This window comes from Lycorma delicatula, chromosome 3 (assembly GCF_047948215.1).
Source record: "Lycorma delicatula isolate Av1 chromosome 3, ASM4794821v1, whole genome shotgun sequence".
In the NCBI taxonomy this organism is placed as follows: Eukaryota; Metazoa; Arthropoda; class Insecta; order Hemiptera; family Fulgoridae; genus Lycorma; species Lycorma delicatula.
Genome location: NC_134457.1, coordinates 102,071,536 through 102,648,251, shown reverse-complemented (window position 1 = coordinate 102,648,251; position 576,716 = coordinate 102,071,536). Strand labels below are relative to the sequence as shown.

The 576,716-nt window shown below is 29.2% G+C and overlaps 1 protein-coding gene across 1 annotated transcript; it reads right to left on the bottom strand.

Annotated features, from left to right (window-relative positions):
- Nucleotides 1-112,864: 112,864 nt before the first annotated feature.
- Nucleotides 112,865-468,458, bottom strand: LOC142321180 (uncharacterized). The gene is made up of 9 exons (XM_075359173.1): nt 468,215-468,458; nt 404,073-404,307; nt 401,002-401,193; nt 387,774-387,793; nt 387,075-387,238; nt 281,704-281,805; nt 193,767-193,875; nt 158,759-159,049; nt 112,865-113,239 (listed from the first exon to the last, which is right to left on the bottom strand). The coding sequence occupies exons 1-9, from the start codon at nt 468,456-468,458 to the stop codon at nt 113,133-113,135; spliced, it is 1,464 nt and encodes a 487-aa protein (XP_075215288.1). The 3' UTR covers nt 112,865-113,132.
- Nucleotides 468,459-576,716: the final 108,258 nt, after the last annotated feature.

Here is a 576,716-nt window from a genome sequence, read left to right as displayed (position 1 = left end):
ACCACAGTGAGTTTGTACCACAATGAATTTTACTTCTGTACCACAATGAGTATACTGATCCAGGGTAACGGATTTCTTCCAATTAAGAAAATAATAATGAAAAGAAGAACCTAGAAGAAAGTAAAAGGTATTCTTTTCTCAGAGTAACGGGTCCATTTAATAATCTGTTCTTTAAAATATAGTCAACGGTATTTCCAAAAGCTCTTGTTCGACCAGAAGGGTTACCGGACTGGTAAAGAATTTATTGAAAATTGTAAGGGTGGTGACCATGAAAATTATTACGTTTCAACAATTAAAGAGATGAAGCGGGTACTGGTTCTGTAGGCCAGGGACTATAAATACTGCCAGAGACCAGCGATAACAGTCAGTGTTTCTGCGAGGCCATGTTCTGCGCAGTCGTGATAACAAGCGATAAGTGTGAGAAGTTTTGCAAGGACGAGTTCGACGCGGTTGCGATGACGGCTACGTCAGTAATCATATGGTAACAACTACTAAAGAGTACGTCACATGTATTCCAGCGTGGACAGTGGGAGAATGGAGAAAATTGCTTGGCCCAGTTATTGGTAGACGGTAGGAAATGTGATAGTATTGTATTCATTCATAAATTGTAGGATAGTTCAATTGCGAACAGTGAACGTAATAATATTTGCAGAAAATTGAATTGTATGAACTTAATTCAAAAAGCATGGCTTTTGGTACTTTATTTTCTTAAGTTAAAAATTAACTCTTCTAGTGTTACCTGGATGGTAATGCAATATCAGGTTCTAGCGGTCCTTATAAGGGTTTTAGAAAATTATACTATATTCTGGTTTTTATAATTTAACTACCTTTAAACAAATCTTGTTCTTTTTATTTGAATTACTATTTTGTGTGAAATATAAACGTATTGTCATTATTATTATTTATTTTGTTTATAAATGTCTTTGTGGTAACAAATTGTATTCATAAGAAATGTTTACGTTTGTTAGTCTCTCAATAGTCTTTCGAACCGTGATAATATAAATATTACAAACATACATATAACCTTTTTTAACACACTTCACATCAAATCTGTATATAATACCTAAATGTAGCATCCTCTCTAGTAAAGTACAAGGTTAACATTATATTATGCACAGCAAACATGCGCGCACATGCACACACAAAACACACACATACATATTTTTTAACAAAGTATAATTTTTTAAACTTCTCTACAATCATCAATAAAATTCAGAAGGAACAGGTCTACTGGCTATATTATAATTGGTATTAAAGCAAAGTGTATGGATATTTTATCAAAGTTCAGGTATTCGAGAAATTAGTTTTAAAAAAAATAAAATTTTTGGTGTTCAAGCCCGATTATTTTATTTCTAGACAACTTTCTTTTAGCCTCCGGATCTCCATTATGTATTGCTTTAGAGAATGAGATGAAATGGCAATTTTTAAGGCCGTATAAATGCCAAGCCTGACCGAGATTCAAACCCGGAACCCTGGATTAATTTTAATCATCTACATTTGAATAATTTAACTGATTTCATTTTAATTATGTTCTAGCAACTTAAATTTTAATCAAAATAGTGACTTTCATTTTTATTAGTTACTTTACTCGCTGAAAAGTATGAAAAAATAAATAGTAGTTTTACTGTATAATGATGTTTCAATTATATTAGACATATGTGTTCATTTTACAATGACACTCCGAGGGAAAATATGTTGCAATGTTTAGAACTAGAATCACCTCTTAAAGAATATAAATGTATACGGAGGCAGCTAACCTTATTTAATACAATAATGTTTTCTTTTATAAAAGTTTTCTTTATTAAAAGTTTACACTTTAGGTTATATGTTATAACCTAGGATCTAGGATTTAGGATTTAGGTTTTAGGTTACAGGTTATCAAAACTACTTTACTAAGCGTCCTGTAATATGAAAAACATGTTAACAAAACTACGGTCAATGAAAAAAAATTGAATCAGTGTTTGTAGTAATAACTTATGAATAAATAATTTTTAACTTTATCAAATGCCAATGAAGACAATATTATTAGTCAAATATAGTCTAACGCTTATAAAAAAATAAACATCTTCAAAGTCGGCTATAAAAAGAAAATTTGAAAAAAATTCGCAAATAACAAAAAGTTATTAATATTAATGACAAAAGAGTTCTTACGATAAAATTGATGCATAAGTTTTAGTATACTATTATTAGCGATCGTTTATGACGTAAAACAGAAATCTATAGCCATAATGTGTATGCATATGTGATGTGTATACATCCAGTCTTGATTTATTCATAAATAATGACTTTTATCTCTTTTTCTTGAAGAGTAGAAGGACTGAAAGAAACCTCAGTAACTATATTTTTGTTTATTATCCATCAGTTAAGAAGCATTATTCTAGTAATAGTTAACAGTTAATCTTTCATTAAGATTATATAACCGAAAAAAAAATTAGATTTCATGTTAACAAATATGAAATAACTGAACATAGATTTATGAAAATTATCTTCACCATTACGGATAGAAATTTTTCATTAATGAACAAAATACCAGTGAGGTGAATTAATATACAGGATTATTAACAAAATACTTTAAGAAAAAAAAAAAACAATACTAATAATATTTGCAATTAGAAGTATAAAATATTACACCTAATTTAAAGATATTGGTTAGAGTGAAAGATTCATTTTATCCAAGATTATAATAAAATAAATAATATTAAATCATAGTAGACATGGTAGTCCGTTAAAGTACTTTATCATTTTAATCGTGCGACTAGCGACAGAGAAATCCCAAGTGCACAGCAGTAAGAAATAAAAATCTATTACATCCATGTAACGGTAGATTTAAGAAACTTCTAATATCTGGGAAATAAGCTCTGAAGTAGAAACGTCTAAAGACTTTTACCTCATTATTTTTAATTTTGGTTTAAACTGATTTACAGTAAGTGAGTTCATCAGAATGTAATATTTGATAACGTCGAAATTAAGGAAATAAAAAGAAAAAAATACACGCTATATAAATCTTTATTAAATTTATTAAATAGAACGAATATTTCAAGTGAAAAAAGAGAAGGATCATACTTAGAAACAAATTTTATGCGGAAAATTTCATAAGGTTTTTAAGTAAATTCATTCCTCTTTTGCTGAGTGTTTCTCGGTGGTGTAACGTAAAACCTTTCAACAAGATTTTGTAAATTCAAACTAGGATCACACTGCTCTGATTTTTTTTTCATTTAAAAAAAAAAATGTTGATTAATAATTCATTTTGGTTAAGTTACAAAAGTATCTACTCGTGCATAATACTATCCAAAATAAAATTTTGAATGTAAATTATCAATTAATTTTAATAAACTGTAAAAATTAATTTTTATTTCAAAATTAGTAAAAAGAAAAACTAATTAGATACTTTCATTTTTTGTAGGCTGATTTAAAAACTTCATGTTTTATCTGTTTTAAGACTGATTGTTGAAAATTTATTCGCTGAATGTATATATAATGTATTTGACAATACTTATCATGTAACATGCATTATGAAAAAAAAAAATCTCTCAGATATTTTTCAAAGTATATACATGTATAAATGCATATAATGTAAATATGTATATTATACAAATACATTATAAGTGAATTATTTTATAAAAAAATTGTATGTTTGTGTGCGCGTGTGTAAAACTGATAAAAAATATATATATCAATGAAAAATTTAGTAGTTGAAAAGATTCATTTTAAAATGAATAGACTACTTAAGTCGTGAGGGAAAAAAACTATATTTCCCTCAGTACTTTTGTTTTTCTTCACCCTATGATCTTTTACGTCTAAAAATACTAAAGTTTGCTTACATAATTTTAGTAATTTTTTTATATAATAAAGTATATAATAAAAATTTATAATGAATCTGTTAATAACTTTGAGGACAATATCATTATGTTTAAAATTTATATATATATATATATATAAGGAAACGTACATAAGAAAAGTAAATAAGATTGAAAAAGTAAAAATGAACATCAAAGAAAAATTCAAATACGCATTGGTATTTCTCCAGATAAACTACAAAATAATTGAAAGGAATCGTTTATGGCAGCAATCACTAGGATTACTCATTACACTGTAACATTAATTCATTCCATTAATTTGTTCAGTACCTTTTAATTACTGAGAAAATGCTGAAAAATTAATTTTTAAAGTGCCTTTCTATTTAGAAAACTCCGTTTAATGAAATCACAATTAGGAATTCAAGGATAATTTATTTCCTTTGCTAACAATAAGATCAATTCTGTTATAAGTTTAATTTGACTTTAAATCACTGTAATATTATACCAGTAAGAATATCATGCAATAATCAAAATCTTAGAACATAATTTAATTGAGATATAGAATTAGTTAAATATAATCTGTTTTTTCTGTTTTTATTTTTTTATTTTCACGCAGGAAAAGATTCTCTACTCTCATGCGCAAGTGATTTTTATATCTCTATTTTTAGTAGTGAGAAAGGCAAGGAATAGATTAATGAAATAATTTTATAACATTTTTTTCTTGCATAATATGAATGAATTAGAAAAATTGTTAATAATTAGATTGTTTTTACAGTTGGTAACGGTCTTTTGTTTCTTTTTTCGAATTTTAAATACATAATTTATTAACATCATTATACTTTAAAATAACAAATGAGACTCTAGTTCAGGTTCCATTCAGCTACCATCAGCATCAGAAATGTTTCAGTGAAGTTACAAATGATCTGTGGATCATTTTATTATAACTTATTTTGTACGAAATGTATCTTGTTGCTTGAAGAATTACATTAAAGCTTTTAAATGGAAAATAATTTTACTTAGTGTCCCAAAATTAATCAAGGAAAAATTTAACAGAATAACAGTAGCCTAATAAATACTGTTACTGCATCTGAAAATGTCCAATTAGGGATTACTGGTGACGTCCTAATTTTATGTTCATAAGCTGAGGTGTTATAGTGTCTAATATACAACCATTTATCGTCACAAGCTCATCGACTATGAGTACCAATTGAAGATTAGCTGATGTTGGAATGAACGGTAAGGAACGGTGTGGAATTTGTATTACCTCACAAAGACTGAACTTCCGTCCCTAACACTGGATCTTTCTTACTTATCATCTACACAAATATAAATTACGAATAATCACATAATACCAAATTGGAATCGAGCACTGTTGTCCGATCTTAATTATCGGAGATCTCTTTTATGCAATTATAACTAATTAGGATCCAAAAATGAGAATCACATAATAGCATAATTCCCAGTCGTACAAAATTCCCTTTCATTTCATTCTCTTGAAGTCATAAGGTTAAAAGCTCTTCGAGTTTCAGCTCAGTTGCAAATTAGAATCTGATCTGTATTCATTCTTATATGTTCTAAAAAACTTGAAATGTACATGTTTATATTAATGACAAACTTATGCTTCTTTGCCAGATTATTAGTTTTGAGTGGATCGATTTGGGTTTTAGAATATGGAAAACATCACTGCGTCACTAATATAGGATTGTGTTTTGGAGATTTTATTTGTGTATAATTTTTTTTTTTGTAGAATGGTTTAACTTTTATCAAATTACCAAATGAAGATTATCAACCAGGTATTATGATTATCAACCATGAGATTATCAACCATGTATTATCAACCAGACCTAAGCCTGGTTGATAATACATAAAGCAGCTAAACGTTCAGCTAATAAGCATTTTGAAGTTAGATATCACGAAATGAAGTATCCGTAAGAGCTTGAATACAACGCCTTAAAACAAAAACATTATACAAGATCGTAGGAGAACATACATTGTTGTGAATTAGTGTTTACGGAAGATAGGAGTAAGAATATTTAGTTTAATGATCTTCTATAGATACTATTTTTAATGTTATAAAAATAAAATTATGATGTGGTTTTGTTTTTCTTTACGATGGAGTCTATAATATTTTACTGAATACTTATATCCTGATGCTTATAGGTTATAACTGATGAAACAAACTGACAGTGAGGATTATGTAAGAATGTTCAAGGGGCTGAAAGGAATTCTACAATATTCATATAACGATAGGGTATTTTATAAGAATCTCATAACAGTTTACGAGTAAGCGCATAGGCTCTTTATCGATTAGTGAGTACAGATGTTTCCTACATAAAAGAAAACTTTCAGATGAAGAATCTGCTATAGACTTACTTCTCATTTGTACTGTTTACCTATTAATAACTTCCTACAAGCATCGAAACGTTTTCAGAACGGTTTATGTGTTTCCATACCATAAATTGATAATCTAGGCCTCCTTTCTTATAAGTAATCAAATTATAAAAATACGCTTCAACTGAAAATCTTTAGGAAGAAATTCCCATCGCCAACCTCCCTCTATGTTTATTTGTTTATAATATATATTTATCAACGGCATACGCAAATTCACATATATAACATACATTACACATGTATATAATATATTATAATTTGAAGAAAAGATGAAGATAATTCAAGAAAAACGTTATAGAAAAGCCAATGCACAAAAAAACAAGGGTGAGATATAGTCAATAAATCAGAAAAAATAATAGATTCACAAAGAGAACAGGGTATAGCAACACATTAAAAGGAATTAAATTTTTCTTCGGTGATAGACACTATTATAAAAGAAGTTATAGAGCGGAGAGACCAAGTTGCCAAGCTTGTGAAGTCACTGAATGGTATTATGAAGTTTCTAAATGGTAGAACACATACGGCACCTGAACAGGTGTGATGATCGAGTGCGGCTTGGAATTCCGATATCAAGCAACTTAAATAGTTCAGGACGGTCCACTTCGCCGACAAGAACTCTGCGAAAAATATAACATCATGCAGCCGTTGTCTCCTAAGCAATAGTTGCAACCCCAAGACTTTCTTTACAGCATTCAGTCGCATGAACCGGTAACCAAAGCCAAACGTAACCTCAAGAACACGCAAAACTCTACCCTGTATCCTCTAGAAACGCTGGATATGTCCAAGCTCATGAGGTGACCAAACAACACTCCCAAACTCCAGTACTGATCTGACAAGAGCAGCATAAGCAATCCTTATAGTCTCCTCACTCAGACCCATCTTGCACGTTCTGATGAGAAAACCTGGAGCTCAAGCAGCCTTGCTAATAATAATATTGATGTTATCTACACAATTAAGACTAAATGAAATAATAATCCCCAGGTCACGGATGAATGACTCGCTCCTTAATGAAGATCCATCGAGTGTGTAGTCAATAAAAGGGCACCGGAAGACCGACGAAAAGTGACCCCAACGCAATTGCCAGTATTAACCCTCATACAATTCAGTACATACCATTCATCAATTTTAGTAAGACAATGCTGGAACCAATGGCAATCATCAAAAGAGGAGACACAAGTGTAGATCTTTATATCGTCAGCAAACAATAGGCACTCAGCATTAATGCGATCCACAATTTCATTCAAAAGATGGTTAAGTAAGACGGTTCCCTTGTGAGAGCCATGAGGAATACCGGATGCTGCAACAAAAATACGTGAAGAAGCAACAAGAAATTAAACAATGTGTGTTCGGTCAGCAAGATAGGAGTAAAACCACCGAAGAAGACTGCTAAAAACGCTATAAACATTTACCTATATTAAAGAAATTCGTCGAAGGATATTTACAAAATTCGACTTGTTAATTAATTTACAAATTCAATGAAGTTTTTCCATAACTACTCTTACATGTTCTGTATTAATCGTATCAACCTGGCCGGTAGATAGTTAAATTTTCACTTGTAAACATCTTTTGGCGTTATTGCTTCTCCACATTTTACAGAAAAATAAAAAAGAACCGCATTCTTCTTACGCTTGATTTGGATTTTCTTATTGTTATTATTTACAATTATTTAGTGCCTTAACAAATTTTTAATGCCATTAACTACTTATCCGAAATACGGTGAAGCAGGTCAAGTGATAACAAATACTACTTACTAGGCCCAGTGATGAGTCTTCTAACTAGTAGAAAAACTTCTGCACAGTTAATGATTTCTGCACAATTAACGAGTCCTGCAAGTCCACTCTCTTGCCTCTTCACTCATCGATAAGTCATGGTGATAAATAAAGAAAAGTCTCAAAACAACTTTTGAAACTACGTTTAATAATTTACTCAACTGTAGTTGTAAATTATACTTATATTTACAGGCCAGGGTTGAGCTGGGATTTTCAGCGCATGATATCGATAATCATAATTAAATATCTGATATCAAGTAGTATTAATGCTTTAACATGAAGTCGAAGTAGTATTAATATTACCCATTTTTCGATAAATTTATTTTTATTAAGAAGTAGAGAACAGAAGTAAGAAATACTACATTAGTTATTTTATTAAAAAAACGAATTATATTTTTATGTTTTTTTAATTTTTTTTTTAATTTCAAGACATATTTTTTGTATAATGTTCCCTATTTCTCAACAACACTGGGAATAAGTGCTTTTATTACTAACATCATTGAATTTTTTTTTTTTTGAAATATATACTCCCTTAATATGTACGTTGCAATGTGTTCAACTAGCGAACAATATGTAGCCTACCCCTTAGCTCAATGAGATGAGGATGATATGTATGACGTATAAATGAGTGCAGTCTTGTATAGACTCAGGCCAACAATTCTAGAGATTTGTGGTAAATTGAACCCCAACCACCAGTGTAGCAGGGTCCACCCTGTCCACCAAATACCCAGTGTCTGGTATTCAAATATTATACCAAATACTTATACCAAATAATTATTTTCGAAAATACATTTTAAATAAAACCACCAATTAGTTGTTTGTTCTAAGCATACTTATATAACACTAGCTTCAAGTCACAGGTTCACCCACGAAATATAGTAACTTGCGTTTCCCGTCTTGGACATTCTTTTTATTTTTATTTATTTATTTTTTTGTTTTTTAGTAGGCAGGTGCAGCCAGTCACCCATACAGTAACGGCGACAGTGGTTGTGTAGGTTGATCCTCCCGCCGTAAACTAACTCCTTTAAAACATAGGAATTAAAAAAACCCGAAATTTTTTTTAGATATTTATCGGATGAATATTTCTAAGCCTAAATCTACTGAATATCTCGTTTATTGTAGCCAGTACTGGGAAAATGAACGATCATTGTTCGACATTTTTTTATTTTTCTTCACCACCTTTCAAGGTCGAATTTCAAAAATCTAGAAATTTGTTTATTAATCTGACGATTACACACATCAAAAATCAGGTTGGTGTATTCATTTGTTATCCAGATCAAAAGAACTAGCCGGGTTTCAAGAAAGATTCAAAAATCCATTTTAACTGTTTAAACTCGGAATTTTAAAAAAATCTAAAAATTGGTTTTTAAATATTTACATAAAGATTACGCAAACCAAAAACTCAAGCTGATATCTTTATTTGTTACTGAGAAATTAAAAAAATATTAAATTTCATTTTTAATCCATTTTATTCCTTTGCACTTAGAATTTCCAAAAATCCTCTCTTAGTGTTTGTTATATCGTAAGAAAAACGTGTATACAAATTTTCATCATTTATCTTTTGTACTTTTTTCTTGGCGTTGATTATGAATCAATTACAATATGTTGCCTTTAATTTCAAAAGATCTCTATTGAAGAATATCTTGGGAGTGGCTTGCCATAAAACAAGAGGATGAGAATTTAGCGGCTCGCCACTTAGCGACCCGAATGAGAAGTGCAGCAGTGTAAAGTATTATTTATTATTTATTTGTTTTAATAAATAGTTTTTCATCTTAATATAGCCTATGTTCAATCTCGATCACATAATGAAGCTACTGTTAAAAGTTGGTAACAATTTAACGTTTCTTGAGATTTTTAATAACGTACAAATTAACGTTTCCTCTTTATATAATAGAGAAATTTGTATAATGTAATATGCGGGGTTTTTTCATTAATATATAATTTTTTACAATATAAAAATATTTTTAAAAATTGACAATTCTAAATCCAATCAGAATAAAATGTGTATAGGGATTTTGATTTTATTTAAGCTGCTTCTGCACTCAATAACTATTTGTTCTGTTTTTGAGAATGCTAAGATGGAACTGACGAAAAACATTTCAAAGCCAATTTTCAATAAAGGTGTTTGTTAACAAGTGGTATAATATAAACTGAGTAGTTCGTTTCTTTTTTCGTTTTTTTTTACAAAACTCTTCTAGACATAAATTCAACTTAACGTAGTCTGCATTTGACTTTCCGTTAATAACTATTATCGTTTAAAATTGTCCTCACCATCTATCATGAAATTATTACTTCAATTCATATGTCTTTATTTTGAAAGGAATGGTGCTATATAGGCCCATTCTTTGTTAATGCGAAATTATAGGATTTCTTTGTAAATTAACCTTCCAATACTTACGGATACAATTTTGAATCGTGAAGTTAATTGTGATTAGCTTTAAAATAAAATAATTCGAAAATAAAGATGTAGAATAAAGTGAAATTAAACCATATCTTCTTTACTTAGGATAAAGCGATATTTAAGTTAACTAAAATTTATTTTTATGTCAAAATGTACAGAAATGTTGAACTTGTCTGCATTTTTTAAATATGTGATACATTAATTTTTGATTCTGGAGTTAAATTAATGATCTTAATGAAGACGGACGAGTTTGCGACTCTGCTATTTACGGTGTTTAAAGTGTAACATTTTTATATTCGTGATTTATATTACTATGTACAATATAAAAATTGTTGTAGACCTGTGTAAAGGTAAAGTTAAGTATTTAATTACATCTCTATAATCAGTAAATAATCAGGAGATTGCTTTATAGATTAAGAAGGATTTCATTTATCAGCTTCTGATAAATTAACTTTAAAAAGAATGTTACAAGTATTAGAGGAATAACGAAAAAAATTTGGAAGTAAATTTTTTAAAAATCCGAAATTATTTTATTCAGAAATGGCGGTGGGGATTAAATCGTTTTAAAAATAGTGATTTGCTAATAAGTAAACTGAAATAGCAAATAATTATTAATATCTGAGTAGTAAATTTAATTTCCAAACTTTCGGGAGAAATAATATTAAATATTAAAAAAAAATCTTCAATAGAAAAATTAGCACTAAATACTTCTAATAAATTGATATTGAAAAATAACATAGGGTTTGATGCAAAATTGTGAATTTTTTATGTATTCTCTAGTTCTATGTCTGCAATGGGGCACAAGTGTGAAGAGTCAGAATGTAAAAAATGGTAGTAAAAGTTCTATGGTATTTCGTTAAAAAAATTTGTTAATTTGCAAATGAATGTTTATTATTACTCTTCTATTTTGAAACCGATCTTTCCCCGTACTTTTATGCATATATTAAAAACCCACTTCAAATTTATTGAAAAATTTCTGAGCCTACGACCACAATATCATCCAAATTTTCTCTTAAATGAAATTGTTTTATCATAAAAGTGGAAAGATCTGGAAATGCTGCATTATGTATCTTCGGTGAGCATTCCTGACGAGAAATTTAGAAGTTAATAATTTACTAGATATTATTGAAAATAAATTGTAGACGAATTATGGATAAAATTAATAAATAGTCAAAGTTTAGTGCTTTATCCGAATCTGAACGTTCATAGGAATTACAGTATCGTCAAAACTTCACCTTAGTAAAATGGCTTTTCTTAAGCAAAAACTGAATTAATTCGTTTAAATAAATATTCGTTTACCTAACATATAAAAATTTATTTCCTCTGTAATATGAGGAAGTAAGAAGACCTTTTAGTTTTATTATTGCTAAGAGCAGCAGAACTGGAGATACTTCCGGAAAGAAATTTTGACGGAAGTTAAATGAGGCAATATTTAAATGGAAGATTTTTTAATGTAAATTTACTTGGAAGAACAGCTAAAATCCTCTGAAAATTTCCACTACTAAAACGAAAAAAAGATTTTTTACATGTTTCTTTTTATTTAGTATTTGTTCTTGGCTATAATTATGTGTAAATGAAAGAGGATTTTATGTTATTATTATTGAAAATATGATTGAAATTAACCGTAAGGTCTGTAGAACAAAAAAGAGTACTGTTCATTTTGTTCATTTATGTATACTGTACATTATAATTAATTTTCTGTTTTCCTTTTTTTTCTGATAAGCTTTATTTTTGTTTTTGTTTGTTAAATTTTTAATTTTTATTTTATATTCTATGTTGTTAAATGATGGATTTTATTCAAAGTGTAGTGTTAATCTTGTTTCCTATTTTATCAATAGTAATTTAACGCGGCGGTGAAAAGTTTTATGTCATAATTGTAAGTAATCTTGAAAGTATGTGTTAATATGAAAAAAATTGTTCACTCTTTTTATTTATTTATATTTCTGTTTTTTTTTTTTTTTCATCTGTCTTTATAAATTTGTTTTTATTGTAAATTTTTATTTTAAATTGTATGTTATTAAGCGGATTACTAATATTCAAAAACTAAAGAATTGAGAGTTAATTTTTTTTGTGTTTCATCGGAAATAGTTAGATGTTCATTGTTTTGCTCAATATCCGCAGCCGGTTTTTTGCTTCCGATGGTTTGTAAGTCTGCGCGACAGCGTAATGTTAAATACGAATAACGACATGAAAATCACATCAATCACTTTGCTATCAATCTGCTCGATAACGGCAGGGACGTCCGAGGTTGAAACGTCTTCATGTGGTCGACTTAAGGGCTACTGCATGACAGTTTGATATTTGACAACGTCCAATCTAGTGGTATTGTTTTTTATTTGTCTTTGTTTTTTATTTTTTATTTATTGAGGCTTGGTTTTTGTGGACTATGAAGTGTTGGCAGAAATATTTTTTAAGATTGATTGGACTTTAAGATTTAATATTGGGCTTTAGGATTACTTATAACTATTATTATGGATTGCTTACTCTGATAGTTTCTTCAGAACACCTTATCATGGGCTTCTTGTCAAACGACTTACTTATGGCTGCACTTCGAGAGCCGGTTGTAAATGTACTGATCGTTGAACAAAAAAAAAGAAGATATTTATATAAAATATCCCCAGATTGTCAGCTGACTATGGATAATACAGCCAACTACACAAGCTCTTAATATCAATATTGCGCATGGTCTTTAAAGATTATATTTTGTTTTTAAACTGAATTGTAAATATTTGTTTTATTTGTTTTTATATGTAAATCAAAAACAGATTTTTTTTTTTTCTTATTTCACAATTCGTTAATTTACAATCGGTTCTAAGAAGGAACCATAAGTAAGTAGAATGACGACAGTATGGGTATGATGAGGGGTTGCCAATGAATTCTTTCAATAAAATATACACATAAAAGACAATAGTTAATTTTCATAAACGCACTTACACAGATTTACTGCATAAAAATTACAAAAGCCCGTAAACCCCGAAAAAATAAGAAAAAAATTTTAAAAAATATTACGAGATAAAGCAAAAGAAGAACAAAATTAATGTAATTATCTTATGAAAGGAATTTAGGCTCTTCATCAAGGTATAATAAAGATGCTCACCCTTAAGGGATGTTGTCTCAGCCAAGGGTCACTCAGAATCCTCCAGGTACAGCACGAGAAAGCGTTTGAGCCGCCAGACATCCTCACTGTTCTCTAGGAGATTCAGTGTTAGATAGCTAACATAATTACCTAGCCGTTCTTTTTAATTTGATCCGAATCGCTTGATTTCCTCGCGGAGATAAGGCAATTCCAGATAATTATGAATTTCTTCATTCCGTGCAAACCACGGCGCATCTGTGTGATTCTTATTCTGGTAGCGATGGATAACATCAATATTGCTCTTTCTCGTCGTATCCCATAGCTATGGACAATACGTTACGTGTATTTCAGAATGAACTTGTATATCAAATGTTTATTGGACAGCGCGACAAATGTGAATTCTTGCTTAGTAACCAATAAAACTCCTAGAACCTAATATTTAGCAGTTTAGTTATACAACAAAATGTCAAGCATTATTTTATTATGATCGAACAGATGGAGGCCGGACACATACAGCTTTTACAGCTTTGTTGCTTTATGTTAAATCCAAAGAAATAATTCAAAAAAAAAGAAAATTAAACTAAACTCTAATGTACGAATCATAAAAATTTCAAATTCGAATGAAATACTTACCTACTATCGTACGTTCGAAACCGGAGAAATAAAAATAAAAATCACTCTAGAGAAATAATTCAACGAATAGATTACAGCTGTATTGAAAGATATACTCTTGAAGAAAAATACAAACTTGTCGTAACGCAATACGCCGTCAATAAAATGAACAAAAATAAATATAGTAAATGCAAAATACGTCTAGTGAAGTATCAGATGTAAAGACAACTTTAATATTCTCCAGTTTCCCTTTGGGGATTGGTCAGCTGGAATACTGCTATCTTTTCTTTTATTTGGTTCAGCTCCTTTTAATCCACCCTCTACCAGTTTTATATCAAAACATCAAAAGTTATTTTCTGTAAAATCAAATACTAAAAACTACTTTCAACGTAAAATCTTTATTTTACTTTCTATCAACGAAATCTAACGTAAAATATTCTAAAAAAATATATACATATTAATGATTATTCGAACCAAACAATTTTATTATTAGTCCTGTTATTTATAAAAATAGTGGAAAAGACTTATCTCATGTCAAGTATATTAAATTTTTCTTAAATTTACTACAGTAGCTAAATCGTATTCCGGTGAGGCATAGAATTTTAACGAACTAAATATTTCCATAAACCATTCTTTTATGTTTAATCCAAAGAAATAATCCAAACAAATAATGGAACTCAACTCTAAAATAATACAATGAAATATGTTTTTAAAAACAAAGTAACTATTATCCAATTAAATAAATAACAATTAATAACAATAAAATAAATAAATAATAATAATAAGACAAAAATAAAAAAAAACTAATTTAGTTCCAAAATTTCTTGAAATTAACAATAACACATTTGGTCGTTGCTTCAGATTAAAAAATTACAATCTCTTTTTAGAATTTTTTGAAACTTAAGTGGTGATTTTCTTCTTTTTTTTTTTATACATTTATCCTGTTGGAAAAATAATACTAAATTGTTAATTTAAAGATTCTAATTTTGGCATGAAAATGTATTTTTATAAAGAAAATTGTTGTACATTATTTTGTCATTAAATTATATCTTTCTTTAGAAACATTTTGCTTCTTTTTTGAGTACATAAAACAGATATTGAGGTAATCGGTTTAGCAATTGGCAATAGCGAAATTTTATATTTTATTTAAGATATTATATTTGTGATAGAAGTTATTAAAATAGTTTCTTACTGAATTCAGTTAGTTATTTTTTATAGTAATGGATGTAAAAATCGATATCGCATGTGTATTATGGTATGAATGCGAATAAATAATTCTGAAAGAAAGGAACTAAAGTATATAATTAACTGACGCCCGATTTAAGAACCGATTTTTTCACAATAATAAAAAATTCGATAAACTTTATTTAGCTAAACTTTAGCTAAATTTTATTAGGTATTTACATTTACATTTACATTTTATCATTTAACATGTTATAACAGTTTTTAACACGTCATACAAGATTTTTGATAATCAACTTTATATACTAGAAATAATGTAAATGAACAGAATTCGGTATCAGAATAATTCAAAACATAGCAAAATTTTTTTTTTCCTCTAAAAAAAAAAAAAGTGTATTATCAATTCTATGAAAATAAGATGTGGAATGTAAAACCGGATATATACTTTAACCTCAGTTGCTGATTAGATAGGTTCTGCTACTACATATTTGAAAATTTAAGGTAGATTTTTAATATTTGATTGATTTTTATTCCTCAGTATTTTTTGTTTATGTTTTTTGTACAAAAAAATATTTTAAGAGTAAAAGTAGTATAGAGAGGTACTAATTTTAAACTAAGGTTTATAATTGTAACCTCCGACAACGCAGAATAATTAGTTTCAAAACATAGCTAATAATAGGAAAATTTATAAGGATTTTTTTTTTTTTTAAATAACTATTTTTACATTTTTTCATGCGATAAATTTTAGCAATTACATGGAGAAACACAAGAGATTGTTCTTCGATTGCTATTTGGTTGAATTCTATTATATTTCAATAAGAAGTTCAAAAAATGTTTAGTAATTTCGTATTTGGCGATTGAAGTTAATCACCTAATAGTATTGTATTGCACAGTATTGTTACGCAGTTTTTTAATACATTGGTAATACGATCAACATATAAATGTTTAATCACTCACCCGCAAACTTAGTCGAGTGACTATAATATGTGACATCACTGAACGATTTATTTCAGAATACAGAAGGCCTAAGAACCAAAAACGATAATTATCATTAAATTATGTTATTTTTGAATATAGATAAATGGTTTCTTCATTTGGTTTTATAAGGCAATATGAACTAAGTGGAGAAAACTCAAACTACTTATAAAAAACTGACAGTAACCATTTATCTACTCCTTTTTGTCTGGATTCGTTTATTATATGTTTTTGTTGATAGATCGATACATTTTCCTTAAATTCAAAAAATGTCACAATAAAAATAAAATAAAATGTGTAAATTCGTATTTATATAAGTTGTTTTTGTCATATACGCCTTAGATTGTTCTGACAAAAGATTTCAGTAAAATTGGTATTCAATATTCAACGCTATTAATCAGTCTACCGAAATTCCCTTATTGCTGTATACTATATTTCTGATTATGAACCATTTATAGAGGTGATTCTTTAAGATTGTTACAAAAGTTTATATAATTCCATTAGATTATTTGAAGAGAACATTCGTGTCAATAATAAAAATTAAAAGAAGGAATGGAAGGTGTAAAATCGAATTTTAAGCTGTTACTTCTTGTTCCGATTACTTCTAGTTTGTTACCTTCTATTTTTAAAGCAAGATCGATAAAATATACCATAAATTCTTATATATTGACTTTATTTTATACCTCAGTGTATATTCACGCAGTTTTTTTGGCACGGGATATTTTACAGCTTAATTCTTATACAAAGATCCTTCAGATTTAGTTGATCCTTCAATTGTAACCCCCGTATCACGGAATAATTTATGGTAAAACAAAATATAAAATTTACAGAAAATAATGATTAAAATAAATATCTATTAAATCAATATCGTTCTTACATTAATTTTCTGAATTTTAACATCCATAAATAGCATATTTTAAAAATTGAATAAAAAACAATTTTAAATCAAGTAATTCTTTCCATTACTGAACCCACATTCCTAAACAAACTCATTGAAGAAAACCACATACTTTTATACATCAGTAACATGAAACTCTTATATAGACGTTAAGACGTAATAATGAACTAGAAACTACATTTGAGCAATTTGAAGCAGAAAAAGAGAACATTCTTAATGAACAAGCACATTTTAAAACGCTTACTATTCAAACACATCATATAAATCAAACATTCATCAAACCAAATTAAAATACAAGATCATAATTTCTAAATTAAATATCATTAAAACACTCAACGTTATCAGTAACCTTCACAGAGGTTTAAATTGGGAAAAAATTACAATTAACTCAGAAGGAGGAAAATTTTATAAAAAAAAATATCAACTTAATAAGTGTGCACTGCTCTCAATTTAAAAAAAAAAATCTTTTCAGTAATGACTTCATTTGATTGTATAACGACATGAATCTAAGAAAGAGCTGAAATGATAATATAAGTAATTAATTAATTCTAATTTGTCATTGTTTGATTTTCTTATCTCTTATTTTTATGAAAATAGATTTAGTGTAAATTATATTGAGTTGATTGCTTTTGATCATTCGTCATATTTTTATACAACTTTTCCACTGATGATTAAAGACTTCAATAATTAATCAAATAAAGTTTCCTCTTAAAAAGGTATCTGTTTCATAGTTCATTTAATTTTTATGAAACAGTTTGCGTAATTGTCCTCTTTGTGACACCTATTTTTAATTAATTAAAACACATTTTATTTATAGCCATAGTAAATGAAATTAATTAAGTAAATATTACATTATTTACGCTTATGGATATAAAAGAAATATATTTTTAATTGCTTGTATTCAACGAAGTAGTTCAAGCAGAATTTATAAAATATGATAAAATTAATTTTAGCGTCAATTACATAATTTTTTTTTAGCTGATGTCATTTATTTACAATCATCTTCCATACTGAACCTATAAATAAGTGGTATGATAGACTATCACGTGAAATAGGATCATTCACTGATAATCATCAGCGAGTACAAAAACAATTAATATTAACAAATACAAAAAAGTAGTAATTATGAAATGACTTGATAATATTTGATAGTGTCTGAGAATACAGTAAAATATAGTTAATTGCAAAGTTAATACATATATTCTCGTCGGTAACCAAGTCGGATACGTAAATAACTCAACAATAAAATATAATAATAATAAAATAAATAACAACAATAAATGAAACAGAGACTTCAAATTAATCCCAGATAAATAATAAATTTATGCATACATAAATTTGAATAACCGAAATTAAAACAAAAACATTATAAGAAATGGTATCTCTAACAAACCGCATTATCATTACAGTTCATAAAGTACATGGTGCCTTTTCAGCCTCCTAACATCCACACTGCTGTTAAGTAAATACAAACCTAGATGATTAACATGATTTAATCTGGATACATATCTCGAAACTAGCCGTTCAATTTTTCTCAAAGGTATGAAATTCCTATGTAATCATGTATCTCAGTATTCCTTGTGAATACTGAAATACACTCAGTATTCTTCAGCTTCTTCAGACATGCTGACTTCTCTGTCTTATTTCGTAACCCATATAATGGTTGTTTCGTTTTGCGGATGTGCAAACGATGAAACTCACTCTATTTAACCAAAGAGTTTAGCTATTTTTGCTAAATTATTATTAGACAACTGAACAAAGCTTGTAAAAAATTGAGAGTTAATTAGACGAAAAAAATAAAAGACGCAATCTCATGCTACTTAAATATTGTTAAACTAAATAGCGACAAATTTTGAAATATAACTGAAACACTACTATTAGTTTATTTTCAAAAATTTTCGTCATTCCGACGAAATTACCGACTGGGTTTAATTATTTATTGTATTCCGTAGTATTTTATTCTGGAACCGTTGAATGATCTCCACAATATTGTTACTGGTTGTGCCACCGAATTCAATTCCGTAAGGCCATACCAACTTCAAGAAAGCCTTGTATAACAGAGCATTGTTGGACAAAGAAAGTTGAAATCACTTACCCAATTTCCAGTATAATTTGTGCATGAACATTTTCTCAAACATTTTACATAAAATTGGTAGAAGGCCGCGTTTCAAGACCTACGTTATCTGCATATTTCAATTCCGATACATAGCGAGTGAGTTGTTCTAATGCAAACCTTACATAAATAAAACATTTTTTTTTCATAAAAAATTGCTTTTGAAACTGAAATATTTCATTTGTCTAATCCCATATAAATAATTTTTAAGAGCAAGCTTGGAATAACGGCTCAGAATAATCGTATAACTTTCTGTAGGAAAAGGTTTACTAATTTTATTAACCTTCAAATTTTTGAATTAATGTTTTTCGCAACATATTTTTGTGAAAAAAATATTTAACTTTTTTTACAGTTATTAAAAAAACATTAAAAAATTACAAGACAGAAACCAAAGTTCGTAGCATAAAGAAAATTAATCTACTCTATTTACATTATAATGGCTGCCGACTTTTAACTACTGAATCAAACTTTATATAAAGTCATCCATATGAATTTTTTTTCTTTTTTTTTATAAAAAATCATCCATATAATTTAAAAAGTATTCACTTTTATATTTAATGGATAATAGTTATTAAATTTTATAAATATCTAAATTCATAAAATTGATAACGTTTTGCTGTGTTGTTAAATATTTGGTTTATAAGATGTAATCTTCTTAAATAAATTTTACGTTTTTATTTATTAGTCAATATATCTGTCATAAATTACAAACAATTAAAGTCAATTTGTAATTTCCTCGGAATGATGAAACATTTTTTTGGAAAGGAGTTTTTGATTAGCTTTTGTGTTTTGTGGGGAATGAAAATAAACCGGTAGTACTGGTTTAGTTGTATATCAAAATCTGTTACTATTTTTTTTTTAACAATATTTAAATATTATGAAGCTGCGTCTTTTATTATTTTCGTATAATTAACTCTCTATATTTTACAAGATTTTTTCACCTGTCTAAAAATAATTTACAAAAATATGTAGATTTCTTTGGTTGACTACAGTAAGTTTCATCGTCTGCGCATCCGCAGAACAGGAAACCACTAAATGGGCTACGAAATCGGACAGAGAAGTAAGTATATCCGAAGAAGTCAAACTGAAGGTTAAAGCTAAGAATAAATCACCAAGGGAAATGTCTCCCGAAGCATTTGCATTGGTGACATCTGACAGAGGCCGAACTGATATCTGTAATATATGATCAATTTAGAGGGCCTACAAAACGAACTCCGGTAGAGCCCATCAGGCCTTGGAACGGAGGGGGTACTGGTGGTGACCAGAATTGTCACAAAGCGGGTGTCTTTTACCTAAGGAAGTCCGGATGAGTTAAATTACAACATAATTGATTTTGTTAAATGTATTATCTGTACATGAGGTTGTACCACTTTTGTTTGTATGAATTATCTCTATGACAAATAAAAATTAGTAAGTATTATTAATAATATTGGTCCGTTTGAAGTAATACGTTTACGAAAAAACAAATAATTTATTTACGACAAAAGATTATAAGCGGTTTAATTCTTGAATGTATAAGACAAACTTTGGTTGAAAATATTAAGTCACACTAATCAAGTTTTGGGAAAACAAATGATCATCGTCTTAATTGAAAGGGGATGTGCACTAATACCTTACAAAAGATAACTTAGAGAGAAAAATGAAGGGTGGATTTTATTTTAAAGTACTGGAAAAAAAAGTCCTACTTCGAACAAGTACTCGTATAATCAGTAACTAAATAATTTCAAATTAAATTTCATGTATACATTTACAATTTATTATATAGAAATAAATACAACAAAATTAAAGTAATTTTAATCTCTAATTTAGAAAATTATTTTCATTAAATTGTCCCAGACACAATTTTTATGAACGTAAACGCACACAACAATGTATTCACGAATTTTTAATAAATAGTATAAATTTATTTCTGTTTTTTCCATTTCTCATAGCTAATGTATTCAGTATTATAACTGGATAAAACGGTTTTACCTCATTAAGGTAGTTATATAGTATTTCATTAATTATGGAATTATTTCATGTCTTCTCCCATAAGATACGAGGAGTGTATGTAGTGAACATACCAACTATATTTATATATTATAACCCTGTTTTGGAAATAAATATATTATTCATTTTTCTTGCTTTGTTTTTTTTTTTCAGTAAAGGAAATGTAAATACTCAGATAAAAAAATTCAAATGAATTTAATTTTGAATAAAATTTTTGTTTAAGACGTTTTTTATATCTTGAAATTTTACTGTTATTGCTTTCCAGTTTATGTAGAGGAGTATATTTATAATAAATTTTACCATACTGATTTCTTTACTGCTAGAGGCATGGTTCCTATCTTCATTGCCTTCTGTTATTTTTTCTGATTTACTTCCTCCGAAATTTTTGTTGTTTTATTTATGTACGTATATTACGTTTGTTCAATAAACTGCTACCTACTTTATAGATAGTATTCTACACTTAGTAAGAAATCAATTTACAAAAAAAAGTTTAATAATCTTATATCATATGTCTTAATGCTACTGATAAAACTAAAATATTTTTAATATAAAATTCATGAAAAACTTTGAGAAATGACACTAAAAAGAATAAGATTATTCACTTTATCAATGTAAAACATGAATGGTAGTACTGTTAACCTTCATTGTTCTAAGCCATTAATACAAATTTTTACGCTACGCGATTTTTTCTGTCAGGTTGTCTAAAACGTATTGTGCCTTTGTAGATCAAAATTGAGAGTACATTTAGTTTTATTGGAAAATAACATTTTGAGACCATACATGCACATCTTTTTCAATGACCTTCTGCAATTTTTTTGGCAGCACTTATTCCCGTCACTATAGAACTTCTGGGGTTTGTGGTAAAAAATTGTGACAGAGGTTTTCACAGAGCTCTTTTGAAACTAACTTAACACCAGGGAGTTCTGCAGAGATCGAAACGCAAGATAGTCTGACGGTAACTAACAGACACAGGCTATACTGTAAATGCATCAAAACCTCCTCGTCAAGTTCTCTCAATTTCTGACGGGTCGCGGTTTGCCGTTGTCAGCGTGGTCAACATCACACTTTCTGTTGACCAGTTATGACAGTTTTTTTTTCAATTACTTGGTGTATTTCCGCTAATTGCCAAAGGGACAGGTCTGCCTGACCTGTCTGTATCGTTCTGCCTGTCGGCGGCAGCTCAAGATGCACGATGCTCTTTGAATCCCATCAAACGCACAGTATAACCTTACTGGGCGTAAGTGGGCGAGGAGCTTCTCCTCGCTTCGACCATACGTTTCTCCCAAATTGTTGTCGTAAGTTACCCATTTTTCATTATTATGATCAACTGTTTCGGAAATGGCTCTATTAATTACGTTTCAGTAGAGGTTTGTAGTTAGAAATTCGAACGAATAAATATTTCTTTGTCAAATCATGTAGCACCCAAACGCTGAGCTTTTGTTTGTAGCCAGCTTGATGCAAATGGTTTAATACTGTTTAGTGATGGATATTTTAGGTCACTGGCGACGTCATGACTGCTTACATGCCGGTCTTCTTCGAGTGTTACCAAAATACGCTAACGCTATTTCGTGCACAAAAGGCTCACTACGTTTTAGACGAACTATTATTTATACTTTGATTTTAGCTGATACTGAAAGCGTTTTAGAATTTAATTTATTATAAAACGTGAAATGTGTAGTAAAATTTTATAAGTTGAAAATGTATTACTTTGAAATATAAATAAAATGAATCCAAAATCGTTTAATTTGATAAAAGTATTTCATACTACAACATTATTATTTTATATACTGGGATGTAATTTATAATCTCTCGGTCTTTCTCCTAAATTATTTATTAGAGAATAATTTCTGTTCTTTCTTGAATTCACTTTGCTCATCTATAGTCTATCTTATTTTTACGAAAAGTAATGGAATTATTAATTAATAAAGTATTACGCAATTAATAGTATTGGTTTAATCTTCAGATAAGATTCATACAAAATATTTGACAATTATATATTGATGGTTGAAACATAATCTGAGGTGGTCCATAATTAATTTATGTTGTAAACCCCAACTTAAATGAGAATAAAACACTAACGTGAAAAAACTTTTTAATTATTAGATTATTAAGTTTTCATAAATCAAATATATATATATATATATATATAATATGTTATAAAACAAATTTTAAATTATTTGATAAAGTTATTATTTTAATTAGTTATGAATTGCGTTTAAAATAAATCACAGTAAAGGTAAACACTACAGAGAATAGATTCAGTTAATAAAAAAATTAACAATAAGTTACAAAGATCTGTAATAAACTAAAGAACCATTTAAATCAGTAATATCTATAACTACTTTATTGTCTAACAGGAGTAAAAAAGTAGAAAAACTACAGTCTTTAGTTCAATGTGAATAACGAGAAAGTTGGTTACTAAATATAACCAACACTTAAAAGAATCTTCACTTCAGGTCACTTAAAAGAATTTAAACATTGACAGATCATCAATAAATTTCGTTAATCAGTCCAATAATAAGCTCATTTTCGTATATCAAACATATGCGTTTTCTACATAATCCCACCTTTATTTTATTTCTAATGGTAAAATCTGCAAGAAACTGAATGATAAAAATTTCTTATAGAATAATTGGTAATTAAAACGGAAAAAGTTTTCCATTGGCTGCCTCAATTGAGTCGGAAGAAGCTCCAGGCATCATAGTAATTCTAAATAAATTGAATTCTATTTTCAAATATTAAATATTGGATAGAATTAATCGTGAACTAATGAGGCTTGTCGTGGAGGAATTATTTTTAGTAAATAACATGTGTTTGCTGATCTTATAAGAATGGAAAGGCCTAACCTTGAGTTTCTTCATTGACACGTTGTTGATTTTGTGATTAATCGTGAATGAAGCTGAACAAATAATATAATAAACAAACAAGTAGAAAGATACTAAAATTTGAACACAAAAAAATTGAAATACTAGATCAAAATTTGATATTATTGTAATAAATCCGTGCCGTAAAAAATTTAACCGGAAAAATAAACGTTATTGAAAAAAATTTGATTTAAAATGTATTTAATTGGGATGCCTACACGAATATGGTGTTCAAAAATTAAAATTTTAACCAGTGATATATCTGTTGAAATATATAAATAAAAAAAACTTTTTTGACACATAAAGAAAATGTAAAGAAATTTTGAGTATGATTTTACTGTTCAACTACCTTCATGATACAAATTTAGTATTCATAGTTTTCAAATGTAACATCTGACAATAATTAATTATTCAATTTTAATTATAATATATAATTACAAATATAACAATTGGTGAAAAAAATTTTCCACAAAATTATTGATGATTATATTAACTGTAGGATATTTGTGTATTTACATTTAATTTTGAAGTAAAAAGTTTTTTTAATTCTTACTAAAGGTACTAATTTATTTGATACATTCTATTGAAATTAGTTTACAATTACATCAGACACGAGTTTTATTCATTTTTGCTTCTCAGGATACAAATATAATTCTACTTTTGCAATTAAGGTATCAGTTTGTCATTATTCAAAATAAATTTTTCAAAAAAAAGGATAGAAAAATTGCACTAACTGACCCAAGTTTACATGCATGTTATATTTAAAATATAAATAAATTTACATAAAAGTAAAAAAACATAAGCCCTTTGAATAAATTATAATTTTTTTTCGGCCTTATAGATTTTAAATAGAAAATAATAATGGTTGGATAAAATCTTTTCATCAAATTCTCAAACAGTATTTATCATTCATTTTTTCCCATCTTTGTTTACCCCGACCCTCAGAGCCGGAGCCGCAATTAACCATAACTACAGCTCCGGAAGGTGCAATTGCCTCAAAACTACCTCCACAAAATTCAAGGTTTCACCCAAGTGGCCGGGACCCGGTCTTTTGATTATTCGCCATGCCTCAAATGAGAGGACCCCAAAAGGGATCCCACACCGGGATTCCGGCTTAACGCGTTATGGAGGCGTTGGAGCCTCCATAATTCTACGCTTCACAGAGAGTACACCAACTTCCGGAGTATATTTCTGCAACCTCAGCCCCTCAAAGCGTAGCCAGAGGTTTTGCAGGAAGTGCAGCGGGCTTCCTTCTGGCAATTAATTCATCTTGGCATGGCCAACCACTACACAGCTTTGCCCGGTGCCCCGTATCCCACAAACGGAAGCACCGCTCTTCCAGTGACTATCGTATTACTCTGCATGGCATCCATCCAATCCGCACCCGGCCGTCGTGCAGCAGCCTAGATGGGTGGCAGATCTATCGTCACTACTTGAGTGGCCCCGTAGGCATATCTCATTGAAAGCACATAAATAGTAAAAGGGTCACCGGTAACACGACGAAGATCTCTCATTAACTCTTTTTCTGTGGTTAAGGTATCCACATCCTTAACAAGGACATGGACCCTTATACTTCCCCTCCCGCCCAACACCGCCATAACACCATCTACCTTCTCTGCAATCTCCGTAGGGAGATTGCAGAGAAGGTACGGAGATGCCCGCTCAGCATCGTCCCCGTCGACCCGTACTCGAAATAGAAGGTCCCCACCAGAAACTTCCCCCTTACCCTGACGGACCGAGAGGACACCAGACTCGGCTTAATAAATCATTTCATACCATCTTAATCACAGCTTAATAAATATGTTGATGTAATTTTTCAATTTTATAAAACGATGTCATTTATTGAAAGTAATATCACTACAGCCGGGTTTAACCTGTAACATTTAGTTTATAACGAAATTTTAAAGAAATAACGTTTAGAAAATCCTTGATTACTTTATATTAAAAAAAAAACACAGGTTACGAAAAAAAGAATATTTAAGGATGTTAAATTAACAAAAATTTACAGATTACCTGGAAAAAAGAGTTAGACTAATATTAGAATTGCTGACCAATTTGTTCACTATTATTTCGTTATTAATTTTTCATTTAATTCTTAATTCCCTTCATCCCTTCATAAAGTTAAAGTATCTCTTTAAGAGCATATAAAATATTTTGTAGCATATAAAATTTTCCTATCTGACTGAGATTTGAATCTGGGGTTTGCCGGATGAAAGCGAAGAAGCATTTCACTTTCAATAAATATTTCTTATTATAATAAGCGCTCTATAATTTGAAAGATTTGTTTTCTGTGTTACTGTGTCCAAGTTCTGTATGCATGCGTTATGCAGTTGAATTTCTTATTATTTACTTGTTAAATTTTTCACAGCGTTTTAGTAGTGTACCACTGAAAGTGCATGTATTTTGGAAGTGCCATTCACATGCGACTTTTTAATCCTTAAATTAATTTCAAATTTATTTAGTCACGTGTTTACATTAGTTTATTTTAATATCAAATTGTTATAATCAAATTAATGGTTTTTTTCTTCAATTATTACATATTAGGTTTTTTCATATTACATCTTAGATTATCAAATTAGATATTTTACTTATCTTTTCTAAATTTTTATCTCTGAAAATCTCTTGAACTGCAGGATTTTTTATCCTCACGTTAATAAAAAACTAGAAAAAGACTCATAAGAATTATTTCATAATTTTACGCAGATACGATTGATGTTTCTGATGTAATTAGATTTGCTACGATTATTTTTAAGACATAGTAGCAAGTCAAAATCACCCTCCATGTTGATGGATAACGAAAAGGTTCGGACTTGGATGTGATAGCAAACGGTACAATATTATTTCTCGATAAATAATGATTTCTTCTGAATAGGCAACTTAACAAGGAACCCAAATTTTTTTTTGTTTTTTTTTTTTTTTTTTGTGGAAGCTGGAAGTAATATAAAACTTTCATACAACTTTACATTTATATGTACACCGTATCGAGTTTTAAAATCTAACTGAATAAATATATGTTGTTCAAATTTGCGTAATTACTGGGTGGTGATATCCATTTCCTTTCACCTAACAGATCAGCCAATAATAGTATGAGGAACAGTGATATTTGCCGGCCCACTTAACTTGGTAAATAGATGCAGTTCTAAATCTCCTGTAACTAATAGATATTGCCCTAAATCTCCCCTAAATAAAGAACAAATGAATATTTGTTCTTCTATTTTGTCCTCCACAGATTTCTGTGGAGGACTTTTTACTTTAGCTCCCAACCTTTCCGGCTTGGCAGGCACTAAACTAAGTGTAGTTCTCAGGAATTTGCAAGCCCCAATACCAAGGAACATCAACGAAAATTAATTTCCTATTTAGGGATCATTCCACATATTTTAGTAATATTACTAATATTTTGTATTGAATCTGGCAACGATTAGTAACATCATTAGCCGTGATTAATGATAATTACAATGGTTAATGTTAATTACAATATACGAATTAACCATTATATTTATTTATTATAAAACGTTGGCATAAATGTGACTTATCATTCGTTAACGTATCTTAACTCTTTTTAAAATAATTTCTAACTGGAATAATAAAGAAAAAAAATGTAATTAGAAGGAAATCCATTATTGACTGAAAGCAGATTTGATCATTTAATTATGTTATTGATATTATCGAATGTATCTTTTTATTTTTGTTTTAATTGTTATTTTTATTTTTTTATATTATTAATTAGTCAGATAAATTAATCAATATAAAGTAGCTAAGTTAAACTGGCAATAAGGTTAATGAAGGAGAAATGTCAAACAGTTACACGAAAACAGTGACCTACAATTTTCATCGTTTCAACTTGGCAATATTATTTGAAAAAATAATTTTAAGAAAAATTCTACAGCATTATTTTTCTGCCTACAATTGAATTTTTCTAATTATTTTTTTTTTTTTACATAAATTATGAATTCCAAGAAATTAAACTGCTAAATTAATAACTATATTCATTAATTATGCAAGCGATTAAGTGGCTCGAGCACCGATATATCAAAATATCATTATCAAAATGTTATATCCATTAAAAATTCATCGTAATCTAACTTTTATTTATCCTGAATTTTCTTTCTTTTTTTTTAATTTCAGATTTATTCACAATTATCTTCATAATTCTGTTTGAAAATATTTTACAATTAACGAATTAAAAAAATAAAAAAATGATACCTGAGCTATGGACACGTTTGACTGTGAAACTGAATTATCATAAAAATAATTTGCTGTCAATAAATATTTAAAAAAATTTACAACTGTTTAAATATGCAGGAGAAAATTCACACATAAATACATACATTATTGAAATATGTAAAATGATAAAAGGAAATAATAATAATTCTTTTTTTTTCATTTAAAAATAATATTTTGTATAACAAATAATTTCCCCCCAGAATATTGCTGAATCTTTTTCAAAGAAATTGGTCTAACAAAAACAATAAACAAAATTAAAATAAGCAAACAAGTACTGAATTCATTCCATTACGTATAATTCATTGGTGGTATATAAATAATTATCGACAAAAAACCATTTACAAGCATTCATACACGTTTTTAAGTTTCAGTTTTTAGAGAATAGGAAAGAAACTATATTTTAATAATGAAATAAGATTATTCCCTGTAATGTTTTTGTTTGTTATCATCTAAAAAATATTATGAACATCTCGGGTATTCTTCGTATTTCTATATTTCTGTAAAATCAATTTAATTATATTTATAAATATGGTCATTATAATTATATGGAACTGATAAACTGACACAATAGAATTTTTTTTAATGATCGAACATGGATTTTTTAAAACGAATTTCCGAAAAAGCCCTATTGTACATTCTTGGTAGTCTATAATAAACATGACTAATCAGCCACAGGTTCCCAAATCTTACTCGGTAAGAAAAGTTATGACCCACAATATACCGCAAAGAAAATGCGTCACACTTTAATCCTTTTTGTACGCAGTATCCTACTGGCAAGCGTCTTTTGAATTTTGCCATGAAAGAATCGGGGAATGATGATTCACTTCCCTGCAATTCTTAAAATTTTGATCTAATACCCATAAATATTCATCGAGTTCAGAATAATATGATTCTAATTCAGACTTTTTGTAGCTTCATCATATTCTCTCGGAAGAAAAAAAACATGATTTCTTTTTTTATTAAAATTGGATCTAAAATTTTATCTTAAATTATAATAAATTAAACATTTTTACAGAATAAATACATCATTTTATTTTTATATTTCTACGATAGCTAAAGAGTATTGCATGTATACGCAATTAAGTTTCCATTGATTAACCAAGGCATATCATTCACATAATTAATATAGAACAAGCTCATTTCAACGACCCCGATGAATTTGCAAGTTAATTTTGTTACTTATGGGAAAAAATGAACGTTCCATTACTATGAAATGATAGTTCAGTGTCCTTAAATCTGTTAACATCTCTCTCTCCTATCTAACTCCTTACATACTCGTACCTACTGAGTTATTGTGTCTCCCTCCTTTTTCGGTACATTCAAATCAAATATGCATCCTTCTTAATAAAACAGTTTATGTTCCCCACAGTTACAATGCATTTCTAACTGTACATTTTGTAACTACTTGTAACACGTATCGAACTTAAAAATTTATTGCCACTTAACTTAAATTATTCCTTATTTTACAAATATTGCCTCTTCAACTATACACATGTAAAAAATTTGGCTCCGAAAATGGAATTTATTGTTTCCTTTCACAGTTAGAATAATCACTTTATAACTTCATTATTTATTTATATTATTTTATAAAGAAACTTATTTTAAAACACTTTTTTTATAAAAAAATTTCGGTTTAAAAGACTCTTCGACTTCTCTGTTAGTATTTGTAAGACGTATACTGTATAATAGTTCCAAATTATAAGAAATTAAAGAATTAATTAGCAATTTTTGTTATAAAGGATTTAAATTCTATTATTAAGATGTATGAGATAGCACACTCAAATATGTAACAAATGTTCATAAAAAGGAAGAAATAAAAAAGTCTTTATTCTAGATCCCCATTTTAACTACTAAATTATAATCATCACCAGAAATAAGGGAATAAATAAAAGTAAGTACGTAAAAATAAGAATTGTAAAAAAAATTAAATAAAAACTAGCAAAGGTGGTAACTATTTGCCATAACTAACAGTTACACAAGACGTTACATATTTTATAGAACGATACACGAAAATTGCTTCTTCGAATAAGAAAACAAATCTACGATATATGAAATCCATGTATGAAAGCGAAAGATTTGTTTACTGTTAACACGCTTAACTCGGATTGATCACCATGACAACTTGTACTGAACTGTATAAGTGTGCTGATTTACTAAATTATCCTTTATTATTTTTCCTAATATACCTATTGTATTGTTTTACACTTTTTTTATTACACCTTTTTTACTTTATTACTGGCTGCAGTCTATTGTGAGACACCGTAATATATAAACGACAATTTTTTTAAAGCTATCTTTGCTGAGTATTTTTAAATAATTATTCTTTTTAATAATTCAGTATTTGTAGATTCTACATTTAATTATTACATCTATTTTACGACGTTAAAAATATTCTTTTGCAAAATATTACCTACTAAAGAAAACAACCAAGCCTAATTTTATTAAAACCTAATTTAATAAATAATAGACGATGATAAAAACACCTAAATATGTTTCTCCTACTTTGCCTAGTTAATCGTTTTTTCCTAGTTAATCGTAGTGTCCCTTTCATTCAAAAGATATTTGGTATGAAACCCGTTCGTGCTTGACATTTTTACTCGTTACAAATTCATAATTTTCATTATTCAAGGCATGTGTACATGAGATCGCTTGATCGTGCGTTTAAGCGCACGTTAGGGGAAAAAGAGCGTACACATACAGCGTTGTACTCACATATACGCGGTTGAATGCTCTATTCTAGATATGGAGGTTGAAGAGGCAATATATATTTGGATTTTACATCGTCGTTTCAACACATGAAAAGATCAGACAAAGACGATATTGGGTGCATCTAATTTTACGTGATAGTTTAACTCACCGTTCCTTTGTAATACTGTATCCATATTTGATAAAATCTGGGCATAAGTTGTTTTAACTACTTCAGAATTTTTGTTCGTACTGTACCTCGATCAGGAATATTTTTTTTACTTTTTATACAAAGAAAAAAAAAACAATCTGTCCTCATCCTGTTTGTTTTTTTCTTCAGTTTTTCTTTGTTCCTTCAGCAAAAGACTTTGGTTAATATGTCAGAAAAAAGCTTGTCTATTAGATTTAGTTTCATTTTTTGCTGCTTGGAGTGCTGTGCTTGGCCCAGGTGCATTCAAATCGTCATTGTCTACTTCCGCCTTCTCCAATCGGACAGTGTCATCTGCATCTAGGTTACTAGAAGACTGCTTATTACTTACTGTCTTTGTAGCTGTGAGAAATATAACTAAGGAGTTGATTTGCTTGACAACACATCGTTGTATACAGTCAGACCTCTAAATAAAGCGGGGTTTCAATTTTGAAACGTTTGCATTTGGACTTTTTCTTAACTGCAGTAATAAGCTCTCTTTGAGAGCTTTTCAATGACATATCATAAATGGTACTTATTTTCACTGGTTCTAAGAGTATAGGAAAATAAACTTTTAGTTAATGAAATATTTGAATCTTACAAGAGACAGGCACATCGGTTCGAATCCGACTTCATGTACATATACATTTTTTTAGCTTTTTTTTATTTAAATATATATAAATATTTTTCTATATATTTTTTGATTGTAATATATTTCTGATTGTAAAAAAAAAAACTTTTAACAATAAATAATAATTCAATAACAATACAAAAAAAACAGAGGTTATTAGTGAATTAAAATTTTATGTACTTTTTATTTTAATTCAAAAATTTTAACAATCAGAGGTTAATATTTATTATTAAATCAATATATTTAAATTAAAAAAACAGTTAAAAAATAATATACGTATATGAAGTTTGAGTCGAACCGATGTGTGCATGGTTACGGATGCGAAACATTCTCATTTACACCACATAACTACTTATCGACGTGAAACAAAATTAATATATAAACTAATAGAAAATGCTAAGGAAATATTTTGGGCCATTTCCCTGTGTAACTGTCCGCTTTATTAAAGAATTTGAAGAACGTATCTCACTTTCAAATGAAATAAGTTTAAATGAAAAGCAGCAAAAATTTTGTATATATAATTTAGTAGGCTTACAATGAAGTCATGTGATGTCCAAATAACATTTTTTTTTTTAAATTGATATGGCATTTAAAAAAACAATATTTTAGATTACAGTAAATATTTAATATATCTTTTAAAACATTTTTAAAAAGATTATAAAAACTCAGTGAAAATTTGAAATAAAACATTTCAAGTAGATTGTGCCTAAACATATAATCAATGCTGAAACAATAATAAAAATACTTTACGCGAAACTTGTAGAATATTGGTGATAGAATAATAAGTATGAAGAAGTATATGATGGATATTTCTAGATCAATTATTATTTAGTAGCTATTTAAATACTATTTTAATACAATTACGTGCAATGCAATTATTTCAAATATTTGCTCTAAGGTGACTTTGGACAGGAAATCGTTACATCACAAAGAAATCTGATTATTAATGATCGTTCGTTCTTTCAGTGTTAAAGATTTGTTATTAAGAATTATAAAAATATTTTTGTTTCCTAATGAACTTATAAGGCATAAAACCAAAATAAAAACATATTTTTACATGATTTGCTTATGTAATTTTGATTGTAAAGTGTTTATATTTGTAATTATTTTTATCATTAATGGGATTTATATACGTATAAACGTAGTACATTTCTAATAAGAAATCTTGATTTAAAATATTAAATTATAACGCTGAATATTAAGTGGTACGATTTTTATTAATTTTTTTTTTACTTGACTGTCACTCTGAGCAATAAATCCGTCCCAGGTTCCGGCAACTTCGGGAGTGCAACCTGTGATAAGGGCTGGATCTCGGCTACGGTGTTAAAGCGGCGACCTTTTAGGTACATCTACATCTTTGGGGAAAGAAAAAGATCTACAGTAGCTAAATTTGGCCGTAAGGTTGATACGTAAGCGATAACGGGTTGTACTTTGCGAGAAAATTACAAACAAAGTTTTTCTCACATTTTCACGGTCGATGCTGGTAGAAGGTTTCAGATCGCTCGTCATCCTGCAGGGATGAACTTTCTTCCACTTTTAATGCGTGCTTGCTAATCAGAACATTGTGTGCGTAAAGTTGTAGAATTAAATGTGTCGAATTTCTTAGCTTAATATAAAAAAATTTCACGTTGGCGCATTGTTACAAATTCTAATCCATAGCGTAATCGCAGATTATCACTCGCACTTAATCGCTTAATCAAAGACATGAATCTCTCACCGTTCAATATAACACAGCAATTTAATTTACCACTTTGCATTATTAAGTATAGAGGTGACTTGATACTCACGTAACTCTGCGTCGGCCTTGGTTGCGCGAGTGGTAGTCTCGGCCTTTCATCCGGAGAACCCGGCTTCGAATCCCGGTCAGGTCATTTTTGCACACTACAAATCATTCACCTTATTCTCTGAAGCAATATCTAATAGTAAAGCAATACCTTACAGTAAAGCAATTCCTAACTCTGCTCTGACTACAGAGCTAGTCCGGAAAACCTTTTGATACCACCTCATAAATATATTAATTTTTCGATTTCTGGTTTCGTTACTAGTAATTATTTTTGTCACTATTGGGATTTATATATAGAATTAGTATGTTTAATAATAAATTTTGATTTAAAATATTTTAAAACCAAAAGAACTGAGTATACGTATTACTAACAGAAATAAAATAGGTTTAAAAACTGTAAATAAAACTAATTCGATCTTTTAGAATCATAACAGAATAAGTAAACATAAATTATATTATATGGTTTATAATAAATTTAATCGTTTAAAACTTAGTATTTGAAGCCGTAAAGTCAACTTTTCACGAGAAGTTTTTTTAAAGTAACCTGTAAGGGGATAATTGAATAAAATTCATTATTTTGAAAAAAAAACCTTTTTTTCTAGATCTTGAAGCTATAAAACAGATCATTTTGAATAGATTTTCTTTTGAACTTTCTTAAGTTAAAATTTCTGAAATTATTTATAATTTTTTTTTTAAATTTGTTTTTAATAATTAATTTTTTTCAGCTATAAATAGTTAATGATAATAAAACTATTTTCACGGTTGATATCAACTGTCTTTACTACCTGGTTTTATTTCTTAATTTTATAAAATTATTACAATAAATTCAACGTAAAATATATTTCAAATGTATTTTATAAACCCTGGTTTATCAAAATTAGTAAAAAACTTCATTACATAATACGCTGTAATGTGTTTATTTAAAATCAAACCTAACAAAATTGTTAAAAATACTAAATCTAATTATACACGCCGTGTTTTTTTTACTCCGTCTAAATCTCAAAAGCATCCGGTAATTGATACATTCCTGCGGGAACACTAACATGTGATCTATCGATACAGAGTGGATATTATATACAACCTAATTTTTTTTTCAGAATACCAAAAATCAATTACTCTTAAAAAAAATTCAAATTAATTAAAAGTCTACAAAGTCAATAACGTAAACGCTTTAAGACTTTAATGAAAGGGCAGTGTAATTACAGTAATTTAATTTTTTTTAAATATTAAAGTATTAAAAATATTTATAATATAGATTTAATTACTGTAGACTTGACATAATTATAAATTGAATTAATAGATCGTAATAAATTGTACAAAAATTAAAAAAAATATAGTTTAAGGCCTAAAATATAAATGAATAGAACGATATTTATTTACAGATGTTTTTGGCGACTAATACAAAATAATTTTATTTTACAGCACAAGATTAAAAAAAATTAGTAATGTGCACACACAAAATACAAAATACTCGACTCACATACACACATGGACATGCGTGTGCGTTATTAATTACGCATCATAATACTGCATTATAAAAAATTATTAATAAAGTGAAAATTTGGTTATACTGATAACTAGCAAACAGTCATGACTGCTTAATCATTTTAATTTTTTGACTTTATTTTATATTATTTTATTCTCCTGACGATAATCTAAGGACTAAAAGATCTAGAGAGACACATTTAATTTGTTGATAAGACGGATTTTACTTTTTTAGTAATTTTCCATAATTTATTAACTGTATCAGCGGTAAACATGTTTGAGAAATTTATAATACTAAATATTTTTTAACTGATTTGTCCCGGGTTCTACTGTCATGTATCAACATTTATTGTTCATAATTTAATATAATATGTACATGGTTTTTCATTCTGTAGAAAACAACGTTATATATGTTACAAAAACAACGTTAGAAGACAGAAAACTGTTAGGTGACAGAAGACTAGAAAACAACGTTATATATGATCAAAAATTGTCTTAATAGAGATTCATATTGAAGAAAAAACATTTTACTAATATGGATTTTTTAAAAATATAACCATTAAAAAGTTAAGTTCTTTCATTAAAATTTATAAATAAATTTAATATTTAATGTTTTTATTTCCTAAAAAAATAATTTACAACCTTAATACTATTTTGTAAGATTTGTTTTTTGAAGTTATATCCGAAATAATATTTAAAATTAATATTTTTCCTTGACTCTACTCTTACGATTAGTTGACATATTAAAGCAAAAATATAGAACACAAAGCAAGAAATTAGGTACTCCTGAGTAAGTTACCTATGAAGGATGTACCAGCATATATTAATTACAACGAAAACGTTATTCTGCGTACAAGACAAGGAAAAGATTTTAATTTCAGACAAATTTTTAAAAAAGTGTGGTGGTTTAAAAATCACTCACAGATTGTACCTAATAACGAACGAATTTAAAGGCATTTATTACAAAAGCTATTACTTGAGATATCGATAAAATATAAGCAATTTGTTCTTCATCAGTCTTCCTCACTGTTATTATTCATTTGAGTATATTCTCGTGATGCATAAAGTTGTTTGTTTTCAATTCCAAGTTGTTCACATATACGATAATGAATATCTAGATAGCTCTAAAATCATTATTTTCGCATTGTTTTTAATAGAAAAAATAAGTTACCGTATTACCATATTTTGCTGTAGTAAAACTGTTTGGATATATTCTTTAGAGTAATGAATATTATTTTAGCTCCCATTTCCTTATAGAAAGCATCTGCATAAATCGAATCATCTGATGCTTATGCTTATGCTGTCACTCACAGGCAAAACATCGTTCAAAGAAACATACAATTAAACAAGTCTTTAAACCAAAAATGCATTACATGATTTTTGCAGAGTTGGTTGACATTAAATCCGAAAATCACTAACAAATTGTTTTTTTTCCAATTTAAACACCTAATTTTTTTATTACAATTATCATATTATGATACAAAAAGTTCAATAAACAAATTTTTTTTCGTGTTCTGTAATTTAAATTATAAAACGTAAATTCTGAAAGGCGTTAAGACTAATGTTTTAAAAAAATAATTTTTTTACTACCAAAAGTACAAGAACATGATTTCCAACTACCCTAATTAAATGATTTTGACCTTTGGAAATTTTTTACTTTTTATCCGAGTAATAACGTCGTTTCTTTAATTAGAAATCATTTTATGGTGGTTCAATTTTTGTATCTAAAATATAATAAACATAAAAGTTTTAGGTGAACTAACATGTGTCAAAAGATACTGCCAAAAGTAGATAGCCATTCTGAATAATAAGAAATTTCCAGACATGAAAGAGAATGTTAGAAATGAAGTTGATTCATATTGGTTTGTTCTCAGAGCCAAATATTATGTTTTCAAAACGTACAAATTTGCATTATTGTATGGAAAAGAGATGTAGGATTAAAAAAAAATACACTGTCAACAATCTCGTTAAACTTTTCTGATATTTTTATACAGATTAGAATCTAACCCCTCCGCATTTATAATAAAAAACTTCACAAAATTGTTAATATAAATGATTAAAAACATTTTCTATGTTAATGGTAACCTTCTAATCTGATTTATTTTTTGAAAATGAAAAGAAAGTAAAAAATTTTATAGATTTTTTACTTCCTTATACGAAGTAAAGGAAGTATTCCTTTACTTTTGCGAAAAATTTCGGTTTTCGGAACGGAAATATCCATTTTGACAATCCCCGAAACCAGTTTGACTAGTTTCTGCGTGATGTCTGTACGTACGTATGTGTGTATGTATCGCTTAAACAAAAACTATTAGTCATAGGATGTTGAAATTTTTAAATTAGGACTGTTGTAATATCTAGTTGTGCACCTCCCCTTTTGATTGCAATCGACTGGACCAAAAATGTCCGAGAAAGCCCCAAATCCCAAAAAAATTGGATTTTGGACTTTTTCATAACTGCTATAATAAGCCCTCATTGAGAGAGCTTTTCAATAATACATAGTAAGTGGTACTTATTTTCATTGGTTCTAGAATTAGAGCCAAATAAAATTTTAATTAATGAAATATATCTTAAAAGTAGAAGTCACATCGGTTCGTATCCGACATCATCTCTTTTTTTAATTTTTTTTTTTTTTTTAATTTCAATATATTGATTTATTAATAATTATTAACCTCTGATTGTAAAAAAAAAGTTACAGTAAATAATGATTCAATAATAACGATAAAAAATATTAAAAAATCAAAAGTTATTACTGAAATAAAATCTTATTTATTTTTCATTTAAAAAAAAAAATGTGTATATGTAATTTACTAATAGGCGTACCAGGAGGTCATGTGGTGTCCACATCTTTTTTTTTTTCAAAAAGTGTAATATTGTAATCTACAGCATGCATTCAGTTCTTTCATAAAGTAAAATCAAAATTATCTAAAAATACTTCCAATGGCGTTATTAAAATTTATTTAAAATTTAAAGCCCTTCAAAGTATGTAGCATGTGTAGGTACACTTTGCCACCAGATTTTGCTTTATTTTAAGGGATTTACACGTAGAATAAACCCTTCTACACAATCTTCAATACTACATTTTTTCATGGTAGGTTAATTCATTTCTGAGAAATAAAGCTAACATACACGTATGCGAGAATATATTCCGATTTTTGTAATCAGGATTTTAGTATTACTGAATCAGACATTTCAATATTTTAAGCACACAAAAAATATGAGTGGGTCAGTTAATTTTTTCATAGCATTGCTTTTCCTATATTATTTATAAGTTTGAAAGGGTAATCATATCTATTAAACACATTTTATAGCTAACTTAAGATATATATTTATATTAAAACATAACTTTTTATGTAATACAAATGTAACTTTATTATACCATAATACAAACGTCATTTTTACTGGAGACTGTTACTTCAATAAAAATCAAGTTTCTTACTCTTCGACTGGTGTATGTTTTGTTCAAACCTTTAATTTTCTAATGACCTCGTTTTTGTAGATAACAAACGTAAAAAACTTTTACACTAAAAATAGAATCGTCTTCATAAGCAGAATGGGAATTTTCATATTATTTTAATATTTTTCTGTTTTGGGTTATCTTATGCATATCCTCCAATATCCACTCTGATATAGAAAACATTTTTAGTTAAATTTCAAGAAAATTAAAAATAAAACTACAAGTTAAAAAGTACAGTACCTAATTACTTTTCATAAAAGAAAGAATTTTTGTTGGATTATACAAATTTTAAATAAACCTAATAAATGTAAAATTCAAGAGAGAAATTAAAAAAAAAACTACTACAAAACAAATTAGACCAAACCAAAAAAAAAAAAATAATAAATACTTTTCTAGTGGTTTTTAAAATTTATATTATTGAAATCTCCATCTAAGGACGGGTTAGTAATAATAGTCGTTTTTTTATTATTTATATACAGTTATAGAAAGGTAAAAGTTAGTAAATAATCGAATATTTTTCAGTTCAGTTTTTGAAGTTCGTATAATCATATTAATATTTTCATTTTACTATATTTACAACACATTGATAATAATATATTAAATACAGAAGTGCAATACATGAATAACACTCCCCAAATAGGGATTTTTTAAATTTTATACAGGAAAATAGGGAATCTTGATAAAAGAATACGAGTGTAATCAACAAATGAAAAGAAAGCAAAGCCTACTTTTATTTTATTGTTTTTTTCCCTTCTGCCCTACACACCTTTAGGGCATTTGTGTGATGTTATTATATGGTGGCAATGAAATATTTAGTTTATACTCTTTCGAAAGTACCTTAACATAAAGTTTTAGTATTTCGTTCAGGCTATGACCATTAAATTTCGGCCGTTATGAACAATGAAGTTTAAAACAGAAATTCAAAGTTCATATTAGACATGTAAGTCATATTTTCTATTGAACTTTTACAATATAAATCATACCTTTGAAATCTATAACCTATTATTTTTATACGATTTTTAGAGGGGACATTTTCTTTTACACATTAAAAATATGTAATTAAATTGTATTGCATTACGTATACCTTATTGATCACTCATAACTTTAAATAAGTCTATTTATCCAAATTCTTTATTTCACATTTAACCAAAAACCAAACGTAATTTTTAACATTATATACTTTTTAAACAGATATCAGAAAAGTGAAAGTTTTCAATTTTATCAGTTTGAATTGCTTATTTTTAGTATCAAAAACATATTCAAGATCAAATGCACTTTTTTTATTTATTATAGAAAGTCTCTGAGGTGATTTCACAATTTCTTGTACGTTCTTCAATGTAAAATGAAAGGAATATTTTGGGAAACGGAATTTTTCTTTTCGTCACATAAATGATCTGAAAATTTTATCTATTTGAGATGATTTATTTGTACAGAAAAACTATAGTTAAATGATATTTATCCAGACGTCAGTACATGAAATATATTTAAATTTTTCATAAACATATTATATAAATGTTATTTATAAAATAACACATGATAAAAACAACTCATGCAAGAATTTGCTAGAAATTCTTGCATGAGTACTTGCATGATAAAATTATTACTCTAACAAACAAATTATAAAATAATAAAAGTGTTCCGTAAATTATTTCTTCTGGTTTTTGTTTTGCTTATAAGGACATTCATATAGTATAAGTTAAGCTTAACAGATTTGCTCAAATAAAGTGTTCTCTAAATCTGATACCCCCATCAATAAAGATAAAACACGAAAACGAAAATTTGCAAATAAACATTTCTGCATTTCAGACCCACGGTCTATAACTTAAAAACAATATAAATATTTGTTGAAAGTATAAACTTTCAAAAATCTTTTGGAAATACTTAAACTGAAGAGATATACAGCAGACCAAAACAATATACATATATTACAATTTTAAGAGGTGCGGATTAATTTTTTTTTTAATTTCTTTAGATTATTTTTACACTGTATCACGAAGTTCTTCCCAAACTTTCATAACCTATTTACTCGTGAAAATAACGGAAAAAAATCATATAAACGTATGACCAAGATACTTAGTTTCCGATTTACGGCTAATGAAAGATTTCGCTAGGATTCCAACTACCCCGGTGAAACGTGGTCGTACTGAAACTATTTAGATTTCAAAAAAAGGGTCAAAATTCTGTTATATAAATCATATTATATTATTGGTTTTCACACCATATTTATCAAAAAACACTGCACATACGGTTCTGGCATATTTCATGCAGGTCAAAAACTTTAAGAAATCTCTAATTTTCACCCTTAGTATCTTCCTAAAAATTTCAGTACGACCTACTTTCCCTGGGGTAGCTGAAATCCAAGCAAAATCCTTCACAAGCCGTCACTGGCAAACGAAGCATTTTAGGACATATATTTACTGAAATTTTTCCATTATTTTCACAAGTAGAATAGGTTATGAAAGTCCCAGGAGAACTTATCCTTTATATGCGGGTGATACATTCTCCACATGCACAGTAGATACAAATTTGCTTTAGTAAAGTTTTCTCTGGAAAAGATCGAAATTGATTTTTTCATGATATTCCCTACTTCCGAAAATTCTGAAAAAAATTAATATGACCACTGCCCCATAAATAGAAATATTTAAGCCAGATTTGAAAAAAAACATCAATGTGTTTTATCTGAAATATAAGGTCAAAGGTACTGTCATACATACATACATACATACAAATATATTTTTGTTGTAGATGAACTAGTTGGATCCTAAAACGTAAAGATATGCAAAAAAAACCAATAACCCATCTTTGGCATGTCCATAATACGTTCTCCTTTAATATAGTTTTTTTAACTACATTCATCGGGTAGGAAATATAGGATAAGATGTAAATACTCGAAAACTAAATATTTTCTCCATTTTTTAAACGTTATTTTTGAGTGGACGACTATTACCGCGTGTGCGTACAGACGTCTTATGTAAAATGTATTTTTCAAGATCATAAACTTTTCAGTTATAAAGCCAGAATTTTTGTTATGTTGTTGTGCATATTTCCTTGCGTATGAACAAATTTTTCCATCTCTTTCAAGTACTTTTTTGGTTTCTGGATAAACCAAGTAAAATCATACATATACCAAACACTGGTATACATATTCATTTGTTATATTTCGTAAATTGTTTCATTTTTTAGTGTATTCTATTATCCCACTTTATTGTTCTAACAATGTATACCTTGAATATAATTTCAATTTTTAAAAAAATTACCCTACGTTTCATGTTTTTAAACAGAAGCAGGTAAAAATAATGGCAAATAACTTTGCAAAATGAAAAGGAAATATATCAGTGAATCTGTTGTTGCATTTGTTATTCTCTGTATTGTAGAAGTGGGACTGATTAAACATTTGGGCCCGGGAAACCATGAATAATGCAAAGATCTACGAGCTACATTTGGCGGTGGAATTGGAGCCCATAATCCTTACGTAAATGTAACTTAACTACTAGAAACCTCGACTTTACAAGTTTATAAATAATGCATTATTCTATACAAATAAATATTTACTTAAAATAATCGTCCGGAATTAACTTTGTATAAATTATCGTGTAATTAATCTGATAGTAGGCTTAATACTTTTATTTTAATTTAAGTAATTGTAACTTGAGTACTTTGAAAGAACAAATTTTATTAGTATTTAACAAAATGTACTCAAAGAACATATCTACTTCCAAACTCTTCATAAAATATAACAATAAAATCTAAAATTTATTCTGCTTCACATAAAATATGTTAATAAAAACATATTTATAGAGGAATCTTTAAAATTACTACTCAGTAATCTCTCTGTAAGTAATATGTAGTTGGGACAATAACTAACAATAACATTGTTATTGGTACAATAACATTTTACTGACAATAACTAAAAATTCATTTTGATAAAAAATTAATTTTAATTATTTAAATTCCTACAAAATTTTCATAATTACTGAAAAATGTTTTTTAGGAAATAATGCTTTTTACGAGCGTCAATTTAAATTATTATGATACCGAATGAGAATTTAGGTTAGATGATGAAAAATTCTTGTTTCACTGTAAAAGTTAACATGATTAGAAAATTAAGGAAATTTTCTGAAATCTATGATCTGAATTTAAGATATTTTATTTGTTATTATTATAGATATTTACAGTTTTACTATTTTTTTCAGGTTTGTTTCCTGCTACCTGGTGAATAGATTTCCTCTAAACAGTTCTGTTGGTAAAGCATAACAAAATTCAAATAAAGAAACAATAATAATTCAAAATTCAAATAAGGAATAAAAATCAACCTCACAGCAATGATGCGTTTTACCACACGTGGATTGTCAAACTTATTTGAATTTTTATTGGAAAACGAAAAAGAATCATTTCTGTGAGCTCCTGGCAGGTGTGGTTTGTTAACTTGTTATTAACTTCTTTTCAGTTTAATAACAATAACAATTTCGGATCTTATGCCACGGCTGGGGTGAAAATTCCGAGGACAGATAACAGAAATTTATTGACTTCCAACATAGAGTTTCTAGTCCAGCAATTGGAAGCCTGAAAGTCTTATTCAGCAAGGTAATAGGCAAATTCTGTTAATTGTCAGGTTTCTTAGAGTAGCTACCTGGAATATCAATGTTTTTGCTCTCCGCAGACTAGAATTACAGATGTTGATATTCACAGAATTTTTAGATATTGTCTCTGTGAAAATCTTTTATTTGATCAGAACTATCTTCACTTAGGGGTTACTCAATATACGCAACTAACCATCTGGACGGTAGGGCTCATGGGGGCATTGCACTGCTTATAAAGAATACTAAAATATATATTCAATTTTCGAATTTCAGCAGTGATCATATCCAAGCGACCTCGATCTAAATTTCAGATTGATTCTGGCCTTTTGTGTTGCAAGCAGTCGATTATCCTCCTCGCAATATGATCTCGAAGGAATTATTATCCATGTTCTTTGCAACAATTGGGTCGCTCTTCATCGCTGATAAAGACTGGATTGCTAAACGTGTTCATTGGGGCTCACGAATTACAACATCGATAGAGATCGAGGTTTAAAGGATTGCATCTAAACAAGCACCTCGATAAGATCTCCCAATTACAGCAGACATACTGGTAGTCAGATCTGTCTAAGGCCCCGGACCTACTGGATTTTATGTAACATCGAGTATTGTTACAATTTGTGATTACTTCTGTAAAGATTAGCTTCGATTCAACGGCTCATAATTTGTCCTACTCACTATAAGTACAGTGGAAATTAAACGAAGAAATTCCCTATCCTCCACAACAACAGGAAAAATTAGGAAACTTACAGGAGCTGGATAGTGGGAGAACTAGCCGTACCCATTGAATTGAAAAGTTAGGCTTGTATAGATTGTGCGGCCGGATATCTGACCCCGGTGTTACAGAAAGCCACCTGGCACTCAACTCCTGGGACAAGAACGAAGGACAAAGAGGAGTGGATAATCCACGAGAAGTAATAGATCTCATTTCAACCACGTGAGGCTCATGAGAAGATGGCAATATTACAGAAGATCTGAAGGTAAAACATGTGGATGTAAAAACAAGTCCTAAAATCTTTTAAAGAGGAGATATTTAAAAACTACCTCAGTAATCCTTCAATATACAAAAAAGAGACAAACAATCTTTGTGGAAGGCTACAAGAAAACTTCAGCAACCATCGCCTCAGTTCCCACTACTAGAGAAGTCAGATGGATCTTGGTCTAGTAGTGATAATGAGAAGGCCGACCGTTTTGCTTAATATGCAATCGGTCTATTAGCCACTTAAAATCACTACGGTCTATAGAACACAAAAATAAATAAAATTATAAATATACATGATCAGAAACATAACATGAACACTTTGATGACAGGCAACTAATGAAGAGAAGCCTCGACATGAATATCACTATATGTACTGTGGACTATATGAACTGTAGATTTTAAATCTACATTGCTCGTGAAGAGGAATTTCTGGACTTCTTAGAGATCCTGATTCCGATTTGTTTTACAATTAAGCCTTCCTCACCAAAGGAAGTGATAGAAATGACTAAGTGGAATTCAAAGAATGCTTTCTTAATTTTGTTATTAAAAAAATTCTCCTTATGTTCCGGTCCAAGACCGTAATTTATATGACTCAACTGTTCATCAACTCAACTGATGAACAGTTGAGTTCATTACGTCAGTTCAATAACAGTTGGTTTTCGAACGACGTTTTACTCGTCGGAATGGGAAGTGTTTCAAGTAGTGATGGTTCTTAGCCCGGAAGTCAGTATATGACGTGTTCTCAAACAGGCCAATAAGCCTATGTAACTATGCCTACTACATCTAAGGTATCAGAAAGGCAATTCCTTCAGAGATTGTGGGAAGGATTAGAAAAGGGACAAGTCATTCCTCATCACCAGTTCAGATTTCGGAGTGGTCACTCCACCATTGAACAGGCTCACACACCATCTGTGTTGTCACCAACTGCTTGAAGGAGAAAATGTTCTGTTCAGCTGCCTTTCTAGAAATACTGCAAGCAGACGAAGCGGCCATACCTTATCATATGGCCGCTTCGTCTGCTATCCAAACTAAAAACAAATTTTCTACCATTTAATTAATACTGCGTATTTACTTGGACAAACGCTTCTCCCAGATTAAATAAATGGAGGAGTTAACTGCATTCTTTTATACTTCCTCGGGTATTTCTAAGGCTCAGTGGTGGGGGCCTATCCTCTACTCCATCATCACTGCTGACCTTCTAGGTACAGACATTACCAATGATGCATGGCAATAATTATTAACGATAAGGCAATCGTGGCTATTGATGATGAGCCAACTTAAGCCTCGACTAATTTTCAATCTGAATTAAACCTTCTAGCTGAGTGGTTGAAGAAGTGGAAAATAAAGACCAATCAAGTGAAATAGACTCACGCGACATTCGCGATGAGAAGAGGTGACTGCCTAGGAATCTATTTAGATAAAAGTAACATACCGCGAGCTGAAAGTATACAGTATTTAGATATCCATTTAGATCGTCTTCTATCATGGAAGGTTTACATTACGGAAAAAAGGGAACAACTATATATAAAATTTAAGGAGCTGTACTGGTTAATAAGCAGGAGATCGCAACGATCCCTATTTAACAAGCTATATCTGTGCAAATTTATTCTAAAACCGGTTTGGATATACGTAATTCAACTCTGGGGTATGGCGAGTACTAGCAACTTAGCTATTCCAGAATAAATTTTTGAGATGCATTACACAGGCGCCATTGTTTCATACGGAACAACGAAATTCTGTTAAAGGGGGTTGACGTATTGAATCTTGAAACCTAATAATGATATTCATGACGAGGCCTCTCCTCATAAGTTGTCTGTCATAAATGAGTTCATGTTGTTTCTGATCATGTATATAATTTTATTTATTTTTATGTTCTACTATTCTTTTTATGTTGCAGTTTTGTTCATAGTACTGGTCATTGTTACGATTTCTAGTTCATTACTGGTTGAAATTTATCAATGCTTATGCTACCTTTGATTTGCTGTTGATGCCTAGATGGTAATTAAGGTGTTCTAAGGGAAACTTTTTTTAATTTGATTACTGTTATAAAAGTTACAAAACCGATTGTACATATAATTTGGATACAGCAAAAATATTTATTACGAAAAAATCTAAGTATAATTGATTAGCCCTTTTTTTTTAATTTAATTAAACCAAAAACGTATACTTATGAGTTACATAACGTATACTTAATGAGTTTACATAATTACGATATTAATACGAGTTCATTGAATTAGATATTAAATACGTTTGTACTTAACGTATCACAGCTTGAGATACTTGTTAGGCGGTTACCATAAGCTATTTAGATATTTAAAACAGGTAAAGCAACTTTGTTCCATCCAGGTAGTAACTACAGATTGATGCGTGGTAAGCAAACATGGAGATCTGGAGCATGATTTGACCTAGTTTTTACTGACCACGGGTGTTTTAAAGTATAGCTGTGCGCGCAGATGCTGAGACCCTCCGCGGAATGTGACTATCGCGGGAACGCACGGTTTTACTGGCGGTTCTTGCAGCATAGGGAAGCATGCCGGAAAAAATGCACCGTGCTAGAGAACATCATTTGAAGCTACTTGCAAACCAAACGAACATGATTCGGCGTACCCACTATGTTGGTAAGATCATCCGAAAAAAGATGGCGAAAAACTCCATCTTTGACGTAGGAGTGAATAATTTTTCCTGAATCTCCTTGTTGCAGTGTCTGGTCCTATGGGGGAGTAACAAAAAGAAAGCTGTCTGCGATTTGTTGACAAATATGATGAAAGACCCCATTAAGGATAATTAAAAAATTGATGTGGACACCACATGACTTCCTTGTGCGCCTGTTAAATTGCATATACAATTTTTGTTTTTTAATGAAGAGTACACAAAATTTTATTTCATTAATAACTTCTGATATTTTTTCTTTTTTTTTATAGTTATTGAATAATTATTTATTGTAATTTATTTTTTACAATCAGAGGTTAATAGTTATTAATAAATCAATATCTTTTAATTAAAAAATAAATTAAAAAGAAATAACGTGATGAAGTCCGATTTGAACCGATGTGCCTTCCCCATGTAATATCCAAATATTTCATTAATTTCAATTTTATTTGGCTATAACTCTGAAAGCAATAAAAAAAAGTACCGCTTATGATACATTGTTGATAACCTCTCAATGAGGGCTTATTACTGCAGTTAATAAAAAATAAAAAATCCAAATTTGTTTTGATTTTGAGCTTTTTTTGACACTTTTGGTTCAGTCCATTTTAATCAAAAGGGGAAGTGCACAACTCGACGATTTAGATCCTAAATTCAAAATTTCAACATCCTACGGCTAAGCCTTTTTGAGTTATGAGAGATAAATACGTATGAACAGATGTCACGCCGAAACTAATCAAAATGGATTCAGGAAAATAATGAATATTTCCGTTGAAATCTGAAAACGGAAATTTTTGGCCATTACAATACTTCCTTTACTTCGTACAAGGAAGTAAAAAAAAGAAACAAATTTTGAACATAATGCAAAAAATAGTTTTGCTGTTAAAGAGCTGTTGAAATAAATTCAATAGATAATAACTGGTGATATATATATATATATATATATACACACACACACACATTTATTTTCTCTTAAAAATAATTATTTAAATAATTACAGCGATTCCAAAAAGAGGTTTTCAATTTTAACTATTATGTTGAAGCCCTAACTGTTCACTACACTAATCTGTTTCAAAAAAAAAGTTTTTACAATTTTGTAGGAGAAATCTCATGGTGGTCCAAATTTAAGATTTTATCTTAAATTGGAAGATTTGTAAACAAAAGTATACATTGTCTACATTGAAGAATTAAAGAAGGTATTTTTTTAAAAAATATTTTAAGCATTGGACTATTACAGAATAATGAGAAAAAAGCCTTAGTTGTAACACTTACTAAGCCAAATGATAAAATAATATTCTGTTGTCATTCTGATACTTAAAACTTATTTATTGTGCATCTCAAGTAAATTACATTGACAAATAAGAGTACAAAGTAACTTGTGCATGGATATTTTACATTGCTTATTCAGCTTTTTAATAGTATCAGTATGTTATTTCTGAGCATTCTTCAACAAAGTAGAAGTTACAGTAAAAGTTTCTAAACATCTATTAATTATACATTATTTTCCATTCACAATGTATACGATTCAATCTTTTCAACTTGTAAAAATAAGCAACTGCACAGGCCAATGAGATGATAATGATATGTATTACATATACAGAAAATGAGATAGAATCTTGTATAGATGCAATCTTTAGATTTGTATTTAATTGAACCCCTACTACCAAAGTATACTAACATCCACTACTATTCAAATTCATATAAAAGTATTCTACTATTGCTTGAATTTGAACCTCAGAATCTTTGACGTTAAAATTATTTGCATTTTAAAAAAAAAGATGATTCTTATTTATATATTTTGGTTTCATGAAATCGGTAGCAAATTAAATACTAACTACAGTTAGACAGAATATTTAAGTTCATGTTTTTGGTTCGATTTTTTTTACTTTTTTACTGAAGTTGATTTCTTCTTAAATTGAAGAAGAAATTCACTAATATTATTTTTATTATTTTGAGTAATAATATTGTTTTCTGTTATGGCTTTTAACATGGCTCCAGATTAAATGTTCTTAAATCGTGCTTAGATTTTAATCTGTTACCTCTTTATTGAAGTCGAAATATATAAATAAGGAAAAAATATTGTGATTTTTTTCATTAACTTTTTTCTAATCTACTATTATTCTTCAGAAGGTTTTATTTTATATCCCTAAATATTTTCATACCTTCATAAAATATACAAATATATTTGGTTAAATGTAAGTGTTATGAAACAGGAAATAAATTAAAATTTTTATTTTACGTACTGCAAAAACACTCCATCTTTTGTTTACCTTTACACTAAACAGGCCATTATAGCATTAACCGGCTGCAGAAAACTGACAATGTATTGGTGTAATTAACAATTTTTAATATTTTCAAAAGTTATACTAATTAAGTAAATAAATTTTCTTTAATTAATTAGTTTATTACCAGAAATAAAACTTTTAATATAATACGTTTTTTAATTTTAAAATTAAAAATATATGATAATAATCATAGATCAGTTATTTTATTAAACTAACATTACATACATTTACATTTTACTTTATTAAAAGAATTTTTCTGAAATATAACTGCATAAATAAATAAATTATCTAACGAGCAAATCTTATTATTCCACTCATTAATCATACAATTGTATTATCATCACACATTGCATTTATTTTTCTATAAAAAGATTAACATTTTCTAGTTTTTTCATCATTTTATTAACATAAAAAAAATCAATTATTAAATTTATAGGGATTAAATATTAAATTTAATATGAAATTGGATGAAAAAAATAAAATATATATTTAAAATTAATAGTTATATATCGATTTATACCGAACTCAAAATGAATTTTTTAGGTTACAGAAATGATCCAAAGAATTTCAAATAATATTACAGTATTATAAAATCATACAGATTTGAAAAAGTAATGAAAATTTTTACAACATCCGGAAAAATTTCATTATGATAAAACTAGAAAAAACTAGAACTTTCCTAGCAGATTTATTTTTACAATACTGAATCTCAGTTACTAACAAAGGTCAACTAACCAAGTAATATTAAGTCAAATATACAAAGTGATCATGGAAATAGTTACTTTTAGTAGCATCAGATTTTTTGGTATCGTAAGAAAAGATGAAACCCCTTTTAAAATATTAGAGTTTGGACGATGCAATAGAAAAAATACAACAAAAATATCATTATATTCGAATTAATGAAAATTTAAATAAGTGAATTAAATAAAAATAATAGTTCCTTTGAAAACACTTTCATTACAACTTTAATTATAAAAAAATAATAAAGCGCTATAACACGATTATAGAAAAAAAATTAAAATACTTCTATTAGAAGAAGTATAATAAACGGATTTCGTAAATATCCAACTCCATCATAAAAAAAAAAAAAAAATTATCACAAGGTTGTTTGTTTATTGACAGTAAAATAAACAAAAGAAAAACCATTTCCTGGTAAAAACACAACGACAAACGTATTGAAGTCTACTACTTTTGTTTGAAACACTTCAAACTCTACAGTAAAATTGCAGCATTTTCTATTTTGTTTACATCTTTTATAACAATCTTTGTTACATTTCGTTACTTTTCAGAAAGTTTCCCAATAAAATTTCGTTCTTCTTTGGGAATAACAAGTAAATAAATTAAGCTAATTAGTTGATACAGTTAAAAACAAACCTGAATATAATTTTGGTAAAAATTAAAAACAATAAGATTATGCTGATACTTTAAAAATATCTGTACATTTATCTGTATTTTATATTCTCTATTCTATCGTCTTTTGCAAAAAAAAAAAAACACATGATAAGGATTCCGAACTATAATCAATTCAATCTCATTACTACTTATTAACATATAGTGATTCAGGTAGATATTGCGGAACGTATTGTCGCTAGCAATTAGTAAATGAAGGAGTAAGTGTTACCGAAATAAGTTTGCACTCCAACTTATTACATCTGAAAAGCTTTGTGGAATAAACGAACTGTTCATAGACTTTTGTTTCTTTTTAAAAAAATAAATATATTTTATTTAATAAATTGATAACTTCTCTCAGTAAAACTAGTTAGTAATCAATCCCTTAATATAATAATAATAATAATAATAATAATAACAATAAGAGAGGTTGCAAATGTAACCTTTCAGTAATAAACGGAAAACGGTAAAATATGAAATTAATGTAAAGTGCTTATTATATTTTTTTAGTGAAATATACGAGTAATTTTATTATAAGAATTTTGGAGGACATATAATTAAATAGTTTTTTTCTGTAGAAGAAAAAAAGTATTTTTAATATTTTATTTAGTTATGGTTTCGTCAGGAGAGACGGATTGTAAATTTTTGTTCCACAGAAAACAATAAAAAATAAATGAAAATTATTAAACGAAAGCAATTCTATACTTGGATTTTTTGAAGTTAAGAGTTCGAAAAACATCTAAGAATGTCTCGGTGTCCCTGAATACCTGATGACTTCTTGAATCTGTTAGTGAGCAATACAGTATAGTGGTTAATAAAAGTAATAAGCTTGGTCGAGCAGATTATAATTTATTGATCCATTTTTTGGGGGTCTTCATAAGTATTCAATTTATACTAATAAGAAAACAAACATATATATATATATATATATATATATATATATATATATATTCTGTTCTTAGTCTAGATTTTAAGTGTTGCCATGTTTTCAATAAAAATTAAATTTGCGGGACCAGTTCAATAATTTCGCAATTAGTTTTTTTCACGAATAGCCCGTCGCTAGATCTTAAATTAATCATAAAATTTTCTGATTTTCTGAAGTAAAATAAGAGAATATTTTAAAATAAGTATTGGTTATTAAATTGATGAGCCCCTGAAATAGCTAGACTGTGATACATTATTGCGAGACAAAAGCCGAATTTTTAACGGTAATATGTACAGAAATAAACCGTTGACTTATATTTCTAACATCTTGCTCAAACAAATTTTGATATTACCACTAAAAAAATATGTAGATAGTAGCATTGTATATTACTAAGCTGCTATAATTACTTGAGATGGAACGTATGTACATAAAACTAACACAAAACATGTTGAATTTACCGGTTAATTAACTGCACCACTAATTTTTTCACCGCGAATTAAGTTTTCCCCCTTTTTTGTTTTAAGTACTGTAGTATGTCATAAGTAAGCGATATTGTTTCTCTTTTTGGGAAGTGGAATTAGTTATTGAAATCAAAGTATCATCTGTTTTATAACCGTAAAATTCAAATATATATATATTAGAATATTAAGATTTGAATAAAAGAAATGGCTAGATGATAGTTAAAAATAAATAGAAGTTTCTTTATTAGAATTCGATAGCCTTATTTTAATTTCCATACATTTACAGTTCTAATCCTTACTTAATTCATAATCAATGTAAAGGTAAAACCGTTACATTGATTATAATTTTATACTACTATATTACTATCCTATACTACTATATTATTAACAATTAATAATAATGATATATAAAACACCGTAAATAATATGAAAAATAATATACAAATAAAATTAATATAAATATTATATATATATATATATATATATATATAAATACAGTTTTCGGTTTAATATGTTATTAAATAAATTTATACTGATTAACAGTAATTTAAGATATTAATGTAAAGGTAAAACCGTTACATTGATTATAATTTTATACTGCTATATTACTATCCTATACTACTATATTATTAACAATTAATAATAATGATATATAAAACACCGTAAATAATATGAAAAATAATATACAAATAAAATTAATATAAATATTATATATATAAATACAGTTTTTGGTTTAATATGTTATTAAATAAATTTATACTGATTAACAGTAATTTAAGATATTAACACATTAGTGCTATTGTAATGTGCAATTAGTGTCAATAAAATTTATAAAAATGTATTTTTATTTAAAATAAATACATAATGACTGTAACATTTTTAAAATAAACTTATTTATCCCGAAGTATTTGATTTAAATATTATTTATATAAAGGAATTATCTTAAATACATATCATAGTGCTTCTAAGTAGCTCTCAATCTTTAATTAGTGGGATTTTAAAGACGTAAATAAAAGTTGAAAATTTAACTAGGTTATTATTTATTATCGTTTGAATAATCGTTGCCGAAATAAAATGTCCTGTAGTATGTGGACGTAATAAGAACAATTAAACGGTGAAATGTTTGAATATGAAACAGCTGACGATTTTAGTGACAACGTGTAACGAAAACGAATATTGCATTCAGTGTCATTAAATAACCATTCGCAACATGGTAATGGCTTGTGTTCGAGCATTTTCTAAAGTTAATGAGCCTAGAACAATTTATCTGTTTGAGAAAAGTCAACTATTACTCTAATATGTTGGTTATTTTAATACATAGCTTATGCAGTAAAGTATAAATGGTATTTTAACTTTATTCCTTTTAGGTAATATAACATCAGAAGCTGTTATTTTAACGAACGCAACCGTAATAAAGTGTGATTTACATGATAACTTTTATGTGGACTACATCTGTATACGGATTCCAAAAAAATAAATCGTCATTTCTAAAAGTATTATTATCAAAGCAAATAGTTCTTTAAACTTTATTTCTTTTATTTATTTAATAACGGTATATTAGAAATTAATCATCATTCAGGAAAACTTTTGAGTATTTATGAATTGCTTTCTATAAGGTAAGCTTCTTAATATTCGCAAACTAAATTTGCAAGAAAATGTCAAATTTTTATATACTTGCTCTCTTTTATAACAAATGGATTATAATTTTTTAAAAGCTGAAAGTTCGATATTTTAAAACTCCTGTGTAGTGATTTGTATAGAGTTATCGCTAAACACATAGTTTTTGTAGTAAATGCAGTAGGTAATAGTTTTTCTAATCACCTTTATTTAAAATCGGTTTTCTAAACATATTTCGAAACCTTAAGTAAACTGAATGAGAAAATATGATAAGAATTCGCAGGATACAAATACCATATCATATCAAATCTCTATAACAGTACTTCATGAAATTATAACATCAAAAAAAAAGATAGCAATAACAAAAGTAAAAGTACAGTTAAACGATAAAAAAGAAAACAGAGGGCTAACGTTAAAAAGGAACTAGGGAATAAATCGGTAATTATAAATCAGATAATAATGACTGTACTAAGTCCTGACAACCAATATCAGAATCTTAAAAGAATAGTGGCAATATCAATAGATAGTGTTCTTATAGTAAAAATATTAATAGAAAAACAGAGCTAAAACATCCTGATAGGTATATTGAATACAACGCTACAACATTGCTACATAGGACAACAACATTACTATGACAAGTCATAAGAATCATCGGTCTTCTTACGAATCATTGAGACCCAGCACAAGAAGTAATTTCAGCTGTCTGACGTCTCAACTGTTATTAAACAGGTACATAGCTAAATTTTTACCTGTGTATTAAGCCTTGATATGTGATTTCTTCTTGATCTACGAATTTCCTTCTTTAGGTAGATCAGTAAATAGTCATGAATCTTGTTGTTCGTTGAGAACCACGGTGCCTTCATTATAATATAATCCTTAGCATTTTGATTTGAAATCGTTGAATTGCATTACTGATAAACTCGTTCCCCATATTTGAATTTTTACCGTATGTCCAAATTGGTTTTAAGAATACCTTGTATATCAATAACTTATCTGAAAAATTAGACCTGAACCTTGAGGAACCCCTGTCGAAAAAGGACAGTTCCTGTTTACAGCTCTCTTGAGAAAAACGACCGTCTAAGCGGTTTCGCCGTATCAGATAAATTGTTTGGGACAGACTCAACGTTAATTTGTATAGAAGGCTAGATAATTAGACTTTGTCAAAGCTTGCTGTACGTGTAATTTCTTACACTTGGAAGAAATACTGAAAGAAATACAGTATTTTTCCCAGTATGGTAATATTATGAAACAGTAGATAATATAATGTTGGAATTAATGTTGTATAAATAGTTCGATGCTTTCAATTATTTCTAGTATTTAATAAAAACCTTTTTCTTTCTTTTTCCTGTTTAGCCTCCGGCAACTACCGTTTAGATAATTATTCAGAGTATGAATGATGATGATATTTATGAGTGTAAATGAAGCGTAGTCTTGTACATTCTCAGTTCGACCATTCCTGAGATGTGTGGTTAATTGAAACCCAACCACAAAAGAACACCGGTATCCACGATCTAGTATTCAAATCCGTGTAAAAATAGCTGGCTTTACTAGGACTTGAACGCTGTAACTCTCGACTTCCAAATCAGCTGATTTGGGAAGACACGTTAACCACTAGACCAACCCGGTGGGTTATTTAATAAAAACCTGGAATAGTATAGGTCTACTGTTAATTTAAATCGATACGGTTTACTAGCAACGGTTTTTTTTCAATGTTCATTGAAGAATTCCATGTACACTTACAATTCACTGAAAATTAATGATTTTTTGTTTCCTGAATCACAAAAATTACAGTTAAACAAAAATTACAGTGTGCTGTACTTTTAACTGACAAAAATAATCAGTCGTTTCAATCTTGTTTTAAACGAATTCTCAAAGAAGAAGTACAATATTATTTTTAGTCGCATGGTATGTTTGGGGGAGGGTGAAAACAAGTTTTCTTTAAGTTTTAAGGAATGAAGAGTACGAAAATACCATTCACTTATATTTTAATTTCCGATATTTATGTATTTATTTATAGGGCTATGTATAAAGTTTCTGTAGCCCGAAAATCTTCAAAATTTCTAGAAAAATAGTATATCTGAACACATAAAACAACAGCATATCTAAATTTTAATGAAACTGAAAATTTAGGTATGCTGTAGTAGTGTATTTGAAGTTGTGTATGTGGACATTTTATGATGATTGATTGCCTCGGTCTAGAGGTACGCTCAATTTAAGGTCGAAAACTTTGAGGAGGGCAAATTATAAAATATGTAACTTCATATTACACATTACAAATTTTCAAGTAACGAAAAGTCGGTCTTCGTGCTTAAAACTACACAAGATTAGCTATACACTTATGTAATTAATTAATTATGTAACCGTAACATTCTCACAATTAAGACGTAAAATACTGTTAAGAAATAATATTTTATTGTAGTAGAGTAATACTATTGTAGTACTGTAGATTAAGTAAAAATATATTTTCGTTAGATATAGAAGTGGAAAAAACTAACAATATTTAGAGAATTTATTATTATTATTTTTTTTAACCTGAGAAATTAATTCCACACATAAGCCTGATGCTTGTCCACAGGAATTTCGAAATGGAATTTGTAGCGTATGAAAAATTCCATACTTGACCGGGATTCATACCCTGGAACTTTATATTTTTTTGTGTAAATACAAAGAAATAAAAATGAGCCTGAATTTTATTTATCTTGCTATCAAACTCACTTCGTTTTTAGCGATACAATCAGTTTAAATTTTCTTTCAGTTTGACTCGACTTTCCCACCAGACTAGCTAATTTTTTCAAAAAGTTTATAATGAATATTATAAATATTATATTATTTATTTTAATTAACACTTTTTTTAACGTGAAAAAAAATTTACCATTGTATCTTTGAAAATTGTAAGAAAATATGCGAGAAAAAAGCTTATATGCAGGATACAAAGGATAATGCAGATAAAACAATGCAACAATGCATCTTACAACGATACGTGTAATTTATGTAAATGGCTTAAAATATATGAGTTTGCCACTGTTTCTTAACGAGAGATAAAGTATCCTGATTCATTTTAATCAATAACAGATTTCTTTGTTAGTTATTTGAGTTGAGCATTTTAATGGTTTTCCAATATTTTATAATTGAAATTCGAATTTCTCCACTGCTTTTATCAGATAAAAATATTCTATTAGAATTAAAATTTTTAATTTCTTTATTTGTCTATGCCTCCAGATTAGAACGCCATAATTACTATATAATTACTGAAATAACTGGAATTCAGCAGAGAAAAAACATTTTAATTCACTGAAGTACTGAATAATTAAAAAAAAAAATAAAATTAATAAATAAAATAGAATACTCTTGATGAGACTCCAGTACGATTATGTTTTTTCTTTTTTTTAATAATAATGCATGTTTATACAAGTTTCCAATAAATTTATATATTAAGATTATTTATAATTATTATTGTTTTTAACACAACACTAATAACTTATTCGGAAACACTCAAAGTTTATTTAGTGTAATATCTGTTGTATACCAATCTATAACAGTTTCATCGCTGCAATACGGAATAATTAAACAATAAATAAAAAAGCAGAAAAAATAAAATATCTCCTGTGAATACCCAAAATATTTTCATTATTTTACCAGCAATCTAAATCACTTTGAAGAAAAGTTAATTCACACAATAATAAGCTACTTTAATACATACTTAATAACCTTCCATACAAAAATTTACAATAATTCTTTCTAGAGATAAAATTACTTTTTTATTTTATCGTGATATGTTTCTGATTTTTCTTTTAAGAAGTGGTTGAAATTGTTTAATTGAAAATACCTCTCCTTTTGTTTAATGCTTACCTCTCCTTTTTAATTTCCATAAGCTCACATAGATCGGAAAACAGATACAGCAATAGTTTAATAATGAATGATAGATTTGATCCTTTGCTCGCCATAGAATAAAAATAAAATAAAAACATAATTTAAATTATATATAAATCTACTTCTAACAACAGGCCTTCAGAAAAAAGTAGTAAAATAATTCAACTTTGCGGTATATTTAATTATTTCATGAAACTAAACTGTTCTTATTTCAGTTCCTTAGAAATATCCTTAAAGTTAAATTAAATAGAAGAAATATTTACAAATTTTAATTCCAATTTTTCGCATGAAGACAACTTAAGAAAATTTCAAGTAATGTATTCGTTATTTTGAGATACATTGTTATAAGAGGGAGAGAAGCCTACGGATTGTTTGTACCCGTAGGACGTAAACTTATGATGTCATTAATCTGAAAGTCGGAGGCGCCGAATTGCGTAACAAGCGCATGCACAAACATTCGCGTTCTACGAAGCAGCTCAAACTTATTGCATATATACCATAAAACGAACCCAGATGTTAGTTGAGGGAGCATCCGGTCTAATACTCAGTGCTAAAACTTAACTGAGTTTTGTAACAGTAGAAATTGAACTACAACAAAATTAATTTATAATATTAAAACAGTGAATTTTTCATACTTTTTAATTTGTTATACTACAAAATTTACTTCGCAACAAATTACTTTAATAATTAATAATTCGTGTTAAAATAAACAATTATTGTAAAAAAATATTGTCTAAAACTTAATCTAGATTCGAAAAAAGAAAGAAAAACATTATTTTTTGAAAATTATTTTAAAATTATTTCCAGTCCAATTTTTATGTGCAGAAAATGAAAACAAAACTTTTATTAAAAAAAAAATGCTTATCTTTTTTTTTAAATACGTTAATTCAGGCAACAGATTTTTCTAGTTCCGTCAATTTAGTAGTTTATAAATTTATTTATAGGCAACTTTGTTTGTTGTGTATTGAGATCAGATAAAATAATAATAGAGTCGTCTGGTTAATAAAAATCTTACTTGTTATTTTGACCTAAGTATACTAAAATAAGATAATTTTGCTTTCACACATTCCATTGAATAATAGGCCTTAAATTTTCCATCTTTCATTCCTTAATAATATAAGAGAGAGTGAGAGAGAGTGAGACGGTATGGTACACCGGTACTGAAGTGTTTGAAAAATTGTGTCCAAAAGTTAATCCCCAAATATTCTAAAATGAAGTATCTTATTACAAAAAAAATAAAAATAACTCTGCGCGAATAAAGATTCTATTTTTTTTTTTTTAAGTAAAAATATGTAAATTTTTACGTTATTAATTTAGGTTTTACTTTATATTAATGTATGGTTTAAATTTTCAATTATGAAAAATTATTAAAATTGGATCTCAGGGTGTACAGTTATTGAAGAGTCAAAAACCTTTAAAAGGGTTAGGATAGCTTTTTTCGACGATATTACGATGGCGAGTCCTTTTTACATTTGCGAATTTGTTGAAAAACGTGCAGTAATCCGGCTTTTTGATTTCCGAAGGTAAAAAAAAACGGTTAAAACCTTCTCTAATATGACAAAACAATACGGACAGAGTTGGATGAACCACAGAAATTGTTAAAAGTGGGTAGAAAAACTTAAAAAACTTCAATGACTAACGAGTACAGTTCAGAATATCCAACTGAAATTTCAATTCCAGCGTTTGAAGCTCGCAGAGACTCTTTCATTCAAGAAGAGCGACGGATTATACTTGAGATTATAGCTGAAAAATTAAAAGTTTTGGTACAGTTAATTTATCACAAGAAGCATCAAAAAAAGCACAACGTGGGTTCCAAGGGAATCGACAGATCACCATAAGGAGACAAGACTCTGTATGTAACAAAACACTCTGCATAAAACTGAAACAAAGATAACAGCAGGAAAGTGATGCTTTTGTGCACAGTATTCTAAGTTGTAATAGTGAGACAAGGATTCACCACAATAAACCAAAATCAAAAACACAGAGTGGAGTGGAAGCACACGACTTTACCTGTCATGAAAAAATTTCGTCATCATATCATATTTTTATATTTATCATCATATTTTTAGGAAAAATCATAGTTACAATATTTTGAGATGCAAAAGGCTCGGTTTTTGTAAATTTTCTAGAATATCAGCAAACAATAAACAACGTATACTACTGAGACATGCTTATCAACACAGGAAAGCTAGCAGTTTTGAAAAAAACCACCAGCGTAAAGCTGGTGGTTTTTTTCAAAACTGCCACCAGCGTAAAGTAAAAGCTACATTCTGCTTTACAATACGTCCGGCTTCACCCAGTTCTGGTAACTCAAGAACCCAACGAGAAATTACATCGGACCGTAGTTCACCCCTTATACAGTCTTGACTGTCTTGATTTCATCCGATTTCCACTTGCTTAAGTAAAGAGAACGTTTCTTGGTAAAAGGTTTAATGAAATGACATCAAAGAAAATGGGCTAAGTTGGCTCCGATATTAAGAAAAAGATTTCTTTGTAGTAGACAAAAATAATAGACAAAAATAAATAGATTTAGCTTTATATTATTGTTGTTCGAGATTATGTAAAAAAGTTAAAAAATGTCACATTGATTAAATAAAACTTTTAGCTCCAAAACACACATTTCTGTGTATAGTTATTGAATGACTCTCTCAAATGCAATGAAAATATAAATTATCTAAGGAATTTGTATTTCAACTCAGATATTTTGAATTTTTTTATCAATAAGAGACGTTAAGTAATGCATTAATGAAAATAATAATTTTCAATGTAACAAATAAAATAATGAATCATTCCATAAAAAGCTTCATAAAAGTATAAAAAATTCAGTAACATCGTATCTAGTTAAAATTTTTAATTTTAGTTTGATTATACAACAAAAATATTTTGATTGTTGGAATTTAATATCAAAATAACTAAATTATTAGTGGGTAAAAATACCGATTTTCATGATTGCGTGCAGACTGTTTGCGGTTTCAAATTTCATGGATTGTTATTAATAAAAAATTTATTTCAATATCGGCATATTGAACAATATAAATAGAACCATTAGGAGATTGAATTGAAACTACAGTTTCAATTATTATATTGTTTAGTTTTACATCCGGTTATTATATTTAGTAGCTTATTCAATTTATTTAATAATAACATAAACCTTTACAGATACTTCCAATTTTAAACATTAAACCTGAATTTAGCTTTAAACATTCCAATTTAATATAGGTTTTATTATTTCATTAAATGTAATTAAACAACTGTTATATCCTATAGCTAATTCAGATATGATAATAACTAATGCAAATCCCTGTTTAAATCAAAGATTATTTTTCTGTTACACCAGGATTTTGTAACTGATAATTTTTTTTTAATTCGTCACATAATCACTGATGAACTTTATTGTGTTGCTGACATATTGCAGTAGCTGGGCGTCAAGAAAAATATCCGGATTTCAGAGAAACCTAGGATCAGAAATACCTCAGTAGAAAAAAAGATTAGAAATACAAGATGTGCTATTACAAATAAAAATTATAAATAAAGAAAAAAATATTCTATTATGCGATAATTTTTATTCATTTATTAACATTTTTATGATCCAATATTGCTTTACCACGTTTGCCCTATCATAAAAAAATTTAATTAATTCTATTAACAATTTTATTCTAACATTTACGTATTACTCTACGGTATCAGTACCTATCATATGCTTCTTTCAAAATATTCAAAATAAATTTAAAAAAATGCTGAATATCAAAAATTCTATTACTTTATAATGGGTTCTGGCTGAATAGAATTTAGTCCAGCTGTATATCTCCACAGTTATTGCTTGTAATCTCTGGGAAGGGCAAGATCATATTTTTAGGAAATCTGAAAATTTTCTGGGAGAGCTCGTTATTTTCTGAAGGAAAAGCAACAGTCCACCTAAAGATGTATGTTACGATATCTCGAGGGGTTTTAACTGTTAAATATTAAAAACAATTACACATCTATAAATCGTTAATGTGAATTAAATATAAAATTATATTTTGATATTCTAATAAAATCTATTAGTTGTAACCAACTAGCAAAGTTTGATGACGGTCCTAAACATTCACATGTTGAGAAAATTTAATAGATACATGGAAGCACTAAGAATAATATTTTCATGAATAAAAGTAAATAAAGAAACAATTAATCATTTTCGTTAAATCATGGAAAGAAAATTGAATTAAAAAATATAAGAGCTACCGTTAAAACCACATATTCGTTAATCGAATTGTTTAATTTTAAAAGGATACCTTTTTTGATAAAAATGGGTATAGTTTTTTTAAGAAAACTACTAAAAAGCTAAACCATAAAAGTCAAATTCACACTTTCTATATACTACGCTCGTTATTCCTGTAATAAAATCTGAAGGAAATGATAAAGTCCTGTATAATTTATCAGTTTTGTTTTTTAAATAATAACAATTTGCCGTTTTAGAGGCGTAATGGCAGCCTGGGCCTATCATCTACATGTCCCAAGTTCGAATCCCAGTCAGGCATGGCATTTTTCACATTCTACAAAATTCCATTTTCACATCCTAAGTTCAAGTCTTTTGTAGTGAATTAATTTATGGGGTAAAAAAAGAGTGAAGTCACTTTATTTTAAACAAGAAAATATATATGTTATTGTTACAGAAAATTTAATTTCTCAAAACCAATGAGACGAATTGTTACTTAAACTCCTCTAGTTACTAAAAAAATAACAAATAAATTTTAAAAAGAGAATATAAAAGAAAATAGATTAAACGAACTGGATTTTGTTTTAATACTTATCAATTCTAATCTTTGTCAATAACCTAACTCTAAAAAATTAATTTAAAAAAAACAGGTTAAGCTAATTATGTTAGCAAATTGGATAGGACATGAAAAATTACATTGCTCTTCATTAAAACTGAAATTGTTCTTCTAGTTCAAATCCTATGCATTAGTTTAACACAATTGAAAAATGTGATAACTTTAAACTTCAAACACTGAATAAACATTTATAAAATTAACAAGCCTGAATTAGTTTGTTAGTGTTGATAGAAGAAGGAAGGAGATGTGAAGAATAAACAAATAAACACAGAAATAAACTAAAGTAAATTATGAATTTGAAATAAAGGAAATAAAATAAAGAAAGCAGTAAAGACTAACGTAAGAGAAGGCAAAGTGAATTAGATAAGAGGAGTAAGTGAATAGTAGAATATAACTAGAAACAGGATTTGAAACAATTTGCCAGGATTAGGCCAGAATGGGGAATTGCTACAAACCAATACTAGTGCTGAACAGCAAACAGAATAACATTTCGACCCATTTGTTCAGTTCTCCCTTGTAAACAGAGAGGTTATTTAATTTGACACGTGCTTCACTGAGTCTGATGAAAAAATTAATTAATTGAATAAATTGAAAGTACTTTTGTTACTTCTACGGTTTATTTACCTCCCCCCTTCACATAATAAATTGTGTAATATATCATTTTAGTATACTTCAGTACTTGAAATAACCCATTTATTTTTATAATAAAAAGTTTCTGTCATTCAGCTTTTTCTTTTTTTTATGTTGAATGAAAAAATTTATGCAAAATTGAAGAAAATCGATAAATTTAATTTGAAAAGTGTAGGATCATAATAAAAATTCAATAAGGAGTTTAGAATTGATTCTTATACATTCCAAATTTCTTTCAAACTGACGCTGTTTCTTCTTCCATTACTACATTTACCTATAACGAACATCACCACCATAATCTCAGTTTTTTAAAATTGTTGACTCATGTTGTTTCTTATATCGCTGATTCAGCGTAACTCAATACATAGGCTACATGTATTTCTAATTTAAAACAATAATAATAATAGGTACGCTTAAGTTATTTAAATCAATATAATAAAAGAGTTTAATATATTTTGATAGTATTCACAAAAAAATAAAGCCAAGTCGTATTTAATAATTTTTGTTTAAGTAATTAAATACTATTTAAGTTGCTGGCCATAATTAAGTTCCACAACATAAATAATTATCAAACGTTTTTTCTTTGTGGCTATTTGGGAGTTTAACGCCTGATTTCGTAAAAGATACTTCTAATATAACAGATTGTAATTAACTGTACTATTTACGTTCACAACAATGGACATAAACATCAACATACTTCCAATATTTTAAAGAACCATTATTCTACGTTTTTTGTAATCGGTCATCTAGTGGGATTTCTTCGCAATTTTTATGAATTAAATTCTGAACATGATTTTATGATAAACAGATAATTTTTTAACAGCCTGTTCTTTAAATAAGTTTAAAAAATTAGAGTAGCAGATTATTGAACGATTAGAAAGTAAAATAATTAAGAATTTTGTTCAATCTTTTAAAATAAACCACACCCTTCATTGAAACATTGGAAAAAAGAAATTCTTTTTAAAAAACTCACAAACATTCACGTGTAATTACCGTAAATAAATGCTAAAAATAAAAAAAAAATAACCAGTTCTTCTATTTAACTGAAAGCTTTTTACACAAAAAGGAAAAGCTTGATAATTTAAAATTATAAGCAGAAATTGAATATTTTATACTGATATTTTGAATTCGTTTTGAATTTTATAATCCTGCATTACATTATATACAAATTGCTTCAAAAAATGGTATAACCATTCTTAAGCATCCTATGGTAAACTTATTAAGAAAAGTGAGCATTTGTGTGGTTTTCCATTGCATTTTCCATGATCTAAACAGACTCACCAGCATTCAAAATCCACAAAAATGCAGGTATTCAACTGTACAAGTGGCTCCCTTTTATCTCTTTATTACATCCTTTGTACAATTTATCAGTCAGACCGTGGTTATATTATCACTAAAAGAATTCATTCAATATAGTTTTTAAGTGTTTTTTAATGTGTACACCATAAAACGTACTAGTACAGATTGTGAAATACTTCCACATGTTATTACATTAATTTAATTCCAATACTATTAGGATTTTTGAAATAACTTAATGATTATAAATGTGATTATCTCATAAATAACTCTTTGTCACAATGTCAAATAATACCATGATCAATTCCCCGCTACCATACAATCATTTCAACATATTCGCCTCAACACATATTCTACCATACAACAATTCGCCTCCACTCATACCTATTAAATATTTTAATTGTATTCTGTAATCTTCTTTACGTTACTGGTCATCAAGGGATACTAAATTACACTCTAGTAAATTACATAGAGTAAGCTATGATATTACCTCAGATATTCATCACATTATAGTTTATTTTCAAATCCATAATCCGGATGTTATGGAACTGTTCTGTGGTCAACAATAAACAATCTAGAGCTGATAAGTATTAGTTAACTGTACTCTGAGCGATGAACACTAACGTAGTCAGTTGAGCGTGGAACAGTACCATTTAAAGTTAATAATGAACGCAACGTTAAAGTTATAATAGAGTTATAATGAATTTGTAATAGCAAGGTATTCGCTCCATTTTAAATACTGCAAGTAAGTAATATGCTTTACAATTTCTAATTTTATGTAATACATGTGTTTACTATAATCTTCTCTAAAAGGCAATCCGGAACTTTGTAAATCTTTCGATTTTTTTTTTAATGATTATGAATCCTTCAAGTAATCACATGTTTGTTATATTATTTTTCTACTTTGTTTTACACTTGATATTAAAAAATCCTTCTCTAGTACATTCTGATGATTCTAAAAGATTACTTTATAATTGTTGAGTTCTGTATCCTTTTCTTTCTTTTACATTATCAATCTTTTTACTGTGGACTGATTGATTAAAGATGGTTGTGATTACGTGATGGTAGTGAATTACCACTAGACACTATTTATAGAGCGTGTATGTTTTCTTTTTACGTGAACATAAGTTATTTCAATCCAATTTTTTATTTAATCATCATAGATTATTGAATTTTTCAGGGTGTGTTTTGAAAAATTTCTTAATTAGCCTATTGATTTTTTTGTATGTTTTTTATAAAGAAATTCTATAAAAATCTTTTTCTTAAAAACGTTTGTTATATACTTTATTAACACTTAGCAATATACATTTTATCTTTCTAAACAATTTTTAAGACTCATATTTCTCTGTACTATTATACAAATATAAACAAATAACTTGACCAACCAAGTACAGAATAAAATTAAATTAGGTAGGGTGAATTTACCTTTATACCATTATATACACACAAGAGTACTTTCACGATTTTCTTGCATCTTCAGTTTATCCCAAATTTGTATTGTTCATATAAAATTGCATATTATAAATACACAACATTAACAAAATAAATCGATGATAATTACAGAATAATGTATTTATCAAGAATTGATTTTATTAATAGTGTGTATTTATATGTAATTTTACGTGAACAACAAAAAAATTTTATCGACTGAAGGCGTGAGAAAATCGTGAAAGAGCTCTTGTGTATATGTAATGATATGAGATAAGTGTCGTCCTACCTAATTCAATTTTATTCTGTACTTGGTAGATCAGGTTATTTATTTATATTTTATTTTTCACCCGTTATTTTTTCATTTCGTTCTCAATTTTAGGATAACATATGGTTTTAAATGAGGATGAGTACTTAGCAACATATGATAATTATATTTTTGTGTATTTAATTCTTCATTCTAGTAATAATCTTGTTTGATTGGCGCTTCAAATGTTTTTGGAGACGTACATAAATTAGTGCTGTAAAGCGTGATGCATTGTGCTATGAATCATATGTTTATATGAATATATGTTTCCATTTTACATAATTTTGAAACATTTTTATTATGAGATCCATTTACATGAAGTAATGTGAAGGACGTTTATTCCTGTTGGTATCAATACGACTAATGAAAGAAAAATATAATATTCCGAAAATATTTGTTAAGGCACAATATTCAGAATTAAGTGACTTTTACGAAATTTTTTCATATAATTTACTTATTTTCTTTAGAAACAGCAGCACCCTAAACGATTATTTTAATTACAAATGATTTATTAACGTAGGAAACATGACTATCGTATGGTATTCAATCAGTAATCTTCTGGATCAAACTTACAGATGATATTATTCTGCTACGGAGGTCAAATGTGTATTATTACGTATAGAATTAATATATAATGTGGAAAACGGTAGTACTAACACAATTAATAATGAAAATTTTCAAACGATAACAAATAATACTTGAAGGGTTTACTGAATATTTTTATCAGAAATTCAATTTATTATGTTTTTATTTTTATTTTTTATTTTTTTAAATTAATTAAACGTACATGAGAAAATAAAGATATTCTTATTTTAATTTTTTATTTTCTTTTATTAAATTTCAATTTTTTTTTTCATTTTATATTATTTATGTCTGTAGGATATATTTCTATAAAGACAATTACTACAATATTTTCATACTCATAGATATCAACCGGAACAAGAACCTTAATTCTGTTTGTATTCAGAAACGGGAATCGTTTGAATCAAAAGCAAAACGAAGCAGTTAACACCATTTTTGAACAGCTTATTTTATCCGGCTTAATTGGACACAGCTTTGTCTGTTGTTAATCGTCTTTACATAACATAGGAAACAGCTCTCTGATAAAAAAAAAAAAACTCTTTTATATCAATTTTAATACTATTAATAAGCTTCCTATACACACACATGTATATATATATTTATACGTATCAGCTATATATATACTCCTATATAACCAAAATCTTTCAATACCTGAATGGTTATGATTAAAAACTTAAAATATGTTTTCTCTAAAAACTTCACATAAAACTTTTTCTAATGTAAAAAGGAGAACTTTTACAATATACATTGCAAACATCGTACGTAGTAACAAAAAGAGTATTTTAATATTATTTTATTAATATCAAGCCATTTTAATTTATTTTTCATTATGGAAACAATACTAATGCGTCATAAAAAAATATTGTAGGGAAGGGAAATAGAGATATAATTATTTTATTTATATTATTTTTTACGTTATGTTATAATATTTTTTTTAAAATTATTCATTACTTTTTTCTTTGTCTGGATAATTTTTATTTTTTGCAGACTGCCAATAATAATATGTATGATTGATCAAAAAAATGGATTTATGTTATTTTTAAATTGTTTCAATAAATTGTAATCTATATAAGCTTCTATTTATTATGTGACAAAGAATGTATTGTTAATAATTTTTATGAAAATATAAATACGATGAAATCTGAAATCTCCAAGTAAAAGGTTTTAAAATCTTGACCTAAGATAACAATGAACAACCATTTTGTATAAATGAAAGTAATTAAAAAATCTATAAGTCGGTAGGTTTCTGAGCTTTACGAAACGAGAAAGGGTATAATATTAATTTTTAGGCGATAATCTTAGAAAATATACTCTACTCTTCGTAATCAATAACTAAATTTAATCCTATAGTCTGCAAACAAAATATTAATATTATTATGAAACATCAACGTAAGCTAATGAATTTCCTTGAACAAGTGGAAAATCATTAACAGAAATTAAAGTGCTAAAACTTTACATTAAGACATCCTGCTTACAACTTACAAAAAGTGCTAATTCCTTATAGTTAAATCCTTTCATATTTTTAATTTAATTTTAAGTAGCTAAAAAAAAAAAAAAAAAAAAAACTTAAAAAGATTTATACCATTTGAATTATTAATATACTAAAATTTCGAACATTACATTTATCTTAACTGGTAACACTAGTGTTTTGTTCATCATGATTTAGTATTAAAGTGTATTCTAGAAAATTTGTGTCTATGAGATTGTCTGTGAGATTCAGTGTGTCATTTCGCAAATGCATAACTATAATATAACAATGAATTTCTGCTGGATCCCTTGCCATGTTGGGATTTCTGGCAATGAGCGCGCTGATGGTGGAACAAAGGAGGCTTGTTTTCTGCCTCCTTTTACCAATCGCATCGCTTCGAACGATCTTCCCTTTTTTCAAAAAGAGTGATTCATGAGAGTGTCAAAGTGAGTGGGATGCCAATACTAACAATAAAATTCATCTAATTATGAACACAGTGCACCGAGAAGCTCGTCAACCATAAATAACCGTTGACAGGATGTAATTATCTGCCGATTGCAAATAGGGCACAAATAGGGAAGCGTTTTTCGCCCAGAAAAACCAAAATAATAATATAAATTGCAAAAATCGGATTGAACATACTACAAGTATTTAACTACTAACACTTTTCTTAGAAGCTGTCTTAAGAATACATCTTGTTTGGAAAAAATAGACCAAGTGCACTATTTTTTCGAAGTGTACAATATGCGAGTACAAAACGTGAATATAAAACTCAATTCAGCAAAAGGACTCGACATGTATATGATTTTCATTAAGTAATTAGCTAGCAGTTTAGAATTTATACTTAATTCGAAAATATCTGCTTCATTGTCAACTTATAACATTGCTTGTTGTTTGCCAATTTAAAATATTGTGAGGAATAATGGAGTGGGTTTAACGACCAGGTAATGAGATGACGCCGTTCAAAAAATCTTCTCAAATATGGCGGGTGAATTCAAGTGAACTTTACTGATGTAGATCGTGTTTGCTAAGCGATTTTCGATTGATTAATTTTGTTTAGAATATATAATAAAAAAAATCAAAATTCATTTTACGCATGCAAAGATTTTGCTTTGTACTGCTTTTTATCGACCACCTTCAGCAATATAAGTAACTAAACATATTTGTTTAATATGTTAAGATATAATGCTTAGCTACAGTAACTGTGATATTCAAGATTTAAGCAACGAAGGTACCGTTGTTCATACAAATTAACTCAGAATTTTCTAATTTTTTTTTACAAAATTTTAACATTTAATGAATTTCTTTCGCATTTATGTATATAATCTATTTGCCTGGTTAATAAAAAAATGATTGATGATTGATTTCATAGCTTTTTGCCTAAGCAAAAGTTTTTAAAAAACTTAAAATAATTTTCCCTTTAAAATAACTTTTACATAAACAAATTCACGTGTTTATTTATCCTAATTTTAAAATACAGTTTACCTGTCCTTTAGCTTGAATTTCTTAGCATTACAAAATATACATTATATAAATTTACATCGATAAATCGCAAGATACTCAGTGAGACACTTCTCAGCCCATCCTAAACGTACTTCAACTTATATAATTTCGTAAACCTGACAAAAGTTTAACCAAACCTTTACCCTTTAACCAAAATTTGTTTGAATTATGGTTAAAGAACTAAATAAAAATTATCAACATGAATTGAATTTTTTTTTTCTAAATTCGCTTTCAGATTTAATAATCGGTAAAATGTTTTTTTTTACAATAACTACTCTATTTTTATCCATTATACATATATATATATATATATATATATATATATATATATATATATAATGGATAAAAATATATATATATATGCGAACACACATTGTTTCGATCAGTGGATATTTTATAATAAACATATATATATATATATATAGATAATGTTTTACTGATTTTTACTGTAGATAGAAAAGCACTCATTTGAAGTATAAAAAATAAAAAAATAAAATAAAAAACATATACAAAAAAAAAACAGAATATATAACGGGAAGAAGAAATGATCTACTTCATCATGGATTTTATTCATAGGATACACTCTGAATGTTTTTCAAATAAACCGAAGTATAAAATAATAACGAACCAAAAAGCCAGTACATTTTATATATAACGAACCAAAAAGCCAGTACATTTTATATATGCGATTATAAAAAGAACACGAGCCAAAACGCTACTAAATATTACATTAAGCTTTAAATACTGATATTTCAAAACGTTGCTAAATAACACTACCGTAATGTACGTTGCGTATTAATCCTCAAAAGCGCAGTTTGTACAACTAGAATTAGATTTCTGTCTTGCGGATTTTTGTGGAACCTTTAAAACGCTGACTGTAACTAATAGTGTAATACAAATTGCATATTACAAATTACCAGAAACACAGGCACTACTAACAAGACGTTGTTGACGGATGTGGCTTCTGTATAATCCCTTGTATGCGGTAAATACAAACATTATTACAATAATACAAGATGGTAGTAGGTATTTCAACGGCGAAAGACGCATTGTAATCAATCCCATTTTGTGCTACTTTATTATTCCATTACTCCAATAATTTAAATTTTCAATCAAAAATTAATTGCGTTATTTATAAATTATGAGTGGAATGGGACAGAGATATTTAGAGTTTTATCGCTTCATACATTTTGTATACGATTATAAATTTAAAGTTTTTAAAATTTATATACTACTCACGTTCATATTATATGGTAATTATTTTGCAAGGGACTTTTTGGAGCCGATTAGTTATTTATTTGGTGAATTTACGAATAGCAATCTTGTTAATAGCCCTACCACAAAAAGGTTATAAAATTCCTTTATCATATTATTTAATAATTTATTCTGTATATGTTGCGGAGGTTCGTTTCTAAATACGATTTTTTGTAAATTTTATATTGTTCAAATGTATTAACATCTTGATTTTATAAAATGCGATAAAATTTGCATATTTTACGAGCAATTAACAGTGGTAAATCGTAAAAGTTTATTCTGTCGTTGATATTAACTACGTACGTACTTTAAATCTCCGTTGCATGAACACCAAGTCAGTCAACGTAGTATTCATTTCAATTATTCTGGTTCAATTTGTATATATCTGAGTAAGTGAGTGGCTGTGTTTATGAGCGTTAGGTTGCTATAATAACTTTTATATTATTTTTTGAAACTAAAGATTTTCTTTCTTGAAAATATTTCAATTGTCTAACTGTTATTTTATATACCATTACTTATACATATTTATATTCACAGGTAACGAATATTTATATAGTGTTAATCATTATATACGTTTTAAATTTTATCTTTTACTTCTTTCAGCATAGTGTTTTCAAATTTAAATGGTACTATTAATCTAAGTAAGATGTTTTATTCAACAATCTTCTGTATTATAGTAATTGCCAAAAATAAATTGGACGTAAACATTGCAAATAATAAAAAAAAATATCTTAAAACACTTAAGAAAAAGTATTAATTTTTTTTTTTAATTTTATATTTGAAAACCAATAGCGAGCTAGTATTAACTAATACAGGTTAGTTTATTACAAAAAATATATAATAAATATTAATTTTGAATAAAATTATTAAAATAAACTATATGTAAAATCCGTGAATAAAAATATAAAATAATTTTTTCTGCTCTTATTATTCATGAGAATTAAAGAAGTAGTTTTAAGAGAAAAGTTAAACAAATTTATTGTTTTACTTTGCAGAATACTTGATTAAATCACGACTACAACATAACTCATTTCAGAAGGATGATGAAAAAACAGCATGAACTAAGAGAGGTAAAATAAAAAAGGCGGTTATAATTTCAACAAAAAGAATGAAAAATGGTATTTTCAGAATAAAAGAAGAGGTCTTTACAGAAAATTATTTTAAAAATTAACAAAGAAATAAAAAAATCATTTAGGAGATCATGGCTGTCTGAAATTAAACTTTACAAACGCACAAACAAAATATAATTTATTAAAATGGTGAAATTTGGATTAAATTAACTTCAGAAAAAAATTTTTTTCTTTGCTTTCGGTATATAACTATGGTGGATTGTTGCTATCTGCAAAAACAAAAAAAAAGCCACAGACAGTATGTGATTACAGAATTATCAAAATCCAGATTACAAAAAAGTGTAAGTGGATCAAAGCGAGTGAGAGTACGTGTTAAACCTAAAGAACTGTTTAATCTGTGATAAAGAATTTGGTAGCATAAAGGGGTTTAACTGAATAAAATTTCTGAAACATTGTAGATGTGTAAACATTGACAAGTATTCGTTTAAAGTTTAAATGTACAGGATCTTAAGAAACGTTTACTCCTGCCAGCTCCTCCTTTTATAATAAAAACAAAATAATAAAAATATTATCTAAAAACACTATTATTGACAATTTTTTTCTGAAAAATCATTACAAAATTAATCCAATAAAGAAAATTTTACTGTTGTACATTTTTATAAATTTTGTCTCTTTAAATATTCCGATTTTTTTTTCACTCTCTCCAACATAGAGCTTACAAGGGTGAATCAATTTTTCAATGTTTATTAGCGCGTTAGTCAAAAATTCACCAACACAAGAGAGAGTACTGAAAATTTTACTAACATTTTGCCGTTTAAGTCAATAGAACTTAAAAATCCACATTGATTTACTTTTTATAAAATGACTCTTTTCAGTAAAAATCATTTTCAATATTTCAGCTAGCTAATAATAATAATAATAATTGTTATTATTATTGTTGTTATTATTATTATTAATAATATTTATATTAATAACTAGTAATAGTTATTTCTAAATGTTACATGAAAAGAACAAATTTCTTCTTTACTTCATGGATTCCTGGTAAAATGAGTTACATCAAAATATACTTCCATCCCCAAATATAGCCTCTATGGACATATGGAATTCAGCTGTTGAAAACGACGAGCAGCAGCAATATTGAGAAAATTCAAGTTTCCAAAAAAAAATGCTAGGACGATTGCAGAGGTGTCATGGTTTGTTAGGGGGTAGATAAATTGGACACGCACACTGAGGAGATGGAGAACAAATAGTAAGGAGAACGGTGGGACAGCAGCACAAAGGCAGATGGACACACCGTCTGGTGAGAGATGTAAGGTGCTGGCTAGGGAGAGCACATGGCTCTGTGGATAGTAATTCAGCGAGCTACTGGGTAAGTAATCCAGCGAGCGAACTGTTTACAGCCTTACCCAGTTTATGGCGGGCCATGGGGGTTACAGAGCATACCTTCATAAGTACGGCCTCGACGATGAACAGAACTGCCTGGTATGCGAGGAGGAGGAAACGCCATATCACGTATTTTTCCACTGTCCGAGATACGAAGGACCTAGGACAGAACTACTTGACCTACTAGGCAGGGAAGCGCTATTCTAGCCTGAGAAGCGGATGGACATAATGATAGAAAAGAAAGAAAACTGGAAGGCGATAACTACGTAAGTGAAAATCATGATTAGAGAACTCCAATCATGGGACGAGTCACGAAACAATAGCCGAGATTGCGTGGGCGGGCAGGTTCCCGAGTGAGACTAAGGTGTTCCCCGTACTTGTGGGGGTCGCCTTGACGTGAAGGGGCCGCGGACAATCCGCTCAGGTATCTGATAGCGTCTGCAGGTAGGCAGGTAGTATGTCCCTGGTTACTTTATGATGTAAATTTGCTGTACTGATATTACGATGTATTTTTTTTTTTTTTTACGAATACATATTTGAGTATTTTGCTTTTGATGTATACCAAAAGCAAAATACGCCTTTCTGATCTTGGGCTATTTCCCTTTTTCTTGAGGCCTTATTTAGTATGTATTATTTTGTATCTTCTGCATTCTGTGAGATTTTGCTGTTCGGCTGCAGAATTTTTTTTTCTGCAATCCAATTTATGCATTTCTATTATGTTGCTGCACTAATCGTGTAATATTAATAAACGTCTCTTTTCATGCGGTTTTTTATGTTCTTGCTGTTTTTTTTTTAGATGTTTCTATATTTATATTGTTGTGAGACTTGTTTTCTTGAATTTTTCTTCTCTTGTATTTGTATATATTGTGTGTCTTTTTTTCTTGTTTGTAGTTTGTCGTATGTAGTTTCATAATCTGTTTTCTGTATCTTGATGTTTGGTGATGTATCTTGCTTGCTGAAACTGATGTATTTCTGTTGATATTCCTATAATGATGCGATTGCACTATGACGTATTAGTCTGTGAGTGGGCGTGTAACCCACTTCCAAAAGGAATGCTTCGTCAGCGGTTCCAGGAAGGGTGGTGGCCAGGGGTGGCGGTTTAGTCGGTAGTGCGCAGGTTTACATACGCATTATAATAACATCTTGCGGCACCTGTTAGCGATCCCGACACTGCTTAGGCTTCCGTAAATGGGATTCCTCATCTCGTCGGGGAACTTTTTTCACCTTAATGAATTATCATACCTCAAATTTACTTATGGTGCCCTTTTTTTTTTCTTTTTTTTCCACTCTACTCCCCTGGGCCGGTCCGACTGGTTGGTGTTGTGCCACCCAGGGGAGTGTCTGGTAAACCCTAACGAGGTCGGCTCGCCGGTGTCAGCTCTTTTGAGTGATTTTCTGTTTGCCCATTTGGTAACCACGACATACCTCGAATAGCCGTAACGTGGCACTGGGTCTTTTCTTACTCTTGTTCTTCATCAGAACCTATCTAAACCCTTGGAGTCCTCAGTGGATCATTGAGAACGACACACCTCAGCGTGCCGTCTCTCACCACTGAGGCTGTCCACCCTACTTATGGTCCCCTATGACCGTAAATGCTAATAGATAAAAAAAAAAAACATTATTGTAGAATTTTATTTTATTGTCAATGAGACGTTCTTTGAAATTTTAAAGTAGTTATTTAATACAGTACAAATTATATTGTGATTAACTGCTTGCATGAATTTTGTTATAAGATTTTAGAAACGATTAATACATATAATATTTCTAACTATTTCCATTACAAGAAACAAAAAATTTACTAATTTAAAATTAAAGTTCTCTTCCCGTTAATAACCAAAAAAAAAAATCACTTGAAGAAACGCCTGATTGTACTGAATTTCAATGAAATTATTAACCGTTTTATTATTCAATAATAAATAAGCATTTTGTGACGATACCATAAATAATTAACTAATATTAAATCGAATTTGTATTTAAATCGAATTAATAAATAACTATCACAATAAACAATTTTCTATTTTTGATCTAACTTTTCCCTAGATTATTTTTTCATTTAATTATGTAATCTGGTACCATATAAATGTAAGTTGGAAAATTATTTACTTTTACCTAATATTACCAGAGAAGTATATTTATATCTCATTATGTTTAATATTGTTTATGAAAATGTGCTGATGTATGTAATTATCTCTGAAATTGGTTGTCGTAAACTCTAGGAATTTTTTAGGCTGAATTTTATTGCAAAGAAATGATTGTGCTAACTTTATGAAAAAGTCCGTCGATGGTGTGAAAGGAATGAAGAAAGGGGCTGTCATAAGTCGGTAAAAATGCACGAAGGTTAAAATTTGTTCTTGGTAGTATTATTTTTTCATAAGATCACTCCTTCTTCATATATTTTCAATATTTATGAATTTCAATCAGAGGTATTTTAATTAAATGTATTGTAATTTAATACATAATTATTAGAGTAAAACATGATATACGGATTAAGGTTTTAATTTTCTGTATAAAAGAAGTAACAAGGAAAAATAATTACGGTTATTTCTCACATCCCACTTTGTAACGTAAAAAATTAAACTTTGATAAGGTGAATTCTCTTTGTTGTGAGACAGTAATCGGTCAAGGCTCGTTTGTCTCTCCCTTCTCGTCTAGCCAGGAGGCTCCCCTCCTTGGATCTCCGCTGTGTTCGTGAAGTATAATACTGATAAATAGTAATTAAAACCTGTAAAGCTCTCTTTTCTCCAACGTTTTCCTTTCCTTATCAAAGACCTTCCTGTTATAAACCAACATTTTCCTTTTGGTTCTCCTTTCCAATACTCTAGAATACCTTACATCTTGGGAAGGGAGAGAGAAAGAGAGCTGAAAATCGGATATGTTTCACAACGCATAGTCTATTATTTTTATATCGATAAAACGAAATCAAAAACAGTGTTAGGTTGCCGTCCAAAAGCGAAAGATCCCAACTTCAACCCCAAGAGGGCTGTGGCTTCGATCTAAAAATAAAAACTTTCCCTGAGAAACACAAATGTATCTTAAAAATTTGAAAGCAACCGGGCGGTTGGTTCTCGCGTGATGCTGTTTCAAACCGGCAGACCACCACAAACTCTCACAATTATATATTAAATTGATGAGAATAAATTATTAATATAAAAAAAAATAATTTTTTTGATGAGATTCCCTTTCGTAATGTGAAACGTTAAAAACTCGTTATACTACAAAGTTACTGATTTTATTTATTTACTTTTTTAATTAATGAGATTTTTTAATAACAATACGAATTTGTCTGCGTAAAAGAAGAGCCTCATAAAAGATTTTTTCACATCTTGACGTGAGATAATTTAATTTAACAAACTTATCTAAAGAGAAAATCTGCTTTTATAAATTTTACTGCTTAAAGAGCCATTAACTGCCATTATAACTACCAAACCTAGAGTAATATCTGCTTTCAAAATTATCTATTTAATTTTAGTGCAGTTATACTTGTACTGTTAGCACTGTTAAATAAATTTTATTCAATTTAATAACAGAATAATTTCTAATAAAGTTATTAGAGCGTGTTTTATAATGTTATGAATGCAGGGACTACAAACGAATGGAGAGAGTTAAGTCAGTTTAAGCCACGCCTTTCTTAATCCTTATTTATTGAGCAACTTTAGAGGGCTGTGGCTTGGAATCAAAATCCCCAACAATTTTGAGCAATTTAAACATATGAAGTAAGTAGAGTCTTTTATTTTAAGATAAATTCCTAAAAAATTCTTATAAATTTCTTATAAGCTTATATAAATCTTCCTAATATGTAATTGTATTTCATTAAATCAAATTTAAAACTATCTGTAATAATACAGTAATATACGCAATATAAAAAAACATATTTTAAATTACTGCAAAAACAATAATTTATTATAAATTTGTAGGTGGATTTAATAAAAATGAAAGAAAACATTTTTAAAATATAGTTTTTCATCATCCATAAAACTTACAAATAACCAGAAGTAAGGTTAGTTTTTTTATCGTAGTGGTCTCAAATTAAAATTATGTAGATTTGTATAAAATTACATTTAAGTCAGTAACATAGTTCATAACATAAAATACCATCCAAAAACTATACGGTCGGAAAGTTTACATATGAAAACATAAATATTATCTCTTATTAACTTTACACATATTTCACTACTGCTATTTGAATAGTATAATTTTATTTTTAAGAGTTTTTACATCATTAACTTATTTTATTACTTACTAGAAAAAAAAGGTTTAGTCGGTAAATAAGAGAAGAATTCAAATGTAGGCTGTGATAGAAGCACGTAAATGGTAGTAATATAATTTTAGCTGTAATCAATATTATTATAAATAATTATAAAAATTCTGTTCCTTCTGCTGATTTTCAAGTTTAATATTACACTGAATTAAATGGCTATAAGGATGTGAAAAAAAAAACTATTATAAATAACGCTACTTAACTTTTTTAAGGGCCAACTATTTCAAACAACAGCGACGTTTGACATTTCAACCACATAAAGAAGTAATGGAATCTCTGGTTTACAGTTTTCGTCTCTAAGCAACATAAATTTATTTTCCCTCAAAATGTATCAAGGTTTAATATTATTTTCTAGATATATATTGAATCTGTAATCCCTCTTGAAAATTTAAAATTTTTTCAGTTTTTGAAAATATCATTATTAATCTGATGGTTTATTAATTATGATAATGTTTGCTTTTTCGTTTTAAACAAACACCAAAAAAATTGAAGTAAAATAAAAATAAATGTGAAAAAAACCCCCAAAAATATATATACTAAGTAAAAGTAATTAATTTTCATAAATGTATAAACTCTACTTATTTAAATGTTTTAATATTTACATCTTTTATTTACATTTAACATTACATGTTTTAATACAAATTTATTAATTAGAAAATATTTGATAAAAAGCTATAGGAAAATAGCAAATCACAAAATTGAAAATATGAATGTTCGTAAAAACATTGAATAAATAAAAGGTAAAAAACAGAAACAAAAAAAGCTGTTTTATTTAAAAATAAAATATTAATTTAATTTTTATATAATTCGTTTAGTCTCTTTTATTATTTCGATTAGAACAGTTTTTTAAATTAAAATACCAAAATCAATAGAAAAAAATTACAGTAAGTAAAATATATATTTACAGCAAATACATATATTTGAGTATGCTAGAACTTTATTGTCTAATTTTGTATTAAATAAGAGATTTTAACAAATTATTGGTACATTAATTTAGTCTATTGATTGCAAGAGTTATATAATTCTCCTGAGACAAAAAATAAAATGGAAAATATCGTGTTCCGTTTAAAGTAACAGCTGATTTTGTACATAAGTTTGCATTATTTTTTTTTTTGCTTTAGTAGAATAAAAAATAAATTATAAAGTCTCATAGCAAATAAGAAAAAAATTATTTTTCAGTAAGTAATCAATAAAGTTAAATGTTTTTTTTTTTCATTTTTTTATTATTATACATTTCATTGTATTATCGCGTAATCGCCGTTTGACAAGGAAGTTGAGAGAAAAGTTTCTTATAAACACAACGATACGTAAAAAGTTTCTTATAAGGGTAAAAATTTCTTATAAATGCAACTTGTTACTCTAAAAATAAATTAAAAAATAATAAATATATATAAAGCATACAAAATAGTAATTCAAACTGAAATACAAAAGCTGATAACACAGTTGTAGGATTTTCCCGGAACGCTGCTAAATATTTCTGTGGAAGTCCTACAACTGTGGGTTGTTTCTGATGCACGGCTTACACACACAAATTCATTTAAAATATTTATCATTTTATATAAATATAATATTTTTCGTTTATTGAATTCAGTGATTCTAAATAAAACGCGCGCTATGTCATATTTAATTCGCACGGGTTTGGTGGAACTAGCGGCGACAATCGGCACTAAATAAATAATGTAATTTCACAACTTGGATACAACAATTTCGCTTTTACGGTAGATAGACTGGTGTAGTCGGGAGATTTAACGTACCAGGCACCGAATCTACCTGGCGATCGAGTCGAAACCAGCTAGAGATACCTTTTACACTTTAAAATTTATTAATTTGTTTAATTCTCCCGCTGAACTGTGACGTCAAAACACAGCAGACAACTACAACAGAATTTTTTGGGTGTGGGGGTGCGATTTTGAAAAAAATATTTTTTGCAAATATTGTTATTTTTTCATTGTTAACAAACGTGCTTAATAAAATATGACCTTAATGAGGCGAAATCAAGAAATACTGAGGGTGACCTTGTCCTACATCCTCACCAGCTTGACCTTTAAATTAAAAATTTATTGGCATCAATGTCCCAAATATAGACATAATCTAACCAAGTTTGGACAAAATCGGTCAATTAGTTCGGGAGATATTAGGTGATTTAGAGATCAATGCCGAAAACATACACGTACATATGAACGTTAACATTCTATAAAATTTCTATCCGGTTTTTCGGGTTCCTGAGGTGACAAAAAGTCAAGATCCGGTGAAAACCGCATATGCCCAAACTGTATCGATTACAATACTATCCCTTCTGGAGCTACAGCTGTGCTATAGCGCTACCTAGACGGGAAAGTAAAAATTGATTTAATGACAATCAAATTATAATTACAAAATTACAGTCCGATTTACTGAAATATTTATAATGACTAATAGAAACTATTATTGCATTAAAATAAATCAATAAGAAATTTAAAGTTCATGCAATTCACGTTCTGCAAGTATGATTACTATTATTTTTATTATTACTTTTCAATAAAGAACTACCCTACACTTTACGAATGAATAGAACCCTGTCACTTTTTACAAATAAGTCACCGAACAGCTTATTGTCTTCAACCATCGTCAAAAATGGAATACTTCTGATGCACTCTTCAGTCGTTGATACTAAACACTTACTGTTATCGCTTTTATCGTACGCTGCACAAAATTGGGATTTTTTTTTTACAGTCTTGCGGGAAAATACCATTTACGTACCCCCCACAAAGTGGGGGAGTGTCGGACTCGTACAGATTCGGCTAGATGTTGTTATCAGAACCTATGTATGCCCGTACCCTACCGACTAAAACTCCTATTTCACCGTATCTCCGCACCCGAGGCCGGATAATCAGTCAAGCATAGCACAACCTTGGGGGTGACTTTTGAGCTCAGGGGATCAAGAATCCCCGTGCCTTATCACCAGCAACCATCCGCTCAGGTGCAGACGAGTGATGGCTCTGCAGTGGGCTGTCCTTCACCCCTTTGCTCTCTGTTTAGTTTACGTCTTGTGGTCTTCCCAACCACCAGTAGAGTATGTTACAAGCCACCGGGTTGGTCTAGTGGTGAACGCGTCTTCCCGAATCAGCTGATTTGGAAGTCGAGATTTCCAGCGTTCAAGTCCTAGTAAAGATAGTTATTTTTACACGAACTTGAATACTAGATCGTGGATACCGGTGTTCTTTGGTGGTTGGGTTTCAATTAACCACACATCTCAGAAATGGTCGAACTGAGATTCTACAAGACTACACTTCATTTACACTCATACATATCATCCTCTGAAGTATTATCTAAACGGTAGTTACCGGAGCCTAAACAGGAAAAAGAAAGAAAGTAGAGTATTTTACACAATGACGCTGTTTTATGGAGATTATCCCCCGTCTCTTGTCATTCCGTCCAATCTGCCACTCCTGGAAAAGCCGTCCACGCGCCACTATCCAGTCTTCCACTTCCTCCACTCTCTTCCTCATGCGACCAATCAGGGTGAGAGGGGTAATGCCTGCTAACACTAGGGCTACTTCGGTAGAAACCGACGTGTAAGCAGAAATGATACGCAGCGCTATCTTCCGATGCACCGCTTCCATTCTGCGGCGCTGGTTTCCGAATTCCAGGGCATTCCCCCCCCACTGAAACTCCATACAGAATTATAGAGTTTATAACGTACCCATATAACCTCTTTTTACAGGTTCTAGGGCCAGTGACATTTCCCAGCAGCCTGCTGAGTGCTCGTACCGTCTCTCCAGCTTTTTCTGCGGTCTTCTTAACGTGAACTGCGAAGGACCTCCTGTGGTCCAGCCAAATGCCTACGTATTTGGCTGTTTTCACCTGTGAGACTAGTGTGCCGTCTATCTTCACTGGGATTGCTGGGAGCGGTCGTCTACCTGCTAGACAAACAAACGTTGTTTTATCCCCGGAGAGAGCCAGCCCCTTGTTGGTCAGCCACTCTTGAACTCTCCTGATGGCTTCAGTCGCTGACGTCGCAACTTCGTCAACTCTCTTCGCCGTTATCGCCGATCATCTGCAAATGTTACAGGAGTAACACCCTCAGGGAGTTGGAGACGGAGTACTTCGTCAAACACGATATTTCACAGTGTGGGGCCCAGAACAGACGCCTGTGGGACCCCGCACGTGACTGGGATGCGGATCAATTGGTCATTTGTTTCATATAGTAGGTGCCGTTCTTCCAGGTACCTTAGTATTATCCGTTCCGTCTTGTTTTGTCATCGATTATTGTGTCCCTGAGGCCTTATAAGACGGCCTCCCAGCGCAACGAGTTGAAGGCGTTTTTAACATCGTTTCACCGCATCCGGAGACGACCTGCGTTTCCGAAAGCCGTATTGGTTATCGGAGAAACCGCCACTGTCTTCTATGTTTTGTTTCAGTCTGTCGTCAAGCATCTTCTCCAATAGCTTGCAGTGTGTTTGTCAAGCATGTCGGACGGTAGGTGGCGCTCAATGCACTAGACTTAGAAAGCAGCACCAGACGCGACTCTTTCCACTCCTGAGGTATATGATCCTCCAAGAGAATGATGTTCATTACGTGAAGTAGTTCGGCTAGTGCTTTTTCCACCAGTATCTGTACCACCTCCGCCGGTATGCCGTCCGGTCCAGGGCTTGTCCGTGGCTTAAACCTCTTTCCGGCTGTTTTCAATTCCTCCATGGTAAACGGGGCTAGATCTTGTACAACTACAAAACTGGGACTTGCAAAACCACTAACTGTCTCTCTGCTATTATCCAACAGCATTTATACCTGGTGACCTTTTGAACATGCGCCCGATCCGTCCTTTTGATTAGGCAAGCCTAATAACGTTTTATTATCTGCGCCTGCTATTCTTTTCTACAAAGAACCTCTGTGTTGTTCCTTCTGAATTCTTCTTTCTTATTTTCTGTCTGTTGCTTCTTTCTGGAAGAAGCTCGTTACATCAACCCGGTTACAATATATTGTGTCTTTTAAGAGTCATTTTACCCGGTTAATCTCAATATGATTTTATTTTGTTATTTACCAAAGAGTAATCAGATTTCTGTTGATAATAAGAAGTAGGTTAAATTATATTATCAAATAGCTTATACGGATCGAATTTTTTGTTACCAATCTAATTAATGGCAGAAAAAGTTTTTAACTAATGGAAAATCTAAAAAAAGTCATTTGCTGGGCAAAGGTTTTGCCTAACTTAAATACTTTTATTTTGATAATCCTTGCAAATATTATCTAAAAGAAAGCCTAATGCAGTAAGTTCTTAAAAATCAATAAAAACAAAAATACCTTAATTATATTAAACGATTAAATTAATTTTATGTATATGAAAAACTTAAACAATAACCCCGTTCCATAATTATATTACAAAAAGTTTTGCATTAATTTTTGAATCAATGTGTAATACGTCATTAACAAAAAGTTACATTTTTGGGATATCCGTAATTTCAAATGAATGATTAAATCTTATGTTTTTACAAGACCCACGTAAGTACCATTTTTAGAAAGTTAATCCAAAAATAATTTTCATTAGTCAGAGTAAAATCATATTTAATTATCATAAAAAACAATTAAAAAATATAACAAATTATAATGTAAAATTTGTAATTTCTTTTTTGATAGTTTTATGGTTTTATTTATCATATTTATTGATTCAATTTGAAATAATATTAATATTAATAATTTTATATTTTATTCAATTTTATAGGAAGCATAAAAAATCATTTCTTGTTCAAATATAAGTCTTTTCATATTATTATCATGTTTTTTCTAATTATATAAGCCAGTAATATAAAAGAGAAAAACTAATATTTATTTGAATTATTAATACATGTAAATTTATTACAGTTCAAGCGGATTTCTTTTTTAATTTCTTGGTAGCAAATTGACGAGTATTTTCAAGCGAAAATACTCGTCAGATAATATCAAAAAATCATTTTAAGGTTTTTTATTAATTTCGACGTTTAAGGGGTTCGACGGTGATTCAACCATTACCGCCACTGTTAACGCATGTGCGACGCAACTGGTTGTACCTGCCTCCAGTTACTTGACTAAAAAACATAAAAGTAATTAAAAAAACGTTTATAAACTAAGTTCGGTCACTTACTAGTGGTGTTTGTCGGGTAATGATAAGAATCGGGCAAAATACATTATTAACCATGTAAAATACAGGTAATCAGTTTTTTTTTAACATTTCAGTATTTTTAAAATAGTGTCGATATTTTAAAACTCACATTGTTACATGACTGAATGTTAAGTCCTGCCCTCACCAGACTGTTGCTGTGAAGAAATTATTATACATTTTTTTATAAATTGAACAGGCTTTATGCTTTATTGTTCTCATAAGCATGAGTTTAATGAATAAAGGGGGTCCAGATTGCTAGACAGGAAGAAATAGTGAAGTGAGCCCTGATCTGCTAAACATCCACTGACCGCGATGGGGGCAAGTAACTTCGCCCTGACGCGGGCGAAGTCGCAACGGGGATGCTTGTGTACGTATATTTTAATAATTAAATATAATTATTATTAAATAATTAATAACGTCTCAATGTGCTACAGCATAAAATTTACGAACAATTGTACTGTTCGTAAATTTTGTATTTTTTAACAGTCAGTCTGTAGTCACAAATGAACTATAAAAATTGTGAATGATAATTATATGAAAAATAAAACTATCATACTAAACAGCAACAATGTAGTATAAAATAATTTAAGATGGCTATTATTGAAAATCAAAGACTTGTGAAATACATATCTACAAATGAAAAAGTCTGTGGTATTTATTTTATCCATTAACCTGCACAATAGTGGAATAGTTTACAGGTATTTTTTTAAATTTCTTCTTTGAGGAAGAAAGAATTAAGTATTAAGTATTGTTGTTATGATTTTGGCCCTACTACAAAATTAGTAGGGTCAAAATCATAACAACAAAAGTGTTCGAAACACTCTCATTTGATGATGTGTAACGATTCATAATAATTCTTAATAATCTCCAAATCGGTTTACGTATACATACCTGTCGTTTGCCTCAGCTTTAATATATAGGAAGCATTTTTTTAATGTTATATAGAAACAGGGAATAATGTGGAAAAAATATTTATTATTCTTTTTTTTTCTAACACCGGTAAATGCTTATTCATTTCAAGTATTCAGAAAAATTTAAGTTTAAGATCCAAATTTCAATACTTTTTTTTTAAATTAATAATTTTTTTACTTTACTATAACCTATCGACTAACAATAATATACGTACCAAGAAAGGTTCCCTACCGAATATCTTCAAACCCATACTGTGTAAGTGTGCAAACTGCGTCAACAGAAAATATCATCAATATTAAGAATTCAATTGCCTTAGGCATCTTAAAAGTTTGTCATTTGTGGGTTATTGGAGTGTTATTCGGTTATTGCAACTTTCATTTCGCGTGCGAACAAGGATCAATAGCATAATCTCCATTCCAAACACCTTTAATTCTCTTTACATGGATTAATAAGCTGGTGGAATTATTAAAGTCAATAGCGCATATACAATAGTGTATGTTAGACTAAATTATTTATTTTTACTATTAAATAAGAATAAACGTGTTTAAAAATATAATAATAATATGTTCAACATTTCTGGAAGTTACGAATATTACTGCCACGATATAAATCAGAAAACTAAAAAAAATAAGATATGAAATTTTAATAGTCATTTTAACGTTGACATCAATAGATATTTCATCGCTTTAATAAATTTCTATAGTATATTTTAACAATAGAGTTCTGTGCCTAACTTTTTGTCCGATGAAAAGTAAGCTTAACGGCTTACGTGTATAGAAGCATTTAATCAAAACTTCAGTTTATTTTTAGTTCATATTTATTTTCCTTTTATCCATCGTATAAAAATTTATTAGCTTATATGTTATTAGACGTAAAAATAAAGTTTAAGAACAAAAAATATTTTTTTTCTTTTTTTTTCAGATAATTAGAAAATAAATTTTATAATTAAGTAATTTATATGACAAACTATATTATGATTTATAAAAAAAAACGGTTTTATTTCGTTTTTTTAATATTCAATTCATACACTGAATAATATTGCCTGTACTTCGAAGGTAAGAACTTAGGTGTTAAGAACAAATAATTATCTAGTAAATAAATATATAAATTGCATTTTCTTATATACATAATATTTTAAATGAAGGATCTTATGGGATAAATTTAATAAAGAATCAAACAACTGAATAGCAAAATTTCATGACATATATATACATATCTGACAAAATAATTAGGGCTATTCCTCTTTGCATTAATCAGTACCGTAAAACTGCATGCAGATCAGTATAAAGAATAAAAATCGCTGTAAAACAATAAATATTGGAACTAATTATGCCTCAACGTCTATCTCATAATATAAATGAAAATTAAAAAAGATATTGATCCCTATGGTTAGGAAATAACTGTAGCCAAACATAAAAACAGGAGGTGCTTCAAAGTACAGATTCAAGACAGAAACAAGATAAATACAAACAATAGATATTTATGCATTGAAAAACCTTTTTGTGAACGTTGTAATTTTATCAAGAATAACTTAAACTAAATAGATCGTGCAGATTTTATTTTAAAATTCAGTAAATATGATTATCTACTAAATTCAAGAATATACTTCAAAATCATGTTTTTATGGTTATTTGTTATCACACTTTTCGAAAATTTTCAAAAAATGTGGACGAAAGTGATATTTACCTATTACAAGCGTAATAACTAATTAAAAATTATTCGTGATTATAGAAAGATTATTTTTTTTTTTTAATTTGCACTGATAAGGTGTTTTTAAAAGGAGATAATAAAAATGTTTTTTTTTCTTTATAATCATTTAAGTTCTAGTTGATTATTTCTTTCCAGAAAATTTAATGGCAGTTCGGCAAAACATCTGTTTGAATATTTTTTAATAATGATATCCATGTGCTCTTTAAACAATGCAAATGTTCTTAATTTAATAAAAAAAACCTGGATGGAAGAGATCATTTTACAATTTTTTTTCCACTAATATTATTTTTTGACAAGATTTTACATTTAGGTCGTCGTCATTCACACCGAAGCTAAAATATTTAACTAGACCATAGCAATTAAAAAAAAAATGTTATATATATATTAGTGCTTGATCTGTAAATTTGGAAAAACTTCATATTTAGTGGTATAAAATTAATTATTACAAGGCATAAATGAAAAATTCATAAAATTGGATTAGTATTCTATTTAATACACTTCCAATTCTGTGTTGGATTAAGTAGTTTATTATTTTTTTATAGATTACTCGTATCGATACATAAAAATAAAGATATTCAAGCTGCATTTTTTCCTTAACAAAAGCAGAATTTAATAAAGAAATCGAATTTTTCGAATAGACCAAAGAGGACATGAAACCTACGATTATATATAATAACTTATTTTATTATATATATATATATATATATATATATATATATGTTTTTAGTTTGTAAGCTAAATTTTAATGCTGTTGTTCCAAGTTTCGGAAATTTATTTGATTTTTAAAATAATAATTGTATTTTGCTTTCTCAAGGAACATTCAGAAATTTATTGAATACTGCTTTTCGTTTATAAATGATGTAAAAAAAAAAATTGTAACAAAATTACAAGTTTTTTTTCACACATTTTGATGTAACAAAATTTTAATACTTATAAAGTTACAATGTAAATGAGAATTATAAAGAAAGTTCTTTTAATTGTTACATAAAGAAGTAGACGGCTGGCCAACTAAAATGATAAAAGATGTACTGACATGCTTTATTAATACGGATACACGCAGCGATCACCTTTGCATGTGATTAACTGTTGTTATAAATACAGCAGAATATGGCATGCTATAATTTATCACAGTTACTGTATTATAGATTTTTTTTGTGTCTTTACACTGGTTAAATTTGAGGCTGTTAAAGAAATTTCATGTAGCATTTATTGTAACCATATTTTGGAGAAAATATGCAATAATTTTGAAATATTTATGGAAAACAACCTGTGCCAAAAAACTGAGAAAAAGAATTAAAAATAAGATAAAAGTGTTTACTGTGATGTAAATTAATGCCTGTATTATTATTGTTTTACTTTTATACATGAATTAAATTTACAAAATTTTAAAATGCATAATAGTATTAAAAGGTAGAAGTAAAATGAATATGAAAGAAGGGGTCATATTACATCACAGTGTACAGGTCTGTAAATTCAATATTTTTTTTTTTATTTTGTTGAAAAAATACGCAGATAAAATCCGGAGTAAGCCTGGTTTTTAGCTGTTGACAAAGTATTAAAAATGTATTGTACTTTACAATGATAACAATAAAAAAAGTTACACAATTAATAGTTTTGTGCTCATTTCTAAACTGAATGTTCAGTTTGCTTATTTTTTTTACTGAATTTAAAAACCTGAGTCTACAACTGAATTCCATTAATTAATAAAACTAAAATTCAAATAGATACAAAACACAATTTTTATAAGTAATTGATTGAGGACCAGCAAAAATATTTGTTTATTATATTAACAAATATTGAATAAGTGCTGTTCCCAAGGGTATGGGATATCTAAGTGGTTTCTGGAAGATATTTCCACTACATAGCTATAACCAATAACTACTTTTTTTGTGCATATTACAAATTTTTTGTTTCTTTTTCGGAATCAAACAGACTTTTTTTTTTAAATTTTCTTTTTTAATAGATGAATTATTACTTTCTAAGAAGCCATAAACAAAAATTAAGTTCGAGAACTTGCTCAAAATAACCCGTGAAGCCGTAAATACGCACCGTAAAATACGGTGACACCGTAAATACGGTGTTCGTATTTATTTCTTCTGACTACTTGTGATTTGTATGTTATTAATCGAATATCGCTAAATAGATTGGCTACGAAAACATTTGCTTCAATTTTTGGAGATTTTAAAAGTCCGGAAATATCAGTGAAATTTTTTCAAGAAAGAAAAATACTGTGCATTGTATGATATCGTAAATTTCACACCCAACGTTTGATATACAACTTATTGTATGTAATTTTTATTTTTAACGTTAATTATACGAGGTTAGCGAGCGACGGTTATGTTTAGTTAGATTATGTTGATTCCGTGTACTGACCAATCAATCATACGAATATCAACATACTTTATTTATATAAATATATATTTAAAGTTCTTTTTTCAATAAAAATAGTTTCTGTGAATTTATCATATTACCTCTATTTCTCCTACATATTTTTAATTAAGCATTTAAAAACAAGCTATTTTAGAAGAATTAAGTTAAAAAGGTTTTTTTTAGGCTGTCGGATTCCGAAAAAGTAATGTTTCTTTTTGTAAATACAGTGTTTGAAGAGAAAAGTTAACGAAAATCAACGAAAAAAACAAGTATATGATAAAGTTATGAGAAAGGCCAGATAGCGGTATCAGGTTTCAAAGAAAGCGTTTAAGGTAATGACTGGATAAGACAGTAATCTTGAAAGACAGTAAGATTGAAGTATCTAACTTGTAACCATTGACAGAGAGAGAGTGAGAGAGAGTGAGACTGGAAATTTTGTGTGATGTCACGATTAGGTAGTATTAGTAAGTACGTTTTCAGTTTGTGCACCAATAGCTTGGGGACGAACTTTCCAATCCATTACCTCTCTTCATAATTTTTACTTTAGAAAGACAGCAACTACTGTTTCTAAACTGAAATATTTATGCCAAATCGTTATACATCATTTTTCCACCTAATAGCAAATTTATTCATAGAAAACAATCACAAAAACTGAAGAATGGAGTAACTACGTCACAAATAAATAGAAGAAATTCAAATAATTACAGTTGAAACAAAAACTTAATTCGATTACTCAACTATCAAAAAATTAAAATATTCTAGAAACAGTTGTTTAACCAGCAGAATATGTACTCAGATTCAACAATTTCTCTCTATTCTAACATAACAAAAACCTTTATTTAAAACTTCTAAAATGACAATGTTATGAACAAAAGATCAATTTTTTTTTTAATTATTATTCTTACAGTTGCGATAAAGCTAAAAAAAGTTCACACCCAAGTCTGATAAAAAGAGTGTGTAAAACGTTAATACATGATTTGGTAAAACACAAGCAGAATAAAAAATCTCAAACTGATTAAATAATAAAACGTTTCATATCTTTTTTTTTTAATGAGTCCACAAGAACTGAAAAGGTATTCTGTTCTGAAAACGACACTTCCAGATATTAAAAAAAAATATATTGTTTTTTTTTTTTTAATTTTTTAAATATTCAAAAACGTAGTTTTTGACGTAGAACTTTTCCGTCACGCGGATTATTTACATGCAATGCTTACAAACACAAATTAATACAAAATATTTATCAATAATGTATTATAATAATATTAACATATAATAGTATGTTATATATTTATAAATAGTATATTTAACGAAGTTAAATATTTATTGACCCATTATACCAACTTCGGCACTAGTTAAAAGCATTATTTAGGATGGGGATGCGATTTTGCAAAACCATTTTTTTGCAAATATTTAAAAAAATAATTTTTTAATTGTTAAAAAATGTGCCTAAGAAAAATAAGACCATAATTAGGTGACTTTGCTTTACAGCCTCAACCCCTTGACCTTTTAAATTGAAATTTTAATGCCGTCAATATCCCATATATAAAAGTATCTGAAAAGTTTGGTCAAATCGGTCCAGTAGTTCTGGAGATATAAGAAGGTGAGACACCGAACACACACACACGTACATACACATCTGAAAAATTTCCATCCGGTTTTTGGGTTTTTTGGATTCCTTAGATTTCAAAACGTCAAGAACCGGTGAAAATCTCACTTGCCCAAATTGGACCGATTATAGTATTTTCCCTTCTACAGCTACATCGCTAGACGGGTGTGAAATAAAATTTGGGTTCTATTATTTCCAGTAATATATTTAAAAAAGATTATTTTATGAAAAAAATGATTAAGAAACACGTATAATTAACCGTTTTTTATAGTCTAGTTTCAAATCTGTTCGCATTATCATTGCCTTTTCTTTCGAAATGTAGTTACCATCAATATAATGATGTTTTTAAAATAATGAAAAAATTACGCATAATCTAATATATCAGTTCTATTAATTTCAAATAAGGTTTATTTTCATAATTTTTTTCTATTGTTTTTTAGACATAAATTAATACTCAGCCCAGCACACACTCTTACTTAAAAACATGTAGAAAGTATTTCCTACATGTGCTATGAGATTACTATCTGAATAAAATGTTAGATCGAATATTTAATTCTTGATATTTTCTCATTTGATCAATTTGGATGAACACAAGTGCATTACGATCCTTTAAGTATCAGTCTGGTATTAATTGTAGTGATCATATTGAATATAAATAACATAGAGGTAGGTAATTATATTTTAATACTACTCAAATTTTACAGTTTGGGGAATAAAGGAAAGATAAAGGGGTTCTTAAGTATGTTCTACTACAATTCACCAACATCGCCTCCCATCAGAAATTTATTCTTACGAAGACTATCCAACTTAGATTTTATTTCTACATCAAATCCTTCTGCTTGATGGTGAAATTTAGATTTGACTTTTCATAATCATACGTAAATGCTGTATCCAAGATTTATTTTGTTTACGCCTAACGTATAGAAATTAAAAAAAAAAATGAATTACTAAATTTTGTGATAGATACACTATTTTGTTTCATATAATTTACTATTATGCTTCGGATGAAAATTTTAATGTTACGGTAACGAAGAAACCTGCTAAAAAGAAAGGTTAAACACGAAAATATATCTCGCTATCTGTTAACAGTGCTAAAATTTACTTCTGAATACACACTGCCTATATTTCAATGTACAAATGCCACAGTTTTAACTATCCTATTTATCCCTAAGTCATTACATTACTTAAAAAGCCGAAACTATTAGTTGTAAAAAAAAAAAAAAAAATAATAAAAGAACAAACTGACATTTGCTTTTATCATAACGAAGTTTCGCAGTAAAAATATTAAGATTACATTATAATTACGCACTTAAATGTCGATATTACACCTTCAAGATAATTAGTTGCAGTTAACATAATCAAATAAAAAAACTGATGTGTTTGAACCGTTATTAAAAAGGTATTTACGTTATCGTTACAAACGTTAATAAGGTATCATGTAATATTTAATCTCGATATAATAGGTTAGATAATAAAGATATAATTTTACTTACTAGATGATGAAGTATTCACACTGATAGATACCGTGTAATTAGGTAAGCGAACTGATGATGGAGAATAAGCGAACTAATAACACACTTTAACAACATTACACTGATATTAAAAACTAATCTACACACGATCAGACTAGCACACAGACGTTACGCGTCGTTCTAAACATAGCATGTATACTACTGTACCTCCCTCCACCTGAGCCGTATTCACTGCAGGCTGAATTGCATGTTGCCTATTCTGTTTTCTGTTTAGAATTTGTAATCTGTATTAATCCCCTCTCCGCAACTTTGCACAACTACAATGAACGACTGTACGTATTGCACCGTTTAGCATTCACTATTGGTAAACAAATTTTATTACGGTTGATATTCATATTTAACGAACAAATTAAATGATGTATTTAAATAAATATATGTTTTAATAACAAAGGTCTTCCACAGTCTATAACGAAAATAGTAAATATGTCATACTTTATTAATTGTTAAAATACTTAATTAAAAATATAATAATTGTATTTTTAACGTTAAAAAATTATTTTTTTTAGATTTGAATAGATGTTAAAGTCAAATTTAAAATCTTTTAACTCTAATTTTCTTTTTTAATTGATGTTCCTTATTCAACATAAGCTTTTGAGTTTGTTCGTGATATTAATTAATTTAGGAAATGAAAAAATGCCAAACTTAATTTTTTAGGAATTTTCTCATTTAAAATTGTATTTCTAGTTATTACTATTGTTACTATTATATGTATTCTTGCAGTACATTGTAATTGTCTTATTTTTAAAACAGGAGTATTTAAAGAAATAAATTTAACTAAATTTGCGTAAATGTTTTAAAAATATCTGTTGCCTGCTAACCACTTAATTAATAACGCATCTATTAAAAACTTCTACACAGTGAGATATTTAACTCTAAATTAGACCTTGATTTAAATCACGCACAACACAACGGCAAGCAATATCATTCCGTACAAAACTTCTTATTAGTTGACATTACTTTTCAAATAGCTTATGAGATACATATATGATAAAATGCTGTTATATATTTTGTCGGCAGGTGAATCGGTCAAATATTTTAAGAATAATTAGCAGTTTACTACAGTATTTAAGCTAAGATACCTCTATTTACAAGTACCGCACAGAATGGGGACAATAAAACGTTATCACTTACGATTTTTCCGCAAAACATGTATGATACAAACAATTTTTTACACTCAAACATTTACAAAAGATATGGACCAAATTTCTGACAAGATAAAACGAAGACAACCAGAAATATATTAATACAATAATAGTTATTTATTTCCTTTCTTTAACGATTGTAGGAAATTAAAACCAGTTATAAGAAATGAATGTTTGAATGCTTGAAAAAATGCTAAAACTGACTGAGATATTATAACGTAAGGCCTTCTGTATGACAGATAAAGATATTACCATATTGTTACGGAAATTAACAGTAATTCTTTCGTTAATAAATTTGCAATTATTTACCATAATCTCGCTTAATAAACATTCACCCCAACACACTTACACTTTTTCAAATTTACACGGTTCAAAACGAAAGCTTTTATCTAGGTAGGTTATTCTCATTTTTAAATTTGATCCTCTATTTCAAAATAATTATGTTAACGAAATAGTCACCAATCCCGTCACCTAGGATTTAAGTAATACCCGCTTGTACTTCTAGAAAGGGTATGTAGGTTATAGATGATGGATTTATCTTAACGAAGTTGATTCCCTAACACACCAGAAACGAGTTAAAAATAATAACTTTATATCGCACACATGGTTATAAAATACAACACATATTTTACCTTTTAATAGCAACTAAAATTGAAAGAGAAAGAGCAACTGTTTTTCTTCATGTAAATTTTTAATTTACAAATAAGCTAGACTGGATTAGTTACTATGATAACACATTATAATAGCGTAAGTAGAAACTGAACTCATCCTTCTGCACTTAAATAAAATAAAAAGAGTCTTATGTGAAGATTCAAGCTGTCTTTTTAGTAAGTTCAGCACATAAGATTGATGGAAAATTATACATTTATAGCAATATCATTATCAGAGATAACAAAATATATTTTTAACTCCATATTACTTATAATAAATATTTTTATTGTTCGAGACAGTCTCTACTTATTATGTTTTTAACACTAAACGATGTGTGAATATTATATAGTGTTTAAATTTCTTCTTGACATTTTTCCATAGCTAAGCAAACAAAATAAAAAATACTACCGTTATGATAATTAAGGACAAACAGACGGTCCCGGGTTCGAATCCCGATCAAGCATGGCACTTCCACACGCTAAAACAAATTTCATTCATCTCATCCTCTGAAGCAATACCTAACGGTAGTCCCAGAGGTTAAAAAAAAAGAAAAACCCTTCAACACAATGGAAAATAGAATTTGTTACTTTTTAGCAAGTTCAAATTTTAGTTAAATTTAAATAACTTAAGATCTTTATGTAATGTTGATATTGAGGGTTGTTATGTAATTTGTCATTTAAAAAACTTCTGTCTATTAACGAATGGAATTTCATTGAGTTAAATAAAAAATTCCATTTTTCAAACTGGAATAAAACCTCCTGTAAAAGAAATCTATGTTTATTGTGAATAAGGGTTTTGGAGATTAATTTACTTTTAAATATGTACGTAAAATAAAATGACAAATTTCATGATAATTTTTTAATAAATTTAGATGGTTATATTTTCGGGAATTTTTTATAAAAATGAAAATTTATTGTATTACGTATTTTATTCATCTGTAATTATTTTAATTTTCGAATATTGTTTTCTGAATTATTACTTCTTTATTTGAAAACTTCAAAATCCGCAACAGTATTTCTGGATTCATCAAAGCTAAAATGCAATTATCCTTTTGATGCAAAAAAAATTTCTGGTAGTACATTAAAATTTCACTCACAAGAGTATTCCAAAACGTTCATCACATTCTCCTTGATTATGTTTCTTTAAATGTAATTTCGACAACATTTTAAACTACCATTAAAAAACGGGGATATTTTAATTTATGATGTGTTGAATTAAAAACGTTTTAATTTCTTAAACCTGGTTGGTTTATTCTGATTTTTAAAAGGATTTAATTTTTTTAAGATTATTTAACTCTCTCATTCGTATATCAAAACATGAGTTTCATTAATCCTTTTCTTTCTATTTTTTGTTTGACTCATAATTTTTTTCCCAATGATGAAATTTTACTTACACCCAATTTGTATTCCTCCGTCTGCGTTGTTTATCAACAGCCGTTAGTTTTTTGTCATTTTTTTTCTGTACAGCTTAATAATATTTTGTGTACTTCCAACGCTAAAAAAAAATATACCGATAGAGAAAAGAATTTTTTCTAATTTTAATGAAAAAGAATATTTCTAAAATATTAGGTAAAAATGTTCTTCCTTTGTTTTAATTTACTTTTGGTGCAATATTATATTTTCTCATACGTTTTGAGTATCATAAAATCGATTTAGTACTACTTTTCATTTAAAAAAAAGGTTAAACAGTTCTATCAGCTACATAATCAATTCTTACCACAGATAGTGTGTTTCAGTATTTTTTTAAGTAGTTATGTTTTGTATTTCATAAATTTGAACCGAGTTACAAACACGATGATCAGCATAAAGTGATAAACATAAACCATCTGTTTTACTATTCAAAATCTTGATTATATATTTCTATTATCCAGTTGTTTATATTTTATCAGTTCATGTTTGCACAACGTATTCGAATTAATACCTTTTCTAAACTTTTATGATGTTGGATCCGTTATTTACAAATTATAAAAACAATCACTTGTGCAGTTTTATTAATTTACTCGTTCGTCATGAATTATTTTTACTGTGTAAACTTCAATTTTATACGGATTTGAATACTAGGTCGTGAATACCGGTGTTCTTTGGTGGTTGGTTTTCAATTAGCCACACCTCTCAAGAGTGGTCGAACTGAGACCATGCAAGACTACACTTCATTCACATTAAAACATATTATCCTCATTCATCCTCTGAAGTAATACCTTATGGTGGTTCCAGAGACTAAACAGAAAAAGAGAGAGAAGCTTCAATTTTAAGTAAATAAATCGTATATTTCAGCAAAGGACCTGAGTCAAATTTTGTTTATTTTTTAGGTTAAGGCAGATTTATAGTTTCAGAGGTTTAAGAAATACTGTAGTCCAGAAAGAAACCTGATTACATGTTTTCATATAGATAAAATCACACATTACTTTCTGAATGTATAAAAAATGTATCTCAGACACTGACTATTGTACTTTTCGGCATCAAGTAAGGCAGCACTGCTCACTATCTGTCCAATTCAGCTATTCTGAATTAAAGCTACTTACATATAGAAATTAGCGCCAAAATTATTATAAGATTCAGGAAGTAACATTTATTTAATAAAAAAAAGAAACAAATTTTGTTGTCCAGTATTAACAATTCAAACAATTTTTTTTTCTCGTTTAGTAGGCCGCATGTAGATAGATATATTTGGTCTTTCTGAGAAAAACGGTAGACTAAGATATAAAACTTTAAATAACACAGCGAAAAAATGCAATAGCAACTCTGTTCATTCATTAAGGACGTTCAAAAAATTTTTAAGATTTTTCTTACAGAATAAGAAATATTATCAAAATACTAATGATGCAGTAGATCTTGTATTTAACTTCAAGCAGAACGTCGATCTCCAAAAAAATCTTCCGGAGCAGGATATTTACAGACAATTAACTGTTAACATTTTCTGAGTGTACAACATGGAAACTAGTTTTGCACAACTTTTTTTCATAAAGGCCAGGCTAAGAAAGGACTTCGATGAGATGGCCTGAGTTTAAAGTGATTAGATAAATTTACATACCACAATCTGTTCTGGAACTGCTCGTTTTCTGGAAAACTGCCCTGGTCAGAACATCACACTCAGCCTAGGGTGTTTTTAGCATAAAAAAATAATAAAAAAGTTTTTTAAAATTACACTGTTGTTTTCTTTACAAGGACATTCGTACCTTCTGTGCGATAAGAAATTCATTGTCATTAAAAGACCAGTCAGTCAGTGCAGCAGAGTTTGTACTCATTATGAGCTCTACTCATTGACATTTAAGGTCCCAAAGAATCGGAGTATAGACAAAATGGTTCAGATATCAGTGATTACAAAGATTAAAATGTGGACTAAATTTTACGAAAAGTATGTTAACGCTGTTGAAAAGGGAGGTAGCATAAGAACAGACAGAAATTTAAGATATTATTATTTCACTATTTATGTATTGCTATGAGAAGGTAATATAAAAATTTCTAAATAAAAAATCAGTGCTGGCCTCCGTGGCGCGAGTGGAAGCGTCTCGGCCTTTCATCTGGAGATCCCGGGTTCGAATCCCGGTCAGACATATGGCAATTTTCACACGCTACAGAACATTCATCTCATCCTCTGAAGAACCTAACGTTGTTCCCGGTTGTTAATAAAAAATCCATAATTTTATGTATAATTTTTTGTTACTGACAACAAGTATTAATTTGCCAGAGACTTAAGCAAACTCATCAGGAACAGTCCCCATTAAAATAAAATATTGAAGATATGAAGAACGTTTTACAATCTATACCACACTAGTATAATAAGTTCTAAAATCAATATTCAAATGGAAAATTACGTAAAACAACGGGGTTGATGATACAGATGATTAATGATGACACTGATGATTAAAAGACTTTAAAAAAAAAATTATTTAACAAAGTTTTTTTTTTATTTTAACATGTTTGTGTTGTTCTGTTAATGGTATTTGTGACAAAAACAGATGTTTACTATTTATATTAATTGATAAGGCTTTCATAGTTAAAACATTGCTCTTTTTTTCTTTTAACGGCATAAAGCTACCTCGGTCACAAAATTTCGAAAATAAAATATACAGTGAAAATTTCATTTTTAACTCGTGAACTTATACAGACGATAATGGAAAATCTACAAAAAAAAAACAGCAATGTACGGAAACTCCACTCAATTTATTGTATTTTTCTAAAAATTTACTAAAAGTGACACGGGTTCCATTCTGAATTATACGATTCAAATATATTTCATTAATCCTGCTGCTCTATTGGTGTCAGTATAACCCGAAACAATTTTTATCTTTCAGTAATTTCTTTTCCAGTAAGATTTTATGTTACGGTTTTAAGACGTACTTACTGCTATTTCGAAGGATTTAGCCATATGTTTGTTTTTCATATTATTTTTTATTATTGACCTATTTTTTTTAGTTTTGTACTAGGTGTTCGGGTCAATATGACCTAATGCGTATTTTATATTATATTACGTACTTTTACCCACTGTGGATGAGGTGAGTTGAGATATGTGGTTGTATTTGAGTGTGTGTGTGCGCGCGCGGTATATTATACCACTTTGCTTGGAAGTTGACAAGTCTGAATGTGCATGTATTACATCATCACCATCATCATCATCGATTATGAAACACTATTCAAATTCAAAAATGATTCATAAAAAAAGCATTTGTAACTGAATATGTTTACAAATTTTACATACGTTGTAATTATGCAAGTCTTAATACGAATTTTTGTCCCGTATGGACTTTCACTTGCACACTGGCAGGCACAGTACTAAAAATATAACCGCACACAATTCGGTCTATTTAGTCTTTTTCCCCCTTGTTTAGCCTCCGGAAATCACCGTTCGGTATTACTTCAGAGGATGAATAAGGATAATATGTATGATTGTAGGTGAAGCGTAGTCTTGTACGGTCTCAGGTCGACCATTTTATGATGTGTGGTTAATTGAAACCCAACCTTCAAAGTAAACCGGTATCCACGATCTAGTATTACAATCCGTACAATAGTAACTGCCTTTACTAGGATTTGAACGTTGGAACTTTCGACTTCAAAATCAGCTGATTTGCGAAGACGCATTCACCACTAGACTAACCCGGGCGGTTAGTGTCTATTTAGTGTGATTTCATTGTTTTATATAGTTCAGTGAGTACGGCATATCAATTAGAACAGAGCGAAGTTCAAGAAAACATAGCAGCTTTCGACAGTTAAAAATAAGTAACAGAGATTGGAAATCATACCAGTCCCGATTGTGATACTGATGACTCTGATAAGGATAGTGGAGCAAGGCAAAGAAATTCTGCTGCAAGCATAAGTTTACTTTCTAAGGATCGAGAGATTCAGTGAAAAGTGAGGCCGCCACCACAACACGGACGACAAGCTGCTCAAAACATTATCAAAAATGCATCCGGTGTTACGAGGTATGAATCTTCCAGGATAACATACTTGTTGAGTTCGTTTCATCTTATTTTAAAATTCTACCGAAAATGAAGTAATAGAAATGACTAACACTGAGGGATCCTGAGTTTGTAAAGAAAACGGGAAAAATTTATACAACATATCGTTTCAGGCACACTAGATTATTGTTACTGGCAGGGATTTATAAATATCAAGAAAAATATGTCGTCCTATATTCCCAGCAATTTTTTCCCAGTTTTACTTTTTGATAATAGATCTACACGTCAAGAAAGAAGGTGTATAGATAAATTAGCTCCTGAGCATAAAGTCTGAGAAAATTAGGTAAAAGTTCTACCAAAATTATATTATCCTGATGAAAATGTAACGATTGATGAACAATTGGTTAGTTTTCTTGGCCGTTGCCCTTTTAAATAATATATCCCCAGCCAAACTGCTGAGAATAATATAAAAATATGTACGTTATGTAATAGTAATCTTCTTATACGCTGAATTGCAGGTTTATACCGGAAATGAACCGGACAACCAATCAGAGGAGAATCAAGGAGTTGTGTGGAATTGACTAGTGACCTAAGAGGTCACAGTGTAGTAATAGATAATTTTTTTTACATCTTATAATTTGGGCCAACGTCTTCTAAGACGTAAAATAACTATGCTTGGAACCGAAAGGTTCTTTTTTTTTTTGCTAATAACACAAAAATAGTGAACTATGTTCCAAAAAGTAACAAAAATGTTATACTTCTGAGTTCTTCGTTTACATGTATTGTAGTAGAGATAAACCTAAGAACTAACTTAAATACCACAAATCATTTTAATTACTATAACACTACTAATGGTGCTATAGATACGCTTCAGCAACTCGTAGTCAGTGTTCATTTTTGTGGAAGCCAGTGATAATTGGTTAAAACGTGCTGACATATCTGTGTACAATTCATCTGTACAATTTGGACATCGGTCAATCGAAACTGGAATAAAAAATCATTAATTAAAAGAACGTTTTTTCAAGAATTGAGAAAATCACTTATTACACCGTGTATAAAATAAAAAAATAAAATAAAATACACTCCTAGATATTAAATTCGCTAAACATTTTAAAGTAACGCAGACACTAGATAAAATTTTGACTTTACCAGAAACTTTTAAGGAGGAAGTTACAGGTAAAAAACGCACACGATGCAAGTTATGTCCTTGAACAAATGACAACAAAACGACTATTTGTTCTAAATATTAATAATTAATAATTTTAACCAGAAATTTGTTATTTTTCGCGCAATACAAAAAATTTCAAACGAAAATATTATCATGATCATGTTGAACCGAACAGTATGTTTAATACAGTAAATATAGAACAAATATAGAAAAAACAGAACAGGGTAAATATAGAAAAAAGAAATTATTTTTATTCTTTTATAATAAGTGCATTACTAAGTTCGATTATTATTATTTACGCTTAATACTTGAATTAATTAATTTAAAAAAGTAATATTAAAATCGTACGTTTGGAATTATTCAAATTTCCTTCAAGATATATGTATGATATATTACATTAATATAAAATTTTACACTAGTTAAAATTTTCATATTCATAACGAATTGTGAATATTCATTCAAATGTTTCAATATAGCCTACATTATAACGTGCAATATATAATCTACTAAATATGTAAATTTATTTTCATTCATTAAGTGACTGTCAACATGTCAGCACTGTTCATTAATAATACAGTTCCAAGTATCTCAATTTAAATATATCGTTATCGAAATTATTCAATAAATTACGAAGCAAGGAAATGTATTTTTATTGCTAGAGTAATATAATTATTATATTTTGCTAAGATATCCAGTGATATGATTCTGTAGTAGGAGCTATTAAAGTTAACGCAAACAAACGTTATATAATCCATAAAATATATATAGATGTATAAGAATTTGCCTTCATTTAATGTATGTACAGTGAAAATTACCATATTATTAGTGCAAACAGTATACAAAGTTTAATCTCATCAATCAGTCCTTAATATTTTTTTATATTGAGGCACTGCATATTATGTACATTGCCTAAACAACACCAGTAAAAGAATAAGTATTTATGTTTTGTAAACATATAAAAATCATTCGATAATGTAAAATAGAATAAACTAATGGAAATATCAAGAAGGCAGAGAGGTAGAGTGGAAAGATCAAATATTAATATCTAAAATAAATTAAACAAATAACTTCTTCAAATAAGACTTCACTTTGACAAATAAATAGCTGTGGTACTAATACATTGGTACAAAATTAACAGAATATTCGATGTGTGAAAATTAAAAAAATATATATATAATAACAATAGCTAAGGAAACACTTAACTCAAAGAAACGATGGAGTTACACTTGAGGGTTTTGAAAGTGCTACGTTTTGAGTGTACTTCTGTATGGATGGTGAACATGGGTACTAAGAAAAAAGGATAAAAGGTGGCCGGAAACAATTGAATTGTTGGCGTGTAAGCCATTATATGGACAGACTGTATAAGGAATTAATGAAGGGAGTTAAAAACGAATAGAAGTTAGAATAATTCAGAATAGAAAGTAAGTTCATTCACTGCGATATATCATGAGAGGTCAAGAATTGATTAACATTTTTGTCCATATTTTGAGACGCTTCGAGTTAAATTACAAAAAAAAAAAAAAAATTACGGACGGATTTAAAGGAAAGATGCATGTTTTGATTTTAATTAAAATTTCATTAAGTGTTATTAATATCACAGAACAATGAGTACAAAATATATAATTTCGTAGATGATTCAAAAATATTTGTACTGCTTGTGTATATTTTGTAATACGTACGAAGAAAATACTGTTGATTTTTACAAATTAAATTAAGTTATGAGTACGTACTTCAACAGACAGTAGAAGAATTTCCTCGGAATTTGTTTACATACCTACTCTCCTGAGATTAGCAGATTAGAATCGGATGAGACAATGTCTCTAAAATAAGCAGATACGGAGAGGCTCATCTGAGCCTCTGTAAATAATTCAAGAACAATTGCCTTACTCAACAAACAAATCTAGAATGGAACCATACCAGTTATTGTGTACAAGGAAATTCATATCACGAGCACAAGAATCTGTTAGAATATACAGAATTGCATTCAGGTTAGAATTCATATTAATTATCCTAATCAATTGTCATTCCAGAAATAATTTATTCGATGAAAATTTCAAGATTAATTGTATTTATTATGGTAAAAATAATATTACGAAATAATAATTCATTTTATCTTTCATACGTTTGACATGTTTCTAATTAGAAATTTGTCTGTCATTGGTGCGATAAACCAGAACTAGAGAGCATCAAAAAAGTATGAGCCCTCTCTTTAATCCGCCCACAGAACCTTCAGTAAACGTGTAAAAAAACTGAAATGTTTAAATATTCTGTCTGTTCTTTTACAAAAAGATTAAAATACTAATAAAAATGACTAAAAAAAAAACCAAAGATTTCCAGATACAATTGTAACTCTGCCTTCAACAATCGACAAAAAATTGATCTTTTCTAGATTGAAAACAGCATTATATATATCTAAATTAGTCATAGTTTCTCTAATAAAAGATTAATTCTAATAAAAAGCAACATTATTTTTTTAATCTTTACATAAATTTTCTTAAACCTCGTCATTTTGGTGTTTAAAAAGCAGTAATTCTGGTCTATATAAACCCATTTTATATTGATTTAGTCAGTTAAGTCGGCTTCTTATGAATAAAAAATGTTATAAATTTTTATTTTTTCAGATCAATGCGGGTCTCTCGATAATAAATCGATTTCAATTTCAACAGAAATTCCAAAAAAAAACAAAATTCATTCGAACAAAATTTTAGTTCTTGAAAATATAAAATATAATTTAACTCTTGTCAGTGGACATAATGTATAAAACAATGTTATTATTTTCGTAAAAACAAGGTAACATTTTTCTATCTGGTGAAAATTCCAAAACTGACTTGTATTCTTACCCAGAACGTTCCAGATGAAAGATTGGGAAAGTAACACTTCGCCATGAAAGTTTGCAAAATTGTGATCGGCCAATGTAAAGGTATGAATTACACATTATTGGTTTTATTTACATTATCTGTTCCATTCGTCCTTCAGACTGTGATGCATGTAAAGTACATAAGTATGTAAATTTCAATGCCATTTTCTGTAGTTGTGTTGTGATAATATAACTTCCAGGGATGAATACCGTGTGTATTTTGTGTTTGATTACTGACTTTCGGATCACTGAACAGTAAACCACTTCACTGCAGTAGCGTAGCGTGGGTTTCAGTCTCCCGGGGCGTAGCCCAAATACACCGTTCCCTTATTTCTAAAGTAAATTCTAAAGTACTTTTCGGCAAGAATAAATTTATTATTGTCTATTGTAGAGGGTACAAATAAAGTCATGTATGTATATTTTATAATGTAATAAACACATTTGTTACAGAATTTCTTACACGGATGCCACTTATTGATACATACATAAAATGTACGATATACGTCGACAAAATTAAGTTATTTTAATATAAACTTTTTTGACCAAGTTCAATTATTAAAAATTACAAATCGCAACATTCACTTAAAGAAAATCATGAATTGAGGTTAATTAAGTCAATGTGAATTGGACGACTGATGTTTCAGGTGTTATTAGACAATAATGAACTCTATTCTTTATATGAAAGAATTAATTCTCGCTGAACATTCGTCGTGAACAATCAGAGCACAAAATAAAACACGGGGAATTACCTCAAAGCAACTTTTTAGTACACACGGTGTTGCCAGTCGCTAGAGCGAGCGAGATGAATACACGCACTTAAAGAAAGTAGATTCCCCGAATCCGTCGTAGATTAAATAATAAAAAGTTCCGTGCTCATTTTAATCGGTCCGAATTCTAGGTTCCCCAAAAATATGAAAAGAAATGGTTGAAATTTTTAGTTCACATTACAAGATATTAATATTATTTATTGTGAAATTTTGCCGCCCCCACCGACTCCGCTACGCTACGCCACGGCTTCACTTCTAAATTTTTTTTTTGTTAACCTAGCATAGAATGCTTACAAACATAATTTTATTTGAATTGGAATAAAATGTTTGTAAACTCATAAACAATTATGAAATCTTATTAAGTAAAGTTTTTATAGCTTTGTTGTAGTTTTACCAATTAATATGTCTTTTTATATGATAGTGTTTTTTTTTTTAAAGTTACATTTACAATATAAATATTTTTTTAATGTAAAATGAAAATGTTTTTTTATTTTTTTGTCGTGATCACTCAAATTTTTATTCTGTTCCTTAACAATAAAGAGAATTAAATTTACACTCTAAATTTCTAAATTTGTGCGTGTGGATGGATATACGAACAAAATTTAAAATGATAATGAAGCATTAATGTTGATCATCTTTGAATACAGACAAATTACTTCATAATGAAATTTAAAAACTGCCGTTTACAACGTGTTTATTTCCCGAGTAAAATGAAAATAATATATGTTACTTGTATGTATTAAAAATAGTATGTGTAATAAATTTGTAAACATTTTTATTCATATTTAACCAGGTTATTTACCAGAAAAAAAAATGTAATGATAAAAAAAATTAGGCTTAAAATAAATTAAATTTAAAATAAGTTAATGGTTACCATCTACCGTACTCGCTCAGCAACTTCAATACAATTAACTTCACTCTATGTACATTAAGCCGGTGGTGTGTTATTTTCCCTGGAAGTTTGTTAACATCCCGACTTGTATGAGATGTAGAACAAGCACCGAGTTGGTTTCTCAGTTCTAGGTCTTCAATGCAAATTTTGCCATCTTAGCTAGTCGTTATTAGTAGCGCATTGCTGGATAAAGTTCTTGATTATACATGCAAGAATATTACATGAATTTTAAAGAATATTTTAGTTGATATAATTTATATTCAACTGTTATATTTGGCTAACAATAACTTTAAGTATAAACCTTAGGAATAAAATGGATGGTAGTAATTTATCATATATTATATCTGTAAATATTTTCAAAAAAATAAAGGTTTTTTCTTAATATCTTGCTATTAATTATTGGTTTTCTCTTTTTGGAAGGAACGATCATCAATTTATACGTGTAAACAGTATTTTAAAATAAAATTCATGTTTAAAAAAAAATACATAACCTATCGACTGTAATACCTAATTTAAATAGATAATTTATTTTAAAATTAAATTATTTTTAAAGAATTTAAAAGGTAGCTTATTAAAAGACATCTAGAACACATTTCTAAAAAAATAAATTCTTCACACTATATTAACGAGTAAAATTACAGTGCAATTACTAGTTTTATGAAGGCATAGATTTAACACTACTCTGAATAGAGGATATTTAATGTCACTCAGCACCAGTTCTACAATTAATATTTTTACAGGTGCGTTTCCATTTTTAACAGAAATTTCTATTTGATTTAAGAAACTTTGTAACGATGAGTAACATGACAAATGACTGGATACAGTACCAAAGAACTTACAATGAGCGTATCAATAAGCAGAAGTGATGTTACCCCATCACTTTTCTGATAAAGACATTGTTGAATACCCTTTCAGAAAAGCCATTAATCCACTCAATATATATATCTTGTACATTCGCACACATAAATATACATACATATGTATATTTCAAAAGGAAGTTGTGGGATAAAAAAAAATTAGGCGGAGGCTCTTCCTGTAAAAGTAATTTCAAGTTTGTATGAGATTTATTTATTTTCAATTAGGATATGTTTAATTTGAGGTTTTGTTATTAAAACCCAAACTCACTTCAATTTTCCTAATTTCCTAATCGTATATCACACATTTAAAAAAATGATCAGGCTTCTTTATAAAAATAATTTCAATTTGTAACTTATCAATAACATTTGATTTTCGAAGATTATATTTTATTGTAAATACATCACTAATTATTTGTTCATAACGAAATTTAACTTTAAATTTTAAATCATACCAGCCTATAGAGGTCAAGGGCTGTAATAGGAAACTTAATAGCATCTTAACCGGAAGTAAACTACGTGGTACGTTAATAACCGGTAAGGAGAAACAAGTAAATTATTATTTTATATATAATTACAGTGCAAAAGAAAAGATTAAAAAATATTCGATGTCATTGCGCTAATGCATCATTTTCTACCAGTATTTACTGTTATTAATTGGAAAATCACTACTGAGCTGTTAGATTTATTGTGAGAAATATGATTTGTTAGTTAAAATTAGATAATCAGATTGAAACAGCCAACTAGAATGAGAGAAATAAGATGGAAGGTTTGAGAAGTTTGGGGAGCAACCAGTGACATCACTTACATCCCTTTTCTTATGTTTACAATAGATCGGGGAAATGGGTGTGAACATATTTTATCCCCATTATCCTTGGTACGATTATCCTTCATCCTTGGTTATTTCGGTTATTACTGGGAGAACCTCCAGTACAAAGACGCTCAGTGGAAAATTGCCACGTGTTCTTGTAACTTTCGCTGCGACAGCATTTCTTCCGTATTCGTTTTTTTCCCCAGTGGACGGACATTCATAAATATAAGCTTCTTTTTAGTGCTCGCTGTACTGGGCGAGGATTTTTTATATGCTACTACATTATACTATCATACTACTCTACCATGCTACTACATTAGTGGTTTTTTTTTTCTTAATGCAGTTTGTAATAATAAAAAATAATAATGAGACTTGCCTGTCTTGTACTTTTAATATACACAATAGTTGTAAAAAACGCTATAGACTTCGACAATATTTCTTACATCTCTTTCAACTAATAATATGATTAAAACACATGAACAAAAAAAAAACTTCAATAAACTGGATTTAATTCCTATCTTTTGAAGATTAAATATTATGACGAAAAACTAATAAAATAATTTTAATTTCTTTTAAGGAAAATATTTATAAAAAATGAACTTCAATTAATATTTACAAATGTTTTATTATTAACACAAAAGATTAATTTTAAAACATATTTAAGAAATCATTATCAATAAAATTTTTAAAACAGTAACACTTTTTCATTGTTTTTTTCTCTTTACACCGATATGACAAACAATAAATAATACATTATTTTATTATATGTAATATTTTTAATTAATTTAATAAATTAGTCCTTTGAATATGTCTTATTATTAGCACACCTTTATTTTAATTTTAAATGCGTCGTATAAATGTCTCTTTTTTTTTTTACTTATTCATAAAATGAATTCTATCTTTTTTTATCATACTTTTTATGACGTAAAACTTATTCCTAAATAACTTACAGTACATGCTCGCACTATTCCATTCAGCTTTAAGCTAATTTTTTTATATATCAATACTTACTTATATTTTTATAATATGTACTTACATACATTACCTTCAATATTATTATATTAAAAAATATTTACAGTAATATTTTACATAACTTTTTTTTCAGTCTGACCCTATAGCAGAAAGTGCAAAATAAATAAATATAACATTTTATTCATTAATAACAAAATTCTGAATCGAAAAAAGTTTAGATTTTTTTTTTTTATTAGGGGAAAAAATTCAAAATAACATACAATTATATTTTCTTATACAAATGTATATTGTTTACTGCTAATTCTGAATTACTGGATCTATATTGATGACTGAATTCATAGATTATAATCTAAATAAGAGAGTAATAAATTATTATTAAATTTATTATGTTTAATTGTATTTAAATTCTAAATTTTCAATCTATGTGGAGTGTGATAAATGTTTCTGGTTTGTGTTGCACAATTTTTTTTAAAATCAGTGTACCAAATTAATTAGTTAATTTACTTGGATGTAGCTGCATGTAACCGTTACATCGTGCTACACCTGTTATGAGTTATAAATTTTATTTATGGTAAAATCCAATACAAGAATAGTAGTACTATATTTTTAAATTGTATAGTTAAACAAAGCATTCAATGTATATCGCAGTTATTTTTATGAAGTCATATTTTTGTTATAAGCATTTAGGGTGTATTATCTCTTCTCATCCCTGGCACAATTTTGTGTAGCATATATATATATAAATATTATTATGTATATTATTTTATACCGTGGCTTTCTTAAGAAAGCTGAGGCTAAATTTCAAGTACTTATCTATGTATAAGTGCATGAAATTTACATACAAGAAAAAAAATAATAATAATAATAAGATAATAATTATATCTGTTTCCGGATATAGAAATGAACAAATTTGCAATATATTAAACGGAAAACTGAGGATTATAAAGTAATTATTTTTAAAATATAAAAGTTAAACAAGAAGGATTAGAAAAAAGCAACAAAAGTATAATGTATATTAAGCAAGTAAAAGAGATTACCATAACACAGAATTATCCTTTTTTATTTATTTATAAATATTTATTAAACCAAGAATATTTAACAAACTTGTCACTAGGAGTATCAAATCGAATTCAAATTTAAAGTAAAGAACAATTTATTTTTATTTATTAAATTATTCATAGATTAAAACTTCTGTTTTTTTTTGTTCAGTAACAATTATAATTACAATCGACTCTCCTGCGGAGCCATAAGTAAGTTTCCTGAAAAAAGCACATGATAAGAAGGTCCTTAAGGAACCTCCAAAATAAATAATACACAATAAACAGCTCCAAGCAAACTTAAAGTCAAATTTGAAATTTCAAGCTCAGTCACAAATCACAAACCAATAATTTCAGCACCATTTAGTCCACAAAACAAACATTAGAGAAGTAACAAGAAATTAGATATGACACCACTAAACTTGACGGTGTTAGATTCCAAACTGTTACGCAGACCCTAAGTCGAGTACATGGGTTTGTTTCAACCGTCGGACGTCTCTGCTGTTATCGAGTAGATTAATTGCAAAGTGGAGATCAAAACTTTTCAAGATTAAAACTTAAAAGATTTACTTGAAAGATATTAGCCTCATATACGTAATATATATTTAATTTACAGTTGTTTAGGATATGTAATTTTATGTTATTTAAAAAAATTCAAAAGTAGGAATGAGAATCCAACGGTCCAGTAAAGTATTAAACGTATACTACTTATGCGGAAAATTATTAATAAATAATTAAAAATATTATGGATTATTTTTCAAAGTTAAGAAGTAAACATGGTGAAGATTTTAATCTTTTTTCATAGTTAATCTTTTTATGAACATTTATTAATAAATAAATGTTCAATAATTATTAGTAAATAAATGTTATTAATAAATAGATAGTAATTTTTCACAAGTTTACAACAGTATATGGGAATTTACTTTTTAAATGAATCGAGGAAAATAAAATTTCATTAATCTTAGCAGTTCGATTATATTAAATCCTGGCGTAAAATTCCACAAATATGAAAAACTGATATTGAAATGTCGTTTGAAAATTGTATTCTCTCTCTCTCTGTATGTATGTATGTATGTATATATATATATATATATATATATGCTGTGATAATTTTTTATTGTTCGAGGTAATTTTTTCCCAGAATTTAGTGTTTGAAAGTTTGAGACTCCAGTATTGAGACTATTGATGTTTATGGAAGACAATAACTACAAAATGAAAACTTTCAGCATGTTGATAACTCCATAACGGCAATGGGAGAAAAAACTCATTTAATTTAAAGGTAACTTTTAATCATTTTTTTTCCCACAATTTGAAACTCAATTCCTTCTTCAAACAGAAGAAGTAACCGTTTTTTCCTTGTATAAATCTATGCTAATGAGACTAATTCAAAAGCTGTTATTACCATCAAGATTTATTTTAAAATGTAAATAATGTTTAGTTGAGAGCAATAGATTAAACTTGTAATATTGTATTGGTTTTCATATTAAGAACGTTCAAATTAACGAAGTTCAAGATTATTTATTCTAAATACATTTTAACTATTGACAAAAATGTTTAAAAAATTTGGCCTTTTATTTTATTTATTTTTTTTTTTGTGAATTTTATACTTGGTCGATTTCATCGTATCTTTGCTTCAAAATACTAACATATCAAGTTTTTATTATTAGTTTTTTGTTTTTTTTTTTAAATTATTTCCGACTAGCATAACACACACTTGTATTTGTACGCAAACTATTTTTTACTAGGAATCCATCTCATGCGTTTTCAATTAAATTCTAATCTCCTAATAAAATGTAGTGATTATTTTTGAAGTGAATGTCTTTTTATTAAAATATAATTAAGTAACTAATGTTTATTTATATAAACTCTAAATCAATATGAGGTTGTGTAATTTTATAAATAAATAATTTTAAATTCATTTAAAACTATTCATCTAAAGGAAGTTTGAAAAGCCTTTAATCACGGACGAAATGTTTTGTAATAACATGACTTTTTTGCTGCATAAAGTTAGGGAGCTGAGCTCGCTGGCCCGACCACATACGACCACTAAACTTGAGATCAAAGAGTGCTCCGAATGTTTGGTAATGTTCGCATATTGAAAGAGTTCACAGATGTTTTGGATGAAATACTTGTGGAGCCTAAGGAAAGGTCATCTACTTGGCTGAGCACAGCGAATGATGCTACACAAACATATTTTATCATCACTGATATGGCGTCGCATAGGGGTGAACCTACATCTCCGGATGCGAGCTGATAGTGGTGCGGTTGATCAACTGAGCAAGGACATCGCCTAAAAAGATAGAGGTGCCACTACGGCTCTGTTGGGAAGAGGCGGCTGGAAGGTCACGTTGTTGTTAAGGACATACTCACTAGGAAGGACGAGTTCAAAGGCATCCCTTGGAGCTGAATTTATGCGTAATTGGTGATGTGGCTCCGAGGGGCGAGAAGAATACATACGACAAAAAAAGGAAGTTTGAAACCAGTTCTTAGAATTCCACTCAGTGAATTCACTACAATGCTGTCCAAAAAAGTGTCTTCCCCTTTGGGGCTGGAATGTAAAAAAAAGAGTATTTTCCGTTGAAAAGATTCATAATTATTACCTTCAGAAATCTAATAGTTGTAATGTTAATGTAATGCTATGCTTTTCAAGTTGTTAAAGAATGATTAAATTTGTTTATATTATTTATAAATTTTACGTAAAATCTAACCGAAACTCAAAAATGTGAGTAGTATAATAATAGTAATGTAACGGATTAAATCCAAATATTTTGTTTAATATAAAACTACTTTTAGTTTTGGTGAAAAGTATTACCTCAAAACAAAAATCATCATTAAAGGAAATAAATTCAATTCTAATGGATATTTTTTTGAGAAGAAAGATATCAATAAATAACTTAACTTTTCTGACTAATATATAATTAACATCTAATTAAAATAAATTTAAATTAATCCGCCATGATTTAATGTTAATTCTCCAAACAAATTATTTAATTAAATAATTATTAATTAAACTACTGATAGCGATATTAGATACGTATGTCAGTATCATTCTTGAAATTAAATAACTATTTAGTAAAAAATTAATATGTTAATTTATCATTCAAGATAAATTAATCTTTTACCATATAATTTTCTGTACTCAGAAGTAAATTTATATAGTTTAAAATGTGACGAAAAAAAATTTATGTATTTTTAGCTGATGATACTGTACTAGTTTAATTTAACAAAATACTTTTAGATTACTATAACTTATTTTTCTATATGTTCCTGTAAAAAAAAAAAATTCTTTTGGCAGAAAATCTTGCACCTTATCTTTTTTTAAATAAGGTAAACTAACTTGATTCAACAAATATTATTGACTGGAAAAGGTAATTCATGCAAATAAATGATGCTTTATATTAAAGGGTTAGTTATTTATTTATATTTACTATTATATAGAATGAGTAATATTCAAATTTTTTATGTTTGGATATATATATTTAAGGGAAATGTATTTTATGACTGTTTTAAAGATAATTTTATTTGTTTAATTTAAACATCGTTATTACTGTATGAAAATACAATTTTTTATTTTATAAAAAACTAGCCTAAAATCTTATATAAAAGAAAATTACTTCATTATATCGGTGACAGAAATGTAATCAAGTAAAAGGACTAATTTTTTGTTCATTAATGAATCCCTAAGTGGGCTAGGACCTTGATCAATGGCTTCAAACCTTACGTGGGATAGCACAAATCTATTCTGAAAAGTTTAAAACAATCGATCAATTGGTACTCGCCTGAGGCCGCTGCAAACAAACAGACAGATCCATAACCTTCCGCTTTTATATGTAAGATACACATTAACAATTTTTGTAGTTACATTCCTCCCCACAACACTACTTACAGCTTAAGAGAGTTATTTACTAAAAAAAAAAATTGTTAGATATATTATCTGGCATTATCGTCTTGCATTTACAAGGTGTACGTATTAGATTTTTAAAAATTAAAGTTAATTTGAAGTATATAAAGTCATAAGTCATAAAAGTCAAAGAAAAATACAGATTTCGTTACAAAAACAAATGACTTATTGAAAAGAATTGCAAAATAGAATAAATAAAGCCGTAGGTGAGTTAATATTAAAATAATTAAAAATGAGGGTTGTATAATTTTACAGTATAAGAAAAATTCAGTTTCAGAAATGCTTGGTCGAATTAATCAAAAGTTCTATTAAGCCTACTTTTTAAAATTGTGCAATCTGACAGTAAATAAATGCTCCTACATTTTTCTTTGGTTGCACACTGTAAGATAATTTATACTAAAAAACTACATGCAGTTACTTTAAGGTAGTGAAAAGCCAAATTTATTCATCAAAAAAGGAATTAAAAATAATTAAAATATATTCAATATAATACAAAAATTAGAGCTTTACTTTTAATTTACTAACTCACTTATTTCTGTTAAAATGATTGCATTTTTAAATATTCCATTTAACTGAAAGTGATATTACGCGTAGATTCATGATTACTATTCATGACATCATCAAAATACGTAAAATTTTAGAACGTTTATAATTAACCATGTTTAAAACATCATAAAGAAAGAAACTTAACTTTTCATTGGACTGAATAAAAAAATTACACCGAGAAACATCAACCAATTTTTTTTTACACGATTTCAATTTATATACTCAAAATATTCATTTTTATTTTGTTGTAATTACTGCATTAAAATTAGTTTTTTTATTAAATTCTTTTCATCTTTATTTAAAAAAAAAGTCTTGCAACAGTTTTGCAAGCATATATAATTTTTATTTATTTTTTTCATTATACCCGACATATTTTGATCTGAAGTAGATAAACCTTCCATTAATATTAATTTATTTAAACATTGTTAAAAACCACATGATTAGCCACTGAATCTGGCTAGTTTATATGTTTTTTTCTCCTTTTATATTCCTTTTTTATACTACGAGTACTGTTATATAAAAATATCTCTCTGTTAAATTGAATTAAAAAAAAATAATAATAATATACAATGAAACACTTTCTTCATGTTGATGAGTTAATTACGGACTTGATTGAATTGAATTTAACACAAAAGGCTACGTTTGCAATAGACTGCCCAAACAAGTAACCAAGAGCCAAAGAGACGGACATCTTAACCATGATAAATCTCTTCCTCCTGTTTGCATAGCTGCAGGATTCTCTCCTGAAACAAATAAATTAGATAACAGATTTTTTGGAAAAACTTATAATTATATTTAAGCTGATTTTTTACTGTGTAATTAATAAAATTTACAATAATAAATAAAATATATAATACATTTAATATATTTTTACATTACAGTAACAAAAAACACTCATAAATGACAGGATCTAAATCATATATGTGTTAGTTTAAAAGTGAGATGATAAACAATAAATAAATTTTAATTGCATCCCTTGATTATATTCTTTCAAATTCTGATAATTTTCAAACACATATGCATCTTTATAGTTCAATGTACTTACTTAGAAGAATTAAGTTGATTAAATTGACATAATTTAATTGGTATTACGTTGACATTAAACCTGAAAGAAACTGTGATGATGAAAGGAACGGATGTATTCAACATAATTATAGAGAATTTAGCGTGACGAGATAATAGTAAAATGCTGAAAGGAATTTTGATTATATTATTAAGCCGTTTTAGTGTTCACTGTACGACTGATTTTTATTAATCTCTTAGAGTTGGAATATCCTTTTTCTCTTCAGGAAATGACTGAATAAAAATAAATGTATTAGATATTCATTTATTTCATTCATCTTTTTAAAGTTTTTCATTGTAATAAAATAATTACGCCTTGCCTCCATTGTTGCAACTTTGCCTTTTTACATAGTAGTTTGGTAAAAAGAGATAAAATGAAATTAATCTATTCTTTTAAATTATTAAATATTTTTAGTGATTTAAAGACATATACTTTTAAAATAATAAGCCACACCACTTACTTTAATTAAAGAAAAGTAATATTTTAATTTAAAATAAAGTTTCCCTTGTTTATTCACATTATAACCTTTTCAGTAATTCTTGAGCCTAGCAACTTATAGTACCGGCCTCCGTGGCGCGAGTGGTAGCGTCTTGGCCTTTCATCCAGAGATCCCGTGTTCGAATCTCGTTCAGGCATGGCATTTTCACACACTACATTCATTCATCTCATCCTCTGAAGTAATAACTAACGGTGGTCCGAAGGTAAAAAAAAAAACGAAAAAACTTGTAACTTGTAGTGTTGACATACCATTGTGATCCCAGAATACCCTGAAAGAAATATACTGTGTATGAATTTTGTATATGAATTTATTATGTTTTCATGTGTATGTATATATTTAGTAATCTTGAAAAATATTTAGTTGTAATTCTTATTTTGTATTATTCTAGATTATCACGAACTCATAATTAAGACATGACTACTATGTAAAAGAAAAAAAAAACGAATATAAAGAAAAAATGAAATCAGTAATGAATAAAATATTAATATTTAATTCCGTAATCGATATTTTGTTCCTTTGAAACTCAAGAAATCCAAGACAACAATTTCATACTGTAACTACACAATTTTTTCTGTGACCACCCAAATGACACTGTTAAATTTCCCTTTTATACATGCTACCAAATGGATGCATACCCATTGATTTAACGTCTACTGGCACCCACCATTTTCCTGTATCCTCTAAATTGCCGTTTCTCAACCTGGAAGTCGCTACCCTCAGGCTGACACCCGTGACGGGGGTCGCGGTGATATGAAAGGGGATCGCAAAATTTTCATGTAAACAATGATCATTTTATGAGAAAAATTCTTTTATTATAAACATTTTACTTATAATTCACACATGTATGCAAAGTAAATTAATATAATGCGTTTGTTTTTTCATTTAAAAGTTTCTCCATACGAGGATCTATAATGTTAGAAACATACAAGCAAATTATTTTCAAGCGATAAAAGACGATTCCTATATTTACTTTTTAGCGCAACCATAGACAAAAAACCTTAAGACGTGACGAAAGGGATTAATATTAAATATTAAAGATGGTAAAAAAAAATCCAACAAATTTACTTTCGAGAATCTACCAACCATTGTGAATTAATTTCAGAATCATCATTGTTACAATAGTTCCCCGAATTATAAAGCAGGCGATATTGTATCTTAAAAAAATATACTGTAATCATACATAATTATATCCTTAGTAGTTTATAAAAAATAAAAATATTCTAAGTTCGCTAATGATCAGCTTATAATAAAAGATTCGGAGGATTATCTCCAAAGATCCATTCCTTTTTTAAATCTCATGGCTTTTAATTACAATTAAACAAATTTCACTTCGGAAAATTATAACATTCTACCGCGGCACAAAACTTTCAGCAGCGGAGCAATTCGTTGGTTGTGTAAAACGTATGTATTAAGTAATGCCGGATAACCAATTACTAATAATCACTTCCTTTACTTACTTTAAAAATCTACATTTCCAGTTACGTAAAATATTTTCTTGTTGATGGAACTTTGATACCTACATCACCCGTAATATATTGGGTGATACATCACCCATATTGTGTGATGTTACTCATGAGAAAGAATAAATAAGAATTTCAGATTACTGACAATGTGTGTGAGATTTTTAGTCGCAATGTTTCTAAAAAAAAAAAAAAATAACTGAACACACATTGGGTATGGAGTGAATCCTGGGTTGTTATAGAGAGTTCAAGCAGTCAAAATAAGGTGCCTTCCGACCAATAAATGGTGGACAATTCAACGATACACGGAAGAAATTAAACGCCGAGTCTGTATGCTTAATATATGTTGTGTGCTGTAAGTATTGCTTAAAAAAATAATCAAAAGGCGTTAAAAACAACGTTTTGAGAGAATGGATAAACTTGATTTCCAGAAGCATTAATTTTTTTACTGACGTGAAGGAAGGCGAAATGTTAGAAGATTATAAAGCCGGCTTCATAGTCTTCAAACACTTCTCCTTCGATGATGGTTTTTGAAATTGAAACTGGCAAATTGCTTACCACATATTGGGTAAGGTTAATGAACTACAAATTTAACTGAATTTATAGTAACATTCTTCGTACTACTGATAATAATAATTATTACTAAAAATAAATTTTCTAATAAAAAAATATCGTTGATATCGGGAGGAAAAAGACGCTACAGATGAAACTTTTTATATCTTTTTGGCTTGATGATATCACCAAATATACTTGAAACTTATACGCGGGATATGGAAATGGAATTTTTTAGCGTGTGAAAAATGCCATGCCTGATCCGGGATTCGAATCTAGGACCTCCGGATGAAAGGCCGAGACGCTACCACTCCGCCTCGTTTATCGGTCGAGTGTAATTTATAAAAAAATTATTTATTTTATATTATTATTATCAAGCGCACGTTGAACTCACGCGCGCATGCACACATGCACACACAGACACACAAACAAATATAAAAAAGCATTGAAGGCCTTTTAAGGAAGTTTTTACTTATGCAAACAGTTTTTTTTCGAAATTGAATATGTAAAACTTTCTAGACTTCATTTTCTCTGAAAAAATGAAGACCACGCTACATGTATCACTGCGAAAAGGAAAATTACAACTTCTTGAGAGCTTAAAAATTCATTAATTTAGTTAATTGCAATTATCATTAATTTAGTTTAAAATGGAACACGTACAGATATAGATTCAGATATAGAAATTAAACTGGTCAACATGATTTTTGTCTCACCCGTACCAATAGGTGTACTTAATGCAGTTTTTTATCCTGTTTTAAAATGTGTGGATTCGGAATTTCTCCATCACCCACAGTTATTTTTTATTTTTATATTTTTAAATATTTAAATAAAGTTTTTTCTTCAATTTGTCCATTGTCAAGTAAAAGAGCCAAGACCATTATAAATATGATGGAACCAAATGAGCTAACTCAAATGGTAGCCTTGCTGCAGTTGTGCAGGTTCAGACGTGTATAGACATGTGAAAACGTGATCTACTGTAGCACACATTCAACAGAATGATGCCAGTTGTGAGATCGTGGTGAACCAGTAAATACGTCATTGTAAGTGCTATGTGTGTCTGAATTATTGTCTATTACATATTTACAACTTTATTTCTTTTAATTAGTCGTTATTTACAGCACCTAGAGTTTGTTTAAATCATCCTATAAGTTTTTGTTATGTATGAGGTGAAGTGACGCTCAAATCCAAAGACGAAACCTTACTCTATTAATAAAAATGTGTTATGAACTTTAATTTGGGTGTCAAGTTGGGGCCAAAACAAGGGCCCGGGCTCTACATATCTATTTTATATCCTGTTCTAGGCTTCTCCATGCATGGAAAAATGACACATGGCACATGCCACGTGCTATCCGTATGATTTGGATGGAACCCTCCAAATCATCCTTCCCTCTTATTATTTTTGCTTAAACTTTAAACGGATTATGTCAAAATCGAAACATACATTGATGTAACCTAACTTGCAATCTGCAGTAAGACCAGTTCCACACTACGAAGAATTGTCCATACAAAAGCCTCCAGAACATGTCACATTAGACAAAGAGAGCTCAGACTCTCGAGGGAAGAAAAAGAAAAAGATTTTGGTGACACAACTTTTGAACAAAGCAGTTCTTCTGAGCCTCATTCACTGACTCAAACAAATCTTAACAATCTCATACGAGATTTAAATTTATCCAAAAAACAGTCTGAAATGCTTGCTTCTCGGTTAAAAGTATGGAATCTTCTTCAAAAAGATACAATGATATGTACTTATCGTAATCGTAATTCTGAATTTAAAGTCTATTTTTCAGAAGAAAATGATTTAATGTTACGTAATGACATTTCTTCTCTTATGGAAACACTTTGTAATGTACATAGCCCAGCAGAATGCTTGTTCATTGATTCCTGTAAAGTTAGTTTAAAAGATGTGCTTCCGCATAATGGCAATAAATTCCCATAGTAACAGTAGTGTACAACAATTTCGGCAGCGGAGCAATTCGTTGGTTGTATAAACTTTATATATTAAGTAATGCCAGTTAACCTAACTGTAAGGGTAATAATCACTTCCTTTACTTACTTTCAAAATCTACATTTCATTATTAAACATTGCAATGAATAACATTTATTAGAATATTAAACAGGTTCAGCTAGAACAATAAAAATTTAATGAGATAGTTGCTAATACATCTTAAAGGAAAGTAAATTCATATAATTAATTCTAACAGTAATTAAGATCAGCTGGTTCATTAACAAATAAGAAGAAAGAAGAACACAGGAGATGTTTACAATAAGCAAGAGGACAAAGAAAACAAATGAATCTGAACAGTGGCTCACTTTGCTAGTATGAATGAAACATATGAAAACTTTAAATTTATATTGGAAAAGCTTCAATATGCAGTGTATGAATGGAATATCTGTGATGATTTGAAGGTAATTGCACTTATTCTTGTTCTGCAGCTTGGTTACACAAAATACAGTTGTTTTTTGTGTACAGGAAAAATTAGTGATCAAAGACAGAGTAAACATGCAATGAGACCTAGTCTTCATACTTGAAGGAGTATTACATCAAGAAATGTTCGGAAAACATTGAAATATTTACAATGTTTGAAATGTTTAAGACAAGAAAGACAGAAATATTTGAAAAAAATCCTAGGGAATAAAACAAAACATATTAATGTAAATTTTTGGAATCTGAGCAACAAAGAAAGGTGATTGTTTATTCGGATTTATAATGATGACAAAATAAAGCCAAAACAAGGTGAGGTGAAAATAGTCCAAGGAAAATGCGAACACTGAGATACTTCTTAACATGTAACAATGGAGAAAAAGAAGATATGAGCAAGCAATTTATGTTGACGACTCTTGGCTTTTCTGAAAAGAATGACACCTCTCTTCAATACAATTAAAACTAGTAATGAATATGAATGCTGTAGAATAACACCACCTACTGGTATGAGAGGAAAAAAGCTGCATTCATAAAATTTACAAATAGTTGAAAAACATGTTGAAAAGTTTAACCCATGTGTCTCACACTATAGACGGGAGCATGCTGCCAATCAACGATACTTGCTTCAGAAATCACAGTAACTGACATGTGGAATAACTTCATACAAAATCACCTCAGAAGAATGTGTATTTTGTAAAACATATGAACAAGCTGACTTACAACATTATATGCACATGAAACTTAACCAAAATATAAAAATTATATATATCACCCTACTACAAATATTTTATGACTTTTTACTGTGTTGCAATCAAAAAACACATCTATCTACTAGAAGCTAAACTTACTCAAAGTGAATACAAATGTCATATTAAATTTAGTCAATCCTTGCATGATTCAGTCATGTGTCATATGACTTGCAGAAAATAATAATGTTGCTTAGAATTAAATCTGTTAAAGGTTGTATAGTCACAAAAAGAATAATTGCATTCAATGAGAGCTGTATTCCATGAGAGTGGAAGCAATAAAAAATAGAACCCTTGGCTATGGCACGAAGCAGTAGCAGGCTGGAAAGAAATATTAAGATCTATGCATTTTACATCACAGTGATGCAAAAAATATTAATGTATGATCTGATAATTGTGCAGAGCAGAATAACAATTGGTTTCTCCTGCCATGTATGGTTTATATTATAAATTCGAATGAAATTGCAGCAGATTCACTGTTACTTAACTTCCTTAATGTGGCCCATGCTTTTATGTCTACAGACTCATTCCACCACAAAGTTGATCAGTAAATACAAAATTCAAGTATGTTTATGACTTTCAAGATTTTATTATTTGTTTTAAACAGAAGTAAAGCCTAAAAACTAGGCTTTACTTTTGTTGAATTCTCAGTATGTATAATAAAATATTAACTTTAAAAACTAAAGGTATGGATGAAACACATTTTACTGAATGGTGTGATCTCATATCTCTGTATAAAGTAAACAAATGTAATCCCAGGCCATACATGTCTAAAATGGTCCAAAAAAACTGCCAGTAAAGGACATTTAACATTAAAGTACAAAAAAGAAAGTTCTAATGATGAGACAAAAGAGCTTGATATTTCCAGGCAAATATAGTAAAACAAAAAATTTCCACTTTTTAAAAAACAAAGCCACAAAAAATGTATTTGATAAGATAAGAAAGATGACATTACATCCAAACTGGTTCCATTTATGGCCCTGCATAAAAAAATATTTTTGTATTAATTTACCATCATCAGCTAATATGTCTGATTTACCTGATAATTATGAGTGAAATTTTTTAAGAGTAATTAAACCCAGCATAACCATTTTAAAAATTAATCTTTATTCAAAGAGTTATTTTTTGTGTAATTACATTCGATTTCTGAAGTATATCAAATTTATATGTTTAACAAACACTTAACAACTAACACTTCAATGATGTTTTTTTTAATTTCTATTTCATATTAAGTTTGTAAAATTGGTTAATTAGCATTATGTTAGTTAATTATTCTCAGTTTTGCAACAGGCCTACAGAAGCAGCATAAATTAAGTGGTAGATTTTTGTCTTACATTATTTGTACTTAGTTTGGAAACAATAATGAAAATTCAATTAAACATTTATGTATTAGAAAAGTTATCTTTTATGTTTCTTCTTGATTTTCTTAATTTAACGAAATTAGGAATTTTGAATTTTTGTAATTGATAAAAATTTATTTCTTTTATTGAGTTAAAAAATATATTAATATTATTTTTAAATGTTGTGTTATTTCTTGGAGATACTGTTATTTTAATTCTGATTGGATGAGAATAATACATGTTATTCCAGTTGTAATAACACAAAAGAGGACACAAACAATTTTTATTTACATTTTTTTGAAGATAAATAGGAATAAAATTGACTTACAATTAATAAATAACAAGTTTTATTCGTGTTTAACTGTTATTTTATAGGGTAGTGTTTTGGTTTTTGAAAATTAATTGCATTCTTTAAATGTGATTTTCTATGATTTTAAATGTACGTATCTCAAATAGAGGACAGCTGGCTGAAGTTACTGCTTTTTACTTTCATGTAAGAGGTAAAGGAAGTATTGTCATCCCAAAAAATTTAGGTTTTCAGATTTCAATGGAAATATCCATTTTGACTAGTTTTGCCCTGAAGTCTGTACGTACATATGCATGTATGTATGAATCTCCCATAACTCAAAAACGATTAGCAGTTGGATGTTGAAATTTTGGATTTAGAACTGTTGTAACATCTAGTTGTGAACTAAATCAATCAACAGAACCAAAAGTGTTCAAAAAAGCCCAAAATCCATTTTTTTCGATTTTGGACTTTTTCTAAATGGCATGTTATCTTTCTTTTTCCTGTATGATTATTTCTTTTTATTTTTGATTATTCATCAAATAATCCAATAATAAAAACTGAATATTTTACACCGTAAGGTTTTAATTAACATTTGTAACCATACACAGAAGTGCACTAAACAGAATAGTATAATTATTAACTTTTATTTATACCACACACTAGAAACCTGAACATTTTTTAATCAGCAACTCACAAACATGCTAATAATACGAGTTATAAAGAGACTTTTTCTCTATCATAAAATTTCAAGTAAGATTGTTGAATTAATATTTGATGTGAATAAAATGTAATACTTCAGCAATTGTGTAACCTCCAGTTTAGTAAAGAATTGGAGGACCGTATCTCACTTTCAAATAAAATAAGTTTAAATGATGTGCAGTGACAAACGTGTATATATAATTTAATAGGCATACAAGGAAGTCATGTGTTTCAAAATCAGACTCTTTACTTCCTTCTATGAAGCAAAGGAAGTATTGTAATCGGGAAAAATTTCGGTTTTCAGATTTCAACAGAAATATCCATTTCCCCCATCCTGAATCCATTTTGACTAGTTTGATGTCTGTATGTACATATGTATTTCGCATAACTCAAAAACGGTTAGCCGTAGGATGTTGAAATTTTGAATTTAGGATGGTTGTAACATCTAGTTGTCCACCTCTCCTTCTGAATGCAATTCATTGAATAAAAGATGTCCAAAAAAAAAACAAATCCGAAAGAATTTGGATTTTGGACTTTTTCTGAACTACAGTAATAAACCTTCATTACAACGATGTATCATAATTTGTTTATTTCATCATTTCACTTTTCAACGATATATCATAAATGGTACTTATTTTCATTGGTTCCGACTTCATGTCTTTTTTTAATTTAAATTATTGATTTGTTACTAATTATTAACCTCAGCTTGTATAAAAAAATTTACAATAAATAATTATTCAATAACAACAAGAAAAGAAAAATATCACAACTACTTAATGAAGTAAAATTTTATGTACTTTTCATTTAAAAAAATGTAGATGAGTAATTTAATAGGGGTACAAGGAAGACATATGGTGCCCAAATCAGATTTTTTTCTTATTAGGGCAGTCTACAGTGGAATGATGAAATACTGAGTAGGTAAATATCACGTTATAGGTTGTTGTTTCTCTATTCAGACATGCAATTAATGTTTTGATGATTAGTGATGTCTAGGCATGTTTGGGCTTTTCAGCCATGTATGTGTATTAGTTTTACCATGATCTTCATGACTAATGGCCCTAGCATCCTAAGTAATTAAAAAAATTCCTTTTAAAATGATTTATACAGTTTTTTGGTCTTCAGTCATTTGAGTGGTTTGATGCAGCTCTCCAAGATTCCCTATCTAGTGCCAGTCGTTTCATTTCAGTATACCCCCTACACCCTACATTCCCAACAATTTTTTTTACGTATTATAATTGTTGCCGGCCTGCACAATTTTTCTCATCTACCTTTCCATCTAATATCAAAGCAACTATTCCCGGAGGCCTTAAGATGTGGCCTATAAGTCTGTCTCTTCTTTTAGCTATATTTTTCCAAATGCTTCTTTCTTCATCAAATAGCTGCAACACCTCTTCATCTGTTTCTTTATTCACACAGCTGATTTTTAAAATTCTCCTATAGCACCACATTTCATAAACTTTTAATATTTTCTTCTCAGGTACTTAGATCGTCCAAGTTTCATTTCTATATAAAACTGCGCTCCAAACCAATACTATCAAAAATATTTCCTTATGTTTAAAATTATTTTTGATGTAAGGAAATTATATTTCTGACTGAAAGCTCGTTTCACCTGTGCTATTCGGCATTTTGTATTCCTCCTGTTTCGTCTATCTTTAGTAATTCTACTTCCCAAATAACAACATTTTTCTACCGCCGTAGCCTTTTCTTGTCATATTTAAAAATTCAGGGGTCCATCTACTTTATTTCTGCTACACTTCATTAATTTCGTTTTTCCTCGTTTATTTTCATGCGGTAGTTCTTGCATAGGACTTCATCCAAGCTATTCATCGTTTCTTTAAAATCTTTTTTACTCCCGGCTAGAATTACTATATCAAGTCTACGTTATCAAATTCCTTCTATAAGTCTATAAATGCCATGAATGTTGATTGGTTTTTTTTTAATCTTCCTTCTACTATTAATCTGAGCACTAAAACTGCTTCCCTTGTCCATATACTTTTCCTGAAACCAAATTGGTCTTCTTCTGACACTTCTTCCAAAATCTTCTCAATTCTTCTGTACAGAATTCTAATTAAAATTTTTATGCATGAGTTGATAAGTTTATTGTTCTCTATTCTTCACATTTATCTGCTCATTCTTTCTTTAGTATAATGACAATAACTCTTTTTTTGAAGTCCGATGGAACTTTTTTGGAAATATTACACAGTTGTTTAATTACATAGAGTATAATGTATAAAGAGCAGGTGTATAATCTACCGCTTCCTCACCTGCACTGCGCAGTAATTCTGCAGATATCCCGCCTATCCCACAGGCCTTTCTCTTATTCAAATCCTTTAACTCTCTATTAAATTCAGATCTCAGTACTGTATATCCATTTTCATCGTCTTCGATTTCCTCTTTTTCCTCTATAATAGCAGTTTCTAATTCATTTTCTCTATAACTCTTCAATATATTGCACCCACCTATCAACCTTTTCTTTCGAATTATATTCGTAAATCGGTGAACCATCTTTATTTAACAAACTATTAGATTTTTACATATGTACCATAAAATTCTTCTTATCGTTCCAGTATGCTCCGTCTATTTTACCAATAATCGTGTAAATTTACACGATCTATTTTGCGAATTTACACCGTCTATTTATCAATAATGACGAGTAAAAATTTACACGTTCTGTTAATAGTATTTCTTAATTGCTGAAAAGCCCTTTTACCTTCTTCATCATTAACATCCTTATACTTCCTACACTCATCCATCAGCTGCAATATATCCTCCGACATCCATGGTTTTCAACCAGTTTTCTTTGTTTCGACTAAGATTGTTTCTGCTGATTTAAGAATTTCCTGTTTAATATTCTCCTATTCTTCTTCTACATTTTCTAACTTATCTTTTTTATTCAGACCTCTTGCGATACCCTCCTCAAAAAACTTCTTTACCTCCTTCTCCTCAAGCTTCTCTAATTTCCATAGATCTATCTGACACCTTTCCTTCAGGTTTTTAAACCTCGATCTACATTTCATTAACACTAAATTATGGTCGCTATCAGTGTCTTCTTCTTCATATGCTTTTGCAGTCAACGAGTTATTTCTAAATCTTTGCTTAACCATGATGTAATCTATCTCATACCCTACAGTATCGTCGGGGTTTTTCCATTTGCATATTCTTCTATTATGATTTTTAGAGTGAGTGTTTGCAGTTACAAAGTTATACTTCCTGCAGAACTCAATAAGTCTGTCCATCTTTCAATTCCTTTGCCCAGTCTGTAGTCATCCGCAATAGTTCCTTCCTTGCCTTTTCCGATGCATGCAATCCAATCTCCAACTATTATTAAATTTTCATCCCCTTTTATGTGTTTAAATGCTTCGTCAATTTCTTCATATACACATTCTACCTCATTGTCATCATGGGCACTTGAAGGAATATAGGCGTTAACAATCGTTGTCGGATTAGGTTTAGATTTTATCCTGATTACACTGATTCTATCGCTAAGCTTTTTGAAATACTTTACTCTCTTCCCTATCTTCTTATTCATTATGAAACGTACTCCTACCTGCCCTTTATTTGATGCTGAGTTAATTATTCTAAAATCACCTGACCAAAAGTCGTTTTCCTCTTCCCACCGAACCTCTCTAATTACGTCTACATCTACATTTAACCTATCAATTTCCCTCTTTAAATTTTCTAACATACAATTCTTTTTTGGCTTCTAAAATTCCATGCACTGACTCAAAGAAGGTTATTTTTTAATTTTCTGGTCCCCTCTTCCGTAGCAAACTTCACCCGAAGATCCGAATGGGGGACTTTTATCAAGGAAGGCACTTCCATCTTTGTTAAATGAAAATGCAGATTCACATTTTCTTGAAAAAAAAAAACTGTAGTTTTCCATTGTTTTCAGATACGCGGTATTCAAAAGATTGAAAGATTTTGATGTGGCCGTTTAAGTCTTCCTGACTCTTTACAGCTCTCCCTTATCAGTTTCAGTATCTGTTAAGTCTCCCTTAACAGTTACTGAAAGAGCTGCTGCTCTCCTTCAGGAATCATTTCTTAGTCTGGCTATCAACAGAAACACTCCGTCATGATGGTGAGGGGGCTAGCCGATGCATCGGCATTGTCTTAAGCTGATATATTTATAAATATTTTACTTGAATTTTAAAACTTAATTAAATAACTTTTTTTAATTTTGATATATTAGTCATCCGTAGAACTCCAGGAAAAGTTATGTAAAAATAAATAAATAGGTGAAAAAAAGAAATAATGATAAATAATATTTGATCTATAAATAGTAAAATAATTTTAAAACAAGTACTGTCACCAGTGTTTTCAGAAACATACTGAAAAAAGAAAAACTGTTATTTAGGTCATCCAATAGAAATCGAAGTATATTTATCTGATAAACATAAAAACCTCTGATAATTTTCAATTAAAATTACTCACCACGACCTAATGGACGACACTTATTTAGGTTTGTAAAAATAAAAATCTAATTATAGAAAGGGAATTATAGCATTAACCTTAACCAAATAAATAGATATCCTCACCCATGGGTGAGGATATCTATTTATTTGGTAAAGGGTGAGGATATCTATCTATGAATTCTATTCATGAATAGAATTTAATGTAGAGTATAAACATTTTATTTTACGATCGAGAACTTTCACAAATAATTTTTAACATTTAAAATTCTGAAAAGCTATTCAGCAGCGTATTGCTGCTGACAAAGTTATTCAACAATGAAGTTTCTGTATCACCATTGATAAGTAATTTTCCCATCTCTAATTCATTTTTTTTTTAAACGATACAGAAATTTGTGACGTGTTTGCAAAAAATATCGGGTGATAACCGATCCTTTCGACTTCTATATTTAAAATCAGCCGAATATTTCTTTATTTTAAACCAAAAATTTTTCTTTTAGTTTGTCCTAATTATGTTAAATTGGGATTTTCTTTACAAATCGATTATAAAAACTCAGTCTTCCGACAGATTTAATCTTATCTTTATTTATTTTTAATATTTTTGAACAGATGTAAATGTTTTAGACTTTGCTAAATTAAAAGTAATATGTATGTAAATAGTTAGATTTTTTTTTACTATTATGTTTATGTATAAAAAAAATGGAAAATACGAAGGCTAAAATGAAGGAAGAAAAAATATTACCTTAGTTAAGACTGTTGCCAGAAACTTAGCTGTATTAGCTGTATAGGGAGCAGCATTATTTTCTGAGAGAGCAACATTAACTAGTACCATTTGTATTTAAAGTAGCACAAACATGAAGGATAACAATTTCAATTAAAACCGTGGATAAGGTACAGTGTTTTTACTTATTAGGGGATTCATTTATAATAGGGTTTTAAGTGTATTTCTGATATTTTGTTAATTTTTTCTATGTTTATTTTTGATTCTTGTAGTAAGATACCTACAAATATGAATATTTATTATGAGAAGATATTTACATAGAATCGAAAGGTCTAAAAATACTTCTATTCACACTACTTCGAAAATATTTTTACATTAGTTGATATCTATTAGAAATGTGTTAATAAAATCGTACAACGAATTGTAATTCAGTTCTTTCCATTTATCCAAAAGTAGATACAGTCAAACATGCTCTTTTTAGATGGAGCGATGTGGCAGTTAGAGCCTTGAATGACCGTAGGTTTACTGCTAAACAAGCGCACGAAAACGATTGTTAGGAAATGTTATTAATTGTTAGGAAATTAGGAAATGATGTATTTTCATGAACACCATGTAATGAAATCACTGTTAAATTTAGTTAATATTAAAGCGAACCTTCACTCTGTTGTCTGATTAGAAAATGATTTTCTTTGTTCCTCCACTTATCTTTCATCCGTATGACACTGAGCATTCACTCTAAAACGAAAAAAGGACGTATCCTCTAATGCAGCATTTCTCAATTTCCGGGGTCGCAAAATTAATCTACATCTTAACACATAAACAATAATGAAATCATTTTATGAAAAAAAAATCATATATTATAAACATTTTACACTCATTTAAAAGTACCAAATTTCCATACTCACATCTATGATCAAACTAAAATGAATCTAAATCTTTAGATGTAAATTATTGTAATGTTTTAACCCCAGAAATTTTGATGAGCTGGTTGTAAATCACAACTGGTAATTTAGTAGCTGCAGCAACATTTTCCCTAAATGGATTCAGTAGACATCTCTTCGAAAAATCATTTTTATCTTACGGGAAATACTCCTCCAACTGTATTTTTAACTCACGTGACTGCACCTTCATACTTTCCAAATTGTGATGGATAACAGAATCTTCTTCATCCAAATTGTTTTCATTATAATCGGAGGTGAGTGGAAACACATCAAAATCTTTGCTTTGAAGATGAATATTCTAGATAACAAGCTTCTTAATGAAACCATGAACTTAGAAAGTCATTATTAAAATGTTTTTATCACGTCCGTGTTAATTCATATTAAAGTCGTTTAAATGCGAAAATTCATCAGTCAAGTAAGCCAACAGCAACAAGATACTCATTACTTTGTAAAAACATTGAGAATGGAATTTTTTTATTCTAAAAAAATATTATTAATTCAACTCGCAATTCCGATTTCCAGATAAACACTTTCCCCCACGTTAACCATCTATCTGGCTTCTGTATGGAAAAGCAGAAATCCTCTCTTTTCGCCCATTTCATCGCGTAGTTTAGCAAACGGCCTATTCTGAACCGGTCATTTTTTAATAAAACTAACCATTTTTACAGCTTTACAAAGAATTTGTTTGAGATTTTCCAGCATTTTTTTTTTGGGTAAAGAGCATGTCTCGGAAGGAAGCTGTGCGTCCATTCCGCTCTTGCTATAAGACGATTTATAATTCTTTCACGCACATCCATTCTTCTTTCCTACCATCGCCATTGCGCCATAACTGCATACTGCAATACATTTTTTCCAATCTCTCTTGTAATTTTTAGTACGGTCATAAAAATCATCAAAGGACATTGTCCTGTTGCATGGCCGGATACTGATTTGCAGAACAAAATGTTTTCTTATATTGATCTGTCCCTATCGCGTTCATTTCTCAGAAACACATAAGAACGCCGAATTGTTTGCCACATCCGTTGATTTCTCAAATTGAATACTAAAAAATTCACTTGAAATCACTTGCTGAATTATCTGATCGCTAACATCGGCAGCTATGTCATCGATTCGTCTTGCTTTGAGTTTTTTGCATACGTTCTTTAGACTTAATTCTCCTTCACATTCTTTAAAACACGTCATTTTGTTTAAAACTCTCTTTCTCTGGTCCGTATCATCGGTTTAAATCTGCCTGTGAATTATAACCCCCCAGGAGAAAGTACTATTACTTTATCTTTGAACTACCAGCATGATTTTACTTAATATTATAAATCACTTTATTAGTTTAGAACCCAGGTAAACATTTTAGTATAAAGATTAAAATCAAAATCGTACAAGTAAATTTTGTTAAATCAAAATTGCCAGCCAATTTATCTGTATAGTTTTGTCTACTTCAAACTGATAGAACGAAATATTTTAGTATCTACATCGGCAAAGGATTGATTGGAAATCAACTTATTAACAAAACAAGTAAACCTGTGGACTCTAGGCGTAAAAGTATTAAAACGTTCACTTTATTTAAAAATCCAGGTTTATAAATCCTTCCTAAAATACTATTCAGATATGACAGCGAAATTTATTGTCAAAATCATCTGCCATTTCTAAAAAAACAGTTTTTTAATCGAAACTAAACACAAGTAACTAACGAATTCTTCTATTTAACAAATAATTCATTAAAATTAAACTTAAAAATCTCACACGTCAATGATTTTATGTTGTATATACCTAAGTTTGAAGAATAAAATAAATTTTAATGTCAACCGACTAATTTTTAACCTACACCTATCATTCACTAATCAACCCCTAGTACGAATAGTGAAAGACATTGAAGATGAGATAATATGTAATGTGTAATAATGAGATAATGAGATAATGTGTAATTTAAATGTGGGATTGCTTATCTGCATTAATCAATGTTTAATTTCCGGTTAGACATATTCATTGTGTAATTGTCTGCTATTAAGTTAATTTAATTATATCTTACCAGGCTCCTTTGATTTTATTTTTGCAGTGGTATACGAGCTGCGACAATAAAGTAATGAGAATGATGTGAAAAAAAATGTTGCTTACCGTTTTAGTCATGTTTAGTGTTCTCTCCTTCAAAGTAGTTCCCCTCTGATTGCACACACTTATTCCAGCGCTTCTGCCATTGATGGTAACATTTCTGGAACTCATCTTCTGTAATATGCTCCAAGACCCTCGTCACAGCTTTTTGGACATCTTGTGTTGTTTGAAAATGGTGTCCCTTGACCGCCATTTTGACTCTTGGAAATAGAAAAAAGTCGTACGGAGCGATATCTGGTGAATAAGCTGGCTGTGGTAGTACTGAAATTTGTTTTGAGGTTAAAAATCGCTGTACTGACAGAGCAGTATGGGATGGCGCATTATCGTGATGCAGAATCCAGTTATCAGCAATGTTGGCACAGACACGAAGAACTCGTTTACGAAGACTTTCTAAAATTTCTTACTAGAAATATTGGTTAACTGTTTGTCCAGGAGGCACCCACTCTTTATGAACAATTCCGTTGGAATCGAAGAAGCACACAAGCATGCATTTCACTTTTGACTTTGACATGCGAACTTTTTTTGGTTTGGGTGATCCCTTTGAGCACCATTGCAAACTTTGGCGTTTTGTCTCTGGATCGTATTGAAAGAACCAACCTTCATCACCAGTGATAACACGGCTCAACAAATCTGGATTGATTTCCGTTTGCTCTAACAGATCGGCTGCCACATTTTTCCGTGTTTCTTGCTGTTGTTGTGTGAGATTTTTGGGGACCATTTTTGCACAAATCTTTCTCATACCAAGATCTTCAGTTAATATTAGACAAACCGTTTCTCGATTGATGTTGAATTCTTCTGCAATCATTTTCACAGATAATCTTCGATCAGATCGTACGATTTCACGCACCCTGGTCAAGTTGACATGTGTCCATGAGGTTGATGGTCGTCCACTACGGTCTTCATCTTCGAAATTCGTTCTGCCTTCACTAAAAATTTTATGCCACCGAAAAACTTAAGCTCTTGACATAACCGCCTCTCCAAAAGCCTTCTGTAGCTTACCATAAGTTGTCGCGTTTTCTCACAATTTAACGCAAAAAGAAGTGGCATACGATTGCGCAATATTTTGCGGTTTCATTTATGTGACGAGAGACACAAACACGTGTTCACTTATTACAGCACAACTCACGACTGAGCAGTTGCAACGATGTGCCGCTTGGACTAGAAGTAGCTTATAGACCAAGGTCAAAGATGATGTGCCTACGCAAGCTGCAGGGTTGCCACATCTTGCAAAGAAAAATCAGTCTCATTACTTTATTGTCGCACCTCGTATGTATTGTAAAAGAATCAAGAAAAAATCGGAAGTAAACATTGCTTAGTTTAAATATTCGAACGTTAAATGTGTGCTTACTTAATGTGTGCTCTTTAATGTTTGTTTTTTGTGATAAACAGAGGCCTTAAACAAAACTGAATTTTTTTCCCGTGACAAAGGACATAAAATATTTCCCTTAAAGTCACTCCAAATTTCCTAGAATCCACTTTAATTACTGTATAACTACCCTTTTACGTAACTGATACCACAATTTTATAGATAAAAATTAAAGCTAGTACACGTAAGAAATGAAGTTGCAAAATAAACAATAATTTTAAGTAAATAAAGTTTATTGACTTAAATAAATTAGAAGTATTACAGACAGGTTATTGTTTAAAATGTAATTCAGATTAACACTGAATTAACACATTGTAATTTCACTTTTGTACATGCGGGGGGAATTAATATCAGATAAGAAATTTATATTCAGCATAGTACCAGTAGGTTGTTTTCTGTGGAGGCGACTCCACAGAATGTATTGTATTACGTTACGTAAACTTCCAGATTATACGAGCATTAAAACCACAAAGCAGTGCCACCCTCAAATACTTCTATTTGCAAAAACAACAAGGGAAGGAAACAAAGTTAACAAGGCAAACAATAGCCAACACGAGTTTTGACCCTACGAATTTATGCGTTTAGACAGCGAGATTCGGTATTAATTTAACCGCTTCTTAGATAGAAATTTTTAAAAAGCAAAATATGACAGAGGTATGACTAAATAATGACATAGTTTGATCTTACTTCATTTTAATAGTGAGCGATTGAATAATTCAATAAAAGTTTTTAATGTTCAGGTTTATTAAAATTATCGACCATAATAGGCCATATAATAATTAATCGGTAATAAGAATCACCGATCAATTGATCGTCAATCATTATCTTCGATAATGATTGTGATCAATTTCTTTCATTCTGATCTTGATTAGAGTTTTCTCAAACTGAAGATAAAAACGTATAAATTTCTAGAAAAATAATTAAAAATGAATTATACTATTCAATATTAAAATAAAAAAAACTCATTTAACAAGGGATTGGTAAGACGGCAGAAAATAAAGGTAGTTTATAAACAACCACTAGCTTATGAAGTTGATCATACTCACCTCTACAATAAAACTGAGTGTCCAAACTCAGCTTCCGTTGATATACCGTGGGGTATCCATGGAAAAGTGATAATGCCGACATTTGAAGGTAGTCGTGGACTATTCGATCCGGAGTGTTAACTCATTAACAAACAAATAATCTACGCAGATTCTTCCACACTAAACAACAGTCCTTGAGTCAACACCGGGCAACAGTGAAGCTGATCGAAATTACACACTATGAATCTGTGCGGTTTTGATGTCTGTTTACATGACGTTGATTACAGTCTAGAGTATATCACTGGGAAAGCAACATTATTCATGATATGTGTGTAATCTCCGTAAGCCAAGAATTTGTGATCAAAGAAGTATTCAACAGCTGGCAGAGATTGAGCAAATGGACGGAGGGACTTATGATTACAATGCAGGATCAAGTGATTTCAACAAGTAATTATATTTAGCAAGATGTATCTGATCTCATTCTTTCTAGTTATCTGTCCAAGCTGTCACCATGTACAAGAATGTATCCATCATGCAATCTCAGAATGCATACTTCTTGTTCAAGATCTAAGTAGGCACAATCAAGTTACCCCTTTAATCCACCAGAAGATAGCCAAGAAATGTGAACTTGTGTCTGCGTGTGAGACTTACTACAATAATGCCCCCCTCGTCTGTATTAGAGAATGTTCACTTTAAGTTGAATTTGCAATGAAAATTCCTGACTAATAGAACTATTATTAACAAGATTAGCAATCTCATTAATTGACAAGGTGAAAAGATAAACTTACTTCACGGATATCGCTGTCCCTCAAATACAACGTTATTTCTATAATTAAAGAAAAGAACGAGAAATATAGACAACTTATTATCGAGCTATGCTTGTGGAATATGTCATTAATGACTGTAGAATCACTGAAGTTATTTACCTTCAGAGTCGAAGCAATTGAACTTCTGGAAGAACTAAAGATCCCCAGACTGCCGAAGGCATAACGAAAATCTATTTACAGATCTATAATACTATAAATATGTAGAACGGTTCGCAAATACACAAGTTCTCGGTACGGAACGCAAGATTGGGGGGAGTTTCAATATTTCTCCCTACATCGCAGAGCCTGGACAATGTCCCTTGCTGCTGTATCTTTCTATTATCGGGTGGATTTCATCGTTTATTTAGTGGCGGTTATAAATTTTAATTTTTATTTATGGACGGATTTGGTAATTTGCGTTCCTATCCGTATAGACCATGGTGTAATTTATTTACTGGTTCTGACCGTGATAGACTAAGCTTTTGAGCCTAGTAATCCCGACGTGATTCCCCTTCCGTCCGCTGAAGTACTTCCGGTACCAGCACCTATGGGCTAGCAGGAGTGCGCCTACCGGAGCTCTAGTTATCTGGTGGGAGAAATGCGTCACGTTGTCCGGAGGGAGTCGAATATGGTGACTAAATGAAATTGTGGTCTCTTCGTGGGACGGTGTGGAATTATGTCTAGCTATTTATAGTTTTATAAAAATTTAATTGCGAAAACAATCACTTTCGCGGCCGGAATTTTTGTGCGGTTTCCATTTATAGGTTACGCGATATAGAGGCTCCTAAACCTGGTTTGTCATTTTATGACTCTCGTACCGCCTCTTCACCGTGGTTCGTTTAATACGGCATGAGGCCGTTTTCTTATACCCTGTGGAGTACAGTTCTCTCGGCAGATGTCCCGTGTTCGGACACGGCCGCTCTCCCGAACAGTCTGCGTGCCTGCGCCACTCCCACCACGGATACGGTGTGTACTCCCGCATCGTAGCGAAGAGTGACGTTTCTGACGAACCACGGTGCTCCAAATATCGTCCACAACGCTATGTTTTGGACAGCTTCTAATTTCTTTTGAAGCGTGGAGTTCAACAAAGCTCCCCATGCCGGGTAAGTATATGTTAGAATCGGCAGGACGTATAGCCGAAAAATGAGAAATTTGTTCGCCAGTGAATGTGGGCTGACACTGTTCAGTACTGGGTATAGTGAGGCCCTGACGGCCTTTGCCCTTTGGGTCACATATTTAACATGTTCACAAGTTCTCAGTAATTTAACTAGAGATTTTAAATAAAAATCTGATTTTTTCATGATAAATTATCATGAAAAAATTTACTATAAATTTTTAAAGAATAAAATAACTTCTTGCTCATTGGAAAAAAAATAACCGTTAAGCAACTTTTACCCAATAAACCTAACCATCGGCTTGGTCTAGTGGTAAAATCCTGGTCGCAAATCTGCTGTTTCAACTATTGATTTTTAGGTCAGACTCTAGGTTCTTTACTAGGATTTGAATATTAAATTTGATACCGGTGTACTTTTGTGATTAGAGTACAATTAACCACATATCTCCGGAATGGTCTGCCAAAGTGTTTACAAGACAATACCTTATTTACACATCTCACGTACAATCCTCATCTCATTGATCATGAAGTTACTTAATATTCACAAGTTGAAAAGTTTGTGATATGCACATTAGGAATACAAAATTTGAGGAAAATATATAAATCCCTAAGAACACAAACTGTTACAATATTATACATTAGATCAGTACAGAGTCGCAAAATACTATAATAATAATTTCTCACTACCAGTGCACAAAATTTACTGTAAAACACATTCAAAACTGGTCCTATTTTAAATGTTTCATTTTTTATAACAGGTCATAAGAGTCAAAACTAATATTTTGCTTAAAATCATCACAATACTTCATATTTCAGCTAGAATTATCAAAATTGATTTGAGTGTTATTTTCTGCCCTTCCTCTCACTGTCACTAACATTCGTAGTGGACGCATTTCGGAGTACCTACATTCTCAAAACTACCTTTAGCTCACACACTCTATATAAGCAAACTTCTAGCACACCCACTAGCAAAACTACTGCACACAACTTACTACTGCAAAACTACTTTTAACACACACACCTCTATGTATGCTAGAAGTTAGCGCACACAGAGAGTGTGTGCTAAAAGTAGTTTGAAAATGGAGGTACTCCAAAACGTTTCCACTTCGAAACGTTTGTGCTAGGAAGGGTAGAAAATAACAACACACAACTCAAATATTTTGGTTTGTTGAATTTTTATTTTCAAAATAAATATTTTCAGATAAGATTTTTGGTAGTTTTAGTAGTTTTAATTAATTACATGGGGGAATATTCTGCGGAAAATTTTATTGTAAATTTTTTCCCACATAATTTTAGAAATAAATAGCACGTCTGGGAAATTATAATATTTTTCAATTAAAAATTCTTTGAGAAAAATTTGTTTGTGTTTTAGTTTTACTTCTTTGCAATACGTTCTACATAATATTTCTGACATTTCACAGAAAACGTGTTAACAACGCGAACCACATATGAACTTTTAGTTCTTTACAGCTAAATATTGCCATGCGATTTCTAATTCATGAAAATTCATTGCTTTGAAATTAAAACAAACAATCAAATTCAGAATTCAGGTAATTATTTTGAAAATTACAATTTGCACCAATAATATACGTATTTTCATTTATTTTTAGCAAGCATCACAGGAGATGATTTCCTACTTTTGTAAGATTTGTTTTAAACTTATTCCTACACTTGAATATACTTAGAGAACTAATATAAACATAGTAAGCATCTCAAAGTCGGATACAATATAAGTAGTTTTATATATTAATATACCGGTATATGATTAAAATTACATTTAATTTTTTTCTAAAAATTTAATACTTAAGTATTGTAAACTGAGAAAAGAAACGTTAAAAATTTTTACGTAGTTAAAAAGAAAATAATAACATATTTTATAAAAATAAAGGAGTCTGATGGAGAATATAATAAACGTCATTTGTTAACTAAACTTTCCTAAAATAAAGAAAACAAAGAATTTTTCTTGTGTTTAGCCTGAAGCTGAGTGTTCACATTAAGACACTACTGCTCTTAATGACGAGTAAACCAAGAGATTACTTCAGAATTATCCAAGGCGTTATCAAGGTTCTCAGAAACACAGACAACTAACTATCTCATTACTTTTTCTTCGATTCTTTTATCATATGCACAGTTTTATCATCCTTTTGAGGATTATTTATTAAGAATTTAATACTAATAATAAATAACAAATTTACCCAAAAACCGATTTTTAACCTTTTTTTCTAATTCGTAAAAAGATCAAGTAATTTTCTAAGCAATTCGTAGAAAGATCAGAATGAGTGTTAAAAATTTAAAATTACTCCATTAGGAGTGTTAAATGATTAGTGCGAATAAGATTTTCGACTTGGCAGTAAGTAAAATAAAAGTTAATATTTTAAAAGTTTAAATTCAATTAAAACAGATTAATTATTAAAAAATAATTTTCTGCTTGAACAAACAATTTAATAACTGAAAAGAAATATTCTTATCACTCTCCTCTTAAGAGTTTTTTTATAGATAATTAACTTTTTTTTTTGTTTATTTTAAACAAGAGATCAAAAATTTTTTATGGTATTATTTCATCATTATAATCATTGGAAATTATTTTAGTAGTGATAAAATTAGCGTATATTTAAGGTATATTGTTATTTTAGCGGATATTTTTAATTGTATATGATGTAAAAAGAATAACATTGATAATGTTTTTGCATATAAATTTATTTATTTATTGAACTTAATTTTTATTTTTTCTGTGACTCTTTAGATCAGAAACGATTTAAGCAATATATGTAATTATTTTTTTTCAATTTTGAGGGAAAAGTGCATTTAAATCACTAGGGTTTCTAACTTTGTTCAAAGTTCATCAGGAGTGTAAAATTTACCAAGATTCTACTTCGGAACAAACAAAACTTTTCCATAACAGATCACACACACCTCCCACAAAAATCCGAATAAAACAAATGATATATACTGAAATTTTATAATGGTATTTACTGATATTTTAGAATCTTATAACGCTGAGAAATTCACCGATAAAAAACTAGAAAAGAACGATAACACCGAATAAAACACTTGCTGAATGAGATAGGTATAGGATAGCTACAATCAAAAGTTTAGTAATTGCTGCAGGAATTAAATATTAAGTTTAAATGCAGCAAGACTTAAAACATTAAATTCTCGGCAATTATTTTAACTAAATATTCCAATTTTCAAAGATTAATGTCAGATTTTTATGTTTCTTGCTACTATAAACTTCACTGACTCCTAAATAAAAATAATCTAGAAGAAATTATACATTTATCTGCACCTGTAAAGAAACTTGTCCAACTGATTCACTAACTGTGTGATTAATCAACGCCCACATAACTACTGAAAGTAGATTGATGAAAATTTGTATAGATATTCTTCTTAGGTGTAAGTGCACACGAAAAAAAGTTTTTTTTTTTTAAAAACCCAAGTTAAAATGAAGTTACAATGGAATTTTCTATTTTTTTTCGTTTTTCGGTAACAAATTAAGAAATCAGCTTCATTTTTGGTGTGTGTAATCATCATATAAATATCTAAAAATTCTAGAATTTTTAAATGAGTCAATCCATTTGAAGTGACCGTGGTTGCTTGAACAATCAAAAAAAAATTGAAACTTACCCACTTGTTTCCTACATGTCTCAGGAAGTTAAAACTATCTTTTATTTAAGCAGTTTACCTGCAGCGGCCATTTTTGTTACGGTATACACAGTGTTTTTTTTTTTGTAGGGGGAGGAAAAAGCTCAGTCAGCCACCGGGAGGCTCGCTCTGACGGCAAGTGTGGGGCTCTCACCCGCTAAAACTCCTCCTCCTCTATTCACGCAGAGGCCAGACCTAATCCATATGGTATGTAAGGAATCCTTGCGCAATCACCCGAGCGCTCTTAATGAATTAGAATAGCCAGAGCGACATCCCCAGGGGATCATCGGCGAACGATAACTCAGAGGAGCCCCCGCTGCCAACCACCTAAGGCTGGACACCCACAGCCATCCGGCATCGGTCTCTCCGCCTCAGGTTAATTACAGACTTCCAGCTTGCCCGCCTCTCTCCACCACTGCCATGTTTCGAGTTACGGCTGACACCACAGTCGTTACTCTCGTCCAAGCATCTTTGTTATCGAACATCACACTTATGACATTATCCACATTTACTGAGCCGTGGTCCAACATCGCAACCCTCAACTTTCTCCACCTCCCGCAAAAAACACTACGTGTTCCGCCGTATCATACTCCCCACCATGATAGCAGCATCTCGTGGTACTACTACTCATACGGTACAGGTAATCTTGAAAGCATCCGTGGTCTGATAGAAACTGGATGTGCTCGTAATTGTTATCACCATGCTTCCGCTCTACCCAGTTCCTAAAGTCACTGATGAACCGATGTGTCCACCGACCCGTCTTCCCCGCATTTTATCTATCGTTCCAAGCTCTGAACATATCGTCGATAGCCATTTTCCTCTCACTTCCTCAATTAATAGAATATCTCAGCTTGGTCTGCACTCGGTGGCACACCAGCTATGATTGACGCCAGCTCTGTACCTATCCTCCAGTCCGCGATAATTCGCAGATTGCGTTGATGATGGCTCAACAACCATCTTCTATGGCGTGCCCTATCCAGAGCACCTAACCAAACAGACGTCCCGTACAGCACTACTAAAGCACACCTGCTTTTGTGATTGAAAGGTTTTACGGAAAAAATCATAGTCTTCTTACTATTGGTCCTAGAAGGATGAAACAAATAAGCACTTTAATTATATTTTATCATGTAAAAGATTGGTTCACTTTTTTATTTACCTTTCTCTCTTCTTTCTATGAGAAAATTACCAATAAATTTTAACATGAAAAACGGTGAAATTTCACTTCTGGTAATTTTTTTTTCAAGAGACAGGGATGGCATACACACACTGAATTATCTTTTTATATGTTAGTAGTTTTATCACAAACAATATTAATGGTGATAAACTTACCCCTAAATGTATATGAATTTTTGAAAACTATTTTTTTTTTAAACTTAAAATGTTGGCTTCAAATAACTCTGATGGGGCTGGTGATAAAAATCTCAAATTTGCACAACATACAGCGTTGTTGTAGCTGTTTACGGCAAATAAAAATTTTTCTTGTGTATTGTAATAATAATAAATATATATCCTCTCAAAAATCACTAAAAACGTGTTAAAGCGATACCAGTTTGACTCACTAAATAAGAAAAAAAAAAAAAGGGGGTTTCTTGTCTTGTTTGCATTTTACATTTTTTATATTTGACCTCGATGTTGTTGAAGTTGGTTTTAAAAGAATTTTTTTTTTAATTTTTAATTTTAAAAAAATTTTTCTAAATTTTCTAAAAATTATTTGTGTATATATATATATATTTGTACACACACATTAGCATCATTCAATAATTAAGCACGGAACATAGTTGGTAAGAGAGTTATGATATTTTGCGAGTAGTAAGTTGGTAACTTTGCGACGACTTTGATCGATTGTTTGAGTAAATTTCTTTTTTTTATAATTTCAATATTTCATTTTACGATGACGAGTCCTCTTGAAGTTAGCAAATTAGTTTACGACATGCAGTGATTCGATTTTTGCTTTCCGGAGCTAAAAAACCGGTTATCAATTAATCTATGACTAGACAACTGGGACAAAATTAGGCAATTGGGACGAAAATTGTTTGGTATGAACCGCAGAAAGTTTTGTAAGTGGTTAGAAAAATCTGAACATTATCGAACTTTAGTGACTGACGAGCACCGTTCTGGACGTCTAATTAAAGGTTTTTGAAACTCGCATTGACTTTCCCATTCAAGAAGACTGACGGATTACAGAAGAGATTACAGCTTACAAATCACAAATGGTACACTTCATAAAATTAATACCGAGATGCTTAATATCCGTAAACATGCCCAAGATTGTTTCTAAGGGAGTTTACAGAGAAGTATAAGGAGACGCGCACGTGCAGAAAACTGAAACAATGGTATCAGCAGGGTAGTATGCATTTTTGTATGATTATAGGTTAGAATAACATACATATAATTATAGGTTAGAATAAGATACATGAAAGGCAAAATTCACCAATATGAACCGGAATCAAAAAAATATAAGTATGGACTGGAAGCACAAGAGTTCAGTTATCAAGAAAAAATTCCAAAAACAACAATCTGCGACATAAATCATGGTAACCAACTTTTGGGATGCAAACTACTTGGCTTTTATCGGTTTTCTAGATTAGCAGACCATAAACACCTCACCCTACTGTTACATGCTTATCTATACAGTAAAGCCATTGGTGTTGAAAAGATTCCTTTGGATCTCAGCGCAAAGGCATAATTTTTCCTCGCGATAACACACTGTCTCACACGGTTCAAATAACTCGAGAAACCATCGACAGATTACATCGAGCAGTACTATCTCAGCCCACATCCAGTCCTGACGGCTCTATCCGATCTCCACTTCCTTGGTCCACTTAAGGAGGGGTTGCGTGGTAAGAAGTTTAATGGCGAAGACGATGTCAAAGAAAATATGCTTCCAGGAACTTCAGAAAAACTATTTGTAACTTTATTTGTTTTATTATAGTGACCATGAATCTATTCTATCAAATTAAGAATAAACCAAAGGACACGACGAATAGTTTAAAATTGTTAATAAATGAATTTCAAATGTGTTTTTTTGAGGAGTGTGGGAGGGGAAACAAGTTCAGTAATTACAACACCAGCCCATATTATTTTCGTTGCAGATACATTGTTTATGGTACAAGGAAAGATTTTATTATTGGGTCTTATTAATATAAGATCTTATATGAAATTTTTTGTACAAAGAAACAAAAACAATTATAAATCAATGACAACTTTTGTTATTAATGACAACATAAAAGAGGTTAACGTATGTACCGACCACTCTATACTTAGTAAAAAGTTATGTTATACAATAAAATAAAATATATTGCACTGATATAAAAAACAAAGTAGGAATAGTATTGAAAAAAATAGCACAACCACCTCTTGTTTTTACTGTCCCCTTCTGATTTATTCCCTGAAATTATAAAGCAATATTAACTCCATAGATGTCTTTTAATTTTGTGTATCTCTTCTTGTGACAGTTCTATTATTATAAATTATACGCATCTAATACTGTCACAGTAAATCGTGTTTTTCCTTTGCATTACTTACGTTACTGTTATTCAGAACAGAAAGTTTTTAACGGTTTCTTTTATTTTATATTTTATAAGTTTATCATATTCCCTAATTAAAAACTTCAAGATATGTCGTAAAAACAAATTGTATAATATTTAGTAATCATTATTATTAACTAGTAATTTTATACTGAAAACAAATAGCCATTTGTTTAATATATAGAATTAGAATAAAAAATGTAAAACTTAGTAAAAAAAAAGAATCCCTGAAAAAAACATTTACTCATATTATACTTTTGAAAGAAGGAATATTAATAATTCTTACACTTTCATAAAACGTATAATCTAAAAAACATTTCTTAAAAATAGATCAAAAACTCACATAACTTGCATATGCCTTAACCAGAAATATATTTATTTTTCGGAAACTTGAACGAAGGGTCACTTCTGTTTAATATTAAATTCAAACTACGGGCGCGCGCGCGCACACACACACACACTGAATTTGATGTTTATAAGTTTTTAATTAAATATGTAATTTTAATATTTCTGAAATTCAATAATTAAAATAGTATTCATGTTACGAGATACTATTAATGTATATCACTAATTACTAACGTAAGTTGACTTTTAGCTAAAGGTTTATACAATATTGCACAAAAATTTTGCTTTTACGTTATATGAATACAACGGTGGTTATATATTGAATCAATCTAAAAGCCCTAAAACCCTCTACATAACAGAAACCTATTTTGATAGAGAAAATGATTTTCTATATTTACACTTATAAAACTTATGAAAAGTGTTTTTAATCCATAAAGAACCAAAATCTAGTTAATTTATTCAAAATTAAAAACTTTTAGTTTATGTATAATTCATTAGTTTTTTGAATATCCTATTTCAAAACTAAACAGAAAATATTAGAAAGGTAGTTTTTTTCGGTGTCCGATTGTATTTCTATTCTGTATGCAATAAAATAAAGATTGTAACAGTTTTTAAGATTCTGTCTATTTTGATTTTTTTTATTAAACAGAAAAATAATGTTATTTATTTATTTTTTCTATCTTCAGTAGTTGAAATTAAATTAATCGCATAAACTTGTTTCGTTCATTTACAAAATCTAGGCACTGGTTATTTTAAAATAATATAGTTGTAATATTTTAAAGAATATTTTTTATCTATCTTTATTCTATTTTTTTTTTTTTTTAATTTAAATTGATTGCTGGGGGAAAAAGTACGAGCAGCACAATCATTTTGAAGAGTTCTTTTTGTAAATTTTCAATTATCAGTACTGGTAATTGATAATTGGTTTACTGACATCATTTTCACTACATTTCCCCTAGGTAATCTAATTGTAAAGACTGGAAATCTGCTTTAAAAAAAGGTCATTCTGTTAATGAAATTGTTCGTGACCCAAAAATAGCATAAAACTTATCTTATGAAATAGTTCAGTTACCCTTTTAATGTACTTGATCAGTTTCAATTATATTATAGAATTGCTGCAGTTTTAAAACATATATAATTGTTTCTAACATTTTTATAAATATATCCTTCTTTATAAATCCAAAAGAATAATGTTTGATAAGATTACTACTAAAGGCTCAAAAAAACAAAAATTATATCTAAATTTTTAGCAGCTTTGTTTTATAATTTTAATTTAATCTTTTTTATTAGCTTTTTAATTATATAATTATAAAATTATATACAATTAAAATTACATATAACTTTATTACCGCATTCAGCTTTTTATCATATTCCAAAATATCATCATCCTTTAACAAAAGACATGATGAAATTATTTTCTCCTCATTCGTTCATATTATAAAATACATCATCCGTCTCTTTCAAATTTCTTCCTTGCACTTTATGTCAAAATAGATATGGTGACAACATTTTCGATTTTAACATAAGTGATATTCGTCGGTAGTGATCATAATTATATAACTTCCTTTATTTTATTCCATCTGTTATCAATTTTATTAATCCTATTCTGCTTCTGATCTCAAAATTTTATAATAAACATGGACTTGCAAAGTTATTTGATATGAATGCAAAAAACAAATGTGTCCAAGTGTAATTTTTACGTGGAATTTCAAACTTGAAAGCAATCCATCACTTCATTCTGTGAAATACACGTTCTGTTGTTATCTGGGAAATACATTTTAGAGATAAGGAATACTGGTAATGGCTTCCTTTGGCAATATTGCGTAATGTACTACACAACCCAAGTTTTCAGGGTTCAGAATAACTCATGATTATTGAAATTTTCAGAGTTTTTTTATGTTATCTATTAAAAGCTTATCATTATATTTTACTTGCTCAACATAATATACTCGTATTATTACAGTTTTCTTCTCTTACTAAGTAAGAAAATAATCATTACCTGTCTCCAAATATTTTCTTTTTATTTGTCCATTATAAATTAAAATTAAAAAAAAAATTAATATTCATCGCTTTACTAATATTCTGTAAAAAATGTCCAATTATTATTGAGCAATATTAATACATAATTTATTTATATTATGATAACCTAAATATCAGTATGACGATAAAAAAATTAGAAGCTGGAGAACAAGTTATGCTTCAGAAACCGGTTATAAAATACCTTATATTAAACCAGCACGGCCATCTAAATTGTTAAAAAATCATAATCAGTAGTAACTACGAAATAGTATTTATAAGAAACATACATTCATAAAATTTTACAATCTGAACAGAAACAAAGAAAAAAATTCAAAACAACAATATAAATTGAATAATAAATTTAACTTACGAAACACTATAAAAAACAAGTATCGAGATTTTAGAATAAGAATTTAAAAAATGATGAAAATATACAGATCAATTTTTATCATTCTAGACAATCCAAATAGAAATCTTAAATTTTGCTAAAAAATGTTTTCATCTTCAATTCAGAACGCTCATATAAAGTATGCATCTTTTATAGGTTGGGTAAATAAAACATATCTCAAGAAAGATAAAAATAACACGAACTTTAAACCAACCAGAGAGATTGGTTTGGGAACAAACTTCTCAAGGATGGGCCCTACTCTTAAACTGTTAAATTTTTAATATCTAAATCCTTACTATTTAATATTCTTATGTTTGAAAACTTTCTTAAAAAGATTTTTAACAGATTTAAAATTCAAAAAGGTAATTATCATTACACGACACCTATGTTCAACAATATTTAATTTATTCAATATTTAATGTATTTTTTATTATATAAATATTTAAAACCATTGTTCTATTAAACAAATTTTGTGACCAGTTTCTAAGCATTGCTAAACCACAACTGATGTTTTTAATCTTCCATTTCTGTAATGAGCTAAATTTTAATTTAATCTTGTTTCCATCATTTTTTAACCTTGTGACCTAAATCGCAAATGTACTTTTTCACAGATCAATTCATAAACTGCCATTCTCTAACTGGTTTAGTTTTATCTTTAATTTTTCTGAATGCATACAGAGGCCAATTTCCTTGAAGTAGCTACGGTAATATTAAAGTTTCTAAATGTTTTATTTTATCGGAAGATAACACTTAAACAGTTACATTTATTGAAAGTTAATTAATAACCTACATTAGTAAATTTATATTAAGTATTCTATCAATAAAAAAAGATGTTTAAAATACACAAAGATATGGTGATTGAATTAACGGAACTGCCTAAGAAGCAATAAGTATTTACTTGAGACTGATAATACCAACTTCCAAACTGATTGAAACTTCCAAACTTTTACTAGGCAGTGAAGTTTTATTTTAATTTAAAACAAAAAATACCGGCTACATATAAAATACATACCGACAAAAAAATAAAATATTACACATAAATTTATGATATATATATTTTTTTTCTTTACATCATATATTAACTAATTATTCAACGGAGAACATTTATTTGATTTTTACTAAAAAGCAATACTTCAGCTGTTTAGGTCGTTCTAGCTGCTTGTTTTTTCTAGCTCCTAAAGGAGAAAAAGCGTAACTGTAAGTGAAAAAATGGAGGCCATTCAAACAAAAATTATTATTGTTATTATTATTGTTATTAGGAGGAGGAAAACCTCTTTTCTGATAATAAAAGAGGCAACATTTATCAAATGGAATTCAAGCTGTCAGCTAAGCTTAGAAAATAAATAAACATGTTAAAAAAGAATTTTTTTGCAAAAAATTACTTTCATAAATAACAGGTCTAGAGTGAAGCATTCATACAAAAAACCTGACCTGACAATCTCATTAGAAATTATTATCATTTTCTCCCTCTTTACTCGAGTGAGCCTCTTGCCTTTTTTTTTTTAAATAACAAAAATGATAATTCCGTGTAAGCAAATGTGAATTCTTATAAATACATACACATATATTTTCCAAATACGTTTATTGGAACATAGAAGTAATTTTCATCGAATGACAGTAAAAAAAAAGATTATTTTTACTTCATAAATCTTTGTATATTAGAAAATGTATTAAGTTAAAAAACAATGATAAGAAGAAAAACTGAAAAGTAAAAGGTTAAAAATAAATTGAACTGAAATTTATGATATTTTTTCCTGAAAGATGAAAAATCATAAGAGAGGCACTACATACAATATATTTTTGGTATATGTGCTGAAACACGAATGCATTTCAATTGACAAAGTCTTTGAAATCCTAGTTGATGAGTTGATGAAACCCATCAAGTGGGATAACTAAACTGGATATTTTGTTTATAAATCCTTTTAATAATTTTATACTGAATCTAATGTCACTTTCACTGAAAGGCAAAATCATTTTTTTATTAAAAAAAATCATTCTAGCCATGTATATGCCAGAATGGAACAAATGAAACAATAAGCTAAGCTTTACTGAAAAATATATTGTAGAAATTGATTTTGGATATTACAGATTATGACAGAAATTAACTGAAATCCATGATAGTATTGTTTTAAAGATATTACTAGAATCTTACTTTATTTACAAATTAGACTGTTTCTTTTTTACTTAAACCTATATAGTTATATTTTCAAAAGGGTAACAGTTATTATTGCAAGAGATTTCAATATTAATTTTCTGGTATGTAATTCAATCAGATCTTTGCATTCTTATTCAACTAATCCTCGAATGTAGACGTAATTACTAAATACACAAAACTCTTACTCATGTATACAAAATATTATTAATTTTGATTAATTATTCCCAGAATGTAGTGTTTTGATTTAACTACTTGTTAGATTATGCTTGTCTGCATATATTGATTGATAAGTAAAGACTGCAAATTCAACTCCTTGATACAAGTTATCTCTCCGGGAAAATATTTCCCAGAAATTTTATTTTAATATTAGGAATTTTCCTCGTCAGAGGTCTTTGTTTCTTTGGTTGCATAGTTACTACTATTCTATTTTTGTAATTCAGTTTCTTTTTCAGATTTCTATAAAGCTTGAATGATTTACTTATTTATCAGTATTATCTTCCCAACCATGAGGGTAACGAAAAATCTGGGATCCAAGAGGCGGGCCCTCTAGTTAGACGGGATTGTCAGCGAAGCGAGTACCACGGAGATCCAGACGGGAATGGCAAGTTCTGCGGCTCTGGGTTGCTTCGTGACTCCTGGAGTCCCCGGGGTTCGCCTCGCCTTGGCCGACATGGGATCCCTGAGGCTCAGGTCGGCCCAAGAAGGGTCTCTGATTAGAAGCAAAGTGAGTCCCAACCGGCTAGTGTGTATATATATATATATATATATATATATATATATAGTATAGTATCATTTTGAAAAAGTCAATGAAAAAGAAATTGAACTGACAGTTGTGTTTGATATACAGTCAAAACTATATTCGTTTTCTCATGAATTGGATGTAAGGGTATCCTTACTTTTATTGTTTATTACCCTTATGTTTGTTTCATATTACAATGGTACTACTGAACTGAAAAACTACTTTCTGAAATACAATCATAATACAGTAAATGTATTATGCAATAACTACATACATATCATATTACGGTAAATAGCCATCATAGAATTTATCCAATATTGTTCGATGGGAGAAAACGAAAAAAAGCCTGATAAATTTCTCGTTATCTTTCATTCAACTCGTATGAAAAGAAAATTAATTTAATTTATATTTTTTTATTGAAAGGTACAGAAATCTTATTGATAAGATATGTGGTAATATTTGTTTTGGTTTTATAAGCAGACAATTACTTTTCAAATTTAATTTGATCTATTTCTAGAAAGAGAAGTGTACAAAATAATTTGTACAGTGTAACATTTAGAAAAATGACTACAACAGGAAATTCCTGCTGGAATATCTTCTTACTTCATTTAATTTTAAAATTCTTAGTTAACCATTTTTTATATCATTATTTCAATAAAATTCTTTAGGAAATAGGGATTCTACTGATCTATAAATATAACTGATTGTGTTTTTTAAAAAAAGACATTCAAAAACAACTGATTAATTTTTGAATTTAAATGTTTTTTAAATGATAGATTGCATTTTAATACATAAATGTCTTTAAATTTAAAAAAAAAACCGATTAAAGGTAGATAAAATATATTAAGCTTTCTATCATTTTTTTATGATATTGAACAGATATTTAAAAGGATTAAGTTCGCCGGCTAAATTCTTTGAGACCTTCAAATATTATTTATTTCGAACTATTGTTCGAATATTTAATCTTCATAAAACACATATAGCAATGATTTAACTGGATGAAATGTTAATAGGTGTATATTAGTAAACAAAACACTCTTATGTGTATATCGTCCTATATTTTTCTTACTGTATAAGAACGATCTTGTTTATGAAGCTTTCATAAAAAAATAATTTTTATTGATTGCAAACAAATGAAATAAATGTCTTGATTAAAAGCAAACGCGCTACTTCTTAATAACGATAAGATGAAGATGAATAAATTATTACCACTACTGTAAATTGTTTCTACTAAATATTGTTACAGGTTTTTCCTAGTTACTTCACCGGAAAAAATGTCATTAAAAATTATTAAAGATTGCTTTATTATAGTCTACTATTAAACTATTATAGTATACTATTGAACTTATACTGTTGTACATGGGAAAAAACATTTATATTTTCCCAGATTATGATAAGCTATTTTTATACGTACCTTATTTAAGTTCATGTAATTATTAATTTTTTTAGCATTAACCATAGCTAGAAAGTATTTATTATTCAAATTAATATTCTTGAGTAACATAAATGGTTTAAAATTTAGATATAATTAAGAAAATTATTTTATAACTGAACATGTTAACATTTCAGGGCAGTAAATATTAATTTTTTTTTTAATAATTCTTCTAATAAAATAAAGTCTTCTGTGTTATAATAATCATTACTTTTATGAAAAAATTAATTGATGAAATATTATAACAATTCAATATTATAACAAAGTAACATAAATGGTTTAAAATTTAGATATAATTAAGAAAATTATTTTATAACTGAAAATGTTAACATTTCAGGGCAGTAAATATTAATTTTTTTTTTAATAATTCTTCTAATAAAATAAAGTCTTCTGTGTTATAATAATCATTACTTTTATGAAAAAATGAATTGATGAAATATTATAACAATTCTACGCTATTTTTTGTTTATAAAAACTACAAACATATTCTTGTTTGTAGTTAAAATACGTTTTTCTTGTTTTACCTGAAAAATAAGACAAAAAGAAAAATAATTTTAAAATTTTGAGTTATTTCACTTGAAAGTCAAATATTTTTCAGTAGCCACCAAAGTGTAAAAATGTATTAAGTATCGTACAATTTCCCATATACACTTCATAAACATTCAAGAAGTAAAATAATAAAAATCACATTTTGTTTTTCTCCCTTCTCATTAAAAAACATTAATGTGCATTTATCTGTATTACTACACAACATATTTAAGAACCGTTTTTGAAATTAATTCTAGGAAGAAAGTGATTTAGAAAATAAAAAATTTCTGTGTGTAAGAGTGCAGAGGATGTATTTTCTTTCCATATAATAATTAACATCATAAACTTCAATAACACTATATTAAAGTAGTACATTTACTCCCAAAATAATTTCCCCGCAATTTTTTATATCAGATTTACACAAAAATGGACGTTTGAAAAAGTGTTATAAAAAAAAAAAGTATTAATTATTGTTCAGTTTACAGTAATAGATTTTACAGCCTATAACAGCGATTTTTCTTCGGCTTTATTTTAATATATATATATATATATATATATAAGAACAAGACTTATTTAGTTTTAAAAAAAATATTATCTTTATTAATCTCTTGGGTTAACCAATCAACTACACCAACTTACAAATTAAATTCACTATGTTTCACTTAGAATTCTCTAAGCTTCCTCAGGTGGCCGGCCTCCGTGGCGCGAGTGGTAGCGTCTCGGCCTTTCATCCGACGGTCCCGGGTTCGAAACCCCGTCAGGCATGGCATTTTCACATACGCTACAAATCATTCATCTTCATCCTCTGAAGAATGCCTACAATACACATTCATACACACAACTAACAAAATTCTTCTACGTACTGTGCATTGTAAAGGTTTCAATACACAGGAATTAGCAATCAGGTTATATAGATACATACAATTATCTAAAGATAAGATGAGTCATGTATGAATAATTAAAATATGTCTTATTATATATAATTTTTAGTTTTTTTCAGGAAGAAATAAATCTAAAATCCTTCTCAGTTTTGCCAAGAAACATGAGTAAAAATTTGGTTGCGATTCCTTCTCAGTTTTGCCAAGAAACATGGGTAAAAATTTGGTTGCGATTGATCGCATAGTTATTGTTTATCCCAAACAAGAACTTTCTTCCTCTTTATATAATGGTATAGATCTACTACAGAGAACTTATTGCCTAGATGTATGTAGGAACCGATTGTAAATAAAGACAGCAGAAAAAACTGAATATATCTGAAATAATTAAATTCCAAAAATAAAGTCCACAAATGCATGCAATGCAATCTGAATATCTTACACGCCGCAGCTCCTTTTTTCTCCACTTTAGAATTAAATTAATATTCCGATGACTCTTTTCTATTTTACTATCGTCTTTCTATATGCTTCTTTATAATGAAACGTATACTGTTTACATAAAAAAAAATATTTACTTTTCTAGAAATTAAAATTACTTGTAAAATGGTAAAACTAATACAACTGTAAATGGTAATAATAGTAGTAACATTAAAATTATCATTACACATAACAAATTTATTGTGGGAAAAAATCTATGAGAAGGACAGTATAAAGTAAAGTAATGTGGATTCTGTTTCAGTACGGTTAATCTGCAGAATAACAGCTACAAGGCAGCAATAGTCAAATTCCTTGACATCTATAGCAAATGTTACGTTTATTGTTCCTTAGCTAAACAAAACTATAGACGTAATAAAATAAGTAATACAACGCGATACCTTCTTTTAGACGGTCTTTACCTAAAACTTTAACCATTTTAACGTACAGCCAATCAAAAAACACATTTATGCAACATTATATATCACCCATTTATTTAGAAAATTCACGACAATAAAAGCATAAAAAGCTGGTCTACTGATATACTTCCACTACCATGTAAACTGCCTTTAAAACCGAAAGTAAAATAATTTGATTGGCTTTCTTCCACAGTTCCTTTGTTTCTTCTCAATCTAAGACGTAATATTAATAATTGTAAAAATCTAAAACATTCAATAGTGTGTTTTGCATGGAATTTTTTCACATTCGTCAAATAAATAATAAATTTTTTAATACTTTTTTCGTAAAAAAATTAATTTTAATTAAGAAATAGCATCATATTATAGCAAGCAAATAAATACGTCAGCGTAATTTTTCTTCTATTGTTTCACATGAAAGTAACTTAATTTCTGTTGTGGAATGTTGTTGTAATCAATTTTCTCAGAATTAAATTCTCTATAAATTTTATTAAAAGGTTTTATAAGTTTATTGACAATTTAACAAAGTTATTTTACGCTAATATTAAAATCTCAGTTTTTCAACATTTTTTTTTTGGTAATTACACCTTATTTCATAAAAAATATGGGGAAAGAGTTCTGGGACCCATTTTTAAATGTTTTTCAGGTGAAAAACCATAATAAACCTTAAACTCGATTCTTAATTTACGTTCTCAGATATTCTATAGGGTTTCATTTCAACGGAGGAGCAGGAATTGGAGCGAAATATTTCACTAGCTGTAAGTCGCTAAGTGTTCGAAGTGTTTTCGAACCCATGTTTTAATGAACTTTTTTATTATTTTAATGAGAGAAATACGACTATGAAGTTTGGTAGAATCCTTCCGGGATATCTGCATGTTTATATATACATATATATATATTTTTTAAATAGATAAAAATAACCAAAATATATCCTTTTCTTTTGCTCATCTTCATTTATCCCGTCACCCCAGAGCCGGTGCAGCATCTAAGTACAACTCGGCTCCGGGGGTTGCCTTTGTCTCAAACTACCTCGGCAGAACACATGGTACCGCCCACGTAGCTGGGACTCGGTCTTGCAGTACATGCCACGCCTCTAATGAGAGGCATCCGTTTCCCGTCGACATCCTTCTGCATCGACACTAACAGGTGCACAAAGTGTATCTTCCCGACCCGTCGACTGAAATTTGCTTGTGCAGGGCAAATTTGCCCAACTTGCCCCGATGGTCCTGAAAAACACACCGCCCGACTGGGCCCATCCTTCATCATCTGAGAAACCGACTGGCAGACAATGTAGGCCACCTCAAGGTCCCCAGCCGTCGAGTTAATTATTAGGGCGTAATCAGTACGACCAATATTCATTTTGGAACTACTGGCGTCCCTGGACAGGTCTCGAGCAGATGGCTGTACAACAAGTATTTGGCCTACGTCAATTTAACCAAAAGAGCCAGGTCACAATCTATGGTGCTGTACGAAATACCGGAATGTGATTTGGGTGGTCGACCACATAAGCCAAGTCAATTATTTATGTAAATCTAGTACCTTCTTCTACTCCAGCGGTGCCCTTCACCAGGACTGCAGATTGGAAAACATCCTCAGGCCAGCCCTAAAGAGAACTAGTCTCTTAATGTTTTCATTCGACGGAGCTCCGCACCTGACCAGGACGCAGTCCGGTCAAGAACTGCGGCTTGAGTCTACGAAGCCATGTCCGTAAAAATGGATATGCTTTATTTAAATAATTTATTGTTACGTTACAAGGTATGTGTACAGAATAATGTTAAATGAAATTAGACGTGACTTAGTGCCAAAAGCTACAATGATTTCGTAAGACTTATTTTTAAAATGAATTTCATGTTTCTACGTTGGTTTCTTTTAAATCAATAAATTATTATATTCTAAGTTAAAAATAAATAAAGAATAAATGTGTTATATATCTAAATCGGTTCAGCCGATGAACTGCTGCGGTGAAACATACACACATACACCCTAAATACATTACACTCCTTTTTAGGCAGTCGTGGAAAAATGAAGTTTTTCAGTTTGTCACATTTCTTTTTGTGTTTGTTACTGGTTCAGAACGAATATTATACTCTATTATTATATTAGATCATACTGCTTGCTTTTGAATTCTGCTAATATATATTTTTTAAATTTATTAGTATTTCTTCAGCACAATTATTTATTTTTCATAATCAGTAATTTCTACCTTTAAAAGTAGATGGAATATATATATATATATATAGTTTTGTTCATTGACTATATTGTAACATTGGAGAACTATTTCCAGTTTTACAAAATGGATTGGTTAATCATTCAAACTAAACTGGTAGTATTTCCAACATACCAAATATATTATTAGAATCATTGTGTTAAATTAAATTTTTGTAAATCCCACAAAAATAAAAATTATCACTTATATTGGAATTTTGCAGAATTATTTATTTAATCGGTTTACAAGTTTTATATACTGTAGTATACAATAGTACTTGTATACTACTTCAAGTGTGGTACACTGAAAATTATACTACTCTATGTATTTATGTATTATTAAGACCATGTATTTTATCATTATCCTTTTTGCATGCAAGTCTTGATGAGTTCTTGTTACGTTTTGAGTATTGTATTATTTTTTGTTTATTATTGTTTTGATTGTTTTGTTATTCGAAATGCTTTACTTTATTTAATTAGTAACATGTTTGTAAACTGTCATAATACTCCGCTTATTATTTACAATGGTGAATATTATGTAATGAATTACTTCATACGGTTCTTTGTTTGTTTTGCGACCAGAGTATGTGTCTATAAATAAATATGATTGTTAATCATATTTCAGCATGTATTTGTTTTATACCGCCATGGGGGACTGAAGAATTTGTGTTCAGTTAATCATTATAAAATCGTTTTCCATATAATTTGGTTTCCGGTTAAGTTTGTATTAATTGTTATATTCAAATAATGCATATTTTTACTTTATTTTTTATAAAAACTAATTTTACAATTACTTATATTTTAATTTATTGTTAATAAGAGTAAATTGGTGTTCAGTTTTCATATTTAATGGAATCTGATAATTATATCACTAATATTTCTAACTCATCGAAGAATTTTGTTTATAAATATTTAATATGGGTGTTATTATACTGCTTTTCAAATTCTTATTTTCCAGCAAATATTTTAAGATTTTTAACTTTCCGATGTATTACAAACCTCTAAGTATCCCTAATAAATATGGGCTTAAAATTTCAGTAAACCGGATCTACTAGAAGTTGAGAAAGATAGTATATAAATTAAAGAAATCTGAATTCCGAAATCAAACGGTAAAGATTTACAATATCTTGTTTTTTTTCATTTAGAACAGTCCTAGATATAATTCTATATCTTCCTCTTCTTTATCGAAGCTATCCAACCTCATTCTGATGAAATCACTCTTTAAGTATTCGATTTTTCTAGGAATCTTCAACCATCTGTCTTCTCGCCAAACTTCGATTCTTTAATTCATTCAATGAGTAATCGATTCAATCTAGGATCAAAGTCCGTCTGTCTAAAAATTTTTCATTTTGTTCCACTTCCATCATAGAAGTGCTGATAGGTTTAATAACTTAATGTCTCAAAATAGGAAAGGAACAAATTTTTTTTTTTTTGGTGTAAATCAGATTTAATTATTCAGGATAATTGGGTTTTACCTTTTTTTTTACCTACGGGACCAGCGTTAGGTAATACTCCAGAGGATGAGATGAATGACAATTTTTGTAGCGTGTGAAAATGCCATGCCTGACCGGGATTCGAAGACGTGACCTACGGATAAAAGGCCGAGACTTTACCATTCGCGCCACGGAGGCCGGCTTGGGTTTTACCTGCCAAAAGTTGTCTAAAAGCTTGGTGTAAGCGAGAAATATATTCTTATTCTTTATGTTTCATTATTAAAAGAAATAAGTGAAAGTGTTCTGCATATTTTTACATTTTATTTTCACTCTATACTTTGATATGATAGTATAAGTAGATTTTTTACATGACTTAAATATTTCTGTGTTTTCTGCAAATGGGAAACAATAGGGGAGCTGAAGATTTGTTACTGCTTCTATCGATGGATTTCCCCAATTAGAATTTTTCGATTATTCATGAAAGTCTCTATCAGTTACATTACATTCTCATTCATCATTTACATCTTTTTTGGCGGATGAACGCAATAAAGTTATCTCTCTCACTCACACTCTCTCTCTCTCTCTCTCTATCTATATATATATATATATATATATATATATATATATATATATATATATATATACACATCTCAAGGTTTAGCATCAGAAACTGACTTATAACTTACAAATAAGAAAAATAAAATTATCCCTAATATCAAAGTAAAAAAATTATCAACTTTTAAAATATATATACTCGTATTTAAGACGTCAAATTTAAACTAAATTTCAACTGTTTCAAAAAGGGAATTTCAAGCTGCAATTTAATTTAAAAACAGAAAAACGATTATTTTTTTTATAATTGTTTTTCATTAAGTGAGACATGAAATTATTGATTTTTGAGTCGTTTTATAATGTATTGTTCATATACGATTACTTTTTAAACTTCTTTTAAAATTTTATTTATAATAATTTTTTTTTCTTTTGCCTTACCTAGTATTTTATTTTCATTTTAACTTATAAACCACCTATTAAACTGAATTCAAAAAGATATGATAAATTTTACTTATGAACGATCAGCCTAAAATTTTGGTTCTCTTCATTCATGAAGAGATATTCTAAAAATTCAATGTTTTAAAAAAATGGAAAAAGCAAGTTCAAAGTTTCACACACTACATGATTCATAAAATATTACATTTCAATAGTTATTAGTACTCTCTAGTACTTAAAATTAATAATGACGAAAAATGAAGCTACATAAGAGGATAACTGTTACAGTATGTGTCTTTAGTTTAAAAATTTACTTAATCATGATTTTTCAGTGGTTTAAAATGTACGTACAAAAAAGTTATTCTAAATAATTCATAAATATAGTATAGTAAAGTGTTTCGTAATTTATAATATATATATATATATATATATATATATATATATATATATATATATATATATATAATAATAATAAATTATAAACTTTTAAATAAATTTACAATATTTATACGTAGAAAAATTAAATGTAGCCTAACCACAAAAGATATAATTTTTAGTATGAGACTACTTCATCCCAAGTACCCAGAGGGCTCCATGTCGCCAATTCAAAACTGTTGTATTGAAAGAGTAAGGATATACCAAGAAAAGAAAACGAAAAGAGAATTGAAAACGAAATTTCTGATGCAAAATTCTTTGTATTACGACAACACTATGTGAGTGGTGGCAAGTTAATATTTTATAAAGTTACTTTCAAAACTGGTCTACGATACATCTTAAATAATTTTTAACGTTAATACCCCTTGATCTAGAAAAAGAAAAGAAAGTTAGCAAATACTCCTCCTCATAATGAACTAATTTTTGGTATCAGCCCACACTAGTTGTGGATACTTAGTTTGTAAGTGTCCTACAACTTTAGAACACAATTGAAACGAGTAGTGAAAAATATTAAGTAGCCACCATTTTTCGTAGAATTACTGTTAGCCGGTGTTTTTTATTTCAATTCTGTTTCACTGTTCTTTAAAATGAGTGTCACTACCCAATATTTCCCCTTTTTAAATGTTTGTTTGGCCCACTCTCATGAACACTTCTTGGAATCTTGGGCTGGGGTAGTCTCATACCGAAAAAATTATTTGTGGTTTCTTAAATTTCATTTACCTGCGTTTAACGGTTGAAAAATTAGTTAAGTGCTGCTACACTTTATGAAAATACACTCATACGCACGCATGAGTGCACCCATGCACACACCCACACACGACGCACGTCCACACACACACACACACACGCTCGCGCGCGCCCACACGCAAATATATATATATATATATATATATATATATATATATATATATATATATATATATATATATATATACAGATAGATAGATAGATAGATGTTACTATATGGGTTTTTCAAAGTTTACCTTTACTCGTAACTTCAAGAGAAATCTATTTTGAACTTATTTCATCTTTACTTAGTCTCAGTAGTGGCATAATGACATCATCACTCTCTAATTCTGTGCTGTAACGTATTAACATCCCCGGAAACAGGGTTCTGAATACAATAATTTAATATCCAGTAAAATATTTCTATACTAATATTATTAACTCTTCCAGTATATAATTTTAAACTTGAAGTAACCTTCAAACAAAAACTTATTCGAAAATTTTTCAATGAACTCAGCTTATAGATTATGATTATTAAGTTACTCATATATAAAGATATTTTTATGGTCGGCTGAAAAACAAAGAACAGCTTACATGTACTTTAAAATAAATTTTTCCCTCTTCATTCTTTAAAATATAATTAGCAATAGTCACATACAGAATTTACAGAATTTAAATGACGAAATAAGATAAATCAGTGCTTTAAATGCATCAATTTTCATAACACGCTTACTCAATTTCTTTCATTCTCTCTCACTCATTCTATACTCCTCTCAGACTTTCCTTAAGTTCAGATTATCACAATTACATAAAATAACGCCAAACTAAAATTTACAATCACATGCTAATCATTTAATAATTGTAATTATGGTGTGCATTTAAGAGGAAAAACTAGTAAAATCGAATGAGATTTTATAATTCTCCATGTGCAATTGATATTATTTATACTTTAGAGATAATATTAGGTGATTATGTACTTATTATTTTAAATGAACCAGGTTTATAATCTTTTAAATTTCTTATAACAGTATTAATCGATAAACTTATTCACATTTATCTAAAGTTAATATCTTCACCATATACTACTGATATTAAAAACTACCAATTACAAAATATTATTCCGGGCAAGCAATCTTTTACCGTTATCATCCTTGCTACTACTAGCACCACTATTGGTTATGTTACTACTTTCATCTTCTATATTATTTCATGCCTTGTACACATAGATTCGATCTATGGAGTTGTCTCTATAAAATATCTTATTCGATGAAGGAAATGATTGCTATAGTGGAGTAATGGGCATTCTAAATCCTTTCAAGTAATGCGTCAAATACTTCCGGAATAATTTTCAAATAGCAGTAAACATATGGCTACAAGGAGTATCACACACAATTGGGTTTATAAATGGTGTGTAACGAGGTCGATTACAAACAAAATAGGCAATTTTTGTTAGGACTCCAGAGGTAATATCTGAGATTCAAAAAAGAATATATCTGCCGGTGAGAAAAAATCTGCACCCAAGTTATCACAACAAAGTGGTGAAAAATACACATGTTTCTGTAGTAATCTTTATGATCTAAATTTGAAACCATATCGTAGAACAACCTACGAGAAAAAATAAACGGAAACGTCTTAATTATTGAGACTGGCTTCTCAGAAAATTTGTCGACGATCACATAGATTCGATGATATATTTCATATCAGATGGAATATTTCATTTATCTGAGCGAATTAATTTGCACAGTACCAGGTACTAATGACAGAAGATCTTCAGAATATGTTTAAGCGTCCACTATATGATGAAAATAAAAACGGTGTGTGGTGTGCTGTTTCTGGTAATACTATAGGATGACCAATATTTTTAACCGGACTGTTAATAAAGTGTATCGTACAATTTTTGAAGAATCTTCACATAGTTAACAGATCGTGTAAAAACAGTACAGCTTCTTCCAACAAAAAGGAACAACGTGTCACACATCAAACCATCTGTTAGCATGCGTTCATGTAACTTTTATAGAAGAACGAACTGTCAGTAGACAGTTCTACTGTCGGATGGAGTAGGCTCCCTCCGCTTTCCCCAGATTTGTCCATTGTTGCAATTTTTTCCTTCTTTACGACAAGAAATCGCCCCATTAAAATAAAAAGTTTTGATTCAAGTGACTAATATTATTACTCGAGCTCGAACATCTTTTCCAAAAATATGGTAAATATGTCAACTTATGCTAATGTAAACAAAGAATTTATTTAATATACGTCTTCATTTGTTCATATCCTTTACAAAATGATATATATCGCAAGTGTGTTTAGTCTAGCGGATAAATTTTAAATTGTTCACCCATTATTATTAATTAAATAACGATCAACAATTAATTTAAACTTACCATTTAGTATGTGAACAAAGGTACTGGCGGGCTGAGCGTTGGATGGTACACATGAATAATTCCCGGAATGACCGGGAGTAGCGCTACTAACTAGTAGTGTGCTACTTTTTGCAGATAACTCTGAAGTAACATTGATACCGCGGTCTAGGTCATAATTGACCATGCGGTTGTTGTGGTACCAGAACATGTAGATCGGTGGCTCAGGGCTCTGTCGTAACGTGCATAGTAGCCGCAATACGCTACCCAATTTCAGATACTTCTCTCTAGGTCCTGCAATCTCCGCCCGAGCTTCTAAAAACATAAAAGAAAAATTTGAGTTAGACATGTTACGTACTACAAGCCTCACTAAAATGAACTGAAGGAAAAGTTTAGTTACAAGCAATTTAATTTAAGTACGTCAATTGATTGGATTTTATAAAGGTTTTATTGTGAATTACACTCAATTATTTAAATGTTGTTAACAAATTTGTGTGTTTTTGGAGGTAAAATCTGCTTGAAGATTAAATTTAAATTTTTGAATATATTAAGTTGGTTGTATTTATATGAAAAAAATATATTTAAACGATCAATGTGGGGAATTATAACTAATTCTTAATCTTTTGTTTATTTGCTTGTGGCGTCATCATAGAATATTGGATAAAAAATAAAGTGGGTTATACTTTTTACCTAAGAGCATGATCGTCCAAGGAACCAGTACTAGTGTGGGTACTTGCGTCTAAGATTTTATTTTTTGCCAAAAATCATCGCTTTAAAAGACTTTGAGATAGAGCTTTATTTGATTATACCAGTATATGAGATATATTGTAATGAAGAAGGCTTTTTTAATATATATATATATATATATATATATATATATATAATTTGCCAGAGAGAAAAATAATTTTACTTATACCAATCCGTAAAGTTTGCTCAAAGTACTTTCTGGCTACTAACTAATTTGTTATTGCATATTAGCGGCAGAAAAACTGAAACGAGCATGTAACACAAGCAAGGCCAACAGACGGCCCGCGGGCCGAATCCAGCCCACGAAATATTTTTAATATTAGCTTTTTTTATAAGTAATTGAATAATGGAAAATATGGAAATTTAAAAAACTTTCAATGAAATATTTAGTAATATTCAGCTCAACATATATTTGTGAACAAACCTTTTCTTTAATGAATCTAAATAAAAGTACAATAAATGCCGTAATAAATTTTTTACCTAAATGAATCGTTTTTGTATTTAACATTTTTTAATTTTAATAAATTGTACGGCTCGAGAAGAAAGTTTTCTTTCCAAATCAGCCCGAAGACAAATACATTGGCCACCCATGACGTAACACGACAAACAATTATAATTGTTGAACTACATTAGTGATGTGTGCATGTTTTTTGCTTTTTTTTGGAAAATGCTCATTAAAAAGTAGGATGCGCATATTACACAAGGAGAATGGTTTTTATCGATCATGATTATGTAATGTATTATTATATTTGTATGCTTTTGCAGCCTCAAGTGGTTTCTTATGAGTACTCAGAGGTCACCAGATGTCTTCTTCTATAAAATGTTTCATCACTGGACGGTGACTTAGTTTACTTTAGATTAAATCTCACAACTAAATTATACGCTTACATTATTATGTATAATTAATCAGAAAACTTCAGCTCTAGATATAAAACGAGCGATTAAAAACTAAATCGTTATACTAATATTTATATAATTATAAAGGTCCTTCATGCATCTTTTTTTTATTTTAATATTCATGATGTACTTTATTTTAGAAATGGAAAAGTTTTTATAAATTTGAGTATACACTTTTGAAACCGCGAAAGTTGTAAAAAATCTTTATCTTTGAGATATATTTTCTACACACTAACTTCCTTATTCCAATCTGTCTTAATTTGCATTCCCAATATCCTCTACTAAAAAATTCCTCCTTCCCTTCACCGATATAGTTTCAATATATCGTATCTACATTTCACCTGAGCCTGAAAAGAAATCAGTTTATAATCATCGAAAGCACGATTCTTATTACAAATAAAAACCAATAAAAATTTTTAAAATTCATCCTAAATGAACGGTACAATTTAACACATGATACATTTAACACCTGTTAAATATCATGGTCTTTTAATTCCCTATTTGAATATCAGTCCAACATCAAAGAGTACCACGAAACACAGTGCCCCTAGAAGCGTTTATAAAGTTTAACACAGAGAAAAAACTGGGTCGAACAAAAAGTTAAACTTAAAAAAAAATTTTTGTCTAAAAAGTACACCGTAGTTAATTTAAAAAATTCATATTTCCTAACTACAGTATTGTTATAATATTACTTTACTAAATCAACGGCTGATTACAATTCATTAGCTTATATGTAATATTCAGATAATTTGCGTTGTTTACTTTTACTATTACGGTCTCGGACATGTTGTGAATATCATACGTTTTTATTACTTTAAATGTGCTTATTAAAACGCCGTCCACAACGTTACACAGCATTTTTCTCTAAATATGAATTCTAATCGAAATCTGTCTGCATAATGTCGGTTTCATATTTAATATTAATACCATTTTTACCTCAAAAACATATAAACTGTAATTAATGCACAAAAAAAATGTGAAAATTTCAAGAATTAATGATAAATAATTACGCTAGAACGCTTATATTGTAAATATTATAATCTCTTTGTATTATTAAATATAAATAAATTATTATTCTGAATTAATTTGTGGTCGATGCTGTAGAATGTATTTTCTGATTTATATGGTAATAGTGATGAATAGCATAATGTATTCTAATTTCTTGAAATTAAATTTTAATGTTGAAATAATAGTAGTACGATAAATTGTATTCCAAATATATTTAATAATATTTCGTTAGTGTAACCAACAGAATTATTTAAACCAAAAAATCGTAATTCCTCCCATTTATTATCCAACTTTAGAGATCACAGTTAATATTTTAATATTTCATGTAACATAATTTTAGATTAACCCGAAAATAATAATAAATACGTTTAACGCAACGGAAATTATCAACTGGAGTAGAATAATAAAAAGTAGTTCGTTATTTTATGGGATTTCTTTACTAAAAAAATACGGTGTAAAAAAGGTACTGTTTGATAATGCCTTATATTGATTTTTGAGATTAAATATTTTCACTAGCCAGTTTGAGTGACGTTGTCAGTTACAGCGCTAAATTTTTAAAAAGATTTAGTCAGCATCTCATGCTGACTCGCTAAGTATATTCACTTGAAGAAGAAGAAGTGAATAAAAATTTTACTTCAGAATTTATTTGGTTCGCTTATATTATTTTTGTTGCTTATGTGAGAAATTACCCCCATTAATATTTAAAAAAAGCCGAAGAAAATTTTATAAATTTAAAATTCTGACCCAATAATTATGTTACGATATATAATTAATGTCAAAATTAAAAACTTATGCGTAGACTTATAATAAAGATAAAACTCAACTTCTCTAATTATATTAACATTTTCCCTTGTATTATGTAAGTCTATGCAGTTATGTCTATTTTTTTGTAAGATTTCACAATACTAAATGAAATAAACAAATAATAAAAAGAAATTCAAAATGGGAAGTCATTTATAGAAACTCATAAAATCTAAACTTATATGACTCAAGACAATTTCAAACGATTTTAGAAAAATTAAATTTAAAAAAGAAACTTTGTTGCGTCTGTTAATAAGAATTCTGTAGGTTATTTTAAAAGACGTGGTCGTGGATGCATTACAAAACATTAGAAACTCTGTTATCCAATTAAGATCACAGATAATATATAATGTAAACATTCTATATGCCCCTCTCAGTTTAGTTAAGGGTTTAATCTAATAGGTTCCTATTCTGTTTGAATTGTCCTGATCATTTAGATAGTTCGTTACTTATGATATTCGTTTTATATTTTATGTGCCGTCGTTAAAATTTAACTGTACTTGAAGTGTTTAGTACCCAACTGATCCTTAATTTTTATTAACATAGGAACCCATATTAACCCGCTATTATGTTTCAGATTAATTTTTCATGCACAATAAGATTTATAGAATAAATGATAAAAATAAATAAAGTATAGAATAAATAGTATGGAATAAATGATAAAAATAATAATTTGGTAATCATCATATTTTTAAATTTAGTAAGCATCACTCTTCCCTAATCATCATTTGTCAATTATTAAAATTTTGATGTAGTCTTTCGGAAAAAAATATTAAATTCTCAGATAACATAATGGTAAAATAAAATAAAAATAACCAGGGATTAAAATTATATTACATATACTTAGATTTCTACTTGTTTTTCATTATTATTTTTTGAATGAAACCATTTATTGTCATTTGATGAATTTAAGCAAACGAAATTTCTTAATTCATCTAGATAAATAATTATATTATAATCCTAATATTAACGGAACTACAGCCACTCAGATCATCGAAACAGGAAATGCCTTCCTAAGTTAATTATTTGTAATATTATATAATAATAAATACATTTCTTTCACAGAAATGTAAAAATTATTTTTAATGGATATAATATTAAAATTACAGCAGGAATGCTAAGTTTATTTTCCAGTAGAAGACTTCAAGATGCGATTAAAAGAATATCTTATAAGTTATTTACTTTTAGTTCTAATAGTCTAGTCAAGCAGTAGCGAATAACTAATATGGCAATACGTGGAGTAAATTCACGTTTCGGTACTAGATTTAGTGCTGTCAACTTAGAATTGTTACAGCTCAGTAGTATACTGAACATGCTGCTTTGTGTTTTTATAGCTTATTGTTTAACATTTATATTACTTTTCTTTTCTATTACTTTATTTTTATTACTTCGTGCGATTAAATCTGTAATAAATTTTCTAATAACGTTGAATAACATCTATTAATGTTGTTAATCATATTAGCCTTTTTTTAATTAAAAAACTCATAAATCTTTTATTTTAGATAGTTCTGTTTTTTAATTTACATATTAACATATTTATATTAGTTTTTTACGTGCAAAAAATTTTGAAGTAGCCACCACTAGGTTTGTAGTCAAACATAAAAGAGAAAACCCCTAGAAAAGCAAAGGAAAATATAAAGCTTCTTAATGTTTTTAATTTATTGTTAGAAAAAACCTTTAATTTCAATAAATAAACTTGATAACATGACAGAAGAGCTAACCTGTTTTTAAAAATTTAGTGTACACAGAAGTGGAAAACCAGATGAAGGAGGTAGGAAAATTAATCATAACGATCAAGAAAAGGATCATATGATTGCCCGTTTTAAAAAGTAATGATTGTGTTAATACGGCAATTGAACTAAATTTTTTCCATTATATTTAACAACCAACTTTGAAAAACTTGTTATCCATAATAAACATGGACCCATATTTGCTGTTTTTTTTTATATTTTTTTATAAAGGCATTTTGTATAACATTATTTAATCATTATATTTTCAACTTTTTCCAAAAATCGGGGAAGTGTGATCAGCAATACAGAAATGAATTGAGAATAGAGTACTTGAGGAAAATTTAAAAATAAAGGATGTAAAACTCTTTATCTGGATGAAACAGTGGTTAATGGAAGCGATAAAAGAGTAAAACTTTGAAGGATGCGTTAATAAATCAGCCAGGCAGCTATTCTTAAATGACTTCCCCACTGGATCAAAATCTAATTCAACCAAAGGCAGGCGGCTCATCATTGTTCACATTGGAAGTAATAATGGTTTAGAGGTAAACAGGCATTAAATCTTTGAAGAGAAGAAAACTTCCGGGAATGTCATCAAAAGTTTGATGACGAATTCTTCCAAATCTATTTTTAAAAGTAATTAAACTACTATAAAAAAAATATGCAACAGCAACAAAAATTAATATATCACAATATGCAACTGGAGGGGTTTCCAAATACTTCTTGGCACAATAACGATATTATTTATCTTAATATTGTGCAACGTTTGATCCAAAATTTACTACGTCAGAATTGATAAGAATTGTACGACAACATCGATACAAATATATAATTAATATATTTGACATGGTATACAAACAAGTAACAGATCAAATTAAATATAAATATTAATCTGTAACTGATGGCAAGAGAGAATAAGTGCGATAAAATAAAAGGTTTCTACCGCACCATTGTACTCTTATGAAGTAGCCACTAACAGGTTTTTAGTCAAACACAAAAGAGAAAACCCCTAGAAATAACCATTCTATTATGGGCTCTTCAGACCATCTGGAGCCATGTTCAAACGGAACGTAGGTATAAATAATGAAGGTTAAAAAATTAACAAAGAAGAGTGTCAAGTTCAAAGAAAAAGTTAAAGAAAACAGAATGATGGTGAAAACTAGAAAAATTGTATCCGTCAATCTATGTAACACAAAAAATAAGCATTCCAATACACTGGTAGACAAAATTGTGATAATTATTTTAAAAAAAGGAAGACATATATCTAACCGATTCACAGATGAACTAAAAAATTTTTAACTTAAAATTCTCTAATAAAACTAATAGGTATTTTGTTTATAAGTAGGTGTTTTTATTATACAATTAACAAACGTTTGTGTAAATTTAAAAGTACTTTCAGTAGGAAAAATTATGGGAAATAGAAAAATTATGAGTAAAATAATTTTTTTAAATAAAAATAAAATAACAAAAAATATTCATATGAAATAATAAATATATATATAAAACAAAAATAAATGTTATCAAGTTTTGACTGATTCAGTACGTAATGCAAACAAGTAACATACCAAATAAAACATGAAGTAAATTAAATAAATAAACATAGTTCATTAAAAAATAATAATAATATTGAAAAATTTGCAGAGGATGGTTAATGTAGCTGTACGATAAACAATGTTCGTGTAGTTGCCTGTCGTGTGTTATTGGGATTAAATCATATTCACTGTGTTTAATCTGTACCTCAATGCGTTTAATTTGTTTGCATGAGATAAAACTAGGAATCATAAAGAATACGTTGTTATATATCTCACTAGTGAAGACGTTGAGGACAATTGTTACAAATCTTTACTCTGATCGGTACATAAAATTACATTATATAGATCACGCAGTAGTGAGTAGTGTTAGCCATTGTGCTAACCCATGGATAAAAAATTTAATTTTCTAGAAGTTACTGAGTAGATCAATTAAGTAAAACCTACACCGCAGTAGAATCGCAAAAAGGCAATTAATTAAATATGGATATGATTATTGTCCATATTAAGTATTAAAATTATAAAAACGTGAACCGCTAAACGTAATATCTGAAAATACTAAATATATAAAACAAATACAATATTAATCAAGATATTAGTGAAATTTATTTGAAAAAGTATTTATGTTCGCGTTGAACGGAGTGCAGAAAATTCTGGATTTAAAAATTTTTTTTTTATTTATAAATTCAGCTAGAGAGTAATGTTTCTTAAAGTGTTTTACATTTATTTTAATAAATTGGAGGGAAATATTTTTAAATAGTTTGGTAATTTATTAAAGTTGGCAACAGTACCGTAATTTATCAAAGCATTTTGATAAGTCGAAATATTATGTTAAGTTACCCGGAAACAGTCAAGGTTGACGGAGGTTCATATTATTGATTTTTAAGAATAAGTGACTATTCCTTTTTGTAAAGACTGCAAATACAGGTTAACATTTTTAATTTATTAAATATCGGTTTTCACAATTATTACTAATGACCAAGAATTAAATAAACAGCTTATATTTTTATATTCAAACTTGAAAACTCGTCCATAATACGGATATATACGTGTAGGAATAAGTTTAAAAATAAAAAACAAACTTCATTGAAGCTTTGATTATTGCAAAAAATAAGAAATACCAGCCACTAAAAAAATTACCATCCCCAAAAATGTATTACTGAAACTATACGATGTTTGTTATAAATGCTAATTACTTCAGTATTTAATTTTTTAAATGTGATTAGGGAATCGTTGCGAAGGAGGCAAACGATTATTGTTTTGTAATTAGACTCATGGTTCACTGCCCAAGTTACTAGTACATTATCAGAAAAGTTACGTATGCGCTTACATTTATATACGAATTTATTTTATAATTATCCACTTTCAGAAAAAGGTATGTATCTTAAGAAAAATATTAGTAAACAAAATACAAATAGGAAAGATTGAAAATGTTTTATTATTTTAATCCTGAAATGTAATTTTTTTTTTTTTGAAAAGGTTTGTGTACATACCTTTATATCTACCTATATATCTGAGGGACTTAAATATTAACGTCCCTCAGATATATGTCATGAAGATTTTATATTAAAAAGATATTTGTGACAAAATAATCAGGATAATTTTTTTTTATTTTTAAAAATAGTATAAAAAATATCAATATATATCGTTTGAATTTATATTAAAACATAAAAACTAATACATTTTTCAATTAATGACGTATTATATTTATTAATGATCTTCATTAATTATTAAATGATTAAGTTAATTCAACTTAACCCTTTAGTTAAGATAATAAGCTAAAGATTTTACTTAAGTTATGAAACAGGCAATTTTTAAAATTCAACTCATTTAATGCAAGTACCTGTTTTTATAGAGTTTACTAAACAGGAAGGTACTCTTCAAAAAAGAAAGTAGACTTATGTTAGTTCACGTATTTAGTACGTATAGAGTGAGAGGCTTTTAGTGGAGTGACTTTATTTATTTATTTCCCTTCAGGGCCTCTCATTTTGAGAATACAAGGACTAGTGACCCCAGTCTGCTGTCTTTCTTTTAAATAATATATATAGGCTTCATACCACACGTAATAAAACACATCTGCATGACGTAAAGAAAAATTTAAAAACTTCTTTAAAATAATACGACAAAACTTTATCAAAACAAATTGAATCATTTACACGAATTACAGATTACATAGAATAATAGATTTACGATAAAGTTATGATTTCTTGTGCTGCAATTTTCTTATAAATTACCAAATAATTTTAAAATCTTCATTCCAGTAATAAATTATTTTTTTGAAAACACAATTAAATATTTACAATTTGTTCTCTAGGAACAATGAATAAACGTGGTGGATGTTAATAATTTTCTTGAAGGAGAAAAGCCCTAAAGCAATTAACTCTACTTGCGTAATCTCATCCTGGAAGTTGTAAATTTTGAAAAAAGTCACTACATTGAAAAAGTCTAAACATCAAGTATCGGCACTCATGTCCTAAAAATATTTATGTGGTTGTCAAGTGGAGCAAACCTTGAGTACATTTCTGCAACTATAGGTATGTTGAGGTTTCAGTGTATAATGTTATTGTATTATACCAAGATAAATCTGTGATCATGCGTAAAATTTGAATCGAAAGCGTTGTAAGAAACTTATGTTGGATTTTTCTGATATTCCCCATAACTTAATGTCACGGATCCAGATATTTTTAATAATTCCCTTTGCAAATTATTAACTTGTAGAGAGATAATTATCAGTTTCCATTTAATCCAGTTTATTGAATCCAACACAATTGACGGAATTTAGTATTCAGTTGTTTACTAATATACGTGATTTTTCCAAGTGAACCTTTTGTCAAGGTAAATGAATACCTAATTATTTTGACGATTCGGATCTTGGTGGCTAACGTTTATTCAATAAATCTGGTGGGCAGATGTCTGTTCGGAAGGAGAATATAACAAATATACTTTTATTTTCATTAGAAATTATAGGTCAGAACTTCTACCATGCCTCAATATTGTTTACTTGTTATTAAAAATGCTTAAACGCGGTCTATGGTATCTTATTAATTGCTTCACTGCGATTTTATCAGGAAAATAATTATTGTTGCTTTTGGAACAGTATTTGGAAAAACAGACATATCAAAAATTTCCGACGAGTATAGAATCGAAGATAGAATAGATTTTTGAAGAACGCTTCTATTTATGGAACAAAGTTAATATGATTGTCTAGAATTTAACCTTGAAATACTTCGTTCACGAAAAAAACTGAAAATGTTAACGTTAGAATAAAGTTGAAGCTGTTTGATTTCAAATAGAAGGCCGATCTTTATTGATTTTCTAGATGTTTAGAATCTGCTGAAATCTACTTTGATGATCGAAAACCAAATTGGTAACCAGGTATTAGGGCAGAAATGTTGTAATATTATTAGATGGTTACCTGGTTTGGTTTTCAAGCAATTTTCAGCAATGAATTCACGTTATTTTTCATACTACAAATAAGAAAGTATAGATGAAATGTGTCAGTTAATTTATTATATTAGTAACATGAAATTTTTTTTAATAATATACAGAATATTAAAATATACTCATTCCTCGTGTATATATCACTAGGTTGTTTATGGTTGGGGAATTTGTTATATTTTTCTGAGCTAGTAATAAAAAGTAGATTCGATGCATTTATGGAATGCTTGTATGCATGCGTTCATTGTATCTTATTTGAAGCTCCATCACATATTTTCAATATGTTCGTAGAAATCAGTTGGAGAAGTTTATTTGATACATCCGTTATGCATTGTGTTTGCTTGATGAGTCCTATCTGTATGTGAGGGTTTGCTTTTCTTTTGAAAGTTATACTGCGTTCAAAATTTTTCAATATATACATTTTTTTATATTCGTTTATGAATGAATATTTATAGGTATGATGTAGCTCATCTTAAAAAATATTTGAATATTGGTAAAAATAAAAACACACAAGAATACCTTTCATTTTCATTATTATGTAACATATATACAGTTGATTCAGTACGAGAGGAAAATTATTTAGAAACAAATTCTACAGTTTGATATAGGGAAAAACGTTTATGCAAACATATGACGGAAACGATTTGTTATCGTGTTAATGCTTACGAAAAATTTCGTTTGGCTTTCAGTTCCCCAGGTAAAATGAGGTCATACTGAAATTTATCAGATATTATATAAATTACATACGTCAATTTTATGATAACAGAAAGTATTATTCAAATTAATTTTGAAGCATATATTTAGTTTTGCCAACCTAAATTTTCAAATATAAAATTTATTGTACTAAAAATCCTGTTTTTAAAACAAGATTTTTGAAAATTCTTAACTTTATTTTAAAATTCGTAGCATTTTTCTGTTAAGTTTTGTTCTGTTTTGTGTTGAACAATAAAAAGTTGATTTTTCACAGACTTTGTTACTTATTTTTTCTCAAAATTAAATTGTCTGTAAGTCTTAATAATATAATTTTCGCATTTAACAAAGTTATTCTACTTCATATCTAAAAAAATATGTTTTTCGCCACTGAAATTGTGTGTTTAACGATGGATATTATGAATAATATCCATACAATACTACATCCAATAGTATAGTAATATCCAATAACTATATCCCGTAGTATTCATACTACAGCAGATACAGTTCTGCGACCTGTTTTATTTGATCTCTCAAGTCAAAAACATAAGAAAACCATTTGGTTTACCCCTTATATAACTCCATAAATTTCAGTTTGATCTGAAATCCAGGGGGGAAACTGATCCGGGCGAGATTTTTCGCTAGCCTTAACTTGATAACAAAACTTTTTGGACTATGGTTTTCTTTCTACTTATTTCATGATCTAAAATCAGTTCCTAAATCATTTCCCTTTTCTCCTGAATAACTCTGTAAAATAAAGTATTGGTTTGCTTGGCATTTCTTCCGCCACTACCCCAATCGGTCGCCCTAAAGCATAAGACCGAATGTCTGTGCCACAAACGGCTACTACGCCTCGAAAATAGTTTAGCGACCAGTGTCCTAATAAGCTCCTACAACTAGCCCAAAAGCGTGAGCGGAATAAGCGTGGTGCCATACACCACTCGCTTGCGTGTCCCACCGCCCACTTATCATATATTACTAAAGTGAATTTTTAGTAGCTAAAGGGGTAGGTGCATCCCATCAATTAAAACAAATACGACTATCACCAATCAAATTTATCTCGTCAAACACAGAAATTCGCTGCCACGCCTAGGCCGTTGAATGCCAGCAAGTAACTGTCCAACATTAAAGCGCTTGGAGCCTTAATATGGCTGGTGGCCAACCATATTTCTCGGTTAGCTTTCTACTGCAGCGCGGTAGGAGTCTTTTCCTTTAGGTTAAACAACTTATGCCAGTTGAAAAAAGCAACTGCATCAAGGAACTCCCACACGATCCGACAATGCGGTTCACACCAGATTGACTCGCCGCTAGGGGGCCAATTTTCCCCTTGACCTCTAAATTTCCTGGTGGCCAGAGTTCTGCCCCCTGTCAAGAGCTGGGCAGTTGAACTTCATGTGTTCATTCGACTAAACCTCCCCGCAGACGCACATCTCATCAGCTGCCAGGCGGAACCGAAACAAATGTTGGTTTAAAGTTACATGGTTGAAGATAATTCGGGACCCCGATGCCCCTTAAAAACGAGGGAGAGGCATACTATCCCCACAGTGAATTAAGCTGTATTAATCTATACAAGGACCCTTCGTCGTGGCGTGCCATTCATGCTGCCATGCTTCCATCGTGAGGCTGTAAAGTCTCCTCCGCAGGCGGGAGATGTGCAACTGTTAAAAATGTAGAATCGGTGTATTGAGATTACCGTTCCGCTCCGGTATAGGCACAGCCCAAAACGGTAACCTAAACACCTCGGCCTCCCTGCCTCTTCGCAATCTTCACATTGCTGTTCGAACTTTCACCAGTAAAACGATTTGGAGAGCCTTTCCCAATACAGCAGTTTAAAAACACCTTTAAAAACACCAGTGCACACAATTAAGGCTCTGTCCTGGGCACTCCTTAAATTTGGAACGAGTGCTCGATTTCTTTCCAACCTATGCGTCCAAACGGCCGCCCCGTAAGAGGTCGTACTTTCGAATACACCTTGGTACACCATGCCCAAAAGATAGTCCGACAGCCCGTAATCCATTCGAGCAATCCTGCTAAGCCTGTGCATCACAGAGACAGCGTCCGCCGCAACTTGCCTAATGTGGTTGCTAAACAGCAACTTTTTTCGAACAAAACACCTAGGTAATTATGAACTCGAATGTTGAATATCAGACAATTTTAATTCGTTTCTTTAATATACATATAGTTAGGTTAATGCAGGTGTATTCGATCTCTTAGGTAATATGATACACTTCTATGATAGGTGATTAATATCCGATTATTCATTTGGAGATATATTTTTCAAATTTTTGGATAGCATCTAGATCTTATTATACAAAGAGGAAACGTTTGTTTGTACGATAGAAAAAATTTTAGGAACTGCTAAACTATCGCTACAAAATTTTTACAATAGCTTCATTATGTAATCCGGAGTTTCATAGGCTATATTAAGATGGGAACTGATGAAAAAGGGAACTGATGGGAACTAAAAGATGAACTATTTATTTAAACTTGTAAACAATAAATAATCCGTTACGGTGCTGCACTACTTATTTGCGCCGCTCCTTTCCTATAGTGAGCCGCTTCCAAGATTATTTTTCAACAAAGATATTTTCAATACAGTTCTTATTAAATTGAAGACAAGCTTATAAACTTGGTGAAAAGTATTTATGTGATTTCGGTTTATCATCGCCAATTCGCGATGAAAAAGATAATAAAAACTCCTGATACAATGTTACGAAATTTTTTTAATATCAATGAATTCAAGAGTACATAAATTAACCTTTTTAAATTAGAATCAGATCAGCACCAAGCATATGATTTAATTACTCGAAGTACTCATATTGACAGAAAAAAAAAAATTATATGATTCTGGAGGAACTGGAAAACCCTTTTTGATTAATTTAATTTTCGTGTATGTTTGGTGGACAGGTAGCTTGCCTCCCGGTGTAATATCGTCGGCATCGCTGCGTAGGTGACTTCGTTGGTAGTAGCATTGCTCATTCAACTTTTAAAATTGCCGTTAAATGTATCATATGGAAAATATTCTGCGTCAAAATGGTCCTCTTGGTGGTAAATTTTTCAAGATGAAGATAATTATGGGTTGAATACACCACGATTCTTCGAGATCATGTTGAAGCGATTGATCGTTCTTTCAAGAGATCTTACGTCACATGATACGTTAATGGGAGAAATAATTTTTAACTTTGCTGGAGATTTACGGAGATTTGCTAATAAGTGAAAATTTGCAAAGCCACGACGGGGAATGCTAATTACATTATAAAATAATATACTAATATTATGACTCATCGAGTCATGGAAGATCATTAAATAAGTTTTAAGATCACGGAAGGTACTTATAACTCTACTGAAACCCTTACCAAATTCACACAGCACAAGCACAGAAATTTTCTTCTAAAATCAGAATAGATTTCTCTCTTATCTCGCCTTTCAATCAGGCACATATCAATCGTGTAAACAAAAGCTAAAGGACTATTTTCAAGAAAAATTTCTCAAACATCTACACAGAATGTTTTTTTTTGTATATAATTATAAATACAAGTTAACAAGTTTATTTCATATATATATATATATATATATATAAAATAAACATAAATTGTTGAAAATTACAAAGGAATACTCTTAGTATCCAATAATGTTGACTTTTGTGTAGCAAACAGTATTAACAAACATTAGCAAAGTAAATACCGGTATAATTGGTTACATATTGTCAGTGAGCCTTAACAATGTGCTTAGTGTAAACATGACAATACTACACTAACAGTTAGTTTACATCAATTTGAGTTTATAGAAATGCTCATTGAATTTTATCCAGAACTTTATAAAACTACTTCGCGGAGACAAAACTAACATGGTTTTGCCTTCCCGAATGAAGAAGATTACAATAAAGCTTAAATATAAATAGACGAATGAACATAATTTCAAACTAAAAAAAAAAGTTTTTTGTTTAGTTAAGGTTTAATTATAAAATAAAGTTTTATTTGAACACGTGAAGCATTTGTAAAAACAAATAGAATAAGCTAGTACATTTTATGATAACACAATACTAATTTTAGTTGATCGTAAATGTTAGTTAGCAACATTTATCAAAGTAATATTTATTATTATTTTAATAATATAACATTAAAATAATAAATTAAAACATAAATAAATTTAAAAACATAATATAATAATGTTTATTATATTAAAAATTACTCAGAGTTTTATTCAGATTAATATGTGATTGTCAGGAATGTTTAAGTTTTCTATTCTATAAGTAACAAAAATATCATTAATAAATGTTTAAACAGTTCCATACAACCAGCATCCAATGGAAGTTGGTTTTATGAGATTTGTTTCTTCATAAATGTAATTTTGTTATTGGTTGAGTATAACTGTTTTTTAACTGAACATTTCTTAAAAGATTTTCTCATTAAAATTATTTTTTAATTTCGTTCGTAAAATTGGTGTTACTTGCAATAATTCTTTAAACATAGTGATCGTTAGATAGTGATTTAAACATAGTGATTTCTAACGTATTAATTGAAAAATATTTAAATATCTTTTACTATTTATAATCAATAAATGTATCCGTACTTATAAATTAATGTATATTTATAATTCTGATTTATTTATCTACTTATACTACTTAAAACCCATCAAGTAAGTTTTTTTTTAAAATCTTTCAATTTAATTTTTAATAAATTGGGAGATTATTTGGTCCTTTTCTACCATACAGGCGTCACTAAAATTTGTTTTTTTTTTTAAATAAAACACGTCTTATAATAATCCAACGAATAAAAACACTGAAACAGAGTAGCAGTAGAATAGAAATTCACAATGTTTTTACACAGATGTTGCAGGTGGCCAATACTGTATGATTAAGTCTAGGTCGGATCAAAATGGATCCTCATCACCAATCAGCCCCTCCACAGGAATGCGCTGAAGTAACTTTCTTCATATTGACAAGATTAACTTCATGATTACCACAATGTTTCTTCTATTTCGACGATCTCTATAATCTTCTCATATCTGTATATGAACACCTGATACCATTATTAAACATAAAAGGGTAGATACATTTTAAAACGACGGATACCTTACCTTTCGATATAGTTAATTTGATACGCTCGCCAAGAATCGGAAACAAAACGTGGTACCAACTCCAACAAGATCTTTAGTAGCCTGGAGCAAAATAGGAAAGTCCTGTCCCGAACTTACACTATAAAACATTCGTTAGTCTCATTTTAGACTCATCGCGTCTAACGCTAACTACTGCGGGGAAATACAACCTTTCCTGTTTCCACGATCTTTCCTGTTGAAAAATAAGTAGTTGTCAGTTTCTATACTTCTAACGATTCCATTAATCTTCTTTACCGAAATTATCCACACATCCTACAGATAATTACTCCAATCTATTTAACCATCTGTCATTATCTTTTGCACTATTTTATGCTTAGTAATTCGTAACCGAATAAATGAAAAGAAATACAGTAATAAATGGAAGCTTAGAACCGCTTAACCAATTACAAACAAGGATACTAATTTTTTACGGCATTTACATTTGCAACTTTTCGGAGCCTTTGTTTATGTATAGAATCATTTTATGATTAGTTTTACATTTTAATTTGTTTGATAGAAGATCCTTCTTCTGTGTAACCAGAACCGCGGTTTCTTCAGTAAGTTGTAAACCCCAAATACTCATTTTAATTAATATTATAAAGTACTGACACGAAGTAAAGTAAACAACTGAAATGTGAAGTAAATGTATAATCAGAATCAGAGTTTGAGGGAACAACATGTCCCAAGTTTGTTTAATCTACTGCTGAGGAATGAAGCCAAAGGCAAAATATACTTATAGATTACACTTATTTTATAAATCTATCATATCTTATGTTTAGCTTTGTAAATAAATTTTGCTTTTGTTTAAATTTAATTACTTAATATACGCATAAACTTTGCTGAATAACACAAAAATGTAAAACTTTTCACCCGTATAATAAAATATAATAACATAACTGACTCATAAGATATTCTTTCTTGTGAAAAAGGAATACTAATTTAATGTGGCAGAGGTTGTTTATTTTTCTAAATGTATCTTTTTTTTAAAATACATGGAAATAAAAAAATTCTAAATTCATTAAATGTTGGTTTAAAAAATTCACAATTATAACCAAAAAAATACACATGTAGCATCTGTGAATCCAAAAAATATATATTATTCTTTGTTTGATATAATTATTTTATTTGATTTTTTTTTTACTTCTAGATATTTCCTACTTTTATGTAATAATTTTTCAAAGAAGTTTTTCAAAAGATGAGGTTTTATTTTTTTTTTTTTGAGTACATAGTGGATTTTTATTTGTTCGGTATTTTTCTATGTCTTTATTTTTATTTTTTCATTATGAATCTATTTTGTTTCTTCAATTTTTAACAATTATATTCAGATTGTTTATTCCTTACAGTTTTTGTTTTTATCATAATATATGTGTCCAATAATTTATTAAAACAAATCAGTCTATCAAGCAAAAATTGGCTACAATGTGATTCTCCCATATTTTGTGATTCTATTGTATTTACAGATTTTTATGTTCATTATAATTAGTATTTCTAACTGTAATAACATTAAGATTTTTATGTTTATAATTTAGCGATTTTTTTGAAAAACCATTTTAGATCGGCAAGTATTAGAATTATATTTTCTACTATTTTGTATTTTCTATATTTCACAAACTAATTTTGTATTCATACAATGTTTTACCTTTGTTGAATCTTTGATAATATATTTTTATTATAAACAGTAAAGGTTTTTAATAAAATATCACTGAAGATATGTTTATATTTCAAAAGAGGTCTGTCAGACACATCCACTCATGTTTGACAGTCACGTCCACCCCTGGTGGGATAAAATAAAAGTAAATAAACAGTTTGGGGATGTTAGTCGAGTGACACGCCAGTTGAGAATGATTCCCTATTAGCCAATTAATAATGATTGTTTTTAAGCAGGTATATATTTTATAGGTCAAAATTATAAATTTTGACGGAATCTTCCCTGAATTTATAGAAACTCTCTGTTACATATTTATTTTTGTCCCATCTATAACAATTTCAGAATAAGGTAATTACTTTGCTGTTTACAAAAATTATGGAATGTTTTTTTTGTTTTGATTATGCTATACCGATTGCGATATTCAATTTTTCCTTATAAGTGTTTTAAAAATGACAAGTTTTTTTTTCCTCAAGCTGAATCATATAATGTAAATGAGGATTTTTTTAATAATATTTTATAAAATTAAAGTTCATGAAGTGGGCAATTTTATTACCTTTTATATATTCTGTCATAAGTTTATGTTGGGTAAATTCCTTACAGGTTTATGTTGGCTTATCTAAGATGATGAACTCTTTTTAAAGTTTATATAAAGTGTGCTACATTTGATGGGAAATTTGATTATATTCGTATATTATAAGTGGATATTATAAGCATCTTTAAGTGATTTGCATAGTTATTCTATTTCCTAGTTTAGTTTTCTTTTTTACATGAAATTTTCAAAACCTTAAGTCTTTTCAATTTAAAAAAAATAATAGATAAAAAAACAAAATTAATTAATACGAAAACATAAAATTAATTAATAATTGTAGTATTAAAACCAAAAAGATATTTGAAACCATTGTTAAAATGATTTATTTCTTATTTCAAATCTATCTCTCCTCTGGCAACTATTATAATGGGCCAAATTAAACGGCTCAGTGCGTATATAGATTTACCTTCATAACAGAGTTGAATATAAAATTTAATTTCCGTTGAGAAACTAAACGCCTGTCTTCAAACTGGGACAGTGATCTCGTTACCGAGTGATGAGAACAATGCTTTTCATCAAATACAACCCATTCATAGTAGTTCACTTTTAATTAATTTTAACTTAAATATACATACTGTATCGCGAAGTTCTCCAGGGACTTTTATAATCTATTTTACCTGTGAAAAAAATGAAAAAGTGCATATAAACATATAAGCCTTGAAATGTTTCGTTTGTGAGTTAGGGCTAGTGAAAAATTTCGCTCAAATTTAGCTACCTCTGTGAAATAGGCCATACTGAAATTTTAACGATGTTACGTAAGGGACAGTGTAATGATTTCTTATGATCTTTCACCTGAAAAATCGAATAAAATAGGCCATGACCACATCTGCAATAGATTTTGAGAAATCTGGAGTGAAAACAAATAAATTTGGGTAAAAAAACCTGTTTTTATATTTGACATAAAAAAACGTTATTAAAGAAGTAAAAACAAATAAACTTAAAAACAAAATGCAGAGAATTTAATTCTGAACAAAAAGTATCTAAGATAAGATGAATAAAACAAAGAAAAATGAGAAAAACCCAAATTTTATACAAAAACAGCACGTTACTACATTTAATGTACTTAGTAATGCAAAGTACTTAAGAAAAAGTACTAATTTAATGCAAAGAAAAAACAAGTTCTTTTTTGGAGATGTGAAAAATTTGTAAAAGCAAAATTTACTGTTAAAAATTGCTGTTGAAAAATTTAAAAGAAGCTGGAAATTACTCAACAATTTTAAAATAAAAATAAATAAATAAATAATTTGAAAAATTATGATTTTAAAGTTGGCAGTAAAATAACAACATAAAAATAATATACACGACATAAAAGTAAAAATCATTGTGTAAGGTACATTTAGTATAGTGGGTTCTATGAACTGTGCTGTCGTTAGTGAAGGTTTCCTGTGAATTTTAGTTTGACCGTGACCGGTTTGCCATTGAAGTATTGCCACACTTGTTTATAACAGGAGAATTCGCTAATAGAGTATTCATTTTGGGGGTGTGTAATGATAATGACAACTGCTGCAGCAAAGTATATAATACGTTTTCCGAATCACAGGATTCTAGATCCCAACACAATTAGCGAAATTTAAATCATACCGAAACAGGTTTATTTCCTGTTACTAAGAACAATCTGTCCTACACGTCACTGTTATTGATGCAATTATTATCGATGCAGTTCAGCATAATCCAGGCATCGGTACACGACGTTTTCCTAAGCGGATTGGAGTTTCGGATTTAATGATTTGGAAGGCATTTAAACAAAACTATCTTTATCCTTACTATATGTTCCTTACTTTATGTTGAACTGACTATTTAGTCAGTTCAACAACTACATCCAGGAAACGGTCTGCTCGCTTGAGTTCTGTAGCTGGTGGAATACAAATCATCAAAAACTGTAAATATACGTTTCGTTTACCGACGAGGCCAATTTTACTCGATATGGCGTCAACAACTTACGTAATGAGTATACATGGGCAGAAGTAAATCCTTATGAAACGATGGAAGGCAATTTACAACACCTATTTAGCGTCAATGTATGGTGTGGCCTTCTTTACAATCAGCTGTATGACCGTTCATATTACCTGGACATTTAAATGCTGAGGTCTGCTTCCACTTTCTTCAAGAAGAATTGCCACAGCTGCTTGAAGATGTTCCTCTAGCATTGAGAAACAAAGTATACTTCCAGCACGATGGCACACATCACCACATCTTTAGTGCCGTTTGCACTCACTTAAATCATCATTTCCCTGAGAATTGGATCAGTAGTGGAGATCCGCACTCCTGGTCAGCAAGATCACCTGACCTAACACCTTTAGATTTTTGCGTCTTGGGATGGATGAAAAATATTTAATTCAAAACAAATGTACATTCTCGTGAAGAACTAATTGTTGACGCGGCTGTATAATTTAAAGACAGCCCTGAAGAAATAAAAAGAGCAAAAAAACAGTAAAGAAGCGTGCCAAAATTGTCTTGAAAATGGTGGGCTCATTTTTGAACATTTATTATAAATTGGAAGTATAAGACATATATTACACATTATAGGTGCACTTTGGTCTAGTGTTCGGTTTCTAAAATAATTTGAATTTTACTACCATTTCTTTGTGTCATTCAACTTATACTATTTTGTTCAGAAGTAAATTCTCTACAAGTCTTGTTTAAAGTTAATGTGTTACCCATTTAACAACGTTATTGTACGTCGAACATAAAAGCAGGGTTACTTTAACCCAATCTATTAATTTTCACCCCAAATTTTTCAAAAACTACTGCGGACACAATTCTGAGACCTATTTTATTCGTTACTTAAAATACCATAATAAATCATAAGTTCTATCCCTCAATTAACGACCGAAAAACTTCAGTACGAATTATTTTTACGCTGAAATCTGAACCAAATCTTTCACTAACCGTTACTCGCAAACGAAGCATTTTAGGGTTTATATTTATATGAACTTTTTCAAATATTTTCACAAGTAGAATACGTTATGAAGGTTCTTGGAGAACTTCGTAATACACTTTGTAAATCAGATTCAATAACCAATCTACTACTTTTTGTCTCCAGCGACAAGTAATTCGCATTAATTAATATGAGTACCTGTGGATTTTTTTTTTAAAATTATTAATAAGCAAGAAATAATTTTACAAACTACAGATCAAATAAATCTTTACCAAAGAAGGATAGCGATAGAAAGACCTTATTAAATTCAATGAAAGAATACATACTAGTTAGTTGACTACTTAACCTTCTATTAAACCTTTTAAAAACATCACTTTATGAAAGGGATTAAACGTGAATTAAAAAGTTGTAAATAACTATAAAATTTTAATTCTAAAGAAAAACCTATGAATAAATATGACTGTTATAAAACTTCACTGAAATTCAGCTTTTATTTTATTACTTTTATATTGTAAAATCAATTTTCAAAATTAAGAAAAAACGTAAACCGATGTTCCTTTATTGGGTAACCTAACTTGAATGTAAATCCTTGTATAAGAAGCAAAAAAAGATTTTAAACATAATTCATATTAACTCCTAATGACTAACATCTTTTATTCTTCAAGCTCAATTTATTTTATGATTTATTTTAACGAGGGCGAAAAAATGAATGAATGTATAGATAAGAATGTGCCAGACGTTAACTAGAAATTAAATTCTAGTAAAAAAAAATGATTATAAGCCTGCATAGTACCCGCTAAACCAACTGGACATTTTTGAACCAATGATTTCCCAATTATCGAAATTTTTTTTTAATTTGTGCCTATTCTAGCTACATTTCTAAATATAAAATTTCATATAGTAATTAAAATAACTACATTAGGGATATTTTAATGTTAAAATAAAAAAAATTAAATGTTATTCAACCGCTTTGGAGACAAAAAATATTAAAATGATCATGTGAATACAAACAGTGAATACAGGTCTTGTAGACGGCTGCTTGTATGAGCTTCTGATTATTTTCATACCACAAGTTGCCAGTGAATTTACTTATTCTTATTTAAAAATATTATTTTATCCGTTACGTAATTACGATTAACTTTTCATTATTATATGCACTTTCTCTTTAATTATATGAAAACGGATGTGATAAAATTTATTATTTTTTAAATTAATTTCCTTATTATTTAGTTAACTGAAAAAATCCTTGATAGTCTGAATACCATTGAGCAAAAATTATTTAAACTGGAAAGAAATTAGGATCAAAGTTTGCCTAAATAAGATAAGTAGTTAGGCAGAAAGTGAAGATGTATTTTTACAATTATGCTCTTACACCGGCATAACTCTGTGTATTAAATTAAGTCTTCAGTTCAATGTTATTGAGAGAAAAAAGTATAAGTTAAGTAAGAAAATTTTGGGGAATAAAGTAAGACTACTCTTAATGCTACTATAAAGTGGGTTATTAACCTTTGAATACAATGGTAAAGATATTAAACGAATAATGTAACTGTGAATCATACATAATATTTTTCTTTCCTTTTTACATTAACTAACTGTTTTCGTCTTGTGTATTATTCTCATGATTTATCAAATTAGATAATTTTTTTATTAGCACCTCACACTACCTTTTGTATAATCTTTTTTCCTGGAGGGTGGTTAACTATATTATCTACTGTGAGAATCAAAAATAACGCCAGGTTTGTAATATATTACAAACAACAATAAGTTTAAACATAATCTTACATATTAAAGATTAAAATACTCGTTTTTAAAAATCTTTATGATTTTTCTTAAATAAATTTTATAAGCAATAATAAATATTTATATTCAGTGTTTACACTTTCAATAATATTATTAAACGTTACATTTTAAAAAGTGAATAAAAAAAAAAAAAATTAATAACAACCTCTTCTGTTTTTATTATCTAAATGTTAGGAAAATAATGAAGAAACTGGATTCTTACCCAAGTAAAGCAACTCAGAATTAGTAAATTAATTCCATCTAACCTCTATTTACATCAAACAAATCTTCAATTTTTCTAATATACTTAGTACGGAAGAGTTGGTACCTTGTACTTTCTAAAATTAAAATAATTCTTAAATGGGTTGATTTTATCGATCATTACCCATTAAGGATCACTTGTTATGGAATATCATCGTTTCATATTTGTAAGTGGTGGACTATTTTGATGATTGATGTTATTTCAGAGTTTCATCTCTAGTTAAGATGAACTTCTAGTTAAGTTCATGATGTTAATGTGGATCAGTAGCTATGCTAATTGTTCACTATAAAGTAGGAAAAATAACTGATATTTAAACAAATGGATCACAGTAAATTTTCTCTTACAGTGGCTAAAACATCTACAATAAAAATTATTAAAAAACTTAAGTATGAAAATAGTTTTCGTTGTTTATTATGTATTTCTAATGGAGTTTTTATATGAAAAATTTTTTATACTAACTTTTTTTGGAAGTTGCTGTTTTTATATTTAGTTTCCTAAATAATGAAACTATAAATAAATTGTACAGATTAATAATGACGTGAAAGAAAAGCATCCAATGATTACTTCCCAATACGATATAAAGGTTTAAACAAGGTACAATACAATAAAAAGTAAATGAATAAAAATATAACTATGCGTAACAAAGTACACACAATTCGACAACTATACAGAACAACAAAGTTAAATGGCAACATTATATAGTTATACAGAACAATAAAGTAAAATTGTTAACAAAACAGAACAAGTAATACATAAATCTAACAATATTGATTTAAATTAATATTATAAAGTTAAAATAATATTTTCAATCAGCATTATCAGTCAGATCAGCTAAGAGTTATCATAATACTTCACAAAAGATTTTCGTTAAAAATTCTTCTCTAGAGAAGGTTTAATGTTTTAGGTAAAACTTACTAAAACTGTCAAACTAAAATAGAAATTATAAAGCAGCATATAAACAAACCAACGACAAAGTAAACTCAGATTATTTATTTACTACTCAATAAGCGGAATCTACCTAAAACTCTTTCTAGAAAAAACGAGCTAGTGTTAAAAATAAATCCAAATCGAATTTTTTACCAAGAACTATGATTTCTTACAATCATTACAATTTTAGCAACATCATTACAATACAAATAAAACGTGTTATAATCTGCTTCTTCATTAAAATAAGAAAAATTTGATTCGTATTTAAATTTAAAAAAAATAAACAGTTGCCTGTCAACAGAATAATTTTCAGTCGGCTTTGATCACTTATTATTTCATGTGCAGTACTATTCTCATATCCACAGATCGATCAAGGGTATATATATATATAATTTTATATTTAATATTTAAATTTTATATTTACTTTAATATCTAATTTTATTCAATAATTCGTATTTTCGGAGGTGGTCCCATACAACTGAATTTGCTGTTAGATAGATTTTAAAGACACAAAAAAAAATAAAAGAACACAACTTTACATATAACAAAAGGTAAAAAATATATATTCTTACATAAGTTTCGACAGTTATTAATTACAGACATATTATAAAATAAGAAATAATAATAACATTAATAATAGATAAATTTATATTTTGAAATTACTACTTATCTTTGAATTTAATTGTTTGTTTCTGGGGCTAAATTGCTCTTACGTACTACAATATCATATTTTACAGTAAAAAATGCAAACATGTATGTGTACGTAAATATCTGTACAGAGAGTTGCAGTTATCTAATAGAAGCTATTGTTTATCTAATATTTCTCACAATTGAATCACTATTTTCAAAATCCTCTTATATGCAATGATATTCATACGGAACGTAGCAGGCTTCTGAAATAAACGATTCAATTATCATAAATACTATTCTATAATTTATGAAAAGTTAAAACTAATTTTGAGATGTTCTGCAACCTGATGTGAAACAACATGACGGAAAGGAAAAATATTTTTTAATATGGAAATCAATCTGTTTTTGCAACGAAGTTACACCAGGTGCAATGAAAGTAAAAAAATTGTGTTGGAGAAGGTCGAGTCTGCATTACTACCGAACCAGAAAACATTTACACCCTCTAATAAAACAGCAATAATAATCGTTTTGCTTTTATTTACGCATGTTTAATTTATTACAGTTTTCATGTTTTATTTGTTATAATTCATTATTACGTAATTCGTATTAATAATTCGATAAATAAAGATTGAAAAAAAATTAAGAATAATAATTTAGATGAACTTTTAGATTAAAAAAGTCTATCTAGTGAATGCTTGAATGTATTTTGTATCCGTAATTGATTTAAATTATATGTATTATTCCACAATTATTTTTTCTACAATATTTAGAATTCTTATTATTTAGAATTTTCAAATTCTTTTTTTGTAGGATTGTTTTAATCGATTGTACTATGATTATTATTATTAACAGTTACTTGAAATTTTCATTATACGTCGAGTTCCTGTGTCTCCATCTTCGTCAGAACAGTCACTTTCATTACCTCTGTCTAGAATGATGCTAAATTTAACCGTCATTTTCGTTGATTAGCTGGTCCAACTTCTTGTATTCAGTTTCAGCTTTTTTTTTTCTATATGTTCGCAATTTGATCTTCAATCACCCTTTTTTCATTCATTTTTTCCTCAGCTAATTTTTTTATATCAAACATTAAAAATGTTGTTATTACTACCAACTTATCTTTTCAGAGTCGACCATATTATCTCAATGGATTTAAATTGGTAAGTTGGAAGTTGCAGAAACTGATTTCCGTGTTTTTTTAATACTTCATGAAAGTGGTAATTTATTTTTTAATTTCTATATTATTTAATAATATCATACAATTGTAGTTTTAACACTGTTTTATTAAACGGAATAATGTTCCTTTCTAAACAAATAATCATGCTACTGAACCACCATTTGAATCCGGAGGCTTGTCTAGAAGTGAACTGTGGTATGGTAAATTAATTATCGATAACAATCGCTGACTGGAGGAGGAATTAATTTTTCAGATGCCCACTTCATGAAATTATTGAATCACCGCTTTTTGAAATCAATCTCGAAGTTAACATCGCGTTCGGAATGAACCTCATATTTTCTCCAGCAGATTATGATTAGCCAATCACTTTTATTAAACGGTACTTTTACTCCTGCATCACTGTCATCCGCCAAGATTTTGTCGTCGAATGGGGCGTTAAATAAACAATCGAAGAATTTTACTTTCTGAAATAGGTAATTTTTCTTAAATATTCTATCCTTTTCGAAGCCATTCAGTGGTCTCTTCGAAGAACGAAGACATCCGTTTGTCTTTTTTACCACATAAACCATAACTCTTTCAGAATAGGTGCTAGTATAATTGTAGAATCTTTAAATTGAATACTCTCTTGAAGTTCTTCATGAAATTTATTTAATGTAGACCATTATGTTTTGCGTGAAACTCGTTAACTCTTCTTCTTACAACGCCTTGAACAAAACTATATAACGCACTGGTTTTGAACGTAGTTTATAGGTTTTTGGTGTACTAAACACATGTTTTTGGTGTACTTAAACATGTACTAAACACGACTGCAATTTACATTTAAGAAGATCCTGCTTTTCTTTTCGTTGTTTTTGAAATTGTAATCTTGAAATCTTAAAAGCTGCAGCAGTTCTTTATTCACATTTTTGAATGGATATTAATTGTTTGTTATCTTCTGATTTTCCTAAGTTTGTAACTTCTTTCTTCATGAAATCTACACCTTACTAGTTATTTCATGAATTTGACTTAGGAGATTTGTATTCTTAACTATGTATTTAAATTCTGGCGTTGCAGAAAAAATTCACCAAAAAAATGCTAAATCATACTAATTTATTAATACCCACAAAACATTAACAAACACGTCACACACTGCAAAAGGAAACAACTTTACTATTCAATGAATTACCATTCCCCAAGAACTGAACTAAATTTTTCGATTTGATAGAGGGAGTGTATTAATAATCTATCTATACAAGTATAAATTGTTTTTCTACTGTACACAGTAAAAGATATTTCTAAGTACGCTAGATATTTTTAAAGGAATTACTCTGTGAAATTAAAAAAAGTAAATTATTGTGGAAAAACGTTTGCTATTTATGAAAGTAGTTAAACACACTCTATTGCAAAATACTCGGTTTTTGAATGAGCCTAATGTTACAAGAAAAGAATAATATAATGCCTTGCACAGCGACTATCTGCCTTGTGCAAGCAACCTTTTGTTTTCATCGTATGCACAATACTTTCTAACGATCAACGACTTTATTAATTTAATGTTCATACCTTAATACTGATTCTAGTTATTATTGGTTACAATGAGGTTATTTTTGGAATAACCTCATAAAATAACCTCAATAGGTTAACCTCATAAAAGGTTAAAAACAACCTTATAACCTCATAAAGGTTACACATTTCCTGATTTTAAAAGGTCCAAAATGTCATAAGTTATGATCACTGATTATTAAAACGATTACCTTAAAAAAAATCATACGATTACCTTAGAAAAAAAAAATTGTCTATGCAATTAAACATTTAGTATTAATTGGTGATAAGTATAACTGAAGTAAGGTAATAAAGGTTAATGCGAAAAGTTACAAGTAAATTCAAGACCTCTTTAGTAGCTGCAAGTTCTCATTAACTAATGTACTCTGTACATTAAAGTGCATTGTACCACTCTGTAGGCACTTATAATAATCTAGCCGACGTATCCCATTTCTATAAGGTTCATTAAGTATGGGAATTTTCTTTTCTTTTCTTTTCTTCAGGAATATAAAAAAAGGAAATAAAAAATTATAGACATTATCAAATACATTTTTTTGCAAATTATGATACCAGACTGAAAAAAAAGACTATTAAGATTATTTGTTATTACTGTTATCATTGTTATTATTAATTTTAAAAGTAATTATTATTTCCTATAAGCTTAAATTTTTAAAATATATATATATATGTATATATTAATAGCTTACTGGGTATCCGAAAAAGAATTCCGTGGTTTTAAACTAAATTTACTTTCACATTTATAATTATGAATTTATGTGTTAATTACATGAAATATCCAAGGCTAAAGGTGTTTTTTTTAAAACACATTACTAACTATTTCATGAACTTGACTTAGGAAATTTTTTTTCTTAACTAAGTATTTAAATTCTGCCATTGCAGAAAAAATTTACCAACAAACACGTATAATTCAATATGAGCACTTTTAGCCCTGCAGATGTCAAACCGATAATCCATCTCATTCCACAGTCCGGCGACGATTCTTCAGGAATCGCTACCACGGCTGCTGTTATTCTTTGGCGCAGATAATCAAGTGACTGGATCTGTTCTTAGTATATCGTGTCTTTTTGTCTAGCTAAAAGAAGAAAATCATCGGTGTCAAGTGGGAATTTCACGGTGGTAAGTGATTGGAGATTCTGTGCCAATTTGGCATTTTTGGAACCTGTCGTTGAATGCAGCCCGCACAAAATCTGCATGATGTGGAGGGGTTTCATCCTATTGGAAAATTAAGAACTCCATATTTTCAATCTGCGGAAACACAAAGATATCTAATGTCTAATAAATTCAAGTACACTATACCAGTAATTATTTGCTCGTAGAAAAAAATTACCCAAAAATTCGATTAGGTATGACACCACACAGAGACATTCACATTCAGTCACTTATGAACCACTTCCACCAATTTGTGTGCATTTTCTAGCGTCGAAAATTATGGCGATTCATAATTCATAAACGTGAAGTGTTGCTTCATCAGAAATAAAATGCACTTCACGTAGGTTTCATCAAAAAAATGAAATCTAACATGGTCGTTACAAATTGAACTCTTTGCCGCTGATCGTTAGGTTTAATTTCGTTGAAGTTTCAATTGGTTGTGAATATCATGGACAATAATTTTAGCAACTTTCAGTTGCCGATTAACTCTACGAAATGAGTTTTGGACTAAGTTAGAAAAGCTGTCGAATTTTTCTGTGTTTTCTACATGGTGAGTTTTTTTCAAAAAGCTTCCGAATTCCAAAAACTGTTAAAAATGCTTACGTATACTTTTTTCACTGGAAAAACTTCTACAATAGACTCCTGTATAAATGTTTGATAGTCAATGTTTTTTGCCTTCAAACCAGTACACACACTATGCTTTCTCTTGTGGCGACCACATGGTATGTAAATCTCTTGGTAATAACTGCTTGGCCAGTGCAAGACTCCAACGTAGCCGGTATCTGATGGAGAATACGTAACCGAAAACCTAATTGTCGCTTCAATATTACGTATAGTTCACTATTGAGCGCTGCAAAAAAAAATATATATATATATTCGTTCTTAAAACCTCCGTAATATTTTTTGGAATATCCCGAAAATATATTTCGTAAATATATGTGGTTTTATATATCGGTATATATCACAAATTTTAAATAATGTATACAGAATGATTTGTTTCATTTTGACCCTTTAAATCAATTCCATTTCTATTTTTTAAACCTGTTAAAATCTTTATATTAACAAACAAACGATTTCGTTGATTCCTTTTATAAATCAAAGGTTGTTTTTCTATTGTGGTCAAGTATTAATAATTTTTCACGTAACTTAATTGGAGATATTTTACGTAAAATTTAAGTAAATAATTTCAATAGTAAAAATTACAATATATTTTAATTATATTCAAAATATTTTCCTATAAAATACCCTGAAAATTTAACGTAAATATAAAAATGTTCAGAACTTTAGAGACACTTAAATCACGTATGGTAGCAATGTTTTAAAGCTGTACTTTTTTGTTTAATTACCATCAAGTTTCTGTTTTATTGTCTTTTATGTTTATTGTGAACAACTTCTTATCATTCCAACTGAACATTTATTTAAGTGCGTCCCATAAAATATTTTATTTTAAATAAATTAATTTAAAAAACTAAGCAGACTTCAAAAATTAACAAAATACGTTTTTAAATCTTCTTTTCTTTTTTGTTTTGTTAAATAGTAGAAAGTGAGCCAGGTTAAGTAAAAGTAAGTTGTCGTTTATTAATAACATAAAATTTCAAATATTTAATTTTTGTTTCCACTGATTTTTTCTCAATATTTAAATTGAGATATATTTAAAATATCAGATTCAACAAACGAAGTAATTATTTATGTAATACACTTCTTTAGAATTTTGGATCAATTCGTTTAAATAAAAACGAGAAAATATGAAAAACAAATATGAAGAAAGGTTTTTTTAAGGATAAATAATAAAGAAAACTTATTCGTTAGGTTTCCTACTATTTCTTAAGGTCTATTACAATTTCATTTTTATATTTTATCACAATTAAATGGTTATTCAATAAATAAAAGATAAAAAAAAACTTCCGAATTGGTAATATATATATATATATATATATATATATATATATAAATATATTAGCAACTGGCCAGTAATCATCAGTACCCATTACAAGTGAAAGATGAATTTTATAGTATATTAAAAATTTCTGATTGCAATTCAAATCCAGATCTTATGAATAAAAGTCAGATAACGAAACATAATGAAATATATAATTCATATAACACTACCAAAAATACGGCCTACAAAACTTCATATGATTAATTCATGGAATATTGTAAGAACGGTAACAATTTATTTTTCTCTGTGCTAAGTAAAAATTTTATTTGGCAATGAATCCGTGAAATATTTTTAGTAGTGTCGCATTTATCGTGACTGAAGGAATCAATCAATTCATATTGAAAGTAAAAATAAAATCTTCAATTTAAATTTAAATTTGTTTTGATTACGGTATTAGAAGTCCCCGGCTGCACTATGGTCGATTAAATATATTTATAACACTTTCCCATACTGACTCAACCGAAATTGTTTAAGACAAACTGAAAACGTAGGCCTTACGTTGAGGTAGTATATTGTACAAATAATAAAATATACCTTACCTAATATTTTAAATGAAATATATATTACATTAAAAGAAAGGAATAATACAATTTTAAATTAGGATATTGTCAAACAATATCGTTTTTTAATACACGTCTTTAAAACTTAAAATTTAAGGAAATGAAAAAGTTTCAATGTGTGTTTGTGTATAGGCTTATGAAATAATTAAAACATTATTTAAGAAACTAAATTCAGTAAACCACCTAACCGAACTAATAAACAAATATTTGTATTGAAGTTGTGTACGTATAGAAACTGTTAATATAACTTTTTTAATTTAATAAAAGTTATAATAAAAATGTTTCTTTAATTTATTCTTAACGTATTAAGATTTAACAGAAACATTCCTTCCAGTTTAAAATTAACAAATGTATATTTATTTTTCCCAGAATAAATTTTATATTCAGGTCCAACTTTTTTAAAGGGTTTTTATTTCCTTTAAAAAGTAAATTGAAAAAGTTTAAACTTGTTTCTTCCCACTGATTAGTCTTATATTTATAATAAATTACTTTTTTTTAACTCTTTTAAAAAGAAGTTAGTTGCGTATCCTAGATTTGTTTTATTTACAATTTCACAACTGTGTACATATTTAAAGAAAGAAAGAAAATGAAATAAAATTATCTTACAAAATGTAGGTGAATTGATATAACAATGTTTTAATGTTAAGGAAATATGTAAAAAATATAATGTTAAAAGTGTGAGAGGATGGCAAAAAATTGTTCAAAATACTTAAAATGCATAACTTGACCTCTTTAGATTTAACAAGTTTTTTTGGTTATATTTTCAGACATACAATTTTTTTCTAAGTTAATAAAATCAAATAATAACAATCGAGTCATAAAAATTCATATCAGGAGTAATAAAAATATGTATAATAACATTTTTGCAGTACTTCAGTTTTAATTAACTTATTTTAGCAATTTCCAGTTGTAATTTCAGGATTATTCTATTCAAACTAAATATTTATTTTTAATATATATTAGGGTAAGTCAATTATTATCTGCAATTTAGTTATATTTTTGTTTATGTTGGTAGTAATATCGTGTTGCGTAGATGACGCATGCGTAGTTACCTTTGTGCAGGTTTGATGCTGCTAGGTTAGTTCCATTATCGCTGCCCTGCCGTTAAACATGGCTGCTCCGCTTTCTGTTTGCACCAAAGAGAGCAAGGTTCAGTGATCCGTTTTTTGTGGTCGGAAGGTGTATCAGGGGCCGAAATTCATCGAAGACTTTGGGTACAGTACAGGAACAGAGTGTTGCCGCAACGAAGTGTCTATGAATGGATTGAAAAATTAAAAAATGGTCGCACAAGTGTTAACGCATGACAAAGGGGCCGGCCGACCGTTTACCGCCACAAATGAGGAAAACATTGAGCGTGCATGTGACATAGTTTTCTTAGACAGACGAGTAAAATTGATGAATTGGCACATCGACTGCAAATTAGTCACGGTTCTGCCTACGAAATCATCCACAACAGACTTGAGTTTCATAAAGCCTGTGCAAGATGGATCCCAAAACAACTCGCACAGTTAGATAAACAAACGCGCTTGGACATCTGCCAAAAAAATTTGGATCGCTATGGTAACGAACGATCTTCTTAGACAGAATCATCACTGGTGACGAAACATGGATCCATCATTACGAGCCGGAAAGTAAACGGCAGAGTATGGAATGGAAACATCCAAATTCGCCCTACAAAAAAAAAGTTCAAGATCCAACTGTCCTCAGGAAAACTAATGATTACGGTTTTTTGGGACTCACAAGGCCCAATACTGGAAATTATGATGAAAGGGGCACGACAATAAACAGTGCGCGTTACAGTAAGATGCTTACTGCCAAGCTGAAGCTTGCAATTCGAAGAAAATGCCGAGGACTGCTGTCGAAAGGTGTTGTGTTGTTACACGACAATGCTCATCCACATACTGCTGCCTACAGTGCTGAAACGCTCCAGAAACTCAAATTTGAAGTACTGGCTCATCCTCCTTAGAGTCCTGATCTTGCCCCTTCTGACTACTACTTGTTTGGTCCACTCAAACTGGCATTAAGGGGTTTGCCTTGATTTACCTCGGACAAAACAGTGAAAGAAACGGTGCATTCCTGGCTCGCAGCTCAACCGAAAACCTTTTTTTATGAGGGCATCAGAAAGCTTGTGCAACGATGGACCAAGAGCGTTGAAATACAAGAGGACTATGTTGAAAAATGATGTACATGTAAGTTTCCTATTTGTATTGCAATAAAATTTATAACTAGATTGCGGATAATAATTGACTTACCCTCGTATATTATAAGACTATATTTATATATTATTACGTATATTTCAGATGGTTCTTATGGCGTAGAACAATTTAAAATACACGGAATATATTTAAAAGGAAAAAAATTGATGTTATATTTAATGCAATAATAATGAAAAATTGTATTATAAAATATTTTTTTTTTATCGTCTTTTAATTTTTATTTATATACATCCGTACATATACTTTTTTTTAATAATGTAAATGTTAAATTAAAAAAAAAGTTTTTTTACTGGATGAACGGATTCTTTGATTTTCTTATGGATGAATACATCATGCTCGACTTGTTCAAATCATTACAGAAAACAAATGCTTACCCTTTATTGCATACGTTCAGAGTTTACTTTATAGTAATTAAATTATGTTATTTCTTATGTTTTAGTAAACAAATCTGCCAGCTGGTTTCTAAACTGATTTTTTTTTACGTAGTTCCAAAACGTCTTGAGAATAATGCCTACATAAATTGAATAGTTATTTGCAGTAAGAGAATTTAGTTCATATGAAACGTATTTACAAAATATTTTTCGTAAATTGAAACATTTAAGTTAATATTTTCAGTCTGAGAAGGAGTATACAGCGGGGAATCCGACATTACTCCTTCCTTAAGATCGTTATTTTTTAATAAAAAAACATCCTCAAGTTACTAAAACTGAAGACTAACATTGAAAAATCTTTCATTGTTTAATACAAATAGCAAATAAAAATGGATGTTTTCAAGTTAAATATTAAAAAAACTTCCTATTTTGTAAACAATTTAATTACAAAGCTTTATCTTTCCCGTATTTTTCTAAGAATGATCTCAAATTTAAAGTATAATTTGAAGATTCGAAAAATTTATAAAAAATTGAATATTTGTTCCTGAGATTAAAAAAATGCACGAACAGATTTGATCATAGTAAAAATTTTCAGCTTTGTTCAGTGTTAAGAAAATATTCCGGTCTTGTTAACCACACTACTGTTTGTGGGATTTTTCCATTCTACTTATGAAACGTAATTCACTTTTAAATTATGAAGTATAAATAAAGGAAATAAACCTAATTATTCTGACTGCAAGTTAAATATTTAAAATAATCTAATTATTACCCTCTGAAGAATTACGAAACAATTACTTTGTTAGCTTTCATCCAACAAGAGTAATCCAAGATATTGTTGAGAAAGATAAAATATTAAGAAAATATAAAATTTAGGGAGAAAGAAGGAAATTTATTTTAATTTTTATACTTTTAATTAAACTAGCTTTTAAAGCATACCCTTTACAACTAGCTTTTTTGACTAGCAGTCAAATGGAAATTAGAAAATTTACTGAATATTTAAATAATATTTCTCAGTTGAACAAATACATTAAATGAAGGTGTTTGTTACTGATTTATTTCTGCATGGTATATGATTTATTGATTATTTTATGATTTATTATAATTTATTTCTGTATGGCATAAGTACAACAATTAACCTTTCCTTCTTCACTAAAGGGATTGGCTCTACAGTTGACATCATTACATTCAGGAAAGAAATCAGTCCAGTATTTAATATGCTTTACATACCTCACAATCAGAAATAAGATTGGAGCAAACTGGGTAAAGCACGTATGAAAATATGCTTTGAAAGATTGTTTTGAGTATAATTTCACTGTTTTCATTCATTATAACAACCTAATCAACCTGAATCTCTCAAACATCATTATTTTCATATATTTCAACATTTTTATTGTTCTAATATTCGATTTAAATAAAATTAATTTTACATTCACTTACCAACTACTTCAAGATGTAGAAATATACTGGCAGGTGGATGTGAAGATACTTGGCATTCGTACATGCCGGCATCTCTTTCTTGCACAAATTTTATTTGGAGAGTCCAATCCTGCAAAAGAAATACCTGTAATAATTTGTTATATTATGTAAATAATCTACTGAGCAAATTTTACATCTAATTAATGGAGAAAAACATTCTCACTAATAAAGAAACGTAAAGCAAAAAAATCATATCTATTTATATCATTCAGGATGATGAAATAACAATCATCAGAAAAATAAAAAAATTACAAAACAACAGTAGTTCATTATAAAAAAAAATTGAGGTAAATTTTACACCTTTGGTAACGTGAAAGCATCCACTTAATCTTAAAATCTAACCGTGGGATACTGTATAAAACCCCACCGTTTGTTTCAATATCAATATGAATATTTAACCTACACATAAATAGCAATGTAAGAAATACAGTTTTAAAATTATTAGCAGTAATAAATAAAAGATAAAATAATACAGGTAACATTTTTTTTTTTTAATTCTCTTGCAAATATGGAAAAAATTCAGTCGTAAAAATAAAAACTAATTGTGGCGCTAGAAATATATTTATTATTGGCTACAAATAACTAAACGAGATCTTTTTGGATAACAGATCTACCTAGCCAGATTATCATGTTCTTTCACCTGAAAGTGGATTAATGAAGAAAATGAATCTTGATAGAGTGAAAATAAGGAAAAAACTGAATTTGGGCCCTTAAGGTTTTTAAAAATCTTAATCTTTTATTTCCCAAATAACGAAACTATAAATAAATGGTACAAAGCAACATGGCGTGAAAGAGAGGTATCCAGTGATACCTCCAAAGGCCATACAATAAAAGTTTGAACAAAGAATAATATAATTAATAAAATTACACGCAATCCGTACAAAGTACATATAAATTAGCAAGTAATGAAACAGAGCAAACAAGACAAATGGTTAACACAGTAGCTAAATTATTAATAAAACAAAGAATGTACATATTCACCGCCCAACAGTCTCAAGATCCAATACATGCAAACTTTTGAGTTTTCTCACACCCTCACTCTTATCCAATAGGTTAACAGCCAAATGGTTTTCATGCATGTTAAGCTTAAGCATATAATGGCAGTTTAACCGGTGAATCTACTATTTACGAATAGGTAGCGTCCGTAGGTAATCCTGGATCTCCTGTGCAAACCATAGCGCCATCGATATGTTCCTCAGCATTTTTTTCTGAAACCTTTGCATGGTTTTCAGTACCACAAACTTTATCCCGTAGGCCCATATTTGATTTAAAAGGGCCTTATAAAATAAAAGTTTGTTATTTAACAACACGGATCTTTTTTCTAGTAACCATTTTAACCGCCTAACAATGATAATTAATTGCTTTCTCTTTTCTCTCACATGATTTTTCCAGTTAGGTGGCAGTCCAAATTAAGTCCTACGTATCATACGTTGTACGAATGAGAGATGTGAACTCCATATTGGTACACCACCCTCCCGACCACGCAAAAGTTACATGATTCGACTTTCCTGTATTAACCTTCCATTTTGTATTAACTTTAAATCTTGTATTAATCTAATATTTTGTATTAACCTTCCATTTAGCTATCCATTCACTGAGGTCTACTTATGATTGTAGTTTCTCCGACGCTACTGTTGGGTTAATGTCAACCTCTATAATCATCTTGTTATCAGTAAAGGACGGAAGAGTGATATTTTCCGTGATAGGAAGATTAGCAGATTAGACTGAATACAAAACCGGGCTTAAGACGAACAATGAGAAACCCCTGATTTTGTATCAAAAAATTCTGATAGTTCTTGCCTATATTTAACCTGTGAGAACTTTTCATCGAAGCAGTTGCGTGATACCAAATAATATGATTGTGATACGCTAATTTTAAGCTTGTACAGCAAATCAGACAACCATACCTTATCGAGAGCCTGTTGGATATCCAAAGATTTTGCCTTTTGCCGAATCTCTCTAAGATCTTTGAAAGGCACTTCCCCGGACGAATCAGACCTATTTTATTAGAAGCGGTTGTTATTACTGACCATAATTTTCGTTTCTGGAGTGAGCACTCCCGCATTGAACAAATTCAAAGAATTATTGATATCTCATCAGCGGTTGTTTAGACAGAAAGGAATACTGTTCGGCGATATTTTTCACAAAACATTGTGGTTTAAAAAATGTGAAATTGAAGAGTAGTATTCAGTTTCTTTATGTATGAATGTATAAACAATTGTTTTTTTGTTTTTTTTTAGGGATACCTAAACACTGTCAGTGATTTCCGGGATTTATAATATTTACTATTTTTTTATATCATTCAGTTTTTTTGGTATTTTTATTTTTTAGTGGGGTATGTTCTGTCAAGAGAACGCGAATACAACTCGTAAGTTTTATACGCGGGTCTCACCGTGCGCCAAATAACACAACCAAATCCATTTTGCCTTGATTTCAAAACGACAGAAAGCGTCATTCAAGTATATAAAAAAAGTAGAAAAATGTTGCTGTGTGTCCCGGCACAGACTGCTGGATGGACCATGAATATTACTAAGTCTTTTTTGAGTCAGGTTGCATGTCAATCGCGTAAAGCAGAAGACTAGTCTTTTCAGAATTCAAAAGACGGAACACCATATAAGAAAAATTCAAGGGCAGCCGAAAATCGCTGAAAAGATGGCTGATACAAATTGCAGAGACGACAGGAGAAACCCTAGGCATATAGATTAGAATGGTTGAGGAACATGAGCTATGGCGGGGAATTGTCAGCGAGTTATGAATCGGGTCACCAGCTCTCAGACATGAGAGAAAGGATCACTGATGATATTGGAAGACTATTATTATTATTTATTATTATTATTATTATTATTATTATTATTATTATTATTATTATTATTATTATTATTAAACTATATTATTGACTATTATGAGATTTACCATCTAGTTGACTCAACAGTCGTATGGTTTCAAGTAAAGTCCGGTTAAAAGATTGTTTTTTACAGCTAATCATATATTATGTATTAAGAATATTATTTCCTTTTATTATTAATCTTTCCTTTTATTAAAAATATAGAATATTTTTATTATTTCAATTTTAATTCCGTACGGATATTAATATTTAATTTAAAATCATTTATTTAAGAAATTTTTAAATATTAATAAATTTAGGTATTTGTTCATTTATCTTATTGTTTTTTTTACTATAAAATTTGTATTAGTTAAGACCGTAAACAACGAAAAATCCGAGTACAAGATGGTAAAATCGTATATTCATAGTGAAGCTAGAATTATTGTTGGAAATAATATTATTAAATACTTGGATGGTGAGATAGAAACGGTTAATTAGTTCATCTACTACAAACTCAAGCTAGTAGTTCACATTTTTCAGGCATTAAGTTGGTTGCGCTGTGTTGTAAACTAATGTTTATTGGAGAACTATACCGATAAAGTTAATTTGGTCATGCAATACCTGGAGTATTAAATTGTAAAAAAAATTGTAATAATTGTATTCATTAAAATATTTGAGAAAACGTGTTAATAACATGATACGGGGAAAAATTAAAAACCAAACCATAAAATGTCAAAACTGTTTAGATATTAACTACGCAACGTAAACAAAAATTTTATTTTAATTTATAACTGATAAATTCTTTAATTTGTTTATGAGACAATGGATTCATGTTAATTTTAAAGTAATAGTAATTACTTTATTTTTCAAGTAACTACAGTAGTACACCCAACTACACTTATTTGTTTACAATGAGAGATGGAATTTGTATGAAAATTTCCAAACCTGAAGGGGGTTGGATCCCAGAATCTTCCGTATTAAAGGCCTAAACTCTATTAGGTTTTTATGTCTGTTAAGTTTAAGTTTGTTAAACTAAAATATTATTTATTATTTACTTTAAGCCTATATAACAACTTAGGGGAAGAGAATCCTGATATCAAAGGCAAATAATTTTCATCTTCCTCTTCCTTCATAAGGTGAAAAACACCAAAATTTGCATCAAAAATGATGCAAATTTCGTAATGTTCGATAATAATATATTTTCCTCGTATGCAAACTTAGTGTTAATTTTTTTTTGTAATTTTCCTTTTTTTATCAAATTCTAATACATTCTTTACAATATAATAAAATTAGATATGTATTATGTTTCATTTTATGATTAAGAAAATAAATACACATTGGCATGCATCTAATATTTACCACACTAAAGAGTGTTGGTAAAGTAGCTGCTAATTTTTAACTTAGTATTTGCGAAAAGTATAATTAATGCTCATAAAAATAAATTTATTCAAAATTACTGATATACGCCATGAAAAAATCCAACATTTATTGACGTGTATTTACACAATTTTTACTTAGAAACTCATAGTAAAATAGCCATAACCGTTAACAAATATGAATTTACGAAGAATAATATACATGATGCTGATGTACGGAAAGCAACTCAGTAATTTCTAATATTATTGGTAAACTCGTGAGAGTTTTCATATAAACCATACTAGATTAGCCGTATCACGGGAGTAATTCAATTTGCTATAAAGGATAATACAATTATCATGTGCCTAATTATTATATGAGGAATATTAATAAATATGTTCACTAACAATGCAGATTAGCTAATATTGGAAAACTAATTTGATCATAACTGTACAATTTTATATGCAAGAAAATATTTGCTTATTACCTGTAATTACTAATTGAGTACATTAGTGGGTTAGAAATAACTATTTTCAATCATAGGAAATCGATTCAAATACCACTCACCAGTTTACTTTGAGTAATATAAAACCAGATTAATCAGACCTGCATGTTGCTAATAAAATTTAATGGCAAGTGCCTTATTTTGTTACATACTCAAAACTCATTATGACACAACGTAGAAAAACCTTTTGTAAATTAGTTAATAAAAAAGTATTATTCTATCATTTATTATTGTTATATATGGTGTTTTATTCTTGGAATTTAGAAAAATATATCTTTATCAAAAAACTTACAATACCACAATGAGAAAATTGTTTATATAATTATTAGATATTCTCTTTCTAATACGGTTCAGGTTACTCAATGAATTATATTTTATCCAAAAATCTGAATTTCATCATACTACATACAAAGAAAAACCGAACTGGGGACAATTTACATAAGCTTTACATAAGGTGTCACTACATTTTTTGGTAAAAGAAAATCGTTTTTCAGAAAATAAAAAGAAATATATTTTTCAAATTAGGTTTTCCCCTTTCCATTTAATTATCTAATATTTGTTAGAATTCTTTAGAAATACAATAAGTAATTCAAATTACACATAACTAATAAAAAATAAAATATTCCGTAATTATGTCCTTCCTTGTTTACCCTATGTTTTAATCCACGTTTACTGTCCTAACTGTAATTAAAAAAACTCTTAAAGGTTTAAAATTCAAATACAGAAAACTTCATAATTTTTTCAGCACTGAGATCTAAAATGAGAGAATTTATTTTTTCGAATAATTTTTCATGTACTGTTACTTGGAGACGCTGACTAAAATACATTAATAAAAAATTATCTTTTAATGATGGCGGAGGAGGACAACCTCCTCCGCCATCGCGTCCGTTACTAGCACTTATGAGCTTTACCGGATGTCATCTTCAAAACCTCAGCTTCTGACATATTCCAGTCGCCTCGGTCAGAATGCCACCGATGTGAATGACACGAGTGACATTCCCAACTGAGATCCATTGATTTCCGTTTTGTGAACCTATTATTCATTTCCATAAGGTGGCGAAAGAATTTGGTCAATATTTTTGTTGGAGTCGGACATTTCATTAGTTTCAATATATTTGTAATGATATTTATTACTTCTGTTTTTTATTAAACTTTATTTATTTAAAGTTTTCATCTATTTTTATTGATCGTAGTATTTTTCTAAGATTATTTTCTGCTGCATTTATTTCATGTAATTTTAGACTGGATATATATTTTGATGTCTACAAGGATTCTTGTTACGTTTAGGCCCACTGATTCGATTAGCATAATGTAGTGCTTGATTTTGGCTTTTATTAACATGTTATTTTTGTTTATATAACTTTTATTAGTTGGTAGACTATCTTGTTCAGTTCTATTTTGATAGTTCTAGTTGTTTATCTAAACCGTTAATTTAGATTGTTTCTACTACATGTTTAAATTTATTGAATCTGATTGTTTTTCCATGTTCATATTTAAGGATTTGGGGAAGTCTTTGATGTTTGTCATAATAATAATCATATGTATTCCTTATACTTTACTTTTTTAATCATCATCTGTCGACAAATAAAATAAAACAATCTCTGCAACTAAGTACCTTCATTTTTATTTTTATTTTTTAGACGTTACAGAACTCCCTTGCAGGAATTAAACGATTTTTTTTTTTAATTTAAAAATATTTTTCAAATGACAATCACTGGGAATCTTTTATATATAAAAAAATGATGTCAGAATAGTTTCGTAACAAACTGCGGTACATAGTAGTCATACATTCTATTTAAACTATATAGTACATTTATGTAACAATCATTTAAATTTAATAAAATACTGCTATTCTTAGTTTTATATTTTATCAAATAAGTCCATATATATATATAAAATCATTTTTATCAAGGATGAGTTGAACCGTTAATTTCTTAGTATGTAAGAGAATTTTGTATGATATGAGTATAAATGTGTCTTGTCACCTGAGGAAGCTTAGAGAATTCTAAGTGAAACGTAGTGAATTTAATTCATAAGTCTGTATAGTTGATTGGTTAACTCAAGAAATTAAGAAAGGTATGATTTTTAATTAAACTATATCTTTTTATTATATTTAATTCTATCTAATCAAGAGGAAAATAAACTTAAATAAATTGTATTTAAGTTAATATTGATATGGAATGAATACCAGATTTATATTAGTTTTATTACTATTACAATTATGGCATAAATGCGTAGCATAATTTTTACGTTGTTATTTGAAATAACTTGAATAGCGTAATAATATATAATTATAATGATAGATATACTCTTATACGTAGGATGTGATTACAAAGTTGTGCAGTAGAATGGTCGTGTGATCACGTGATTGCATCTGATTTGTTAATCCTATCACCATCACGAATCGTCACAACATGAACTTTAACCATTATACAAACCTATCATTATAAAGCATGCTAGGCTACCAAATAAATCCAATTAATAAGGCCCATTTTAACCGATACAACTGAATAAGTTTACTTAAACTCTAGTTAATTATACCTAATGGTCCAATTATTTTATTTCTTGTATAAAAACAGGATTATCAAATATTATGGATAATTTACAGTTGTGCTTTAATTATATCGTTTCATTTATAGTGCAATAAAAAATGCACCTTAAGGTATTACGCTAAAATAAAATAAGACATGATAGGCATCTCAATGTAAGCTGAAAAACAAAGCTTATTTGAGGTGAACGGTCAACTTCCATCCTCAACTGGCAATCTAAATTAATTACACTTTTATTTACCCTATTAAATACACGAAAATTTAAAATTACCTTCGCTAACAAAAAATAACATAAGTCACTGTAATCTATTAAATAATGCAAACATACAATGCTCCATTTTCCCGTATTGGTGATTCAGTTTTTTATACTTAAATAATAATTTTTGATACTATGCATTATAATTGCTGGTGTATTAAACAACGGTCTGTTTACCTGTTGCATACACTACTATGTACTTCTGAATTTTCCAAATTTGGATGGTATTCTTATTCTTATAGATAGATCACTTTACAAGCAAATTCAATCTCTGGAAGATTTTTAGAAAAATTATTTGAAACTGACACTTTAAAAAGGAAAACTGCAATAATTTTAAGTTGTAAACTAAAATAATAGATATGGTTTATAGATTTAATATTAATATTTGCTTAAATATTAAGTATAAAAAATAATAAAATATTTAAAAATATTCAAGAAGAAATTCCCGAAGTTTATCAAATTTCTCAAGTTTAACGCTTTTAGTAAAATTGGGCATATTTTGAATAAAATATTAAATGTTAATTTAAAATGCTATGAGGATTCGTATAATTTTTTTTTAATGTACAAAAAATATCTATTCTTCACTATCGATAGGTTTGTTGACGTATTTATACAAATATCAAATGTAAATTCAATTGTCAATTGAAGCAAGAAACGAGAGTTATGGAAGGTCAGATGTAAAGTGTTATAGTGTATTTCTGAATAAATTATAGTCAATTCGAACAAAACCTAATCGAATACTTGTCATCAAGACTAGTAAGTTCTTAACACAGAATGCAACGACTTTTTAAAATCTCATTCCATAATTTTTGTCACTTATCGATCGTTCCAGACAAATCCTTCCATTTTTTTTTATTTTCGTACATTATTTTGAATACGGCAATATATTTTTTTACTTACATGAAAACGGTTATTTTATGAATAAAAAAATGTATATTTTATATAGGTCATATCAATGAGTCTGATGCTGTTTTTTTTTTTTGCAATGAATTAAACTGAAATAATTATACAAAATATCATTAATAGCAAACCCAAAATCGTTTGTGTTTCTTAATTATTTTAAAATAATAAATTAAGAAGAAAAAATATTAATAAATTAACATGAACAAAATGAATTACAAGATATACTATTTATATACCCAGCTAATAAAGGTTTCTTCTGGTTTTTCTCCTAATCCTCATTTTTTTAATTTCATACCTTTTTACGCGTATTAAGATCGGTCTATACAAAGTAGTTATAGGAAACTAAGAACACTAGAAAATTATAACTATTAAAGTAATTTGAACCCCCTAAAAAATGAGATATATCAATTTTAAGGAATTTAGGAAATCACGAAACATTTCAACATTATTTTTAGACATTCTCGGTAAAACTAAAAGTATTCATTTTTAAGCGGTAGGAGAAATTCGTTAATAGCACCGATGCAATACGAGTATTCTAGCTTACGACAGTTGTATTAACCTGTATGTTATCAAAATTACATCACAGTAAACAAATTAAAAATAATATATAAATTTAGTCTGGCTATTTAAACAATTATAAAATTATTTGAAATTTCGTCGTAATTAATTCCTCGGAGTTTTATAAAACAGTAGAAATAGATAGACCTATGATACATAAAACCATGAGAATTGGGATTAGCATGTTATTGAATAGTTTATATAGCAGATTATTAACTGTATATTGCTTTAATAAATAGATCGTCTGCGTGGGAACTGAGTTTATTAGCACTAATGCTATTTCTATGGATATTACAAAGCATATTATATTACAAATCTACTCAATAAAGTTTATTGTTTATGGTATACTTTTTTTTCTATAGGTTAAAATAAATTAATCGATAGTCCTAATTAATATAAGGTATGCTCTTACGGGTATAACACCCATAATCGCCTCTTATAAATAGCCACGTTTCTGTAAAATTGAGCCCACATTAATTCACGCAAATACGGATATAATATTTCTCTGCGTGTTTTACAGTATTTGAATTACAAAGTTGGTGATCTAATTTAAGATTTCTATAAATTTTAACTACTTATGAATTTACCGTAAATTAGCTGAAAAATATTTCCTTTTTTTTCACGCGCTTAAAAAAGGGAATAAGTGGAAGCAGTAGATGAAGTGGTACGGAAGTACAACCGTAACATAAAAGCTGGTTTTTAAAATAATCGCACCTGATAACAACCATATAAAGCAGCACAGAAGCTTTAATAAGCTTTTCATATCCATTTTTTCGCAAACTATTTCATTTAACAGAACTATATTGGTACCAACTTATCAAAATTTTGACCCTAATAAGAAAAAAAGCTATTTTCACAGTAGTGGTGGTAAACTGCACTTTTTATAAACTTATTAAAAATTAAATAATCAGGCGATTTCCATGAAATAATTAAAAGTTGGAACGCATATTTTGGTGTTTGTTTCATATGATTTGTACAATTCTCTCGAAATCTTTCCTTTTTATCTACTGACTTGTGAATACATTACAATCATTATTTATTTTTATTTTTTGCTTTAATTGGTTTGTATGATATTCTGTATAACTGATTTCGTATGATATTCAAGATATGTAATACAGCTTTCTTGATTCCAGACTCGTAGTCAATGCGTTATTTCGTATAATGAGGTTACCTGTATCGTGTTATGTCCATGGATCTCCAGACTAGTGTAATTAGTAGCAAAAAAACAGGGGAGTTAAGGATAATAGTAAAAGGAAACCGTAAGCGTTAGAATACAGCTGGGTCTATCGGACAACGAACTATTAATTTCCCGCACGGAAGGCTATCTCTAACAAACCTTCACCTAACAAACCTTCCTAACAAACATATATTACACTGATGGTTCCCATATATATATATATCTAACACTAATAAAACAAATTAATTTCACTACTTCCAATTCTCACCATCAAATTTGATATTAGGATACATCTCATTAAGCTGTCAACGTAATAGAATATCGTTTAAAATTATATAAGGAGAAGAAAACGTTCTTTATTGAGGCTCGTTTACTTGAAAGGCTATGATTAAAAGTAGAGCAGAAAGAAATTAATCGTTTTAGGAAACAAATTCTTCTTACTTTACGTTCTATCTATAGTACAGAAGAATTATTAGTTATAGGTAGAAGTAAATATTTTTATTAAATATTTTTTATGTAACTCGGTCAAACTGATCCAAAGTAATGGAATAAAATATACTAATAAATAAAATACAATAGTTTTTTATGACACATATATAAAATAGTTCTAGTTTTAAACTAGATGTTTATCTGGTTTAATAAATGCTATATTTTATAATTTCAAACTGGTTGGCCTGATAGAAAATTCATCCGTTATTTGTTATCATAGGAAAACGTTTTAATAAAAGCAAACTGATTGAGAATCGATTTATCATTGAAAATAAACTCCTGAATATACACACAGGACAACCAACAATACAAAGATCAAGATTGTGTTAAAAATATTCTTAAATTTCTGGTTGCAAAAAAAAATTATTGAAGATTGAAAACAACTCAATTTAAAAAAGTTTGTCATCCTACACTAGGAATTCTATTTTATTTTTTTACGTATTAAATAATTTATTTTACTTTCAATAGTTCTATAAGAGTAGGAATTGGTTCTGGAGACATAAGTATTTTAATGAAAAAAAAAAAAAAAAAATACTATCTTTTTGAAGAACTACAATAACATTCACAAGAAATAAATTGGAAAAAGGTGATCTAATTGTCAGCATTTACAATTACATTAATTGTTCATCCATTTAGTGAGGGGGTTTTTAATTATAAAAAATTATATATATAATATTCTTTTATTGTAAATCGTCTATTACCTTTCAATTACGTTAAATACAGATCTATAGTCTATATAGACTATCTATAGTCAATATTTTTTATTCAGTTTTTCGTCTGTAATCTCCCCACCACCCGGAGTCGGATTCACAATTATGCATAAATTCAGCTCCGAGGGGTGCCTTTGCCACAAACTGCCTGGGTAGGGCACTAGGCCCCATCCAGGTAGCCGAAACTCGGTCTTGTGTTACATGACATGCCTCTAGCTGTGGAAAGCCAAGGGACTCCCTCGCCGGGATTCCGGTCTTGGCGCCTAGCCTCTAATGGAGAACCCCCGAAGGGATCCCCCACCACGACTACGGTCTTGCACTCCCCCCAATGGCGTCTGCAAGAGAGTTTCCACCCGATCATTGGTGGTGGGACGCCGGAGTCTTCCACCCTCTAGGATGGGGCTGTCACCGACAGACACCGCAGCTTCATTATGCAAACTCCAGTGAATTGATGATGTGGGCGATGTCGCCTTATATCCACGGCCTCCAGGCTCATGTCCATGCAATTTGCATGTGAAACACCGAGGCTCCTGCATACAGCCTTTTCGCAACTGGCCAGGCTTGCCACAGGTAAAGCAGTGACCACTGCGATCTGGTTCAAGACGTAATTTGGCCACAGGGCCAAATTACATACATTACATACTTTTTTAACATAACTCAACATAACATAAATTTTTTTCACCTGTGTTTAATAACTGATAATTAACTTAGAATATTCATCTATCTCATAGATAATACATTCAATTAATTTTATTCATTATTGTTCATTCTTATTACTCACAAAAATAGGTACATTTAATTCAACATCATTGTCTTTTATAGTAGCATAATTATATCAATAGAATCTAACCCTTTTAGTGTATGAAACACTATATATATATATATATATATATATATATATATATATATATATATATATATATATATACTACAATAATACTATATAATAACATTTCAGATGTCCATAATTATAATTTATACATTTTTGTATAACATATAATAATTTGTGTTGAATAAAAGGTTTAAATTTTCCATGTGTTTGCTTTTGTAAGTACACTGCACTTGGAGAACAGAAATAATAGCACACTATAAAACATTAAATTCAACAATTCATGCGCATATAACGTTATCTTATAACTGATAACATAACTGAACTAGTTAACCATAAATTTTCAGTAATTGTGTATCTGGAAAGCAGTAGTAACCTGAAACGAACTTTGACGGCAGGAGGAACTAAATAGTATACCCTAATAATGTTACACATTAATGTTAATCTGTTCAAAACTGATCCCAGTGCTAGTCAGTTTTTAAAATTACTTTTGTTTGTACAAGTATCTGTTCATTTAACCACAATACTAGCAGAGAAAATGAGCCTTTTTTTAAGTTGTCTTATTTAAACATATAAAAATTATTCAAATATTAGCAAATTAGCAATAAAACCCCTTTACCTAAAAATAAACCATGCTCTAGAAAATTGTTTTTGCAATTGCTTTCATTAAAATGAAAATACAAAACCGTTTACACGATCATAATCTTAGCAGAGAAAGAAAATGTGGATACCCATTCACGTGTTACGATATTTTTTATATTTGGTTTTACACATTTTTTAAGGTTTTATTTGTTATCAGTTTTATAGAATTTTATTTATTTTTTATAAATTAATTTGTATTATTCATTTGTTTATAAACAGTTTCAACATAATGAATGTTTTATTTATATACATATTTTTTTATGTAATAATTTCTGTAAAGGAAGTAAATGAACAAACCGCAATATAAATTTACACTTTGTAGCTAACATCGACTTTTCTTGAACACGAAACTTAGCTAAAATAATGGAAATTGATGGAGATATGGAAAGGAAAAGTTACGATAAACTTATAATCATTTAATTTTGAAGTAGAAGAAGAAAAGGGTCCCCTATTATCATTAAAAGACACTTTCAAAAAAAAAATTTGCGACAAACTTTGTAAAATTTATAAAACAAAATTTATTTAGTTTTCTCGATTAGAAAATCGATTTAAAAAAATCCGAATTTATTATCTTTGATAGTTAAGGAATTTGTTAGGTTTTCCACGAAAAAAGGACAGCAATTTTATGAAAATTATACGCAAGAAAATGTTCCAAATAACAAAATAATCATTAAATTCGATTCTTTTTCTAGGGTAGAACACTAGAAATAAGCACACTTTTTTAAAGTTAGCTTTCTATACGAGGCCTGTTCAAAAGTATTCGACTACAGGCCTGAAAAAATAGCTTACATTGTGGCTTCCAACCCCAACCTCCTACATAGTAGTCCCTTTGTGATCCACATACTTAAAAATCTGCGTTCCACTTTCATACTTCTTATATACCAAATCTGTTGTTACTTGTATGAAACATGGGGGTTGTAATTTAATAATTTATATTCTGTATTTGTTTCTCGCAATAATTTCATAATTATTACCGTACTTTAATAAAATTCCTCTGTATGTTTCATATTATCGTGTAACTTTATCGTAAATCGATCCCATTATTCCAGAAAATAAAATATAAAGAACATCTCAGCACTGAGCTTGCACATATAAAGTGCACACTTTAACGTGAAATGAGGGATAAAAAGTTTTGACGGATACAGCAAAGGAGTTGGGGGATTAACGATAAAATTTTACACATTTTGATACGTTAGCCTACAAATTTCATTAAAATCGTTCAATATTTAGTTTAAATTATTACGGAGACTATATACAAACCAGTCTAATAATTATAAAATATAAAAACGTGGTAATTTAAAACCGAGAAATAAACTGGTAATTATAGCATTTATTTATTATAACTGTATATAAGAAAATCAAAAGCGTAGCAATCTGTACAATAGTCAATAAAAAAACCGAAGAAGACCATAAGTAAATTTGATTTATTATAATAAGGTACCTGACGAAACCCCTCTTAATGAGGCCCGTGAGCTCGCTTGGATAATCCGTGCCTACGTTTCCTTCATTCTATTGTCGAGGCATGACGCTCCACCTCGTTGTCAAGCTCCAGGCCCCTTTTTGCATTTTGACGTTAAATTTACTTTGTTGCGTATTCCATATCTCTTGAACACTTCATTTCAACTGCACAGGTACAATCAATCCTTTCTCGACCGAGTTTCAATATGAACCCCAGTCGGTCCTGTTATTGTGAAGGACCGAAGACATTTTCTTTCTTGCCACGGTCGTGCTGATAGTGAGAATGACAGATGAGTCCTCCAATAACAAATGATAGTTGTTGCTAACTGAAGCATAAAATGATGAGATACCTGATGTCAAATAAAAATCAAGTAAGTACATCACATTTCTTGGGTCTGATTGCCAGTACGTGAGTTGCTACTCACAGATTACATTGAGATGAGTTCAAAAACACAGCTCTTTAGTGTTCTCTCACGAGTAGTTGTAACTTTCAAAACCCGAATGAACGTGCTTTGCGTTCCTGTCGCCCCCCTCCACATGAAACGGGAGCCCAACGCCTCAAAGAACTCTTTGAATAATTCTATCATGATAACATGCCGGGAGGGCAATAGAACACTAAAAACCTGATAGGCCCCAACCAATCTAGCAGTTCCCAATAGAGGCTGCTGGAATTTTTTCACCGAATTCCGAGAATTGGCCATGTCTTGGAAACTTTCATCTAACACCGCAATTCACCTGCCATCTGGATGGTTCGTCGTACACATAGAATATCCTCTTAGCCGAAAGTAGTTACGATCACTGAAATGGGTTTTAGAGATCAGAATCACATCTACCAATTCAGTAAAGACCAGAGCTTGTTATCCCTCCCTTCTTCCAGAAAGACCATTGATCTTCCCTACAGCAATCTTGAGAAATCAGTAAAATTTGGTGTACAACTTATTTGTTGAACGAGAGACTCCAATTTTGAGGTTAGTTTCTCTATTTTGTACTTGGCATCTCCGCAGCTACGCTCCACCACTACAGTATAAGTTCGCGGGCGATTATTAGAATCATTAAGGATTCTATCTGCCCTCCTTCCCAGTGTGGGAAATTCGCAATGCCTGAACCAAAACATACCGATTCTTTGCCTCCAGATTGAGGCAGATTAGTAGTAGTAGTCATACTTGAGATGTGGTGCATCGGTTGCTTCTGTTTTCCTCTCCAGTATTTCTTTGTACACTTTGAAAATTTTGTAGTTGGCAGGATGATCTGACTGACAGAGGGCACAGGTGGTTAGAGTACTTCTGTCCTTTCTTGGAATGTACGAAATTCTGTGCCCTTCCGCGCGCATTACGCAACGGTATGATCGCGTACAGTTATTTTTGGTATGGCCATTCTACTGATAACGTATACAATGTATTAGACCTGGGGATTTTCTTGTAGTTTCAAAATCACTCTAGAGTTACCAACATATTTTAATTTAAATATCTCCTTGTTGTTGTCTTGAGGTTCAATGTTAAAAAAAAGCTAATGTCGGTTCTTTCTTCCCCCTATCTCAAGCCTTAGTAACACTACGCAACCTGCGCCCGTGTTCTTCAATCTCTTTCTTAATGTTAACCACTGGAAGAGAGTGAGGTAGTTTCTTAAGCTCCTAAGCCTTTTCGAGCTACTACTCGAAGCCTTAGAATGCAAGCGTAATTTATTTTATTTTATTTTATTTAGAGCGTATATTAGAGTATATTAAACGTACGTAATAATCGTTTCTGCCAATAGCTGTTTCAATTATCTCATATATTCGCATAATATCCCTGAGACCATGTAGCCCTATCGGGGGAGGTATAACAGCGTTCTTTTGGGTTACCTCAACGTTTGTATTTTCCATTGGAAGATTACTGGAAAGATTCGATAACAGTAGTTTGAAGTGTGTAGTTATGTGTGAAAATTTGATGAAGATTGGTTGCGTCGTACAGGAGTAACATTCAATTTTAATTTGGTAACAGACAATATAACTTTGAGGTTATAATTAATGTTTAGTGACTTGATGCTGGTAATAGCGACATCTTCTTAATCGAACGTATGTAATTTTTTGTATTCTGAAAATCAGTGCGCTTCCGACTACAAAATAGTAGGGATTTCGGAAACGAAAAGTCGTACATGTTGCACAGAACTGCGCAAGAGTTTTTTATTATTATTAAGAAACAAGTTCATTGTTGGTTCATTCCTAAAATGAGAAAATGATAAATAGAAAGTATAATTTTATATTTGAAAATATTTGAAACAAGTTTCATGATATAAATAAAGAAATTATTTTATTATTTGTCATAAACTTGATATAATCTTACCAAACTGATGTAATTGACAGTTATTATTTTTTTTAAGACTATGTAATAAAGCTAATTTCATTCTTACTCAATTTAATCTTGTATTTACCTTACTTCTTGACATTTAGACATAATATTTAATGTATCCATGGGTTAGGAAATTTTTTTGTTTGAGAATTAGACCTAGTTCTTCATCCATAGTAGGAATGTGCATAAGATAAAACATATGTAAACAATCCAGCAACTAGATATTTTCAGTATTAATGTTTTACTTCAAGGAGTTAGTTTGTGAATAAAACATATTTATCTGAACTGTACGTAGATAAATGACCGGACAAAAATTTACTGAATAGTATTTAATACATATTTAAATATTTACGTTGCTAGTGTTTCTTATTTTTTATTTTTGTGCATAATATAAGATTTATTAAAAACTTTTTTGACACTTAATAATAGTTAATAAATAACAAAATCTATTTCATTAAAAAAAAAAAAAAAATATCAATCGTTAGAGTTTATATACTGGGTGATAACTGATTACATCAGCCATATTAAATTTAAAACATATTTTTATTATTGTTTCTTTTATGTAAAAGTATTACTTAACTATAAACTTATTGAAAATAAATAAGTGCATTTTAGACGGTCTACTGATTTTAATATGTATTTCTGACTAATTTTTTGAAATATATAAAATCACAAACTTTTTTACCTAAAATAATATCGAATAATTTTTTACAAGTGCAAAGTAATTTTAACCGATCGGCAAACTTCTTTTATTTTCTTTTTACCAATGAACAGAACAATATGAAAAAACCAATATACTTTCCTCTAAAGTATTTTATTAGGTTCCTAAATATTTTATGAGTTGCCAATAGCAATGAGAGCAGTAATACGATGGGACTCCAAATGAAACAAAGGCATGATGAATGGAAACCTCCATTCTGCCCGAGGCAGGTGGAGCATGTCACCCTGATTTATTACCACCAAATCGTAATGTGAAGATCAGCATTATGTGCACAATATCACATCTTCAAATCGTATCTATAAAATGAAATGTGTAAAAGATTTTTATCTTTTTTTTATATTTGATTTATACGTTGTGTATTTATTATGGTACATTTTAAAAGAAAATAATTAAACAGTATATCATTGTTTTATGAGAATGCATAATTCACTCTCAGTATATTTTAAAACTGTAATGTAGTCATAAAATTAAAGTAATAAATAAAAGTATAATGTACAGTAATATCTAAAGTACCAAGTAAATTATATTACTACAATTTTTAATTTAATTTCTGTGGAGATATGTGTCGTATTTTCAATAATACGCTACGAGTTTTCAAACCATAAGTTACTTTATAGAAACACATAAATTAAAAAAAAGTAGGCTAGTTTGAAAAATTTTAGGTTTAAAAAAAATTTTTAAGTATAAAATTATTTTGTTACTAATAGTAAAAAACAAATCTCTAATAATGTTAAAAAAAAAATCATAGTTCTTTATTTAAAAAGTAAACGAATGTTAGTTCTACATAAAACAAAAAATTACCTGATAAAGTCAACTTATCTTTTTGTTGGTGAATGGTGTGAGAAAGGATTAATAGTTTTAAACAAAATTTATAGGTTACACTGACTATAATCCTATCTGTAAACTAAATAGGGTGTATGTTTTGTAGAAGATAATTTATCTAAAAGTGCTTCTAGGGCGTACTAACCAACTTAAAATGGTTTGTTTATATACATATTTAAGAAGAATTTATAAAAAATTAAGATAACAATAATAATAATAATAGGTCTAATACTTTTGTAACAAATTATTTTTTGTAACATGAATTTAAAAATTCGTTTAAAGGCTCTTTCAGCTTATGAAAATATTGAAAGTACCCTTAAATTTTGTCTAGATGGCATTTTCACAATATGTATTTTCCTACACGTCTTTACAAAGCCATATTTCAACTCTTTGTGGAACGTAATTTAAAAACAAAAAGATACTAGAACTCTGTTCTTTGGTAGTTTATAAAAAAGGGCGATGATTTTTACAGAAACACTTTGCATTTTATTTATTTATTCCGTTTACTCTCTCTGGTAATTACTGATGTGTCGTAGATACCATAATCATAATATTATTAAACACCAAATGACATGAATCACACACATGTCATTCCGTAAAACAGCGTTGCTAATCTTACTAATATCGAGATAATATGACAGCGTTATAAAGGAAACAAAGAGTTATGATCATGCCACGTTACCAATATTCAGGTAATGTTCATACAAACAAACAGTAATTCTAATTTGTTCAAATCAGGGGCTGGTTGTATAATAAACCATCATTTCCCTTAAATAAACTGACTAATATCGGAATAGTATGTGCTGCAGAGTTTCAGGATTTATAAAAGTAAAACCATCTCACAGATTTAAAAGACGACTGCACTACCTGTTAGGTTATTTTATTCTTTGTTGGATGATATTAGACTTTTGATTTTACTGATTTTTTAGATAAGTTATCACACGGAGAATGAAAAAGGTACCGTTTTGTGAACATTCATGTAGCGTACTTTGACTGTGATCACATGGTACTGAAAACCTGCTGGATCAATTAAGTAAAATTTATAAAACTGACATATTCCATACCTTATTATATAAAAAGTTTATATCGGTATCTTTAACTTGTTCAACCTGTAAAATCATATTATTTTTGGATCTATAAGACGTAAAAAAATTACACGAGGAATTGTTACCTTCATATTTATGTTAAGTTGATGAATATGATAAGCTATTTAATTAAACGTATTTCTAAAAAAAAATCTGCTTGAGATTTTTATATGTTAAGAATTCATTTCTTTAATGAAGTCATTGAAAAAGAGGAAAAGGTTATTACATTCAAAAATAAAGTGAAGATTATCTCATTAACCATAGCAGCATTGTTACAAAGTGCCTCACCGTAGAAATGCATACCCCAACCGTATTAACCCTAAATTAATATCAAAATTACACTGTACAATTCCGTTATTTGTAATGCATCGGACAACGTCAACTTACAGAGTTACATATCTTTATTCACAAAAGAAAATGGAAATAACGGGATTTATGGTTCAATTCACCTAGGTAAAAGATGAAAAAATTGTCTAATTAATTTTTATATAAAAAGTAAATAATAAAATACATGTGATGCATTTCATTGTAGGTACTGCTTAAAACGTATTTTAATCGTTAAAAAAAAAGGTGAATTGTTTTATTATTTATAACTACAGAAAATTGCTATTCAAGAAACATATAGCATGATGAGAAAAGTTCTTAGCACCGAAGTCAATGTTGGATTAGACTGGACATAGATTTGCGATATCTTCCGGCTATGAACGACATAAGCCAGGGTCCGCCTGAGAAATACAGTGTAGTAATACTAATAATTTATAATTTATTTTTCTTATATATATTTATATCTATTCTTGATGTATTTTTATTTTTTACAGGTATGAAATTTTTTTTTTTTTTTTTGTCTTCAGTCATTTGACTGGTTTGATGCAGCTCTCCAAGATTCCCTACCTAGTGCTAGTTGTTTCATTTCAGTATACCCTCTACATCCTACATCCCTAACAATTTGTTTTACATATTCCAAACGTGGCCGGCCTACACAATTTTTCCCTTCTACCTGTCCTTCCAAAATTAAAGCGACTATTCCAGGATGCCTTAGTATGTGGCCTATAAGCCTGTCTCTTCTTTTAACTATATTTTTCCAAATGCTTCTTTCTTCATCTATTTGCCGCAATACCTCCTCATTTGTCACTTTATCCACCCATCTGATTTTTAACATTCTCCTATAGCACCACATTTCAAAAGCTTCTAACCTTTTCTTCTCAGATACTCCGATTGTCCAAGTTTCACTTCCATATAAAGCGACACTCCAAACATACACTTTCAAAAATCTTTTCCTGACATTTAAATTAATTTTTGATGTAAACAACTTATATTTCTTACTGAAGGCTCGTTTAGCTTGTGCTATTCGGCATTTTATATCGCTCCTGCTTCGTCCATCTTTAGTAATTCTACTTCCCAAATAACAAAATTCTTCTACCTCCATAATCTTTTCTCCTCCTATTTTCACATTCAGTGGTCCATCTTTGTTATTTCTACTACATTTCATTACTTTTGTTTTGTTCTTGTTTATTTTCATGCGATAGTTCTTGCGTAGGACTTCATCTATGCCGTTCATTGTTTCTTCTAAATCCTTTTTATTCTCGGCTAGAATTACTATATCATCAGCAAATCGTAGCATCTTTATCTTTTCACCTTGTACTGTTACTCCGAATCTAAATTGTTCTTTAACATCATTAACTGCTAGTTCCATGTAAAGATTAAAAAGTAACGGAGATAGAGAACATCCTTGTCGGACTCCCTTTCTTATTATGGCTTCTTTCTTATGTTCTTCAATTGCTACTGTTGCTGTTTGGTTCCTGTACATGTTAGCAATTGTTCTTCTGTCTCTGTATTTGAACCCTAATTTTTTTAAAATGCTGAACATTTTATTCCAGTCTACGTTATCGAATGCCTTTTCTAGGTCTATAAACGCCAAGTATGTTGGTTTGTTTTTCTTATGAAAATAAAGTAAAAAAAAATTACAAAATGAGATATCGGTTGTTTACTGGGCGGAAAATTATCAGATTATATAATATGTTGAAGTTGATGATGATGAAGAATTGTCATTTACGCCATGTGTGTAAACATGAGTAAAAGAATTTACACTAGATTAATTACTGGTAAACAAAACTATGTGGAAGTAATGTACATGATAATAATCAAAGCCATCTTTACGATTTCATTTTCAATTCCTGTAATTTATTTTTTTATTTGATAAATAAAAAAGAAGATTTTCTTAAGATCAAATTAGTATAAATAAATAATACAACAGATATGGATCTCCTTTCAAATTAGTGCATTAGATACAGCAGACATATTATGCAGATTTCCCGTAGATATAACATGGTCAGTATTTTTTATACGTTATGGGGTATGCAACTAAGAGATCATAAAATAATAACATGATATGGATGTGATAATGGTACAGTTGGATGGGGATAATTTAATTACCTTTTAACAAATTTTTCACAAATATTTTACGTCTAATGTAATTTTAATATATTTGGGATATCGCTGGAGTGTATTTTAATAAATACATAATTAAATTAGTCAATTTTTTATTAGTATTTATGTTCAGCTATTTTACGTTAACGGTATTTATTTTTTCGTGTAAACAAACGTGCATTTTTTTTGCTTCTGATTTAAAAGGGTATAATATTATAAATTTATGAGTATACTATCCTAGTCAGATGTTTAATGTGAGTTATTTCTAACCACAATTATGATTCGTAAATTTTTACAAATTAATTCTATCTCCTTTTTTTAAATGGTACTCATCTTTTATTATTTTTGTTCCTGTTATTATTATTATTTATATTATTATTGTGGTTTTATTTTTATTCTGTAACATTACCACAAATATGAAAAATTTATTTTGTTAATTTCATTTTTGTAAAACATTCCGATTAATATTTATTATTCATATATATTCTTTTAGGGTTAAAAAAATAAACAAAAAGTTATGTAATTTTTATGTGTCATTGATTTATTCAAAATGATTTTCGTTTTTATTAGACTACATTTTGATACTAAATCATGATCTCTATTATTCAAGGTTCCCAGTATTTAAATTTATTACAATCTCACTTACTTTGATTGAGACTACATTTCAAATTAAACTAATAATAAGAGAAATTCATAAATAATACTAAATACTAATCTTTATTTTTTTAATTATTATGTATAAAAGTTTTCTTCCTTCACTGTGGCCTAATATATTTTCGAGTACTTTCACATTACTTCAACAGTTATATCTCTAATTTAAACGTTTTTATTTTTCTATCCCTATTTCCTCAAAAAGTGATACGGTTACGTTTTCTTCCACGTTTCATACCTAATTAATCACACAAGCAACCTCATAAAGTCAAATTTTGTAATTATAAATAAAAACATTAATTTGTTTTTAAATTTTATCTAACGAAGTTGAATGAATTATTTTTTTTTTTTGCTCAATAACAATTACAATCGGCTCTCCTGCGGAGCCATAAGTAATTTTCCTGACAAAGCACGTGATAGGAGGTCCTTAAGGAACCCCCAAAGTAAGTAATACACAGTAAGTAGTTGCAAGTAAACTTAAAGTCCAATATGAAATGTCAAGCTCAGTCGTAAATCACAAACCATTAATTTCAGCCCCATATAGTCCACAAAACAAACATTTATAACAAATAAAAAAGAAAAAGAAAGAGAAGTAACAAGAAATTAGATACGTCACCGCTAAACTTGACTGACGGTGTTAGATTCCAAACAACAGTTTGGAATCTAACACCGTCAGTCTTAGGGTCTGCTTAACAAAGCAGACCCTAAGTCGAGTACATGGGTTCATGTCAACCGTCGGGTGTCTCTGCTGTTATCGATTAGATTAATTGTAAGGTAGTTTACATGATTCTCAAGCCTCTGCAGATATTTGCCATGGCGCTGTTGTGTAACCTCGCGAACCGATGGGAGCTCCAGATAATTCTGAATCTCATCATTCCGCGTGAACCACGGCGCTTCGGCAATTACCCTCACTATTGTGTTCTGAAATCGTTGTATAATTTCCACATTACTAGTACTAGCGTCCTCACAATCCTACACCGTACGTCCAGATTGGGCGCAGGATATCCTTATAAATTAAGATCTTGTTGGATAACGTGAGGCCTGAGTTCCTCCGTAGCAGCCAACGATGTTCCATGTACCTTGCGATAAGCTATTTCCTCTTTATCCTCACGTGACACTTCCAGGTCAAATGCCGATCCAGATGAAGTCCAATATACCGCACAGTCTCCATCTGTGGGATCAAAACACCATCGAAGTACACACCGGGACAGTCATCCCTCCGCATGGCAAATGTGAAGTGCCTCGAATTACCTTCATTAACCTCAATCCTCCACTTTTTCTGCCACTCGCTGACACGATCTAGTGCCATTTGTAGGTTCTGCGAGGCTAGATCAGGGTTTTCGTTAACGGCCAGGATAGCAGTGGCATCGGCGGTGAAGGTGAATGAATTGTAGTAGGAGAAATAGATGCCTAATACAAACAAAATCCTCTGAAGAAAAGCAGATAAGGATTAGAGATCATATCTTAACTGAGGCTGAACTTAATGAAAAATTTTGAGCTCTTTATAAAATGAAAATTTTTATCTTACACATTTTTTGTATGTTTCATTCACAAAAATATATGCAGCTACTTAGGACCATTTATGTAGTAATTTAGAAGTTGGAGTTTCAAAGTAATCAATAGGAACAGGTTAAATTCATACATGGAGTATATTTATATTTAATGTCAGATAACTTTGGTATTTAAATTGAAGATTACGTTTTATTCAAATACCAAACATTTTGTTTCGACCGTAGAAATGAGCTGATGCAGGAAATAATGGAAGTGTTATTAGCACTGCGCTGGCAGCGCCATACGTTCTCTATACTCAAGCATGTACATGTTTCAAGAAGTACTAAACCTTCTGTTACTATGTTTTGCAATTTTAGTATACTTTAACTTGGTAAAAAATGAAAAAGATATTACCGATTGCCACGGTAAATTTTTTGGTTAATTAATTCTTTAGTTTTAACTTTATATCTGTAGAAAAAAAATTAATTTCGGAATAGTTTTTAATTAGGTAAGACATTTTATATTATTGATTTAATATTTATAATATTATTAATTCATTTAATATTATTAATTAATGATGTATTTTTTTTTTACACTATGGACCTTTATCCGTACTCACTTTGCTTCTCATTAATAAAATGTATATCCCCAGAGATTCTACTTTCTATTGTTAAAGTAATGAAATCATCATGAAGTAAGAAAACATGGTGTCGTGAATTCGGGTCATTATACAAAGACCATATTAAGAATTATTAAAATTCCTGAAATTTCATTCTAAATTTCCCGCAAAGTAAAATTAAAATAATACACATAATTTTATATTTCCAGATGCTAAACTCTACTTGAAAATGTAAAAGCGATAAGTCATACATTGAGAATAATATTAAACAATTTCAGGCAAAGAAATAAAATTTGCCGGTACGTTTCTCAGTGACTTTCCGAAATTTTTAGGTGACTAATTCATCATATAAACTTAAAGATTGTGCGTGGGAATGTGGAGTGATGGTATGAAGTATTTTCTGTAGGCAATAAATAATGCCAAGGCTGACCGGGTTTTTCACCTGAGACCACCCCTATAAAAGGTCAAGGAGCAATCATTCCACTGCTGAGGTCAGGAGAGGTTAACGTTAATCATTCAATTTTCTTTTTGAACTTTTTCGTCTCCACATATATGGCATTATACGTTTTTCTTCGTACGTTTGAAAATAAAAAGAGATAGGAGTTCTGTAGCAACACCACAGCGTATGCTACGGAGTGATTTTTTGTACTATATTTATTTTTATAATTGAAGTCCACTTCAATTTTTATATACGTATTAGCAATTTTTAATATGCGTTTTATACAATTTCTTTATTTTTATTAGCTTATTTTTTATATACGTAAATTTTCTACACGCGTTTAGCTTTACCTATATCTAAAACAATATGTTTCCATGTTTGTCAGTGTGTGTTGTGTATATTTCATGGTTAATAGGCTGTGAGTAAGAAATTAATTATAACAGTATAATATTGTAATGTATAATATTATTCTGCATTGCACGTGAAATATTTAGTTAACACAAAATACATACCACACATAATTATACATTACATTTTTCACCGTGATTTATGATACAAATTACTTTAGTAGTTTACAGTAAATTACTTACTAATCATCGTACACTATCAGATTTAATAATACTAGGAATATGTAAGTTTTTGGTGTTCACCTAGCATGACAGTCAAATATTTTACATAAACTCTGAGGGAAAAGAACATTTTTTTATTATCTTTCTCCACATTTTTGTTTATCCATTCAATTTTGGAAAAAAAACTCTTATCTTTGAATTTTATTTATGTATTTATGACATAAAGATACGTAGAAAATTCAACAGCGATCAAATGAGCATATTTTAAACAGACAGGTAGTGTAAAATACATACTAGTTTTTAGTGAACACAAGAAAGGTAACCGAGTACAAAATGTCAATTCAATGACATACGATTAAACTATATGATATGACTATGATTAAACCGTAAAAATTGGTGTTGCAATAAGGTTAAAAATAATTTTAAACGAATTAATTTTATAAAAACAATTTATAGCAGTGTTAAAGCAATTTAAGCAATTAAGCAATTTTAAGCAATTTAAAGCAATTTAAAGCAATTTAGGTAGCATTGTTTTTAGGTACATAATCTAACAGTACATTTTTAGTTTCATAATTTAGAACAATTAATGCTGTCACACGTCATTACAATATCATATATTCTTTGAATTCTTAATTGCAGAGCCTTCATTATATTAGAAAAAATAATGTGTTGTTTTACGGAAAATAGTACAGCATACAATTCATAAACAACTGACTTCAAAGATTATGATATTAATTTCAGGGAATCATAAAAGTGTATAAAATGTAAAAAAGAATTATATATCAAATTTTGTTAGAAATATCTTACTAATTTTTCACATCGATTTTTAAATTACTCAGTAATTTTTATTTGCTAAATCGATGTTCATAGATATAAATCTACATCTATTGATTGGCGAAGTTAGATATAGGCGAGTTGATGTCGGGATCTAGATAAGTATGGTCGTGTTTTTGGTACTATTACAGTGACTTTATTTTATGCTTTTCTTATTTTTCGTTCCTAAGATAATTTTTGTTGTTTTTCGTTCAGTTCGGTTACGTTTTCATGTTTTAGTTTTTGTTTGTTTTTTTACGTTTATACCACATTGGTTAGCTCGCCTTGTAAGTTATTTTCGTTTTCCGTGATTCTTGATCGCGGTAATTTTTCGTAGTAATAAAATTAATTTGACGTTCTCCAGTAGTTTATTTAACTTTTGTTCTTTTTTTTTTACTTCCGTTTTTTTTTGTTTTAATTAATTTTGTTGTTTAGCATACGGTCGCTGAGGACTGTTTCCCCACTGCTTTCGAGATACAGAGGTTTTCTAACTCGAACTTCTTATTAGTGTTAAATTTTTTCTTTGTTCAGTTCATGAGTTTTTATCTCCTCCCAAGCCCTGAACCCGAAACCAAGCATGAACACTCAGGCATTGCTTAAAGCATGAAGTTCACAGAGGGTCATCGCCTCAAACTGTCTAGTTAAAAACTTACGTTCCCCCCAGACAATCGGGACTCGGTCTTTAAATAGTTAATTAGTCGCCATGCCTCTAATGAGGGAACCTCGTAGAGATACACCCACCGGGACTCCGTTCTTGACGCCACGCCTCAAATGAGGAACGCCAAAGTGATCCCCCACCAGGACAACGGTCTTACTTTGCGTCATCATCGAATTCCGATCGGAACACAGGAAGAGCACCCCATTTTATTTGGTCTTGATCCTGAAGCCGCGTCCCCCGAGAGAATGCCCTTGAGAATTACAAAGGGTAAATTTTTCCTCCGTTGGGCAATCCGTAAATGCTCAGCAATCCCTCATTTCAAAAAATATCCTCGTCTATCAGGACCGCCGCAGGACCCATCCCGGTGCCCAATCCCCCAACTTCTATAAAAACGCTCCTCAGCTGACCTCCTTGAAACCTGGAAAGACACCAACTCATTGCGGATGCAGTTGTCCTTCAGCAATTTATTCGCGAGCAGAGGCGGAACCGCCACCGTTGACACTTTTGTATCCCCAAATGAGGGCCTCATGGAGAGGACATCTATTGTCACTGAGCCTCCAGCCATCTTGCGGATATCACGTACTAAATCCAACTCACAAGTAAGGGCGTCTACATCCTCACCCATGAGGTGGATTTAATAAATTATAAAAATTGTTTACTTTTAACATCAGCTGTTTGAATGGGAGAAGGAAAAAATTTCCCACTGACAGTGACACCTTGTTTCCTTTTTATATGTTCTTACATATAAATGTTCTTTATTGAATGTTCTTACGGGATTGTAAGATTGTTGACCTAATGTACTTTGAGTTAAACTAAATTTAATAAATTAATTTAATTGAATTTTATTGATTTAAAGTAAATTATTTTAAACAATCTGCTTCACCTGCATCTTGTTATTTTTTGCTGTTACTGTTCTTGAACTCATGACCGATCCCAGTCGGTCTGGGGATACGACCCCGCCCACGGAGGAGGGTTTTACTCCAGTTAGTTGGAAGAAGGAATTTCGGCAGGTCGAGGGGTACTCGAGCCATCGGGGAGATTCTCTCAGGTAGAAGCGGAAGTGACACTACCACATGTACTGATCGTGAGGACCACTGACGGTCGTTTGAGAGGCAAGTGGAAGCCAGAAGAAGGAAAAGTACGCAAGTGGATGTGTCTGGGCGCCGACAACAACGGGCGAAAGCTTTTTATACGGAGACCAGTGACGGAAGCGACGACCTCAGCGATTGTGATATGGACTTTCTACCTCTGTCGGTAGCCTCTGCTGTTGAGGAGGTAGAGGGGCTGAATGCAGGGAATTCACCTAAAGGAAGGCTGCGGCTCCTCCTCCGATTCCAGAGGAGCAGAAAAGCCAAGAGCGGCAAATTTGGGTACATCTGTGGCTGAGACGTCTTGCCGAAAGCCAAGAGGATCGGCTCCGATTAAGGAAAGTGTGCGGGTGATCTCTGGTGAAGAGGAGGCAATAATGAAGAGGAGTACGAAGGGGAGAAAATGCCTGTCTATCAATGTGAGAGTCTTGCTCAAATATGTTAAGGAAGCTGAGTGGGCTTGTTCAAAAGAACACAAACACGAAGGTAGAAATTTAGGAATTAAAGACTGTTCTAGGAATACGGATGAAATCGCAGGGTGTACTGAGTTGTTCCGTGATATTATGTAGTAAGTGGGAGCGAAGCCAACGGCAGGACAGCCTATTGAAAACATGAGTGTTTCTGTGGCGACTGTGACGGTGGCCACGCAGACACCGATGGTGATGCTGCTGGCCACAACGCAGACAGTGGAAAGCAGTGTCAACTCGGGGGCTAGGGCACATATTGAGGTGTAGAAGGCACTCAATAGCAGGGTAGACGATGGTGACCTGCCTCGCCTGATCCTCGAAAGTTGGCCAAAAGATGTGTCCACGTCCACAGAAATGGTTGAAAATGTCTTTGGCTTACAGGGGATAGCGTGAATGATTGATCTGGCTTCGGAACCGGAGTATTGAGAGAACTCCCGTTTACTGGAAAAGTTGCGTTGGATGGTCCCAACGCTTCCCTCGGGCACACCAGGACACGTCAGGTGGTGTTTGGTAGTTCTCGTCCCCTGTAAGTGACTGGCGGGGCCATAAATGATGGCGAACTATGAGATGGTTGTGGACTCTTCCGAAGGCAAGGAAAGGCTGGGTCCCTCGCCTGTTACACACGTTCCGATTAGTTCTGGCTGAGGATAGCAAAGTTTGTTTCTGTGAGCCATATGAGATAGTGGGACCTTCAGCTGGTCAAATATAAGGCAAGGAGAAGCGAACTTCTCCTTGCCATAGCTTCTCCTTGCTTCGAAGCTTGCCCGAAGGGCAAGCTTCGAATTCATGTGGACATGTCGTCGCTGGGTGCTGCAGAGAGTACAGCTCCAGAGAAGAAACCTGTGAGGCTCCCAACAGCGACAGTAGTTGTGAATGCGGTAGGCCGGCACGGACCTTTTCCGAAGAGTAAGGAACATTGTGTTGCCGGGAGAAGCAGATATTCTTTCTGCACGCAGGGGATAGGGAAAGAACCTCCATATACGTGTCCATGATACGGAAGACACTGCTTCAAGCAGATTATGGACAAGGTGGAAGGTAGCAAAGGGACGACTAGTAGTGGCGTACGGCGGGTTCATCAATTGATGAAGAACCTTACCACGGAAGAGGATCTGGTACGAGAAATGCGTAGGATTGCCTGGGAGACGGTTACCATAGATGTTCTTTTCCTGTGGCTGTCGCAGAGATGAAGTTGGCGTCAGTGGTGGTTTCCCCTCCCCAAAGTTGGCTGATGAATTACAGAAGACCGGTCGCATTCGCATTGGATGGGTGGCGTGTCGCGTATCAAGGAGGTCCGCTGAGGAGCGATGTTTTTGGTTCTGGGGTTAGTGCACTGAGCTGGGTCTTTAATTGCCGGTGTACTGGGAACCTTCGGAAAGATTGCCAGGCGCAAGCAAAGTGTTCCTTATGTAATGGTAGGGGACATTCACTTGAAGGTGTGGCTGCAGCCAAAAGAAAATTGAGATCTGTGCGCCGTCATTCCTGGAACTGGTTGCCTAATGTCAGGACAGCTCCGTCCAGGAGGAGTAGAAGTCTCAGGTGTCCCAGTTCCGATGACTGAAGGGGACTACCTTGGAATTCTACATTGAGGGGTAAATCAAGACGGTTTCCCGGTGGGGATCCCGTTGAGGGTTCCTCATTAAAGGCGAGGCGTAAAGACCGGAGTCCCGGAAGGAATTCCTTAAAGGGTCTACCTTCACTAGAGGCATGGCAATTAAAAGAGTGAGTCCCGGCTGCTTGGGTGAGGTATTCGGGTTTCTGCCGAGGTAATCTGAGGCGATGGCACCCCCTGTATCTGCGTTAATTCTTGATTGCCCCCCTCCAGGGGGGAGGGAAACAATGAATATTATGAATGATGAACTCAAAAAAAAAGTTAGATGTAGGTATACTAAATACCGGCTTAAATTTGTTAAAGAGATATTTTTTTAATTTATAAACGATTAACACAAAAAAAAAAAATGATTTTAAATATTGTATAAAACGAGGAACTAAGTACTAGTATGTATTTAAAGTTTCGGGAAATTCTTAGTCTTCAATACTTTTAATCTAATTTTACAACAACTCAATCTGTATTGTTTAGTACTTTTAATTTATAGATCTGCAATTCTAACGTTTTCTTGTTATCTATCAATTACAGCCTTAACTAAAATCATTAAATTTAATTTCTATATTTTTTTTTAGCTAGCTGGATATATATAGTAAAGCAAATCTCTGTTTCAAAGAAAGTCTTGAAATTTTATATGCTTATACTTGAACTTTAAATTCACTCTTAATTATTTTGAAAACATAAAGTTTAGTATCGCTGAAACTTTCAGAAGCTCAACAGAAGAATTTTCCTTATTTTAAAGTTATAACGACTATGAGATTATTACTAAAGCATAGATTAATATATAAACAAATCATATAATAAAAAAGTGAAATAAAATATGATACTGAAGGTATGCTACAAAAGTTGATTAAAAAGCAAATATGAACGGTGCTTGATAATTGCATTAGATATTGAAACAAACATTTGAGAACGACGAAATTAAGAAAATTTGGGTTGTTATTAGAAGATTTTTGAAGCGTTTATAGTACAGATGAATTTTGGAAAAATTGTTGGACTTTGAAGATCAGGGACAAAAGTTTTTCAATATCGAGTCAGAATAAAGAGATCACTCTGCCAAGTAATTATTGACAAGTTGATAATTGCAATTGTAAATCTGAAGTTTCAATTTTCAGTTCTTGTATTATGAATATTTGCTAAAAATGATGGATACTTGTTAAATTTTAATGGCTTAGATTAAACAAATTTTTATTTTAAACTGAGCAAAACGGTTTGCGTAAAAGTAATATAAAATATGAATAAACAACAAAAAAAGTAAAATATAGTCTTCAACGACTTTAGAGATGGATTGGTTGCGTCTTTTCGTTCTAATAGAGCTAGAAAGCAAATATTAATCAGGCTTAGAATTTTCCATGCCTGCAAAATAATGTATGCAAAAAAATGTTCTAATCCTGTTTTTAAATTGGTTAAGGTCAATAAATTAATTCTCTAAAAAAATTGGTTTGATCAACATAAATCATTAGTGTAGGATCATAATACCGGATCAAACCTTGAGAAGATTCAGTTTGATTATTTTTCAGCTGGAAATAAAAAGGCCAACAGGGAAGCTAATGTAGCAAGGAATGGGATACATCTGATACACTGCACAAATTCACGTTACTTGGGAATCAAGCTTGGCGTTGTCGTTCAAGCAATACTACCAGGAACTGAATGGAAAGATCTGCAGATGAAATATAACTATCCGTAAACTCTCAAAGTCAGAGTAGGAAATACAATCGGAATTGTTTTGGTCTACGTACCGTAGTTGGAAAATAGAGAGAGAGATCCATTGTACGTCATTGTCAGGAAGATATCGACTATGAATGGGGATTTTCCCTCAAAGAGGAACTTCCAAATGGGGTTGGGTATCATATACGTGGAGAGCACCGAATCGTGTTGGAATTGTTTTATCTAAACGTAGAAGTAATATATTTAGGTGGAAATGTGTTGATGAGTGTGGCTGTGGAAAGATCCTTACTTCTGCGCATCCGATGGCTACGCTCAAAAATAGAATAAGATTATTCATAGAAAGAACTATTTTCAGCAATGAGAAAGAAATTGAAACTCCAGAGGGTTGGACGTAGAAGATATAACTGTTTTTTTCTTTATCCAAACCCGGAAAGTAAATTAAGTAATGGATAATCAATTTTTTTTTTCGCAAACTAATAGTTATTAATTTACTATACTGTAAATGAATTTGATTCAAAACACATTTGATGTATGATTAGATTAACTGCACATGAATAAAGATTCTTGATTAATGCAGAAAACATCAGTATGGTAAAGAACAAATACGTTATATACGCAGCAGAAATATCGAAATTATAGTTTAGTTTGTTGATAATTAATTCCTCGATTTCATAAAAGCTTATGTAAGGAATGCGATATTTAAGGTTACTCATTTTGAAGTAGTATAAAACATTTATTGTATTTAGCAATAAGCACAACCGAATACGCTTAAGTAAGTCAGTGACTTAACGCAAATAAGCTTCAGATTTTGAATAAAATATCTTCAGTATGTCCTCTATGAGAGTTAAAATATTGCTACCATCTCCCATGTACACTTCCTATGACGTGACATATAATGTTCTGCATAACATTCACAATCTTCAGATTACCTGCATTTTCCAGACTTTTTATGTCAGGAAAGCTGTGAGGGAAAATTTTGAGCTTTCAAATAATCCAAGGAAAAACGTCTGCACTATATCAGTGATTGGTACAGCTATTGACTGTCACCAAACGGAGAAAGAATACATCCGTAGAATACAGACAGATTCTTGCGAATAGTCTGACCCTATTAACATAAGGTCTTTATTGAGAATAGTTTAATAAGGTCTGCGGCAGCATCTTGCTGAAAGCACGCTGTTCCCATATTTCAGTCGTGACATCTCAACTAAGGTAAGTAGAAGGTCTTAAAAAATGGTTATAGCATAAACATACACTGTCACTAGATGTCATCTTCTTCAAAAAAGTAGCCCCCAATAATGCCAAATGCTGAGAATTTACTCTACACAACGATTTTAGAACTATGTACTCGCACCTGATGGAGTTGTGGGTTGTGAAGTTTCCTAATACCGGCAGTGATGTTTGTTTACAGAACCATTATGCAAAAGTGGTGGCTCTTTAGACATGATAAGGCACATTTACAGAGGATTACAGAGGAAGATCATCGTTCGTGTGATGCAGTTGCGAAATATAATTTTTTTTTTTGAATTTAGTAAAATATTTTGGATAAGAACAAAATAAGCAGACAGGGTCAAAAGAAAAAAAAAACATATAAATATTTGATACCACCAATATTGATAAGAATTACGTAAAACATTTAGAGAAAGATAATACTGAAATCAAGAAAAACATAAAACTGATAGATTTAATGAAAATATAAACAAAACATATGTAACCCAACCGACAAATAATTTTGTTTTATCCCAACATATCTTCTGCGAAAAAACTCTACTAGTTTTAATTTATAATGCTGCAAATTTAATAATAGTGGTTTCACTGAACTAGATCTGGTTGAGCAAACGTATTAGTTAAAGCTAGAAGTCCGCATTTGAGTTCAATCGCTGTGTTTACACTTCTGTTGACATTAGGATAAAATACGTGCGCAGGGTATGAAACAAGCTTTTGTAAAGGAACTTTTGTTAACAAAATTTCTTCCTTTATAGGAAAAGTTTTAGTTTACTTTTTGTCTTTTTATCAGTACTTTGTATTATGTTCAACTCGCATTGTATTTTCTTCTAAAAATCGTTCGTCTTCTCTTCATATTAGATGATATATTTATTGAAAATTTTCCGTTATTTTGTCAATGAAACTTTTATAATAAACATGCCATACACGATATTAAAATATTAATGAATTTTTAAACAAACATAATATATTATAATGACAATATTAATTACAACTTTCCTTTGTTTTGTTATACCTTTAGGCAACTAAGCCACAAAAAAAATTAAAAATAAAATATCTAGTCTTCCTTTTGTTATGTGATCTCTGTTACTACCTTAAAAAAAAATCAAAAGAAAACTTTATAACTCATATTCCTTGATTTTTATGGTAAAATACATCTTCAGGGTATAAATCTTTTATATATATATATATATATATATAAAAATATATATATATATATATATAAATGAATGTTTGTTTGTTTGTCCCGTATGCGTTCCTATACCATTCATCCAATTACGATAAAACTTTGGTAAGTTAGTTTTGCGCACGCCCGCGAAGATTTTTGAAATAGTTTAGACCTGCTAGGTGGCGCTGCGGTCGAGATATTTCGAAAAAATTTATTTTTGTGCGATTTGACTCATATTCAGAATATGTGTTACATGACAAGAAATACCTCTGCAAAAAACGGACCCGCCAGATGGCGCTGGGTTAAGATATTTGGAAAAATTGCATTTATGGTCCGCATTGGCTAATATTCAGAATATACGTATATTAGTTGCGTGAGAAGAAATATTTTTATGAACAATGAAAAAAGAGAAATAGGGAGAAAGGGAAGTAGGTAAAAAGCGAAAGGTTAAATTTTGTGAAGTTCCGTAATGTTTAGTTTTTTAATGTATTATCAAATTTTCATTTGTATTCATTTAACCAATATGTACTCAAATTTAGCAATGGCGAATTGCCTTTTCAACTAGTAATATAAATAAAATCAAATTAAAAAACCACGTTAGAAAGCGAAATCGTAAAAAAATGTTAAAAGAGGTGGTATGTTTTTATAAATATTTGAGTTTTCTTTGTTTTTTCTATAATTTTTTTTAAGAAAACCCCAGTTTCTATAAGAAAACCGATTTGTATCCAGAAAACTTCGATCTAGGTTTCTTAAAATCAATTTTCTATTGTTTTCAACATTCTTAGAGGAAAGAAATGCAAGATAGTATATATATATATATATATATATGAGTAATTTGGAATCCCTATATATAAAGTGATTCCAAAATTCACAGAAATTTCTCGGGAGATGATTCTATAGCCAAAAATAAGAAAAACGTTTATTGAAATATAAGTCAAAAAACGGTTCGTTAGCAAGTTTCGTCTCGTGAAATATTTAGCTCTCTTTTCTGCTCCCTCAATAAAATTATACTGTACCATAATTCTTGGGGTAAAAATTTAGGGGTAAATTTGGTGCTTAGGTTTGATCTAAGAAATTTAATAAAAGTGGTCCCAGTCCACTTTCTCACTTAGGTTTTAAGAAAAATGGGGTAAACACGAAAACGTTTTGTTATTGTATCGTTGACACAATTATTTAGGTTTGCAACAATATAACTTTGTTAATTTACCAATATTTATGTTGATAAATTTTAAAGACTCGGAAACAACAGGTTGACTCAGGCGTTAGGCTTTGTGATGGTATTTACTGCAGACGATACCGTAATTATTTTTGATAGTGAGGGTAGGTTACATCTCGGATTTCATATCCTAAATCCAACAAGTACGTAACTGAGAATGAAAATTTTGCCTGCGAAATCAAAGATTATGGGTTTTAAAGGTAAGTGGCCAGTACGCTCGAAAATAATCTTGGAAGGGCAGATCTTGGAATAAGTACGAGTGTAAGTAGTAATTGATAATGGGTACCAAAAATTTCTTTTCATTTGGAGAGCTGATGGTCATATTGTTACTTTATGGTAAAATAAATAAAAATGGATTGGCAACTGCACGTGAATACGGGAAAATTATTCGGATCGAAGAGTATCAATTCATAAAACCTTTGAGGCTTTGGAGAGACGATTTCGAGAAACAAGTATACTTAAATCACAACGTTTGGGTGCTGGTTTTGAACGTTTTGTAAGAAATGCCAGCGCTGAAAAAGCAATTCTGAATGTGGGAGAAATAATTATATCCAATCCACACAACACGTGTACAAGAATTATTACCGCCTGAATTTGATAAACCGGTGAAATTCTTTCAATAATTAATTAGAAAATGTGAAAATCATCTCGATTTCCTAAGTAATATTTTAATTATTTAAGAATCCTCTTTACAAGAGATGGCACCGTAAATTATCGTAATAAATTGTAATATATATTAACACACTTGGGCTGAAGAAGATCCCCGTGAGACTCTCTTTTTGCTGTATAGCTTCCGGAACCACCATAAGGTATTATTTCACTGGATGATACGTATGAAAGTAAATGCAGAGTAGTCTGTATTATAATATTTGTTAAGACTTTTTGTTTTGATAGTGTAATTATTTTATTCTAGTTTGGCACATTAATTTACCATTTAAGTTCTAACGGAGAAAATTTTAATAAATATTTATTTGATTAGGACGATATAGTATAACTAAAATTTTTTTTTTAAATTCATTCATGAAGCAAAACAACGTGATAAGGAATTTTATAAAGTACAAGAGTACAAAATGGGAAAAATTCCAGTAAAGAAGAGGAAGAAGAATTGTTTAGATATTTTTAAATGAATATGAAAAAAAGAGACTCAAATAAAGAATGACAGGCTTCTCTAAAAAAAGAAGTGGAGTAAGATGTAACTTATTTATTTTTATAAGTTCTATTATTTGAAATAAAAAAATATGAAAATAATAAACAAACGATTAACTGATTTGAGGAAGAAATACTTTGCAATAATTTTCTTTTTGCGAGATATACTTGCAAAGTATACCAAAGTATAATCTCATACTTGCAAAAGCATGAGGTTTGTTAATAAACTTCTTTAATAAACTTTTATTAATAAATGTTTATTAATAACCTTTTATTAGTAATCATATATTAATAAACTTCTACAACAAAAATCGTGGCTAATCTTACGTTTTGAAGTTAGATACTTACTTTCAAAACTTTTTCAATCATCTTTATAACTAATCATTTATAACTAATCATCTTTATATCTTCTGCTGATGCTGCTGTAGCTATGTGTCCTAATATTAATACAGATGGCTCTTTTAAATAGGCAGTCACGAATCTGGAATACTATCAAAAAGTGTTTTATATTTGAACTGTGAATTTTATTTTAGTGTGTTGTCCAATTTCAACATCGATTTTGAATTTTTTGAAGCGAGGATATTTTTGTGAATTTCTTAAAAACAAATGAAAATATCTACTTGAATTTTGTATGAGCAACTTTCATGTAAAATTATATTTCAGAATATCTAAAAAACAATTTTTAGATTTTTAAAAATTCTACGTGAAAATTGCTGAAGATAGGTAAACAAATTTTGGATAATGATTGCATGTTTTTCCTACTACGCTAAACGAGATTAGTCCCTTTTTGGGAAACCATTTTCTGTTTTTTTTTTTTAATTTCGTTTATTTTAGGGAAGCGATGGTGTACAGCGCGGCGGCTCAACAACGACAGCTCTTGCCACTGTTACTATACGTGCGACGCAACTGGCTGCACTTGCCTCCGGTTACTTGATAAAAAACATAAAATAAAATAAAAATATATAAAAAATTTATAAACGAAATGCGGTCACCTTCTACTGGTGGTAATAAGAAAAAAATATTTTTACCCTAAGGAAAAACGGGTAACCAGCTATAACTAATATTTCTAGGGTGAGGCCGACTATTTTTGAACCGCATTCTTCGTATTCTTCAACGTTTCGGATCATATACTCCCCAAACTGTTGCTCTGAAGAAATTACCATAAACAGATATTTTTAAAACTGAATTATATAATTCAAAATTTAGCGGCCTTGACCTGCAAATATCTCCTATCCTTGACGGTAAACAAAGTAACCATAAGTCGCAGCGGGGAAACTATTTAGTATATATACAGACACTACTAATATATATATATATATACATATCTATATATACTGAATATAAACTTCAGTCAATAAGTAGAGAATTTAAAATACTCGTATATGCAAACTCAGAAAAAATTTTTTTTTTATTTTTTTTTATTTTTTATCTCAAAATAACATTAAATTAATAAAATAAGAAATTAATATAAAAACAATGAATTTTTAAGATAAAATAAATAAATAAAAATTGTATTTGCATTATAATAATAAAAAATTACAGCATAAAATTGAATACCAAACGAACATACTGGTCAAAAAGAAAATTAGATGAATAAAAAGAAAAAAGAATTACTAAATGATCCTTCTTACTACATGACACTATCAGACTCTCGAATGCGGGAAGCTGTTAGTGAGTGGACACAGATAAATTTCGAATTGTATCCAATTTACCGAGCTATTAGAGACAAAATAGCCAAAACGATTGATCCCATTTTAGGATAAAAATAACAAACGGAATTCAATTAATGAGAAGTAATTTTCGAAAATAAATTGTGTGAATGTGTATTTCTCTCACTTACTCTTATCTATTTCTTTTTTTCTCTCATTCTCTCTCTCCCCCTGTCTTTCTAAGTAGATTACATATATATATATATATATATATGAACAAAATGGAATGTCATTAATAAAATATAGGACGTATATAATATCCGTTTTCAGAGGGGATATAATAAAACTGTTATTTTTTACTTAATTTTTTTTTTTACTTTGCAACAAACTTTTCTAGAGCGTATACTTCTAATTTTAATGAGCTGAAGAAAAAAATATTCCATCTTAATGCTTGGCAACAAACCAAGAAAGACCATTGCTAAGGACATAAACGACCGATTTATGTATTAAAAAAATTTACTAAAAATTGGCCAAGCCGATATCAATATAGGCTTTGTAGTTTTGTTTTTCATTAGAAATAACTTATTATTTTCAGTTATATTTTATTCTTTATTATATACTTCATAAATATCGCCTTTTTTCAAAGATTCCAATTGTCTTCTTCGGTAAAAAATTTAGAAAAAAAATTACTAATGTAGTTGGGTTTATTTGAAAACCTTTTAGTGCAGAAAAAACTAAAATGTGAATATTAAAATAATAATTTATACTGAAAATTAACGCATACCCAGAATCTACAACGAATACAACTATAAATACTCATAATTTTGCGTAACCTTACTCATGTATTCAGTTGTAGTATGTGTACTCGTAGTTTGGAGAAATGTAATTTTAATAATAAACTACAAAAGAGTTATATTTACCAATTAATATCATACGTATATTCTAAAAATACAGTAATGTAATAAATTTAACTTAAATACTAAACAATAATAAACGCTCATTATAAAGATTTATTAATTTTTCATCATTCTCGAATACATGTATATATTGCCAGGAGTTCACAGCATTAAAATGAAATTGCTGTACATGAAAAATAAAGGAAATTATATTATTAATTATTGTAATACTTAAGTTATTTTTTTATATTGATATGCAGTGCTATCGTAATATCTCAACAAGCACAAAAACTGCAAAAGGAATAGATATTTTTTTCTTCAAATAATAAAAAAAAAACTCGCAAAAGTTCTGAATATTTGTAAATGTTTATATATATATATATATATATATATATATATATATATATATATATATATTATTCGATTAATAAGAATTTAATATTACTTTAATCCTTAATAATTTTTATTTGTTGGGGTTTCTACTTTTATCAGATATTGTATTTTCATATAAAAATCTTACATAAATTATTTCTAAACAATCATAAAATATTAGAAAAGAAAACAAATAACCTCCATCATTTAATATTATTAATAAAAATATTCCAACAACAGTAATCAGCTTTTACAGAAAGAGGTTTACGTACAAAAAGCTTGATTTTTAGTACACAAATAAGTTACACAAATTATGTACAACTATGAGAAATATAGAAAATACGCTGATACATCTCCATGAAAATATCAGTCAAAAAATGTTTTTTTTTTTTTTTAATTTTTACAGTACAGTTATAAATTATAGAATGGTAAATTCTGAATCGACTAAAAGTTATATTAGTAATAAAAATAAACTTATACAATGTTACGTTAATAAACAGTGAAATAACATAGTATAAAACTCATATATCGTAGTTAGTAACGAATTATCAACAAAGCACAGAATGCATTGGAAGCTGCGCACAATAATTTTACCGTTTCGTACCGGTAGCCTGCCTGAAACTAATGGGCTTATATCTTAAAGAGAGTAAATGTGGACTAAAACAGAACACCGGCGCTATCTCCTAGCGTCAGGCAAGAGCACACAATTAATTGACGCAACAGCTCCCTTTAAACATGGTGATAAATAGCTGCAGCCGTTAACCCACTGTTTATAGTATGTGTGCGCGCGCTTGTTTTTCTTCTATTTTTTTTTTTTTTTTCGCTACGAGTCCTATATATTTCGTTCTACTGCCATCTTTAAGTCTTCTGTATCTGTAAATTCAAAAAGAAATGTATTTTTTTTTCTAACCAATAAATGTACTACTACACGTAGGCTGTGAAAACAAAAACAAAAATCAGAAAAATGATAAAACAAGACAACAGCAGAACACGTCATTTGCAATGAATAAATAAAATCTGTTCCAGAAATGCCAGCATTATATTCAGCTTTAAATTAAAATACTAAATCATAATAATCGCAATTATTATTATTACGTTTTTTTTTGGGGGGAGTTGTTATTAATGCAATTTAGGACTACGCAAAATACTTAGAGACTTTGCTTTCTTTTGGGTCTTTCTTTCTTTCATTCATCTTTTCAGAGCCCTTTTTCTCTCTTTGGGCCAGATTGTTCCGGTCTCCTTCATTGATCTCTCCTTTTGGTCTACTTGCCATTTCTGAATTTTGTGTGCAAAAATTGTTCTGTTTCGAATCTTTACTTCAGTTATTCATGTCAGCTTCAGATCATGATTGATTTCACCAATCCATTTACCGTATCGGTATTTCCTCTACTTTTATTTCCATAGTATTCTACTATCTGTTTCCTGAGTTTACCTGGGTTCATTTTTTAATGTGTCTATAAAACTTTAATCTGTATTTTCTAATGTCCATTGAATTTTTGCGTAATGTTTGACTTCCTGATTGCTTCTGAGCCTTTATTTTTCACCAGTACGTTTTGATTTAAGAATCTTTCTCAATATTTTGCGTACCTTTTTCTCAATGTATTCTAAATTTATTTTTTTAAAAATCAAAATAAATCTTGCTGATTCATAGAAATGCCAGTTAAAATATGCGTTGTAATGCCGTAATTTTATGATATAGAGATGCATTATATTACAGTTATATAAAAACATAGATTCCATATTGTTTTTCTTTTATACAATTTTTTAATATGTACGGCTAACCAAAATGGGTAGTTTCGAAGTTTTATAATTAAAGAATGAAGTTTTATATTTAAATCTAAAAAAAGAAAAAAGTTATAATGCAATCTACCAGGAAAGTTTTACAAACTGGTGAATTCTGAATCGACTGAAAGTTATGTTATAAATGGATTTAAACTCAATAAACTCAAAACGGGTATTTAAAAGGTCATTGGCCGTCTTTCAATTCAATTTGTAAACAACGATTCAAAAACTATAATTAATTCTTAAACCGCAGGTTAATTTTTTAAATTAAATATTTAGCACTTGATAATTTCGTATCTCTAACATTTGAATTGAGTCTAGCGAATGGATTAAATTAGAACTAAACGATTTGTAACGTTTTATGAAGAAATATCGTACAAAACTGAATGGGTTGCAATCAATGTACTGAGAAATGTTGGTTACCAACGTAACATTCTACTGATGTGATAACAAACATCATCTAGCATGTTTAGCTCAAAGGAGAGGCGGGTGTGAATACTCTCTTTCACAGTTACGTAATACGCTTTAATTCAAATCAACTGACGAATGTAATAGCAGCAGAGTTGCTACGGAAATCATCCACCTAAGACAAAATTTTCTCATATGAACTTACTGAATATTTAAAAAAAATTGTTTATAATTCAGCCATCTAACTAATAAATTTTCAAAAACATGAAATAAAGATCACAATAAATGAAAAAAATAGTTTAATTTCTAGAATATTATAGGGTGGTCCTTCTTTTATACAGTACTATTTTATTTATTGAAAATTACCTTCGTTTGTAGAATATATCCATTACTTCTACTTTCCCAGCTATAGCTCTATTATTACCATATATTACCTATAAAGAGAATTATATTTATCAATTCAAAGTTTCGATGGCGGGTTTATTTGCGAATGTCAACGTTTCACGACACTGTGAGAGCAAAAAACATTATTTCCAAAAAATCTGTAGATTTCTAGAAGATATATATGTACGTACATGTATTGGCCTATCTTTTGATTAATACCTACGGATTGACTCAACCTAAACTCTTCAACAATGGGTCAACAAATATATCAACACCTATATATGGGGCATTGGTGGTAAAAACCTTTGGGAAAAATTAAAAAAGGTAGGGTACTTTTAGTCATTTTGGAATTTTTTATACCGTAGAAAATTGAGGTTTAGTAAAAACTTATAAAAGTATTTGTAAGCTATTTAAAATGCTAATATATTAAGTGAATAGGAACTAAAAATAAGAGAATATTCAACATTTTTCTAGACAGTTTTCACCATCTGGAAAACCTGTTGGCTGAAAACTTAATATTTCGCTATAAATCCCAATTTTTACTTGATTTTCGAATTCCAACGGATAAGAGGGCATCATAGTACCCATTTTTCTCCCTCCCCCGACAGGTTGTCCCAGACGTTATTGAACAAACTTTAAGGACTGATATACTGAATCGAAATAAAAAATCATTTATTTTACGTTTTTCTCCATTTTGCGTTTTATTTTTTTCAATAAAAATTAGTATCTTGCGGACAGATTCAGATATTTTGTATGTACTCGTATGTACCCAACAACATTTTCTACAAAGAAAAAAAAAAGTAGGTTTGACGTTACCTTTAAAAATTACAAAATAGCGGCCATTTTATTTTTTAATTATTAATAGCTCCGTACATCTTAGTTTTATCAAATACTGTTTTGTTAAGAAATAATCTTTTAAGTCTTTTATTTTGAATAAAGGAAACCTTATTTATTCAAATCGAATAATACAATTTTAGTCATTTTGCAATTACTAAAATTGTTATAGTTGGACGCAAACTACAGCTGTTCTCAAGTAAAACGTGAGAACAGACATAAAATTGACAGGCTGCACAATTTCTATTTTACACCCACTACAGACAAGCAGGAAAGGCGGTATCCGATTTCAAATTTATTCGTTCTGTTCTAAAATTATTAAACAGATTTTATATTAAACCACTAGATTTAATTAAAATTGTTTATTATAGACAGTTAATAGTAGTAATATGCATAGATAAAATACAGCTGATTAATTTTTAATTAAAATAAAATTTTAACATTTGGTTCCAGCTACTGAATTATTACTTGAAAATCAAGGAACACTTAGTGAAAGAGATGCCAAAGACCGTTTACTAAACTTTTCTAAAATCGATTTTGAAAATAGTTTCCTCTTTGTAATTTATAATTTATTTCATGGATTAAAAGTAAAAATAATAAAGTCATTACTATTTAAAAGGCCAATAGTGAAATAAAGGTCTGTCAAGGCCGAAGCCAGAAAAATTATGCAACCCTTTTCAGACTTCTGTTTAATCTTACATCGTGTAGATAAAATTGAGTACTACACTAGTATGGTTATTGCAGAAAGTTCCTTTTGTAATTTAATTTTAGCTTTGCTCTTACATTTCTTATTGAATTTAAAACAATACAAATAATTAATACATAGGTGTTTATATAATATGTACAAGGATACCAAAAATAGAAATATACCAGAATCGTTATGGTCATTATTATTGAAATATAATATTAAACTCTATTTTAAAGCATCATTGAAAATGTAAACCTCTAACCAAAGATAAAGAATATTCCACTCGTATGCTCACGAGTACCTTCAAAGACTAAAGAATAAATCACAGTTCCCCTATTATTCGTTCATGGAGCTCTATAAATAGCTTGTAGGTGGTTTTATTACATTTTTTTTTATTTCAAAGCAATAAGTCACTTAAATTACAGGTGTTCATCAATGAACTTTTATGCTGTCCTTCATCAGTACATTTTCTATTACTACTATGCCCAAGTGGCGTATATTAAAAAAAGAAGAATTAGTTGTAGTATTTTATGTCTCTAAAACTTTCAATCAAGTAATTTCTAAATAAGTAATAACAAAAAACAATTATATTTATGCAAGAAAAAAATATATTCTGCTACCATTTATCGTATCTCGTAAAACAACAAAAATGTCAATTAAAGTTTATGGTGAATAGTTCAACAATGTTGAATATTTGCGTCCTAGCAGATGAATATGTTAATTTATTAAAAATTACATCCATTTGTTTTTATGCTACTGTCTTTAGATCGAGTACTTTGGGAAATGTCTTTGACTCGTCAAAACGGTTTTTTAATTTTAAAAATTAATAAAAAAAAAGAACAGTTCTATTTCAAATTTAGAGATTGGTACCATTCAATTATAGAGGTTACCATTACGGTTATTAAAATTAATTTTTTTAATTGATTTTTTTACTGCTTAGTTTTACTAATACTTAATCTTTTTTATGATTTATTTTCACTTAAAGTTTTCCATATTTTTACTAGGTCTTTAATTTGTTTATTGAAAATTGTCTGTTTCCTTAAAATATAACTTAATTTTATTTCAATGCCCTAAATAGTAAGTACCCCTACCTCAACCATTTTAAAATTTAAATATATTTTTACACGACTGCCCCAAAATAAGTGTAAGATATCTACATAAATACATTACATTTTTGCATGTGTATGTAAGTAAATATGCATGTTTTTTCCACCGTAGCAGCTCAACGGGTGAACCGATGTAGATGTATGACCGTGTATGTAACCGATTTAGAATACTTACGTTATTAAGAGTTTCATAACAATATATATATATATATATATATATATATATATATATATATATATATATATATTTATTCATAATGTATTTAAATAAATTTAAAAAAATTGAAATTACAAAGTAGTCTCGGCATTTCCAGTGGAGGTCCCGGGTTTGAATCCCGGTCAGACATGGTTTTTTCACACACGCTATGAATCATTCATCTCATCCTCTGATGCAAACCTAAGGGTGGTCCCGGAGGTTAAAAAAAATATAAAAATACTATGTACAAAATTGTCACCCGCAAGCTCATTAATTATCCTGTATTTGTAATTATCCTATATTAAAGATCAATATTTGCCAGCAATGTTCTTTTCTGGCATTCATGCTTTTTTGATTTTTAATATTTATCACTTGTAAAACAAAAGAAATAGGAGAAACCCTGTAAATATACTAGGCAGAGACAAACAGTAAATAGCCGTAAGGAATAAAATATGTTCATACGTTAATACAAGATAAAATATATTGGTAAACAGATAATTTAAAAAAATAAAATTACTACTATATTCCATTACGTAGGATCTTAAAGAAAAAGTTCTACAGTCCATAGAATTTTCAAACCAATCTTCACTAAGCTAAAAGCGAGGCCATTCAAACAAAAAATAAAAATAAAATGATTTTTAATTTAACGTTTAACATTATGATGTAAATGTCACGTAATTATATTTTTATTTCTTTCATAAAGTGAAAAAATTTCCCTGAAAAAAAATGATTGTCATAAAATATTAATAAAAATATAATTATTTTTATAAATTTTAAAACCAAATTATTTACGTAAAAAGAATAATAAATAATATTATAGTTGATTTTAAATAAATTTTTAATTAAATCGGAAATTTCCATTTTAGAAACACTATTAAAACTTTTAATTTTAAAAGAGAACATCTTGTAAGAAAATTAATTAAAAAATATAGTTTAAGAGATGTAAAAAAAATATATATTTATTAAAAGTTAGTGAATAAGTATTAAGTTTTCTTCATCCTACAAACTTTACATACTGTTTATTGTTTGTAAGTACCTACAGGCGTAACACATCTATAGAATCTTACCGTTAACAGTTCTACCTCCTTTAATTTTATAATACATATTGTGTTCATATTATCTATAAATTTTGTGACAGTTTTGATTGTAAATAGTGAAACAGGCCACTTTTAACTCTGCCTCAACATATCATAAAAAAAGTTTTCACATGTTTAAAAATATATTTTAGTCGCGATTTTTTCAAAACAGTTTAAAGCAAAGATTAAATTACGTAATTTGATGAATTATTAACGAGAATATCATTCAGTTGTTAAAAAATCTATCAATCAGTAGTTAATGTTTTTCTTTTTTTAACAGTTATTGTTATCTCATTTTTGTTTTATATGACAAAACAATTTGTTTTAAATTACGTGTACATGATTTAAAAAGATAACTACTAATATTAATCACGTTAAATTATAATTGAAAAGAAATAAAAAGAGAAGGTGAAATTTATCACGGACCTTATTTTTCTTCAAATTAAGACTAAAAGTATCAGCAGATACATAAATGAGGCTTCAATTTATTTAAATATTTTGAGAACACCCTAATCACGATGAATACTATAAATTTATAAGTTCTAAAACAACAGTATCCGCATTAAAATTATTCCTTTTTGAAAAAAGCCAAATTAAAGCACCTATAACTTTTTGCTAAAAGATTGCTTGAAAGCTAAAAAAAATTTCGATTTTTAAATAATCATCATCATCTTTTTTTTTTAATAATTATTAAATAAATATTTATCATGATTTTTTTTTTATTATTTATTATTAATATCTATTAAAACTATTATTTACAGGTGATAACATTAGGAAAAATGACAGTACAGATAAATACTAAGAACTTAATTAAACAGTTAGGGTTTTAAAGGATTTTGTTCAGCCTTTCTGCCTACAAAAAATACAAAAACGTATGAAGTTAACTCACACAGACTTTCTTTTTTCATAATATTTTGGAATGAGCTGATAAATTTTTTTTCTTAAATAAATTTAATGTTTGCATTATATAATTACATTTGTTTGAATAATACTTTTAAATGAATTTTATTTAGAAAAAGTTGAAGCACGTTGAAATAAGAATAAAATTATAAAAATTTTTCTACTTTTTCATATATTGTAACATTTAAAATGACCGAGAATAGAATGTATTAGATACGTAAGAAAGAAAGAGTATCCAATATCGTGAACACAATAAGGTGTTGAATGCCGTAACTGCAACCTGTGTTGTACGATATACAGTCTGAATAAAAAGCTTGCGGTATGAAAAGAGTAGCTGTATTTGATTTTAAAATAAGAATATTATTAAAAAAAGGAAAAATCAATTTGAATATTTTTATTATTAAAATGAAAAAAAGGAGAGATAAAAAGTAAATGCAGTCCCGACAACATATGCAACACCATTAAGTTGTTTCTTTTCTTTTTTAATGAAAATGTCAAATAAAGTAGCTACTTTTTACTTGCTCTTACATAATTTTATTAAAAATCCTTACAACTGCTAAAATTAATTTATTTCGATTTATAATTTTCTATAATTATTTTCAAAATCAGAAATATTTATTTGATTCTATTAGAGTTGTATGAATTATTTTATTCAGTCCTAAAACCGACTTGGACCTACGGACTACAACTGTGGGGTACGACAAGCGAGTGTAATATCGAAATTGTATAGCGATTCTATACCAAACTGTTGAGCAATATAACAGAAGCGCAGTGATTTGTGGAAATCACTGAAACACACGATTATCTAGGACTTCCAGCCGTTCAAGAGGAAATACGGCGATATGGTACAAGATACAAGTTGAGACAACAAACATATGAACTGGCTTGCAGTTAATCTTCAGGATAACAGCGAGAACGTTAGGCGCCTAAAGCGACTGCATATATTAGAACTGTAAGTTCTCCGAGATTTGAGGTGAATTAGCAGCCTTTTAGGGGTTGTGCATCGCCAAAATTCTTCATTTCGTTTCGCCACTTACCTATGTTGGTTCTGTGATCTTATTCACTGTTAATTTGTTAGGTTATTTATTCTTTGTGTGATTAATAAGAATATTTTTTGTGTTTTCTTTAACTCTTTTGTTCTGAACATGATTTGTGTTCTTTGGACAAATATTTGTATTTACTGAATTAGGTCTATTATATATGCATGAATATAAATGCACAAATATATACACATATGCAGTTGTTCAGGAATTTCAATGGAAACCCCTTTCTGCAGGTCATTTTTTTGTAATCAAATTTACTGATGGTTTCGTTAAAACCTATTGTAAATTAAACAGTGCGAAAAAACTATTTATTTCTTTAATCAATATATTGATTATTGGTGACCATTAATGTTATTTTTAATTTATTCTCGGCTTAATACATGCTAACAGATTTTACACTAATAATTAAAAAAAGCTGAGAGCAAAGTTGTTAACCTTTCCTGCCATTGGTTACATTTTCATATAATGGAAAAGTAATCATAGATGAAACAAAGTTTGAAAGATTCAAAGAATCTATATTTTAAAATTTTATTGGTTCCCCAACCCTAATGTTGGCCTCAAAGTATTATTTTTGGAGCCATTTCACTACTACTATACTTAAGAAGAAAAAAAAATTTGTTAAAAAATACAATAAATAAAAAGTAACTTTTTTCGATTTTGGGAAAGGGAAGTATTTGATTGAGGATGTATTTTATTTTCAAATGTAAAATAAGTATGGAAGCTTGTACTGAGCTTAATATAAAGTGGGCTTAACTTTGCAAAATTCTGAGGAAATTGATCCCAAAGAAATTATCTACCCTATTACATTTAAATATTAACCCCGACTTTTACCAATAAACTACCACATACAGGTGAATTTCTGTGCCAGTTTTCATCAAAATCGGTTTATCTAGTCAAACGTTATTAAGCTTCAAACAAGACAAAACAAGTACGTACGAACAGTAGCCCTCCACAATTTTATTTGTTTTTTTGCATTCTTCGAGTCATGAAAGGTCAAGAAATAAAAAAAAACCGTACCCCATCTTTTAGTTCATTACCATATTTTATTTTTTGCATAATAGCTCTAGAGTTATCATGCCAGGGAAGCTTTTACAAAATAACTCATTTTCATTGCAGTGATGTTGCAGTCACCGACTTAGTCAGTGATGGTCTTCCATAGCTCTACAAAAAGTTAGGAAATTTGCAGATTTTCAGGTTCAAACATAGAGAGTTAATCGATTTAGGTAATCATGTGAAATCATAATGGTATCACACAAGTTTTTAGTGCCAGCTACATAGAAATAAAATATGATGCAGATAAACTTAAGGAAGGATTATTAATCTTGATATGATTCAATGTTGTATAGAGCCGGTTTCACATGAGTCGAATCTCTATCACATGGAATTAATTGATATTAATTTTTCATGTTTGAAATAATATTTTAATAAGAAATAGATTAACTGTGTAGGATTTTTTTAAATTTATATAAATTATAGACTGTATTATATAACAAACAGTTTTCACAAATGACCTTTCCAAATTTCTTGGGATCTGAAGACAAAGCTATCCTTGTTATTTGATTCTATAGTTTCAGAACATTAATGTTTAAACTTCCTTGTACAAAGTAAAGTAAGTATTGTGATCGCAAAAAATTCGGTCTTCAGATTTTATTTCCTATTTTCGTTTTTTTAACTTTTATCTACTTCCTTGTACGAAGGAAGTATTATGTCAGCGAAACATTTCGGTTTTCATATTTCAACAGAAATATCCATTTTGACATCCCTGAATCTATTTTGAATAGTTTTAGCGTGACGTCTCTACGTACGTATGTATGTATATGGGTATGTATTTCGGAAAATTCAAAAACGATTAGCCGTAGGATGTTAAAATTTTGGATTTAGCACTGCTGTAACATCTAGTTGCGCAACTCCCATTTTCATTGCAATTTAAATTAAAATTAACATTTTAATTAATGAAACATTTCGATCTTAAAGGGAAAGTACATCGGTTCGAATCAGACTTCATCTCCTTTTGTTTTTTTTTTAACATTTTTTTAAATTTTTTTATGTTTTCTTTTTTTATTTAAATAAATTAATTTAATAATTACTAACCCGTGATTGTAAAAAAAAAAAAAAAAAAAAAATAATAATTCAATGATAAAAAAAAAATTTAATTATTAGTGAAATAAAATTGTATGCACATTTCAAAATGTGTAAACGTAATTTAATAGGCATTACATAAGTGTATATCTAATATATTTGCTGAAACATCTGATTATTTAATATTAATTGAAAATTGTAATTTAGAATCGTATTATTTTTGGATTTTTTGGATGAATTTAAAAAAAAAATTATTTAATTGACAGAAAATAAAATAAATTTTTGAATTGTATTCAATTTTATGTGATTGTTGAAAATCTTTTTTCACTTGTGCGCAATATGCACATGATTTCTGGTGTGTATTTTAGAATTTACTGGTGTGTCGTATAAATGAAAGTTAATAATAATAATTAAAGTATTCCGTTTGATGAGCTCATGTATACTGGTTACAAATATTAATTTTGACCTTATGACATAGAAAAATCAGTTTTTATTATTGGATTATTTGGTAAACAATTTATTTAAAGAGTAATACAGGGACTTTTACTCCAACCTAATATTTCAGGTAAGATTGTTGAATTAATAATTGTATAAATATTTTATGTTAATATAAGCCAATATTTTAACAATTATGTAACTGTCGACTTTTATTAAAGAATAGGAGGATCGTATCTTACTTTCAAATGAAATAAGTTTAAATGGAAGCGCATCAAAAATGTGTTTGTTTTCTAATAGACGTACAAGGAAGTCATGTGGTGTCCACATCATAAATTTTATTAAAATAAAAATTTCTATACGCCTTTGAATTAATGCTTTAATTGTGTTTATATTGTTTTGTATGAGGAACTTAAAATAATATCGCAGTATAGTAGACACCATTCTTTTCGAAATATAAAATAAGATTAGTCAAGTGATTATAACTGGTGGAAATATTGATTAAAAATATTTGATGTTGAATGCACTTTAAAAAAAAAAAAAACAAGTTGTATTGGTTTAATATTATATTTTTTCAATTTTATTACCTTTCAAGAGTTCATTCGAAAAAGTTATTGTATAATAGATAATATGAAGCTAGATGATAAAATACTGAAATATGCTTGAAAAACTATTATTTCTGGTGCAAGTATTTATGATTCTTTCATACATTGTTTATTTATAAAAATATAAAACTAAAAAAAGGAATATAATAAGCAAATATATATGAATATATTGTTGCGCGCCCGCATGTGTGTGAGAGAGTTATATGAAGAAATGCGTGTAATTAATTTAGCCATTGGAAATTCTTTAAGCATCTAAAATTTCAAAATAAATTCTCGTAAAACCGCACGAATCGAGTAAACATATGAAATACTAATATTGACTTTTCTAAAGATTTTTAATTAATAAGGTCTCAAATTCTCCAAGTTTACCTCAACTTTGTAAAGAGAAAGTTAATAAGTAGAACATCTACTTATTAAAAAAAAAATCAGTTTTATTTTTGTCAATATTTTGGCAGTTGTTTTAATTACTCTCAAAAGTAATATGATTTAATTATTACTTTTCTTAATAAAAAAATATTTATTTGAAACTTTTTCGTAGTTGGGTTTTCATTTAAAATAATTACTTTTTTTTAGAACTCTTTGTTAGTCAAGCAAATATTTTTATTTATTTTTTTATTTTGTTTTAGAAAAAACAGCAAAATTGTATTATACAATTTAAAGAACTTTTTATACGTGTTATACTTATATACTGGAAGTGAAACTTGGACAATCGGAGTATCTGAGAAGAAAAGATTAGAAGCTTTTGAAATGTGGTGCTATAGGAGAATGTTAAAAATCAGATGGGTGGATAAAGTGACAAATGAAGAGGTATTGCGGCAAATAGATGAAGAAAGAAGCATTTGGAAGAATATAGTTAAAAGAAGAGACAGACTTATAGGCCACATACTAAGGCATCCTGGAATAGTCGCTTTAATATTGGAAGGACAGGTAGAAGGGAAAAATTGTGTAGGCAGGCCACGTTTGGAGTATGTAAAACAAATTGTTGGGGATGTAGGATGTAGAGGGTATACTGAAATGAAACGACTAGCACTAGATAGGGAATCTTGGAGAGCTGCATCAAACCAGTCAAATGACTGAAGACAAAAAAAAAAAAAAAAAACTTATATACACTATTAATATACTCTTTTTATAAGTAACCTACTTATATTATTCTTTTATTTATAAAGAAATCGAAATTGTGTAATAAAGTAGATGGTAAAACGCGTTAATATCTAGAAAACTTAATTAAACGTACACGATATCAATACCAATGCAATGTGTACTGATATAACAGTCCTTGATATAATAATAGTTATGTTTATTCTAAATTTAGGACTGACTAACTGCATTAACTTTATTTTTTATTTCCCTAATAAATTTTACAGATGTATTTGCAAATTATAAATATTTTTCTGAATTCACTTTTCAAACCTACTAACCAAAATGAATACAAAGAAACTTAAATTAAATTGTTCACTTAATATGAACAGGAGTTCCATAAATTATTAAATAACATTTTAGGTTAATAAACAAAACAAACAATTTCAAAGAAGTATAAATACAGACTAGCCTACATAGTAATCCCATACATAGTAATTTAAATATTATTATTACTTTAGTATTTTTATTTGAAGAGGTATTCAAATAAACTCGCTTGTTTCTATTATATAGATTATTATGGCTTATATATGTATATATAGGCCAAAAATTTATTATTTATAACTTTTGTATACATTTTTACTTTATCATGTAAATTTATTCTGTATCTTTTAGGAACAAATGAATTTTCTAATTCTATGAACTCATTCTCAAGTTTTTTTTTCTAATAAATAAGTTAGACTTCCTTTAGAATAACCAATTATTATTATTATAATTACATATTATTATCTCTGTACTTATTACATGTTATCTGTACAAGTGGTTTACCGTGCACATATGTCGCTTAATAACCTGTATGCTGCCGGCCTCCGTGACGCGAGTATTAGTTTCTCGACCTTTCATCCGAAGGTCCCAGGTTCGAATCCCGGTCAGGCATGGCATTTTTAGAAACGCTACAAAGAATGAGATGAATATCTCATTCTCTGAAGCAGTACCAAACAATGATCCCATAGATTAAACAAACAAAAAAAAAAAAAAATATATATATATATATATAATAAAAAAAACCTGTATGCTGAGAGACAGCTGAGACCTCTGAAATCTATACGTATCTTCAACAACTCGCTTTCAGATTTTACTGTTGTCTGTTTTTTTCGTTCTTGTTTTCATTTTATTGCTTTATGTTCGTTTCATTTTTCAACAGCTCAATTAACTTGCTAGAGTTTATCCAGAAACATTTTTAATTTTGGTAGTAGGTGGGAGGAGCATTTTCTCCAATATCATTCAAAGTTCTAGGATTTTGAGATTCGACTTTTTACATAGGTCGCAGTCGATGCGCCGACTGCAACATATGTACAAAGTCCTGCAACATTAATACAAATTAAAATTGAATAATAATAGTAATAATACTAATAATAACTTTTCAACTATCTTTATTACTTTTTCTCGGACGCTCTTTTAAATGGAAGAATTATTAAACTCAATTTTTAATATAACATTTCATTATAAATATATTTATAACTTATGTATAAAGCATAAGAGTAAATTTTTCAGCTTTAGAAGAGTGTAATTAATTACACAATAAATTTAATTAAATGTATCAAGAAAATAAAATAAAAATGTATTTTAATTTTTAAAAGAAGATGAGGATTTTTTACATGTATAATTAACTTCAGATATAAATGACACGAAAACAGAAATAATAAAGTTGTTTAAAAATCAACAACGATATTTTTGTGTTATTAACTTACGATATTTACTATTTTAACTTATGCCATAAATAATTTTTTTAAAGAGCATTCTAACGAAATTAAAATTCAATAAATACACTTTTTTTTAAATTAGAGCGAACCCTATTTAATTCAAATCATATAGAAATACCACTCAATCAGGATTAATCTAATATATAAAGTACAAATCCCAAATAATGGAAAACGGAAATGAAAAATTTAATAAATACTTTATATATAAGGGTTCTACAAAGTCTTAAAATAAGATACAAACGAAAATCTATTTCAAAAAAACTAAAATGAAAACAGTAATTTTTCTTATTCATTTATAATTTAGCATAAGAAAAATATATATAACCAAACTCTCTGAATTCAAATATTAAACAAACCTTCAAAAATAATGTATTACATGTAACGTAAAAAAAGCGGTGTTTTATTTTTGACAGCTGAAAAAATATTTTTCTTTTTTTAAGATTACTTTTCCAGCAGGTTGTTGTACAATGTAAGTAACTTTATCCTTCGGGACTACCTCTTTATTAAATCACCAAACTTTTCCTTGTAGTAGTTTACTTGCAAATTGACTGTAAAATTGTACTGTCCAATCTCTTGTATTTAAACCAAAAAAGCGATGAATGTAAAAGCAACCAATGTTGTACGGTATAAAGGTGCAAATACAACATGCTGTACGTATGCTTTAACATGCAACACGCACAATCGCGCCCGAGCGTACACGTACACACACCTTCCACCACCGAATGATTGTATATTCAAAAAAACAAGTTACTTATTTTCAAGAAAATGTTTAAAAATGTAATACATAGTTTATGGATTTGTTTTATCATCAATAAAAATTCTACATTTATGTTCTGCATTAATGGGGTCAAATTATTTATCATCCTCAAACGTGAGTGACATGAATATACTGAAAACATAATGCAAGTGTTTTCTTAGATGTAGCAGCTCCACCCTGCAATAGTAAATATAACATAAAAAGTGTAGCGATAGATTTTATGGTAAACTATTCTCCGTTTCTATTTCTTAACGAAAGGAATATTACAAAATTTATATGAATTAAAATTCTAATTTGAAAAATTTATACACTGCTGTACATTTTCGGGTACCTGAATTATACAAATTTTGTTATGGTAGTAGATTTTTCTTCTTGTGAAAATAAAAATCAAAAATTTATAAAAAATTAATTCTTACAAAAGTTTATGTTTTAACCTTTATACAATGAAATTTTATTCCTAAATTTTTGAAGTTAAATTGAATAATCTATTTCTTTGGGAAAAGCCTCAACTTGAAATTTAAAAACTTACAATTTCTGATGCTCAGTTTGAGAAAGTGGTAAGAAAAGCGGCTTTAACAAACGTTGACCGGCCGTTGATCGGCGATTACGCCTACGCCTATCGTATCGGCTCTCAAAGGAGCAGAACGAAAATATGTATTAGTAATCTTGAAATATATGTTTCAAGATAACTTAAGAATCCTTCACTTCTGCCAAAAACTGCATCACGGTAGAATATAACGTTATTTTCTCATATTCTTCTAACGGAATACTAATTAATATGTTTTCAAAGTATGTCACACATGTTTGTTTCAAAGTGCATTCAAGGAATTTAATTCCAAAAATACATTTTTTTTCCAAATTAGAGCGATCCTATTATAAAAATTATATAGATAGAAATACTATTCATTCAGGATTCAGCTAATATATAAAAATCTGTGGACAGATATAGAAGCGTAATTCTTGAAGACACGGATGGAAAACGACTGAAGTAAACGACTCAATTTTTTGATTTTAGATGATACGCTATTACGTCATGAAAAAAAATTGTTATTATTTTTATAGAATTATTTAAGTTTATATACAACATAAAATTTTAAATTATAAAAAATTATGACAGTAAAAAGGACATTTGCATAGATTTATGCATAAAATGTAAAACAGTTTTAAATATTTTAGAATTAAAATAATAAAAATTAATTTTTCTTATTTGTATTTTTTACTTTTATTATACAGTTCTAAGATGATAATTAACGAGGCTATATTAAAAATATGTACATTATAAATATAATTTTCAATGACTTGAAAAAAATTATACAGTCAAATTGTATCTTTTCAAAAATTATTATTACTTGACCCATAGAAATAAAATTAGAAAAAAAAATTATCCTAAAACGTACTGTTTTATTGATAGAATTATGGAATTGTTTCTACAGTGACTAGAATTTCTTTTCATATCGATCATACGTACTTTTTCCTACGTAATAAAAAAAATGATTGTTTTTGTTTATATTAAATCTTTTGATCTTTTGCTCATACATCTGAGTAAGTAAACGTTTATTTGAAAAACAGAAAGAAACAAATATTTGCTGGTATCAGCATATAAAACCACAAAGCAATCATTTTTAAAAGTATTAAGTAACATACGTATGTTTATAGAATAACGATAGTAATATTTATAGATAACGATAGGGATGAATATTTTATTTTCTGAAAAAAAAACCATGAAAAACTTTACATTAATATGTAACTGATAAAATATGTAAATTTTTATTATAATTATACAATACAGAGAATTCTGATACGTTTTTTTTTCAGAGAGATGGATAAAAAAATAAAAAACAAGAATGGTAAAATTTTCATCAATCAAGAGACATGCTTCGGTTGCTAAAAAAAGAAAACGAAAATTAGCCTAAGTTAACGAATTGGTAAAAAATCATACCCTATTTTCTAGAGTGCAAAAGTGTTCACGGATAGACCGTTGCTAAAATACGCTCCACATGTCCCAAATTAAATGGGAAACCTTGCATCGCAGCACATTCGTCCTCAGCATGATTACTCAAATTTTTCTCGTATAAAAACATTCATTTAAAAATCTAATAAACGTAATAGTCATAAAACATATTCTACATTATTTAAAACATTATAAAATTAAAGGTATCTTGTTTATTTATTTAAAATTCGATCTACATCTACTATTTAAATTTTAGACTTTCTATAATTTTATCGCATTTAAATATGCGCTCTTTCACATCTATTAAACGTTACTTCTTTTATATGTATCTTAAGAGCAACAGTTAACGTTAGACCAACCCCATCACTTGTGTCTCTTCCTTTCCTAAATCCGTATTGTTTTTCTATAATTAGTTGCTCTATTCTTACCTTATGTTGTTAGTAAAAGAATAGCAGTTCTGAATATATTTAAAAAAAAAAAATAAGAAAGAAATTTGCAAAGTTTTCAGGATTAATTTAAAGTATTGTTTTTTAATTATGTGTCTAGGTATTAGGAATCACATAATTCATTCCATAAAAAAAAAACATCAATTAATATGAACTTTTTTTATTGATATAACAAAAACAAATATCAATATAAACACGGAAAAATGTACTTACATTTCTTAATATTTTAAAAGTTATATAAAGAAAAAGTAGTATTAGATAAAAAGAAAAATTAAAACGGGAAAATATGAGCATACTTATACTAAATGCTCACTGCTTCTATTGTACTTGAAGGAACGACCTACAATTTTCCTCATTTAGTTGAGGGGGATATATTATATTCAAACAGAAAAAAGTACAATATATATAACTCTTCAAAAGTACGAAATTTTTCTACTTTTATTTATGTATTTTTTTTTATATTTCATTTCTTTACATTTAATTGTATTCTTTAAACTGTACTGAAGTAAAGGACACTTTGTCAACTGTCGTCTTTTACTACAATGATAAGAATGCATTCTTTAAATACTTTTATTAATATTAATGGTAATAAATTATTTAACGAAATAATTATCATCTAACGTTATTTATTTAGAAATATTATCATTACAAAATAAATAAATAATGTTTTCATTCCATTTCTTTTTCCTGTTTAGCCTCCGGGAATTACCGTTCAGGTATTACTTACTTCAGAGGATGTAAAAAAATAATTTTTCTTTAATTTGAAGTTAAAAAAAAAGAAAAGAATAATAAAAGTAAAGCAATAATTATAATTGAAATTTTTTCCATTTATTTGTAAGAATAAAATTTACAACATTTTAATTAAAAATTAATTTTCACTTTACATTGCAGGATTAATTATTTACGAGGACTAATTATTAATTATTTACGATTAATTGTTTTTTCTCGTACATGAGAACATTCTTTTTCTTTGTCGAAATGTTTAATTTAACTGGTTGCAATCAACCGGAACAATACGGATATGTGAATACAAAAAAAAAACGTGCAAAGAGTGGTTTCCATTGAGATCTAAAAAAACACTAAGAATCAAAAAATAGGCTTATTAATCAGACAAAGAATATCTAAACAAGCATAGAAACAGTGAAATATGAAACAAGCAACCAACAATAGTAAGAGGTAAAACGATGTGTAGTAGCTGATTCAGCTACAAATGAATCTATTACTACTACTACTTTCAATCTCAGAAAATTTACAGATCAAAAATATGTAGTCGCTTTAGACGCCTTACGTCCTCGCTGTTATCCAGGAGGGTTACTGTTACTATCCAGTTTACATGTCTGTTCAGTCACGTTTTGTATCTTGCACCGAATCGCCGTATCCCCTCTCAAATACATATCTTCTCGTTGTAAATCTCAGATAATCGGGCATTTCAGTGTTTTCCGCAAATCACGGCGTTTCTGTTATATTTTTCAATAGTTTGTTCTGGAATCACTGTAAAAATTCGTTGTTACTCTCACTTATAGTGTCCCATAGTTGGATTCCATAGGTCTAAATCGCATTCATGAAAGCTGAATAAACGAATACAAGAAAGAAAATGGTAGTTGCGACCCATACTTGATAACTCTTACATCTCTCAGAGCTAAAAGTTAAGCTGCACCCTTTTCTATCTGACAGACGATAAAACTGCAGTAGTATATATCGTACGTTGTTACCACCTGCGATGAAGTTGAGCTCGCGGTCAGTTACCCTTTCTCATAGCAAACTCGCAAACGAAATATATGTAGACAGCCGGATGAACCTTCATCTTCCGTTTAGCTAGCTATTCGTTAATTATATTCAATACCGTTTATAATTTAGGGAAACATATGATACTGTCAACTTCCACAGCCAGGATCGTCGTGTCATAAGTATACGATACAACTGTGATGATATTCTCTGCAGTTGGGAGATCCGCTATGAAGATCGACTATAGAACCTATCCCTGTGCTGAGCCCTGAAGCACATCCGACCCGTTATTAAAGAATTCAGACAAGTCTTGATTATACCTTACTTGGGAAAACGTTATTTCAGGTAGTTGTGTAGGATCAAGAAATAGGGTTGACAAAGACTCCTTTTCAATTTACAGATAAGGCCAGGAAGTCAAACCTTATCTAAAGACTGTTGGACATCCAAAAAAACAGCTGACCAATACATCTTCTCTTCTAGGCACTTGCTGATAACGTTGACAATCCTGTGTTTGTTTGATTGTCGAGTGACCACGTCTGAAGCCAAGCTGATAATCAGTAATAACCCGTCCTTTCTCCATAATCGGCCATACCCTCGAAAAATGTAATTTTTCAAATACATTTTAACATGTTAAAATACCTGTATACAAAGTAACATGTTTATCGGCCTACATGAAGCTACATCATGGGTTCGCTTACCCGGTTTTAAAACCGTTACCATCTGTGTCACTTTCCATTCCGCTGGAAAGCTCGTAGAGGCATCAAATAGATGTTATATATTGGATAGCCTTAAATGGAAGAATAAAAAGTATTTATTCTTTATCAAGTCGTACCGGGCAGCAATTTCTTTGAATTCCCTCCTCTCTTGATTAATTGCAGGACCTCTGTTAATGCAAAAGATTTCAAAGAAAACTCATAAGAATTGGGCTACTTAGAAACTCGATTATTTATATGTATGTTAAAAGGCTGAGAGACCTTCTACAGATGCCTTTTGAATACATCAGCTTTCTCACTGTCGCTTCGAACCCACGACCCATTCAACGTTTTTAAAGTTGGGAATGTGGTGGAGAGCTATTGTAGTCCTTTGTGACCTTCCATAGTGAGTAATCATCTGTTTCCAAAAGGGAAAGATTCTCAAGGAAGTTTCTAAACGTTTCGTTTTTAATAAATCCGTTTCAATCTACGAGCAGCCCTGTTCAAAGATGTTCTATCCTTCAGGCCTTCTGTAATATTGCCATCTCCTTCTAAGTCTCCTCTTGGTAGAAATAAGATCCGCAACCTCTCTCGCGTACGTAGTGTCTCCCTGTCCTCTATGTCTATCTTCTGGTGTCGTCCACAAAGCTGCCTCCTGTAGGATTGTGGTGAAGTAATGTGTTACATTACCTACATCAGCACTATCTATCAAACAGACACACTTAACGTATTCTCAATTCAGCTCCGATAGGAGCCCCAGTCGGTGCTGTTTTTGCGTAGATCAAGCGGTTTTTTCTTTTTTACCACTACCGTACTAATGGTATGATGTACGGCTGAATGATTAGAAGTCGAATCAAAGGTATTTCTAACTTCAGTGTACATCAGCGAAATACGAGACGTGACCAAAAAGTCTTAATAAGTCTGCTACCTTCGGCGGATCTGACGGCCAGTACGTGGGTCGCAAACCAGAGATGGCGTTCTAGCGCATGTTAGTATTGCAATTTCTTAAAGCTCCCCCCAATTGTGATGAACCTAGAGCTCCAGCGAGGATGATTCGCATTCATTCCAATCATCTCCTGCTATAAAATGGTACCCAATGTCGAAAGGAATTCAAAGAACAAGTCATCCCTAATCACACGTAGGGGAGGTAAGTAAAGTGCAGATAAACCTAAATGTCCAATCCAGTCAAGAGTCGCATTTCAGGTTTCCAGTATGTGGTCGGTTATGTACTCCGGTAGTAGATGATGCTTTATAAAATTTTTGACGGGTAGAAATCTAAATGGGTCCTACCATTTTTGTGGTTAGTCGTATAACTAATCACTTTATGACTAATTTGGTTACAGAGTTTTTTTGAGTCATAAAACACACATTACAGCATGAACATCATATTATCAGCATGCATGGATGACGCTCACTCAATTATCAAAGGAGTTTTAAGGGAAATAGCTTTCCTCATTCTTAAAGCCTTATCTTAATAGCATTCAAATCGAAATATTTCAGCAACTATATAAGACTTCCTTGACTCACCAAGTTAAGCGCTATGAAATGAGTCCAAACCGATTTCTATCATTTAATTCATATAATAGTTCTGAGGGAACAGACACATTTCCGTACTCTTAAAAATATACTCAAACCACCACATCTCAGAAAAATAATTAAGATAGAGAATTGGTTTGGGTCTTAAAATGCTCACTCCGTCAGCCCAATGAAATGAGCTCACATTGACTTCGATCACCCAATCTTAAAGACGCTTTGAGGGAACTTAAACGAAACTAAATTAACGATTAAGAATTCGCATATATACATATTCTCTCTGATTGGTTTAACGGGGAAGATCTGTTTAAGAGATCTGTTTAACACACGGCTAATGTTGTCTGGAAGGATGTCTTATTAGCCACAAAGTAAATTGTCAATTAAACTTAAGTAAATTTATTTACGGATGCTGCGGAATATCATCAGGGGTTCCCTAGTACATGTAATATTACAAATTAACGAAAAAATACTTTTAAATTTAACAATAAAATTTCGCCAATTAAAATTTTTGTCGGCCTATTAAAATCATATTAATTCTTGGAAAAATTAATTAAAAATAATTCAAATGAAAAGAAAACAATTTTAATTTATATCATTTCGAAAAAAATGTAAATAATAAATATTTTAATAAAAACATACCCATACATTTCCTGTGCGTTATAAATTTTACTATTTTTTTCCGATTATTCTCTGTTACAAGTTTCCTTTGTCATAAACATACAAATAAAACGAGTATTATATAAATATAGCAGAAATTTCGATTGAAAAATGTACCTATTCTAGAACGATTCTTCAATAGATGTGTGAAGTTTAATTTGAAAACAAAATAATATTTTTTTAAATTTTCTTTTCTTTTATCTTTTATCTCTGATTTCATCTATGAATCGCTACAACAGTTCAGAGAAATTTAAAAATAACAACAAAAACTTTTCATTATTCTATAAATACTCTAACGTTATTTAATGTATAGGTGTTAAATTTTAACTTCAGTTAGTTGATAAAATATGAATATTGTTTCTGAAAAATTACATAATGTTGATAGTTTATAGTTAAATTAGTATTTATTCTCGGATCTTAGTATGAATTTATGTCATTTTCTATTGTTTATTATTAAAAACAATAGATATTTTTTTAAAAATATAACGAAAAATTCTTTATATGTAATAAAAAATATATATTGCTTTTAATATTCAATGGAGAACTGAGCAAAAATGTTATTTCCAGGATTCAGTACATCCCTACATATATAAAATAATCGTAGTTCCAAGCTATTCAAGCAGAAATGTTTTTCTAGTAGTTTTATTTCATTCCACTTTATTTTTATCCATACTTTTGTAATGAATTTTTTATTGTGATTGATTAAAATTTTACATAAAAGAATGTTTAAAAATATTACATTATATTCATAGGAAAATTTATTCTACGTATCATATATTTAAAACAAATTGATTTTCTAAAATTAACATAAATAGATTTCTAAAAGGAAGAGCGGTATTTCAAATAGAAGGTTTTCATACACAAACTTTCATTACATTGTACGGCTTAATATCACCATTATATTTCCTACTTCAGTTATTATGTAATTAATCTTATTAAAAACATGAAACCAAAAAAGAGTGGGAAATTAAATTAATATTTATTACGTTGTTAAGACATATTACGGAATTTATTTATGAGATTGGTATTAGTGTAACATACATCTTCTGATGTACAATGCAAATAATTCACATTAAAATATATATGAGAATTTTTTTAATTTTTTGTGATCTTAAACCCTTTTATAAGCTATTGGATTTAATGAAAACATTCATTGTGTTAAAATAGTAAAGAATTACTCTTTTTATTGTTACATTTTATTATTTTAATTTCAAATTTACTAGAAATAGAGTTTTTAAGTTTTACATGCGACTGAAAGCTAACATTTTTTAATGGTCTTTTTTTAAAATGCAACTAATTACTCACTAAATTGAGAAGATATAACACACTAAATATTAATTTGGAATTAATTATCTACCTTGCATAATTTGCATCATGTTATAATGTTAATTGTTTAACGTAATTTGTAATGTTTGATAACAGAATATAAGAAGGTATGATGTATCAACCCGAATCTATGTCTTGTTTCATATCTTGCAATACCTAATACAGGTAGAAATTAGTCTGGGTGCACATTTAGATAAACAATGATAATACAAATATTGTTGTATGAATGTAAACGGTCAGGTGACTGACAATATTAATTCATCAAAAAATGTTTTTCTAAATTTGAATTTTGTTTAAAACTGTACCATCATCTTATAAGCGTGAACATAGTTATAAATAATTGTTAGATGCTGTCATTATTTATAATTTTAATACTTACACACTGTTTAATAAAGCAGATTAAATTATTAACGAAGTATTGAAAACGAAAATTTTTAAATTAGCCAGTAATATAATTAAGAATAATTTAACACTTATATATTAACTTTTGCTATTTCAGACCAATATTTTCGTTTAAGACTAATTACTTTTTTTGTCGGCCTCCGTGGCGTGAGTCGTAGCGTCTAGGCCTTTCATCCGGATGTCCCGGGTTCGAATCCCGGTCAGGCATCGCATTTTCACACGCTACAAATCATTTATCTCATCCTCTGAAGTAATAACTAATGGAGGTATCGGAGGTTAAAAAAAACACAAAAACCTATTTTATAATTAACCGATTATTTTGCAAAGATTCTAAAAGGAAGTTTTTCCAACTTCCTGGACTATAATTTTAAATTTAAATAAAAATTTAAAATTTTCCACATAAAAATGTAACTGATAGTAATTTATTAAAAAATGTTTTTAATTGTTACAGATTACAAAAAATCAAAATTAAAAAAAAATGTAACCTTACTGTACATAAAATACAAACAAAAACCTAATTTAAATGATTATTTAATTAAATCAGAATACACTATTACGTTATAAAGCCGTTTAAGAAATTCTTTATTTAAAATCTAAAAAATAGATACACACTACATGTGTGAAAAAAAATTAACAGTAGAAACCGAGAAATGATTAAATAAAATAAAGAACAAATGAAAAATATGAAATTACAAAAATAATAATAATAAAATATATTTATGGGCAAATAAATACTGTTTGAATATTTGAAAATTTTTAAATGAATTTTAAGATTAAGGATAAAAAAAGAACAAAGGACTCTTTTCGTAGTAGGAAATTCCATAAGATTTACTATCTTATGGAAAATTCCTACCTTATAAAATTCCTATCTTATATAATTGTGCTAAAAAATATCAATACTAGTGAAATATCCACTTAAAATTGCCCATCATAACAAAATTGATGCTTCTTAGACAGTTTGGACTGATAAATCGTAAAACAAATAAAGAATACTCTGGAACCTTAAACCAATCAAGAAGCTATCCTCTCTTATTAATATAGTTGATAGTAAGGGATAACCATTAATGTTATAAATGAAACTTTTCAAACGATTTTTAATAAAATAAATATTAAGACAGACTATTTATTAACTAGTGTTTTTTTTTCTTCAGAAATCATCAAGCATTTGTGAAGTAATATAAGTAAAGTAAGTTTTAAAATTATATTTTCCCTGTTAACTACTTTTGTTTTAAATTGTAGTTAGTAATAAACAAATTTTGCAACCGCCTTTTAGGAGATTATCTGATTTTTTTATATTTATACTAGGCCAAATTCTTCTTAATTCTCGTTTCTATCCTTTTAATTTGTCATAGATATCTAAAATCCTATTACTATTTTTACAAATAAATTTACTAATATTCCCTTTATCAACTGATTTAATTTTATGTTTAGCATTTCGATGAAAGAGATTGATTAGTTTTCTAGACATAGCCATGGTTAATATTAAAGTTGTGAAATTTTAGTTTTCGCTGAGTGGAGAGAGCAGTATGAAATTTTTTCCATGCTTTCTTCAATCATGCTTTTCTATTTTTATTAATTAAAATTGTTTTGTTCAATCGCTACATTTTATTTATTTATTTATGTATGCTGTCAATGGTATCTTTATAAAACTACTGAATTAAGCAATTTCATTAATAAAACGAATTTTATTTATCTCTTTAGAATGTCTTCATAAAAATATCAATGTCGAATTTTCAATTTTCCTGCAGTATTTAAGTCAAGTTAATTTTTTAAAGTTTGTTTTTCGAGGTCAGTCTAAAAAGTAACGAGACAAGACCTGAAGTTTGTAAAAACATTATTCTGAATTTACATTTAGATGACCTTTCAAAATCATCTCCTTTAAGTGCAACACATTGCTTCCAGCGATTGAGCCACTTTTCAAACGCGAAATGCAGGCTAACGTTCGAAACCTCTTTACATTTCGCCTCCATGGCTTTTACGACCTCTAGAATTGTCTCAAATTTTCCTCCCATTCAGATCTTTTTCCAACTTCGAGAACAGCCAAAAGTTGCAGGGAGAAATCTAAGCTGTATGATGAATAAGAAATCTTTTAATTTTTTTTCCATTCAAAATTTTGTAGAACATCTGAGCGAATGACGTGCATTACCGTGATGGAACAGAAGTTCTTCTATTTTTTTCTTCACGACGTTTTTTCTAAAGCGAGATAAGATTATCTTCAGTGCATTAATAAACGAGAGATCATTTACAGACGCTGTAAAAGCTGTTGTAGGTATCTGATGTTGGTAAACGAATCCTTCATGATAAACAAGATGATCATCATGACTTAATTCGCGCTGTGTTCAGCTTACGCTTTTTTCGGAGATGGTGAAAAAGTTGACCTCCATCGGCAGCTTTGTTGTTTCATTACCCAGAGCAATACCCAGGATTCATCAATGGTTGATCAAAATGCGTATACCGTCCTTCTTGTAGCAAGCCAACAATTCTTCGCAGACAAATATGCAGTACTCCACTCGGTCAAGCGTTAAGAGGCACAGAATCCAACGACATGTAACGCGTTTCACACGCATCCACTCGCTTGGAATATTTTGCTTATGATTTTTTAAATGTGTACCAGTTCTCTCAACTGCCGCATACTAATACGACGCTTTTCTTGAAAGATGACGCTAATTGTGTTTACCACAACATCGTTAATCGACGTGCTCGGTCAACCAGCTCTCGTCGTATCTTACATACTCCTCCTGGAGGATATGCTGCATGCCAACGGAAACATGTTGCATTTTATACATACTCTTCATAGAATGTCTATTTTACCATTTCGTAGATTTTCGGAAACTGATTTTTTTTTAACACACACAAAACTGATTCGCGTACCGTTGATCGATATTTTTTCCATGATGGGCATTGATCCAACATCTTTACCATCACCGACTCTCAAGAGCTATAAAGATTGACTTGAAACTGACACAGGAAACTGATAACACATCTAGAAACTTGTATTCATGCAAAACTGCTGCTACTTTTCGTAATTTAAATTTTCCTTCGACAATCAGTATCATTACACTTTGGATCACTTTGTAAACTGTAATATTAATTTTTATTTGAAATGATGGGCGACCTAAAAAAATACGCTCGTATGAAATTGCAAGAAACCACTGTCTTGTTAAAAGAAATGTAATCGAGGGAGACGATTTTAAGTAACTGCTACTGAACACGAGTTACAACTGACTGGAATGCAAAAATATATCCATGACTTTTTATTTCAATTTTCCCCCAAATATCCTAAACTCTCTCATGAAAATAAAATAAATATCAGGATACATAAATAAAATATTTGAAATATTTTTATGAACTAATGTTGTATGATACTTAATGAATCTGAATACATAAAAGTTCATGAATATCAGCCTAACCGCTACACTCAAAGCAGTAATAATTGAGCAACTGCAAAAAATCTTTTTCTCGCTTTTATTTTTTCTTTTCAATCTATACATTTTTTATACAAAACTTCATTCTGTTAGAAATCCTGTGTAATTAGTTTTTTAAAAACTTAAGGAGTACATTTTACCTCAAAAGGTTTAAGTAAGTGAATCACTGAAATGGTTTTTCAAAAAATTGGTACCTCAAAAAATAACTTCAACTAATGAAATATGAATGAGGTTCTAATAACTACAATTCACTGTTTTTTTTTTTTTTTAACATGTTACTTAAGAATAAACTATTTCAGTCACTCGAAATAAAGAAATCCAAAAATGTAGGTTTGTTTAGTTTACAACGTACCGGGTTGGTCTAGTGGTGAACGCGTCTTCCCAAATCAGCTGATTTGGAAGCCGAGAGTTCCAGCGTTCAAGTCCTAGTAAAGCCAGTTATTTTTGCAAGGATCTGAATGCTAGATCGTGGATACCGGTGTTCTTTAGTGGTTGGGTTTCAATTAACCACACATCTCAGGATTGGTCGAACTGAGAATGTACAAGACTACACTCATACATATCATCCTCATTCATCCTCTGTATTATCTAAACGGTAGTTACCAGAGACTAAACAGGAAAAAGAAAAAAAGAGTTTACAACGTACAATAATCCATTACAACCAATTCGTTCATATTATTAAACTTTTATCTAATACTCTGTAATAATATAATTTAAAAGGAACTTTGACTTTGAAAACAGGAAATATTTCTAATGAAAGTTGTAACTTTAAAAAATATTTCAAACAATTTACTTACAGTATATACAAGTTCTATCTATAATTATTTCGATCTATCTATAATAATTATCGATCTAATAGTGATTTAGAAAAAACGTTCGTGATTTAGGCACATACGAATGCACATTCCCGATACTGAGTTTTAACTAGTTTGCTGCCCTAACAACAGAATTATTATTATTTTCTATTTATTTATTTAAAATAAATCAAACTTTAGAATATTAATTAATTCAAATAAACATAGTCTTCAAGCTGTCAGCAAAAGAAAATCTTGAACGCTGGTAACGACTCACAGTCAAAAATGTTGTTATAAATCTAAGTAATCAAGATGCACCTCAACAAAAAAAAGAGTATTATTTTAAAAATAAATTTTTGTATCTTAAAGCTATCAATCAAAAAACCATCAGCACACCGATCCATATAATGATCCGCTACAGTAAAATAGATTGTACAAAAGCAAAATATTTTGTTTATCATTCTTAGGTAATCAAATACTATTTTTCTGTTTACCTAATAAAATTTATAAACCATAAATTTAAGTGTACCACAGAAAATGTAATATGTTGTTTCCGTTTAAAATTTTCATCCACTATAACCTCCACATATTTAATATAAGTTACCTTACTTATAAACGGACACTTACATGTTGACAAGTCACAAAATCAAAAATATGAACTACGGATCTTCAAAATATTGCTCAAAGGTTGATTGCATTTCATTGGAATATTCGTAATTTCCTCTATTACAAAATGACAATTTTGAAACTGATAATGAGACTCCATAACCTATGACTATTACCTAAATGACCTAAATTAACCTAAATGACTATTACACTGAGAAATCAAAATGGGTTTCATAGTTCAGATGCACATATAAATTAGACCTAGAATCGGTTCTTTTAGCAGTCAATATACTTCTTGGGGGTTAAATCTATTTTCGTCTATGCGTCTTAGAAAAAATAAAATTTGTGTGTCTATTTTAGCATACTAAATTTTATTCTGTCAGTTAATCAAATGATTTGTTTTTGTAAATATTCACGGTATGAAACGTCTATATTGTACTGGTTTTATTCTTCAACTCCAAAGTTTTTGAGAAACTTTTCTGTGAAATTTAGTTTTTATCAGAAATGACATGTATGATATCGATTAAACATAACCTTAGCGAGAATTTCACGTACATCAAATATGGGTGTAAACAGATTTGAGAGACGTCTTCAAGAGATTTGATCTAGCTCGATTATTCAAATGTTTTTCAGTCAGTTCAGTAATATTATTATAATTGTATAAATTGTATACAATAAAGGATATATAATTATATATATATATATATATATATAATTAGAAATTAAAAAAAGATAAACTGTATTTGTAAGCCTGCTAAAGATCCATGGTTAAGCCTAGTAGACAATTAAAAGTTTTACGGTATTCTTGCTGCGTAATTGTCACGTAAAAAAAATTTGAGATGTCAATGATGTATATTTTTGTAACCCTTTCTATGTTCTTTTAATTTTTTTTTAAATTTTAATCGTACAAAAAGTTATATGAATCTACAATTCTCTAGGTGAGAAAAATTAAAAGTCTTTTTAATCATTTATAAGGTTAAGTATTTGACAAAAATGCTCTTACTATATTAAATTAACATAAATTTAGAAATAAAATCTGTAAAGATATATTTTTTTGTGATAATAATTTTACTGTTAGACATTGCTATTAATTTCTTTTTTTTAAAAAAAATTACGTTTTTCATAAATTATTATTTTTTTATACAGAATAAAAATTTCCAATCAGTTCAAATTTATATATAATAAAATTTGTCCAGACGTAGTACTTTTATATTGTAGTTTCCAAAGTTTTGTTGGGAAGTATTCTGATTTTGCTTGTGTAATTAATCTGCATCCATAATTCCAATAAATTAATGAGTGAATGAAAGTGATTTGTATGATAATCCGGAAGTATCCTCGATATCAGTGCAGTAATTTAGTGATGACCTATACTTAGCTACTTACCTACGCTATTTATTATATGCCTTACTATACCAAAGATCTTATGCCAAATATATTAATCTGCGTTGTATCAATATCCTCCCACCAAAACTTTACATATTTACTTAGATTAAAATTTCTATTTTTTTTTTTTTTTAGAATAGTTTTTATGTAAAATTCTTACAATTTTGTTCAGGAATAAAAAGTTATTTTTATCTAATAATCAACAGATAATAAAACTGTAAAATAGAAATAAAAATATTTTTGTTCAAATACAATATTATTAGCAAACATTTTTTTCAATATAATTTGCATAGAATTATAGAAGTTTTGTTTTAACAAAGAAATAAAATGTAAAAAAAGAAATATATAAAATATGCTTTGAAATAAAAACAGTTTGATAATCGATTTTTAGTAAAGATTTCCAAAACATTTTAATATAATAGGAAAACTGCATTAATAATTTAATAAAACATATTTAATTTTTAAACATTAATAATTTAAAAAAAATTATAAAATTCACACTTCATTCTAAATTATTAACTTAGTAACTTTTAATTAATAACTTATAAATATGTTTGTAATTTACGAAAATAAATGTGTAGTAACTGTGTTATAAACTAGTTGTACAAACAATTTTAATTATTAGCAGTTAAATATTATTGTTGACCAGGGCAAACAATTGAGAAATCAAATGCGTTAAAATTCGAATAAGACAGACTTGTGTATTACAAGCCAAAAACAATAGAAAGCGTTTAATACACTATGATATACACACATACTTCAATCTTCTAGTAACCGTTCAATAAAGATTAAGTAGACTACTTTTTATTTTAGATTATACCACCTTATATGAGATTATACCACCATAAAAATAAATTGCAAGCTCAACCTACTGGCTGATTTTTTTTTTAAATTTCTGATCGACCACTAATTATTTAGTGTCGATCAGAAATGATACCAATCTACTGACTCGATCAAATGACATTAGATGTAGGAGAAATGTTTTTATTTAGAAAATTTAACAGTTACTTTTAATTAATTTCCTGAACACTTCTGAAAGAAAAATTAACTAAATATTAAAATAAATACAAAAAAAAACAGATTTGACAAAATATTTTTCTTGTGATATTTAGGTATTTTTGCAGTGTTAAATCTACAGAAAAATTCGCGTTGGTGACCTAATTGATTAAAGTAAAAGAGGATATGACCCAGACATCAGTACGTTATGATTTTATGCTCTTCTTTACATATATATGTATTTTTTTCTAAAGTTTTAACCTCTAAATGCTTTATTACACCCTACATTCTCAATTGTTTGTTTTATATATCCCAATTTTAGTCTTCCCTCTAGTTTACCTTCTACTCAATCACCATTTTAATATTCCTCTATCATTGAATTTATCAATCCTGGATGTCTTACAGTGGCCAACTAACCAATTTCGTCTCTTTTTAAAGATTTCATTACGAATTTAAATTTTTTTTCGTTTTAATACATTTCATTTCGAATTTTATCTAGTAGATAATTTTCAAAATTCGTCTCTAACATCAGATTTCAAAGCTTTATTTTACCTTCATTTTGTTTTTCATTTTATCAACGATTCCCGACCAAAAATTATTATACTCTTCTCAAATATTTTCATGAATTTTTTAGTCTTAGATCTATATATGAAAACAAAATACTTCGTTATGCAAGAAGCTCTCTTATTTTTACCTTTCAGCTTAAGCGATATTTTATCTATTCTTTTTAATATTTGACTACTTAAAGTGCAGAATTTTTCCTAATCGTTGAAGACATAAATAATGTTTTTTTTCTAAACCTAAAGTTAATGTTATATATCTTTTTTTTTAAATGAATACTAAGTATTTATAAAACGTAATAAATCCATCTGTTAAACATTCTCTGAACTTTCTCCCGATTACCCGAAAAATTTCGTTTGCATTATTTACAAAAATGCGTTAGAAGATAATTTGTACTGTTAAAATATGCTCATCATCGGAAGGAATTTATTTGTATATTTATTATGCAACTAAATTATAAATTATTTTTAAAATACCATTTTTTCTATCGTTTTTATCTATATTAGCACTCATAACAATTATTTATTTAGTTTATTTTTATTTGTGTAATTAAGAAAAGAGTTTTTTCAAAAACATTACTTAAGGGTATAAATATCCATCATGCGATATTTTTAATTTTCATAAAAACAAACTCAATCGAATTCATTTGTTTTCTTATTGTTTGCGTAATTGTATGAATATCTTTTGTTTGTTTTTTGCTTATCGTACGAAAAACAGAGCAAAACGATATTCAGGAATAAAATTAAAATGAACTCAAATTTTATTTTACAAATGTTTAGAATAGGCTGCGTTTCGTGAATGAGAGAGTTCCATATGTTTCTTTTATTAGAAATATTTTTATAATTTTCTCTTTTTTTCGAAAGTATCACAGTACAGTAATTACTGTCGGGGGGGGGGGGGGGGTTAACTACAAAAGAATTCTTCGCCGACCTCCGTGGCACGATTGATAGTGTCTCGGTCTTTTATCCGGAGGTCCCGGGTTCGAATCCCGGTATGGTATGGCATTTTCACAAGCTACAAACATTGTCATTCATTTCATCCTCTGAAGCAATACCTAACGGTGATCCCAGAGGTTAAAAAAAATTCTTTAAATAATAAACTCCATCTCCGTTTGAAAAAACTATTCATACTTTAAGATTTAATCTCTGATCATAAAATTTTGTAAAGAATTACAAATTACAATGAATTAAAATGAAAACAAAATTTTAAATTTAACTTTTACTAGTACATTTTTCAAACTTAAAATGTTGTTTAGTTTCCTTACAAACAACACATTTTTTTTCTTTTTCAGCACTCATCTTAGAAAAATATTTTTAAGGAAAATAATATACAGATATAAAAAAGTTCATTCAACTTACTTTCTAATATTTACTTAAATGAAATATATTTAGATAGATATCTTTAAATAAAGATTCTTTTCTTTTGAATAATATATTTTTTTTAATAATAAAATAAATTTAATAATTTTTTTCAATAATAATTTTTTTTTTCTTTTGAATAATATTTGTATAATAAATTTTATTTTGTTTTAATTTTTATATATATTGTAAGTTCAAGTTATTTATTTTCATTGTGAAATTTGTTAATAATGATTTGCCTTCAGTATTTATTTTTTTTCAATTACGCAGTATTTTTTTTCAAAAATATATGTTGAATATATTATATCGTTTCACGTTTTGGTTAAAAATATGTGCAGATGAAATTAATTTATTATATTTCATTTCTTTTCCTGTTTCTCCCGATGCTGTCAGAATACAATACAATATATTTCTTTACTTTAATAATATGTTTGAATGTATTTGGAATCAGGTGTACGGCTCTACCAAATCCTCTCTTACATATCCTGAATACAAAGATTCCAATCAAAACTTCCACGTACGTGTATATTCTATTCACTGACGTATTCTAATGAAACTTTACAAAAAGACAGGCTTATGAATACCTTATGTAAATGACGTTTTCTTCAGCTAAACAGGAATACAAATAGGCTAAAATTTTTTCACTGTATCAAGAAAACTAGATATTATAATAAAAGTACATGCTACTAACATACACGCACTCTGTATAATTTTTTAATAAAAAGCAAAATTAAATATAATAACAATAGTAACAGGATCTAAAACAAACAAATGTAATTTTAGAAGCGAAACACTTCTTTACGTGAAGTAAGCGTTTTAGAATTTAAACATTATGTACAAAAGATAAACAATCTGTATTACTATCACCCTCTCTCTTTTTATCCCATCACTTTTTATCCTATCTCTTTCTTATATATATATATATATATAGTGCATATATATTATAACCAAATAATTTATTTAATAATGGGCCAACTACCTGTACCAATAAAATACTAAGTTGAAATATTTCTTAAATTTTAGAAAAGTTTTAAGCTAAGTTTATTTAACCACGGTTTTGTTCTTGCTGTTGTGAAATATATAGGAAAATTCAGTTACACGAAAAAAAAATATATTTTTAGTTAGTTTTTAAGAACTACAAAGATAATTATCCTACGAGATAATTACCTTCTCGTATTTTATTAGTAATTTATTCTCAGCTACAACAACTTCGTAAATACTTAACTTCCTAAGTTTCCATAAATTACAACCTTACATGTTAAATCTTAAAAGCGTTAGATAACTCAAAAACCACATCACCAAAAGATCAAGTAGAACTCAACTGGTTAAAATATACATGACACGCAAGAAAAAGGTTTACCGCAAAGTTGTAGTATTTTTCTAGCATTGGTAATTTATTCTTATGTAGTAGAAAAAAAATAATTATACATAAAAAAATTTTAAAAAAATCGATATTTTGATACTTTGATCGGCTTTTCCCCCATACTGCCTCCAGAGTATTTGTTTTTTGGATCGCGCATTACTACACTGCCTAGGAAGACGTAAAAATTCGGTTAAAAATATGCAATAAATAAATATATAACCTTTTCGATTTATGTGGAAGAGGGAATTTTGGGGCAAATTTAAAAAAAAAATGTTAAGGAAAGGATGTACACATGTTCTGAGCTTAATATAAAGTGGGGTTAAGGTTGAAATATTTTGAGAAAATTGTCCCTAAATAACTATCTACTCCATTCCATGGGGAAATTGATTCCAAAATTTTAACAATATTTATTGCACCATATACAGGAGTCTCTGTACAAAATTTCATCAAAATCGATTCATGCCGTCAAAACTATCAAAAACGCCAACACCGGTACACATGAAAATACGAACATTACTCCCCACTATTCTGCTTTTTTCAAAAAAAGCACACAAAAAGGCTTTCCACAGAACATAACTATCTGAATTCACCAATTTTAACGCATATGAACAAGTTCACAAAAATGTATATAAGCTAACAACGAGAAGTATTTCACATTAAAACAATCATTCTCTATACGCCATGTAACATTTTTGCAGCGGGCCGTAGACTCGCCTTTTCTCTAGTCTCTCTCTCTATAAAACAGGATGGTGCGTTTATTTGTTTGTTTGTCGTATGTGCCCACATTAAAATTTTAGGTGCTATTGGCACACAGTCCACCAATGTTAGTGAGCTGGCCGGCTGCGCACGGCAACTCTCTCAGCCGATTCTCACACGCTACAAACAGTCCATTGTTAATTAATTTACGGATTATTTAATTCAATTTCCTAGATTATTTGTATTTTTATTTACTTATAACTATTAGTAATTTTATTTCTTTAATGGTATTAACAGAATAATTATAACTAAAATTGGATTATTAGTTAATATTTAGAAGTACAAAAAAAAGGATTCTTTATTTAGCAAGAGAAAGTTGTTGGCGCGCATCCAGCCGGCGCATCACGTGGTCCTCTCTGCGCCAATAACAGCGGATAGACTGGTAACTAACTCAACTTCACAATAACACAAACAAACAAGACTAAACAAAGAAGACGGCATCTCTAAGTCAATTCCCTTTTATCAGTACTAGAAAAAAATGTGAAAATGTACGTGGTTTATGTACAAAGTTTTGCCAACTGTAACTAAATAACGTTCATGAATTTAGCGTCCCAATAACAAACACTTTTATAACGAAAGCTTAAAAATCCTGATAATTTTTAGTTGCTTTTTGAGTTGTGATCATTTAACACGGCTTAAACCCCAATATTTTCCTTTTTTATCCACAAAACAAAAATATAATTGTGTATCTTTACAGTTTCTATTTTCATACTATATTATGTTCGATTACCAAATCGAAAATCGTAATACTTGAATGTATTAGGAATCAGGTGTATGGCTCTACCAAATCCTATCTTACATATCCTGAATACAAAGATTCAATACAAAGAAATCAATCATTTTTCTACCAAAATTAATTTACAACAATTTATTCTCTCAGATTGAGTTTAAAACCTCTATATATAATTAACTACAAAATGGTTAATTGTGTTAATTATTATAATTGCTACAATTGATGTTTTACAGAATTCTTACAATCACAATTAATTTTTGTTATATATTATAAAATAAAAACTTATGTCAATTTCCTAAGCGAGCAGTTGAAACAGAATTTAAAATATTTAGTATGTAATATTATTTATGCGATATTATATTGTAAATTGTATGGGTTTTTAAAATTATCTTTCTTTGTTAAAATATCTTCTTATGCGTGACCGAAAATATTTTTTTTCGTAAAGACTAGACAGTTCACTCTGAAGCTATTTTAAGTTAAGACAAATTTCAATTAGGGCTTAAATAAAAAAACTTTATAAGTTTTCTTAAAGTTTGTTTGGTCGTACATGCTAAATAAAACACAACTTCCATTTTTTTTCTACACTTTAGATTCTAGAGTAATGTATGAGATCAGAAAAACGTTCCATATTTAATAACATAATATTTAATAAAATAAAAACTTATATCTCTAGTGTATAATTACATCACATCTTATTTCATGTACAAGATTTAGAAAAATATCGGGGTTTTAATTTGTTATATCTCTTGGAGGAGTGGTTAGTATTAATTTAACGATAGATTCAAAGAGAAAAAAAGACAGTTTGTGTTGCGCGCATGCCCGTAGATTGATTTTCTATCTTTCCGCCTGAGAGCGCCACTAACAAAGATGGCCACACTACTGAATAGAAAGCGCTTTGTGTTTGCCAAATGTGAATGTATAGTAACAGTTTAACGTGTTTTCGGTATAAAGATTAAGTGTTATCCTTTAAACGATAACAATATTCGTCGACAGCATAATCAGTTTGAAACGACTGGATGACTGTAAAGGAAAGGGTAGGGGATGACTATGGCTGTGTGAAGAAAATACGTATCAAGGAGTCGTCCATCCTGCGAGTCCCTAAAATATCGATTAAGAATGCCTGCCGCAAATTAGCAATGCCGGTGATGACAAAGTGGATTGTTTTAAAGAAACTCTACCGTTTATATACCGTTTACAGTTAATAACTGTGATGTGTTTACCGACTTCGGAATTGAAATGTAGTAGCTCGAAGATCAACTTCAAGTTTAAAGATTAACTACTTTCTTGATCGTATTGTGTTTAGCGATGAGTCAACATTTCATCTTAGTGGAAACGTTAACATACATAATTTTCCTATCTGAAGGTCAAAAAAAGTCCCTATGAAATCTTGCAATGTGAAAGGAACCGTCCAAAATTACTTTTTTTCCATTCAATATACCGATGATATGTTTACGGACTATCCTTTCGTTAAACCGATCGTAACTGCAGTTGCTTACTTGAATAAGCTGGTACATGTCTCTCTCTTCCTTATACTGCAAAATAAATCGGTGTTTCTTTCCGGAGGATGGTTTTCTAAAAGTTTAAAGAACATATAGCCATATGGAGATATTCATCTTGACGTCATCATACAAACATATCCTTATTATTATTCGCCGATTATACGAGTATATTTCAAAGATAAAATATTTGAGAGCAAAAAAGATCGCAATTCATATGTCTAATATTTTTTTAAGTTTAAAAAAATTAAAACGGTCAAGTGCTAGTTGTTGTGATATATGCGGTCAACAAAATGTTAATAAAAATTCTACATTATGTAAAATAACGTTACATTAAGATAATATAAGCACAGGTAAATTTACAACACAAATGTTTACGTTAACCGTACTCATTCATTTGGTCTGTTAATAGCGCTCTAACCACAAATAGTTTTGGGCTATTTTTCACTAGGCACACTGCTATAACTGAAAACCGCCCAGGTATACTGAAGAGCAATTAGAATTAGAAATAATTTAAAAAAATTAGAATTAGGAAAAATTAGAATTAGGAAAAATTATTGAAAAACCTTGTCATCTTCACTGAACCAATAGTTATCTCAAATTCAAATCCTTTAAAAATAATATTCACATTCAATAATTTTAAGTACTTTCACTAAACGCAGGGATGGCATTCACCAAGTCATTAATTTAAAATAACTTGGATTTGTACCGACATCCATCTGTCTTGAATTAGAAGTAATCTTTTTGTTATATTACCAGAAAATTACAAAAGTACTACATGTATTATAAATTTAGATACATTATAATATTTACGTTGATATTATAAAAATATAAAAAACCTCATATCTAAAATAAAGACTATCATTAACCACACAAAAGCTGATAAAGCATTAAAACTGATGTTTCAAATGTAAGTTTTTTTTTTTGTTCACTTTGAAACATGTTCAGTTAAAAGATGACATATTTCGTATTCTTCAGTCTCGTTGCCATTATAGAGAAAAACATAAAAATTCAGTAAAAAAGTATTCTGTTCATTGTGGTAGAAAACTATATTAAGCGTACATTTCTACCCGATGTAAGTAATTCTTTTGACATCCCTTAAAATTATGCGTTACAAAATTTTGTTTTATGACGTAATGAACTGTTCTTATAAGTTAAGTTTATATATCGAGTGCATAATATTATGAAATAATTTTTTTTGATTTTATAAAGTTCTACAAAAAAATGTTTATGAGGTATGATAGAATAAGTATTCATTAAAACGATATAAGACTACGAATTTCTGTAAATAATAAATAAATAAATAACATTTTAAATAAGTCTTACTGATTATCTCCTCGTGTTATCAGAATTTCTAAGTTGTAATGTAGTAAGTCATGGCGGGTTGCTGGATCGAATTCGGACCAGAATAATTAAAATTTATAAAGTAATGGATGACTTCCAAACAGCCTTTTGGTATTGGACATTCTTCTTCACAACTATAACACTGTACAGAACATTAACGATGTACGATTTTCGGCTAACTTGTAAAAGATATCTCCTTTTTATCGTCATTGTATTTGTCAGCTGCAAATTTATTATTGTTTTATGAAAATAAAAAAAATAATATAAAATGATTATTTTAATTAAAGATTTTACTATATAATTTATGCAATAACGTGTGAAAACAATTTTGATTTTTTAAATTATATTAACATTATTTAGTTTAATTGATCCCGTTAGTTTTGTAGGACTTAAATCTACTTCTTAACATGAGAAAGGTTAAATTCTTTATTGCTTCTACATGAACTGGATATTTTTCAAGAACTGAACACTTCCATTAACTTTTTCTTATCAGTAGAAAAAGTTCTTACGCTAGTTTGTAATAAAACTTATCTTATTTTTACTTGAAATTTAACTTGTTTGTTCATCGTCATTATTATAAAATGTGTGTAGCCTGTTAAATTATTTATTTAAGACCTCATATCAAACTTAATAAATTAAACAACTCCCTTAAACACGGCTGATTAAAAATAAACAAGTTTATTCTAAAATGAAAGATTCTGCATTTTCATAAACCTCTAATTTCAACATTTTATGAGTTTTCATTTTATTTTTTAATGTAAAACATAGGAGCCATCTGATTAGAACTAAATTATCGTAGGAAAACCTGATTGTTACAAAAAATTATATCTGTACATTTTAAAGAGGTGCTTGGGAATAGCCTCTCTAAATAAACGAGTGTTCTTTTTTTTTTAGAACATCAACATTGAAAGAAATTGAAATACAAAAGTTTGAACAGATTTTCTCTAAAATATATTTTAAATTTAAAGTGGGAGTTAGTGATGTGTGATAGGTAAAATAATTTGATTATTTTACATATATTTTACTGGTACATACATTATTTTACTGGTGCCAGCCCAGTTCCCAACTGGGTTGGTACCACCCATCGATGAGCGTTAAATAAATCTAAGGAGGCCATTTTGATCCAAGACAAATTTAAGGGGTGTTGAAGACCAACTTCCTCCCCCTTGGCAATACTGGCAAGAACGCGATGAAAAGTTTTATTAATACTAAAAATCATGGAACGTATGATTCAACATTCTGAATGTCTTTTAAGCAAGATCAGTCCTTATTAAATGTAGGTATTGGTATATTATAGCTTTGTTCCTAATACCTTTTTAACTAGTACATAAACGAGTCGCAGCATGCTCCATACAACATACGGAGCACCACGCGTATATGTGTATGTTTTAGCTCGATAAAAAAGCTTATGCATACAAGTTTTCACAGGTGAAAACAAGATGAACACACCCGTAGATTATCGAATCTATGCATGTTTTGACAGGTTCGTTAAACTTTATTATAAATACGTGACGGTTTTATCAATATGAAATTGTTTCGAAGTTCCATCAGAGCAAGTATGAACCTAAAAGTTTTATACAGTATCTAAAAATACAAAAGAAATTTGTAAGATATATTCAAAAGTTAAATTACTTAGACCTACTTATTAAAAATATAATTTTGTTGTCGTAAATATTTGCCACAAAGCTAAGTGTGCTGCACATATTTCTGTGCGAACGGCTGTGAAATTTCAACAAACTTTAAATTTTTAATTTAATTTTTTTATATTACGTTCTTTCTAACTGCGGTCTATTACAGCTAATTTTATTGTTATTACTATTATTATTATTTTTATTACCGACAGTCATATCACAGATAAAATAATCATACCAATTTTGACATTTCCAGATTTTTACATAAAAGCACGAATTAGTCTTGTAGTAACACGAATAAACTATTTTAGTGAGATGTCCGTCCATCTGTACACCAATTTGTGCAAATTCGATCAAAGGGATTGTTATGGAATTCCATATTTATGCTATGGACGTGAGTATCTCAGTTCTATCACCATTTCGCAGAAATCTAGCAACCAGAGTGGCAGTTTACAGATGTCAATTTTATGTAAGTTATTTCATCAATATTTTGAAACATAGAAATTACTTGAAAGAAATAATTTATCCAAAGTTACTAAACAAGTTATATCAACTTTTTTACTAACATTTTTTTATACAGCTTAATTTATAAACTTTTCGTATTTTTGCAACATTTTTTTACTATTTTGAATTTCGTTTTGGTGGTTAAGCTGTAACTAAATTTAAAACTACCATTTACAATTTAAACCGCATAATTTTAAAAAATTACATAAATGTAAGACAATATTTTACAAAAAAATGTATCTGTTGCAAAATATTAATAAAATAACTTATATAAATTTAAAATTAAAATTTAAATAAATTTTTTTTTCAGCATTCCCTACAAATGACGTCAAAACACGCGTAATATTTTGAGATTTATCTTACAAATGCGCGATATCAGGCAAAGCAAAAACCATGCATAAAACGATAGCAGTGCAAAAAAAATGGTTTTTGGAAAATTCTTTTTTTTTTTAATGATTACTATATATAAAAGAATAGTTAGTTAATTAACTGTTTAAACCAAACTGTATTTATGAAACCTTGGTTGTAAACAGTATTGACTACTATATCTGTGCTTATTTTGAAATTTTAATATCACTGACATCCAAGTCTTGCAAGTTTAATAAAACGACGACAGATCAATATTGGATTGATTTCAAAATTTTTGTTGCAACTTGTTTTTTTTTTTTTTAGTATTTGTTACAGGTATGTTTTAAATTTACGGAAGCTTATTATATTTTTATAAACATTTATTCAAATAAAATTTGTACAATGTATAAAAACAGAAACTTTAGTTTTTCATTAAAAAAAGAATAAAAAATGTCATTTCCTATCTTAATGTTTTTATCGGTATATAATAAAATTCGAAATTTTTTTGAAAAAGATTTCTTTCTTGAAAAAAATAAGGATTTATTAAAAAACAATTTTTTACTTCTTGTAACTTCGAGAGTTAAGATGGTGACAGTTGGTCCTGTTGTGTCCACACTATTTTTTTTTGTTCTTTTTACTTTTACAGATAGATTCACGTCGGATTCATAGATAAAATTTGGGTCGACAATATAATGGATATTTGAAATATGGTTTTATTCAGGCACCCTCAAACAAGACATTATCAATGTGTCTAATTTGCCGAGAGTTTTACAGTTGAAGTCATGAAACCTTAAGTATAAGAAGAACATTTGACCAAAATATATCCTGACAAAAAAGATAAAAATTTATCTTACTTTCAAACGCTCAAAGAATAACAATCTAGAGGTCTAACTTTAGCTGGTATGTTTTAAATAACATCAAAACAAGACTATGGTAGGGTACGTGTCTCTTACAACATTCCCTTGCTTATTGCTACATCGAGTAAAACATATACTATTGGAGAATTGATACTGAACCTGTGAGTGAGGTTCTGCTTACTGTACTGCACAAGCCACCTCCTGATATTATTAAGAAAATCCTATTAAGCAATATACACAGTCAAATGGATGAAATTCCGAGCATATGGCGAGTTCTCAAACTGATTTTTCGAAGACTCCCGAGTTTTCTTTACAGCTAGATGATCTACTTTATTAAACAATAATTCACTAATTCTTACTTATGTTCGCTTCATAGAATGTGAAAAAATTTGACAAGAATTATTATTTGCAAAAAAAAGGTTTGAAACGGATACTAAAGGAAAATTTACGTTTGATGCATTGGAACACTATTTTAAAAAATGGGTATTCCTCTGGATAATTTCGTGTCCATTGCTACCGATGGTGCTCCATCAATGGTTGGACGATACCGCGGGTTGATTTCTTGTTTGAAAAAGGCAGTATCAAATGTAATCGCCGTGCATTGTGTAATTCACTGACATTTTGTTTTGCAGAAAACCTTAGTGAAAACCGCCTTCATTGCTCACTTCAATATGTAATTGCAGCAGTTAACAAGATCAGAAGAAATGTTCTCAATGATAGATTGTCTGGTACATTTTAAATTAATAACTTTGTGATGAAAACGACGAAGGTTTCAATCGTTTATTACTGCACACAGCAATTTGTTTGCTGTCAGAGGGTACATGTCTAAAAATATTTTATCACCTCTTTGACTCAGTCATAACGTTTATTTGAAAACAAAGATGATTCGTTGACAGAGAATTCATTGAAATTTAAGAATGATATAGCTTATTTAACAGATTTGATAAAGTGCATCTAGCTGCAAGGAGATGATTTGAATTACATCAATGCAAAGCCAACTAGTTCTGCTTTTATATCAACCTTGACTAGTAGAATAAAAAATTGGGTCGAAGACAATTCTATAATTTTCCAAATCACTCCTCTGTAGAAACAAATGATGACGACATTCTGGCATTTTATCAAAACTTGAAGCACTTAAAGAAGATTTTAAAATAGATTTCAGAATGTCCTTAACATGATTATTCCAGATTGGGTCCTAGAACCTCTCTCAAATCTACAAACAGCAGAACTATCCCTCCAAAATGGTGTTGATAGAATTGTTAACAAATAAAAACAGTCAGAATTGAAACTAACAAATTGGATATCAAGAATTTGGTCTTCAAAGGCAAATCTCAGTATCTCTTCCTACAGTTACGTTCTTAAAGAATCTAAAAAAATAATTATCATATTATTTCAACGAAGCAATTTTTTGAAAGTTCATTTAGATAAATAATCTTATGTCCAACAAAACAATTTTTACCGTTCTTTGCGATTATAGAAATATTTGCATCTTCTGTATTAGTCTTCAATTATAAATCATTTATTTATTAGTTTTATAGAGGAATGACCTGAATAGAGATTATTTTCACAATTTAGCGCAACTAAATGCAAAAGTTTCACGATAAAACCAATACATAACACAAAATTAATAAATATATGTAGAATTTTATTATAGCTCTTTTGATTACAATAAAAACAAAATATTTTGTATATAGAGGTCAAAATCTACTGATACACATCATCAAAAATGAAGCTACCTTTGTAATATAATCCATTAAACCGAAGAACAAATCGAATTTTTAAGATACATACTATGTTAAAAAGACGTACCATAATATTAAACGGTTAATTTTGTTCATAAACTGCCTTATTCTTTGATTAAGAACCTATTTATTCCAATGATTAATGAATCATATAAATTGACCATTGACAAGTTTTCAGAAATATATGAAAATAGCAAAATTCTGTTTCAGTTTAAGGCATTCTATTTCATATTTATCTATCAAATATGCATATTCAACTGATTTTACGTATTCAGGGAAGTCTTATAAAACAATTTTTTCTGAATTCCTGCTTTTCAATTTCCTTTCTGAATTTTAGAGATAATCAACAGTAACAAATATAATTAATATAACTTATTGATGCCAATATCTTATATTTCTTATTATAAATCTTAACATAAAAGAGGAAGATTGTAATGAAATTGCATTAACAAGAGAGAAATAATAACGTACCGTACAATTTAATACCAAACTTTGATAACTCCATTTCTAGTTTAAAGATCCGTTACAAAAAACCTCATAAGAAAAAGTTAAAGGATTTGATACCCGAGAGTGACGTAAAAATAAATTTAGAGACATTAAATTTACCGGGTTGGTCTACTGGTTAACGCGTCTTCCCAAATCAGCTGATTTGGAAGTCGAGAGTTACAGCATTCAAGTCCTAGTAAAGCCAGATATTTTTACATGGATTTGAATTCTAGATCGTGGATGCCGGTGTTCTTTGGTGGTTGGGTTTCAATTAACCACACATCTTAGGAATGGTCAAACTGAGAATGTACAAGACTACACTTCATTTTCACTCATACATATCATCCTCATTCATCCTCTGAAGAATTATCTAAACGGTAGTTACCGGAGGTTAAACAGGAAAAAAGAGAGAGAGACATTAAATTGAATCTTATTTTTCTCAAAAAACGCCCAAGTACTGTTTATTTGAAGCAAATTACGCGCAACGTGGGTCCAATGTTTTTACTTCCTTCTACTAAGGAAAGGAAGTATTGTGATCGCGGAAATTTTCGGTTTTCAGGTTTCAACGGAAATATGTATTTTGACCATCCCTGAATCCATTTTGACTAGTTCCGGCTTGACGTCTGTACGTACGTAAGTGTATCTCGGATAACTCAAAAACGATTAGCCATAGGATGTTGAAATTTTGGATTTAGGACTGTTGTAACATCTAGTTGTGCACCTCCCCTTTTGATTACAATAAACTGAATCAAAAGTGTCAAAAAAGCCCAAAATATAAAAAAATGTGGATTTTGGATTTATCCTTAACTGCAGTATTGGACCTCATTAAGAGCTTTTCAACGACATAAGTGGTACTTATTTTCATTTCTTCCAAAGTTATAGCCAAATAAAATTTTTATTAATGAAATATTTGGATCTTACAAGAGCACATTGGTTCAAATCAGATTTCATCTCTTTTTTAACTTTTTTTTTTTAATTTTAATATATTGATTTATTAACAGTTATTAACCTCTAATTGTAAAAAACGTTTTGAGATAAATAATAATAATTCAATAATAAAAATAAAAAAGAATATGAAAAAATATCAGAAGTTATTAATGAAATAAAATTTTATGTACTTTTCACTTTAAAAAAAAAAAAATGTATATATATAATATATGTAAATTAATAGGCGTACACGGAAGTCATGTGGTGTCTACATCAGATATTTTGAAAATACAGTTAAAAGTAGTCGTTACGGTGGTGTTTAAAGAACTGACTTCATTAGTCAGTTAACAAAAACGGAAATCAATAACGGTTTGTTCCAAAAAGATAGCATCCCAGCAAACACAGCTAACACTTCAATGACTACGAAATATTTTTGGTGAACGAATCATTTCGAAGGGTTTTTGACTGGGACGATCTGACTCTCACAGATTACTTGCTATCTGGGGCAGCGAAACAAGCACAACAGTCTCACATTACTGACGAACTAAACACCGCGGTAACGGCGTAAGCACCAGACATTCCAGAACATTAACTAGTTAAAATGTTTGAAAACAACTGAAATGTGTGCAGTTATATTGATGTTGGAGGAGGTCATTTTCAACACTTTTGTTAACTATTCCTGTCATTATTTCACTCGTTTAGTGAAATAAAAATACAAAGTAATAATTATAAGAGTTTCGTCGTTACACTTCCATGATTTCAATGTACAGCAACTTTCGGAACGCAAAAAATCAGAACTTTCCACAAAAATCAAGACAAAAGGAATATAAATGACGTTTATAACATCAGTAGCGCATAAAGGCATATTGATTGTAATTTTTGGATACGGAGTTCTTATTTTAATTTGTTTTATACTAACTGCAGAAATGCAAAACCTATTCACAGTAAAGGAAACCTAACATTATTTTTTGACCTTCTAGTCAATATAATATTCTGCCAATATCTTTGTCAGTTTTTGATAATATTATACATACTCCGGACATAAATTTAGTTTAATTTATGGGGAAATAAATAGTTTGAAAATCTTATCAATTAGTTAAACTATTTTACAATTTCAGTGCGCCGCTATAAAATAGTAATAAATATTATTCTCTATTAAAGTGGTGAAGTAAGACGATAAAATTATTTCTAGAAAATTTTACTTCAAGCCACAACTAAATTGATTTCGCAATCGTCAAAATAAATCAAGGAAAATATATTTATAAATCAATTAGAAAAAAACATATTTCCTATAATTTTATTTTAATTATTAATAATTTAGTATCAAAGTAATAAAATTGTAATTTAAAACAAAAAAAAACTTGCATTTTTATTTAGAGGATTATAAGGGTTCAATAATACACCTTAACTCAAATATATGCACGCATTTATTAAAAATTAGATATTTAAAGTACTTACATACTACTACTAATTTTCATTATAAACCTTCTATTTGCATATTCGGATTCGCTCGGGTTGTCCCTCACCACCACCCCAAATATTACATGAACTGAAAAAGGATCTTGTTAAACTGGGCTGATATTGATGCCATAATAATTTTGTAATAATAATAACAATAATAACCACGTATAATTGCCAATCAGATTAGAAAATTTGACAGGCTTTGTGAAAACGAATACAATCGGTCCAGTAGTCTTTGATTTTGAAACACCTCCTCCTAATTTTGATCTCACAGATATTATGATGAGTTCGAGATTTAGAAAAAAACAATTTAGATTCTTTATCATTCACCTAAAATATGATAAATCGGTTCTGTAGTTTTCTGTAGTTTAGGCTGATGGGCCTATAAGTGCCGACCTCACTTGGATACTTTCCTGGTTTTAATATCACCCTCACCAAAGCCACCATCCAACAAGTAGGAAAGCAGGAGTTGCTTTCCGACTTGCCATGGCTGGAGTAGCCATTGCACCCCGAGAACAGCCTGCCAAGCGGCTCTCTTACGACAAACAGAAGATGATGAGATATCTGGGTCAAGTTGGTTAATACCCGGTGCCTTTCTCAGTGCCATTCGAGAAACCATTCGGTCTATATCCACGGGATCCATATCCCGCACGCCAGGAAATGGTGTCTCACCTGCCCTTACGCCGATTTCTGCTTCACCCTCCGGAGCATCTAGAAACAGAGTATCCAGAAACGCCTGGTAAATCGCCACAGATTTTAACGTGTGGTTCCGACCACCAAACTCTCACCGAACACTGGATAGCACATGCAATGGCTTTGGCCGATAACATGACTTCGTGAGCTGCCAACTTGCACATGGGGTCCTGCCAAAACTTGAGTTTAGCTTCCTTATTGGCATGATCGTATTCACTTCGGACACGCCGGTAGACACGCAAGTCCTTAGCGCGCACGTTATCAACGAATATTCTCGTTAGGGGGCGACGCTGGCGCAGTTCTCAACCTTGCACGCAGCAGGCTCATGTCAGAGGATCACCACCTTCTCCCGGGCCGCCCCCTGCAATCAACAGACGGCGCCCCGAAAGCAGAGGTCATGACTGCTCCAGGCACTCTCTGATCATGTGATTGGCCACTACTCAAGGAGAAAAAATAATATTGATTAAACTGAAATAAAATTGTTCTGATGAAAGCACTGTTTTTAAGAGTAATGAGATGTGTATCAGAATAATATACGAATTACCTACCATATTCAAAATAAAAATCTAAACATCACAACAGAATCGTACATACAGTTCAGTATTTTATGAATCATCTATAGCCTGTTATTCATAAAATGTATCGGCTGCCTATAAAATATTACATAATTTAAAAAATCTGATGTGGACACTACATAATACCTTGTTCACCTATTAAATTACATATACACATTTTTTTTTTAAATCAAAAGTTTATAAAATTCTGATATTTTTTTCTATCTTTTTTATTTTAAATTCTTTTTAAAATCTTTTTTTAGATTTTGGGCTTTTTTGGAGACTTTTAATTTAGTCGACTGTAATCAAAAGGGAAGGTGCACAACTAGATGTTGCAGCTGTCCTAAATTCAAAATTTGAATATCCTACGGCTAATAATTTTTGAGTTAAGCGAGATACAGACGTCACGCCGAAACTAGTCAAAATGGATTCAGGTGGTCAAAATGGATATTTTCGTTTAAATCTGAAACTGAAATGTTTTGCCATCGTACAAGGAAGTAAAACCTGTAAAAATATTATAAATATCTGAAGTAGACATTAATTTACTCTGCTGAGTCGCGCTAAATAATCATATACATCTATTAAGAAAAGATTTCTATCATAATAATTACAATAGTAATCAAAATTACATATAGAAATTTACCTCAGAATTATGAAGATGAACCGCTTGATATCTTTCATCACCTGTATATGTTGTAAGACCAACTGTTAATAAGTGATAATCCTTCCGACGAATCCATGATACCTGAAAAATTAATAAATAGTAAATATTAAATTTCAAAGCTAAAATATACATATTTAAATCGTATTTAAAAATCATAAAAAGTTATGCATAAAAAAAACGATAAGGTTTTCATGTTCGTTTAACTTCCAGTGTGATGACTGTAAGGCTGGGACCTCTCCGATCATTCACAATAAAAAGACGGACTGAATGTCTTATTGAATCTGGGTAGAAGATAAGTTACATTTGGATGTACCACTGAAATTTGCTGACGACATCGATACTGTAACAAGCCATCTGTCCTCAGTCATGCAGGAGGCCGCGTGGTGTTCTACGCCTAAAATTTGTGAGGGACAGGAATGCAGAGATCTCCCTAGGGAAGCGGTAGTCCTATTCGTGACTAAGCGAAGGATTAGAAGGAGATAGCAATGCTTCAAAAGGCCAGAAGATAGAACAGTCATGCATGCAAGCTAAAGAGACTAATGTTGACAATCAGGAATTAGTTGTTTAAGGAATATGTGGATAAATTATAGGCTCATAGAAGGAATGATTATTCCATCTGGAAGGTCGTGAAGCGGTTTGCACAAACCCCTCCTTCAATTCCTTCTATAAGGTCGCCAAATGTCTGGGCTTGCAGCGACAGCCAACAGGCTGAATTGTTTGCATCGCACTTAGCGTAGTCTTCTGGCCACATGATGGAAGGAGATGACAACGACGAAATTACTAATTTTCTTAGATTCGCTGTTTCCTATAACGCCCATATCTTTTGCATAGATATGTAAGAATTCTGGAGGTTATGAAATTTGAAAAAATCTCCCAGGATTGACTCTTACTACTCACTCGTAGTATGATATTCATTGCCGGCCAAAGCGGTTTAGTAATTAGACATCTTTTTATCGGAATTTAAGGACTACGTATTTTCCTACTTAGTGGAAGGTTTTCCAAATTACATTGATCATGAAACCTGGCAAGCCTATTCATGATGTATCCTTTTATAGGCTCAATAATTTATTCCCTATTTTATCGAAGATACTTGAGAGTCTATTCCTTCAAAGGCTACAGGCTCTTTTAGACAATGGTATGACCCTTGATCATGAGGTTGGTTTCTGGAGTCATCATTCTACTGTCAAACAGACTCATAGGATTACCAGTATTACCACGAAGAATCTGAAGAGGTAGGCATATTGATCAGCGGCATTCTTGGAGGTGCAAGAGGCCTTTTGCCAGGGTTGGCTGCCTGGTTTCCTGTACAAGCTGAAATCCTGGCTACACCAACCTTACTCTTTGTACGTACGAAGCCACAAGTAAATGATCGGTTCTTGCAAGTTAAATGTAATAAGGAGTTATCTGGTTTTTTTAACACGAATTCAGATGTTTCACAAGGTTCAGTTTTGGGGCCGGTCCTACACCTGCTGTTTACTCAGATCTTCTCAATTTCTACTACGTAAACATTCCCTTTTTTGCGGAATATACGAAAATACTGGTGGTTGACCGTGATCTAAGTTCCAGTCAGCGTTGGACGTCATCAGAACGAGGCTGTGCAGTTCGATAATAAAGGTTAACCCAGGTAAGGTCGACCACCACTCATTTAAAATGAGAAGGGAGAACTGCCAACGAGTTCACCATAATAAAGTTAATAATCGATACTCTAAACAGCAGCGTTCGATACCTGGGTTCAAACAGCGTTCGACGAAAAGCAACTTAACATTAAGATCAAGAAGATATTCTGGCTTTTAGGCAGAAGCTCTCAGCTCTATCGGTTCGTCCCAACCTCGTAGGAGAAGTCATCTACATTCTGATTTTACCGGTCGCCATACCACACTCTCCTTTCCAAGCCCTGAGGGGCTTTACTGGAGGTCATCTTTAGACCCTCCAACTGATTACATCTCACAATCATCAGCCAGGGCTTGGTCGGAATGCCACCGATGTAAATGCCTCGGCAGACATTTGCATCACCATTTCATCAGTAAAATACAAATCAAATTTTGCCTTCACGAAGGCCTCAAACGGACATCTTTACATCTAACCTTACATGATTCCCTCAAACTAACTAATCTGGAGCGCGGAAGCGCGGACCCCACGCCCAGTCTAAATTTGACTACACGGTTCGTGACTGTGAATGCCTCAGAAAACGAACGAGTTGTAAGTTAAATCAGTGCTACACTCATACCAATCAAAATTATGTTTTACGCAACATAGAAATTCAGACCTACACCCAAATAAGTCGACAAAATTAGGTCACATAATAAGGGGAACGTAACCTTATTCCGGTCCGCGCAGGAGCCGGGGATAACTCCCTCAATTTCACCCGGTCTTATCATGGAGTCTCGCGCGGTATTATCAAGTCACAATCAGGGATCGCCACCGGCGGAACATAGCCACGCCCTCGGTCGCACGAGTTACCATACCCCGGCCACCAATAGATTCATAAAAAATAATCCATTAAAAATATAATCGAATTCAACCATATTACCTATAATATATGCTAAACTGTTTACATATGAATAAGCAAAGTAAAGAGAAAAACCACGAAAAGTCTATGCCATTATAAAATTTCGATTCTTTACGGTAAAGAGTATTTCCTATTTTTTTTTGTATGTTACCAATAATGTTCAGACTTATTATATATATATACATAGTAAAAGTTTCGTTTTTCTCCAAATAATTTTGTAAACAAAATCTAAACTAAGTTCTTTTTTGTTCATAACCCAAAGAAATTTGTTGTGCTAAGAGAATACTATCATAAAATAAAATTGTAGTTTATTTTCTCACAAATCTTATTAAAAATTCTAATTCTAATTTTCTATTAAAATATATATTTATTTAACTTAACCGATTACTATTAATTAATAAAACATACCATTTATTTCAAATTTATGTTACTTAAAAAAAAAACTTAAAAAAAATTATATATTTATTTTATATTTTTAAACATTATTTAAAAATTAATATTTACTTAAAAAATTATTTTTAAGTACAATTAATTATTACAAAAGTTAAATACCAAATACAATGGTTTTAATGCATTATAAAGGCAGGATTCGAATTCAAGATCTCTGAGTTGTACAGTAACAAGTTACGCCATCGAAAAAAAATAAAAATGTTAATCCAATTTTGTTTGTTAATTAAATTTTAATATCAACTCATCGGGTTGGTCTAGTTGTAAACTTGTCGTCGTAAATCATCTGATTTCGAAGTTGAAGTTCTCAGGTTCAAATCCTAATAAAAGTAGTTGCTTTTAATTGGATTTGAATACTAAATCGTGGATACCGATGTTCTTTTAGTCGGTTGGGTTTCAATTAACCATACGTCACAGAAATGGTTGACCTAAGTTTGTTCAAGACTATACATTTACCGATACTGTTATATTACACATAAGTTGCTAATGACTTTAATTGTTGTTGCGACTACATAAGATCATTATAATTATAAGAATTATAATAATATTATTAATTATGATTAATTATAAGAATTATATAACATTATATTCAAGAATTATGCATTAACTAATTTCAAATGACATACCTTCATGTCTAATATTACGATAAATTCTTACATTTTTAAACTGGCGTTGAATTTAAGTGAAAAGAGTAAAAAAATAAAAGAATATATATACAAAGAAAGGAAGGTAAAACGTTTTTTATACCGTAAATATCAATGAAAAATTAGTATAAAGAATGAAGTATGAAATTGGCCCTGCATTCTTCACATCAAAGAGAAAAAAAAGTATCTTAATGACTTACACGGAAAAAACTGAACTTCAAAAATTTTTGATTTCTTTTTAAATCTATTTCACAGAATTTTTTTAAAAAACAATTTACTGAATCTTACATGAAATACAATTTTTTATTAGACTAAAGAAAAAGAAAGGTAGAAGAAGGAAAAATTTATAACTGACAGAGCAATTATAGCCTGTATCTAACTCAGGAACAAGTTTTAGATTCTCTGTACAACCCACACAAGATTAGCCATTCGCCAAGATCTATAACGAAGTAATTATTTCACCGGTAACTAAATTTTTAGCCTTGGAGACCTTAATGGTGAAGCAGTCGATCCTCTCCCACGGTTTGAAGTGATAAACGTTAAGAAAGCGGGGAGATATAATATCCGACTAATTAATCATGAGGTTGTGTAGGTACAGTAATTATATATTGCCACACCGCTGAACCGCTAAGCAACGCAGTTAATTAGATACATACCACAGAATGGTGGCCGGGAGGTAGTATGATGCGTTAAAGTATAACTTTAACGTCCAGCATAGCCTAAAATTATCAACATTCCGTAAGGGGAAGCTAGCATTAACCTTCTGCACCACCTCTAAACCTTTATTATTCAAATCTAAATAAAATTAAGAAACAATTGCATAGTTCTGTTTATAACTATGCAATTTTATTAGAAATATGTAAAATTTCAACATAAAAATGTATCGTATAAAAATGTTGGTATGTTTTTATTTAGTTAAATTTTAAATAAATAAAGTAAGTCGATACAAAATAAAATCAAATAAACTTAAACGTAAAATAAAAACATTTTTTCAATATTTTAAATGACGTATATTAGTTGCTCTAGAACCAATTTTATTATAACTTGGTATTTTGAAAAATGTATTAAACATGGTATTATAAACATCTAGGATGACTTCAGTTAAAAACAAACAAATAGACACACACACACACACACACACACACACACATATATATATATATGTATACACAAATACACACAAACACCTAATAAAAATAAATAAAAAAAAAAACAAAATAAAAAGCTCATTTGAAATTTTCAAGTGTATTTCTACAATCTCATATGACAATGATAAAGACTTAAAAAAATAAAATAAGTTTTTTTATCTTGAAATTCTAATGCAACTGATTATTCTTATTAACTACACACTAGGATTTTTAGAGACGAAGTTTTAAATGGATAGTAAATGTTCAGTGAGCCATTTACATATGTGTCTATAAAATCTTTAACATTTCTAAATAATGAAATTGATTTTGGAAGATAGTTTGTATGATGCGAGTTTCATAAATTTTTCTTTTAACCCCACCACACCAAGAGGAGGGTAATATATTTGGGTAGTATGTTTGAATTGCTGTAATAGAGTAAAATGGATGCATAAAGTTTCTAAAATATGTATAAAATGATTCTGGCAACAAAGTGGTAATGGTAACATTACGATTTAAAGAGAATAATATTACAAATAGCAGAAGTCATTTTCTCAAAACTGAAATAAAGGATACAGTAGGATATCATTTACATGGACTATCATTTTTAAAAATGCCTGAAATGCGGATTTAAAAAAAAATATATAGCCAATAACAAAGGACGCAACCTTTACAAAACTTTTCAAAAGTTTAAAACATATAAAACACACATATTTAATTTGAAAAGAGTAAGGTTGTGATAGATAATTGTGTAGAAGATTATAAAGCAACGATTTTAACATAAAAATTTCGGACTACGGCTATACCAAACAATGATGATGGCCAATTCATACTTTTCATAGTTAATTTCAAAAGTGATTGATGTAACTTAAATAACTGCTCAACTATAAAGCACTAAAAAAATAAAAGTTAGCAAATGCTAAAACAAAACATAGTTATCACAACGTAAAGCTTTTATCATATACATTTTTTTTTATTCAATTAATTTTAAATGATGCGTCACGATACCATTTCCATTTAAAACTTTGGAACTTTTACTTCTAGGTGTTTGGGTTGTGGTGGTCTGTAACCGAAAATTAATCATTTCGAAGTAGAAGAATTCATAAAATTTTGTTTTTCTACATTAAACAGTTGAGAAGTTACGTAAGGATTGCCGAATTTTCTTTACATTCTGTATATTCTATAATATTTTTAATAAAATTATTCTTCAAATGGTGACCTTCGTGATGTAATGGCAGTATCGTTGGCGTTCATCTGGAAATTCTAAGTTTGAATTCCGGAAAGGGTTGACATTTTTAACATGCAATAAAATTCTTCTTCATCAAAGAGAATAAAAACTATAGTTGGGCTCGTATATGCAGTTATTATGAAAATAAATAACAAATATAACAGTTACACGAGTTGAAGAATAAATTATTATTTGCCAGAAATGCTTGTGATACAACTAATAACTTTTATGATCGTTTAATAAATTAATAAAGATAATTTTTTTTTAAATATTTTAATTTTGATTAGCAGTCATTTTTATATAATTTTGATATTAAGTAGCAAAAGTGGTAAAATTAAGATATTAACTTGTAACAGAAGCTTGATCTGTATTATGCAAATATTACTTTATATTTTATAATGATTTTGTAAAATATAAAGTTCAAAATTTAACAGATTACAAAGAATGGGAAAAATTGAGAAAAAATTATTTGCACTCATTTTCATCGCTTGATTTATTTTTAAATTCTATGAGTTGAATTTAAAAAAAATGTTTTTTTTTTTAAAGGATGTAGTCAAATTATTAATTTTTAGATTGATGGACCTATTGGTAAAAATTTCTAATAAGGAAATAAGATAAAATAACAAAATGTAAATCATGTTGTAAATCTCACGTACAAATAGAATTATTTCGTTTTCTTGAAAATGGTTAGAGTTTCATAACATATGAACGAACGCGTGTTATCACGTACAAATGCTAAAAATTGTTACAAATTAAAAGATATTTCTTTCATTGTTAAAATGAAAGAAATTCAGCTTTTATGGCTTTCTAATCAATCTTGTTTTAGCACTTCTAGTTGAACTTTTGTTAAGGGTTTGAAATACTATTAAATGAAATACTATTTGATAAAAGAAATCGTTAAGAGCAAAAATCGTTATAATAAGTTTTTAAAAATAAAAATCCTTCAATTTATAAATACTAATATTGAAGGTGCTATAATAAATATATTTTTGTTAGTATAACTTTATAAAATAGTCTTCAACATTTCCTATACTAAAAAAAGGAAAGTAGGACCCTTCGACGTTCATAAAATTTTGCCATACTAAAATTAACAAAGACAAGCAATTCCTCAAACTGGCAGTTAGAAAAATCATACTGAGAATTGTTTCACTAAATAATCTTTACTATAATAATATTACAATTATAATCATATTTACTTAAAACTATAATAAATTCTGATCAATTAAAACATTAAACATGCGCTACATTTTTAAATGCTGTATTATTACTTATCACGATGGGATCATACACAGAAAAATGTTATTTTGTAATAATGCTGGGTGTGCAAAAAAAAAATTTCATAGGTTTAAAGCTGTATAATATCTCTTAACATCACTTACAGTAACGAATTACAAATGAAATGAAAGAGTAACTTTTGCAGGTTTTGCACAAATATTCAGTGGGAGCATCTTTCGTCACGCACAAATATCAAACTGATAGCAGAGTTAGTCACGTATATTAACCGGCATGTCTAAAGTAATTCAAGCAACAGTTGCTTCAATCCTGTCCTTCAAATCTGGTAGATCAGTAGGTAGCAGATGTACATACACAAAACTTTACAAAAACCCCCAAAAAATCTCATGGGTTCAGAACAGCTTACACTGGAAGCCACTGAAAAACAAGCTCTGTCATCGGGTTCACGCCAACCGATCAAGCGATTGAGAAAAACGTCATTCAACCGATGCCGTTCAAAGCTATAACAGATAGCCAAATCAAATAAAATAAACCATCGTGTTGCCAAATAAAATTCTGTTGAAAATCTTACGATAGAGGAAGAGCCATGTACGCAGTATATCCAAAAAAGCAATTCTATTACGCTTGCTTCAGCGAAAAAGAACGGCCACTATACATGCCGTAGGTATTTTGCTCAGAAACCATTTAATTTTTGGTTGTCCTTTTCATATTTCAAGAGTGCACAGACATTTTTTAACCTCCAGGTATCGGTATTATGAGTTAACATTTCCACTAAGACGAAATATTGACTAAGGTCAAGAAAGTCATTTTCATGCTGCAAAATTTCGATCGCGAAGCCAGCACCCACAGAGAAGTCGGTAGGCTTCAGATATAAACTGGTATGTAATATATATTTAAGCGTTTCCTTAAACCATCCTACATTCTCATCACTGTCATGTAAGTTTACGGCTGGCCTTTCTGATAAATTTCATAGGAGTACGCAGGAAACACTCGCTGACACGTTTAACAATTTTGCAGACACCGTTGCTCATCCCTACTCTTCCCTTTACAGAGATCATCTGGTCTTTTCAAACAGATTATAACGGTTTTTTTTGGTTTTTTTGTAAACTCGGCATTAGTAATGAAAGTAGCTTGTTATATGAATTAAAAAGTAAGAAAAGAATGAACATTATTTTTAAACTATTATAACAATAGAAGGATTACTCCGTATATATCTATTTAGATTATTGAAAGCACTATGTTTCATTCTTTTCATTATAATTTTTAAGGTTTTGTTTATTACATAAAGGAAACTTAGAATAGAGATAAAGTAGCCAAAGATAAAGAAGAATCAAGAAACTAGCCAATCTAAAACTGTTTTTTATTTTTGTTTTTTTGGTTATAGAAATCTAACTTTGAGAGTGTATAGAAAAAAGTAACCATAGTTCAAATAATAAAACTAGACTAAAAGAAAAAAAGGTTAAAATACTTTATTATATACTATAATTCATTTTTTCCATTTTTCCATGATAATTGGTAATTATAGTTTTAAGTAAAGAACTTTAAAAATCGGGCGACTTTTACGCTAAAAATGATAAATAAGCATTTTTTTCATACATAACACATTATACGGATTAATAGAAAAAAAAAAACACTGCAAATAATAAAACTAAATTATCTGTTGATATAAAAATAAAAAGTAATATTTAATAAAACAATCGAAAAGTTATTCAGGTAGTTTTAAATATACAGCATATGCGAGAGTGATAGGAATAATACAGATAAAGGACATCTAAACAACTATTTTATAGGATTATCTGAAGTAAAAAATCCAGGAAAGATTTTAAATGAACTTTCATGTTGCTATCTATCCCTTCTGACAATATAATAGCGTTAATCGAAAAAAAGCATAAATAACTTTTTTAAATACGATTATTTTTTTTTTAACTTTTATTTGTTTTTCATAAAAAAAGTATTCAGTGATCATTGGGGCACTATAAATTTCTATCAAATTACAGTTGAACGATATTTATTCGATTTGGAATAAAATTTAATAAAACTTCATAAGCACTACCCAATATAAATGGGTGGGTAATACTACCAGTGGTATTATTGTTATAATGTAGTTTTTATAAACTAGTAAAAATAAATATTTTATGTATGCCTTTTTTTATTGAAACAGTAATTTTACTCAAAAGATTTTATAAGAATAGTTAATAATTTTATCTAATCGACATATATATATATATATATATATTAGATATGCGCACGCGTATATGTATATATATATATATCCATATTAATGTAGTAATATGGGTAAGTAATATGTGTGTGTGTGCGCGCACACACACAACAATGCTACAATATTGAAATTACACAGTCGTAATTCGCCTTCTTTAATATTACATGTGGTTTCAGAATCTTTACCATATTATAAAAATGTACGCTTATGATTTTGTTTATTTTTCTATTCATAAAAATTAAGCTTTAGTTCTTGTTAAAAATGGCTTTTATAGAGTTAATATCATCATCTTTTTAAAGAATACTCATTAATTTGTAGCATTAAAACATACATATTTTTACAATAAACCCTGAGTTAACGGAACCTGGGTTTAACAGAATCCTTTCTACAACGGAAAATTTCCCTGGTCCCGGGATTTTACCAAAGATATGTTGTTAATTTTCCCAAAAATAACGGAAACCTGGCTGACGCAGAAACGGAAAAAATCTCACGAGTTAACGGAAAGTTTTTTTAAAAATCGTGCAGAGTACTGTAATTTATGCAAAAAAACGTATACTCATTTAATTCTATACATATAGTAAAATACTAAATGTTCCCACGATACAAAATAAAATACGAATATTGCACAGTACTATACATTCTGTACATAGTACACTGTGTTACGCTATATTACAAATTACCCTGCTTAAACATAAATAAAACCTAGTCATGTCAGAGTTGTAACTGATAAATTCAAATTTAACACTACATAAATGTTTACATTTTCAGAAAGGGTTAAAACCTTGTACAGGCGTCGGCACAGTCATCGTTTTTTTGGCTACTTTTTTTTCTTCTTTAGCTTCCAGGAATCACCGTCAGTTATTACTTCAGAGGATGAATGAATGAGGATGATATGTATGAGTGTAAGTGAAGTGTAGTCTTCTACAGTTTCAGGTTGACCATTACTAAGATGTGTGGTTAATTGAAACCCAACTTGCAAAGAATACCGGTATCCGCGATCTAGTATTCAAATCCGTATAAAAGTAACTGCTTTTACTAGGATTTGAACGTTGGAACTCTTGACTTTGAAATCAACTGATCTGCGAAGACGCGTTCATCATTAAACCAACCCTGTGGAATGTTTTGGCTACTTACAGTAAACTAGCCTTTATGCCTACTATCCTGTGAATCATAAATTAACACACTCTCATCACGGTAATTTACGGTCATTCACGGTAATTTAAATTATGTTTTCTTATTAAAGTGTAGTCGTTTAAAATACTGAAATTCGTTATTCTTCAAAATTTTCAGTTCCTAAATTTAAGAGTTTTTAAATTAAAATACGAAAATTGTTCTACAATCCTGTTCTGTACGTGGTAACATAAAATAGAAATTCCGTGTTTAGAATTCGCTAACAAACTACTGTACAATCCACTACTGAAAATTAAATGGGGTTCTGATAAGTAAACTAACATATTTTTTCTTTTTATTTGTATAGTCCGCTAGTTTATTCCAGTATTCACCTGAATCCTTTTACAACGAAAGATATTTTCGGTCCCGCGAAATTCCGTTAACTCAGGTTTTACTGTATTAAACGGATTAGCTCTCAAGGTCACAATCACCGATATTTTTAAAAACATATACGAAAATCCTTTAACTAGATTATTGGATAATTGTAAAAAAAAATTAACTTTTTTATTAGATGGTGCATATATATTTTTTTATTAAAAATACATACAATTTTCATTACCATAATACCGCAATATGGTAATATTACCATATTACCATACATACAGATATATTTACTCGATAAGAAAAATTTTTTTTCTGTATTTGATAAATAACAATTGCATAATTATTAGTCCTAAAATAATAAGCAATCATTTTGAACACTTGATTTAATGTATAATGGAATTCATAGATATTTTTTACCAAAATACCTAAATCTCACCTAAATCACAAATCAACTGATTTTGAATTCGAAAGTTCTATGATTCAAATCCTAGTAAAGGCATTTACTAGGATCTGAACCCTACTATGAACCCTTACTAGGATTTAGACTTTAATCCTAACCTAATTTTGTTTAATCCTAGTAAAGACTTTTATACGGATTTGAATACTAAATCATGGACACCGATGTTCTATGGTGTTTGGATTTGAAACACCAAATTTTTTTTTTGTGTTGTATAAGCAGCTATCTCTCGTCTAAACTAATACTTTTATTTATTTATTTTTTAATCAAGTGATGGGAATTAAAAAAAATGTTTCATCTTCAGTAACTTCATTTACATACCAACATTTAGTATTACAACAAGCTGTAGTATATTTTCTTTTAAATTTTATTATATCAAGCACATTATCAATTTTTTGTACGAGATCATTCGTAAATTCAAAGCGCCGTTAAGTAACTGCTATCTAGTGGCGCGATTCGTAAACCCACCTTTTTGAGGAAAAGTGACATATTTTGAGTCCCGCGATTCATCAAATAGAAGAAAAAAATGTCTAACAAAATTCGAAGTATTCTTGTAAAGTATTCTTTTTTAAAAATCTAACTGAACTGAAATTGATATTGTCATGCTTATTCTTTTCCCATTTTCTTTTCAATTTTAGTCAGGTCATGTTTAGAAATGTAAATACAGTTCGTTGATTTTGCTGTGCCGTCAAGTTCTGCGGTCTCTTACCGGCGAAGTTCTAACGAATTTCTAGACAATGGCTAATTTGAAAAGTACTACAACTGATGGATGAAATCAGAAAATATAAAAATAAACAGAGGATGAGACAGAAAATTTTATTAATAATTATTAATGATAAGTGCAAAGTTGCAAAATATTATGATTGAAGGAAAAATATAATGAAGTAAATAAAACAATGAAATGGAAAAGTTGTATGTAACATATAGTGAAATAAAAGAAAACTATTGGAAATTAAAATCAATATATCAATGTGCGGACTGAAAACCTGTGTTTCAAAAAGAAGACAAAGGTAAAGTTTTTTTTTAAATACATATGACTTAATGGAAGTGAAACATTCAATAAATTACTCCTAATATTGATTTTGAGGAGGATCTGTAAAGTAATTTGAATTTTAAGTAGATCTCATAGATTTAAACTACAGTTAACTATTAATAATTAAATATCTAGCATTGTAATTACTATGCGGTCTGGAAGACGTAGGGTGTAGCTTTATGAATAAGTATTCAAATTTTATAAAACTTATTAAGTTTGAATGAATAACTTCAGATTTTAAACAAGTTAAACTTTTTAAAAAAGCAATGCATTTATCTGCCATAACTAAAAGTAGCAGCCATAAGTATTTTAAAGAACTATTACACCATGTTTAAGATACCATATATAGAAAACAGTTATTATGAGTAGCATATTGATACAGGTGAACAGAACATTTTGACAGATGATACAGGTGAACAGAACGAATTACAGCAGATGAATTAGTTGAAGACTAGTTCAGTTTCAGAAATAAATAGAAGTAAAAGAGAAGCCACTTGCCCTAAAATTTAATTCTGAAAAACACATCTACAAATATTAATATCATCTACTTCGTATTTTTAGATATGAAGAAAGCAAATAAAAATATTTGAAAATTTTTTCAAAATTGACACTTAATTTTAATTAAAAGCACTGTATAGCTATTTTGATTCCAATGGAATCATCTTCAATAGTATAACAAAAACAAAATAAAAGAATAAAAAAGAGATCTAAAGATTTCAAACACTAATATCCCTCGACATACAGTTTAGAAAAATTCACAAACCAGGAACACTAACGAGGCCTATCACATCGAGTATAAATACGAAAAAAAAGCCCTATCACATCGAGGCCAACATACGAAATATCTAAATGGTTATTGAACGGATTTAAAAAATCCCTTTCGGCACCCCAGAAGGGGGAGGTAGATTTCACCGGTGCTAAGGAGGGGATAAAAAAATGGTCCACCTTAAACTTAAGAAAAACTTCAAATTTGCTCAGTAGGAAAATGGTTGCATGTGAAAAAAGTTTCACCCGTTCATCATATCCACCACCATTCATTCGAAACCCCATTTTTGCCATCCCCTGGGGCAATGATTTGTTATATCAAACGAATTCGATATTTTAATTAATAAGAAAGTTATAGCGATGTTTTGTTTTTCGAAAAAGCCACCCCGTTTCCACCCCCATGGTCTGATTTGGCCGTTAATGAACTCGACCGAGATTTTGGGTCGAATTATTTTTAGGAAACAATTTTAAAGTGATAGGTGCAAAATTACGGTAGGTATCGTGTCCACAAGAAAGTGGTATATATATATATATATATATATATATATATATATAAAACTGCATATATAAACCTTTGAGCTGACGGTGGTTTAGGGGTATGGGGGATGTGAAACGCGAAGAAATGAAGTTTTTCCGTAAGTTGAATCATGTTACCCATTACATTAAGTAGCTTTTTTATGAAATCAACGGCGAAAGGAAATATTCAGTATAACAAATAATTTTCATTTAATAACGGAAATTAATAAAGAAAAAATATAGATGTAGATGAAATATTGATTTTGTTTGACGTTATTATATCCCAAGTAAGTAGAACTACTAAAAAATGCATCAAACTGTTGGGAGACTAGCTAACATCATGCAACTTAGAGGATGAAAAAGTTAATGATTACATAATGCTCATTGAGTTATGCATAAAAAAGAATGCATTGCAATTTGCTAATAAGTATTACAAACAAACAGATAGAACCAATATGGGAAACCCGTTATCAGGGTTTTTGGCTAACTTATTCATGAATTACATTAGGATATTGCTAAAAATAAATTTAAATATTTTCCATGCTTTTGGAAAAGATACATAGATGAATTTCTGATAATATTGGATACACAGTATCTGGAAAGCTTTATACAAAATCTCAATCATTTATGTGCTACAATAAAGTTCACACACAAAGTAAAAAACAATGGAACACTTTCATTTTTGGATTTATTAATAATTAGAGGTAATGGAAAATTTAAATATAACATTTACGGAAAGAAAACTCATATAGAAAGATTTATCATCCGTGACTTGTTTTATACTGTACAACACAAAAATGCTGCATTCAGAGCAATAGTCCACCGACTTAACACTACACCGCTTGAACAAGATGCTTATAAAGTACTTCAGCACATCAAGTATGTGGCAATGATCAATGGATATAATCTTAACATAATTCTCAATAAACAAGAAATTTTCAAAAAACATTTAAAAACAAAGTAAAACAACACTACAACCGACAAGGAAAGAAATGTATTAAAATAACACATCATCCACCTTTCAGGAATAGAATTAAAATTATTCTTAAACAACATAATGTTAATGTAACAATTAAAACCAATAAAACATGAAAGTGATAGGTTGGTCCTCAGAATTGCAAAAGATACCACAAAGAAAGAGATAAGTCAGGTATATATGAAATAATGTGTAAAGAATGCCTCACAGGGAAGAAATATATAGGACAAATTAAAAGAACAGTAGACACTAGAATAAACAAATACAAAATATACATAAAGAACAGACATGTGGATAGGTCAGCAATAGTCGAACGTATTTTAGAAACGGGTCACAGTTTCAATTCAAAATAAAATAAAATTATTCAATAAAATTATTGAAAAATGTTTATAAGCTGCAAGAGTTAGAATGTGTGTGATTCATATTTCATTAAAAACACTGAATAGAATAAACAGAGAAGCTGAACCAATAACAAGTAAATTGTTGGATAAAAAATGTTTAGGTAGTTTTATGAAATAATTGAGTTAATAGCTTTATGTTATAATCAACAAGTGCTATCAAGACTTAAGTTTGATTACTGACATAAATATTATCTATGTTTGAATTAATTGTAATTGTTTACTTTTTGAATTATCTAAATTTAAAGGAATGTAATCACTTCACTTCCTGGTTTAATAATTTTCACCAATTTATATACAACCCCCCCACCCACCATCAACACTTACCTATCTTCTAGCAACTTTTCTTCAACCTTGTCCTCAATAGCATGTAGATCATTGCAGAAGCTGCATGTTCTCCTTTCAGTATTTCAAAATACTGGTAGTTTATAAATGTTAAAAAAATTTTATTAATGTTCAAAAAATGTTTTTATTTTGTTTATATTAAACACTGTAGATGATTCCATTGAAATCAAAATATAGTGTTTTTATATAAAATAATATATCAATTATGAAAAATTTATACAAGTGTTTTTATTTTTTGTAATGATTGGCAAATCAAACTCAAGAAGGTTAACAAAATGTTGAAGGAAGCATATTTAAATAATGTAGAATGTAAACAAATTGTGTCAATTAAATAAATAAGAAAAAAAAACGTTTTAATCTGTAGAAAAATCAAATGTGAGAAGATGATAAAAATAACAAGCTCTGATTCTGAAAAAAAGCGGTAAATCAAAGATGTAGTTTCCTCTAGTTGATTTTAAATTGGTGCGTGTAAGAAGCCATATGGAAACTGGAAGAGGAAATCAGATGGTTTAATATTAGTTGTCTGTAACATAATAAAGAAAAAAAGGTATCAGGATTTACTGATAACGATGTTCTTTTTGCCAAATTACAAACACATTTAAAGAAAAACTGAATGATACTGATTTTTTTTTTTGTTAGGTAAAATATTAGTCTAAACATAAACAACACTTAGCATTTCACAGGTTGTAGATAATTAGGTATTAAATATGAAGGTAGCAGAACACCTATAGAAGAAAAAAGAGAATTTTGTTATTTGAGTAGAAATTATATATAAATTTGAAGTATGTTTTCTAATATAAAATCCAAATTGACCTAAGCAAGAAAGAAAAGTCTTGTAGTGTTGAATATATCTAATAGAATGGAATTTTTTAAATATTTTTGTTGTCATTACTGCCTTAATTTGCTGAAATATGAATGTGATATGCAGAGAGAAAAAATAATAGAAGTTTTTTAAATGTGATATTTCAGAAGGATGTTAAAAAATAGTCTGGTTAATAAAATTTTAAATGATGTCTTAAGAAGAGTAGGAGTGATGAAGTAAAATCTTGTAGAAGATCAGTAGTAGGTGTTAGGCCTTGTTTTAAAATAAACAGGTTTCATTAATTTGCGAATAAAAATATCTATAGAAAGTAAAATCTATGAAGAAAGACAAATACTGGAATAATAAAATGAATAACTGAAGAAGAATGTAATAACTATATTAAAGGTGAAATATTAGCAAATAATTGAAAATGAATGTAAAATAAATCAATCAATTGAATGCTGATGAGTTTGAAAGAAAGAAAAAAACATTTTTTTGCTGGTCAGTAATTTAACACATAAAAATTTGACTCTGTGATTCTATAAAAATTAAATTATTTGAAATAGTGTAAATATCATCATATGATCGTATGATTATCATAAAGTTGTTGATTATTTCATGGTCAAAACATACGACAGGAAACAAAACTATACAAACAATAACTTTAGCTGAACAAGTGAGATATGAGATGATATCATATTCAACCGGCATTATGATGGGTGTCAGCGGTTAATGTGGTCAAAACCTAACTATTTTATTTTCATGTTTTCGATTTGTGACAAATTCAGGGACTTTGTGTAGATCATATTTGGTGGTTGGTTGTTAAGAGTATTTGGACTTATCAACCATCCAGTAAATTTGAAAATTTTTTCTTTTCCCCATTAGAAATATTCCATCATTATTATTTACATAATGACAGATTATAACTTTGTACTTGTTAAAATAAGTCCTTAAGTGTTTAAGTTTTCTAGGTGTGTAGTTATAATGGTTTATAGGATTTCGAGTTTCACAGTTTTTTTGGATTATCTTGTAGCAAAAATGTATTTGTAGCAAACAGGCTTTTTATTTAAACCCCATTCATTAATCAAGTAAAAGTACAAAGTCCTTGAGTAAAAGAAGATACAGGCTAGAATATGTTAAATAAACCAGTAGTTAAAACAATATATCACACTATTTTACAAATATTTTTAAATATAGTTAGTTTACGTTTAATGCATCATCATAATGCATCTTCATATGCATCATAACTAAATAAATCTGTAATTCTCGTAAATAATATTGCGAGTTATGATTAATTCTATTGCAATAGAATTTCTTTTTCTCTATTTAAAAAAATTTAATGTGCTATCCAACAATAGACCAGTGAGGAAAACTACTCTTAAGAAAGAGTTTTCCTTACAAACAGGGTAGTATTACAATATATACTGATAATATATGCAAATGTGAGATTAAAGCTGTGTCACGTGTCCTTTATCGCTAAAAAAATTGACTATATCTGTTTTAATGGTTATTCATTCTACAGAGTGTAATAAACTTCTATTTAGACATAATCAGGATAAAAATTTCAGTATATGTAAACTAATATAAAGAGCTGACTACTGTATGATTGTTTTAAAGAAAAGGTGAAGAATTAGACAAGTTTGTTACTAATATTTTATGGTATAATCTTCATGAGAATGATTAGTACCATATACAGCATCTACAAAATAACCTAAATAAGGAAACAGATGCAATTAGTAATACGTAATTAAATCTAATTTTCAAGTGTTGCCATTCTCTCTACAAATAAACTAAAAAATGTTAATTTAGAACCAAGTTTTTATCATTCTTTTCTCTCTCATTCAATCTCCCCCACTCACTCTATCTCTCCCCTCTAAGTTTTTATTTTATTTTATACATTTCCTTTTCTATTGAAACAATAAGTATACATAAAATGAATAGTTTGAAAATTACTTATTTGTTTTTAATTTTTAACGTTTAACTTTGAGTGTATAATGTGTAATGAGTGTATAATTATTATTTAAGTACAGGTACAAATTATTCATTCTTAAAAAAACTTTAAGTTAAAAGTTAGTTATAGATTATTTAATATATCTGATTAATAATTCACAATTATTTTGTAAGTTACATTTTAAGTTTTTTATATTATAATGTAATGTGATTAACTAAATATGATCGAGCATGTTGTAAAATGTAGTTGGTGTAATGTTTGTACAGTTGCTGTTGTTTGTTTTCTTTATAATTATAAACCAATAATTAATTTCTTTATAATTATAAACCAGTTGGTGGAATCTAACTCTTTAACTTTGATATTTTATCTAAATTTATAAATTTCTTTTTATATATTTTCATAAGAAAATATTTTTACATCATATATATATATAAAAAAAAATCAATAAATAATGAAGTAATTTTATTATTATTTGTCTTCTAAAGAAACTTCAACCAGTTTTTTTAAAAATCAGCTAAATAAATAAATTGCTTCAAAAGTAAGAGATTAGTAAAAACGAACTAACATCATGAAAAATAGCTATTATTCTCAGTCACTTTGTGCAATAAAAATTTGAAAAAGTTTACCTTGAGAAGAAATAAGTAAAAAAGTATAACTAGCTTAACATATGTATATATTAACCATTTTGATTCATAATATTCTATTACATAATAATATAAAAGTCATGTTTTTATAAAATGACAGATTTTAATTTTTGTTATATAAATTAATATTTATATCACACCTATTGTAAACACCTAGTTTAGTAATAAATAGTCTGCCTAAGCTATGAAGAAAAAGTATTTATAAAAAAAATTTAGAAAATACTTCATCTTTTGTGTAATATAACAGGTACAATTACATTACATTAAATCGAATACATACTCACTTTTTCTTTCAAAGAATATTAAATGATATTTGACTTGGTAGTGGAATAAAATAATAATTCCCATTTTGGGAAATTGAAATAACTGTTTCTGATAAATTAATAGGATTACATGGAAATTTTTTCATGACAAAATAATTATTTTCTCGTTACTTCTTTTACAGGATGCATATTTGAATTTTTACTTTCCAAAGAATATATAGCAGATATTAAAGAAAAAATTATTATGTCAAAATTGGGGTATGGCGATTTTTCAAATGTTTAGCTTTTAGGTCACCTAGTTCATCTAGACCAAAAAACCATTTGTGTAGCCCGAAGGTAAAGGACACCATCTCCATTTGTGTCAAAAATGTGTTTATGAGTGAATAATTTAGTATTTTTTGGGCTCTTTCCAGTGGTATACAAAACTATTACCATTCGGAATAATATTCGAAATACCTACTTTTAAACTTACTACAAGTACAAATTTCACTGCAGTAAACTAAACTAAGTGCAGATATAACTCATTATATACCTCTTAGAACAATTCTGTAGCCCAGAGGTAGACATCATTTCAGAAAAAGGTGTTAGGCCCTAGCCCCGTTGGTGACTAAGATATTAAAAATATTCTTTAAAGAAGAAAAGTTAATCCGTTTACTTCATTATTGTATTTTTGTCCCCATGACAACTGAAAGTAAAAGGATTAATTTTTTTTTTCTTTAATGAATGTCTGTAAAATATTTAAGATTGTCACAACTAAGAAGATAACGAACGTTCATTATCTTGGGAGGTTGGGCGAACGAAGAGACTCCTGACCACCTAGTATTTTTATATTTATGATCGGTTTTTTTTATCATTTGTTTAAATATTTCGTAAATAAAGATTTTAAAAACAGATTATTTAAAAATTTTCCAGTGAAGGAGGCTGACTTGTTAAAAATTTCAGTGCATATTTTCCACTTTTATTCTTAAATTTTTTTTTGTTGATAGTTTTGTTAGAAAATCAAGAACTCTATCAAGAACATTTCCGTCACAAAGATGACAGAGTTTTATGATTAAAATTAAAATAATCCTGCTTAAATTTTGCAATGTTTTATGATTTTCATATTTTTCAATTTAAATCCTTTAGTGAGAACTTCTATACAAAAGGGCACAAAATTTATAATTAATTTAATTTGTACGAACCAAAGATTTTATTACGGTTTACCATAGGTTAATTGTAAAATATTAGTTAAAACTCGAATTTTTATTCTTTTGTGATGTTGAGCAAAAAAAAAATTAATTATTAAAAATTGCCTCTTAATAAAAATTTCCACTAATAATTCTTTGTTTTCTTTAAAATTTGAAGGTTAAACTCGACTAATGCAACGAGTTACCACCACATTCAGTTTATCTTATAAGGTTTTCTACTGTGCAAACAGTGACTTATCATCATGTGACTAAATGTCTGATTTTGCCATTTTTTACGAATTCCATTTTTTTTGTACTGGAAAAAGATCGATAGCAGCGAAAGATAGATTTTAAAATGGTTTAATTGGCTACCTACCCAGGCTCTAAAACGTTTCTGTATTTCATTGTGTGCTTTGTCATTAAAAAATGCTATTCCTTTCCATTAAGACTTATATATTTATTTTATTTATTTACGAATAAATAAATAAAAAAGGCTAACATATAGGTATATAGGTGGCTAAGATATTAAAAGTATTCATTACAAAAAAAATATGATTCCTTTTACTTCATTATTGTATTTTGTTACCATGAAAACTACATTTAAATGCTGTAAAATATCCTAAAAAATGCTATGCATTAATTTCACGTTGACCGGTCTTTGCAGGACATGACATGAACCGGTATCAGGGAAAGTTATACAATTACTCTGCTAGCTTTTTTTATTTGAAATTAAAAATAATTTGCAATAAAAATTTAATTATTAATTAATTGATACAAAATAATGTCAATAAAAAAAAGAAAACCAGAAAAAATCACAATTACTTAATAAAATAAAATAAAAGGAAAGTGATCAGCAATTTAATGCGATAGATTGTTTAAACATTTCAATTTAAAAAGAAATACATCTTCTAAGTGTGAAAGTTTGTGTATTTGTCATTTTATTTGTTTGAACAGTATCACGCAACAAAAAAACCGACAGATTGATTTCAAATTTTAGTCTATTTACAGTCAAATTTTCCACTTATTTATTTTATTTCTTTTTAAACTTATTTAATTTTTCAAATTTTGAAACACAAATATTTTGATACATATTAGAACATATTTCATTCCCTTTAAAATTTTTTGAATGCAAAATAAAATTTCTTTGATTTGATCTTTTTCAGTTTTCTAAGTCATGAATATCATTCAAATTGTTTTACTGTGATAAAGATAATTTTTTTATGATTAAATAAATTTTTATTTTTATACCATTTTAGGTAAACTCTAAAGTAAAAATAGCTATCAGAAGCCAACTTCTGCGTTTCTGAATTATAAAAAATGCTAAATTTTATTCATTAATGTTATTTTTATTGAACTACTGCTATAGAATTTAAAAAGGGAATATTTTTGTGAATTCAGTAAATTTGTTTCCCCTTCTTCTGTTTAAACAATGTAAATATTTATTTAAAACTAGCAGACCCGGCAATGTTTCGCTATTGCTAAATTTGAGTAAATATATACATTAAATGAACACCATTGAAAGTTTTATAAAACATTAACAAAATGAATATTACGGAACTTCATCAAATTTAACCTTTTTTTTCCCTTTTACTCCTTTCCACCATTTTCCTTTTTATCGTATTCCCTATCCCCATTTTTCTTTCTTCCCATTTCCCTTTCCTTCCGTCATTTCTTTTTCTCTTCCATTTCTCATTTCCCTATACCCTTTCTTCTTTCCACCATTTTCCCATTTCTTCTTTTCATTTCCTTTTCCCATTTTTCCTTTCCTCGTTTTCCCCTTCTTCCCTTTTTACCTACTTCTCTTTTACCTTTTTCGATTTTTCCTCTTTCTCTTTTCCGATTTTTCTCTTTCACCCTTTCCCCGCGCGCAAATCGGTCCAGTAGTTTTTTAGTTAATAGGGGACACACATAACGGAAACACAGAAATGGAATCGTAAAATATTTAGCGTATTGTTGCTTTTACGCCCAACAGATAGCGCTGTTTTTCAAAAAAAGAATATTTTATCTGTCACGGGTATGACATCTTAGGTATATAAATAGTAGGTATATAAAAATACGCGCTTATTCAAATGCAACGTTGTGTCAAAATTTCAAAGCAATCGGTGAAGAACTTTCGGAGATTTATGATTTATAACAAACGAACATTTACATTTTTATTTATATAGACACCATAGTTTTATGTTTAATTTTAATATCCAAATACCATGTATTTAAGTTGATAGCAGAAGTCCAGATACAATTAGAAAAACCAGAAGATGGCTTATCTCTGAGTTAGCTAGAAATTTACAAGTATTTGCTTTATAAAATCATATCACCTTTTTTTTTTTAGTTAAAAAGTCTATAGATATTAATTGAAAAAATACATAATTTGTCTTGGTTTTTGTTCTCTGATCCTAACATCTAAACTGTCACTAGAAATCCCACTGAAAAAGCTTTTTCAAAGATGACCTCGATTCAACGGGATTTTGGATAATTTCTTATATTATCACATGTTATATGACTAGCCATATCTTATTTGCTTATACAATTTTAATATAATCAGTGTGTGATCATAAATCTTAATTCCCTAGCTAATTGTTATAAAATATATTGAAATTATGAATTAAATTTTATTTAACATAAAAAAATAAATATAATAAAAAGAAATTTATAAAAAGAGCAGCTTTTATGAGTAATTATACAACAAAAAAAACTATATAATGGATTTGAAATTAAGTTGGATTGAATTGTAACTGCATAAGTAACAAATTCTACCAGAGTTTTAGAATAGGAGGTAACATATGACAAAAACATTTTAAGCAAAAAACAAAGCCTCAGGTTTTTAAACGTATGTTTTAGCGCTACTATAAACATGTACAGGTTTTTAATTTTTTTTTAATAGAAAAAGTTTTAAAAATATATAAAACTCATTATTTTTCAAGATAAGAAAATCAATGGAATTTTTTTGAAACTCATACTTACATAAAATGAATAAAAATATTATTTATTTGTTTACGGCTTAATTTTTTTGTTTAGTTTGTTGTTACCTCGTATAACAGTAGTATTTTCACGTAACATATTCATAATTATAATAAGAAGGATTCTTGTTATACAGGTTGCATCGGCAGTGGCATTTTTCAATTTTAACCATATTTTAAATAGAAATAAATGTAAATCATTATCACACTTAAAAAAAATAAAACATCAGAAAACATTTATTTTTTTAAATTATCAAAATAACATAGTTTAATTTTTTTGGTAAATTATATTCTATTAAATTGACCCTTAGGAATTCAATGTATTGCAGAATTATAAAATTTACTTTTTTAAATTTTTCTGGAACTCATCCAAAGAGATAGAAACAATTTGTCGAAAGAGATTATAAGTTAAAAATACATTTTATTATTTAAAAAACATTCTATAAATACCTTTTTTTATTTGAATAAAATAAAAAAAAATTATTTACATAAATTTTATTTTATTTAAAATTAAAAAAGTACATAAGTATTCCTTACATATAATACTAAAGTAATAATAAATTTTTATTGCTGATGAATTTAAGTTCACATCATTCTATATTACTTTTAATTCAGAGTATAATTAAACTACCACTAACTCTCAAATGCAAAGGAAGAGTCTGAATTAGAAATTCAAATATGATTCCAGTTATATATATATATATGTATGTATGTATATATATGTACTGCAGGTCGAAGAAGTGAGAAACCCATTGCCAAAGGACTAGCATAAGACATGCATTTCAATGAAGGTGTGGCCGCCGCTGGCAGAATCTGGGGCGAATATTGACGTCTACCATCCCGATGCGTATTCTCTTGACTGATGTTATCGCGCAACACCGGCTGTAATTGACCCTTAGGAATTCAACGTATTGCAGATTATTATTATTATTTTTAATATTACTACTATTCGATTTCATTCTTGGAAAACTTCTCTAATGACTAAGTTCGATATATTTATATTTGGTAACCCAATAAATATTCCTTATAAAATATCAAATTTACAATAATTTAAAAAATAAAAAATATGTTTTTTTGTATATAATTAATTTTGAATTGAGAGTATTTAAGTTATAATTTTAAATTGAAGAAGTATAATTTTAATGTGTATTATTAATTCTTTATGTTAAGCAACAAATTAATGAAATAATATAATTAGATTTGGGTGTTTTTTAAATAATCTATCTTCTATGTATGTATAAAAAAGAATGTATTATTTATGTGTCCGTTTGTTTTTTATATAAATCTACAATTTTATTCCAATCATGATGAAATTTTGCATACTAACATTTCTAAATAAGAGGAAATTATTATTTACATTTAATTTTGAACAAACTACCCCCACCAAATCTTTTCATCTGCTCAGTGTAACCTTTAACCAACTTCAACTTTTGAGATTAAGTTTACAAAAATCTAGCAAAAGATAAAAGTCGTTAGTATGGAAATCGATGACTATTTGAAAAATTTCGGTCTCCCTCGCTTTTTACATGGTCTTAACACGTTTTAAATATTAATCAGTTTTCAACTGAAAAAAGTTCAAATGCTATTGTAATAAAGTTATATTATTTATTTCAATATTTCATACTATGTAGGATAAGGGAGACTTTTTGAATGTTTTACTACACATCAAACATCGTACAAGTGATACATCAGATTTCATGCTTTTAAATTTGCATTAGAGTAAAATATAATATTCTTATCTTACTTGTCTTAACAATAATAGATAAATCTGAAAGTCTGTTCTTTGTTTGGCTGTAACTTAATCACGCAAAAACTACTGCCCCAATTTATATTTTTTATTATATTTAATTTTTTATATATAAAAACATACAAAAAACCTTGATATTATACGTTAATTTTTGGTAAAGCATAGAAATTATACAATTTTGAAAAAGTTTATCAGTTTGTGAAACTTTTAGCGATTACTATTACACCAACTTCGACGAATGGTTTTTTATTTTATTTTTTGTAGAGAAAAATATAGGTTAAAAAAAACGAAAAGTTAAGCTTCTAGTAGCATCCAGAGGTGCAAAGACCAAGATCAAACAAATGGTCGTGTTCAAGCTACACGTAAAACATTCGTGCAAAGCCGCGGGTACCGGCTATATACTGTTAAATTATATTCTATTTTCTCCCTTCAAATTAAAAAAAATAAAAATAAGAAATCATCGAAAAATATTTAACATTTTTATAACTTTACTTAGTATATAATTTAATCAGTAAAGAATAAAAATGCAGTCGGTAAATTAAATTAAAATTTTAAATGGTGAATCCTGTAGATACTCGTTTTATATTAAAAAAAAAAAATATATATATATATATATTGAAAATATAAATACGTATTTTTCTATGACAAATGAATTGAAAATAACGAGTGACATAGCAAAAAGATAATTTTATATTTTCATTCCACCATTAAATTCTTTAATCTCACTAGAGTAGAAATCCTTTGATATTTAACAGCAAACAGATTATTCAATTTTCATTGATGTATTTGATGATAAAATGTGAGCGTGCATTCATATACATTCATAGACTACTGTTGTAAAGTACCTTGTTATTATTTACCAATATCAATACATTTTTTCAAGAATGTTTTTCCACTTGTTTTATTTACTTTTTTTCGTTGAATGAGTATATTTGCTATAATCTCGTTTCTTTTTATAGAACGAGTTAACCAATTTCACGTGGAAAAACGTGTCACCAAAGCTGAATATGGTTCGTGAAATAATCCTTTTTCATGATTCTTTACACTTTTGATATTTAGTTAAAAAAAGAATAATAAAAGCACTTTATAAGTTAGAAAGAGCTTGAATACATTCTTCGTGATAGAAAGTAGAAGGTTTGTTATGAAATTTTACGTTTTATCCTTGGAATTCATTTCCTGCAACTGACGTTATATTATATTCTTCCGATCTGCCCGCTTAAAATAACTTGAAAAATAAAGAAAGAGGAAAGCAAAGAAATGTGCCTCTTCACAAGTGTCCATCTAGTGGAACGAAACGAATATAAAACTTTTTCTCATGGCACGTGTGAACATGTGGCTCATTCTTTCCCAACAGGCTCTGTAGATAGTTTACCTGAGTTTAGGAATGTAATATAGATATCAATTTTTCTCTTGCTTTTTCGCACTCACGTCTATCTTTGTATGGGAAAGAGAATGTACTAAAGCCAATTGTTTTGTTAGTTTTAAAACTTCTCTCTCTTAGCAAAGTGTAGTTTTATTACATGTGTGTTTCCTGGAGATAGAAATTCCTTAATTTTCCTAAATATTTATCATTTTACTACGTATCTTAAACTAGTCTAACTACAAACTTGACTTTAAAGAACTTTATCATTTCTATAGAGAATTGTGGAAGTATGCTTTCTTTAAAATCAGCTGGCCTGAGGAACGATTTCAGGTAGATTCTAACAATATTAGTACGTCTGCTGCTAACGTTAACAATATCTGCTATTCCTAGTTCCTGAAACGTTATAGTGTAAATTACACAAGAAAGTGGCTTCCTTGCTGCCTTATAAGGAGTACTTATTGGGATTTAATATATATAACTTAGAATATCTGATGAAGTTATCGTTAAAAAATTAAAAAAAATTTGTTGTTGCAAGTTGTCGACTTGTTTGGTTTAAGCTTTTTCATCAGTTAAAAAGAACAGTAAAATGCATATATATATATATATTTATTTATATTGTATTTTATAAACACATTGTATTTTTTCCATGTCTATTGTACTTTTTTTAATTAAGAGATCAAACTTGCAAGGACCAAAGACTGAAATACCTAAGTTCATCCATAACAATCATTCTGCATCAACCATATAAAAGTAATATTTAAGAACAGTTGTAGAGATGCAGAGATGGTAATCACCACAACGAAACCCAGTAGGTCATATCAAGAATGCAACGGTTGGCTGTACAGTCCCTGTATTTTCATTATGAATCTAGTGGCGATAGACCAACAGTCACAGAACTCAAAATAAAGGAGTTCAGAAGAACAGTAACAAAAGACGGACAAAATTATCTAGAAGACTCACTCGTAGAATAGAACATACTCAACTCGTCTGTAGCCCTCGTAAATCAGGGTTTTTGTTCCGGGATCAGCAAATAGTTTTATAGATCACTTAATTGTTTCATGTAAAATAATACTTTATTTAAATAAGTTAAAGAGGCAATCAAGAAAGGGCAAACAAACAGACAAATTTCATATTGTTGCATAAGATAATAAATATACCTAAATTTTTTTTTCCTATTGATATTTAAGTTTTTTAAATCTAATACGCGTCCCTTTTAGCCATTAAACAATTATTAGAAACAGTTTAAAGGTTCAAAGTACAAGTTTTTATCATTGACATACTGCTGAAAACATAAAATTCGAACAATATAACTTTTCAATTGTTTGAAGAATTAAATTTAAATGTGAATTCAAAGAAAAGTATTTTTAAACGTAAATCTTTATTGCATCCTACAACTTATAATTTAGTATAACTTAAAAATTTAATTAAAAGTTTTATTCGCTACACAGTAGGAATAAAAGTTTATAAACAGAAGGAAAAGGTGTTATTCGTGTGAAAAACAGCATTCAGCTCAAGGTATGTTAAGTCCACTGCGCAGGTGTTTATTTTCATAATGACACTATTAGACAAAGTAAAACCGATAACTCATTTTTAAACAAATTAATCTCTTATTTAAGGTAATGTCTTGCTGTAAAATAATATTATGTTACGCATAAGTAGTCCTAAATTTAACTTTTTTTTCTAATTAAACAACATTTTATACATAATTATTATGAAAAAAAAAAATTTGAGATTTAAATGTTTTTTTACGTAAATATATTGTTTATGATTTTTAAAAAATGAAAATATTTTATTGTACTTAGTAACAGTTTAATAATTAGCAACATCTGTCATGTAAAATGAATGTTGTTAGGTTTATAATACTTTCATTATAACGTTCCAGTAGTTTTGTTTCTTTAAACGCGCATTACACAGATAGATTCCATATGTAGCTTCCTTTTTTGAGGTGCATTTACAAAGTATCCATTATTTTTAACGGTGACCTTCATAAACTTACAAGCGAACTCGTGCGTGTAAGTGAATGAATATTAGTTTGTGTCTGCGTGGGTATGTATACGAGAGAATACAAAATTAGCTTTTAATGAATAAACAAATATGTACGTCACAAAATAATAACAAAAATTGTCATAATACACCTAATATATATATAAGTTAGAAAACTATCTAAAATAATAGAAAATTTTATAATGCAATTCATTAGGTCAACAACCAAACAAACAAAACAACAAAAACAAAAGCAGAAAACTTCGACGTTTCGGCCAAGATGTAGGACACATTTGTGCTTTATTTTGGTCATTTGTGGTTGCCTTGATAAAGTCCTACATCTTGGACGAAAGGTCGAGGTTCTCAGATTTTGTTTTTGTTATTTTGTTTGTTTGGTTGTTGACTTAAGGAATTGCATTAGAAAAGTTTCTATTATTTTGGATAACTTCCTAACTTATTTAGTTTTTTATATTTGTCTAACCAAAGAATAGAGTTTAGTTATTATTTTATACATATATTTTTTTCTACATGTTTAAATATATTTGTTATTAGATAAATTAAAAATAAACACATCATATAAAAAATTATTATCTTCTAGTTGTATTTTAAATAAATGTTTGATTTAAGGTTTCTAAAATAACATATTTGTAATTAATAAAAGTAGAGTATAAAATTTAGATATAAAATTAACAAATATGTTAATAAATATAAAAGGATAAAATAAACTTGAAAGAAAAAAATACCGAATTAATATTTAGTTTTCGATAAATTTTTTATATAGTAAAGATGTCACTTACTATACGCATGCATTATGAAGGGCAGCCTGATTAAAATGTTATTATAAGTAATGACATAGATGTTTAAATAGGCAAGAAAAAAGAAGAAAAAGGTGAACGATGTTAAATATGTAGGAAACCAACTCTAAAGTACAGAGCAATTTGTTGAAAGTTATGTAACAGATTGGTTGACAGTACCATTATGGATCTTTTAACAAAAAGCAGCTGTAATGTAGCGAGTCTGTCTGTATTCGAGCGCGCGTGCGCGAGCGTTTATGTGTGAGTAATTGCGCGCTTGAGGGTTAATAGAGATATATCATTTGGAATTAAAATTTATTACTTTATTCTCTGATAACTATTCTAAAACTCTCTTGCTTAATTTTTTTTTATTAAGCTATTAAAAAAAAATAAATACATGTATCTAATATTCTCATCGTTACATAATAATATATTGCTAGTTTATGTCCGGAAAGGGTTGAATGCTGATCTGAAAAAAGTAGGATCTTCCCTGTATCTGGCAGAGTGAATCAAGATAACAAAAGATAAGCAAAGATTACAAAGTGGATCAAGATTTGGCAGAGAAATGTGATAACAAAACACACACACTAAAAAACAAATATAAAACAAAAAATATATGCGATTAATTATTTTCATTTAAATACATGTAATACTGAAATTAATACATGAAGGGAACGTTGTTTGAAAATTTATAAAATAAGATGTCGAAAGTTCTGCGTTTTAAGATTTTTAATTATTATTATTTAAACATTTATTTGCAGAGTAATAATGTTGTTTTTTTGTAAAATAAGATAGTTTAAATAAATTGATGGTACGATTTTAAGATGGCTCAATAATTTATTAAAAAAAAATGGTAACGAATATATAAAATAAGGCCATTCCTCATTAGCCAAAGTATTGTGCTGAGTTATATGAAAATAGTTCATGTTGTCTGGTTTTAATAATAATCGTTCCACCAGCACCGCCTCAGGTGTTGGTGCCCAGGGTCTGGTTCCGTGTGGCAGGGGGAAAAAATAATAATAATAATCGTTATCTTTTAAGAATAAGTGACTATACTTTTGAGCAGCCAATTATGTTAATTTCATTTAGTTTTTTAAATATCGGTCTAAGTGATTAATACTCATGGGCACTAAACAATGATCTAAAAGCTCCTATTTATGTCTTGATCTAGTTCTGTCTATGTCTTTCAAATCAATATTAAAAATTTCTCGTATAATAAATTACTCGCGTAACTGAAAAAAAAAAACGTAAAACAAAAAAATTCCAAATACGTGATCTATTAACTACTTAATAAATGATATTTTCTCAATTTCCTCACCTAATTTATTCTAGTTTCGCCCGATATTTTTCTACTTTTTGCCAATTTTTCAAACAATTATTTTACTTCTAATGATATATAATAATTATTTTACTTACAAAAGAGTGCAATTAAAAATTAATAAAACTAGCATGCTCAATAGCATTGTTGTATAAGAAAATTTGTGTAATAATTAAAAATGCCCTTTATAAACAAACAGTGGAATACACATGATTAAACTTTTCTCTTGGTAATATAAGGTAGGGTTTAACAATAGGGTTACTGTCATGCAAACTTTACGATACTCAAATTGACACGAAATATTTATTCACATTTTAATTCATCTTCATCAAATGAAAATTTGTTTTAATTACAATACCTTGATTCCAAGCCATTTTTTTTTTTTTAGCTTTTGCTTAAATTTGATGAAGAATGTTGGAAAACACTAGTTATCACACAATAGGGAATATTATTTAAATCTTGTTTGCGCATATTAAATGAATTTAAATTTAGGGAGAGTTAAAAATATTTGAATAACAGCTTTTTATTTGACTTATTTATGCTATGCAATAAAAATAAAAATAATAACAATAATAATATCAATATTCACTACTTAGCTTGAAAGTAATATCAAGCATTTTCCAACTGAGTTAAATATTGACGGTACCGTTTTAAAACTAAAAGTTGTACATTAACTTGTAATCTTGCATTATGTGTCTTGTCTTTTATAAGCTCTTTACACATTTAAAAAAGTTGATGTAAACAGACAACAACCGAATTGCTTTCTTAATGAGTAATGCTGTTCACTATCTTTTTAATCATTCCTTTTAATGACAGAGTAAATGTTTGATAAGTTATATGATTATTACCTACATGATCAAATTAATGTGCTGATATGCTACCACACACTTGGTTTACTAAAGGAGTAGTCAAGAAATCATTTTATTTTACTTTTCCCATTAAGCCTGCCTACTTTTTAAATGGTTAATCATTAATCTTTTTTAATATCTACGAAATTTGTGACTCGTGTCAGATAACCAATAAATATTTGTATACACTAAATATAAATATGTTATGAAGTAAGTTATGTGAAAACTTATTTACTGTATATGAATCTGCATAACATAACTAGTCAAAAAAATAAATTCGGTCATTATATACTACAACAATCCCGTAAGCTATAATCTGCATTATTTCTCAAAATTAATGGCATACATTGAATAGCACTTTATCCGAAGGAAAATATCGAGTACTATCAAAAAATATTCTATCAAAATCTCTGAAATAATTCCGTTTAAAATTTGAAAAATCGAAGATTTCGTATATTCTAAAAAATGTTTGTATTTAATATAAATGAAGAAAAGAAATAAATTACTTGTATATTTATAATTTTGTATCTTAGATTAACATTTCTTGGTATTTCAATTTTTTTATAATTATTTAAGTAGAGTTTAAAAAAAGATTGTCGCTTTAAAATAATTACTAAACGAAAATTTGCTATTTAACAATATATGAAAAATAATTTGGTTGATGTCGGCAATAAATTAAAATTAGTAAAACTTATTTTACAAAGTGGAATTAATGGTTGAAAATAGTTTGTTTAGTCTTTTTGCACAGATTTTTGAGACTAAAACTTTTAAAATACATTTAAAAATATACACCTTTTTCCAGGTATTTTTTTACGTTTTATTATTATTATTGTTATTTTTTTAAATAAAAACTAAACAAGCTTTTAAACTTAATTTTGTTTTGTAATACTATTAAATCCAAAGACAAAGCTACACTAAATTGGGCAGGTCGGAAGGTGGTGAAACGAAATTTCCGGTGGAGAAGGGTGTCCCTCAGAGTTCGGTGTTGGGTCCAGCCTTGTGGAGCATTACTTTCGATAATGTTCTAAGGCAGCACTACCCGGCAGGCGTCACCCCAGTGGCATTTTCCGATGATTTGGCACTTGTGATTGTGCGCAAAACAGAAGAAGAACTGATGACGGACGGAGAAGAAGCGGCTGACACGATTAAGCGGTGGCTAACAGCTCATGGTCTACGGCTCGCTGAAGACAAAGTAAAAGTGGTTGTTATGGGTGGAAGACGCAGACTACATCAATTGCATTTTAGAGTGGGACACACGATGGTCCACCCTAGTCTAGCCGCGATGTATTTAGGCGTATGGCTGAACAAGAACCAAACCTTTATTATACATGTTGAGGAGGCGGCGAGAAACAACGAAAATGTGGTGAAGGCGCTCAGCAAAATGATGAGGAATAAGGGCGGTCCCTTTAGAGGAAACTGTTGGCCAGTGTGCACTCTTCGCTGGTGTTATATGGAGTTTCTGTATGGCTGGGAGCGTTGTCAAGGGCAGGAACGTGAGGCGTTTGGTTATGCAACAAGATAGGCTAAACATACGTATCATCACAGGGTATCGTACGATCACCGCCGAGGCGGCATCGGTTATAACTGGAGTACCGCCCATAGACTTACACAAGCTCAAATGAGAGCTTCAACCGTGAATGGACGGGACAGGAAGGAATTGTCCCTACAGCATACAGGAAGCATGTCTCTACATGGCTTGGCGTGACAGATGGCGAGATTCGGACAAAGGAAGGTGAACCTATGAGCTCATAAGCGACGTCAGGAACTGGAGTGAAAGCATGGTAACACAGGCTACGAATTCACCCAGTTTCTGTCTGGACATACGTTTTCGGGACTGTCTGTACAGGATGGGCAGATGCCATACAAGTCGCTGTCACGATTGCGGCGGACTGGATACAGCAGAGCATCTGGTGTTTTTTTGCCCTAGATGGCGCAACTTAAGAGTAGTTCTCGAGGATTAGGGTGTGGAGGGGCAACAACATAATCAAGGTGATGCTCAGCAATAGCAAAAATGGGAATGTGTCTCAACTACGATCGCATCAATGATAGAAGAGAAGGCCAATGAAGAGAGCCGACGACAGCCTGAGCAGATGCGAATCTATAGAGACTTGGAGTTCGATGAAGGGTGATCAAGGAAGGCCAACTTCTAGGGGATGGCAGCGGGGGCTCCTCGGAGTCGTCGCTCGTCGATCACCCCCTGGGGACACCTTCCGGTCATACGGATTCGGACAGTAGAGTGCCTGAGTGATCATGCAGCGGCTGTACATATCATATGGCTTAGATCCGGCCCCTGCATGATAGGTGGGGAGGTTTTTTAGTGTGTGAGAGCCCCGCACTGCCGTCAGTGCGGGCCTGACAGCGGCTGGCAGAGCTTTTTCCTCCCCCTACGGAAAGAAAAAAAAAGCTGCACTAAATGGTTATTAAAACAAATTCGAAACAATAAAAGATTGTTTACAAATAAAATTACTTAAATATTAAACTAGATACCCATTCCGATTGTAAAACAGTCTTAACATTGAATATTGATGAGTTTTGTACAAGGGACAAATAAATGAACAAAAGAGAAAAGTAATACTGAAGTAAAATGTAGCAATCAAATTGGCTAACCGTTTCAAGTTCTTGTGATTTATAATGAAAGATTTTTAATAACTTTAAAAGATATTATCTCAAAAAAACTCTATTTATATGGACACTTTAAAATTTATTTCTAACAAATTTATATTGTGTACGGATTCCAAGACATGTTGAGGTACGGTGGTATACTTCTCTGATCTTTATTATTTATAATGAGGAACATTTTCTTTGTCTAATTGCAGTGGTTATTTATACCATTTTAGTATAAACTACTAACTATATACACATTAAATGTACTACACTACATGCCCTAAATTTCAGACATTTTATTTTATACATTTTAATGTATAAATTGCCGCTCTTTCTGAAACACATGTTTTAAATAATCTCCATCATTTTATAGATAAATCTATCTCATCCAGTCCTATACAAGGTACCTGCATACTTCATTTTTTAAATTTCTGTTTTGGAGGTTTCATTAACTTGGACTTTTTCTTTTTCCTGTTTAGCCTCCGGTAACTACCGTTTAGATAATACTTCAGAGGATGAATGAGGATGATATGTATGAGTGTAAATAAAGTGTAGTCTTCTACATTCTCAGTTCGACCATTCCTGATTTGTGTGGTTAATTGAAACCCAACCACCAAAGAACACCGGTATCCACGATCTAGTATTCAAATCCGTGTAAAAATAACTGGCTTTACTAGGACTTGAACGCTGTAACTCTCGACTTCTAAATCAGCTGATTTGGGAAGACGCGTTAATCACTAAACCAACCCGGTGGGTTTCATTAACTTCGACTGCTTTAAGCTAATTTTACAATAATTGGAATTACTTAAACAGTACTTAACAATTTTTAATAACTGTTTATTTTTATACATACGTACAAATATTAGTTTTTACAGTATTACGTAAGGGTTTTTTTATTTGTTAAAAAACTAGTTTTAGATTTAAGGAATATTGTTTGTGAAGTGACGCTTTAATGTTTTGATGTTTACTAAACATTAAAGAAATTAACAAAAAATTATCCTACTCTTTTCAATGAATCAGTTAAAAAAAAAAAAAAAAATCTACTTTTCATTACTTCCCATTTAAATTAATTACTAGGCTGTAACAAATTACTGCGAAATTTTTAGGAGAATCTCTCAATAAATTTTTTGTTTTCTTACTTTCATACCTTATGACATTTTTTATACCATAAAATATAATATTTATTCATTATTTATGAAATATTCAGTTATGAAAAGGATTCAAAAATTCTGAAAATATGTAAATGTTGCAGCTTGATGTAGATCAATTGTCATTCTCCGTATTTTCCTATTTAATTTATAAAGATTTATAAAAATTAAATCCACATTCTAAAGACTCAAAAAATTCCATTCAAAGTCTGATTCATCCATTTACCGATTATACTTTGTTGTATATAGTTTATAACTGCTCTTTTCAAAAGAAGTATGCCCACCAAAAGAAGTAGTAACACCAAACAAGGCTTAATTGTGCCCAATCATTTTTCAGGGCCTGTCATTGTTCCGAGAATTCCCCATTCTTTCGGAAGGGAAGTCAAGGCGCGCGAGTCGAGCACAGTTCACTGACAGAGTGTGAGTAGTTTGGTTGACACGCGAAGTCACTCTGTCATCACCATACAGAATCATTTTATCATAATTAAAATCTTTTTGTATTACTTTGTTCTCTAATTACATGAGTTGAGTTAATTTCGTGTTTCTCAGTCACTTCTATTTTATTTAAATGATTAATACGCACTAAAACGCATTTTGCATGATGATATCCTTGGGACCGTTTTCTTCATCGGCATGAATCTCATATCATCTTCTGACCGCCATGATAGACACTTTCATCCAAGTTTTCGAGTAATTCCGTGCTTTCCTTTAGGAGTAATATTTCCCTACGTGCTAAGATTCACTGGATTCCTTTTACATCAAGCGACGTATTTCAAGAAGCGGTGAATTTCAGAAAAAATAATTCGACTGGTAAATGATTTTAAAAAAGATGGATACTTAAACGTTTTATATTGTTACCAACATCTAGTACTAGTGTGGAGTACGTGAAATTCAAACTGCTCTATATGATTTACGATTAGCCTTTAAATTTGTAGAATTATCTTTGTGTGATTATACTATACCAGGTTATAAAATTGACATACATAACACAAAAATGTGTTATGTTTTAAGGATTCAGGGATACATATTTTTTTAAATAGCTCTTTGGGAATGCAATCCAATCTTCATAATTTCTTTTTGACTACTTATTTACAATTAAATAATGAAAGGTGTTTAAAATGGTGTTTTAATTTTAATATAATATTCAGCATTTTTCTTTATGTTCCCTGTTCTTTTAAACAAAAAGGAGAATAATAAACTACTATATTGGTAAATAATAGTTGATACAACTGAAAAAACTATTGTAAAAAAAAAATTTGTACTCTAAATAAAACGGTTTTAAAGTTTATAGAACACTAACTTACAAAAGTGTGTTAAGCTTAATAAAAAAAAAGATAGAAAATGTATTTATAAGCAAAATTATTTTTTTTTATGAACTGAGTTAATAATATATAGGGTTACGAAAACGGAGAAAAAGGAATGTAGTAAAGATTTAAATAATAAATTATTTCTCACAAAACGTACTTATTAATTGTAGATTATATTCTTACATGAAGGAAAGAAAGAGAAATGGAAGAGAAAATGAGAACGAAGAAGAGATTGCCTATCAACTTTTCTACAAAATGATAGTGATTTATTTCTTAAGGGTACGACATATATAAGAGTACGGGATTTGGGTCTTAAAGCTGTTTGTCACCTCACCTTCTGGCCCGATAAAGACCAAACAGACACTAAGACACATTGAAGCTTTATGTGTGGAAAATACATACAAGAAAACCACTGAAATCCCTGTTGTGTCAGTTTCCCATTCCAACTACTATTCTGAGAATTACCTACTTCTAAACTTCTTCCTATATACTCCCATTATACCACTTAATCCTATACTTTATATGATAAGTCCTTTAGAATAATGTAAGATAAGGTTATTTCAACATAGTTTTATAACGTTCACATTTACATATTTATTTATTCACTAAATTCTAGGAAGTGACTTCCACAAATTTAATATAAACGATGTGCTTAGAAAGCATCCCTTTTATTTAGCACAGAATGTCAAGAAATTCAATAAACTTTTGCAGCATTCATTTCATAAGCCTACAAATTACTAACTGATGTCTATTATCTGTGTTCAAATGATGTTAATTAATTAATAAAATTACTTAATAACATTGTCTCATGTTATCGCTTCCACAAATATTTTGAGAAATAGTATCCATAAAAGATCTTACAAATACAATTTATTACTGTAGAATAACTTACTTACTTTGTACAAAATAAATAATTATAAATAGTAAATACAATTTTGATTTTATTATAAACATTAAAACAGATAATGAAAATGAAAACAAAATTAACAAGTGATTATAACACTGAGATAACAAGAATAAAATCAATAATTATTGATTTAACTTTGAACAAAAATGATTTATTTCTACTATTTTTTTTTTCCATCTTTTAACATACAGGGACAACCAGGAATCGCCGTTAGGGATCTCGTTAGTCGGCCCCGCATGTAATGGCGGATGATTACCCCCACCCATCCTGTCTTCGTCCATTGTAGAACTCACCCATCGGGGTCTCCTACATATCTCCGAGATAACCGAACCTCCCATTCGGGAAAGCCCAGATACCCCTCAATGTAGGAGCTGCCCTTCCCGGCCCTATCCTGATGTTCCGGACATATATTCCATATGGCCTTCACAGCGCGCCCTCCCGCTCATACCTTGAGGGTCTCCCTTGACATCATCGTAAATACACAGACATGCCCATTCTTGTGGGTGAACATGCCCAGGCATCCTAGTCATGGGAGCTGCCTCCCTGTCCCTAGACGCCGCCATAATTCGTAACCCCCCTTTTTTAAGGGGTTCCCTGTTCAAATTTTTCCTTCAAAATCTAACCAACCATATTTGCTACTTCCATCTACATATCTTCATTCGTCAACATGCTATTGATTACAGTCTCTGGTGTTGTTGCTGTATACCTGTCTCTTATATCATTCCACTTATGGCATCTAAACACAGTGTGTTCAACACTATCAGTATCTTGGCAATCCCTGCAAACAGCAGATCTTCGGAGCTTAAACCGATGTAAGTACTCACCGAAATCACCATGTCCTGATAAGAACTGAGTGAGACTGTAACTAATCTCGCCATGGCGCCGTCCCACCCAGCATCCTTTATCTGGGATAAGTCTCCTCGTTCAACCGCCTTTTAAAGACGCTGCCCACCTTTCCTGCCAGTCGTTCATTATTTTCGCCCTCGCCTCTATTTTAGGTGTCCCCTTGAATCTCAATACCTTCTCTTCCGCCAACAGATCGATAGGCGGTGAGCCGGCAATGACACACACAGCATCATAGGAGACTGTCCTATATACGCATGATACACGCAGGAGCAGTCTCCTATGTAACGATGCCATCTTACTGTTGTACCTTTGGATATCCAATCCTCTTTTCCACACCAGTGCACCATACAATAGCACCGAAGCTACCGTTGCTGCAATTGCCTTCCTCTTTCGCTCCTTAGGACCCAACGTGTTGCACATCAGCCGAGAAACTGCCGATAGTACCTTCTCAGCCTTATTAGCTTCCTCTATATGTGGACCAAAACTCCGGTTCTTATCCATCCATACACCCAAGTATTTAATTCTATCCACAAGAGGAATTGGAGAAAGACCATATTCGAGCTTAACTTGACGAAGAGGTCTCCCACCCGAAAAAACCAGAACTGCAGACTTTTCAGGAGCCACGGACAAACCATGGGCAGACATCCACTCACAAACCGTAGCCAGAGCTTCATTACCTTTTTCTTCAATCTGCTCTTCATCAACCCCTTTGATTAATAATGCTAGGTCATCAGCAAAGCCAACTATCTCTACACCCTCCGGAAACCGCAGGCGAAAAATACCGTCATAGGCAATATTCCAGAGAAGGGGACCCAGGACAGAGCCCTGAGGAACCCCCGCTCTCATACGGAAAACAAACTCTTCGATCTCCGTAAAGGCTTTAACATACCGGTCGCTGAAATAGTCCCTCACAATGCTCCTTAATTGTGGATCAACACCAAACGCCTCCATAGCCTCCGCGACAACTCGCCACGGGAGACTATTGAAGGCATTCCTGACATCCAAGCTTACAAGTACTGCAATTTTCCTAGTCCGCCGCGTCGCCATTGCTGCACTATCTGCAAAATTAATCACCCTGAGAGCTGCATGTATTGCCGATTTGCCCTTCCTAAACCCGTACTGCTGGGGTGAAAGACCTCCTAGACTGTTGATCTGCTCTTCTAGTCTACGCTCAATTACGCGTTCATAAATTTTGGCCATCGTATTCAACAAACATAATGGTCTGTATGACCCAGGATCTTCAATATTCTTACCAGGTTTCGGTAATAAGACCAGCTTTGCCACCTTCCAGCATCTTGGAAAAACACCTCTCGTAAATGCATCATTGAAGCATTCCAAGACAGTCCACGGAAATGTCTGGACCACAAGCCTATTTAATTATTTACTATTATTAATATTTTTTTATTATTATTAATGTTATTAATATTAATTTTTTATTTGTCTACTATTTAATTATTACTATTTAACTATTATTATTTTTTTTTTAATATCACCTTGTTCTCTCTTCACAACGAACTTACAGTACAGCTTCTCGAACATAACCGTGAAACGGTATTGTCTCGTGACACACTTTTTACTTCTAGTGTTGCCTGTTACCACATATTCACTTCGAATGTTATCGCACACTGTTACCGCATTTATTGCACACTATACTGAAATTCACTGGTCCTCAGTAGTATTTATTCCTTCGGGTCTAATGCTTGGTCTGCAGTAACATCAGCCGATCCGCCCGTTTGTTCGTTCAATAGTAATGTTTCTACTGTCTGAACATTCCAACTGTTATAGAAATTTATTCTATTACACCTTCTTAGCTTGTGTTTCTGGATCTTTCTTTTTCAATCTGTTTGTCGATTTACGTTCTTCATTTTCTCTCTGTTTTTTATTCTGGCATCTTCTATTACTAGAATTTTCTCTACCCGTTACAATAAGTTACTTGATTAGTTACGACTGGGATTCACCTAATTATAATAAATTTATTTTAATTTAATTTAATTAAAATTTAATTAATTTTATTAATTAATTAATTAATTTTAAAAATTAATTAATTTATTTATTTAATTAATTTTATTAATTTATTTAAATTTATTTTAATGAACCAATAATAAAACATATTAAATATTAAAAAAAAAAAAAATTATTAAAAACTACCCTTTAGGGGATATATGGACTAGTATGATGTGAACTGCGACATTACGTAATTGCAGTAATTTGCATCCCTAAGAACTAGGAAGAACTCCGATCTCTGGTTCAATTAATTATTATTGTCATACAACGGAATTATACGAAAGAAATTGGGCTGAAATAATGCATTTATAAAAGTCCTGTACTTCATTGTCCACAAAGAGTTAAGAAGTTTAAGGGCAACCTCAAAAAGGTTTTCGTTTCATTCTTCCTTAAAAATATTCAGTAATCGTATTCGAGATAAGAAAAAAACACCGATAACTAAACACTTAAATATACTTAATCTCTCGTTATATCTATCAGGTGACATAATCAGTCATATGTAGGGTTCTAGTTTGACAGAAATCTAATAATCCCAGCTGTTCGTCAAAGACGTCATTACACACCTGACAAGGGATTAATTACATTCCAGAAACCCTTATGAGAATGGAACAACATGACATTGAAAGTTTTAGAATTTTCAAATGAGATTTTTTTGTATTCTAATTGGTCAGAACCTTCGTGGATTAAAACTTCTTTGAAATATAATAGGAGTGATTTAGCAGAATTCAAATAAGGTATCAGTTATCTCTTAATAAATTATACATGTTAGGAAATCGCTGTTAATTATCCAAGTTCAATGATGATTATGAAGCTTCTTATTAGAATATCCACCACATATTTGCGAATTGTATCTCATGATCTATTTTATAAACTGTAACATCATTACTCTCAGAAAAAAATAAGTATGATAATGTCTCTTGTCTCCTGTTTAAAGTAATATACAAGCATTATAGTCGTAAAAAAATGAATTATTAAGAAATAAAAAAGTAAATATATCTCTAATTAAAACTATGTCACTGAAGAACAAGATTAAATACATTTAAGAAAATTTAGTTTTTCAAGAGAATATGTATTTTCCTAAAAGTATTCCTAATAAGGAAATAAATATACATGTATCTATTTTCTCAGGAATATCAGCTCTGAATACTTTTTTATAACCTTTTGCTCCATCGTCAGTATGAATATTTAACAGTATTTTAATGGACATTAAAGAAACGGAATAGAGGATTTTACTGGAAAATCAGTGGTTTACATGGTAGTGGATATCCATTAAATTAATAGTTCAGCAGTAATTTGTTTATTTAGAATAGAAATTTAAAATTAAAACTTTATGTTATTTAAATTTAAAATAAGTTATCAAAAATGAATTACTTTAAATGAACAAAATTGGTCGCTATAAAGGAAAACGATTTTAGTAAAATTGTACTCTATTCAGAAATATCAAAAGAGTCTTAAATTGTTCGTACAGTTTTACCGCTAACATCACACCCAGCTATAGTATTGAGATATTGAATTACTTAATCATAAGTAAAGTAAAGAATAAACTGAAAATTATATTACTCGTAACAAATATTATATACATTTAAAAAAAATTAGAGAATTTCAGTAATTTATTTCTTTACTCTACATTTCACAAAGGCCTTCCTTGTTTTGAAGCGCTATGTGAATTTGAAAAGGTTAAAGTAATTACTCTTCAGAGTATTTTAAATAAATTAGTTAAGAATTATAAGTTAAATATTTCTCTGTATGTAGACGCATATTAAAAATCAGTAAAAAACGTTATCTGGTGTAACGGATATAATAATTTATTTAAAGTTATTAGTACTAATATTTTGTTCTCTAATTCTTCTTCTTTATTTATTGGTATTATTTTTTAACTTCAGACCTTTAACAATTGACTTGTTTCATTCTGATGTCTGTTAATCACAATTAAGGCTATAAACTTCAAGTAACGTCAAAAACTTAAATTTAAATAAACGTAAATTTATTGAAATATAACAACATAAATATGATTGTTTTTGTCTTCGAAACCTCATTTTTTCCACCCCCTGGGTCAGTAGTTGGTGTTATCAAAAACCTTTACTTAGTTAGGTTTTAGGCCCTTATCCAAAGAATAGTAGGAACTTTAAACGAATTCGATATTTTACTTCATAGGAATGTTATAGCGATATTTTTGTTTTTCGAAAAAGCTCTGCTACTTCCTCCACCAAGGTCCGATTTTGCCCATTAACAAACACGACCATGATTTTGGGTCGTTATATTTTATGCATCAATTTGAAAGTGATTGACGCAAAATTACAGCTGTTATCGTGTCCACAAGAAAGTAAATAAACATAAATGTATGTTTCAACTTTTGAACTGACGGTAGTTTGGGATCTGAGAGATCTAAAACGCGAAGATTTGTCAAAATTTTTCGGAAGTCGAATCATGGTACCCATTACAGTAGGTAGCTTTCTTATGAAATCTACCTAAAACAGCCAACAATGTAAAATATGAAAATAATTATTTAAGTAAAATCTAGTTTCAAATGTATGTCTTTATTGTATATACATGTGATTAATATGTTATCATTATTGTTAAGTTTACTGTTCACCACCCAAAAATATGATTTTTATTAGTAAAAATTTAAGATTTTAAATGCAATATTTTATATTTATTTTCATGCAACTTCAGCCTTTTAATCAATATTTCTAAGACGTAAAATATATTTAATAATCAACAGCTAATTTTAATAAGGTCAGAAATTAGATTAGGTTTTGAAATGTAAAATTATACTTCACTTGCTAAAAATTCGATTTTAAAATACTGTTCCTTAAAAAATAAAAAAATCTTTAAAAGAAATACTGTTTTATAATTGCAAAAAAGCGCCATAATTTATATGTTTGGAAATATTACTGATATTCTTGGTTTATATATTAATTAATTAACTCAAGCAATCTGAAAGGGTAATTAATAGTATCAAATCACTACCACATGCCTCCCAATCAACTCCCAGACACATGCCTTTAGGCATCGCTCTCTGTGTGTTACTTATATAACGCTACAACTAACATAACGCGATGAAGGTTATCAGCATCAATGAACAAAAATGAAGAATCGAAGGTGTAATAAACTGAATAATTCCAGATATTCTTCGTAGTGTATGGCGTTAAACTGAATATCATCTAGATATTTTACGTGCCACAAAATTACTCACTTGTTTGAAGTTGGAACTTGTTTAACGGAAATAAGTATTGTAAACAAAATTCTTTGAAATTCTCTGTTCAAAAATAAGATATGCATATATGTATGTTGCTTTACAACTTTTTTTATTAACACATAGAACGCGCTGAGTAATTTATGATCAGTCTGTACATAATATAATAAACATCCTGGATAATAATATAATCTCATAATGACTAAAAAATTCAAAAACGAAAAATGAAACAAAATTTAAAACTTGTTTTAGTTTTGGGGCCAGGAACCCAAATCTTTTTATTGAATATAAACTGTCTGTTGGCACAATAATGTATTCTACTAGAAGAAAGTTAAAATAAATGTATAACTGAAAGGATATTGGCTAAGTTAATTATTCCTTAGATATTAAAGAAAAAAAATGTAATGGTAGGAAAACGTCCTGGACCTTAAGATAAATAATCGTAAATTGTCGCTGTCAGCTAACGTTTGTTCGTCGTATTTGCCTTGTTAACGTAATCTGCCTTGTTTTACGATGATCTTAATGAGCTTATTTTACTAATAACGACCTTATGGACCAAATAAATGAAAAGCTTTTTCTGCTCTGAATTTTTTTATTAAAAAATTGCAAAAACAAGCAGTTAAATATGAGATTAAGTATTTTGTGTATTTTATTAATAAAAATTAGATAAGTAATATTATTCAAACCAGGAAAGTATTTTCAATAATTCTCTAGATTTCTTTTACTTTGTCATATAATTTAGTATTGATAATGTTTGAAAATACGAGTGAGTATATTAATACTTTGGCCTAATAACAGGTAGTAATAAAAATTCTACAGTACTATTGTATATAAATATTATCGTATTATGTGAGTGCTACATCAGTAGTATCTGTAGACTTAATTTAAAATCTCAAATAATGATAGAATTATATTAAAGAATATTCAGTATCCCATCCCGGGTTTAGACAGAAAATAAGGAATAAAAATGATCCTCATTAACCCTAAGGTCAATGAAATAAGAAGTGAAGAGTATATCGTAAGGCTCAAGTTTTAACTTAAGGCTTGATAACTTAATATGAACATTAATTACACTGATAGACAAAAAAGAAAGTTTTTAATATTTCTCCAAGTGTGATACCATTTCTTGAATCGCTTTTTTGCATACATTACAGATTTGTAAATACAATCTTTCTATCACCCTTAGTTTTAAATAAATTACGCTTAAAAAAAATTAACGAAAAATATAGTTAAAATTTGTAAAATTTAAAATTTTTAATGGCAATACCTGTGTTAAATGATTTTCTTTTATAAATAGCCTCAGGCACATACTGAATTACTGTTCAACAGTAATCGGATAGCATGTTAGTATTCCAATTCTCTTTATTGTGGCTTTCAATCACCGAGATATCTTGGTGGAAACATTCACCATGCTCGTCACTTATGTTTCAGAGGCTGTCCGGGAAAAAATCCAGATGTGAGTGGAGGAAATGTATTTTCAAACACATATTACATCCCATAGCTATGCTAAAGTAAGAAGTTGATTAACAATATCGTGGTAGTTGATAGGTTTTTGTTTGCAGAGAAAAGTTTTGCAAACGTCTTTAAATGAAGCCCAAGTTTCTGCATTAACATTAGGTTAAATAATATCATCTTTGACAAACTCTCTTATCTGAGGACCAACAAATATTTCTTCTTTAATTTGTCCTCCACTTACGATCGGAAATTTCTGTCTGATTTAATAAATCTGGAACTATCCTTCACTGCTTTTACAAAATTTTTCTAAATAAATAGTAATTTATTTTGTTAAAAAATTTAATATTGTAGGTTAAATACATTAGACGGCTTTCTTTTAGACTTCAACATTTTTATAAGAACTGCGTAAATGAAAAGACTTTTTATTCACTAAAACGAAAAATCAATTCACAAAACCGGGTTAGAAAATTCTATCGAAAACATATCATTAGATAGTAATAAAATGAAATTCGATACCACAAATGAGGTTATATTGATTAGTAGTTTAAAGATACCTCCTACAAATATTTAATTATCCCTCTTCGTAAATTTGTTGTAAAGGCCTATTTGGTAAAGTTTATAACGTTACGTTCCTAGTACTTTCACTCAATATTACTTTAGTATTAATATTAAAAGAATCTTTTGTTTTAATTTAAGTTAATTAATCAAATATCCTTTATAATTACGCTTTTATAATTTTTTAAAAACTAATTATGGCTGTTTATCCAAGAAGAATAATTTTAAATAATTGAAGAAAACCGAAATTTTACAATACAATTATACAAATTTAAATCATCCTAAATTTATTTACTTAATTATTTTCACTAAGTCATGGTAAAAATAACTACTCAAAAGATTTATTTTTTTATATTTATATTTCTTATTGTTTTTTTTTTAAATAGATCTTATTACTATAAGATTATAGCGATTAAAATATAATTTAAAACTTATTTACTATAATGTGAAACAGGTTAGACATTATGAAGCATATGACAATACAAACTATAGGAAATCTACCCCAGATATTCTAACAATACCACTCAAGATTATTAAAAAAAGAAGTTATTTACACTCTTTTATCCAAATATATTTGCTACCATTCAGAGAAAAGTAATTTGTTCAGACTTTTTTTTTTAAATGATTAATTTTATTTATTTAGTTTATAATATTATCTTTTAATACTTCTCATAGAATACTGAGAATTACTTTCCCGGCTATAGCGATACATGCTGCTATAGTAACTATAGCTGTAACGAAAAAGTATGTAAATGAATAAAAAAAATAAAAAATAAAAACTTTTCTTTTAAGTTTTGTACGTTAAGAAGACATTAATAGATTTTTTCTAATAAAAATAATAAATTTAATTAAACTGTAAATATCCCGCGAAAAAAAATTTATTCCAATTCTCCTAAATCCAAAAATGTCTATTTTTGTGACGGACGTTTGGGAGTATGAATGTATATCTGCTTGTATTTTGTCTTATAAGCCTGACCGATATTCTTCAAACTTGGAGGACAACTACTTCTTTCGGGTGGAAATAGTGAATTAAATCTTTGCAAAAACTGGAAAAAGTGGGGGCGTTTTGGCCAAAATAAAATTTCAACACTTTACTAGGGCACTTAAGCAAATAATTTTTCTTGTAAAAATGAAGTTTTTTTTATCAAGATAACAAACAAACAAACATTTTTATTTACTATTCACACCTCTCACCAAAAAATTAATATTCTTTTAGCTATATTTATCTTGGTTCAGGAAAGGCGTTAATGAAGCTTTCTGAACCTATGTTTATATTTTCTAATCAATAGGCCCTCAAACCACTATAAAAAGTTTTTTCCATCTAACTCCAATGGTTTTCTAAATTTAAATCCACGTTGCAAGTTACCCATTGCATTTAAAATATAAAAATCTTAATTTTTTGATAGCCCTTACTCATTAGTATATATTAAATAAAAAAACAGCATAAATTATTATCCCTTCCTAGAAAATTACGTTTTTATTTTTTAGAATAATAGATTTATCCTTTTATTTTTTAAACAGTTTTAAAACGCCATTTTTCAGAATTTATTAATACCACTTAGGGAAAGTTTTCTTAAAATTCAATTTTACCCGAATTATTTCTCTTGAGTATGAGAGCCGCTAAAATGAAAAATGTGTATAATGTTTTGAAAGTATTTTTTTAAACAATGAAGTCGCTAAAATAGTTTAATAAATCTCCCGTGATGACGGAGCTCCCAAATTTAAAAAAGATCGATAAATGTTTTTTAAAATTTTAGTTTATTTAAAATGAAGTTTAGTGAATATTTTAATCACTAAAAAAGACTCCTGATGCATGAGCCACAAGATTTTTTAAAGATTTTTTTTGTTCTAGAAAACACATTTTTTCGAAATTTATGTTGGTTGTTGCTTTATTTTTTTGAACATCAAGACTTCAAAAATTAAATTCAAAGATTTAATATAATCAAAATGGATTTACGTATACATTCAATTCGTTGCCGTCTTTTTATGTTGATAGGATCTTTTCTTGATGATTTATTAATGATCAATTTATTAATGAGATTTATTAAATTCCAAAGCTATTAAAGTTATTAATAAATAGGTTTCCCAAATATTAGATTATTACGAATGTCTTGCATTAACACTTATGATGATATTTTTATTTTTATCTAACGGTCTGGGGGAAAAAGTAGCAGATACGCAAAAACATAAAAAACCATACTTTTTCAATATGATATTGCTTTTTTGGAGGAGATAATATTTTGGAGCAAACATGAAAGCCGCCAAAAACTACTTTATTGACTGCCACTAAAAATATTCCTAATTTTTTATTTTTTTTGGAAAACATTTTGTGAATAATATATTAGCATATTCTAAGGATCACAAATCACGAAAAAATGTGTGCAGATCTCCCTGCATCTCCAAAAAATGTGACTGAAGTTCTTTTAAAATCCACATTCCTTCAACCAAAATTAAGAACAATAAAATTTGCTTTATTTGAATTCATCTCACTGAGATCTAGCTACACTGTAATCAGCAGCATCTGACCATGGTTTACAATGTTAAAAAAATTCAAGATATTTGTTACAAAAAAATTACTTTTATTTTTAATTAAAAGATATATGGAGTGAGCGGGAATTACTTCCCTATTTAAATTGTATAAAACATCTTTAATATTTAACTAATTTTTATGAAACAAAAAGCATTTTGTTCTCAGAAGTCCTCAGAAATCACAAATACAGGCATCTCGCGAAAGCGGTTTAACCTGACACACAATCTGAAGAAGGAGTTCTGAAGAAAGAGTTGAATTTTCGTCCATAGTAACCACATTACTGTAAGGAATTATCGCCGGAAGACTGTGATCATCGGTTGGAATACGGGAAGATTGGTATGAAGATTGGTCCAATATTTTCGGTAATACCCTGTGGTCAGATGAAGTCATGTTTCATGTTGGGAGGTTTGTTAACCAGCACATTTGTTATTATTGGGCAACATAGAATCCGAAGCTGGTTGTTGAAAAAAGGCCAACCTCGTCTAAAGGCCACTATGTGGTGCGGCATGACATCCACGAAAGTTGGGGATCCATATATAATTTCGGCATACAGTGAATGCAGAACGGTACATTGATAAGCTTGAAGATTATGTTCACGGTATTGCATCCATATGGGACAGTTACAACGACCTAATTTTTATGTAAGATGGGGCCCCGCCTTACTTCGCCCTGTCCGTGCGTGGCTCGATACCAATTTTCCAGGTCGCTGGTTGGGACGTTGTGTCCCCCTTCAATGGCCAGTATAGAGTCTTGACGTAATGCCCTGCGACCTTTTTTTTGTGGGTGGACGAAAGAGGAAGTTTATAACACAATACCAAAAACTATTGATGAACTGGAGGAGCGAATTTGCCATGTTCTTGCAAAAGTACCACTGTAGAAGCTATAGAAGTTTATAGCAATATCCCTATTCGTTTACAGAAACTGGTGAATAATTGTGTTGCTTATGTAGGATTTTAGCAATACATAACAATTCTATCACTGTAGTGAACAAAATATTTTTTGTTTCATGAAAATTATTTTAGAATTAAAAAAATTATAAAACATTTTCAATACGGATTTAATTCCCGCTCAATCTTATATATAGAATGTAATAAAAATGCGTACAGTCGAGTAACTTTAACCTGCGACGAGTCGAGTAACTTTCCCGAATTAGTGGAGGATCTCTTCACCTAATCAGAAAAAATGTTTAGAATACAGACTTTATTGTTGTCATTATCTCAGACAGAAAAATTACGTAACCAAATTTAAAGTTTTTATGCTAATGCAGTTCGGAGATTTGAGAAATGATTGAAGTTTATTTAATTTTTCCACCTTCTGAATTTTATCAAATTAAACCTAAGCTAATGTAAATCATATTTTATTCCAATTATTTTGTTATAATAGAAATCAACTCTGATAAAAATTTAAATATTTAGAAGGAAATTGTTTCCTAAAACTGTTTTCGTAACTATTATCCATATCGAAATAATAATAAATATTTTTTTTAAAAAGTCACTATCATTTTTATTTCATTTTACCTGATACCACACCTCAATTTTTATAACCACTCTTCCTAATCAGCGAAATTTCCGAAAGTATAATCACATCAATGTTCTGTAAATAGAAGTTGTCCGATAAATAAAAATTATCTTATCAAATGTCATGTGTTTTTTGTTAAGGATTTCAAAGATCTGAAACGGAAGTGAATTTCCTTTTAGAATATTCGTCAAATGGAATATATTCACTGATAAAATATGTTGTGCATATAATTTACCATTAAATCACAAAATAATCTATCAAAATATCCAATTGGTATGTATGAATCATTTGAGTGAAGGAATGGTTTTTCAAATAAAAATTACTAGCATGAAGTGAGAAAGATATGAAAATAAATTTACAGTTTACCTTTTTTTTACCTCCATATCACGCACTACTTAATCTGATCAATTTATAAAACATTCCTTAAAGTCAAAAACTCTTCTAACAAATTTTGTGTTTCCATAGCAACCCGTTCGATAGGTTAAGCGAAGCAGGAACCAACACACAAACATGCACACATTTTATTTTTAAGCATTTTTTTGCAGGATCTTGATATTTCATGGTTCCCTCAATTAGAAAAAAGAAATATATCCCGATGGATCATTTTTTACAAGATAGGAATACTTTCTATTTCAGTCTATAATAGTCGGTAAAGCAAAACTATTCCACATTGTTTCCTTAAAATTTTGCAAAATATATATAAATTAATTTTATAATTATTATATTTTACTTAATTTTTGATATAAATTTCTACAGCACTACTTTTTAGAATGGTTGTTTTTTAAAGTCAGACAAAATCATTAATGTTTTAATGCTAGCGGCTTTTTAATGCCGTGCCTGACTATCTTTCTGTGGGTAAGTACAACACAGTTTCTCTACTTATAACACCACAAAAAATGATCTAAAAATTCACTAATATAACAGCGAACATGTGTATTCATTACAAGAAACGCGTACCTTACGATTTTTAAACAAAAAGCTGCAATATATATCATGTAAATCATCAATTACAAAGAATTTCTTGAAACAAATGTAATAAATGATTTATCTATATTGGTGGATAAAATTTCATTTAACTATAACTTTCGAAATTTTAAATATATAGTGGTTTATTGTTTTAAAGTTTAATAACATCGGTAATTAGAAAAAACTTCGTTAATTTAATGAAAAGAAAGCAATAATATGTAAATAAATAAACTATTTCAAATAAATAATAATATTACTTCGCTTCACTTTCCTAGCAGTTATAAGTTTATTTTAAAATTTGCATATAATTTAAATGATAATCTTCCATAAATTATTCATAGAAATTACTCACAAATTTATAAGTAATTTGTAAGAAACCTACAAAACGTTCTACGGTACAATTATTACTGTAACTATAATTATACGATTTTAATGAGTTTCGTATTTTTTTCCAACCAAGAAATTTTTTTTAATTATGATAATTTTTTTCACTCAACACTTGGAGATATTTTAAAAGGATCTTATAAGTACCTCACAACACCAATTTTAATTAAAATTCACACTAATTTTTAATACTTTTATTTATAGTCGCATCAACAATTAAAGTCATTAGCGACATCAGTGTAATGTAACTGCACCGGTAAATGCGTAGTCTAACAAACTCAGGTCGACTACACCTGAGACTGTGGTTAATTGAAACCCAGCCACCAAAGTACACCAGTATCCACAATCTAGTATTCAACCCCTAATAAAAGTTTATAAATCCTAATAACACCTTAGTAATCAGCTGATTTAAATAGGTTTTTTTTATTTTATTTTTTAATGCTTTTATTAATAGTTCCATCAACAATTATAATCATTAGCGATTACAGTAACACTATCATGTAGTATTATATAAAACAACAAAAATCATAAAGAACAAAAAATAAACAGTAAAGAAATAGGAACAACAAAATAACGAACATAGACAAGTGAAAATAAAATACATAAATCAGGCAAAAATCACTAAATCGTATTCTCCATTCCAATGTAGGAGAGGAACCGCAACAGATGTTTTATACCTTCGTTCTAGTTTAATAGAAATTCCATAACCGAACCCAAGTCTAAGTTTTGTCGAATGGTTCCAAAGATTGGGCAATCAACAAACAGGTGGTAAACGGACCTTTTGACCTTGCAAGCCTCACAGATCTTCTGAGGAGAGCCAAGTAGGTGAGCGTGGGTAAGTCTGGTGTGTCCAATCCTTAGCCGAATTACGATGACTTGGTCCCTTCTGTTGCTCGAGGATGGAGGTTTCTCGAGCATAATTTCCCGGATGTTGTGTAATGCCGTTGGAGGACTCAGCAGCCAGAATCTATTCAACTGAGCCCGCAATTTAAATGGACTGATCTCATGAAGTCTTTCTCACATGTCAATTGTACTCGGATGCTATTTATTGCAGCTCTCTTGGCAACCTCATCGGCCTGTTTGTTCCCGAGGATGCCACAATGGCCAGGAACCCTTACCAGTACCACAGTCTTATTTATCCTTGGAAGGATATCATGAATAATCTGGACGGTGGATTCAGAAAGTTTGCAGCTCTAGCTCTCAAGTACACTTCTAGAGTCTGTAATTACTAGAAGGCTGTCATCGCTACGGGTTTCGATAACTTTCAAGGCGAAATAAATCGCAACGGCCTCGCAGAAGAATACAGAAGAACAGGCATTAAGTTTATATAATATCTTGGTGTCAGGAAGAACAACAGAACAACCACATCTATCGGCCGAGACAGACCCGTCTGTGTAGATGAGAGTGTACCCATTCTACGTCTTGGCCATGTTGTTAAATTGGTTTCTAACAGACTGGAAACCTGTGTCCCATTTACGACTTCCAGATTGTAAGTATACGATCTCTGGAGATACTTGTAACCAAGGGGCGCCGCATCCTATTTCCTTTTCAAGGGTATTCGGGACAAACAGATACTTAGCAGCCTGAGGCTGAAAGACTGCGGTAATGACATCCTTCCTTCAAGTAGCGAAGTGCGAGCGTTTCTGGTTCATCAGATTCCACCAATAAGCTTGGTATAAGGGAAGTGGTGAATGCTCCTATTGACATGCGAATGCAGGCGTTGTGTAAGGGGTCAAGTATGCCCTTAATTGTCTCTTTAACAGAGTCATATGGTACAGACCCGTATTCTAACTTCGAAAGAACAATGCTTCTGTACGTGTTCAGGATGATGGATTTGTCCTATGTAAACCAATTATTTATAATAAGAGATTAAATCAATTATAATCTCACATTTCATGAAAAGGATAAGTTCGTAACTTTTCTTCTCTACATAATGTGTAATTTCATAAGTTTTTTAGCTTTTTTTTTATTATTTGTAGAAGTCAATTATTCCACTTAGCATACTGACATATAACAATTTCTTCTGTTTATTTTCATTTACAACTTACATATCATCTTTTAGTTCCTCTTATAACTGTTCCTCTTATTTAAAATTGATTTAATTATTTCTGTTTATAAAAATTAACCATAGTGTACGAAATAATTTTTTTTGACTTTGAATAGCAAAGAACTGCGTACCAATTTTAATTTAGTTTTATTTTTTTCTCTTAAAGTTTTCCTAGATTTTTTCATACATCTAAATTTTTTCTCTTCATTCCTGTGTTCATTATGCTCTTTTATAGGAGAGAATGTTTTTTGGAATCCTTTGAAGATTTTGATCGTTTTTCTAAATTTTTATTTACTTTTTTAATATATTCTGCGGTTATTTGTTTTAATTTTAAATCTTTAGAGATCTCGGCAAACCATTTTAGTTTCACTCTTTATTTCCAAAATTGTAAAATATTTTCTTAATATTTATTATAATTCATTCTACAACGGTGGACGAAATATTGGGGTCTTTTTCCTAGATTGAATTATAAACTTTTTCAGTTTGTTCATGGTTTTTATTGCAATATTTTCCAGTTTTCCTCGCTTTTTATACGTGCAAAATTTTCTATAAGATTCTTCTTTCTATTTTTAATTTTTTTTTTATTTTTAAGAAAGAAATAGGTACTATTTTTATTAATTTTATACAAAAAATTATATTAGTATGTGTAATTAAAATGATAAGTGAATCTTAAATATGAATTAATTAATAAAAAAAACAAAATAATCATAAATCTATAACGATTGACTGAAAATATTTTTTATTGATTGTAAAAAACTTTAAGATATATAATGACTGCCGAGTATGATTTAAACATTTATTTAAATAATGAAAAATAAAAAAAATAATTAGTGTATTACGCATTTTATACCTATAAAAAAGATTTTTGTTCATGCAAATTTAATTTTTATTGTTAAGATTATTATCAATCGTAATAAGTTTCGCAGATGAAATTCACTTTTCATGGTCACAAGCCTAGGACTGCACTCTTCTATCATTCCATTGATAATTATAATTTAACTTTAATTTCAAAAATATATTGCACATTACTATGAGTGTTTCATTCGGGGATAAAATTAAATAATTCTCTTTAAATTCGATTTATACCCAGAATTTTAAGTAAATCAATTATAATTTTCATGTACTCTTCACTACAATAAAGATGAAGACAGGATAAAAATATTTAAAAGTTACATCTCCTGCTTAATCACAATTACAATTATAACAAGAATAATACAACCAATCATCAAGTATGAAATATAATTGATGAATCTCATCTTTGAGTTTTTGCCAAATTATTGCAGATAATTGGCACAGTTTTGTTATCAGTCAGGGCTCCAGCAAAAATTTAATGGAAATGAAAAACAGACAACACTCAGCCAAAATACTGAAGAAATATTAAACTTGATTAATTTAACGTTTCTTTCTGAAGAACTGATGGGTAATTTGATTTAGATCCATACATAAAAAGAAAAAGTTGGATTTTTATTTATAACTATAATGTATAGAATTGAACAGTAGTGTTATTTAAGTAAATAGTTATAAGATGTAACAATGATCAGAAAGAAAAAAAAATCTACTTTGCATAGTTAATTATCCATTTAAGCGAAACCTAAGTTACTTTCAGTTGTACACTTTGCAGAGATCTGAACAATTTTAAATGTCCGGCTATTTAAACGGCAATAAATAATATTTAAGTCTCGTACTGTGTTCACATAATTGACCTACATTAATATACATAATTGATAATTGATATACATTTTTAACAATAATTATTGTAAATAATTCCTCTTTGTTAACGACCGACATTTATTGTAACACAAAATTAATAATTCAACATGTAATGGTCTAAACGTTTTTGAAAATACTAGCACACTGCCTGTTTATTCGAAGCAATTAACATCTAAGTATAAATTCTTTAACCCAAATAACACAGTTTATAAATTTGATTATTCTAGTACCTAAACGTGTTATACCAGTTATGAGCAATATAATGAACAGGTATGAGAAAATTTCTCGCACTACTGTTTTTTTACATTTAGGGTTATAAAACAAAATATGAATATTTGCAATTGTGTTCTTTATATATTTTTGACACTTTTTCTATTCAGTTTTTTTTTAGCTCATTTGATTTACAGAATGTGTCAATACATGTAAATATATTGCTAAAGGAAAATGTAATTCATAGTATCAATAATAAACTTCGCATTTAAACAATTCAAAAAGTATGAAATGACTTTTTTGTCTTTAGGAGAGTTTATAATTTTTTTCGACCCCTAATTACAAGAAATGATTTACTTCTCTCATCAAAGAGTCAGTAAGACTTTTAAATGCAATAACGGGCTTTAGACCAATAATATGGAAGAAATTTCTTATGGTCTCTCCTGGGTTAATCTCTTCTACTTTCGTCATCTCTCAATAAAAATAATGTTGTTTTGACTAAATTAATCATAAAATTAACCGTATTAACTAGCTACAATGTTCTAATGATAATAAAGACGTAAATCAATAATTTATAAATAGCATTATTTTAATAAGAAGAGTAAACAAATGTTGTACAGCGCATTTTTCTTTCATTAATACTAGATAAGAGCTTTATCATACATCCGTTTTATAAAAGGTTAACTAAAAGTATAAAAAGTTACTACTTTTTACACTTTTAGTTAAATTTTGAGATGAACGAAATTAAATAACGTTTAATAATCTTAATCGTTATTAATCGAAATGATGAAATAGAAAATTTACATCGATTTCGTACAAAAATTACATCCCAAATTTTAATCTCTGTATATCAAACAAAAGGGGAATACAAAAATATGTGATAAACATGCTGAATATTATTACAGTTAAATAAAAATTGTTGGTTTGCAGCAATGATAAAGCAACTGTATTATTTGATCTCTGTTTACAGATTGATGGAAATTCTTTTAGCTATAAAACTGTGAATTTTGTTTCCACATTAACTGGTTCTTTTTAACTCAACGTTCCTTAGTTCCTCAAAAACTTATCTCCTGCAAAATACTGATTATATATTAGGTCAAAGGTTCCAGGATTAAAAGGTACCAGGATCTCGTTAAATCAGTAATATTTAGTAACTCACAACGTAGATGTATTCATATTTATATGATTACTGCTGCCATTCTTCAAAGGGTTTACAAAAATTTTCCACCGAAAGGAAGTTTGCAGTAATAATAATAATTATTAAACTGGAGTAATTCCTACAAAATTCGCTTTTTAGGGACCAATAAACTTATTATATGTCTGTTATATATGTTTCAAAAATTATTTCAGAAGTATATAGAAAATTGTTCCTTCTAGAATTCAGTTTATTTTCACATGATAGCAATACACAAACGTTGTAGATCTGATGATTTTTAGACCAATCCTTGGGATAATATAATGTGCTAGCTTTTCTTCTTTGACCTAAGCTGAGATTCGATAAAGTGATTAGAGACCGGTTTATCGAAAATTTAAGCCAAACTTAATTTATTTTTTCTTACTAGCTTACGGAAATTAAAGTCAATAATTCTACTTTACGTAAATAAACGTAGAATATTGATAAACCTCTACCTAAACAAAATAGTTATGATTCCTCAACGTTGATCGGACAGATATTTATTAGATGACTGACTTAACTATGTATTCAGACTTGACTTAAGACGACGAAAATTCTTAAGAAGTTCTAAATTATTAGCATACCCAAGACTTTCAGTCTTGGGTATGAAACTTCTTAGACTATATCTGATGCCCAGCATTGGGTTTATATCTTGACTTGAGACAATGGTTTAAAAGTATATAAAGTAGTATATTTTTACTAAATTATCAGCGGTTAAATTCTGGAATTAGCTACAATAATAGGCCCCTTATGTATGTAACCTGCATTGCCACTAATGTGATCCTTGAATCATAATTTCATTACATTCAAAATCGCTACCGATTTTGAAAGCCGGTGCAATAGCGTGTTAGAGGGGTAATTTAAGTTTTATGTAAATTCACATCACAATATTAACATCATACACCCGTAGGTTGTATTAATTACATTAAAAAAAAAGTAAACGTCGTTAGAAATCTAAAGAGATGTTGATATAATTGTTTATATTTGATCAAGCTTTCTTTCAGTATTTTTATCTTATTTTTATTTTAGCCTTCAATTACTTATTGGATTGATTCTACTGATAAAATATTACTTTTGTACATACATTTCACGCTTATTAGTAGTTCTGGTTTAAAAGTAAATATTATACACAAGTTTTTATTTAATTATTTATGAATAAATTTATTATATTATGTATTTTTTTAATTATTTTTTTTTTTTGTATACACAATTGACAAAAAAATTTAAACTTACTAAAAATTTGACAATCAGATCGATTTACACATCAGTATTCTTTTACAGAAGTAGGTTTTTCGAAAATATTTTATCATTTTTATATTTGCTAATAAAGAGTTACTATATACAGCTTTTCGATTTAGAGAATAAAAAACGTAATGATTAAACCGAGGTAATTTTGAAATACTTCAAAGTTAAATTAAAAATTTTTTACCGTTAATATAATGGATAAAGAGGATTGAGAAGTTTAAAAATAAAACTCAATTTTCTATTTCACATACACCTACTGTAAACGGGGAACCTTCGTAAATATCTAATGATGTCGTAAAATATATCCGGTAGGAGTTGATTAAAAACGTAGCTTTCATCATTATTTAACCCACCTCAGGTTTTTCATGTGCGAACATTTCCAGTTTCATTTGAAATATTTTATATATTGAAATTTATTTTTATATCATATTTTTTTCTTTTGTAGTTCATGGAAAAATAATAAGCTCATTTTTCGTTACTTAGGAACTGAAATTTGAAACTAAGTAATTATTCATTGAGAACAATTATAAAAGTACAGAGTTTAATAGATTTTTTATTTTCATTTCCTTAATTCATCTTGGAGATATTTCTACGTGTTTCATAATCAATGTTACCAAGTTATCTAAAAATGATAATCCAAAACCTATAAAAAAATGAAACCAATTTCATTCGTTATACTACAAAATAGCAACTATCAAATTTTCAGACGTAATTATTGACTAATTATATTAAAATCACAGCTGAATTATAGGCTATATACCTTACTGAAATAAACTTAAGCATTCTTTCTCATACTAGAAGAAACATCATTCAAAACTTCGTTATTGTAAGATTCTCCTGAATATTTAAACCAAGAGAAATCTATAACCATTATCTACTACATCTATAACAAATACATATTTGTTAGGTCTACTTACATATTTGTTATGTGTTACCTCACATAATCTCTATGTAAACATAGAGGTTTTAACCTCTATCTCTACATAGAGGTTTTAAGTTTATTGTTTATCCATAAATGTAAAAAAAGCCTCGAGAATGATTAACCGAATTTACTATATTAACTGTGAGACTGCCTTGTTTAACCTACATTGAACTATAAAAATCAATTATTTTTTTTTAATTTGGTAATTTTATCATTTTGAATAAATGAAAATTGTGTATTTAATTTCACAACAGTTGGTACCTAACTGTATTGTCTTTTCAAAATTAAATTTTTTCCCTAAGACAATTGTTTAAATAACTATAAAATAATTTTATCTATATTCTCATATATGATTTCTAACTTGTTTAATTTTTTTTTAATATGATTTTATTATCCTTCACATGTATCTCGTTATATTTGTTATAAATGAACAGCTGTTGTAATTCAATTTTATTTAGTATAAAGAATAAATAGTCTAGAAATAATTGTTATAAATGATGATGTTTTATCTATGTTAAAGGCTAAACACCATTTACAGGAAAATTTGTACCTTTAAATGAATATATTTAAGAGTTTAATTTTTTGTAATGAAAAATATATGACCTCTAATTGATTTTTGAAAAAAGTTGAAGATAATTATGTTGGTACCAGTGTTTTAACACAGTGAAAAAATCCTAATATATCTATTATTTATTAATTTGAATATTTAAAAAAAAATACGTCAATTGATCTTATAAGAATAACATCGTTGAATTTTTAAAAAGATATTTCAATATGAAATCATCATATATTCTACAAAATGTATTATTGTAAAATCCATTATTCTGATTCTTGGTAAAGAAAATACCACACTCTAATGATTGTGAGAAAAACGCAAAAGGAAATTAAGTAATTTTGAGGATTCAGGGAGGCGGGTTGAAGTTGATCGCCAGATCGTTGTGCGCCCTGCTTACGCTAAACGATTAACACAATATTCGCCTTTAACACGCTGATAACATCAAGATGGCTTCAAAGAATCTGCCAAAAACCAGCTCTTTTAAGAGCTCTGACACTAGCTTTCGTATCCTTTATTGGAATTTAGGAGACCTTAACGGAACTAAATTTTTACATTCAAATGAAATGTCTATCATTTAGACGTGGATTTATTCTTTATTGTCAAAGCAGGAGCTGCCACAGAAACTGCTGAGTTTTATCAGACAAACCGTTGCCCCATTATAATTATTAAAAGATCCCGAAAAGTCACTTCTGGTATATTCATTAGAGTTAAAAAAAAAATGTAACAACGAATGTTAGAGTGTTACATTAAATGGAAGACTATTGCAAGCTCGAAGCTGTTAAAGTCGAGGTGTGGAAAAATGGACAACAGTTTAGTATAATTGGCTTGTACCGTACTGGTAACATCCTCTCTTTCGAAGCGGTTAAAGCATCAATCCAGGCCAGCAGTATTCTCGTCGGAGATTTCAACAGTCCACCAAGATGGGGCGATCCAAGTCTCACCGTGCCTGGGAGGATTCTGACGGAATTGGTTGATAGTAACCAATTAGTGGTTTTGAAAACGCTCCCAACTTTCTTATCATTTTCGGGTCAAATGTCAAGGCCGGATCTGGTTGTCACCCACTCTCATATTTCTGGTTAACCAAAGGATCTGATAATATTATGCTTTACGGTTATCAAATTAACTAGAATATTTAACGAAAGGAAAGTTAACATAGAACTTGCAATGAGCATATATAAATTTCATATGCTAAAATATATAGACTACAAAAAGAAAAAAAAATTAAAATTACATAAGAAATTATGACAAGGATAATAATATTTTTCGTATAAGAAATTAGTAAATAACTCATGTTTTTTTTTTACAACTGGCTTAGTGTTTAAAATTTCTCATTTAATGAGTTTTAAATAGTAATTTTTTGATTGACTAACGGATTTAAATCGGTTATCCTAACTTTACATTCGTTTCTTTAATTTATCAATTCTAAAGTTTAATATTTTTAGGTTTATTCCGTTTTATTTTTTATAGACTTACCAATATTTGAAATAAAATTAAAATTTTGAAATAAAATATTAAGAAAAGGTAAATTTTAAAAACCTATTCAAAAACTTCAGTCAAGCATTTTTTTAATTATTTCGAAATTCATCAATTTGGTTTCAAACTTTGGGTAATTTCTGTTTGTTGGTTTAAATTACACCAAGTAATAAAAGAGAAATTTAAAGAATAGTGGTACACATACATTTAACAACATAATTTACATTTTAGTGCAACTTATTTTTTAAGTAGTTTATTTTCAGATTAATTTGTAATAACCCAACATTTTTTATAATGTTTTCGTTTAAATAAGTGTTATTGATGGTTTTGAGTGATTTATGAATAAATGTTTACACTGCCAAAATTAAAACTTTGTGGAAAAAAAAAAATATTTTTTTGTGACTTCAAACTACGTAATAACTTGTACATGCACGAATGTACACGTGGGGAAGATATGGTACGTAGACAGACAGCAAAAGACTACTTTCTTCTGAGATTACATAGGGATTTAAAAATAAATTTAATATCATGTGTATTATTGTGGAGATCCTATTGATGATAGTATTCTAAAAGAAAGGAAAAGAGTAAAACTATACTATTTCAAAGCTGTAGATACCAGGTAAAACGCTGAAGTAAACCAGTGTAGAATTTGGACAAGCTAATAAAGTAAGACTAATGGACATGGAAAAAAGTAAGCCTTCTTGTTTAGCGTCTATGCGAACACAAAAACTGAATTAACTACAATATTTGACCCAAGTTTTAAAAGAACCAGCAAAGAAAATGTGATAAGCTTTTGTAAAACAATATTTAATGAATTAAATTTGATAACCTAACTGTAATTAAAACCCCAATAACTAAGAGAATTTATGTTAAGTAAATTTATCAAACAATGAAAATAAGTAAAACAGCAAATTATTGTCCAAATTTTCTTAAGAATAATTATTATTAAATTTTGAAGTTAATAATAACTTCTCTTTTAATGATAAGTAGTCTGGCTCATCTTCTAATATGATCAAACATCCTTTCTTGTTAAATAAAGCTTTCATGATATTATTTCTTTACTATTAGAAACATCTGCTGTTGGCTTTAAGGTCACGAACTATTTAAAAGATATGTGAGCTGTTTAACTTAAACCATTTAGTTAAAATCTGTTACCACTTCCGGTATATGTTTCACGATTTTATTTTACATCATCGGTGTAGTCACACTTTTTTCAAATAATAAACTTATCCTTATTTTTATATTACTTATTGTTTAAAGTTAAAAATTTTCTTTTCAAGTAATTATTAATTTTCATATTAAAGCTTTTCGTTCATTCTGAAGGCGATTATTATTTTCCTTATTTCTTCATTACATCACCACTCGCCGAAGCACTAAAACTGAAATTATCGAATAATATGTTGAAATAAATAGTGGAAGAAATCTATACTGAACAGATCAGATAAGTTAAAAAAAATATAATTTTTTTTAATCTAAAATCCGTTCTATAAAACTTTATTCATGTTAAAAATATTGCGTTGGGTTATAAAATATAGCGAAGTAAATTGCTTAAAAAAACTCTGAGAATCGCAATTACAAATGTTTTTTTTTTTTTTGATCAAAAAAGGTATAAAGGTAATTTGCATGTATTATTATTATTATTATTATTTTTATTATTATTGTTTTTGTTGTTGTTGTTGTTATTATAACATTAAAAAAGTAACATTTGCGAATCTGTAAAATATTTTTTTTTATTAAATTAAGGTGAGTTTTAATAGGAAATGGAAATCGGAGGCCTACTGCAGTAATAAAATATACTTAAATTTTTTTTTATATAAAGGTATGATTCATAAATATTATTTTTGTAAATTGAATTTAAAAATCCCATCAGTAAATCAGATACTTTTAATCAATCTAGAATGATGAATTTTGTGACGAGGTTGTAGATTTAACAAGTACTACAAAGTGTAGTAATGCAGTGAAAAGGAAACACCAAACAAACCTGAGTATTTATTCAGCAGGTCTCTATTCCATGCTTTCAACCTCTTGGGATATTTGTCAAGAACGTTAAATGTGAATTCGTACAATTTTTTCTTATCTTAAATTGAAGATTATTTTTTACTATTTCAATCTATAAGAAATAAAATTCTCTTTTTACATTTAAAAACATATTTTTTTAACCGTATAAATTTACTATGAAGATAAAGATAAAATATAAAAATAAAAAGCTTTAATTATCTTTAATAAAGTCAGGAATAATAAGTTTAAAGCCCTGAGGTAGATAATCCCCACGTTCGTAAAACACCATGTACGTTCCAATTCCAGGGCGGCAATAACAGTATAAAAATATAATACATATAACGTACTAACGAGACTCTGAGGTTTTCCTCGTAAATGTAAACTTTCTTTTGACCTGTTCTCCATCTACAGGTCACTATAAAGATTCAACTTATTGGCAATCTGCAGATTATCCACACCATAAAACTATTTTGGATACGGACTTACACCACCTTTAGAGGGCTGACGTTTAGGCGGCAATAGTTGTTTGGATTGCAGGTATAACAGAGACCCTTTCGTTGTCCACGTACCGCCCGCATTGGCAAGAATGTAGTAAGGTACCCATATATGTCAGTACATGGGGGCCCTGAAAGCCTCGGTGAGTAGGGGCTGGAGTAAATGCCGTAATTCCTCAATTTCTCTCTGACAGTATATATGCCGGTTCCAACAGGTACCAAACTGGACATCCAGGATTGGCAGTTCTGGAGTGACGGTGTACCCCGGGGTTTAGTCTTTCTATAGAAAAGATTAACTGATCACGAAAGTTGAAAAATTTATTTTGGCAGAGTAAACCCTAAACCCTCGTTTAGAACTATCTGTAAATATGTCAGAGACCGCAAATACTCGTGTATAGTAATTAGACTCATGAAGAGGAACTGCAAAGGACAGCATTCGTGGAGATCAAGGGACTGTCCTGTTTACAAAGGCAAAGTAGCTGTTTCGAAAGCTAAATTTTTAAGAAGGTCAGCTATTTCAAAGCTAAAGAAATGGTAAACAGCCAAAAACCAAGAGCAACAACAATATATGCTCAGGCAGCGGCCACTATTTTTACACTAAATGATGATGCAAATCAGCTCTTCAGTAAGTTGCTCTAATTTTGACTATTATAATGGAGAGAATAATTGACAATAAAATAAAACCTCTCTCACAAAAAGAAGCTACGAGACCGTCTAAGTTATAGCCAACAGCAAATATTTTGAATAAAAGCAAAACCACATACGTGCAGAAGGAAAATAGACAAAGTTGAGGTTTTATAATTACATAATTTGGAAATGAACTAGATAAGGCTTCGAAACCTCCTGTGAAGGCTTTGAGGCCATTTTCTTCTCAGCTGGTCTCACAACTTAACTATAAAACTCCTAAAACCACGCAAGAGGAGGCCTATTTCTCCCCTTTCCGAGGGGCGGCTGGGTGTCTCTCCTGTTCCCGCCTCTGAATCGACGCTTAAGCCGAATGCCGAGTCATATCCACCTCGTCCGCCGCTTCCTTGGGCTCCGACTCAAAGGCTGTGAGCTACATGGGCGATAACATACTTTTAAAATATAATGCAGTACGAAGGATAGAATAGAAGATAAAAAAGAGCTACCCAAAAGACAAACCCTGAAATCAACCTTCGAATATACAGTATTTTTTGCAATGGAACATGAATGGATGTTTGTCAACCATCCTTGAACTCCAACGCTTGGTATATTATGGTGGACCCTATTTATATTTGTCTGCAAGAAACACATTTTCGCCAAGATGTAAATTTCAGATTAAGAAGAGCCATATCAATATTTATCTTGCTTCTCCCACCCATACTATTGGGTGTAGGAGCCCACCCAATACTGTTTTCCACCACATTGGGGAAAAGATTTGGTAAAGTTCCTTTGAAATTCTGACTGTTATATTAAACCATGGCTCAGGAACATTTTTTAATGTCAGAGACTGATCGACATTATGTGTTCTATAAGTATCATAGATACATCATAGTATCTATAAGTGCACCAATAGTATCGAAGTATACTTACAAGATTTTAGAAGAGCTCTAAGAAATTACTAATTTTCGGTGCAACTTTCTACTAATGTTTCAGGGAAAATACATCCCATCCGAGAAGATTTTTAATTGATAAGGCATACTGGAAGAACTTCACTGCTGGTATGAAACTCCCAGAAATAATTGGAGCTATCGAAAATAATGTTGTTGCTATGGTAATAGTAAATTTGATTCGGCATCAAGATATATTACCAGAATATCCGGGAAACTCAAAAAGCCACACGTTCAGTGGTGGATTGATGAAATAACGAAGCAGTAAAATGGAAGAAAAAAGTATGGAACGCTTACAAGAAATATCAGAAAATTAAACTGGTCTTAAAAAACAGAGGGCGTATTCCGAAAGATTTATAACACATTCCAAAAACGACCAACAATCCACGTCATCCATTAACAGAATACGACTGCGACAGACGTTTAGAAGAAAATGAAGGCCATCTGTGGCTGTACCAACTTACTCCCATAACTTATCTTCAGTCTGATAATGAACTAGTGGATTCGCCAAACGAAATTACTGAATTAATAGCCAATAAATTCGATTGAGCCAGTAGAACGAATAATTATGACGAATGTTTTAAAAATCAAGAAACAAAACTTTAGGGTCATCTAAATTTTGGAACCAAAATTAATTTTTCATTTAATGTTGCTTTCAAAATAAATGAACTTGTGAAAGCCGTGAAGAAAACCGCCAATACAGCGTTGGTTCAGACGAAATATTTTAAGTCATGATCAGACAGCTAAGCATCACTACAAAATATAGATTGCTGGAATTATATAATCAGATATCGCGGAATGGAATGGTCTGTCGAAGTGGAAGAAAGCATAATTACTTCAAAATTTCAATTCAGAAAGAATAATAATCTGAATCTTAATAATTACCGTCCTATTTTCTTGACGTCTGCTACTGGAAAAATCTAAAAAAAAACATGATAAATAAACGACTAGTTTGGATTTTAGAAAGAGAAGGTTTTTGTTTTACCTACCATTAAGCGGAATTCCATTAGTACCATTCAATTCCTGACTAAATGATCAATTAGAAAAATACTGTGTTGAACAGTTTCATCATAGAAAACACTTTGACAGAGTCGTCTTTGATCTGCAGAAGGCTTTTAATATGACTTGGCGTTATGGAATAATGTTTCAACTACATGAATGAGTCATTTGTGGCAATTACCGGTATTACTTGGCAACTACATGAACGACCGTACTTTTAAAATACGGTTTTATAATGAGTATATGTCAGAAAAAAGATTAGAAAATTGCAAACCACATGGTTGGCCGGTGAGCGGTTCGTTGTTTATGGTAGCTAACAATACACTGATATTAGCCATTACATGAGAAATCAGTAAAAGCGTTTACATCAATGATCTGGCATACGCATATACCACTAATAATACGACAAATACCCAAAAAGAAGTTGCAAAGAATAATATAAGATAAAATATAAGACAATCTTTCTTTTCCGTTAAAAGTGAAGTAGGGAAGATTGTAATTTAGTCTATGACATCCCATCTTTTTGGGTTGCATGGAGACTGGTGTATATGTTCATATACACCAGTGCTACCATGCAAATAATATTATTAAAGATAACAATATTATTTCTTCAGAAATAGGATTTGTGATTTTTTAGTCATACATCCTATGAAGAGTCCATTAAGAATTCATTAACCGGTTTCAATAAAATTAATTTTTCACTTGCTCACTAAAGTAAAATATCTTTTGAAAATGAAAAGGTTTAGTATCCGTTGTATGTTATGAAGACTAGTAAAATAAGGTTTGAATTGAATATTGATGAAACAGTGTATATAAATGGGAAAACTGTGGTAGCAATATATGAGTATTTGAACTGGAGAATGGTGGTTACTTGCAATCAGTATGTGTCCACTAACGAACGGTCGGACTAATAAATGCATTTTGGTAGTTTGGTGAGTCTGCCTATACAGTTAAGTTGGTAAGGTATTAGTCGGTTTATATGGTTTTGATCAAATTACAGTGGTAGGTCATTGATAATTTTTTATATACCTGCTTAATGAAACATTCAATAAAAATAGTTTAAATATATCAGAATGTTATAATTTTAAAAACTTAGAAGTACTAAACTAATCTTGCGAATTATTCGAATTTTTTATACTATTACGTATCATGTTAAAACATAGATAGATTTAAATAATAATAAAAAATTTGGTAAATATTTATTCTTATCACTGCATAATCTATATAAAGTAACTTTGATCAACCTTTGAAATTTTGTAAATTAATACCCTTAGAATATTATTAAAAACTCGTTAACTGAATGCAATTTATTAATTTACCAGACAGTAATAGCGGCTAAATTAGAAAATTACAGCTAATTGTAATTTTTTTAATAAATTAATAAACATTTTGTAGGTTGTATTTGATCTATTTTTAATTACCGTTAATTTATCAGCAAGTGGGGTTTTCAAAAAAATCAATTAAAAAAAAACATTTAATAACATTATAATTCAAATACGTATTTAGAAACAGATTTTCTGTGCTATTCGTTAAGGCATCCTTACGTATGGAGAAATGAGAGAGAAACGATAATATAAATAAAACATTTTTACAAAATTCCTAATTTTAGAGTAATATTTACTGTCAATCTTTATAATATTATAGGTTATAACATGGTTAACAGAAGTCACAATCCTCTCAACAGATGATGTTTTTAATGATTACGTTTTTAATAACACAATATTTTCCTTTTTTATACCTCTTATTAACCACTGCTTATTAATTTAAGGAAACTTTTAAAAACGCCTATTTAAATTATTATATCAAACTTAATCATTTGTATATTTCCAGTCTAGTTTAACAGTAAATTTCATTCAATGTTATAAGTTTGTAAAAATAGTTAAAAAATTTAGTTAAAAACATTTAAATAAAAATATTTAAATAGTTAAAAATATAATTCAAGGAGTTTATCGATTTAATCTAAACCGATAATTTTTTCATCGTTTCTGACAATTTAAAAAAATATAAAAAATTTTATTGTTGAAGAAATAGCAGAAATATATAGAAAGTAAACTATTAGGTGATAAAAGTGTTAGTTAACAACACTTCGTCTAGTCACGCGAGTGGGTTTCGTGCTTTTATATTATTAAATTCTAGGAGCACTGAGAATGTAATTATATATTCGAATGCGTCATAAGCTGTCATAACTACAACAGCCACAGTTATAACAGTCACAGTAACAGTTATAATTATATATTTATGTATATTTACCACAAATCTATACTTTTCTCAAAAAAATTTCGTTTAAGTTTATCTATTCTGCGCAAAAGAAATTCATCCATGGTGGGATATAAATACTATATATTTAGTCCCCAGTAAATTAACCTATAGATTTAATCGTAATAAACAAACAAAAAGGAAAACATTTACTTTAATATGATAATGTATAATAATTCATATCATAATTAATAATCATATCATAATAATAATTATCATAATATGATAATTTCGAATAATTCATTTTCGCTGAAAATGAATTATTCGAAATAAAATTATTCAATAAAAATCGGGATTCATTATTTTGACGTTTCATACTCATTTACTTCTCTCAGAAAACGCATTTTAAGAAAGTTTTTCCCTTGATCGTTTTCAGTGTTTTCTTGTTATGTATTTAGCGGATGTCTATTTTCTAAAAACCAAAAACAAACAAATAAAAATATATTCGAAATCAGTATTAAATTTATATCCAAATTAAGGTGACAAAGTAATGAATTATGTGTTAATATGTAATATCATGAATGCTGATGAATATTTTGTAAAAACTTCAGATTTGTTAAAGTTAAATATCTTTTTACGTAAACAGATAATATTTAAATTATAGTTCATACATTTCATTTTTAACAATATTTTAGTTTCTTTACATAGAATTATTCCATGATTTAATGTGGTAATGTGCTAATGAAGTGATTATGTGCTCAACATTTTACAATAGTTTTAACATTATAAACAAAAAAAATTCCATAGTTTTTTAAAACTGACATTTTGGTCGAGTATGTTTAAATTTATTACTACAGAAAATATTATTATCCAATTTTATTTTATCTATTTTTTTAAGGTTATAATTTTGAGATAGCACTCTGACCAAAGTTCAGTAACAAATCGTACAGTCTGACACCTCCACAACTGCGCTTACATCCGTCATCCCGTAAATTGCATTAAAGAAACCAACTTTGATTTATGCACGCAAGTAACCTCTCTTATTATAATTTCATCAAGAAAAGTAGAAAAACTTTATTGCATAAAGAAAATTTATTTTTTCTACTTTAAAAGGAATTACTGTAAAAAGTTTTGAATTAGATTGTCGAGAATTATAAAATATTTACGGACCATTAATTCTATAAAAAATACTTTTAGGAAAAATTAATACATTTGCAACTCTTTTTTTTCATGTTTTCAAGATACGTAAAATGATTAACTTTCTACCTTAGTATATTAAAATATGCAAATCCTTTAAGAACTAAAATTTGTTTTTATTGTTTAATTAGTAAAGTAAACTATTTATAAATACTATTTAAGGTGAAAAAAAATGCAAATTTTTGAATTTCTTCTGGTTTTATTTTATAAACTTCTTCGAGTTAATTTATTAAATGACTTAATCAGTTATCATTTATACCAATATACATATGGTTTCTTCGTTTTTTATGATGGCGTTAACTTAAGAATTGCTGAATCAAAAGTGATAAAACTTTGTATAATTTGAAAAATGTTGTCTGTTAATTTAAAAAAGATTTACCAACGTCTATTTGGCGACGTTTAAAGTCGCCAAGTTACAACTGATGATTAATTTATTATATGTACTACACACGAATAAATATAAATAAGTATCTCAATAAAAACCGGTACTTTAAATTACGCCCCATTTTCGAGCTAATATTTGATATCCATCATATTTGATATCTGTCTTGCAAGAGAAGAGGAGAAATCCCATATTTCACAGTAGAGCAACGTTTATTTATTGTAAATACTCATTACAAAAATGGGGAGTGTTTCAGTGGAACAATGAAAGAATTACGTATCCATTTCAATAGAACAGTGACCCATATCGGTCAACTATTGAAGAGAAAATTAAAAAATATGAGCATACATATTCCCTCCAAATGATACACCGTCAGTATTTCGATAAGCCTTTACAAACATCTCAACAGTGAGTGAGAGTGTAACAATTAATCTTAAAATTTCAATACGCCATCGAACACATAAATTAAATGTTTTACTGGCTACAGTAAAACAAAACTGGCTACAGTTGTTGACAAAAGACCTTCTACATGCATAAAAAATTCAATCTATCTGCTTCTTAGAGACCATAAATAATGAAGAGACTTCGTTAACTAGATGCTGCAGCATAAGGAAATGGATGATGAATTTCAACCGAAAATAATTTTTAGTAACGAAGCTCATTCCATCTTAACGGTTTCGCGAATAAACAGAATTTTTGAATTTGGCGATTTGAAAACTCAAGGTGTCAAATGAATAACAAAAATTTACAAAAAGTGACGGTATATGAGCAAATTTTAAAATTTAGTTAAATGTATTCGGTCCCAAATTATGTAACACGATAAATCTGAAAAAAAATATGTTACAAGGGAAACATTTTGAACGTTAGAACTAGAATGGTATTGTTTTCAAAATTTATTAAAATAAAATATTTATGACGGAAACATTTAACTAAATTTTAAAATTAAATATTTTGATAATTAAATAAATAATCATTTGACCTAGACATTTAATTTTTCATAGGTGCTGCAAATTTTTAGTTTTATTATTGTAATTTTTATTATTATTAGTGTATTTATATTTATAAAGGCTGTTTTTATTTGTATTTGTACCATTAATTCCAAGATTAACTGTTTATAGTTTGTAATTCTGAATGTATTACGAACTAAGAAATTTACTATGGAGCGTTTTACCTCTAATTTATTACTCCTGTGAATTTTCCGTTTTGCCATTTGATTGCTTATAACTCAAAAACAAAGATATTAATTAACAAATCGTTTTCACCGTCGTTTTACTCGTAAAGTTAAAATCATCAGTCATATGTCAACCTTCCTAATTAAAAAAGCGAACAATAATTTTAGACATACCATACAGTAATTATTTTGGAACTATGTTGATCACACTTGTTTCTTCCTTCTATAGTTTGAAATATGAAGCCGTTTCCAAACTCACTCTGTAAAGCCGTTTCCACATTAGTTTGTATAATAGACGGAAGTACTTCCGGCTTCAACTAATAAACATCTTCATCTAGGAAGGATGGATATCTACAAAAGCATTATTAATAATTAGTATTCCAGAACAAAAGCTTAAACGAATTCGCCTATGCTCAACCACCCGATGATTAAAAGTGCACTAACTTTAGAGATATCCACATCCATACCATAAAAAAACAAAAGTTATTTACTGAAATCTACAGAGTTCCCTCTAGGAGGAAGGGATTAACAGTAACGGAATGTTAGGTATTAAAAAGGGATGTTATAAAGAAACCGTGAAACCAGAAAAAACAAAAAATTACTTAAATTAGTAACTCAAGGATCGTTTGGTAAAAAGTGTTTATGGTGTTTTATTTCTTAAGGATATTGAAGTATCTGACCAGGGTAGGAAGGAAACATAAGTAATCAACCAATATGTACTTCAAAAATCCTTTTTTATATTTATAAAAACGCTTCTTAATGAAGGCACAATTTAACTCCTTTAAGGGAAAACTTTCCCGTACTTTGAACGACAAGGCACAAGAATAAATCCGGTTAAATTAAAAAAATTTTCAACAAAATCTTACCAGAGAGTCTTTCATTAAAGCAATATCCTTTAAACAGTTTGATTAACTAAATTAATAACAAATATAGTATAGTGAAATTATTTAAGTAGAGTTAAAATAAAAAAAAATTTGAAAAAAATAGAACATAGTCATAATTTAATATCTTCTGGACTAAATACAGAAAATCAGTTAATAAAAGACTGAAATAATTTTAGTTGCGTATTTCTTAGGGATAGTTGTTAAAAAACAGATAATTAACGGAAAGATTTAGTCAGTGTTAATTCCCCATATAGATTTCAGGAAAAAACTGATAATATTAAAAGCATATTTAATAATGGAGGTTTATCATAAAATTAAAAATATATTTTAAAATTACCTGCTTCTGATCAGCTAATATATCTTTCTTAAACATTACACATACTAATAGTGTCGTTTATCGCCTATGTTCTGTCATAATTTATCACACAATGCAGATAAATAAAAGAAATATGTTGTAAGGAAATTATATTATAAAAGAATGTTTTGGTATTAAGCCTCCAACTAATTTAAATGTAGAAATGTAACACGCTAATTTGATTATCAATAATGCCTAAAATTATCATGTCTTCAATAAAAATGAAACACGATGTTGTAAACACAAGTTATTTATTTGATAATTCCTTATAAAACTTAATGCTTATCTACTTCTGACAATACGCATCATACGTGATTTTTCACAAACGTTAGCTTAACAACCATGTTTTTCCCAATTTAGTCAAGGTAGCTTATTTGTTTATTATGTTATATCAAGTTGTAAAGTTTGTTCATATATGTTAATTACATCATAAACCTTAAATAAATAAAAAATTATCATAACTTATAAGTCAACCTTACCATTATTCGACATAACAAGATTATAAAATAACACTCCAATAACAGGAACTCTCTTAATTTTTAAAAATAAATGAAATCATACCAAACTAATGGAAGAACTCATATCAGAAATTATGTGAAAACATATGAAATATTACCCAACATTCTAAATAGAATCAGAAATCGAAAATCAGAAAATTTTAAATAGGATTACAACCACATTGAAAAAAATTTGTTTTCTTTCTATTAAAATATGAAAAAAGGGTAAAGTTTTCTATTATAAAACTATGATATTCAAGCATGGATGAAGGTCTAAATCGACTGAAAAGGAAGAGGGGATTCACGAAGTTGAAAAAAATGAATGAAGCTAATCATAAACAGAAAAGGGGAGGAAACAAGTAGGGTAAAAGAATCATATGAAGGGAGAGGAAAAAATCTTTTCTGGATATGTAACCAATTTATTTCGATACAGTAGCGTCTAGAAAACATGAATAATATTCATCATCTGCAACGGATAAATAAATATATAACAAAAAAGATTCAAATATAAGATTTAGCCTATCGCTTAGTGTGTAACCTTAAAAATTAATAAAATTTTGATAAAACTGCTTCGTAACATTTTTTTTTTCTGACCAAAACACTAATTAAAATATATTTTTTTTAAATATAAGAAAAGATTCATCTAAATAAATTTTTAATTTATTCATCGTTAAAATAGTACAAAAGCCTGTTCGACGAAAATCTATGTACATGCAACCAACTAGGTTATATCTGAACACATAACAACCGAGTACAATAGTACATTATACAAAAGATTGTGTTGAATTTCCCATTAAATTCAGCCATGTAAATGTACTACAAACGAATAAAATTAACAATTCAACAAAAATATCTTACTATCCTACGTGAGGAAATTGAACAATAAATGATAATTACGAACGTAAAACCTTAATATAAAAGATATTTCAGTAAAATTAAGCGTACTGTTTAAATTATCAGTATAAAAAAGAATGTAGTATCAAAATATTTATTTTATTTATTATAAAGGCATTTTATATTTAATAATAACTAGAAATTAAAAATATTTTTAACATTCCTCTTCTTACAGCAATGGAAATTTTACTTGTACATCAAGTAACGACAAAGCGTTCACCAATAATATGGTGTCGTGCATTACAAAAAAACCATTCGCAGAACGAATGAACGCTTTTATTTTGTTTGATATTAGGAAGACAAAGATAGCTTGGTATAAATTTCCTACAGATATTAACATTTATTTCCCGCAGATTGTAAACTCATGAAAATTTTTCCTTGAATGATACTTCAAATTACCACTATAAAAAACGATTTCAAAGTGCACTGAAATTTTCTTCAGATTTGTTGGAATGTTAATTATATTTATTCTATTGTTATCAGAAACACATCGTCAAATCTCTAATCTTCAATCTCACAACTCTTATTTTATGCGTTAGCAGTGAAGTGAAGTGAATAAACTTTTAAAAATAATATATTTTTTTATAAAGACTCTTTCTATGTAACTTATAAAAGAAAATAACATTTACATTTAAGCCCTTGAAAAAAAATTCTTCTACGGATTTAATATATTTCATGGATAATGTAATTAGATTCTGTTTTTAACAAAAACTTTAAAAAAAGGTTTGCAGAGATTTGTGTATTTTATGAAATATTTTTCCAATAAACTAAAATTGTATAGGTTTTTTATTTTATATGTATAAAATTGTGTTGTGTTCGCACGTGCGCGCAAGCGTTCGTGTGCGTGTGTGAGAGAGAGAGATCAAACGTTTACTTCCCATAAATAAATCTCGCCGACTGGATCTTAAAGATCTTTATTCTCACTACATTAATTTTTAAAAAATTAGGTTCAATAAGTTCTTAGAAATATTACTCTTAGTAATATTCAAAATCAGAAATAATTCACTTAAAAAGAGTTTTTTGGTCCCACAGCTTATATGACATTATCCTGGTAAACATGCTAAGAAAAACTAACCACACTGAGTTTATTAAAATATTATAAGTCGACCTGTGGATTAGGAAAGGGAGATAATTGGATAATATTTGTTGAATGATTAAACACACCATTTCATATACTGGAACAAAAAGGAAAACCGAAATAAAAGGTCAAGAAATTCTTTTGATTTTTCTGAAGCTAAATTTTGGAGCACTTGACATTTGAGATTCATTGTATACAAATATGACATTCCGATTTAAATTCATCAAAATTAGTATAATAAGAAACCAGGTTTTTATAAACCAATTGAATGGAAAAAAGTGGAACTAATTTGTTAGCAGAATAAAGCTCTAATTTTGAAATAAATTATAAAAATTAAAATAACAAAATTGTTTAAAAAAGATAATTTTTTAATATAACAGAATGAATGTCAAATCAATTTACTTTAGAATAAAATTATATAAAACTGAAACTGCAGTTATTTCTACAACAAAAAAATACACTTATATTTTAAACGAATCATATTTTCTGTATTTTTTGGTAATTTTTCTATTGAAAATAAATTATTTTATATTTTTGTCTACTCTACTATTTTGTAACAATTAAGAGATAGTTGATAAAATTTGGGTGAAGTAAAAGTTTGTTTCTCCAAGTGTTAATAAGAAAGTAGCTAAATAAAAATAAATTAAGAAAAGTACTTTTTAATACCTGTTTGTTACACATAAGAAGAAGTGCTCCAAGTGTCGTAGGAGCGTTTTAATACAAATTTTTTGTAAAAACGTTATGCCTCGATATATAAAAAAATTTTCAGTCAACATTTTCAGGTAGTTTTGATTATTTGGATGTGAAAAAATACCGTGTCTTTAACGATTCTCTAGTTGAATAAATAGCAAGATGTCAAATCACGTGAACACAGTTGCAATTACGTTCTTCGACGTTCTTACTATTTATGAAAAGTACGGTTCAGTTAATCTCTTACTTGGTCAGTACAGTGAGGAGCTGCTTTATCTTTCTGTCAAATGTGTAGGAAAGGCTAATTTCAAACAAAGGGTAATTTTACGTCTTCCGATTAGTAAATTATCGTACACCCTAAAAATATGAATCGTCTATTTTGGTATCTTGTAAGAAGTTGAATCTAAAAATCTTTTTTTTTTGTGATCTAATATAGAAGTGAACTACAAGTGTCTTAACCGTAATAACGAAAGGAATTTCATCAGCAATAAATTTTCATATCACCAAAAAACACAACTTTAATTGCTTAAAACATCCATGCAATTTGAAACGTGCCTCTTCAGAACATAACTCTGAGCTAGATAAAAAAGGATGGGCTTCAAAAAAAAAAAAAAAAAAAATTTAAAAATGTCTGAATTCCTCACAAAATTCCACCTTACCAAATACATGAAGTTATCTTAGCCAGTAAAACTTGAAGCATCAATTTCGAATTGGATTTCAAAGTGAATCATTTACAAATTCGTTCTGATTACTTTTGGCTTAACGAAAACCTTTTTGGTTGAAATTTGGAGGCTCCTTATCTGTTAATATCTTGGCAACAAGTTATTTTTTTTCTAAAGTATTTAAAAATGTTACTATTCATTATTTTCAATTATTATATTCCTTATTTCAAAATTTTGACTATTTTAGAGTGGAAATTAGGAAATACCATCACGGATGGCAACAGTATCATTACTTTTCCCTCAACACGAAAAAATAAAAATGCTTTGTTATAAAGCTCTGTTCTATTTTTAGAACCTAAGCACAATCATTCTCAATGTCGTGCAGAAATGAACTGAAAAATAATTGAATAATAATTATATCAGTTGATTGTTACCAAAGCGAAAAGCAGAATTTCCCACCTTTAATAAAAAATTGGTTGTAAATCGTTATAAAATAAAAATTTACTTGCAGAAAAACTGAATTTTAGCCCTCTGTTTAGTTAATAATGAAAATACGTGTCGGAAACACTTAATTGATGGACACGTATGATGAACAACAAAGAGGATTTAGTTGTGAAGGAACAAGTGAAGGAAGAAGAAAAAAGTAAGAAGTTGTAGATATCCGGATACTAAAGAAACAGAGAACTAAAAGAGGGCAATTGTAATAAAAAAAAGGATAGCGTTGGCATAGAAAGCTTTGAGTAATAAGAGCTTTTCGTAAGAAGAGAGAATTACTGTAAAAAGTGTGGACTTACTTAAGGAAGAGGTTAGTCAAATGTAATGTGTGGAGGGAATATCTTGTTATGTGGGAGTTAGGCATGGATGATTAGGAGGAGGAAGAGGGACTGGATTGAAGCTTTTGAATGTAGGTATGGTAAGGACAGAATAAAAAATATGTAGGGATAAAGTAAGGAATGAGGAAATAATAAAGAAAATTAAAAAGAAATAGCAATTACGCGCCAGTAACAAAAAAGAAAGGAAACACTTAGACCTCATTAAAGGAAGTAGACTCTTCACAACTGCACTGGAATGGTCAGTAGAAGGGACAGAAATAAATGGAAGCAGTTGTAGCGTAAGGGACCTGTCGCCAGGAAGAACATCAGATGATGATGGTTATTTAGTACATTAGTTTGTATCTCAATTATCAACGTGTTTGTAAGTACGAATATAAATATACTGGGAAAGAAAGTTTACTATAGGCGCTGTATTTTACCACGAAGCAGGGCATGAAACAAATATTCGCTTCTAAGAAGTGAAGAGAGTCGCTTTATTAGCCACATTATAATTTTTTCGTTTTTTGAGACTTAATAATCACCGCCTTATAATTGCGAAAATAGAAGTAATTTTATTTTATTTTCCAAAAACCTTTTTTTTTAACACGTGGAATATCATTTCATTCATTAATTCTACAATGTTGGAAACATTGTCTACTACACTGGAAATTTAACTAATGGTAATTTATTTTTTGACCATTTTTCAAATAATAACTTTCGCAGTCCGGAAAAATTATATTTACATAACAAAAGAAAAAAGAAACATAAAAAATCATATGTTTGTTATCATAAAGTGTACAAGAAATATAATTAATTCAAAAAAAGAATTCTACAAAAAGTGACATATGAAAAGTAAAATATGAATAAATATATGAATAAGGTCATTAACTGTGAACAATAACTGATCATTAACTTTACCCAAAAGTATACAAGTATACTGTATTCGAGTAGTTGTATTTTCTGAGAACATTTTAAAAAAATAAACAGCTAACTAAAGACAGACAAACTAGAATGAAAATTTTATATTGAATCGGACTAGTGTTGCCCGAAGTAATATGTTTTGTGAATGCATGAATACCAAAAGTATTTTATAATTTATAACTGTATTATTTGGTGTCATGATGATATCAATAAGTGAATTTTATTTCATGATCAATAAATTGAAAAATGAGTTTAAAAGAATGCTACAAATTTATTTGTAACAAGAACATGGGGAATAAAAGTTACAGGATTTATGTATTCAATTAAACTTGTAACGTACTTAAAATAACCATTTGTAGAGTAAATTTATGAACCACAGTAATTCCATAAAATATAAAAATCGAGTTTTTTTTTTGAGCATTTTAAAGTAAAGTGAATTTTTATACAATACTTTTATTTTGACATCACTATTAATTTTATACTTATATTTATTTCCTGTGAAATAATCTTTAATGTCAATTTATTCACATAACAAATTCCTAACATCATAGCTCTACAGCTTCTCAGCAAGATGCAAAGTATGGTAATCAGTCAAAAAATGGGGAATGAAGTTTTTGAATTTCTCGACGTTTCATGATCCAGAAAGCCCAAAATACTAAAAAAAAGGGAAAATGACGTTCGTATGTACGTACCTATGTAGTTGTGTTAGCAAGATTGAAACTTAGTAACGTTTAAATGGATGAACCGATTTAGGTGATATTTTGACAGACTCGTGTATATGGGACAATTTGTTGTCTAATATCTTAAGGGGGTAGGAAGGGTTTTTGAGCCAATTTTCTCAAAATTATGTAAACATAACGACCCTTTATATTAAGCTTAGTATATAAGTACATGCTTATCCTCGCCATTATTTAAAAAAGTTTTCACAATATTCTCCCCTTCCCAAAAAGCGAAAAAAGCTATTTTTTTTATTTTTTTACATTTTTAAAATGTATTCCTAGGTTTAGCAGTAGTGCAAACGATTAAAAAAAAAATTGCTTTGAGGATAATATTTGGGCGAGGGGAAATGCGGATCAATGTTTAAAAATAATGATTTTTTGAATTTTTCTAATTGAATTTTTGGATTATTTAAACATTTAATATTATAATTTTTGATAATAAAGTTTTAGTAATAATATTACAATAAAATTTCATCAAAATTCACCCTTTCCCCATATCAAAGAAATCTTGTGTAACATTTATAAAAGCTGACAACAAAGTTGTCATATTTTTCTGACATTGGTTATTTATTCTTATAGGAAAAATAATTATACATGAAAAAATTTGCCTAATATTTGTATCTTTTTTTTTTTTGTTGTGGGGGGGGAATTTATGATGAAGTTTTATTTTAAAATTATACGTCTAAAAATAACCATAAAAATTTATAAATTTCAAAAAAATTGTATTTTTTCTTTTTTTACTGTTCACCACCTGAAAAATCACCTACCAAGAATATTTATTTTTTATTTTTCTGCGTCTACTGTGTTAAATGGAAGGAACGAAAATAAACTTCACTAAAAAATGTGCAACTAATAAAAATATTCATTAAGTTTCAAAATATTCACTTCAAACTTGTGATAGTTTTTAAAAATGTACTAATTCAGATAATTTGATCATTGAAATAAAATTGAAATAAGAAAAAACGATTAATTAATACTAATAGCTTTGAATTGAGAATAAGTCGACTATGGAATCAGATTTATCAGTGTGAATATTTTTATAATGCTACAATGCTCAATAATTTATGTATGATATACAATAACCGTGTATATCAAGCATCTGTATGTCTTCTCTTGGTGCGGTTTTACTACCTAAATAAACTGCACATAGTAAAATGTAATCGCTATTAAAATTTTAATACAATAACAGTTAGTATTAGCCACTGAGGAGAAAAGAAAGGATGTAAGGATCTTTAAGCAAGATATGTCTACGCTATTGCTACACAGACTAACGAGTTAGATAATAATTTTCTTATAATAATTATTATAAATCCACTCTACTGATGCAAAACATTTAATATCGGCCTGCTTGAAAACCGTTACTCTAAAAGCAGGCAACACTATGAGAAAAAAAGACTGATATTTTACCAAATTATTCGAATGTATTTATTTCTCGTTTACAAAGCTTTACAGTGATATTATGTTATAATCTATTCAAATAAATTTTATAAAGTAATAAAATAAGTAGTCGTAATTCTTTAGTATAGGTTAAGAAAAGTACTCAGGGAATTTAAACTATAGAGAAAACATACTTTTAGTAAATGCATTCGTTTCTGTAAAAATTTGTTATTTCCATCCAAATTTAAAAGCACTGTTAGAAATTATTTATTTTCTTTAATAACTTCAACATTTCTTTTACATCATCATCCGTCATGAAAAAATATCTCCGTTCGTTCACCTATATTTTGTGTTTTTTTTTTTTTCATTTTTACTGTCATAAACGTTTACACTCGTTAACAATTGAATTTTTAAAATACTGTGAACTGCTTCCTAATTCCCAAGCCGGTGTTCGACGTTATTTGATTTTATTCCTTTACAAACTCGTCTTGTTTGTATTGATCCAGTTTTTCCATCCTCTACAACTTCTATTAACCTTTTACTCTTTTTAAAAATGTAAATAAAATAGCTTACATTTTAATGGTATTCCTTTCTTTAAAAATTTAAAATTTAACTTTAATTAAGTACCATCAATTTTCATAATGGTAGCATGTCTGCCTTTCATCCGCAACATATTTGTTTCGAATATTGGTTAAAAATTGTAAGTAATTGTGATAAATTATTCGTGAAAGAAAACCAACATAAAGATTTCATTACGAATAATTACGGTATTTATTTACTTGTTTTAATATTTTTATGTGTGTCCATTTTATTCATACACATATATTTTTAATGCCTTTCACCCGGAGGTCCCGGGTTAGAATCCCGGTCAGGCATGGCATTTTTTACACACGCTACAGATCAGTCATTTCATCCTCTGCAGTAATGCTTAACTGCGGACCCGAAGGTTTAAAAAAAAAAAAAAAAAAAAAAAATATATATATATATATATATATTTTTAAAGTAACTTTGTTTCTTTAGAGTAGTATTAAAATATTCCATATTTCTTTAAAGTTTATATTTTTCTGATAAAAATTTAATACCATAAAGTATGAAATATGTTCATTTACGGATTAGTTTGTATTTCTTCAAATGTTCATTTTATTAAAATTTTTCTTAAATTATAAATAAAAATAAAACATGAAATATAAATTTTCATTCACTTTTTTCTGTTATTTGTTGTACTCCTTCGTAGAACTTAATATTTCTTCTTGATTACATTGAATAATTAATACTGTAATCTTTCAGCGCTCTGCAGCATCAATTTTAACTCTACTATAATTAACTTTCTATCTCTCTCTCTCTCTTTGTCTAAAAATTACACTAGTCTTATTCCTAATATGATTTTTTAAGTTTATTAAATATGCAACTACATTACGAGAAAATTTCTTTTTACCTGACTCCACTTTAAAGAAGCGCTGTGATTTCAAAATTAATTACAACTCCGACAAAGAAAAAAAATAAATTCAAATAAAGTTGATATTTACTAAGTTATGTCAACTAAAAAAAAAAAAGTATGGCAACCAACTTATTAAAAAAAAAAAACCGGCATTGAATTGCAGTACATTCCCGGCGATGAGGTCAAGTTGTCCAATTCATTTTTGAAAAAAATTTTCTGTTCAGTCATTTTAAGCTCTGTTGGTATAATGATACAAATAGAGTTTAGAATAAAAGGTTAATAGAACCTTAGAGGACGGTAAATTTTGATAAGACGAGTTTGTACAGAAATAAAATCAAATAATTTCGAACATCAGATATTTATATAATGATACAAACAGAACTTAATTAAGTTTTATTATCACTGAGTATTTTATCATTTGTGTAATGATAAAATAATCCGTTTATTAGAAAAACAGTAACAAATATTACGAATTTTTTTTTACATTTTATGTAAAAATAATTATTTATAAATTTTTTTTCAAGAGGAACTAAATATTAAATAGTATCAAGAAATTTAAGATTTTTAATGGAATGGGTAATTTATAAGGTGGATTTAAATTTAAAAAAAAAAAACAAATTAAATGTTTTACAAACGATAAATTTGAATTTTTTTTCTTTATAAATGAAAATTAATAACTAATTCTTACATCATTCTTTGTGATCGGGTATAGATTTTAGTAAATAATATTACTTGTTGACACCAAAAAATAGTACATTTATTATAGCATACTGTACTGCATGCTTACCGACGAGTAAAATCTACTTCATTACAGTTTATATTTTTCCAAGTGTATTGGTTTGAGCTAAACCATTCTTTAGATTTCAATCCCCTTGAAACATTTTTCCTCTGTTGATATTTCCTGGTGAGAACGTTTTTTGTATTCTCTTTGTAACCCTACAGAACCAATACTCCAGAGGAAAAACTAAATGTGGTTAGATAAAGTGAACTTTGATAAAGGTCAAATAAAAACTATCTACAATTATGGCTTTATGCTTTCTCAGGAAGTTTTTTACCACATTTTGAAATGATTTGTATGTAGTAATCTCAGCTATATGTTCCTACTTTCTTTAAGTGAGGGGCTCATTAATTAATCTAACAAATACACCTCTCTTTTTCTAAGTATTATTTTTATTTAGGAAATTGCCTGTCAGATACCGGAAACTTTAAACATTATGATTTATGCCTTTAACATTATTTTTAATCGACCTTAATATTAAGTGCTAAATGATAACTTTTTTAGGTGTCATTAAAGCACTCTTCAATTAATTACATTCTTCTTTCTCATAAACATTGTTTTCTCTTTGGTCAGCGCTTATTTTTTTTAATTGTTTATTTATCTTATGTCTCCTATTCCGCTTCTACAAAGCAACAAAACTTGATACATACAAGTTAGAAGTGAAAAATTTCCAAGTATAACATAGGAAGTATAAAGTATAAAACAATATCCAAGTAAAACATAAAATGAACATTTCTAGATTGAATTCTGCTTAGTATAAATTTCATATCTTCATATTACTCCATGACGTGAGTAGTATAATTGATAGGCATTTATTCCCACAGTGAATTACGAGCCATTTTCAAACAGTTTTTAAGAAAGCTAACCTTCCGGATGATACACATGTCCCAAAACTTCAAATAAAGTGTCCACACCATTGCAGGAAACAAAATTCTCATACTGAGAAAGGAAATGTTCAAGTTCACATTTCTATCACTGAAGACAGTTAGTTATTTAGGATTTTATCAAAAAAGATTAATTTTTTTCTATCTCGATTCCATAATTTTTAATTGAAATTTTGAAAATTGTAGATCACAAATAAGATTATTTAATTGGAACTGATTCAGTACTTGTATTTTCCAGAATATCTGAATATATTCCTTCTTCATCATTCGGTTAGACTCCACAAGGTATACTGTTTATGTAACCATCTTTTAGTTGCTTTCTAAATATTGGAATTACAAGTGGTATGTAACAAGATCGTTCTGGCATTCAGTCAGCAGAATTACATATGAAACATAGCAAATATTGGAAGCCCAAATTTGTCCTTACAAACAAATTTAGATCCAAAATACTGTTCTCATATGAAATTTTTTATCGATGGAGTTCTATTTTTCTTCTGAGACTTTAATATTACTTTATCACGGAGACATGGCAGAAACTGTCAAAATGATTGCTAAAATTGTTTAATATATAATATTTAAAACTATACAAAAACTCAATACACACATGCGCGCACGCACACACACACACACACACACACACACACACACACATATATATATATATATATATATAGTATGTGTGTTAACTTATAGTCTTGCTTTACAACAAAAATTATAGAAAGAAAACTAGGTAAAGAGCTAAAGCATGCAAGAATCTTAAGTAAATCTATGTAAAGTAAAAACTTTAAAAATTAAATTATTATACCTATATAAAAGACGAGGAAGAAGAATGAAAATAATTTAAATTAAAACGCAAAAAAAAGAAACAGTTAATGAAAAAATAAATCATTTTTTATTTACTCTGAAAAAAACTTTCTCCTGAATGTAAATATTAAGTCACATTTAAAAAGATAAACCAGGTATAGTTTATTGTTAGAAAGCTTTAAAAATATTTTAGTGAAATAGAAAGACTGAAAATTATGTTTATCTCTTTTTTAAACTTCCGAGCTCTAGAATTTTATCTCTTTACTGATTAGAAAGCAGATCTAGATTTTAAAAAAGAAAACAAGAAAAAAAAAATATATACATATATATGTATTGTATACATATATTTATTTGTGACTTAACGGAAGGTAAAATTATCACTACAAACATCTCATCCAATTTACATTTTACCAAGTAAAACTTACTAATAGCGAAAAAAAGAAGCAAACTAAGCTTTTAATAAAGCAAAGTATTCCTCCATTCTTAAATTTTTTTTTATTTCAATACGTAAGTTCAACTTCTAATTAAAATCAATCTTTTCAAATAAAATTATCAGTATTATTTATAATATTAAACAATACGATTTAAAACTACTTTTATGTATGTTGATTCATTTTAATTAAAAATTGTAATGAATAATTTTTGTCTGAATTAGGACAAAGATTTATATATAAATGTTTGAAAATTAACTATTCCTTACATTTCTTGTCACCTTCTATTTCATACAAAATGTAATTTATTAAAATAAATAAATTTGATTTGTGTGTGCATGTTGGTTTACCCATGAATAAAGTAAGAACCATCCAAGCAGTTTAAACACCATTTTTTAGAGAAACTTATCTAAATTTGATTATCGTATCATTTTATTTAAAAAATAATATTCTTTATCTCAAATCCTGACTTTTTTTTAAGTTTTGTGACTTCCAACTCGCAGTGTAGAATATTTATATCGATATAAATCATGTTAATTACGATTTAAGAAACAATTAATGATTGCATTTTTTAAATAATTTAGCTATTTAAAATGACAACAACAAAAATTAAGTCTCTTTCACTTTTTTATCTTCTACAAGATGTGTTTTATTTCACTTTTTCGCAAAGTATATGCACTTGAACAACAAAACTTTAAGGGTTAAAAATTAAAGCAAGTAAAAACTGAAACAAAATTTGAAATGAGGAATATTTACAGCGTTAGTGGGATTAATTGTTCTATGATATATTTATTTGATACACATGTAAATAAAATATATCTGAGGGAAAAAGAAAAAATTATATAAACTTGAATGTAAGTGATATGTTTTCAAATTTTGATCAAAAGGTTTATTATTAATAAAGGCTTGAACTGGTGCTTAGAAGAATCATGGGTGACTTCACTACTAGTATATAATAAATATGAATAATTTCAAAATTTTATAAAAAAAATTAATTTGAGCCCTATTATACTATATAAAGTTTCTTTTTCGTTAAGGCCTGCCAGCTCCGTTTTTTGTTGTTTTTTTTTTTTTGCTGTTTGCTATGTATTACAATATTTATTTTTTAGAAATAAATAACTCTAACGTAAAAAATTTAGTTTTTATTAAAGAAGTCTATGTCGTAATACAGAGGTTTGTCGCAAAATTTTTAAAATTTCATGGTAGATAAATTTACGAGTCCTGCAGATTTCGTATTCCAAGTTCCAGGCCGTTTTTAAATGAGGTTGTTATAAGCAACTGGAGTTGTATTTTCAGAATGTGGACGTTACTTATAGATAAATAATAATTTAATCTTCGAATATTCAAATTCATATTTTGAAATACCAGGAAGATATCGGATATATAATTATACCATTTTTTACAATATCAATAAAATCACAGAATCTTTTTTTTTTAATTTATGTAATGAATATATTTTTAATAAAAACTGTAAAGGTAATACAAACGATATATTGCATTCAAGAGAGTCATAAAGCATAGGAGGTCTCTCTGTCTCTCAAGAGTATTGTAACGTTTTCCCATCACGAAGGAAATATGGAAATATTGGTATGCCTATTTATATTTCTTTGTCTGTAGAAGGTAAGATATGTATGATATATTTATTCTTAATTATACAATAAACACATATTTTTTACAATATAAATAACTTTGACGAATTTTCAAAACTTTTGCGATAAGAAAAATTTGGGCAGTAATTATATAACCAAATTATGTATGTTAATAATGAGAATATTGTAGGCGGTAGCTTGTTAATACTTTTTGGTCGTGTAAATTGTTATAAAACTGTAGGTCTACAAACACTAATATAAATATATTATATATATATATCTACGAGCTAGATTTTTCACGCGCGCGCATCTCACCACACACACATACGTACACAAACAATCTCTAGTAAAACTACATGGCAGGTAGAAAAAGATCATATAATTACTATAAAACGCAAATAACAGCGTTATGAGCAAATATCTAAACAAATTAAGTTAATTAAAAAGAATTCTTTCAGACACAATTTAAAAGTACACTAACTAAAGTGAAGTAGCTTTATAAAGGACATGCAAGAGGAAAGGCAAGAACAAAATAAATAACATTTCTACGTTGAACAAACTAGGCGTAATTTTTAAATAATCTAAAATCTATACTAAAGAACTCCATAGCAACAGAAATAACGTATGCCAACAATCATGTAGAAACCGTTCAGCACTAGTAGACTTAATTTTTACTACAATATGGCAGTTATAGATATTGAAATGGGTGATAATAAAGAAGTTTTTTCCCGGTAACTTTCGGGTACTTCCGACAACGTTTGGTAAAATTAGGTTCTTCTGTTTATCCTAGCATTTATTTGTCGTTAATCGTTGTATGGGTAAACCCTTACGTTTGTGATTAAGGTACTCTTGGCGATAGTATTACTGTGTACAATGCTTGTTTTGATACCATTTCAGTACCTATTAGAATGCTGTGATGCTACTATCGTACGCGATTAAAGTAGCAAATTCTCTAGAAACTTGATCACTATTGAACAAGATGCACTCTCATAAATAATGGAATATGCACACCTCAAAGACACTGACGTCGTAAAAACTACAATACTACAAAACCCGCAATTGTCTGCCCGTTATCATTCAGTTTCGTTTGGGTTGTTGAAGATCACCCTTCAAGGAATTTTTTATAAGGATTTACACACATCCATATCCATAGGATTTAAATGAATCCATATGAAATACAAGTAATGCTGATATTAAATATATGATGTCAAGTTATTAACTTTATTTTTGCTGCTAATATTGAATCTTATAAACATTAACAAAGTGTTTATTTGCAATATCTATTGAGAGATGAATCACGTTCCACTCATAAAATAACGATGGATAAAGTAATGAATGAAACTCGGGTTTTGGAATAAACAACCCTAAACAAATATATCAGGAACTACTCCAAACTATAAACTCACGGTACAATATACCATAGCTTTCTCATAAATAATCGATCAGCATTCTTTTGAAAACAATTATGGGAATAATGTTACTCTCACATCAGCGAGAAGAATTCAACAATAAGTGAAGAATTTTTGTCTACTTAAATAGTGAAAACCTGAAATAGTCTAAAATCGATCAAAACGATTTCAATAAGATGAGATATTCATTCACAAAGCTACCTGACCGAGACTCATTATTTTCAGTCAAGGTTATATTTCTTGGCCCACTATATTCCGATCACGGCAAGCACTTTTTGTCGACATATTTGAAGAGTAAAATCGTCAGTAATCACCCTAACGAATCGTTGAAGAACAGGAAAAAAAATGTTATAAATATCAACAATTTCTTCGGGTATGTTACGTCATATGATGGAAAACATAACGGAAAAACATATAGTAAACACTCGACTTGGAATATAATTAAATAAATAGAAGTGGTAGCCGCCTTCAAATGTAGCTTTCAAGCCTTTTAATTTATGACATCTCTTGTATGAAGTGTACATACAGTATTGGCGATTAGTATCAAAGGGAAAATGGATGGTTTTAGTTGCACGCAATCTATGACCATAGATTGATTCCTTATCTTTCCTCTAGACAGTACAACTAACAAAGATGGTGACTTAAGAACCAAAAACATTCTGCGTTTTGCAGTTTGCTAAATGTACATCTGTAGTTACAGTACAAGAAAGTTTAATTGTGATCTCTTCCAGGTTACAATAACATTTGTGAACGGCATAATCAGTTTGAAACGACAGGATATCTGTGTAAAAGGAAATATACGGAGTGATCAAATATGTCTGATGAAAATCTTGAACGTGTTTCAGGAAGTACTTGATGTGCAGTCCTAAAACATTTGTCAGGACGGCCGGCTGTAAACTACCAATGCCTGTGATGATAGTGTGAAATATTTTAAAAAAATACATTCATAAAGTTTACAGCTATTATGTGGCTTTGATGTCTTCCGACTTTCCAAATGAAATGTTGAAACATGAAGATGAGCAGATTTTCTTCATCGCATTATCACAATATTTCATCGTAGTAGAAAATTTAACATACATAATATCCGGATATTGGAGGATCAGATAATCCCTATAAGATCTGTCAATGCCAATGGAACTCCACAATGTCAATTAATGTAAATATAAATGTCAGTTAAATATTTGTTGTGTTATTTTTTAATTGACTATTTTATTTGCTTCCCCATAACAGGAATATGAAATAAATATGAATCCCAACACAGATATGTTTCATAATATTATGATTTTCAAACATAATTTATATTAGTATTTATCCTCTTGTCATTATTAGTAAAGGCGGTCGGATGTAATTATATATAATATATTTGATTTTATGTATAATTCGGTTTGTTTTGTTAACACGTAAAAAATGTAATCTGTGTCTTGAACTGGCATGTGCAAAATTGTGTTGAAAGTTAAAAATATTTTTTGTTGTTTAAAATATTTTTCGGAAGAAAAGATTAAATTCTGTCACAATAAAAGAATAAAATAATAATATGAAATTTTATTTCTTAAATCTAAATCAGTCAATTATTAACATAAATGATCGTTAGTATTTCATTCAGTATAAAATAGGCGTTTACACATATGTGTGCAAGAAAAATAATTTGGTATTTTTATCAGCATTACATTACAAAACATTAGTAGGGGTATATTAATATAACATAAAAAAAGAAAATAAATATCTGGTGAATTCATATTACACGATAAAAAAAAAACATGATAATTAAATGCAGCACTATAAATTTTACATAATAAAAGACAACGGTATTTGAAGTCTTAAGAGAGGAGAGCACGAATATACGTATAAAAGAGTACTTGAAATAAGAGCAATTGATCCTGTTTCATGTTAAAAAACAATTTCCCAAGGGAGAAAAAGATTTAATAAACAAAAGGAAAAATGAGTTCAAATGAATTCAAAAATTATGCATTAATATTAAAGTAAAATATTTATAAAAAATTAAGAATATTTTTACCAGTTTAGCCTGAATAAATAAATTAAAACTTTTATATCTTTTTTTATTTTTAACTATTAATTGGTATATTATACAGTGATAATTGGTTTATGGTTGTTACCCCACGCGTTAAAACAATCTTTTATTACAGAATAGTTTTAGGCAGCCTGGAAACTGCTGTAAATGAGAAATAAAATAGTTTAAGCATCTTTTTTATGTTAAATACAATAAAGAAAAATTTGGTACAAAATAATAATTCACATGATAATACATTTACCAACTAAAAAATATTAAGTAATTTTCTTTGTACGAAATTGAAGTAATAAGCATAGTATACAAGTAAAAACAGATTTATCCCAAATGAGCCCTGACTTTGATGCAAAGGTAGCTAGTGAGGCTATCGATCGGATTCATAGAAAAATGTGCAGTAATCATTTGTGCGTGAAAAAATGATCCTATAGTGTTGTACAAACATAAGTTAGAAACTGTCTTCATCAAAAAAAAAAGAAAGAATTAGTGATTGTGCTGCAGGGATTTTGAACAAAATATGCGTGCACAAAATACCATTCAGTATCCAACAACTTCTAGAGTTCCAACTTTCAAATCCTACTGAAGGCATTTAGTTACTTTCATACGGATTTGAACACTAGATCGTGGATACCGGTATTCTTTGGTGGTTAGGTGTCAATTAATCACACTTCTCAGGAATGGTCGACCTGAGACTGTACAAGACTACACTTCATTTACATTCATACACATCATCCTTTGAAGTAATACCTTACTGTGGTTCCGGAGGCTAAAAAGAAAATAACAGGTAGTGATTCACTGATACTAGTTGATAGCTGTCAATACATAACCTAAGTCCTTTTTTTATACTAAGTCCTTTTTTTTATCGAATTTTTCCAACTTAAAGAAGTGAATAATTACTTCAATAAATGTACGTTTAAACCCGTAAAAATTGGAACCTGAATTTAAAATATAAATGTAATGTTTTAAAAATATAAATTTTTTAAATTTCCAAGACTGAAAATGTATCTGATCATGTAGAACTAATAGATAAATGTCTTGAAAATCTATCAAATATTCATGAAAGCAACATGAAAACCTTTTTTATATTTTTTTATAATATCTGAAACTTTGTGTTTTTCAAATTGAGGAAGCTGTCAAGCATGAGGTTTCAATAAACCTACTCTTTTTTGTTACTAGATTTTTATTGAACTATTATACTCTTAATGCAGAATTATTTTGATGATATAAACGTTATTTGGTTAAGAGGGTCAATTGGAACCAAATGATTTGACTAAGAATTTAGATATTTTCCACAAAGAGACGCTTTTAATGCTTCTTAAATTTAAGATAAAAATATAATTTTCTGAAGAGACCAAATCGGACCCAAATTTATTTACTGAACCTCTTGATGTTTTTCGCAATTTTACTATAAATATTTTATAATTAAGACATTAATAATTAAAACCCTTTAGACATATTTGAAATAATCTCTCAAAGACAAAACCGAGCAAGATACGTAACCGTTTGTCGAATTTTTTTAGTAGCAAGAACCGTTCTAATAAAAAGTAAATTTGTTATTTTATATTTTACTCCCAAAAATTAGACATTTTATTATGCCTTACATACAAAATGAAAATAATGAAGTCTTCAGAAAATACAATTCTTAAACACTTCTTGGATAAAAGAAATTCTGTATAAGATGTAGAGGTAGTATTTAAAATTACTACAATAATTGAAGAGCGTTTGATTATAGCCCTATCATTGTAACTAGCAATATGATATATGTGACTGGGATTACATAAAAGTATCATCAGTGTTTTTTTTATTCTACTTTATTCTATAAACCCTGTTAAAAATACTTGTTTAAGAACTGATTCGAACATTTTTATTTGTTACTTTTATTTATCTATTATCATTTTTATTACCGTATATACTTGCGAATTCTTCATTATGTTAGATAATATTTTCTCGTAATTATTGTTCAGCAATCCAGATGAGCTTACAAAACAACTTTATAGGAACAATTTTTTTAGGTTTTTCTTGTTTTCAAATTAATTTCACTAATAATTTTAATAATTATTTTTTGGAATAATTGTTATATAAATGATACTGATTATATTAATAGTATGTATTATATAAGTAATACACAATCCATTATATATAATAATTATAATAAAACTAGTAAATACTTTGTCATATTATAAACATTAGCCTATAATAACTTGAATATTACTATTACAGTGATTCTGTTTAGATTCGACCGTGTTGTATTGTGTGTATTAGATTGCTTTGCTAAAATTATCAAAGCTTGTTAATAAATGGGTAGCACAATAATCATACTGTGAGCTTTATTATTGTCTCTCTCTCTGAATTATTACACCCTAGTACAAATTACCGAGTTCGGTATGTGTGTTTGTATTGTTATGATAATTGTTTACCGGATACGAAGTGCATATTGTGTTTTAGAGAAAGATGGCCGATTTATTATCATTGTTTAGCAATGTTATATGTATTGTGATATCAGATGTAACTGAAGAAGGATATCTGATTATATAAAATGTAACTAATACCTTATATTAAATATATTATCTAATGTTAAATTTATTTGATGTCAAATACATAATATATGTAACATTTTGTAATTTATTGTGAAATTCTGCAAGGTTTGTTAGTAATAATAATTATCATAATAACGGGATATAATATGAAAAACCGGTATAAAAAATTAAAAGCAATAAAGGATTCTTCAATTAAATATAAAGATTGGATCGCATAAAAAAGGAAGAGAGGATGCAGTACTAATACGACTCAGGATTGGACACCCAAACCTGATATCGATGTGTTTGTTGATTTCGCAGGAAAGACCCAGATGTGCTGACTGCAAGACAAGAATCACGATCGGACAGTTGGTAATCGAATGCACCAGATAGGAAGAAAAGCTGAAAAAATAGCTTTATCAAAAGATTTACGAAATCCTGGGAAACGGAAAAGAAATTATCAATGTTCTAATGAATTTCCTTTCTAAAACAATAACCTGTAATTCATTCTAAACATAACATAAAACATGGACTTTCATGGATGCATGTAAGGATCCTTTTAACTCTTACAAGGCTGTGAAACCTATGTTTTGTATATTGACTGTCATTGCACAAGGTCCTTTACACGTTTTACAGTGGCACTATAAATTCGTTGTAGTTTTTTTTTTATTGTTTGAGTTTTAATTTATTTAACAGGGAAGATGTATAAGGCCCTTTTTACCATATCCACCCAACCCTAGCTGAATTTTTAACACACAATTTTAAAACGTACGTTGCATCAAATGTGTATCATCGTGAGTAAGATTTGATTGTGTAAAAAATTAAGGTGTCATGTGTGTGTGTTTTATTTATATTAGAAAAATTACATTATTTTATTGCATGTCCAAGGGAATCATTTTTCCAAGAAATAAAAATTGGCTTTTGGCCATAATATTCGATGCCTTATCAAAATAAATGTATTTTTTTACATTATACTAAAATTACAAAATTAACTTTTAAAAAAATCTGCTTCCATCTTCCGTACTATAAAAAAAGAAATTATTTTAGATATAAACTTCCCAAAAAAAAATTCTTATTGTTTGATTAAATATATAATTGACATGACCGAAATCATCTGTCAGATTTCACTTCAATAATTAATTATCATTCTGTTTCACTAAACTTCAATTAAATATATTAACAAAAATAAGATAAATTTAAAATCAATGTAAACCTAAATCTAATATTTCATTATTGTATAAAATTAACTTCCGATAACAATGAAAGATACAATTTTAGCTATCTATTCACAAATTTAATATAAGTGATAATTTTATTATAATTCTTAGTTAAATAACTAAGTACAACAAAAACTATCACAATAACAATCATGCTGCATGTAATTAAGTAAAATAAGACGCTTGGTATCTTTTCATATTATTGCCAAGTTTTATGGTGGAATAGAATCGTAACTACCTTTCAAACTCTAAGACAAGCTTGAAATTTTTAACACGTTTTATAATTCGTTTATCAAAAAGTTACTGCATTTCGGGGTGACTACTTTTATTTTTGAGAATAAATAAGTAATTTATAATACGAAAAGCTCTTATATATATATAATTTACATAACAGAAATACTTATATAATTTACATGCAATCATAATCATAAAAATTTATTAACCTAAAATTATTAAATGAGATATTTAAACTTTTAATTACACATTTTTTTTTTTAAATTAAACATTATATAACTTATCGATACTACCATAAAAGTAAGTTGCATTCTAATCTTATACAACTATTTTATGAAGAATTTCAAAATAAAAATTTTATATAAATAAGATAAACGTTAACGTTAATAAAATAGACTCCTTGACCTGTTAAATAAATAAAATTAACGTAAAAACTACTCAAAAATAAAACAAAACTAAAGAAAAAAAAACAATATTTAAATAAAAAAATCAATGAAAATGGGTTGAGAAATCAGTTATTTTTTGTCGAAATAATGTGTAGTTTGTCTTCAACTTGAAAATAGAATTTCATTTTTTTCGATGAGATTTTTTTCTAATGTTTTCTTAATTTTGATGTTTTCAAATGCTTTTGCAAAGAATATTTTTTTTCTTTAATATTATCTATTATTTGGGTTATTTTTACTTGAATTTAATTTCATGGAAATAACTAAATATATGAGAAACGATTTAAGTTACAAATTTTAATATTTTTATCAAAATCCATAGGAAATATAGATACCACAATAAAAGCTTTAAATTATTATTTGGTTTCTGTCTCTTAATTCTTTTCAAGTGTATATCTATTGTTCATTACTGGCTATACCGAAGATTCATACGATATCGAGCAAACATCAATGTATAACTTGCTTGTTAAATTAAGATTTGTAATCAGTTATTCGTAATAATAACTGCAATTGTAACATTTTTAATTTCTCTAGCACACTGATTTTAATTATTTTGAACCAGTACATATAATGACGGCTGGAGACAGGTAGTGTTAACGTTTAATTGGTCCAGCTCGGCTTCGAATTTTCAATTTTTGAAAAAAAAAGAAGCCAAAGATTCAATGTTTGTAGAGTAAATAATCTAAACAAAATCTTGCAAGTATTTTCCATTTTTATCATCTCAATACCCGTATACCAAATACCGCGTAGTAATTGTAAAAGAATCTAGTCAAATCTCAAAATAGTTACATAATATTGTATCAAATACCATCAGTATTCAAGTTGCAGTGTACAGGACCTCACCACTAAGATGCGGTACCACTCCTTGAACTGTCTTTATAACATGTATTATATTTGTTTATGAAGTAGTTAACTAAGTAGATCTTATAGTGATTGAAGCAAATTGCTTCTATCACTTCTAACATTATTAGAGACATGTAATTACAGTATTATGTAATTTAGCTTTACTACCAAAATAAATACTAATAAATTACCAATCAGACCAGTCAAATTTTTACAGTCTCCTAATTTTTTACAGTTATTTTATGTTTGTAAGTACGTGGTAAGTAATGTTAATGATAATCGAAAATTTCTAATAGCTTCTCAGGTAATTCGTTTTGCACATAGTTATTTAAAGTTACTGAAGCTTAGATAATCATAAAAATTACTTTAATTTCCTAAAAAAAAAATCGTTTTTATAAAAAAATTTGTTTAATTATAATTATTATTAATAAAACTCCCTCTTTGAATCATCAGACCTCGCCGATGGTGAAGGTCGCCATATCAACATCGCTTAATCTTCTGAGTAATGCGCAGCTGAAAGCAATGGAAAACTACAGCTACTTTTTTCCAATAAAATGCAGCTCTCTGCATTTTCATATAACAAAGATGGAGGCGCCTTCCTTGGTAAAATATTCCGGAGGTAAACTAGTCCCCCGTTCGGATCTCCGGGTGGGGACTATTAAGGAAGGGGTCACCAGAAAATTAAAAACTAACATTCTACTAGTCGGAGCTTGGAATGTTAGAAGACTAAAAATGGTTGGTAGATTAGAAAATTTAAAGAGGGAAATGGATAGATTAAATGTAGATGTAGTAGGAATTAACGAGGTTTTGTGTGAAGAGAAAAACGACTTATGATCTTGATTTTAGAATAATTAACACAGTTTCAAATAAAGGGCAGGCAGAAGTAGGTTTCGTAATGAACAAGAAGATATGGAAGAGAGTAGAGTATTTCAAAATGGATAGTGACAGAATCACTGTAATAAGGATTAAATAAAAGCCTAAGCCTACAATGATTATTAACGCCTATATGCCTACAAGCACCCATGATGATAATGAGGTAGAATGTGTATTTGAAGAAATTGACGAAGCATTTAAACACCTGTAAGGGGACGAAAAATTATTAATCGTTGGAGATTGGAATGCAAGGTTTAGAAAAGGCAAGAAAGGAAATTTGTGGGTGAATATGGCCTGAGCAAAAGGAATGAAAGTGGGGACCAACGTATAGAGTTTTGCTCGAAGTGTAAGTTAGTAATTGCCAACACCCAGTTTAAAAATCATAATACAAAAATATACATATGGAAAGTCAACTGATACTGCAAGGTATCAGATAGATTACATCATGGTTAAGCAAAGATTTAGATATCAACTCGTCAACTGCAAAGCTTACCCTGGAGCAGACATTGACAGCGACCATAATTTAATGATAATGAAATGTTGATTGCGGTTTAAAAACCTGAAGAAAAGGATTCCGATGAATCGGTGGAATTTAGAAAAGCCTGTGGAAGAGGATGTAAAGAAGATTTTTGAGCAGGACATCGCAAGAGGTCTGAATAAAAAAAATAAGGTAGAAAATACGGAAAAAGAATAGCAGAATGTTAAAAGGGAAATTCTTAAATCAGCAGAAGCAAAACTAGGTGGAACAAAAAGAAGTGGTAGAAAAAACCTTGGATATCAGATTATATATTGCAGCTGATGGATTAACGTAGAAAATAAAAGAATATTAGCGCTGAAGAAAGTAAAAGGACCTACCGACAATTAAGAAATACTATAAATAGGAAGTGCAAACTAGCGAAAGAAGAGTAGATTAAAGAAAAGTGTTCAGAAGTGGAAAGAGAAATGATCATTGGTAAAATAGATGGAGCATACAGGAAAGTTGAGGAAAGTTTTGTGGTACATAAATTAAAATCTAATAATGTGTTAAACAAAGATGGTAAAACGATTTATAATATGAAAGGAAAGGTCGATATATGGGTGGAATATATTGAAGAGTTATACGGAGGAAATGAATTAGAAAATGGTGTTATAGAGGAAAAAGAGGAAGTAGAAAAGGATGAAAGGGGAGAAGCAATACTGAGATTTGAATTTAAGAAGAGAGCGTTAAAAGATTTGAAAGGCAGAAAGGCTGCTAGAATAGACGGAATACCTGTAGAATTACTTCGCAGTGCTGGTGAGGAAGCGATAGGTAGATTATACAAACTGGTGTGTATTATTTACGAAAATGGGGAAGTTCTGTCAGAGTTCAATAAGAGTGTTATAGTCATGATACCAAAGAAAGCAGAAGTAGATAAATGTGAAAAATACAGTCAAAAATCTTAACTAGAATTTTTGTATAGAAGAATTGAGAGAAGAGTGGAAGAAGTGTTAGGAGAAGACCAATTTGGTTTCAGGAAAAGTATAGGGACAAGGGAAGCAATTTTAGCGCTCAGATAAATAGCAGAAGGAAGATTAAAGAAAAAAAACCAACACACTTGGCATTTATAGACCTACAAAAGCAATTCCATAACGTAGACTGGAATGAAATGTTCAGCATTTTTAAAAAAATTACGGTTCAAGTATAGTGATAGAAAAACTACTGCTAATATTTACAGGAACCAAACAATAACAGTAATAATTGAATAACATAAGAAAGAAGCCGTAATAAAAAAGGGAGTCCGACAAGGATGTTCCCTATCCCCGTTACGTTTTAATCTTTACATAGAACTAGCAGTTAATGATGTTAAAGAACAATTTAGATCCGGAGTAACAGTATAAAGTGAAAAGATAAAGATGGTACGTTTTTCTGATGATGTAGTAATTCTAGCTGAGAGTAAAAGAGATTTAGAAGAAACAATAAACAGCATGGATGAAGTCCTTCGCAAGAAATACCGCATGAAAATAAACAAGAACAAAACGAAAGTAATGAAATGTAGTAGAAATAATGCAGATGAACCACTGAATATAAAAATAAGAAGAGAAAAGATTACGGAGGTGGAAGGATTTTGTTATTTGGGAATTACTAAAGATGGACAAAGCAGAAGCGATAAAAATGCCGAATAGCACAAGCGAAACGATTCTTCATTCAGAAATTTATTTTGTACACATCAAAAATTAATTTAAACGTCACGAAAACATTTTTCAGAAAGTATATGTTTGGAGCGTAGTTTTATATGGAAGTGAAACTTAGACGATCGATGTATCTGAGAAGAAAAGATTAGAAGCTTTTGAAATGTTGTGCTATTGGAGAATGTTAAAAATCAGATGGATGGATAAAGTGACAAATGAAGAGGTGTTGCGGCTAATTGATAAAGAAAGAAACATTTGTAAAAGTATACTTAAAAGAAGAGACAGACTTATAGGTCACATATTAAGGCATCCTGGACTAATCACTTTAATGTTGGAGGGACAGTCAAAATGGAAAAATAGTGCAGGTAGGCAACGTTTGGAATATGCAAAAACATTTTTAGGGATGTAGAATGTAAGCGGTATACCGATATGAAACGACTGGCACTATGTAGGGAATCTTGGAGAGCTGCATCAAACCAGCCAAATGACTGAAGACCAAAAAAAATTAATAAAAACCATTATAATTTTTTAGGATTAATATTACTAAACAAATTTTAGTGAAATATTGCTTACAACATTCATAGTCATTTCAAAGTATAATCAAGCCGATGTTAGGTATATTGAAATGCATTCCTTTGTAGCATAGCATAGTTGCAAGCAACAAAGCCTAACCTGTAGTACAAACGTGTAACAGGCCACGTCAAGCATATACATGTACGTACAAAATCATCAAAATACCATATGCAATTAATAAATTCCTGACTGAGTATATAGCAATTGTATAAATATAACTACGTACAAGATGTTTTTTGTATTTTTCTTGAAATAACATACGTATTTAGCTACATAAAATACATTATTAACGTGTTAATTAATAATTATTATTGTGAATAATGCTGTTATAATAATTATATTAATGAGAAACGATTAATAAATATTTTGAGATCAGAGGTAAAGGTAATTTGGTTTAATTAATTTTGGTGGGGGAGAATTAATTCCCTGTGCAAATATTAAATTAGAAATAACTTCTTTAATTTTCTAATTCCTGCTTTTTGTTTTTTTATTTCTAAGGCAGTACGACAGTCAAATACCGTATCTAATCATAAATCCGTATCTAAGACGTATGGTGAAATTTTCTATAAAAATGTCATTTTTAGCAAAATCAGGTACATTTTCCATTATAATTTTTTTTTAAGTTGATTGATTAATTTAGAAAATGGCTAAAAAATTGTTATTAAAAAATAAGTATCAAATAGTTTTCTTCAGCCCCAGCCTGATGAAGACTATTCGCAAAAACCAAATGACAAATTTTAGTCACCATTTTATACAAACCGACAAACAAACTTGTTTGAAACTTATAAAATTTGGTATTAATTAAAAGTGGAATACCAAAATTCAACAGTGATTCATAATTGCACAGCATTTAAAAGCTGATAACGGACATAAATATGAGCAAAATATTTTCTACAAAAATATATCTATGGAAATGCTTTATTTTCAAGTTACCTCTAAAGAATTATTTTTAAACGGTTCCAAGGGTAAAATTAACCATCTGAAATTCTTGAGACCAAAATTAAGATGCAAATAACGTAAATTTTAAAATTAAAAAAAAAGTCAGCGCTTATGAAGTACGTACTACAATTATTTCAATGATAGAAAAATCCGCATTGATAATCATAAGGTTGTTTTCTTTCTCTTCTTTTATAATTAAATTAATCCGTCAATTATTCAGAGAAACGTTTTGTGCATAATTGCAGATTTCTGCAAATATTGCAGATAATATAGTTTCTTTTAGAAATTAACTATTATCTTACTTCTTTAATGAATTATATTATTAAAAAGTACGTAAAACTATTGAAAAGATTTAAAAAATCAGTCTGCCTTCAGAAAAAAATAATTTTTTTAAACTTTATAGATTATATAAAACAGAAACTAATATACAGTAGTTGGCAGATTACTAAAGTTTATTCTTAAAAAAGACATGATAAATTTTGATTTTAATTAATATAAATAACCTGGACTAAATTACATTGTTTGCTTTTATTTGTAGAAATCTAGTATAACATTTCCTTACCATGCCACTCGATTACATTACATAGCCTATGACTACATATAGCCTGCTCTAATAATCTACTGTTAGCTTAGTAATTATGTAGTAGCATCAATACTAAATCTAACACGCTTACCAGCCTTCATAAAGGCTTTTTTAGTATCATTCTATTATTATTATATCTATATTATTATATTATTTTAGTATAATTCTATCCATACAAATAATCTCGTTAACAAATAAAAGTACGTATCACATCAATGGCCTGAGTTTTACGTTTAAATTGAATATTTGCATATATACACTTTTAACTATATTAGCTGAATGTTATAAGTGTTTGCGTCCATGAAAAATTTTCAATTATTTTACAGCAAATCAGCTGAATTATCGAGATATCTGAGGCTGAAAAAACACATGAAATCAGTAAATCTGCAGAATATTTGGGGCTATTAAACATAACTCTTCGGTAGTTGTATCAACCGAGAGGCTCTGATCTTTACTGAATAGTTTGATGTGATCCTGATTTCTTAAACCCATTTCAGTGATCGTAACTTCCGTACTTTCGGAAGTATGAACGGCTCACGAGGTGATGGTAGTTCTTCGAGGGAAATTTTGTTACACAGTTGTTTCAACGATGAAATTTGAACAGGGTTAATTGAATTCAAAATGGAAATGGAGATAACTGTAAGAATATAATGATAACTGAAAAACGTTTACAGAAAAGGGGTAGTAAATAAATTTTAAATTTAGCAATGAGAAACAGATATTTATTAAAGTTAGAGGCCTCGCAAGAAACGAAGCTGAGCTTAAACGTACTTTAGATTAGAAGAAAAATAACATTGCTTTTATAACAGAGACAAAAAATAAATTGATAGGTAAAAGATGTTTGGAACACTATACAAGCTTTATAGTCGAGTAAGTTAAAAGTGGGGTAAGCTAAATCAGATACAGCGGTTCTTGTGAATGTACCGTGGAGACGTCAAAAAATTATACTTTCATTAATGATAGAAATATGACCATAAGAGTGAAAGATGTTTTCAAAATTATAACAATAGTTGCTGTCTATGCGTCAGAAAAGGAGAAGAGGATGCAAGTGACATTTTTTATGATGATTTACAACGAGTAGTTGATGGAAATTCTAAGACAGACTATATTACTGTATCTGGAAATCTGAATGCCCTATTTAAATCTGAAGGCTTAGACACATTACAAGGGTTGTTGGAAAATATGAAGTGAGCATTATGAATAGCAACTGAAATCGGTTGCAAGAATTTTTAACCTTTAATAATTTCAGACAAACGAACATCTTTTTCAGAAAAAAAAATATATATATGCTCATAAGGGGCATGGGAATATTTTGTACCTGAAATAGAGAGCTATGTACATGGTAATCACATTTCTGCTATTAAAATTACGAAACATCTCAATAATAGTAACAAAGATACAGATAAAATGGATGAAATAAATTCTGAATGATTCTCTCTGAAATCAGATTCCTACGATCAACAAATGGGTGGAATTCGAGGGATCAGTTGAAGAATGAAGATGCTCGCGATGAGTTAGACATTAAACGATCTTTGAAACAAAGAGTGATACAACATAAAGAAGACTGGAATCAACAATTACAACGCATGGCAGATGATACTATTCCGAAAATGGCAAAAACATTGCGCACCATTTGGAATGAGTTGAAAATGACGCTCTAACATGAGATGGCGAAATGTTGAGTTCGGATCAGACGAATGCCTAAGCCTTACTGGAGGAAGAAGAAGAAGACTATCCGATTCAATTATCGTTGTAACTGTAACATATGTCATGCAACTGAGGTATAGAGAGATTAACTAATCAAATATGTTTTCTCTGAAGATAATAATTACAGATAAAGACTACAGCCCATTCTTATGGTAAACTGAATGATTGTTTTATTGGCAAGAATAAAACCGTTCTGTATACCTGATATGAGAAAAGTAGCCTACTCGCTAGCTTAAAAATGAATATACTTGTTTTGTAGGAGTGCCACGTATTTCATGAAACCAAATTAAACATTTTCTGTAATAGCATTACCGCATATATATATATATATATATATATCATTCTTCAATTATTTATTTCGTTCGTTTCAGTCTATATAGAATTAAAAATTGAACTTTATAGTAAGTTAAAAATCTGATGATCGAGATGATAAAATTATTTATTAGTGTTTTTCTCTAAAACAAGAAATTTAATTGTCATTCGAAGTAAGGTTGAAAAAGGTATTGTTTAAAATAAACGAATTTAATTCTGATCTTCCTACATAGATATTAATGAAAAAAATGTTAAATAAAAACTCGTAGATAGAATTTCGTCATAAAGATCTGAATCACAGTTTTTAATTATTTTCGGATGATGCCTTGTTTTATTAAACCACTGTTTCTCCCCAAACAACGGACGGATAGACACTACGCAAAGTAGAATAAAAAAAACAAAAATACTTAATGTATATATTATACCCCAACGTGCATAAATCATTTTTCTCACCATTACATACAACTATTAATTTTTTTTCTTTTGTTTCAGAATGGGTTACATTAAAACTTTAGTAATGTCTTTAATATGAATTTATTTAATTCATAAACCAAGTACATTTTTATACAATACCGCTAGCTTTGCACATATTGAAATTTTATTTTAAAATTATAATAAAGAAATAATAAAAATAAAAAATAAAATTAACTAATGTTTGAAAAAATTCAACACTGTATTTTTCTCGTTTTATCTCACCTGTATACAGAGAATGAATTCAATAAATGAGATTTGTTAAACAGCTGATAATTAATAAAAAGGAAAAAAGGAAAGGCAAAAGAAATATTTAATAAACTTTTTATTTTAAACTAAAAATGTGTCGATTTAGATTGACCAATCAGAAATAATTAGCTTCCGTTTCTCCTCAAAAATGAACTTTAATTTTAAGTAAACCACTATGATTTAAGAATCGAGCGTTTCATTTTTCTGCATTTTTGTTAATTTGGACTGTTAAAATTTCTCAACTTTAAAATTTTTATATAATTGTTCATTAACTGAAATTATTTTTAAAGCCGATTATTTAACGGTTTTTGTACGTTGCTTATTTCCAATTTACAGGAAACCTGTTAAGCATGCCCTAATTCATTTATACGAATTATTATTTACCAGTCTTGTCTGAGTTACATCTCATCCGTTATAAAAACGTTGCCAAGATAAGATACCGTCGATGAGATTATACTGTATCAACATAAACAGTAATGCGAGCACATTACGACTCGTGGGTCATCGTAGTTCCGCAGTGACTCTAGGTTGTACAAAGCATAGCATCATCATCAACTGATGTTCTACCTGGCGGCAGGTCCTTTACTCCACTGCTGTCACAATGCATTTCCTTCCCAAACCTTCTTATACGTCCCATTTTAGTTTCAAATCTTCACCTCGTATATTAATTTCCTTTCTTTTCAAACCTTCCAATCTAGTTGCCAAGATTCTACTTCCTTTAACCACATATCCTAACGCTGGATTAAGCAAATTGAGCCGCAACCGGCAACTTCGCGTCAGCGAAAGATTGATAAATCAGCATTAGAAAAATATACTGAACAATATCTGGATGCTTATCAAAGGAAGCGTGCACAGCGCTTCGGTGTCTTCCAGATGGCCATTTGCAAGGCCTTTCAGAAACTACAACTGACCTACAAAAAAAACGCTGCGTCATCCCAAAGCCGACGAAAGCGCCAGACAAGAGTAAAAAAAAAAAAAATACAACAGCATGAAACTGAAGGTAGAGCTACTATTTTTATTGATGAAGGTGGTTTTTCACATGGTGTATCTTTTTCTTATATGTAAGTTCACACTTCGTGCGCTTTCTTTTTTAGTCCTGTCCATTACTTCCTCATTCCTCACTTTATCGATCCATCTTACTCTTTCCATCCTTATCTTACCCACATCTCAAAAAAAATGCTGTCTCTCTCCCTCTACTTCATCGATCATACTTTATTTTTATACAAGATATTAACTACATCCATAACATTTGACTAATCTATTTTGTAATTCCAGGTTTTGTCCGCACACAGTAATTTCTTCTTTTTACCGAAGGCTTCTCTTGCCATTGCTGTCCTTCCTTTTTCTTCCATTGAAATCCTTCAGTCCTTTTCCAGGTATTCCCTTAAGTATCAGTAATTTTTTATATTCCTATTCTTCCTTTACTTATCCTCACTATTAAATTTTATTACTTACTCATATTACTTAGTTTTTCTATATTTATTTTCATTCCACACTCTTTGTCACTAATCAGTGTCGATGAGTGGCAGCATCCTTGCCTAACACCTCGATCTAGACGCACTGAGTCAGACATATCTGACATATCAGACGTATTTTTAGTTACATTTACTGCTGTTGTTGGCTTATGTATAATATTACTTACCCTTCTTTCTTCTCATTCTAATTATTATCTTTTAAGAATCACTATCATTTCTTCCATTTCACTCCATGAAATATCTTCTCTAAATTTATGAAATATAGACTGATTCCTCTTTCTACAAATAGCATAGTACTACGGTATGTTTTACACCACTGTGTGCTATGAAAATTTTGTATATTTTCACATTATTAAAATAATAATAATTAATTCACTAATCAAGGTTATAAATGGTTAATCGTCAATCGTCTAATATTATTATTATTGTTATTATTATTATTTTATATGCAGTTTCTGTGATATTTACATACCACACAAATTAGTAGAACTCAAACCGAAATAAATTTATTTGACTTCATACGTGAATTTAATACTGTTTAACTGAACGGTAAGCATTAATAGCACTCTTCGTTGTAATATTTATTACATAGCATTCCCCAAATATGAATATACATACGTCAATTTAATTAATAGGATAAATTAAAATTTGAGGAATTCTGATTTTGAAATATTAATTTATTGCTAATCGTTAATGCTGTTGAAATGAAGTATAGAATCATTGCGTTGCTCCAGAAATACTGTTTATTGCTCAAATTTAGTATAATAAATGTTTCTTGTTTAATTGTTTTTTAATGAATATAATTAATAGTAATATTTAATTCATAAATTTGTTTATTTGTACTATTTCTCTTACTTTTACATAACAACAATTTATTGTAAGACATTAAATATAAAAGAAGGAGAATAAGTAATAATATTGTATACTGTATAGAAGTGAATCATGTATTGTACAAAATAATTTTAATCACTTTTCATCTAATAATTCTAATTTTTTTTAATAAAAATTTACTATTTTATCAAATATAATTTTACAAAAACCTTCTACATAGTACGTCTCTACTGAATTTACCGCTTAATCATTCACAGATGAAAATGTGATATTAAAATTTTGGAAAATTTAGCTACGATCTTAAAATACCATAATTAAATGATGGTGGTGTATTTTTTACTTTTTGAAATAACTGTTGGTTAATTTTTCAAAAAGATTGTGCAATATACATTTTAAAAAAAAAAAGGGGGGTAAACACACTGAAAAACTACCATCTAAAGAAAATCATAATACGCTATTACCTTATCACCCTAATAAACTACAAAATGCTATTAAAGCTAAGTAACAAATAATAAATTTCTGAGTAATTATTGTACATCCGATGATAAGCTGATAAAAATACAGGCTTGTGATTTAAATGACACGATATTTTCCAATACGGTCTTCGTATAGCTTTGGAAAATACTTTTTACTATATTTGATAAATGAAAATAAAAAGTTAAAATATTAATTTGAGTGAATAAAATTACACTAACTTCTACAGACAATCTATCAATCTTGAAATGTTTACATTGTTTATATTAATGGTGATGAATAAAGACGCATGAATAAACATTAAAATATTGTAATCCAGGAAAAGTTACATAGTTAAGAGAAGTAAACAATCTCTCTCTTCTTGACAAATCTCGGATCTGTTATAAAACATTATCTAATGACAATACTTTTCGCGTTTAAGTACAGACAAAACATTAAATCAAAAGGTTCAGGCTGTTCTTGGGAGGATTTAACTATTCATTGTATGCTCATGAACCCAATTCACACCAGCTTATCTGTACCACCCTATAACTTCTCATATAAGATTTCCTTGTCCTCCTATTGTAGTTCATGTGTTTTAAACTAACTGTTTGTTGAAGAAACAGATCTACTGCGTCATACAAACTCTTCCATCAACAAATAGTTTTGTTTTCTCAACAAACATCCCGGCAAAGGAGTCGGCATTTAAGCTAAGTGCTTTTAATCCAACGACACCATTCAAAGCAATATAAAAAAAAAGATAAGGTAATTATTATGGTTTAATACATTATTTTTAACACATTTTCATAATCATCAGATTTAAAGCAACAGCATTACTAAATTAATTTTACGTAATAATACATTTTAGTATAGCGTACAATGTATTTTTTTTTTTTTTTTTTTTTTTTTTTTAATGTGGTTGGACAATTATAATTATGTTTAATCAGATTTTATTTTAATTACAATTCTAAATTACTCTTAAAGACACGTTATATACATCATAACAACGATGTTAGTATATTATTATTTTAAATGTTATTATAATATTGGATATTATATATTAATCTTATTAAAATTGGATATTGGTCCTTAAGTATAAAAAAGATCAGTTTGTTAATAGAGAATGGTTCGTTACAAAAGCAATCGTGTTCATGTAATATCACTAATTTTTTATTGATTATTTTTATAGTTATTAAAAATGTTATAAAAATACTTAAAAAATAAAATGTTAAATAAACAGAACTTACAACGCCATCTCCAATATTGTGAACTAGACATGGAAGTAACGCAGTGCTGCCAATTTGGGCAGTTATCAGCGTAGAATTTTCTGTTGCAAATTGTGGCGGTTGAGCTGGAGGAAAGCTGGCTTCTAATTCGTTGCCAGTTATTTCGGTTCCCACTCCTCCTTGATCTGTAACATAAAAATATTTTAATAAAAATAACATTTTTTTTTCGTTTTAAAATGTCTACATAAATAATAAGTACGAGTAAATGGAAAATTTTGTGTTTTTAAAAATGTTTTCTCGCTAAGGAGGTTGGTTGTTTTCACATTTTACGATTAGCTTTAAATTAAAATAAATTAAAATAATAAATACACGGAGCAAAAGCGGCAAAATAATATTAACAAAAAGTACTTTCCTTATTCCCTAAAGAAGAAAAAAAGATGAAACGAAATAAATAGGGAGTTTCCCAATCGGTTTTAGGAAATAGTGCAAACTACCCAGATATAGTTGTCAATCAACTGAATCAAAGATAAAAAGATTCAGCCTTACTTTACTATACTATACAATCAACGTAAGTAAAGGAAACAATTTCGCTTCATCCTATAGTCGAGCATAAAAAACTTTTGAATAAAATTTCTGAGCAAGTCAATCGCTTATATATCAGATCACTTTTAAGAAAGAAAAATACTGCAAGTTAAGAGATATGGTTAAAATTCATTTTACCTGGTTTATTTGGTTCCAAACTGAAACATTTTTTAAGAAAGTATGATGTAAAAATCATATACAGTTTTAAAATATAAATTTTCCCATTGAATTAATATGATTGAGTTTTTTTTTTTTAAAGCAATAAAGTATCAGTAAACATGATGATTTAAATAATAAATATATATCTAATACAAAAAAAATAAAAATAAAATAAAACTGTACTTGTTGCGGCATAAATTAGGTTAATAATAAAAAGTAAAACACACACCAAAACAACAAATAAAATAGGAATGAAAGAAACTACTAATTGTATTCTGTTGTTACATGAAAGATCTGTCTATTATTTATAAATAGAAATTTAGAAAGCCTTTACAATTTGCTGATAAGAAGTAATATCGTTTTAATTGGTTTAACGTTCTTGTTGCCTACGTTTTTCTTGAGATAAAAATGTATCTATCTATTCAAGAGGCCTGCGTTTGGGCATGTGGACACCTAACTAAATGTTTCATATTTAAATTTTTTAAGCTAAATTTACGTTTCTCCTGGGATTGCCTAAAACGATAAGTATATAAATAAAGCAATGAATTATTAACAAATAAAAAATTATGTTTATATTTACAATTTAAAACATTTATGGGTAGCAATGCTTTTAAGCAAATCTTATATTCATCAATTTAAATTTTCTCGTGTTTCTACACCGTATAGATTCAAAAAGATAACATGGTTTTATAAATCGAACAATCCAAAAACAATTAAAGATCCAAGATGAAATTCCATACATAATAAGGAAATAGAAAGGTATATAGCTTGTGTAAATATTTTAATGGCTGGTCTAATGGTTTTATAGTACAAGCAATCAAATTCATGATGGACAAAAGAAATCTAAAAATTAGTACTTTTAATTCTCATCCAAAAAAAACTCATGTTAAAAAAATTAATGAGCAATAAAGGTTCAGTATTATTAAACGCAGAATAAAATAATTGAAAAGGTGATGTAATTTGTTTTGAAATTAGTTGTACGGTTTTATTTCTACATAGCATCAAAGTTGAGTGCACATATTTTTTGCGCCGATATGGTTATTGTTGTTTTGAGTTATCGTTTTCAGAGTGACTCATGAGTCACGTCTCGGTGCCTACCACTCGTTATCAAACTTATATAGGCATGTCTTTAATGTAAAATATCATATCTAAAATAAGAATAATAATCTGATCTACTACCAAAACTAGGAATCCTAAGATAATGCATTCACAAACGATCAATTTTTAACACAGAAAAAATTGTATATATATACGTATGTTAAGAACTAAACCGTAATGTTCGTAAAAGTGCTGACATTAGTCATTAGTCAATTGCCAAAATGAAATAACCATTCACAAGCATATCAACCATTCCATATCTGGCCTACTCGAGAAAATATAAAGTGAAGTTGTAAGTTCATTTCTTTCTTCACCGAATCAAATATATATGGTGGTATATCAGCTTGTCAAATCCAACAAAATATAGATTATTTCATCTCTAAATATTGGGTTACTACAAATGATCTTTCCAATTACAAACTTGAATAATGTAGGTTTCATAACCCTCAGGTATATGAAAATAACATAAATGGAAAGGGAAACTCAAAATATTTTGCTTTATGTTAGGTTCACATCACACCACATGTGCAGTGTGAGTTCCCTGTGATATTAGATCTCTGTGAGTTCCCAGATCCTGAGATTATATTTATGCATTTTGCCCGACAAGTGGAAGGTAGCTTTAAGACTGAACACCAATGATTCCATGAAACCATCAGCTTCAATTTAAATTTGCCATGTCCTCGCAGAAAGACAGACGCTTTGCTTTGTTTTGGTTTTAGGGCCTACAATAATTGCAGACGGTAAGTATGGAACCGCAAACGTTTGCGTAAATCTTGAACACTTTTGGTTGAGGGATGTCTAACTTTCTGCTGGTTGTAGTGATGGATTTCTTCTGTTGACTTAATACGAAATTCTCAGTCACGTGTTCCACAGTTGCCTCAATTACTGCTGGTTGGCAGGTAGACTTTTGCTACTCCATGCTTTAAAGTCAGAATACTATTTACGGATATTGACCCTGTTGGTTACATCTTCACCAAATTTCCTTCTGAAATTACGTTGCACTGCAATAACAGACTTGGCAGGTGTGAAAATCCAGCAAGCGAAAAAGTATCCTGTCTTCTTTGGCAGCCATTTTCTTTCTTCTCTCCCTAGCAATGAAATCAATAACGATACGACAAATTTACTAACCACTCAAATGTTTTGAATTTTCCTTTCCCTTGATGCTACTTTCATGTATCTGATTGTTATTAAAAGTATCATTCAAGCTTGTAATCGGAAATATCATTTGTAATAATTCTTTACGGCATCTTCACTCAGTTCACCATAATACATAGTAGGTATTACATAATAATTAATATTTTAAGTTAAAGTACAATCAGATTAGTGGCTCTTTTATATTAGGGTCGGCACCTGTACCAATTATTGATAAGAATAATTGGAAAAGATAACATAAATAATAAAATATGCACTTCAATTTATATAAAAATATTGAACTATTGTACAATTCAACTGCTAAACATTTGGAAAAATAAAATTTAATAACAAGAAAGTAATAGAACTTATATCAGTAGATTTTTCTTAATTTAAAAATCAAAATAAACATAAAATACTAAATACAGATTTGTATTTTTCTTAATTAAAAATGGCATGCGTTTATATTAATTTTATTCAGCCTTGCTGTATCTTTTATTAGTCGAAACATTGGGAAACGTACCAATATGTAACCATGACTGAAATATATAATAGTTGAATTTTTTTTATGATCGTCAATGAAGCTAAGAAATGATTATTTCTTAATATATATATTGTTCATCATTCATCAGTAATAATTAATTATATATTCTTTTCAATTATTATAGTGACACAAAATAATCATATAAACACAAAAACAAAACGACCTGAGACTCGATATAGTTCTGTTAATGACGTATAATGTTTCTGTTTTTTTAATATTTAAAAAAAAATTCAATCAGATTTATAGTACTTATGCTGAAATTAATAGTTTGTGATTTATGACTGAGCATGAAATTTCATATTTGGCTTTAAGTTTGCTTGCAACTGTTTATTGTGTATTATTTATTTTGGGGGTTCCTTAAGGACCTTCTTATTATATGCTTTTGTCAGGAAACTTACTTATGGCTCCGCAGGAGAGCCGATTGTAATTGTAACTGTTATTGAGCATAAAAAATAAAGTTTATAGTACTTATAAGCAAATAGGTGTGAATTATTATATATCAAAGTGAGAGATCAGTTAGTCATAATAATTTTGCTCCCTTGAGCAGAGGCCTAAAAGAAAATGCATCATAAAAAATACAGAAAATAATATTCTTTTTGTTTATCTTCATGGTTTATGTTATTTTGCATTGTTATATACAAAATTACATCATTTATGAAATTTTATTTTTGCTATACATAAGTTGGGCACTTAATCCACGATATTTAACTGTATTAGAACTCGAGTGCATTGATGTCCCAAGCGAACTTCGATCACGGAAACTCTATGTACCATACATGGGTTTTACAGCGGCAACAGTACATAACAACTTGATTTGTATGTAGTTTATGTTGGTTTGATAGAATACGTGTTGATAGTGGAAATTTCAGACAGTCTTTCTAACTTGACTTTCATAGTTTTCTATTAACGCCCCTCGATTTTCATGTGTGTGTATGAATATTGCTTTCCTTATAAAACTTGATAATTTGGTTTTATACATACATATAATACCCGTGTATCGGATTATCATTTATCGAAAATGTAGCCTAAATTGGCTTTGACGATAATAAGAAAAATATATCTTAAACTTAATTTAATTATATTCTCTGAATGGACTTAACATAATTACAGAGCGGGTATCTTAAAAATGCGACTTTTAATATGTAATAAATTTTAACACGTATAGAATATAAAAAGAAAATATTATTTTCAAAGATTTTGTATACAAAAATATTTTTCATCATTTTAAAAGGGAGGTCCAATTCCATCTATTTTATAATATATAATTTGAGTTCATTTCATAAAATAGTTCGAGGAAAGCAAAAGAATTATATATAAATCTACAAACAGTTTTATATATGGTTAATTTTAAATTTGGGACAGGATATCTCGACCCTAAATGAAACGTTGGAATTTCTTATAATTAAAATTGCTCAATATTTGCTCTACAATTCAAGAGTCGAAAATCAGTAAAAGAAACAAAATTTTAAAGCAAATTCTCTACGAAAAACGTTTCAGAAATTTTATCGGGAATTCGCAATATGTTTATCAATTTGTATACACAGTAATAATAGAATTACGTCCTCTTACAGATACCGATGGTGGATTATAATTGAATTTTACAGCGTGCGAAAAAATAACCTAACCGGAATTCGAATTCGGGAACTCCAGATGAAAAACCGAGACGCTACCATTCCGCTACAGAGATCAACAATATACAAAAAATAAAATTATCAATATTGGAAACGGGAAGTAATTCATTCAAAACAATATACAAATTATTAATGTAGTTAAGAGTAGAAATAATAAATTTTATTGATTTATTAAGTAATTATAGAAACGATAAATCATCCTAATTAATCATGTGTAAAAATATCAGTTAAAAGATTTACTATCTAAGCAGAATAAAATATTTTCTATTATGTAAAATATTAAAAGAGAATAAAATCAATATTTGTTTGAACTACAGTATTAATAAATTTACTCTGAACTGGTTATTCTGTGTACATAACTTCATGTACCGTGAAAATGCAAATGTAGCAGATAGAGTTATCCATTATCTATAACCTAAGCTGCACAAGAGTGGGTCAGTTATGGATTTAACACCAAACAAAGTGATGTACGGCAGGCATAATATAATACAAAACGCACATAAACACACATACGCACGCGAACGCACTAGTATATATTTATAAAACTTTTCCATAAATTATACTACTTTTATCATAAAAAATTTAAATGATATTGATTATTTATATTTTTTTTATTTAAGTATTACATTTTTTCATTATTTTTCTAAAACATTTATCAAAATAACATCTACATATTTAATTAATATAAACTACATTTTATGCGACAACTCGTAATTATACGAGTTGTCGCATAAATTGTAGTTTCGTCGTGAATCAGACTAATTTAATTTCTGAATCTTTGCTTCGAAATTCACAGAAATAAGTAAATAGGCTTATGTTCATAAAGTTATTAGAAAGAGAAAGTATTAATTTTCTACAAAAAAAAATCAATGACAGAATATGAAAGTTAATAACTTCCTATCCAACTTCCATGTAAACCTTTTCGTGAAATTTAAAGAAATAATTTTTTCTTTTAATAAGCGTACACATAAATATTTTATTTATAAAAATGAGTTCTTTATAAGTAAACTAAATATAAAGTTACGAGTTAAGCTGTTTCTTACAACGATAATAATCTCATCTATCAATTTTCCTGTTTTTTACAAGTAAACACTATTACTTTGAATAACTGTTTAGTAGTTGCTGCTTTTCAATTTATTTTCCATCTAAAACTTCATTTTCTCATAATATTGTTTTGCATAATAACGGTACGCTTTATTCATATCTCTCTCGTCGTTAATATAAAGAATAAGATTATACTTATTAATATCTAGTAAAACATTTAATGTTTCAATATGAATAAATAAATATTGTATAATTAAATAATAACTGAGTAAAAAAATCTAATAAAAATAAATAGATAACTTTTCTTACGTAACCAAGGCCTTCATTACAATAAATCATTTTTATATATAACATTTATTTTTTCCAGAAACACAAAAACATCATATTATCAAACAACAAATTTACATAAGGGATAGGTGTAGTTGAACGAATTTTGAATGAAGTTTAGTTTAATTTTAGTTGTGTATGAATGAATTTTATGATTTTTTTTATGTATGTATGAAATTTTATGTATTCTGGAATTTTCAGCATAGAACTAGCTGGATCCGGCCTATATCAACAGAACCAACAGTTATGAAAAAGAGAATAAGAGTAAAATGACATTATACTATAAAAAACTACAAAAAAAACACTTCATAAATAAAGTGTTTACAATAAAAAATCAAAGTTGGTTCAGATAGCGAAAACTCATAGTAAAATGATTAAACATAATACACTTTTTCTCAGGTTAATTAGGAAAAATCTTGCCCATTTCTGGATTTTTGTAGTGTTAAAATATGCTACTATCACAAAACCGTCGAGTCAGAGACGCACTGGAGGTTTTGGGTGACTATTTGAATCAATATTAATTATATATTATTATCTTTGAATGATTAATTAATAAAAGGAAAAGACTTATTAGATATTTCAACAACTATTACGTTTTTAGAAATTTTAAATAATAAATCTGTGAAAAAATTTCTTCGCATCTTAATGCAAGTTATTTTTTATATTTCGAATAAAGTTGATTAAATCAAACCAAGTATGTACCGTATTAATCAACAACCTTTTTCTGCTTTTAAGGTAAAATCATAGACCTGTCACTGTAAAACTTTTGACTTACTGAACAAAAAACTGTTTAAATTATTTTCACAGGCGTCTACCTGTCAAAACTCTGTGAGTGTTCTCTTCTCAGACAACTTTATACCGTTAAGAGAGTTTGTAGAGACCGAAACAAATAGTAATCAGACGGTTGAAGGTCAGGACTATATGGGAAATGCATCAAAACTTCCCAGCCAACATCTCTCAATTTTGATTGGTCAGCAAAAATGTATAAGATCTTACGTCGTTGTGATAGACACCTTTCTATCGATCAATTCTGATAGCTTTATCTCGATCGCTTGGCGTAATCCTTCCAATTGTTGACAGTAGAGATTAGAATCAATCGTTTGACTGGTAGACAGCAGCTTATAGTGAAAATTACACACACACATACGCACGCACACACACACACACACACACACACACACACTGCAATCCTAAAGATTTTTTTGAAACAGAAACTAAAAAAGTTAAAATTTCAATTTAAAATATTTATTTCCTACTCTATTTAAAAAGGAATGAATATGTCAATTGATTCACGTGCGTCTTTAAATAAAGACAATTTCTGGCGTTAAGCTAAGAAAACCGACTTCACGTATCATGAAGTACGGTTTTCTTAGATTACATATATTTGGTCGTAGGTGATATATATATTGGGTTTTCTTAGGTTATATATATATATATATATATATATATGTATATATAAAACCTATATATATAAAATTTAAAGTGGTTTTCAATAAAATCGGAATTTGTGATAGAATTTGGTAAGAAAGGAATTTTTATTACTGGTACATTCTCTTACCACAATTTGTAGTGCTCAATAATTAAACAGATTTTACATAAGATTTAAAAAGAAACTGCAAGTATAAATATTTTTTTTTTTAAAGAACCTTGTTTAAAATGTATCTCATCACATTTCTAATTTTATGAAAATTGTTTTATGTTTATTTATTTACATTTACATTTTTTTTGGTTTCACGGTAAATATTATGTTAAACAACAAATTAGTTAAAATTGGTAATTTTTTATTCTAAGAAAATATAAACAGCAGTAAAAAATATGTTTTCTGAAAAAAAAATAATTAAAATTGGTTGTTAAGAAAAATAATCAAATTTGAAGTTCCTCGTAAAAATTCATAATTCAAAGAAAATACTGTCACAGTACGTAACGCTGCCTCAGTAAGATTGATCATCAGAATTCTTTTGTTCATATCTATCATATAATTTTTCTAATACACTGTTTAAATTCTAATTATATATATATTTTAATTTCAAAGAACTGAGCCTAGAGATTCGATATTCTCAGATCTTTTCTGCAATATTATCCTGGTTGTTGCCTAGACTTTTTTACTTTTATGCAATGTATTCTGAAAGTCTTTTTAGACTTTAACTATATATAAGTTTTATAAACTTGTGCTGACCAAGATCCTTGTTTTAAAAACTAAATCCACATAACACTGTTATAAAACGGTTGTCACATGAAAAGTAGAGGTAAGGGATTGTTAACGAAGCATTCTTACGCTGTAATTAAATAAAATCGGTGTATTTAAAATCATTTTAAACAGAAAATAGATAAAAATATAAATATAAAAATGTAATAATTACAAAGCATAATAATTTCTAATATTTCAATATATCAGAATAGCACAGAAGTTATTCAACAAAAGTCTACATTATTCTTGTCATGAATAATAAACTTTTCTTTTTTTTTTGCTTATTGAATGATTAAATTAAATTTTGAGAATCATAATAAGAAATTAAACTGTATTACTGAGTATTCCGCTATCTTTGACAAATATATAAAACAAAGCATGTAAAACATTCTGGTATAAGCATACTTTGGAAATAATTCAACGAATTCCTGTAATATAATTACTCCAAATGTATGCACACATAGATTTTTAAACATTTTAATTTGAAATAATCGGTTAGCATGTTTTATTTTTCCGAAACTGTAAAAATTTTTATATTTATTCTTATAAAATCCAAGTTGCATATTTAAGTTTACCAAAGAATAAATAAATAAAATAAAACCGAAAACAGCTCTACTGTCTACAGATATGTTTTTTCTGCTAGGATTTTCTAGCTATTAAGAGGCTTCATAATAGCTTTAATTTGAAAATAAAACATATAATACGAGACCGTCTCTAATAGCAGGTACCATGTTGGCTTCCTATATTAAGTGTTTCAATTCTCGACAAGAATCTGACATTTTTTTCATTTACCATTTCATTCATTTAAGCTTCTTATGTAAAACTACAATTCATTCTTTTAATCTTCTTCTCTAAACTATAAAAGAATATCCGTAGTCGTAATTTTAAAATACAGTATTTTTAACAATATTGCCTGCAGTATTTACACTTTATTTATCTATGAATAACAGGTTACACTGTAAATGAACCTAGATCTCCTATGATGTTAGAATTACCTCAAAAAAAATTAATTTATAAAACTAACGACGGAAAATATTGCTGGAGGTTTTTCTTTTAAATAACCGTCACGGATTCAGACAATCTGAATAAAATAAATTCTTTTTAAACTAACATTTTAAAAACCATTTTTTCCCTTACCTCCCTTTTTAAGTCAGCGTGGGTTATCGTTTATAATTTTGAATAAATATGATTTTAATCAAAACTCACTTCTGGAAACAAAAAATTAATTAAAAATAATAAACAGATATAAGAAATAATTTCGACTTAAAGGGAAAAGTAATACGAAAAATGGACTTTTATATAGTTTTTTTTTACAAATCAAATATTTTTTACATCAATAAGCTTTGCCCACTGAAACGCAATTGTGATATTCAGGTCTTCAAGTAACACAATACTAGGTGCATATTAAATATCATTACTGATATATTTTAGCTGCAATCACTTTTTCGATTTAAAATAAGAATATAATATAAATTAAAATAAGATATCGATAACCAAAATATAGATTTCAAAAAATGGAAAATTACTCATTGTCTTAGAAAAATTTTCATTACATTAATACAATTTTACATACATAGAATGAAAGAAAATGTGAGATAAAAAATTAAATTGAATCATGAAAAGGGAATGTTCCAAATTCGACCTATCAGTTTATTAATTCCATGTGTTCAAATATTTTACTCATTATTAAACGGATTGAACGTCTGTGTGAACGTTTTTTTTTATGTTTTGTAGTAGAACTCTATCTACTGCAGTATTTTGAATTAGTTTTTGCCATGTAAATAAAAGAGACAATATTTCAAGCGAAACATTCCTTTGTTCACACACAAAAATAGAGAATATTTTTCGTTATTCTTCGTTATCTTTGCCTAATATTAAATTGGAAAAAAAAGTAATGATGTATAACTTGATGCGACCTGCTATTTTAGAATAATTTTTATTGAAAACTTAAGGAAATTATTTTAAAAATAGTCTCGTTTTGAAAACGTAAGTTACAAAAAATAAATCACATTCTTGCACTGCAAAGAGCCTAACTTTTTGCAAGTTATTTTGTCATCTGTTTATATTTCTTTTCATATTTTCATCAAAGCACAGTTACTTGGTTTTAAGATTTCTTCCAAACTGTTTTTTCCTTATATAGCTTTTTTTAGTTTTATTGATATTTTTAATAAAAATAAATTTAAAAGCTTAAAAAAAACGTTAAAAATAACTGATTTAAAAAAAAAATTGTAATAGAAAGCAAAAAGAATGCTTCTTTGATTCTTCATTAAAATCTAAAATCGGTGCCAAATTAAAGTGAGTAAAAGATTTTACTTGCTTTAAACTTAGCGACTACTTCAAAAAGTTAAAATGAAGGAAAAAAGAAAATTACTTTTATATATTTATTTTATTACTTGTGTTTATTTTATATTTAACATATATTAAACTATTTTATATTTGCTTTTATATTTTATGAATTTAATTCATTTTCTTTTCTTTTTATTCTCAATAATATCCTATTTCCTTAAAATATTTACTATTATTTTTTTTTTTTATTACTGCAGAAAGTAATATTAATTGAATTATTTAATGGTTATAATTTGTCTTAAATAATTATTTTATTATTTTCATTTGCTAGCGACTGTATATTTTAACGTTTATATCTGTTAAAAGTATAAAATTATTAACTAGCACTGAAAAATACATTTGAAATCTGTTTTAGTTGTTGCAAATATGCAATTTTGTTTTGTTTTTTTCAAATAACGAGTAAAAGAAAAGAAAACACATGTAGAAATTGGAGTCAAGCATCTATCATTCTGTTTTTTTTCTCTATCATTCTATTTCTCGTGAAGTAAATTTTACTTCCTTGTTTGATACCTATTTAATAAAAATCAGTAACGCCGTTCAACACTTATAAGGGCACAAATCACACAAGTAATTAAACAAAGATACCAAGCAAACAAACCAATAATAATTATATGTTGTCAACAATATGTTGAAGAAGATAGTTAAAAAAAAATAATAAAAATAGTTACACTAATGATTTTTCAAAGCAGAAATCTCTTAAAAATTAAATGTATAAATTGTGATTATTATAAACAAAACACCTTAGCATTTTTCAGTATGTATACTACAAAAAAAAAAAAATCAGGTAAAGGAAAAATTAAATAGGGAAGCTAAACGGAGATGAAAAGAAAATCGATTGAATTCTTTAATTTAGCAAGGGAAATTTAAACTTGAGGCACTCTCAACCACTTTAAACACTCAGATGTAAACTCCCTCATTAATTTGGGGACGAAGAAAGCGAAACAATTTACCGCACTGAAAAATTCATTGACGAAATAAGTACATTAAATACTTAGCAGTGAACTTTTCTCGTATTTCATGATGCTTAATGGGTTTTATTTTTTAAAGAAACCTTAATAATATAAACAACTTCGCCTGCTTATAGCTACAGCATTAATTTATTGCACTGTAGGCCTTAGTACTTTTGATTGTTTACTCTTATAAATGTATAACTGCAATAAAAAATATCTATACATTACGTGTAAAACTTGCATCTATAAGTTTAAATAAACAGTTTTACCATAATTTTACGAGTTGAATTTTAATATTAAAATCAATGCAGTCTATGGCAAGCTGCGAGGCCTTCCTACATTCTTTATAAAAATCAAAAATTGTTCCTTCACCACTTGAGTTCCAAATTCTTTTTTATCCTATTTTTTATAACTTCATCATAAATACTATAAAATACTCTAAGTTGTTATCTGCTCATTTTCTAAATAAATTCGTTTCACAGTCTCTTTTATTGAGTTATTATTTATTCTGTAATTTCCGCATCAAAAGGGAAACGATGTAAGTTAATTATAAACAGCCATAAAATTATCAAATAATAAACATTTAAGTTTCTAAGTACCAATACACAATAGAAAACGTTAACACAATGGTAATTACTGTTTTTTTTATGTTCTACCAAAAAACACATTTAAAATTTTAAATCTACTTACCTAACAAATATTAGAAGTAAATGGTTTTTTAATTATATTACATTTGTATTGTTACAAAATCTATTATAAGTAACTGTGTTTGAGTGATTTGTTTATACTGGCTAAAACAGAATAAATAATTTTTTTTTTTTTTTTTAATATTGGTTTTCACACTTCAAACCACAATATCTGATGTAATTATAAAACCTAATAATGCTGAATTTAAATATATAAAGAAATCTGATACTCAGTTTTATAATTTTATTTATCAGACTAGTTGTGTGCTAGTAGTTTTAATTCTATTACTAACTGTTAAATAGGATAAATTTAAGTTAATATTAGCTGTAAATCTATTACCTAGAAGCAGAAATTTTATTCTAGAAATTAATGACGAATAATACTGTAACATTTTTTTTTTTTGTTCAACAGCCAGTATATTTACAATCGGCTCCTTAAGTGGAACCATAAGCAAATAGTTTGATAATGAGGACAAGATTAGGGGTTCTTAAGGAACTCCCATAATAAGTAAATCATAATCAGTAATCTAAATATATTATAAAAAATAATTTCTGCCAACACTTCACAGTCCACAAAAACGAAACATTAATAAATAAAAATAATATCACCAGATTTGGCGTTGTCATTTATCAAATTGTCACGCAGTATCCCCTAACTCAAGCAAATGGAGACATTTCAATCTTCGACGTCCCTGCTGTTATCAAGCCGATTGATTGCTAAGTGGTTGACGTGATTTTCAAGTCGTTACTGGTACGTAACATTGCGCTGTCTCATAACCTCATGAACCATCAGAAGCTCTAAATATTCGTGAATTTCATTATTCCGTGTGAACCATGGTGCCTCTGCAATTGCTCTCGTTACTTTATTTTGGAAGCGTTATATGGTATCTATGTTATTATTACTTGCTGTTCCACACAGTTCCATACCATAAGTGCAGATTGGTCGTAGGATAACCTTGTAAATCAGTAATCTATTGGATAACGTGAGGCGTAAGTTTCTCCGTAGCAGCCAATGTTCCCTATACTTCTCGTTTAGTTGATTTCTCTTCATCCTCATGTGAATCATTCGGGTAAAATGCAGATCTAGGTGAAGTCCTAGGTACCACAAACTCTCCTCTATTTTTGGGATCAAGACAACATCCATGTAAACACTGGGACAGTCACCCTTTCGCATGGCGAATGTGACATGCTTTGATTTATCCTGATTAACTTTAATCCTCTATTCTTTCTGCCATGCGCAGACAAGATGTAATGCCATTTACATCTCCCGCGAGGCTACGCCAGGATCATTGACGCCAGGATCATCAGGATGATTGACATCATCTTCGATGATGTCAAGGATAGCAGTTTCATCGGAAAATGTAGTGTCGAAGCAATCTTCCAGAGCTGGAAGGTCCGCTGTGAATATGGAGTATAACACAGGACGTAGTACAGAGCCCTGAAGGACAACCGACCTAATCTCAAAGAATTTCGGTAACTTATTACATCTTACCTGAGTGAAACCTCACTCAAGATAATTCCGTAAGACAAGGTAGTAGGATTGAGAAAGTTTTAATTTTAATTTATAGAGCAAGCCAGACAACTATACCACATCAAAGGCCTGTTTGATGTCTAAGAATGCCGCCGAACAGAATTTCCTTTTCTCGAGACATCCATTTATGATCTTGAAGGCTAAAGAGATTGTTCGATCGTGGAGTGGACGTATCTGGAACCAAATTGGTTGTCCGGAATTATCTCCTTGAATAATTAACAATAGCCTGAAGCCCTTCCGCTTTGTAAAGGGTGGGGAAGACAATCAAACAGCTTATTGTTCCAGGAAGGCCATCCAACAGCTGAAGGGCAGGGACTCCTCCAACCTGTGCTTTATGTTAATCCGACCATCCGGCAAACTATCGAGTCTGCAGAGTATACCAAGAAATATTAGAGAGGAAACGAACGCAAAAGAGGAATTGAAACTCACAACTTGCTCCGACAGTTAAATCATTAGACGTAGGGCGACTGGCCTCGTGTTTGATGATACAAATTTCTCCACGTTGTGTCACAGAGCGCCTGGGACCGTCAGCGCAAAGCCTGATTTCTCTTTATAGAACATATGCTACTGCAGCTGGCCGTAATGGTGAGAATAATCTAGACTGGTTAGACAGGCTTCCATCAAATATAGCTTTCCTAGTACAACAGATTAGAAGTCTAATAACCTTGCTTACACAAGTACTTTCAAAAATCTTAATGACATAATTTCTCCGGATCGTTGCATGGAATAAAAACGGCCTGCTTTCTAGGTGGGAAGAACTAGAAATTATGCCATTACCAATTCTCTGGACATAATACTAGTATCAGAGACGCACTTTACAGACCGGAATTACCTTAAACTTCAAGGTTTTTTAGTGTGTATAACAAATCACCCAGACGGGAGAGCCCATGGTGGAACTGCGATACTGGTTAGGAATTCTCTTAGGCATCACCAACTTCCAGGTTCCTGCATTAGCCAGATTCAGGCAACAACTGTTGAAGTTTCAGATTGATTGGGACCTATAAGACTGTCCGCGGTGTACTGTCCTCCGCACTATACTATAACTAAAGAGTTGTTCTCCAATTACTTTGCATACACTAGGTTTATCGTTGAGGGACTGGAACGCGATAGACCCGTTGTGTGGTTTGCAGTTGACAACTAGCAGGGGAAGGATATCGTGGAGGTGTGTTCAAAATCTACATCTGGACGTATTATCGGGATTTCAGCCGAAATACTGGCCTACGGACCTAACGAAGATCCCGGATTTACTTGACTTTTTAACCACTTCAGGTTTAACATCTGCATTCACTCTAGTAGAAAATAGCTATGATTTGACGTCCGACCACTCAACCATTTTACTTACAGTGAGCACGACGGTTTTGAAGAGGAAAAGGAGGCCTACCCTGCATATGAAACGAACAGATTTGGTATCGTATCAGGACTGGATCGAGGAGAAACAGATCGACCCACTTCCCCTAGTTACCCCTGAAGATATTGATTATGCAACGTACTATCTAAAGTCGGTCTTGCAGGAAGGTGTATTGCGATCTACACCTGAAAATGTACATTCAACCAGAAACAATACCTATCCGAGAGAAGTGATAGATCTAGTTGACTCAAAACGGCGTCTCAGACAAAATTGCCAGCAATTCAGGAAGCCAGAAGACAAAACACTTCTTAATAGAGGTGCGAGGAGGTTGAGGAGATTGCTGAAGGATATCAGAGACAAAACATTCAAGGAATACATCGGAAAACTTTTTAACCTGAATTGACTCTTATGCACCTTATGGAAGGCTACGAAGGGACTACAACGATCTCCAAGAACGCTTTATGCTCTACAGGGACGTATCATGGATGAGGAATGTCAAAGAGAAGACTGGCCTATTTGCTCCACACTTGGGCGAAACATTCCTATCTCACGATGACACGGGACCTAGTGATGAGGATATCGAGAACTTATTAGCGAGAAAAATTCCAGTTACCTTTCCGATTAGACATATCTCAACAAGGGAATTACTGAAACTAATCAACCAGGGAATGCAACTAAAGAAAGTCCTGGGTTTTGTCTTAGTGATGCATAAAATGCTTGACATGCTACTCCTTAAAGGCAACACGTACATTAAGGATCTGTTTAACGCTGTTCAGCAGACGTCTTACTTTCCAGCGGAATGGAAGTTATCACAGGTGGTAATGATATTGAAACCAATGAAGCCTGCACAGGAGGTTTCTTCTTACTGGCCAATTAGCCTCTTACCAGTCATACCTAAATTATCTGAAAAGCTGTTTCTTCGCAGGCTTAGACCAGTTTTAGAGAAAAAGTCGATGTAGGGTCTTTAGTTACCTGTGGTGTGCATTTATTAAATCCTTCACTGGATGCCCGTGGCTTTCAATTTCTTCCTTGATCATTAATCGATTAAACTCGATTCCAGTGGAATCGATTGGTGCAGGTTCCTAATCACGACACGAAAGACTCATTGATCCTTTCTAGTGAAGATATGGCCTATTAAACCATGTTCTTGAAATATATTTATGATTTTCTTGTACGCTTCAGTATCTTTAGAAGTTATTCTAAGTTGGTTACCCCCTACCATTAGAATGTTGTAATCCCCCTTACATATGACCGTTTCTAACAGTTCGTACAACCTTAGCACATCATTTATCTCGTAAAGTGCAATAGGTGGGGGCTGACGGTTCCCGTTTGGTTCGTAATATTCGTATCCTCTAATGGAAAGCCAATATATTTATTTGATATGGGTAATCCACCATTGCTAGGATTATGAATTGCAGTTTGTTTTCTCGGCATAGGTATGGTTCTTCACTGACACTGGTTCCATAATTACACTGCCGTTATTGCTTGAATTTCCGGATAGATTGTTTGCTATATCATCTCTAATTTGTTTTCTACTTGCTACCCTTCTCGGATCTCTATTCGACAACAGCAACGGATCACGTTTTCTAGGTTTTATTTGATAATCTCCACAATCAGATACTTTTCCGTCGATCATAATCTGGTGATGGTAACTGATCCACAGATAGCCTAGGCAACCCAACAGGTTACCTAAATCATAAGGTATTCGAAAAAAATTAATTAAATGTTGCAAACCAAAAACGTAACTATTAGAAACATAAAACACACTAAACAGAACGCAATAAACAAAGAATAGAACGATATATAAACAAAATAACTTGAAAAAAGGATTTTTGTGCAGAACTAATTATCTAAACCAATTTGCCGCCCTAACCACATGTTAGAATTGTAACACGTAGTTAAAAAGGAAAAAATTATTCGAACAAATGTATAAAAAAAAAGAAGAGAATAAAGAGTAAATAAGTTGATTATACTTTCATAAGGAAGAAGATTACTTCTGTCCAGATAAAGTAAAAGTAACTCATTGGAACCCATCATTTAGTGATGAAGTCGTCATTGCAAATCGGCTGATTTCGAAGTCGAGAGTTCTAAGGTTCAAATTCTAGTAAAAGCAGTTACTTTTATACGGATTTGAATACTAGATCATGGATACCGGTGTTCTTTGGTGGTTGCATTTCAATTAACCACACATCTCAGGAATGGTCGACCTGAGACAGTGCAACACTACACTACTTTTACATTCATACATATTTAATTATAAATACACTTTTTTTACAATCAGAGGTTATTAATTATTAATAAATCAATATATACCACTTATGATACATTGTTGAAAAACTGTCAGTAAGGCCTGATTACTGCAGTTAAGAAAACATCCAAAATCCAATTTATTTTGTGGGGAGGTGCGCAAATAGATGTTACAACAGTCCTAAATCCAAAATTTCAACATTCTACGGAATTGTTTTTTTGTGTTATGCGAGATACAAGTACGTATAGACAGACAATCACGCCGAAACTAGTCAAAGCGGATATTTCCATTGCAATCTGAATAACAAGATTTTTCCCGATCACATTACTTAAGAAAGTAAGAAAGCTAAGAAAATTCAGGGATGCTCAAAATGGATATTTCCAATGAAAGTTGAAAACCGAAATTTTTCGCGATCATAATATTTCCTTTACTTTGTACAAGGAACTTAAAAGAAAAAAGATAAAGTAAAAAAAAGTGGAATAAAGGAACTTGCTTTTAGCGGCTGCTAACTGGCTGTAACTCTTGTCATTCAGATATATTCGTATATTTGAATAACTGTTAGTGCAGCATGACTCAGCCGAAGAAATTAGCAAACTCTTTATATTCTAAAAATAACAATTATTTGTGTAATGTATTTTTTGCAACTTATCAATAGCTATTTAAACATATTTATATTAGTTAGTTAATAATCGATCAGTAGGATAAATAGTTAAAAAAGAACGATTTGGCGGCACTACTTTGCAATGACTGTTGGTTGGATTATTTAACTTGATTTTTAAACAATATATATACGAGTAATATTTACTAAATGCAAACCATTAAAATTTGAATGGAATAGTGACGGTAAAGTAAAATCATAGAAGTGGACCCAAAATTTCGTAATACGAAAAACAAGTTCCTGTTCAACAAATACCTGTTCAATGACGGAAGTACATATTATGTACTGAAATATACATATGGCTGGCGATGGTGAAGCGTTAGTGACAACTGAATGCATCAATGGACCAGTGAGCCAGTTTTGAATTTTAACAACTTTTTTGCACTTTCAACATTTTTTCACTTTCTTCGTCTTAAATCGGTTTGATGATGTTTACCGGGGGTAATTCTTTACCCAACAATATCTCGTTTATCAGTTTTTGTGTTGATGGCATCTTATAACTGATGCACATACCTTTCCTTGGCGTATTATAAATAGAAAGATAGATATTTGTTCTGGTGAAAATCGATGTTTGAAACAACAGTATACTCGTATAAAACATTTCTACACTTCAAATCTGATTTCGTCCATATTTGACTAATACTTTTTTTTTTAAATCCACTTAGAACATGGAAGAGCGAAATAGATCAACAAATTCCTTAAAATATAGTTATTCACTTGTAATATATTTCCAGTAACAGAAGGTGAAATTTAAAATAAGACCCACTTGTGAAATAAAAACGCAACTAAAAGAAGTAGAATTACGTGTTCAATGTAGATCCGTGCAGCATTTTGTAGATAGAATATTTTAACATACGTGCACATTGACATTTTGCACAGCTTAATTTTATAGTAGATTTATCCAGCGTTTCTTAGCTTAGCTATTTTAAATATACATGTATTTATGATTAACGATTATTTTTCTATATCAAAATAATATCTACATGATAAAATGAGGGAAAATATTTCCAATAAATGTGCACGTTCGTTCAAACATTAACTTTGCTGAACTTTTTCTGTGCTTAATTATTATTAGTGCTAGAAGAAAAATAATTCTTTTATTTTTTTTTATTCATATAACTTGATTTTGTCAGCCCGATATGGTAAAATAGTTTCACTTCATATATATTTTTCGCTCAATCATACCGAAAACAACAGAATAGCAGATTTACGTAAAAAGCAGAACATATATTTAAACTTTTTTTTCTTTTAGTCAATTGATTGATTTATTACTCCCTTCCATTCTTTTCTATTGTTTCCAAAGCTAGTAAACCTTCTACATCCGAAATTCGAGTACTAAATTGTTTTATTATTTAATTTTTATCTTCCTTTATAGTTTCTTTAACTTTAATGAATTAAATCTAGATCACCTAATAATATGATTCCATGAGTCCAGTTTTTTTTTTCTTTATTTTTTATTTTACCAGGATCCACCCCAAATCGTTCTGTTTTCTGGTTCACCTAAACCTTTTGTGTTCTTACTTTATCAGTTCATTTCAGATTCAATACCCGTTTCTTTCAAAATAAATATTAGAATAACGTTTAATTATTCACTTTTATATTCAAAATTTGTTTTACGGAAAGACCCTTTTTTAAGAATGATAAAACATAATTACTGAATTTCACGGAAGTATTTCTATTTATCTTTTCCTACTTGAAACCTTTTTTTTTATTATCCTTCTTATAATCTTACGGTGCTTAGCAGACCAAATTATTTTTGTTTTTATATTAACAATCATTTAAATAATCCACAATTGTAAAAAATAAAAACAACATTAGTTTTTTTAAAAATCGAAATAATAGGTTTATTAATGGTGACGGAGTTTTTACTAAGCATATTTTTTTTCGTGAGATCGTATCAAAACTCTTACGACCTAATTAGAGATATGCTATTGAAGAATAGACAACAGTAGGATAAAACTTAGTTTATTTATACATAAAACATTCTCAAAACAGAAACGGCCGTAACTTAAAGTAGAGGTATTCCTAAGGGTTATACCGAAAAGGGTTTATTTGCTAGAAACCCACTCTTACTTCAAACAGGGAAATTGAATTAAACTAATTTCTTTTCAAAACATTTCTTCAAACTCAAACAATCGATCGAAGTAAGCCGGTTACTTCTAATGGTTTTTCACTGATGCGTATCTATAGATAAATATTTCTTTTGGTTAATTTTTTTCATCTCCTTTACTATCTAAAATATTATAAAAATTATCATATTTTATTCATTTCCTCCCCCCCCCCCCCCAAACCAAATATTGATTGATACTAATTTTGTTATCAATATATTTCTTTTGAATATGGAAATGTTTTTTTAAAAAGTGAAAAATTCTAAATCTGACCGGGATCTTTGCTATAAAGATCAACAAATTTGAAATGTACTTTTTTTTCCAACAGCATTCAGTAGAGACAAATCGTAATAATACGACATCAAAACTGATGAAAATCTAAATGTAAAAGTAAAAAAAGATTTCTATACAAAATTATTAAGACCTCATTATTTTATTTATTCTTTTATTTCCCCGTTGCACTCTCTGGTAACAGGCGGGGTTTTATCTTCTGCGGGTGTACTTCTGTGATCAAAGCTGTAGATTATGTGTACACATCTTTGGTGAGTATCTTACGTACAATTCTGGCTGTGGCCAATAGTACGGTACTCTGTATCGCTTCAACAACGCAATTATTTTTTTCCATTGCTTTATTTAGAATTTTCTTCTGAATTTTGTCTTCTATGGTATGACACTTGTTACCAGAACAAGACAGAACTGATATAAAAGCTAATGAATTGTTCTGTTTTTGCACCTTGATCTCCTCCATTCCGAGGTTCATGTATTTTTCCTTCTTCGTTTCTACCGTCTTTACGATGCCTCTCTGTTGAGCACAGCTGTATCAACCCGGAGCGTTATCTTCTTTTTGTTTACATATTCTGTTATATGTGGTCTGATTGCTGTCGTTGTTTTATCTGTTATTATTGTTCTTTCCCAACATCCTTCGACTTCCACGTTTTCTATTTCATTTCCAGGTTCAAATTAAAATATGGCTCACCTTTTATCCTTATGTATATTCTCATCAGTGTCCTACGCAGCACTTTTGACACATTATTATGTCTTTCAGTGTACGCTACTTTGTTTAGCTTTTCCATACCTAGATTATATGCTGCTTAGTTTTTTTTTTTCACGTATACTCAGCATTTCTCATCTTCTTTCTCTTTGGTTATATACTTTTTGCAGTTATTTGTGCTAAAGACCTGATCTTAAATGGCCATTATGAAATCGTCGTTTTCTGGTAAAAGTATTGTTTTTTCAGCCACAATAACAAGGCGATTTTATTTGTTCCTTCTATTATTTGTTATTATTATTATTAATATTAATATATAATAATATATTCATGTATATGAATATATTCATGTATATGATTCATGTTTTTGAGTAAGCCTACTTCTTGAATCTAATTGAAAAATCCTTTAAATTTGATAAAAACGTATATACTCGTAGTTGCTTCTAATTGTTATTATAACCCCGAAATGCAATATGTAAAAATTTTACTGAAATTCGAAATTTCACAGCTATTTTTTGTTGTTCTTTGATTTTTTTAAATGTTTTTCGTTAAAAAAATAATGAATTGTAATAAAAACAATTAAATTTAAAAGTAAAAATCATTTTGTGTACATTTTATTCGAATATTTTTACAATTCTCCTTTCGTTATTTTTATTGTTAGCTACAATACTGTATTTAAGAGAGAAAAACGAAAAGCTTTTGTTATTACAAGTGAGAGAGGAAGTAAAGTAATATGTGTTGTGGGTGAAAATCTGAAGATAATGAAAAACGTATTGTAAGTTTATTGTTATTATTACTATTGATCGCCATAAAATTAAGCTTTGATTATAAGCAATATAAACACTGCAAATAAAAGACAACAAAAAATGTTTGGTTTGCTGACCTCTAAATAATCAAAATAAAATTACGGTATATTATTTTACATTTTGTTAGTGTGTAATAAACCTGCTTTAAATGTTTATAGATGCTTTATAAAATGCTTTAAAAAAAAATATTTTTGTAACTGTAATTGTTATAGTACTAACAGGTGAGGCAGAAAAAACTGATAATTTTAAGAATGTAAATAATGCAGTAATTACAAGCAAAATGTTTTCATTCATGCGGTAGTGCATTAACACTATTCCTGTGCGTTATTACTGTGCTAGTGCATAAATATGAATACATACATACATATTAAAGTCACATGTATCCTATTATTGTTAGAAGAAGCATTTTTTTTTATTTTCACCAAACTTAATACGTAAAATAACATCTTGTAAATATGGTCCATTGTGATCCACATTCAGCTTAAGTTGGTCGTTCAAACTTCCCATTAAGTTTCGGGACATGCTTCCCGGTATGGCGGCCACTTCACATTAAATCATTGCTTTTATTTCGGTTTATTAACACAGTTTTCCGGCGTATACGTTGGTTTTTAAATTACCCCATAGGAACAAGTCAAATACTGAATGATTGGGTGAAGAGGATGGAAAGTTATTTTCTAAGTATGGAAATTAACCTTTCCGGAAACATCCTTCTTAATACTTCAATTAAAACTCTAATCGTGTGGGTATCTGCTCTGTCTTGTTGGACCACAGTTCACTCGGTTCATAGATTTTCTGTAAAATCTGTAGCGAGAAAGTTCTGGAACATAGAAGTGTACCGATCTGCTTTTAATGTGACTGTCTGACCACCTTCTTCAAAGTAATACAGGCTGATTATCCCAACTTCGCCACCCTACACCTCATTAAAACTTGTGTACTAAGTGGACACTCATAAAGCCTCCCTGAATTTTGATTGAAGCAATAGAGGAAATTTATCATTAAATAACCCAATAGGTGGAACTGGTTTCGTCATTGATAGGACTACAATGTTTTCTGTCATAATTTCTAACATCGTCTTTGCGAAAAAAGCTCATCCTTTTTCCCAATAAAGAGGGGTCAATTCTTAAAGAACCGTTACTTTATTATAGTAATAATGTCAGAATGCAGTACCCTTCAGACAGTTCGGTTGGGAATGTTCAGACTGGAGGTATGTTGGTGCACCCAAATTCGAAGGCTAACTTCAACGAAGGTTATCTTGACTGTTCAACGTTATCCGATGTTGATGGAATTTTCTCTGAGTGAGCATGACAGATTCGTTATATTTTTAAATCGTTTCCACAGCAAATGGGTGAACCTAAAATTGATAATAGTACAGTAGTTTGAGGTATTTCTAGTGTCTGGTAAAGAGATGATTGGAATAGTAAGAATACGTTAAAAGTATTTTAACAACTGTCTATCTAGACTATATTCATTGCCGCAAGAACAATAAAATAAATGAAATGGGCATTAAATAATGGATTAAATATAAAGAAAAGATGTTTCAGTTACTTTCTCTTTTTGTCAAGTTAAAATTTATGATTTCGTAAATAATTATAAAATTCAACTAAAGATAAAAAATACACGAATGTATTAAAAAATTAAGGTATAATAAGAAAAAATATAAAACTGTAAGAGGAAAGTTGAAAGAAGGCATCCAGCAAAAGTATTTTTTTTAGATTACAAAGTCAAATATACGGACAACGATATGTATAGAAAAACTTTTAAAAACTTCATAAATTTCCATAAACTAAGCTTTAATGAAGTATAAATTATTTTCTATAAATTTAATCATTAATTATAAATATTATAAATAAATAAAAGAAATGCCATACACACACACAATGCGTATCATTAGTGCAAAATAATTCGTGCTTAACATTTTAGTAAATTTAGATGTAGGATTATAAAAATCTAACAAAAAAATAAGTTTTTCTTTTTTGCGATTTTTTCTCTTTAGATAAATTCACTATCAGTTTGTAGCGAAATAAAAAAAAAAAATCTAATAACATCTTTAATTTGCTTTACCTCGATTTACTTTAAAGTTGTATTAAATTAAACTTCTTTCAGCATTTATTGAGACTTTGTCATTATTAAACTTAAATTTCTCTGGCAGGATATTCAAGTTTATCATTATCAATAGGGGAAAAATTTTATTATTTTTCGTTTGTTACATAGAATTATTTATTACTATTTTGTTCATTATGGTAATCAGTTTTTAAAATATTTAACTTGTCCAATATTTAGAGTAAACTTGCAAAAAAGAATAACACGTGTAAATTATGAAGTCTAATGTGAAAAATTCCTGAAGAATAGTAATTAATGAACACCTTTGTATTCAGCACGCATAGTGACCCACCAAATTTCCCCCTTTAATGACATTAACTATTAAGAAATTCATCTCGTAACTGAGATGCTTTAAAAGTACATAAACTCATTTTTGAAGAAAATGTAATTGGAAATCACTTCCAGGTTATTAATGAGTATGATTTTAAAATTAACATTTATTTTAATTAGTATTAACTAATATAAATATATAGAATTCTTTTCTTTTTTTAAAAGATTATTAAATGGAAAAATTACCTTTGGATAAAATTCAAAATAAAGTAGTCTGTAAATCTTAAGAGCGTTACCTAATTGTAGCTTTTTAAAAATGAATTGGATGAATGAATCTATTTGCATAAAACTAATGGTTAAATGTAAATAAATATTTCTTCATTTTTATTAAAAATTGTAAATCTCGTTTCTTAATATCTAACGTGTATCTCTGTGTGTGTCTGCCACCATGTGTGAGAGTTTTTATGTATGTATAGTTCTTTTATAGCCTGTTCATTATACTTTCACAGCGAATACATCTAGAATAACTATATTAAAGGGGAAAGTACGATAGTGATGTCAAAAATGGGGTAGCGAGTTTTTTAAAAATCGTTTTAATTAATCTAGACCAAACTAACATATATATGCATACATATCTATGGAGTAGTATGTTGCAATACTTTTGGAAGTAAAGTCCTATTTTAGTTAGACCTGTTAACTTAAGATGTGTATTTTTCAATGGTTTTGTGATGTAGTTACGCCAAACAGGTTTTCAAATTTTGGAGTAAATCTACAAAAGATTTTCCAATTTTTTAGTTTTTTTGCTATTAAATAAAACAAAGTAGTTCAACTGATTTTTAATAGACATTTTCCGTTTCAAAACTTGTTGATACTACCTTTCTTAGACAGAGCTGACAAAGGAGAGTGGTAAAGAGAATGTAACCGTCAAACGCATTGCCGGCTTAACATGTGATTTTTCCTATTCTATTAACGTCACCCTTCATCTTCATATGATCGCTTAGCAACGTTGTATATGATACTTTACTGCACGTTCTACTTCATCTTCAAGCCTAAAATTTGCCTCTGAAATCGTTATCGTAGAACTCTACAGTAATATTCGATTCCTTGTACATGTACTTAAACTACAGTAATTTTCGATGAAATCATTTTTTATCATTATACCTTTTGATACTTTACCAAAACAAAAGATTATAAATACAAAAAAAACTTGTTTGAAAATACCACAGTAAAATTATTTGAAAGCAAAATTCCTGGAAATTGTGCTTACAATAAATACAAGTAATATTTATTTTGTATTGCTTTAATCTTTCATAATCAGTTGAGATCAACGATTCATTATTTCCTTTATTTTAACTTTCAGTTTATTCAATTTCGTGTTAGATCTAAATCTTTCTGAAATCAATAAAAAGTAAGTAATAATAAAATAGACTTTATTTTGTCTCAGTATTTAATTTAAAATCCGTTCCAATTTACCGAAACCATAGCTAAATTTGAATACCAAAAAAAAATAAGAAATTACGTGCTCAGAGGAAAATATCATACGGTATACATAAATATATGCTAAACGAAAAACAAAGAAAACACCACAAGATAGATTTATTAACAACACAGAGAATAAACAAATCAAATAAAGAATCAGTGAAACAAATTAAAGAACCAACAAAAGTAAGTGGCAAAGCGTAATGAAGAATCTTTGACGATACACAACACCCTACGGCAACTGCTTCAAATCAAATCTCGGAGACCTTACAAATCTAATAGTTCAGGTGCCTTATGTCCTCACTGTTATCCAGGAGAATATCAACAAGCCAGTTCATATATATGTTCAATCTCATTTTATATCTTTAATGAATCACCGTATCTCCTCTCGAACGGTTGGCAATCGCAGGTAATCTTGTATTAATGTTTTTCGCAAACCACGTCGCTTCTGTTATGTTTCTCAATAATTTGTTCTGGAATCGCTGTATGACATTTGATGTTACTTCTTGAACCCCACGGTTGGATTCCGTAGTTTCAGGACCACAGAGCACAGCAATTGGTTGTTGGATATTGCTAGTTGCGATCCCCTTCCTAGCAACCATTCATCTCCCTGAACTTAATGTTAAGCTGCGTCATTTTTCCCTGACATGACTAGCTTTAGGACTAGATAAAGTTCTAGCTATCTCATGCTGTTACGATGCGGGATGAATAACCATTGTGTTGAACTCGCAGGGAGTTACTCTCCTCATCGTAAACATAACTTGTGTGGACTTAGCCCAGAAGATAAAGGTTAGCCTTTATCTTCTATCTACCACCCGTTATTTAGAACCAATATAGTTTGTAGTTTAGCAGAAAGTGGTACAGTTTTAGAATCTAAAGCCAGGATCTCCGTATCATTCGCAAACTATGCAACTGTGATGTCCTCTAAAGTCTGGAGGTCCGCAGGGAAGACCGAGTGCAGAACCGATTCCTGAACTAAGCCCTGAGGAACACCCAACTGGTATCAAAGAATAAAGACAAATCTTGATTGTACTTCACCTGGAAAATATTTTCGACCAGGTAGCTTTATAGGATCGTGTAATACGCTTGAAGAAATCTCATTTTCAAATTGTAGAATATGCCAGGACAACCTTATCAAAAGCCTGTTGACATAAAAAAAAAATACAGCCGAGCAATACATCTTCTCTTCTTGGCACTTTCTGATAACGTGTGTTTATTTTATTGTTGAAAGCCAAACTGATGATCAGGAATAACACGCCCTTCCTCCGATATTGACTATACTCTCAGAAAAAGTAATCTTTCAAATACACTGGCTACACCGGCTTATCGATCAGCATGAAGCCATGGGTAGGATTAAACAGTTTTGTGACCACTACCATCTGCGACACCTTCCATTCTGTCGGGAAGCTAGTTTGAAGAATGCCATTAAAGACACTTGTTATATACTAGATGGTCTCGAATGAAAGCATAAACAGGCGTTTTATTAGTTATCAAGTCATATTCGGAAGCTTTCTTTGAATTCCCTACCCTTTTGATTACTCACAGAATCTATGCTGAAGAAAAAAGTTTCACAGGTAGAATCAAAAGAATTGGGCTACTCAGGAATTCAATTATTTCTTCCTCCATTCGATTATTATTTTCTTTAGCTCGTCGTATGCCAAAAGACTGAGAGACCTTCTTGGAATTCTGAGAACAAGTCATCCCTGGTCACATGATGGAGAGGATATTTGACCACAAATAATCTTGAAGGTCAAGTCCAGTCAAGGGTCTGAACTGAGGTTTCATGTATAAATTCGGTCCTGGTACTCCATTAGTAGATGATATAATTTGTAAAATATCTGACGAGTATTGCAGTACCCTACCATCTGGGTGAAGAGCCCTAACATCTAGGTTGTTATTCGTGAAAACCGAGTATCCCCGGAAACGGAAATAATTAGGATTAGTGAAGCGCGTTTTAGAGATTATACTTTAGAGTAGATAAAGATCATACTTTATGAGTATAAACTACATACCTTATACTACTTCTCTATATAAACGCTACATTAATTAAAGCATTTATCATAGCGATACATCAGCTTTAATATACTCTCATTGTATTCTTCTGCCTCCAGTCCATTTAGCCACTGATTAACAGCATTTTTAAGTTCATCGTCACAAAAGTCATTAAAAGTTCTTTCAATTTCACAAACAAATGATAATCAGAAGGAGCTAAATCCGTACTATATAGTGGGTGATTGTAAATTTTTCATTTAAATGTTCTCAGTAAGTCAGGTGTCTGACCCGCAACATGTGGACGTGCATTATCGTGCAGCAGGACGATGCCGTCGATCAGCCGCCCACGTCGCCGATTTTGAATGGCGCGCCGTAACTTACGTAGATTTTCTCAGTGGGCTTCTGCATTTACAATCAATCCAGGTGGCTTCAAGTCAATCAGCAGTATCCCAAACCGATCCCAAAAGACTGTGGCCATCAGTTTCCGTCCAAATTGTTGTGGCTTCACCTTTGTTGGTCTAGTTGGTGATTGAGGATGACTCCGTTCACTTGACTGCCGTTTTTTCTATGGCATGTAATACGAAATCCGCGTTTCATCGCCGGTAATAATTGAATTGAGGAACTCATCACCATTTTCTGTGTAGAGCATCAAAAATTCCAAAGCAGATTCCAATCGGATTTTTTTGTAACGTTCCGTTAAGACGTGTGGCACCCAACGTGAACAAGCCTTTCTGAAGCCTAACTGATCATGAGCAATGCAACCGATAACAGCTCTTAAAACATCAGGAAAAAGAAGGACCGGCTCGGAAATTGTTGAGCGACGATCTTTTCTGATTTCATCATCGACGCGTTTCAACAAGTCCTCGGTGATTATAGAGGGCCTTCCCGAAGATTCTTTATCGTGCACGTTAATTCTGTTATTTCTAAACCTTTCACATATATTTCGGACGTTTCTTTCATTCATTACATTACCACCGTACACAGCAACCAACTGTCTATGATTTTCAGACAGCTTAAAGTTTAGATGGTTTAAAAAACTTATGAATCCACGTATTTCCAGTCGGAGACAACATCAGTTTTCCTATTTATTTTATAACGTAATAACTCACAAGTAATCAAAGATACTACAACACGACAAGAATGCAGTTTGTACATTACTGGCGTGGCCATGAACGACACAGGTTCGCCAACCTTAAGGAGAGAAATTTCCCAGTGGTCTTTACTTAGATGAAACCCTGTATTTTGATGAAGATTAAACATTGTTCTTCAGTAGGAATACCTATATTCTTCAACTTTCATGTAACATAACCACATATTCATAAATAATTAATTTTCTTTCCACTTTTGATAACGTTGGATCCAGATATCCTTGGCTCAATCATTTATTTTCCTCTTCTGTCAACATTGCAACCACAGATAGGCACACTGTCCTACGTCATTTTATCGATATCAACCTAGAATAAAATTTTGTACAAAAATGAAACCGAACGAGCTATGAAGTAGCTGTAGTTGTTTTATATATGAGTTTCATGGTATATTTGAACGTAATACATTCGTTAAGTAAAATATTTAGAACGTAACACACTTGCCTATTTACAGTTATAAGTTATTACGTATTTTCTTATCAGAAAACTGAAGGTAGGATAGTAATTCCAGTGCAGTGTAGAGCAAAAGGACAATATTTAAAGGAAAGAATGATTTTTACGATCTATCCATGTATGAACCAACTTACGCAACTTGTAAATACTTTAAAGGACTAAAATTCTTTAATTACAATTATGGTTTGTAAAATATTTATTATGTTTATCATCTGAATTATTGCGTTTACAATATATACGCAATTATGTATGTATTTATTTAATATATAGACTAATAACAAATTTCAAGCATTATTATAAAATAACAATCATAAGTATATTTGAACTGAACCTAGCACCGTGTATAAAACCTAAAATAATACATTATTATTGTATTATTAGATTATAACTATTATTAGAGAATAATACTAAAAAATCAGCCAAATACTTTTTTGTTGATCATTTGATATCAATTAATTCACCCACCGGTAGCAATTAGGCTTTACCACTTACAATCTACACTAGTAAATACATATTTTTAAGATACATTAGCGTTATCTATAAATTATAGTAGTAGTATCTTTTTTTTGTAATTGTTTGTTTATCTCTTTTACGTATTTTCCAGAAAATATGAATAAGTGATTTCAGTAAGACTTACTTGATTAAATAAATATTTTACGTTAAAATATTTGTATGAATTACATTTAAAAATATATAGTTATGCTCTGGAATTCACTCTCATGATGGATTTTAAAATTTCCAATTAATAATACTAACAACAAGTATTTTATAAATAACTCTTTTTTTTTTAAATATGAATAGGAGTGCCGTCCTTAGAATAAAGTAAATAAATTGTTTTGTATGATTTACTTGCTAAATATTCATTCAGCATGTGGTTCAAAAAATAAAATTATTAAAATATAAATATAAATAAATAATATTTTCAAGAGCTTCAGAAAGAAAATAATTTTTGTTTCAATTTCAAACACAAATCTACGTTTGCCGTCTCTGATAGAAAATCTACATTTTTTCATTTATAAATGAGTTTCATTCGAAAAATACAGAAAATAAAAATAAATAAATATTTATATAGGAAAAATTTTTTACATCGAACAGGACTCAGCTCGAATAACATTAAAATAGATTTGCTTTAACGATATATTCTGTTTGAGTATAATCTAGAAAAATATTTCAAAGAAAAAAAAAATTTCTAATAAATTAAAAAAAGTATGCAGATATTTCGTAAAATACAGTGAATCACAACGTATATTGTGATATTTTATATCTAACTGGACTCCATTTACTCGTAGTGTAAAAGTTGTTTTTTGTGATTCGTATGGTGGGAATTTATTTTAGAAATGATTTCGAGAAAGATCATGAAATAAATAAAATTCTAACGTTTAAACAGAAAAAACTTTTAGAATCACTTTTAATTATTTTAATCTGCCTAGCTACTAACCAGTCAAAAAATTTAGACCAGGTACTCAGCGGAGCTTAAAGTAATTCATCTATTAATTTTACTTATATATATATATATATATATATATATATATAAGCACTGGCGTGAGAAAGTATGGTTATTAAGTTAAGAAATGATTGTATGATTGTTAGACATGAAAACTACTTTTTTTAAATCTTTTTAAGACACTTCCTTTCTTATAACCCTGTAAAAGAAGTGTTATACAGCCCTAGATTGTTTTACTAGTGAAATATGATGCACACAGACATCTTTTTGATTCCTGCATGTTAATATTCTGTTGGTGACGTTCTGTTCATCTCAGGTATTACGTGCGGAGCTATTTAGTTTTAGTTTTCATCCTAATGAAGGAAATTTATTAATCATAATTGTCAGAGGGGTGAGAAAGTTAATATTTTACAAAACCAGCGAAATTTTTCTTATATAAAAGATACACATAAATAAAAATAATATTAAAAAAAAATTGTTACGCCCAAGGAACGCACATGTGAGTGAGTAACTCAGAACCCACACACGAACACAAATAGAAAACGCGCGCGCGCGCACACACACACGCGCGGTGGAGAGGAGAGAGTGACAAAGCACAATGACCCGCTCTTATGTAATTTATAGATAAAATTTTTTTATTAAAACATATACGTATTTTAATAATTTTATACTGAGTTACAAATCAGTTTATTAACACAGATCAAAAGTGATAGATGGATTTATGTTTTTTTTTATAAATGAAAAATATATTCCCAACACAGTAAAAGGTGACTTAGGAATATTTGTTTCAAGAAATCTTTCATTGCAAATACTTATTCTAAATTGTAAATAAATTATAATTATTTTTATACATGGGTCCTCTCTCCCATGACGGCTATCCCAGTTTCCATAAAGAGACCTTTTTTTCTTTTTTTGAACTACGACAAACGAGTGAAGAGACTAAGAGCAGGAAAGCGGGATGACCTAACATCGAGTAGAGAAGAAGTGCGATAGAGAACATACATAAAAAAACCTTGATATGTCACACTTCCCTATCAGCATTTGTATCAGGTGGAACAAAAAATAAAAAAATCTTTAAAAACAACGTCTTTATAACTAGACAGGCTGCGAAGTATCTTACTTAATGCTGTCGATATATGTAACTTAAAACATACCGGCAGAATGGAGTCCACCCACCACATCTACACAGATCAACTACTTAGTTTAATGGCTGGCCAGAACAGCAGCTGTCCCCCGCACACAGCAGGAAACCCTAACGCATTCTATTCATTTAAAAATAAACAACATTCACAATCTTGAGTGAATTTAAGAAGAGAAAAGATTCTTGATAGGATCTAACTTCTCTCAAAAAAATCAATTTCCAACCTCTCATTAATTAAATTAAGGTCATCTAAGCACCTTGACAGCATTGGTGACAGCGAAGACCGCTAATATATATTTCAATAGCTTATGTCTTCTGCTGGCAGTGTACAACTTTAATCTTAGTATTCTAATCTAAACTTAGCATTTAATCTTGCTGAGAAGGATACTTTGCAGACTGAATCATACACTTTACTAAAATCAAAGCAGATCACATCAACCTGGTTCCTACTTTCAAGTTGAGGTGCCAAAAAGTTGAGGTGTCATCATATAAACAAGATTAGTGACTGGTTTTTTCCCCAAAACCCGTGCTGCCTAGAGGAAACATATTTGCTCACAGAGGAAAACAAATTTTGATGGATTATCTTCTCAAACATTTTAGTCAAAACATTTACTATAGAGACAGGTCTATAACTGGAAAATTCCTGACGGTTTTCCTTTTTGGGAAACAGTGATACCACTGCCCGTTTCCAAGGAAACACAGTTGTAGTTAAGTTAAGTTAAATTGTACAACCTAGTAAGGACCGGAACAACCAACTCTGCCACACATCCTTAATAATAAATGGTGAAATACCATTAAATTAGGGTGGAATATAAAGAGAGTTGTAAAAAAGACTGCTAATCCTCCTCTCTAACACTATGGTACAATCCAACATAGTCACCTTTATTATAATCATAGCTTGTCCTACCATATTCTGATGAGTCACATCAGAATGGAAAGGTAGTCATCAGGAAAGGTCCCTTAACCATGTCTAAATGTACAGAAAGATCATCATATGGCGCGTCAGGAATAACAACAAAATCCTCTTCCATCTCAACATCTATTTCAGTATTAGATAAAATTCAATCTGAAATGGACTTCCCACTCATAAGAAATGAAGGTTAACCTGACATAATATATAATGAACAATAAATGTAAATAATGCCAAAGCTTTCTTCGGACATAAAATTCTGCTTTAGTATCCAGACAGCAGTCTTCTAGTCAACACCAGGAATGTTGAAATCGCCACCTAAAATAATCCTATACCTCCCAAGAGTCGGTATATTCAGAGCTTCCAAATATAATATCAATAAGTCAGGTCGAGCATCCAGGCAGAAATAGTGGTTTTCAACAAGAAGAATGATTCCATCTTTCAACTTATTCTCAATCCAATCGCATTCAGGGGTTAATTCCAATCTTCTCTTCTAAAACTCTGAATGTCTGCATTTACAGCAACACATCTCCTCTCCTCCCAGTTTTCCAGTTTCAACAGTACTTCTATCAGCTCTAAACACTTTTCACATGTCGAAGAAATAATCAGCTGACTGAAAAATTTATTTGGGTGCTGTCTCCGAAACTGCGATGATACCATGTTGGGATGACGAAACTGAAGCAAAAAACACCTCTGAGTTTGTCTTCAATCCTGTAACTATACGTTCTTATAGCCTGCTTACAACCATTATTTCTTCTTATTATTACCATATTCCGAGGTACCCTTACCTCCGAGTATGGTAATACTCCGGGCTATTACGGTCATATATTTGTTCCGGCCATTCCTCATTTTTTGACTTATTCTTAACAGAACGTACAAATTTCTGCTCAGAACTTAATGAGCCATAAAGCAGCAAATGAAAATACCAGAAGGCCATGTATCAGCAAACACGACCGTTTTAAACTAGTTATTTGGAACAAAAAAGTGAAGAGAACTATATTATAGTTCTTTCTTGCTTTTCAGCATAGTACAAACAATATAAATTGCTACTGATTACCTAATCAGATTTATAACAACATTAGATGAAGTAGACGGATCGAATCTAGTACAAACTGCTCTATTTATTGGGTCATACTAGAATGGTGTTGTCAACAGCATTTGCAAAAACAGTACTTTATAATTCACCTGCTTTATAATTCCGTTCTACCTTCATTGACTTTCCTCCTCAATTCATCGATCTTCTTTCTTTAATCACAGTTCAGTCATTTTCGATAGAAATAGGTGGAACAGTATTACTATTAATTGGATAAACAGGTTCAGTGTCAAGAGGAAAACCGCTTATCATCAGAACAATACCCTCACATCCTCATGACCTTCAATATCTTCAGAAGGCTGCTTCAATTTGGAAGATATTACCCTAACTTTTGAACGCTTTGAACGGACCTCTACACTGTACTCTACTGCTGTGTACCGGGTACTCAGCGATCCAGGAGAAACACGATTTCCACTAATTAGAGCCGCAATCAATCTATCACTTTATTTTCCTTTCGCAACTCAGCGATCTCGGAATTCATATTAGTAACACAGTTCACTAATACATTAACTTTCATGTATCCAGCAATGTATCAAAAAGATATCGATCGACAATATAATTACTGACACACTGAGACACTTCCCCCCATTTTTGGCAGTCTCAATGATATCTCTCTAAACTAGAAAGAAAAAATAGAACAAGAAATAGAAAAGGCAGAATCTAAAGCAAATAAAACTCCATGAACACAAGATGTTTCGTCACAAGTTAACCGCCCACCAACAGGTGTGTTTTCATTTCTAGAAGACAAAATTTCGTAAATGATTTTACCACACAGGCTTTTAAAGGTTAATTTCTTCTGCTTGTTATAAAATTGTTTGCCGCAACTAACATAACCACAAAGCACGGATCCATCATGTCAAAGTAATACATAGACCAATATTTAAATAATAAACTGATTTAAAACATAACCTTTAAATTAAAAAATAACACTAAGTTTCATTTTGTTTAAAATGGAATTAAAAACAGCTCAATCTTCGGTGAGAGGTGAGAGAAAAGGGATCGACGACCTGCGTCTGATCTAGTAGATTTAACCTCAAGACCTACCTGATTACGACGGCAGATGGTTATAGCTGGACCAACATATTAATTATAGAAATATTTATTGGAATTGGCTGAACGAGGTCACACCATGAACCGCTGTTATTTTAGCTTTTTTTCTTTGAAAAAAAAACATAGAGCTAGTCCCACTGAAAAAAGGACAGACTGTTGTCTAGTCTCAGACTTGTTAAGTCTGCAGGCAAGTCCACTGCTCAACTCAACGAAGATATATTGAACACGGCCTATAGGGAAACGGCCTATTGAGCAGAACTTCCAAATACAGAGTAGTAGATAGGTACAAATGAAAACCTTATCGAAAACCTACCCAACAATTTATCTAAAGATATTATTAGTATTATTACTATAATTATCTCTATCAACATTTATCTATCTAATCAGACATCGAAAAGAACAATGGTCAGAGCCTAAAGCCAGAGGCCGTAAAGCGACAAACAATAATAATAACTTGAATATGTATAATATTATCTATTCTAATAGTCATTTATAACAATAAATAACTTATAATAATGTTTATAATTTTAAATTTTAGGAAAAAATATTTTTACAAGAAAAAAAAATATATATATACATTTATATGTATTCATTTAATAATAATTAGGTTTGTTTTTAACAGTAGATATTATTAAGTTTGATTATTCATTTTTCCTTTTTAAAATTCAGTCAGTTATCTAATGTAGCTTGGGTGAAAATAAAAGAAAAAAATATTTGAAATATTATTTAGTAAAGATTACATTTAATATAAATGCCATTTCAAGCAGTAGACTATTTTTTTTTTTTTTGTAAAATGTTAAAAAAATATTACAGAAGCTGCCAAAAAATTTTCCTGCAACGTGTTTTTACAACATGGGTTTTATATAAGAAATCCGCTTTTAGCCATCTGTTATGAAGGGTTATTTTACTCGGAATTGTAAAACATTATAGAAAAAAAAGTACTACTAACACACGGTTGCACGCCTTCACGTCTACAGACACGAAAACATACACGACAACCTTTTTTACACACTGTACAATGCGAAATCGCATATAATGCGCAGTTTTCTCGTTTTTAGCAAAACCGAGATTGATAAAATTTCACCATCAACGATGAATACGAATGAGATGTTTTTATAAATTTAAAAAAATACACAACAAAATTATAGAAAAAAATAATAAACAAACCAATAATATTATTAATTAACTTATATTACAATAGGATACTTTATATTCTCTTATGTTTTAAATTAAGTTTTATCCATTCTTATGCAAGTATATACTCACGAAAATTAAAATAAAATTTATTTTAGGAAAGTAAAAGTACAAAAAAGAAGTCACGAAATGGACTTTGCCGGCTCTAAAATCATATAGGTTATGGTAACTATAATGTAAGTGTATTTAAAGGGAGTGTTAGGTCAATGATTTCATGTTTAGATATTATTATCGAAGTGTTAGTTAATACTAACACAGTAAAGTAACATATAAAAATATTATTTATATTTTTAAAAGAATAGGTCTAATAATTACTCAAAGTATGAACTATGTTTTTGTAAATAAATAACAACTGAATAAAATTACATACATTTGGTAAACACCAAAGGCTACCAAAGTAAATTAATTTTATCTTTAGTGATATGGTATATTTGTAAGAACTTTGAATGTTTTTATATTTGTTCGTGTGTTTAAAAATTAATCCTTAAATTCATAAAACAGATTCTGATTTTCACATGTTACTTTTTCAATCATTCAATTCTACGATAGATTTAAATGAAAACTTTGTTTTTAAATTGTTAAGAAAACTGTTTAGTTTAAAGAATAATATACGATGGACTTATTGTATCTTAAATTAATTGATTGACCCTTTTCTCTTTACTGATTTAAAGTGTAGGTCAAACATTGATTTAATACCAGAAATTAAATCGTTTATTGCGTGAAAAAATGAAATAAATTAGTTATTTTTTAAATTAGTTATATATATAATTGTAATTAATATAAACATATAACAAAGAGTATTTGTTTAATTTTTTGTATTTACAGTAAGGTGTAATGTTAAAAAAAAACATCAGCGGCTTTTTAGTGATTAAGGAATAAAGTTTTCTTATAAATCGGCTATCTACTGAGAAAAGTCCTTTTCCAACATCCGGATTGTTTTATGCTTCCTCTTCTTCACTTATCTCTTCTTTTTTAGTTTTACACGTTTAAAAAACTTTGATATTATTTTTTTGCATACATGTTCACTTTATCATGCAATTCCCCATTACTATGTCATATAAAAGTGTCATTTAAATAGGAAGAACTTAACATAATAAAGACTATTAACGAATAAGGTGCTAATAAATTCTTTTTTAATTGGAGGAATTTTAAAGTCTTTATAATGAATTTCCATGATGCTAATATTTCTCAAAACAAGTTGAAACTGTTTTAACAGAGATTCAGGATTCAATAATTTTTTTTAATTTTGTTAATTATCATTTTTACGAGCACTGTACCTTGAAGAAAGAACAAATAACATTTATTGTATAAAATTTTATATGTTGTAGATTAAATTTTCACAACGGAGAATAAAGAAGTAGTAATATTAACAAAAAAAATGTGGGTGTAAATCTACGTACATGATAGTTGAATACACGTACAATTAAATATTCGTCTGCATTATGTGGAAGTCAGGCTTACTTCTTTTAAGGTCATTGAATCTCTTGTTACAGACTGCTTCTATTGTTCTACAGTTCTATAGAATTGCAGAAGTGTAATACCAGTCTTTTCACAATTCATAAAACAATTACAACCTGATGAAATTCGTGACAAATCTATATGTACTTAGGTACTACTACTTACATTTCGTCATTGACGATTTAATTAAAACACTGTTTTGGCAAATAGAGACATATTCACAATGCTGCAAACAGTAAACTTCAAGTACGAAACTTAATTTTATTGTTACTGTATGTGTTTTAAATTATTATAAATACAAAACTAAATTTTATTATGAAAGTTAGAAAGAAGGCACTGTGAAACTATTAAAATTATTTCTAATAGAATCATAAAACTTCGTACCATAAACGGAAAAAAATCAAAAACAAAATGTAATACTTCCTAGCACTGGTTATTAGTTCTTACATAATGAAAAAATAATTATACATGAGAAAACTTGCCTAAGCTTTTTTTGGGGAATGGATAATTTATGATTAGGTTAATTGTGAAATTATGATCATGTTTAAATAAACCAAAATCACTTTTAAAAATTCAACAGATCGGTAATTTTTATGCTACTCCCATCTCTAAGAAGAAAAAGATCACTTTCCAAGAAAATATTTTGATTTTTCTACCTTTACTATGTTAAATGGGAGAAACTAAAAAAAAAATCCACTAAAAAGTATACAACCAATAAAACACGACCCAAGATATATTTTAGTTAATAGGAAGTGTGAATTATGATGAAATTTTATTCTAATATAATACCTAAAAATGTATTATTTAAATATGTAATAGTATTAAAGATTTTAATAAACAAAAAAAGTCTTGAAAAACCCAAAAATAATATTTTCAAATATTCTCTGCTCCCCCAACCATCAATCAATATTACTACTAAAGTATTTTCTGTGGTCCCTTACCACTACTACTATGCCCAGGAAGAGAGTAAAAAAAATTCGGTTAAATAATATGAATTAAATAAGATTTTTGAGCAAGGGGAAATTTGGAATAATTTTTTTTAATTATTAGATAAGCAATAACGCACGCATGTACTGAGATTAATATAAAATTGGGTTAGGTTTTTAAAAATTTGAGAGAATTGAGTCTCAAAAGCCCTGTACGCTGAAGATATTAAACCCAAAATTTGATCATCAAGTTTGCCTCATAACACGAGTCTGACAAAATTTCATCGAAATCGGTTAATCCAGTCAAAAGTTAAAATGCCTCAAACACATCAACAGTCGTACATACGTAAATACATATGTACGTTCGTACGAATATTAACAACCCCTTTTCATTGGCTCCCTGGGTCACGAACTTTGAAGAATTCAAAAAACCATACACCATTTATTAAGTGATTACCATATTTTCCTTCTTGTAGCATAGCTAGAGGGTTATGATGCCAGGAAAGTAAAAAATTCGTATCTTACGAAAAATATTAGTGTGTCATTACTTTTAATCGAAAAATTTCTTATCACAAAAATAATAATTAATGAAAAATAAATAAACAATTATATTTAAAAATTTTGTGGAGGGGAAAGAAGGTTTTAAGGATCTTATTGCCTAGTTTTTGTGACTTTTATAGTTTTTGTGACAAACATGTCACAATAACTATTAATTTAAACAAAAACTAAATAATTTTAAAGAAAAATTCTCTAATCTTTTTTATTCTTTAGTGTATAAAAAAAATGTATTTTGTGACGTCCTCATAGATAGAATTAAGTATTTTATGTTAATCAATCGGAAGTATTTTATAACTAAGGTTTAGAAAAAGCTTTTTATTTTTTATTACTCTTTGCTTATACCCCTCAGGAATCCCTCCACCGGGACTATGGTCTTATTTAGCCCTATGACTCCGATAGGAGTCTCCGTTCAACCATCGCTGTGATGAGACGCCAGAGCGTCCCACCTGTCCTGGACAAAGCTATCCCGCGCTGGAGCCACCATATTACTATGCTCCACAGCGAGTACACCTCCCTTCCGGTGTACATCTCCGCAACCTCGACCCACCAAAGCGTGGTCTGAGGTCTTGAAGGAAGTGCAGAGGGCTTTCTTCTGGCAATTCATCTTGATGTGGCCAACCTCCTCGCAGTTAAAACATCCCACCGCTCTTCCAGCGACCGGCGCATTACTCTACAGGTCATCCAATCCGCAGCCGGCCTCGTGTAGCAATCTATCCGCCAAGATGCTTGGTAAAGCTAGCGTCACTACCGGAGTGGCCCTGTAGTAAAGTCTCATCGGAAGCACATCAATCGTAACAGAATCACTGGTAACAAGACGAAGATCTCTCATGAACTCTTCTTCTGTGGTTGGCATCCACATCCTTAATAAGGACTTGGACCCGCCTACCTCCTTTACCACCCAGAATTGTCGTAACACCATCTACCTTCTCTGCAATCTCCCTACGAAGCCGGTCAGCGTCGTCCCCCTCGGCCCGCACTTGAAGGTGAAGTGATCTTCCCCCTGACTCTTACGGGCCGAAAGGACACCAGATTCACCCAGCAATACATTGTCCTTCACTGTTCGCAGGAGGTTCGGATAGGACCTCCCCACCGGCTTCACGACAACGATCGCTGTTGGCGGCCTCACCGGCCTCTTCGGTGGAAGATGACTCTTAAGCAACTGCTCACCCGATGCTCTGTTGTCAAGAAAAACCTGGAATTTACAGCCACTCCTTCTGGAATTTACACCCCCACACACTCAGGGGGAGGGGGCTTTATCCCCGGCTACTGCGCGTACCGGAATGAGGTTGCGTTCCCTTGGTAGGTGACCTAAATCGGTCGAATTAATTGGTTGTAAATCTGAATTTCTATGTTGCGTAAAACATAATTTTGATTGGTTTGAGTGTAGCACTGATTTAACTCCAAACTCGTTCGTTTTCTGAGGCAATCACAGTCATGAACTGTGTGGTCAAATCCTTACTAGGCGCGGGGTTTGCGCTCCCACGGTTTCGGTGAGTTAGTTTGAGGGAATCATGTTAGGTTGGATGTGAGATGTCCGTTTGAGGCGTAAGTGAAAACGAAATTTGATTTGTATTTTACTGATGCAAATGTCTGCCGAGGGATTTACATCGGTTGCATCCCTACCGAGGCATGGCTGATGACTGCAGGATGTAATCAGTTAGAGGGTCTAAAGATGACTTTCGGTAAAGCTCCTCTGGGCTTGGAACGGAGAATGTGGTGTGGCGAAGGGTAACGTCACAAGGGGTTGGGATATTCAGCCACTCCTTCTGCCAAAATATTCCACCAACCGGTTTAAGTAGCTACCGGGCTGTCATGGAAAAAAAAACAAATCTTAACAATCGTTTTCCTTCGATCTATGTTTTCTTTCTTTATTTATTTATCGTTGAGATTTTAAAAATCCATCCCACCATGTTTGAATTAAATCACTTCATTAAATTTGTTTCTGCTACATTTCTGTAAGGCTGAGCTTAGTGAAAAATTTCTACATAACTTTCATTTTATATTTTTTAAGGAGTAAGCTGCAGAATGATCTTTTAAAAATTTCATAACAGTAAAAACAAAAGTTAACTTCTTTAGGTTTTTTTTTAATAAGTTAAATTTTACAATATTTATAAAACGTCAGAAGATTTCCTTTCTGCATCCCCTCTGTTTTCACAGTTTATGTAGTTAGGTTAATCGAGATAATTCTCTAGTTTTTATAGACTATAGATGCTGTTGAAAATCATCATTCATTAACGTTAGCTTTTGGTGAAAAATTGAAAAAATTTGAATAAAAACTGTAAAAAATATTATGCTATAAACTTATTTTCAGGTTTTTTTGCGATCTCACAAAATTTATACAAAAAAAAAAATATATATATTTTTACAAAAAAAAAATGCGATGTATCACAAAATTCATCACCCTTATGAGAATTTCATCATTCTATAATTCTTATAAGTAACGTTACTGGTAAGCGACTTCATTACTTTGAATTTTTTTTTAGAAGTTTACTGGTGATTGTGATAGTAAATTAATCTGTTCAGCTAAACTACTTCATGTTAATTTATTCGTTGCTTTATATTAATGTTACATACACTCGTATGTTATTTAATTAAAAACACAACTAATTTAGCGGCGTAATATGTGTAATGAAAAACCGTTACGTTAGTATACGAGTATATTACGCATAGGAATATTTTTTGGATAGGTCATGCTAAATTATACTGTACGTCAATAATAATTTGGAGCATTATTAAGAATTTCAACATAATTATATCGAAGTACAACTAAATTGTAGAAGAAATGGTGATTGATTAAAGTGACTATATAGAAAGAAATGGAACCTAGGGAAATTTAGTTTATGTAATTAAGTAAATTTTTGTATTTAAAACTAACTATTTCCACTTCTACATGAAATAGGTTATGTGCCGATCCGATAGATTCTACAATACTTTTTTCACGACTTCTATAACAACAAGTTCAAAATCTATTTCTTATTCTTCATTATTGTTTTTTATCTTTCTATGGCTGTAACAAATGGAAATAATTTGAGATACAATTGAAAATAGTTTCAATTGTAATAAGCTGATTTCTTTGAAAGTAATGATGCCCACTATATACCCTAGTCCTTGTAGTAAAGTGATAGTATCACGTTTTTGACATACAAACTGAACTATAAACCATTCAGTGAGGTCCTGGAAGAGAATTGCAAAATTATACATTTTTTGAACATTCTGTACCTGTCTAAAAACTTAGGTTTAACTCACAGGTTCTTGCTTTTTTTTGTAAATATTTCCGGTTCTGCAAGGCCATTTTTGAAATATATTTTCTTTTTTTATATCCAGTTTTAAATATTTGACTATTCATATAGTTAAATTCATTGTTATCCGTATTTATTAAATTTTATAATTTATCTTAATTGTAAAATAATAATTGTGTAGTTCCATTCAACAGACAGCAATAAAATATTCAATCGAATTAATTGAAATAGTTTTTAGGATAATTTATTTAAATGACATGTTTATGACAGTAAATAACTGAACAAACAGAAGCAATAAATAATGACAATAAAACAACTGAATTTCACGTTATGAATTCGTTAGAAAAAAAAAATTATTGATATAAAAATTATAAAATAAGACAAAATATACCAATAAAAATAGAATATTGATAATTTTCAAAATTGTATTTAATTTTTTTTTTTCAATAATAAATGTAAATTTCACTACTACACTTGTATATTCCGCCTACCCTAGTAACAGTGTTGGATGCCACTGAGTAGAAAATAAGTGAAAAAAAAAATTACTCCTTTCCGTTTTTCTTTGAATGCGGCGTATCAATCAATAGTTTAGATATAAAATTAATGTTTTATTTCATTTTTTTTCTGTGCAAATATTCAAGATTAACAAAAACCAAAATTCCTTACATAACTGTGGTGGTTTTGTCCCCAAACAATTCAGCCTAGTTTTAATAATCATTTATTTTAAGATCTTATTTTTTTTATTTATTTTTACTTCAGTTAAATTTAGTTATTCCACAAGAAAATAACAAATAATGTTAGTCAAAATTCTTTAGGAAAATTAACTACCAACTGGAACTTGCAGCAATAAATTATCTCTTGAAAAAATGTTAATTCGAACTTTTGTGTTATAATATAGCTACTGAGCTTCTATTGTGGTTTTTCTTAAAGTTTTTCATCTTCCTCCATTAAAAATTAATAACAATAATAATATAATATAAACTGTAAATTCAAGTTATTAATAATCTTCTCATCGAGTACTAAGGTATATTTGCCCCTAAATATTGGAAGAAATTATTAACTTACAAATTTCTTACAAAAGAATCTGCTTACAAAGTATATTATTATAAATATAAGAAAACAAAATATAATATTAAAATCTGTTTATATTTTCTTAAAAACATAAATAAATTTAAAATTTCTATTGTAGGAATATTTTATGTATGATTAAAGTAAATGTTAAAACTTTTTGTTACCTTTAATTAAGTAAATGGATTGTCACCGTCCTCTTCTCTTTTAATGTATACTGTTTAATCTAATCTTACTCGTAGTTTACTGTTGGCAAAAACCCTTGTAACACTGTAATATATTATGTAAAGAAGTTGAGGACACGTCAACCTTTCATCAAAAGTAAAAACCTATGAGTTTTAAACAGTGTTATTTATTAAAGCTTCTACTGTTGTAATGTAAGGGTCATTCACGGGAACCGGATGTTTTTAAAATAATCATAAAAAATTGAATATTAACTTTAAAAAAGTTTTATTGGTAATGAAACACTTGTTAAATCAAAGCATTTGTTACTCATGAACGAAAAATTATGTCCGGCAAGTGATGTCCATTTTAGGCAATACATTGTTGTAGCCTTTCACGGTAACTGGCCTCAATTCTTTGCAGCATGTCTACATCAATCTGGGTGACGTGATGACGAATTGCGATCTTTAGGTCCTCCAATGTACGCGGTTTATTGCCGTACACACGCGATTTCAGAAACCCCCACAGAAAAAATCACAACTACTCAAGCCGAAGGGGCCCAGGAATGTTGCCGAATCTGGAATAGATCCGTCCCGGAAACAAGTTACGGAGAACAGCCATTGTTGCCCTCTCTGTGTGCGCTGTAGCTCCATCCTGCTGGAATAACACATTTTGAAAATCGATTCCCCGGTTTCATAACTCAGGGATGAAAAACGTATTCAACATCGCAATGTAACGATCAGCTGTTACAGTTACGGCAGCGTCATTTTCTTCAAAAAAAAAACTATGGTCCAATAACACCAACCTTTCCTATTGCCCACCAGACAGTCACCTTTGGGCTATGAAGTGGTCTCTCGTGAAGCTGATGTGGATTTCTTTCTGCCCAATACCGGCAATTCTGTTTGTTGACGAAGCCATTCAGATGAAAATGGGCTTCGTCACTCATTAACAATAGCAAATTTTCATTTTCTTAAAAAATGGTAAGCATTTTTCGAGAAAATTGTAATCGCTGCGTGAAATCTTGCTCGTTTAACTGCTGCACGACGGCTATCTTGTAAGGGTGGAAATGCAGGTCTGTTTGCAGAATTCGTCCTACCGTACTTATGCTCATTTGAACCGCTGCTGAATGCCTCTGTATAGAGCGGCGTGGGCTTCTAACAATGCCTTCCCTTACTCGTTCGATGTTCTCCAGAGTGCTAGCAGTTCGTCGGGGACCCGATGGTTTTTTCTTCAATATTGAACCGCTTGTTCAAGGTTGTTGTGTTACGAGAAAGGACACTTGCATTACGATGGATATTAAACTGACGGCGGAAATCTCGCTGAACAGCAGTTACGAATTCGTTATTTCGCACAAAACTGTCATACGCGTACAGGCGTTGGTCTAGCGTCCACGGCACCATCTCAACGACTAAAATGTAAATGCAATGAACAACGGAAACGTCAGACACCAGCCACGTGCCCCTCCCACCACGAACGCCCGAGTACAACCGACTTCAAAAAAATCTGGTTCCCGTGAATGACCCTGTATTTCTAACTTTAAAATTATGAAATTCTCATATGCTACCTGTCATTGGAGTTTAATTGTTTTCTCCAACCAATTTTCCAGTTAATTTCGGGTATATATAGGAAAATAGTGCTACCGGCTTGCCAGGACTGGCTTAGTTACGGGCATTGTAAATGTAATTGTACCGGTAAACATTTACAGTAATCTGGAACAAACTCAGGTCGACCACTCCTGAGACGTGTGGTTAATTGGAATCCAACAACCAAAGAACAGTATTCACAGCATTCAAATCCACGTAAAAGTAACTGCCTTTACAAGGAATCAAACCTTAGAACTCTCAAAAATCGAAAAGATTTTCCGATGAGTTTAACTACTAGACTAACCCGTGTATTACGGCTGTTACTGTTATCATCGAGTGCTGCTATTTATTTAAATATCAGGTTGCACCCATTCATTTATTTGTTACACGTACTCATTCAAGTTGAAAGAGATGTTACTAGTTGATAATACCCCCTACGTACGTAAAATAGTGTCTAAAAAAGTACGATATATAGAGATAGGAGCAACGTAAGATTGTATTTTTTTCGATTTAATTTAAGATAAAGATAATTAAGTCTGACTGATGATTTATACGATTTAAATTATATTTTTACGATCTATAATAACATAACTGATAATTTGGAACCTAAGTCAAATTTTTGGTTGATAATTTTTCATTATCAACTTACTCCTTTTTCGATACATATATGAAATAAAAAGGCTCTGATATATTTATTTTTTAATTTATTATTTACAGATTATTAGTTGCATTCTAAGATCTATTTAAAAGTTTATCATCCTCTTTATTACCTGCTCCAATATATAATTGTTACTTTCTCGATGAATATACTTAGAATAGCTATATTAAAGGGAAAAGTATGGTAATTATATAAAAAATAGCGTGTCGGATTTTTGGAAAATTTTTACGTATTAGAATCCAACTAGTTCATCTAGACCAAAAAAAAAAGAACATGTGTATGTATGTGCGTACAATATGTTCGTATGAATATCGTAATTCTTTTAGCCTTATATCTTAGAATTAACCAAACCGATTTTCTATAAATTTGGCTCAAATATTCGTATATATTTAGGAGACATATATCATATTATTATTATTTTTTTTTTTTTTACAAAATTCGTTAAGGGAATGGATATCGCTAAACAACCAATTTAAATTTTCTTCATAAGCATTATAGAAAAAAATTAATAAAATCAGATTTGTTACCTAGAATGCAAACATAAATAATCCAGATTTCTTTTTTTTTCAAAGATTAACCTCCATCTCTTACAATTGAAATATACGTTTATTTTTGCTCTATCTCCCTTTGGTTTAAATATTTTTTGAATGTTTATATTTAATATGTAGAGTTATTAAGAAATGTCTACAATCTTTTTAAAATTATAGACGCGGATCTAAAATGTAGAGAAGAGTTTTGAAAATTTTATTTTTTTATTTTAAGCCTTTATTGAAGAGGTGTTAGATTTAGATATAACTTTACTTAAACAGATTTGTTAAGTTTAACGTAGGTTAAAAAATAGTTAAGCTTAACAAATACATAAATTATATTATATGAATATTTTTAGAAAAAACTTACTTAAAATTTATTCTCCAACTCTAAAATATATATATTCGTTTTTTTTTATTTTTTGCTCTAACGCTTTTAATTTATATATTAACAGCCGCGAAAGTCAGGAAATACATTGCCAGCTTTTTTCGAAAAATTAATAATGCATAAAACACAATATATTTTAATTTTAAAATGTACACAAGCTTACGAAACAAGGTCAACGTAATTTATTAAAACATGGGATATTTGAAGTAATCCTAACTCTGAGGGGATATTATATGAACGTCTAAATGAAATATTTCGATTATATAAATTTAAGAAATTCATTACAGGTTTCAAAAGAAATTCTTGTTTTTATAAATGTTATTAAAAAAAAAATACAAACGTAATTTTTCTTATTTATTTTTTTAAGGTAGAGATTCATCACGTAGTTGACTGCGTTGATCCTATTATGCTTTCCTTTTTGTCCTATTGCGATCTTTTAGCCTCAATATGATTTACTTCATCCTACATCCTAATTATCGGTTATCCTATTAACTTTCTAATTTTTGTTTTCGTCAACTGTTTTAATTACTACACTCCCCTCTATTACCAAATTAACTAAACCTAGATGTTATTAGTACTTACTTTCTCCACATAACTCTCTTTATGAGATACCGTTACTAATTTATATACTTTCCTGCTTTTCTTACAACTTCATTTCGAATTAACGAGTATTTTTTTTTTAATTGAATTGTAAGGAGGGAAAACCTAGTCTTACTGGACTGCACAGATATAATATCTATTTTATTCACTGACTATCTTGGACATTGACTAAGAAATCTACAATTCAGTGGGCAGATAAGTTATGGTAAGTAATAATTGCACACACACACACACACACACACACACACACACACACACACACACACACACACACACACACACACACACACACACATACACACATACACATATATTCACACATACACACACACATACACAAAGATGACATGATTGTGCCCGATTGGAGTGGTACTACTGACAGTTGTTTTGTCTACAGCAAATGCGTATAAAAAAGATATGTTCTCTTCAACAAACTTCAGAAAACTGAAATATTCTTCATTGATGATTTCAATTGAAATTTTTTCAACTCAGAAAAATTCAACCCTGGAAAATCGATTAATTCTCAGTGAACAGAGTAGTTATTTAATGCGAGCTGCAGTTTAGTAGAGACTGATATATTGCATGATGAAGTGTCACTATTCTAGATTATTCGTTACTGTTGTGGTAACATGAGCTGTATTAGATGTAGTGAATTGTTAAAATGACTTTGGCAATGTCTATATAGCACACACATGGGGCTACTTAATGCACAATAAAGTATATCGTTCGACTCATACTAAAGTTAAACATAACCAATCTAAAATCTAACTGGAAATGTGTGTCTTGGTGGTACCGAGATAAATATTTATTTAGGATATAAAATGAAACTGTCTCACGTGTATGTGGTAGCATTCCTAAATAACTTTTATTAAAAAAATATGTAATATTATAAAAATTTAAACATTTAAAATTCAACATGAAGTAATAAATAGAAATAAGTTTTTTTTTTTTTTTAAATAGTGACTATTTTATAAAAATACAACCATGTAAAATAGGAAGTTTTCAAATATATTTAATATTCTTTCAATTTGTAAAATACTCTAAAAAATAAAAAAAAAGATTACAGTTTTTTCTCTTTAATGATGCTTCCTGCTCTATGGTATGTAACATAAATTTGCGTAGATAGCCTACTTACAAGAAGATTTGACTCATTCAAAATACTTTGAAAATTAATTCACTGCATTCTCTGGAATAAAACAGTCTGTTTATTACCAACCGTTAAACAGAGGCCAATTGACATGAAAATAGTACTGACAAAACATATATATATATATATATATATATATATATATATATATATATATAAATATATACGTATCTTATATGTATATAAAATAACATGTCGTTGGTGAATCATAATCAACGCCCCGCAAAAATTACTGAAAACAAACTGATGAAAATTTATATTCACCTTCTTCTTACGGTGTAAGTGCACGGTAGGAAAGGAGTTTTGAAATTCCGAGTTTATAAAGTTGAAAAATGAAATTTACAATTTTTTTAATTCCTCAGTGACGTATAAAGATATCAGCTTGACTTGGCGTATTAACATTATTGAATATCTAAAAACAGATTTCTAGGTTTTTAAAATTTTGAGTTTATCGTCTACTTTATAGTTTGATGGTAACATTAAAAAAAAATCCTTTTTTTCTTTTTTTTTTTTTTTTTTTTAATTTCTGTAACAAATGAAGATATAATAAGATGTAATTGACAAGTGAATATTTAAAAACCCAATTCTAGATTTTTAAATATTCGAACTTGAAAGTGGTGAAGAAGGGTAAAAATATTTTGAAAATTTGCTCCGTTTCCGACTACACTAACTGAGAAATTCACTCGATTTGGTCCTGTAAATACTCTTCAGATAGGCATCTAAAAATCATTTTCTAGTTTTTGAATTTTAATATATTTAGAGGTAAAAAACCTAAATTGTTTTTTTTTTTACATTTTTGCTGTTTCATGCTACCGCTATTGAATCAATTATTTGGTATCACTGTGATAGTAATTTATGTTTGTAATTCTGATTACGTATTTCACGAGGAAAGCCGCGATGAGAAATCTAAAAACCGGTTAGTGGGTCTTGTACTGTTAAACTATTACCCTGAAGAAATTATAATACACTGATAGCGTTTATAAATTGAACAGATTTTAATCTTTATCTTTATTTATCATGATTATTCTCACATGTATGAGTTTAAGGAACACAGGGGAGTCCAGGGGGCTGAGCTCCCTGGCTAGACCGGAAGAGCGAGCAAAGCGAACACTGACCGGCTAAATATCCACTGAACGCGATGGGAAACGCATGTAACCATACAGCGTGAGCGAAGCCGCGACGAGAATGCTTATATATAAGAAAGTTTATATATAATTCGTGAGAAAGGTTGCTAGTTATAATAATGATGAAATAAACCCTGCTTGGTATGTAGAGTATTTATTATTTCTAAATAAAATAACATCTTTCCTAATTTTGTAAAATATATATATATTTTTTAAGTATGTTTATTACAAAGAAAAGAGGATTAAGTTTGCTAATACTCTCAAAAATTGAATTAAAAACAAAGATTTAATTATAATTTTTCTGTGAAATGTAATATATTACTTATGTCTTCAAATTCAATAACTTTTCAGGAAAAAATTTAATACCTCATTACGTAATACGTTAACAATCATATTTTTCAATGTAATAATAATTAATAATTAAACTAAATTAATATACTGAAAACCAAATAAAACAGTACTCCTAAATACAATGAAATCAATAATTAATGAATAATATTTAACAACTCATCTATCGGAAGTTAATATTTATTTTTATTTAATTATATTCTCACTGTATAATAAAACATGTACATTGGGATAAAGTTATTTTGGATTATAGAATAAGTTTATTTCTTATTAATATTAATTCAGAACTAAAGTTATCCCGAGAAAATGAGTTGAAAATTACAGCTGTCCGTAATACTAATAATGTAGGATTTAGGTTATCAGATCTTAAACTATATAAATTCCAAACTAAATGTTAATTTTCTGTTTATTACATTAGTAGATTCAAACTCTTAGGCTATAGAAATTCCAAACTTACAAAGATCAAAGTTTATCTAGTCGTAAATTTTATATCTTTTCTTTCTTAAGTTACTTAAAAATACATTCCTTTTTTACTGCCTGTTAAAATGAAAAATAAAATAATTAATTACTGAAAATATTACATAGGCCTAATATTCCAAAGTTTTATTATAATTAAGTCTACCGAATGCAAACAGATATTGTATTATATATATATATATATAAATTAGGGTCGACCCTATGCACGCATCACGCAAAAACTACTTGACATATTTTAATAAAACTTTCCAGATTTATAGCTTAGAGGCTTTGTCATCATCTCTAATTAGAATTAACACGATATTTCTAATGGGAGTTAAGATATTAAAGATATTCAGTAAATAAAAAAAAATAAAAATATAATTATTTATATAATCGTTTCTTTAATGAAAGACTGTAAAATACATAATATTTTATTAGGTTATTATTATTAATATTAGCGAACTTTTATGGATTTTGTTTGTTTATGTTGGTTGTCGATATTGAATTTTCAAAAATTAAAAAAATATGTTTTCAAGAAAGAGAAGTAATCTTTTCTACTATACAAAGTCTGCCAAAAGAATGTAAGTATCCTGTTTCTCTGAAACAACTGAAGTGCGTGGTTCTCGGTTAGCTCCTTGCAAAAAGCGCTACGCCCAGACTCAAGCTGCAATAAATTTACAACGCGAGTTGTAGTTAAATTTCTCACAACTTCATATTAATGTCATTTGATAGCTACGATCGTCACACAAGAATATAAGTGGCTTTAGCTTTAATGTAAAGTTTAAGTAGGCCATTCATTCACTTTCTGCCGCTGTGATAGAAGTATGTTCATTGTCATGCTCGAAAATGAAAAAGGGAACCAAAATAGATACGTTTCTCCACAGCAGGAGGTTATCAGAGCTTCTACGTCAAAAATGAAGGAAAGAGATTTTCAGGCTAATTATTATTCATCAGTATTATTCTCAAAACCATGAGGATAACGAACACATCAGAGTCCAGGGGCTCGGGCCCCTGCTAAATGAGTAGCGAAGTGAGCCCTGACCGGCTATTACATATAAGCGATTATACACAAGTTGTATAATATCAGCAACTCATATAAAATCTTTATTATTAAAACAACTTGCACAATGTTAAGAAATATGGTTAAAAATACGAGAATAAATACGATATTGTGTATTATAATTTTTGAATAAAAACAATAGGAAAATATTAAATAGAGCAATATTGTAACTGTATTAAAAAAAAAAACAATACTTATTTACCAATTTAGTAGCGATTTTGGTAACTCCCCTGCGAAATATACAAAATTTAACAAAACAATTTTTTTCCATACGATTATTAAAGGTATTTTATAACATTTCCATACAACATTATAATTTAAATATAGTCGTCTTACATATCACAATCTAAGAGATTTTATGCGCCTCTAAACCACTAAAACCTCACATATATTTATTTAGATAAATTAGGTTAATTTATTCAGATACCAAAGTATATATAAGAAAGAGAATACTCCAAAAATTATTTTCCTATAGTTTTAGTCTTAGGAATTTAATGGAAGGGTTATAAAACAGATGTTTACCAATTTTATTTGATTGAGATAAAAAAGATTTTCCTCTCTTTTTAACAAAAGAGAGTCTTTAAATGACATTCTCAAATAAAATTTCCTACAAGTAAGTCTAATCGTTGTTTACATATTCACAGTAAATTATTTTTGACGAATGAAAACTTAATGTTACGTTTTTTTTTTTTTTAATGAAAACTATTACTTGATTTTTCAAAAATTTGGGTAAATAGTTTAAAGTGCATGAGTAATTTTAATTACTTAAATTATCGCCCGAAGTCACCTGATATTATTTTACTTACATTAAGATATTTTTCCAATGAAAACCTTAACACAATGTAAACGTTTTAAAGTGTTTAAATTCATTAAAACACAACAGTTAATTTCATTTTAATTTTACTTTTTTAAGATATATTTTTAATTAGTTTAATTAGGTAACTAATTCGTTTCGTTCCTCAATGGTTTTAATTAAGTGAAATGTTGTCATAGTGAATTATATGTTAGTGTTAAGTTGTGCTGACATTTTCTTTGGTTCTGTTATGACAGATACAGGCCGAATCCTTAGAGTAATTTTACATAAGAGGCTTACAGTCTTTCACCATAGCTTGTTAGTAACTAATCAGAACTTACAAAGTTCAGATAGTAGTTCAGCGATTGAATGAAATTTGCTTATTAATTTAAATGATGGTTGTTACTGGTAAAACATGAAGTATTTTTTCATTTGGAAACTTCAATTACAATTAGTAAGAAATTTAATTTACTTTATACAGCCATTTCGTCCTTTCCCATTTTTTTATTGTTATTATTGAATTATTATTTATCGTAATACATTTTTTAAAATTACAGATTAATAATTATTAATAAATTAGTATATTTAAATTTAAAAAAAAAAAAAAGGTGATGAAGTCTGATTCGACCCGATGTACCTACTCCTTGTAAGATCCAAATATTTCAATAATTAGAATTTTATTTGGCTATAACTCTGGAACCAATGAATATAAGTAGCATTATGATATATCATTGAAAAGCTTTCAATGAGAGCTAATTATTGCAGTTAAGAAAAAATCCAAACTCCAATTTTTTTGGATTTTGTGCTTTCTTGGACACTTTTGGTTCAGTCGATTGCAATCAAAAGCGAAAGTGCACGACTAGATGTTACAACAGTCCTAAATCCAAAATTTAAGCATCCTACGGCTAATCGTTTTTGAGTTAGACGAGATAAATACGTACGTATAGATGTCACGCCGAAACTAGTCAAAATGGATTCAGGGATGGTCAAAATGGATATTTCCGTTGAAATCGAAAACAGAAATTTTTCGCTATGACAATTCGTCCTTTACTTCGTACAAAAAAGAAAAAACAATAAAAAAATAAATTTAAATTTATGATTATATTTTTGAACTTAGGTTTAATTATTTACATTCTAAAACTGAAGACTAATTGGGGAAAAAGAACATTAATGAAAGTTTGTTTTAATCTACAAATATCTTTAAAAAAAAAATTATTATTTTTAGTTTGATTTTTTGTATCAGTTTTATACTTACTTCTAAAAATTTTTCATGTTTCTTTTTCTTACTAAAAAAAAATTATGAACAATTTCTCTGATTAAATTTATTTTATACTTACGAAAAAAAATTATTACTATAACATATTTTTACTTTATTAAAGATGTACCGAAATTAGGGTTATGTTATAGTAAATCTATGTTATTTGTATGTTTTCGATCTGGCAATAACTTGTAAAAAAATTAAAATTAAAAAAGACATTAGAAAATGTACAATTTTACTTTCTAAAGCTGATTTTTTTTAAATAGAAAGTTCTTATTTTTAAAAGTTTTTAAATTATGACCTTTGGATGTTAAATCATTCATACTAATCGTAATTTGTAAATATAATATTAATAAACACGGTTTTTTATGAATGATAGTTTTATTGTGTTCCTAATATAAATTTTTATGTGAATTCTAAAATGCAATCAACATTTTTCCATCACCCACAGTTTTGTGTGATAAAAGTTTTGAATTATTGCTTTTGCGTAATTTTACGTATTCTTTTTAAGAATAAATTATGTACGTAAAAAAATATTTTAAACGATTTCTAACCAACATAACATTATGAAGGCAATAGCTGTAAATATACGATAATTTATTTTGCTATAGGTTCTGATATGTCAGTAAAAATAAGCCTTCTGAGTCATACACGTAACACACCAATATTCAAATGTTGGCTGTGTATGCCACTAACTGGGGTTTCATTCTGTTTTATTTTTTACAGTTACTGTATCAAGGGTGTTGTGTTAATGAATTCATACGCCAAGGAAATATAAATGATCCGGATACCTTCTACAATTAATCTGGAAAATTTACACGTTTTTAATCATAAAAAATTCAAATAAGTCGAAGTTTGATTTCACTTGTTCATGACCTACATTATGGCTGTTGTTAACTAAGGGAATAACTGTTCCCCTAACAGAACTATACCCTAATAGGTGCTCTTAGACCTGTGTGAAATGTCAGACAGATTTTGCTAGGAGTAATCGATACATGAGTTTTGCCGTATTGATAGTGTGGCGTAAACCACAAGACCATTAGTTGGATTGTTATTTCTGTATTACAAATATAAATGGTATTAGTAGTAAATCCAAACACGCAACGCAGTACCTGAATTTACAGTGTGATATAAGGCCAGTGGCTTGGTGAAGACTTCTTACACCTCATCTTCCAACAAATCTAACTTTAGAAGATGAATCGGAATTACAGGTAGCCACTAAAGTTTTAGATGATGAGGAAGAAGATTCTATTTTTGAAGCAGAATCCTCTTATCGTGAATCTCAATTAATAACTCCAGGTGAATTAAATGACCTTGTTCAGGATTTGAACTTGTTGAAGAAATAAAGCGAGCTTTTGAGATCTGGGCTAAAAGGCTGTAATCGTCTCCACATTGACATTAATGTGTATATTTCTTTGGTAATAATCAGGAAATTTTTCATGATTTATATCCTGAATCCTGATTTATGTCCTTCATTACCAACATAAGTCTATCGAATTCAGAATGATTATTGTTTGTACGAAAAATTTTTTTTAAAGTTGCCCTTTGCACAATGGAGCCTTTTGTATATAACACGAAAAAACGATGACAATATGAAAATACTATTAGAAAAAAATTAGTACGAGTACTACTGAATGACTTTATGTTGCGATTTAAAAGGCTGAGTTATTAATACGTTTGTACCTCGGCTGCATTTGTACAAATGGAACAGGAAGGAGATTAAAAACCATTATTTCAGGAAGGAATGGCTAAAGCGTGAAGCGCTCATTCATGGATAGAAAAATATTGTACATTCCTACTAGCAAACTTGGAAATTATTTTTCTACCTCCCCTCAATATAAAATTAGGGCTTTTCAAAAGGATTTTTTAAGAAGACCGATAAAAATGGTGCAGGATTTCATTATTTGAAATCCTTTTATTTCCTTTTATTAGAGTCGCTAAAATCAGGAAACGAATTTTTGTAGTCATCAATGTTGAAGGCATATTACAATAAAAAGAAATACTTAAATAATGAGTTAAAAAATTTTTATATACCATATTATTTTGTAAGAAGTAAGATTGATCATAATTCGCAAAGCAATTACTAATTTATTTCACTGTCAACTTAATCTTTTTTTTAAGAAATAAGTAACAAAACAAATTTATAAACTTATGTATTTAATATTCATTTTTATAATTTAATTCATGTTTTCGAAAGTTTATTACTTATAACCTCGAGTATTTTAAATTAACGAAAGGTACGTGCTTTTTTTGTGACATAAACAAAAGCAGATCATAAAAACAGTACACGTTTTACATGACATAAAATATTGTTCATAAAAAGAAAGAAAAAACGTTCAGTAAAACAAAAAGAAAATCCTTTAATATTAAAGAAGCATTTTGGTGTTAAAATATAATTTTCCTATCTAAAGATTGGAGATAAACCACAGACATTAATGATCATCAGATTGATATTTCAATTAAATGAAGAAAAAATAATAATTTTACTAAATACCTATCCAAAATTTTCGTTTTAATGTCTTAAAAATATTTTAATTCGTAAAAAGATACCTTTATTTATTGTAAAGATGGAGTCAAATTAAAAGCATCCCATCTGAGTAATAAAATTGAAATAAAAACTTAAGCAATTATTCTATAGACAATATTGCTATTTGTTACCATGTAAAAAGCTTGTACCAAGATATTTAATCTCATTATTTATTTTCCATTTTTGACCGTCTTACGTAAAAATGTGTAATTTGGAATGAAAGGTCGATGAAGATGATAACATATATAATAATTTATTTTTAAATATTTCAGGTTATTTTAGGTCCAAGGTTGTGTCATAATGTTTACCTTCAGTCAATAATATACAAAAGTTATATAGGATTGCCAGCAGTAGAATCGTAGCTTCAAAACATACTTCTGCCCAATAAACAATTTTTATCATCCGATTACCGTGCCGAATCCTCATCTTTTATCTAAAAGCTTTTAGATCTGGGTTTTCTTAAGGTTTGTTATATATTACTGGATAAATATTTTCAGATAATTCATAAAAATTGGGAGTTATCTGTTAATATCAGGATTTTAGTTTATATTTTTAGTAGGAAGTCTCAATGGTTAATCAATTTTTTGTTATTATTTATTAATAGAGTATTTATTAATAAAAAAATAAAATTATAATAATTAAAGCATAAAATAATAATTTAAATGAAAAATTAAATATTTGGACCGTTACAAAAATGAAAATTGTTGCCAGAATAATGTTTGATTATGTATTGAAGCGTATATTTAATAGACTTATTAATTTTGCATGCCACTTCCATGGCGTAGTAGGTGTCACCCGGAAGGTTCTGATTTTGAATCCCGGTCTGGGTTGCTATTTTTTCATATGTTACAAAATTAATTTTTTATTACATAAAAAGTAATTTAGAGTCGGTGTAATTAGGCATAGACCTGTTAATTACCAAAAAAGTAAAAAAAACATTAATTGTTATAATTTATTTACAAGTTAGTATCTAAAGAAATCTTTTATGAGTAAATAGAAATTTTAATTATTTACAAGTAGACCTACGAATCCTTTTTTTTAATTTATTTGTGTAAATACGAACCATTTTCTTATTTTAATAAAGAAGATACACCTATTCAATCAATATATGAATTTTTAAATTATTTCTTATGATATTGTACTTATTTTTATCACATATTCATTGCTCTCTTCACACTTTGTCTAGCGTTGTTAAAGTTTATAAAAAGAGACTATAATCCAGATACCTGTTTTAAGTAAAATAAACTGAAACAAACAACTAATACAATTGAAAAGAGTCAGTCTCTTCAACTTAGCGATTGGATCAGCCGAAACGAATTTAGCCTAAGACCGTTCACAACTCACTGTTCTCAATAAACTTCAGGAATGAGTAGAGTAGCTCGATAACATTCTACTTACAAGAGGATAAAAAAAGAAACTACGTTAAAACTTGTTACTTCATTTTAAATAGCATTGTAGTCGTAAATTATATACCTTAATCACGTCACAATTTTTAAAATTGTTCATTCATTCTAAAAATTCACGCAACCAGTTTTACAATTTATTTTGTAACTTTGATGAAGTTATGAGAATATTCTAGATCTTAGCAGCGACGCAAACAGAAGAGCACTTGAACAAAAATGTAACTAGTCAATTTAATAAAACTGAAAATTTATAATTATGTTTACGTTGGTTACAATAAAATCTTTTTGGTATTAAATTAACCATTCTGTTTTTAGCAGATACTGGACTATTGCTGCTACCTCAGCATTGCTATATAGGAATAATATTGCGTTTGGGTAAAAATTTGGTTATAGTGGTTTCTTAAATCAACGTTTCAAGACCTGTTATTTCAAAAAAAAAAAGGTATAGAAATTTACGGAGGATGTACTTATGTATGTACGCGTACTGGCCTATATTTTGATTAAAATCTAAAATTACAGCTCTTAATTTATATTCAGCCAGTCCTAAATTCCTTAAAAGTGACACAAAAATTTCTACTTATGGACATTGATGGGATTAAATTTTTATGACTAAATTACAAAACGAAGGAGTTAATTTTTTACATTTTAAATTTTAAACCTTTTTTATAGTGGTCGTAGGAAATTGAGCTTCAGCACGATGAAAGAACTAATTAAGTTGTTTAATATTTTAAAGTTATAAGTTAATCTGATTTAGTGATGATATTTAACCCACCGGGTTGGTGTAGTGGTGAACGCGTCTTCCCAAATCAGCTGATTTGGATGGCGAGATTTCCAGCGTTGAAGTCCTAGCAAAGGCTTTTATACGGATTTCAATACTAGATCGTGGATAGCGGTGTTCTTTGGTGGTTGGGTTTCAATTAACCACACATATCAGAAACGGTCGAAATGAGGCTGTACAAGACTACACTTCATTTATACTCATACATATCACCCTCACTCATTTTCTGAAGTAATACCTAAACGGTAATTCCCGGAAGCTAAACAGGAAAAAGAAACAAAAAAAGGGGTGATATTTAAATAGATATCTAAATACTTTCAAATATATTCCTAAATCATTTAAAGGTATTACTAAACAGTTTTTTCTCATATCACGAAAACCCGTGTTCTAAAAATGGAAATTTCGCTACATTTATTTCAGCTTTAGCCTAATTTTGTATATCAAGGTACTAAATATTTCTTTTTCTGGCAATAGGTTGCGATATGTCCCGGTTGTTGGCAAAACTTTAGGGACAGATTTAGAACAATAAATCTTATCTTATATACATATAAAATTTAGAATTAGTTTGGACCCGCTAGGTGGCGCTTGGGTCGAGATATTTCGAAAAATTTTATTTACGGACTGATTTGGCTCATATACAGAACATATGTAAGGTGCGTGAAAATAATTTTTTTTGCAAATATTATACCCGCTAGGTGGCGCCAGTGTTGAGATATACACGAAATAAACAAACAAATACACAATCAGACTTTCTTCTTCTATATATATAAAAGGCAATGTTCGTATGTGTGTCCGCTATAGACTAAAAACCTACCCGACCGATTTACGTACGGGAAAAAGGGAAAATGGGCGAAGGGAAAACTGGAGGAAAGGGGTGAAAGGGGAAAGGAAGAAAGGAGAAAGGGAGAAAGGAGAAAGGGACAAAGGGTAAGGGTATCGGAGCCCTTGCTCCTACGTGCGAGCCCTGGGATTTTAGTTACATGGGTCAGGTTGCACCTGACTCACCGGCCCGGTTTAAATTGGTGGGAGGCGGCTGACTAGGTGAATCCAGGACGATCGGTGATCTCGGTCATACCCAACCGTCTCTCAGCCCAAAGCTTGTGACATCATGACTGGCGTAATTATAGAATTATGGACAACTATTCTTCCACATCTTCCATGGCAGAGGATCCATGTAAAAACCTCATCCTGGAGAACCTCTTTCTTCGGATGCAAAGAGGTGGAAAAGTACTGAGTTTAGCGATAAAGAAGAATTTATGGTTTAAAGAAAGAAGGATCAGACAAAGATTCGGCCAAAGAGTGGAAGACACAATCCTGATATTTAATAATAAAGAAAAAGGAAGCTGATTTTTCTAAGATCAGCTTCTTCGTGATAGATCTGGCATCAATAAAGCATCTGGAAGTTCAGTTAAAGAAACAAGAAAGACTGCAACGGGATTATTTGTTGAGATCGAAACGATACAGTCGTCCCGAATATTGAAGACAAATAGGATTGGAATTATCGACGCTGATGTTGTATTAGACGGCACACTAAATACCCCTAAAGGAATATTTGTGTGCAAAGATTTACTTAACTGCAGTGAAGATGAAATTGTAGATGAGCTTTATGGACAGGTAGTCATTGAATGTAGACGGCTAACACTCGACGAAACGGAGAAGTCGTATCCTCCGTGTCACATGTATTAACATTCGTTATACCTAGATGTCCCGAAAAAATAAAGGCAAGATTTCATAGGCTGGATGTGCGTAGTTCATCCAAAATCATTGCAGTATTTCGGATTCAAGAATTCAGACACACTGCAGCGAGATGCACGAGGAAATAGATTTGCATATGTGGTAACCCCTTACACCCGGATGTCTGTGCAGGGACTGCCGATAACTTTTAATTTTTTTTTTAATATGAAATTTTGATACGTATTTGTTAAGGTTTTGTTATAATTATTCTGTATGTTGTTAAATGGCAAGGGGTATTGTATTTTGTTTTTAGACGAAATACAATACCCCATGTCACGTATTTCGTTTAATAGACTTTTTAATGAGTGGTTTAATTTTCATCTCAGAGAAGTTTTGTTTCGAAACAAATTTCGTAAAAAGTGTCTAGAAAGATTTTAAAATAAGAAATGTCTTTACATCCTTGTTATGTTGTATTTTTGTGGTTTCAAAATTGACAAATCTATTTTAAGATGCTCTTTTTAACAAGACTAGACTTTGACTATGTCACTTGTGTTTTTTTTAAGGAAGAGAAAGATGTAGATTGTTTCTATTTTTTTTTATGTGGAAGGGGCTAATGACCATAGCAGTCGATGACCTTAAGGCTCAACAAAAAAAAATAATATAAAATAAATAAAAAAATAATAAATTATTAATATCTAGACAGCCAATAGTGTATTCGAAATAAAACTCTGTCAAGAACTAGGCCGGGCAAAATATTCAACCTTAGCTGGCTTTCTTCTTTTTGCACATGAAGAAAAATTTAATAAAATTTTAGAGAGGAGTTTAAAAAGTTCTTTTATATCAACAAAAAAAAAACTGTTAAATATGTGTTTTTTTTTTTATTCAAATTTAATTAAATTCATGTGTATCTATTTTAATAATTCTAATTATACGGATTAAATTATAAAAGATCAGTGTATTTGTAAATAGTCATATTCTTATCATCAAGATTTATTGAAAACTAGATAAGGTTAGATAATAGTTGACCAATAAAACCTTGCATTAATAATTCAGTAAGCCAACATACGTGATTAAAGTTTGTATTTAAACATGTCTATATTTATTAACGTTACAAATCATGGTTACGGAACGGATGTCAGGATATTAGAGATAAGTGAAAATGCTGAATATTGGAGGAAAAGTTATATAGTAATGAAATAATAGAATTAGAATCCACATTTAAAACTTCTATAAATCAATTATTAATAAATTAAATAATATGAGTTCTACAATGTTAAGATATTTTTATACCATCAAAGGTTTAATCCATAATTTAATATCTACATCCTTTTGCATTCTACAGACAGGAAAAAGCAACTATGTGTATTATACTTACAGGCGATGTATTAATTATAAAAGTTTAATTAATTTTTGGAACCGTGCTGGCAAAGAATGGATGAGTAGATAAAGTATTAGATTAGAGATATAAAATTGTAACATTTTGTAAAGTACATAAATCCAATGTTTGTTTTATGCTTTTATGTTTAATCAATTAATAGTTTTAGTTCAAAAGATTTCTAATAATATAAGAATCTTTACGCATCAATTCTTGTAATAACAAATTAAAACAGATGAAATAATTTTAAAAAATAATAATTTCCAAGACTAATATAAATATATTTAATCTTTTAATTTCTTTTCACGTTGTTTTAATTATAACTTAAATTTAATAGAGAATTTCGTAGTTTTATGAAGAAAATATAAAAATATAAATGCAATTACAACGAAAATTTATTAAAGATTTAAAATATAAATACTGTCTAAAAAATACATCTTTAATCAATTTTTATTTCCTTGTACGAAGTAAAGAAAGTATTGTGATCGCAAAAAATTTCGGTTTTCAGATTACAACGAAAATATCCATTTTGACCAAACTTTAATCCATTTTGACTAGTTTCGACCTGACATCTGTACGTATGTGTTTCGCGTAACTCAAACACGATTAGCCGTAAGATGCTGAAATTTTGGATTTAGGACTGCTCTAACATCTAGTTATGCTCCTCCCCTTTTGATTGTTATCGACTGGACTAAAAGTGTCCAAAAGATCTCAAAATCCAAAAAAAAAAAATTTATTTTGGACTTTTTATGAACTGCATTAATAATCCCTCTTTGATAGCTTTTCAACGATGATAATACTTCAACAAGTACCACTTATGATAATAAGTGGTACTTGTTTTCATTGTTTCTAGAATTATAGCCAAATAAAATTTTAATTAATGAAATATCTGGATCTTTCAAGTGAAGGCACATCGGTTCGAATCAGACTTCTCTTTTATTTTTTTTCTTGGTAATTATTAACCTCAGATTGTAAAAAAAAAATGATTACGATAAATAATAATTCAATAATAACAATAAAAATAAAAACAATATGAAAAAATATCAGAAATTATTAATGAAATAAAATTTTAAGTACTTTTCATTTTTGTGTTAAATTTGTATATGTCATTTAATAGACGTACCAGGAAGTCATGTGGTTGTTCACATCCGATTTTTAAGATAAAAAATAGAATTACAGATTATAAAATATTCGGAAAACATTATTACCGGTAAAGAAGGTTTAATTTTTAAGAACTTTCAAAGAGAAATTGAAGACTGATCCGTTGGGAAAATATTGAGAAAAAGATTTGTACAACATGGAAAAAATATTGGTTTAAATTCACATTGCACTACTGTTTTTAAAACTTGAAATCAGTTTTATGAATGTCAAAAAATCTGAAATTTCTTCTCCCAGATTAAAAAGTATTACTACTCTTAATATATATATATATATATTAAGAGTAGTAATATTTTAATAAGTGGTGATCTAAACGATATAATGCTACAGAAGCTAAAAAACAAAATGTAGCAGATACGTGTCGCAAAAAAATAAACATGTTTATTTTTATTATTAATATTATTATTACTGTTATTGTTGTATTTTACTATTTTACAATATAATAAACAATACAACTTGAAACAAATTTGTTGCAATGAATACTTGTCTCTCCTTCTTACTTTTTAATTTACTCTCCAATTAAATCTTACTAAGTACTGCTGTTGAAGGGTCTTTTAAATTTTAACGGAATCTCACTTTGTTGTAAGATGGTATACAAAATCATAATGTTTTACTTAATTAAAGAAAAGCTCCTGGATGGGAACTAAATATAAACATTTTTATTTTTTTTTATGGTAAATTTACGTACATTACCGTAAAAACATTTAGGATTAGTACTGGAATAATTATCCTACTAATATTTGAATATTAAATTTAATGTATTTAAAATTGTAAAGAAATTCATTCATAAGTATTTAAAAAACTTAAGTATATTTGACGCAGTATACTATAAAAATAAAATTAGGGGAATAAAATATATATTACGATATAAATTTTCGGGAAAGATATTATTTAGTATCAGTAATTAATAACGATTGCAGATAAAAAAGGTCTGTCTATTATTATTGAAAAATATTTCACCATTGCAGCTGGCGAAATACAATTAACTATGCGATATAATCAACGTATAGAGACATCTGTTAGGGTTAACTTGAAATAAAAACATCATATCACATCAAATGATCAAAGAAAGAAAACAATGTAGCTAGTGATGTTGAAAATGTTATTTTGTTGGTGGATTCAGGACAACATTCAACCGCAACAAAACAGTATTAAGAAGATTAATATAGAACGAGCAATAACTAAAGGGTCTACCCCAATGTTATTCTTGCGTGTTTATTTAACGCCAGTCAATATTATTACAGGAAGAAGAGCACAACAATATAGCAATCCCATCCCTTTTGATTTAATTGACCGACACTCACAACTTCACTTTGATTAAGATCTCAGGACGCCATTTCCGTTCCGTTCGTTTTCAATCTTTTCATTCATAACATAGCTCTAAAATTCTATTTTCTTTCATGTTCTCTCTTTCTACATATATATATTTGTTAAAATTATGAACTCATTACAGTGTTAAATATCTTTAACCGACAAAAATTGTGCGTAAACGGGAAAAATACATCAATATTTTAAACTGAGTATCGTGATCGCATAATCTTGTTTAATGCATTTCTTCATTCTTTTACATTGTACATTAATGCATTAATCTCAACATAAATTCATTATCCTAAATCCTAAAATCTGATTTTTATGTTATTGTGTTGTACCTGTAGCCTACATCTTTCAATATACTTGTGTTTCATATACATTTCCTTTTAAAACTAGATTAATTTAACTTTATACATTTTATATATGGTTAAAAGGCTATCAAATAATTTCTTTTTTTTAGTTTTCTATTCCAATATTTTCCATTTTAAAATTCATTTTAAAACTTTTTCAACTCAATCTTTCACAAAACCTAATCAAACAAAATAATCTCATAACTATTAACCCGTTAAATCTTCAACATTATTTTGTTACATCTAATGGAAGTGTAAAAAAAATTCCTTAACATATATTTATAGCTTCCTACATCTCATTGATATTAAGTACGGAATTTAGTTAAAATTATATTTTTATGTTTATTTCTAATTTTTCTTGTTTTTCAATAATCTATTTTAAACAAGACTGTTTTTAATACAGTTTGTTTTTGATGCCTTCCGTATAATAAGAAAGGAAACGTTTCCCAACGTTATTTTGTTTAAAGATTATAATACATTAATCGCATACATTAAAAATTTCGTCTAAAGAGTTAAGGAGGCCTGAGACTATTCAATAGGTATTTCAGTCATTAATAGAATAGCCTTGTGCAGCAAACAAATCTGGAGAGATCACCATCCCGAGATCATACGAAGAATGACACTATATTCTCCGACATTTCAATTGTGAACATGGACTTACTTATGAGTCCCCAGGACCAAAAATATAAAAGAATAGATCTAACGTAAGTTAAAAATTAGGTTAGAAAAAAAATTCAAACAATCTAAAGCTTTGCTACGTAAACCTACGTAATTGCTTCAAGGAAGCCGTCAATCGGTTCCTTTTTCTAAATATATCCTGTAAAAGTATAAATGCAAAACTTGTGTGATAATCTATCTCATACGCCCGTAAGCATCCGCCACATCTACATGTATATATATATATATGTTACAATAAAACTTGTATTGCCACTCCAAAATTCTAAATAACCTGCTTTAGTCCAAATTCACGGATCACTTTCGGCTTAACCAATCAGTGTTTCTAGAGAAGCAATTATACATATCCCATACATTAAGTAGCATATAAAATTATTCACCTCATAACAAAATACATTTCAGATCTTAATATCATCGTACTTTCGACATTTACGTAAATAATAGAATTTACCTGTAAGTAACAAAGTTTTAATAATGTAACAAAAAAAAAATTAGTGAATAGGACTGTGAATAAAAAAAAACATAGAACACGAAGTTGAATAACATTAGTATCATTTTGCAAGACTTTAAATAGTAATTATGAAAATACCAGTGAGAATAAATTTCAACAATTATATCAGAATCAGTACAAACTGCTTTAATTAAGTATTATTAATTATATTTGTTTTATGTCCTTGTGCAACTTTTTTTAATTTTTATTAAAATGGTTATGAAACCATATCATTCAAGAACGTCAAATAATAACAGTTTCAGATGACATTCGTAAGTGGCAGAATAAAGACTATTAGTTTAAATACCCCTAAAAGTTATGAACTTCATTCACTGGTTATCCTTTAAAAATGGCAATCGCATAATGACAATCCCTTTAAATACAAGGGTTTTATTTTTTTCCAAGCAACTATCAATGAAAATTATACACGATTCAAAACGAAATAAGTTACTATTTTTTTACTTGTCCATATAATTCTTTGTTTTCAAACATTAATTGGAAACAATGTTTTATTATATGACAAAAAATATTCTTAATTAAATAATTTAAAAAAATTTCTCATAATTCAAAGTATGTAAAATAATGGTTACAGTTTATCATCCCTGGATATTTAAATTATACAGGTATGTAACTTATTTTGATACTTTATTTGGTTTTTACATTTATTAGTAGTAGATTAGCTTAAGTGAAATATTAAAAAAAATTTCTGTGAAAATCTATTTTTTTTTTCATAATTTTCATTGTGTGTTTCCTTTTGGAAACTGATAATAGATAACAACCGGTATTATATGATAACCGAGTAATTCTGTTTCTCTTATGTAAAAGGACGGTTAGCTTAAGATATGTTTGATTACTTTTATTTATGAAATAAATTTTGTGGTTTATTATTACTGATTAAAATAAAATAGAAAAAAGTATAATAATCAAAATTTAATAAATTCTAAAATATGAAATGAGAAAAAAATAAAAGAATAACATTAAGGAACAGGGGAACGTAATATTCAGAACTTAATTGATGATAAAGTTATAAGTGTAAAATGAGGTAGTGAACGCGTATTTAATAATTTCCCACAATTAATTCAGTAAAAGTACATTACAGAATATTAATTTAATTTTTTCTTTATACTATAATATAACCATGTAAAGTGAAACAATTTATTTACTTAGAAAAAAATTAATTAGAAAATTAATTTTGACTAACATATGAAAGGGTTCGTAATGGTCAGACAGTGAAAGTTTTAGTTGGTTTTGTAGACTCAGTAGATTGGTTTGTATGCAGGCTTTTAGTCTGATGGGTAGGGAATTGCAGAAGAGATAGGTTAGCAAAGGGGAAATGTTGAGAGATAAAAGACAGACCGACTCGGTTTCATATTCTACCATGTTTTATGTGAAGTGAATACTAAATGTTTCAGAGACTTATTCTATGATATAATTGCTTTTTTAGAAGTATCTGTTTTATTATTTTTTTGTGAATAAAATTTTATCTTTCCGATTAAAAGAGATAACAATACGTTTTAGATTTTTCTGTAGGACAGGTTAAAGAAATTTAATACTTATAATAAAAATGGTTACTACAGAAAATCTAAATAAAGTTTTTGTGTTATGAAAATTTTATAAAAAAATATAATGTACAGTAATCCATTTATAGCAATATTAATTTTTTTTATCATTCAGAATTAATTATAGCATTATAATTAACAGTTGGATATGATGTAATTTACAAGGCTAAATGCAGCAGAAAATTCTTGAAAATATTATTCTTGTTTTAATATATAATAAAATATAAAAATATTCCTAAAAATACGTAATTACTGTCATTATTTATGAGAAAATATATGAGATATGGTTAAAAATGTTATAGTCTTATAAAGAATATACAATATTGGCAAATCTACTTATCATTTCGGAACGCAAGATAGAGTGAAGAATTAATATAAATTTGAGAAATTCGCAATAGAAATCTTTTAAATTTACATCAGACATAAGGTAAAAGCTAATGAATCGGAAAATAATTTTTGAATAGGAATCGCACTTTAAGAAATGTAGAACATCATAGATGTCGTATAGAGGTTAGGGTTACCTTCTACAATACAAATCAAGGAAATGTGAACTAGTTTATGCAGTTATAGAGTAAAAATTGTTAACTCAATGTAAAAGAGATTTCTGTCATTGTAATTATGTTAATAAAAATAAATCTGTTTTAAAGAAGCAAGCTTCGCGTTGTTATCAAGTTTGATTCTACCCTACTGATCTCCAAAGCAAAGGTGTGCAGTATTGAATTCAGTTAGGATTTCTACATAGCAAACACGAAGATGATATTCATTGAAATGTACACTATAAATTATTCTACTGATAACGCTGATTGTAACTTAGTGAGGCACATAAGGAAGAATATTCAGTGTAAACGATTTGTACAAAAGTGCAACAGAAGTTGGGTGCTCTATCGTAATAATACTTCCGCACTTATAAGCATGATTGTCGTTCTACATCCTTCAACAATAGTCGGATGTGGCTCCTTGTGACATCTTCCTTAAAGCTCACCAAACAGAAGAGTGAGTACCTTCATATATCATAAAAAATATCAAGTATGAATCGCAGAAGCAGCTTCACATGATTTAGGAACAAAACTGTCTAAGATATTTGTAACGTTGTTAGAAGTGCTGAGAGTTGTGCTTGGGTAAAAATAGGGTACTTCTAATAGTAACTTAGCTACATTTAAATTACGTACCTTTTTTATTTTCTTCGTCACGAATTTTTCTTTTTTACGCCACGTATATTATAAATTCCAATCATAAATTAATTTTTCACGTTAAATTTAGTTAAAAAATGATTGACAAACTAGAATAAAAGGTGCATTTAAATTATATTATCAGAAGAAAATATATTTCGTATTTTCTATAAAAAATTAGTTGAATTATTAAATATGAAAAAAAAGATTTTAAGAGCCCTTTTAACTATTAAATAAAATTACAATTTATGGCAAAATTTCAAAAGTAAACGAAAATTTTTCGTTTACTATGTAAAGCAGCCGGATTTGGTTAATTTAAGTATAAAGGCGAATATAGAGCACAGAAACAAAGAGGAATGATAAACATTAGAACAATATTATTGTAAATGAATAATTTATTGAGAACACAGAATATATGAATTAACTGGATTTATGCTACATTAACCACTAAGATATTTATTGTACACAGTTATATTGTATATAAAAATCTAGTCTACATGGTAAACGATTTCAGAACATTGTAATTTATAGTTTGCTGATTGTCTACAAAAAAATGCGCAAGAAAAACATTTCAAGGAATAAATAACTAAGAATTCTATTATGAATGATTAAAAAAGTGAACAAAAGTAAATCTAATTTTAAAATCAATTCGTTAAGAGAAGTTGTGAGTTTAGAAAGGTAGTCTAATAAAATTACAAAGTTAAAATTCAAATTTTTTCCTTAGAATCAACTATTATCATTTAAAAGACAGCTTGAAACGTCGGTGACACTATGTCAAGAATTCTTTTAAAAATGAGTAGAAATGTACACTTATTTTATTATCTCAAAAAAAATGGTTTTGATTACCATATTACTTTAACCTTTAGTATACCTTTATTCCGTTTCTTTTTTCAACATAAATGAAATTTAATAAAAAGACTAAACCTAAATCTACTAGCAAAGTAAAGCTTATATTTTTCTGAAAGAATATAACAAATTATAAATTAAAATTTTTATTAATTCAATGTTTAATTAAACTTAATATTGATAAGTTTTATTAAACCATTAGAAAGTACACCAAATATAAATTTGGAAAATATGATTAATAATAATTTTTTTAACTCCACCTTAGTTTTATATTGGTATTCATTTAAGAACGAATCCCCGTTTTGTTACACATATTATGAGAATCTCGCTGGCTGTGTTTTTAATATTAACCAAGCATGCTAAACCTTCATTTTTAAATTTATTTCTAATAACTATCTTTATTCGTAAATCAAATTATATAATTTATTAATTTCCAGTTGTATTGTACTACTCGTATTATAAATGTACTTGAGTGATTCTTTATCGTTTTATTTGAAATTTAATCAATACTACGTGTTATGTTATATAAGCCTTGATGGTAAAAGTTACTGTGCAGCGATAAAACAGGCGAAAAGGGAGTCCTGGTTTATGTTGGTAGACTTAACCGATGATCTGTGGGGGAAGACATACCGGGTGTTAATGAAGAGATTTATGAGCTCCTCTCCCTATTATTCCGTGGACAGGTATTACGGGCAGTTCGGGAACTCTTCCCGACAGAGGAGACGGAACATGTAAATGTAATAAATCAGGAGGTGAGAAGATTTACAATAGATGAGCTCCGCTGGGCAGCATTAGGGATTAGTACTAAAAAAATCCCGAATCCTGACGGAGTATCAGGTGCACTAGTCAGGGGATTAGCAGTTGCACAATCGTGGCTAATTCTGGAAGCTTTAAACACGGCCCTGAGCACGTGTCTTGGAAAATTGGAAGATTGCTGCTTATACCAAACCAGTTTTGCTATATGGAATACCGGCGTGGTTTGCTGTCTTGAACAGAAAGAAACACGTCAGATATTTGACGTCGATTCAGCGAAGAGTCGGGCTAAAAATAACATTACAGTACAGAAAGGTGTCTACAGAGCCGGTGGGAGTACTCTCTGGGGTCCCCCCGATTCGTCTCAGAGCTTTGCAGAGTAAAAGGCAATATGAGGGAATGACCAAAAAATATGCGACCGCACTATTAACTCAAGAATGGCAAGAGGAATGAAACACGGCGAGTAATGGCGCCTGAACACACAGACTCATACGCAGGTTGGAGCAGTAGCTGGAAAGGGGACATGGAGAGGTTGGATACCATGTCACACAGTTCCTCTCTCCGGCCACGGCGAATTTGGGGAATATCTCTACCGGTTTGGTAGAAGGATGTTCCAGAATTTCATATATTGTGTGCTGCAGGACATCCCCTACCATACCTTCTTTGAATGTCCTCGGTGGTATAAGGCCAAGTTAGTTTGTAATCTCGTATGGATGACACCTAAAAACGCTGTCCCATACATGTTAAAGAGTTTACGGTAATGACTAAACATGGAGAACCTGATTGCAGACATCCTAAAGAGGAAAGGATTACAGGGAATGGGGGGCAAACTAAAGCCCGGGTATAAGACGTATGGGGAAAGGATAGCTCCCTGCTGAGCTACCGTTCGTCCGTGCTTACAGGAGTGGGTGGTAGAAGGGGAAACGGAAACTCTCGACTCCCTCACGGAACAAAAAGAAAAAATTGTTAATAAACCGAGTCCCGGCGGATGGGGCGAGGTCCAGGAAACGGTATAGCCTAGCCCGGTTAACCCCGCCTTTGAAGTTAGAGACAGGCAAATTAAAATAAGAAGATTCAGAACCGGTGGGCTGACCTGCATGCCGGATCTACTCTCAGCAAGCAGGGAGGTCCGTTAGAGTCGCAAGGACACGCCCCTAGACTGAGTCATGCTTGACTGCAAATCCAGTCTAGGGGTGTAGGGGGAAAAAGGGGTTATCGTAAATAACGGATAATTTAATTTTTTTTTCGGTTGTCTCAAAAATTTTCAATTTACATAAGTAAACTAAGCCGGTATTATTCCCTTTAAATTTGTTGTTATATTTGTCTTAAAAATAAATAAAGATTCTCATTAGATTAATGACATAATCCAATTGATCTAATTTAATAAAATTAAATTAATAATTAATACATATATAAAGAAATTATTCAAACGAGCATTAATAAATCCTAGTAATTCCTTTTTCAAATTTTTACTGATTTCTTATTTTCAAGGACAAGTGTTTCCTAATATCGTTTTTCAATATTGAGTGAATAGTTGGATACCTAATTTATGAATATCAGTGAATTTTTGATTTTGAAAATCTAGTAAAGATAAAACTTCTAAGATCTGTAAATTTTTAATTATCTGTGACAAAATCCAGAGCTCTGCGTATAAAAAGTAAAAAAAGACAAAGATGAAATTTTATAAACAGATTTTCTAGATTTATTACGCTTATCTAGTAAAATAAAATTAGGAAAGAGATTCTGATTAAATTTTATGAAGTGATGGTAAAAATCAGATAAAAAGGTAAAAATCAGAAAAAAATTACCAACTTCAGATTATTTGAAGATCAGTTCCAACAATTTGTTTAAAATATTGTTAGATCAATTTTAATGAAATAAATATAATAGTTTAGAGATGTAAGGAACAGCCTGACACACTAATTATAGTATATACTTAGTCAAATTCTATAACTATTATTAAAAAAATGAAAATCTACCTTACCAGTAAATTAAATGTGTTTCTCTAGATTTCAGTCCTTAGACCATCCTTTGTGTTCAGTTTTTAGACCACCGTAAGGGGAATAAAAAAATATAAAATAAAGTTAAAATTTAAAATTATTAAGCATTCATGACTGCTAGTTAACAGTATACTCACTTGAGAAATTGATTCTATAAATATCTTAGAAATTAAGACCCGGGAAACACAAGCCAAATAAGTCGTTACAATAAAAACTATTTTTAAAAAAAACCTTTTTAAAAATTCTTCACCCTTACCATTTTTTGAAATTTAAATTTTCATATTTTTCGATTAAAAATTGACTACTTTTATTTTTGTCACGCCGTGAAATATTTTATTTGTATATTAAAGTATAGTAGTTTCTAATATAAATAAACTTTATGTATTATAAACAGTATTTATGTAATAAATGCATTATTTAATTTTTTTTTTTAATTGAATACAATTTTTAATTTAATGCTTATTTTGTAACTAATTTTTATAATAATAAGAGTAAAACTGAAAAATTATCAACTACAAAAAAAAACCATCTATATTTCTTAAGACATCTGGAAAGGGTGAAATTAGAAAAATAATTGTCTATTACGAACTTTTATAGAAAAAAGTAAATATAATTTACTTTATGAACTTTATAATAACGGTATATAGCTTATATACCGTATAACTGTATAACTGTAATAACTGTATAACTGTTTATAATTTTAATATAACTATATTACAACTGGTTATAGTAACTGTAGTTACAGATCTGTGTTTAATTTTTAATTAGTAAAATATATTGTTGAGAAAGACGATTTTCGTAAGGAGGAAGGAGAAACGTTCAGTAAATATTTTTTAATAAATATTTCCTAATTCGTTTCCAGAAACAAAAGGATTATAATTGTTTTATTACTAATTTAAAAAAAAATTAAAATTATTAATATTTTTTAACTTGTAATAAATAAGAAAATATCAAATAAAAGAAAACACAAGAGAAGTAAAAATAAAGAAATAAAAATTTTTAGAAAAAAACAATATTAAACACACAAAACACATGTATGATTTTTTTGTAACGTAAGTAAAAAATAGACAGGAAAGTTACTGAAAAAAGGGGCAAACAAATAATTTATGGAACAAGCTAAGAAATAAAGAAAAAAGAACAAAATGATAATTAATAATAAAATCTCTGCATGTTATACAGAAATGTATTAAAACGCGGAAATTCTTATTTTGTTCTTTATTTTTTGAAAAATTTAAATATCTGGTTTAAATTTCGTTATCTCATGAACTGTTCTGAATACGGAGATAATGTTTATATCCAATGTTTATTGTGTAAAAGATATAACTCTCAAAATCATTTGATAATATTTATTTACTAATATAACAAATATTATTTCTTTAAATTTAACTGAAATAAAATTAGCTGTAAAATTAGGGAAATTGAAATAAATTTTAAGAAAAAATGAGAATCTTACAAAGTGAAATAGTGATGAGAAAGATACGCGTGAGAGTGCTGTAAAAATAATCCAATTATAACCTGAGGTAAAGCGAACTGAAGTTAGAATTATTTATATTAGCGAGATGAATTGTATGCAATACCGAATATATAAATAAATAATTTTATAAAAAATTATAGAAGCTACTTTTATCTTGTAGTAAATTATTGTCATCTAAGTTTCTTAAACAATTTAATCCTGTTTACGTGAATTTATTAGCTTTACTCGTATAGTATTTAGGGAAGGTTGACATTTGTATATAGGCCTCTAATGACAAATTTAATCAATAAACCTTGTTCTAAATTTAGTGAAGTTTGTTATTTAGCTATATATTCGAAAACTGTGACTAATAGTTCATATCAACTGAAATACTCAGGCTTCTCTCAAAATGATTAAGTACGATGTTAGTTGTTCAAGTTTATTGAATAATTTAGAGTATTGATAATTTTAACCAATAATTTATTCAAATATTATTTTACTTCATCAAAGTCTGAAAATAAATTCTACTACTTTGTGTTATTTTATTTTATACACGCAGTTATATACATATGTAGCTCATATAATTTTATATTGATGTATATATTTTTGGAAAATATCGATTCACATATGATCCTGCAGATAATAATGAATAACAACGTATATTTAAGGATTACAATACCGCCAAGACGCATTGCCTAATAAAATGTCACTACTTAATTCGGTTAATCACAAAATCGCTTTATAATTCCTAAGGAATGGATTGTTAATAAATTATTTAGTTTAAAAATAATCCTTTTCGGCACACCGGAAGGCGAAAGTTGATTTCACCGGTGATAAGTAGGGGATAAAAAAAATTTCCACCTTAAAGTTAAGAAAAACTTCAAATTTACTCAGTACTCAGTGGTTGCATGTGAAAAAAGTTTCACATGTTTAGCATACGACAAGCCCCATCTTCTTACAACTCCAGTAGCATTTTAGTCCCTTGTCATAAGGGTCGGTCATATCAAAAATTGTTGCAGACAAAAGTTTTAGTTAATGTTTATAGGACTACCGACCACTTTAATCCTATTCGATTACTGTTCCTATTGGATCTTTTTTGTTCCCTTAATAAGAACCAAAAAAGATCCAAAAAAGAATCGTGACTAACAGTTTTTTCTTCTTTACCCCATTTTTTGTCTTCGAAATCCCATTTTTTCCACCCACTAGGCCAATAAATGGTGATATCAAAAAACTTTACTTAGTTTACTAAGTTTAACCAAAAAATAGTAGGAACTTTAAACGAATTCAATATTTTACTTAAGAATGTTACAGGGTTATTTTGTTTTTTCAAATAAGCCCCCTCATTTCCACCCCCATGGTTCGATTTTGGCCGTTGACAAACTAGACCGAGATTTTGGGACGAATCATTTTTAAGTAACAATTTGAAGGTGATTGGCGAAAAATTACGGCAGTTATCGTGTCCACAAAACAAAGAAATGTATATGTATACATATACATTTCACTGTTATATATGTATATGTATATGTATATGTATATATATATATATATATATATATATATATATATATATAGATAAATTATAAAAATGTATATATAAACTTTTGATTTGACGGTGGTTTTGGGGATGTGAAACGCGAAGATGTTGAAATTTTCCGAAAGTCGAATCATGGTACCCATTACAATAGGTAGCTTTCTTATGAAATCTACCTAAAAAGTGAATAATTGAGATTAAAATTGGAGAGTATCATCATAAAGGAGCAAGTGTTACGTAAAGTAAAACGTCAAAAAAGGCAAAATGAAATTTATACTGATATTATGCAAGAATTATTATGGATTATAGGGGAATATATAAACAAATTTATTTTACTATTAGAAAATAATCTTTATAAAGAAAAGATGATTTATTTTAAGCTACACAAAATACATCAACTTCCAAAAAAAATACCAAGGTTGTATTTTATTGTGTATCATAAATAGCATGTTATGCAGACGCGGTAATCGGTTGAATAGGGTAACCTAAAACTCAGTTTATGTAAGAATAAAAAACTGTGTGTTGTTATAATAGGATTAGCAAATAATTTTTTTTTTATCAATTTAGAACCAAGAAAAATCGATATGTTGATTCATCGATATGAAGGAGAATAACGTGAAATTTTATAAAATCCAATTATGACAGGAAAAAAAAGTTCTAATAAAAATTTACTTCTTTTATTATAATTTATAGTGTATACACCGGGTGCCCAGGGCCACCCGTTCGTCCCTTTCAAACCGACAAAAATTGTTTTTTTCGAAAACTCATGGGTTCATTTTAAGTAAATTGGGAATACTCTATCGATTGCTGATAATATCAACTTTAGATTCTCACCGGAAGTGAGTTATATAGACCTGAAGTTATTTTTTTTTTAAATAGAATATCGATATTCTGACTTCGGATATGGATTCTACGTTGAAAAATACGTAAGTTTTGTTTTGGATATTTTTTAAAATAAAGCAATTTTTGACCTCTAAATAACCTTTGAATCTGATCTCGTGCCAAGTCATTATGAAAGTTCTTTCAAATATGGCAACCATTTTCAGTAAAAAATAATCACCTATAACTGAAGAGATACACGAAGAATATCACGTTAAAATCACACGAACTTTTTTAATTTTTACCGTAGAATCAACTTCCGGTCTGGAAAACCAACTTGCAGAAAATATAGCTGTTTGAAAGAATATATACAGTTTAAGATTAGATATCATCTGTTTTCCTAAAATTCAATTTTCAGAGTTGAAACTTATTCACTATAAAAGTTGCGAAGTCCTTTTTGAATTTCTATTTCTCTCTCTCTCTCGCTCTATGCATACACACATATATATATATATAAATTTTCCCCTCCCAACTCGATTCTACAAAGTACAAATTTTCTTATGTTTTTTAAAATTGTTCTTAATTATTTCAGAAGAGTTTGTTTTTTTTACAGATGAAACACAATTAATTTAAAAATATTTTCTTTTACTATGATAGGAAATATTGAATCATATGCATGTTATAATCAATTGATTTAAAAATCTTAAGGAACTAAACTTAAAGTATATGAAAAAAATTTCAAGATCTATATATTTACAGCAATAAATGCAATACGATTTTAGACTTTTACCTGATATATTTGATCGATAATTGTCATTAGAAAATTAATAATACGTAATAAAGAATTTTGAATTAGAAGTTCAAATAATTTTCTTATTTAAAAATATATCATTCTTGTAACTGGGGAAAAATAATTAAATTATTATTCTTTGAAAATTTAATATCAATTTTTAAAATGTAACATTTTAATTAATCAACGTAATTTCATTTTATAATTAAATTTTACCGTGAATGAATTTACCAGCTAATTTGATTACATAACCAAGAGATAACAGTCATTAACAAGAATCTACACACACTCAAACCTACGGTACTTGTATAAGTAAACTGGGACGACGGTCTTGTTAACAGAAGAGAGAAGAAATAAAAATATGCTTATTTCATTATATAGCAACGTGTACTTATACTCTGCTTAAAGGTTGTTAATACTAATTCCTTAAGAATTAAAATAGCTAACCAAATATTCTGACTTACTACCTCGTTGTATTAAAAACTAATTAAAATAGCTTCAATTAATGTTAACACTTCATAAAAATAAATTATTTTTTTATGTTTAATTTTCGGTAAGACCTCAAGGATTATACACATAGTATAGAATAAATAATTTCTCTAGGAACTTATAATCTTTGCAATCTTGATGTCACCATAAATAAAACTTCCTAAAACATGTGAAATTTAATAAAAGAAAACAAAGGTGTCATTATTCGTCTGATTCGGAAATTCATTTCGGTTCTCATAGAAATTTCATTATCGCTCACGTATGTGTGAATATGAGTTTAAGTATCTATTTGTTTAGCCAATTTTTTTGTCACATGTTGGTGTTTTTTTTTGTTGCAATAAACGTATCATAATTTTGAACAAAAACAATACCGAACACCATTATTTTTGATTTCTGAATTCCTTAGATAATTTTTAAAGTATTTCCAGAATTTATTTTTTAGTTTTTAACTGTACACAAACACACACACACACACACACACACACACACACACACACACACACAACATATGTTGTGTTGTGTACATGTACATATAATGTTATTTGCATCTATTATTTACATTATATAAGGATTTAATTAATTTATTAAGAAAGCGAAATTCCTGCGTAGTGTGCAGGAATTTTCTCATAAGTATGCCCTCAAAACCTGTTATAACTCTCATAAGTATCTCCTTATTCTGCAAAATGGTAGCTAAATGGTCTGTCGCATAATAATGATAAGTACTGCAGCAATGTTCAACTACATTTGAAAATAGAGATACTATGAATTTCCTCTGACAATTATTCCTAAAATAACAACTTATAATGTAAAATTTATAGAAGCATAGAAATTTTATTTAACATTTGAAATAAAAAAAAAAAAACATTCCTAGCTGTAATAAAAAAAATTATTAAAATTAAAAAAAAAATTGTTAAAATATCTTTTCTAAACTTTAATTTTTTATTCTTTTTACAAAGAAATAATTCATTTGAGAATATTTTATGAAGATTGGTAGCAAATACTTATAAAAGTACGTTTAAAATTATATTAATTACTCTTCGTAAAAAATATGGTCAAAAACCCAAGCAGTTGAGTAACAAAAATAAATTTAAAAAAACTTTAAAGAAAATAATTAACATTAGACTACCTTGGTTTCTAATGTAATATAGAAGTTACATAAATATCCCACAAATAATGCAGTAAATGTGAGTGAATGTCAGTGACCTGTATGAGTAATGATTAATGCAACAGCAATTTGTTTGGAAAGTTTGTCAAAATTAAAAATTTTATGGAATATTTTTAGAGAAGCGTTGTTGATCACATAATGAACGACGATTCGTGTTTTTTACATTGAATATCGAGAATAATATTGCGAGGTATTATAAGAATGAGTTACTAAGTACATCGTGTATAATGCTTCCTTATGTATAAATATTATTACATGAATAAATTAATATTTATTTACTGATAGTTTTACGTTTAATATTAATTTAATTTTCAGTGACTATACGGCATTTGTTTTTCATTTAGTTGATTAATTATCAAAACTGTGAAAACAGTTTAATAAAAAAAAAGTCGGAACAAATTTTAGGTATCTCCTAACTAAAAGGCTGATTGAAAACTTTGTAAATAAATATTTTTTTTTTGAAATTATAATTCATTTACGATGAACTAAAAATAAAAAAGTATTACAAAAGCTAAGAGAAAACATAAAGCGCGTACTATGTTTAAAACATCTATTCAACTTTTTTTTAAATTTTTAATAGAGAGCTGTAATTCTTTTTCTCGTAGAATCCTTATTTCAAATTCAGAATCAATGTATTTTTTTTTGTTTTTTTCCACCTTCTCCCCCAAAGCGGACCCAAGTGAAGCATAAACACGGCACGGGGAAGTGTCTATTATTCTAAAGAGCCCACCCGTTAACCGGCTATAAATCCAGCATGACAGGCAGGCCCGCCGGTAAGATCTTGATTTCCTTGCTCTGCCTCTAACTCCCAATGTGAAATCAGCAGGTCCGACAAAGTCGTGCTCAGCAATCCACCCCGGGAGCCGGGACTCGGTTTTGCATTGCCTGCCTCAAACGGAGGCCACCTGAAGGTATCCTCCTCCGGGACTTGATCCTTGAAATGCCTGCCTATAACAAGCGCAACCCACAAATTTCACCTACGGGACTCGGTCTACCAGCTCTGGGGAACCAGAGTCCCAATGCTTCATCGTCGATGGCTACTCAAACAAGCGTGGACAGACACCGACTCCACAACGAGCTATCCAGCGCCTCATCGCTACCCCACCTTTCACGGTTCGGAAATAAACCAGAACGCCTCTATTCAGAAGAAACCAGAAAGCAGACACTGAATAGCGACCACTCTCAGTAGGTAGAGTATGCACCAGGACAGAAGTTCACCTTTGAGCAGCTTACTTATCTGTCCGATGATCCGCTTTCCCACAAATAACGCATACCCGCTGGTGACCAGGCTGTCCACAATTGTAACGCAACGCCGAACGATCAACCTCGCGACAAGTCGAAGATATATGGCCTCGGCCCCAAAAGAGATAACACCTATCATTAGGTTCCTTTATGGAAACCCGACAATTCATCCAACCGACCCAAACCCGGTATTCAATCAGTTTCCTCAAATCAGTAATCTCCAACTCAGTCGGGGTACATTCAGTATCCCGTAGGTGAAATATCGACCTACAACCGCCCCATCCTCTTCATGTCGACATGCAAGTCTTTAGTCTTATCCTGAAGAACTACCTTCAACGCAACCGCCTTACCCCTCTACTGGAATATGCAAGTCCCCAGCAGGCCCCTGTTTCACCGACAGAACATTTCCCACTTCCTTCGTCGCTGCTGTCTCCTTAACGGTCTTGAGCAACTCGGCGTAAACGCGCCCAACCGCAACAGTACCGCTGTTAACAACCGTTCCAGTGTGGAATGCCGTGAAGCTTGAACCACTTTTCCATGTCCATCGCCAGAGATCCGGAGCAACACCACCAGAGCAGGGGACCCCAGACGTCCAAAAACAAACAACACTATATGTTCCAAGCATATAATACTATATGTTTCAGGCCGGAGTCAATCCGGCCTCTCGGTAGGAAAATCACCGTCTTTGCGATGGATATACGGTCTCGCCGTATATCCGTCGCAAAGACGTCAAAGTTATCCCTAACGTGGCGCGGACATTTATCGAGGAATCATAAAACAAACAAAACCGACACTTAATAGAGGGACCGGTGACACTCCCTAAAATGCGGGAGGTATCCTTCAGCACATCTCCTGGCTGAAGCCCAGGCCACCACGACACATAGTTCTGAGGACGGGTTTCCGATAAGTCTATAAAACGAAAAATAGGGGCCTCCACGCCCGCAGGATACTCCACACGGTCATGTTTCCTCATGACTTCAGTTGGCCAGAGTCTATCCACTTCCTGAATCAATTCCTTATCAGTCACATCCCACTCCAACACACAGCGAAGATTGTAACGTTCCACAGGATACTGCGTGGATGCCACCCGTGACACCACCTCCGTACATCTATCCGCATTTGCCGTATCAGGTTCAGCATCTTCCGAAACATCTCTATACCGCTTAGTTGCAGACACCGTATTCCGCAAGTCGATCGAATAACACTGAAGCTCCGGATCCGTATTAACATTATGACAAATAAAGTTCCTCACGGCCACGACATTGCTACTTTATCTATGAAACCTCGGAATATTTCCCGACGAGTAATGGACGCCTCGTCCGGCCCTAACCCATCCGGACCGACCCCCCCACCACCAGCTTCCATCCCAGTTGATCTTCCACAGACCCGGATAGACATCTCCCCCACAACAAGCGATTCAGAATCCTCAGGTCCAGCCAGCAGCTTCTTCGAGTCTTGCTCCTCAGTGGGAGAAACACTCAACTGCCTCTTCACAGAAGACTCCTCCTGTGATCACTCCGTGCTAATACTCACCCCAGAACCCATACACGGGTCCCGAGAAAGCGACGGAAATTCCCATTCCAAAATGTCCCCGCAGCCTTCACCTTCCGGGGAATCAACCGCCGTCTCAACAATTACTGTCTCGTGAATAACTCGAGAGCGTTCCTTTGGTCGCCCACCAACAGACGGCTTCACCAGTGGCCAGGCAGAACGAGCTCCTCCTTCTTTTCCAGTTGACGCAGATCTACTGCTGGCAGATGAACCACTCCTGGCCTTTCCAGTAGATTTTATCCCCGTCTGGCGTTGAGGACGATCACCGCCAGAATAACTTTGACCAGAACCAGACATCTCAGAACAAAAAAATACAAAATAAATAAACAGTCCAATATCCGGAAAAGAATATTAAAACAAAACCAAAGAAAAATACCGAAAATAAATCCCAAAATTAAATAAAACACTGCACTCGAAAACAAAGTTTGAAAATTGTTCCAAATCTAACAGAAACACATCAACTCAACCGGAGGGAAAAGATTTTTCAAAATTTCCCTCCGCTCCAACAGCTTATTCTAAATATATTAATTACTAAGTTGAATTAAAATTGGAAAATTTACTTAGCAATCTCTGTTCTTGGAATGTAAACATTTACACAACTGAGCCGGCCTCCGTTGCGCGAGTGGTAGCGTCTCATGGCATGGCATGGCATTTTCACATGACACGCTGTCATCCATCTCAACCTCTGAAGCAATACATAACTGTGGTCCGGTGGTTAGAAAAAAAATGTAACTCTGCTCTGATCTGTTCCAACAATTACAAGATCACAATGTATAACTGCTTCAACATAAATACTTATTACTCTTTACTTATTTATTTTATTACTGGACATAATTATTTAATTATTTTATTTATCACATAGCATAATTCGAATTTGGCAACTATCATTTGTAAGGTGAAAATGCTTACTCTGTGAAGAGAATTTCATAATAAATATTTATATCCGTTCCGCATATATTCCGCTTTATTATATACAGTCTGTGGTACGATTAATACCTGAAATGCGTAGACTACTATAAATGAAGAATCGAATATCAAGAAAAATTATACAAACACTAATTCTGTATTAATGATAAATGACAACAAATTTCAACAAAAAAAAAAATCAGTTATTATACGCTTTGTAATAAATTTTAATTATATTAATCCCGACATTAGAGTTTGTTTATTTATCATTGTAATTAAAAAAAATTAAGTGTATATTCCCCGGAGGTTGTGTATTCAATATTTTCATTTATTGCTTATTATTCCTTTTATTTATTACGTTTGCCTCTTTTCTATTAATGTATACAATATGGGGTTTTCATTTCTTTTTATAATGGAAATCGAGGTCGCAAACTCGCTTATCAGTCACGTTCATTCATATGTAAAATAGTGTTCTTGCTAAGCACTCTATAAAGCAGTTATCTGTGGCTGATGTATTATTCTAAATCTTATTATTCGTACTCTCTTTTTTCAATACACTTATTTTTTTAAATAAACGTAAGCTATAACTTTATCATTTAGTATAGATTATATATTTTATTGATAAGATAATGAAACTAATTGGTATATGAAACAAACGAAACTTTATAAAAACCTATGTAATTACATTTTTATGTTATAAAAAAATATAGAAGAAAATCGGATAAAATTGTGTTTTTATTTACTTTGAAAAACCGTAAAAAATAAATTCTGAATTTAATTGTTGAATAATCAACATTACTAAGCAACAAGAAAAAAGATTATGTTTTTTTTTAAAGGTAGTAGTTTTCAAATGAATGGATTATAATTATTATTTTTGTTGTTATTATTGTTGCCAAAATTATTATAACCCAAAATTATTGCCAAAACCCATAAATAACAAAATATCTCATTATATCTAAACTACTTAAAACGTAGCTTACATAATTTTCCAAAGAGATATAAATAAAGAGAACATAAATGATCAAGAATAAGCATTTTACATGTACGACTTGCTGAAAAAGGGAATTCGGCTGAGTTGAACTCTCATAAATGGAGGAATAAAGCCAACATCAATCAGAAAAGTTAACACCCAAATTATATTAAGAAAAATCTAAAAAACAAAAATATATATTAATACACACGTACATGTTTCTTTGTAATTTTCATTGTAATCTATATTAAAATTAAATGAAGTAGAAGAGTAAAGGACCTAAATAAAAAAACGTCTATCGGGGGGAAATTTTTGTACAGTTCAGACACAAGCTTAAGAAAATTTTACAAATTTAAAACCTTTCGTTGACCCACTCACAGTACCTAAAAGTAACAAACCTAAAAGATAGTTGAATTTTAAGTGAGTTAAGAAAAACAAGAGGTAAATTGTTTTGTACAGTTCTTTTTAAATTTGCGTTATTGTTGGGTGATCTCATTTATTACCAGAAAACCTACAGGAAATTACGCAAAAATTGCCTCTCGTTTATTTTGTTAATGGTATTACTAAATTTTATACTGTTATTAGGAGATTACTATGAAATAATTGCTTTACAATATATTTAAGAAAGGATTTTATCATCCGTTTAAGCATTTTATAAATTTTTACCTATCTTTGGTTCACTATGTCATTTTTAGTTAAATTGCTACTTCGCGTAAGAGATGAGATAATTTTGACTGGGATAATCTTTTCTTCTTTTGTGAACGTAGGTAATTTTCTAATTTCAATAAACAACGTAAAAGGAAATGGATAGTGAAGGTAAGTAATAAGTAATAAGTAATAAGTAATAAAAGTCGTATGTAATAAAAGTAAATATACTTCACACACGAGGAAAAACAGAATAGATCTTGTATTAGACAGTTGATTACATTTGCACTCCTACAGTTTTTGGTTTAGTAAATTGTAACGTCCAACAATAGTGGAAAAATATAGATTTTTGTAATATACTGTAATGCTGAATATTTTTCCAGTTAGCAATTCATTAAATAAAATACCGGCCTACTACGTGGCGCGACTGGTAGCGTCTCGGCCTTTCATCCGGAGGTCCTGGGATCGAATCCGGTCAGGCACGGCATTTTTCATACGCTAAATTTTCATATCCCACGCACAAGCTTCAAGCTTATGTGGCCATATCAACAAGCAAAAAAAAAAGAAAACGGTAAAAAAGTATATTTCATAAATACTACAAAAAAGATAATTTATTGCCAACTCATTCAGGTATCTCTAGTGAAATATTATTAAAATTTTAAGTTAATTTTCTTGATGTGTACATTGTAATCTGTTCAAATAGTAAACAATAAGCAACCTCCCATGGTCTAATAAGATGAGGATATGTATGGCATTCATTTCATTTTATAATTATTTCATTGAACATTTGCTATGTAATACAATTAAGGGTGACCCACGCTTTGATTATTCGTAATACAAAATGTAAAGGAATTTTGTAAATAAATTCATTCAATATCCATTATTATAATTAAATTTAGCTGATAGACGTAATAAATAAATTTTTGCAAAACTGTACATTCACTACTGAGAATAAAGAACATATTTATAGGTCATCATTGGTATAAAATGTTATTTAAATCTAATCAAAAAGTTTATTATAAATATTTGATTTTGATTTAATATGAAAGTGAAATTTTTATTTTTTTTAGTACATTTTTTAAATATATATTTCCAATACAAATATATCTGTATTGGAGAATTTATCAAACAATTTATACTTTAATTAGAGGATTTCCAAATAGTGAAATTTCGATACTATTTGTTTTGTAATTTTTATTAGTTAAAACAGTTTTTTATTTTTTTAATTTAGAAAGTTAATTAGAATTAACAAAAAATAAATAAAAACTGAATTTTTGAGGTTTTACAGTGCTAGAGTAAACAGGCCTAATGAATTTTTATACTCAAAGGCTTCACTATCATCTTTAATTAAATATTACGGTTTGAAAGATCTAATGTAATGACATCAAATACATAATCTATTCGCGATAAACTAATGAAATCCATTTCTTTTGTAATAGAATCTTTAAAATAAAATTTGTTGATTTAAAAATTAATTCTCGTTTTAATTGTATGAAAGATTTTTCTTTGATATTTTAAATTCTGGATAAAATTTTATATAAATTCTTTCATAATAGAACACAAAAAGAAAAGGAAAAAGCAGAAAATAAAAAATGAATTCCTTGCAGTTTTATACATAATAAAGATATTCGTTGGTATATATATATATATATATATATATATATAAACGACGTAATAATAATTCTTGTGGAAATTAAAATAATTATGCAATATCTTTATTTATATCCTAATTTTGTTTAGCCCCTTAAACTCAAAAAATATTTAATTATTTTGAATTTATGAAATATACAAAAATCATATTATTTCAAATGTAAAGCACAACATTTCTGATAATTTTACCTCATGATTACTTAAAATTTAGTGTCATATTTTGTACTTAAAATTATGTTTACACTTTGATATTATCAATAAAAACTACTCATTTAACCATGTTTTTGTTTTTTGTTTTGCTTATACATTTATAATATATTTTTTGAAACGTTTGTATCAAATTTTTTTTAATTCATATGAACTTTCATTATTTTCTTAATGATAATCAATTTTTATATAATTGATATAAATATTACTTTAAAATTTAAATATTTTATAATAATATAAGGTTTTCAGTATATCATTTAATTTATTCATTGCATATACTTTTACCAAAAGATTATAGAAAGTCAAATATTTATTAATTTACTCTTTACATTACATTTTATATAAAATTATTTTGTTATTTATTATAATTTTCTATCCATTTTTAAACGTTTGAAATAGAGTCTACTCGTACTGAATTGCTGGACTACACACATTTTTCTCTTTCCTCTTCTTTTAACTATTTGTTGAAAAGTAATGAGAATAACCTCTATCATTTTACAAAGCATTTAAATATATTGGTAGTATACTTTTAGTTAAATCAGATTTTTATCCTTTTGATCTTGAAACTTTTATATACATTTGTAAATGCATTTTTGCTTTCATTGTAGTGAAAACAGTGATTGCATAGTATAATACTTAAAATAACGATTTTCTTTTTTTTTTAAATGGAGTATTTTTATTATCAGTATTTTTAATTTAAGAAATACAAGTAAAAATTAAAATAACTACAGCTTGATGAAATTTATAAAGAAGATTATACATAAAAAGGTTACAATAGAATAGTAATACTTTTCTCTCATTGGTTGTATATTCTTATATAGTGGAAAAATAACGATACTTGGAATTAATTAAATTAAAAAAAAAAAATTAATTCAAAAAATTGATATTATAATTTTAATTGTTTGTAATAATTTTTATTATGTAATATATTTTTTAAAGTATAATTTTTAAAGTAGTTAGTTATATTCTAATTTTTAATCGCAACCCCCAATATTGGTCCAGAGTACTTTTTTGGGTCACTTGCACTACTACTATACCTAGGAAGATATAAAAAAATTCGGTGAAAAATATATGATAAATAAAAAAATAGGAGAGAAAGGAAGAAATTTTGGGGAAAATTTTCTTTTTAAATAGTTAAATAAGCATGCACGTATGTACTGAACCTAGTATAAGAGGAGTTATTTTTGAAAAATTTTAAGAAAATTAATTCCAAAATTTTACCAATCAATTATCCCATATAGTGGAAAAATAACGATACTTGGAATTAATTAAATTAAAAAAAAAAAATTAATTCAAAAAATTGATATTATAATTTTAATTGTTTGTAATAATTTTTATTATGTAATATATTTTTTAAAGTATAATTTTTAAAGTAGTTAGTTATATTCTAATTTTTAATCGCAACCCCCAATATTGGTCCAGAGTACTTTTTTGGGTCACTTGCACTACTACTATACCTAGGAAGATATAAAAAAATTCGGTGAAAAATATATGATAAATAAAAAAATAGGAGAGAAAGGAAGAAATTTTGGGGAAAATTTTCTTTTTAAATAGTTAAATAAGCATGCACGTATGTACTGAACCTAGTATAAGAGGAGTTATTTTTGAAAAATTTTAAGAAAATTAATTCCAAAATTTTACCAATCAATTATCCCATAAACACGAGTTTCTGTACAAAATTCATCAAATTCAGTTTAACCTGTCAAAATTTATTAAGCTTCAAACACGTTAACCCACGTGCCGCCGTGAGTACACGTGTACAACACATGTACAGATGTTCATACGTATTACGTACAAATATTATCCCCTTTTTTCGTTTTTTGGGGTCCGGGGGTAAAGAAATGAAGAGAATGCCAAAAACCCATACCCCATTTTTTCACTGAGTAACACACTTTTTATTTCGGTGAGTCGGAGGAACCCCATTTACGGGCGAAGTATCAGGCTCGTTAACAGGTTGCGCATGATGATAAGAGTGTGTATGTATGCCTGCGCCGAACCTCCTATCTAACCAACTCCCCTCCCGAGGCCGGACTCGCAATTAAGTATTTCACAGCCCCGCGGTGTCTTCGAGCTCGGCGGTAGAGTCATGCCTGCCTCTTACTCCTGAGGTGCGGTTACCTAGTCCGACTATGTCGTTCCTGTTCAACTACTCCAGGGGTCGGGACTCAGTCTTGATCCCTTTGCCTCTAGCTGAGACACTCCAACAGGAGGCGTCCCAGCCGGGTCCGCAGTCTTTTAATGCTTAGTAGTTCCGGAGTCCCAAGCAAATTAAAACACCACAATCACAATATCTATATTTTTTGTGAATCGGAGGAATCCCACTTACGGGTGGGATTGTCGTACTCACTGGGAAGTGTCGTACTCACTAACGGTTCTTCAAGATGTTATTAGAAGTGCGTATGTGTGCCTGCGCCCTACTGACTAAATCTCCTACCTCACCAACCCCTTCTCCCAGACGCGCAATTAAGCATTATTTACGGCCCTGGGAGGGCCGTGATAATACTGGAGTGCCATACTGGAGCAGTGCAGTTACCATTCTTCTTGCATCATAACTCTATAGCTATGATGCCAGGCAACTCTATATTAAGAATTATAGAAATGAAAATTATCACGTAATTAAATTTATAAGCTTATATTTATAAGCATTTATATTTATAAGCATAACTTCAGGATTAACCAATATTATTCAAAGTAATACACTAAATACAGCGTAACAACAATAATTACATGTACCCTAATCATCTTAGTAAAATATACGTTTCAATGCACTGTTCGATAGAGTCAACAGTTTGAAATAGTTAATTATTTCATTTTATACATTGCAACCTCTAAAACAGATGTAAATCTAAAAAAATTAAAAACAATCTACATCACATATAATTCTATTTCATTCAGTATTAATTTTCTGGAATAACATCACGACACAATATCCTTTGTATATTCGAACAGAATTGTAATCTACAAGATAAACGGGAGAACCCTTTGTGCGTTGGACAGATAAAGCCGTCACACATATTGCTCTCTCAGCTTTGAACACTGCAACCTTCTCTGATGGTATATTAAAGGTGAATTAACTGTTCAACCGGGTATAATGGCCGTGTAAATATAATTGTATGTGTAATTGTAATTATTTCAGTATTTAATCAACGTATAATGGGATATTAAATGTATCTTAACACTGTAAAATGGCTACAAAAATCTTATGAAACAGCTAAAGCGCAAATAAGTATTGATAATTATAATAAGTTGCTTATTATTTGATTTTATTCATACAAGAATGGATCTTAAAAAGAAATTAATTTCTTTATGATTATTGTTGTCATCATAGTCCTTTATCAATATTTAATTCTACTTTCAACTCAAAAATATTTTTAAAAAATAAAGCGTTTCCTTACTGCAAAATTATTAAGAAAAGTGCAAAAAATAAAGATCTAGCTTTGAATTTGATTTTTCATAAAAATAAAAGAATTAATTTTCCTTTTTAATAAATAAAAAGATAAAAATAAAATAAAAGCTAAGAGTTTTTGTAAACAAAAACTTAATATTCTTAAAACTTTTTATATTTGGATGTTTTTAATTTTGTTTTTTTTACAGATAATAAAACGAGTTAAAATCTATTTACCAATTCAATAAAAGAATAAGAACCCTGATTATCTAAAACAAAACAAAAATAATAGCAATTACATTTGTAAATAAAATTTTAAAGTCAAACAAAAACTTATAAATAAAATAAAATTATATATTTTTTAATATAATTTTAATAATTACAATAGAGAAAAATAGACATTTTCTAAAAGTAAGAAATAAAAAATGGTCTTTTATGGAATAATATAATATCAATAAAGTAAAAGAAAATAAAAAAATTTAGTTAACATTAATTATCTGATTTTATTAAGTATTAAAATTAATACTAATTATTACTATTATTAATTAACTATTACTATTACTATTACTATTATTAATTAAAATTAATAATATTATTTTGCAAACATCCTCATCGAGTAAATTTAAAACGACAAATTAAATCGGATTCTTCCAATTATTTAATGTTAGGATGACAAATACTTTTGTTTAAATTTTAATTTAATTCTTCTTCAATGGTACGGAAATTCAATTCTAGAATTTAAGGTTTAAAAAAAATTATATTATTCGGTCAAATGAAAAATTTATATGATTGCAATAATTATTTATATTTTTTTCTGTATCAGTAAACAAATGGCGGTTAAGTTAGTTTGTAAATTTACATTTTTATCTCTAATTTCTTTAATGATTAGTTTTTTCATAGATATCTAATTAAAAGCAGAAAAAGGTAGGAAAATAAATTTTAACGGTAACGATATCAGTTAATAGAAAACCCAGAAAAATGTATATTAGAACTAATCGATAAACAGCAAAAGCTTCTAAAGGTGAATACGTATTTAAGTAATATATTTTAAACAAAGTGCTGATGAGCAGAGCAAGATTGTTGAAGAATAAAAAAGATGTGGGATAAGAAGTAAATACTGGAAATAGTTGTTCTCTGTAATAAAGATTTAAAACAAATTATGGAAGAATAAAGTCAAAATAAAACATTATACTAAAAAGAGAAGATAAGATAAAAGTATATAAGTGACAGAAATAAATAGAAGGAACTTTTATAAAGAATAAACTGTTTGATACAATGTTGTAGAGAAAAAAGGAAAACAGTTTGAGAAAAATCTTACCTCTATAGTAATATTTTAATTTGACTGAACTCTGAAAGATTTAAATGAGAATAAGGAATTAAAGATTGATAATTTGCCTACAGAATTACAATATTTTCTGGGAAAATAGGATGTGCATATCAAGTATGTAATTTTTATAAAAATGAAAAATTAACGTCAGAATGATTTCAAAAAATGTTACTTATAATAAACAAAGCAGGAGCAGATTAATCTAAAAAAGAAAAAAATGAAACATTAATTTTAATTTCAAGGAAAAAAATTATTATACCGAACAGTTTTTTTCAATAATATAACAAAATATTAAGGTGTAAAAGATGTAGGCAAATTCGGTTTTATGAAAGTTATTAGAACATATAAAACAATTTTACATCTTAAATTATTTTAAGAAGCAAGTAAAAACTAAGCAATGCAACCTACAACATTGAAAAAAAATTTTGGTGGAAAACAATAAAATTTAAAGAATGATGGAACAAGTAATAGTAGAAAAATAATTTTGTTGAATAAAACAATTATTGAAGGAAACTCAGGCAGCTAAATAGCAGTAGAAAATTAAAAAAATAAACAATAAAAAAGAGACAGTAATGTACTTTATTATTAATTCTGTTTTGATTTTTTTTTTAAATGATTCAAGAGCTAAAAAAAATAGGGATTTTCAGGATGAAGTGTTACAGGAGAATATGCGAACTAGGGAGTTGATAGGTTGATAAAATATGAAATGAGGAAGCTTGTTAATGAAGAAAAAAGACTGTAACAGAATTGTTTATACATTGCTTCCAGAGTAAGTAAGATTCGTTTTTGAAACAAGTTGAACGTAAGTGGAAGGCAATGACTGGAATATAAGAAGCAAATAATTGTGAACAATAAATGGATGAGATATAGTGAGATTAAAATATGAACACGGGTTAGAATATAATGAATGGAAAATGCATATAATTAATCAAACGATTGATGTAAAAAATAAAATCATTTCTGGTCAACATTTTATTTTTAATATTGAAAATAAATACGCACTGGTAATGTACAAAAACTGTCTTGGAGGAAATTGAAAATATTTCAAGTATTCATTTTACACGTCAAAATAAAAAAAAATTTCAAAAACATAGGTCCAAAAATACTTTGCTCTCCAGTTATGGGTCACTTGACATGAAGAACAATAAAAAATAAAATACTATTCATCAGTGTTTTCATGATTATCTGCTTGATTTTTATAGATTTCATAAAATAACAACTAAAAAAAAGGTGTGTTATATTTGTAACAAATAAATCTTCTTAAGTTAAATATATTTAATAAAAATCTATAATAAAATGTATGCAGAATGTAGTTTTTACACCACAGTTGTAAGTAAATAAAACTAACTTCAAAAGACTGCGGAAAAATACTCATCCTACAGGATCGCAAATGGGACCATTTGACATTACTAAATTAACTTCCCTTCTTTGAATCAAGAGAACTCGAAAGATTGTTCTGATTGTTTTCTCTCGATGTTATGCTGCGGTTGTAGACAACAACGACTTTGGTGATTCTGGTGGTAAGAATAAAATAAACAATCTAGCAACTAAGACTGAATTCTGGGTTCAGCAAATTGGTAGTCTGATAAGCCTACTGAAGAAAGTTATTACCAAGATTTGTTAATGACGAGGTCTCTCAGGGTTATGTCTTGGAACGTCAATGGCCTAGTGAGTCGAAGGGAGGAGTTGGAGCGATGACAATTTTATACATCACTTATTTCTGAAACGAACTTTACACACAGTAACTATTTCTGTGTTAGATGTTATTGGTCTACACCACTAATCACCTGGATAATAAAACACATAGAGATAGTACGGTTTTGGTTATGAGTACTTTAAGGCATCATCTGTTTCCAGGTTTTAGCACGAACCATATTCATGTGACCTCGATTGAAATATTGGACGGCTTGGACAGTTCTTTTTGAAGAGTCTTTTGAAGAGTTATCAGGCTTTTTGTATATGAAATTAGGGGTTCCTTAGGGCTCAATCTTAGGCCCGGTTTTGTATTCAATCTACACTGCTGTTTTCCTAGCACAGAAAATATCACTCTTGTGCCCTTTGCTGACATGGTGATAATGGAGGTTGACGGTAACCCAACACTAGCTTCGGAAAAACAGCAATTAGACCTTCTCAGTGAATGGCTAGCTAAATTGAAGGTACATGTTAATACTGTAAAGTCGAGACATGTGATGTTTACAGTGAGAGGGAAGTATTCCCCCGAGTCTGCCTGATGGAGTCATATCCCTCATTTGGACAACTTGGAACTTCATTTAGCCCGTCACCTAACGAAGAAAAATTGCATGAGAGAAAAGAGAAAGTAATTAAATATCAAGATTAGGCGATTGAACTGGTTTAACCAGTAAATAGATATGCTCTAAGTATATTATTAAGCTTAAAACGCTTGAAAAAGGTACAACACAAACAAAAGGAAAAACACTGGTTTTTCATTTTGTTATTATAGATTAACAGCCAGGTTAACCTATTAGATAACAGTGCGGATGTGAGACGACTGAAAAGGTTGCATATATTGGATCTTAAGACTGTTGTGCGGTAAATACTGTACTTTCTTTGTTTTATTAACAATTTAACTATTTTGTTGGCTATTTATCTTTTTTGCTTTGTTCCATTACTTGTTGATTTATGTATACTTTTTATGGACTTTGTGTGGATTGTTAGTTACATTTTATTCATTGTACTTTTAATTGTATGATTCTTTGTTGAAACTTTTATTGTATTGCCTTGGGAGGTATCACTAAATATATCTCTTTCACGTCAATTTGCTTTGTACCATTTAGTTATATTTCCTTATCTGGGAAATTGATTGGAAATAAAACAGAAAAAAGTCTGCTGATAAAATAAAAGAAGAATAATTCTTCTTAAAATATTTACATTTTGAAGTTAACAACAGATTAAAAAGAAATACCAACATTTAATTTTTTGCAGACTTCAAAAAGTCAAAATTTAAAGAACTGAAATAGGATTAATGGTTTAATTTATAATACAGTAGTACAGTAGTACATGTTTGGTTTTGTTTCATTTTGAAGTATAATTTTATTTTAATTTACATTTGTTTTTAATTCTTAAGTAGTTTGTATAACAAATGCCGTTTTGAAGAAACGTTTAAGTTAAAACCTGTATCTTAAAAAAAAAAAAAAATAGTGATGAGAAACAACATAATGCGGCTGGTACCAAAGTGCGATACTGCTCTGTTGTTTAAGAATGCTACTATTAGGTGTAAAAGGCACTTAAATACCAATAAAGAAAGTGTACATTATTACTATACAATATTTAAAAGGTAATGATAACTAAGTAATGTAAGGAAAATAATTAAATTGTTGGAAAATATTTATAATACCTTTATCAACAAGTAAATTTTTAAAAGTTTACTCATTTTTTACTTTCTATTTATATAATTTTGTTCATAATAAAATATTCTACACGTTTTTGTTAAACTTAACTTTTTTTTAATCTTTAATACAAGTTGAAAAGTTATTTTTACTTAAAATATTTAAACGAATGATCTTTTATTATTTCTTATTGATTAAAATAATAACTTCAGGTAATAATAGATGAGAACTATTAGTACGAAATTTTTTAAACCTTTTAATCAAACAATCCTCCAAAAAAAACAAAATTTTCTCTCATTTTTAAAAAAAATAATTTAATAATGAATAAGTACAGCAAAAATTTGGGAAAAATTTGCTGGCAGCTAGCTACTATTGAAAAACAAAACTACCTTTTGTTTCATATTTTTACGTAAAATATTTCTTTATTTTAACTTGTAGACTGCAATCCTGAAGAAGCTCTGTTTCGCTTTGGAGCACGAAATATTATTCGCAATAAACAACATAAAACAAAATTTTGGATTAATGTTATTCTTGCTTTGTATTTGCTTTCTGTTATATTATTCTACATATACACATCATTTTATTAAAACGATAACACAGAACTCCTATGAATGAAACTACATTTCCATAGAATTCACTGCAATAAGTATAAATACGATATGAATATCCGTATAATAGTAGTCTCTGTTGCTTATATGAATGTCATGCAACATAGTATGGGAGGGACACGTTATAACTCATCTTACAACAGTGTTTTGAAAGCAGATCTCTATTATGTAATATTGCATAGGAAAATGACAACTATAAAATACATCTGCAAACATTAAATTTTATTATTATTATTATTATTATTACAACTATCATCAACATTATTTTTTAAGTTTTAGGGTCATCGACTGCCATGGCCATTAGCTCCTTCCACATCACAAAAAAAAAAAAAAAATAGAAAAAAGGATATCTTTTCCTCCCCTAACAGAACACAGGTGACATAGTCAAGAACTAGTCTTGTCAAAAACAGTATCTAAAAATCGACTTGTAAATAGTTATTGAATCCCTGAAAAACACAAACATACCGAGGGTGAAAATGCCCTTGTTATTTTAAAATCTATCTAACCATTTCTAACGAAATTTCTTCAAAACTTTAGTATAATAAAAAAAAAATAGATCACACACTGGAAAAACACAATATGATAAAGATATAAAGGGCCCTTGTCATGTAACCTCACACAGAACGCTTATAACTGAACATCAAAAACACATATCAAAACTATGATGTTGAAGAAAATTATAAATACATTTTTTATTATAAAATTCTCAATGGAAACATACGATCTCTCTCTTCTTCAATTATATCGCCTTGGTTTCCCTTTCGGCCATCCTTTTTTGTTTCTTTTTCCATTTTCCTAAAGGCTTCGATGTCGATATCCATGATATCTGAGGCCTCGGAGATGGAGCCTTCAGTTCCTCCACCGTAAGTATCCGAGGATCTCCTGCTACCGGAATCGGATAACGCCGTCTCCAGTGGTACAATCAGAAGTACATCGCAGTCCAGACTGGGTGTACACACCACTAAATATGTAGGACGTCTCCTCCTGTCAGTTAAAGGCCTCCGTGCTTTCGAAGGCTCCGTTGTTATTTTTTCTAAATCTTGCTTTTCCAAAATCGGTATTTCCGGGTTCAGAGGTCCCGGAGTTGGATTTTTTCAATCTTAACTTTAGCCCTTGGTTTCTTCTGCATTTACGTTTGAATTTTCTTTGTCTTTCAATTAGTTAAAGGCTCATTCTTCGGTTGAGTAGGACACTTTTGTTTTGTCACGTCTGCTTTTATTCTTGAAGCCTTTGGGCTGCTGTCTCTTGTTGTACGGTTTTAAATTTCTGATCAATTATTCTTTCCACTAAAATTGCTAAGGCTGGCGCCAGTCCTGTTACCATATCTTTTGGTTTGAAGGTGACTGCAGGAGCAGCAGCAATCTGTGGATAAGACGTAAACTTTGGCGTTCTGCTACGCAAGATTTCAATCTTGTGATTGACTTTCTGAACGGTTTTACCTCTTGTATCGCGATTTCTTCCTTAGATTTTGGACAATTTCTATGTTTTTCTATATTTTTGATAATTTCTAATTAGCCTATGAAATCCTGCCCTTATTTTTTCCGGACATGTAGGTTTATTAAACATTAGTACATGCGACGCGGAGCTTAAGACTTCTCCGTTTCGTCAAGTGTTCAACCGTCGACATGCAATAACTCCCTGTCCATAAAGCTCATCAACAATTTCATTTTCAGTGCAGTTAGGCAAATCTCTGCACACAACTACTCCTTTAGAAGTATTTAGTGTACTGTTCGGCACAACCTCGAGGTTGGTAAGTCTTCTTAGCCTTCAATAATCGTGACGGCTGTATGTCGTTGAGCGTTTCAACAAATAATCTCGTTGCAGTCTTTCTTGTATCTTTAATCAGTCCTCCAGGTACTTCCGTGATGCCTCGAGCTGTCGCGCAGGGGCTGATTTTAAAAAAATCACCTTATTTTTTCTTGATAACTAGAAATTTTTGAATAGGTTCTCTACTCTTAAGTCAAAGCTTCGTTCGATCCTTCTTTTCTAGAATTATAAACTCTTCTTTATCGCTAATCTCGACACTTTCCTTCCTCTTCGCTTCCGAAGAAAGAGTTTCTCCAGGACGAGGGATTTTACGTGAACCCTCTGCCACGGAAGATATGGATGAATAGTTGTTCATAAACTTATAATTACACAAGTCATGATGTCACAAGATGTGGGTATGCCCCGGAACAATGGTCCTGCTGGGTTCCCTCAGTTAGCCGCTTCCCACAAATTTTACCCGGGTCGGGAAATCAGGTACTGCCTGACCCACGATACCGATATCCCATGGGTCGTACGTAGCAGTAAGGGCTCTGATACTCTTACACATGGGATAATCCCTGTCAAGGGCTGAAGTGACTGACTCATGCTGGACGGCGGAAGACTTCGGCAGAACAAGCTCACAGCAACTCACCCTCAACTCGTATCCGCAACCGAGAAGATGGATGGGCACTCCCCCTGCGTAATTCGCCCAGCGTCGGTAAACAGATCACGGTCATGCCTCCCATCCCCGTTGCAAACTGCGAAACCGAGAAGCACAACCGCAACCAGCTCGGGTCCGCTAATCCCGTACTCCACAGAGAGCTCCTGAGCAAGACCATTTCCACGTTGGCCGACATAAATGAAGGCACCGAAGTACCACAATATTCCCGCCCCGAACGTGTGCATAGATGTTATTGTACGGACGTGTGGTTTATTTTTTCCGAGTCATCATCATTATTATTATTATTATTATTATTATTATTATTATGTTATGGGGAAAAATATGAACCCTAAGTAAAATAATAAATGATATATTTTTAAAGGTATACAAGTAATATACTACGTATTTATTATAATCAAAACGCGAGATAAAATCAACTTCTAAATAAATAAATTTTATTAGGGAGATTGTTTCTAAGTTTTTCTTTAGTGTCTGTCACAAATTAAATTTAATATTGTCTTACTGATTAATATCAAACAACGTGATAAAGTATGTTGTGTTTAAATAATATCAGTAACTGCATGATAATAATTTAAATAAATTTATTCTAATTTAAATAATTTTTAAAAATAAAACTATATTATTTTCTTTCGTGTAATTTATACAGTGATGTAATTTTATCAAACAATAATACAGAAATTTTTTAAACATATGTACTACGCTTGTTATTTAATTTAACTAAAAAAAAAAATTATAATATTTAAAAATGTGGTATTTAATTTTCCGGATAGGTTTTTGCGAGTATATAATAATATGTATTTATATATATATATATATATATATATATATATGTTATTTGTAGGGTGTGTAACTACATTTGTATATGGTTAGAAATGTCAGAAAATAATACGCCTTTGTTAAGTAAAACAGATCTTTTTTTCTTTATATTTTCTCTTTAAAAAAAAAAAAAATTAAAAAATACAACTTTCCATAACTCTAGCTTTTAGCACCTCCATTAATCAGAAGGCACTAAAAGCAGCTACATGAGTTATAATTCACAAATGTAAGAGTACACACTATACGTACATTGCTAAAAGTTTTTTTTTTTACGTTAATTCATTTAAAATTTTTATTAATATAAAAGAATTTTTTAATTATGGAATAATTAAATTTAATTTTATAAATCGAATTTTACAACTTACGTGTATTTAATACACTTATAGTAATGTAAAAATATAAATTTACATTAACATAATACGATAATTTATCCCTTTTATCTGTAAATAAGATATAAAAAATATTTATAAAAGTGGTAACAACTGTGAATGGAAACCGTTGTTAGAGGTACTTCATTTGTACAATTTCAATGTTTGATAATGTAAATCCTTTGATAAATTTATCAACGACAGCATTTGATAACGATACATACGAGTAATTACTCTTTTAATCGTTCATAGGTAGACGATTTAATTTTAAATCAATTCAGTTTAATTTGTTTGAGGTAAATTATGTTGGTCATTTTTTTCAAAGTAATTTTATTTCTAATATTATTTAATACAAGAAGAGTTTTCGTTGAGTTTTATTTTGTAAATTGGGGATTTAAAAAAAAACACCAAAATCATAATTCACAATTATAAAAATTGTATTATTATATGACTTAAATATTCATTATGTAAAATATTCACTATATTCACAAATATTCACTAAAAAACTTGTCTAAATAATTTCAAAAATTATTTCCATTTTTCTTATAATTATACTGTGATTTTTCTGCTGGTAATATATTATTTCTGACGTTTCAGTATGCTTTGTATATTGTTTAGAAATTGTAAATACTTTTCAATTTATTAATTAATATTGATGTTTCTTGAAAAACTTTTCTAATTTTCAGTTAATAAAGTTTGTAATGGATAAGTTTTTTTGCGTAAAAAATAAAACAGTTCGTTGTACTAAATTACAAAAATTAACCGTTTTTTTACAATGAAAAAATGTACAAATATTTCATAAAATAATTATTATTTTTATTATAATTTCGTCAAATTTCGTTTTATCTTTCCCAGTATTATGGTAATTTTTATTAAGTGCGCCTGTGCGCTGCACAGAAGTTACATAATTGTTTTGATTGTAGACAAAACTTTTTCATTTCTGGGAACAAAAATATAATATCAACTTATATATGTACAGAGTGTTTCTAAAATGGTGGGATGGCTACGCTTTTTCGGATTCTACTTTTAAAACTAAACAAAAAATATCCTTAGGAAAAATGGCAATTTCTCCTTCATTCTCCCCCTCGCCCAATTTTGTTGTTTTTATATAAAGATTTTTATCTCATGTTCGGATAGAGGAATCACATTAATATTTCAAGCGTCTTGGTAATAAAGTTGTAAAATTAGCAAAAAATCAGGACTTATATACCTTCGCAAAATAAAAATGGCGGCCATGTTTAATTTTCAATCCGTTATATCTCTATATACGTTAGTATCAAAATGTACGTTTCTTGCTAAAACATTAAACCTATTATTTTGAACAAAAGACATTTTATTTTTTTTAAATCGGTTAACAAATAGCCGAGTTACGGCAGAAAATTGATGTAATTTGGTGTCTCTTTCATGTCCTCTATTTTATGTTCAAATCGATTAAATTAATTGTTTTTATTTATAATTAATTCTAGTTTGTAAATTAGTATCAAATAATTTATTATTAAACTACATTGTGAAAAAATTATTACTTATTTTGATACTAATTTACAATACCAGAATTAAAAAATAAATAAAAACAATTAATATTTAATCGAATTGAACATAAAGTGGTGGACATGAAAACAGACACAAAATTACATTAATTTTCTACCATAACTCGACTATTTTTTAATCGATTTAAAAAAAATAAAAGTCTTTTTTTTTAAATAAAAGGTTAATATTTCAGCAAAAACATATACATATTAATAAAAATAAGTTTTTGAAGATATAACGGTTTGAAAAATAAACATGGCCGTCATTTTGTAATTTTAATTTTCAAACGTATTTAAGCCCTGATTTTTTTGCTAATTTTAAAACGTTATTACCAAGGCGCTTACCAAATATTAATATAAGTTTGGATAAAGGAATCTCACCTTTATCCAAACTTAAGATATAAACGTTTTTTAAAAAAGTAAAAAAATGGTGGTCGGGTGGAATGAAGGAGAAATTGCCATTTTTCCTGAAAGATTTTTTTTTTTGTTTAGTTTTACAATTAGAATCCGAAAAAGTATAGACAGCCCACCATTTTAGAAACACACACTCACTCAAGCTCTCTCTCTCTCTCTCTCTCTCACTCTTTCTCTCTCTCTCTCACTCTCGCTCTCTCTCTCTCTCTCTCTCTCTTTCTCTCTCTATCTCTCTGTGTGTGTGTGTGTGTGTTTTGTGTGTGTGTGCGCGTGCGCACGCGCGTGTGTATACATATTTATAAAAATATTTTATTCAATTATTATTACATCTAATTAATAAGATCTGAACTATCTTTGTCTAAAAGGTTCTGCTACACAAGGCTTTCATGAAAGACCGATATAGACTTACGGAATTGAACTGCGGGGCATTACTAGTAACAGCAATGTAGAAGTCATCCAAATCTTCTATCACAAGATACTAAGGAACACAACACATCCGCCATGGTCGTGAGGAGTTCTGAATAGGAGTCCCATGAATAAATAAGAATTTCATACGTTCGAGGGGAAATTGGACACCTGATCTCGAAATTTACATCTAGACTGGATGCGCATGTTAACAATCTCGCTTTAAATTTATTAGACAACATTTAATGTATTAGACGATGAAAGAGATTCCACATGTTTGATCTGGTTGATGGACCATGATAGAGAAGGTTATATTTGAGTTCATATTTAATTTTATGACTATTTGTCTTACTATTTATGATGTAATATATGAGTTTATAATAAACTATGTGAATGTTTTCTTCTATAGTTTATCTGTATTTATCTTCTTAAATATACTTATCTTATATGATGATAAGGCGACTTTTGGTCAGGTGATTTTAGAGTAACTAACTCAGCGTCAAATAATGGGCAGGCAGGAGTAGGTTTCGTGATGAACAAGAAGATAGGGAGGAGAGTGGAGTATTTCAAAACGCATAGCGATAGAATCATTGTAATAAGGATAAAATCAAAACCTAAACCGACAACGATTGTTAACGTTTATATGCCTACAAGCGCCCATGATGATGATGAGGTAGAGTGTGTATACGAAGAGATTGATGAAGCAATTAAACACGTAAAAGGAGATGAAAATTTAATAATAGTTGGAGATTGGAATGCAAGCATTGGAAAAGGCAAGGAAGGAAATATAGTGGGTGAATACGGGCTGGGCAAAAGGAATGAAAGAGGGGACCGACTTATAGAGTTTTGCACGAAGTATAATTTAGTAATTGCCAACACCCAATTTAAAAATCATAATAGAAGGCTCCTGGAATAGACGGAATACCTGTAGAATTACTGCGCAGTGCAGGTGAGGAAGCGATTGATAGATTATACAAACTGGTGTGTAATATTTATGAAAAAGGGGAATTTCCGTCAGACTTCAAAAAAAGTGTTATAGTTATGATACCAAAGAAAGCAGGGGCAGATAAATGTGAAGAATATAGAACAATTAGTTTAACTAGCCATGCATCAAAAATCTTAACTAGAATTTTATACAGAAGAATTGAGAGGAGAGTGGAAGAAGTGTTAGGAGAAGACCAATTTGGTTTCAGAAAAAGTATAGGGACAAGGGAAGCAATTTTAGGCCTCAGATTAATAGTAGAAGGAAGATTAAAGAAAAACAAACCAACATACTTGGCGTTTATAGACCTAGAAAAGGCTTTCGATAACGTAGATTGGAATAAAATGTTCAGCATTTTAAAAAAAATTAGGGTTCAAATACAGAGATAGAAGAACAATTGCTAACATGTACAGGAACCAAACAGCAACAATAACAATTGAAGAACATAAGAAAGAAGCCCTAATAAGAAAGGGAGTCCGACAAGGATGTTCCCTATCTCCGTTACTTTTTAATCTTTACATGGAACTAGCAGTTAATGATGTTAAAGAACAATTTAGATTCGGAGTAACAGTACAAGGTGAAAAGATAAAGATGCTACGATTTGCTGATGATATAGTAATTCTAGCCGAGAGTAAAAAGAATTTAGAAGAAACAATGAACGGCATAGTTCCTACGCAAGAACTATCGCATGAAAATAAACAAGAACAAAACAAAAGTAATGAAATGTAGTAGAAATAACAAAGATGGACCACTGAATGTGAAAATAGGAGGAGAAAAGATTATGGAGGTAGAAGAATTTTGTTATTTGGGAAGTAAAATTACTAAAGATGGACGAAGCAGGAGCGATATAAAATGCCGAATAGCACAAGCTAAACGAGCCTTCAGTAAGAAATATAATTTGTTTACATCAAAAATTAATTTAAATATCAGGAAAAGATTTTTGAAAGTTTATGTTTGGAGTGTCGCTTTATATGGAAGTGAAACTTGGACAATCGGAGTATCTGAGAAGAAAAGATTAAAAGCTTTTGAAATGTGGTGCTACAGGAGAATGTTAAAAATCAGATGGGTGGATAAAGTGACAAATGAAGAGGTATTGCGGCAAATAGATGAAGAAAGAAGCATTTGGAAAAATATAGTTAAAAGAAGAGACAGACTTATAGGCCACATACTAAGGCATCCTGGAATAGTCGCTTTAATATTGGAAGGACAGGTAGAAGGGAAAAATTGTGTAGGCAGGCCACGTTTGGAGTATGTAAAACAAATTGTTGGGGATGTAGGATGTAGAGGGTATACTGAAATGAAACGACTAGCACTAGATAGGGAATCTTGGAGAGCTGCATCAAACCAGTCAAATGACTGAAGACAAAAAAAAAAAATATGATGATAGTTATGTGATATATATATATATATCCATATTATGATATATATTTATGTTATTGTTTATGAAGTTCGTTGACGTGTTATTTATTCTGTTGTTAATTTGGCATTTTGTATTTTTGTGTACAAGTGACTTTGCTGTGAACTATTTTACGATTGCGTAAAATTTCATTATTACATTGGTAATACGTGTAACAATCAATATGTCATCTGAATTATTATTTAACATTTGATATTCCTTAAAATTTGCTGCTTTATCTACCAGTCGTTTAGTTGTTCAGTTCCCCAACATTTTCTCGTTTTACTATTGTTATTTACTTAGTCTATTATTTATCGCATTACCAGTAAGCTATCTTTTGTATTTTATATTTAATTTATAGTATCTTACTTCATTTGATTGATCATACTCATAATTTTTCTACTTCTTGAGGAATATCGCTGGATGCGATATTTCATGAACGTAAAACTGAAAGAACATTTAATTAAATTTCGTTATGAATTGAATGTAAGTACTCGGGATAAAAATCATATGGGAATAAATTTTTTTAGAACTCAAAATATCATTAAAGTAAAAATTATACTACTAAATACAACACGCGATCCGATTAATTAGTTAAATCAATTATTAAACTAATTAATTTAATTGGTGATGAACAAATTAATTCAGATATTTCCGTAAATTTATACCATAAACCTTGTGTGCGCGCGCGCGCAAAGTTCAATAAATACAGTGATAAACATTTTCTGGTACAACCAAAATTTCCTGATTTTTTAATTTACTATTTATCCTTTATTTATTTATTTAATTTTTTTTTTTTAACCTCCGAGACCACAGTTAGATATTGCTTCAGAAGATGAGATGAATGACAAGTAGCGTGTGAAAATGCTATGCCTGAACGGGACTCGAACCCAAAATCCCCTGATTAAAGGCCGAGACTCTACCACTCGCACCACAGAGGCCGGAAAATTTATTCATAAATTTCATATAAATTTCTTTTAACTTTTTTAGCATATTCGATGTATATACTGTTTTTCCAACTATAAAAGAAAAACAGTTTAATTCACTTCCGAAAAAAGAGCATTAACTTTAAATTTATGAACATTACTCAAACATCATAAAAATTAAAAATCATTTATCGTAAACATTTTTTGAATATTTCTTTTCAAATTTTGATGTGATTATATAAGAATCCTCTTCTTTCGTATAAGAGATACGTACAAACCTAGAGCATAAATTTTTGTTTGATCTTAGAATTTATTCCATGTAAATGTTTTTGTATAGTACTGTGGATATTTGTACTGTGTGCAAAATAGTCAAACAAAAATTAATGCTCTAGGTTTGTAATGCCACTTTTTTAACTAAAAAATAATAGAAAAAAGATTAATATAATAAAGTACATGATTAAGTTTATTATTTCATAAACGTTTCAATGCTTTCTGAGATTATTGTTAAAAAAATATTTTAGTATGGGAAGAAAGTATACTTTGTTAAATTTGTAAAATTAAACAGATCTAACAGTAAATACCCAAGTATATATACTCGTATATATATATATGAATATTAACTTAAATGTAGTTTATTTTCCTCTTGATTGGATAGAATTAATTAGAATAACAAGAAATAATTTACTTAAAAATATTATCTTTATGAATCACTTGGATTAACCAATCAACTATACAAAATGATAAATTAAATTAACAACGTTTCATTTAGAATTCTCAAAGCTTCTTCCGGTGACAATACACATTCATACACGTATGTCAGCTGAGGAAGCTTAGAGAATTCTAAGTGAAATGTTGTGAATTTAATTTATAAGTTTCTATAGTTGATTGGTTAACCCAATAGATTAATAAAGATAATATTTTAAGTAAAATATCTCTTGTTATTAGATTTAATTCTAACCAATCAAGAGGAAAATAAACTTATACTACATTTAGTTAATAATCATGTTAGTACGCAGGTTAACGGCGACATAATTTATGTATTTTAATGTGAATGCATGAAAGAAATTATTGGTTAAAATGGGATTTTATGAAGATATCACTATGAATTATGGATTCAATACGACAAAAGTTATTAAGAAATTTAATAAAATAAAAAACAAACAGATAAAACAAAATTTTTATATAAATATAAAAATAAATTTATAAAGTTCAATTTCAATGATACTGAATTCCAAAGCACAGATAATGGAGATAAATTCAATGACATCGTATATAATTTTAAGAAAGAGTTCTAAATATGCTAATAAACGATACAGTGCAAATTGAAAAGAATATAACCGATGATATTTCTAAAGAAATAAAAACCTTAAGGTTAGTTTCCCTACACAAATATTTGAAAGTTTTGTAATTTGGGAAGACCACAAATGAAAAAGTAATTTCTAAATTATCAAAGAAAAATAATATTAAACAATTCAACCGCTTAAAAGATAGGTACCTAACTTTTTGAATACAACGAAAAATGGATACAAAATTTATCAACATTACCAATTCCTGAATATGTAATTAAAAGTTTATCGTTAGGACTTAAATATACGTTACCGATAACATTAAATAATTACGACCGAGACACAGTTACACACAAACCGTTGCGAACAAAAAAGTTTATTAAAAGTATTAAAAAACGCCATTAGAAGTGTTGGCAATGAAGAAGAAAAAATAAAATAAGTAATAATATGTGCAAGGTAATACAAATATATAAAAGTAATACTAAGGCGTGTAATAATAAGATCAAAATGAGAATATACAATAACAACATAGTAAATACGGAAGCGGAATATAATAGAAAATATCGTGATAAACGCATCAAAAAAAGAATAATTCATGCAGCTAACAGAGATAAAATCATAATAATTAATTCTGAAAAAAGTAATAGATTTATTATGGACAATAAAGAGTATTCAACAAAACTGGAAAATATGTAAAATAATAAAACCGCATACAGAGAAATGCAAAGGGATCCGACCAGTTACAAAATAATAAAATAGCCAAAAAGTTGTCTGCACATGGATATATAACAAAAGAAGAAGCGACACTAATAAGTATCAATAACTCGATTCCGCCAAGAATCTACGGTTTAATAAAATTACATAAAAATGATTCTCCTGTAAGATCTGTAGTAAGCCGCATACAAAGTCTAACGTTCAAGCTATCCAAATATTTGGTTAAAATATTACAAAAAATAATCGGAAAAAATTAATACACCATCAAACATTCATAGGAATTTCGCGCATTTATTAATAAGAAAATAACACCCATACACCACAAATTAATTTCACTGGATGTAATTTCATTGATAACAGCATTCCGAAGAATTTAGTAATTGAAGCAATGGAAAGCAACTGGATTGAAATCGAAAAATAACTAAAATTAAAAAACAGAAAAATATTTAGAATGTATAAATATTTGCATATATAATATATATTTAAAATTTAAAAATAAATTGTATGAACAATGCCATGGTTTAGCGATGGGGTCACCAATCTCAGCCTACTTAGCAAACCTAACTATGGAGTACTTAGAAAATAAACTATTAGTGAAATTAAATACTAATTTATTCTATATAAATAATTATTCTCATTCTATATAAATAAGTAGATGACTTTCTAGTATGTGCACATGAGCAGGATATTGATTTAATATTAAAATAACTTAACCTATTTAATGAACATATGCAATTTACAAAGGAAGTTGAGATTAAGAATAATATAAACGTTTTGGATTTAACAGTAACTCATTTCGAAAAGAAAATATCAACAAAATGGTTCATAACTCCAACATGTTTTAAGCAGATACCTAAATTTCCTATCAACACAACCAATATCACATAAAATCAGTGGTCAAGAATCTTCCAAACGAATAATAACATTTTCAAACCCCGAAGACAGACCAGAGTATATGAAAAACCCAAAAGATGTATTAATAAATAATAATTACCTGGAAAATATCATAAATAAAAATACAGTTCATAAACTCTATAATAATATATCAGCCAACCATCCTAATAAAAATAATAAGAGTGAGAATTATGTAGCATTCTGTCAGAAAATATAAAAAAATTGCTTCAAAAGGATTTAGCAATAGCCCATCAAAATTGCAACAATCTGAATATTATGTTTTCTAAATTAAAGTCGCCGATAGAAAAAAATCAACAAGCGAACGTAGTATACAGCATTCCGTGTAAAGATTGTAACGCGGTCTAAATTGGACAAACATCTGAACCTTAAAAAAAGAATAGAAGTCCATAAATACAGAAAAAAGGAAGTGACAGCACTCACAAAACATACAGCAGAATATAAACACTCGTTCGATTTCAACAGCACCAAAATATCAAACAAGAACAAAATACATAAAAAAAGGACCACTCTAGAAATGATATATATCTAGAAAAATATAAAAGCTTTCACCAATAGAACGGATATATCCGGATTCAGCAACATATATTTTAATTTATTTAAAAAATAATATTTATATTGTAAATTAATTTTAAGGAAAATCATGTTTAATGTTTGTAATTTTTGAGAAAATATGTGCATTTTAAAGGTTTCAATACTCAGGAAATAGCAATCAGGTTATATTAAAAGATAATTATCTAAATATAAGATGAGTCAGGTATGAGTAGTGGTGATAGGCGGATATCTTAGTAGGTGGGGATAAAATATTGTTATCTACGATGGGGTACACCAGTTAATTTCTTAGTATGTAAAAGAATTTTGTATGATGTATGAATGTGTACTGTCACCTTAGGAAGCTTAGAGAATTCTATGTGAATCGTTTGGTATTTAATTTATAAGTTTGTGTAGTTGATTGGTTAAAGGGATTAATAAAGATAATATTTTTAAGTAAAATATGTCTTGTTGTTATATATATATATATATATATATTTATAGATTCTAAATTATGTTTTTTATAATGTTCACTAAAAATAGGACTTTATTTTATTGGGTTATTTGTTAATTTATTTTGCCAACTAATTTACGAATATTTCGCAACCGTATTTTCTGTGGAAGTTAGATTAAAAGATCAATTTTATGCAGTTTTTCTGTTATTCAACTGAAAAATTTGATTAATTAAGTATCTATCGTCTTAAAACGTAAACCATATTTTTCTTAAAATTGCATGTATAAATAATTCTGTTATACTTAACGCTTATAAAAAAATATTACAAGATATTTGTCAGTGAAAATCACATATAATTTGTTTATTTACTTTTATTTATAAAAAAAATAAACAGAACTGTAAATCATCGTTAAGTGAGAAGATGTAGAATGTTCTCCCAGATTTTCCCTGATGAATATGTATGTTTTAATAGAAGTAGTTTTTTAGGGGAAAAAATAAAATGAATAAATGATATGCTATTTATAGAATTAAAAAAAAAAACTAAAAGCGAAAAATTATCTTTAAAAGTATAATAAAATATGAGAAAAGTCCGCCAAAATATAGAACAGGAAATTTATTACAAGAGTTAAATGACAAGCGGTTTCACGTTTATATCTCATAAAAGTTAAGTGATGGGATGAAATGGATGTTTATATGCATTTGTCCTATGGACACACATTTAATGTGGCTTAGAAATATGAGCCATAATATTACTCTGTAGCCCCAAGATAGCAATACGCTACTACGATTTGGTTACCGCTGTATGTGTAATGTTGCATAGCGACTCTCGCGGGAATTAATATGAAGAAAGAATAAGATTCGAAGAGTATAAAAAAGAAAAATGAAAAAAACCTTTTGATAAATGTGTGATGAAAGAAAATAAACGATAGTATAGTTCTAAGCCTACCTTATAAATTTACTTGTACGTTTTATCCGTACACGCACATTTTTCTTATACAGAATTGCGGAGTATACTTATTTACTACAATCGCCCATGACAGCTGTAATGGCAATAGAAACAAACTTATTGACAACTTGTTACGTAAAAATCACAAATACCTAAAAAAAGAAAAATGGCTATTCCAATATTCATATTATCCAACTACCAATAGCAGCCTAAAAACAAGTTACTGTATGATTTTCAAAATCAGAAACATATTGTACTAGCCTATACTACTCAGGAGCGTTAGAAATTTATTTAATAATAAATAATTTAGTGAGTTGAGTTTCTATGCATTCTTGAGCCATTGTTTGAAAAGTATCTGTAATATGTGTTTTTTGTTAACTATAATGGAAAAAAATTATTCGATAAGATAAATAAATTAAAAGTATTAATAAAATAAAGTATAATTATCACAATACTAAATAAAATATTTCCAAAAATTCCTTCCTAGATCAACGATTTTCAATATGGTACCCTGGCTAAAGGAGGATCTAGATAAATTTTTCTACACGAAGCCTCTTTTGTAAAAATGGTATATAGTGTTTAGTATGTCTACATGGGTATATTAATAACTCATGCTGTGTATAAAACTGTAGAAGATTATTTTACTTTAAATACATTCCAACGATCAAAGCCATAAAACCAATAATATTTGTTTACTTAAATATGCAGTTCAATAATTTTATAAGAAATAATAAAATTATATATGTTATAATTTTTTTTTTTTTTTTTTTGTCTTCAGTTATTTGACTGGTTTATTTTGGCAAAAACATCTTCACTTTTTTAAATTTTTTTTTAATACACTGAATACATTTTTTTTCCCGTAGTTTTACCGACCAAGACGGATGGACAAACGTTGGTCTGGCAAAAATACATTTTTTTGGACTTGGAAGCATTGGAATAACTTTTTTTTCGTAGATTATTTATAATTTGTTTAAATATATTTTTTTGTTAAAAAAATTGTTTAATGAGTCCTAAGGTACAAAACTTAAAAGCATACCAATCTTTTGGATTTTTTTTTGACCGATCCATATACTTTCCCGTTACAGCTGTAGATGCAGCAGTAGCATATATCGCTGTAGCCCAGAACGAAATATATAATTACTAGTTTTAATTCAGCTTTCTTCGTTTATTCTATACTCGTTCATACAAGATTATTTAAAAAAATATTATTACAGGTATACCATTTATAATTAATTATAATATTCAAATTATCCATACTTTCTTGCGATTGATTAATTTTTATAAACTTTTTAACTATCCGAAATAATTAAATATTAAAACAAATTATTCTAGTTTTTGGGCCTAACAGTGGCTCATTGCGAGATCATTTGAAACCCTATATTATAAGAACTTGAATATATCACTTCGTGGGATCTTTCCTTGTGATAACACGGGGAATAATAAATTGTTTCGTTTTCTTCACTTTACTCCATATTCCCTTACATATGCGTGTGGCCTGCATCTGTATGGAAGCCCCACTGCCGTAAAAGTACATATTACATAATTTAGATGACTGGTTGTAGTTTAATGATTATATATATATATATATATATATATATACGATGATCATAATTATATTTTTTACCTTTGGATACTTTGTCAAAAGCTATTTTGTTCATGCAGATTTTTTTTAGTATTTTACTATATTCTGCTTCTTTCCTGTTTTGTTGTATAAATATTAACATAAGATTCAGTTCTATTAGCAATTAAAAGATAATAAGTAAATTTTCGTCCGGGTGTATCGGTACAGTAATTAGTAAAATATAATCTTAAAAGTACACCGATAAAAAAACATCTTAGAAATATATCAAATTATTGACTGCAACGGGTTCCCTCGATATACTGAAAGATGTAAACCATGCAAAGATGATGTAGCCTAGAAGAATAAATAATATTTTTTATAAAACATTAATGAATAAAATTTTATGTAACTTTAAATCAAATAAATATAATTTTAAATGTTTGAAATTTAATTTTAATAGTTTAAAAAAAAGTGATTCGTTAGTAAAAACTCATATTTGATAATTAAAATATTCAATTAATTTTTTAATACTATTAAGATATGTACGATGGTAAGTGCAATTATACAGCAATTCCTTTAAACAAGCATTGTTCCCCGGGCCTACAACTAATCCCGTGTAATGAAATCGTCATTTACATAATCTCAAAGTTCCTGTACTGCACAGTTCAGCAGTTGTTTTCTCTAACTCTCTCTTAACGTAAATTTATTACTTAAACTTTGACACGCTCGCAGCAACAACTTCGAGATGAATAGAGTTTCGACGTTGTATATGTGTTTGTGAACCCATCTTGTCTTTTTGCTTCACTGTTAAGAAGCAAATAAGCTGCTTCCTATGTGTGAACAATACATAACGTTAGACATATGTGTATTTTAATGAATTGTAATTCTAATATTACTACATTTATATATTATATAAAATACATATCAAGCTTTATGTTTTAAACATGAGATCTGATCTTCTAAAGCTTAATTCTTGTATGTTTATACCTACGAAAAGTTAAGTTAAGAATTAGATAATGTTTTAAAAAATTACCTAACTTAAACCGTAAAAAAAAAAGGTTAATTAAATATTTTAAAGAAATTAAAAATTATTATTATTTTGGTTTACATTTAGATTAATCTAAATTTATACAGTAATCTTACATAGAAATATGTGTTTCAAAAAAAATTAAAAATGGTGATTATTTTCTCTTTAATAAATCTAAAAAATAGTTATTTTCAGGCGATAATAATAAAGTTAATTATACAATCAATTTTTAAATATAATAGAAACAAATTGAATAAAATTAAAAATAACTGAAAAAGTTCTACGGCTTATATAATATTACTCGGAACTTTTCAACATTGTAACAGCGCATGACTGCATGACCTATCTTTAATAATTGTCCCAAACTATGAAATAAACTATAACGAAGATTCCTCAATTCTTTTTTACATCAAGTGTAAAATAAATTACCGTACCCAGTCATACACTTATCAAAGACCTCTACGAATCGAAATGATAGTATTAATTATAGCTTTATATAGTTGTATGAAGCCAAATTTTTCTAGGAAATTGATTTTTTTGCAGCATAGAATTTTGGTAACAGGCTTTGGGTACAGAAAAAATAATCTTGTCCAGTCACCCTAGTCTAACTGATTCAATGAGCGAAACAACGCCACTTCACCAATCAAAATACTACGGAAACCGAATCCAACCTGTCTCACTCGTTAACAAACGTGAGGGCCCACACAGTCAATTTTCGATTTACTAGGTAAAAATCAACTTAAATCTGTCGGATTGAGGCATAAGACATCACAGCTGATAGAAACTCTCGCCCTGGGTTTGAATAAATAAGCTCCTTCGTTAATTTGTAAAAGCAATCCTAATGTTACAACTAAAACCCACAACCAGCTGACCCTTTACTTACATATCACACTTGAAGTTTTCAGGTTCCAATGATGTAGTGGCTTAATATTATGTTAAAAGATTAATTATACTCTTGGATTCTGCAAAATAATTACAACAAAACAATTTATAAGTAATTTATAACTTTTTCAGCCGCGTCTTTTGTTAGTTCAATTTATGTAATTACTATCAGTTCTTTAAATCTCTCGGTTAGTAAATTAGTTGTGTTAGTTATTAGAACCAAATAAAACAAACGTTAGCTCGGGTTCTAGGAGAGATAAGTGTCAAAATAACTGCCTGGAATGATTTGAGCTCTTCCTCTAGCACGGTAGTGACTTCCTGTCACTAAAATAACATATAATTTAACTGAACAGAATTCCTTAAAAATTCATTAAGTAGGCCAAAGTATTATTTATGAACGCCAAAAGTGTTCAAATAATTTATATTAAAATTATATGACATGACTACTAAAAAATAATAATTACAAAAAGGAGCTCTCTTGTATCTCCCACAGGACTGCACTACGTGTTCTTTTTTCCTAACATGTACGTTCTAATCTGTTCAAGTAACGAACAATAAGCAACCCCTTCTCCTCGGTTAAAGGAAAAATGAGATGAGCATGATATATTGCATGTACTTAAATAAACAAAAATAATAAAAATCAGGTAAAAATTATTCACCGCTTTCCTTTTTCTCATTTACACGGAAAAGTAACATAAAGTCGGAATAAATAGCATATTAATAAAAAAACTCACAATGGTATCACTGAACTTCTCCGGAAATTAACCTATACGAAGCTTAAAATTAAACTTCTTTCCCTGTGATAAAAGTTGAAAATTATTTTACTAACAACCTGTTGTTTTTTTTTCTTATCTAAAAAAATATAAAAGTATATTCTGGATTAATTTCTGTTTCCTACAAACAAACAAAAATCATACAAAATCACAGCTATTCAGGGTTGTTGTGTTCATCTTGAGGTAACCTTTATAAAAATGAAAATAAAATGACAGTATTTTCGGCAATCTGAAAAATTAATTACTTTTTTAAATTACACATGGCTATCTAAAATAACTGAACGTTTTTACCATTATATTAATATCTTCAAGAGAAAAGGAAGATAAGTTTTATGTGGATGGTAAAAATAGTAATGTAATAATTTATTGAGGATCATTTTTTTGGAGGTGGGAAAGTAGAGATTAACTGTCTGCCAAAAGTGTAGAAAATATACGTAAAAAGATAATTTCTCGTTTGTAACAAGTAATAAATTCTGTGTCAAGTTAAATTAGTAAGAAGTTAAACAACTGTTTAACTGTTTTAATTGAATTCCAAAATTTACTATTGGAAGTTTGCTATTGGGTACGAGTAAAAATTTGTTTACATTTAAAGCATAAAACATTTAAAACTTCAAATTAAAAAAAAAAAAACTGATTTTTGGATAACTTTTTATAATTGTTTAATTTACAAATCAACAGCTTTATTTGATGCATTGATTTTTGATATACGAAAATAAAATTGAACATCTTTCCTTACGTCTAACGTTCTGCATAATATAGTACCCACAATATTACTCATCGGCTCAAAAAAAATTCCCATTAACTAAATCGTACACTAAATAACCTTTGTTTTTTTAATTTCTTAAAAGTATTCCATAACTCACAACCTCATATTTACAGAAATTATTAAGTTATAAAACAATCTGACGTAATTGACAAAATATTTATGCATAATTTTTTTTAAACAAAAACTTTAAGATTCTTTTTGGATTCTATAGGCTCAAAATATCAAAAATAGAAAAAAATTAGGAATACTTATATTCTATCAGTAGTACTTTCCCTTCTATTTTAATTCAGGAAGACAAGAAAGCAAATCATAAAGTGTATAAAATTACAAAATATATGATTTCTTTAAAAAAATATTATTTTTAATTATTTTTAAAAGATGTTTTAATTTGATATTATATTAATGGATTAGTTTTGATTAAAATGACAAAATATAAAAAAATATGTTGAATAAAAATTAGTAAGTTAGTATACATTTTACTAAAACAAGAAAATAACATTACGAAAACGATATTTAAAAATATCGATTCAATATTTTAAAACACATAAAAACGAAGTTCAATATAACATAGATAACAAAATAACGTATTCTAATTCAGTTTGAAATCAATTCCATCATGTAAGAATGATAGTAGATTAAAATTTAATCCAATAATTATTTATGTGTAAAGAATACCACATTGACTGACCTACATAGTACGGTATGTCATACATTTTTGTATAATAATAGTAAAAATTATAAAAAAAGTTCATTAGTCTTTTTTTATAGGATAAAACTTATAGTCTAAATTTATAGTTACTGCAAAAACTTCAAAATTCATATCAACATAATATATTCCAAAAATAAATAAAATCCGAAACACAAAATTCTTAATCTCATATTATTTTACTACGAAGGCATAACAACATATTTAATTACAGCTGGCAGACAACTCTTAACAGATGAATTCGATGTAGGTAGAATTTATTTTATGGATCTTTATTTTAATGATGGAGACAATTTAATTCACGTTTCTCCGTGGTGGAGTAGTAGCGTCACGGCCTTTCATCCGGAGGTCCTGTGTTTGAATTTCAGTCGGACATGGTATTTTTCGTACGCTACAATATTGCATTTCCATATCCGGCGCACAAACTTTAAGTTTTTGTGGTGATTTTATCATCAAGCCAATGAAAAAAGAAGAAAAAAATTAATTTCTTAATATTTAGCTTTGCTAAAACGTATAGAAATTTCTGCTTCCCCAAATTAATTTATAATCTAATTTATTAATTAATCGGCATTTAATTTCCATCTGCGTGAGTTATCGATAATAGGTATTTATTTAAAAATCAAGGAAAAAAATATATATATATATTTTTTTAAAATATGAACTCAGTTGTTATCAATCTGGAATTAATGACTCAAGGAAGAGTCAAAAGGTTATTTACATTCCATTTTACTACAAATATTTATATGATTTTATATTTTTTCATTATCAGTATTTTACTTGTCTTGTGTACTTTTTATTTTTCTAAAATATTTCAAGAGATAAAATATAGTTTTAAACCATTTACACCAGGTTTTTTTTTTGTTTTTGAGCGGCTACAAATAGTTTTTGTTATTCTATTCCATAATTTTTAATTCTATATTTCTATTCTTCATTAGTTTAGAGTGAATATATTAAACTTATGACATTCTACGTGTGAGGTTTGCATATTACATCTACGAAATGTAATTTAAAACATTTCGATAGTCAAAAATATTGTGGTCTTGATAGATGGAATCCTTGATTTCATATGATATTTAGAAAAAAATTACATTTTTTATTTTTCACGGTTTTATTTATTATATAAAAGTAAAATCAAAAAATTATATTTCATATAAAAATATATTTTTTTGATAAGTGTCACTGACTTTGCACTTCCTAGTAGTGGGATATATTTGCTCACTTTTCTTATGAGTTTATTCGCTTTCAGTGAATTCGCATTTAGAAGTCAAACAAACACTTTCCTATATCATAGAATTATTTTTTTCTATTCTGACGATAAAACTGATTATTATATTATTAACTTGGCTATTTGAGTTTTGTGTAGTTCCAGTTTAGAAAATGAACTCTGGTAGAGACTTAAGACATGATAAAAAGATAAACAAAATTTTCTGACTGTGTAGTTTGTCAGGATGAGGAAGGACAACAAAAGAAGAGATTGAAAATATAAAAAATACAACGGAATAGTCACAAGGTAAACCCCAGGAAATTTGAATAGGAATGTATGAGCCATACGTATTACGGAGTCATCAAATGAATTCCATGTTCTATGTCAAAAAGAACTTAATTTTGGTTTAACTTTAACATCATAAGTTAATGTAAAAAAGCACAATTAATGTCATAATTCTAGGAAAAATCGATAGTAGATCTTCATGATATTATCTGAATCGGAAATTCTCTATAAAGGAAAAGATAAGAAGAGAGAGCTGCTAAGGACTACAAGATAATAAACTGGGTGGGTGAAAAGAATACGGGGATTTCAAAGCTACATCTCTCTTAACTGTGATTTACAGCAATGAATCACAACAATGCAAAAGAGACTCATATAGTTCAAGTATTCACCATGAGGACCTCTCGTCACGCTGCACACATTCAAGCAGTAGGAGAGTCCATCCAGTTCTTTAAGCAGCATGTCTTGAGTAATAGAAGTCACAGCTGTTTCAATCATAAGCCGCAATTAGTGTAGAAGAGTTGGTAACGGAGGGACATAAACAAGATCTTTTAAAAAACCTCAAAGGAAAAAGTTATATGGGGTCAGATCTAGTGACCTTGAAGGCTACTTCAAACAAGCTCTTTTATCGGGCTCATGACGATCAATTCAATTGTTGGGAAAATCATTACTCAACCGATCCAGTACAGTGTTCAATGATGAGGCGCACTATCTCACTGCCAGTTAAAATTTTCCGGTCTCTCTTGCAGTTGAGGAAAGAGCAATCTACACAGCATCTCCAAATTAGTAACTTTTCTTACGCTTATTTCAGTGAAAAAGTAAACTTGTCGTTTTAATATTGCACAAAAGATATTGAATTTTTTATGTCTGTTTCGCAGTGTAAGTTCATGGGGATTTTCAGACACCCAGGTACGAACATTATGTGTGCTATCTAGCATTGCTAGTTTGCGGGTAGTAACAAATTCATTAGGATTACAAAGGGAATACTCGCTGACACATTCAATGTTTCTTTCAGACATCCTTAGCCTCTCTATACTTCCGTTTACACAGATATCCGATCAATTAAAACCGATTATATCATCGATGAATGTTATTATCACAATTAAACCTTTTACAGAGCACACATTGAACTCTAAACCGCAGAAGGATTTCTTTTCTGGAGTCGCCATCTTTGCCAGTAAGGCTGTCAACCGGAACGATAAGGAATCAATCTACGGCCATGTGCAAAACTGTCCTTTTGAATATTTTGATTCTAGTCATAAATCAACATTGTAAACCACATCCAAGAAATGGTGTATCAAATTAAAACCCTGATATCCTTTTTTGTATACCCAGTACTTTATATTTTACTTCGCATGCGATTTTCATTGCATTTATTTCTTTAACATCTACGTAAAAATAAATCTAATACTATTCCAGATAGAAGAATGAAATATTTATTTGTATATAATTTATCTAGTTTTGAAGTACTAGATTTTTTATGCTAATAACTTAAAATTCGAAAAGTTATTAGAAAAAAATATATAAATAAAATCTTTTTAAGTACGTGTACAATAAAAGTTCATAAAAAAGATTTTAATCCATTTTTTTTTTTAGAAATAAAATGTCAAAATATACAGAAAAAAATATTGAAGCCAGGTATTTCAAAATGTTGACTTCAAATGTTTTTAACCACCATAACAAAAATATTATAAAATTAACATAGCCAAATTAAAGGCATCCGCTTCTTTCCTCCAATTTCTACAGCATTCTGAAAAATGAAAAATCTAGTTTTCTGAAAAAAGTATAATGATAATAGTTGAAACATCTACTTATTGAAAAATCATAGTAAAGAGAAAAATGATTAAACGAATTTTTGAAAAACATTATTTTGGAAGTTTTAATTTTTTTTTTTGAAATAATTTTATTTCAATATATGCAGTGAAGTTAAATTTTTTGCGATTATATAAATAATTTCAAACTGGACATCAAGTTGTGTGTAGAAATTTAATTATTTAAAGTAATTATAATTTAAAACGACAATAATAGAAATTTAATTTCCTGTAGGTTTTTTAAATCAAAAAACCGGAAAGAATTTAATTTGAAAATCTTTATTATCATGATGCTAATTAAATTTTTAATAATGATGGAATAAAATGATATGAAGTTTCAGGAATCATCTTTAGTAAATAGGAAATTCTTGTCACGTCTAAAAGATAGTGGTCTTCGCAGATGAACTACCAATTGTGTGAGCTAGATATTGGATGGCGAGCCGTAGCACACAATTTATTGTCTGGCATATTGTTTTGCGCTGGTATTCTTCTCTTAAAGTTCACTTCTTAGTATTTCAAACCGCGCCGTTTCTAGCTAGCTTCAAGGCAAATGCGTGCTTCGCCCGACCAAATACCAGCTCTAAATTCTGCATTATGTATAACTGAATATATGGACTATTACATTGAACTAGACTAAATAAAACCCCGAGGAAAATCATTACTTTTCCATTTTTTATTTTAATTTTATTTAACGCTCTGTTTTATTTTATACTAATTTTATAACTTTTCCTAAAAATAAAAACTTTTACGCTTAGTTGAACGATAATATAACCTTTAATAAAAAAATTATATTCTTTTTAAAAATATAGTACAAATGAAAAAAGCTGACCAAGTAGTTGTTTTTTTTTCATTTTTCTGCTCTCGTAACCCTAAAATCACCTTCCAAATTTTTTTTTTTTGATTTGTCTACATTTGCTATGTTGCATGGAAGAAACTGAAAAAATTCCATTTCACTAAAAAAATACTTTCAATAAAAGTTTCCTAAGATTTCTTTTTTGTGGGTAGGGGTGAATTAGGTTGAAATTTTGAATTTATATTACTATTAAAAGTTAAAATAAACAAAAAAAGGTTCTAAAAAGATTTTTTTAATATTTTCAAACATTGATAGGCTCTCGCACCCCCAATATTTCCCCAAGTTATTGTATTGGAGTAGTTCGTACTTTTGTTATACATAGGAAGACATAAAAAATCGATTAAAAATATACAATCAATATAAAGATATTGCCAAGCTTTTATATTAAGCTTTTTCCGATTTCCGGGGAAAAGGAAGAATTGGGTGCTAATTCTTTTTTTTTAATGGTTAGATAATCATTTACACATGTACTGAGCTTAATATGAAGAGGAATTATAAATGCAACATTTTAAGAAAATTTACCGTAAAAAGCTATCTCACCCCATGAATATGTTGGACCCAAACTTTTACTCACAAATTGCCCCATTTTCATGAGTCTCTGTGCCAGATTTTATCAGATCAGTTTCTCCAATCAAAATTTATTAAGTTTCAAACACGTACGAATTGTTTTTTTTTTTTTAACCCGACATTTTTAGTTTTTTTGTGGTCCCTGGATCATAAAATATCGAGAAATGAAAAAATTCCCATATCCAGTCTTTTTATTCATTACCATATTTTTTTTTTGCAGCATAGCTTTAGAGCTATTTTCCAGGGAAAATTGATTATTTAGTCAAATATTTGATACAGAAAAAATTTATTAAAACACAGACTTAAAAAACAATCAAATGTTAGGCACTACTAACTATGCCAGAGTGATATTGATAACAAATAAGTAACAACGTTGTAGAAACGTTAAACCCATCAAATTATCATTTACCCTAACTAAATAAACACTTCGAGCGATATACTACTAGCATTAGCAGCAATACGCTGAAAACTAAAGGTAACTATAATAAGAAAAAAAATTCAGGAATAAATTTTATAATTATCTAAATGCAATAAAAGGAACCACATCATTATACAGAGTGTCCCATATAAAACGCAACCCAACCTTATATTGGGAGGTAGGGAAATAATAATAAAGCATGTGTAAATGTAAATGTAATTTTTATTATTACCATCTATTACCTTACATTTAGAGTAAATGTCGGAAGTGGCCGCAATCTTCTTGAATACAAGCTTCAATTCTTTTTACAGCGTTTCTTGCAACTTTTTTCAAAGTTTGTGGCTGGATATTTAATACAGCTTGTTCAATATTGACTTTGAAGTGTTCGTGGTTTGTTGCTGTAGGCTTTTTCTTTGAGGTAACTCCATAGAAAAAAATCCATAAGTCAAATCTGGAGATCTTGGTGGCCACAAGCCTCGACCGATAACACGATTACCAAAGAATTCCTCAACGAAATCAGAAGTTGAACCTGCGTAGTGCGATGTCGCACCGTCATGTTGTAGCCAGCAGTGTCTGTCTTCGTCTTCTAAGAGTGTAATGAACTGAAATAAAATAACCTAACATCGTTCTGCATTAATGGTGTACTCGAAAAAAATAGGACCTATTATTTTCTTCCGCGATATCGCGCACCACACGCCCAACTTCTGCGGGTGTAATTGTTTTTCGTGATAATTGTGGGGATTTTCAGCACTCCAAACTCTACTGTTTTGGCTGTTTACGTAGCCATCCAAATGAAACCGTGCTTCATCTGTGAAAATAACGAATCCATAACATTAATTCCCTCACGCAGAAATCGACGGAACCGTTGACAATGTTGTAGCCGTTTTTCTTTGTCGGGCTCAAGAAGTCGATGAACCGTTTGAATACGATAAGGTCGTAATTGTAATCGTTTGGTCGCCCGATGAACAGTTGATTTAGACAAATTAATTTCAGTAGACAAACGTGTGATCGATTTATTTGGCGAGGCGAGTAATCGGTCTTTGATTTCAGTGACTGTATCTGTATTCATCAGATCATTTGTGTTCCTTGTTATTAACAGAACCAGTCTCTCTAAATTTTGCAACTAACCTTAATACTGATCTTTTGTTAGGAGCTGGTTTATCTGGGTAGTTATGGTGAAACAAATCTTGCACTGAAACCACTGATTTCGTACTGAAGTACGACTCAACAATGAAAACACGTTCATCTAGCGAAAACACCATCTTGTCTCTAGCAATACACTGAACGTTATGATTGCATTGTTGTTACTATCGGTAGTGTTCTACTACGTCGCCGCAATGTTCAGATGTTGGACGAGTCCACTTCAGTAAAGAGTAGGGGAGTAAGCTTGACTTTTGAAATTTCATGGATGAGTGATTGATGGGTTGCGTTTTATATGGGACACCCTATAGATATGACATGAAATAAATCATTCGGCAAATAAGTATTACAAGCTTTTCACTTACACTAAAACAGAATATACTACATTCTACTTTAAGAAAAAGTGTTACCGTCTTTAAAGCCCTCTTAATGTCTTTAAGAAAAATTATTTCTAGAGAGACATTCTTAAATTATTCTTGTTTTAGATGGAAATAATAAGTTACAGAGCTCTTTTGAATCATCATAATCAGTATTAAAAAGGAGTTATTCTAAAACGTAACAAATAGACGTAGTTCAGACTAATGTTAACCAGGAGTAAAGAATGTGTAATAAATTTTATTAATTATACTACTATTAAAATATTAAACGCAGATAATTAATCACTCAAAATCTTTGTTACTGAAAATATGCGACTTTATGATTTAGGTTAAAGGATACAGATTACAGAAAAAAAAATAGAAATATTTACTAATGAGCAAAAATGTTAGAACAAGTCAGAAGGAGAATTAATGCATTGAAGATTAAAATACGGAATGAGTTAGCAGAACAAGATAAGGGGTTTGGGACATGTCTTAAGGTTTTTTAATGAGCGAAGTATACAGTAAAATATATTATGAGTTGAGTGAAAAAACGGCAAAGAAAAGATTAAAACCAAATGAAGTAAAAAAATTGTAAAAGTAGTAATATATATTTTTTTTTAAGATGAATACAGTTGATAAAAGCAGAGGAGTATTCAAAAGACATTCTTAAAATATGTATTCAAGCCCCTTTTTTAATTTAAAAAAGAAAGAAGAAAAAGGTTGAGGCAATTCATTTGTTGTGTAATCACATGCGTTGATCTATTAGGCTTTATCTACTCGTTCTTATTTTAAAAAAAAGTACAATTCTTCCAGGTCATATTTTGACGTAATTTTGAAAACTGTACTACTTACTTATTTATTATTTTTTTTAATGCAGTAGTCTTATTTTTTAATTTTATTCATAGTCGGATCAACAATTAAATTCATTTGCGACTCATCAACATCTGTGTAAATGTATTGGTAAACGTGTAGTCTTGAACATACTGCGGCCGATCATCCCTGAGACGTGTGGTTAATTGAAACCCAACCACCAAAGAACACCGTTATCCACGATTTAGTATTCAAATCCGAATAAAAGCAACTATCTTTATTAACATTTCAACCTTAGAGCTCTAGACTTCGAAATCATGTGATTTACACGTATTACAACTTTTTTAAATAAAAAAAATTATATTTAAAAATGAATCATATCGTTTACAAAATTTACATTAAATACCACCACAGATTAGGTCTTATTTTGTTATCTAAAAAATTAATTAATAATAAAAAATAAAATTAAAATGATATTGTAGGCTATTTTATATAAAATAATCTTGTTTTATCATGATTCGCTTATTTATAATTGGCTTCAAGAAGGAAACATAAGTAACCAGAATTACAATAAGAATTTCATGTGGGGTTCCAATGAATCCTCTCAATAAAATAAACATACATGAAAAATAGTTCATTGGGAAAAATGTACTTGCATAGATTCACTCCATAAAAAATACCAAAGTCCGTGAAACTAACGAAATAAATCCAAAACTAAAGGTCAAATAATATGACAACATATTAATAATTAGTTTATGAAGGAATTTAGGCTCTTCACCAAGGCGTAGAGTAAATGATCATCACTCAGCCCCCCCCCCCCCCCCCCCCCGGTCACTCAGACTCCCTCCGGTTCAGCACGTGAAGACCTTTGGTTCGCCAGACATCCTCACTGTTCTCTAGGAGATTCAGCTCTAAGTAGTTTACACGATTACCTAGCCTTTTCTAGTAATATGAAACAAATTTGATTTCCTCGCGGATAGAACGCAATTCCACATAGTTACGAATTTCTTATTTCCGTGCAAACTACGGCGCCTGTGTAATGTTTTTTGCCACTTATTCTGAATTCGTTGTATAACCTCAATGTTGCTTTGGCACATCGAACCTCATAGTTTTATACCATACTATCACATCGGGTCAGAATGACCTTGAATATTAAAAGTTTGTTTCACAGAGACAAACTTGATGTAATTTTGAAAATTTTACCCATTTATTTATTTTTTTTATTGTGAATTAAAATAAATAAATAACCACGTGAATCACTGTTTAAGGCTACTTAAACATGATTTCTAACTTTCTTCTCTTCTCTTTCACACGATTCTTCCATGTCAAGCGACGATGAAGGTGGAGCCCAAGGTACCGTACTCGGTCAGGATGTGGAATAAAAACGCTGTCTTGGTTGACCAAGGAACAGTACCCCTCTTTAATGCAAACGTGCTATTACTCGATTTATTGTCTGATTTAGTTTTATTCTCCACTTTGCTAATCACTCGCCGAAACAGTGAAAGAAGCGGTGCACTCCTGGCTCGCAGCTCAACCGAAAGCCTTCTTTTATGAGGGCATCAGGAAGCTTGTGCAACAATGGACCAAGTACGTTGAAATGCAAGGGGACTATGTTGAAAAATTATGTACATGTAAGCTTCCTATTTGTATTGCAATAAAATGTATAACAACATTGCTGATAATAATTAACTTACCCTCATATATATATATATATATATATATATACATTTTTTTTGTGCTAAATGATGCATCGCAATTGTAGCTTAGCTTATAGAATGCAGTGTGAAGGAATGCAAGCATAATTACATTTTTATGATATGGGAATATTACATGGTACAGATCAATCTTCAGGCTTATAAGTAGGCTACGTATAAATACAAATTAACTACAGCAATCATCGAAAGTACTTTATAGATCAAAATAATATTATTCAAATTAATAATATTGCTTAGTACATTATTAGGATGATTTACGAAGAATATAACAGTACATGTTTTATTGTTGAATATAAATTTGCTCTTCATTTTATCAATTATTGATATTAATATATCTCTTTAAATACTAAATCAATAAGAAGAATAGCGATCGTAATAAATTGTAATAAACTTAGTTAAAAAAATTAATAATGATAAAAAAAGAAGAAAAGTAATAAAAAATGTATAGTTTTTTCGAACCAATGTTTACATAAATTTTCATTCATATTAAAATAGGTTCAGAAACACTTTCTTAGCGAGTTTTGGCGGGCGAAAGATTTTGTCCTGTTTTTTGCGCCTTCGGCAAAATTAAGCAAGAATATAAATCTACAAACCCAAATTAAGGAAAAGATTTTGTTGTTTTATCTGAAATCAAAACTGAAAAAAATGGTAAATATGTCCAAAACTGTATTTTTAGTAGGATGAATAAATTCCACAGTTAAGAAATACAAACGCAAACACTTTAAAGTTTATTAAAAACAAAACGTATCAATCTGTGACACATTTTAACTAGGAATTAAACAAAGCGTAAAATAGTGTTTTTTCGACCTTAATATTTTGTCATTTATCCGAGATTTCTAAAAAAAACTACTAAAAGTATAGTTGTGGAAGCTATTTATTTAATTTTTTTTTTAAATCCACAATTTTTTTCCCTACAATTTTGGTTCCAAGAAACTTTACAGAAGGGGCAGAAATCAGGGCGAAATCATTCGTCAGCCAATACTAGCTAACAAAGTGTTTCCGAAACTATGTTTACATAAATTTTCTTCTGTATTTTTAAAAATAGAACATGTCTGATGACGTTTTAAATTCTTCGTGAATCACTTGTTTGATTATTAGTAGTAGTCTTTTGAATCTTAGAAGAATAATTAAAACAAAACAAACAGAAGTCCTTTTGACATTAGAGTGAATATTTTTACACAGTTGTTCGATAAAATAAACGTTATTAAATCAGTATTACAAGGAGTTGCAAGTTGAAACAAATTTTATGGATGTTCTCATGTAGAGGTATGTTGAGGATCTAAAGGGGTACGAGGTAGTGCCATTAGAGCCCTATATTTCTGTTTACAATGGATGCTCTTCTCACTGCATAAGGGGTGATGGTGATATTACTTACTCATAGCTGTTAAACTAACAATCTAATTTAAAAGCATTCATATGCTCATAGCATCATTGACGCCAAAACGATGTAAACATCGATATCCAACTAACAGTTTCATAAAAGTAGTGAAAATTCCACTTCAAGCCTCTACAATTCTACAAACACGATTTTTTTCCAATTCAATAACAATAATCTCTCTTCCTTCTATTTTTAAATGATAATTTCAAAATAAATGCATGCATGCAAATATTTTTTTTTCTGAAGAGATAACGTGTTCTTTTTTTTCAGTGAATGCTTTTATAGTGTACAGTGTTCAGTGTGTTCAGTGAATAGTGTATACTTTACCTATATTCTACGTTTTAATAAAAAATATATTAACAAAAACTAACACATGTTTCTAAAGAAATATATTATTCTCGTTAAATATTAATTCTATATATACGCAATATACGTATAAAATGAAAATCATTCAATTTGGTAAAATATTATTATTATCTTTATCGTAACAATTTAAAGTATACTGAAATAAACATACTATATGTCTCGTTTCTGCATTTAAACTATATTACTCGCAGTTATTAAAGACAAATTTCACATTGTCGCTGAGTCGATGTTACCGTGAAATAGAACCGGAATTGTTTGGTTGCCCACCTGTAGCAATCGACTAAATTAACCATTTGCTTACTTCTTGAATAATGAAATTTATAAGGGAATAGAACGTCCAAGTAGAAAATATCACAGGCATCAACTTTGTCCAGAACCAACTCCATTAAAATTACTTTGTCAAAACATTACTTCAAATTATAATAGTATAAACAAATAAGATTTCTTTACAGGTAAGATGAATGAAATGCATTTCACTACTGAGGTTGTTTAATTTTTTTACTAAATGTTTAACGGTTTAAATTATAACATTATCGTAATAATTACCTAATATATAAATGTGAAAGTCTGTCTGTTTGCAACAGTATCCGACCGACTGTTTCCAAATTTTTAGGATAGATTTGTGTTATCCCAGGCGAGGTTTTAAGCCATAGACTGAGGTTCTAGCCACCTTGAGGATGATGTTGTTAATTAAATATATTCATTAAAGAAACTGAAATTAATCCTGTTACTTCATTACATTTCTATTATCAAAGCAACAGAAATATTATCAAGTAAAATGACTAAATCTTTTTTTTCTTTAATGAATATCTTTGAAATATTTAAAATTTACAATACTACAGTTACTATTAATCTGTCTTTCGTAATTTAAATTTTCTTAAAGAATTTGTAGAGTCTGTATACATCCGCTTCGTCATTTCCACTTCTCTTTTCTTTTATTTTTTTGTACAAAACGTTCCGTTGCATTATTAATTTCTCTTCTTTCTTTCATTTAGTTTTTTCAGTCATTTTCAATATTCTCTCTAAGAAGTGATCGAATCTAGGAAGACACAAGGCCAAACATTTAATGTCGCGGGAATTGACCTGCGAACACGAACCATGATTTTCCCATGGTCGAATTTATGTTACCCGTTCAAGTGTTACCGGAGCGCATCAACTTTTTCTCATGGCAGTAAGAAAACAACAAACGTGAAATACCCTAAAGAACTCAGTACTCAGTCGTAAAATTGTATGTAATTATTAATGGTTGCTTTATATCAGTATAATACCTTTTTTAACTACTTTACTTTTTCTTCCTTCTATTTTATACCTTTAACAGATTTGTTAATTAATTTGGTTAGGAAAAAAATTAAGTCCTCATCAAAATATATTTACTGATGATATTAAGCATATTAAGGCTCTGATAAAATAATTATCATTGAAATAGATTAAACTTACCTTATATTATTACTTATTGTCATGTATTATTTGTTAAATAAAAAATAATTTCAGTTAAAACATTCATTTCAGTCGACTATTTATTACCACTAACACAAAACAAGTACATACATATATAAATAAATATTATATATAAAATTCTGATGTGGACACTACATGACTTTCTTGTTGAACGCCTACTACATTACAAATACACAATTTTTTCTTCAATTCATTTAAACTTATTTCATTTGAAAGTAAGATACGATCCTCCAATTTTTAACAAAGTGGACAGTTACACAATTGCTGAAATATTAGTTTTTATTAACATCAAATATTTCTACAGTTATTAATTCAACAAGCTTACATGAAATATTAGGATATAATAAAAGAACCTTTATTACTCGTATTATTTATCAGTATTATTCGTATCTTCGTGATTTACTGATTAACAAAAGTTTCAGATTTATGGTGGGTCGTATAAATAAAACTTAATAATAACTAAACTATTCCGTTTAGTGAACTCCTGTATACTGGTTACAAATGTTAATTTCGACCTTACGATGTAAAATGTTCAGTTTTATTATTGGATTATTTGGTGAATAGTCAAAAATGAAAAGTAATCAATCATAGAGGATAAAGAAGATAACATGAAGAAATATATTTTTTAAAAAAACCAAGAGGAAGACAATTTTAAGAACAAGGAAAGAATAAAAAAATTAAGAGAAGATGATAAATATAAAGAGGAAGAAAACGTTAAGACCAAGGAAAGTATAAAAAGATTAAGAGAGAAAGATAAAAATAAAAAGAGAGACAATTTGAAAACTAGAGGACGTATACACAAATTATGATCAAAAGAATTATGTCTAACCAAAGAGCGATCAAGTGATTGGCAACAAAAAAATAAACGAAATGTAGATCATTACGACTTCGGGATTGTCCGACAATATCAGAGGAATAATAAACCAAAAGATAAGAATTTTTTATAAATTTATTAAAGATCGGGCATGTATGCTTCAGTCTATATGTTGTTTTTGTGAAAGTCTACTTTTTGTGTAACTCGGTAGTTAACATTAAAGTAGATAAAATTAAACAAAAATTCCGGAATAATTAAATAAAATTAAACTAGAAAATCCAAAAACTGAACGATTCTGAATTATAATTTTCTATTAATGTTACGTAATCAGATATTTCACCAAATCTATTACTTATACAAATTAGTAATAATGCCTATTACATATACACATTTTTAAAAGCACATAAAATTTTATTTCACTAATAACTTCTGATTTTTTTCATATTTATTATTATTATATTTGAATAATTATTTATTGTATTTTTTACAGTCACGGGTTAATAATTATTAATAAATCAAAATATTAAAAAAGTTAAAAAATAAATTTAAAAAAGTTAAAAAAAAAAGATGAAGTCTGATTTGAGCCAATTTTTCTTGTCTTTAGTCATTTGACTGGTTTGATGCAGCTCTCCAAGATTCCCTATCTAGTGCTAGTCGTTTCATTTCAGTATACCCTCTACATCCTACATCCCTAACAATTTGTTTTACATATTCCAAACGTGGCCTGCCTACACAATTTTTTCCTTCTACCTGTCCTTCCAATATTAAAGCGACTATTCCAGGATGTCTTAATATGTGGCCTATAAGTCTTTTCTTCTTTTGACTATATTTTTCCAAATGCTTCTTTCTTCATCTATTTGCTGCAACACCTTTTCATTTGTCACTTTATCCACCCATCTGATTAAATTTTGAGCCAATGTGCATTCGATTGTAAGATCCAAATATTTCATCAATTGAAATTTTATTTGACTATAACTCTGGAATCAATGTAAATAAGTAGCACTTATGATATATCGTTGAAAATTTCTCAATGGGGGCTTATTATTGCATTTAAGTAAACGTCCAGAATCCAATTTTTTGGAAATTGGATGTTTTTGGACACTTTTGGGTTCAGTCAGTTGCAATCAAAAGAGGAGGTGCACAACTAGATGTTACAACAGTCCTAAATTCAAAATTACATCTTACTGCTAATCGTTTTTGAGTTATGCGAGATACGTACGTACGGACGTATAGACGTCATGCCGAAACTAGTCAAAATGGTATCAGGATTGGTCAAAGTGCATATTTCCGTTGAAATCTGAAAACCGAACATTTTCGCAATCACAATATTTCCTTTACTTCGTACAAAGAAGTAAAACGTTTGTCACAACAATGAGAATAATGAACGCATCGGGAGTCTTGCTAGACGGTTGGGAGAGCGAAGCAAACCTGACCGGCTAGTTAATAAATATACAGAATATGCATAAATAAATAAAATGATTAAGGACTAATCATTACAAATGATAAACTTTAACTATAAAGAAACTGGTTCCAAATATGTGTAAGTTACATCTTATACGTTCAAACATACGTTATGACTGAAAACAAGCTATTACCGCTTTATAATTACCAAACCTTTTTGATGACAAATTTTTTTGCAAAGAAAATTTCCTAATCGGGATTTGAACAAAGAATCCTCTAATCTATGTTTTAAGTGATTAAAACCTTTTCAATTCAATATATTTTTAGGATCTACAAAGTTAAATGAATATAAAATATATTAAACGTATTATTTTATCATTTACGGACAATACTGTATTTCATTTTTAGACTTAAAAAAATCAGATACATATCAAACATTTAAATATCGTTTTAATGCCATAGAAATTTATTACCAACAACGTACTCTTTTCAGGATTACATCATTTATAAACCATATACTTCTCTTTCTTTTATAGAGTAGGTTAGAACTTTGTCTAAATAAAAATCTCAGATTAAATCAAACTTTTTTCTTCGAAATGAAAGTAAATATAATCATTCTTCATGAAATAGCGATAAAAAAATGAAATTAAGTTCTTTAATCTTAATTATTTTAGCCGAAATATTTTTAAACATAAATAATACAATAATTATTAAATAAATAAATCAATATACATAAAAATATATATTTCTTAAAATAAAAATCGCTAAATGTAACTAATATTTTATTAGGAATAAGTAAATAAAATCAGCACAATTTGAGGTAAAACTGCAAAAGCGTGACAATTTAAAAGAACAAAATAAAGTATAAATTACTCTTAAAAGAAAACAGCAATAATTCAAGTGTGGTGACATCTCTGAATGGTTGTGTTATTAAAAAAGTAAGGGAAGGAATGACATAGGCAAGCTTTGTAATTTAATACAATACATAAAATTAAATGAATTTTAAATTAAATCAGTGATTGCATCAGTAATTTCACTTTTTTGTAAATTTTCCATTTAAATGATATATAACATTTAGAATTATATTTTTAAATTATTATATATGTTTTAATTGTTGAAAACGAATTTTACTGGCCATAATTTTACGTCTATAAAAATATTAAAATGAATATTATGGATGTAAGCTATACTTACAAAAATAAGATAAAACTAATTTCACAAAAATGTTCTTAGCCTAAAATAATTTATTTCAATACAAAAAATTGATACAGACCATATGTAAACATTTTAATAATGTTTTATAAATTCCACTTTCTAATCTAGGACGTTTATAGCTTTCACATAGCACAATATCTGAAGATAAAATAAGCTAAAAAGAATAGAACAGTAATTATGGATGGTTCGTAACATATTATTGCATACGTTGGTGATATTCAAAGCCCCTACTTCTTGCTAATTACATGTTTATGGAAGTAGAGAGGACTCTTCCCCTAAATTAATATTGCTTCTTCTTACGCATGCTTTAATTACTGGTATAAAAGTATATAACGTATGCCTTTTTACTTATTGTAGCCTTGATCTAGGTTTAACATTCATGCAGTAATATCACACATTTTGTAAAGAATTTCTACTTACATGAAAGAAATGTTAATTTATAGTGAAGTTTCTTTAATAAGCAAGAAACAGTAATAATAATTGAATTCCAGAAAAATAATTTCTGTAGGGTAAAGCAACTAACCATTACATTAAATAAGACCAAATATTCTATGAAAAATTACAATTGGTATTTTTAACTCTTTAACTTTAAGGGAAGAATAAAATTAGTTACTACTTCATTTAAACTTATCATCGCAAATAAGTTTTAACAGCTGATTTTATCGAATGTTCTGAGGTTAAAATCCCAGTCAAAGTTAGTTACTTTTATACAAATCTGAATAGTAAACTGTGGATACCGGTCTATTTTGATGGTTGGAGTTCAATTAACCACACATCCCAGATATGATCCTCCTGCTGTACAAAATTACACCTCATTTACATGTCATAATATCATCCTTATTTGATTGAGTTTAAGGGGAGCTTGTTTATTGCTCATTTGTTGAACGGACTGTACCATACACATTGGGAAAAAAATATTGCGTAATTTAATTCAACTGATTCTTTAATTGAGTTTTTTTTTAGTTCAACAGGAATTTATGGTCATTGTAATTTTAAAGTAGTCATATCTGCAATATAGTTGTTCAGAAAGCTCAAAATTTGTTGTTAAATTTAAAGGACATATTATTTAAAACTTTTTTTTTTCTTCACATATCTAACTTGTTAAGTTAATAACTTAATCAAATACAGTACTACTTTTTAGTTATCTTCAAGTTTTGGAAGACACGTTTGAATAATAAAATGGAAATTATCATGAGTATAAAAGTGACTGGCAAATGAAACAAATGAAATAATTATCATTGTTATGAAGATAGTTAAACTCATCATAAAAGAAATGATGAGACTGGTATTGGCCAAGTTTTGATAGTCCAGAAATTTGTTTTTGTAGGGTAGAACATGAATTTTTTTTTTAATATAACTACACAAGACTTGACATTTTTTTAGTTTGTTTCGTGTGAATTTGAGTAACAATCAACTTTGCTTTTATAAAAACTCCGTTTCTTTACGTAACAATAGAACTTTAATCGGACACATAAAATACTATTCTGGTTTATTGGAGCTAATAATAGTATAATTCTTAGAATAGTCTTAGAAGGACAATGGCGTCCTAATTCATTCGTTGTCCATGACAACTTTTCCCAAAAAAGAGATTGCAACTTTTTTTTTGTTGAGAACACCCGGTTGATATTTTTTGAAGAAGAATAAATGCAACACAAAATAAAAATGAAACAGGAACAACAATTTAATGAGTATGAAATCAAACCGAAACAATTTAGTACAGATTAGCACAGCTTAACGTTTTATGTGAACAGAACCTTAAAGGTTTCAATATTTCAGTAAGTAAAACTAGTTAGCCCACGGTTAAAATATACAGACCATTCCACCTTATGAACCCATAAGAATAGAACATCTTTTAATTTATTTTTATCCTGTTGAATGATTATTTATAATTACTTTAAAGCATGATAACACGAGTAAGGAAGATTAAATACTCTAAATAGTATATACCTTAAATTAAATTTACACGGTTTTATGGATAACGCATTACAGATTATAAGAAAACCAAAATAAAATGTATACTATCAAACTGGCTTTATATGTGGGTATGGAGTTAAAGGTTAGAGTTAATGTTAACGTTTCTATATATTAGGTTGAAAGTTCGGGACTAGGTCAGAGAGTTATATTTCAACGCCCTTGGCCCCTCAGAACTGTCTTCTTACTACCGAACTGCAATTAGGGATGAGATGTTAACAAAACATCCTGATGTGCTATCAAAGGAAATATCAATCTACACTGTATAGTTATATTCAACAAATTAATAAAGGATGGAGCTGCCTACTACAGCTTCAATTCATCAAACACTCATAGAATATTCGGAGACAAGAAAATCATTACAGGTTCAACATTTACGAACTAAAATATTTGTTCAAAGTAATGATTTGCACGACTTGTTATAAGATAAGTAACGATAAAATTTTCGGTTAGGTTTATTTCCTTCCAACCCAAAACAATACGTCCTACATATTTATAATAACAAAGAACATATAATATCTTAAAGGTCATAGCTAGTTCGATTCTTCTTGCATTATAAACATTTACTAGATGGTTAAGTAATCTTTTCACTTGAATGAAATTAAGTAAATCTACTTCCGATGGATTGGGAAATGTACTTTATTTCTTCAATAATTTATTTTTTATAAACTGATTCAGTTTAAAGATTATAGTTATTTATCACAAAGAACGTTAAATGCCAGTAAAATAAACCACCAGTAAAACCACTCTAATAATCGTCTCAGATTCTACGACGATGTATCGGGAAAAACAATAAAAAAGACGGGATTTGGAGAATTATTCCAATCGGAAGACATTTACAAAACGATCATCCCGATAACTAATAAATTTAGAAAGAAGAGAATTTCCTTTCTAGGACATATTTACAGAATGGAAGAGACCAGACTTATCAGATGGATAATCGAACTTTTCTGGAACAAGAAAAGCAGACCGAACTGGTTATACGAAGTACAGAAAGACATGGAGGAATTAGACATAACCCATAAAAACCTAAAAACGAAAACCGGAAACTATGAGAAATTAAAAAATAAAGAAACAAGATTCCTATCATAACCCAAGAAAACAATAAGCCGGGTGTACTCTGAACAAGAAAGGGCAAGAAGATCTGAAACCCTTAGAAATTATTGGTAAAAAAGAAAAGCTGAAAAACAACAAATCAGCAAGGAAAGAAAGAACTTGCCAAAAAAAAATGATCTAAAGTGATCCATTATGGTCTAAAAAGTAAAAAAAAACCACTCTAAAAAAGGAACTGCCCGTAGCAACTTGTAAGGTTTTATCATTTTAAAACCTTGAAAATGATATTAAATTGATTTCAACGTAATAACGTTGAAATAAATTTAATAAATAAAAGCTGTTAATAGTCGAGGTTACATCAAATTTTTAATAATCCCAGAATTCATTAAGGGTTTGGGAAATTATACCACTTACAAACTTTATAACCGTAAACGGTAAAATTATAATCTATAAAACTTTAATAAAACCAAAACATAATCTTATTTTTGCTTTCTTTCTGCGGCGTAAAAAATGTTAAGAAATTAAATTTTTCTTAATAATTTCATTAATTTGATTATCTAACAGTATTTTTGATGTATTTTATTTATCTTACCACTACGGTTAAAAAAAAAATCGTTTTTTCTAGGATTTTTCTTGAATTTAAAAAGATCAAACAAATTAGTTAATTTAAGTGAAAGGGAACAAAATATTTTATCAAGTCAGACGATAAAATCTATAAAAACCAAAATTTCTTAAATGTACACGTTGATAGATTATCTGAAATTATATTTCTGTTTTCTATTTTTTTTTTTTAATTTCACATCAAATAAACAAAATAAAATTATTGAGGTAGTACTCATACGATAATTAACATAATTAGATAAATTCATTATATTTAAATAAATTATTCGACTATAATGTCAGTTGAGGAGATGTTTATTACTCTTTATTGATAAAATTGATATTGTAATAGTGTATGCTATGGTATTAATTTACTCCAAGCTACTTCTAGCCAATTTAAGGCAACCTAATATACCGTTAATTGCAATTAGATATAAATACATAGATATTGTATAATTTAACATAATTATTTACTTTGAGAAAAAACACTAATCAAACCAATAAATCCTAATACCTATGCAAATCGTGTAAAAAGGTTAAAAGGATAAAATTTGTTATAAATTAAAAAAAAAAAACTAAAATTAAATGAACACTTAAAAAAAGACGGAATGTCAGTTTTAATTAAACTGATTTAAATCTAAAACAACATTCAAACAGACAAATACCTTTTCTATAAACAAGATGAGATTTTAAGTAAAGTAGTAGTAATACAATTACAAATACGTTTTATTTTAAACTCATGCTTGTTTTTAATTTCCTTCCAATCAAAAACATAATTTTAAGAAAATAAGTAAAATAATCATTACACTATTTTATTTATACCTACGATGAAACAATTTATTTTAATGATTGGTAAAATATTGAAAAATAAAAACAAAATAAAAAATTATGGATATTAATATAATGTAATTAGTCTATTAGGTGTATATTTGATAAATTAAATTAAAACAATTTTTTATGCATTATATTTCAGGTAAAATTATGCATTATAATTTGGTCTAATTCTGCATTACAGGTTTTAAATAAAATTATTTTTTTATGATGCTATTAATGGTGTAATTTAAAACAAACTTTTTATAAATACATTTTCATTCTAATACTTACGGCAGTTTATTTACAGTAAATTTATAATTTAACTGTTTATATGAATTCAATTATTTTACTGCTGATTAAACGAAACTTACTTACTTAATTTCAAATTTTTTACTTTATAAAAAATAAATAAGTTGTAAATTAAAACTGCTGTTGGCGATCACCATGACGGAGTGGTAACGTTGGCCTTTCATCCGAGGTTACGGGTCCGAATCTTGGTCTAGCATGTCATTTTCATAGGCTGAAAAATTCCATTTTGCTAAATGACCACAGCGGTCAATGCCCGTAATCTCATAAAAAACGTTGTTATTTTTTTCGTCATATATGAGAAGTCTTTAGATGAATATTTAATAACTGGATTTCAATTTCAGTTTCTCTGATTATTTAACTGATTAGAAAAGATTAGTACCGAGCATACTGAAAACTCTAATCAGAGTTTATGATTATATTGATTTTTAACAACTTAACGAAGGAATGTAAGGTATAAATTTTGGTCGAATTGAGATTTTGAGGTGAAATTGAGTTTTTTTTTACGTTTTGAGATATGAGGAGTACGAAAATACCATTTACTTAAGTGTAATTTCCTAATATACTCGTATATATATATATATAAGGAAATAAGTTATATATAACGTAGCTGTTCATTACATTTAGTTTAATTTTAATCTTCGAATTTAGTGTAGTTAATACACCGGTTTTTAATGTACCAGAAATTCTGGTGAATTAAATATCAGGCATTTAAAAAATGAATTCTTAAAATGATTTTAAAATTCATTTTAAATCATTAAAATTTTTAAATAAATTTTAAAAATGATCATTCATTGCAAACATGATACTAAATATTTTGATAATTGATGCCTAGAAGACTGCCAATAAAAAAAATTTTAAATTCCCAAATCTTTTACATATAGCCAAACACAGAAAGCAAGAAAAAATGGAAATTTTAAAAAGAACAAAAAAAATTCTTTTCGAAATAATTATTTTAACTAATAGATAGTTTTACGTGTAGAAAAATGTGAATTAACGAATTCTAATTTAGTAATATGTTCAATCAGTCATATGGTTTCAAGTACGGACTTGTTGAAAAACCGTTTATTACAGGTGTTCATTTACTGTGTATTAACAATTTTTTTTAATATTATTAATATTATATAATATAACAAATTTAAAAAAATATTTTTCCTATTTGTATTCATTACGGATATAAAAATTTAATTCTACTTTGTTTATTTGCGGAATTGGCAATTAATTATTGTTTTCCTATCATTTGTTTACATCCGCATCAACATAAATAAATTTAATCTACTTGTTTTTGTTATTTATGTTATAATTAAAGTAATTATAATTATTTTCCTGTTATAATTTGTTATTTTATGTTACAAATATCTCAATTGTCTTTATAATATTAATGGTTAAGACGTACAAAAGGATAAGTCCGTAAATATGAGAAAACCGTTTATTAATAGAGAAGGTCAAGAAGATATTTGGATTTACTGGCATTTCTCCCGCTGCCACCCCATTCGGTCGCCCTAAAGCATGAGACCGATTATCCGTGCCTCAAAGGGCTACTCTACCTTGAAACAGTTTAAGCGACCTAGTTCCTAATAGCTCCTAGAGCTAACCTAATTGCGTGAACAGTATAAAACCGATTTATTACACCAGTTGCTTGTTTGTCCAGCCGTTCATGTCATATATTTTCTAAATGGGTAGGCGCACCCCGTCCTATAATAGAATAAATGAGAGTCATAAATTAAAAATTTATCTCGTTGATTTAATAAAATAAGGACAGCAATTCGCTGCCGCGCCTTGGTCGCTGTATGCCAGCAAGTAACTATCCATTCTTTATAGCCGCTTGGATTTGGTCGATGGTCGATCATTATCTTGGATAACTTCTCCCAGGAACGTAGTTCGAGTTCTCCCTTAAGCGAACTATTGATGCAGATTGAAAAATTCAACTGCATCAAGGAACCCCCACACGGTCCGACAGTGCGGCTCAAGCTACACTGACTCGCCACTTATGAGTGACCAGTCAGTATGGCCTTGACCTCTAAGTTCCAGGGTGGCCTGATCTCTGCCCCCCCCCCCCCCCAACAGTGAGACAGTCTTAAATCATATTTACATTCGACTGGACCTCTTCGCAGACACACAGCTCTCAGTTGTGTGTCTGCGAAATATTAAATATTATTATTTAATAATATTTAATGTACAACAGTGAATGTACATTTGTGAAATTTTTTCTTCTGTGACTATGGCCTATTCCTGAACATCGTCATGTTACTCCTTATCATCGGTTCGGCTATCAAGGTGGTTATTCTACTATTGAACAAACGCATAGACTTGTTGAGGTTATCAAGTGCCATGGGGAGAAGAAATATTGTTTGGCTGCCTTCTTGGATGTTCAACAGACCTTCGAAAAGATCTGCCTGCCTGGCCTATTACACAAATTTGAAAAAAACATACTTCTACCGTATTTAATCTATTTTATTCCCCTTTATCAATCAAGCATTGTCTCTGTATGGTATTTGTTTAAATTCTTTCCACGATAACTAGTTTTTAAACAAAAAAATTAGTCGTTAGATCATTATATGGCACCGATATTTATAAATTGTAGAGATGTATTAAAAAAATTAAATATTTTTATTTTTTCTTGTGTTTATTTATAATGAGTAATATTTGCTAAAAAGAATGGTTATATATTTTTAAAAGATAAGAATCTCCATCTTTACTAAACCAGATAACGGAAGGTTGTACTGAGTTATAGATTCGTATAACATAAAACAATACTTTGGCTTATGAGAAAGGCCTTATTTTCCTTCCGTTGCCATTTTAATAAAATGCCGAACCATTTAAAAATCTTCTCATCGATTTATTTAAAATAAAAGATTTTCTTTTGCCGATCCAATTATACTCTATTTATGAATTTTTTTAATTATAAAAAATATTTAATTATAATAAACTCTGATATTTCATCACACCGTTCAACGAATACGTAAATGGGTGTTCATAATGCACGTAATTTTCAACAGCGGTTTCTTAATTGTAAATTATGTAGTGGTAACTTTTTTTTTGTATTTAATATAATTATCTTAATTTTTTTTGTGTTTGTATTTAAATAATTAATATGAATTTTAAACATTTATTTTTTATCTTATAATTTATTTTTTTTTATTTTTAAGTAATTTTCTCATATTATAATAAAAAAATAAAAAATAAATAAAATATAAAATATGACCGATGTACCCTTATTACTACGTACATCCTATGTAAATTGAGTTATTTAAAGCAATAAATAATATATTATAAAATATACGGAGCTGACATTTAAAACTCTACCAAATCTTGAATATAAATAATTTATCATTAATTATTCATTCATATTTTATCATAAAACTTATTTATTCTCTAGTGTATAAGTACACTAATTTATATGCATAAACTTAAAGAAACTTTCTTTAAAGTTTCAACAATTAAACAAAATTTACTAAGAATAATTTACACAATTAAAAATAAAAATACGAGTATTACATTAAAATCAAGAAATGAAGTAAGTAAGGCAGTGATTAAGTAATTAGCCTATTTACTAATTAAAATTTAAAACAAATAGAAAAGAAAAGGCGTAATAAATTCTTGACTAAGCGCCTATGTAATAGTGGTAATCTGTTATTCAAGAGCATATTTATGAACTAAAAATTATATTACGGGAAGAAAAATCATTAACAGAGCAAAAACTAATTTAAAACATTTACGTTACTCCTAGCAATTTACGTTGCAAGTTTTGAGTAAGAAACTAAAGTAATGGAAAATAGAATAATATTTTTAATAAAGTTTAGATACTCCGTTGTTCATTTAATCATTAACTTGCTACTTGTAAGCTATGTATTTAAGTTCTCTTTTTATTCAGTAGTAAATGTAATGCTTCTATAAGAATGTTATTCTTACTAAAAACAATATTATTTTTATAAAAATGAAAAACTATGAAATAGTTTTTAATCTGTTTTGACCTTCTTTAATGTAACAGGAAATTATGAAAATTAAAATGCTGTAAAAGAGGTAAGAAGTTGGGGTACCGCTATTAGAATAAGTTATACTCAGCCAAACTTTTTAAAAAGACAAAATTGCCGTGACCTAGTTTTATTGTACCTTATTAGGTCAGACTTTCTTCTCTTAGTTAAGTTATGGATACTTTGGTTTTTTGTTTCAATGATTTATTACAACTTGAATGAAAAATGATTCTTAAGAGAATCTCAAGTGATTAAACAATCCTACTTAATTTTAAAAAAAGTTAAAAAAATTACCATTAAGGAGTGGTACATACAGAGTGTTATTATAACTTAAATTCTGTAATTAGTGTGTAAAATTATGTAATCTACAAAAATCTAAACAATTTACAACTGTGTTTTGAAGCTTTATTAAAACTACAAAATTATGAAAACAAATAAATTTTCCTGGGACGCTGGATGAGAAATAGACAATAGACGCTTGGTTAAATTGAACTTAGCATATTCCCGTTATCACAAAAATACCCAACCACAATTTAACGAAAATTGAACACTTCAATTAAGAATCTTAATATTTTTACAAAAAAAATAAAAAATAAAAAAATAAATATATATATTTATATATACGAAATTAAATCCTTTTCTGGTTTATGTTATTTTATATAAAACTAGTTTAAACAGCAAGCCACGAGTGATTTACATTCAAAGAAAAGCAATGGAAAACTATATTTTCTCCCTATTTTAATAATTTAAAATTTTAAATAATTTTTCTATAGTTTTATATATATATATATTAGTTAATCTGAGAATCTTTGTGTCAAATATATTTTCCAAACTGTATACAAAAGTTATTCAATGAAATGTACGTTGAAAAGTGATCTTGATATTTTATATAGTTCAAAAAACATAAAATAAAATAACAAAAAAGTAATCAGTAAAAACATTATGCCGATTTAATGATGCAAATCACAGTGTTATGTTTGTAATAATTAAAAGCGTTGATTTCAATGAAATGAACTTTACCATTTTTCATGTTACGGTTCTTATCGTGTACCTATTAAATTATTTTTAATTCTTTAAAAAAAAAACAAATTTGTTTAATTATTAAATTATATTTTTAATCGCTTTTTTCACGATATCTACAGTTACAGTTCCTAGGTTTAATGAAAAAAACAATTTATGATAAATTATATTTTAAGAAATAGTGTTATACCTTTCAAATGATTGGGCAATACAGAAACAAAACAAAAATTACCTCAAATGATTTTTTTAGTTGTAATAAATTTTTCTTTATGAAAACTTATTTTTCGTTACAAAGTAGAGCTAGTTTATCGTAATAATTATTACTTTAAATGATGATGTGTTTTTTAAATTTAAAAAAAATACCGATTAAATATTAATATATTCACTAAAACTCACCAAATCTAATTGTAGTAATGTATTTATATAGCTTTCATTTTATTAAAATAAAAAGTTTAAAAAAAATTATATATTTAAATAACTATAGCTTTAGCTTTTAATACATGTAATTTTATCGTTACATTATAGGTTACATGGTACGTTAATCATGATTTAAAAAACTAGCCGTAATTTTTATGAGACCTCTGGACGTTTGAATGGCGTTTACAATTTAATGCTTGTCAGCGGCAAGGTTAGAAATTTATATTATTAATCCTACAACTTTAAAGATTATCATATCCACTTTTCTTTTTTTACGTAAAACAACCGAAATAATTACACTTTTAATAATAATTAAAAAAAAAAACAACATTAATTGCAGTTTAAAAAATTTGTATTCTAAATTACTTTCCAAATAAATAAAGGACTATAAAATATACTACTGTGATATGACATTCAGATTTAACCGTACAAAGAAAAATCCAATGACAATACGATTTGTATGTTTTATTTTTATATAAAAAATGAAATAATTATTACAATATATCTGCTTGATAAACGCTAAAAAATATTTTTAGTATTAGAAAACTCATTAAAAATGTTTAAATTAAATTACTTGTTTGATCATAAACATTACACAAATTACAGAATATACTCTTACACAAAAATATTTTACATTGCACTCTTCTTACATACACACTCGAGGGTGTTGCGACACCTTAAGAAACGCAACCAAAGGTAGAAACTATCGTGCCGACGGGTGAATGGCTCTACGTAATGAGTCTTGAACGATGTCCTCTTGACACCCGAGGACATCGTTTTATTGAACTCAGTTGTATGAAGGCCTAGCTCCCGTTTGCGTGCGCTCTACTGCAGTGGTTCATTATATTGCCGGTAATTGTGGTGATCGTGTCAGTTCTAATCAAAAATCCTTCCCTCCATTTGAAAAACCAACAAAACCCAGAAAAAAAGAAAAAATCGTCGCAGTGCTTTACGTAATTTTAATCGAAGGTCAACGACTGAATTGCTCTGCGCCTTCCGCAATGCGGTGTGTTTCGGTGTGCTAAACGGAAAATGAATACTATATCCGAAAAACTCAATCACAGGTTGTATGGAAAAACGTTCAGGCAATCGGGACAATCTTCGCTGCCTTTCTTTTTCATGTTTAGCCTCCGGTAACTACCGTTTAGATAATACTTCAGAGGATGAATGAGGATGATATGTATAAGTGCGAATGAAGTGTAGTGTTGTACATTCTCAGTTTAACCATACCTGAGATGTGTGGTTAATTGAAACCCCAACCACCAAAGAACACCGGTATCCACGATCTAGTATTCAAGTCCGTGTAAAAATAGCTGGCTTTACTAGGACTTGAACGCTGGAACTCTCGACTTCCAAATCAGCTGATTTGGGAAGACGCGTTCACCACTAGACCAACCCGGTGGGTTAATCTTCGCTGCCTGCTGGACTGAAAACCAACGGCAATTTCGTCACCGTGCCAATTTATGTGGCGAGTACGTTTGAAAACTAGTTTAAGTCATTTTTACTTACATCAACATTTTCCTGTCGTGAGCTTATTAGGTATAAGTTGCAGGTAGGAGGAAATATCCTATTTTTTTCGGAGACAAGCGAAATGTATTAAACATTCTATTTTCTTTTGATAAGCAAGGTATGCCGTGAATAAATCCTTTTACACGAAATGATATCAGACTCATTATGTTATCTCAACTCCCTGATACTGCATGACAACGTTTTTTGTTTACATATTATAAAATATTCTTTGACCAGGTGTTTCCAGATACTTGGTCACAAGCATTGGTAATTCCTATACTGAACCTGGTAAAGGTTCAGTATGGGAATTACCTCTTTTGCTTCAAGTTATCGTCCTGAATCCTTGACCAGTACTCTGTGTAAAGTGATGGAACGAATGGTAAACAGTCGTCTAGTGCGGTATCTCGAGAGAAATGTCTTAATTGCCCCCGAATAATGCGGTTTTCGCCAAGGTAGATGGTCTATCAATCATGTAGTTGCCCTTGAATCTGTCATCCAAAACCCCTTCCTACTTCTCCATAGCTTCTTTGATGTATTTTTCAATACGGAAAAGGCGTATTAAACGGCTTAGAGAAGAGGAATCCGAAATAAATTACATGAGTGGGGTATACAAGGGAATCGCCTTGCATTTACAAGGGGTTTCCTTAGTTGTCAGTTCTTTTGAGGTCAAGTTGAAACGATGGTGTTCAAAAACATTAGAAAACGGAATACCTCAGGGTAGTATCTTAAGTGTTAGCTTGTTTGCCGTAGCTATTACAACATAAATATTACAACTGATTGTAAAAACAAAAACCCGGTATGTGTTGTTTGTTTGTAGATGATTTTTCAATTTTTGTCGCTAGAACTTTAGCTACTGGCGAGAGGCTGCTCCAAAATACAATAATCTGTTTAGACTTGTGGTGTAATACGACTAGATTCACATTTTCTCCTGAGAAAATGAAAAGCATTTGCTTTTCATGCTTGAGGGAACATGTTGACCTTCAACCGTTTCTACATGGAGACCAGTTGAAGCTTCTACGCTGGTTAGATTTCTGTGATTTGGTACTGTAGTTTGACCAACTACTAACATGGGTAATACATTTAAAGGATATGAAGATAAAACGTCTAAAATAGTTAGATATGATGGAATTTCTATCTAATACTCGTTGGGGAGCTAATCAAGTATGCATGTTGCGCTTCCACCGAGCTCTGATCCGTTTCAGCTTAGACTATAGATGCATGGCTATCGCTCTAAAGATGCTCAATGCAATCCATCATTCATTTATTCGTCTTACTGCACGTGTGTTTCGCTCAAGAACCGTGGTAAGTCTACTCGTGGAAAGTGGAGAGCCATCTCTTTGGAATAGTCGAAACCAAACAAACGGTAGCGTCCTTTATAGCTCGCATCAAAGGGAACCAAATCATCCTACCTTTGATGAGATATTCTCCAACCAGCATTTTATTAGCCGACATGCCAAGATCTACTTCTCTACTAGCCATCAGAGTTCATCGGCTTTTCTTATCTCTAGATATATATATATATATAGTCATCAAAACTGGGTGTGATAGGGTTCTACGGCGGCCTCGGCCAATGGACGGACGCTTAGGCAGTGGTCAGTCCGCTTATCGGGGAGTGCTTGGAGCCGACATGATCGCTGCTTCCGGGGAGCAGTCTGTTAAACGCAGGCGGAAACCCGGGAAAAAGTGGTGGTCCTCTGACCTAGGTGTGCTGCGCTCAAGATATAAGTCCACTAGGAGAAGATACCAGCGTCGCCCCCTATCGGGGATTATCGTTGATGATGTGCATGCACCTAGATGCGGTTGCTTTGTTTAACCGACATCAGTAGTTTACCTAAGGGAAAAGACTCCTATATCGCTGCTGTATGAAGCTAAACTAGAGATATATATATGGCTGACCACCAGCCAATTAAGGCCCCACACGCTTTAATATGGTGGACAAGGTATTTGATGGACTTCAGCGACCTAGGTGTGGCAGCGAATTGCTGTCTAGACGAAGTAAATCTTAATTTATGGATATTATATACATTTTTAGTAGTTGACGGGGTGCGCCTACCAATTTTAGTAAATATGTGGCAACTGAGCGGTTGGGACTCGTAAGCCGGTGGTGTATGACACCGCGCTTTGTCCGCTCACGCTGCTAGGTAAGCTCTAGGAGCTATTTAGGACACAGGTCGCTAAATTTTTTTGTAAATCAGTAGCCGTTTGTAGTACAGACATTAGGTCTTATGCTTTAGGACGACCGAATGGGATGAATCTCAAGAATGAATTCAATGAATGATTCTTGTGAATCTCATGAATTCTCAAGAATCAGACCGATGCATCCGCCTGTGTTCCCTGCGACTGCAAACTGCAGATACATCCTTGTGGATTGTGTCTGTTATGCGGCATTGCATCGGACATTTAAACTAGGGGCTAACATCCCAAATATTTTAGGTAACAATGTATCAAAGTTTTCTAATGTCTTACGAATTTTTACGACCGTGAATATGGTACCAAATGTTTGATTAAAACTGTAATATGCTTTTGCCTTTTGACGTATGGTAATTTGGTTGATTTATGTTAGATTTTTAATATTGCTTTTATTTCGCATTTAGCATACCGCATAAGCTTTTATATCCTTTTGATCAATAAGTTAGGTTTAAATCGCTAATTTTTACATAATTTTTGTTTACATAATTTTTTCTACATAAATTTTGTGTCCGAGTGCTGATAACGACAGCTGGTTGTGCGACCAGAGAAAAAATAGAAAATTAATTGAAAAAAAAAAAAACTTTTTGCAGGCTGTTTTTTCTAGTCTTGTAATATGGTTAAAAAATAACATTCATCGGTAAAAGAAATATAATAAAAATACTCCTTACAAAGTCAATAAGTCGAATGAAATATATATATAAACATCGAAACATGGGAAAGACAATTAAACTTGGAACCTTCAGGAGAGTCTTCTTTATCTTTTCAACTGGTGCTATAAAAATATTGTAGAAAGAAAATATCCTATTTTCTTAAGTGTTTTGTTTTCTGTTAAGTTAAGATAAAAACGCTCAAGTTCCAATTTCATTAATTCCAACTCTAATCAAAATAACCTAATCACGTTTTAGCGATAGACTTCATAAGAAAGCTACCTATTGTAATGGGTACTACAGACCCCACAACCACTGTCAGCTCTTTGTATATATATATATATATATATATATATATTTCACTTTCTTGTGGACTCGATAACTGTCGTAATTTTGCCCCAATCACTTTCAAATTGTTCCCTAAAAAATACTCGACCCAAAATCTCGGTCGAGTTCGTTAATGGCCAAAATCGGATCATAAAGTGGCTTTTTCGAAAAAGAAAAAAATATTGATATAACGTTTTTATTACGTAAAATATCGAATTTTTTTAAAGTTCCTACTATTCTTTGGATAAGGGCCTAAAATGTATTTCAGTAAAGTTTTTTGATATCGCTATCCATTGGCCCAGAGAGTAAAAAAATATGGTGTTTTGAAGACAAAAACATCATACCTCCCTTAATAGGCTTAGTATCATATCGGTTTAAAGTGGTCGATAAACCTCTAAACATTACCTAAAACTTTTGTCTGAAACAAATTTTTATACGACCAACACTTACGGCAAGGGATCACAAACCTTTTTCTGGAATTGTAAGAAGATGGACTTGTTATATGCTAACAATGTGAAACTTTTTTCACTTGCAACCATTGTCGTATTGAGTAAATTTGAAGATTATTTTTATTTTAAGGGGAAAATCTTTTTTATCCCCTACTTAGCACCGGTGAAATCTACCTCCGCCTTCCAACATTTCGAAAGGGATTTTTTTTTTTAACGAAACAGATCGGTTTCCTTTATAGATTTTGCTACCTCGAAACGTATTATATATCTTTTTTATTTCGATAATAATACAACAGCCAGATATGTGATATTTTATTACATCATATTATTACAACCATAACCATATATATTCTTTATATACAACCATATATATTATTTATATTTTATTACAACATTTTATTACAGCCAGATATGTGATATTTTGTTACAACAGCCAGTAAAATAAAATTTACCGAACTTTGGTATTATAATAATAAAAATATAGTTTTTAAAGTTCAAGGTTTTTTTAAATAATCCAAAAACATTATTCGGTTAAATTTTTAATAAAATTCGCGTGATAAACAGAATAAATTTAGGCAATCGATGAACAAATAAATCAGCTAGCAGAAAGTAACTTTCTTTCATTTCCTGTTTAGCCTCCGGTACTTACCGTTCAGGTAGAACTTCAGGGGATGAGCGAGGTTGATATGTGTGAGTGTAAATAAAGTGTAGTCTTTTACAGTCTCAGTTCGACAATTCCTGAGGTGTGGTTAACTGAAAACCAATCATCAAAGAACACCGGTATCCACGATCTAGTATTCAAATCCATGAAAAAATAACTGTTTTTACTAGGACTTGAACACTGGAACTCTCGACTTCTAAATCAGCTGATTAGTAGAAAGTAACTAAGTAAGATAAACTTAAACAATGGATTCACGACTTGCAAAATCATTATATAGATCTGTTATAATAAATCAATTTATATGGATCTATTATTGTTTAATAGTGTTTTATAAAGTAAACAACTTTTTTTTTGTAGCCAATAGATATCAGAGAAGATGATTCGTATAATGTAAAAGAGAGATTTACAAACTACGAATATATATATATATATATATATATATATATATATATATATATATATAAAATTGTTTAAAAGCAGTGTGATATACTGTAAATGTAACTTGGTAACGAGTTATTCAAGATAAGATTAAATACAGACTTACTGACTTCATAGATTTTGTAGCGCCCTGATGTTAAAATATAGCGGCAGTAGAAGGTCTCTTCCTCCGTACCGTATTTTCTAGTCTGGTAAAATGGTCTTAATTTTCTTTCAGTACACATTAAAACATAAATCTTATACAATGTTACGTTTGCAACAAATACACTAAAATGTCATCATGACAAGAAACAATTTACTGTTGATATATATTTTAAATTAATGTTTAAATAAATTTCTCGATAAAAATTTCAATTAACTACAAATGTAAATATTTTTATTAATTCTAGTTTAGGAAGTAAAGAAATGAAAATTAATTGGATTGTATCATTTAATATTCGAAAAAGATTTATTTTTCTATGTAGTTTAACAATTAAAACAAAGTATAAAATTATTAATATACAGATGTAATGAAATAAATGAACAAAGTATTAATTTAATAATTATTTTCTATCTGAAAATTGAATGACTGAATTTCATTACAAATACTAACATGAACCGTGTAAAACTGCGAGTAACTGATTGGAAAAACGTCGGTAATCTGCATTGAAACACCGCTTAATCTACCTTTCATTGCTATTATCATCGGCTTTAGTCTCATCACATCATTCAAGCAATTCGATAATATAGGTTTTCAGATCAATTTTACTGGAGTCAAAATTTGTAAGCCATAAAACGTGATTCAGTTCATATCGTGGGTTTTTTACATTGTGGGTTGTACATGGACTGCAATAAATATCATTTCCTGACAATCTACAGTAACAGAATGCATTGTACTTCCGTTTAAATAAATTAATTTGTGAAATATTTGTGGGGGCTGTATAAAACAGAAACAGTTCTAAATTTCTTAGAAGTGACAGTAAATGTAAATAGACATAAATAAATAGTAGTTACCATATGATCTTTGATTTTCATCGTCATATTAAATTACTTTTTAGCACTTATACACCCTAAATGAAGCATATTATTTTTTCTCAGCCAATAAAAATGCATTGTTAGTAAACGACATGATTTCATTGCACTTCAGTTTTACCAATCGATGTGTTTACACTACCCATCAATATCAGAATTTTCAACAATCCAGTTTCACCAACGGTTTTTAAAAGGTTAATGTTTTTTTGTAAAATATTAATGAAATAAAAATTGCTGTGCAGAAAATTTGATGATAGAAGTGCTAATTTTTTCAAGGTTTTCAAGTAGTTAAGTCATGGACGTAATCTTCAATGACAGTAGTATGCCTTTTGAATTGTATTTTTTTGTATGTAACATGGACAAGTAAAACATTTTTTTTTTTAATAGAATAGTAACATATTGAAAAAATATTTTCTACTTGAAACAAATAAAACAACTGATTCATATATTCATTTGTATTTAAGCTTCTTGAATTAACAAATATTCAAATTAAATATTAGTTAGAAATCTTTTGCCTACAGTTAAGCGACAGCTTAGACTAAACAGCTCTATAAACTAACTTTAAAAGTACTTAAAAAACATTTTTTTTTTATATTAGACAATTATAATATTACACAAAGAATCATATTTACTTTTACATACCTTACTTAATTATAGTAATTCACAGTTTCCTGCTCAAAACTAAAAATACTGGACTACATAAATATGGGCAAGTATATGAGCAAGTTAGTTGATTAAATTCTAGTATAAGACCATATCAAAATGGCAACTTTAAAATGAATTAATATCTGAGATTCATAATCTATATTAATCCTGAAATCTGGTTTAACCTGTACAAGCTACAAATAGCTGCGGTACATATTCTACATCGAATTAATGTGGTGATGTACTAGAACATAAATTATAATGTTATTTAATAGCCAGTCTTCTTCCTTCGCTTGTATACCTTAATTTTTTCCCTCACAATTGTTTATTTTAAGTCCCGAATAATGAACCACAATTAAATCATATTACAAAAACTCATAATGAGGGGTTTCCAACGAACACCCCCAATAAAAAGTACATACAAGAAAACACATAAATAAAGCATATATGATACATAAGGTTCATATACAAAAATACACTCGCACTAAATAAGACCTCCTCGGTAAAAGAGTTTACAAAGGTCTAGTAAAATCAAACAAACAAAATTTATAATATCATTAAACAACAGGCAAGGAAAAATAGATAACATAACAAGCTCATGGAGATGAAAATAAAGAGGCTAGGCTCCTCATCATGGCACAGAAAGTCACGTATGTGATATTAAAATAGCTTAAGAGTCATTCAGATTCCCCCAAGTCCATATGTGGGCGTTTCAGTCGCTGGACATCCTGGCTGTTGTCTAGGAGAATAACTGCTAGAATTAGGGTATTAATTAAAGGTAATTCAAGATAGTCGTGAATTTTTATGTTCCTTCCAAACTACGATGCCTCTACAGTGGATCTCGCCAACTTATTCTGGAAAGGTTTTATAATCTCAATATTATTTTTGCTCATCGTCGTTATAGCTCTGGCACAGAGCTATGACGATTCGGATGTATGGCACATACGTCCGAATCAGTTTTAGTATCACCTTGCATAATAAAAGTTTGGTGGACAGCGACAACTGTGAATTCCAGCATAACAACCGACAATGCTTCTTGTATCTCGTGTTTGTTTCCTTTTTCTTTCATGTGTACTTCCACGTCAAACACAATCGAGCTGGAGCCCAAGGTACCGTACGGTTAGCATGTGGTTAGAAAATGCCAAATAGGTAGACCCGGGACAGTCAACTCTTCTCATCCCAAACATAATATGACTTCACTTATTCTGACTCATCGTTGTAACCATACGCCAATTAAGACTAACGTAAATTGGAGCTTCGCTGAAATTAATTGTGGGTCTTCGCCAACAGCCAGGATTCATTAACATGGTCCGGAACCAGAAAATTGAGTAAAGGACTGGTTCTAAGACGAGGCCTTGTAAAATTAATGATTTATCTCAACGAATCCAGGTAACTCATCCTTGCTCTTACCTATGAATATCGTTGTAACGTTTTATCGGCAGATACTTCGATGAGCTGGTTGTCACAACTGGTAACTTAGCAGCTGCAACAACGTTTTCACTAAATCATTTCAGTACCCGTCTCTTTGAGAAATCATTTTTGTTTTCTGGGATATACTCAGCCAACTGAATTTTTAGCTCACGCAAGTTTATCGTCAAACTACCCAAACTGTGGGGAAAAATATTATCTTCATCCAAATTTTTTTTAATATAATGGGAAGTGAGAGGAAACATATCAAAAACTTTTGCTTTGAAGGTGAATAATCCAGATACCAAGCTTCTTAATGAAAGCATGAATTTTGTCTGTCATTAATAAAATTTTATCACATCCTTTTAAATTCACTTTTAAGTCGTTCAAATGTGAAGGTACATCATCTAAGTAAGCTAACAGCAACATTCACTCATTATTCTGTAAATAAAATTGAAAATGGCGTTTGTTTATCCTGGAAAAATATTATTAATTCATCTCGCAATTCTAATAACTGATTAACAGTTTCCCCACGCAATAACCATCTAACTTCTGTTTGGAAAAGAAGAGATTTTTTCGTTTCGCCTATTTCATCGCATACTTTAGCAAACAGCCTATTCCGTAATGGCCGACTTTTAATAAAATTAATTATTTTTATAGCTTTACATAGAATCTGTTTGAGATTTTCCATCATATTTTTTTATGGCAAGAGCATGTTTGTAAAGTAACTAGTGCTTACATTCCGCCCTTGGTATAAGATGATCTTTAATTTTTTTTTCAGAAATCCATTTTTTCCTGTTATCGCTTTGCACTTTGCACATTTCACTACATAATGCAATACATTTTGTCTAGTCTGCGTTACAGTTTTTTGTAGCTTCATCAAAGAAACCAAAAAGATCTTTGGTTGACCAGGTATTTTCCTTGATGATCAGTCTCTTTCACATTTATATCTCACAAAATTTAAGAAGTGAGAAATGTTTTCTACTGTAGGTTTATCAAATTGAAAACTAAAAGATTCACTTGAACTCCCTTACTGAATTATCTGATCGCAAACATCGGCAGCCATGTCATCGATTCGATTTGATACTGTGTCGTTATAAAGCAGAAAATATTCAACTTTTTTGCTTCTTCTATGTCTATTAAATCACTGACCATTTCAACTGCAGTAGGCAATGTGAGGTTTTCTGCAATTGCATGGGATCTGGACATCTTAGCTACTCTTAATGCTGCGAGATAAGACGCTTCAAATGTACTTTTATGAGTATAGCTTGGTTTACGAATAGCTTGTTGATTTCTCAAAATATGTAATTTTCTTTCAAAAAATTCGAAGGGTTTGCTTTTATGATCAGGATGTTTAATTTTCCAAGTGTCGAATTAATTTTGGTGGCTTCATGATTTCATCGGAGGGGACTTGAATGCAAACAACGTAACGTGGTTTCCATCCAGTGAGGTAAAACCATAATTTAAATAGCTGTTATTGTACAATCTTGTCTTTTTACCAATAGATTCACTGAAATTAGATGAATTATTTCGTTTTTATCACAGATTTATCCATTTTGCATAATAATCCAATTGAAAAAAATAGTTACACCGTTTGACTGCACACTATAAAACTAAAATAAAAAAATTCTAACAAAAAATAACCGTAAATAAACAAAAAATAAGAAATATAACCCAAAAAACGGACAAATTCATAACCCCCAAGCTTAAGCATAATACCAGCTAAATTATTTTCAATGAAACTAATTAATCATTTTCAATGAAACAACGCTTTTAAAATCATAAATAAAGGAACATATGCACGCTGCATTGTTGAAGTGAATTATCAACATATTATGTTTTATAACATCACCTGATATAGATGTAGGTATACATGAGCAAAGTTTGTACTCCAATTTTAATAAGATTCACTAAAAGAATTCAAGGGCTAATTTTTAATAGTTCTATAAAACGCTTGTTAGAGTAAAGCATCGTATTTCAAGAAATTATTTAAAAATTTCATTATGTGATGGAATTAAATTAAAATTAAAATTGTTTAAAATAAAAAAACTATAACGTTGTAATTTTGATTTGAATAAAAACCCCCTCCTGATATGAATTTTGACATCACTTTCTCATAAATATAGAGCAAGTAATACGTATGGTATTACCTTATCGCTGAATGCAAATATTTGTGTTTTATATGAAATACATAAGCAAAATGAATGAGAAAGATAGGTTTATTGATAAAATTAAAACAATTTAATTTATTACTCATTAGTGTAACTACAACAAGATTTTTGCATAGATAAATATAATTTGTGTATTAAAATTTATTACTATCATATCTGAGTACAAAATGGGAGGAAATCATAATTTATTGTGGCAGAGAAGCTTTTTGAAACTATGGCTAATGTTTACTATACTTTATTCTAGTAGTGTAATAGATATTCCTAAATTCAGGAAAATAGATTTAATCGTTATTATTTCATACAACTGTCACTTAAAATTGAAATGTAAGTTTACCGAAAAAAAAAATATATATATTGTATTACCTGACTTTCAAGATAAATTTGAGATATATATGTATATATCAAGTGTAATATTACTTGTAAAATGTTACCTTTTATATTTTCATGGATGTATGCCTTAAATTGATACAAAAAAACCTGTTGCATGTGAAACTAGTATTATTGAAAATGTATCTTATTCATTGTTAATGTTACGTTATTGCGCGATTTTATGTGACGGGAAAAATTTATATAATTCATAAATATAATACCTGCTGAAAAAAGTCATTCCGTATATTTTTTGCCTGTTTAACCTCCAGGAATTACCGTTAGATATTACTTCAGAAGATGAATGAGGATGATATGAATGAGTGCAAGTCATTGCACAGTGTCAGTCACTGTGCAGTCTGTCTTGTACAGTCTCAGATCGACCATTTCTGAAATGTGTGGTTAATTGAAACCCAACCACCAAAGAACATCGGTATCCACTACCTAGTATTCAAATCCGTATAAAGGTATAACTGCCTTTACCAGGATTTGAACTTGGAACTCTCGACTTCGAAAATCAGCTGATTTACGAAAACGCGTTCACCACTAGACCAATCCGGTGGGTTATTCCGTGTATTACTTGAGAATTCTTTTAACATTATCATATGATAGAACTATAAAAATGATCGTTTAAACATAAATAAATTTCTGTAGTGCAGTAACACATTTTTTTTAATGTAAGGTCATTTGAAAAGAATTTAAATATTTCTTTAAAAAAAGATCGACTTTTCGTTATTTTATTTTGTATAATTATTTCGTATAATTTTTTGGGCAAGAAATATATAATAAATTAAAAGAGAAAACCGAAAAAGCTATAATTTGCTTTTTTCCAACAAAATATATTGTCGTTTTATAAAAAAATTAAATTATTATAACCGTAATTTGATTATATAATTAAAAATAACTATCAGACCCTTCTCAAAAGAGTCTAATTTAAACTCACTTACCACTGTGACTCACTGCATAAGTACATATGAAAAATAATACAAAGTCAACATAACCTCAAATTGCGGTTATGTTATCTGCTGTCGACTTAAATTGAGCATAACTCAAGAAGGATAATGCTTCCTGAGTTATGCTCATTGATGATTGATCAGGATGATGATTGATCATCCTGACCAATCATCATCAAATTTTCACAAGCATACCTTGAAATACACTCCTAAATTTCAATGATGTTGATCCAATAATTTTTTGAGATTTTTCTGTCACAAATTTTATACATAGTAATAATTTTACACATATGAATAAGCTATATTTCATTTTATAATATTTATTAATGTTAATATTTATAAATATTAATATTCCATAAGGAAATTTCATTTTAAATGAATGGTATTTTAGAAGTCCGCACACCTCAAAAAACATAAAGAAAATTCAATTTAACTCACAATACCACCGAGCGACCGAAAGTATACCTTACTTTTTTCTAGAAGTCGGTAAAAAAAATTTTAATATTACTTGGCTTTTTAACGTTAAATTTTTAATTTTAATACCTAAGTATGTAAAACAAAAAAAATTAAATGTGATGTCTAAAATGGTGTAAAATATATATATTTGTATGTTTATTTATGCACTTGTTTATAAAGAAAATACATATGTAAAATTTACTGCCTAAAAATTATGAAATGTAAAGAGATATTAAGATTTCTATTTGACCAATTTACTTTAATATTATAAGAATGTATTTTTTTATTTTTGAAAATTTATCCGGTTTAGAATCATTATTATAAATATAAATAAAATTTACAATCATAGTATTGTAAATTAAATTAAATCTAATTACTAACATAAAGTGAAGGAAAATTAAATGACAGTCTAGAACTTCTGAACTACAATAATAAAAAAAAAATAACACAGATCAAGAGCTTTAAACAAGCTTTCATTTATAATAGGTTATGTCATTCTTTTGTAACACAATCGCAGTTATTATGAACATTTTTTTTCTTAAAACGGTTATAAAAAAGGTAAGTTATAAAAAAACACTTAATGTAGTTATCTATTTTATCTGAAATAGTGATTTTTTTTTCTTTTTGTTTTCTCTTTGTTGCAAAATTGCTGTAATCTATTTCAAATTTTTTCCGACAATAAAATAAAATTTTTATTTACCTCATAGTTCTGTTTTTGTTTTTATTCAGAATTTTTTATTCATTGAATACATGAAACAATTTTACACTATCAAAGAGGAAATGATTTAGAACTTACACATTACATATTTTACAAAATAAAATCATATTATTATTTCAACTTTTTTTTATCTCACCTTGTACTCCAAAGACGAAAAAAATAAATTTCATTTTAAATTCCCAATCGAATAAACATGTAATTCATAGATATTCTACAAAACCTAGAATTTATTTTATTTATGGAAATATCAATAAAGTATAATATTTGTATAATTTTCAATTAAGCACAGTTTATGTGAAGATGTACTCTATATTTCTTTAAATAATATAATAAAATAAATTAGCAATGCTGAATTTATAATAAATCTATGATCTTTCATGATCTCCCATCTGTTATTTATTGAGTTTAAAATAGCAACATTGGCTCAATAATTAAGTTTAATAATATTAAAAAAGCATTTGTATTAAAAAACAAAAATAACAAATTTATAAATTATATTGGTGTTTCTTGTAACTGTTTAATTAAATATATATAATTTATATATCAACAAAAGGAATATGATGTGTAAACAAAAATTGGTTACAATTAAATAAAATTACATTTTAAATGATATTTCTTACGAAATATTTTTTTTTTTTAAATGGAAAGTTATTTTTATTATTATTTCTATTGTTTTATTTATCTTACTTAATTTTTATATCTAATTTAAATAACTGACTGATTAAATTGATATATACGTAGGTCTAAATTTTATTAAATTGTTTAAAATTGTGGCCGATCAAAACTTCAGTTATTAAAAATTAAAATAACAATATTATTTTAGTAAAATTAAATTTTATTATTTAAAATCTTACTATTATTTAATTTACATTCATATAAATTCTGAAAAAATGTAAATTAATTTAGTTTAATCGATTTCTATTCTGAATACTCAACTTTAATAAATCTTATCCAAAAAAAAACATATATCAACACAATTCTCGTCAACCAGTCACTGGGGTTAATAAAATGAATATATATATATATAACTTAGACTGAATATCACTTATATTTACGATTAAATTGGCAAGTTATTATACTGCAGAGTATTTGAGTTAACGAAGAAGGCAAAGGGAAACCTTATCCTAACTTATCCTCATAGTAAATCTGGCATAGGATGTTTTTTATTATTATTTAGGATAAAGATGTTATATTTTTTATTTACTCATGTCATTTACCTGCAACCGTTTACCTACATGGCTCCATACATATAAAAACTAAAAATAAATACCGGACAGAATGTGAAATAAATATTAATTGAAAATAATACAACTATGATTTATGTTTTATTTTTATATTTATATTTCAAAATACTTGCAGCTTCTTTTAATTAAACTATCATATTTCGTAACTGAACATCATCTATTAATTAAATTTTTATCACAAAAGAGTATTATAATTGAAAATTGTTTATCAAAACTTATTTGAATCACTTTCTGAAATTTATGTTTGGGACGATTTCACTGTGGGTCATTCTGTCCTTAACGTTAGTCAGGATTTACAACCGGTATCGCTGTTCACCGCAGTATCCCTATCTACCCATGTCACCTGCAGTTTGAAAAAACCGCACACATATTTTAATTTATCGCCAATTTAACCGTTTAATTCCACAAAAAATCTAGTTCCAATTCATACCCTATTTCACCATAAATTATATTTTAAACCTATTTATCTGTTTTTTCTGCTACATATAAAACCACAATACTCTATATTATTTATAATCTTACCCTATAAAAATTATTGTTTGCTACCATCGCCGCTGCTGTTATAATAGCAAAATTTCGTCCAGTATTTATAGATTTAACAAAAAAAAATCCATAAAAACGAGTTCGTTAAAATATAAAATAAAAATAAACATTTTAGTAATAATTTAATTTTATTATTTATTTATTTTACCTAATTCTTGTGCATAATTTAAAGAACTGCCAGATTAAACTCATTAGTCTACATTTCTTTATATTGTTTAAAGAATAAAGTAATACATTATTATGTTTTACAAGGAGTTTTAGATTTAGACTATCATTTATAGTTTTTCTAATGGATGCAACGCACAAAATACGTAATAATTTTACTACGTCTAAAATTAATGTAACTTTATCAAGCTTTTAGGTCTTTTGTAGCGCTAAATAACTAATTTTTTGTATACTTTGTATTCTATGTCCAAAAGCATTTTTGAATCAGGGAAAAGAGTAAGGGAAACCACGTCACTCCTCATTTTTTTCATTTTCTATAATAAGTTTGAAGAATACTTGTTATTCTTGATAATTGTTATTTCATTTTCGTGAGTGCTAAGTCACGCACAATAAGGATATGAAAAGTTTCACATCAGCTAATCTTCAAATGTCAGAATGTAGTAATCAGTAATTGAATGTACATGTTACTTGTCATTTTTCCAGAAAAAATTGTAATACTTGACCGAACGATACAAAGACCTGAACACCTTTAATCTCAACTTTGTGGTACCTTCTGGTCTCAGTTTGTGTGTTTGTGACGTAGTTACGTCAAAAAGGGCGTACTAATTTTTATGAAATTTTTAGTAGTTAATAATTTATGAAATTGAACCTCAATAACTATCATTATGTTGGCTGTTATCGTTTTTTGATAAGGCGATTTCTTATCCTCACCCTTGATGAATGATGCGGTGAAAAGATCAGACTGAGTTTCATTGGCTACTGTTTGGTAATTAATCTCTTTTTACTCCTTATTTAAGTCTATTATGTGTCTCAAATCGTTCTACTTCTGTAGAGCTCTACAGAAGTAGAACGATTTGTAAGCACACAATCATAGAATATATTAGCACACAAAATAGAAAAAATTAAATTTGCAGAGTTTGATAAAATTGAAGTAAAACACATGAAGTAGTGCTAGTTATTTTACGAAACAGTAAATTTGTGTATTTTTATTGAGATTACGATTTTAAATCAGTTACAATAAAATTACAGAAGAAAAATGTTATTTATTAAGTTTTACCACAATCTTAACGAAAAAATGTATTTTCTTGATTGAGACAATAGATTTTTTGTTAAATTAAATTTTAAAATATGTACTTCTATCTCAACTCAATTGAATTTATGAACTTAATTCAACCCAATTGTTCTTAAAGAGTATAATATCAAAAATTTTTCGATTTAAATTACTATTTAAACTTGTTCTAACTTAATTCTAAGTACCGTAAAAACATTTATGTCGAGTTTTAGAGAGCAGCCGCTTTAGTGAATACAAAATATATGACTACACATTAAATAAGTAATTAATTATGATTTTCTTAAATTAAATTATACACTAAAGGAATTTATTATTTAAGTTTGTTATTTGTTATTAAAGAAAATTACGTTAAAATATTATATGATAAATTAGGAACTAAAAATAATTATTTATGAAAAATAATTTTTCATTTATTTACAGCTTATTAATATTCTTTTTTCTTTGTCTCTGTATTACTCTTTCTAACAGATCTCTGCTTCGAAACAATGCACTAATGTCTACATTTTGAATTAAAAACATGGTTAAAAAGTAAAAAAAAATATATCTAAAGAGCCATCACATCTTTAAAAAATTTATTTTACAAATAATTATACTCTGCTCTTAAGATGCAGTTTCCAAAAATAATCACTGAAATTATTTAAGTAAAGTATTTCTGATTTTTATTTTTTTTCGAACAAAGAATTAGAATACGTATTTATATCTCATAGTATAAAATTGTACGAAGAAAATAACTCAAAGGAACAAAAAGTATTTTTTTATTTACATAGTAAAATGCTGACAAACTATCTGATGATATTATGTGGTAAGACAGAATGCATTTCTCTTAAAAAGTCAGGTGCACTTTTTACTTACACGACTGCCCAAAAAGAAGTGTAATGTATTTAGGGTGTATGTATGTTTATTCCACCGTAGCAGCCAACGGTTGAATAGATTTAGATGTATGAACCCTCGTTGGAATTCTTATGTTACCGGGAGTGCCATAGGCTAAATAAATATGTATGTTTAAATAAATTTAAAAAATTAAAAACAAATATACTAAATAGAAAATTGTCACCCGCATGCTCATTAATTATCTTATTATATATTAAATATCTATTATTATCTTTTTATTCTATATTAGTAATTATCCTATGTTAAACAGCAATGTTCTTCTTACAGTAGTGTATTTTTTTAATTTATTTTGTAGTTTTCATTTAAATTTGAAAACATTAATTACTAAATAAATTTTTTACAAATAAAATGTATCAATTAATATTAGAGAAATAAATCTTCAGAAAAAAGGGTGTTTACAAGTGAATAAATATTTTATGAAATTAACTCTAATCATTAAAAAAGTAAGATTATTTCTAAAAAAAAAAAAAAAAAAAAAATAGCAATGTATCATCATGAATTTTGTGTTAATTAGAAAGTCTGCAATAAAAATATTTAATGGATTTTTTTTTGTAAAGGGGAGGTAGAAAGAAACACAATAAAGATGGCTGAGAGGGAAGGAGGTTTAAAATAAGGTAGAACGCCTGACGTAGTTTCTGAACTCTCTCTCTTACGTTTATTGTCTACTTTTCACGAATAAACAATAGGCTCTTTAGTTCCATACTAAATGTGAGAATTTTTAATGTTTTAATGGCAAGTCATTCACACCCATCCGTAGGTCTGACTCAGGAATTATTTCCCACTCTCTTTTCTTTTATACTCTTGTCGTTAGACTTAATGACTGTTACCGTAACATAAATGCAAAATAATGCCTGTTGTGTACCTTTTCACGAATAAATGATTGTTATTAATTTCCTTCTGTACTATTGGTAATAGTATTTCTATTGGTATACCTTCCTCAGCTGTTAGTAACAGAGTTTAATTCACTTTCTTCTTTTTTTTCATATGATGGAAGGTATAGCGCAGCGAATTAATATCTGTCTTTCTTTGTAGAACGTCTGTAGTTAGAAGCCAGCTAGCTGTAAGGATTGAAGTTTAATTCTTTCCTTTCCTCTCATCAATTCTCCAGAATCGTTTATTATTGGATTTTAATTTTTAAAAAAATATTTTCTAGTATGGTAAAGTTAGCGCGTAATAGAATATGCACATTGTTTTTTTAGGAAGAAGAAACGAAGGTACCTACAGTAATTCCTAAATGAAGTTACATGAGATAACCCGATGGCTTCAGAATTATAATTTACTTATTGTTGTTTTTATTACTGTAACTCAATCATACTCTACACTATAAAACTGCTTTGTATACGTTACATCACAGTAAAACTTAATGAGGAAATATCAGTTACGAATTACTTCCTTCAGTTTCACTTTAAGCACAAATAAAAATCTTAATGAAATTATTTCTCGTTTATGTTTGAATTTTAATATGATATACGTTTAATTGGATGCGATGGGAATTTTAAAATGAAATTATAAAAAAATTACATGAGAATATAGAAAAAATTGTATTGATTATGTTGTACTGTTTTATGTAATGAACTCTGGGAATGCTGAAGTACCAATTAACAGTTGAACTTGTCTACTGTTCACAATGCTCTTGTAATTTCAATAATTACGTTTCGCGTTTATTGTCAATTAAAGATTGTTATTGTCAATAGTACGTTTGAATATTCAGGTTGATTCAGGAGGAGAGAAAAATAATTTGGGACTGATTCTAGAACAGGAAATAAGGAAAATGTTCACAGAAACATATGTCTGAAAACGCTTTGTTATACAGTTACAGCTAGCAAAAACATCGTCCGGATTTCACTTCCTTCAGGAAAATGAGGGAATACTGAAATTTTTAAAGCGTTATATAAAGGGTTAACTTGATTGTTTTCTTATCTTTTTACCTGAAAATCTAACAAATTAGTTCCCAGAAGTTTTCATGATTTATAATTTACTTACTGTTGTTTTTGTTACTGTAACTAAATCATACTCTACACTATAAAACTGCTTTGTATACGTTACATCACAGTAAAACTTAATGAGGAAATAGAAAAAATAGAAAAAAACAGAAAAAATCAGTGACGAAAAACACGTTTTTTTTTTACTTGAATTACAGTAACTCTGTGAAACGAATAATAAGTGCGTAAACTTTATTATCTAACCTTACGGAAAATTTGTTCTGAGAAAATTGATGTAATGAAATCTTTGAAAAACCAAAAAAAAAACTTGCAGTTTAAAACAAAACTTAACAGCTGCAATGGAAGAACAAGGATGAAGGAAGATATCTTGGATGAGTAGATCCAAACCGTAAATTATTTTGTTGATTTATAATCATTTTCATGAGAATGGTGCACATTCTAGCGCTCGTCATCTGAACTTCAGCTGATATATGGTATTGAAAGAGAAAACATTCTGTAGCTGGTACAGCTTAGTCCTACAACTAGCACGCGAAGAAGAATGTTCTACACGACTCAACACTCAAAAAAAATAAATAGATTGTGGTGGTTACTGCATGTTCAGGAAGGTCCATATCATATTCAGGAAGTTCATCATACCAGGTTGGTGACCATGCCAGATGACCAGAAATTATCGCCAATTTTTAAACAATAAATTTTATTGAGCGCTTGAAAATTTCTCATTGGCGAAACGAATTGAAATGTACTATTAACTTGATGGAGCACCAACATATATCGAGAATGAAGTAATACAATTCTTAAATGAAGAATTTACTTGTAAATGGATTGAACGTAGAGAGAGGGCGATAAATTGGCCATCTAGATCATCAGACCTTACTTCCTTAGATTACTGTTTAAGGATTGTATGGATGAAATGAAAAGTATACAAGTAAAAAGTAGGCATACTGATGAAACTATAACTTGCATTCTCAATGCTTCTGCCTTCATCAAGGAACGTGAAAACATAATTAGGTTGGCGATACAAAATATAACGAAACGACATGAAAAGTACATCGATGTCAATGGTGAAATTTTCGAATATTTATTGTAAATAATTACAGTAAAAACCACAGAGAGCTATTTGTTTAAATAAAAGTATTTTATTTTTTGCAAATCCAGGTACTTCTTTAGTATGCAATCTACCATCATCATTAAGTCTACCATTACAGTACATGAGGTCTACCGCGCCATTGTGTATATACTTGCTATAATTTGAATATTTAATGTTAATTAGACGAATTTAGCGAGCGAAGCGAGCATTAGTTTACGTTTGGTTAGTTTATGTTGATATCGTACGAAATTTTTTACACGGATACGACGTTAGTTATCTGCTCTTTTTCTGTTTAGTCTCCGGAACCACCGTAAGTTATTACTTCAGAGGATGATAGTATGAATGTAAATGAAGTGTAGTCTTGTACGGTCTCAGGTTGTTAATTACCTAACCAAACTTAACGCTCACTTCGTCCGCTAATCTCGTCTAATTAACATTAAATATACAAATTATGTAGTCAGTATATCAAATTTAGTTTTCCGAACATGACACCGTTTGGTATAATTACTATTACATATAATTTTAAAAAAAGACAGCTTACCAACTTCCAGTTTAATTTCCTCGAGCGCTTTCGGCTATTCTGCCATCTTCAAGAAGAATGTAATTATGATTAAATTATAAAACTACCGTAATTGAATTACATATGTAACAATTGATCGTCATTTTATTATTCGTCAAAAGTTAAAGTTTAAGTTTTGGTGATTACGTCCGTATTGTAATAGTTTCTCAATTGTTATGAGCTTTGCAATTTGTGGAAATCAGTTTAGCCAACTTAATTATTATTGTTCATCATCTGCTTATACAAAATATCATTCTACAATCATCAATTCATGATATTGAATATATTCATTCAGAATCAATAGATTAGAATATTCCAATACTTCCATAAATTTATTTGGTTCATAATTATGCTTATTTTCCAATATATGTTTAGCGAAATTTGAACGATCTTTATGTTTCTTTGCTATACAATTAATGTGTTCCATATTTCTAAATGAAAATGGTCGATTGGTCATACCAACACATCGTAATTCGCAATCTTCACATTTTTGGCTGTATACTCTGTTCCTTCAAATTATATTTATTACCATTTACTTGAGTTTTAGTTGGATCACTATTATTAAAGTAATTTATAATTTTTATTATTAGTTCTATATGCTGTTTTTAGAATAAATGATTATATATTTTATTAAATTTTCTATAATTTAAATTATATTCTATTTTTACATAATCGTTTCCCGAGTTATTATGTTTTAGTTTTATTTTTCTCTTATATATAATTTATTTTTTTATTTAAAGTACAATTTATCTATTAAATTATTATTATATCCATTCGATGTGGCAATGTATTTAATATTATTTCATTCATTATTTAATTTTATGGTATTGTGTTTGAGATACTTTTTAATTGCTCTATAAATTAATGAACTGAATGTCGCTATTTTCTGGTTCAATGGATGAAAAGAATTACAGTGCATTATGGTATCTTGTTGGGTTGGCTTCCTATATATATTTATGTCCAATTTATTATTATTGAAATTTTTATTAATTGTTACATCTAAAAAATCGATGTTATTGTTAATTTTTTTGATTTATAGTGAATATAATACTTACATCTAATGAGCTGATTTCACTAACTATTATATTTTCTTCATTATTAGTTGTTTGATTAAATATGATTAAAATTCATCCATATACCTTATAAATAGGATGATTTGATGTTTGTTAATTATTGATGGTAGAATTGTATTTTCAAAATTATTCATAAAAATGTTTGCCATAATTGCCGAAAGTGGTGATCCCATAGAAAACCCTTTCTCGTGTAGATAGAATTTATTATTGAATTTAAAATAATTATATTTAAGGCATAATTTTAGTAAGTAAATTAGACCTAAAATTTAACTTTTAACGAATAATACAATGACGATCAATTATGATAGTTTTATAATTTCAATCATAATTATATTCCTCTTACATATGGCAGAATAACCGAAAGCGCTCGAGGAAATTAGAGTGGAATTTGGGAAGCTGTTTTTTTTAAAGTATAAATAATAGTATATCATTTATAATATTGGTTTACTATTAAAATAAATTAGTTGAGACGCTAACCGAGAAAGTAGAACGGTACTACTTTAGGCCTTATGATTTCGGTAGACCGCATACTAGAGTAAAACCCAAATTTATAACATTTTTCTGTTAAATTTTGTTCTTTTTTGTTTTTACTAATCAATGCTAATTACTCACTTAACAAAGTCATTGCATTTAAAACCTAAAAAAAAGTTTTTCGTCTCAAATTCTTCTGTTTTACGTTGGATAACATGAAAACTATGGGAGATACAGTTCTACGACTTGTTTTATAAGATTTTTCTGGTCCAAAACCATAAGAAACCATGTAGTTTACTCCTTATATAATGCCTTAAAAATTTCAATGTGACCTCATTTTACGGGGGAACTGAAATCCGGATGAATATTTTCGCTAGTCTCAACTCGAGAACAAATTCGGAAATATGTTTGTATAAACATTTTTCTTTATTTCAAGCTATAGAATCAGTTCCCAAATTATTCTCCTTTCCTCCTTAATCACTCTGTACTTTAAATATTTACTATACATTTTTTAATGATAAACGCATTATTTTATCCCTAAGCCAAACACCCCATTTGATTTTCCTTTGTTCGTAAATTGTAATTTCGTTGCTGATTATTGTTAACTATACATATTTCTCAAATGTTAGAAATTTAAATAGGTTATCATCGAATTAACGAGGTTATTGAACATAGATCAATATAACACTTAAATATTTTCACTGAACAAAAAACAAACAAAGCGATAATATTTATTTATAAATTAAATGTATATTTAAAATTACTAAAAAAATTTAACCATTAAGTATGCGTTTCATTAAAATTCAGTAATGCAAAATAAGCTTGAAACCATAAAAGCAAAGATAACTTTAATTACTAATGCAGTCTGTTGTTAGTAAACCATTTAAAATTAAAGATAAATCTTGACTAAACACATATTCCTTATTTAATTCTGATTTAACGTTTCTGTTAAAGTAAATGCTATTTTAAAAATATATAATACAAGCTATTACCTGTTATGTAATCCGTAGAGTTTTCCTGATAGAACAAAGAAATAACTAAATGGGTTTCTCATTGTTATATTTCTTTTGTTCCTATCTGAATTTATGCTGTTGCATAACAAAACAAAATTTTAACTTTAATAACAAAATAAGTATATCTATTTATAATTCCAGGAGTACAACTATTAATCTTTATTTATAATACTTTTAATCTTTTTGTTATGTACACAGGGGTAAAAACCTTTATGGCCACAGCAATTTTCTTTTCACTACATAAATTCAGGTTACGTATTTTCAGGCTATTTATTATAAATGAAAATTGTTTAATTATTTTTTAGTAACGTTAAGAAATAAGTTATTAAATATTTTGTAAGTTTTTTTCTAAAAAAATAATAAAAATATTTAAAAATCTGTATTAAGAAATAATTACAATAAAAAAAATAACTGATTACTAGATATCGTATCTTGTAAAAAGAAAAAAAATCACATAAGGTACTGTTATAAAGTTTTATAACTAGATTGAAAACCTTTTATGTTAAAGTTCCATTTAACTAAGAATAAATAAGTATATTATCTTAAAAAATAATGTTAGGCAAATAATATTAAATATTTAATGTACATTAGCTTATTTTTCATTATTGTAATCATACATGTAATAGGAAGAAATAAGGAGAAACCTATCATAAAAAAAAAAGAAATCTATTGAAAACAGTCTTTTAAATATATAACATCATAGGAACACTTTTATTTTATCTTATACATATTTTTTTTTTCTAAGTTGTTGCTTTGTGTTACTAGAAAGTGTCTACTCTCTGAAGTAAAAGTAAAATCAGTAACAATAGTTACCGAGTTACGTTTACTGGTACCTTACAGTATCACAAGTAAACCATAAACATACAATTTTTTTAATAATTGAAGAAGAGAAAAAAATAAAGTTAAACGATTTGTAAAATCAACTTAAACCGGTGCAGTCTCCGGTCAAAAATTCATAAAAAGAATATAGAAAAATATATGCTTTTTTTTTGCTAGTCTGCTACTTTTCCCCCTCCCCTGAGTCGGATCCGCAGCTAAGTATAACTCAGCCCAGAGGAGTGTGCTTTAACTCTAACTGGCCTTCCCGCCCAACCCACCGGGTTGGTCTAGTGGTTAACGCGTCTTCCCAAATCAGCTGATTTGGAAGTCGAAAGTTACAGCGTTCAAGTTCTAGTAAAGCCAGTTATTTTTACAAGGATTTGAATAATAGATCGTGGATACCGGTGTTCTTTGGTGGTTGGGTTTCAATTAACCACACATCTCAGCAATGGTCGAACTGAGAATGTACAAGACTACCTATGACTACCTATGACTACCTATGACTACCTATGAGATTTACACTCATACATATCATCCTCGTTCCTCTGAAGCTAACGGTAGTTACCGAAGGCTAAACAGGGAAAAAGAGGAGGCCTTCCTGCCCACCAGCTGTACGTCCGGCAAGGCAGGTCCACCCGTTTCTAAGACTCAGCGAGGAGATTCCAGATCCAGCTAAGCTGCAACCTTTATCCCCTCGCTGAAAGCCGGGTCTCGGTCTTGTCTGTCCCTTGCGCCTCAAACGAGGAGACCCCAAGAGGATCCCCCACGAAACTCTGGTCTTAACTCCCCTCCTAGTGGATGACAGGTTCTGAAGATCTTCATCACAACAGGGTCATGACCGGAGTCTCCAACTGATATTCAGAGCTTGCACACCAAGGCGTACCAATCCTCACAACGCCCTCCTCTAGACGCTCCTTCTCCGCCCCTCATCATTTTCAGCTCGAAGCACCGTCCGTGAAAAGAAGCTGAACGCATCCCAACGAGCTGCAGAAGCAATTACTGTTTTTCAGTAAGGATGCAGGTGTCAAACCTGGGATCCCTGCACGAACCCTATATTTCTACCATTCAGGACATTGAAAAAAGACGTGTTCGACATTGTCATGCTCTGTACAGAACTACAGAACATACAGTTGGGGTTGTGACTCCACCCAATACGGTGTAGATAGCTTCCAAAGTTCCCATGGCCAGTGAACAGTTGTGTATTGTAGTAGTCGAGGTTTCCAAACTTTCTTAAACATTACAGTCGCAGGTCCGGTATCAGGATCCTCGTTTCAGACTGCCTTCCCCGCAGCCAGCCACCTATCTTGTCAGATATTAGAGGTTACATCTCGAACCAAGTCTTCTAGTATACCTGTCCATCCTCTCCTTAACCAGTAGATCAATGGGTGGGACACCAGATAACACGCAGGTAGCATCATATGATGTGGTCCTATATGCTGCAATGATTTACAGAAGCGATCATCTGTGTAGGCTGCGAAGTCTAGCGAGGTTTCTTCTAATTTGTAATGTTGAACCCCAAACCGGAGCAGCATATAGAATGATGGATGTAGCGGTAGATATTATGACCCTCCGTTTTGACGCTCGAAGTGCCATCTGGCTCGAGAGGAGTGGTTTTAAGGCAGCAAGTGGTTTAGGGCATCACGGTCTGCCAGCTCACAGACCGCAATGATGTGGTCGTTGAATCTACACGACCGGTCTAATAGTCACCCCGAGGTTTCGGACACTGGCTTTGGACGAAATCATATGTTCTCCGATGCGTAGGTCTATCCGGCCCACCTTTCTCCGACCAGCTAGAACGATGTATTCACTATTTTGTGGTGATAAACGTAGTCCGTGAACCGACAACCATCTCTCTACACTAGTAAGGGCCTCGTGGTTCTAGAGGTCCTGCTCGGTCTTACCACCAACGAGGATAGCTAAGTCATCAGCATAAGCAATCACCTCCGACTGTTCTGGAAAGTGAAGATTGAGAACTCCACCGAACACTACGTTCCAAAAGAGAGGGCCAAGCACAGAGCACAACGGGAAGCCTTCTGATATCCAAAGTCATAGGTCCCCTTGCTGTGTCAACTATAGACCGTGAAAAGGTAACTATTTCTTATTGTGTTTATTATTTTGTAGTTTTTCACGAATGTTCCCTCATACATTTGGGGAAGGCCTATTCCTTTCTTCTGAAGACTTATCTTCTGATATATTCTTTGGAATTTTACTTCCTAGAAAAATGTATTTTCTTTCTGAAGCCGATTCTGTCAAGTATTACGGCTTGTTTAATTCCTATTTCTAAATCATTTCTAGTTCGCCTTTCCCCGCTTTTCGCTTGGACAGTTTTCCTATTTTGAAAAGAGTTATTAATTTTTAATTAATGTTTTTCTGTACATTCTTTGAAGGCGACCATTGAACGCGACTCTTTTCTTAATTTCATCCGTTATTTTTGGTTAAAATTTGTACAGTTCTTAATTTGATGTTCAGAGAATTTCATGTTTAAAGAAGAATTCTATTCTTCTTTAATGACTGGATCTAATATTTACTGCGATTTCTTCTTTCTTTCTTTTCTAAATTTTCTATTGTGCCTTTTCATCTCATTAAAAGTAATATATCTGAGTCGTGAAGAATTTTTAGCTTTATTAATGTCTTAATTTAACGTTTCTAAATAAAATTTTTTGATGTAAAAATCCTAAATTTCAGAAATGCTTTTTTCAGTTTTTTTGCTCCTATCTCAATTCCTTTCTATTTCATTTTTGATAATGATGTTTTCTTCAAGGAATTTAACGTTCTCCATTTTCTTAACGTTTCAGTAATTAGTTTTGAGTACCTCCGTGATTTTTATTTATTATTTAATTATAAATTGAATCCTTACTTTTTATTAAAAGGTTTTTGAAATTATATTTTAAAACATCTTATATTTCAAAATGGAAAGTAGAAACCTGGTAGTGAAAACTCAAATGCGTACCTGAAAACAGGAGATATGCTTTAAGCATAATGTGCTCCAAACTTCACATAATTCAATTTTTTATTGTTCAAAATATTTCAGAGTAATTTACATGCAAACAAATAATTAAAAAGGTCTTTAAATCAATAATAAAACTCAATTTAATATTAAAAAAAAATAATAATAGAAAACATCTTAAAACTTTACTAAGGCTTTATGGATCCAAAGTTTTGATAGAAAGTCTAAAAAATGGTGAGATGATCACAAAAATAAATTCAACCCATACAGACTATATTTCAGTTAAATTGTTTTGAATATTCTTGAGGAAACTTTTAACGAATACGTTTACAGGCAAACGGCCAGAAAAAGCTTCAATGTTTTAAATTGCACAGTTCACAGTCCGTTATATAAAACAAAATTTTAAAAACTCCAATCAAAGACAAATATATATTTATTACCGCTAGGAATATTTTATAACGAACCTGACAGTTGATAACACGTTGACTATAAATCGGTAAATGACGGCTACAAACCAACCAGCTCTTTTTAGATAGAAAACATTTCCGTAGTAACGTGATTGTTGACTAATTTTACGAGTTTAAATAGTTACTACAATAAATAAATATTAACAGTTCATATCGATTTGGCAGTCAGTGTCATTGCGCTTACTCATTGTTAAAGTAAATCAGAATCATAATATTTTTAATCATTAATATTACAATAGCATACTAAACAAACAATTTGTAAACGAACTATAGTTAATTCGTTGCTTAACTGTCTGCATAGGTGTAAATTTTCCTTTAATTCATAATAAATCACGTATCTCGTATGTGCTATAATTAAATTTAAAGTGAATTAATAATTCTTGTGTAAGATCTGTGATGACAATCAGTAATTATAATTGTGAACATAGCTTATAATGAATACTTGATTCAAGTTTCCAAAAGGTAAACAAAGAAAATATTGTTAATTAATACTTGGTGAAACGATGCGTCAATGCGCAGTGGCAAGCCACCACTCACTTCAACAGTTGTGTTAATATAATTTTATGTTTTATTTTCAGGGGAAGTATGCTGAAGAAAAAGATATTACAGTTTGTTAACCAGGTGAGATATTAGAATAATATTTATTAATTAATAAAAGTTTAATAAAAATGATGTTAATTACTAAAGATGATATTATTTTTAAAGCAGATTTACTTCAATGAACATTAATGTGTTAACATGAACTACCTAAACTGTAGTCATATGTGTGTATTTCTACAAGGTTTATCTTCAAAACCTCCTTCTCACCGCTTTAACAGAGTTACAAACGTTTGTAAATAAATATCATTCATATTAATTATTTAGACTTTGTAAACTCTTCTTTATGTCTCCATTTGTTGATCTGTTTAGTTTCGATCGACAATGCAACCTTGAGGCATTTACCTAGTAAATGTTACAGAATATTCTTTATAGTTATAAATTTATTGTAAAGATCCCACTAGTGGAGATCGACCATATATTATCTTTACATTATAATAAAATAAAAATACCCGAAATATCAAGAGCCATTTTCATTCTACAAACGATATTATCATTATTATTAAGATAATTATTTAATTGGAACATATTCAGTAAAATATTTTAGATATGTTAGTTCATTATTATGTATTCATGTTCATTATTATGTTAGCTCATCAAAAATAAAACTTTTCAATCTAACTTAAAACAAAACAGTTTCCCTACTACACATTGACTCATGCACTTCACTACGGGATCGTGTAGGAGTGATAGCGTGTCGGCCATCCATTCGGAGGTCCTGGGTTTGAAAATCGGTCAGACATCGCATGTTTCATATTTTTATATTTCCATGGCCAAGCTTTGAGCTTATATGGTGAATTAATTACAATAAAATAAGATTGCATATATATATATATATATATATATATATAATAATTTTCAATTAACTATATAGATAATTTATTACACCTGTGCGTTACACTCTGAAATTTTACTATTTTTGTAAAACCTTCTATTCATTTATGTAATTTCTAGTTAGAGTTTATGTATCAAGTTTGATAAAATATACCGTATTGAGCTTTTTTCTTTTTCCTGTTTAGTCTCCGGAAATTACCGTTCAGGTAATACTTCAGGGAATGAATGAGGATGATATGTATGAGTGTAAATGATAGTCTTGTACAGTCTCAGTTCGACCAATCCTGAGAAGTGTGGTTAATTGAAACCCAACCAGCAAAGAACACCGGTATCCACGATCTAGTATTCAAATCCATGTAAAAATAACTGAATTTACTAGGACTTGAACGCTGGAACTCTCGACTCCAAATCAGCTGATTTGGGATGATGATTTCACCACTAGACAAACCCGGTAGGATTCAGCTTTTGAGTTCTACAATCCCTGCACAGGAAACAAAATTCCATTAATAGACCGTAGGAGTATATATATATATACAAATATTAGAAATTCAGCGATTATAAATACTTTCATATTCATAATCACAATTCCATGGAAGACTGGAGTACTATGGTGGGGGTGATAACGTATCATAATCAATTAAACCCAAAATACAAAATGTTTCTGTATAATAGTCATGCACGTAAATTTAAATACACCTTTAATGTAGTTAATTTACAAAATGTAAATATATTTAGTGTAATATGTTTGTGTTGCTAATATTTTCTAAAAAAAGTGGAGAATTTAATTTTACAGAATGATATAAATATAATAAAGTGAATTAAATATACATTTATTAATTTACATAAATAGGTAGTTAACCAATAAATTATTATATGTTTCATTACGATGTAGATTGTTTTTTTTATTTTTATTTAATTAATTGAAAATTAACGTGGTTCTATTGCCAATGAATTTTAATTAATTATTTTTAGTTCAACAAAACCTATTTTCTCAATTAATTTTAAAACCACATGAGTTTGGAAAACGTAGTAATCAGAGCACATGTAACTACATACAGTAGAATGCTCATTGGATTTCAGCCAAAATTAGTTATACTAAAAAAAAAAGCAGCGTTTGTGGATATAAGAGCAAAATGGATTATGTTCATTATTGTATATCATAATGTTGATCATTATTTTTAAAGCAACATTTTGTGTTAAAAAATTATTGCACATTTAATACAGTTATATGTATCTGCAGCATATTCTTTGTTCGTTGCAATCAGTGTTTTGGTTTTATAAAAAGAAGTTTTTCAATAGCAAGAACATATATTTTGATGTGATAATTTTTTTTTCATTTTCATTAAGAAATATTTCTCTTTCTAATGGTAATAGAAAAAGCAATGTGTAGTATGCACATAACTATGAAATTAAAATTCTTTATCTTCAAAATTGATAATGATCAGTAGGTCCTACCTGCTACAGATTACTAGAAATTGGCATTAATATCATTCTTTCCAAAGGATCATATTGAGCTATCAGAATTACAGTTTAATAGTTAGTAATGAAGGGAATTTGTTTTAAAGTTTTTGAAAGAAAAATTTAGATAAATTATATTCCATATGAAATTAATAAGGTTGTTTGAAGGTTATAGCAATACCACAATCAATTTTTATATCAATTCATTATCAATTCGTTCTTAAGCTTCAAACTCATAACAATATGCAAAACCTGACTAATTATGTAATTAGATCAAAGTATCAATAAGCTTTTACGTTTATATACATTTACGTATTATTTTAATGGCAAATGCATTATGCTAATGCAGTAATTGAACACTACCTTGAAATGGTTGTTTTCAATTTCGTAATTTTACATCTGTGTTAATTTTGATTGCTTTGTTGAAACAGTGTGGTGGCGTATTCTGTTCAATGCATTATAATAACCAGCATACTTGTCATGACGTTACCAGTATTAGTTAACTTGCTATTGAACTGGAAGCTGACCACTGTTTACCAGATTGTCTGCTAAATCAGCCACGAACTGTACCAGGACGCGTAAGGTATTGTTTCATACTAAATGAGAAATTTACGTTCGATTTTATGGAGATTACCTTTATACATATCAATGCTACAATTTAAAGATCTTAAAATGAAAACTTTGATTTCTTACAACGATTTTCATCCATTAATTGGATTTTTCTTTTCAAAAAATAAAATATTAGTCGATACAAAATGAAATTACAGAAAACTTACTGTAATTACTTTTTTCTTCGTAAGCAAAAGTAAATTTATGCAGCGTTTTCCACAATAGTAGAAATAGTAGTAAATTCTTAATTAAAATTATAAAAAAAATTATCCATGAAAGCGGTTTTAAATTCAGTTTTTTCATTTTCATATATTTAACAACATCCGTGCATAATTTTAAATAAATTGTTCTGAAAAAAAAAATATTTCGAATTTTTAAAAAAATTATCTAATTCAATATAGATGAATGTAGAAAGTGAACAGAAATACGATATAAAATATTCGTATACAATAAAATATACTAATTCCCGACTTAAATTTATATCTGGTATCTTCCAAACAAAAGGGAAAAGTAATAATCATGGAAGTAATATAACGTACTTCATTACAAATATATTGATGAGTATTCTGAATTTATTATTCAAAAATTCACACTCGGAACTAAGGATTTTTCAGTTAGAGGTTTTTTTCTTTTAAATTAAAATTATCGAATTTATTTCAATTGTATATATTTTAGTCTTTTGATATTACTTGCAAAAATGGCTATTATTAAAATTAAATTTCATTAAAAGATGCGAGGTAGAGCCCCTTTTTATAAATTAAAAGAATATTATTTTATATAAAATTTCTGAAAAAAGTATACGTGATATAATATTTCTAAATTTGGCTTTATTAAGTTTTCTTACTGATTTGCATCCTGAATAACTGAACTCAGAAAAAAAATTTCTTAAAAACGTACTGGAATTTTCTACAAATATTATAAGCTGAACGTAATTATTATATTATTAATTCAATATTTACTTTCAAATTCGGTTCAGCAGTTCTTGAGTGACATATAAACATAACCAAATAATATTACTTTCCTCTGTTTTATATGAAACTCAGTTACAAGCTGATAAATGTATCACAGTTTTTATTCGTCCGTGAACTACGACCACAGTAATAATGAAATGATTTACTATACTTTCAAAAATTCTACACTTGCAATTGAAATAACATTTGATATTTTCATCAGAAAAAGAAAATTTGTCACCAGTATTAAAAAATAAAATCTCTTTCAGCACGCCGGAAGGTGGAGGTAGATTTCACCAGTGCTAACTAGGGGATAAAAAAGATTCCCATCTTAAAGTTAAGAAAAACTTCAAATTTACTCAATACAACAATCGTTACATGTGAAAAAAGTTCACATGTTTAGCATACGACAAGCCTTATCTTACAATTTCAGCAAAATTTGGTCAACCCTTGCCGAAAGAGTTGGTCATATCAAAAATTGTTTTAGGCAAAAATTTTAGGTAATGTTTAGAGAACTAACGAACATTTTAAACCTACTGTGCCAATTAAGGGAGGTATAATTCTTTTTTTTGTAATAAAAACCCCATTTTTTAATCCCTCTAGGACATGGTTGGTGATATCAAAAAAACTTCACTTATATAAGTTTTAGGGCCCTATTCAAAGAATAGTAAGAACTTTAAACGAATTTGATATTTTACTTAATAAGAAAGTTATAACGATATTTTTTTCAACCCCCCCCCCCCCGTTAACACCACCGTGGACCGATTTTAGAAAGCCGTTAACGAACTCGACTGAGATTTTTAGATCGTTATATTTTGTGTATCAATTTGAAATTGATTGGCGCAAAATCACGGCAGTTATAAAATTTTGAGCTGACGGTCGTTTTGGAGTCTGGGGATGTGAAATGCAAAGATATGTCGAAATTTTCCGGAAGTCAAATCATGGTACCCATTACATCAGGTAGCTTTATTACGAAATCTACCTAAAAAAAGGGGAATAAATAATTGTAATTTTACGTTAAGCAATAAACTAAAAAGTAATATCATCTACTTGGAAAAATTAATTATTTGTTATGCTGATATTATTATTTCAATCATTTTTTTCAAACATTTTTTCCTTTTTTTTTCATTCTACCTTGTCGTTCAATAATTTACTTATTTATAACCAAATATTTTAAATTTTGATAAATGATTTTGTTAAGATCATATAGAAAGTGATTTGTAGTCTTGTGGTTTTAGACACAAGATTACAAATCCACCTCATTTACACGTCATACATACCCATCCTCATCTCATTGGACTGTGGAGGTTTCTTATTGTTGATTAGTTGTACAGATTGCAACTTACAAATTAGAAACATCAATAATTATACTTTATTATGTGTAGTCATTTTTCCCTCCCGTTACTTTAATTTTAATTAATTTTTTTTTTTTCATTTGCATTGGTTTACACAATTAATTTAGTTTTGTTAATTGCACAACTTATTCTATAGTAAATTATTAGTTATTTTTATTATTTTTTTTAAGTTATGCTATTGCCATTTACCTGATACATTTACTATTATTGTATTTGACTAAATTTGTGTTTTCTCTGTTCCGTTATTTTTGTACAGAGACTGTGATCGTAAAAGTTAATATTAATAAACCTTCCCTTATTTTTTTTGGCAGTATAAATGATAAATTATTCTACTGAGTTTTCATTCAATTTTACCGTAAATAATTAGAGTTTTTCAACATAAAGAAAAATCTAAATTAAATTGAAAGAATTCTACTCTTTGTTCACATCTTTGGAAAGCTGATTACTTAACGGGAAATCGTAAAAATGTTTTTGGTTACTACATAACAATTCCGTATTAATAAATAAGTTTTTCTTAATCTTTTATATATTTTCAGTGTGAAATAATCATTTATATCGGATGCACATTTGCGTGAATAGTTGTTTAATTTAAACTTTATTCGTTATTTTCAACAGAATTAAATTATTTTAGCGTAATTTTAACCAGTTTGAAATGAAATACAATATTTCAAACAAAACAAATATCAAAGATAAACAACACAAATATAAATTACACTACTTCTTTGTCTAAATAACCTATTCCTAATTTACATATTTTAAATATGTTAATAGAATGATTTTAATTTATTTTAAAGGTCATATAAAATTATTTACATGTATAAACTTTATAATGTTACATTTAATTAGTTCGTAAAATTTGTTATTCGAAGATTATTTATGTTAATTTATGCTTGAAGTCATTATTATGCGAAAAACTAGAATTAAAATTTTTACTGGTTATTTTCAATCCAATGGGAGTTTTTTGTACCACATCTCTTGGTTATTCAGTAATGAATAAAGAGTGAAACTCTTTATGAATAGTCTTACTAAATAGTAAGAATTAAATAAAATCTTTTAATCCCTTCAGCATACAAGTATCTAACTTATTTGTGAATGAGATGGGAAAGGGATTCTTTAGCAGATAAATTATTCAATTAATAACTACTTCAACATTTTTATAAAAAATATTTCTATTACCGTAAGTACTAATGTCGTACGGTAATTATTTTTTAAAATTTAGGCACATGTATAATGACTTACATTCAGTTAGTGTTGTTCCCTTGACTTCCAGATATCATTTCTGAGATTTCCATTTCTTAGATTATAATTATGAGATACAATATCTGAAATTATTTCGTATTTCAAAATTACCTGAATGACTATAATCATTTAAAGGAAAAAATATTATTCAGGAAGAAATTATTATTCAGATAATAATTGAATATTTATTTTTTATGATAGATGAAAAAGATATAAGGAAATTAGTAGGTCTTAATTTCGTGTTCATTTATTGTAAGATTTTCATCATAACAACCTTTCCTCTTTTTCAATATAACATGTACCCTAAGGGTACCTTATTTGAATACGAAATAAATTATTTTTAAAGAACTACACTGTGGTAGAATAAAATACGTTCCATTTCTTTTTTATATTTTATTTTTCAATTAAATTTTACGTAAAAGATGTATCAAGATTGGTGTATTTTGTAAGTATCAGTTTTTAGTTTTTCTTTCCTTTTCTTTTAAACAACTAAAGAAAATCAACTTTTTCCTCTCCTGTCTATTCTTACATTGTTTTTCAAGGGTATGTTTCATACTACTTTTATAATTAATAAAATAGTTATCAGCAATCAAATTAACACAAATATATTTAATTTGACTTCTTAAAATAATTTTTTAAGGTTCTATCAATATCCTTTAGTTACACATATATGTTTTCTTATATCTCTTGTAGAAAAAAAAGAAATGATTCCTGTTGAATACTCACTACTGCTGAAATTTAATTTAGAAAGAGGTCGATAATGTAATAGTAAATTTATACATTTCCTGATGTAAGAATACCTTGATTCTCGTTCAGAGCAAGAAGTTTGCTCCAATTCAAACCGTCTCAACAGTAAACAACTTTAGCAGAAGCAGATTATGATCGCTGATTAAAAAAAATCCGATTAAGATGAATTGGGAGACCTCATTTATACAAATATAATAAATTATTTTGGAAATATCATCCTTTAAAATTAATATGTTTTTTAGTATTTTAGGTTACCAACATTCATTTTTGTACTAATGTTCACATTAAAGAAAATTTACACATAATTAATACGTAATTTTCTAATACGTAAAAAATTAATGGTGTTTTTAAATTTTAATTAATAAAATATAACATTCCTATATTTATTAATTGTAATCTTATATTAAAAATAATGTCTTACGGAAATATTAGTATTAGTATTAGTATTTGTTTAAATATGATTTTTATACAAACTTGTTAGTACTTAATCAACTTTTGCGATCCGTCATGTTTTTTTTTTCAAAAGCGTCAGGTTCTTTTGTCTCATATTAGGTTACATGATTTTTACTTCATAAAATAATTTTACTTGTAAAATATGTTTAAAAAATAGTACGCTTTTTTTAAAATAGAAATTAAACAAAAATGATACTAAGTTAAGAAAAATTAGATTTTTGAATAAGAACAATATATTTACTGGCAGTTTTACAAACATATACGCACACATATTTTATATATACACCACTAGGTTATGTGCCAATTGATTCAAGTGAGCGTTTTTTTTTTGGATGATAAAATATTTAAAGGTTTTTTTTTCTTTTAGGTTTTTCATTCGTTTTTGAATGCTCAGTAATTATGAAAAATCAGATTTTAATTAAAATTATATTGAAAAAGTTTGGATTAAAATATAAGAAAAGTATTCCTTTTAAGTTTAACTAACCTTCCTACATAAAACATTAAATTCAATCTATGAATATTAGTTATTAATTACTTAAATATTTAATATGATTAAAAGTTGAATAATTTCAAAATTAAATAATTCATAGAAATTCTGTTATAGCCATTAAAAATAGCAACGCAATTTATCATCTTGTGTTTGAATTTTTAGAATCATTCATTCAGGTAACTTTTAAAATCATGAGCAAGAGAAATTTTTGTTTATTTGAAACGTGATTAATTAATATTTCTCCTTTACTAAATAATTTACAAAAAATTATTATTTCCTTTTATTTTTTTCTATGGTTTTTGTTGTGGATTACGTAATTTAATGTTTTTCTAGTCCTATGAATTCGCAAATTAAACATTTGGTAGTTTTTAAACTCTTTAATATTACATTTCTAAAGCATTGAGCTAGTTATTTTTTTTTTACAGACAGATAGGATACGTTTAAAAACTTTTAATTTTTAAATTTATAAATAAGATTTAAAAGAGCAAATTTGTATTTCAGGAAAATTTTTATATGCAAATTTTTATTTAAAAATATCGTTAATCACATTTAGGCAACAATCTTTCCAGCTTATATATTTTTATCAACTTCAATTTTATTCTGTTTTTAAATTCTTTATTCTATACCATCTATATATTATTATGCTATACCTAATGTTCATATCAACCGTAATTAGAATTACCTGGGCATTCCAAAATATTTTGGTTCAGTATTTTATTACTTTTATTGATAGACTTTGTAATGTCATACAGCTATAGAATGTCTAATAACATCGAGCTCTTTTGTCACGTAGTATGACAGCTCATGCTGTAGTACAAGCTCACAAGTAGCATCAACATTACCTCACATAGTCTGTTTGATTGAATGAATTTTTTTCTGATGTAATTTGTTTCATTAAAGTTGTGTTTGGGAAGATCAAAGAGATAGCAATAGTTTAGAACCGAATAGCGACAGACTTCAAAATAATCAATTACAATTTCGGCAACATTCTGATGTTTACCACAATTTATTTTATTCATAACACCTTTTCATTCAGAATACGTATGTAATTAATATCCGATATGGTAATAGTAAAAATTTCACTGCCTCTGTATGAGTTTTCTGTATCACGAAAAATACAGGATTTTAAGAAACCAGAATCAAGTAAGAAACCAAGAAAATCAAATAAAAATATTTTCTTTGTTACAATGACTCCATAATTGTTTAATGATCAAAAAATTAACAGTCAAAACTTAATATCATATTTATGTTAGCAGTAGTATTATATCAAACTAAAGATTTATGCTGTACAAAAAAAAAAAAATAAATAAATAAAATGCGTTTGCTCCCAAACGATTTTACAAAAAAAAATTGTTTTTAAATATTCAGTGTTTTTTTTTTTTTTTTATATTTAAATTGATCGTTTATGTTCAAATATAAAATGGAAAATGTTTTAAAAGTTATCAGTTTAATTACAAATTAAAAAAGTGACAAGAATAATCAGCATTATATCAACCAGAATACGTTATTAATCGACAATTAATTTTCATTAATTTCCACGTCCATGTTACAAAGAAATTTCACCAAAAAAAATTTCAAAGATTAGAATTATTTTTTACAGAATATTGTACAATTATTTTTTTCAGGACATGCATTTATAAAAAAAATGGAGGTGAGTCATTGGAGATTTAAAATGTCACGGTAGTATTTTTTTTTCGCAAAGGCAAGCATGACAAATAACGTATCGACACATATATATTGACAGGATATGACATTGACATTGTGAATTTTATATTTTATTATATAATATCTGATGATTCTACTGCTGCACATTACGAAAAAATCCGATGTGTACAGCGATACGTTTAATAAATGACTCAAGTGAGAACAGTTTAACACCTGATCAGCCCTTGCAGGAATTTATCAAAATATCCATTTAATTTTCATTTACTACAATCGTGCGTTAACAAATCCATTTAATCATGGAGTATTTTTGGGAAAGTTGTATCGTTTTGAATTATTCCATCACGTTTGTAATAAATATATACATTATTTGTCGAATATTAGCGATGAATATATTTATGTTAATAATAATTAAACGTTTACTGAAGTAAAATTAATGATGTTTTAATATAGAGGTGTTTATGATGTTTGGTAAGTAAAAATAACATGCACGGAAAAAATTCGGTATGTAAGCTGGATAATTAGTTTTAATGTGTTTGTAAATTTCAGGAAATGAAACGACACTATATTTAGAAATTAAATTAATGTTAAGAAGTTTTAAGTAAATATCTGTTAATAAGATTTAAAAATATCATAAATATGAGGTTTTATTTTTACAGTTATTTTTATGTATTAGTGAAGGGAGAAAACTTATTATATGTAAACAAATTCTGTTCTGAGGTTTATCCGCCATAACCTCTTAAAATGGAGTTAAAAAGACAATTTTGATAAAAAAATCTAAAACAAAAACAAATAGATTTTATTGAAGATACTCAATAACTTGTTTAAAGCTTGTAATATAATATTTAATTTCGTTTTATGTTCAACTCTAAGCAATAAACAATGAATTCTAATCTTTGATAATTTTATTCTCTTTTAATAAAATAATTTTTACCCCAATTTCCAGGTTTTCTTCGGAAAGAAGTAAAAAAATCTCTTCGCTAGGGATACCAGCGGACTGGTAGCGTTTCAGTCTTTCATTTGAAGGTCCCGGGTTCAAAAATCAGCAAGGAATATTTCATACGCTACATAATTTTCATTTCACTATCCCACTATCAAATTGGACATTAAGTGATGAATTAATCATAAAAAAAATTTAATTATAAGATTCATTTGAAATCAAAATCTTATTCAAATTTTTATTACTTATATTTATTTTAATTATTCTAAAATCAAAACCAATGAAGTTATTTTTCATATTCCGAAATATTAACTGTTCAAATGTTAATATTTTAACTCGGGTCATTAAAATCTGTGGAATTTTTACAATATTTCATATTTAAAAACTAATTTTAGCACTGAGTTTTGAGAATGGAGGTAGCGCGTAAACTGTAAGTACTAGGAAGGGCCAAAAGTAACATTTAAATCAAAAATGTACGGTACCAAATATATATATATATATATATATATATATATAGAAACATATTTACCTCAAATATTTGGTAATTTATAAACACTTCATCCTTTTTCAATGAAAAAAATATACATAACATTTTATGTGTAAATTTAAATTACGAATATCTAAGGATATTCGTAATTCGTGATGAAGTACAAGTATAAGTGCGAAATACATATCAAAAGTAAATGAATACGTGAACCACCTAGCGCTGAATCTGTTGGACAATAGTAGGGATATTAGACGTCTAAAGACAACTGGGTTACACTGTAGGGATGGACTTTACCTATCAGGATTAAAATATCAATTATTACTGACAAGCTAATTGTTACATTGGATTTACATTCTCATACTTTATACTATGTATTTTATATCTGCTCGAGAGAGAATTCAGCTGCCGATTGGAATTATTTGAAGATTATTGATATACTGAAGTAAAATTATTGTGATGAGCTTAATCGTGCTCCCGACTGATATCATTAAATTATGAATCTTTCTACACACAGTATCATTTCATACGGCTTATGGAGAGTGAGACCAGTGTAAAGCCATTACCAACAACCATAGAATTGCTAATCCTGTAAATCAGTCGTGCGTTGATGTGTTGTTTTTTTATACCATTACACCCGGTAATGGTACACGACAAGTCATGGCCTAAAATTGTCAAAAAAAAATTTATATATATATATATATATATAATTATAATTTAGCACTTAATTTATTATAATTTACAATTTATTATTTCATTAATGAATTTAACTACCAATAATACTGTAAACTGTTCTTTTTACAAATAAATAATTAAAATGCACTTAAGTGACATTTTATTTTTATAAAGCACGCTGTTTAAACATTCATGCGTCACAAAATAATTGTTTTTTTCCTGTTTGATTCAATATTGAAATTATAAATACTTATCCCTTTGCTGTGGTTACCCGAAAAATTACATTTTCTTCACGCCGTTCACGGTTTCTTTGCTGTGAAATTTGTTTTACATAAATTCCTCTGAAAATGTTCGGATAGATGTGACAAACATGTAAAGTAATTGTACTATTTATGACATAAACACATAATGAAATTACACTATATATTTTAGCGTTTATATTTAAATGAATAATAATGAAATTAAAAATATTTATGTAAAGTACATTTATAAACAATCGCCAAAAAGTATTAATTTAAAATGAAAATAGTAGATAGTATCAATATATATTAATAAAATAAAACATAAATCTCTAATCAATACTAACTGAAATACAAATAATCTATAAAATGAAAATATTTATTATTACTCTATCCTATTTCAAAAATGATGAAATTCACGATATTTTTTAATTTCACATAAAAAATTCTAATCAATGTAACTACGAAAGAACTGCACAGTAACAAAATATAAATGTTTCTGATGCGCTGATATCCAAGTCAATTCAAATGCGAATCCAAGTCAACAGTAGCATACAGATCCCGCCAGTAGAGTTAGGATAGCCGCTGTATTACCACGCGTACGCATACTACGGATTTAAGACCATTTAAATTTTCAAAATAACCCTCTTAATGAAAATATACATACTACGGATTAATCCATTTTTTATAAAGTCGATCATGTTGCATCTTTTTATCAGAATTAAAATGCAGGTTTTTCGAAATTTTTTTTGTGGTCAGCAAGTTACATTTATGCATAGACCGCGCTGCAAATGCTCAACACTGAATGTGTTAAAATTATTGCTTTTCAGAATTTGTATGATTTGAAAATATCATACTAAAGTGTGAAAATACTTATTTTTACACTGGTGTGGTGAAAGTAGTTAATTTAACGAATAATGTTGAAACAACTGAAAGCGGTAAATTTTCACATAAATTTTGTTATATTTTCTGCAATAAATCGATATGAAATGAGCGAGATCTTTCTAAATTCTGTCTATAAAACGTGTAACGTTTTTTATACCAAAAGTTATCATATGTAATGTTCCAGAAAATTTACTTAAAAAAATAAAAATATATTGTATCACTTCTTCAAGTAGATAAAGAATTTTCCTTCAAAGCCATTTATTCAACTAGCCTTTTCAGACGATTTTTCAAGAACAACTGGAAAACCCATATATTCCTTTCAAGGAAGAAAAACATGGCAAGACAAGTAGCGCTTAACTAGAACAGGATAATTTGAGCAGCTGATAATATATAAGTGAACAAGTTAAAGGCTGTTTTCCGGGGGTATTAACAATATTCTGAGTTCTTTTCTTACACGTGTTATTCTTTTAATACGGGTATAATATTGCAAAGATTAGTCGGAATAATTTATAGAAAATGGCTTTAGTAATAAGGTCATCAGAAAATTATGGTGATGCCAGGAATTGCTTACAGTACGTCGTACAAAATTGTTCTTACTGTTTTTATCTGAACAAGAAACTTTGACGAAAAAAATAAATAAATAGAACCTTTTCAAACTATATTGTACAATATAAGTTATCATTTTAAACATATTACTTAAAAAAATAATTTACGCAATTTCTAAAGTTTTAGAAAATCTACTTTCTTTAATAATACATAACAGTAGAACAAAAGAATAAGATTTTTATCAACATTTGTAACCGTAATATGATTTAAGCAATTTATTTTTAAATATTGTGTTTTCTGTGTTATAGAACTAACTGATTAAAAGAGTATGATGAGAAAAATTACTCTTTCTATAAAAATTAGTTATATATGCATCAATTTACGTCATTAAAAAATCAACGTAATATAATTTTCAAAAATATTTTTAGATATTATGAAATGTAATGGTCCAGAAAATTTACTTAAAAAATAAAAATATATTGCATCATTTCTTCAAGTAGATAAAGAATTTTCCTTCAAAACCACTTACTCAACTGCTTTAGTTTTAAAAAAATTGTTTAGTTTATAGAATCCATTTTAAAAGAAAATTTAATTTAAGAATAAAATTCCCTGCCCCCCCAAAAAATAGATAAATAATACTATTATTAATTAATACGTATTAATTTATTATGTATTAATTAATACGTATTATTAATTTATACGTAGTATAAATAATACTTCAGTAAAAAAAGTGAAAAATTAATTTTTTACTACATACTTACCTTTAAATTAATCAGTTTCCTTAAATTTTTATCACGCAAGAAGAAAAGAAAATAGAAATTGTAGGAAATTGAAAATGCACTTCAGATAGTATGACTAATTTTCGAAACAAACTGTTTAGGTTTTGAATAAAATATTATAAACACACCCGAAAAAAAGCTTCCTAGAAAATATATATCATTTAGCTAAAATTAAGCAATTTCCAGATCTTTCTAAAAATATTTATTTAGTCCTTTCCCCCACATCTGTTTCTTGAATGTGTGGATGTACCCTCATATTTTTTTTTTAAAACAAATCTTGTTTACAAAAAATTTTCTGTGCAGAATTTCTTTTAATATAATTGCCATTTTTCATTTTTCCTATGCTAGCTTTCTACGGAAAGAAAAAAAAATCTGGAGATTTTTAAGTATTTTATGTATTACGAACAACTTATTCGCAAATAAATTGTAGGTTTTATGTAATACAATTATAACTAAATAATTTTTTTTTGATCACGCGTGTGACAGAAACAATAAAAAAAGAAATTCTACTTAATTTTGAAACTGTACATGATATTTACATTGTACTCTTATATTTTTAAGTAGCTTTCATTCTATTATTAAAACAAAATTAAAGTCATATTGCATATTTACTAAACGTATTACATAAGATACTTTTTAAAAAATATTTATTTTTTGTTTAAATATCCTCCTCTATGAATCATGAGACCTTGCCGTTGGTGAGGGGGCTTGAGTGCTCAGGGATACAGAGTAGCTGGACCGAAGATACGGAGTACTGAACTCTTTCAGTAGTTGTTAGGGGCGTGAGTCACAATGACTTAAACGGCCGTATCAACATCACTCAGTCCTCTGAGTACTGCGCAACTGAAAGCAATGGAAAACTACAGCTGCTTTTTTTCCAAGAAAATGTGGCTCTCTGCATTTTCACATAGCAACAATGGTGGCGCCTTCCTTGGTAAAATATTCCGGAGGTAAAATAGTCCCCCGTTCGGATCTCCGGGTGGGGACTACTAAGGAAGGGGTCACCAGAAAATTAAAAAATAACATTCTACGAGTCGGAGCGTGGAATGTTAGAAGCTTAAAAAAGGTTGGTAGGCTAGAAAATTTAAAAAGGGAAATGGATAGGGTGAATGTGGATATAGTAGGAATTAGTGAGGTTCGGTGGGAAGAGGAAGGCGACTTTTGGTCAGGTGATTTTAGAGTAATTAACTCAACGTCAAATAATGGGCAGGCAGGAGTAGGTTTCGTGATGAACAAGAAGATAGGGAGGAGAGTGGAGTATTTCAAAACGCATAGCGATAGAATCATTGTAATAAGGATAAAATCAAAACCTAAACCGACAACGATTGTTAACGTTTATATGCCTACAAGCGCCCATGATGATGATGAGGTAGAGTGTGTATACGAAGAGATTGATGAAGCAATTAAACACGTAAAGGGAGATGAAAATTTAATAATAGTTGGAGATTGGAATGCAAGCATTGGAAAAGGCAAGGAAGGAAATATAGTGGGTGAATACGGGCTGGGCAAAAGGAATGAAAGAGGGGACCGACTTATAGAGTTTTGCACGAAGTATAATTTAGTAATTGCCAACACCCAATTTAAAAATCATAATAGAAGAATATACACTTGGAAAAAGCCAGGCGATACTGGAAGGTATCAGATAGATTATATCATGGTTAAGCAAAGATTTAGAAATCAACTCGTTGACTGCAAAACTTACCCTGGAGCAGACATTGATAGCGACCATAATTTGGTGATAATGAAATGTAGATTGGGGTTTAAAAACCTGAAGAAAAGTTGTCAGATGAATCGGTGGAATTTAGAGAAGCTTGAGGAAGAGGAGGTAAAGAAGATTTTTGAGGAGGACATCGCAAGAGGTCTGAGTAAAAAAGATATGGTAGAAAATGTAGAAGAAGAATGGGAGAATGTTAAAAAGGAAATTCTTAAATCAGCAGAAGCAAACTTAGGCGGAATAAAGAGAACTGGTAGAAAACCTTGGGTTTCAGACGATATATTGCAGCTGATGGATGAACGTAGAAAATATAAGAATGCTAATGATGAAGAAAGTAAAAGGAACTATCGGCAATTAAGAAATGCTATAAATAGGAAATGCAAACTGGCAAAAGAAGAGTGGATTAAAGAAAAGTGTTCAGAAGTGGAAAGAGAAATGAACATTGGTAAAATTGACGGAGCATACAGGAAAGTTAAGGAAAATTTTGGGGTACATAAATTAAAATCTAATAATGTGTTAAACAAAGATGGTACACCAATATATAATACGAAAGGTAAAGTCGATAGATGGGTGGAATATATTGAAGAGTTATACGGAGGAAATGAATTAGAAAATGGTGTTATAGAGGAAGAAGAGGAAGTTGAGGAGGATGAAATGGGAGAAACAATACTGAGATCTGAATTTAAGAGAGCATTAAAAGATTTAAATGGCAGAAAGGCTCCTGGAATAGACGGAATACCTGTAGAATTACTGCGCAGTGCAGGTGAGGAAGCGATTGATAGACTATACAAACTGGTGTGTAATATTTATGAAAAAGGGGAATTTCCGTCAGACTTCAAAAAAAGTGTTATAGTTATGATACCAAAGAAAGCAGGGGCAGATAAATGTGAAGAATACAGAACAATTAGTTTAATTAGTCATGCATCAAAAATCTTAACTAGAATTTTATACAGAAGAATTGAGAGGAGAGTGGAAGAAGTGTTAGGAGAAGACCAATTTGGTTTCAGGAAAAGTATAGGGACAAGGGAAGCAATTTTAGGCCTCAGATTAATAGTAGAAGGAAGATTAAAGAAAAACAAACCAACATACTTGGCGTTTATAGACCTAGAAAAGGCTTTCGATAACGTAGATTGGAATAAAATGTTCAGCATTTTAAAAAAATTAGGGTTCAAATACAGAGATAGAAGAACAATTGCTAACATGTACAGGAACCAAACAGCAACAATTACAATTGAAGAACATAAGAAAGAAGCCGTAATAAGAAAGGGAGTCCGACAAGGATGTTCCCTATCTCCGTTACTTTTTAATCTTTACATGGAACTAGCAGTTAATGATGTTAAAGAACAATTTAGATTCGGAGTAACAGTACAAGGTGAAAAGATAAAGATGCTACGATTTGCTGATGATATAGTAATTCTAGCCGAGAGTAAAAAGGATTTAGAAGAAACAATGAACGGCATAGATGAAGTCCTACGCAAGAACTATCGCATGAAAATAAACAAGAACAAAACAAAAGTAATGAAATGTAGTAGAAATAACAAAGATGGACCACTGAATGTGAAAATAGGAGGAGAAAAGATTATGGAGGTAGAAGAATTTTGTTATTTGGGAAGTAAAATTACTAAAGATGGACGAACCAGGAGCGATATAAAATGCCGAATAGCACAAGCTAAACGAGCCTTCAGTAAGAAATATAATTTGTTTACATCAAAAATTAATTTAAATCTCAGGAAAAGATTTTTGAAAGTGTATGTTTGGAGTGTCGCTTTATATGGAAGTGAAACTTGGACAATCGGAGTATCTGAGAAGAAAAGATTAGAAGCTTTTGAAATGTGGTGCTATAGGAGAATGTTAAAAATCAGATGGGTGGATAAAGTGACAAATGAAGTATTGCGGCAAATAGATGAAGAAAGAAGCATTTGGAAGAATATAGTTAAAAGAAGAGACAGAATTATAGGCCACATACTAAGGCATCCTGGAATAGTCGCTTTAATATTGGAAGGACAGGTAGAAGGGAAAAATTGTGTAGGCAGGCCACGTTTAGAGTATGTAAAACAAATTGTTGGGGATGTAGGATGTAGAGGGTATACTGAAATGAAACGACTAGCACTAGATAGGGAATCTTGGAGAGCTGCATCAAACCAGTCAAATGACTGAAGACAAAAAAAAAAAAAAAAAAGTTAAAATATCAATACAACTTGATGCAATCAAACGAGCCGTTAGTATTAATCTAAACTGAAAAACGAATACGTCGGATAAACAATAATTTCAATATCGTAAAGTGTCTTTAAATTTAATTTACTAAACTTATACGCATAGAAAAACAATTGAATAAATGCACATACAGGTAGATGAAAGATACTGTGTTTTTTAATAGTACAAAGGATTAAATTCAGCTAATATTTTTTTTTTAGTTTCCTACTCATCTCTTAATAAGGATTTTTATGTCTCATGCGCTTCCAGGCGGATCAACCCTATTTTCTCTAGTGTAACTTGTTTCCTTTTTTTTATAAATCATTATATTAGGCTTACATACACGCGCTTTTGATTTAATTATTTTTATAGGGTTATTATTTTTTTCTGAACCGCTGCTACAAAATTTCAAATTCTCTGAGACAATACATCGGATGACGACGTAAAAAAAAATGTTTGATGTCCACATTTTTCGGTTCTTGTATTTTATATAATAATAATCAACTTCTAATTTCAAACTTAATTTAATTAAAATATATTTCATACCTATCTAATTTCTAAATTAAATCGTTTTTAACCTCCGGAACCACTGTTAGGTATTTGCTTCAGAGGATGCGATGAATGACAAGTAGAGTGTAAATTTCCCATGCCTGAACGGGATTTGAACCCGAGACCACCGGATGAAAGACCGTGACGCTACCACTCACACCACGGAGGCCGGCTCTAATTTAAAACCTATTTCTAAATACTATAACGATAGAATGATTTATAAATATTACGAGAAATCTTAGCTAATATTAAATATAACCGTAGAAATTACCTTCAATATAAGTAATCATGTCTCCTTATAACCAAGCTAGTAATTAGTTCCTGTCTTAAGAACCAGGCTTTATATTCGTTTGTCTTATTTGTCAGTTTACTAAGCTAATCAGAAGATCTAACATTAAACATAGATCAGTTAACAGTAAACATCTAATAGTAAACAGTAGATCTAACAGTTTTCATAAAAGCTCTTGAGTACAACACGAAAAATAAAAGAAAGGTTATTGTCCTAATTCCATTAAAATTTTCTCATTCCATCCATTTCTACTTTAATAGACATATATCACATTAATCCCTACAATTTAATAATGTAATAGTTGTAATATTGAAACAGAAAATTGTGATCTCTTAACTTCGTATAATAAAAAATGCAATTAATTGTTTTTTTCTGGAATGTAATGTATTTAAGATAATTACGAAATATATGTAATGTATTTCGTAAAGTGCACAAAACAGAATACTTTAATTTTTAATGAATATATGAACAATAATAAAAAAAAAAAAACTTTAAATGTAGCTTCAAAGACGATGAAGCAGTCTGTCAAGTAAATCAAACAAATCAAGTAACGTTTTGGTTCATTTTTCAATTTTACAATATTATTAAAGTTTATAATCTAATACGGAAACTGGTGGAACAACCTTCACTTAATGATTTTTTTTTCTTTTTTAACTTAACATGTATTTGTTTAAGATAGTGAAAATGTTAATACATTAACATATTCCATACTCTATTTTGTAATTGATATTATGATACAGAGGCATAAATAAAAATTATAAATTTACCTGTACAATTAAGGTCGATGATCTTAAAAAAATTTAAATTGTTAATATTTATAAATTGAACTGGTATTTATGAATTCCTAAAGTATAATTTTACTCGCTGGACTAGAATTACACGGAACAGAACGGACGCATAGCGGGAGAATTTGTACCTCCCTACTAATCGCAGAACCTGGACAAATATCCCTTGATGTTGCGTCATTCAATTATCGGGTGGGCTATTATTTATTTAGTGGTGGTTATAATTATATTGTTTTATTTGTGGACGAAATTATTAGCTGCGTTTCGATCCTTTTGGCCGGGGTTGACAGTGGGAGACTAAGCTCGTATGAGCTTCGTTCTCCCGGCGTGATTCCACTTAAGTCCGTCTCCTGAAGTCCTTTGGGTACTAGCAGAAATACGACTTTCGAGGGGCATAATGTTTGGAAGATTAGAATTGTGAAAACTTGTTCTACTCTTCTTATTTATTACTTTTTTTTTTAATTATATTTTGCCATTAATTAGGGGATTAAATTATTACTACATATCGAATTTCCAAATTTAATGCCAGCATAACAACATAACATGATACGCTGTGTAACACTAATTATTAAAAGTTAAGCAAAAATTCCCAAATTTTAATGCAAAAAAATAGTTTAACATTATATTATTTAATTTAAATATTACTCGTAAAATAAAAACACAAATAGAGTGAAAGTAGAAACTTGCTTGAGATTTAAACTTCTCCAATCACATCCGCGATGAAACCATGTTCCAATCAATAATACTTTGGTTAAATTTTCCAGCACTCTTATCATTTTTAACGACTATAGTCAGATTACCAAAAATATACTATCAATATAATAGATTTTCTGCACAATGAAAAACTTTCTGTAAAAAACATATATGATTTTCACACCAGATCTTTACTCCGTTTAACGAATTCTTCACTTCACGTAAGAACTTTTCATGTTAATCTATGTGTTTTAAATATAAAATAACAAAACAATGCTCTTTCCTTGACTACAATTTGAAAATTACTCATAGCTGGCTATAGTGGGCGCATTGAAAATG

Coding starts and splice junctions, on each gene's coding strand:
- LOC142321180 (XM_075359173.1), bottom strand. CDS start 468,458: ATGTCTGGTTCTGGTCAAAGTTATTCTGGCGGTGATCGTCCTCAACGC. Junction 387,794..401,001: donor GGCGTAGCCTCGCGGGAGAT/GTAAATGGCATT, acceptor AAAATGTTTCAG/TTTGGAACCAAATAAACCAG. Junction 159,050..193,766: donor TCTACATCTTGAAGTAGTTG/GTAAGTGAATGT, acceptor TTATGTTTTTAG/AAGCTCGGGCGGAGATTGCA.